Here is a 519,275-nt window from a genome sequence, read left to right as displayed (position 1 = left end):
TTGTGTGCGTTTACAGAAAGTCATGGCAAAAGAAATGCTGAAAAGCCAGCATTTCAAGAAATGCTGCAAACCTTCGACAGACTGCCTCTGAATGAAATATGACATATTAAAGAAAATAGCATTACTATAACATATTATTATAATTATATATTATCATAACAGTGGTTTATTTGGGCTCAAAAAATGTTGACAATAATATTGTTTTGCATCAACTTTGTGGGACAATAAACATTTCAAAACGCATTGTTTTGTGACACTGGTAAATAAAAAAAGTTCTTCTGCCTATTTTTTCATTGTACTTTTTTTTTTTTTTTAATTACTGTAATGTTAAAATCTCGTCTTGTCTCATGGGTTGGGTGTCTCCTGACACCCCTAGTCCTCAACATGCATTATCACAATAGGGCAATAGAATTAAAATCTCTCTCTTTGTCCAAATTTAATTTATTTTCTATCATGCATCCCTAACATCCCAGACATAGATTTTATCATCGATTTCACAAGGCTTCACAAATGTTGAATATGTGCACCGCCTGTGACAACACACGTCAAGTTGGTAGTCCAGCTCCCTCCAAACAGACTGTAGCGTGTCTTTCAAAGCATTCTCCAGTGCCTCAGTTTCATTAATTCCATTAAAATTTTTAGCTTTATTAACGCATGCGCATCACGTGAAACCACATCTCTCTGTTATGACAACAGACGGAGCCACAATAGCGTCACAATAGCGTCACAGTCACACAGAGTCGCTCTTTAATAACTTTATTACCTCAATCATACGTATTGATAATTCTCCAAATGTAGAATGCAACACAACTGTGCCACAGGTTATTGTCTCCCTGGGGAAGCTATTTGTAGCGCACACATTCCATTTTATTGTCTGGCTTTTTATGAAATGACTGAGAATATTTACATATCATCTTGGAAATTAAATGTTTCCATGTACCCTGTGCAATTTGCTCACGTGCCACTTGTGGTTTGCATACCGCTGGTTGGGAATCACTACGAAATTATGTCAAATCGTTTGGCACAATCTGTGATTTGTCAGCATAGATGTAGGCCTTAGCTTTGTGTCATATTGAACAAACTAGTTAAGAGTTAGTCAATAGTGCCTGTACTGTTTGCAGCCAAGTAGTGCACTCCATTAAGTCATCTATAATGGCAAAAGTGGAGAGCGGTATTGGGACACTTGGCCATTACATCTAAAAGATGTGAATACAGAAGAAAATATGGAATTGGCACAGCTATAACAGCTGCCATTCTACTGGAAAGACTTCTACACAATTTTGGAATGGTATTGTTGTCCACTCCTCCTAGTTTGTCCAAAATGTCTTGATATGATGAATTAAGATTCAGGTATATATAACGTATTTGTTGTGATGTCGCTCTCTTGTTGGTTAGCTCTCACTTCTCAGACAACTTTGATACAGTAGGTTTTGCGGAGCTCCTCCTGAGGCGGAGAACGTCAGCATTCAAAGGCCCTTGTGATGAACTGATGATCTCTCCAGGGACCCAAGTCTCTGGTGTTTCTTAATATATTCATTCGCGTTCATCACACCCCTCTCATGCTTATCAACTTGCCAAGCTGGAGTAGTCCAAACACACCCCTCCTGTCCCGTTTACTAGACAAGGTCTTATGTTCCTGCAGATGTACAAAGATCTAGATAATAAGACACCCTCTTTAATTATCTGCAGTATTCACACGAGGCTATAGCTCCATTTATAAAAATGTAGTCTCCATTGTACTGAGCTCATTAAAAATTGAACAAGGTCAAGAATGAAACTGCTCTTACCATTATTCATTTTATCCCTAATTCCAACGAGTATTTAATTAATCACCTGGAATGAGTGAAATAATTCACATCGTCACGAGTTGCTCATTGCAATTTTACATACATCTGAACTGACAGGAACAAGACCCCAAGCTCTAAATCCCTGTGATGAAACTTAATAAAGAAGGATTCCTTTTCAAGATTCAAGAGATTCAAGATTCAAGAGTTTTATTGTCATGTGCATAGTACAACAGCAGTTATACCATGCAATGAAAATCTTATTCTGTTCATTCTCCCAAGAAAAGAAAGAAAACAAATGAAAGAATCAGAACATAAGAAACATAAACACATAAACATATATACCAATAAATTAAGCAACAACAACAGACGAGACATTAATACAAGTAAATAATACAAATAAATAAATAAATAAAGTGCTATGAGTGTGTGCGTGTGTTGCGTGCGGCGTGTGCGAGTGCTTCGTTGAGGAGCCTGATGGCCTGTAATCAAATGTTGCCATTGCCTAATTTCTCTATATATCTGACCAAATGATTGCGTCAGGGGCAATCTGAATTTGTGACATCAACAGGCAGCATGTGCTACCACTGTTAATCCCCATCGTTTACAGCGTCAAAAAAAACCATGAGGACAAGTAAGATTAGGGGAATATGCCCAGAGGAAACATGTGGGAGGGCCTAATTTCTGCCTTTTCAGCTCATCTCCGTGACATTTTGTCCAATTTCCACATCAAGCTAATACACTCTAATATATTTGGTCAGACTGTTTGGGAAGAAAGCCTAGTACAGTCACAACATATTAAGAGTGTTACACACTCCAAATTATTCTTTTTTGGCTGATTCTTTAACTGGTCATTAGTGTTGTGCGATGCCACTGACTTCCTCTCCGATCCAAGACTGTGTAAAAGCCAGACTGGTATCAGCGATACCAATTTAATACTGATACTTTGTGCAAATACACCTTATGTGTCTGGTAAATTTGAAAAAGTAGTGTATTTTGTATACTGAAGTAGCAATGTCATTTACAATATACCCATGCTAATATATAACAATAGAGAAAACAAATAGTGGACAAAATCATATAAAATATGTGAAAATGATGTTTTAAACAATAAAAAACAAAGCTACTAAAATAAAGTAATAATGCTTAAGCACTTCTATAAGAATGAAAACTAATTCACAATTCACACGTCACTCCATTTTCGATCGGCCATCATTTCAAGTTTGCCGCTGTGCCTATGCATTACGCACTTATGTACCGCTTATCATTTTGTCAAGATCTCAATAATTGAGTTACTTTCCATTGTACTCCTTTTAATGATATAGATCACCTGATGCATCAAAGGATCAATATTTTTGATTTGATAAATGATTTTAGAGCATAAAGATCTGGTACCGGAGGTATCAATATTTCAGGATTAATCCGCACATCACTACTGGTTATCATGCTCCAAAGACTCAAAAACAAGTTAACCGCTGTTACAAAAAATACAATACAATAAAAAAAAACAACCATAAAAAATATTTAATAACAAATGTCAGTCCAACTACTTCATGGAACATCCAATGTTTCTTCTTCTTCTCTTCTCACAATCTCCTCTTATTCACCCCCGTTAGACTTGTCCTTATTTTGGAGGAATTGTCCAGAAAGGTTTTGCGCAATGTTAATGTCTCACGTCACGTCATGCATGCCAGTGCTTCAAATAAGAATTTGTGTAACTATAAGGACGTATTTTTACGTAGGAGATGATAGTTAGCTTAGGTAGTTAAAAACTGCCCTTTTAACATTAAACAAAATCATTATGCTTTATTGTGTCACAATGCATTCGCATAACGTAGTTAATTTCTAAAAAAAAAACCAAAAAAACCCTGAACTAAAAGAACTGTGGGGAAGCATGGTGACTCACAGCAGACGTTTGGTGCCGCTACTCCGACTCCAATTCACAAGAGATCATTCACTATTCATGTTTTACAAATGTGCTTGAGAAAAATCCCTAAATCTTTTTTGGCAAGTGCAGTCGGCAAAGTCGCACAAGCATGTCATCCACGGTGAAATAAAAAAGGCAGAGGGAATGTTGAGAAAAACAGGGCTTTGTCTCCTCCCAATTCAGCTGCCATCAGATTCCTTTGTTGAAGACTTTGTCTCTACAGTATCCTACTGGTTTCTTCAAAGGAAAATACTAGCTTGACTCTGTCAGCCAATCGCACTTTTCCCTAACAACAGGTAATAAATTTGCATGTCAGGCCTGCGTGTCAGAGATTAAACACGCTTTGTTTAGGATGATTTATGGTGGCGATGCTGGGTGCATTTGGCTGTGAGGAGCTGAAGGTTTGATGGTTGGTTGGTGTGGGGCTGGTAGCAGGTGGGTTTGGCGAGTGTCTGATTTGTCTTACAGGAAGACTGATCTGTAGCTGCTCCGAGGGTGTCCAGTGCAACGCACACCTCTGTCATCAATCATGAACTGCATTTTGGCTTTCCTCCCCTGCCATCATGAGAAAAGCTTTAAAAAGTACTAAGGAACATGATCACGCACCGTCTAAGACTAGATATTAAAGTAACGACTGAAAAACTGAAGTTCTACAATTCAAAACATCTTGGTTGTATTGGTTGTATCATATAACAACATTTGGTACACACCGTGGATAGCATGTCTATGAAATTTAAGCAAGATTGGTTGAAAAAGATGGCCACCATCAAGCGCAGGCATCGGGCTTAGCGACAAATTGACCTTTTGTCTAATGGGGTGTCCGATTTTTTCACATTAACTATTAGCAATGAGGCAAGAAGATTGGAAAAAAATAAGTAGAAAAGATGTGTTGAGTTGGTGGGTGAGGAACATAAAAACAAAAAAACACTATAAACAAAACAAAATAAAAACATACTGTATAGTCCTACACTGCATACTTTATGTACAACATCAGAGATGAGATGAGTTTTATTCAGTTACCCTCTGCTCCATGAAACAGTAAAATCTACATTTTTCTTCCACAGAAATATGTCCTAATCGTTGCTGCAGTACCCTCAGCATCTCATAAACAGTTCATTTTGGAATAAAATAACCCTAGGTGGTCAGGAAAGGGGAATAACGATGTGTCAAAAATCAAGCCCAGATCCACAAAGCATGCTTTCAGTGTGCATGGCCAGTTATATCAACTGTATAATTGCATGCACTGTTTAACATTTATTACATTCAGTGCACCATTGCAGTTTGTTTATCGTTACATACTGGGCAAACAGTGCTAATGTGTGCCCAAGCAAATATTTGCAGCACTATATCAAACTCCACTGACAAATTAGGGATATCAGAGAGGCCAAATAAGGCCATGTAGGAAATAACAAGAGTTGTTAGGCCATCCCCTGTTCCGTACACAGATTGCCCAATCACACGAGTGGCTGAAGTGTTTGCACACAGAGCTTTGCTGCCTGTGGGCTTACATATACAGTATATATCTCACAGTGTGAGACTCACACTGTGCCTTATTAAGGGCTTTAACAAAATCTGGCTTTCACTGCCTCCCCTTAGTCTCTACTCTTGAGACCAGCAGCCTTCAGGATCTCCATTTGAACTCAGGCCTGACTAAACACCCCGTCTACCCCAAAACAGATTAAAGCAAACGTGTGCATGTGCTCCATAGATAAAAGGGACAAAATGGAGATAGCACTGTATAAATTAGAGCAGAATGTCTCTAAAGTGATTTGCTTCTTACTATGGAGAGAAATGCTAAACCATACTGGATGTCATTGTTTGGTTTTATTTGAATTAGCCCTGCATATTTAGATGTGTACTATAAAGTCATACCTCCTTATTACTTAATTTTATTTGTCAGGGTTTGAATTGGTGAACATTTTCTATTGCCTCTAACTTTATAGTAAAGTTTGGAGAAGGCCCTTTACTGTGACAGCACAACAGTATAACATGACCTCCCGGCGACATTCTACTTCTGACACCAAAACCACAACAGCCAGAAGCCAGACTGTTTGACATGGTAACCAGGTTGCAAAAACAACCATAGTAATCCTAGCATCTCAACTCCAGGCCTTCAAATGAAATCCCACTTCTGACACCATTTTGCCACTAATAACCCTGGTTTGAATCTGGGTCTATTGCCTTAAAAACATATGTACACTGACCACAACTCCAGAGTCAGGCTCTCGAGCATGGTGACCAGATTGCATTCACTTCTTGTTGGGGTTCCCATATTCTCTCCATATATGTTAAGTTGAAGCATTCTGTTTATTTCTTTCCCTAAGTGTCGTCGACAATATATCCTTCATACTAACCATAATGAGAGAGAAAAAACGGCTATGTCATCATGGGACACGCTCATCAACCAGTTTACTTCTAATTACTGGTGGATGAAGAGTGAACGTTCTGATGTATTGTGGGTGTAGCCTGTTCCTCTGCTCTCCAAAAAAGAGGTATCATTTTATCCTGGGATCCTGGGAATTTCCCTCCATTTCCTTTTACACTTGACCTCCTACCCTATATTGTGAGTATGACAAGGAGGTCTGGGGGAGGCAGCGTAGTTTGTACAGCTTGACCACGGTGACAGATCTGCTCGACATGGCCTCTGCATGGCTGCAGCACACGGTTCTATTGTTCCACACTCTCGGACCAAGCTGCCAGGCAACGTCTTGCTATTGTGTGTGACTTGGGTGTAATGCAATACCATGGCCATATATCCCAATGGAGCATCTATGCAGTATGGACTGGTGCTTCTGGTTGTAAGTTGGGTAGAAGTTAAAATTGTATTTTTACCTACCTTTGTTTCACTTGAGTATCTACCAGCACAAAAACAAACTAGCAATAAGAACTTTACAGGATGTATTCACAACCCTAGCAGTCACATCATCATCGCAACAAGACATTTATCTCACCCCTGCGGAGAAATGGAAAGAGGGCATGTGAAGAAGCACATAGCGCAGACACAACACAACAACCGTGTGCACTTCAAAGTGACACCCGACTAACCTGAGGATGCCGTTGTCTGTCGCAGAGGAATAGTCCTCTTTTTATGTAACACACACAGATGATTAAAGAGATCAACACAGCAAGCTGCCTAATGACTCCGCTGGGTTTGAGGGGGAACTCGAGAGATGCGACAGGGCCTCTGGAGAATACTCACTGAAACGGGGATCAGTTTTATAAAATATACAAATGTATTCATCAGAAAGGTGTCTTTTTATATCGTCGCTGCGCAAGTACATGGGTATGTGCAGGTGCAAGTCAGAGAGGACAGCAAGAGTGGAGGTGAGGAAGGGCAACTGTACGTTTGTGTCCCACAAAACCTCCAAAATGTGCAGTTATACATTGTAATCTAAAAAGTCGTATTAGATTCTGTTGAAAAATTGAGTTACTTTGATAATAGTCACACAAAACCTCAAGTTAACATATTTTTGCACTTGTGTGACTGTTAAGCATGTTAAAACATGACAAATAAATATAATTTCTGACGTGCGGTCAGAGGGTCAGGGGTATTTTTTTTTATCATGACTGTCATTATAAAAAATACAAACATGAATAATAACATAATATTAATATTTGTCAATTGAACTGGTTTATAAATGTATTTTCTGTATGATTACAATCATTTTTTAACATTTTCTTAAGTAAAAATCACTGAATTTGCAGATCAAATACAGGAAAGAAACCTGAAGTGAGGCCATCGTGAGCTTGGCTTCTTGGCTTAGTACACAAGCGCCGCCTACCATCTTGAGTGCAAACTGATTTGGCTCATGGCGCTTGACAGTTTCTGTCTGTCAGCATGTCGCCAAAAATACAATGTTGCAGAAACATTTATTACTGACTTTTTACAGCCTCTGTAATGACTATAATGTATGTGTGACGTCATTATTCTTGCTAATTAGACAATAAACTACATAGAAATGTCATATGGGAGGCAAATGCAGTATCGCTGCATTCTGAAGGCGTGGGAGCACGCGTGATCTGGAAGGTGTTTGTCACTGATGACCTTCCAGAGGAAAACCAGCTTTTTTGCTTTTTTCTTCTTTCAAGATTAAACGCTTTCGATATATTTTTATGCTCTGCTGAATGAATGAGTGAATATGCCAAGATGGAGGAGTATATAGCCAAACCCACCAGGAGGTGATCAGACGTTTACACCAAAGTATCAGAACTTCTCTTGGAGGAGGAAAGGCTGTATGTACTTCATATACAAATAAAAAGGCAAGAACGCAAATGTTTCTCAGTTTATAGAAAATAAATAAATGGGTCTAAGAAGAAGAAGTATCTCAAGACACTTTTTAACAAAAGTGATTTATTTTCCTCTTTTTTGGTTATCCTCGTAACGAGAGCAACCTGTATTAACATTTTTAAAAAACTCCAAAGGAGTCAGTGCCTCACCAGCCATGAACCTCACTACATGTCACTGATTTCTTTAGTACCCATTTGCCACAAACGCTAATGCTGTTTTTGCTTACAGTACAAAGTCAGATGTTCTTCCAGCAGATAAATGGTCACCACTGGGTCCCTTGTGAGAGGTGGCAGCGTGATGAATGGCTGTGGCATCTCCGGGACAGAGAGCAAGAATTATTGTCAGTCTCTATAGGAGGAGGGATTAATAACCACAACCTTGTGACATAGGGTAATCATGGGAGATTAGGGGCTGGGGTCTTCAAGCATGGGTAGTGCAAAGTTTGACCTTTAGTGAGATAAACAGCGGCAAACACAGAATGCCTAATTGGATGTCAGATTTCTATACAACACATGTACAAACCCTGTGCTATTATGGGGAAAAAGCTGTTCTTTTCCATGGTGCCAGTACAATGCCAGTTCACAAAATGTTTTTCGAATAACTGAAGGTTGTTTTTTTTTACTTCATCCTCATGCAAAATCTGTTAGATGTCAATCTATCATGGATTGCTAAATATATTGAAATGTTCATTATTTTACATGTTAAAAAAGGATTTTTAATAGTTATTTATATTGTATGGTTGTACTTGTATTGTATCGTTTGTCTAATGTTTACATTTTAATTACATATAAAACTTTTTTCAATAAATACATTTAACAACTATTTACATATGAATATTGATTATAGAGTTAATAAGAATAATAATCCTGTACTCACCCGTTGGCGGTAAAAGCTTTTGTTTTTGTTTTTTTTACTTCTTTCTTTGTGTGCATTATATACTCGCATGATTTTTCTTTTTTCTTCCCTTTCGTTAATACCGTGGTGTCTTGTCATTGATCAGACCTCACAAAACGCTCGGCGTTATTAATGTCTCCTGTGCGTTCATGTATGTATGGGATGAACACACTCGTGGTAATACTACTCTTCTTCCGCGACGGAGTTCCGCGGCCATCTTCTTTACATATGTGTTCCACAGCAGAAGAAGATGCGAGTGTCCTCATCTCATACACATGAATACATAGGCAACAATGCACAGGGATACGGCGGGACACATATATAACGCCGAGCGTGTTGTGAGGTCAGATTTTTTTTGAGAAGGCATTTTTGTGATGCAAATGTATTACTCTTTAAAAGGCATTTTGTTGTGAGAAGCCAAACTCTTTGCAAACTGCGTTGTTCATCACCGAAATCCAACCAGAACTGGACTTAAGAGACCAAGTGGGAGGTAAGTTGCTGTTATTGGACTACACTGCTGATGGGGATGTCATACAACTTCATGTCAAAAAATCAGAACTATCCCTTTAACTGAAAAACGCTCTAGCCGGGGAGAACGTTAAACTGAGGTACCACTGTATATTTAATCATTTTGTGTGTTTTTGTTTAACAGCCTGTCCCTGTGTATTTGTGAAACGCTACAAGTATGTAAAACTACCTGCTCATTTTGGATTGAAATGAAAAAACATCGAAAATAGTTTGATCTGAAATGACTCCTGTGGCACACCTTTGCTACAGTGACACAAATGTGCTCTAAAGCCACCAAGAAGGTCCTTGAGGTTGTTCAAGTCCTTTCTGTTGAGAGTTCCTGTGTTTAGCTGTGCTAACGTTGCCTCCCACTCTCCAGAGATCTGTCAGTGTGGCTCACATTGTTTAGCATGCCATGTTTTGATGTTGCAAAGAGCTGGTAGCTGCGTCGCTTATAGTTCTCATAGAACAATCAAGGCTGCACAATGAGCGAAAAGTGAACTATATTAAGATACAGGCCGTCATGTTCTGGAGGTTGTTTTCATCACAACAGCTCCCAGGGATTGTTATCATAGCAGAAACTCATTCATTTTGTATGTCACCTAACACTGATACATTCCATTACACACCATCATTCTCCTGTAATCATAAACTTTCAGGGATTATTTCTATTAAAACAGGGGCTATGATCATTTGAAATCATATTTGACTCTTGATGGCCAAGTTCACAATCGTTCAGCTTTTAAAGGCAAACATAGTTACAGTACTTACATTACTTTTCAATGGGGAACTTCAGTAAAATACTCAATACAATTCAATACAATTGAGTTTGTTAGAAGTTAGAATAAATATTTCCCATACAGATATTCAAAATTAATTTGTATAACTTCAATACATACAACCTGTATTAACTGTACAGGCAATTGTTAAATGTAAAAAGAAGCTACACCTGCATAATAAAACAAATAGCGCACGATATTCTTGAATTATGGATGTGTACTGTAGCTTCTTTAAAAGAAACAGTAAAATATCAGACATTTGAGTTGAATGAAATCATAATTACAACTAATTCTTGTTTTTTAACATTTGTACTAAACTTTAATTTTAAATAAAAAGAATTGTGAAGAAATTGCCCAAATCAAGTCATTTGTAAGGCATCACTTTGATAATGGGTCAGGCAGCGCTAACGGAACACATCTTGTCTGCAGACGCAGCTGTTGCTGGCTCAAGCATATTAAAGAAATGTCTCAGATGAATTTTTATTATGATGTGATGCCTCAGGTGGAAGAAATCAAAAAACATAACGTGTACGATTACAATATTTTAACTGTGTGAATTAGCTTTTACATTCTACATTGTACCCTTTTACTGCATTCAAGTTGCTGAAAGAAATATCACAATATAGTACTCACAATAAGGAATCCAATGTTATCTGCATTACAACTGTGGCAAAGGTGAGTAGATGGTGTCCGCTTCGAATTAGCATATTTGACCATGACGCATGTGCATGTAATTTTTATGGATACCCATACCCACCAATGATCATAGCAAGCAAGCAGGTGAAAGAATAGTATTACCTAATTCAACACACACAAGCCACAAGCGACACTTTCAAAGTAAAAGGTTTCAAAATAAGGGTCTCTGCATAAACTTGCATAAACATGGAGAATTCTTAATATGTAGCGGCAAATCAATCTGTGGTAGTCGAAATTAATCAGTGGCAGGGCGCCACAGATAAATGGCTGTATGGGAAACACGCAGTCAATATCCTCTCCAATGAAACTCAGTTGCTCCTCATGAGTGAAATCCAGCAGAGATGACAACACAAACAATGGTGCACATAGTTGTTCAAACAGGCTGCAAGCTGCTGTTGTTAGGATTAGCATGGTAATCTCAGGGCTCAAAGAGCTCTCTGCAGAGACACCTGATCAGCACTCTGTGCATGTGCGTGTGTCCCGTGTGTGTGTGAATAATTAAATTATTCTGAGATTGACATTTATGCTGAAAGGAATAGATTCATGAGCAAGGTAAGACTGATGAGAAAAACAATGGGGTAAAGAAAAAAGGGACCTATAACAGAGAGTAAATTCAGATCTACTGTTCTCTGAACAGGCAGAAGGCTTGCAGAGCTTGGCAAGGAGTGGAGGATCTGACAGCAGCTGCAGCCTGGCTTTATATCTTAAGGTGGTGCCTTGACTCTTCCGCCGTATACTACTTGTACCACCATCTCGTGTTTTCAATCAGAGGGGACCATAAATTATTGTCAGAAGTAATCCCAGCTGTCCACTACGGGCCTGCTTCCGGCTCCCCCGCCTGTCCTGATGTATCAAGTCACTACATTCTGCCACCTCTGATAGCAGCCACACTGGGGGTCAGTCAAAGTTTGGGTCTTCTGAGCGCATGTATCCAACAGTCAATTGTGAAATTCAGAATTTCATTTGACAATATTTTACACTGCAGTGCGTGTTAAAGGGATAGTTTGTATTTTTTGACATAAAGTTGTATGACATCCCCAACAGCAGTGTAGTGCATCAACGATGGCTTACCCCCCACTTCGTCCCGTGAGCCAAGTTCTGGTCGGATTTCGGTGATGAGGAACGTAGTTCCGGTTAGTTGGTGGTAATTCAAAAGAGTAATGCAGTTGCGTCACAAAAATGCCTCCTCGAAAAAATCAGACCTCACAATCGCTCGATCGGCATGACTTTCTCTCCCGTAGTATCACTGCGCATCTATTGTTGTGTATGTGGAACACTCTCTTTAATATGAGGATGCCTCAACATATATCACATGAAATAATGTACCATATTTCCTGTATAATTTCTGGGGGAATTTATTTACTCAACTGCAGAGAGTGCCAAGCATCCATTTAGCAGGCCATTATTTATGCAAAATGTAACATTTTGTTTTCACAAATATCATTAATTTAAATAACATGAAAAACAATGTAAAATACAATATGTACCAGCAAATATACTATACTAACTAATACTATATCTTATATACAGTATAATATACTCACTAATTATTGTATTACTGCCTCTGTCATGAAGAGGTAGTCCTGTGCTGCCAGAATTACTTTTTTTGTGGAAATAATAAATAATCAATTATCTACTGTGGGTTTCCCCATAATGTCAGGGTTATTTTTTTTACTCAGCCAGGTGTGAATAAGAATAAGCATTTATTGTGCGGTAGGCACTTATTTGTGCCACTTTTTTTTAATCTGTGATAAAATATTATACAGTATGTAGTATGAAAATGTTATTATATCTATCCATACATTTTCTATGCCACTTGTCCTCACTAGAGTCACGGGGGTATGCTGGAGTCTATCCCAGCTGACTTCAGGCAAAAGGTGGGGTACCCCTGGACCTCCAGCCAGGGCACAGTATAGGCAAATAACCATTCACACTCATATTTACACCTATGGACAATTTCGAGTTTCCAATTAACCTAACATGCATGTTTCTGGTTGGCTGTTCACAGTGTCCGAGTGATACTGTAAGTTTGTTTTCTTTTCCAAAAGACGAAGCTTTAAGATTGCAATGAACAAAGCAAATACAGAGAACTCGTGTTCATTTCACTGAAGACTGCTATGAAGAAACACCTTTACAAGAAGCATTTGGCTTGAAAGTACGGTATAAACGCATTTTGGTTGCGAGGATGCTATTCCTGATGCTATAGAGGACGGCGTCGAAGTTGCCACAGAACAGAGTAAGTCATGCCTTATTTACATATTGTATTCTAAACACAATGCCACAATGGCGAGAAGCATTCAAAGCATTATACATGTTATAAAACATACTTTCACAGCGATATTTTGATGGGGGGGTGGGGCGGTGACAGCAACGAAATACACAATAAAGAAGGATCTAAAAAGCAACTCCAAGGTAATTTACACTTGCCATTCTGTGTTTGAAGCCGACCAAGCTTCATCTCCATTATTTGTCATCGCACACCTCCGCATCAGACATGCTAGTTTCATTGTCGGTGGTTGGAATAAATACGGCTTAATTCCCTGTTCTGCAAGTTCTCTATTTCACCTCCAGATGTTTCTTCCTCCTCAAAAACTATTAACACATGCTCAAATCTATGCTATAATCACTGCAAACATCTTCCCATATTTTTTTACTCTGCTTAAGTTGAGAGCTGCTACTTCGCCGACGTCACTTGGGAAACACCCATTTTCGAAGACGTTCAGTCCATCATGGCTCTCACCACGTACTATAAATGTAATTTTTACAAATTTACCGTTGGCTTTCAAAAAACGAACAACATAGAACATAATTATAAACAACATAGAACATATTTAAGCAAAGTTGATAAATCATGTTTACCATTTAAGGAAACTACATATGTAGTTTTACCTTCAGTTTAGTGGTCAAATAGGTTTTGTGCCTCCAAGTTTTAATTTGGAAGAAACTGGCCCAAATAGTTGTTTTGATGAAAAGGGTTGCCGACTCCTGTTCTATACCGTATTGTGGCCTCCGCCCCTCACTAAAAGGGGGTAGCTCTCCATCTGTAACATCACTTGTGTTTTTTGTTTAAATGGTTAATAGCATTTTCTGCAGAACACTTTTCTGCATAGAGTATCACTTTGCTCTTCCAACGTTTGTGGTAGACATCGACCACAAAAAATCGGTATCAGTCCTAGCAAAAGTAATATTTTTTCCTTTAGGGAAAAAAGTACACCTCACAATTAATTGAGTAGGACATCCATTTGAGCAGAGGCTGATTAATTGAATATCAATTTTATACAAAGAAAGTACGACAGGTAACGCCATATTTTCTTCCATCATATCTATCCAATAAGAGCAGTAAGAACTTCTCAATGTATTAAAATCTGTACATAAAAAGTGACAATACAATTAAGCATAACTTACAGTGAGGATAGTATGCTGCCTCCTATTTGGAATATGAAACATGAAATACTGACACATTTTAGTTAAAAAATTTTCTTATAGATTAACATCACAAAAGCAGTTGAATTGTGCATGCAAACAAAGTCTGTAAAGATGTTTGAACCATAAATAATATTATTGCTCTTGTCCTCAGTGGTTTAATTGTTGGCTGAAACTGGACATGGAGTGTCTGTATTCCTTCCTGCAACTTTGTAGTTGGTGATGATATGTGGGCGAGTTGTTAACCACTGAATATTAAAAAATTGAGAGAACAATTCCTCTTATTGTGCAACACTGGAAAGAAACACAGATGACAGACTGTACATCTGTGATCTAACATGATCTTTCATTGTTGCATTTTGGGGGAAAAAAGATGTGTTTTCACTGAATCAATTGATGGTAACACCAGTTAGAATTTACACAACACGCTGGCACAGATCTTCTGTCCCTGAAGTCAAAAAGCAGACAAAGTGGGCTTTTCCCTGTTTCTTCTGTCCGCAGAATTCATCTGCCTCCTGTTGGCGAGTCGCCCAGGAAATTGTGGCAGCATTGGTGTTTTCCACGACAGCGCTGTTATTTTGCTGTGAAAATTCTCAGCGTGGGGTGGCACCACTGGCAAGACACTGCTGTCAGAGCTGATCATCGGGAGACCGATCGTCCCTTTCAATTAGACTTGACTGTCTAAGAAATGGGCCGTGAGTGTCGGTGCACGGGCACTCGGCGAAGGAACAGAGAGGAGAGCAGGTGGGAGGAGAGGGGAGAGCTGGAGAAGTAAGCCCCAAAACTCCAGACGGGGACTGAAATACCCTCCACTGCTGTGCGCTAAGTCCCTCTGTATCAGAAGAAGCCCTGCCATGGCACGTCACAGTAAACACAAGCAGCCTCCATGGAAACACAGCCATTTGGCTCCAACACAGGGAATGCGGTATGGCACAAATGAGGCAGCTAATTCCCTGAATAACAAGATTGGCCCCTTATGTTCAATCAACTTGATGAAGAATGAGAATGCATGTGTGTGAGAAACAGCCAAGTCACATGTGAAAGACGTCACTTAAGAAATTTATAAAGAGCAGTTCATGTGTAAAATGAACAAGTGATTGAGAGAAGCACTAAAGGGGCATGAAGTGGAGCGCTGGGAGTAAAAAACAAACAAAAAAAAGGACAGCAAGCCGTGCCCTTAGGTTGTTTGTTTCAAATGCCACATCCAGGTGGGATTTGCAAAGTCGCACCCTCGTCGACTCTTTCTCTCAGTGGAAAGAGCTCGAGGTGGAGGATGGTAAACATGGGCAGCTGTTGCACAAGCAGGAAAATCCCTGTGGGCTCGGACAGACAATTTTTTTATAGACTAACTTTGAAACTGCAATTACGGCATTGATAACAGAAGAATTAGGACAAGTATGTTCTTGGGTATCGGGAAGACCTGGGTTTGATTCTCCCCTGGGCATTTCTGTGTGGAGTTTGCATGTTCTCCCCGTGTGCCCGTGGGTTTTCTCCGGGCACTCCGGCTTCCTCACACATTCCCAAAAACATGCAAGTGAGGTTAATTGGCGACTCTAAATTGTCCATAGGTATGACTGTGAGTGTGAATGGTTGTTTGTCTTTATGTGCCCTGCGATTGGCTGGCGACCAGTCCAGGGTGTACCCCGCCTGTCACCCGAAGTCAGCTGGGATAGGCTTCAGCATGCCCCCGCGACCCTAATGAGGATGAAGCGGTATAGAAAATGGATGGATGGATGTTCTTGGGTCATACCGAGCTACTAGGGATGGGCATTTGACTACAGTTCCTCAATCAACTGTAGAGAAAATGAACGATTAATTCATTTTCATATTCAGAAAAGGTTGGGAATGCCTGATTTGTGGCCAGTGACATACACAACAGGATACCGCCTAAAGTGGGGCTCTGTCAGGATGTGGCTCAACTTCAATAGGCAATTTCATGATGTTCTTCTTTTGACCAGAGTTGAGAATGAATCAACAGCACCTCTACTGGTTGCAGACAGGAAGTGCACTCCAATATGCCTCAACTGCTCCAAGACACAATTAGACCATCTATTAGGAATGAACCAGTTATTCGTTTGAAACAAGTATCCGTTACAGATAATGCGTTTTTGCCGAATACGAGCATGAAACGAGTACATTTCGTCATTATCCCTAATCAAGATGAAAAAAAATCCTCATTTTGTATTCACTCATCACGCTGTGTGATTGGCCAGTCAGACACAGCACCCGCCCCTCCCGAGACAGACTGTGCAGGCTGGAGCCACAGAGGAGTTGATCGGTGCCTCATTCACGTACACGGTGCAATTGGCAAGTTGAAAACGGCTTGTGTGGTGTTGCCCTCTGCCTCCACTTTATTAGGTTTTCCTCATCTCCACTCTATTTCGGTTTGGATCTATTTTTTTAATTGTCAGTTCGCAGTACACACTGATAACAGTAACCTGCATTGACTGGCCACAACATTAGGTACACCTGCACAAGAGCTGCATCAAACATTCTGCCTGTATTGCTATAGTACTACATTATATCCATAAGCATGGTAAAATATTACACCCATCTCAATATGTGGCAGTATGCACGTTTGAATCTAAAACTTGTTTTGTAACGTGTATTTCACAAAAAAGCTGTCTATGGCTCGTGCGTCAGTCACTGCAGGGGGATTTTTGTCTGCTTGCTTAGAATTTGGCTGGCGATATAAAGTCAGTTGTTAAACTTTGCTCGTAGTACTGAATGTGGTGCTTTTGAGAAAAATACAGGGAACAAGGCTGGCGGGTCCCTGTTATTTCCCCTCAATGGGTGTTTGCATGAGGCACCAACTTGACATATATCATTAAGAAATAATGAAATAATAAAGTCTTACAGATCACTTACATAGTAAGTGATCACATACACAGTACACATACAGCTGAATAATAAACAATAAATTTAGCAACTTCTGATCATCCAGTCGCGAACAAGCCACAGAGGATCTCCGCCCGTAGACCCACCACCTGCGGGGGCAAGCATAAGGGACTGGTGCATTGTGCTTTGGGTGGCGGTGGACGGCGGGCACCTGGGCGATTTGGTCTTCGGTGGCCGAATCTGGTTCTTGGGACATGGAATGTCACTTCTGTGGTGGGGAAGGATCCCGGACTTGTGAGAGAGGTTGAGACATTCTGACTAGATATAGTCGGACTCACCTCGACCCACAGTTTGGGTTCTGGAACCAAACTCCTCGAGAGGGGCTGGACCTTGTTCCACTTTGGAGTTGCTGCAGGGGAGAGGCGGCGAGCTGGTGTGGGCTTATTAATAGCCCCCCGGCTCGGTGCCTCTGTGTTGGAGTCATCCCTGGTTAACGAGAGGGTCATTTCCTTACGCCTTCGGGTTGGGGAAAGGGGACTGTCGTTTGTGCGTACGCGCCCTGAACGGCAGTTCAGAGTACCCAGCGTTCTTGGAGTCCAACTGGTGACTCCATCGTTTTACTGTGAGACGCCCATGTAGGCAATGACAGTGTGACCTGTAGGGGCATCATTGGGAGGAACGGCCTCCCCGATCTGAACCCGTGCGGTGTGATGTTGTTGGACTTCTGTGCGAACCTCAGTAACGTCCATCACAAACACCATGTTTGAACATAAGGATGTTCACAAGTGCACATGCCACCAGGACACCCTAGGCCGCAGGTCTATGATTAACTTTGTAGTCGTATCATGAGACCCCGGTCCGCATGTTCTGGACACCCGGGTGCCATAGAGGAAGCAGAGTCTGAGGACACAAACACGGACAGTTCCATCTCCGTGGCTGAGGGATCCGGGGTAGTCAAAATGCTCGCCAGTGGCAAAGTTCCAGGAGTGGACGAGTTTTGCCCTGAATTCCTCAAGGGTCTGGATGTTGAGGGACTGTCTTGGCTGACACATCTCTTCAATATTGTGTGGAAGTCGGGAAAGGTACCTCTGGATTGGCAGACCGGGGTGGTGGTCCCCCTTTTCAAGAAGGGTGACCGGAGGGAGTGTTCCAACTATAGGGGGATCACACTCCTAAGCCTGCCTTGGAAAGTCTATTCCAGGGTGCTGGAGAGAAGGGTATGACCGCTAGTCGAACCTCGACTACAGGAGGTGCAATGTGGTTTTCATCCTGGTCGCAGAACACTGGACCAAGGATACTGGAGGGTACTTGGGAGTTTACCCAACCCGTCTACATGTGCTTTATGGACTTGGAAAAGGCATTCGACTGTGTCCCTCGCGGTGTCCTGTGGGGGGTGCTCCGGGAGTACGGGATTGGTGGCACGCTACTACGTGCCATTCGGTTCTTGTACAACCGGAGCAGGATGGTTCGCATTGCCAGCATTAAGTCAAACCTCTTTCTGGTGAACGTTGGCCTCCGCCAAGGCTGCCCTTTGTCACCGATTCTGTTCATAATTTTAATGGACAGAATTTCTGAGCCGTAAGGCAAAGCTCTCAATTTAGCGATTGATCTATGTTCCCACCCTCACCTATGGTCATGAGCTTTGGGTTGTGACCAAATGAACGAGATTGCGGATACAAGCGGCTGAAATTAGTTTCCTCCGTAGGGTAGCTGAACTCACCCTACGAGGTAGGGTGAGGAGCTCGGTCATCCGGGAGGAGGTCAGAGTAGAGCCGCTGCTCCTTCACATCGAGATGAGCCGGTTGAGGTGGCTCGGGCATCAAGTCCGGATGCCTTCCGGACGCCTCCCTGGTGAGGTGTTCTGGGCATGCCCAGCCAGCAGAAGGCCCCGGGGCAGACCTAGGACACGCTGGAGGGATTATGTCTCACAGCTGGCCTGGGAACGCCTTGCTGTCCTCCCGGTGGAGCTGGAGGAGGTGGCCGGGGACGGGAAGCCTGTGCTTCCCTACTGAGACTGTTTCCCCCGCGACCCGGACCCAGATAAGCGCAGGAAAATGGATGGATGGATATATGTAGTGTTACCCTCAGTTTAGTGGTCAAATAGATTTTGTGGCTCCAAGTTGTAATTTGGTAAAAACAGGCCCAAATGGATCTTTTGATGATAAAAGTTACCAACCCCTGAACTAGAACATAGACTGTCCAACATCAGTGATCTCACAATCTTCTGGATGAATGGACAAAAATTCCCACAGACACGCCTTATAAATCTTGTAGAAAAGCTTCCCATGAGACTGGAGGTGGGGAACCAACTCCATAGTTTTTTCCGTTTTCACTCCCTGTAACTGTAATGGCCTAAGTCATACAGTATATGAACATACAGTGATACAAGTGATACACAATCTCTTAAGACTTCATGCATTTCCAAAGGACAGTATTAGGTGTCTCCTTCAGTCTTTCATTCCTGCTTCATCTTCAGCTCATCAAATGCAAGTGTGCTAAACTGAACCAGGTTGTAAGAAGTAACAGAGTAAAGATAGGCTGCATGGTATGAAACTGTACAATTTCCCAAGCTTCATTTTTGCTAACAGTTGAAGAGATGCTCTCCTGTAATAAGTATCATGTGTCTCTGCCTGTTGTCATGGGACGTTGTACCAATAAAACCAGCCGCAGCAGCAGCAGACTGAACATGGAAAAGTCATCAGTGCTTCAACTTACAAAAACTTCACCGTGGGAATGGCAAGTGTGTGTAATTTGCATGAATTATTTTGTTATTTGACTCCTCTGTTATGTACAATATAGGAATGCTCAATATCTTAACTGGTTTATTAATGACAGTGTTAACATTTAGCATCCAGTTGTAATTTTGTTTTGACCCCCGCTCACAAGTTCAGATATGATGGTTCCCATGACATATCTTTGTATTTGATTGTTGATTACAGTATGTACAATAGCAAATCCATAGTAAAGCCATCAGTTTCGCGCTAAACATGCTCACTGAAGGGGCGACACATGTAACTATTTTCATGTGCAATGTAATTTCTACAAACCTAATGCTGTTAGCAGTATAAACATTGGGTAGTGCAATGGATGGTATTTAACAGACAGCAGTATAATTATCTGCATCACAGCATAAGATCACAAAGTATGATTGTTATATGACATGGAACATTGCGTCCTCCAATTTTATTTATTATGGGATGGCACCGATATCTGCGCGCACTTTAAAGCAATGCCAGACACAGACATCCAGCTGCTCTCTCAAGTCTCACTGTCCCATATGCATCCGGTTCTGTCCATATGTAATGAAGGATATGACTCCATCTCTTTGTTCTCCTACCATTCACAATACAGCATTATGACACATTCACGCTGGTATATTTGGGACTTCCTTTCATCCTGAAATGAACTGTAGTGACTGTAATTATCTTGCTTGATAGTAATAAAATAAGATTTGGCTGACTTACATCACGGGATAAATGTGTCTCCGGTGGCTGTTTTGTATTTTAAACTTTGAACACATTTTCATAACTTGTATGTAGATCAATCTGATCAAAACCATTAAGAATCCTTGTAGAAAAAAATGATAAACTCACAGTGAATGTGCAATAGATATTTCTAATTAAAGGAACCATGTTGGGTAACAAACTTTATAAGCTTGATGAAAGAGTAGTAGTAAAAAATAAAGTAGTAGAACCATTTGTCACAGTCAATCTATGAAGACAGGTAAAGGTCATAATGAAAAATTCATAAGAAAATATTATGAAAGAAAAATGTTGTGGTACCTGAAAAAGTCAAAAAGATTGAAAAAGCTTAATTGACGTTAAGACGTCAGCATTTCACATGAGACTTCGGTAAATCTTGCAAGATCTCAGAGCGTATGTGCAAATGTGCAAGTTGGGGGTTGACAGCTGACATTAACCGCAAGCGTTAGCCGCTAACTTACTGGCTGCCAACTGGCTTGGAGCATTTCTTGTTGCTTCGTCAATCGTTTCATGGATCAATAGATAGATCAATAGAGCAAAATTGATTTTACTTTTTCTGTGTTGGTGTTGGGCTGACCAGGATGTGACGTTAAGGCAACGTATATTTCACGAGCCAGTGGCTGGACCATGCGAGACTCAACACTGTTCTTCATTGCTAGTTAGCACAAGAGAAACACACTTCACTTTCCGCAGAAACATGATGTAAAAAAATAATCCTCAAAGTGTATTCATTCCAAAAAATAGATCAGTAGAAAATCGGATCATAATGTGTATCAAAGACATCATGTCATTTTTCAGAATTTTCTGAATCAGTGTCACTTTTGTTATTGTCTGATGAATTTTGACAAAAAAAAACTGAGAAATAATACTTTGAATTTCACATTGTGCGTCAAGACAGAAGTCAGCTCATTTACATTTACTTAGACCGTGATTAACTTCCTTTCACACAATTAAGAATTGAAAACAGAAATTTGTTTTGATATTTTAACAAACTTGAGGTCTGGTCTAGGACCTGGTCAGGTCACTACTATAAACCAGTGCTTCTCAAATAGTAGAGTGGGCCACCCTGCAGGGGTGCTGTGAACTGTCGGCGGGGGGGTGAGAGGCAGGGAGTACTTTTAATGTTAGTGCAGACCTGCCAACATGTACACATTTATCGCACTCGATGTGCAATTTGACTCTTGAATACGCTCGTATGTATCACAGCTCTCCATTTTGTTGCATTTTCATGGTTTCAGTTTCGAGTTCAGCCTGTACACTACAGATAAATAATTAGATATGATCAATAGTATTTAAAATTGGGGGGGGGGGATGAAAACATTGCTGTCCCCTGGTGGGCGGCATGACAGAAAATAATTGAGAAACAGAGCTATTAATATAAGTATATTGATTAAAAAAAACTTGAAAAATCCGTAAAAGTAAAAAAAAAAAAAAAAAATCTTAATTTTCTGGGTTAAAAGGCTAAGAAATGTTTAGGACAATTAGAAAAAGGCTTCACTGTCCAGCTGATGGGTGGGAATGGAAACCTGTGTTTTGGTTGTGCACTTTGGTGCGCTTTGGTTGTCAGGCAAGACAAACTGCGGCAACTGGGAGTGCCCCAGATCTGACAGAAACCTTGCTCCTCCATCAGTCACGTCACTGGGAGTCAGCGAAGGAGTCTACACCCTGCTCGCGGTCACGTCAACAATGAGACGCAAGCTGTTCCTCTCCAGGTGCTCATTAATGCACTTGTCCTTGATACCTCCGCCATACAACAACACAAAGACAAACACATGCCTGCCATGTTCTAATTACACCGTCCCACACACACACACACACACACACACACACAAGGAAGTGCATTTCCCTAACAGGTTTGCAAATGTCAAACAACTCTTTACTTCCCTTCTCCTGCTGTGGTTCTTGTCTCCGACTACAAGATGAACATCACGATAGGTGAAGCAGTAAGAATGCAAACGAACAAATGCAAAGATGCTTGAAACCTTTCAAGTGTAGGACATTGGGGACAGCTGATAGGAGCACTGCCGCCAAAGGAATTCATCAAGATTCCTCAGCAATTAGCATCTGAGCCTAATTACCATATGAAAACCATCCTCCATAACATAACCAAGGCTCTCTCTCGGCTGTAACTTCCAATCCTTCAATATTATCACCCATCCCGCTGAAATATGGTGCGCTTGGATGACCCATTGTATTGTCTTATAGTCCTCCTCTCCGAGGCCTGCCTGAATGTCCACCATACCTCCAATAGTCCTTTTTTTCCATTATGCAGTTAAGCCAGACAGTTAATTATCCAGGAGCAGAGAGGCTGGGTCTCTTTGCTGGCTGAGATAACGATATGCTTTGCTGGGCAGAGAATGAAGAGGGGCCGGCCCACGGGGAGCCTCGCTGATGTCAGGCAATCTTTCAAAAAAAAAAAAAAAAAAAAAAGACGCAAGCAATTAAATGCACCATTGCTATCAGGGATGACTCGTGTTATTGAGGATACAGGCTGGCTCCTCTAATGGGAATATTTAGGGCAATTATGATAAAGATGTCAAGGCGACCTCTCTGCAACTGCTTCTTATATTAGGGGTGCCTCTAAAGTGCAGAAAATAAGATGTGGCCAGTCCCACGTGGAAGTCTTAGCTCCACCACTTAAGACTTGTCTCTTGTGAAAAACGTTGTCAAGAGGTACTAAATGGCCTAATCTGCCCTGTGAGGTGAGTTTTTGCAGGAATTCCAAAGTCCATAATGACATGTCTTACGCAAATAAACACACCGCGGTGTTCAATTAAAGGGGAAAAGCCGAGCTGATTTGTTCCCATTGAGCACATCTGTCCCGGGGAGAGATTGAAAAGCTGTTCTTATTTAATGGATAACGGAAGCTGACCATCTGTAAGATAGCACCGGCACACAAAGAGGGCCTTTCATGTGGCGCCTGCTGCACGACTGTTCACGTATGAATTGTTTCCACTTGCACATTTTGCCCAGGCATTACCTTTCTGACACTTCACATCAAAGTTGCTTGTCAGGACCATGATTATGAGCTACTGGTCACTGCACTCACACACACCCGCGCGCGCGCACACACACACACACTGCTGGAGTCCAACAAGGCAGCTCCATTGCAAAGTTAGCATATGCCATCCACATGGCTGGCATGACACCACAAAGGCTGAATAATGTTTGAAGTAGATTCAAGGAAGCAAAGTGCAATGTGGAGGCAGCGTGTACTCAATATCCTGCGCTCCCTTGAAGCAACTGGCTGTGTCCTATTCAAACCAATGTTCACAACATTTTCATGATGATTTTTAAAGTTGGTCAAGTAACAACCAATCCCAGAATCGAGATGATGAAAAGCTCTCCAGCAAGGACACTCTGGATGTGTTCTAGTCTTTGGATCAAAGTCTAGCTAACCAGGAGAGCCTGAAAAGATGAGAAAGAATGTAGTAGAACCACATTCAGTATAATACTACAACTTATGTATACAGGTGGTCCTCGGGGAATGAACAACTTCCGTTCCTTTAGTCACTCACGCAACACAGAACACACGCAGGACATATAATACGTTATAAAAACTCCAAACAGGGTTTCCATTACATATAATTGATCATGGCGGTGCGCCACTACAAAATAAGAGCCGCCACACCTTAATAATGAGGGATTTTGAAAACTTGAAAATATTGTATGAATATATATATCCATCCATCCATTTTCCATGCCGCTTCTCCACATTAGGGTGGCGGGGGTATGCTGGAGCCTATCCCAGCTGACTTCGGGCGACAGGCAGGGTACACCCTGGACTGGTCGCCAGCCATATATATATATATACTGCTCAAAAAAATTAGAGGAGCACTTCGAAAACACATCACATCTAAACTGGGGGAAAAATTATCTTGAATATCTTTCCTGATAATAAGTGGGTGATGTATTAGTAACAAAATGATGCCACATAATTTGATATAAAAGAAAAATGATCACCCAATAGAGGGGGGAAATCAAAGACACCCCAAAAATGAAAGTGAAAAAATGATGCAGCACACTGGTCCATTTTGGTCAATATATATATATATCGATTGATATAGCATATCAATCGATATGCTATATTGAAAACGGTTTGAAAACGGTTTAAAAAATCATGAAAATGTTTCACTGTGCTTTATTTTGATAAGCATGCACCGGAATTGCCTGTCTGCCTTGCTGGCACTTGACCAGTAACCGGTACCGACAAGCTTGTCACATGCTAGGCCTATCTATGCTAGCGTGTGTGATCACTCACATTTCAATATCATTCCACTTTCCACTATACATATATATATATATATATATATATATATATATAAAGTTAATCTAGGAAATTAAAATCTACCCAATAACCTCTGCCAAGCGCAGCGCAAAGTGCTAGCGCAGTGTGGAGGTTATGTTTTGCTCGTTTATGTCTATTTGTTTGTATTCAAAATAACTTGAAAAGATCTGAATCAATTTGGATGAAATATTCAGGAATTGTCGGAAATGGGATATGGAAGAACTGTTTAAATTTTGAGGGTGATCTGGATCACCTTCTGGATCCAGGAATTTTTTAAAGGATTCTTTAACATTGTGAGATAGGATTATTTTCGGCATTTCTGCATGTAACTCCACAAAAAACATAATCATAATATGGGGAGAACTATGGTGCTTGGCGGAGGTCTGCGCTCTCCGTTTGCTTCTCTAGTTAACAATATAAATGGTGACCAAGAAAATAAATGGTAAGTGAAATGATGAACTCGGTGTTTTCGGCAAGATTTAGATGATTAATTGAATGAAACCATGGCTTGTTTTCTCTGAGGTTGAGAATAAAGTAAGCTACATTGTGGAATCCTCCTTGCTGTCTGTTTGAAACAGGTCATATACAAAATATGACAGAATGGAAGTTCTTAGTTCTCAGGTTTTAGACCGGTGCGATACTACAGTGTGCACGTCTGGTGTTCACAGAGGTCCAAGGAATGCGCAGGTCATTTTTGTGTATGCTCAGATACATGAAAAATTAGGGTGAACATTAGCGCCATGTGGAGATTGGAAAAACAATATAAATGAAATTCAAGATTAAACACTCTTAAAGCACAAAATAATCATCAAACTGACTAATTTGTTTATATAATGCACACAGAGCAATGAACAACTCTCTGCTCTGTCTCCTTTCTGCTCTGTTCTCCTTTCACTGCCATGGGGATGTCTTTACTTATCTTAAGTGCACCGCCACTAGAAGAGTCTACTTCACGCTTGGGAGACGTTAACTAATAAATAGGGCTGTTAATGTTAACGAAAATTTCCTTTCGCAACACTATTTCTTTTGACGCGCGAACATGCGCACATCCTGTTTGACCCTCGGCCCAAACTGTAGTTTGAGGAAACGCAGGGGTGAATGTGGAGCCACAAGCTGGAACAAATACTGAGCAGAAATGGACAAAGGGTATTTTGAATGGTAAGTTTAGCTTCAAAGCAGATGGCTCTCGCAACAACACCAAAATTATTTCTATCTATTGTTGCTGTTAGTTGAGTTGTCACAGAATATGTGGACTTCCAGAAAGTGAGAATGTACTGGAGCACTGCCAGTATTTTTTGTCATTTATACAGTGGTACCTTAGCATACCATTTTCCCAAGTAATGATTTTTTTTTAGATGCGAGCCGTCTCTCGCTGATTTTTTGCTTTGAACGGCGAGCTAAAATTTGGGCTACGAGCTGTTAGTTAGCGGCAGGCATAGCCGAGGACAGCTATTTGGGGGCATGTGTCAATGTGACCGTGACTGAAGACGAGAATGTCTCTAAATAGCATTAGCAGTGCGAGCATTAGCAGCGCACTAGCTAGTAACAAGCTAGTCAATACATCAGAAAAATATACATACATTATAACGATCTAATTTATCCTATTTGTTATGTATTGCGTATAACTATGACAGGAACAATATCAAATTAAAAGCACAAAATGAATACAGACCCACCATCCACCAGTGCGAGCCTGACGTTTGTTTTTCAGAGAGGTGCACCACACAAATATGCACATTAGCTCTCAATAAGGTCACCAAATCATACCTCTATGCATACTAAACATACTTGTGGAGTTAAAGTCTCACAAGATTTGTCCATTTGACTGTTCCATTGTTCATGAAAATTCTAAGGCATAAATTGCTCCGTTTCCAAATGACATGATCTTTAGTAAGGATGAGCCGTTACGGATAATGCATTATTGCCGAGTAAGAGCATGAAACGAGTACAGCTCTTTATGCATTTGACAAAACAGAGCTGTAAACGGCTCGTGTTGTGTTGGTCAGTGCCGGTGTTTGGGGTTTTTTTCCGCATGAATCACCAACTTCACACCGATCATTCAAAAATAATGAAATAATAAAGTCTTGCAGCTCACTTACACGCATGCACAGTAAACATATGGCTGAATAATAAACAATACATATAGCAACTTCTGATCAATCCATGTCAGTTTCAAACTTAAAATAATGTGCCAATATAAGCCTCACCCATTTCGGCTTAAACCACGCCCACTTCCGGTTTATGCCCCACCCACTCCGAGTATAGATGAGATACAGATCATTTAGATGGGTGACCAGATACAGATATAGATATGGATAGTAGTGTACTCGCTCATCCCTCATCTTAAGTACATTTGAAAATGAAGGTTACACCATTGTAGACAATTTTCTCAAGAAACAACATTAGCATTGTCCGATACGACTGGAATAAATAAGGATATCATTACCATGCCCTTCCATGCATTACTTCGTTATTTATTTCTCTACATTGACCCTACGTGACCTTTCATTTCACATGACGTGATTATTTGTCTTCACTGTCAACCAAACGCTTGCAACACGCCTGCATCATAAGAAAGAAAAAATGTGGGGGGTTTTCTTTGAACTACAAACCAATCAATCAGGCCAGGTTTGCCCTTCTGGAGCAACAAGAACCTACGCAACTTGGCCATCACTCATGTACCTCCTCTAGTTGTGCTCCTGCCTATTTTCACACCATCTTATCACTCTACAGCTATAGCACAATGACTTATTGTGCTTTCCAGCTTCATTCCCCTTGATGTTTGCTCTCCATGCAGCTCTCCCCTGTTATACGTGAGTTACTTTTTTCCAACGTGATAGCTGGAAAATTAGCTCCAAATGTTGGGACACGGGTCAAAAGAAAGCAGCGGGAAGTCGGACAAAAGGACTTTGAAAGTTTATATGACTGCTGTTTGACCTTCTATCAATATTTTACAGTTTTTAGCAGCAGGGAAAGGTGGGAGTTACAATGTGGTATTCTGCATAAGTTGAGTTGAAGCTATCCTTGATACATCTCTATGCACTAACAAATAACATTGCCTTTATGGAAGTAATGTTTCAACCCAGTGTAGTAAAAATCTTGCAGAAGCTTTTCCCACAAGAATATTGCAAGGTCACCTTTGAGGCTGCTTTGCTACAGTGTGCATCCAGCTAATTGGTAGGTTACATGTACAGTAAGCTTGAGGAAAAAACATATGTAAGTCACACTGGACTATAGGTCGCATTTATTTTGAAATTGATTTCACAAAATTCAAGACCAAGAAAAAACATTTCATCTGGAAAGGTCAGGTTTTCAACTACAAAATAGCACACAGAACAACAGGCTGAATAGGTGTCTGGCAGTGGCGGGCGGTGCATTTTGGCACCTGGGCCTTCAGTGGGCCGGCCAGAACGTTTTGGTCAGATTCTGTGAGAGCCAGTATTAAAAAGCAGAGCTTATTCAATCTTACCCCCTCTTTGTTTCACATCAATTGCTGAAACATTTGTTAATTTCCCGTTCAACGTGTTCCCTTTGGCATTTCTGAATAACACGAGAAAAGAATAAAGCAATATAACAACGTGTAGCACTGAAGATGAGGTTTGCAAATCTGTATGACTGGCAAACAAAAATTGCTAACAGAGTGTATGTGACAGCAACCTGTCAATCTTGCCAGGATGTTGGGGAATCTGATTCTGAAGGCCATGGGCAAATTACATTGATATGGCGACACATAGATGCTGACATCTGATCTAATGTACACCTACACTACTGGAAGCACTGCAGCCAAAACACACACTGCCAACTGAAGATATTAGACTGTTGGGAATAAATTAATACAATTTAATTGAGCAAATACTATAATAAATTAATAAAAATGTAGGTCAGAAGGGTTTGCTAGCCTTGACTGCACACCACTGGTGGCCTGTATGTTAATGCAACAATTATTCAGCTACACAATAGCATAGCGAACATACCTGCAAGGCTGAATAGGCTAAATTGCCATGACAAATAAACTCCTTGGTTCAAAATAGTCAGTACGAATTAACATTAAAATCATGTTAAATTATACACAGTGGTACCTCGGTTGACATCTGCCCCGGTTAGCGCTTTTTTCAGTTAACATCCAACATTTTGGCTGAAATTTTGCTGCGTAACAAACTGTTGTATTTGTGCTTGGTTTGTTTACGCAGCCATCGGGGACCACGCACCAAGACAAAATCTCTACTTAGTTCACTCTTAACTACGGCAGCCTGTAAGGCACATACATGTCAGGCGTCCAGCCAAACAACGGACCCTCGGCGTTGATGACTCCTGTCATTGAGTGCTACAAACACTAAGTAATCCGCTATGAGTCCAAAGAAGGTTGCGAGTGACAGCGACATTCCAAAGACGGTGAAGACCGCCACTGAATTCAAGAAAAAAGTCATTGCAAATTTCAAAGATGGTGTCCATGTTGACGATCTCGCCAGGATGTCCTAGAAGCAGCCATCAACAATAAGTATCATCCTGAAGAATAACAACGTAATCAAGTGAGCTAATGTTGCGAAAGGAGTAATGCTGCTAACAAAACGGAGACCACAAACCATGGAAGGTGTTCAGAAGTTGTTGCTGATGTGTACCAATGGCTAGCAGGAGCAGGTAATTCACCTTATATGTTTAGTTTTGATTCTTCTCCTGAGAATGCATTTGGTGGAGGGGAAAAAAAAAACCTTCAGATAGCCATGCCATCAAAAGCAAAGTATAATCTTACAAAGTGCAACCGTGTGAGTCATTGTGACCCATTAGAATGATGTGTTTTTTTTAATGCAGCGCCAGAGGTGTGCATCAGGCCTGGACAACGGGGACCATGGTGACCTGCTACATAAACCACAGCCAGTGATGGATGGCTGGCTTGATAGAGTAATGCTCCACGATGAAGTGGAAGGACCTCCCCCCCGTGATTCCCAGAAACACTCAAAACCCTCAAAACATCACATGTATCATTCTGTGCACATGGTGAAACGAAGACGCATGACAGTTGGAGTATTGCAGGAAAAAATGTGGGTGTATTTGCATGGTCCACAACGCAGAAGTTGGAAAAAAGAATGTTTGTGGTGGAAAACAACTGGGGAGAAAATTGGTCACCTTTCCAACACTTCTACTGTACTTGCTTGACAACAAAACAAGAAACAGTGAGAACCTTCCCACACACAGGAGGCATTCTGAAGGGGTTGGAGCTGTGAAAAATAGTGCTAATTTGAAGGTCATTTAAAGAGCGCCAGGCGGTGCTGCTCAGGAGGAGGGCCACGGAACAAGTGCAGGGAGAGGCCGCGTGAGTCGAACCTCTCCCTGTTACCCCTCATCAATCTCGGCTATCCACTGAGAGCCTCCTCTGACCCACATAGCCACCAGAGGGGGGTGATGGAGGTGGTCGCCTTTCTTTCATTATTGATACCGCGGCATCACACGAGCTGAACCTCACCACACCAAATCAGGAGAAAAGCCACCAAAGGTCATAGAACCACCATTGGACATTTAGTCTCTCATTCACTCAGTCACAAAGCGGTGTGAACTCTATTTTAAATGACAATTTACAAGTGACACATAAGCTCCTAATACTGCACATTTCACATGCTTATATGAGTGCAGCCATCCATTGACACAGATGTGCTCGGTAAGTCATGCAGACTTTACTGTACTAATGTACACTTTGCTGAAAAGTTCTATTGAAATGCAACAACAACCATGTGACGTGCTTGTACATGTTAACTTTGGCTGTTTGCAACGGTAAACAAAAACAATTACATTGTCGATTCCACTTTGACAACTGTTTTCAAATGTTTTAGTTCAGGGTGCTTGTGGAGCCATTTCAACGACTTGAGCCTCTTTTCCACCGAAGTTTCTAAACTGATGCCATGTAATAAACAGACAACATTAGGTCCGATTTTTTATTTTTCAAGTGTCTACAACCATGTCCACAGTGTCCAACACAAGCAGAAAGACAACCTCTCAGTGGATGATGAACTCCTCAGGGTCAGACAAGTTCACCTGTTAATAACAATACACAAAAAAATGGCAGTGTTGAGCTCACCGTGACAACACAAACACAATACAAAATTGTGGCTTTAGTGTTAGCCTGTTAGCATTAGCATTCAAGTTTATTTGGCTTTTGTCTAACTAAACAAATGACAAGGCCCTGACGATTATTGCAGCATGTAACGAACTAAACAGTGAGTATTTGATATAATTTACCTTCATTCCAACGTTAACTGCTTCGTCCATTTCAGCACACTTCGTCAAGCTCCACCAGTTATTTATGCCTGAGTCGCCCATTTCTCGTAGCTTTTCAAGTTTGCACACTAACTTAAACATGGCGGCTGAGTAGAAACTGGCAGGATCAGACATCTCTGCACTCTGTATCAGAATTTTACAATACAGGAATTAGACCAGTATCGCAACCCCATACCAGTACTGGATCGACTCGGCGCCATCCCCAGTTTTTAGGCCCCATTAGGACCAGAATTTAGAATGACATGACATGGAGGAACCCGGATTCCCTGGAGAAAACTCACAAGCGCAGAAAAAGCATGCAAAAATCCACACAAAAATTTAACCTCAGAACAAGAGGCCTGAAATTCAGACCTCTTGTTCTGAGTGTGACAAAGTGAACCACTCGGCAGCTGTGGCATTATATCATCAGAAAGGTGGGAGATCCAAAAAGGGAAATGATCAGATGTTGAAACCCTGAAGTGATGTTCACAAACACAAGTATTGGGATGTGACTAAAAGAGTGTTAAGGTGGCAGGTCTGGACTGCTTTTTTTTTACGTGTTCACAGAACTGGGAGCTGTAAGCTTCCATGAATCGTTCCATTTTCTCAGGCCACCTTCCTGCTTGTGAGGACAAGTAAGAAAGTGGCTTTAAGAGAGAAGACAGATTGGTATGAGCTTGTTGAGGCCACAAATAACTCACCACAAAGTGTAAGCACACTGACATCCTCCTCTGTTCTCTGATGGCACTAAAAGCTTCTTCTATTGTCTTCATCTTCATCAGACATCATTACTGACCCGCGGGGCGTTAAATGCACACATTCTTACATGATTTATTCTACAGATTGGTTTTCACAATAGAGCCAGGCCATGATAATTGTCAGTAAAATACTCCTGGTAATTTTTAGGTGGAATCCCGCTGATAGCCTCCCTGGCGGAGGTTCAAGGCCTGAGAGATCCACTCATCATTTGGAGTTGTGTCCTTGGCAAAGCTCTCTGTCTGCATTTGTACTGTGTTTCGGTTTTAGCATGCAGGGACAAAGAAAAAACATTTTGTAAATGTGGTGGTGAGCAGTTGCTGAGCCGCGGTCTAGTAGCTAAAGCGTGATCGCGAGCTCACTGGAAGGAGATAAAGCTCCCTTGTCACAATGCAGCTAAAACTTCAATTATGAGGCTGTGTACAAGCTGTCAAGCACACAAAACACACATTATTGGTTTAGCGTGCCATTGTCTTAACAAAGAATGGCAATATCACCTCCAAAGCGCCTGGTAATCTTTGATTTTGACACTCAATAGAAAGGAAAAAGAAGAAACATCAGAGGCGAAACAATTGCAGATTTGTTTCCAGCGTATACCTCAAATTAGGCCAAGGTTTGAGGAGGGATAATCATAAGTTTAAGCCACTGGGAGTCTTTGCCTTAGCAGAAAACAATTCAAATGTGGATGCAAAACTATTGTCTTGCTGAGGAACTGGCATGGAAAGATGCAGCTGGTTGGAAAGAGAAGCTTATCTTATGGTTTTCTAACTCTTTGTTGTGGACAGCCTCAGTGGGCTTGAAAGGAAGGGTGCCTGGCTCAAGTGTCTTAGCTTTGTCCCCGCCTCTCCTTAACATGCACAAATATTCCAGTAAGTATTCCAGGAAAACGCACGTCTTATTGTAGGTGCAAATAAGACACTCTATCTGAGCCGGAGCAGCTGTGAGGACACTGTTTAAGTGGTAAACCTGCAGAATTGTGCCTGTTGTTACATTTCCAAACATTGGTAACGCTTCACAATAATAATGGAAGACTTTACATAATAAAACCACCTGAAGTATCAGCTCAAACTCAGTTATGCGGTTATGTTCAGAGGGTCATGTGCATGCAAGATGGGTGCCTGTGGGCTTTACACAGGAAGTGGGAACAGCTATGTGAATTATATATGCTGTGTTTGTGGCAGACATGAATGATATTATTGTGACTACCACACCAAGGAAAGATCTCTAATGTGTACAGTAGAAATCCATAGTAAATAAATAATTTCTAAAGAGCGGAAAAGAGAATTTAATTCTAATCATGTGATGCTGTTCATATTTGGATTCAGCCCAAAATAATTTAGCCACTAATTAGGTCCAACATGAAGTGGCTCTCAGAACCAACACTGTGGTTTGTTGTGCAGACTGGGACTGAGCAGGGGGGAGGAACTACCCAAATTATTTATGCAACAAGATGTGAGGAGAGTATTTTCCCAACTTATAATGTGCTATTTCATTTTAGGAATATTTTTCAATCAATTACAGTGGATCCTTAAAATTCTAAACCTTTTCAGGAGCGGGGAACTATACCTCTAAAGTCTCACAAAAGCTTCACAACGGGTGCCTTAAACTTTGGCTTGTTGATTTAATTGTAATTGCACCATAAGAAGGGTACGCTTACGTAAGAAAACAACAAAACAATAATGTGATCATGACCATAGTACCAGAAAGGGAATGGAATTATTTCCAAGTGTCGCCATCAAATTGCAATTTGCAATGACTGTAAAGAGCTAATACTTCTAATCTAATATCATATCCTCAGGAAGAATCCCTCGGAGCCACACGCAGCTAGCAACAAACGTAGCATTAATTAACTACTTGGATTTAACTATGATGGTTTCAGCGGAGTATTGAGTGTGTATTTGTGCACCACTAACACAGAAAGTATTGCAAATCGGCTCTGCAATTCTTTGCCACGCTTTCTGTCATTGTTTTATGACTGTGGCGGGTTTGGCTTTCTTTTTTCATTTGCTCTTTAGCGACCTCGTAAGCCTCTAAGAGGATTTCCGCTTCCATCGGGGGAAAGTACGCTGCTCTCGTTGCCTTGGTGAATCGGTGACTCTGATCGATAGCAGGGTCTATTTAAGGAAGCCGTGTACGCGCACTGATCCTGAATTGGTTTCACCTGGCTTGATTAATCCGTGTCTACTCATCCTGGCTTGGGCTTTGTTCAACCAATTAAGTCTAGACCATCTTGTTTTGGGTTGGTTGAGCTCAGCTCAGTTGAGTCCTGCAGTTTATCCTGGATGTCTAAATGCTACTTCCGTGCAACAGGCCCATGGTTTCTGTTTATCCAGGGTGAAAAATGTTAAGTGTTTTTCTTTTACCCATCTTCGTCCACCCTCACACATCCCCCGATTGTCCATGCATGCACAGCAAACACACACAAACGTCTGAGCGGCCTGCGAGTTTAGCCTTGTCACTGGGTGCTTGCTGTGTGTTCCCCCCTCTCCCCCGCCCCGGCTCTGGACGCCAGCCTGACATACCAGACCTTGTTCGTTAGTGCATATTTTTACCCACCGTTACTAAATTAGGAAGCCAGAGGGAGCATGGAGTTGTGTGACTGCCAAAGAGAGAAGAAGAAGGGGTCTGATCAGGCCTGGCTTTGCTGGGGGCCCGTGCCAACCCCTACCAGCTTCATTACGAGCCACTTGGGTTTCAGAAATAGAAAGCCGGCAGGGATAGGGGGGCCAAGCTCAACCCTAAACGGCCAGCCAAAAGCTCATGGGACAAACAAACAAATAAACCGATCCTCTCATGGCATGCCAGAATCAACCGACTGCGGCCATCGCAAGGAGCCATAAGAAGTTATCTTAGGGCGGTCTTGCAAATAATGTTCTATAATGCTAGTTTAAAAGTGATGATGGTTCACACACACACACACACACACACACACACACACACACAGTCAGTCTGATACAGAATAAATTAACCCAGAAAACTGTCTCTGGAGTGAAATTTCTCAAAGCAGCCACAGAGACATTACTTCTTGTTTATTTGGCATTGATGTTGGGCCCTGATGAACGACACAGTATTTCCATAAGGAAATGTACTTTTCCTCTTCCTGCTGCGACTGGGATAACAAATGTATGCTTGTATAAGGACAGAACGGTGTGAATGTCAGTATTTGTGTGCTTTAAATACATGTTTTAATGATTAAAACACAGTCTACAGCTAAATATTGTATCACTACAAAATTGTAGACAATGTAAAAACAGTTTATATTGTGCAACATTTGAACATATTGCATTTGGAAGCTTGATGCTATGTTGTACTGTCCATTTACTAAAACCAAAAAGTGACTGATGCATCCCAGTGATTTGAGCCCATTTACCAGCTTCCAATGTAAGCATAGTGGTTGAACATTGGTTGTTTTCCATCTTTGATACAATAACATAGCATCTAAGTGTTTTTTTAAAGTATTTTATACTGACATCTTGTGGTGGCTTTGGAACAATGCAATTTCCTGCTTTTCATTATTCTCATCACGTCAACACTGAATCACAAAAAGGCCTGATTTAATCGACTAAAACTTTTAATTAAAATCCCAACTCTTACTTATTGTGTAGTAAATAGTATTCGAGCAACAGAAAGGAAGAAACACGACTCAATGAACTGCGCCTGATTGATGCTTGAGGATGGGTGTTTTGGTGATTGACCACGCGGTGGCGACACAGCCTTCATTGGCGCAAAAAAAACTCACCGACAGCAGAGGCCTGTAGTGCTGCACAGCTTCACAGTTGGAGGATCACCGTGGGAGGCCTGAACATGAAAAATATATTACATCACTGATTTAATTTCGAAAGACAAATAACCTACGTATTGGACTTTTTTTTTTAGGCTGCTCACCACAAAGCGGAAAGTACTGGACTTAGTGAGCAGATGAGTAATAACTTGGCTTACAGTGTTTCAGCACACATGATAAGGGGGAACACCAAAGCCCGGAATAATAAGCAAAACCTCAGCTTCACACTCTATGGGTTTAGACACCGGGATATTTCACTATTTGTTATTTCAAGCTTTAATGAGGTGTTTTATTCTGCTAAGTCTACGTAGACAACGTACATTATAGCGATCTAATTTATCTTATTTATTATGTATTGTGTAAAACTAAGACATGAACAACATCACATTAAAAGCATCGCTGTTTGACGTGTCTGGTAAGAGGTAGTGTGCTAGCATGAATATTGATGAATATTAATGAATTAGCACTCAATAAGTCATCAAAACTTACCTTTATGCATTCCCACATAGTATCAGCATTTGAGACTAAATATGAGGTGAAAAAAAATACTAAAAATACAGCAGCAGTCGAGAGAAATTAGCACACGCACAATGGACATGCGTCAAGTGAGACGGATGTAACAGAGAGAATCCGGCCACTTTTCAAAATAAAACAAGGAAATAATTTTTTTTCTTTCTGTGCTATAGACTACAAACTGGGAGTGGCAACCCATAAGAAATGTACAATTGATAATTTTACACTTTGCGTGCTATGTTTTAGTCCGTCTCTTTTCAGTCTAGCTTGTATATACAGTAAATATATCATTTTCTGAGTCAGAGCCCAGAGAAAATTGGCATCAACCATGTTCTGGAAACATTTACAAACAAGGGCTGTGTTTCGCACTTGGCGACACATTCACACAGACTTAATAATGCCATTTTCCTCTTCTGTGTACAGTTGGATGACTTGAGACGGATGTGTAATACTGTACATCATTGTACAAGAAGTCATGGCTGAAGCCCCAAGTTTTGAAAAGATCATAAAGTCATTGAAAATATACACATAAATAAAACAATTCTATCATATTTGTACAGCATGTAACAAGTGACTTGTGAAGCAAAGATGTGCATGCAGTACCACTCACATTTCAGCAGTGTAGATTTCCTCTCCCCTGAAAATGACTCAACACAGCCATTATTGCCTCAACTGCTGTCACCTGGACCCGACTGAGCACATGTGACGCATCCTCATTAAGGCGTATTAAGTCATTTAGGGGCCCAAGGTAAACGCAGTCATTGGGGCCCTCCAAATCCTTGTACTACACTGACAAAACATTTATTCTCACCTCAACACAAGGTCTTCACTGTGGGCAGCAGAAAATAAGTGACTTTTTCCTGCTTTTGAAATCTGTTGCAATGATCTGTAAGCTTAAGTTGGTAGTTGCATAGCCATGTTTATAACCCCCCCCCCACCAAAAAAAACAATTTATAATATTAATGTTTATCATCTACTAACAAGAGTTAATATGAGAAAAATTCTCCTATTTCCTGAGCTAAATAAGGTCCTCCAAATCCTCCAAAAGGTATTATTAGAACCTAACAAGGGAATCATCTCAACCCTTTTTCTGTCTTTGATGAAAACATTAAGCAACATTTCATATAGCTTAGGGCTTTAATACGCACATCTTTGTGATGAAAAGCATCACTCTCAGTGTCATCTCTAGAACTACAGTCTATCGTCCCTCGCTACACCGAATATCGCTGCCTTACTCTACTGTGGTTTTTCAAAAATGACTTCATTAATAAATGATCGCCGCTTCATGGTTGAATAGGGCCTATTATTATTTTTAAAAATGCAGATTTAAGCAAATTGTCATTCTTGGCCTAAATTAAGCATTTTCAAGCATAAACATGGCTAAATGAGCTAAATAAATGAACTAAAATACAAATACAAGGCTGAAGAACCATTCTAATTGTGTGTACTATTGCGTTCTACATTGGCCACTAGGTGTCAGTAATTGTTCGGTGAGACAGGCACTGGACTCTTCACAAGGTTCCTTAGGGAAGACATTTACTGTAACACTGCTCCACCAGTTTTATTTACATCCTAAATGGCTTATTTACTCTTATTTTGTCTACTATTATGTTATCTAATGTGTAATATGTCGTATTTTCTCTGACTATATCTATTATATTTGGTAATATAAATGTAAAGGTGACTATATGGGTGTTATTTTGTGTCTTGAGGGCTCTAATAATCTTTAAAAAACAGGTTTTCTATGCCATAACTATGAAAATATTCAATTTATTAATATTGAATCTTTCTTCGCAGAAATTCACTTACCGTGGTCCGGCCTGGGAACCAATTAACAGCCATAAACGAGGGACGGCGGTATTGCATTCTGTGCAGTTGACATTGACACTTGCTGTGTTCATGTGTCTATGTTTGTCCTGACTGTGAAAAAGACTGGCACCTTCGCCACTTTTGATAAAAACTGTTTGTTTTCCTCTCGCCTTCTCCGCTTCTCCGCTCCGCTGGGGTAACTCGGCTTCATTTTTCTCCAAACCATGCCAACAAGTTTGTTTTGCTACCCTCTGCTGGAATCAGTGTGCACAAGCAGATTTTGATGGCGTCAATGTCTGTGTTTGCCTAATGGTAAGTCTGTCCTTGTCCTCAAGCGGAAATAAGTTACACTGACTGCTCTTAAGTTGAAATCGTTTCATTTTGATAGAATTGGCCCTTGAGAAGATGAAGTAAAATGCTTACTTCCAAAAATGTGACACTGTACTGTACGCCTCGATTAGTGTATTCTTCGGTTAATGCCAAAATTTGACTTAAACATTTTGCTTCGATTTGCATACGTTTCCTGCTTAGTATACAATCTGGCTTGGTGTCTTGTCATGTTATTAATACACTGTGTGAGTCCAGCTGTGTTCGTAGTGTATTTCAATCACAAAACCTCCCTTTTAGCAGCCTATAGCTTTTCCGTTAGTATGGAAACCGTAACCTGAAGTCATTGTCCCCCAGCTCCGTCGCCAGTCATCAGTGGATGACTCTGTAGTTCTTTGCTAACTAACACAGAGTACGTTTCCACGTACCTTTCCACGCACTAAATGATTGTAAATGTACTGACAGTTACGCCACAAGTCTCTGCTTTCTTCCGTTGATCACGGCTGCAAAATAACCTACAGTCCGCATCGGTTTGAGTCAGACCTTCTGGAGCTGATTAGTGACATGGAGGTTCCACTGTATGTGTTTATTTGATTAAATCACAGCTGTTTTTGCTAATGTGGAGTCGTTTTTAGACATATGACTGCAGATTGCAGATGTAGAGGAGTTATTGTTTTGAGCTTAAAAAAAAAACGACATTTCCCATGATCGTTCATGTAGGAAAGAAGGAAGTTATTGGTCGTCAGTAGTTCCACCGCTACGTGATACATTTTTGCAGAACAACTGGCTCCGAAGCGGCAAGTCTCCACACTTTGCAATACATAAGAGTTAATTTCCAAGTTGTTGCTTATACTGTATATAAGTGCAGTGTTTGTCATGTAAGACTCTGTGGCCCTCCAAGTCCATTCATCGCAAGAAAGCCCCACTCTCTCCAGCAGTTTTGTAGTGGAAGTTTGTGATTGATTAAAACAAATAAACAATACATGGTGAGACTGGAGCGTATCGATAATCTATCACAAATATCGCAATCCACTAGGTCCCCAACTTACAAACATCCGACTAGCGAACACTCGTGGATACGAACACAAGCCGACTGGTCTATATTTTATTTTATTTTCCTTGTAGTCGCTCAATCAGTATTTAAACTGCTACTGTACATGCTTGACCAGTAGAGGGCACTGTGACACTGCTAATGGGACCAACAGAGGAAGAGTTAGACACTGGGGAGATAAAGCTAAATGGAAAGCTAAATTATACAACCCTGACAGAGCATGTGATTAAAGTTTATGAAGAGTTAATAGGCCTGCTTAATTCTACACCACCCACAGAACACTACCTCTTTTAGAAGAGTCTAACGACGACGACTTGTCCTTTTTTTCAATATCTCCTCCTCCAACTCCTCCACAACGACGTATGCTCGACCACTCCTCTTCAAAGGTAAATAACATTTATCATTACGTATTATTATATCATTTTTACTATTGTTTTTTTCATTAATTATCCTCGTTTAATATTACTACTGCATCCAAACTCATATTTACATACATACGGTACGGTGTTTTCTCTGCGGACATACAGTAGACAGCCTCCTTGCAAGGGCAGCTGTATTACATTTACAATACATTAGAAGGCCCGAAGATGTTGCGTTATTGATTCAGTGTCCCTGTAAAGGATAATGGAGTCAGCATACCCCCACTTACCGTTCTGCAAAGTTGTAGCTCAAGTAGAACCTTGCACTATGACGGGGAGGGGGTTGTCTTTGAATGACCAGTATTGATGTGCATCCACCAGGGGTGTCATGAGACACCCAGCTCACAAAGGCGAGTCCACGAGGAAGAGAAAAGACGAGATTTTTTATCATTATTTTTAAGAAAAGCAGCTAGCTACTGGCAGGCATAGACGAGGACAGCTATTTGGGTACTTGTGTCAATGTGACAAAGGCGGAAGTGGACTTGCCGGTGGGACAAAGTGATTTGTTTTTCATGGAGCACAGCATTCCTGGCTACACCCCTGCTATTGGATATGTGATGTGAACAAAAGAACCATAAAATCACCTTCGTTTAGACAAAAGCATATTACTTTTCCAAGAGAACATACTGTACTCAACTCAACAACTAGCAACAATTCTTTAGCAATAGCTAAGTGGCTACAACAACCTCATGATCCGGCAACAAAAGTACACTTGGTAGACAGACGGACGGACGGACCGACAGACAGATCGATAAATAGATAGACAGATCGATAGATACTTTATTAATCAAATAGAATAAATTGAAGGCAAAATATTTCTGCACAAGGGCTGTGGCATCTGCCTTTGCAAGCATCCTTTTCGCTCCTAATTTCTACTACGTTACTTTGCATTGCTCCTGATGAGGCAACACTCTTTAGCTCTGTGTATGCTAGCGGCCCCGTCTCCCCTCAATTGTATAAGCGATTGTATAACTGACAAGAGATCTCACTTGATCCGTACCGTTATGTGTTATGGAGCAAACATGCCCAGAGGCTGAAAAGCACAAAGTAAACTCTCTTCCTGCCTGTTTGGAGGCAAGAGACGAGGAAAACAGACACGCATGTACAGGGCATTATACAGTATCAAGGCCGGCAAAATTACTGAGTTCCTTTTGATTCATCATGTGATTAATTTATTATTGTGAGACTGTTTTTTTTTCAGAACAAGAACTCTCATCACGTTTTAATCTTGAGAGACACGGGATCTTGTGACACCCCTATTATATGTGATCTGTCTTATGCCGTGGCTGTGAGTCAGAGCACGGAGACCCTTAAGAGGGGCCTCATGTCTCCAGTAACTTGGCCCTCATCCTCACTCCTCAACAACAAAACAATAGCAGGACTATATGCACTGATACGGGCCAGGCCTGAGTTACAGGCAAAGGGAACACAAGGAATTCCTATATGTCAAGATCCTTATGATGTTGTCATGGGAACCAAACAAACAACTGTCTATCATGCAAGCAGGAGTTGCTCTTGTCAAATATCTAAGGAGCTGCCCTGCACTTCGAAAATGTTTCTGTGTTAGGCATCACGTCAGAATCGATACAGTCCACTATCAGCAAAGGGGGAACACACAAACGCAAGCATCACAATAGGACACTCAACTGCTAATGACCTCCATGTGGTCGTTCAGGCCTGCACCATTGTGCATGCTGGCCAACATGCTGGTCAGCAAATAGCTGAGCACCATTTACATATTTAGCCAGTTTAGCCAATTTATGTATTATTCATGCAAATATCTCCCATACTGTTTCTATAGCTTCCTGCTTTAGTGGATAATGCATAAAACAATCTGTATTTTTGCTGATGTTTGGTGGAAAGTCAAGATTTTGACGTCGACTAATGTCACATTCCAGCTCTACTTAACTTTCTGAATGCCATCAAATCGCTCAGCCTAATAGTATTGTCATTGATCAGTGAGGTATTGCTATAACAACAGCTAAACCGCTAAACACTTCATCTGCTAGTTAAAAGCTGCTAGCTAACATTATTGTTAACAGAACCAATTTTGATGCTTTGTTATTTTTTTTGCTGGGTCAGATTCCAAATTTCCCACCCGTTCTGGTCCCGAGAGAACAACAAAGTCCCACCGACTTCTCTTTTAAGCATTATTTTTCAACACATTTTAATTAGACAATAGAAACATGCAGGGTTTCATTTTGTTGTTGTTTCTGTGGGTAGCTACTCGCTCTGCAGGACTACTTGCTCGTCGCTAGTAATTTACTAAAAATTAAAAGCTAAAAAAGAAATACTTTGTATTAATTAGATTTATTTGTGAAATAATGTCTGGGAGTGAAAAAGGCAAAGAGAGAAAGGTGAGTGAAGAGAGGCAAACGAAAAAGGTGTCAATGGACCCGTTTTTTGTTTTTTTTTTGTAGCCCAGGTGATTTTTCTGTCATGGGGCCCAGAATTCCTGGTGCCGCCCCTGAACAACAATAAGTACATTCCATCATGGAGGAACATTCCTGTCTGTCCAGTTGCATTTCCACTACTTTGGCGAATATATCAAAGTTTTCCATACATTTGTAGTTGACAAAAGAAACCTAGAAACCTTAACAAAAACATTTGAACCAATACGGCTAGCTAGGTTAGCGCTGATTTGCAGTCTTTCTGACCATCCAATCAAATGAAGCTGACGTCATCACAGAACTCCCATGTTTGGCTAATTCAAAATCTGGCAAAAGCATCTGTCAGTCATTTGAACACCTGTACTGTAATAAATATCATATGGATAATATTGTATATATATATATATATATAGTACATATTCATTATGTAAAATAGTACCTCATCATCATTTCAAAGCTCCCTTTGTTGTCTATATTAGAGCTTTTATCTATAAATATAAACTAAACATATAAGGCAGGGGTGTCCAAACTTTTTTGAGGGGCCACATATGGAAAAGTCAAAGGATGTGGGGGCCATTTTAATATTTTTTATTTTGTAAAAAGGCAGAAAAAAAAGATGTATTTGTTTTGTGTGTATTTAAAGGCAAAACGTGCATTTTATTCCTAATTAGTAGTATCACATTTCAGCTTTTTCTCGTTACATTGCACCTTTTTGCTCTTTTTCCCCCTTGTTGCTGTTGGTTTGGTTTTTTTGTTTAATTTAAATTCTACAATCCAAAACGAGTTGCGGGCTGCAAGTGGCGCCCGGGGCCGCACTTTGGACACCTCTGATATAAGGTAATAGCATCAAAAAAGAAATATGTTTTGTGTGTGTTTATTTTTTTAGTGTTTGGACCATCAGAGAAGACCATGACAACCTCCCACTATTAAAATAAAATACAAAAGCCACCATCATATACAGATAAGCTATTTCTACCCACCTCTCTAAAGGGGGTGCTATCAGAGTCAAAGACTAATCTTGGAAGGTTGCACTGGGCAAAGTAGCCCTCCCTGGTGTAAAATATCACAGTGACTTTGTGCACTTCCTCAATGTGGATGGGACCTGACAGATGGCAAACACTTTTTTAGCAAGCGAAAGGCTAACTACCCTGCATTGAAAGGGCGCATGACCCCATTTAGTGTTAAAGGCCTTCAGAGTAATGTCCTTTGCAACATACGTTACATTTCACATTAACAGCTCGAGTCAATCATTTTCTGCATTGATTATGTCATAAAAAATTGTCTGCACGCCTACTATAGATCATTGTTGCAGATGACTCCAGAATGCACTTCCTACTAGTAACAGCATGCCTGGAGAACATGCATCACTGTTCCTAGGGAGGTTTGTTATTGCATCCAAGTAGGGGGGCCAATGTATGACAGGTCTCTCATCACTAAGTTTTGACAGAACATTTTGGAACAATGACACATTGTGGAAATGTTTTGTCACTATCTGCACTACCGAGTCATTTTTTCCAAAGGAATGCTGCTTATACCGTCTGAAAAGCACAGAAAACAAAGACAAGTCTTCGCATACACACTCATGCTGACATTTCCCTCCTCTTCCTGTGTTGTGCTGCTGAAAAAAAGGTCTTCCATTACATCAACCCTAGCAACACTGAAAACATCCAAGAGGCCAGATGGATCCAATCCAGATTACACAACTTTGCTCAGCGAAGAGGGAGAAGTTAGCCCTGTTAGTCACTGCTTTAATTCAGTGTTTTTCTCTCAAACCTCCAGATTTCACTCACACCAGACAATCTTTTATGACATCTTTCGCATCGTTATGTACTTTGACAGCTTTCATACCTCATAGCGCAGCCTCTTTTTATTTATTTTAATGCTACGTACAGTATAAGCAACGTGAAAGTTTCACTCGTGAACTCTTTACTTTGACCCGGCTTTTTTTAGCCCCTGTAATAATCCTGTTAGGGCCTCTTGTTGACCTGCTCTTCTAAGTGGTGCGCATAGTAGGTGTTATCTAAACCTTTAAGTGCTACAGAGGTTATTTTGGGGATGTTTAGTGCATGCATGTGTTGTCTGTTACTGTTTATTCCCTTCTGAATACGAGTTGGGACTCTCGTCTTTCAATGTTGACTCACTATGTTGCTTCTGATTAGCTTTGTTTTTCATTTTAGTGCTTGGAGACCTGCAGTTTGTTGTTGGGTAAACTGTCACCACAAGATGGTAAAATAAAAGTAAGTCTGAGCTGCAGCTTTAAAAGGTGTGAATAATACAAAACTTGCAAAGATCTTATGACCCTGGCAGGGACTGACGTTGTGTCACTTTTTAATTCCGAATAAAATACGATTTAAGAAATGCAGACACTCTGAAAACATACTCACAGTATTTGTTTATTAAGTTGTAAGAGGAAGCTCTTTGTCAACAAAAGCTACATTAGTTGTGTTTCATGTCAATAATAGGCCAGAATGTGTTTAGATCGTATCATGAAGCAGCCCTTAAACATACTGATGTTGAGGTGAACAATTCATGCTATGAAAGACACACAGTGTGTCATTTCACACAGAAGCTCTGATGTTGAACTGACATGAAGTTTAAACTAAACATTCCTTTTTCTCAGAAGCTACTGAGAGAAATGTACACAGCAAGTAGCCATGTGACCTTTTGCTGCCCCTTTTTAACATGTACACGACACACCAAAACCTTGTGAACACTCAGCGCCACTAAGCCAATACAAAAATAGTGAGCGGTAATGAACACACGCTTACATAAGGATCCCTTTTAGCCACGTGGATAACGTGTCAAGCAAACAGTGTCCAGACACTGCAACCATTTCCTCTTTGCTACGTACTTTATCATTCTGAAAGATTCTGCTGGACAATTCTACATATAAGCAGATAATATAATTCAAAAACTGCACACAGCCCCCTTATGACTCCCAGCACAACTCTCAAGCCTGGCATACAAAGTTGTGAAAGCTGGGTAATGAAGGGTGCTGGGAATGGCACGACCACATGTACAACCTGCACAGCAAAGGGTAGGACAGAAATAGATACTTCCAAAAGCATACCGTGAGCTATAAAGTTCTTACCATCACCAGATATATGCCAACATTTTTGACTACTATAACAATTGGTAAAATATGAAAATCAATTTAAGTGAAAATATGTGTATTACAGTATTTGGTATAGGGTATCTATGTGGTACCAGCGCCATAAACATAAGACAACGGGTGCCGTGGCAACTTCAGGGTTTAGTGTTTTACTAGAAAAACCTCAAAATTGTGGCAGATGATGTGTATAATCCTCAGAATGCAATCACTTATCACTGAGTATTCTATTTGGAAACATTTACTACGATCCCAGCTACATCGATCACGTTGGGTGCAATATAAGTAAAAACAATATACAGTGTTGTGCAAAGGTGCATTAAGGTTTGTTGTTTTAGCAATGCTTTAATGACCATCTAGACCTAGGCCTCTGCAAAACCTGGACTGCAGAGTGTGTTTGTGTTTGTCCATCAGTTAGTTAGCAGGCTACGGCATCGCTCTTTTGATGCCATAGTGACTCAGACAGTAGTCATAAACGTAATCCATGTGCCACTCCTAGAAAAAAGTATTTGGAATTTTTAGCGTATTCCTGCTAATTGAGTCTGTGCTGATTTAAAGTCATTAAAACAATACAGCTAGTGATGGACTAAGACTTTTGCACAAGACTGTATAACATAATATTGGAAAGTGTCTGCATAGGACAGTAGGGACATGGACAGGTGACATATAGCAATATAGCCTTTAACCTCAACCACCCTTATCATATCTTGTCCGATATTCAGAGTCATTTAGGCTCCAAATATCGGATGACGGTGGATGGAAAGAGTCATCTACCAATCTGGCCTTTGATTAAAATGAGATTCAAGTCCATATGGTTCCTTCTTTGGTATACTGAAATAATTCCAGAAAAATAGGTGGAGATAATCTAAGAAGTATGGCCGGTATTGCATTGATAAGAAACAGTGTTGAAGAACTGATCCTTTCTACCTCCCAGTCCTTCGTATCCCATTACGGGTACTACAATTAAAGGGATGTTGTGTCCTCTGTAAATGGTAGGAGATACGTAATTACTCCCAATCTTCTTTCAAGGTAAGCAACCGATCGTGTCATTCACTCTTGATCAGCGGTAGCATCGGTATGACTGCTGTGCCCCTCCATCTGAAAGTGAAGCATTTTCTCTGATGGCCCCTGTTTGATTTGTCTCTCTGTAACAGTTGACATAGACTCGCCTTCCCTTGCAAAGTCGAACTCATCATTAAGCATAACATGCTGTTCCTTGGAGATCCTGAAGCTGTAGCCTTCCCCTGCGGCTCCTTGCAAGTCACTCCCCATGTGGGAAGACCTCAGAGCTTCCAAGATCTGCTCCTCGGATAAATCGTCATCATCGAGTAGCCCAGAGTCCTCCAGAGTTTGGGAGACGTTCAGCTCTGCAACTATGGTGGTGGTTCCACTGTCACTGGACTGCTGCATTTTCTTGATGTCAAAAGCCACATTCTGTGGATTTTCACTGCTAACTTTAGTTAGAAAAGCTAACTCCTCCCTCAGTGGACCTGACACTGAACCTTGTAACTTCTCCAAAGCTCCCCTCAGCTGTTCTTTAGGTGCCAAAGAGTCCCCTCGCAGTAACTCCAGCACCGACTCCTGCACTATGGGGGAAACACGGATCTCCTCTTCAATGATGCATTCAGGAATACTCTCTCTGAGAAAAGGGCGTTCTCCTGGCGTAAACTTGTAGTCGCTATGTTCCTCAATGATGGTTCTACTTTGAGGAGGTTTGTCATCTTGATAATACCTCTCATCAGATAAGTCGTCCACAATACCGTAATGACCATATGATGTAATGCCACAGGTCTCTTCGGGTTCTGAGAGATCATCGGGTGTGGAGGCAAAATACTCATCATGCTCTTGGTCGTGGGTGAAATACAAAGCTTCACTCTCCTTGATGACCTCCTGAACCTCAACAGATCCACCCTTGCAATCAACCATCATTTTCATGCCATCATCAGCACTCTGATCATCTTGGTCATTTTCCATCTCTTCAATTTGGAAATATGATGAGGGCTCATAAAAACACTTCTCTGCTATGTCATCGCTGGAAGACTCCACTGCTTGCTCAATTATCTCCACATTAACAGACCTATTTTGTAGATTCCCCTCACCCTGAAGACCACTTAGCAAGTTCTTGATCATGCTGCCTGTTGCTGTGTCCTCAATATCATCCAGGGATACCTTCTTCACTCCTTGACTCAGCAGCTGATCCAGGGCAGAGTCTTCAGAAACATCCACTTCTTCCTTCACCTTGGACTCCAGCACAATCTGGGTCTTAGTCGAGCCATCCTCTTGTTTGGTTTTCTCTACGTGATAGGTCACATTTGATTCTCCGGCGGAGGAATCCTTGGCTTCCAAACCAGCTGGATTGATGACTTTCTCAATGATCTCCTCAACAGACACACTGTCTAATGCCATTCGCTGACTTCTTTCCATCGTGGACTTGGTTTCACTTTCATCCTTCAACCCCTTGTCATCGCCTTTATCTGGTTCATCTACGACTTTCATGTTCCTTGGTTTTGTGTCTAGGCTCTTCATCACTGGTGAGAGCACTCTACTTGATGTGGTCTCAGCAGCAGAAGACTTGATGGGACTAGTTTGGTTTTCTCCCTGTGAGATCCATTCGATTTTCTTACTTTTCTCTTCCGTTCTTGTTGACTTCTGACTTTGCTGCCCACTCTTGACTACTCCTTTATCTTTGGTGGCACTGGGAACAGTGGTAGAAGAGGCACTCTTGGCTTTAGCAAACGAGATCATGTCCCTTCTGGAAGCAGGACTCTGATGCTGTGTCCTGGTTGTAAGTGAAATCGGAATGACCCGTGAGAGACTTCTGGACCCTGACTGAACCACAGGAGATCTTCTCAGATTAGAAGTGGGTGGTGAAACCCTGACGTCCATACGCTGTCTGGTTGTAGTTCTTGGAGTGTAGGGTTGGCTGGGCATCTTGATATCTGAGAGAATTAATGGTCACACAGTTCACAGTTCACAGTTCAACTTGAAACTGCGACAACAAATTCAGTAAAGTACCTATTAATCTTTCTCTCTGATGTTGATTCACCCTCCTATGAGCATCTTGGAGACCAGCTCGCTCACCTTCCAAGAGAGCCCTGGACAACACACAACAAAAAGGTTAAAGACAAAAGCAAGTAAGAATTGCTGATTGCAGATAATCTCGCAGTTCTAGGGTTCCTCCTGTATGAAAGAAAGAGACCAAATACAGTATTTACCGTACAAGGCGCTGTACCTCATCCAGCTCTTCCATCTCGACCCTTTCGCTAAACGGCCCAGGCTGAGAGATCCTGGTTATGTAGAGTCCTTATTATTAAAAGCCTAACCAATCACTAATCTAATAAAGACTACGTTGTAATCTTCCTGCCATGTTTCAAGTCCCAAGCACAAGCACACAAAAGAACCCCTGGAACAGAAGCAACCTCTCTCAAAGAGTGCTTCCCAAAAGACTGACCTAAAAATAACAGCCACAATGCAGGGCTGTCCATACTTCCCTTCAAATTCCAAAGCAGATGCTGACTCGGGACACATGCCACCCGCTACATCTCTGGGAAAACATTTGGCCTCTTCAACTCTGACACTGACGGGTCGAATACTAATGCAGAGTTACTTTACTGCTGATATGAAATACATTAGACATTTTCATGTATCAACATGTCAAAATATTGTCTCACTGAGTATTACCACACGGTGGTCTAGTGGTTAGCATGTTGGCCACACAGTCAGAGTCTGGAGATCGGGAAGACCTGCAAACTCCACACATTTCTGTGTGGAGTTTGCATTCTCTCCCCGTGCGTGCGTGGGTTTTCTCCGGGTACTCCGGTTTCCTTCCACATTCCAAAAACATGTTAGGTTAATTGGCGACTCTAAATTGTCCATAGGTATGAATGTGAGTGTGACTGGTTGTTTGTCTATATTTGATTGGCTGGCGACCAGTCCAGGGTGTACCCCGCCGAAGTCAGCTGGGATACAACATACCCCCACGACCCTAAGAGAAGCGGCATGGAAAATGGATGGATGAGTATTTGCCAAACTACCATTAATTTGGTGTGGCGCCACTGGATGACTATTTTAATGTATATTGGAGACATTATAAACAAAAATAATGTATGTAAACAAGGTGAATGTCCCAGTTGTTCAGGAAAAGGTACTAAATCCATTTCAATCAATATTGAACCGATAAGGTAGGTACAGTCAGGGTCCTTAAGTGACAATCCATGCATGCATCTCAACATGTACATTCCATTCATGCCCTATGGACAATTTAGATTGGAATGTGGGAGGAAACCTGGGGAAAACCCATGTACACACGGGGAGAACATGCAAACTCCACACAGAGATGTCCAACGGAGATTCGAACCCAGGTCTTTCATATCTCCTGACTGTGCAGCCAACATGCTAACCACTAGACCACCGTGTGGCCAACATGTACATTTTTTTCTTGTAAATTTATATACAGTAATTTTGGTGATGTAATTCATGTATTGTGCCTTGGAGTTTCACATCCTTTTCTATCCAAACTAAGAATGTTGAGCGTCTCTTATATCGACCCAAATATAAGACAAGCTCATCTTATATTTGCGGTCCAGAGATTTACACATGCAAACCAACAGGTGGCCCCAAGCATTCAGAGTTTGTTTTGTTCCGTCACTCGCTCTCACATGCACACCAGTGACCTGGCAACAGAAAGACTTGCTGGAAAATAGTGTCTCAAAAGGTCAGTCTCAAAAATGTTCCTGAAACAGTTCTTGAAAAAGAGGTCTTATGGCCAGTGTCGTGGCTTTAATCCGGTATTAAGAATGACCAGGCTCACCTGTAGGCAGCCACCTCCATGCCCAGATCCATCTTGACCTGGAGAAGATGCTGATGTTCTTGCATCTTCTGTCCAATCGCATCAGCCATCATGCTCCTTTCACGTTCCAGTTGGTCAATAATCATCTAGGGTGGAGAAAAGGAGAAAAGATCTTACGTCCTGTACTACAATTACAGCCCTGGAAAGCGAATAAGCCTGTTCAACAAGATTATTCAGGAACAATACATCACACAATTTCCAAATAATGCAATGTGTAAAAACATCTCTCAGAGCCATGAAAGTCAACTACCAATTTTAACAGAAATTAAAGAAAGAAACGGTTTAAAAGGTTACTTAAACATTTATTTAGGTTTGAATGACCACATCTTAACCCTGGAACGGATTAATGTATGTTCTAATGTTCCCCAAGGGAGGTTTCACTGTACTTATGGTATATTTAACTTCCTTTACTGCATAAAAATCAAGTGTTGTATGGTAATAGTAGATACTGTACATATGACATAAGACAACCCATTGTCATTTGATTAACCTGCTTGGGGATTTATCTTTAAGAACCTTATAGGGATTTGTCAGTCTGACAGATAATTGGTTTAAGTGGCTACTGCATAATCTAGCAGTCATGAAGCCCTGCGGAAGGGAAAATGCTGTCAGGCTGTCCAACCTTAAATGTTGCACACGATGATGCTGCACTTTTGGACAATTGTGGTACCAACAAATTGCCTTGAAAAACAATGGGTGTGGCAGCACAAAGACTCATAAGGTGTTTGTTTTGTTTTTTTTAAGCATATTTCGTCACCAAAAGTATATCTACATTCACTATGGACAACACTAACTGTATACAATGCACAATACACACATATGCATCAGCATTCTGATTAATAGCAAAACTGAAGCACAGTTTTGACAGACAATATGTATTCAAAAGCATGTATTTGAAAGTGTGATAAAGTGTAGTTCAACACCACTCTAACCACATCCATTAATACATGTGTGTCAAGTGATACACATATTATATTGGACTGCATTAAATTGGACCTCATGTTGTGTCCTCACCTGATAGTCTCCCACGTCATGACTAAATTTATCCTGCATGAGCATCAGTTCCTCCTCAAGACGAACTTGAAGCTGCCCTTGTTTTTCCGCATCCGTGCGTAGTTTGTCCAACTCTGTGACGTGCAGCATCTTCTCCCTCTGCAGGTCATTCAGCAAGGCTTGGTCTGCCTTTATGGTTTGCTCCATCTCCTCTACCTTGTGCTGGTACATTTCCAAAGTCTCCATCCATCCTTCGGAGAGCCCCCGGGCATACTGCTGCACCTCCTCCACAGATGCAGCCGGCGGCCCCGAGTAAGTTTGAGTGATGATGGGTACCACCCTGGACTCCACCTGACGTCTGAGGTGGCCCATCTCCTGCTTGTGCGCCTCCTCTAAGAACGTATACTCATTGTGGAGGTCAGATAAACGCTGCTGGAGTGAAGTGTTGGTTTTGTGAGCGTCTTGGAGCTCCTTCTCGCAGCATTGCAGCTCCCCGCTGATGTCCTTGCACACGTCGCTCTGCTGGCTGCACAGAGATCGCACCATTTGCAACTCCCTCCACAGCCGCTCCCTCTCCAGCACCGCGCGGGATTTCTCCAGCGACATCCGCTCGATAGTCCTTCTCAGGTCCCGCATTTCAGCCTTGTACCTTGGCTCACATTCCGCCACCTTGGCCTGCCTCAGCTGGTTGATCTCGCCCATGAGACGCGCGTTCTCTCGCTCCAGTTGTTGTGTTCTGGAAAGGTACTGGGCCAGCCGGCCGTTCAGCTCCTGAAGCTGATGCTTTTCGCCTTCAAAAGTTCTCTTAAAAGGCAACATCGTGGCGCTTTAATATGTCAAAATTGCAAAAAAAAAAAAGATCCAGTCAGTCAGTCGAGATCTTTTCTCCGTGTGTCTGTGCACACAAGTGTGACGTCATGTGCCTTCACTGTCCTTTGACAAGTGCACGAAGAGGGCGTGTCCCGCCTCTCTGGATCGCCCCGAGCGAGTCCCTGGCTGATGCTGTGCTGCGTTCAAGTGCTGTCAGACTCGGAAAGCCCTTCATTTCGAGACAATTGAGAATTAGTCATATAAAACTCATGAAAACATGTACAGAATGATAATTTTATGCGCATAGAAGAGTCAGATTAACGTACGTAGTTGGAATGAGCTTGAACAGGAACAGAGACATACTGTAACTCCAGGTACTCATCTAGAACAGTCACACGAGATCATTATTGGAGACCCTGGACCAGTAACAGATGACTAACATTGCTCTGGGCGCAGAGCTGGAAGGGCAACAAGTGACATACATCGAGGTGGTCAGCTAGAATAGGTATAGGTGGCTGGCATGCGTCCGGGTGTTCGGCTGGAATAGGAACAGGTGATCAACATAACTTCAGGTTTTCAATTGGAACAGGCACAGGTGACTGACATACCTCCAGCTGCTCAACTGCAGCAGGGAACAGGCTACCAGTACATGATCATTTGGAATGGTAACATGATTAATGTACGAATACTAATAATAGGGCAATGATTAATAACAATATTAATGCCTGTATCTGTCTCACTGTGTACCGTTTTACAATGTCAGAATGACTGCTGTGAAAGAAAGACGGTGGTGACCCAATACTTCTGCACAGTTCTGTCAATAGTCAAACAGCTACATTAACACAAACGTCAAATACAATCATGTGATTACTGCCAGCGTTGCGTTGTTACCATTTGCATCAATTCCCAAGCTCGCTGGGGGCACTTGAATGCATCTGTTGTTACCGCTTTGTGGCGTAGACAATGACACCACCTCGTGGACAGAAACGGAACTACCAGGCTTGTATTTGTGTGGTGAGCTGTGATCTGTCTATTAGCATTCGCATTGTTCACATCGAACAAAACAAATAGTTATTATTGATTGATTTATTTAAGGATTGAGAAAAAAGGAAAAGTACACATTAGAAGATGTCCACCGAGGACATCTCTGCTGCAGGTGTGAACAAAATTTGAGGCTTCAAATACAAAACGTTTTGGATTTTCTTTCCATTATCAGGAAACAAGCACGTATTTTTACAGATAAAGCACTAGCAGACTAGAAGGCCCTCCTTTTAAGGTACAGGAATGGAAAAGTCGACATAACTGACCTCTTATTGCAGTTTGGATGCATAGACCTCTGTAAAGCTGCATGAAAACATTCAGTGAAATCCAAATAATAACTCATAACATTTTACATTATGCAGGAAACTTGAAAAAACACATTTAAAGCTTAATCTTAAGCACCTAGGTGTTAACCTAGGTGTCGACGGCGCCTTAAACGCGCCTTCAGATTCATTTACCATCAGTTATCCATCATCTCTTTTAGCATTACATTCATCCTAACTATTAAAAAATACATTTTAGCTGATTTCTGAGCTATTGAAGTAACATTTTATTGATGCTTCCCGAATGGAGTGGTTAAAATCTAGCAATATATATAATTAAATGATTAATTTCAATTATAAATGATTATAAATACCATCCTTCCCATTGGCAATACAGTAACGCTTTCACTGAGACACCACCAGATGGCGTCCAAGTGAGGAGGCGTGGCCATAAGACCGGCAGTGTTTACATTACTAAAATAAATTAAATACATGTTTGATTGTACCTTTTAATCCCTTAAAATCAACAACAAATGTTAAAAATTAATGTGCATTTCTATTTTTTTATGCTTACACATTATTGATGCCTTTGCACAATTGTGCTCGATAAAATGTATTTTTCTAGACAAAATGTTCTGTCAATCAAGTTTTTTCACATGAAATGGTATTTAACCCAATTAAATAGACATTGTTTTTAATATATATATATATATATTACTGGGGCCAATTGTAGCTTATTTTTTAAACACGAATGCAACAATAATAAAAAAGAATGAGGTAGCTGTAATTATAGTTAACGGAAAAAACTAAGTCACCAAAGAAAATACAAAAAAAATCCATCTTTATATTGAATCATGGGGCAATTTATACAGTGATTTTAACTGATATCATTGAAGGGAAAATAAAAATAAATAAATAACACTTCTACAGAAAAAAAAACAACATAAAAAAAGCAACATTTCTCCCCAAAAATAACATCTGGATAAAACCATCAAAATCATTCTCAGCCTCCATTAAATTTAAGACCCTTTTGTGTTCATTCATTACATTAAAATTCAACCTCATTTTTTTGTGGTCTTGGAGCCATTCATTCTTTATTTGGTTTCCGAAGCGTTTGAAAGACGATAACACTTTGAAGGGGGAGGAGGCGTGTGCTCACTACCGTAATGAAAGATGGTTGGCATGATTAAGGCGAACAAGCACCTAAAAAAAACTAACAACTAAAACTAAAACTACAAACAGAGGTGGAGTCACAGAAGGAAAGGAAGAGGGAGAGGGCACTGTCGGACTCAACAAAGCGTGATGGGAAAGCAGGAGGAGGAGGAGGAGGAGGATGAGAATGTGTGGAGAAAAAGAAAAAGCCTTTACGTTGACCTGAGATCGAGTCGCACCCTGAGGCGCAGTGCTAGATGACAAAGTACAAAAAAAGGGTGCAGAAAGTACACGCTCACACGTGGAGCTAAGGTGTCCATTCCAAATAATAATATTAATAATAAAAACAATAATAATAATAATAATAGACATCCAACAAACAAATACAATAAATGAAGTGTAGTGTTACAGAAACACATTTGATAACGAAATCATCTTTTTTTTTTGTCTTTTAAAAAAAATGTTAAACAGATTGAAAAAGATAAGAAAGGGACTTTAGTGGAGAGCGTAAAATACCACACCTGAAGGGTTTCTTTTCTATTTAACATCTGAAAAAAAGAGAGAATAAAATAGCAGCTTTGTTCTGTACAGACGTAAGAGGCAAACATTGTAGAAAGTTGAAACTAAACAATGACGTGTTTATAAAAAAGGGTCCTGCAGTCGTAAAAGTCAACTGTAAGGCCTTCTAGATGACACGTAGAAACCAACAAGCATCCTTCTTTCCACGTACGAACGGGCTGACGTGCATGCTGGGAGACGGCGAAAGGGATGGGCATGATAATCAGTGAATTGATTGGGAACAATTCTGTAGATTGTGCGGAATTGATTGGTGGTTGAGGCACAAAGGAGTGCACTACTGGGCTTCAGCCAGCACAGGCGCTGTTTGGTGAACAGGCGTTCTGAATAGGAAACAGGAGTTCAGGACATTCACAGAAAGAGATTTTCCCATCACATTAACAATAACATTAAAAAAGCCTACCAATTTATTGATCATTAATGCCCATCCAGAAAGGTAAGAGTCTCAAAATGATGCTTCCGTTTGGATCAGAACACTCAGGCTGTGCTTCAGAGTTTGGGGATTTTAGTTATATATGCAACAATAATAAAATTCATCACTGGTCATTGAATGATTTTTTTTTAAATGTAATTTTTTATAATAGGTTTGGATTAGACATGTTTAATCATAATTATTTTTATATATTTTATACAGCCTATGTAATGTAGCATTATTTCATTTACAATGTCATAGATGTTTAGGGAAAAACCTTGCAAAACACAGTTGCAGAATTAATAAAAAATAGCAATAATAATAATAATATAAATAATTTTTAAAAAGCAATTTCATTCTCACAATAAATTGTGTGGTAAATGATGGGTTAAAAGGGTAGTGTCTATTTTTGGGAAGCAATTAAAACCATTCAAATTGTGTGTCCAGTGTAAAAAAAAAAAGTAATAACGAAAACAAAAGTAGTAGTAGTAATAATTCTAATAATAAAAATAAGAAATGTATATCAAAAAATCCCTTTTTTTCTTACCAAAATATGGGATTTACCATGTTGGCTGCACGGTCAGGAGATCGATGCTTCAAATCTCGTTTGGACAGCTCTGTGTGGCGTTTGCATGTTCTCCCCCGTGTGCGTGCGACTTTTCTCTGGGAAAACGGATGGATGGAATCTGTGATTTCAAATATTTTTAAAGAAATCCGATGATGCACAGATGTAGTAGTGTTCTTGTATGTTTGATCCACACAGAGAATGCATTTTCCAATTTGGATGTGAATGTAAGTCTTGAAGATCATCTATTTCCACCAACCGCTTTTGGGCGCATAAATGTTGTACTTTACCTCATTTAATTTAAATAACCATACTTCCTGCTCCATGGATGCCAGCATGCACTACAGTAGAACTGGTAGAAGCATCTCTTTGCGTTGTGGCTCAACTCTGAAGCACAGCCTCCGTTTGGCACCATTTCTTTGTCGCGACACAACACTCCTTCTTCCACTGTGACAGCATCTCCACTCACAACAGTGAGCGAGTCCTTTGATGGAAAGTCTTTTTTTGTAGCATCATAGAGAGAATGACATGTTTGTATAAATACACACTCCTCAGCATCCTCTCTCAGGAAAAAAAGTGCTCTTCTGTTGGATTTGCTGGCAGATATGCTTTCAAAAAGGGGATTTAGAAGTCTTGTCTGCATTGATGTCCTCCTTCGGAAGGATCCACATATGAAAGACAAGGTCCGGTCTCCAAGAGTTCTCTGTCTTGAGCGGAGACCCTCTACTGGCCCTCAGTAGGACAAAGTCTTACCTCATCCATCCCCCAGGAGGAGGAGGACAGATTTGGGTTACCCTGTGTAGGAAGAAGAGGAGGGAGGGGGGGGGGGGGGGGGGGGATTAGCATGCCGACGACTGAGGCAGCGGTAATGCCCGCTCGTTCTTCCTGCCTCCGTTCATGTGAGCGTACGGCTGCAGCTCGTCAAAGTTGGGCCTCAACAGCATCGCGGGCCCGTTGGGCGTCGCATGTCCCGTGTGCTTGTCCAAACTCTGGCCGGCAGACGCAAGAGAGGAGGGGGAAGGTCCAACCAGAGGAGTACTTGGGTGCTGCATGGGTAAATGCTGGGTGGAGGGTGGCGGTGTCCCGGTGGGACACCCCGCTGAGGGGGGGGCGGCAGAGGCAGAGGGCTGCATGGTGGCTGCAGGGTCCAGTGGAATGTTCTCCATGTTTTCTACCTCCATGTCCAGCTCCTCTGTGTCTGGAGGCTTGTTCTCCTCGCTGTAGAAGAAGCTCATTTCCCTGAAGGGGGGGTCCAGCTGCTCTTTGATGCTGCCAATGATCTCCAGGAAGGATGGACGCATCTTGGGGTTATACTGCCAGCACATCCGCATCAGCTCGAACCTGCACAGAGGAAGACTTCAGTGCACTGCATGATCATCTCCCACCAGCGCTGCATTTGTATGACTACGTGACACATCATGTGACGCTGGATTATGTCTCTAAACTTAGACAACCCAAATGGATAAAAATACAAAACACACTTTCACTAAATGCACCTCTCAGTAGCACAACATGCTGAATTGATTCACACTCAGCCAGTAAATTCATTGGTCACACTTTCTAGTTGTGGAGAAATAAGAATTTTCTGCAACATAACAGTCGTTGGTATCATCACACGCCTTAGCCTCCATGCTACAAAGAAAATCAAAATGTTTTCCTCTTTTTTTTTTTAGTTTAGGGCTAATTTTAGAAAGCAAACTGGATTTTATCCCTGCACTTAAAGCAACCACAATAAACAAAATGTACATGTCCAACCAATACTCCTTAAATCGCTCGCAGTTTATGATCATTTACACATTTTTCTACGAAAATGTACATTTATTTAAAATATCATTACAGGGTAATCACACAGTTGTTACATTTTGTAATAAATTAGAGTGAACAATCATCATTTTATCCAGTCTGTAAAGAAATTACTATTATACCGTAATAGTCCGTATTGAGAATACAATAAACAAAATAAATGAAATGTATCATAGTAACACAAAAATAATGTTTTTAAGTTCAATTAAGAAAAAAACAACCATTCACAAAGTGATCATTTTTCTGGCGATTTATTACTGGTGTTTGGGGGAAGAAATGCACAATTCTACACATTATGAAGTAATAATACATTGAATTTATCCAGTTTTTAAATATGTGCCTTTGGATAATCACCTACGCATTTTTAAATGTAAAGCCATTGAATATTTAAGTTTTTTTTTGTAATGCAATACAGGCCTGTATAATTGAGGACCCCGACTGTACAGCATGACAATTTATGACTTCTCTTTGTTGCCAGCAGGTGGCAGAAGAGACCGTGGTTTTCAATCCAAATGAGTTATTCGTTTCATTATTTGGAATGTCTCATTTGTCACTTCATTAGATACACATTAGAAGATCTGGATAGCAAAAATGTACCTTTACAAAGAATGCTTAGCTTTGATTGACACCGTCAGAGATGTATTATTTAACACTTTCAATTGGTATTGGATATCACGCAGAGATTTTTCACTCATGACCCTCCCGGTGTATAATATCTGTGTAAGTGACTGTATTGAGAGGATGCTATATCACATTGATTTCCGTGTTATTACTCAGACATTACAAGCTTTAAGCATGTACTAGTAAGCAGCAGTGTCTTGGGGATGACGCTCATGGAAAAAACAAGAAAAAAAGAATGCGGTGTGTGGCTGTAGGACGGGCGGATGCTCCCGAGTAACCTGACTGCAGAGTGCTGCTGCTGAACAATCCCACCATCTGTTGCTGTGCATGCAACTTTAGGAAACAATGGAACACTGCAGGCAGATTTGTGTCTCAGCTCTCTACACGGTGCTTTATCAATCATTTGAGTCACAGCCAATATGAGTCACTTTTAGCACATGCCTCGCTCACACAGGAGGTTTGAGCCAGCGATTCGGTGGAACCTGATGCTGGGGAAAAGGAAACGTTCTTCAAGTGCGACTCCTACTGTCCTACTTTCTGGCTGTCCATCCTTTTTTTGAACATTTTCAAGTAATTAGAATTTAATTCCTAAGCAAAAAAGCCAGATGTGCTTGTTGGGGGTTTTTCATCAGGAAAAAGAAATGCATATTAGTGAGAACACAAAGAAAAACATCTGTGAAGCTGGTTGATGTTTTCCCATAAAAAATTATACCAGGTGAATAAACCGTTCAGGCAAAATTTTAAGTCATATTTTAACATAGTCTCATAAAGAAAGAGTCAAATAAAGCCAAATACTTGGGAGCTTCCACTGCAGTTTTAAGGTATCAGGGCATTCCTTTAGGATGAACAAAAATACTTATTTTAGAAAATATTGGCAAGTCAAATTTTCAGGTTCTTATTTTGTTAATTTATGGAAAATACTACTACTTTTACAATGCTGTGTTTGTGTTTTCTCTCTTTTTTAATTCAATCAAATTCCTTTACATTCATTTCATGAGCAATAATGTACTTTTTTGTTGTTTTTTTTGCTCTTGGTGTTTATTGAAAATTAATTATTAATTGAATAATTATAGGGCCGCACGGTGGTCTAGTGGTTAGCATGTTGGCCAATACAGGAACAGCCTGGAGGAAGATCTGGGTTCGATTCTCCCCTGGGCATTTCTGTGTGGAGTTTGCATGTTCTCCCCGTGTGCGCGTGGGTTTTCTCCGGGCACTCCGGTTTCCTCCCACATTCCCAAAACATGCAGGTGAGGTTAATTGGCGACTCTAAATTGTCCATAGGTATGAATGGTTGTGAGTGTGAATGGTTGTTTGTCTATATGTGCAATGCGATTGGCTGGCGACCAGTCCAGGGTGTACCCCGCCTGTCGCCCGAAGTCAGCTGGGATAGGCTCCAGCATGCCCTCGCGACCCTAATGAGGTTGAAGCGGTATAGAAAATGGATGGATGGATGAATAATTATAATAATTATTATTACTGAATAATTCATCATAAATAATAACAAAAAGTAAAATAAATACATGAAACGAAATAAACGAAAATATAAAAAAATGCTGAAATATTTTTGAAAACTACATTTTTAACATTCTAACATCCAAAGCTCTCCACGTGTGACTTCTCCTTTGTCTGACTATTGCCACACTTTTTCGGGAAACAGACCGAATCCCATCTCTAGCACACCCTCACCACCTCCCCTCATCCCCCAGCACACCACCTCTGTAACACAATCCACACACTCCTGTAATCAGGACAACACAGTCAGGCTGTCATAGAAACCAGAGGTTTGTGTCTGCACAACACAAGCTTCCCCCCACGTTTTTTCTGTTTTTCCTTCCACTACTTTTGCAATCTCTTTCTAAGGTGAGGTCAGCCATGGAGAGTAAGGGGGAGGGGGATTGAGCAGAATGCCTTCTTGTTGAGGTCAGAGAGGGAGAGGAGACATGCATGTCTGCACCGTGTCCTCTAATAAGCAATTAATGAATGAATGAATTACGAATGAGCGAAATAATTCCGTCCTCCGTCACACTCTTTGGCGGCCGGACAGGAATGAGGGGCATCCCTTCTATGGGCCGAGCCGAGCGGCGGGGTCATGTCGTCAACAGACCACATTTAACCTGTGACGCCACCAATGTCAGGCCTCATGATAGCTTGCGTGCAGAAAACTACAACTTAAAATAGATGAGAGAAGAAAGTAGGGTGAGGGCGCTGACACAGCCCAACCTTTCATTAACCTGGAAGAAAGGTGGGGAAAAAAAAGACTCACAGCATGTCGGGACAGTTGTCAGGTTTGTCCAGGAGTCCTCCTTCCATGACGAAGCGCAGCACTTGCTCATTGGACATGCCCTGATAAGGCTGTTCCGCCAAGGTAGAGATCTCCCACAGCACAACGCCAAAGGACCTGTGGCAAAACATGACATACTCTTAATGTAAAAATGACAAAAGCAGGTCCTGCCTTTAATCTGGTGCTTCTTACAATGCAAGTTAAACAGCCTTTTACTATTAGGGTTTTCTAACCTGGCAAATGTGCTGAATGTTTAATAAGCAGATGAAGTCAGAGAGACTCTTTCCAGCTGGCAGCCTAAGTGTTAAAATAACTTGGCTGCATGCTTCACCGTCGAAGGACAAGACTTCGAGCTGCACGTACTGTACAGCAAACGTCACCTCACTTTTTCTCTCGAGCCTCCTCGCTGTGTGAGACCACCATCAACTCACAGATGAAGAAATTCTTCCCGTGACTGACACAGACCGCAATATTTGTTCGCTTGTCTTGCAAGTTTTCACCACTGGTTCAACAGTGCACTGAGTACACACACACATACACACACACACACACACACACACAGAAAAACACAAACACAGCACTGACACACACTGCGAGCCAGCTCCTTTTTTTGGAGATCTAACAAAAATAGTCACCTACTTTGTGGATCGTTACACCAAACCTGATCTGTTTGACATCAAAAGGGAAGATGCAGTCTGCGACGCAAAGGGGAATTTATGCTGGCACCGCAACCGCTCATTTGGGAAACATCTGGAGCCGCTTAAGGCCATTCTTAAGGACCGACACATTGGACACTTGGAGTTAGGAAACAAAAGCTTGCGAGCGAGCTAGTAAACACTTTTAGTTCTCCTTAACTATGTTCCTGCTGATAGAAACAGCACAAGAAGGAGTGAACAATGGAAAGGCTTTCGAGGGACCAGTGAGAAAGCAAACATATGGTTAGTTCTACCCTTAAATGGGCATCAGTGTACCTTTCACTGAAGTGTACTGAGTATGTGATCACTGTGGCACCCTTAGCGGTACTGCTTTTCTACCCTTGATTCTTGACTTATACAGCTTAGGAACATATTTGTACCTTTCTGGCACAGAAAAAGGTACAAACAGTCCAAAAACAAGCCCAAAGGCAGGCGTGTCCGAAGTCATCTGTGCGCTTTTTTTTATTGTCCCGCGGCATATTGTAAACACAAAATTAAACACGGCCTCACATCAGAACAACTACAAACTATTTGCTTTGTCACCTACAGTATGACACAAACCTGACATATAGGCTGTTTTTTTCTACACATATACAGTATTCTCAACAAAAATATAAACAAACACTTTTGTTTTTGCTCCCATTTTTCACGAGCTGTACTCAAGGATCTTAAATTTTTCTTATGTACACAAAAGGCCTAGTTCACTCAAATATTGTTCACAAATCTGTCTAAATTTGTGTTAGTGAGCTTCATAATTCATCCACCTCACAGGTGTGGCATAAGAAAATGCTCATTAGACAGCATGATTATTGCATTCCGGGGGTAGTGGGTGGTAGGGGTAGTGTATGTCAGAAAACCAGTCAGTAGCTAGGGTGAAAACCATTTTCCTCAAATACCACAAACGCTGATTCAGAGCATCCCAAACATGCTCAATGGGTGACATGTCCAGTGAGTATGCTGTCCTATGTAAATACATAGTATGCATGGCTAGCATACTCACCGGACATGTCACCCATTGAGCATGTCACCCATGTTTGGAATGCTCCATCGTATACTGTATTTGAGGCATATGGTGGTCACACCAGATACTAACTGCTTTATGGACCACCCCCAATATGGTTAAACTGTACATTTCGGAGAGGCCTTTTATCGTGGCCGGCCTAAAGCACACTACGTCATTAAGTAAACAAAAGGTGGACAATATCAAATAAAGTGGCCAAAGTTTGCACTACCTGCTGCGACCAGGAGAGGTGCCATTGATCAGACGCCAAAAACACAAAATCAGTTCCGGGAAGGACATTTTCTCTTACCAGACATCGGACATCGTCGTAAACACGCCATCTTTCAGAGACTCTGGAGACATCCAGCGAACAGGCAGCAGGCCTTTTCCTCCTTTTCGGTAGTAATCAGTCTCGTAAATATCTCTGGTCATACCAAAATCTGCAGGTAAAGAAGAAGGTTGCAGATGACGCTCATCCATCCATCCTGCTACAGACACTCTGTGAAGTCCTCATATTTATATTTCATAGAGCTCATTCCTAAAAAAGTGTCACTCACCTCCAATCTTTACGGTGAAGTCTTCCGCCACCATACAGTTTCTGGCAGCCAGGTCTCTGTGGACAAATTTGTTGGCATTTAGGTACGCCATTCCATCGGCAATCTCACCCGCCATCTGGATCATCTTTTTGATAGGGGGCAGGACCTGGACGGTGGAGTTCTGCAGGGGGAAGAAAGGCAAGGTGAGAGTAGTCACCCAAAACTACAAACCACTGTAAAGCAGATTGTTCATGGGGCCCAATGTTAGGAAATATTGTAAATTACAGGCCCTTGAGCGCACTTGAATATAAGCCGCACCCACAACTTCTAAAGAGAATCAATTCAATCAACCGTTTTGACCCGAACTTTGGAAAATGCTGCCATAAGAGGCAATATAAAAAAAACAAAAGCTTACTTCTTTGCGTAGAGAACGCAGGTGGCTCTTGAGATCTCCACGGGTCATCAGTTCCATAATCACCAGAGTGGGCTGTCCTTGGGAGACCACGCCCAGCAGCCTCACCTACACCAATCATAATACAGTAAAATTCAAAACGTTATCACTAGTTTGTGTTTTTTATCTACACTAAACTGCGTATTTCCAGTAGTGTGAAAATTGGCCCCTTACTGAGTCCTTATTTTTTTGCATATTTGTTACACTTAAATGTTTCAAAGCATCAAACAAATTTAAATATTCGTCAATGACAATACAACTGAACGCAAAATGCAGTTTTAAAATGAAACTTTTTATGATTAAGGAAAAAAAAAAATCCAAACCTACATTGCCCTGTGTGAAAGTGATTGTCCCCCCTTAAAACATAACTATCAGTCTGGAAAAGGTTATAAAGCCCTTTCTAAAAATTTGTGACTCCAGCAAACCACAGTGAGAGCTATTATCCACAAATGGCGAAAACATAAAACAGTGGTGAAAGGAGTGGCCAGCCAACCAAAATGACTCCAAGAGTGCAGCGACGACTCATCCAAGAGGTCACAAAAGACCCCACAACAACATCCAAAGAATTGCAGGCCTCATTTGCCACCATAATAAAGACACTGGGCAAAAATGTCCTACATGGCAGAGTTCCAAGACAAAAACCACTGCTGAACAAAAAGAACATTGAGGCTGGTCTCAATTTTGCCAGAAAAAATCTTGATGATCCCCAAGAATTTTGGGAAAATACAGTATACTGTGGTCTGACAAGACAAAAGTTGAACTTTTTGGAAGTTGTGTGTCCCATTCCATCTGGTGTAAAAGCAACGCAGCATTAAAAAAAAAAAGAACATTATATCAACCGTAAAATATGGTGGTGGTAGTATCATGGTCTAGGGCTGTTTTGCTGGTTCAGGACCTGGGAGACTTGCTGTGATAAATGGAAACGTGAATTCTGCTGTCTACTGTCTGCTGTCTGCTGTTTGTGACCTCAAGCTGAAACCAACTTGGGTTCTGCAGCAGGACAACGATTCAAAACAGCAAGTCCACCTCTGAATGGCTGAAGAAAAACAAAATGAAGACTTTGGAGCGTCCTAGTCAAAGTCCTGACCTGAATCCTATTGAGATGCTGTGGCATGACCTTAAAATGGTGGTTCATGCTGGAAAACCCTCCAATGATGATGAGTGGGCCAAAATTCCTCGACAGTGCTGTAAAAGACTCATTGCAAGTTATCACAAACGCTTGATTGCAGTTGTTTGTTGCTAAGGGTGGCCCAACCAGTTATTAGATTTAGGGGGCAATCCCTTTTTCACACAGGGCCATGTAGGTTTGGATTTTTTTCCCCTAATAATAAAACGTTTAATTTAAAAACTGCATTTTGTGTTCAGTTGTGTTGTCATTGAATAATATTTAAATTTATTTGATGAGCTGAACCATTTAAGTTTGACAACCATGCTAAGAAATCAGGAAGGGGGCAAACACTTTTTCACACCACTGTATCTAGTCATGATGCAATGTTTGTCAGTTGGGTTTTTTTGTGTTCACAAGCAAGACGGAGCCGCCTATGAGTGCCTATGGGAGGTGCACAGCAGCACTCGCTGCTAGTTGAGAAGAGTGATACATGATTTCATGTTAGTCTCTAAAAGTGTCCAATGAGACCAGAAAAAGTCTTGTTGCTTTTTAAAAAAAAAAGAGAGACTCTAGAAGGGTCTGAATACTTGCTAAATAAAGTTGCCAACACTGATCCCTCCTGCAACGTCGTCTTATTCTCTATCACACCAAGTGCGTATGAGGCGTGTTAAGACGCAGAATTACGATGCCATCTATTGTACGGAATTGGAGCTACATTCACAGACAGTCCCATTATAATGTCTTTATGTGCGTGGGCAAACCAAATTTATTTGTGGCGGGCCATGAATGTATGGGAAACACTGTTACTTACTTACTGTTACAATGTAACTGTGTTAAAAAACTAAACTATAAACTAAATTATTTTTATCTTTATTCACCTAATGGCAAGAGGTCACAAAAGACCCCACAACAACATCCAAAGAATTGCAGTATTATTAAGTTTATTTTGTAATTATTTTTGTATTATTAAGTTTATAATTTTTTTATTTTATTATTTTCATATTTACTGATTTTATATTCACTGATTAAATGAACTCTGCTTCTTCCTACTCCTTTTTGTGTCAACCTGAGATGTTCCCCAATGTAACCTTGTTATGCATTTGAAATAAATTAACATATTGCCATTACTATTAGTAACTAGTACCTGATTTTGCAGATGGAAAAGTGTCAAGCTGAGTAGGTGCCATGCAAACAAGAGGTCTGGATGTAGAAATGAGAAATGTTTCGAAATGTAGAGTTTTACAATAAAATAACTTATATTAGCATAACATCCAGACAAAATATATTGAATGCTATCGCTTGAAATCAAACTGGGCTTAAAGGAAGATCCTCTGGAGACTGACTTCCTGTCTCAGTACAGTCATGTCTGGTGCCCAATAAAGTATGATGATACGCTAATTACATGCCCCGTTCATGCTTCTCAGAATCCACCAACAAAAGCTTGAAGTGTTCTTCTTCCCCATGATCGTTTTGGAGATTAAGAAAAAAGGGTGTTGTAAGAGAATCTTTCTGCAGGGACACTCTAGCAAATATAACTGATGAGACAGAAATCACTCTGATTTCACAGGAAGTAAAACTGAGCGGTCATAACCTGCTGAATTCGTTCTACGTGTATGCGGACGAGCAATAACTTGTGACCGTGTCTTCATTTTTCTGACCAACTTAGCCCACATACCACGTGGTGACAGTTGAACTCCTTCATGACGGACGCCTCGTTCAAAAACTCGATGCGCTCCCTCATGCTGGCCGACTCGTTGACTGTCTTGATGGCCACTCGCGTCTCGACTTCGTCCTTCACCACTCCTTTGGCGAGGCCCTCGTACACCATGCCGAAAGATCCCTGGCCCAGCTCCCTGTGCATGGTGATCTTCTCCCTCGCCACCTCCCACTCGTCCGGGACGTACACTGTCACATAAAGAAGTGGATCAGTAGCGGATACGCACATGGCAAGAACAATATGATGGATATTTGATGTGTGATGGCTTACTCTCAGCAGCACTGAAGTACTCTGGATTGACTGAAGCGTAAAGGAAGCCATTCCCTAAGCGGTCGCTATTCCTGTGGACAGAAACACTGCTCATTTAGACTGCTGCTCTCAATGAGGGAAGGACGATCAGAAGTCGGGATTCCCCAAATATAATTTCATCATGTTAGGAAGACATTTTGAATAATTCATTGTCTCCAACATTGTGTGAACATTTAGACGAAGGCCTTTTTCTGTTGCAGCATGACAGTGCAAAAATAAATTTAAACTGACTCTCCCACGATACTGACTCATGTATGTTTACAAAACATGCTGCTTTTTAGACTTCTTTTATGGCTCATTGTAATATGTTTTGTTATATTTTGGAGAGCAGGAAGTGTTGTTGCTTCACGGTAGTGTTAAACAACAAGTACAGTGTTACATGACTCTACTTTAATAGCACACACAATAATAGCAGCAAGTTTGAAGCCAATTTGGCTTTCAAAATAAAATTGCTAGCTTAACTTCTGTTGTTGAGGTGAACCTAAACCTCAAACTGCTGTTCAGCGCAACCATGGGGCATTTTCCCCTCACTCAAACATCTGTCCACACTACATAAGAAGAAAGTGTGACTTGTTCTGTAGGCAGATTATTTTGCTTATTTTTAGCAATATAGCTCATATTTCACTATACATATTATGTAAAATGAGTAAATAAGTCTAGCATAGAAAATGCATGGTTAAAGAAAGTTCTTTTTTGTCAGACGCAAGCACTTTTGATGACTGATTCTTGATCGCAACCTAGTTTAGAGTTCCTCTTTTAGTAGCAACGGAATACCGTTAAATTAGCACTGAAACCTCATCAAACACCATTAGGCTGAACTAGAGCAAAGATTTTAAGTGAGAACACACACTCTGGTCCAACAACCGTGATCTCTGAGCTCACAAATGCTCTTCTGGATGAATGGATGATGAATGCCCACTTCAATGTTCTTGTGAAAAGCTATTTTCGCTGCAAACTAACTGTAGGTATACTGGTGAGGTACTGGTGAGGTGTCCTAATACTAACAGTAACAGAATAACATGATCAAAGAACTTCATGAAAGCACTTGCCTCTTTTTGTTAACAAAGAAGAGGATGGTGGTGAGGCCAGCGATGAAGAGTATCACAATGATGGGAATGATGACGATCAAATAGAGAGCAATACCACTGTCTCCTATAGACGGAAAAATCACAGAAGTCATCAGCATTGACTCTTACGTTTGTGATTACTGTTACTCTGCAAGAATTACGTTTTAGCAGAGGGACGTAGAAGGACATGCTCTCCGTCCAGGAGCCGTTCCCTGCAAGAGAAGTGGCACGAACACAGGCAGAGTAGTTCCCCGAGCCAAGGTTGGTGAGTCGAGCTCCTCTGTACTTCTGGTACTGCTCACGTGACACACATTCGTGTTTCTCAGGCTGAAAGATAGCAAATATGTGGAAGGTTATGCTTAAAGGACAGCATAATGTTAAGCGTTTAATGATGATGGGATGGACTGTTTCACAAGATGGCGCTGTTTTTATTGGTTTCCAGTATGTTTGATAGCAAAATTAATTTATAACCTTATCAATCCAATCCTTATTGTTGTTTTAGAGCAATTTCCTTAGCGTGTGTCTGGCCAAATTTTTCCATTTGTAAAGCCTAGCGGATGTGACTTGCATATGCCTATTTTTATTTGGTTTTTGGGGCATAAATGATGGTGCTCCACAAATTCCACCTAGCACCAAGTGGCCTTGCAAATGTGACATGACCAGGAAAAACAGATCTAAGCAAAGTTAAGTAACTGTGTCTGCTATATTGCATACTCTCAATTCATGCCCCAATTTTACAGAAGAGAAAACACACTTTTGCACATAATTATATGTGCAAAGTTCATTTTGGAGCACATTATTCAAGGGATAGTTCGGCTTTTTTGACATGAAGTTGTATGACATCCCCATCAGCAGTGGACTGTATCAACAGTGACTTACCCTCCCATTTGGTCCCGCGAGTCCAGTTCTGATCGGATTTCCATGACGAGGAACGTAGTTCCTGCGCACTGTCATCTCTCCATTCGTGTATATGTGATGAAGACATTTGCATCTTCTTCCGCTGTGGAACACATGTAAACGAGATGGCTGCGGCGCTCCGTCGCAGATAAAGATGCGAGCATCTTCATCACATACACACGCATGGAGATGTGACAGTGTGCAGGGACACGGCGGGAGACAAATATAATGCCGAGCAATTTGTGAGGTCTGATTTTTTTGAGGAGGCATTTTTATTATGCAAATGAATTATTATTTTGAAAGCATATTGTTTGGAGAAGCCACACTCTTTACTTAAATGACCCAGCAACTAAGCAGAAGTACGTTCCTCGTCACGGAAATCCGACCAATCATTTGAGGAAATGACCAGGACTGTACTCGCAGGACCAGATGGGGGGGTAAGTCACTTTTGATATAGTCCACAAATGATGGGGATGTCATACAACTTCATGTCAAAAAATCTGAACTATCCCTTTAAGGAAATTCAGAGGAAAGTATCTTGTAATGTCAAAATTGCACAAAATACATTTAATATTTCCCTTCATTCGAAGCACAAACTAAGGAGGAACATGACAACATCCATAAAAGCCAAAGGCGGCAGAAAATAAGCACAAATTTAGACTTTTCACTTATTTCTGTGCATGCCTAAGTCCAAATATGAAATATTTACATATAAAAAAAAGGCCCACACACATCCTCATATCACATGTGGTTTTGATCAGGTTTTCTCAATGTATGTACAGTATATATATATATATATATATATATATATATATATATATATATATCAGGGGTCACCAACACAGTGCCCGTGGGCACCAGGTAGCCCCCCACGACCACATGAGGCGCCCGCAAGCCTGCTTTTCATTCAGGTTTTCAGTTAATAATGTGAGAACACTAGAAAGAAAAGTATTCTGAAACATAAAATGTGAGTTGTGGATACCAGCATTTTGTGAATGTTTTGGTAAAACAAGCATATTTGATCTGTTTGGGTTGAAATAAGGTATGAAAATCATTTCTACAAAAATGAGTAGCTCGTGGCCACTTTCATTTTCTAAAAGTAGCTCTCACAAGAAAAAATGTTGGTGACCCCTGATATATAAATATGTAATTTTTTTTTTTTGCTATCCCTGTCTGGATGTGGCTTGCACCCCACCAGTGGAGAATCACTGTGCTAATAGCTAGTTGAGTGATGTTTAATGGTGATACGTGGTATAGAAAATGGATGGATGGATGATTTGTGTTACCTCAGCCCCCAAACGGAACTTGATCTCATACATGAGGATGAGCCCGTTTGGCATGATGGGTTCAGGCCAATGAAGAACCACACAACCTTGCATCTTGTCGTTCCTTTCATAGGTCACTTTTCCAGGAATGTCATCTGCTTTATCTGAATGAACACACGCGGGCAACATCACGGCAAGTAAGTTATATGGTGATCCTACTATGGCTTACGTATCACCAGGATTACTACCTGCAGGTTTGGTCCTGGCAAAGACGAAGGCACCGACACTGCAGTGGCCCACTTCCTCATTACAGGCGTGGATGTCGATATGGTAGACAGTGAAGGGCCTCAAGTTTGGGATCTCTAAACTTTCCGCTGTGCTTTTGTCTTCTGAAAAGGGGTATTCGATAACAGGAGGAATTCCGTCTGTCCTGTTATCACTTGGGCCAAATGTGCTGTTGCCCCTCCCGGTTCCCTCATGCAACAGGGTGCTGTTAGCCAAGCCGAAGACATCTCTACGGCGACGGTCTTGCGGTCTGGAAAACAGAGGGACAATGCAATTACTGTAATTGATAGTAAAACTGACTGCAAGAGACAGAAAATGCAGAAAATCATATTACAACTAATCATAATTGCCTGTTTGGAGCTTTTAACACAGAGCTTAAACTTCCCGTTGGACATGCCTGCATGAGTGTGTGTGCGTGCCATTTGTCCAGATGCTGTATACTACTCCCCATGGAGCCGTGGAACCGGATGAGGTCAGACGGATCATAGCGAGGCAGACAGATTATTTTGTAGTAAGAGAAGGGGAAAAAATGAAGGCTATTGAATCATAATGACAAATTGGATGCGGCTGAATGGAGATCACAGCAAAGTGGGGCCAGGCTTGTAGCGTGGTGCTGCCAGAAGCTGTTGTTACCGAGGGCAGACAGGTGCTGACGGCGCAACAGAGCTGCAAGGCTAACGGAAACCTGTGAAAGCTGCAGGGTAGTTGGCTCACACTGGTATGCAATGAGGGTGGGGGGGTAAAGGCCTGTTTCTTGAGTTGGAAGGGCTCCATGGATCCAAATACGGAAAACTAGCAGGTGACAAATCATAACTATGGGTCAGTCTGTCACAGAGGTGGGAGCTGTCAGTTTGATCATTTTGTTTTTCTTTGGCCAATAGGCTAACCTACAATAATGCAGCTGTTAAAATGTGATTAATATTAGCACTGTAGCTGACATAGCGATGCTAGTGTTGCTAACATTTGTGTCCTCCCCCAATCTTAATGTTAATGATATGTTAGCATCATCATGAGCGGTAAAGCTACAGACACACAAAAAGATATGCAAAATAGATGTTAACCCGTTGGCAGGCCTGTTTTGCTTTTAAATGAGGCCCCATTTGTATGCAACACAAATATGTACTTTGTGGCCATGTAAATTGTGTCAAATCTTGACTCTTATTTCCTGCTTTTTGGTGAATTTGATTGTTAAAGTCTTATGAGTAACAACAGAGAAACACGTTGGCAAGCCACCATATTAGCCACAACAGCTTGGAAGCTTCTTCTCATGCTGGTCACACACTGCTGTGGGATGGCAGTCCACTCCTCAATGAATGTGGTTGTGTTGGCCACTCTAGCACGAACAGCACTCCCAAGCTGATCCCACAAGTGTTCAGGCTTTAGGTCAGACCAATCTATTCTTTCTACTCCCAAATTCTGGAGGTTGTCACTGATAAACACCACTCTGTGGGGGTGAACACTGTCATCTTGGGGGATGAAGTTCGGTCACAGATTTTGGAGTTGCGAGACTGTCCTCAATGATGACAAGCTCTTGTTTTTCCAGTGATGAAGATGATACTACATTCAGCGACCAGACTGACAGCACTTTGGGGTACCGGGAACTCAAAACACAAGCAAAAGGGACAAATGTGGCATAATTTAGAAGCGAATAAACAAGCTTTCCAATGGTATGCAAATACCTGCCAAAACGCTTCCAATATGATACAAATGCAGTACTCTGGCATTGATGAATACTGGGATTAAATGGTCTTGCCAAAGATAAATAGCACCCTTAGAGTAGGGAAAAAAGGTGGCAACTAGAGCCTAAAACATTTAGTGCCCCCAAAGTTCACTGACATTAGCATTATGGAGGTTTCATCAAAACCGGGCATCAAGCATGGGGAGAAGAAAAAACATCACTGAAGCTGGCTTGTATGTGAAGTACGTTTCTATCATGTGTTTCCTCTATGAAGTTGTTTGAAACAGCTCTTTGTGAATCAAAGCAGGTGTGCCAACTCATTATTTCCACAGTCATTTATGGGTGTTTGTTTTGAAAACTGTGTATGGGAAATGCCTGCAGAGTCACAAAATGAAATGTAAGGTGTTTGAAGAGACGTGAACCTCCCTCAAAGGGCAGACAGATTCCTGGGAAAGAGCAGTCACACACACGTTAACATTCCTCTGTGGCAGTTAGAACTGGTCTGGTACCAGCCACGGTCAAGCAGTGAAGAAATTACACCAAAAATATAACATGTCGTTAATATTTGTGTGCAAACACATGAATCTAATTCTTTTTTGATGCAATAGAGGAATGATGCGACTTAATGGTGTCAGGTTAAACAGGGCAGTGTCAACGTCATGAGCAGGTCCTCAGCTGACTGAAGCTTGACCTTATAACTAAGTGAGTTACTACTGCCGGTGCCGTGACCTAGCCTGCTAAAAACAGATCTACTTTTACGTAATGGAATCCTGAGAAGAAAGAAGTGACGACACCTTCCATCAAGTGGGGACACATTATTTGCTATATCCATTAGTAGCCAACATCTTCCCCCACTTGCCTATCTTTTCTTACTTTGTTTGTCTTGTCTTGTCTAGAGTTCACAAAAGAGTGTGATGTGGCTCTTTCCTCATTCTTCTACATTCCAGATGTATATTTCCCGGCAGTGTCTCCCCAGGAGGGGAAAAATGAGATTTACCGCCAACGAAACAGACATGAGTTGAGAGCTTTGTAAGACACAAAAGTCATCTCTAAAGCAGTCATAGACCATGATGTACCTCGCCAGATGTCAATGAACAATCAGATTCCTAATAAGGCCTGCTCAAATAAAACTTCCCCTATTATGCAAAACAAAACATGAGGGAAAAAATATCATCTCCCTCACTTGTTTACTTTGCTTTTGAGAGAAGAGAAGAGCTTGCTTTTGAAATGTTCATGACATCACGAAGCCCTGTAAACAAGTGGATAAAGTGGAGTAACATACTCGTGGACAAACACAGCTCATTAGCATTAAAGCTACAGAGTGTGTCCCTACTAGGGCTTACTAAAAGCACTTTTCAACTGTCTAAGCTCCAGAATCAAGGGTACATTTTGGCCCACACACTTCCAATACACTATTGTGGGACCTCTGAGACTTATTTAAAATTGCTGAAAAATAATATGAGACCTTTAAGTGTCTTTTGAATGACACTGAATATGTGCGGGAAAAAAAAAATCTGTTATATTGAACGTGATCCAAATAAAACTGTGACCTATGATCCACAAGACGAAAAATGCAAACCCATTAAAAACTCAATAGGCAAGTTTTCAAAAATGACTGCTGCCAACTTAACACTTTTCTAAAACAGTATGTTACAGTCATTGAATGATCGAAAACAGGGCTGTTGTTGCGTGTTCGCCTTCCAGACAATGAGTTGTATAATGGTTCTTCAGGAAGTGTACATTACGACTCCCATACTACTCCCATAATTGAAATTCTGAACACCTATACTGTATATACACGCGCACAGAGAAGAGTATTACAAATATGACTTTGGACAAGAAGTTAGTACACTCATATGGATTCTACTGACAGTGTATGCAAATTCATGTTTGGGAAACCTTATTATATTTTTTATTTTTACCAGATCCTTATCCTAAATAACTGTACGTCTGCCAATGGCTGTTGCCTGTGCAGGCACTTAACAGCAGTCCCTAGGTTAGACAAAATGTGTAAACTTTCCTCACGTCTTTTTGTGTCCTCTCACCCAGGATCAAATCCCTGCGAGAGAAAATCCCTGGGACATTTACTGTATATTGTAACAAATCCAAACAGGCAGCGAGGGGAGGAGGACATGAGTTCAGTTACAAAAAAAAGCTACGTTTTATCAGTCCTTCTACAAAGCCCCATCGATCTAACTCACCATGAGCATCTGGTGGAAAAAAAGCTGCAGCTTGGATGAACGATCTTTGATGGCTAAAGAATCATTTACAGTGTTCATACCTGCTGAGTGTTCTTAGTATACAAGTGTATCAACTGTGATGGTTGGAAGGGAATCAAAAACACCTGTGCATGGATTGTCTACATGAGGAGTGTGGGCAAAGAAGGGAGTAAGAGTCTTTGAAACAGTGTGAAACATCCGTAGTCACGAGCTAAGTTAAACGATAACACAACACAGATGTCGGTGGCTATTGATGAGAACAAAAGCCTAAGCAGCCTAAAGAGCGAGCAGCCAAACAAGACCCTTCAGACTCCTTAATCACCTCTCTTACTCACACGGCTTTGTTTGCAAAGCCCAAATCGACGACACATGCTATGTCCAAATGCCCTCTGTGCCGTCGTTGCCATGCCGACAAACAAGCACAAGAGAGCTAAAAAGAGCTTTGGGTCTGGCTCAGTGTGTCTCCTTATCTACACAAAAGGGAGAACCCCATCTACAGCCCATCTACATCCCACACCAGTAGATCCTGCCAGGGGGAGGAGTTACAAACAAGTCACAGTAACTGTACCTCTGCAAAAAGATGGCATTGTGAAGGAAGTTCTCAAAGAGTTTCAAAAAGACTCGGTTATCCTTTTCTCGATCTTTCTCCTCAGCCGTCTTGGGACAAACGCAGCATGGACCCTTGTTTGGACCAGACAGGTCTGACTTGGTAGGCTTAGTAATCTCCTCCATCTCTGTGAATCCTGTTGCTGGGATCCGAATTGGAATCTTCAGTTCTGTTTTTTCGGAAGAAAACGGAATAAATTAGGCTCCTGTTTTTGCAATAATTCCTCATGAGAGTTGGATGCAAAGACTGAGAGCACCGTCACTGAGGACAGTGTGAAAAATCTAGAGTGGTTCTCCATAATTCCTCAAATTCTCTGTAAAGATGGCCCTCCCTGCCTTTGTTTACCTTATATTTATACTATTTATTTATTAAAATAATTCACATGTTACTTAAAACATTACCAGTGCAATTAATAAAGTTTATATGGAGCTGACAATTGGACCCTGGAACACATTATTTCTATTTTCATAATTTTCTATGGGGAAATTTTGTTTTAAAATGTAAAGAAATCAAAGGTCAACCATCGTACTGAAACGGACTGTGTTTGACTTTGGAGGGTCCACTGTGTTTAGTTGAACGGGTCACACCTTTGGAGCAGTAGTTATGCAGGTACAGCTCCTGGTCTTCAGGTTGCTGCTGCCAGCGAACCAGGTAGTAGGTCAGGTTACCGTTGGGGAAGACCGGTGGTGACCACTTTACCAGCAACTTGGTGGAGGAGTTGGCGAAGGCACGGGGTTCTTTGGGCACAGTCGGCACTGCGGGAAGAGCAGACCTATACTGTAAGCAAGAAATGACTGAGAGAATTACCATTACTATAGTATTACTGTTAATGAGTCAGGAGAATCCCTGAGTGTTCTGAACTCCTGTTTCCATTCCAGTATTGTATTGAGTAGTGTAATGCTGCCTTCGCGGAGGTCTGTGTGCATGTAGCTCAACTTCTGAATCAACAGCACCTCTGCAGGTTGCAGCCAAGTACTGCACTACATTTTTTCTCAATTGTTTGGACACACTATTAATAAACAATCAATTTTAACACATCAGTTATGATTATGATGCCCATCCCTAAGCAGAAACACCACTTTGTTATAAAAACAAGCTCATAAGTAGATTAGATGTTGACTTACACGATGGTCGGGTGCGAATGTAGATGATATCACTTTTAGCTCCAGGAATGTGTTTGTCCTCCACCCGCAGCGTAATGGCTTTGACAAAAATGGCATACTGGGTCCAGGGTTTGAGGTTATGAATACTGACTTTGGGGTCAGTATTATTATCCCGAGGAAGATCCACATCAACCATGTGCCAGCTGTTTGAGCCGCAGCCATCTTGACCGTCGAACTCGGTGATGTTCTGAAAAGGCCTGGCAAGGAGCACAAAAACATGGCCCGAAATGACATCTTCTGCATTTCAAAGTGGATGGTTGGTTTTTCGAAAATAAAACTAATTCTAGGTTGTACGTGCAGACACCATCCAACTTAAAAGAATTTTTTTCCCAAGCTCATTATTTACAAATGTGTATTTGCCGTCGCTGCCAAGGAGAGGAAAAAAATAACATTCCAACATTGCAGGCACCAAAACAAAATTCTGAGCAGTAATCAAGGCCAGAATGTAAGAAAATAAACACTGATGGAGCAAATATCATGTAAACGATTCTGAAATAAATAAAAAAAAAATCAAGCAACAATATTTCATTTCTGCCAGTTGGCAGTGAAGTGTGCATAGTTATGCAAAGCAAGCATAAACAAATGTTGTCCCATGAAACCCCAACATAGAATAGGCTTTTGTATTGAAAACCCTTCATCAAGCCTCAATGTTGAGCTATTTATACATAATGACAGTGTGTTATATAGGATAATGAGCCGTCTTCTGAGCACTTACGCCTCCTTGTAGTAGACCATGAAGCTGATAAGGCCTTTGTAATCCCGTGGCTGGTAGCGCTCCCATGTTAGACGGATCATGTAGCTCGACGTGGTGTTGGACAAAATCTTCAAGATATGGCTTTCACCTGTTGTGAGAACAGAGGACCCCATTCGTGAAACATTTCCAATTATCATGAACCCATCAGAGTGCTACAATACTCACAGCTGGCCCTTTCACCATTGTTACGGAAATCTCCCTCTTCCGGCTTCACAGTGATGCCCGTTTTTTCCCGCATCTTATGGATTTCTGACATGCAGAGTTTGGGATTCAGGCGGAAAAAAAGACGTCCGGCTCGGATGGTCAGATTATGTTGACTCCAGTCCCAAAGATCATGCAGGTGCTGGTTATTGATGGCCGAGAATGAATACATTCTGGAAAAAACAAGGCGATCCAGAGAACACAAAGTGAGGAAAACTCTTTGGCTACTAGGGGCAGCATTGAGCACTAACATCATAAATGCAAACCACTGCAGTGGTACTTCAAAGTACAAACACAATCTTTCCTGTGATACTTGTCCACTGGAATTTCAATGCGAAATTTGTCATTGAGATCAATAATATTAGGGACAATTACAAGGGGTGTCATGAGATTTCGTGACACGAGATCTTGCGTGATTAAAACGTGATGATATTTCTCGTTGAAAGATCAGACGGAACTATGGCATCACAACTGCCACTTAATATGGAAGTGGCGGTGCGCGAGGCAGGATTGGAACCGCACATTAAGTGCCTTACGTAAACCTTGCAATCCTGTTTGCACTCGGCATTCCCAGCATCACTCGCTCACGACACGTGACTGTTTTTTTCAACAACGGCCGTTGTGTTGATGTCCAAGCAAAAGTTGTCGTAAGTCTACATTTTATCAAAGTTACTTAAGATTTGTCAGATCAAAACATGATTGCTCCATATAAATTGTATTAAACATGTGATAGTAGAGTCTAATTTGGACCTATTATGGCAGTCTAAGCTTAATGGGAACTGTAATTCTTTTAGCGTAAGCGTAAAACAAATCCCCTGCCTTCTACATGTGTTTTTTTATTTCAATTTTTGTTTCAATTTGTGGAAAAAAGTTCAAAAGCATCATGCTTCGGTCATGCAAGCAAAGTTATAAAACCTTTCAAATTGTACATGCATTGTTTTGTGACTCAGTTAAATAAAAAAATAAAATTAAAAAGTTTGTTTGTCCAGTCCTATATTTTGTCATTGTAGCTTTCTTAAAAGTAATGTTAAAATGCCGTCTCGCCTCATTCTTGTAAACCCAATATCGTGTATCGTCTTGTCAGCGGAATGTATCGTGACACCCCAATACCTTTCAAAACTATACATTTCTTTGTAAACACGCTCTTAACCTTAGAGGAAAACTGCACTTTTTTGGAATTTTGCCCATCATCCACAATCCTTATGTAAGACATGATAGAAAAAGATATAAAAATAGCTCAAAAAGAGGCAGCTAATTAATGCACATAATGGGACAAACTTATTCCACCTACAAAGCCCGCTATTAAAACACCTCCAAAAACCTCCAACAACATTTTATTGTTTTATATACATGCTGTGACCAACAGGTACATTCATGATAACATGTAACACTGACAGCATTTTGCCGTATTTTGGTCATTTTAAGCATTGGGCGCATTGATTTCACATAGGAACATAGAAACGAACGTGACACCTAGTGTTTGTTAAGTTTTTGTTAACAGTAGTGGCCTGTGCCGTAAAGTAGAGGGCCAGCGCGGCCATTCCGCGGAAATATTTTGTCACGTGTTATCCCTCGAAGTCGGAATTGGGTTTCGATGTGTTGTCTCAGGGCGTTAGCTGACTCATTAGCATTGAGCTACGCCGGTACGGCCACAGAGTTGTTGGTCGACATATACTCATGTCGAGGGTCACCAAATGTGGAGACATGATTCAGAACAAGACAAGGGTCGAGGATAAGTGGTATAGCCCGTTTATTCTCCATTGAACAACAAGCAACAACAATTTAGCAAAAGCTCAGCTACTAAAACAATCACATAGCCCGGAAATGGAAGTTTATAGAAAAGTACAACCTGCCAAAATAAAATAATAATGTACATTACGACGTTTTTTTTTTTTTTTTTGCTATTTATGTTGCGATTTTCTTGAGCCACTTGATTGCATTAATTTGCATTTTGCTTTGTTGTTTGTTTGTTTGTTTTTTTAAATAAGAAAATATTTATTGTATTGTGACTTGAGTTGCAGGATTAGCCACAGTACACTGCATTGAGAACTGCATTTTATCTATGTATTATTTTTTTGAGAAAGAATTCAGTTATTTTTTTGTATTTATTTTAGATACATACCTTCCACTTTCATTACTATGACTACAGCACTAATGACACAAAAAGTCTCAGCAATGTTTGACAAAAGCACTTGGACACGGTAACGTCTGGAAAAGTGCTGACGTCATATACAGTATGTTGACAATTTCAACTTTTGGGGTAGATTTTTCAGACAATTCTATTACTGTATAAGCTTCAGTGTGTGTACTGTAATATTGTATAGGAGGACATAATACAGCCATATACTTGTAGCTAGCCCATGTATTCATTGGGCTAGATTGAAGGGAATGCCTGCCATCATCAACGGCATTCCACGGAGTGAAACTTTACCCTGGGAGAGAAGAGATGAGGGGCGACAGACTTTCCCATGACCCCTTTGACCATCACCAAAAGAAACTGAAAAAAAACTCTGTCATATCTAAAGCTGCTTACGAAGAGGCAACTGATTGGCCTGACAGTTTCAAGTCATCCACTGTATGGAGCCACTTATCTATACAGTATGTGCAAAAGCTGCTGGGTCCCTGCATCTTTTACAAGGACAAATTCAAGCACTTTGCAAGCAAGTTACTTCCGTCACTTTCTTTTGACCGGAAAGGACGTTCATGGCAAGAGCTCCGCTTTTGCTACTGAAGTTTTGAACTATTTTGGCGCTTTCCTGACCACGTTGGTGATCACAAGACTAGAACAGCTTTCTGACATTCCCGGCTTGAGCTCGGACCGGTGAGAAGTACGGATTCGTTGAAAACAAGTTATAAGTGCCGACAGCCGCTAGCAAATTAAGCTAACCAGCTAACCGCTGAAGCGCAAAGCGGTTGTTTAGCGACTATGCCACGCAAAAGCAAAATGATTCAGCCGCAAAATTTCGGTTTCTGATGAACTCCTGGAAACAAGGCCGCATCCAACAGAGCCATACAAACCATTGGATGGCAGGGAGCTCGCATTATATGGCACACTGACGGACAAAATGAAAGAGCAACCGCAGGAAACTGTAGCACAAATAAGGCAGGATCTAAGAAGCCTGCAAACAGAGATTGGAAATGTATAAGCATCTCTGAGATCCAGTAACAATATACAGTGCAATCATATTAAGGTACTACAGGATGATACTGCTGCCTTTCTACAATCAAAAGAGGTGACGGTATATAGACACCATTGATACATGCATTCCACTGTATGGTGGAAACAACGCCACATCCATCATCATCGTTAAGTTCACCAACAAAAAAAATCACAACCCCACTGCTGAAAAAGGGAAAAAAGCTGAAAGGTACAAACGTCTACATTAATGAGCATCTGACAAAACGCAACTCTGCCATCGCCAAGAAAGCACACGACTTGAGGAAGCAGGGGGAAATTCAAGGTGCTTGGCGTTCCAACTGCAAAATCTAAATCAAGATAAACGGAGGATCAGAGGTTGGGGTACTTGTTGTCAAAGACATCAAGAACCTGGATTAATGCTGAAGATTACATCACCGTGACAACAAGGAATGTGGAGGATACAACCCACAAACAAAGAACGATGCAGTTGGAAGTGTTGTTGATACCGGAAGTGTTACGCCAAGTTTGCCCGAGTGATACTGAAGGGACCAGAAGGTGGCTGTTTTTTGCGGTTGCGGTACGCCATATAATGAGAACTTAAATTCAGGTTTGTGTCAAATGGTCCAAAACTCATGTCACACAAATAGAGGCAAAAAAAAAGACAATTTCATTTTTTTATTTCCTATTTTCCAGGGACTCTTGGAATTGAAATCTCACTCATGGATGATCGTTATCAGAATTGGCAGCACAAAACCCTGATCAGAGCATTCCTACTGTAATATTCATTGATAACATTGTTGGCAAACTTCACTAATGTCCTTTCATTGCACTTGTCCATACATACGCACGCACACACACACGCACACACACACACAGACACACACAGACACACACGCAGACAGACAAATGGGACATACTTGTCCATGAGCTCCTCCCCGTTGATGTAACGTAGACTCTTGAGGAAGGACAACGATCCAAGTGTGTGGGAGTGACGAATCCTCACATAGCCCGTCACTGTCTGGATCAGGCCCATGAAGCTCTCCAGCTCAGACGCTATGTTATCTGGGGACGACAGATAAACACAAACACACACACACACGCGCACACACGCGCACACACAGCCACACGCAACACATGTAAGCCATATTAGGAAGTATAGCTGACACTCAGACTAGCTCTTAATGCAGATACCTTGTTGGGCACTGATGTACAGAGAAGAATGGGGGTCATAGTAATAAAATAATATGATCAGTGAAGTGTAGCCATTCACACATGTACATTTTGTGACTGTGAGACTTGGACTACTTGGTCCAAAATGGGTCAATTTAAGGCGATGGCTGCAGACCACCACAATCTGATTGTTAATGTTATTGTTCATGTACCATTCATGTATATGTCCACTGAAAGCCAATTCGGAACAGATCCAGGTGATGGCTAAGTGACCAGAGCATGAATCTTAATGGCATAAGTCAGACCTGTGCAGAAATCAATGTTTGTCAAGCCTCGGTAGAGCTCTATGCTCAGTTTTTTTTTTTAATTTTACCCATCACCACAATCCTTATGTGAAACATGAACACGCGTTGTTCCCTTTTCTGTCCATTGTAAGGAGAGAAAAACAGTTAGCAAGAGGTGACTAACAATGCATGTAATAGGTCTCACCTATTTTGATTATAAATCACTTAAAAAAAAAAAAACTCAAAAAAACGCCAACATTGTACCATTTACATAACCTGACCTGCATATGCTGCTAGATCTGCTGCTGCATCGCCCGTGAGTTTGGAAAAGTTAATGCTAGGTTATAAAACATGCCTCGCACGTGTATAGTAAAACGTTTTCTTTTGGGGTTGCACACGCTACAAACTAAACATCCAGAAAGACTGAAGAAGTGGATACTGACTTTCAACGTAGACCCTACGACATCGCTAGGAAGACTCAGCTCGATGCTCATTTTCTCTCAGCATTTTTTACCCGGGGACTATGCTGAATCAATGTAACGGGGAGCAAGTCTTGTGCTGAAACATACAGCCATCCCATCAGCCGGCATCCCAGTGAGAGCAGACATTGTAAATAGCTGTTTTATTATAGTCTTATTTTGTCCATGAAACCTTTATCACTAGTGCTACATGATAACGCTGCCCAGCAAAGTTATTCTCTGCCTAGGGGGAGTAAAAGTAAAAAGTAGTTGTCACTGTCGGTTCTCATGAAGTCTGCCATGATTAGTGGTAGCAAAAGCTCTCTTTATGCTGCTGTTGTTGACGTAAGTAGCGTTCGATGTTATGGGCTCTGTGAAATCAATGCTACCAGGGAGGAAGTTCCGGTAATGCTTAGAATGACCAAAGAATGTGCCTGTTACTACATGGTCACAGCATGTGTATAAAACAATAAAATGTTGGATGTTTTGGAGGTGTTTTAATAGATGGCTTTATAGGCGGAATAGGTGAATCCCATTACCTGCATTGCTAGCTACCTTGTGCTAGCAGATTTTTCTCTATTTAGAATGCACAGAAAGGAGAAAGATGTGTGTTCATGTCTGACATCAGGATTATGGATGACTGGCTTAAAAAAGTGCAAGTGTACAGGCTGTGTTCCACACTTACTTCCGTGGCGGATGTTGATGTCTAGATTGCCCGCAATGACGGTGCAGTCTTTCAGGGACTGAGCGGCGTTCACTGAGTCGATGACGGAGGTTGAGCAGATCTTATCGCACAAGCCATTACAGGCGCTACACAACATCCTGGAAAAAAAGAGCAAAAACACGGCGAAGGAGGTCAATGAGTGTGCGAAGTCAAGGACAAGATGTTATCAACGTGTAAAATAATATCTAATGTACAGAAATCTTGCGACCTCACCCTCAGAGCATTTGTACCTTCTCCTTGATACTAAAAGACTCAAGGAAAAATTCATTGCATGATGCAAGTTCCCCCCCAATATTCAGTGTTTTATCTTTTGTAGGACCTACCTTTAAATTATGTTATTGACCTCAGAGTGATGGAACATTATTTTATTCTGAATGGCAAAAAAAAGGCAATAATTTTTGTTAAGTGTTTATCCACAACCTTAAACACATTTTGACCCCTTTCCAGGCTTTTCCAGCACCTTTATATCCATTACAATTATTTACAGTAGAGTCCAACATTATTCAAGAAAGTGGCAAAAGTAAGACTGCGTAAATCCATCTCAGTCATTTTCTTTGTGTCCAAATTATTCATAGACTTTCTCATTAAAGGTATATCCAGTATTGTAAACAATACTATACATTATTATACATACAGTAAGTTACAAGAAGAATGGTGCAAAATTTTCTCGAAAATTTGATCAGGCATAGGAATAAAAAAACATGAAAATAGCAAATATTTATCTTATATAACTAATGCAATTTCCTACTGTTGTGTAGCCATTTACTCGTGTCATTTATTTCCAGCTAAAGTATACCCACTGAACTTATAAAATTTTACTTTAACTCAAAATGTAGCCACGGTATACCTCCAAATGTAATGTATCATCATCTCAGTTTGGAGATAAATGTTTTTTTTTTATTTATTGGGAAGTGGCGATATGCAAAATTGACTATTTTCCAAGTTTAGATTTTTCATATTAGCGGCATTTGAAGATTGTAAAACCTCATTAACAGTACAGTACTTGAAATGAGCATTCTGAGAAGTACTCTAAGGTGAAAGGTGCCTGTGTTGTTGCATGTAAAGTTCATCTCAAGGATACTTTAAGCCAATGAATAACTTCTGTAACAGTATACAGTTTATACAAGCTGCTTTGGTGTCGGAGAATCAACACAGCATCTGGATTTAAAAGTTATGATCCCCCACACTAAAAAAAGTGTCGGGACAAAAAGTTGCCCTTGTTTGTATTTGAAAGAGCAATCAGCAAGTCACCAGGCATGGCGTGTCCAAAACAGCATGACATCAAGCAGAAGCGAGGGGCCTTACCGATTTGTCTCATTGCGTGCAAAGCCAGAGGGGCAGTCAGGCATACATTCGCCCTCATGGATGACAAAGTGAATGTCGCTGGGCAGGTGCACTTGGGAGCACAGGTCCATGGTGATGCAGCGCCAGCCCTCAAACATGAATGTGCCTGGGGGACATTCCGGCACGCAGCGGCCCTCGTTGTAATAGTGGAGGCAGGCGGAGCATGCCGTGTCGCTGTTAGGTTGAGTACAGGTGCCCAGGCACTGGCCGTGGCAACACTCGCCCTTGTCTGTGCAGGCGTGCTTGCAGTGGTCGGGACAGACTGGAGGAGACACGAGAAGATAGGGAAGAGGTCAGCATGGCTTCCAAATGTCAATGCAGTGTTTGTCAGATTAATCAAAGCACAAAGGGCAACACTGAGTATGGGTGCTAATATACATAGTTCTGGGGGCCACATTTTTGAGAAAGCTAAAGACCAGGGGAGCGGACTTCTCCATTCCCTATTATTTTTTATTTTTATTTTGCATGTATTTTGTATATAATGCTATGGCAAAGCTCTGCTATATATTGGCTAACACAGTTAAAAGAGACACAATGTGTTAGGTATCCTTTTCCAACAGGAGCATTCTGCTGTCTTTAAGGACCTTCTCCAAAATCTCTGGTCAAAGTTAGTTAGTATTACTTAGTATTATTTGCAGACGATACTACTGCTTATTGTTCTGGGGAAAGCACACAAGAGCTACTTAAAAAAGACGCAGAGGAAATGACTACACTAAAAAGATGGTTTGATAAAAATAGATTATCCTTGAACCGAAGCAAAACTAGATGAGACGCTATGAAAACATATATATGAGATTTTCAATGTAAATTAGCATCGAGCTATTTGTTTAAATGCATTTTGTTTATGTTTAATGTCACCGAGAAGTCTTTTTGTATTTTATGTAAGTTATAGTCTTGTGCTGGCACACTGTTTTGAAACACTCACATTGAAACGGCACTGTCTTTCCATTAAATATAAAATATTAGCAAAATTTGAGTTGAAAAATTTCATCAATTTGTGTCATCACTTGTCATTAAGGGGTAATGGTGGGTCCCACAGCCAAACCAGTTGAGAACAACTACTCTATATGACAGGAGTGCTCTGTTAGGACCTATACCACAAAAATGCTGGTGAAAGGTCCTCTGTATGACAACAGTGCTTTCGTATTTTGCCACAAAAATGAACTTTTTTGTGAATAAAACCACAACAACAAAAGTTGTAGAATTATTCTAGAAAGAAAAACAGCGTGCAACTCCCTCTCTTCAGACAAAGTATTATGTTTTGGCAGGCTGAGAGGAAAATCGATTGGGAAATGACCATGTGAGTTTCAAACATAGCTTTGGGCATCATGAATAATAGAAACTCCTCATTTGTTTGCTGTGAGGAAAGTGGCCAGGGGTTATCAATTACACAATTTATATTGTGGTTAGGATGCTAAATCACTATTAATGTCTCAGCCTTACATGTTTTTAAGGTAGTAAAGAAGTAAAGTACTTGCAAAGGGGCGACATCCTGTAGTTTAAAACATACAACAAGCTGTAATCACCCATTCTTTATTTCCATTGACAACATAATGGCCACATTTTCTGCATTTGAGGAGCTGCTTTCTCCACATGCAATCCGCTCCCCATGGGAGTAGTTAGTGTTGTCATATTCATGTTTATGGTGTTGGTTATTACCACTTATTACTCAAACACAAATTTCTCCACAGGGCCAATAAAGCTGAACAGGGCTGAACTGAGTAAAGAGGTGGTACTGCACCCCTGGTTCCTTAGCAACCGCCTCCGGATGAAAAGCTGAAGGTAAACACACACAGTAAAGTTTGAATGTAAAACATTAACGTCCGTATCAACCACAGCCATGATTTCGCACTCTTGGCACAAATGATGCTAAGTGTGCGTGACAGAGTAAAATGTGCGCATGCATGTGAAGGAAATGAGTCCTGCTTGTTTCTTCACTTTGAAATGACAGTCGGCTTGTCGTTCAATGGCAAAGTAAAATGATGCTGGCTGCCGAGCTAATCTCCCGATGAATATTTCATGCAGTGTTGCAAAACATCTGCGCCGGTTCACAATGTGACGGTACACTATAGCAATGCTGCAGACTCCCAAATGTGTCAAATCCACTTTGGCCTCAGCATGGGGGAGGGAAGGATCGCTCCAACTCTTTGTCAGTTTTCTCAAATACTTCCCATTCTTTCTAACATTCAGTTAAATCTAAAGATACAGATGGGGAATTCCTTCAGGATTGGACGAAATATCCCCATTGGTCCCATCTGCAACAATACACACTATGATATCATGAGTAAGTACTGTGACTACACAGTATGTTACTATGTGGCTATGTATAGCGTTGCACCACATGTCGGGCTCTACAATGCTTCATGAACTGAATCTGCTCCAAACAAATGGCAAACACACATGCACACTGCTTGTCGTAATACAGCTGTGATTAGTTTGGACGCATGATGTTGACACTAGTGTGTTGAAAGCAGCCAGGTCAGTGTGGCAAGAATGAGGTGGAGGTGAGGAATTAGGCTTGATTTTCTTGGAATGCGACCAAGAGGGGGCAGCCAAGTCAAACTCTAATGAGGCTCTGCTTTGATGGAGGTCCCCCACTCCTTTTTTACTGCAGCGTCTTCCCAAGAAATTCAACCGATAGACATTCCAAACATGCACACACCAGAAGAAAACCCTGAGCAGGGGTGCAGCCTTAAATCCATATGAGTCGCCCCGGTTTCAGTGTGTCACCAAACAAGCTGCGGTGTCAAGGATACAATCCTCTATTTATGGATGCAGCCCTAGAGTATTTCCACACCGCCTCTCCTTCAGCAAGGGAAGGGCAATGTGGGTTTCCACTGCTTCAATGGAAATAGATGGAAGATGAGTTGACATCCTCCTTGTAATACCTGCTATGGATCGAACAAGAAGCATCAGCACTTTGCATGCATGGATTCTCCTTATATGAACCCAAAAATCTGAATAGGTAATAGCTTAAAAAACATATTTCAATACATTAAATATTAAATACTAAGTCACATATTTTAAAATGTATTGTATTTTTTTATATGAAATGTTTATATTATAATATTTATATATTTTTATACACTACCCCAAATTTTATTGGTGGAAAAACTCCCCATTCACATTCTAATTGTTTGTAATAGGTACCGTAGGGACTTTTTCTTTGTTTCCAATTAGGAATCGGGTCGAGCCGATCCAGTATTGGTGTCCGGTTCCGTTACCAGCGTAATTCGGAAATTGCCGATACCACCTGTGGAGATTTCTCAACCATGAGCCATATCTGTGCTTTAATGTTGTCAGTCTGTTGTTGTAAACAAAAATGGCTAGAAGAATATCAGCAAACATGCCAAAAGAGTAAAAGAGTATCAGCGAATGTAACCGTCTCTCACACCACACACAGACACGCACACACACACACACACACACACCTGACGCGTTCATGGGTCACCAAGGGTCCCCAACCACCGGGCCATGGAAAACTTTCAGGCGCAATCATAAAAAAAAGACACTTAAAATGTTCACTTAAAAAGAACATTTTGAAAATAACTACATCAAATTTTATGCACATGCATACCATCCATTCATTTTCTATGCCGCTTTTCTTCATTAGGGTCGCGGGGGCATGCTGGAGCCTATCCCAGCTGACTTCGGGCAACAGGCGGGGTACACCCTGGACTGGTCGCCAGCCAATCGAAGGGCATATATAGACAAACAACCATTTACACTCACATTCATACCTATAGACAATTTAGAGTCATTAATTTTTGGAATGTGGGAGGAAACCGGAGCACCCGGAGAAAACCCACGCACGCACAGGGAGAACATGCAAACTCCACACAGAAATGCCCAAGGGAGAATCAAACCCAGGTCTTCCCCATCTCCTGACTGTGGCTGTGTGGCCAACATGCTAACCAATAGACCACCGTGCAGCCCGGACATGCATACCAATTTTGCAAATACATTTTGCTATTATTTTATTCCCAAAATTATATACAGTTAGAAATCACAGACTTTTTGCAAGTTTATGCTGTTTTGTTTCATTGTGTTTCCGCAAAGCGACGGCCCTTCTCACTTTGTTCGACGGACGGTCCATAGTTGTGTTCTCCGACACTGCACAGATAACACATTGAATTTTTCTTGTTCATTTCGTTCGTTATAGCATTAGATAGCTATAATGTGTGACAAAATTCAACAAATTCAGTCATTTCAATTCACATCAGCCTTTCAGCATTGGCATTATAATTAGATGTACTCCACAACCTATTTCGGCAACGAACTAACCAAGTTTGAATTTTCTGTTCCAGCTTCTGGTGGACACCAAGTAGTGTATTCCTTTCACATTCTCCATAACTACACGACTACACAATATACAGTGACAATGTTGATCGAAGCTTTAGATGGATCAAGTGTCACATGACTGGCAAAATTCTGATGATTACACTGGTTTTTATACTTGACTGTCACAAGAATCTAAGGCATCATGATGTTTGCGATGTTATTTCTCTCCTACAGCGGTTATACAACCAACTACCCTTTCCCCTCCCCTCCTGCATCTTTCCCTCAAGCAAACACAGTTAGGCCAGATGCCTGGCATACCCCTGCTGCTTGCAACACAGGGCTGCAATACGAGTGGTGTCCTTGTCCATTTCATCAGCACAAGGAATAGAAAGTTTTCCCTTTTGAGCATTAAAGAAGAAAGGAAGAGAGTGTCACTAATAGGCCAAGAGATGGTTTGTTTGTTTTCTTGGGGGTCCAAAGCTATCATCCAGTAGCTGGACTATGTGGAAAAATATGTAGAATGTTCCGGACTGCGGAAAATTTGTGCAAAGAATGTTAATCCCCTGTTGCACTACAACAATGCCAAAAAAGCTGCATCTTGTTCTGGCAATAAATGTGATCACACAAAAATAACACATGGTCAATTAAAAACTACCAAGAAGTGAGGATGCATGTATGCAGCACTATTTAAACTGCACTGCATCACATTGGGAGCTTTTTCTAATACAGCAGATTACAAGTAGAATATTAAACACTGTTAAACAGGCTCCAAACAGTGAACACAAAGGGGGCATCCAGGGATGATCTCATGCCCTTCAACTATGCCTTGCACCGGATAATTAAAAGATGTATGTTGCGAGGAAAATAAATTATGCTCGTCACGCTACTATACGATCTACAGCCATAAAATTAACAAAAAATAATGCAAAATCAGCTTTTTGCTTTTGTCACGTTGGAACAATAAGGAGGATAAGTGGCAGACAGTGGGGAAATCATTCATTATTCACAGCAGTTGCACTGAAGGGGAGAGGCAGTGTTGGAGTGGGTGCCGGGGAGGCGGTCATGGGGGCTAAAAGAGGGGGTTGGAGGAGAGTGCTCAGTCGGACCAATGATGGGCAGGCAGGGGAGGATCTAATCCCGATGACTGACATGTTATTGAGTCTGGCACAGAGGTGGTAAACAAGTCGGCTGTGGAGTGCATGGTGGGAGGGGTAAGGGGGTAGTGGGGAGGTGGCGTAACTATGGCGATTAAGTGCAGCTTTTGGACAGATTCAGTGAAGCCGTGAGGTTGAAAAAAAAACAGTAAAAAGAGTTTTTTATTGGAAAATGATGCTATGCAGCAACAGGATTGTGGCTATGCAGAATTTAAATCATTCTTGTTGTAATAATGTAGATAGTAATAATAGTATATGAATGTGCTGTTTATACATGCCTGATCAATTTGGACATACACATTCATTTTTCCATCACATCTATTTTAGTGAAGCATTGACTGTAGTAACCCAATCAATGTGAGCATGTCAAGCTTCCCACCTGGTGCCGTTATAGCTGATGGGCTCAGATTACCAAAAGCTGAGAGCCGTAGCAGACAGCAGGACGTTAGCTGGGATACAGTAGCAAGCAGACGGCAGACGTGGCTACAGCGGATCGCGGCCCTTCCGATCTCTATCATCAGCCACATCCTGATCCGGCAACCCTATCCTCCCCTGGAGCCCCCCGGGTGGTTGGCCCCATGCACTTGTTTACACCACATCAGACCAGGCAGCCAGAAAAGATGATGCTTCCTCACTTGGAGCCAAGGTAAACCACAGAGTGCAAAGATGGAGCGCCTGTAGCAGATAAAGGCTCATATTTCAGGATTCAATCTAAAGTGGTGTTACAATATTTTGGGGACACTCCCAAAAGTGTCCCATGCAGTGTTGCTGGATCTCTTCCACTTACATGCCCACCACAGACCAGCAATGTGTTTTTCAACCAACTATGTGCTGGTCTGTGTGTGCAGGCATGTGTGGCATTTCCCCTCAGTCACAACAACCACACACACACACACACACACACACACACACACACACGCACACACACACACACACACAAGCCAGCCTTCCACCCTCAGGCCACACTGCAGCTGCTTGCTTTGGTTGCATTCACTAACAGGATGCAGGTATGCAGCACTGTCGAATGGCAAAAACTGTGTTTTGTCACTGAATATTTGATTACAGAAATGCAACAAAAGTATATTATAGTGATAAGTTTTACACTGTTTGTCAATCCATGTATTCATTTTCTTCCATGGTGGCAGCAGGCTAAGCAGGGAAGTCCAGCCTTCCTCCTTCCTCACCCTGGCTACTTTGTCCATCTCCTCCCGGGGATCCCGAGGCATTCCCAGGCCAGACAGTCTAGTCTCTCCTACCGGTCGGATGTTCCTTGAACATCTCCCCGGTGAGGCGTTAGGGAGGCATCCTGACCAGATGCCTGAGCCACCTCATCTGGCTCCTCTCGCTGCGGAGGAGCAGTGGTTCTACTCCGTTTCTCCCGGATGACAGTGCGTCACACCTTATTTCTAGGGAGAGCCCAGCCACCCTACGAAAAAAGCTCATTTCGCCTGCTTGTACCCGCGATCTTGTCCTTTCGGTCAATACGCAAAGCTCATGACCATAGATGAGGGTAGGGAACATAGGCCAACCAGTAAATTGGGAGTGCCTTTCGGCTCAGCTCCCTCTTCACCACAACAGTGCAGGTGATTTGTTTTTCATGGCGCCCAGAATTCTTGGCAGCGCCCCTGCTTGGATGAAGAGAGGGGCGGAGCTATCAACTGATCACCACCTGGTGGTGAGTTGGCTGCGATGGTGGGGGAGGATGCCGGTCAATATGTATCCATTATAAACCTTTTTGTGATGTCTTAAAGACTGAAAAAATCTTCCACTGCGTCTCCCATTGTGTCTACCACTTTTGTTGTTTAGTTTGTGACAGGATTAGGCATAACAAAAGTTTGTAAAAATGTGTAGTTCATAGCCATTCTTTAAAATTTTTCAGTGAAATGAATTTTTGTGAAGTTTTGGTTTTGTTAAAGTCACATAAAACGTTTTTAAGGGGGAATGTCTCTGGTGGTGATTGGCAATCCCTGCAACACTGTATTGCAGGGATCCCCCACCTGCATCGCTATGAGCGCTACCACGAGGTTAGGTGAGCTATTTGTTTGTTATTTATATGACTGGTCAACATTGAAACTGCACTTTATTTATGAAACAGATCATTCAAGCAGGTCATTGTCTTTATTCTATTTTGTGGTAGTTCGTCATTAAATAGAGGCATCATGTCTGAATTGAACAGATATAAAAATTAGGGATGCTCTGATCGATCAGTCACATTCCAGTTTCCGTGGAAAGGCATATGATCGTGTTGATCAATACCTTTCACAAAAAACTAACACTTCTGGTTCATACTGTTGCAGCCTGCAGAGAACCCTCCGTGCAGTGTGGTGTCTTATCATGGGTCGTGTTCACACTGCGCAGGCGTGCAGCTGCAAACCCAACATGCCTTCTGTGTGGAACTTATATACTATTCGGGAAAGTGATGTAAAATTTGCATTCTGCAACACAGGCCACAGAAAACATCTTAATGGGGCAGCACGTTAAAAAGCTTGAATACAGCATTTGAACTCGTGGTGAACGCAACATGAACTTGCGTTACTAACTAATCATAATGCCCAATACACGTCACACATACTACTGTCGACGTAACTGGACGTAAACAGTACTTGACAAGGTGTAAATAAGTCGTGTGGTCATTTCGTGCCAATGCGCACCATTTTCAATCACAAATTCAGTACCAAGTGCGAAAACAGTGCGAAAAAAAACAATGTAATCGTTATCGGCCAATCTCACTCATGGATGATCATATTGGAATTGGCAGCACAAAACCCTGATCAGAATATCTCTAATAAAAAAAAAGAGTTGAAGCAAATATTCTTTGACGCTATTGTGAGCTACTTAACATCAGGCGGTGAGCTACTGGTAGCTCACAAGTCACCTGCTGGCCTAGGCCCACCTCTTCTTAGCATTCTAGGACCAGGAAATTGTAACAGACCAGATACCTCACATTAAGCAAATGTTTCAAATGAATTCAATTGTACCAAGCAACAATTAGAGTACCTCTAAATGGTGTTTCTCTTAGCTCATATTTATGTGATGTACTTTTGTGTTATTCTTCATGCAACACTGTAACAATCAATAATCAAGTCAGTTTGCAGTGGATTCCACTCAACTTTAGTCCTTCTAAAAATAAAAAAAGCAACTGTTCCATGGAGAATCTGCACTTGTAAGTCCCTAAAGGTCTGACTTGGCAGAAGTGCCAGATCCCTTTCCTCGACAGCAGCCACGCTGCAGTCACGTTGCTAGCACCAAGAACAATCTGCCAGTCAGTACATCAGACACCTCTCAGCACTGAGGATTCTCACAGTGTCTTTATATAGTCGTTGTGACTTTTATAGAGAGATCCAGATTTCACCTCCTTCTTATTTAATATACATAGCTTTTTATGTTGCGAGTGTGTCATCTGAATTCCATCTTCTGATGCTCCACTTATTTATGCTGACAACTGCACATCCCATACAACATAAACGAAATGATAAACATAAACTAAACTTACATTAAGTAATTGAGACACTCTCTCAGGTCCCTAGTGTCCCAGTGTCCTTGGTCCATAGAGTCACTTAATCCTGGGTATGAGAGAAGCAACTGAAGGGGAGAACTCGGGCCGTGTTTTCTTTTCCACACATTTGGAGGTGTTTCCTCTGCTTCTAAAAATACTTGACTTCCCAGATTTGCTTCATTAAATACACTGTGTTTCCTGGCAGCGCTGAGCCGGGCTGATGGTGGATGGCGCACCGTGTGTGTTGGTTGGCCGCTTTGCTATCTGGACTACTTGTTAGGATTAGTTAGAGCGTGTCGAAGCCTTCAGGTCCGTGCTTCATTCTAATTACACCTTTGAATTCAGTGGAGACAGTCATCACAAAAGATGGATGCACGGTCGGTCTTACATAAGTCTCCATGCATTCAATCAGAGAGAAAAATAATTTGTCTGCTCATGCCAGCCTTTTATTGAATCCAGGTGCTACACCTGGCTGTGGACCCACCTGTAACAGGACAAGAAGCTACACAGAAGAACCAGAAGTCCTATTGACCAATGTGGATTTCTATACATATTGTTAGTGCTTACTAAGTGTAACCTTTATAAACATTCAAATGTGTTATGCTTTAATGAGAAGAACATCAATTACATATAAGGTATGGGAATAAGGCACACAAGGCAGAAAAAAACAGAAGATATAAAATGTATGAAACTGAAACATGCTAGCTTTGCAAACAAGAGCCAATGATACCTAAAAAACAACAAATTCCACCAGTATTAAATCTGATCTGATTGGCTGTAGACCATTGTCAATCAATCTCCTTTGTGCAGCACTGCCATGTTTCCTGTTTGCTAGCGATCATAGTGCGCCATTATAGAATACTGTTGAATCTTCGGTTCATGGAGGACTATGAGGAGGAGTAAACTACTATAACAGGAGCAATATGTTTTAACAAGGATACAAAAACGCTACAGCCAAACAGTGCCGGGACGAGGCACGCCAGAGGAGTGAATACGGTGAGTCACTTAATTTCTTGCATTCAAGAGATTGATCATTAAAATTCAAACGAAATTTGAACTTTGAGAGTGTTTAAACAAGAGAGAAATGTGAGAAAATGTGAATGCCTGTCTGAGAAAAGTGTACAAAGTGTATTGTGAGGGGTTTTAGGGTTAGAGTTAGGGTTAAAAAACATATAATTGCAAACAAGTAAAGTTGTCTACTTCGCGGATTTCATGTATTGCGGGCTATTTTGGGAACCTAACCCCTGCGATAAACGAGGGAACACTGTATTAAAAAAAAGCCATCGCAGTCATGCACAGTAACGTTTCGTCCTAGCTTTAATGTCTTACAAATATTATTGACCATGAAATGAGACAAAATATAGCATCATTCAGGATGCCAATCTATGGCTAATACTAACGCTAGCTACAGCAGACTCCTATATCTGTTGTTTAATAACATCTGTCTATCCACACATTTTTCAATAAATATCACATATTTATTTAGCATATCAAATAATAACAATTCTGACATTTGCCTGAAGTTGCCAGTTTGTGTTTACTGCATGTATTTCTTCCTGGTTTAAAGAAAGCATTTCATGGTTGGTTAGCCCTTTTTACAGACATTCATAAAAAAGAGCTAATAGATGGAAATAAGCTGTCTGTTGCTTTTACACAGTATCTACAGGCAATCATATACAAAACACAAATAGTGTACTGTAATGCAGGGGTGTCCAAAGAGCGGCCCAGGGGCAATTTACAGCATGCACCTTTTGTTTTGTTAGCCTGAAGCACAAAAATACATAAAAATACAATAAAATGTTGTGTTTTTTTCAGTAGATTTAACTGCTTAGTGTATCTTGACTACATTGGTTTTCACATTTTTAATCAGAAAAGATATCAGAGTGCCCCCTGCATTATTAGATTGTTCTGTGGATAAAAAATGTTTGGACACTCTTGTTGTATTGCACTGTCTCTACGTACTAACGTGTCCTTTTACGATACAGAAGGTTGTTGCATGCAGCGTGGAAGCAGACTGCAGGGATATACCATTGCAGCAATAACGCAACGCCCACCTTCTCCCCACACACTGTTTGCATCCTAATTCTGCCACCTAAGAAGAACCTGACCACTCCAAATATTAACATGTGGATTTAAAAGCTTTCATCACGTCCTCTGTACAATGTCATCGTATAAGACGACACACTGTTTGCTTATTGAGAGGCTTTCAAGCTTCAGATTCATGCAGTCACTTCAACATCTGGTACTGAGAGCCGTTAAGTCTTTAGGTGAGTGTAATGGTCTGATGAGATAACACACACAGGAAAAAGCAGGTATTGATCCAGCATCCTCTTAATACTGTGTTGTATTCCACGAGGCAGAGTGGTTTCTGTTGTTTTGCCAATGGTCAATCTGTGTAGGTCACTGTTTATTTATAGGAAGTTTAAACTTGTCGGCTGGAAGTATGCTGATGGAAGTTTATGTTGACACTTCAAATTAACTGATCAGATCGCAACAACACAGTATTGTTGATCTAAAAACATTAAGATTTGCTTTAATTACATCGAAGAAGATGCCTTTAAGTTGCTCCTTACATAACATAATAGCGACTAAACATTCGGGGCTGTTGTTTAGTTTTAGAGTTTTCAGTAAAACAAAAAAAAAGAATAGGTTACAAATTAAATGTGAAAGCACAATTCCAGTAAAAAGAGTGCAAGACACAGAGGGCTCATAATATCCTGTGCTTATTAGTAATTTGATACCAACAGTGCCAAACATGGCAGCTACTCAAAGTTAGTGTGAAAAATGTTATGGGTCTCTGCACAAACTGGGGGCTGTGCTGGCATGTCTGGGCAAAGTTTGGGGTGTTAATCTTTTTTGTTAGGACCGTATTTTCTGATAGAAAACAAGCCAAGCCCTCGACGACAGAGCTCCAACAAGTGATAACTGGCATCTCCAAGTACAGTGCGGTACATTCCTTGTTAAAAGTACCTTAAAACCTTTTGGCACCCTTCTGACTGTTCAACAGAGAAATCTCAACCATGGAAATAGAACACAGATTATTATTAGAGATTAGCGAGTACGGCACTATGTGCATCTATATCTATTCACCTGTCAAAATTATTTGTATCCGTATTTGTGTCTGTACTCTGAGTGGGCTGGGCATAAACCTGAAGTAGGCATGGTTTGGTCGGATATGGTGGGGCTTAAATCAGTACATTATTTTAAGACTTAAATTGACATGGATTTATCAGTAGTTGTGATATTTATTGTTTATTATTCAGCTATATGTGTACTGTGTATGTGTGTAAGTGATTTGTAAGACTTTATTATTTTAATATTTTTTAATGATCTGTGTGAAGTTGGTGATTCATGCAAACATCCAGTGATGGCAAACAGGGAAATGAGCTGTCAGCCTTGTTCACTGTAGTTTTCTCAAAAGCACCGTGTTCAGTACTACAAGCAAAGTTTTCCAACTGACTTTATATCACCAGACAAATTATAAGCAAGCAGGCGAAAAAGAAAAAAGTGGCTGACACACAAGCCGTTCACAGCTGTCTTGTGAAATGCACCACGTACGTTAGGAAACAAGTTTCAAGATTGCAACATGCATACTGCAGCGTATTGAGAGGGGTGTAATATTTTACCACGCTTATGTATATAATGTAGTATGATAGCCATACAGACAGAATGCTTGACGCAGCTCTTGTACTTATACTGTGCAGGTGTACCTAATGAGAACTACCTCAGGTGCAGTTAAAACATATTTGTATTGTCTCATGGGTATTGTTGAATGTTTTTCAATAAAATAAGACTGTAACATTGAAGGTATATGCTGCCAGTTATTTATTTATTTATTTATTTATTTATTTATTTAAATCGGTATTGGCCAAAATCGGAATCCGCAGGTCAGGTTTTTAAAGGTTGGCATTCCGTAGGGGTCTCACGATACACTCAGCTCACGAGACGAGACGATATTTTAACATTACTTTTAAGAAAACTAGAGTGACAAAATATAGGACTAGACTTTTTTTTTATTTCACTGAGTCACAAAACAATGCATGTACAATTTCAAATGTTTTCTAACTTTGCATGCAAGACCTAAGCATGTTGCTGAACGTTTTTCCACAAATTTGAAACGAAAACTGAAAATGATAAAAGTTAAAATAATGACAGTTGTAGCTGCTACTACTCATCTTTTATGTTGATTTGTACTTATGTAAAGACACATTTCTAATAGATTGCAGTAGATGAGTTATATATTTACACTGCAAGAAGTACAGTTCTCATGATGCGTAGCACCAGGAAGTAGTGAATTTCCAAAATAAATGCTACCATCACATGTTTTGACAGAAGTCATATGCGGCAATCATTTATATACATTTAGAATTGTTTTATGCATGTAAAGCTATAATTGTAAAACTATAAAAATGTGTTTTGTGTTCACATTTTTGAGAGTCAACCGCTGATGACATCATCGACGGATGACATAACGTAGCTGACTTCCGGTTCCAGTTGGCATTTTTTGATAGCTAATAGGATGCTAACAAAGAAGGAGGTTTTGTGATAAAACATACTTGAACAACACACGCAGTGTGTTAATAACACAACATGACGCGTGCCATATTGCATGCATGTAAACCGATGCAAAATTGTGGTGTAAGAAACGGAGTAAGAAAAAGTACACAAATAAAGACCCAACCTCAAAGCAAAGCCATCATGGCAGGACATAGTACATCTATCCTTGGCCAATGGAAGGGCCCACAACATTTGTTGTATGTAGCAAATTCATAGCGAGATCACAAAATGTTACATTGAGTAAAGCACAGCCATGAGAAGATGGCACAGAGGGTCAGAGGAATATATGACAGAGGAGAGGCAGTGCACTGGTCAGAGAATAGCCGCCTCCAACCACAGGAAGTGCAAAGCCACCATCGTGTCCAACACAAGACTTCCAGAAAGGAATGAAACAAAATACTCAAGCTTTCTCCCCCCCCAAATAAACAATGACCTCCCTTGTGAAGCACTGTGGCACACACACAGTCTGGGGAGACATAAAGACACAGTTTGAAAACAGTGGGCAGCATCACACCGCCTTCTCTTCCTTGCTCTCAGTTGGGTCATAGACAAAAAGGGGGCAGCCCACTTTGGAGTCCTCTGCTTAGAAAAATGTGCTTTTGTCTTTGTGCTGTTAGAGACCTCACGCAACTTAACGGCAGGCATGGATGCACCGGTATTGGCACACCAACAGGGGGCAATCAGTGGTGGAATCACAGAAGCAGACTACACTGCAGACAATCTGAGAACGTAAACACGCAAGCTTGAGGGACCTTTTAACCCCCTCACATATTATGATATATTATATATTATGTCAGCAGCAGTCTTAATGGTTGAAAGTGGTTCAGGAGGTAAAGGTTCTGGTTGTCCAGAAGGGGTTGGCGGTTCGAACCCCATTTCCATCCCAGTCGCTGCTGTTGTGTCCTTGAGCAAGACAGTTCACCCGCATTGCCTCCAGTGCCGTTCACAGTGATGTATGAATGTGAATGAATGTTTGATGGTGGTCGGAGAGACCATTGGCGCGAATTGGCAGCCACATTTCGGTAAGTCTACCCCTGGGAAGCTGTTGCTACTGTAGATTACCACCACCTGTGTGTGACTGTAGAGTGAATAATTATTATTATAATTCTTATTATTATGAATAATAATAATGATCAAACGTAATCTGAGAAGTGACAATTTGTATGGTGGTGTTGAATGATTTTGGGAATAAGTGCAAAAAAGGAAAAAAAAAACACTCCTGGACTGAAGTCTTGTACCTCTGAGGTTTTGTGTGACGTTGAAGGCTTTTTTTTTGTGTGTGTGCAAAAAATGTGGTAAAATTCAAAATTTTTCAGAATATATGTATTGTATTCCTGGATCTACAACAAAATGTTATCATTTCTTCCCTGGTCAAAGCCATACCCCTGCGCAAAGTTTCATGTATACTGGTAAAGTCGTTTTTGAGCTATGCCGGTTCTTAAAATTGCAAGCTACACCTTTATTCCCTACTATTACAGAGGTGATACAGTAAGTGTCTAAGTTGTGCCTCATCTTGTCCATAGGCTTTCTTAACTACTTTATATTACTCCTAAGGCATAATTCCTCTGACATACATTTTGAAGCCTGCAGAAAGAGGACACTGCACCAAGACAGCTGATTCTATATTTGCCAACCGTATCCCCGCTGTGCCCGGATGCAATAATTTGTTGGGAGTTATTTCCAAATGCCTTGTTAACTACGATTGGCCTACGCCGCCACCAAATTGCACATCATAAAGTGTAACAAATGGCGGACCGGAGGCTATAATTACTCTTCTACACCAGCAGCTTTGCAATGGGGTCCCAATAAACATCAGTGGTCCAAACAACAGAAGGGGGACTTGCGTTTGAGCTGCTCTTTGAGCTGCTCAATTTGATGCAGTGCTTCTCAATTATTTTCTGTCATGCCCCAATCTCAGGTGTCAAACACGAACAACTATTTACAGTGTGACTACAAGGGCACACAAGCTGCCGCTGGGCTACCTAGCATACCTTGTGGCCACTTTGTAGATGCCGTTCGAGTTTATGCGTTTGTTGTTTATTGTCTACATAGTAGTACAGTAGTAGTGCATTTATGTTAACTTGCTGTGAAAGTGTTGTGATGTTTGGTTTGTTCGTACCATGAGATTGTCATTCTGTTTGATGACCCTCTGTCCTTTTACACTATCAAGCTAGCTGATGGTAGCACTTGCTCCAAATAAAGAGCTTATCCTTTACGACGGTATTATATATGCTCATTTACTGTCTCGTTCGTGGTGAAGTCAGGGGCTAAGTATACTTCAGGTTAGGGATGTCTGTGCCGATATCAGCAAAAAAAGAATATCGTATTATATCAGCCTACAACTCAAATCTCCAATATTGGCACCCCGATACAAGCGGACGATTCCAGAGTCCACCCCAGCATGTCTATCCAGCAGTGACCGGATAGAGTCCATGTGATGACAACAACAGTGTTTGCTGGCATGCTAACAAAGGAGCAAGGAAAAAGGAGTGCCGTTTGGCAGAGTAAAAAGACATTGCAGCTGAGTGCAAAACTCATGAACATGTTTTCTGTGGTGGCACAGAACCGGGGAAGTTTAACATGGCAAGCGTCATTGTGCATATGAAGCGACATCCCACAAGAAAATCCTAACGGATGGCAAAAAGTCATTAGCTATAGAGGAAAGAGCGAGTGGTGAATAATGTCGAGCTTCAGAACTTCATTGATCACCTCGAACCTCTCTATATTATGCCCAACTGCTACGACATTGCGGATAAAATTACCCCACATGCATAACAAAGTCAATGGATGAGTCTTTCCAAGATTCCACACTACAAAATTAATAATAAAAGTATGTATGATTCATGTTGACATCGGATCAATATCGTTATTGGATGATATTCAAAGCTGCAACATCGTATCAGCGTAAGTGTAAAAGTTGTCAGGACATCCCTACTTCAGCGCATGTCCTGGTCAACCTATTGATGAATTTGATCGCTGCTACCATGGAGTTGCAGGCTTGTGTATCTTTCAAGCATGAACATGTACGGCAACAAAGAGCCTCTATGTGATTTTCCAGCACAATATTATCTTCACCTGAGCCGTTGTTAAATATTTCCTTGAGCCTGAATGTCTAGTGAGTTACACATTATCTATCTGTCACAATCGCGTTTGAGGCAGGAGAGCAGAGCAAGAACACAGACCGGAGGATTCGCACCTACTGGATGACTGATTTTTCCAGTAGAAGCACTTACTGTAGACAAACATGATTGTGCACACACGCTTTCTAACAAGGCACCAGGGGACAGATAGCTGGCGGATCGAGGGAATGCAAGCATGCTGCTCAATCGCTGAGCCATCAATCTCACACACACACAGCAAGACGGCGCAAACACAGGAAACAGGAGGCTATATCCTTTAACTAGAACTCCAAAGAAAGCCATCAAAAAGCTGGCTCTGACTGCAGGCTTTTTTCCATGGCCACATTTTTTTCCTTTCCTCTTTCTTGTGAATGTTTGATTAGGACACGATTACACTACCCTGACCCTCTCTGAGGAGTTATGTGTGTGTCATCATTGTGTGTGTGTGTGCGTGTGTGTGTGTGTTTATCAACAGTCTTCCACTCGAGAGCTTTGCTCTACTCAACTGAGGCCACAGACTATTAAGGACTTATTGTGTTTAAACTTGCAATGTGTTCTTTCCTAGTGATTAATAATAATAAAACTGAGACATTCTGTGCCAAAATTAAATAAATATAAAGCCATTAAAATATGAAATAATGAATTACAAAAATAAAAGTAATAATGTATAAAATGATACATTAATCCATTCAATTGTGAAACATAATATTTATCACATATAGTGCTACTAATTACTAATTACATATGTAAAGAACAATATTTATTTTATTATCAATATATATAATTCATATTTAATGACATTTATATTTATTTTATGGCATTTTTTATTTTATGGATTAAAAATATATTTAATGGTGTTTTTAATAATTTAATGATACATTTGCTATATGCTGTAGAACAGGGGTCACCAACACAGTGCCCGCGGGCACCAGATAACCCCCCACGACCACATGAGGCGCCCGCAAGCCTGCTTTTCATTCAGGTTTTCAGTTAATAATGTGAGAACACTAGAAAGAAAAGTATTCTGAAACATATAATGCGAGTTGTGGACACCAGCATTTTGTGAATGTTTTGGTAAAACAAGCATATTTGATCTGTTTGGGTTGAAATAAGGTATGAAAATCATTTCTACAAAAATGAGTAGCTCTTGGCCACTTTCATTTTCTAAAAGTAGCTCTCACAAGAAAAAACGTTGGTGACCCCTGCTGTAGAAAATTGATTTGATTAATGATAATGATTAATTTAAGATTAATTTAAGATTAATTTAAGATCCTTATTTCATTTGTTTTATTTTTTTTATTTGTTTTAAGTTCTACACACAATTGTAAAATAAATAATAAAACTGTTGGATAATTTTAAGAATGCAGCCAGTGGCCACAGGGCTAGGACTGCAACTAACGATTATTTTAATTATCGATTAATCGGTCGATTATTTTTTTTTATTAATCGATGAATCGGATTTAAAGAAAAACACGTTTTTAATTTCTGCCTCTTAGTAGCAATCCTTTTAAGAATGCATGAATGGACTTTTTCCCTCCCTAAAATCATAGCAGAGAGGGCCAGGAAGAAGAACTTCTCCGACACCGAAATTGAAGTAGAGAAGTATAAACAATAAACCAACAAACACTATACTGCTAATCAACGAGTCACTGGCATAATTTCTGCTACATGTGCATTACCAATAAATAAATAAGAAATAACAAATGACAAAAGTTCAGGGGCAGGCTTGCGTTTGGCATCGGTTCGTCTGCTCTGGAGGGAGGGGCGGTGCCTTGTTTGATGGTCAAGTTGGGAAGCACCTAGCAAGATGATATTGCCTGTGCTGGACAGGCACAGCCATAGCTATTTGTAGTTTCACTGTTCTACCACTAGGATTTGTGGTGATTTGTGCATGGTAGGCGTTGTGCAGAAATGCATGCATTTTTCTATGCACAAGTACAAGTGGATGAATACCATACTTGTGGACTGTGGGACTGTTCTTACGCACGCTCTACTCACACATCTCTGCACACACATCTCTGCAGTGGTTTGCTTCATGAGATATCAAAAGAGGCAAAAATGCAGATTGCTCTTTTCCAAAGTTTATGGATGACTAAGGAAATTCAAAAATAGTCACATTTGAGAAGCTGAAATCAGGATATTTACAGTACATTTTTAAATGTAACGATTAATAAATTACCAACATAGTTGTCGATTAATTGGATAATCGATTAATAATCGATTCATCGATTAATTGTTGCAGCTTTACACAGGGCCACAGGTTCGACTGCCCAACCAGTTGGCAAAAGCAGCTGCCAAATGCTTCCCAGTATGTCACTAATGGCGCGTGCTTGATGCATTAACTGCAAGGGTTTGAATTTCAAAATTGCATTCAAGACAACAAAAAGGCAGCCTATCTAACCTAATCTAATCCAATCCAATCTAATCTAAAAAGCCCCTCTCAAATTCTGTTTTTCCTTGCAAAAGAACAATTGTTTGAGAGCTCCTTAAGAGACAGAGAATGAATCAAAAGCAATATTGCTGTACTTTTTGCCTGCAGGAGCACATTCCTTGCTAAAAGTGGGTGACGCCAAGCAGGCACACCTGAAGCGCGTTATTACGGCGCCGACTGTCCTGGGGGGAGAAAAACAAGTTCACTGAGTTGCCTTGAGAGCAAATGAGCTCAAGCAGGCTCACTGTGTTCCCAATGTGTATTGATGCGGTGCATAAACAAGAATTTTTTATTCATCTTCAGGCCCCGAGCTGCTCATTTTCGCGACACGAAGGTGCCCAGTGGGGACAAGGCGAGTTATGAGGAGTAAAGAACAACAGAGGACGTCCTTGTGACAGTGTGTCCTCCTGTCTACACCGTCACTGTGTGTCAGCTCTCATTACCTACAGAAGAGAAACAGCTAGGACTGAGTCACAAGCACCTGCTAGCTAATGCTGTACAGTAAGTTGAGGGGGGATGGGAGGTTGTGTTGGTTCAGAGAGCCATGACGACGTCAAGGCTTCACTATCCCTGACATTGCTCACATAATCTGACAGGGTCTTCCAGGAAACGTATTTTACTCAGGACTCTATGTAATGTTAATAATTTAGGAAGCACAAAAAGGTAGAAAGGACCTCCAACGAGACTAAAAATTCCCATCATACCCTCCAAAAAATGCCACTCAGGTCATACGTATTGAAATTTCTGCAAAATATAGTTAAAAGTTGAACAAAACCACTACCAATGCATGACATCTTGCAAGAAGTACTCTTGTTAACAATGAGCTCATCACCAATATTAATGCTGGCTCAGCAAATTACAACATTGGTTCTGTTGCTGCTGTGATGTGCAATATATTTACTAATAAATTAACCATGTGGTCAAAGAGAGCAACATTCCTTTCCACTTTGTCATGTCAAAAAAAATAAATTGAACATTTAACAATTTTTAAATTGTGTGTTTAAAATTAACTACAGCATTTGCGATATTTCCGTTATTTCCTTGGATACAAACTGGACTAGACTGTGTTTGACCGTTGAGGTTCCACTGCACATTTAAATGGGAAGAGAGGGCTTGAACTCCCAATGGGGCCTACATGCATAACTCAGACTGTACAGACGACCACAGAACTCCCAACAACATTGTGTTGGCGGTTTGAGGCAGCCAGCGTTGAGGTTGTGCAATCAATACAACTTGGCACCTTATATCATGAGACGCCGTGCATTTTATATATATATATATATATATATACTCACCAGACTTCTAAGAAAAAGCTAGCTCAGCACTGCTACCAGTTTGCTAGTTTTGATCCTGCTAGTTGAGAATGAAGTGTCCATCATTTCTGTGTGTTGTGTGATGCAACAAGACCACACACAACCTTTTGGACACACACACCCCTTTGGACAAAATCCCTCCTTTGGACAAACCCACGCTCCTCTGGACACACATGTATTGCTAAAAGAGCCTATCCACTTGCATAATAAAGATGATTAAATGATTATGTGACCGGAATCTTTCCATGGTGTCCCAACTCTAAAAGAACCACTACCCTCTTCTTAATAGTGTCCCAAGTCTAAAAATACACACAACCAATGATAGAGCTAGATTTTCCAGGTGAATCCCCACTCACAGTGACAGGTTTTCACTGCTGCGCCGTGTGGGGATGAATTGCCACACCAATATAAATCAAATCTTCAAGATGAAACACTCTTAATGCACAAAATAATCATCAAACTATCTATCTATCTATCTCTTATTTGTTCATATGATGCACACCGAGCAATAAACAAGTTGACGCTCCGTCTCCTTCCTGCTCTGGTCTCCTCGCGCCGTGAGACATTCAGGCGCACTCGTAATTGTGAGTGTTAGGCGCTAATTGTTTTTTATTTTTATTCACGTATCCCCTATGACAATTGGCGTACGCATACCCACACATTGGGAACCTAAGCTCTATAATGTAGCTATATCAAACATATGTATAGGGTTACGTTCTTTGGGGTCAAAACATTCTACTACTATTTACTATAGGTTTTACTATAACTCCTAAGTGTGAGGTCATACTGGCCAATCAGAAGCCTGAAGAAAGTCAGCGTAGGAAAAGACAGGAAGACAGAGCGTCATTTGTAATTATGGATGCACTCCAAAACCTGAAATCATGCAGGACTAAATAGCTCAAATCAAGGTAAAGAAACACTTGTTTGACTGTGCTGAAATCTGAGATAAATGACTGGAAATGAGCTAAATTATCTGCCAACAGAAAAGGACAATTTGACTTACCAAAACACATGAAACATGTAAGACTTGCAATTGACTGATATTATATCATATGATGTAATATAATAAATAATCTTGTTCTGTAGGGAGATTGCTTATTTTCATTATTTTAAGTATTGCTCATATTTTTGTATTACTTAAAAGGTGCTATCCCTCCTTGGCTTCAAATTACTTACACTTTTTTCACCCAAAAAAATTTAAGAGCAACATCACCACCTACCATATGTTACCAATAGTGGTTTCAGAAAACAGATTGTACAAAAAATATTTATATTCTTCACAATTACAAGTTAAAGTGAATGAGATTGGGTTAATGGAAGTCGGGTTAATGGCTCTTATGTTCTTTCATTAGATCAGTCTGTGCAGATTCTCAGTCATCTAGGTCATGGTAATCCGCAAAGGTTGAATTGAGGCAACTGCACTTTTCCTGTTTGTAGAAGACATTTCACCTTAAATGCAATAGGCTTCTTCAGTTCAAAATTTTTAAATGTTCAGTCAACCTATTTATGTCTACGGTGGGTGTGCCCCCAATCTCATTAGACTGTGGAAGTGTACCTCACGTTGCAGCCAGTAAATGCAATATAAACAAGTGACATCTTCATGCAAGAAAGCATGTTATTGTGTCAATTTATAGTCAAGTTTAAACCTGAGAACGATGCATTGTAAACAACATTTCAAGCTGGGTAGCTTACAACAAAGATCTGGAATTATCTCCTCCGTGAAGCAGCCAGCGATCCCTGATTGTGATCTGCAGTGGCTTACTGCAAAGCGAGCAGTCTCGGGGCGGAAGCCTGGCCCAAATTGGACCTTTGTTCCAGACTGCGCAGCGTCTCAGCGGAGGCTTGAACAAAACAAAACCAAAAAAAAAAACCCCACAAAACACACAAAAGGCTTGTGAGGAGGCAGCCAGTGTATGCGTGTGGGCCCACCCCAAGCTCCTCCTCCTCTGGCCTGTCACCCATACACACAAACACACACAAACACACACATCACCAAGCCCACTACAAGGGCTACACACTCCCACCCTCATTCATAAAATGGCCGCTTCACTATTCCAGCTGGTGGCATGGAATTTATGGATGGATGAAGGGGTCAGGGCCAGCAACGGGCCAAGAGGGACTTGTTTGTTTAATCCCCTCCCTCTTTCCCTCCATTTGTGTCCATCATGATCCATCCAGCTAATTCTCCTCCTATGTCTGTATGTACAGTATGTATGTCCCCTTCCTCCAAACAAACTTGATAACCTCATGGCGGGGGTGAAGCAGAGGGAGCACAGTGGTGGCTCCTCCTCAAGAGGCCAGCAAAAGGGGAGAGCAGGAGAAGTGGAGGGGGGGCAACAATCTCAAGTTGCATCCTTTGGAACAGAACCTCCATGTTTTTGCGCTCACCACATCACACACACATGCAGCGGAGCGGAGGCACGCGTTCAAAAGCGACATGTTAGGCTGTAACTTCTTTTTTCCACGTGCCCTTTAGTCCAGGAATAGGAGGAAGGTTTTTTTTGCAGTTTTTCCATACAAAAATAAGGTGGCATTTAAGATCGGCGGGAGAGGATATTTGATTGTATCTCGCATATCAATCAGACAACACAACAGGGTGCAATCATTCGTGTCACTGTGTACAGGAGTTCGTGTGTGTGTGTGTGTGTGTGCGCGCGTGTGTGTGCACGTGCGTGTGTGTGTAACCTGAGGTGAATGAGTGCACGGGCACTAATGCATCTTCCCTCCCTCCTTCCACACCCTGCAGTGCGTTGTGCTGTAAGCAAATGAATTAAAAGTTACTCAAGCAGAAGCCACTGCCAACAATGCTCCTGCAGGAGGACAAAGTCAAAACCAGGATTTGAGGAGGCTCAGAAACTGGACCGAGCCAAGACCAAGTCAAGACAGACTTTGAGAAGTCGAGACCAAGCCAAGACCAAGACTTTCAGGAGTCGGGAAGAAGCTAAGCCCAAGACATTAAGATTAAGACTTTTAAGAGCTGAGACCAAGTCAAGACCAAGACATTGAGGAGTCAAGACATAGTTTGAGGACTAGACACACTATGAGGAGTCGAGAGAAAAAACAAATACAAAGACTTAGACTTAGTTTTGATTAAGTCCCGTCCAAGACTTGAAGTGTATTTTATAAGTTTACTGACTACAGTTTACTTTTTGTTTGAAATCCTACTAAGTTATTGAGGTTATAACTGACTTGACTATAATCAAGCCTCTAATACATGCAGCATACTTTGCAGCATTTGCCCTCACACCCACCCACCATCCTCTCTCTCTCTCTCTCTGTCTCTCTCTCTCTCTCTGCGTCTCTCTCTCTTGATTCAAGCCTGGCACCATTTCATGCAAACTTTCCCATGTGGACCTGCATGTATTAGGCACTTGGCATATATGCATCAGTCATACCACAGCCTCATAATCGGTGGAGTTGAGGGATGCGAGGACAGCAGTATGCGTCTGGGGAGGGGGGTGGGGGGGCACAGGCAACATGGCGAGCCATATTTGAGCTGCCAGTGTGAAAAAGGGCTGGCCTGGGGGAACAAATGAAGTATCATCCAAGCTGTGCTGCATAGTGTGGTCATGGCCGCCTGGCTATTTATATGTGTCCCTGCTTTTGAGGAGGAAGCCGCTCCTATTGGATCCAGATGTTAGAGGACTAGACAGCGACCTGACTCAAAGGTGGCAGCCTAGACCAATGTGCTTGAAGACAGTGTCCACTACAAGGAGAGTATCAGGCTATTTGGACCATTTTCAATAACAATTATGTTGTTGTAGCCCTTTTTTTAATGTAAATAACATAAATACTCTTAATTGTTGCCAGGGTGTTTTTTACCTAAACCGCAAAGAGGATCAGGAGTTAGTTGGAAGCAGGCAATAATTGGAGGGAAGCTGAATTTGAAAAGTCATTACAGTCCCTTGTTAATCAGGGTTAATTGGTTCCAGACCCAACAGCCATAAATGAATTTCTGCTAAGTAGGATTTGATATTAATAAATGGAATATTTCCGTAGTTAGAGGGCTTTCACCCAGTTATTTGCTTTTGTAGATCATGCACCCGGCGACTATCGAAGACTCTATGAGGGGTTTATTTTAGGCAAAGGCAGACTACAAAATCATATTGTGTGTAAAAGAGGACCAGAAATGAGGAAATTAGATCCAAGCAGGTTTAAAAGTTTAAAAGCAAACTTTGGTGACTAAATCTGCATCTTCAAAAAATCAGCAAACCGAAACATTCCACTGACCCTACTCAAGCTATTTGGGAGAGTCCTGAAATGATGTGTCAAAGGTAAACGACATTCCTCTGTCAAGTGGAGGTCGTAGCTTCAAAAGTGTGCCTCACTCCAAGCCAAAATAACTACCAACGCTCCTCCTCCCTACATGCTTGACCACTGCACTTGAATGACAATGAGTGGTTGTGAGATGGGCTAAATGTGTTGTGACCCCAGATGATGGATCGCTATGAGCCATCCCTTCCCCCAAGTGGGCTATGAGGCCATTGATCCAATGGAGGACTCAATGACACATCATCAATCCGCAGGTCTAAGAGATGAATGATTTGGGCGTGGACACCAGAGCATAGGACGTTAGACGAGAAGGACCTTCATATCTCCCTGTAGAATAAGTTCAATGATGGAGGAACTTGTCTTTTCACTTCATAGACCCTCCCTTAGGTTTCACCTGCATGGTTTTATTGGCTTATGTGGAGCTTCCTTGTTTCTTGCCGCCATGGACATAAGGAAGGACCAAGGCAATGGAAACCTGTTCATCTACTCTCATTTACTCCTCCACAGATAGGAGGACAGTATTCCCAGAAATGTAACCCCTTGATCCCCTGATGCACCAGATATGCCTGGCATGACCTCACTGATGCAGGCACGTGCACCAAAACATATAAATCCATCCGGGTGTCGTTTGTGGTTGTGGGATGTGAGGTCCTGAATAGGAGCCACTATCCCCACTATTTTCCCTCCGTCTTATACAGTTCTAGTTGGAATGTCGATGTCAGCCTGCAAGAAGTCAAGAGATCAATGTCAGCACACTCAGGATCCAGAACAACATAATAGAGATGTCATAACCATATGTGGAGACCTGGACAGTGAGAAGAACCAGCTTTGATTGGAGGTAACACAATGAAACAGAAGTATTTTACTGAAAGAATCAGCGCTATAGTGAAGTATAATTATATGTCAGGTCTCAAATAACTCTTGAGGCATTCCTGGTGCCCACAGTAAGTGTCACAATAATGGCACAGTATGGTTGACCAGCCTTCCATTTAAATAAAGAAATGGTATATTCAGAGCAAAGGAGATGCGCAAAAGACGTCCGTTCATTAGTTATATTAGCAAAATATCAAGGATGAGCAATGAAATGAATCATGGCATGCCAGGCAATGCTCTTCCACTCCCAACATTTAGATGACAATAAAGTACATTCACAAGTTGTATACAGTCTTCCCTCGCCACTTACTGGTTTGAATTTCACGGCTTCATTCTATCACGTTTTTTTCAAAATAAATTAATTCATAAATTATTACTGTGTAATGGTTCACTATGGGCTATTATTAGTCGAAAAATATGCATATTTTAGCAAATGTTACATATTCATGGGCTAAATTACGCATTTTTAATCATAAATTTTGTCTAAATGAACGAAAATACAAATACTGCATAAGGCCTTCAGAAGACGCATTCAAAGACATTATATGTAGTATTCTGCACTACGTGTCAGCAATGTTACATTGAGACAATAGGACAATAAACAATAGAAAATAGACGCAGGAAGTACGCTATCCAGTAAACTCTCCCAATGCTAACAAGTGAGTCTATGTTATGTCTTACTTATGTCTAATATGTCTACTGTATAGGGTAATAGAGGGTAAAGGTGACTATAGGGGTGTTAATTCATGTCTAGAGTGCTCTATTAATGCTAAAAAAAATTGTCTATGCTCCAACTACGAAAACATTCCAATTATAAATAAGAAATCCTACTTTGTAGAAATTCACTTATCACGGCTGGGTCTGGAACCAATTAAACTGATTACTGTATATGTTTTTTATCTACTTTCTGACCTCAATGCAAGCAAACTAGTTGTTGCAAGATCATCAATCAATAAACAAACATTAATCAAAACAAAAAGGAAAATCAAAAGTCTTCACTCGTAACAACTAACAAATAATGCTTATCTACCTAAACTACCATATATGCTGTAATTATAACAAGGATGTTTATCTACCTCAATCCAAAACAGGAAAGGGCAATAATTGGAGATAAGCTGTTATTTCTGAAATGTTATGTTTCAGAACTTATTTTTTTTTAACTCTAATGCAGTGCATAATAAAGTGGAAAGGGAAACGTAGTTCTATTGACCACACGGTCATTTGTCAGCAAGTACATTGCACAACACACCAGCAACGGAACCAATGTTTTAATACTGTAGCAGTAGAAGCAAACTGCTCAGCCAACATTAATACCACTGATGAGTTAACTGTAAACAGTCACACCAACAGCTGAGTAGCGTAACAGTCATTTTAAAGTGAACGCAGAGGTAGATAAAGCTGCAGGATGCTAATTACTCGTGATACTTCAAATGCAGCTACTGCCAGCTTGTGGAGTTGATAAAAACTGCAATAGGTTGCCCACAGACAGAGTTGTTAATGCCAGTGTTTTTAACCCTGCGTTAATTAGAGAGCCTGGCAGTTATTTGCTTTTGTAGCACCCCATGACAAAAGGAGACTCGGTGGTTAATTAAACAGAGGCGTTAATTGGAGCTTTTACGGTGTGCACTTAGCTGATTGCACCGAAATGATAAAAAACTAGAATTTTTATAGTTTTAAAAGCAACTAAACTCCATAGAGACTCCAGGGATGCCAGTTCTGCTGGTTCAACTCTCTGGGGACAACGGCCATGAGATAAAGCAAAAAGAAGGGTCCGTCATTCCACAAGCCTACGTGCTACAAGACACAACCACACTACAGCACCACCCTACAGAACACGCAGGCCCCTAGCCTCTCAGCAGACACCATCACACTCAATCACAACAAAACACAGTCAAACTCAACCCCAAATTTGATGTTTTTGAAAGCACGGAATACAGCATGAAAACTATTTTTCAAATTGGCACTGTTTGACCAATGAGTAATAAAGAGGGCCTAATGGGCTTAAGTCAAAGCCCAGACTGCCCACTGCTCTCCTAAGCCTGTTTGACCAGCTGTCTGTCTGCCTGCCTGAAGACAGACTCAAAAGCCACTCGTGCACACCCAACCACTTGATGGAGGGAGGACTAAGTGCGACCCAGACCTCCCGCCACCCCTCCCATCTGCTGTACCAACTGCCAAAATCAAATCACAACAAAAGCAAAGAACACACACTTCGCTAAGACCTTGGGATCACACTTTTGAAATCACACCAAGAAGAATATTGCCCCAGCTAGCACGTTCCAGAGTCATCAGATGGATACATTTATCAGACGATACATTTAGAGTATATTTCAGGGAGTCCACAAAGTAATTTCCTGCAAAGGATCTATGAAGTACAGTCATCCCTTGCTACATCGTCCTCACTCTATCGGGGCTTTTCAAAAATGTATTAATAATTTTGTGGTTGAATATGGTGTATTCATTCATTCATCCATTTTCTATGCCGCTTATCTTCATTAGGATTGCGGGGGTATGCTGGCTGACTTTAGGGCAAGAGGCGGGGTACACCCTGGACTGGTCGCCAGCCAATGGCAGGGCACATATAGACAAACAACCAATCAAACTTACATTCCCCGATGGACAATTTAGAGTCGCCAATTAATCAAACATGCATGTTTTTGTAATGTGGGAGGAAGCCGGAGTACCCAGAGAAAACCCACGCACGCACAGGGAAGAACATGCAACCACCACACAGAGATGTCCAATGGAGATTCAAACCCAAGTCTTCCAGATCTCCTGACTGTGTGGCCAACATGCTAACAACTAGGCCACCATGCAAATCATGTGCTCAAATTGTGCAAATTAAGCATTTTCAAGCATTAAAATGGCTAAATGAACAAAAATACAAATATAAGGCATTCAAAAGACATGATATGTGTAATGCAGTATCTGTGACTTGTGTGCGCCTTGAAGAAGCAATGCCTGGGAAGTGACACATGTGACATCAGCTGGCTAGAGGTTACTGTTAGCTGAGTGCTAGCAGCAGCACACAGCACACTTGTCAATGAGTACACCCATTGACAAGGCAAGCACTTTGTCCCTTATTACCGTGAGAATAGTCTGTAAAATGTGGAGTTTGTCACAGTCTGAGCCTATTGATACTAGCATGTTATATCACTCATGTTTCAATTGCATTCAATACATTTTTCTATCTTCTTTGTTTACACATTTTGCCTGGCTCCACTGACTCTCAGCAGCTAGCTAGCTAGCTAGCTATAGTTATCCACCTAGTCTCAATATAATGGGACTGTCTGCTTGTTAACACACCTCAGACACACCTGTTCTACTAGAGAATAAAGAAAATGTCGCAGGAGGGATCAATGTACCCAACTTAGCGACATTGTCCCCATTGACTGCTCAAGCGACTAGCAACAAATCAACAAAAAAGAGATTTTTCAAAGGAGTGAGCTATCTCCTGGGATTTAACTGGTAAGACGTGTTTATATATGTGTATATACAGTAGACGCCCCTACAACGTAAATAATCCGTTCCGAGAACCTTTATGTTATAGGGTTTTTATGTTATACGAAGCGTAAAATACATGTAAATAGCTTAATCCGTTCCAAGATCTTCCCAAACTCACCCCTTTAACACTTCAAAATATTCAAAGTCCACCAAATATGGTGGGAAAATATAAGAAAACTTTAGCATAAACATAGTACAGTAACATTCCAATATAAAATACGGTAATAAATAAGATTACTGTAAATGAATAAAACTGAAAAACAAAAACAATCTTACAGTTCACGAGATGTCTTGATCAAGAGCACACAAGTGGAGGCAGGAAGGAGGAGGAGGACTAGCCTTAAAGAGTCTAAGAGTCATCTGGTCTCAGAGACAAACGCACATGCACTACACAATAATGCTGTGTGCAAAATTTTAATTTCTAACTTAACTTAATTGTTTAAGTTAGTTTAAGGGCGACTACAAAGATGAAGGAAGTTGAAGGGAGAAGCCTGTCTCTCACACAAACGTGCTGTATAAGTCAGCCAATGAGATGAGAGCGTCAAGCGTCAGAAGGCGTCACCAATAGAGAACATTTGGGGATGGATGGCAAGGGACGTTTATAAAAATGGCCATCAGTTCCAGACAGTTGATGCCCTTCATGAAGCCATCTTCACCACTTGGAGCAATGTTCCCACTAGCCTCCTGGAAACACTCGCATCAATCATGCCCAAACCAATTTTTGAAGTGATTAACAAGAACGGTGGAGCTACTCATTACTGAGTCCTACTGAGAAGATTTTTTGTTGTGGTTTGGAGCGATGGTCTTAAACTTTTGATCAGGTGATAAACAGCCTATTTCATTTTTTTTTGTTTGTTTAAATTACAAGCTCCACATTTTTTGTCACACTCACCCTTCTTGTTTTTGCATATTGTAGCTCTAATTAAAACCTCATTAAGATCCAAATGTGCAAAATGCAAATTTTAGCAATTTTTCAACTGGTCCTAAGATTTTGATCAGGAGTGTATTTGTTGTGCTTTTCATGTTTTGTACTCACTTTTTGTCTCCCACAATAATTTTAGGGCCCTATGATTTCCACATGTCCGGAATTGGTCAACAAAAACGTAATCTACCAATATTTCGCGGAAATTGATAGCATGTGAACAAAATGCTGTCATCGTGAGGCAAAGCAATGTTTGTGTGGGTAAGTATTTCCCCAGCGGACCGCTCAATCGTGGCGGAATGTCATCACAAACCCTAACCACCCTCCCGAATTATGTTGTTACGGCGGACTGAAACACCGACGCAAGTTGGCAGGAAAAACTCTTTTTACAGAGCGTCAATGGAAGCTAGCTGGGTTAGCTTAGTTGAGCAGAGCACGCTAGTGTGGCTGTGTGCGTGACTGGCTTTATGAGTGTGTTCACACCGTGTTGTCTTTTACTGCTTGTTAATGTAAGCGTGCGTTTTAAGATACCCCTGACGTTGTGCAAGTTCTGAGTGAAATAAGATGAGAGGCACGTTTATTCTTACTCCAAGCTTGTCTTAACCGTCAGACATTCTCAACCTTGTTCTCAATACACTTCTGGCCTTCATATAAGAGCACCGCATCTTGTCTAATTGTGTAAACAAAATAAGGGTGTCATCAAAAATATCTTACATTACAGTTGGAAATGCATTGGTGACTACGTCTTCCTTAACCACAAATGTTTGCAGAGGCTGAGATCCCATTAGAAAAGTTAGCCAAGCAACACCCGCTCCTGAATTTCAGGGCAAAATTGTACAACAATGTATTGCATCAATAAATGTAAGAATTTTTTGCATTTCATTAACGGACATTTTATTAATTACCCAAAAAGCACACACTCTATTCTGGTAAAATAAGTGTAAAAGGGTAAAAAACGGAATTCCAAAAAATGTAAACGGAAAAAGCAAAATTTTGAAAAAAATAAAACAAAATTTGGGAGAAAATAAAAAACGATTTCATAGGGTCCTAAATATTCTTCTCTCTTACAGCGTCCATTACAATTACAGTACATGCAAATGCATCATGGCCAATGTGCAAATTAGACAACGACATCAATACATCACCACTCCTACCCACTACCGCCACAAACAGATTGCAGTCCTGTGAGAAACACTGCAATTGATGCTTACATCATTCTAGTTGTGCTCTCGCTTTATTATCATTGATGCAAAAGGGACATTTTCCCAGTTTCTGTACTTTGAACAATGGCACTTTGCAGTATGGCAGCTACTATTTTGGTGATTAACATTGCAAAGTACTTGAGACCTTTAACCTGTTAACTGTCTATTTATTGCTACCCTGCAGCTCTGGGGTTCATCTTGCAGTGCAGCACATTTTCTTGCACGCTCATGTCATTAGAAGCTGGCAAGGAGCAGGTTCACTCAGCGGGACGGACTTCTTTAGATCTCGCCCATCATCTGCTCCTGGGCACGCCCTTCTTTCTCCAGCCTACATTTCTACTGGTGTTAACCAGATAGAGATGCCAGATGAATGGCTAGATTAATTGTCTTTCAAAGGTCGGGGATCTGAGGGAGGTAACACTGCATGTGTGTGCTTTGGCAGGGTTGTTTTGTTCCACAGCGTCAGAGTCAAAGCAAAGTTGATTCGATGTGTAATTCGTCCCTATGCTCCCACTGCCCTCTAACCCTAATTGAAGTCTATAATGCAACAAAAGGCTCTTAACCCCACTTAGTGTGGACACATGTATGTGTCTGGTCTCTTGCTCTCGTTTCTCTTGGGTCCTCTGTTAGGAAACCACAACTCTACCCCAGGCTCTCGGATTGCTGCAGCTGTCAAAGAAGGCCCAAAGGACTATGGCCTGCTTCCTCAGTTTACCAAAGAGACACTCCTCTTTGGCCTTCTCACTCTCGCCATCCTACACAAATTATTGTCTCGAGCTCCTCTCAGAAAGTTGGTGGCAAGTTATGAAGTGGTCAAAATATAAGATACATAAACACGGCAGGGGAGTACTGCTACAATGAGCGTTGGTCAGTTGGACAGGCCTGCTTGGATAGTAATATATGCCACAGGTTCCGTGCAGTGGAAAAGGGGCAGACTTAGTGTGTAGTGCATACATTTTATAATCTGTTTTCCTATGAAAGGTATTACTAACCAAGTTACACATTTAAGCCAAGGAAAATGGTTCCGAGACATCCATCCTACTTATCTTCGGATCACAAGGAGAATCCAAATGCTTCCTGTCAGCTTTCCGCTAACTTCAAAGGTTTGACCAGTCTAAATATTTGTAGAAATTTGTGGAATTCAACAAAGCCAATTACTCCTGACCTGTAATTAGACCCAAATTCCAGCCCTGTTAATCTGATAGCGGAATGAGACCAAACACTTCAAACTGCGGTCTGAGGCATGTGACACCAGATAAGAAGTGTTTACTCATTCTTATTTGCTCGAGAAGGCTGGTTTGTGTGTGCTTGTGGACAACAGGCAACCTGGCGCTGTGAGAGCTTAGTAGTACATGCCGCCGTGGAGGGACATACAGGGAACATATCAGTGGAGAATGTAGGTGACCCAACCAAGAGCAACAACGGTACAGCCATAACCACCGCATGACTCCCATTAGAAACCCAGGGCTCCAGACTTTTTTTTTTTTTTAAAGGAGCCCAGTGACCCCTAACTTAAAATTTTAGAAGCGCACATTGAAACCGACTTGCAAAGTAAATATTCACATTTCATCTCATTTTCATTGTATTACTGATAAATACACAAACAATAAATGACAACTGTCTTCTCCATCCACGTGGCCTCATTGGTGGCATCATATACATTATAACTCCCATACCGGCCTCTTTCCTTCTTCTTTGGTGTTTGTCTCCTTTCTTCGTCTTTAGGAGTTAATGTGGGTTGGCAAACTAGCTCATTTGCACGTTACTGTCAACTACTGGCCTGAAGTGTGGAGCACAATTTATCAGCAACAAAAAATATGAGAGCCTTTGTAGTTTCCCTGTGTGATAAAAATGAGCTCAGAATGAACCGCATTGTTTGTTGATTTTAAAGACAAAATGTCACCGTGGTAAAAAAAAAAAAAAAAAAAAGTCACATTTGGAGTCTGTGGACTAGAGACTAGGTGGACAACTATAGCTGGCTAGCTAGCTACCTAGCTGCCACCAGAGAGACAGTGGAGCCAGGCAAAATGTGTAAACAAAGATGGTAGAATCGTCAAACTTCAATGTGAGTCAAGCGTGAGCGATCACACAAGCTGGCATCGATAGGCTTACACTGTGATAGGCTTACACTGTGATAGGCTTACACTGCTTACACTGTCAATTGACTACACACTTCACAGGCTATTTTTCATTCTCACCAGAATAAGGGACATCCCTGGTCAACTCAATATGGAACATGAACTTTTATCTAGTCACACATGTGCGAGTAGATAAAAAATTCACGCGCAATGTCTCATATTTTAGTTGCAAAATGCGACCATTTAATCGCAGTCTGGAGCCCTGAAACCATTAACACATTTGGCTTTTTACCCAATCTTCAGACTGGATATGCTAAATTGGACGCTATCCAGTCATGGGGCAGCTTAACTTCAGCGGAGCAAGACAGAAGACCGAAGGTATTACTAACCCTGCTTTTGCAGTTAGCTTTATGAAATGTGGTATTCCATAATTTTATAAAGAGCCTGATTAGTTGGGGTCGTTATTGCAGAATGCTACATTCTGTGTGAACAGCACCAACATGTGAACAGATCACAGTCATGCAAACTTGTGAATTTGCAAGCTTTGGAAGTAGTATCCGAGGTGTAACAGAGCAGTGGTTTTTAACAGTGTGAAACCAAATAGCAAAATGTGATGAAAGCAACTTTCGCCGTCTGACAAATATTTTATCCATCAGACAAGTTGCTGGCACTGACATTGTCATGCATCTAATTATTTAATTGATGGAAGCTGTGTGAAAGCACTTACACACACGGCAAGCTGTGTTCTGTATGAAACACAGGCAAATGAATGCCGGCTCAACCATTACATCTTTGAAACACCAAGGCGGAATCGCTGTCTGAAAGAAATTATCATGACATCATATCAATGCGACACAAGCCAGCATTTTTCCAGCCCTTTGTGCAAGTAAAAACTTGGCTCGGCTACAACAATACCCCTTCTCACACTGGCCTGAAAAGTCAGCACTTTCTTGGCTTTTTACTGTGACGGGACAAGACGCTGCCTGTTTGTCAGGTTAAACATTGCGTACAGTATTGATAAGGGACTACAGTCGTCCTTTGCTACATCACAGTTCGAACATCGCTCCCTCACTCTATCGCGACTTAAAAAAAAATTATATTAAAAAATGGTCCTGTTTCATGGACTATGGCCTATTATTAGTCAAAAAATCAATCAGGCAAATGTTGTATTCTACAAGTCACTAGGTGTCAGTAATGTTGCTTTGATGAGTCTGTGTAGGCTCTCAGTCGTACAGGAGTTGTCCATCGAGGAAAAGGCTTCTTGAGACGTCATCTGTACTTCTGTGACACAGAAGTACAGATGACGTCTCAAGAAGCCTTTTCCTCGTTGCTTTGATGAGACACACTTACATTACATTACTTAATTGAGGTCAGTCATCGATGAAAAATCCTAGACAGCAGCTCCGAATGATTGTCAGTCCTAAACATGAAATAGTGAAAAAAAAGTTCTCCCGTTCCGTGTGGAAGTGCTGCGTTTTTGGCTTCTTACTTTGTCCTTCTTCCCCACCCAGTTTCAAACCATTTCGCAAGTTTGGAATCAATAAATTGGAAGATAATTAGTTAGCTCGGTAGCTTGCCATGCTAAAGCGGCGGCCGCCTCTTATGTCCCTGCGTCAGTTGTGCAATGTGATTTAAACAAAGATAGTGGGGCAGCAGTGTCCATTATTTTACAGATGTGATATAATGATATGCATGTCAGACTGGCTGCCTTGTATATCAATCAAGTGACAAACATCATAGTGAGGTTGAATGATAGGCTGACGTCGATCTTTTTTTAATGCCAGGCGAGATAGATTTATGTTCGAGACACTACAACAAAGAACTTTCCCAATGCTAACGTGTGAGTTATGTGTTATTATTGCTTGTCATGTCTAATACATATTAAGTAATACAAGTGTAAAGGTGATTATACAGGTGTTATTTCATGTCTACTCTAAATATTAGTACAAATTTTATTTAAAAGGTCATAAAAGTGTTTTCTATGCTCTAATTATGAAAATATTCAATTTATTAATATTGAATCGTACTTCGCGGAAATTCACTTTTTACGGTTGGGTCTGGAACCAACTAACAGCGAGAAATGAGGGACAACTGTATCGGGCAGGGGTGACCAACACAGTGCCCGCGGGCACCAGGTAGCCCCCCACGACCACATGAGGCGCCCGCAAGCCTGCTTTTCATTCAGGTTTTCAGTTAATAATGTGAGAACACTAGAAAGAAAAGTATTCTGAAACATAAAATGTGAGTTGTGGACACCAGCATTTTGTGAATGTTTTGGTAAAACAAGCATATTTGATTTGTTTGGGTTGAAAAAAGGTATGAAAATCATTGTGGCCATTTTCATTTTCTAAAAGTAGCTCTCACAAGAAAAAAACGTTGGTGACCCCTGGTATAGGGAATAGGGACTATGCAATATGCATGGTGTCTTTCAATGGGAGTTACAACCGGCCTGGATAAGCAGAGACAGATGAAGAAATATTTTTTTGAGTTTACAGAAGGGTTCTTATGAAATTGGAGGGCAGCGGGGGAGGCGGATGGTGGAGCATGAGGACTAGACGGATGAAAAAAAGATCGAATGGGAGTAGGTGAGGAAACAATGTAATGGAGTGTGGACAGCTCTGGACTACAGACTTGCTCTTGGGTTTATCAGACAAATCAACCAAAGGGCCGTCTTTCAAGTTCTCCCAGTGAGGGTCAGAGAGTGAAGACAAACTTCATAACTTCCTTCCCTGTGACGTCAATAAGTGAATAACAGCAAAACCATGACAATATATAATAAGGTGGCTCATCTAAGCATGTAATTGGCCATTGTCTTCCCTCTTTTCTTTCTCATCACTGGTGTATTTCCTCTGCTCCCACATGGACACAGGAATCTTCAGAATGCAACAGTGCCAGCAGGGAGACCAGCCACAGGAATGAACTTGGGCAGCCCCAATCTTATTTTATAGTTTCCGTCAATGATGAAATGTGTCATGAAGTTCTTAGACCTGTGCTTCTCAAGTAGTAGGGTGGGTCTCCCTGGGGGTGGCGAGGTGAGGTGTGAGAGAAAGGGGGCACTATACTCGAGAAATTTGTCCCAAGGTTGGCAAGTCTGTTAGTGTCCTGCTAGTGTCGTTATTCATGCTTGAATGATGTTGGTGCCAGCAACTCATACAGTGGTTTGTACATATAAATACATTAATATTACAGGTTCTCAGTTTTCAAATCGGGGGGGCGTGAAAAGATTTCCGTCCCCATGACAAAAAAAGATCCACTGTACGACTGAAGGGTTGCATGATACTGACATGAATCTGTTTATCATTCATTCGGTTTTCAAAGTAAAACCAAAACAAAAAAATATAACAAGTCGATTTTTTCAATGTTTGATTCCAGACACAAAACAAAAAACGGACAACGAATCGTTTTTCCAATTTTGTGCACAATTGGAAAATGGACAAAAGAGATAATGGGCTATTGTCTGATTGCCCAACTTTGATTTGATGCAAACTATGTGACGTTCTTTGAGCATGAGCTGATGAAACCTGCTCTGATGAGAGGCGAAATGTCTTCTAGGACAACCTGAATAGTCCAGTTGCGATCGATTCAATGCCCTGAGAACACAATGACCTAGATGAATTAGGTGATTCACGGGCTTAAAGGGCGTGGTTAGCTACAGATGACCATCACAAATATGAACAATGCACCGGCAGCCCAGCAATTTACACCCAGAAAGAACAATCGATTAAGTATACAGAAAACCCGACATTACTCACCACTGGGCTGGCTCTTTTCTGTTACAGCCAATGACTTTTTGCAGTCCCGTGGGAGATTCTCATGCTTTGCAAATGTGTCAAAGAGCTGTGGATGTTTCAGGAAGCCGCAGTGTTGCAAAAATCCTTCTTCAAATGCAAAAAGAGGTTGGTCGTATTAAACTTCTGTGTCAGCATGGGAAACCTGTGCATGACAAGTCTTGCACTCAGCTGCAACGTCTTTTTTGGACTTTAACAAAACACAACACAAAACAAACAAACAAAACACAACCACACGGCTGATATGTGATACTGTTTTATGGCTGATATCGGACCAACATCCGTTATCAATGTCGGATCGGGACACCCCCAGTTTTAACGTTGCCTTAGCTCAGAACGTTGCAGTAATATGCTCCACAAGCTCCTCTTTTTTGCAACGGACCTCATTCTCCTCTTGAATAAAATGCGTTCCTTCCTGTGGCTGGCACTGAGCAGTGGAAAACGCGTAAATAGAAGGTCCATTCACCTCAGTACTATCTCTACTGGATGTCTTGTTTACTTCTCATTGAGACTTTTTCCTACCGTGATTCATTGGAGGAGAATGCTTTAAAAGCCCCAATTAGTGGATTTACAATACCTGTGGTCTCATGCACAAAGACAACAAGACATGAGCAGAGTAATGAACAGACTGTGTAGACTGGCCCAATGTGCAATGAAAAGCAATATATTCAATAAAGGAGAGCAAGTGAACTCTCAGCCCATCGATTCCGAAGTGACAGCAAGAAATAATAACTTACACGTATTCAACTTAATTGCCATTATTGCAAAGCAGACACCTAACGGCTTTGCCAATGTATGTGTTGTTTTACAGTCAGCAGAGGGAATAATGAGGAGGGGTATTGGTTTTGATGTTTTTGATGACCGTGATATCAAATGAGTCCACAATTTTACTAGCCAAATTAACATCACCAGACCATTACATGTATTTTACAAGGTTCACTGGCACAAAGATGGGAAGAATTCTTTGTGGAATTGATTGTTGTTTGATTGGAATTGACTGCAGGCAAACTAGACTGCACTACTTGGGGGGCAAAAAAAAAAAAATATATTGTCATATACATATTGTCTTCAAAACATTTTTTCAAAAATGGCTCTTAAAAAAGGGTGTTGTCTTATATTTAGAGCTGTCTTATACTTGGGTCAAATCAAAGACAATCTAATTGTTAATTTTCAATCGAGAAAGTTTAGTCAAATGCCCTTTTATGAGTAAAACATTTGTATAAAGGGAAATACAAATGGATCTTCTTTATGACAGTTCCAATCTCTCTTGTGGCTCCTGTTAGAAAATCCCCTCTGCTGATGATGCACACGACAGCGCTCCGCTAAGGACGCCAAGCGATTAAGTGGAAAACTCACTGCAGTCTGGAAGTGTTTTAATAAGCTGGAAACTATTTCCAAAAGGGTTTACAGTTGTGATGCTGACCAGAGACAAAGAGCTTCATTGTCAAGGCACCCAATTCACTGCCAAGAGGCAAAAGGACCCAGCGACAAACCCCGAGAGTGGTCCCATTGTTTCTTTATGCTCCTCCCAACTACGATATGTCTGTATACACAAATGCAGCCTCCTCCATTGAGTCATAAAAGTAGCATGCTGCAGTGCAGACCCGCCCACAGGGGCCTGTTGCCAATATCCTGATTCAATCTATACCCTGATAACCCCACTGTGAAGGGGCCACTCACAAGCTAAGAATTTAGACCAGTAAAACCACTTCAGATTCCTGGCACACGCATGTTGGTGGGTTGATGAAAAAGGGACATGAAATAACATCCCAGGGAAACACAATTACGAGCATACACGAACATATTAGGTAGACAAATACTATTCGCAGGGGTGAAGTTCCAGGGCCACCAGAGAATGGTGGAAATTGATACACCCATAAAAATGTCTGTTTTTGTCACACTGATTCAGTGTAATTATAATTGAATTTATAGTTTAAATGAAACAAACTTCTTTTGTTTTTGTTGGGGGTTTTTTCCATTTGTTATTTTAACGCAAAAACGGTACGTTGATCTAATATTACCCTACATTTTTGTTTGTTCTACTGATATAATATATGCATGGAAACTATTGAGTGGACCAATTAGTTAACGTTTAATCATTATCCATATTCAAAATCTGGATATGGATCACTTTTCTAGCATGGTCGTACTTCACACAGTTGCCCCTCTCACATAGAAAATAACCAAAATATTAGGAAACAGAAAATATTAGAAACTCTCATTATGAGGCAATGTTGGTCTAAAATAAACATATTGTTAAATTCTAACGAACTAGAAAGTTATTTTAGTTGTTCTAACTTCCAGGACTGGATCTTTGCCACTTGCCACTTTGCCACTCCAACCGGCCCGTGACCCAACCAACTCATACTCACTCCTGAAATCACAACCTGGGTCTCCAACAGTGCACTTTAAACAACAACCAAAAATACGGAGCCACTGCGTTGCTTGTTTCCTTTCCTTGATGTGCCCCAAGAGACCTCTGCACCAGACCCAACAGTTGAAACTATAGGCCTGTTACAATAATCAATAAATCAATTAATCGCACAATAAATTAAAATTAACTCGACCATTTTGCCGGCCTTGATAAATTGACATGTGCATGCGTGTTTGTTTTCCTCATCTCTTGAAAGTGGACTGAACCCTTCTCTAAGTCATTCAATCACTTTGTGCCAGTGGGTGGAGTCGGATCTGCTCGCGAGAGTGCTGCAGCCTGCAAGTCAGCAAACGCAAATATGAATGAAAGCACAAAAGTGATAAGGGAAAGGGAAGGGAAATAAGGGAAATGCTACATCCCCAGTGTGATAATATTTCAGTTTTAAACAGAGTTAACAAGGTGAGCTCGTGAACACTGACGAGCCGATATGTCACATTTGTTGGAAAGTAGTGGCGACAAAGAAGGGGAATACAACCAACTTGTATATAATATATATAATATGTTTTAAAAAGGATACAAAAATGCTATAGTACAGTGGAACGGCGCCAGTGTCCTACCTGTAGGTTGTTCATTAAAGTTCAAGCGAAAGTTTGAACTTTTTTGAGAGTGTTTAAACAAGAGAGAAATGTGATAAAATGTTAATGCCTGTCTGAGAAAAGTGTATAATGTGTATGGTGAGGGATTTTACAGTCTTAAAACACATATAATCATTGTAAAAAATGACTTCTTCGTGAATTTCACTTATTGCGAGTTATTTTGGGAACCCATCCCCCGCGATAAACAAGGGAACACTGTAATACACAATGTTCATTATTTAAGTGCAATTTTCTTTACAGAGACTTGATAATCCATTTTATTTATTGTTTTTATTGTTTTTACTGGAGTGTTTTTTTTTTTTCATAGTAGAGACCATCCATCCATCTTCCACCGCTTGTCTGAGGTCGGGTCGTGAAAGCAGCAGACTAAGCACTCATTGTCGACAATGTGAAGCAAACTCAGACACCGGTGATACAGGGAACGAACAGCCTGAATCCCACAATAGTTGGAATACACCCTCCGGTCCCCCTTCTTAAAAAGGATTGGGGACGGAGCTATCGATCAATGTTTCAATCTATTTACTGTATCTGTGCATCTGGCATACAATGAACATTTCAAGGAGTCAAGCAACAAAATGAAAACAAAAACTGAAATTACAGTTTCAAATAAATTCTCTACATAAAATGAATATTGCTCAACACCTACAAATTACCCCTAGTCCTTGAATTCAAGTAACAGAGGCTGTTTATGACCCTGATTTAAGCCAGCATGCCTGGAAAATTACACTTACCACTTAAGGCTTTTTGCGTAGTTAAACACAAGCACAAGGTGTAAAAAAACTTTAAAAGCATTCCAGGTCTGTGATACTCTGCGGTAACTCAGCTCCTCACCAGGCCAAGAGTGGCAGATGCCTTTTTTTATTACCATGAGCCCTCCAGACGCACGGAATGCCAATTATACCAGCTCTCCTGGGAGCAGCCCCAGAATCCAGCACATCTAATATCTTCTTCCTCTATGTGCCAGCCATACATACGACAAGTGCCAATGTAGAGGATTCTAATTGGATTAGGAATTCGGTAAGAAAAAAAACTGTCAAATCACTTTATTAATATAACAAACCACAAAATACACAGTAGCATGGTCTCACAGCCATGCAGCAAGTGCAAATGTTCTCGGAGATCGGAGTAACAAGTAAAATGAGGACATACTGTGTGTGGAAATGTAATAATGATTAGCTATGATGAATATTTTAGATTTTGCCGTTGGCACTCCAAGTTTCATGCCTTCTTGGTGATGTCAGCATTGGGGTTTGTCAGATGTCCATTGATGTAGATGTTTGTTGTTGAACTTTATGAGAAGAGGTGTTGTGTTTTTATTCCCGCCAAACACTGGGATGCATGTATCCATGTTGATGACATCCACTTCTACCCTTTGACTGCAGAGCGGTGGTCACCTGTTGCTCTGTTGGAGCAACATCCTGTCCTCCCCCGTTATCAGTTGCACTGGCGTAAGACCTGCGTGTTATGTGAAGCCCAGTCATAATTACATTGTTCATGCCCATTGACCGCTCCAAATCATCCACTCTTCACGTCATTTGCATTATAAGGTGATCCTTTTCTTCATTTTGTTTCTTTAAAGCTGCCACTTTTCCTTCCACACCATCCATTTGATTCCAAAGTGATGCATTTTCATTCTTCAAATCCTTAATGTGTTCCATTAGGGATTTCATGTCTTCCTACTGTTTATTTATTTTGTCCTGTTAGCGATTGTTAGCACTAAACGTATGTTTTTTTTAACAAGTTAGTTCCTCACGCTAGACGATATACAAGCTAGTCAGTAATCGGATCTGTAAAGTCTGTGTAGTCAACATCTGTGGGTAGGAAAAGTGCCAAAATAGTTCAAAACCTTGGGGTGCAGAGCCGCCGTTTTGTCCACCCACACAGGCAGTGACATCACAAAAAAAAAACCTTTGCACGCTTTGACGGTCGAACGTCTTGTGGGTTTTTTATTTCCATTCGCGGGGCAGTGTGGAAACATTCGTCCCACGAAGTTTAATGTTCTGACGAGGCGAATGGTGTCTTTAAGAAATGTGGGTGGCACAGCTCCGGCTCCATTTCCTATTTCTTCACGTTCTCGCCTTCCATTAATGAAGTAAGTGAGACAGAATAGTGTCAAGTACTGATGGTGGGTCAGTACCAGCGGCAAAACGCAAACAAAGGCGTTCATTATCCACCGTGCTGGTGTTGTTGTTGTTTCTGGATACAGGAAGAAGAAGCGGAAATGACGTGCATTTCGTCATTACGTTTACCGTGCGTGAAAACATTGTCCATGCAGGGTTTTTTTTTTCACGTCATGCATGTAAACGGGTTATTCCGGAGGTTTCAGAAACCAGAATATTGACCTTAACCCGAATATTGATTGCATGTAAACGTAGTCAATGTTATTTTTCACACCAGAAATAACAAGATTAACATGTGTTTTGGTATCATGAGCACTTTAATAGAACGTGGTTTGATGGCACTATCTGCACGGGGAAAAGAGTGCTGCAGCTATGGATCCAGCAATTCCCCCAACATTTTCCAACAAGAAGGTGCTTTGACAGGATGTGATGTTGTTTAACGGTACGTTGTGCTGTAGTGTATATTGTATGCCTATCACTGTTTCATAAAGTGTAAAACGTGTTTTAAAATGTGTTCAATAACTGTGAGAGGCATATTACAGGGTTCCGAGTACCAAAAATATGCATGTTTAGGGCTTCTTAAGAGTGAGTCTAATATTTGTGTTTTTTCGCCATTTGCTTGGAAGGTAATATATGCATATACTGTATATGCAAAAGAACACAGAGAAGAGAATGCAGTGGACTTACATGGTTTTCATCAAACAGTCACAATGTGTTCTCTGCTGAAGAAAATGTTAACACTAAAACTGTCCATTTGTGTAGTTTGAACATGTTATACCTTTTTAAAAATGAGTGCAAGTAAAACAAACATCTTAAAATGTAGAGTTTAAGATAGATTCATTGAATATGTAAGGCTTCACATGAGTGTCACAATGTTACACGATATAAAGTATGCTGACAGTGAAGAAAAATGTTCTTTTGTGTTGTTTTGCAACAACTTACATACGGCCGCACTTATAAAAGCATCATCGGAATGTAAATAAAAAAACGTGTTATTTCCAAAATGGTTTCACTGAAAATGACCTTTTAAGTAAACAAGAGTGTATTGAAAATCTTTACCACAAGCAAAAGGAACAAATTCCCCTTTTTGTCATTATTTGCAAAAGGACACACAAAAAATCCACAAAAAATTTGTGGAATGTTTGGATTCTTTAATGTTTCCTAATAGCATCTTTCCTCTGCTTCTCTGGATGCAAAAACAGAAGTCAAAGTTGGACAAAATTCCAGGGGCTTTCCTGTGCAGAAGCATCAACACCGTTAAGCCCACACGCACACACACCCATAAACACAGGGGGAGGAAAGAAAGAAGGAAGATAATACCATATATTATACAGGGGGAGCTAAGTGGAATGCAAAAACAACAAGCTTTTACACAGGCAAGTACAGGCCTTGTCCAGAAACAGTGATCCATCCGACTGTGCACACAGGACGATGAGGGAATATGCTGTTTTTCTAATCAGAATTACATCGTAGAATGTAAGGTAAGAAAGTTAAGGTAACACAACACATAATCTGGCATCAATATGTCTCTGCGTGACTTCCGCTGCTGCTGGACTAATGGCAGAAAAAACAAAGCCGGCCCCCTTTGAGAGTTTGTCAACATTCCTGCCAGAAGCGGGCTGGTGCGAAGGGCTGTTAATAGGTCATAAACCCCAGAAAGACAATGTCCGGTGTTAGCATGCAGGGCGTGGGCCGACATCTGTCACGTTTTGTCAGATGATGGAATGGAGACAGCCAGCCACGTACGCTCAAGTGTGAACACATCTCAAGAGCTTTGTCTCCAAGGTACATGAGGAAGGGAAATGGGACCCCATGCTCAAGGAGCACCAGGTTTGATAAATCACGTTTCCACCATGTGCTACAACTCACTTCAGTTCACATCACTATGGTTTGGTTCAGAAACCATGGAGAAGATCATCCACTTTCAGCTCTGCACTTGTCCAACGTAATAGATGCCATGCATGCAATACAACAATGTAACAGTGAGGAGTGGAGGAGGAGGACACGAACGTTAGCAACACCAGCATAGACATGTGCACTACAGCGCTAACATTTCAGTCACATTTTAACAGCAACATCATGCTAGGTTAGACTATTCACTGAAGAAAAACAAAATGGTCAAATTTACAGCGGCAGTCTTTATTTCTAAGACATGCAGCAAAGCCTGTTTCTTTTTTTATAAAGCTGTCCCTACGATTAACACAATCGCAGACGGAATCGTGGAATTCGCCAATGAAAACGGAATCTACTGTTAAACGCAGAATATCGCGAAATTGACATAATGTGAATGAAACGCTGTCATCGTCAAAAGGAACATTTGTGTGGGGAGGTATTTACCCGATGGGCCGCTCAATCGTGGCGGAATCTCATCACATACACTAACCAAGCTTCTCACACTTTAAAACCTGCTAGCCTCATGCGTACTTATCTTTAGTGGTGTCCTTGTTTGGTTCGCAAGGGTTTTCTATTACTACTACTTCTACAAAAAAAAATTTCTTCTACAGAAATTTTCTTCTAGACAAAATGGGCGCCAAGACACGCCCACACACACACGCACCACGCCACAAGGTTGAGGTACAAAAAGAGTAATTTAATTGTTACCTATCTACACCATCCTTTTCCATGGATGCAAGACAAGACTGTACTTTACATCCCTTGAGTCTAAAGCCAATTTAGGAAGAATGGATAAGGACAGCGGCAGCTCTCTTGTGAACCTGCAAGAGGAGATGGATCTCCAGTAGCAGGGGACCTCCAGAGACCTCTATATTTATGTGACACAGTAACAAGCCGCTGTCAGGCTGCTCTGTGGTGCAGTACAGCTGGAAAGTTGCTCTTCATCCGACACTGCCGCCATAACACTCATCCTTATTTGGAAAAGATGATGATGAGCAGAATGTCAACACTGCCTGAGTCATTGTGAAATTGCTTAAACGGAAAAGTACAATGGCTGTTAGTGTGTGGCTAATCAACAGAACTTCCCATTTTAAAGTCAGGAGAACAACTGGTGCTTTTTCACTGACACATTGAGCTGGTAAGGCCAAAGAATCCCCCAACCACCTGTGGCCATTAGCCCACATGCTGACAACTGCACTAAACTCTGGGAGATCCCATCAGAAAAGACTAAGTAGAAAGAGGAAGGGTAAGAAGGGTCAAGGTCGTTGGTCTATCATGGATCGGGAACAGCATTATAGTTGGAACTATGCACACGTTTGTGTAAGCTAACGATGCCAAAGGGCCCAAACTTGTCAAAACATGGACCACTACTGTGTAGTCTATGCTATTATTCTTCTGAAAACTACACCACACGGTGATGCTGTTATTGAACTCCGAACTTTGACCACACATGTCAAATTGAACTGAAATTTCTCACACAGCTCAACGGGCTCTGCAAAACAACCACTCTAACTTTAGGGTGTTTAGTCGCATCACCACAAAATTGGCACACACCTTTAGGCAACTGGCAAGCACATGCGTACACAATTTGAGGAAAATTGGTTGAAAAACACGGTTGCCATCAAGCAAAACCTACAGTATTTGCAGGGGCACAAAGGGAACTTAGCAATTACTTGGCCATACGTCAGTGACCATTTGTGTAATGATGGTAAAACTTTGAGGATATCTGTATGAGATGTATGGTCTTCCAAAGCATTTTGAGCACAATCCATGGGGGGTACCACAAATGTCATTTACCGTCCTTTACTCTATAATTGTGACTGCAATAACTGTCATGAGTGAACGGCTTCTCTGATCTGTGCTGTATGAAGGGCTGAAGCAAAGGGGGGTAAGGACTTACAAGGAAAGCCGCTGGAGACATCCACCATCCATCCCCAATGCTTCCTGCCATTTGAAGCAGGACTGATGAGGGGAGCCTACCGCAGAGCCAAGGGCCCCCACAGCTCTGAGAGGAAGCTACGGTATTCAAGCAGATTTATGAATGAGTGGTGAAAGCAGAGGATGAGTCACTGCCTCAGACGGCACCAGAGCTTCTACCGTATATGCCTCTAATAGGCAACACTGAGCTGACAGATTGATTAAATACTGCAAACTAAACATGGCTTGAGACAAGCGTCTGGGAAGAAAACAGACCAAACAAGACACACCTCTTCTTTTAAAAAGGGGCTATTGTAAAAAGACAAACAGCATGTTACATAATGTAAGTTATCTCCATGACGCAAAAGGTTGGAATGTGTAGGATAAGTAGCCACTTAATACGAAGGCCTCAGTCCACACAGTGGAGAAGATGATGTATCAGATTAGTCAGGTGTCCGTCCGATGGCAGGCGTGGATGACTGATGGAGTTGTAGATCTTCTGGCATTCATGCTGGCAGGCTGCCCACGTTTGCCTACTAAATGGAGCAGAATGCAGGCAGGCCAGGTGCAAAAGTGTGGGCAATGAGACATGCTGTGTGGCATCAGGAAATCAAAACTGGAATTATTTTCTTTAGCTTTTTTAAAATACATTTTCATTATGCGTATGGAACAACCAATGTGTTAAATTTGACATTTACATAATACATTCAAAATCTTTTGGCTGGAGCACTCATTTTAATGCTCTAAAATAGCAGTGGAGCAGCCAGGAGACCTCTTTCCATCAGTGCTAGCATCAGTGTGTTACTACTACGGGTAGTCCTTGGGTTACAAATGGGTTACGTTGCTAGACTGTGATGTAAGTCGAATTTTAGCGTGTTACGGAGCACGACCAACTACCGGCACATTCGCTCACTTTCCCCGCTTGTCTTCCCCACCCTGTCGCCATCCCATTCATTTCATTACAAACACATGCAACATCTTTTCCCCCTCTTCCCCGCTGATAAAATACACCAAGGGTCCACAATTGATACTTGAGTATTTTATCCTCTACTGCATACACATCACACACTTCCGGGGTGTCTAAGTTCAAGATTTTCGGGCGACGTGTTGATCACATTACGTGACGCATTACATAAATTACCCAAACACACCAAAATGACATTATTCATTATTGTTTGTTGTGATTTATTATTTATGTTATGAGTAAACAAGGCTCATTATGCCCGTTCATAATGATAATAATAATAATAATAATAATAATAAAAAGACGAAATACAACAATTTAATGAAACAGTCATAAAAAGAGAACGTCTTACTTCTATCCCTGTTGCTATGTTTTGCAGGCCTTTCTACCTTCTAAATATATTGTCCCAGGCTAGTCTCCCACATCTCCTTGGAACAGAGCATGGAATCCATGACCCCTCTAGCATTCATTTGTATTCAATAACCTTTACAAATAATGATGGTCACGACAGTGCAGCAGTTGAGACCAAAAGAGCGGCCATATTGGTGGGTGTGTCTCCTTTCTCTCAGCTTTTTAGCATGTTTCATTTCCTTGATGATGGCTTTCCTTTTCTATGGCACACTGCCACTTGGGAGTATAATGAAGTGTAAAAAGTTAACTAAAAAGCAAGGTTATTCTTCCTCAGTGTGACTGAGGAGGAACACACTTCATTCTCGTGCTGCACACCGCGCATATTCTTCCGGCGGCGTGCGCTGTAACTAGTTCTCTAGCGAGTCTCGTGTTTACAGACCAAAATGATGTTAGAAATTAATTTATATACTCACGAAACGTTCACTGAGGACTACCTGTAGCCTATGCTGCATTTGAGACAGCAGGAAATTACTACACTAGTATACAGTATATGCGACTTGTCATTAATAAAATCCAGTTGAATGCAAACTTAAAAAACATAAGCAAGCTTTTTGTTTCATTTTTGTGTCAGCACAGGCACTGTACAGACAGAATAAGTCAAATGGAAGCTCCATTAATCAAGTTTTTCCAATCTTTTCAATAACATTTTTAATCAAAGTTTTATGTGAAGACTAGTAAGTTGATGGTTCACAATATTATGCAGCCATACTAATCCTCAAAACCCCTCACGATAAAAAAAATCTTGAGCCTGGAGATATCTAGTGTGTTTTTGGCAAGGATGTAGTCAACATTATCACATGGAGAAAGTCTCCTGAGCCAGTGCACAGCTCTTTAAAACAGCCAAGGCTGCAAAATGCTTCAACACTGCAGTATTGAAGTGCGTTGGGTTCAGGGCAAGGACAAGCACCGAGGGTCTTCCTGTGTAAAAAATAAATACTGAATATATTCTTAGTTAAAAGAGAGATTTTCTTCAGCGATATCCACCTTAAAACCTTTAGGACATCCTGGTTCTTAATCAGTAAATAATTCTAAGTTCATATTCCAATTACATAAACAAGAAATGCTATGTTGCGAGGATCCAAGCTTGTGGAGCTGAGTTCTGACAGTTTCATGACATATGCCACCTTCAAACCAAAATGGCCAATTACCTGTGGTTCTTTGATGATTTTCATTTGTCACGATGGACATGGTTGCTGGATTTTCTGTCGATCGGACACACAGATGGTCGGTGCTTAATATTTTACAACTCTTCATTATCAGAAAACTTTGCTGCCAATCTCCGCCCAAATGGCCGACTACCTGTGCGTCTTACTGCATAGTTCTTTGATGATTTTAATGCGTCCTGTCATGATGAACACAAGTGCCAGATTTCATAGAAAATGATCGCATTGGTGGTGGATGCTAATGTTTGCATACTCTCACTACTGAGCAGGTATTCAGGGGTTGTGTCCTGGATGCCTAAAAGATGTATCTCCTAGCAATATTTAACCATTTAGTTGCCAGAAGCGATTGCAAGAGGATTCTTCCTGTACATACACAAACAATGAAAACAACACCGTGGCCAGCATTATAAAACGTTTTCCAGGGACAAAGTACAAAAATGAAGTGCACAACTTGTCTGCAACCCGCAGAGGCACTATTTATTCAGTCACAATTAGTCTGCTGTCTGCAGAAGCGCAACATCAGCTATGGGTAGGTAGGCTACAGCCATGCCATAAAAACTTTAGCCAGCAATATTATGCTCGGTATGACACTGGTTCAAAACATTCATCCTATTACAAATATTTATAAAATGACATCGACAAGAGATGTTAATTTCCCCATATGAATTAACGTCCATATTTTAAAATAGCCGTGGTTTTGTGAAAATGGTCTGAGGACCTGAGGAGGACAATTTGAAGCAGGCTAGCCATTTTTTGTAGTCACAGGATCCCCCACAAACTCAAAGCAAACAACGTGTCATGTCAGAGGATTTGGGGCCTAAACAAACAAGCCAGTTGGCCGGCGCTGCTGCGATGAGAGGAGGCCCTCGGACAAGAGATATCTGACAGGCGGAGATGTTAACAGCTCCTGATAAGCACCGCGGAAAAAGAGGTGAGGTGAAAATAGAGAGCCGGAAACACCAGAAGAGTGACTGACAAGGACAATCAGAGATGTGAGGAGTGAGGAAAGACTGCGAAAGATTTACTACAGCGCTGTTTTCACTCCTCCGAGCTTTAGTGAGAGCTTAGCATTGAGCTTGTATATTTGACATTTGTCTGACATTTTCGCTTAGAGCTCCGCCTCTTTCATGCGGCTCGTCGGTCACAGCCTCTCTACCCATCGCTGCCTAGCCTGCCTCGGAAGAAAAAACACCAATCTACGCATCCTCGGCGCCATCACTCCCACTCAGGCCAACTATTAATTGGACTGACTTATTATGGCAATTCAGCACCGCGGGGCCCCCTCTTAAACGCCACACTGTTGCGGGAAAGTGGACAAACATGTGGGAAGCAGACTTTGCTATGAATGAGCTGAAAAAGGCCCAGAGGCTAAAGTGGTGTGTTAGGCTACAAAACCCTCCTCCTTGCCTCATGGAGTGTAATTAAAGAGGAGACAGGGCCTGTATTGACTAGGAAAACCACTGCATGCCCTTGAAGGAACATCTGTGCGGAAGGAAAAATAAGACAATTATGTCAGGGTGTAGGGAGGAGACAAGCAGGAAGAAGAAGGTGGTTTATTAGTCTTAAAAGCAACAGGAAGGAATCTTTGACTGTTTTAGGGCACCCTAAATGGAATAGACTTTGAAGCTACATAAATATTATATATAATAAGTGACGGGCGTGCATTACTTGGCTACAATCATCAAAGGTTATTTGGTTGCAGGTAGTTTGCGATATAAAGAAGAACCATATGATGGCTTCCCAGATTATAGCTACGGGATGTTGAGCTACAAACACACAGACGTCAACTATGGCATCATTATTGTGCTAAAGATGACAGCGGCATGGAAATAGAAGTTTAGAACATCATTCTACTAAAAAGAATATTTTAAAAAACAAATAATTGATGAATTGATCGTCCCCAGAGTCAAACAGGAAAACGTAGTGATATCTTCATTAGTAAAAGACACTATATGAAGACTTAAGACTTCTTTTTGAACAGGCTAAAGAACTTAACAAGAATTTTGACTTAAAGGTGAAACACTAATTGCCTTCAATTAAAGTTTTCATAATTGTAATTTTAGCTTTCATTCATTTATTGTTCGCTTATTAACAAACTTATGTTGAATTTCCAACGCTAACCTCATATCGAAGGGAATGAAGCGGCAATGCCAGCGTAATTACTCTTATTTTAAAGATGAATAACCCACAAATTGTTAAATAAATTTATCTTTGAATATCACAGCCCATCATCGTCAAGCTTCAGTCTGTCCTATTATTAATTCTTATTTTCTTATTGTCCCTCCTCTCTGAAGCCTTTATCTGCAGCCTTGAGTCTTCAAGGCCCCCCTCTAGATGAATGCATTTACCCTGACCTCGGCCTGGGCCTCTGAGACTGCTTCAAAACATGCTCTCGTGTGAGGGGAACAACAGAGGGTCTCACAGTTTTACACCGTTACGGGACAATGTCACGTAAAGTCGATTACTGCCAATGACTTTGCGTTATTCTCAAAAACAAAGCCTTTTTTAGACCTTGAGAACATATATTTTCAAACCACAGTAATTCTTTAAATTCCATTGCCGATGTTTTATGGATCAAAACAATCAATAACAGCACATAGGTCAGCCAACACGAACACAAATCAACCCAAAGTACAACAATAAAGTCCATCAAGAAGCACTGAGGGAAGTCACTAGGGAAAGGATGCAAGCTTGATCTCCACTATTTGTTCTGAGGGATGGGTGGGAGGGTTGGGGGCTGGGTGGGTTTGAGACTAACTGACTATGGGAGCAGTAAACAGGTCTCCAGTAGAAACGGGTCAGAGAAGCATTTTCCCACCATCATCTGAAGGTGAAGGATTTCTGCTACAAATTAAGGGTCCTGCTAGACTCCGTCAGATAAGATAGTCGGACTTCATCCAAAAAAAAACAGACTGGAAATGCCTTTGGGATGAATCCAAATTGACAACTATTGTTTGGGTTTAAAGGCTTTTTAAAACAGACTGAAGGACCCCTGACAAAAACCCATGAGCGGCCCTTTTGTAGTGCAACAATAAAAGTGCGTGACCCTTCCTTTACGCTTGAATAATCATTCCTGACCCCGACCTTAGGAGGAAAATGTTGGGAACAGTGCATGGGTGGCCAAGGGAAAGGGATATATTGTATGAGAAACACAATACTTTGAGAAGGAAGTACTTGGAATTCAAGTCAGAAAACAATAGACTGCAATCAAAAATGTGATTCAAGTCTACATGAAGGTCTGGTGAACTAAAGGTGAGCAAAATAGCCGGAACGGTAGATCGGGCATTTATTCGTCTGTGCCTTGTATACAGAACCCAGCGAAGTCAATACGGTTGTTTAAACTTGCAAATCAAGTTTCAGACTTTTCAGACGGGTCACATGACCCTCATCTGAACTGTTTTTCGCACAACCCAAACGCTGGAGTTAAACAGGGATGACTCTCCCCCAAAATGATTTGTCAATACACCCCCTTTCATAAATCGCCCCCACCGTCCCCCCCCAAAAAGTCCCTAAGGCAAATATTTAACTGACAAAGTCCAGACAGGTAGCCTAGCTGATTTCTTGGCAGAGTCACTTTCAACCTCAAGCAAAGTAGGTCTCTCAACTAATACCTGCTGCTCTATACTGCAGCTCCATAAATAGCCTAAAAAAAATAGCCCTAAAGACGAGACAACCCTATATAATGAACAGAGCAAAGATGTTTGCACTGGCAAGGCGAGGACAATCCTGCAGATCTGTAGACGGAAATTAAAGCAAAAGACGAAATGGCTTCACAGGATTTGTCAGATTGTAAGAATGAAACGTGCCAACATGCAGGAAATAACATTAGAAAACTGAGAGAAGAACTGGGCTTACCTTTCTGACATCGGTTGGAGGTCCAGCAGCGGTACTCCTGTTTGTTATTGAATGTGGTCTGTTGACAGAGCGGGTTATCCTCCATGATGCCAGGACAGACATTGTCACACTCCTTGGCCTTCTTATTCCCACTCACAATGTTGTTAAACTCAGCATCCATAATAAGAGACCAGTCCACAGAGTCCAAGTAGCAGAGCTCAGGGTTCTTCTCGATCCGGATCGCCCCACGAGTGATGTTCCTCAGGTTATACAAGCCGATATCCTTCAGGCTGGTCATCTCGTAGACCACCAGGGCGTAGTTGTAGAAGAGATTTCGCCCGCGGATGACGCTGAGATTGGGGAAGAGCGTGCTCAGGCTGTCCAAGCCGGGAACACGGAACAGCAGCAGGTAGTCCGTAATGACAGTCAGCTTGGGGAAGCTGAGGGAGCGGAACACCTCCTGGTTCTTGGTCTTGCTGTTGTTGGTCTTGATAAGGAGGATCTGCAGGTAGCCCTCCACGACAGTGCAGTTCTCCAGAAGCTTGAACTCGCTGATGTCGTTTCGGATATCAATACTGGGACCGCAGACTGGAAGAAATAGAGGGACATGTCGTCAAATGGTCAATGACTTGACCAATTAATTGCTCAGGCCGTACGTTTTGCTTGATGGCAGCCATGTTTTTCAACCAATTTTGATAAAATTTTACATACATGTGTTTGTCAGTCCCTGAAATGCGAGTACCAAATTTTGTGGTGATTCACTATAACATGCTGATGTTAAGGAGGAGGTTTTGCGTGCTGTGTAAGAAATTTCAAGTCAATCCAACTTACGGGGCTCAAACTTTACAGTTTAATAATAGCGTCACCATGTGGTGTATTTGTCAGAAAAATAATAACACAGGTAACACAGTAGAAATTCATGTTCTTCCAAATTTTCCCCCTTTTGTATGCAGCGGTTCAGGAGAAGAAGAGTTACCTTACACAAACAAATATATTCAGTACAGTCTTGTGAAAAAAATGATGGGATGATAACACATCCATGCACCCTCAGTATATTACATCAGGATGTAAATTAGACCCAAACCGCTTAGGAGTCGTCACTTGACACCACAGTGCCTGGGGCATCCTCTCACACACTCACAAAGACGTTGACAATAACGACACAATTTATTATTGATGACAAGCTACTTTCCCTTTCATTGCCCCAACAATTACCAAACATTCCTTCTCTTAATGTGCTTGCCTTTTAATGGTTTATTTTTGAGGTTAGCTGGATGAACTTAAACACCTTCATGGACGCAACCTGTCATGTTGCCGAGGCGTTACAACATGATTTAACAATCTGAACCTCGATGTTCACATGTTTCAGCAAATAATGACACCGCAGCCAACTGAGGTTGTTTGAAATACTAATTTCATACGATATGGTTATTTTATTTAGCAACATGAGAGTGGCAAAACATTAGGGAGCACTCTCAGTAAGCTGCAGTGTAGTACTGCACCATATAAATATTTGTTTACTTTGAAATGTTGCACCTTTGTTACCTATCTGGAGTGTTGACAACACTATGCTCTGTCTGAAATGTTGCACGCTTATTATTGTTATGACATTTTCAGTATGTTATGTATGTTGTTTACGTTTCCAAACTAACACAGCATTTTCATTGCACCGTGTAGCAAATCGTGCTATTGACTTATCTTTGCTTGGACACATTTTTGCCACTTTTGAAGAAATGGGTCATTATTTGAGGGACTTTGCACGGCTGTATTTATTTATTTTGTATTATTGACTGGACTGAATGCTAACACTTGTGTTTTTACAATGTTCTAGTTTATATGGATCCCATCAAACAAAATCAAATGAAATCATGATTCATTCAGCAAGTCTTTTTTGTTACATTTGACTAGGGATGCTCAGATTAATCGGCCACCGATCAAAATCGGCCGATTTCCGTGAAAAAGCACGTGATCGGCATGTGCATAGCATGTGACCCTGCACAAAATGCCATGAAAAATCTCGTCAGGGGAGCATGTTAAAAAGCTTTAATTTAATACGTCTGTGTAGGCTCTCAGTCGTACAGGAGTTGTCCATCGAGGGAAAGGCTTCTTGAGACGTCATCTGTACTTCTGTGAACTCTGAACTTCTGTACTACTTCACAGAAGTACAGATGACGTCTCAAGAAGCCTTTCCCTTAATTTAATACAGCATTTGAAGAATAAACACTTGACAGAGTATTGTGTATCCCCGCTGTGGGATAAATAAAGTACAAATACAATACAATACAATTGTGAGTTTCAGTATCATAATGTGATCATCAGTCAAACGGCAGCTAATGTAGCCAAAACGCTGGACACTACAGTATATAATAACGATTGAATTCATGATGACCATCATTCGTCAGCGGTGGAAGACACCGGGTTGGCCGGCTGCTCTCTCACTTGGAACCCACCTACGTCCTAGTGGAAGTCCTGCTAGAGCTCCACCAATGTACTCACATGCAAAGTCTCCTTAAAGAAGGCGTCTCATCCTCTATGACTTTCACCAGTGATATATGTTCTCTTGAAAATTAAGTCATATACAGTATGTTTTTGTCTAAATGAAGGTGAGTTTATGGTTCTCTTTTTCATATCATATAGACAATAGCAAATTCAAAAATCTACCGATTCGGATATCGCAATCGGCAGCATAAGACCCTGATCGGCGCAGCCATACATTTGACATGTTATTCTGTTTATTTTTGTCAGTGCCTTACAGCATACTTGGGGAAATGATGCGCTCTTTGACACATTTGAAAATACTGTAAAAATGCCACTTTCATATAATTGGCATCTATATTTTATAATTTAAGATTGTCTACATCGAATCAAATCTTATCGTTTCTACACTGAATCAAATCATATCAAATTATTGTTTTTTTTAAATATATTATATAAAATATATTATATATCGTAACTTGTGTATCTAGATTTAAATCGTCTGTCACAAAGAGATTTGCAGCGCTAATAAATGTCATTCACAACAACTGGTAATATGATCATATTTTTAAAAATACATGTTAATTTTAAGGGTTAAATTGTGTGTTGTTTTTTTAGTCCTACAAATAGCTTTAGAGTGTTGGCAATTGCGGCAGGGTTAATAATTGCCAAAGTATAATAGAAGTTATTAATATTATAATAATAATTCTAAAATATACATATAAAATATTCATATATAATAATATAATATTTAGAAAAAAAATTCCACATCATTCTTTCTTTTGATTGCATAAAACTAATTGGTGATTGAGCACGTTTTGAATCAATTGAGAAAAAATGGAGTGCACTACTTGGCTGCATCCAACAGAGGCACAGTTGATTCAGCCTTAACTAGTTTGTGTCTGAAGAAGGAGAAGATGTCAGCTATGCTATCTACATTTCCAGTTCATGCTTTGTTTAAAAAATATGCGTATGTGTAAATTGTGACATGGAATATTAATTTTGATTGAAAAATTACAGATTATTCAATTGATGATTAATTTTCCCCACGGTGGATCAAAGGAATTGCGATAGAGAAACTTTATTGATCGCAGAGGGGTAATTTGTTTGTCTAAACACAAATTAGTAGTTTCAGAGCGCACTATTCTTGGGGCTACATGTTATTTCTATATATTTAACAGCGCTACATTTACTTCTTGACTGTTTTGCAGAGTGAAGGTTGGGGCTTCAACAAGCAGTGCAGGAAATGCCTTGACATATGAGCTCCTTGCTTAAACCTGTTATGTTCTTACAGAGGCTTAACACAGTGGAGCAGCCACTGTCATAGTGTGTCTAAGGAGACAAACAGCCATGTTTTCCAACTGGAGTTCATGATCCCAGTCAAAAAACATGGCTGGGAGGCAATGTCACATGTGCTCTGTGGGATTATTTGAAGTGGCAAAATAGCAGCTGAATTTGTTTATCTAACCATCTATCTCACTGGTTCCATTAAGAATGATGACGCCGCTAAAATTACAAATAAATAAAATACATGCTGCAATCAAACACGAAACCCCCAGGCTGCAGTCTTTTTTTTTCATTAAGAATTTTCTTGCAGGCAGCGTGCGCAGTAGGAAGGCGAGGGAGGAGGAGTGGAGCTACTGGCACACAAAGGCTAATTTGTTTGTTAGTAGAGAAACTCTCAGCCCCCACTTCCTGATGAGGCCATTATTAAAATCAGGGCCAGGCAATGGAGAGGCTGGAGGGTTGCAAGTGGAAGATTTCAGCTACAAACTGAAATCCTAAAAGGCAAGGCTGAAGCGGAGAAAGAAAGTAAAAGCCACCTCTCTCTCCTCATTAGTTAACCACCAGGAATGCCAATCATTTCCTTCAAAAAGGGGATTGGGGAGAGTTCTCACCCTAAACTTAAGCCTGCAGGCTGCTTGTGATGGCTGCCGGTGAGTCAGTGCGCTGCGAGGCCAACAATGCCGGAGCGGCGTCTCGATAGCAAAGCTTTCATTCATCATTACGTAAACAGGAAGAGGTGAAATTGAAGGCAAGCCAAAACGAGCCCCGTCTGCTTGTCTTTGCTCTTCACACTGCTCAGTAAACACGCCTATCTGGCCAGCGGAATGGGATCTGTCGGCTCATGTTTATGATTGATAAACCTTGGCCCGCTGCACTCCAGTGTCTGTCCCTAAAAAAAAAAAACACACACACACTCTAAAACATGACCCCATTTTGTGACCCAAACAGAGCTTAATGGGCGCCTAATCTGATTTTAATTCGGTAAACAGAGGCTATTTTTAAACAAAATTAGTATCCCTTTCAGCTGACGGCAACATGAGCGTCAACTATAGACTTACAGAGACCGAATGTCGCGCTGTTTATCATCATGCCACTGACAGAGCATTATGGGAAAACGCATAATTGCATCCTTCACCAGGCATGCAGCTGTAAACTCCGGCAAGATTAGGAGGGACATTCTTCTCTGTGAGAGTGTTGGGTTCAAGGACACAGTTTCATTTTCGGGCGTCAAAATGTCATCAAGGCTGCAGCAATACTTATTATTGTTTTTATTTGCACAGGAAACTCTTTGTTTGTAATTCATTTAATTCATTTACAAAAATGACACTCCATAGAGAGCGTACAAGAGTATGATGGCCACACTGAAAAAATAATAATTAGAAGAAAAAGTTGTAAAGTTACAAGAAAAAAGTGGTAAAGTTTTGAGAATAAAAAGGTAATTTTGCAAAAAGTAATTATTATGAGGAAAATGTTCTAGTATTATGACAAAAAATAATGCTGCAATACAATGACAAAATTAGGAAAATTATAACTTCATTCTTGTAATTCTTGTAAAAGTTGTTATATTGTAAGAAAAAAGTCTTAATGTCACAAGAAAAAGACATAATGTTTTGAAAATAAAAAGTCCCAGTATTCTTACAAGTGGTAATCTCACAAGAATAAAAAATGTAATATTACGAGACAAAATGATACATTTTCAGTGGCGTGCAGTCAGGGCCAGCTAGGCCTTTTCTGCTGGCCTGAACACTATGAGAATCATTAAACTACATTTACAACTTAAATTCTAGTATTTGTTCCATAAAATTATATTAATTTATTCCAACAATCAATTATTTTCATTTCGTAGCGTGTTTCTTGACTGCAGTGCTTCCAGTAGTGTGTTGGTCTATGTCACATACACACTATTAGCAGTGGGGCTGTTTTTTGTTTTTTTTTAAGCCAATCAGACTTCAGCAATCAGCAAGCCGGACCACAGTGACATCAGCACTTTTCGGTCCTCTGATTGCTTGACCAGAGCAACTGTTCAACAAGCCAAGTTATGCCTGCAATGGCTGACTGAGTAGGAGGATTTGACACCTCTGATGGGTAGATGTATTTTCTTTAAAATGTTTAATATGTTTGTCATGTTATTAGATAAATATTGATTCTCAACTGCTCCTGATGTTGTGATGTTGTAGTGTAGATGTTTGGATGAACCCTTCAGCATTCTATTTACGCTTGTTACATTTGGCTGAGCGCCAACTTTGTAAGGACTGATGTACCACCAATCATCAGTGGAAATTAGTCACTAACTCCAAGCAGTAACATAGGTCAGGCTAATCGGTGACGATGTATTTCAAAATAAGGGGACTGTATATTAATAGCGATACAGTATTGGTATCTCTGAAATCTGGCAGACATTTATTGAGGAGTTTCCCCACATTGTCTCTATCAGCATGGCGCAATTGTAATATTGCCGGCACATAACATGGACAATTGTGGTTTGAGACCCTGGCATGGTGCTTTTTATTGTATTTTTTTAAAAATCAGTGTCCAGTACCTCAAAAACAGGCAGGAAGAGGTAATCAGTCTGTGCATTGGTTCTGCACCTAGACGCACAGAACAATAGTGAACAGAGTGAGACCTCGTCAGTCATACAGTCGTTTTGTGTCTGTGGGGGGAGGCGGGGCCAGCAACATACACACACAGTAAAAGAGTGGAGTTTTGTGAGGAGCAATGCAAAGAAACATAGTAGAAGTTATCAATAATGAGCAGGGTAAGCCCATCAACGTGAACGAGCCATAATGGCCAACTTATTCGAAAGTGGTAGCAACATAAAAGGCAAGAAAACAAACTCGCCCGCATCAAACATATCCGCCTGACCCAGTTTTCCCATTTGGGAAAAAAACTACACATGAAGATGCAGAGTCTTCATCCAGACAGTCAACACTCACTGAGACATTTGGTCGGCAAAGTAAACACAAACGGAACAGCTGGGTGTCTTGCGACACCCCTGGTTGTAATGTAACAACAAAAGGGTGTAAGTTGGAATGTTGTGTTTTGAGAAAAAAGTCTTAATATCACAAAAAACACGTGTCCGTATGTGGTGCACTGTGGGTTTTTGACTTTGACTTTTGTGTATTATTTTTTACCTTTCTGTTAATTTCTGTTTATTTCTCCCATGCAAACTGAAGGTTACTGTTAATTGCCGAGTGGAACGATTGCATTGTTTATAAAGGTATATGAGATATGTATATGCTCGTCATGAACAAGCGCACCAAGGGCTTGGACTTGCATTATTTAGAGAGGTTATGTTTATTTCTATTATGCAAGTCGGTGCCTAGCATGAATAACTTCATGGAAGAGCTATCGCATTAATTACATGACTAAATTAGTTTGTGGATGCGTCAAAGTTCTTGTGCATGCACATATTGCCTAGTGTGAGTGCGCCCTAGAGAGCACATTCATAAAGGCTTTGGTCATGTCATACTTTGTCGGTTACAGTAACTGTGACAACCAGCTGACGTCAGCTTGTTACGAAGGCAGAAAAGAATGCTGTGGTCAGTCTTCATATTAGCCTAAAACCCGCTCATGGGGATTAGCACTTCTACTACGTCATTATGTGATTCTTCACATGTGACAAAAAAAGGAAAGGAAAGAGCTGGGAGCTGGTCATAGGGCGGTCACATCCCCTCAACACCTGCCACATCAGCTGGCTCTAATCCTCAGCATACTGGAAGTCATCTGACCACTGGTCTGGTGGGCCACTTCCCCTCAGTGGACCTCACTTCAAACAGTGGGGCTCAGATAGCCCATACCAGAAAACAAATCAGTAACACGACACACACACTCGTCACAACAACTCTCACACACAAAAATTCTCCATCTGTTGGGAGAAGGTAAAAGGGCATGCAAGTACTTACAGCTGATTAGTTTGATCACTCATACTTTGAGTTTACTTCTATATTATTCAAGAGACAACCCCTTTTTCTACTAGGAAGTAAGGAAGTAATCTATTAAAAATGCATCACGCTTGTGCAAGCCTTTTCTGCAAGGATTTAAGAGAAAAGAAGCACAACAAAGTCAAAGGTCACACAATTCTGTTTTGACGAGCGTTAGTTCCGTTGGCGATTCATTTTTGTCATAGTTTTCGTCAACAATCTTCATCAACAATCAAAACAAATGCATATAGACAAAAAGTATGATGACATTAACTGACAGAACGGTCAAGTTAGCAATATGTGCAATCACAGCTATTGAGGCGGTGGGTGGGTAGGGGTGGGAGTTACAGAGGACATCCAATCAGAACTACTGTCTATGTGAGGGAGGGAGGGAATTTTCCGCCGCGAAAAGGAGAGCGTATGCTGCAATATATCTATCTACAACTGGGAGAAAGAAAAGAGTAGACATATGGATACATTTATTCCTGTAATCACAAATATTGAAATTCACTGATGTAGTACATTTTTAAATCGGGGTGTTCTGATACGATACCAATATTGCAGCCTTGAATAATTGCCTGATATTAACACAAATCATACATACTTTTAATACTTGTTTTGTAGAGTGAAATGTTACAAAAGGCTTGATCAAGTGATATTACGCAAACAGAGAACATTAGTCAGCAACAATAGGAATAGGAAAAACTGCCCTATTTATTTCGTAATGCATCTGGTGTGTAGTTTTGTCCACAATAGGCATAATGTAGTGAAGCTTGAGGTACTCAATGAAGATTTTAAACTCGACATTACCTACCACTTACAGGGGCTGACTCTTTTCTCTTACAGCCAATGACTTTTTGCTGTTCCGTGGGAGTTTCTCGCGCTTTGCAAAAACAGTGGTGGATGCGAGAGGGAGTCATGACCTCATGTCGTTTTTTTTTTATGATGCTGCTTCAAATGCGCAATGAGGTTGGTCGTATTCAACTTCCCTGGTTCTGTGCCACCATGAAAAGCTTGTGCATGCCAAGTTTTGCACTCAGGTACAACATCTTTTTTGGAATTTATCAAACAAAACTGCCACACAGCCAACATCACTTCTCCTTGTTAAACATGCTAGCACACACTGTTGTGATCACATGCTGAATTTGGCGCTGCTGGATAAAACTACTGGCGTGGCGGCAGCAATGGACTGCTTGTATCTGAGTGCCAACATCGGGGATTTTAGGTTCAGGCCGATACTTGTTTTTTTTTGCAGGTATTGGGCCAGTATCCGATATCAATATTGAATCGGGACACCCTTATATTTTAAAAGATAAAATCATGCACAAAGCAAACCTGCTACCCAATAATGTAAAACAATTCTCTTTAGCAAAAGAGGAGATATTACATTACAAGTATCGATATTACCATCATAGCCATTTACAAACTGTGACCCGTACAATTACACATCTTTATCATTTTCCTCTGTCACTAAAAAATTGGTAACTTGTATATATTGAGCACAGGAAGTAAACAAATTTATTCGTAACTGCTGTGATACGGAGAAGGGATAGGATTGAATAAGCTCTGCTTCTTCCTACTCCCTTGTGTATATTGTGTAAATTGTATAACTGTAAACATAAAATGTACTCCAATGTAACCTTGTATTCATGTTCAAAATAAACTAAAACCATTACCATTTCCTTTTTGATGCTATGGAGAACAACCACGTGGAGCGATTATCACAGCTAAAAACACAACAAACTTGAAGCAGCAGCATCATCAGGTGAGTCATCCTGACATGTGAAATTTATTAGAGAAGTGACAATAATCTGTTATTTCTTTGTAGTTGTTATGTTTACTGCTGTTTTTACTGCCGACAAAGAGCAGAGTTGGATTACAGATGCCTAGTGTGTTAGATGATTTAGTATTTCATGTAGTAGTTGTACTAGCTATTATTATTCATATAATATTATTCAGCATCTGAAAAAAAGGTTGAAATGTTTTTTTAATTTCAGGTCAAAGAAATCCCTGAGGTTAGTGTGAAATTATTGAGCTACTGATATATGCAATGAGAGCAGGTTATTTTTTATAATGAATTTTATTAATGAGAAGCTTTGCAGTTTTGCAGGTAACTTGTAATTTTAGTTCATTTTCATATTCTTAATCCATTCGGATGACTAAAGCATGACTAACACTAACACAGTATACATTTCAGCCCCACCCAAAAAAAAACTAAAACAAATTTATAAACTGGTGTCAAAATGAACACTGATTTTGCCCTACAAATACACCTTTAAAGTTGCACCCAAAAACCCTAAAATCAAACTCTCAGAATGCGTATAACATTTAGAAAAGGTGCACAAAATGTGTGCGGCAAAATAAGCTTCATCAATTAAAAGCCTCTTTCAATTTCACTTTCTCCCCGAAAGGATGGCTTGTTTCTGTGTTGTCTGTTCTGTGTGTACAGCACCGACAAGGAATGGAAGGATCAAGTCAACCCGCAAAATGTCCAGCTTTGTACAGTATGTTGTATCAGAGCCGTAACAAAGGTGGGACAGTATCTGTGTAACAGTAACTTCCACAGCCCTGCTGTGTTGAGAGTAGGGATGTCCAATAATATCGGCCCTATATTGGCATAAAATATATATATAACATACACTGTGGGTCACCACCATGTGCTAATTCCATGACAGGAGATATGAGATGTTATTGGTAAAAAAGCCAGTATCGAACATCAATAGCTGAAAGTGATTGTCACTGTCCAACAAGTATATTCTGGCGTTGACGTAAGAACATTTCAATTACAATTATTTGATTTCAGGATTCTATGTTGTTTGGTGACCATGTCCATAATTATGACAATGTCCTGCTTTGCTTTGTGAAACGGATAGATGAATAAATGATGGATCTGCAAATCATATACACTCTTTGTCTCAGGATGTCTGTGTAATTAAGCGGGGCCAGGATGTAATACTGTACTGTACGTGCTGCGTTCGAGCGAAGGCAAAAATTGGCCACTTGAAATAAAGTGTTTAATTAAGCATTGAAAACCTCAGCTGGCAGCCACAGGAGGAGCCACGGGACAGCGCGAGGCTGCAATGGCGTAAACTAGCCTACTGACACACTTTGACATCCTTGACACGGGCTTGTCACACATGCATGGTAACGCACAAGAAAGACTTGCAGATAAGGAATTTATGCAGCTGTTTGGGACATTGTAACTAGCTCATACAATATTAGGACCATAATACATCGACAACTTGTCATGCTTTCCTTTCCTTTTAAAGGAGACCTACTATACTCATTTTCAGGCCTTTGTATTGACTTCTGGACTCCTATAGAGCAGCTACACGCAGCACAGAAAGCTTTCTTGATCTTCCAGACTCGGCGCCTCTTCCAGCAATGTTTCCTTGGGTTTCCTGCTTCCCACCCAAACGGTCTGTGTAATTTACCACCACCCTCCAATCACAGCCCACACCGCTGTGATTGGTCACACTCCCAAGTGCTCCCGAGGATTTCCGGACAGCTGCTGAAGACCACTTTCTAATTTTGCCGGTATAGGAGTTGATCGTAAACTGCGATTTATCTTTTTAAAATGTCCGCTTTTAACATACAGCCCTGTATGCACACTCTATAACGCTACACAGACAACCGCTTTTGCCCGATTACTTACAGAAAATAAACACAGTTACGACACTGATCAATTGTTACAGCTTGCTCTTCTGACTCTTCAACACAACCAAGTAACGTTGGAAAGGCGTCGAACTTCGGCAACAGTTTGGTGGATAGCCCAGCTTCGTATTGGCCAATGTTCACAAAACAATCCCATGTAAGTTTCGTTGATGCTTAACTCGTTAGGAAAGCTAAGTAAAATTAGCTTTCCCTCACAACCGAACAAACATTTCCTGAGAGCCATTGCTAACACGATGAACAGAGCGAGGTCCCCCTTAAGCACTAAATACTACAATAGTATCATCAGCTTGCTTTTTCATTGGCAAATGAAGGTACTATCTTTACAGTACCCGGTCAAACATGTCGAGTCGATACCATATGGGTGACGTAACATACAGTAATTGTCATTGCATTTTTTTGAGAGGTGCTAGCCAAGATAAAATATTAAAATAATTTCATTTTGATGAAGTGATGGCCAATTTTAAATGAACAAATTTGCAATCAAGTTTATTTGTACTTCTACACATAATGAAGGTGTTTCCACTCACTTTTTTGTCTCTCCTTTTAACCTCCTCAGGTTATGCTTTGTAAAAAAAAAAATACTGTTCAAAGTAAAGTATTTTTGAGTCGCGGCTGACATTTAAAAATGTCCTCTTAAATGGGGCACTTTATTTCATATTTTGTTCTTTTGTGCTTTTGGTATTAGCTGAGGATTTGATCATAGCTAAAGGTTTGTTATAAAGAAGACTGATGATTATATTTTACATTTTCTTTATTTATTTCAAAAGGAGAATGGACTATTTTATTTTTACTATTTTATTTTTTTATTATAATTAAAGAACTTTAAGTGCATATTTGACTTTGTCTAAGCTCGCTTTGTGGAAAAAATATCTGGATATACATTGTATATCGCTATATATATATCAATATACGATATATCAATATACGTATTGTATATCGATTTTGACTTTTGATTAATTCAACTATCAGGTTTTCCTTTTCTAAATAACTGAGCGGGAACACTGACTCATGGAAACAGGACAAAGGACGCCTGTACTCCAATTACCCCCAATGCTACTGGTGACATTGATTTAAAACTACTAACCGTAGATGGTGCCAATTAAATGCTTCACACTCACACACACACACACACACACACACACTCCTCTTACAATCAACACAACCAGGTCTGTTTTCACTGATTTGTGCCTGGTAGTACATGTTTTTCCCAATGGAAACACATCACTAGTGCTGAGTAGGTACACACAGTGGACACGAGGCATTAAAAGACGTGCATCAAGATGGGCAGCACCATGAGCTCATGTAATCTCAACTATAACTCACATTGATATTCCACTGCTGTGTCACATCATTGATTAACAAGCAGTGACAGGAAAGAAAATAAACAACCTTCACTGAGGCCACTACAGACACTTTATCAGCCGGTCTACAGGCATGAAAGTGGGAAATGTGGCACAATTATTAGCATGGAGGCTGAACGTGATCATTTTGTTTCAAGAAATTAACTAAAAGATGGTCATGTGCTATATAACACTTAAAGACTATGAGGATGACAACAAAAGGCAAAGTGGCCACACGGTCCTAAAAGTAGTAACCTTCAGCTCCTCGTATTGCTGAACGTGAGACGTGACTATCACAACAACATGTGTCTCGTTATAGTGTTTTTTTCTTGAAATAATAAGACAGGATTAAACAAATGAGGCATTTGTGTTCCATAAAGCAAATTTTGCCACGATTGAGCAGGGCAGTGAATGCACCACATGGTCAGCCAACATTCACACAATGTACAGTAATAGTAAATGCTTGTGAATGTGAGATGTACTAGTAGATAAATACAGTCATGGAAAAAATGATTAGACCACCCTTGTTCCTTCAGTTTCTTGTTCATTTTAATGCCTGATACAACTCAAGGTACCTTTTTTTGGAGAAATATAACACTGACAACAAAAATAGCTCATAAACGTTACATACAATGCTATAGTTATTCATGTAAGAACTTCAGCGATTTTGGTTATTATCAAGAAAACCATGGAAGTTGCTAGATATCAGCTCTTAAATTAAACTCTTATGAGCTATATTTGTTGTCATCCTTTTATATTTGTCCAAAAAATTGTACCTTTTGTTGTACCAGGCATTAAAATGGATCAATAAACTGAAGAAACAAGGGTGGTCTAATCATTTTTTCCATGACTGTATTATATGGATATTCCTTTAAAACACTCTTTTCTTAATGGATATAAGCTTATTTTACCCATTCTCACCATTTTATTCATTAAGTTTTCACACAAATATATAAATTGACATAATAAATATAAGACCCAAATATAAGACAGTATTTCTTCCCTAGAAAAAAAAGGCTGAAAAAAGTTGTTCATCGGGAGATTTACTCATGCAAATCGGCAGGTGGCGCCAAACGACTTCTCTCTGGGGGAGTTGAAGTTTTTCTTCCTGTCACTCACACCTTATATTCAGGTCAATAACGTGGGGTGAACTTGCAAATCAGGATTCAGACAGTTGTTCTATGGTCTTTGAAAACCTGATTTTTTTTAAAAAATCCAATTTGTCTTAAAAAATGTGTCATCTTATATTCAGGGACGTCTTATATCCGGATCAGTAAGGTAGTTTAAACTTGCAAACCCAGATGCCGACACTTGTTTCAGTGAAATTGAAAACATGATTTTTAAAAAAGATATATCAGTTTTGTCTTAAAAATATATTTAGCCAAAAATGGGACATCTTATACACAGTGTTGTCTTATGTTCGGATCAGTGCTGTAGTTGCAAGCTCACATTCTGACAAATGTTTCACTGATTTTGAAAACATGATTAAAAAAAAAAAAAAGATTAGTTTTTTGTTTTACAAAATATTTTTCCAAAGTGGGTCCTGAAAAATTGTGTTGCATAGACTTGGGTCAACAAGGTAGTTTAAACTTACAAATCTAGATTGAGGCAGTTGTATCCCTGATATTAAAAACATGATTTAAAACAACATTAATTTTGTGCTCAAAAATATCTGTCCAAAAACAGGTCTAATATTCAGGGTTATCTTATATTTGGGTCATTCCTACTAATAATAAATCATTAAGAAAAATGTCAGCAAAAATCACACTTACTCTTTCCGTATGAGGTCCATATGCACATGGTGGAAAGGGTCATCAACACACCCCAAAAAAAGGTCGAGATGCCCATTAATTTGTCAGCTTTCATGTTCCTCAACATTATTGTTTAAAAAAATGTTAAAGAATAAAATAATATAATAAATAAAATCCAAGCTGGGGTTAAAATAAAGAAAATTCCAAAAATTAAATATAAAACAAATGATGTTGTCCCAAAGGCTTGTATCAATGCTGGATTGCTTGTTTGTCCACCAGGGTTTTAAATGTGGACAAATGTGAATGGAGTGTCAGCCCAACAGTATTATTTGCTGCAAAGTCCATTGACTGCTATGAAAGATTGTCCAGTGAATGCATGATGATGGTAATCCCCGTCTTCAGTCTCCATGTCTTCTTCCAAAAACAACAACAGGCCTGAGATGAAGGGACGATAATCCTACATGAAATATGTATATCACAAATTAAACGTTATTGTCATCATCCTCATCATCCTCGTGCATTAAGGCCAGTGTGCTGCGTGGAAGTGGAGAGGAGGAGGGCAGAAAACACACACGTCCACATCCACAGCAGAAGGGTGGTGGCTGAGTGGGGGCAAAAACAGAAGAAATGAATGAAAAACACGCCTGTTGTTTTATGCCATGAAGTCGCCTCTCAAACGAGTATTGGCGGTGCTGTTTGCCGTGGGGCTGTGGAAGGTTCCGATGCGGAGATTCACAGCAAAAACCCACGTCACCTCCAGTCGAACTTCGTGGTGCCGAGAAGGGGGGGAAATGTGCCACGCTACAAAATTGAGCTCCGCAAAAGCGTGGACACAAGATGTTGTTCACCCTTCCTTTATCCGGGTGTGTTGGAGGAAAACACGTCCACCTTGCGTGAACATACAGCTGCTAAAATCCCACGGTTCGTTCGCTCCCTCCAAGCCGCCTGAGTGCAAGTGTGCGTGTGTGTGTGTGTGTGCGTGATTCCACTCTCCTCCGTGGAATCTCTGCTGTAAACAAGAGTCGGCTTCTCACTCACCAGCACACGCGCACAGTGCGCCGAATAAGGTGGCCGGGTGGAAACACTGGAGTGGATTTTCACCCATGGATTCAATGTTCTAACCAATATATTATTGTTCATCTATTAATATTATAGTAAGAGTTACATTGATTAAATTAATACTATATATAGTTTAGTTTTGATTTGAAAAAGGCATTTCTTTACACAGGTCTTGTATTGTATTCTTATTAGATACGGCAAGTGTACCAACTGTTTTATTCGTAGGTAGTTAAATGTATTTTTATATTTCTTCTATTTATGTTTATCATATTTTACAACAGTAAACACTAAGCCACTAGACTCATTGATTAAATGCAATATAATTATTCACAAGAAGTTAAGATTTTAATGCAACTTTTTAAGTTTACAAGAAATTGTATGAAGCACACCCTGTTTCGCTGTAAAACAAACACCCCCAAAATATAGCATATGTATTTTTACAATATAATTTTTGCTTACAAATATTAACCATACCATCCAAGACAACACTTACATGCGAGAACAACGCTAAAAACCCACAGCATTTCAGTATGTGGAATTCAATTATGGGACAGATTGAGTGAGGAACTCAATGCACCAACATGAGCAAATAAAAAAACAACAACAATACAAGCAGTTGATGTTTGCTAAATACAAGGAAGGACACTCTTGAACTTGTTTTGTTATGCCTGTCTCTATTATTATTGTGTGAATGCTCCCTCAGGACATTCACACCATTTTTCAAATGTATTATCCTTCCGCCGTTTTTTGTCCACTAACTCCTTAATTTTTCAACCGTTTTACACCATTCAAACATCAAATCGTTCGGCTCGTTTATTTATTCTACTTAAATTTATTGTGAAAACAATCTTAATTACATCATTATAATGTTACATTACCTTATCATTATTCTATGCATTAAAAAATCATATATGGAATACAGCAAGTGAATAAATGTACTGCACAAGATGTGGAACGGATGGGGGGTAAAATTAAATAAACTTTGCTTCTTCCTACTCCTTTTGGACATGTGGAATTGTGAATTGAATTATGTGATGTATTCCACTGTAACTTGCATGAATCTTCAAATCAAATTAACCCATTACCATAAACCACCTCCCCAAATGCGATCACTGTATATGTTTTAAATGTGTTTTCCCAATTTTTTTAAATATATAATTTATTCAGGCTGCAAACCACCTCTACTGGCTGCAAGTAAAATGTGACATGGAGAACTAAAAAAGAAAATTGGGTAAATCTGCAATACCAGTTAGGACAAATACTTCATTATTTTTGATTTACTAGTTACTAGTTGTTTAGCTTGACAAATGTGTGGGTATAAAATAGAAGTCATCATTAATCAGAGGCCTGTCATTTTGCTGTAGTTTCAATTCCCGCTTTAAAAAACTTTCTAAACAACCGAGGTTATGTATGTATTTAGATCCTTAATTAGACTTGTACGGTTAGTAGAAGTAAATAATTTTACAAATAATGTCTCTCTAAATTGCAGTACTTATGTGTGTGCAGCGTGTAATGAGTCCAATACTGTGCAAAACCTTTTCATGTTCTCGTGACGCCCCCTGTTGTCCAAACAACGTCATTAGTTTGTATGCACGCTTCCACGTTAACTGGTGCTTTTCACAGAAAGAATCTAATCTATGTAAAAGCAATGCTGCCTATATTATATAAGCCCCTGACATATGCACACAGTTCTACATAATATTTAATTTTTGGAAAGCACAATTAATGCAGTCAGAATTCTTTCTGAATAAACACGCTCCCCACAAACAACCCATTTCAAAAAGAGTAGAAAATGTTGCAAACTACTGGTCAACATCTGACACTTAAAATACGTTTCTCAGGTGGGTAATCCCCACCAGTTTTTACGGAGTACAAAGAAGTGTAACAGCTAGGCATACAGATACATCATTACACCACATGGATTGATTTTAGAATAACATCTGAAAGTATCAATTGTTGATACGCCTGTAAAAGTATGTATGTTCTGTGAGTGACTGTTAAGGGCGTCAATGTTAAGATCATAATTCTGAGGTCTTAATTGTGGTGCTCTGACACGGATTCCCCTGCTCCCTCGTCCCTCACCGACCTGTACTCACACTGCTCAGTGTTTGTTCTTCAACCTCTTCACCATCACTCCATTACACAACACTGTATTAGCGCAATGTTCCTGACTTTGTGGGTTATTACTAAATGGAGGGATCAACAAATTGCATGAATTATCTATTTTTGTTATTTACACACATGTATAGTGAGCACGTGAGGGAGCATACCGTGGGTTTTGAATTGCTATTTCTGTCTTTCTACAGTGCCTGGCTAAAAAATGGTCACACACTTAAGATTTCATTTCACCGTGTTTAGGTTTGTTCATTCACTGTGGCATCATTTCCACACGCTTCTTCAAGTCACAATTGTTTCTGTTCAGGCATGCATACATTTTTCGCCAAGAGCTTGTACCAGTGATGGGATATTCGGACCACTGTGAAAAGTCTCCCCACCAGTGGACAGCTGTCCTTCCATTTTTTAATAATGCGTTAGTTAGTATCCTGATTTGAGTAGTTTTAGCAATCTCGTTAGATGAGCTCTGATGCGTGATGCATGCCAATAATTTGACCCTTCTGCAGACCTGCCAACCTTGGAGAAATTTTATTAATAGTGTCGGCCCTCTGAACAAGTCGTATACAGACAGGAAATAACCAAGTCGACCAATCACAGCCTGAACCGTCAGCGTAGATAAAGCTCAAGGATTTTTTTTGGATGCGCACGTCGAACTCGGCGCAGAGACTGAACTCGGAAACCGGAGATATGCAATAATATGCACACTCCAGAGCAACGCAGTGTACAAACATATTTCAGGCTCAAAATGCATGCCGTGTACGAGAAATGCATCGATGTTGGCAGGCCTGCTTCTGTTCGACCACGTGTCTTTAGACATGGTTGTTTAACAAATAAGAAGCTACTCACGGCAGTTAAGAGTTAGAGTTAAATAGCTTGTTACCAGCTGAAACACAGAAATGATCTAATGGGAGGCTCTTACTTATTTAAATCCAGGTAGTGACCTTTTTGCCCTGGCAGTGTATTTCTTTCTTTTGTGAAAATTGGCAGCTTAGTTAGTAAAATTTCAGGAGGAGCGACTACATTCATCATGGGCCCAGGCCCATCTCTTCAAAGGTGTACCAAGCTTGAATATGGATCAGAGTACTCACTTATGAGTGCACCCTTAGTGGATGTAAAATTTCCTCTTTGTTTAGACTTACAATTTAACACCCCTTCTGCAATTACTTGTGTACAAAAGAAGCTATTGATTAAATGTGTCATATAGAAATATAGAAAGAAAAGTGTGCATAAAAACTGTGTGCATAATATGAGGTTTGACAGATAGTAGGAGCCTATAGTGCTGTACTATGGATAGAGTTCTTATCCTCATTCGAAATTTGCATTGGAATTTCTTCTTGTGCTGTCTCCTTTTTCTTGTCAAACACACCCAAGATGTCCCAGGACTGCGGAACGAGCTGCTGAGTGAAGGCCAGCTGGGCCAGCCATGATACGAGAACCAGAGTCACCAGAGAGATAAGCGTAATCAGAGTCCTGTAGGGAAAATACTGGTTGATGACTCCTTTCTCTTCCCTCCAGCCCGGGTAGAGTAGCACAGGAGGGATGCCCAGCGCTGGCTCGCCGCTCAACACGCGCAGCAGCAACGCTGCGATGTAGGCGCTGGTGGCACCATAGCAGTTGACAAAGCCAAGGTGCACCACACAGAAGAGCTGTGGGCTCACAATGCAGTAGAGTAGATCCGAAGCTAACAGCCAGAGCGCAAGCACGCTGCTCTTGTTAAAAGCCAGACTGGTTCCAGCCACACCCACCAGCAGCACGCTAACACGGAGCACCCACTGCAGCTCCCTCTCTGAGGCCTGTGGGAAGAGGGTAGATTCCGTGAATATTGTGTTGCATTGCTTGTAGCTGAGCCAGTCACACACCTCACACGCACACACCTGCTTTCTCAACGTTGTCTTGTATATGTTTTGTGTGAACATGGATGCTGATGACAACAACACAGAGTCCATGGAGGACATAACTGCTGCTGCTATAGAACCAATGCCTAACACTGACACCCAGGTGGGTGCGATGTAGGACAGGACCAACGGCAGAACAATCCCTGCCTCCCCGCGTTCATAAGGTGGGGGTAGACCATATTCTGTCTGGTTCCAGTCTTAGAAAGAAGGAGACAGAGCGGATGAGGTAGATACAGAGATAGAGGGGGAAAAGAAATCATGGTGATGGTGACAAGAAGTATGTATGATGCCTGGTTAGTTAGCACCATAAGTTCTAGCTCTCACAAAGACTTGCTTTTAATGACGCACATCAACCCAACTTCCTCCCTTTGTTGATGCCAATATGTAAAATTCTTCTTAAACCCTGAAGAGAGGAGTCGGAGGGGGTGGCACAATACATCCATAGCGCACTGTATCAAATTGTTAGATCTGCAGGTACAGTATCAACACGCCAACGTCAGGTCACAATAATGTAGCTGTCTGACATCCAGCTGTGTTGCTGCCCATTCGCTGACTTGTTGGGACTTTTCCAGGTACACCAAGTCCCCTACTAACGAACATCCGACGTGCGAACACTCGTAGATACGAACACAAGCCGACTGGTCTATTTTTTTTAGAAAATTGCCATATGTTGTCATTTAAATTTTTTCGAAATACAAAGGCGCTATTTTTGTATTGCACGCCATTCCGCCGCTACGAATGGTGGGTAGCAGCATCCCTCTCGCGCGATCTTTCTCAGTTCGTCTGCACTTGATACCATCTGATACCACTGATAACATCTCGGAGCACGCCGTTTGTACCCCATTCGATACTTTACAGAGACGTTTATTATCCGTTATCATGGCTGATAAATCGAGTGCAAGTGCTAGTAGTAGTGGTAGGAAACGTCAAGCAATTTCTATGGAAACAAAGGTGGCCATAATCAGGAAGTTGGACGGTGGTGAAAAAAGGGCTAATGTAGCGCATGTTTATGGAGTGAATCGCTCAACCATAGGAACAATTTACAAAGGCAAGGTTCAAATTATGGAACATGTGAAGACTTCTGTACCAATGGCATCCACTATCATTACAAAGAGGAGTCTACAACGAAGATTTGTCCTTTCTTCAATAATTCCTCCTCCTGCTCCACCACTACCAATGACGTATGCTCGACCACTCCTCTTCAAAGGTAAGTAATATTTATCATTACGTATTATTATATCATTTTTATTATTGTTTTTTTCATTAATTATCCTCCTTCAATATTACTACTGCATCCAAACTCATATTTACATACATATACTGTATATGTATATACGTACATGTAGTACCTATATAATTGGTAATATTACGTTTTCCCCGACTTAAGAACGATTTGACTTAAGAACGGTCGTCTGGAACCAATTGTGTTCGTTAGTTGGGGACTTAGTGTCATGTAAATCTCTCAATGAAGACACAACACATGCTACTTTGTTTTTAAAGAAACATACTACTGACAGTCTTGGTAATGTTTTAAAATAGATGATATATGAATACAATTTTTGAAGCACGCACGTTAAAATTGGGTGATTCAATTTGCCATTGAACAGTAAATTATGATTAAATTGTTGGAAAATTTTTAAAAAGCAATGCCTATATAACGTGTTATGTGTATACATGTCATTTGCTAACTTATTTATCGTTACAAGCTGAAAAAAACAAAAATAGGAGACTCGCGTCTTACCTGGTCATGTTGGTCTGAAGTCAGCTTAAACATTTTAAACATACAACATGCAGTGACGACTGTGAAAAGATATGTACATTTCTGCTGCTATATCTGCAAACTAACTAACATCATTTGTGTTGAGTTTTTATGTAATTCATTTTTTTTGCTAAATAATAAATTGGCTGTATGATTTTGATGTTATGTTTACTGCTGTTTTTATTATGGCGAAAGGGCAGAGTTGTACTATAGATGCCTCGTGCATTATGCATTTTCATACAGTAGTTGTACTGTGTCATTTTTTATTCAACATCTTAAAAAATAGTTTTTAATTACAGGTAATATAACAGTAAGATTAGTGTCAAATTGACTTTTTGTGATGTATTTTATTATTGAGATGCTTTGCTAAATAAAGTTGTTTTCAAGGAAACCTTAAAGATGCCTTCTCCTTTATGCTTCATTTGAAAAAATTTGCTGTAATTTTAGTTGACTAAAATGTTGTGAAATTTAGTGGACTTTAAATCAATTTAAATGAGCATATGACAAACTAAATTACATTTTCATACAAAATCTAAATTACAAACTGCTGTCAAAATTAACACTGCTTTCAAGTCAATATGTCCCTGGAGCCCAGGGTGGTATGGTGCCACGCACGCATTACGCTTCCTGTGTGTGTGCATGGCCGAGTGTGTACCTGCAGAAGCAGCCACTGCTCCAATGACCACTGAGGGGATTCCTATGATAAAAGTTAAGCCAGCTGCAGCAAAGCAGGTAATCTGAGCCTTCGCTGAGGAGGCTGCAGCAAGGATCCTCTGGTGTAGAGACTGGTATGCCAGTCCTCCTATAGTCTACAACACACATAAGGAGGTTCCTATCAATTCATTTGAGTATACCAGTTATTTTTATGGGATGAGATGCAGCTAATAACATGGATAAAGACCAGACTAAAAAAAGGGTGTCTACTCCAGGGTCTGGTTTCACATACTGTATGTTGAGGTGCTAGTAAGGTTGAAGACGGTACCAACTGTAGCAGAGCCACTGTTGTCAGCAAAATGTCCACAGGAGAAAATAAGGTATCTCCAAATGTGGTTATAATAAGGTTCTGAGCAGAAGACTGACAAAAGGTATACATTTCTGATGCATGCATGCATGTCAAAATCAGGCAAAGGTAGCAGTGGTATTCCATGCAGAGGCAATGGACACCTTTAAAAAAAATATTGGACAAGTACTGGAAGAATGACAAATTCCTCTCTGACTACAAGGTTGAACTATATCATAAAATTATAAGAAATGATACAGAGCCATGATCAGGAGTACACTCGTCACCAGATATGTACAGTCACGGTCAAAAATATGCCAATGTTTATGGAATACAAACAAATCAGCCTAATTTACACAGTGATGGCCAAAAACATTGGCATCTTTGGCATGCCAATATTTTCGGCTCTGACTGCATGTAATTAAAACTACGTAATATGTTGATTTCAATCTAAAATGTAAAGGCAAACCAATATTGTGAGCTTTGTGGATGCATGCATGTTTTTACTTGCTACACGTCGTTACAAGAGGGGAGGGACATAAACGACTCCCAATACAATGTATGTCCTCCTTGCAGATACAGCACGAGTACACATATGTACACTTGAACATATAAAAAAATTACATAAGTAACTCGCCCTGTTTCGCACCGCCCGCACTGGGGCTCAAACACAGGACCTTCGCAATGGGAGGCGAGAGCGCTGACCACACGGCCGAAAGCCCTGACTGTCTACCGTGTGTTCAGCGCAGCTCTTAAGGCAGAGGGAGTGAGGTTTACCAACGTACACTTGCACAGCCTCACAGGCTGGCATCCATTACACATATACACATACAACATACAGTGATGGCTGTGAAAACAGACCCACAGTATGTTTCTTGTATTAAATGTGACTAATGACAGTCTTCTGTGTGCGTTGTTTATGAAATGTTTTTATATTGCTCCTAAAATTACGTTTTAAACCAAACAAATAACAATAAAGTCATTTAATAAACAAAAATATCTGACCAATATCAAGAAATTATCTGTCCATATTCCTGCATCCTCGAGCCGCACCACTCCCACCCATGAGTGGACGTGTGATTGGTTGAAATGAGCTGCTTGTGAGGCGCCAATAACAGCAGGACTGGTAATAATAAAGGGAATACAGAGCCACTAAAAGAGAAAACAAAGTAGTTAGTAATTGCAACAAGTAGCAAAAAACAAACTCTGCCTTGACATTTTCACTCATTTTCTCGATAGCTCACCAGACTGACAAATATGAAGATCAGTTGGATGATATCAGTGTATGCCACCGCATAGAGGCCTCCTAAAAAAGTGTAGACGATGGAGACAGCTGCAGAGATCAGGATGGAGATTATAAATGGTAGTTCCAGGATGATGCTCATCGTTCCACCTGGAAACCACATTAAATGTTCAAAGACGGTACAGTACTAAACAACATTTTATATGGCTGGTCCAAACGTGTCACACACTCAAGCCACCTTTACTGTGCTTCAATAAGCCAATGATAAACTGACATTTTTTGGCATCCCAAGAGGCATTAAATTAGACCAGTGTGTAAAATATACGTCAAATATATTATTATCATCATCATTAAGGCTTGAACTATGTGGTGTCATACCATTTCTCAGTACAGGTGCAGTGGTACCTCATTTTTCACACACCATGGATTTCACAGGATTTGGTTTTTGACAGAAATTGCTTTAGAGTTGGGACAAAATAAACATTTTCCAGCAAGGGAATCCTTTAATTATCTTTATTATGTGTGTGTGGGTGGTATATTTGTTCATAGAATGCACACAGATGCACAACTCCGTTTCTGTCTCCTTTCTTCCTCATCATAAACACTGTGCCTGGGCTGATGAGGTGTTCAAGCACACTGCGTATTTCCGAGTGTTTGACAAATGGGCTTTTTTGCAGTATGGGTGCAAAAAAGTTTCAAGTGCCAAGTCATAGCAAAGTACAAAGGTCACGTCTTTTGCAATAGAGGTGTAATATACTCTAAAGGTTCCCTGGTAACCCAGGTTGCAGAGAGAATGGTAAACGTTTTTAACACAACGAAGACACATGACAGAAAGTGAGCTAGGTCAGTGTGCGTAGTGATGATTGTACCTGCTAATGAAGTTTACAATCAAGTGAGAAAGATCTAACCATCCTCTTTAAAGTTAAGTTTTTAACGAACTGGAATGAAACAGCATCCGCATGGCTCTTCACCCAAAACTCGGTTAACTTTAACCGGCTGTTAACTTGACGTTAACGTTAACACACCTAAGGACCACCGTTGGTTAGGTGGTTAGGTGGTTAACTCTCAAGATGGAGTTGGCGGCTAATGCTGCCTTCATGATGCCTTACTGTCATGTCTCCTTACGTGCATTGCTGATGTCTGCGTTATGCATTACTTCACACTTTACTGTACATTGCAGATTTTCAGCACATGACAAATTATTTATATTTGCAAGACAGAAAAACATGCTTTCGGAAAATAGTTTTATTGAACCGTGTTAAGCTTGCAAATTCTATCTTAGTCACGTTTTAAAACTATTTTGATGGAATAATTGTACATAGAGCTATTTGAGGCTTTGTCGGCGTCACGAGATTGTATTTTTATGAACGTGAAATTTGAGGCGATAGTTTCATTATTTTTAAAACTTTCCATAGGAATTGTAATTCTGATGGTGTACGTAGTCTTGCCTTTGCAATGTATTGCAATCTGTGTTCTGTACACTTGTGTAACAATAACAAATAAAACATACATTTTATAAATATTGTTCATGTGTCGTTTACACATGAATAGCTCTTATACGTATTATTATCTTGGCACCAATATTAGGTTGAACCCTATGACTTACTTTGAAGGCGAGCCGACTTTCAGAATATTTTTTCAAAATATTTTTAATCAAAAACATTTTTATTTAATTGTGTCGTTCCTAAATTGCTTGCTTGTTTTAATTTGTGAAACGTTTAGCTTCATTTGTTGCAAAATATAATTTAAAAATTTTTAAGTTAAGCGCGTCTGGGCTCTTACTTTGAAGGCTGATTAAGTAGTTCAGGTATTTGGCGTAGGGACCGAGGTTCATTTTGCTGTAAAGCTGGGAACTATGTTAAATATTGCTTACTTGCAATTGTAATATATTTAAGTAAAATATTTGGCTGGCGACTAGTCCAGGGTGTACCCCGCCTGTCGCCCGAAGTAGTCACCTGGGATAGGCGCTAGCATACCTCCGCAACCCTAATGAGGAGAAGCGGTATAGAAAATGGATGGATGGATGGATTTTTGTTTCATTTCTTTTTTTTATATTTAGTTAACTCGTTTCGCTATAAAATGTTTTCGCTAAACCGGAAGTCAACAAAATGAGTACTTCTGGGATATGTTGGCGCTGACTAGTGACGTCACCCACACGGTGCTGTTAACCAACAACGTGACTAACCATGTTTTAGAACAACGCATATTTAACGGTCGGTTAGCTAACGGCAGGTTAGAAATTAAGAATTTTACCGGTGCTTAGGGGTTAACCAGTGGTTAAAATAACCGACTTTTGAACAACCGGACCCAGAAGGAGCTCCTCGCCAGAGCGGAACAAAATTGGTCGGAAGTCACAGAAGAAGAAAAAACAAACAAATGCCGCTCGATGGCAGATTCGGCCGGTGAAGTTAAGCGCAAAGATGTGCTAGCATAGTTGAAATGAAAAGTGTGTACTCACTTTGGCTTTTATAGCGTGGATTGGACAAGGATGTAAGGAGTATGTCACGAAAATACGACACGACAGACATGCACAGCTACCTTGTTCATCACCACGCTCACGGAGACGACTGTGCTTTGTAAGAGAACTGTTGTTGTTTTTTTTAATATTTAAACGCTAAATGTTAATCAAGAGACGTGTTTAGTTTAGGTCTTTTATTGTCAACATTGTGCTCAAGCTGTTCAACCTTATTCAGGTCATTATCTGTCTCTTTCCGGTGATTACATCGCTAATGCTACACTACAGAAAACATGTATTTTTGTTATGTAAAAAAAAAAAAAAAAAAAGTATTTTTGTTACGTTTCTACTAATAGATTTGATCTACCTGGCAGACATGAAATGTTGTGTTTTCTGAATGAGTTGAAAATAGTGTCGTTGTCAGACACCTAAAATAAAAATCCAGTTAACAGTTGTGTTTCACTAAAACAGTTTTACTGTTTCCACACCCTTTCTGGTTGTATCTTGGTTAAAATATGATGCAAAATAACCACCCATTTTATATACTGCTTGTCCTCATTAAGGTCATGGTTAAGATGGAGTCTATTCCAGCTGAAGGCTGCACAATATAAAGTTATTTTAAATATTTGTTTGTTTTGTTTCACCCTATCACTGTATTGAGATATTATAGTTATCGTGAGCCGTGTATCGCAAATTGTATCGTATCGTGAGGTATGCGGAGATTCTCTGGAAGTGATTAATTGGATTAGCCTTATTTGTTATGGGAAACATGTACAGTCAAACCTCTCTATAGCGGCCACTAAAGGGAGGAAAAGTGACCGCTATAGACAGGTGCCGGTTATAGACAGGTTGGCTGCCATTTTGAATGTTGACCAGTAGAGGGCACTGTGGGACTGTGGATAAAAGTTGTAAAGCACTACTCGACTTATTGTATTGTATTTTTATTCTCCACCACCCACAGAACAAAGCTTTGCTAGTATTGTCTTTTGTTATATTTGTTTTTAATATTTTACTTTTTATACGGCAGAGTGTCATTACAGCTTTAGTTCATCGGGAAGTAACTGTGGGCGTCCCGAGCAGGAGCGCTAGGCTGAGTGCTAGCCACAAGTGTCGAAAGAGTTGGGAAGTGTGTTTATGTTGGCGTGGATGTAAAGTCCTGCAGTGTTCTCCGCTGTTAATAAAGCGATTAAAGTGCATCGGCGACGTGAGTCTCTCCTTCCCCACAACAAGGGGCATTACAGTATTGGCCAGTGCACATTGTCTCACACCAGGAAATAAACGGTGTCACTTTTTTATGTGGAACAACTGACAGTTTGTGTGCATCTTGTGAATGATTGTGACTGAGCTAGGACTCAGTAATTAAAGTCTACACACGACGGCTTCATTGATTAAAAAACAAAACTTTTTTCGTGCATGAAGCTTCTGCTTGAGTCGCTAATTTGGCCGCTATATGCGGTCAGATATTGACCAAGGGATACAAAATCGCTGTCCGCGTTAGACAGGTGACCGCTATACACAGGGTCTATAACACGTACATTTTCCGCGGGGGATTTTTCAGTGGCCGCTATAGGCAGGTGGCCGCTAAGACAGGTTTGACTGCATTTGGTTTTCGCATGTTTCAGTTTTCATACATTTCGATTGTCGTCTGACCTTTTGGGATGGGAATGTTCTACATTTATTAATTATATGTTTATATTTATATTCATTTTTATATTTACATTAATTATGTTTTGCATTTATAATTATATTTAATTATAATGCTGTACTAATCAAGGGGGGGCAGTGAGGCACTAGAAGACTTCAAAGGAGATGTAGCATCTTGAGAAAAACTAAGAAGCACATTATTCAAGCTGCTTAGAATAACTATTTTAAGGCAAAAATGAATAGCTTTTTAGTTTCTACAGAGTGAAGAGACTCTGGGTGAGCATAAAAAAGTTTTCGGGAAGTAGGGGAGGCCTCAGCCATATTATAGTTCTGTGAGGGGGCTACCAACTGTAGATGGAGACCATGAGGCCAATTAAGCAAACATTGTGGGCCAATTAATCTTCACATTCAGGTGAGTAAATTTCAAAACACACAAAGTGCACAACTCCTGCTGCTAATCTAATAGCACATAAAACAAATATTTAAGTCCACCCACTTCATCAACAGGCGCAAAAGCTAAACTGGCTAAACTGGCTGACAACAGTTTCATGGTGGTTGCTTTTATTAAGAACAATGACAAAAGGCTGAATGTGTCATCAGGTGCAAATGAATCCATGAAGCCAAGGCTTAATTAACAGTTCACATTTCAGCCAGCCAGTCATTTTAATAAAAGGCAGTAACTAACAATAATATTATCATTATGTTTAAGTTGAACCAAATACGTCCACTTTAAACTGGTATTAAAACGGTGGGTTCATTTGGACTCTTCATTTCCTGTAAGCTTTAGGATTTTTTACTTGATCATTTAAATTTGTTTAAATTCACTTCTATGAAACAAGTCTGAAGTATTTAGGCTGAAATGTTTGAAATACAAATAATTCCTATGGCATCTAGGTTGTTTTTTCTTTTTTAAATCAGCATAAGGATTATAAGGGGGTTCTTGGAAAATGTATCTCCTGTAAAGGGTCCCTGGTCCCAAAAACACTGCTGTAAGATGATGCTGGAAGTCACCTTGATCTTTTAGAATGATGTAAAATATGACATTATTTTAAAATAGTCAATTAACATCTCTATCACACCTATTTAAAGTCAGTCTTTTCCACATGCAACTATGTCAGTAAAAGGATAAGCAAAAATGAAAATGCAGTTACTGACCTAGAGCAGCGAGGATGGTGGCAACCCACAAAATATCACTGATCAAAGCAGGAATTAAGATTGCTGTCGTGAACATCTGACCATAGCGGTGCTGGAATGGGTCCAACATGGTCACGTAGCATTTTGACCTCATTGGTTTTGCCAAAAATAATCCTCCTTGAGAAAGATAAAAAGAGACCAGGCAAATGAAATGTGTTAACATTCTCTTTGAAGAAAAGTGTAATCATGATTCAAGTTACGTGGGAGTCAATATGAGACAAGTTGGAAATTCATCTGTCTCTATACATGGTACATTATTTTACTGTAAAAATATTAGCAATGCACAGGAAGAAAGTTCAACATGTTTTAATAAATTTTCACTAGGGGATGACAACATTGGTGGCACAATTATATTTCTCAATAAGGGTTGTGGATCACCAGTTAGCAGAGGTGCGAGAAAGTCAGTGTTTTGTAAGTCCCAAGTCAAGTCTCATGTAAAGATTTGCAAGTCTCAAGTCAAGTGAAGTCCAAGTGAATGAAACTCTCGACTCACAACGTAATTTAAGGAAACAGCACTTTGGCAGATGATGTGGAGCCACAAGTGGGAAGAAATGTTGAGCAGAATTGGAGAAAGAAAAGGGCATTTTGAGTAGAAAGTTTAGCTTCAAATCCTTGGCAGATGGCTCTCTTGACAAGTTATTTGTAACTACCGTCACTGAACTGAATTGCCACAGCAGAGCGCAGGTACTGCAGGTATTTTTTTTAAATTGTCATATACTGTATACAGTGGTACCTTTGCATACGAGTGTTCCAACCAAAGAGTGTGTGTTTTTTTTTTTAGATGCGAGCCATTTCTTTTTGCTTTGAACTGCGAGTTAAAACTTGGGTTACAAGATGCTATTTACCAGCAGGCATAGTTGACAAACCGAGTCAAAATATATCCGTATTTAAGCCAATGTTGCATATTTTTTGCCTAAATTAAGCATTTTCAAGCATCTGAGTAGGTAATAGGGATCACACACATTCATTGTTTCTTCAATACAAACTGTTAAACTTTGCCAAAATAGAATGTCACAGAGCACAAATTCAACTTTGTGCAACTTTGGGTGCCAAACAAAGCTCGAAGTTGTCACTTCTCCGTCTGTTATTCTTATATTGCAGTTTTTGCACACAGCAATTTGTTTTTTTATTATCTCAAAGTTCAGTAGTATGCTGACACATCCCGCTATTAATCACTGCCATCATCCAGCAGTCTGACACTCAGAAATGTATTGCACACACTTGTTGTTTGATCTTAAACCTGATTGGACGTTAATCGATGCTTTAGTGATGCAGAATTTGTTGTCTTGCTGTAAATTACATAATGGTCACGCTAGTTAAATACTTTGAATGGGGACACATTTTACTCAACACACACTGAAAATCCGAAGTATTTTCAAGTCATCAGAATAAAGTCCGAGTCAGTGATGTCTAAGTCCAAGTCGAGTTGCAAGTTTTTGACGATATTGCTAAGTCGACTATGAAGTCATCAAAAATGTCTGACTTGAGTCCAAGTCATGTGACTTGCATCCAAGTCATGTGACTTGCATCCACACCTCTGCCAGTTAAGAGTGTAAAACTCCATAAGTAGCATGTTTGTTGGAAAAATATAAATACGTAAGACTGAAGCCTGATGAGAACAAACCCATTGCTGCCTACAGTTTGTACAGCAGCATGAGACACTGCCTATAACACCACCCTAAAAAGCAGAAGGCTGGTAAAATGAAGGAGGGGGAGTGGATCTAGTTTACTCTGGAAGGGATAAGCTGCTGCGATCAGTTTTCCACAATGTGGTATTCGCCATCAGAAGACATCTCATCACCCAACTCAATGAAATCCTAGTAGGTATTAACACGTGACCAGCACTGGACTTACAGGTTAAATATAAGAACGCCTACTTGTCTGACAAGGCTGCTGGACTTGGTGGGATTGTGGCTGATCAAAACTCTGGAGACATGTCCAAAAAGAGGAACATTCTTACAAAACTCAAGGATGCTCATCGGAAAACTCCCACAGGTAGAATGTGACAACTACTACAAAATCTAAACTTCAAAGAGGTACCACCTCTTCACGCTGAAAGCCTTGGAGCAATATCGTGTGTAAGATATTAACAACAACCATGGCATCATCTTAAAAAATAGATACAAACATCAAGAGAACGACCAGCATGTCAACGACAATAGAACATGTAAATGAATGATCAGACTTTGCTGCTGACTCACAAATGACCACTGATTTGATTCTGTTGGCTTGAGACATTAAATGCTTCACATCTCCTGTCGACTTGCAGTAAACACATGATATTGATATAATACAACAAATTCAGAACTTCTTTCATTTAGAGGGGGCAATAAAATGGTTCTTTTGTGGTTTTGTAAACACAAAAGAATTCTCGTTTTGGATACTTACCTAAAACAAAATTCAAAAGATATGCAACAGGCCCAAAAGCCCAGACGACACCTTGAGAGGGAGAATAAACAGCCTCAGCAGTCCCCATAATATAGCCTCCACCAACCCATGTCGCTGAAAGAAAACACAAATGAAAACAGCCAGGAGAATCATTAACCTTCCAGTCCCGTTTTAAAGTGTGAAAATGCAGGAAAAACATTTTAAAACATATAGTGCATTAAGTAAGTATTCAAAGCATTTCACGTTTTCCTCATGTTGTTACTGTATGTTACAGCCTTATTCCAAAATGGATGACATTTATTTTCATCTAAACTCAATACACAATACCCTATGACAGGGGTGCCAATTACGTCAATTGCGGCCGCCTTGTGGGTCGATCATGTCACACGTGTCATAAACGTCACTTTGTAGACGCCATATGACATTGGTTAGCTGACATTAAGCTCCTCTCTTCATTCGCTGTTGCGCCTCCGCAGGAAAAAATTAAGTAGTAAACAGACGTCGTCTCAAGCGCCACACGGAAATGCAGCTTTCATCTTTATTATTCAGATTACGGCTAAACTAACTCAGCGGTAAGATGCCTTTATCTATAGCAAATATCCGCTTATTTGTAGCGGCTTGTTACGCCGAAAACCTGTCAATTTTTTCCATGGGTCTGATCCACGTCTTGAACTCCCACCATAGAAATGTGTGTTATCTACACTTTGATTTGTGAAACTATTATTTCATGATTAATTGGGAAATGCATGCTAAAAAAGTGTGCACACCCCTTATATACATACGTACAATGTACATAAATACTAAAACATACTGTATACTATAAATATATAAATTCTCTTTGTTTATAGTAGGAGGTAGATCTTTGGGACTTGGTCATTTTAAAAGTAGCTCACAGGCTAAAATAGTCTGAGCAACCCCGCCCTATGACAAGCTGAAAAATATTTTTTGCGATTTTTGCTAATTTATTTAAAAAAATGACAGCTACCGCTGTCCAAATACACTGTAAAGGACTAGATGAAAATCCTTTGCAATCAATGAAGCAGACATGCCGTAAATTCCGGTGTATAAGCCTTTTTTCTTAAACTTTGACCCTGCAGCTTATACAGCGGTACGGCTAATTTATGGCTAAATTCTAATCTTGTCACCTCTCCTTTACTTCAGAACTACTACTAATTGTTTAAATACTGTGCCACTCGCGGGTCAGTGAAGAAGCGGTAGCTCTTTAGGCTCTGTCACACCTTGACGATTTGGCCAGCGCATGCACGACGTGATCATTTTGATGGCATACGTTGAACTGTCGACGTTTTTTTTCAATTTTGGGCGTATACATACCGTATTCATAACGAGTTTGACGTATACATGACGTATTAGAAACTTATATAGTTACTATAACTTTATAACTTTACTATAACTAACGTTTCTATAACTTATAGACAACTTATACCAACGAATGCGTAGCGTGTTGCCGGCGTTCACAACTTATGCCCAACGCCAGTCTAACTTATGCAAACCGCACGGCAGCGTATGGCCGACGACCACGTGCCGTAGCCTATAAAAAGGATGCCACTTGATGACTCACCTCACTAGACATCGCAGTGTCAACATCAGCATCATGCCGAAAAAAATTTCGAAGACCGCTGCCAAGAAGTATCAGGGCAGTGACGGAGGGATCCATCACCACCCACAGCCTCCCCCTCCCACTCTCACTCTGATGGAGATGCAGGTTCTAATGCCTCTTCCCCTCCTGTTGGTTCCATTCCCAGTGTCATAGTGCCCACTACTGGTCAAGGATGTAGCAGTATAAAAATGGAGTTACTACAAGGCATAGCATAATGTACTGTATCTGCAAACACAACAGCCTCCATCTCCTCTGAGCCAACCCTTGCCAAGAAGAGAGCCAAGAAGACACAGTTTTGTCTCAATGTATGTTGACGTACGACTTGTGCGTAACTTACAAATAACGTGTGTGAACGGGCGTCAACGATCGCATAACTTATTGCCCTCGTATGCGGGACGCATGAATCATACATTGACATACGTCGAAAAGTTTTGTGCATGCACAAAATTTTTGGACGACTTGGACGTACTATGACGTATGCCGGCGTGATTCAGCGTGCTCTTAACTTATACAAAACTTACCCATAACTTTTTTGGCCAAATTTTTCATATGTTGGCGCAAGCTGGCTAAATTGTCAAGGTGTGACAGGGCCTTTTCTTTGGCAGGAGCCAATCACGAGCTATCAGTGCACTCACAACAAGCTTGTCAACCCACTGGAAGTCAGTGGAGGTCAGTATATATACCCAGTATAACAACATACCAGTCTGACTTATAGTGTCATCTTTCAAAGAACACTTTGCTAACAGCACTAAATTCAGCACAAAGCAACTTAATGCTCAATATTGTATATACAAATATACAAACATGTCCCAATATGACTTCAAAATAAATAAGCCAACATTTAAAGGTTTTCCATAAGACATTGCGTCTGAACAACGCATTCATTGAGGTGCTGCAATGACGTCACATTCCCTCTTTTTGCAGTGGGCTCCGGGTCTTCTGGCTCCCTATGGTGGACAAAAGCAGCATTGCAGCCATTTTCTATGCTTTCTATGCTCTCCTCCAATTGATTCTTCTCAAAATGATTTTCTGAAACGCAAATGTATTAAGGGAACACTTTAAAATGTTGGTTTTTTTCATATAAAACTTGTATTGATACATGTTGCTGTATTTCTGAGGTATAACATTTGAGTGTTAGTTGCTTAGTAATAAGTTTAATGTTGCTTGTAAGATGAAACGGTGACTCAGACTATTATATTGAGTAATGACCTCCTGCAATTTTTAGTGGGTTGAAAAGCTCATGAGATTATTCATAGCTCATGATTGGATCCTGTCAAATAAAGAGCTGACTGGTCCTCACAGACTTGTGTGCGGCACAGTATGCCACTTTGACATGGACACCTGCGGCTTACAACCCGGAATTTACAGTATTCCAATTCTGAGTACTAAACATGAATATATTTATAATTATATTATAAGTATTTCAGTTCAGCAAATTAAATGAAGATTATCTGCATAATGTACCTGGAGCTGCAATTTCAGTAAACAGTAAATGTCATATTTTTGTGAAACCTCTTACATTAAGCTGAAAATCTACACTTCAATCACATGCTGATTTATTTATTGATTTTTTTTTTTTATTATTTCAAAAAAGGCAAAATCATAAAAACTAATCATAAATAAAAACTCAATGTTCAAATGCTTCTGGACCTGACTGTAGCTAGGTTTACAAACAACACAATGACAGCAAAGGATTTTCAGGACTAAAAAATAGTGGTTAAATTTACAGTACCAAGCAAATGATTGGACATACTTATTCACTGCTAGAAATTAGGTGTGTCCAACTGGTACTGTACTCATTCAACCAACAACGATCAGTGTGGGAAGTTATTTTTGGTCCATCTTCAACCCAAAAGCTTCCAAATATGTTACACTTATTGATTTAAACTCATAAAAGTACCAAACAACCACCTAATTGGCACCTGAGTGACATGATGATGGTTAGTGATGGTGTCAATGGGGAGGTACATTACCTCACAACAGTGAAGACACCCCCCACATTTCAGTCATTCAACCGTTTTATCTTCTCAAGTGACAATAATAAGAAATATGTACAATATAGTGTATTTTCAGAGGACATGAATTATATACTGCTTTCCAAACTGTAGACGGACTACTCGTGTTAAATCCAGGTTTGGGCCTTTTTGCTTTCTGGTGACCGTTTGATAATTAAACATGCAGCAGACACAAATACAACAGTCAATAAATAACAAATGAGAAGAGAAATAGTCTACCTGTCATGGTAAAAACTCCTATTAAGACGTTGATGTTGCGGCCTCCGATAATGGAGACTTCGCTCTTTTTGCCAGTGCATTTCTTCTCCACTTTCTTAGATTTTCGCGATGCCAAGATGCCAGTTAGCAGGACAACAACATAAAAGGCAGCAACAGCCGCGAGTCCAGTAACATTCACTGCCATGCTTGTCAAGCAAGAATACTGCCAACATATAGAGAAACACAATATTAACACCAAGGTGCAGATAAGGTGCAGACAAAGAAATGTAAATATTGATTTGTCACCTTCATTAAAGACTGAACAAAATAAAAGTCATCATACGTCCTACTTCATACTTCCTTGCTATAACAGTAGTAATACTGGTTCTCAATACAGTTTAATTATTTATGTGAGAATGGGTTGAAAAGGTTGCTGGTAAACTTTAGTTACCGTTACAGTTGTGCTAGTAGTAGTATCATAGTGCCATCCTTCCAAAATGTGCTACAGGGAGAAGACTTGTGCAATGCTGCCCAGAAGTAAACAATAATTAAATATCAATAAAAATATTACACTTAGAACACCCATGCAGGTAACCTTGGTATTATTCCACTGGCCTAATGGGCTATGCACCTCTAATGGTCCCTTTTTAAAGACCACATTTAATGGTCTGTGTTTTTACTGTAGTTTCAATTTACCAGTGGTGTAACCTACCCCAAACTAAGCTCAGCAGGGCTGCAACACTTCCACATGGCCCGCTGACTCTGGCATGTCCTTAAATAACGTGTGTGAACTGGCTCTTCGTATATACTGTGTTCCAAATTATTATGCAAATAGAATTTTAGTTTGTTAATATAAACTTTTTTTTTTCAATGAAATTCATGGGTGGCATTGTGTCTTGGGGATCTTTGAATTACTGATATCAATCTCGGACAACTGTCATAATTCGTTTGCCAGGTGAGCCCAATTGAAAGAAAACTACTTAAAAATGATGTTCCACATTATTAAGCATGCCAAAGATATCAAGCAATATGGGAAAGAAAAAGGATCTCTCTGCTGACAAAAAAACCCGGCAAATATTGCAATGCCTTGGACAAGACATGAAAACATTCAATAAGTCACAGAAAAAATTGTACAGTGAAGAAATTTGTGGCTGATTCAGATGACAGCCAGGATTGTGCTGATAAAGGCATAACAACAAAAGTTTCTGCCTGACAAATTGATCAAATCAAGAGAGCACCTGCTAAAAAGTCATTACAAAGCAGCAAACAGGTATTTGAAGCTGCTGGTGCCACTGAAGTCCTATGAACCTCAAGGTGTACGATCCTCCAGAGGCTTGCAGTCATGCGTAAAGATAATATTTGGCCACCCTACTCACAAGCAGAAACGGTTGCAGTGGGCCAACAAATACATGAAGATGAATTTTCAAACCATCCTGTTTACCAATTGCAACCATGCAATCTTGGGTGGTCCGGATGGATGAAGTAGAGCGGTGGCTCCCAAACTTCTTACAGTGACTGTACCCCTTCAGACATTTGACCTGAAGCCATGTACACTCTACTCCTGCACACTTAAAAAACATACACCTTTTTATTTTTATTAACTTGAAATATTGAACATAATTAATTGGTTAATTCATTTTATAGTAATTGCGGGTCAAAACTTTGTATTTTGCATGGTCACATTTTGGTAAAAGTTTCACATGAGCACTGATAAGTAGATCATCCTACATCTAGCTCATTTTATAGTAATTCCGGGTCAAAATTTTGTATTTTGCATGGTTGTATTTTGATAAAGTTTCACATGAGCACTGATACTGCATATCTTTTATTCCAGTCTGATGTTGGCATCCTTCTGTTTGAATGGGTTGAACTTGAGCATCACATTTTTTGTCCTCACACAATGGCTATGCTTTAAGTCTGCATACTCATTTAACACTAAATTGAAGGGGAATGTTTAATAATCATGACAAAGCAGTATCTGAAGTACAAAAATACATACAACCAACGATAAAGCCTCATTTTAGGAGGGAATCCCACTCACAGTGACGGCTGGTTTTCACCACTGCGCCGTGGGGAGATTGAAACGCCAATATAAATGAAATTGTCAAGATTAAACACTCTTAATGTACAAAATAATCATCAAAGTTATTAGTTAGTCTTAGTTATTTGTTCATATGATCACATTGAGCAATTACCAACTTTGTGCTGTGCCTCCTTTCTGCTCCATTCTCCTTGCGCCATGAGGTGTTCAGGTGCACTCGTAATTGCGAGTGGGAGGCGCTAAATGTTTTCATTTTTATTCACATACCCCCATTACAATTGGGGTACCCTACATTGGGAGCCTAGGAAGTAGAATATGGCCAGCATATCTCAACAAGGCTGTGACGTCATCAAGGAGGTGGCCGAGTCATGTGGATCAGAATCATTGGGAGAGAGCTGGCAGGCCTTTTATGGTCACTGAAGGTGTGAAAATGACCTCAGCAAAGTATGTAGAGTTTCTGACTGACCACATTCTGGTACAATATGAAGAACCGTACAGTACCTTCTGTAGCAAAATGACTTTCATGCATGACAACGCACCATCTCATGATGCAAAGAATACCTACCTCTCTGTCATTGGCTATTATGGGCATAAAAGAAGAGAAACCATAAAAACCTATTAAGGTGGGAGGCAGATCACAACAAAACAGCAGCTCTGGGAGGCTACTCTGACATCTTGCAAAGAAATTCAAGCAGAAACGCTCAAAAAACTCAAGTTCAATGTAAGAATTGTGAAAGTTATATCAATGAAGGAGGGATCTTATGTTAACATCTAACTTGGCCTGTTAAAATGTTAGTGATTGAAATAGCTTTTGCTTTCAGTAAATATGGCCTTCTCGTGCTGCAAATTCAACCAATGACCATTTTCGGTTCTTAACCAATGAAATGCTTTAAAACTCTGTTGTGTGTTGTTGGGTATACTGTATGGTGGTGAGACACGAGAGCTGCTTCAATAATACCTTTTAAAAGTAATTTTCAGATGAGAAGAACTTTTGCTTACATCGGTGAGTACCTTAATCTTGCACGATAAGCCACGCCTTTCGATGACTGCCTACATCGAGTAAGCATGGAAACACACACCTTTCGATGACGCATAGGTCGGATATATGCGACGTGACCGTTCATACTGCAGTCGCATCGCATACATACCGGATTTATATCCACACACAAATGAGGCCTGAGTCGCATTTGAAAAAAATCGGAATTGTGCTGTTCACACTGACATTAAAAAAAAGTCATACGGTAAATTGTCCAATTATTTGTTGTGAACACACTCTGAGCAAACAACAAAGGAGTTATGCTAATTTCAAGATAATTGATGGGTGCAGAGTTGCCACACAAGAGTTGCCACACAACTGTAAGCAGCTAAAAAAAAATAATTAATAAAACACCTGACCTGTAACTCTAATGTGGATGGATGATATTGAAAACATGATTTGAAAAAGTATCCATAAATATTTTCCCAAAAAGGGCTCTTGGAAAAGAGGAGCCGTCATATATTCAGGTCAATACCGGTCATTTTGGCTCTGATGTACTAATTTTATTTGTGAATGAGCAGGTGTGTCAAAGCATACGGCTGCAGAGTTGAATTCATTAAATGTACTGTAATGAGAAAAGTCAGTGACATTGTAGTTACGTTATGAATTATACATTTTCTGGTTGAAACTGAACCGGTAGCCTTGCCCTAGCACTAAGCTACTTTCTAATGTTTCAATTTGACCTAATCACCCGAAATAACATTTTCGGTCTCCAGGGCAAATAATTATGTTGCTTATGGAAATCTGTCACAGTCACTAAATCTACGAATAAACAACCATCTTTCCCAGTTACCAATGATTTGTGCGAAAGATGTGTCTCTTTTACTCATTTGTACACACAAAAAAATGTAAATATAAATATTTTTTTAAACCAACCAATTTTTTTTTTTTCGGACTCAATCAAGCTGAAATGATGGTCGGAATTGAGCCTTTAAAGGTTATCGCTATCGTTTTTGACGCCATTATAAATGAGTCAAGGTGGGCTTGCTTGAAAAGCTCTCCGTGTAGATGCTAGTAGCTAGAGCAGACTTCAAAGTGACCGCGACTGTGAGCTCCATCCACCATCCATACACCCATCAAACCAAAGCAACAAAAAGGTCGATGGAATGTCTTCCCCGTCAACATTGACTCACCTCTCAGTTCGACGTTGAATAGCCGGTGCGTCCTCCTGCGCCTCCTCTTCACATCTGCCGCCTCTTGGAGCGGCTGAGCTGAAGCACTTCTATTGTTTGTCCTGGCCGCCCGCGTTGCGTTCAAACCCATCAGGGCGAGTGGAAAATTTCAGAAACACGATGCCCGAAAAGTCACGCTGCCCACTGACAACGCACGGCCATGTCCAAAGAACGATCCCACGCCGAATACAAACGTCTCCATCCAACATGCACATTCACACGAAACGCTTCTCTTTAATATTTTGATGTAAATGAAGAAAATATAATAAATCTCATTAACAACTGTCAGTGAAGGCCACTTCACACAAATAGTACAGGTCAGAGGCAACAAATAAATAGCAATAACATACCAAATTGTGAAGCTTCGTATTAGGTGTTCATTACTTATATTAATTAATTAGATTCAGATTTTTTACAAGGTACAAAGTTGTCAAGGGTACAAAAGCAAAAAACGTGTATTCCATTAATTTCTCCATTGCCTCACTATCGATCCATCTTGTCAAGATTCAAGATTCAAGAGTTTTATTGTCATATGCACAGTAAAACAGGCAGTTATACTATGCAATGAAATTGTTGTTCTCTTCATTCTCCCAAAAAAAGAAAGAAAGAAAACACAAGAAAATGAATAAGAACAGAAGAAACATTAATACCAATAAATTAAGCAACAACAGAAGAGACATTAATGCAAATAAATAAATTATTTATTTATTTGTCCTCATTGGGGTCAATGGTGAGCTAGAGCCCATCCCAGCTGATTTTTTACACCAGTCAGTCACAGGGAACATACAGGTATTGTACATCTAAAAAAAAAACGTGAATATTCATGAAAAAAATCAATATTTTTTGTCACTAATTTCAGATTGATGGGCCGCGCGGTGGAGTGGTTAGCATGTTGGCCACACAACGTATCTCTGCTTGGGCATCTCTGTGTGGAGTTTGCATGTTCTCCCCGTGCGTGCGTGGGTTTTCTCCGGATACTCCAGTTTCCTCCCACATTCCACACCCCCTATTCATGAACTCTGAGCATCAATAAACTCGCATTTTAACTCACACTAAGTTGTCTGCATTTTGGAGTTCAGCCCAAAACCCCGAACCACATCCCTGACAACATTTGATGATCCCCAAGACCTTTGAGAAAATACTTGGACGAGAAGAAAGTTGAACTTTCTGGAAGGTGTGTGTCCCATTACATCTGGTGTAAAAGCAACGCCAAATTTCAGAAAAAGAACATCACACCAATGGTAAAATATGGTGGTGGTAGTGTGATGGTCTGGGGCTGTTTCTGGCTGCTCCAGGACCCGAAAGACTTGCTGCGATAAATGGAACCATGAATTCTGCTGTCTACCAAAAAAATCCTGAAGGAGAATGTCCGGCCATCTCTTCACGACCTCAAGCTGAAACCAACTTGGGTTCTGTAGCAGGACAATGATCCAAAACACACCAGCAAGTCCACCTCTGAATGGCTGGAGAAAAAAAAAAAGAAGACTTTGTAGTGGCCTAGTGAAAGTCCTGACCTGAATCCTACTGAGACGCTGTTGTCGGGCTCTGTGTCTGTCACTCTGCTGCCGCCTGTCTGGTGTTTGTTGCAGTGCACCGCTGGCCTGCAGAGGCGGAGCCTCTGGTGAACACCCGCAAGCAATTACTCACCTGGCACTCTTTATCATGGCAAAAGGACTCGGTGCCAGATCGTCCCTCAACCTTCACTTGCTCTCCGCTCAACCCTTTCTCGTATTGGTCCGTGTTAGTGAAGTGTAACCAGTGGTTAAATAAATTAGTTTTGAACAACCGGGCCATGGTCCATTGGTTTTGTCTGTACTGTGAGCATTTTTTCTCTGCTGGGCTTCTCCGGCAGTGTTCTTAGTTGTATTATGTTTTTGTGTTTGTATTTTTACCCCTTTGGAGGACTCTTTTTGTATTAAAACCTTTTGTTCAACCCCGGGTTGTGTCCTCTCTGCACTTGGGATCCGAACTCCAGCTTGACCTGGCATGACCTTAAAAAGGCGGTTCGTGCTCGAAAACCCTCCAATGTGGCTGAATTAAAACAACTCTGCAAAGATGAGTGGGCTAAAATTCCTCCACAGCGCTGAAGTGACTCGTTCAAATTTATCGCAAACGCTTGATTGCAGTTGTTGTGGCCAGGGGTGCCCAACCAGTTATGACGGTAGGTTTATTATTAGGTTTGGGTTTTAGATTTGGGCATTTACCAGCACGCAAATTTGCTCATTTTTGTCTAAAGTTTTTTTTTCTTCAGAAAATACATTTCATTCACCTTAAATCAATAATAATTTTTAAAAACGTGATAGTAAAGCATAAAATGTACGTACATAGCCGACATAGCATAAATATACGTACAGTACCTAGCGTGTCCCTGAAGTGGATGCTATGGATACTGAAGCTGAAGATGGCAGTGCCCTGTCTTTTTTGCTTCAGCGGGATTAGGAGAGGTTCCGCAGGTCCTTCATACCGACCGCTGTCAGGCTCTACAACACCTGCACCACCTGAACGATGTTGTAGTCACTATGTATCCTTTACACTGTACTCTTTACTTGCGTATCTTGCTTGCTTCTGTAACAAGTGAATTTCCCCACTGTGGGATAAATAAAGTACAAATACAAATACAAATACAAATACAAATACAAATACAAATACAAATACAAATACAAATACAAATACAAATACAAATACAAATACAAATACAAATACAAATTAGCTTCTACAGTCAACATTCTTAGAATGTGACCTCAAAACTTGCAGCGAGGTGAACACAAGTTAATATATGATCGTAAGTCATTACTGGAATGATTACAGGAAACTACTATGACATCCCCATCAGCAGCGTAGTCCATCAACAGTGACTTACCCCACACTTGGTCCCGTGAGGCCAGTTCTGGTTGGATTTCAGTGATAAGAAACATAGTTCCGGTTATTTGTTGGGGTTACCTGAGTAAAGAGTTTGGCTTCTCAAAACAATGCGTTTAAGAGTAATACATTTACATGACAAAAATGCCTCCTCGAAAAAATCAGACCTCACAAATCGCTCAGCTTTACTTTTTGCGACCCTCGTATCTTCATCCGCTGTGGAACACATACAGTATGTAAACAAGATGGCTGCGACGCTCGCGGCGGATGCACAATGCCATCTTCATCACACACACAACAATTGATGTGTGTGATTTGTGAGTGTAAGTATATGAAGTACTTAGTATTAAAGTATAAGTGTAAGTCGTGGTATTAATGTACTTAGTCTTAGACTTTTGTGTATGCTTTTCAGTATAAGCTAAGTATACTTCACTGTACTATTCTTAAGTATATAAAATATAGTTTATAAAAAGTCTACTTCAAGTATACGTCCTCAGTTTTAGTATAAAATAAGTATACTCATAGTACACTTGAATATACTTCTTTTTGCTAAAGGTGATGACCAGGCTAAAGGCTAGACTGTGCCTCCGATGCATATGTTCTATCGATCATCCTTCGCTGTCATTCATTAGTGGTGAATACCTACACATTTTATAATTGTATATGGGTTTAATAAGTGTGTGAGGCATACTGAGGGCTTAAACCTGGATTGTGCATTCATCATTTAGCTTGCTGGCTCTGTCGCTTGTAACGGTAATTGAAAAGAGAGTTCAGGAGCGGAATCTAATCTAATAATAATTACAACAATAACGTGTATTGCAAATGTTGATCTGAAATCAGAGAATGTCAGCATCAAGCTAGCAGGATTTGAAGGGGTAGGAGCGAGCTGTGTGTCAAAAGTAGACCTTAAGGGCCTATCAATTACTTTTCCGCCATTCGCTAGTAGGCTCGAAACGTAACTCCCACACAAAGTGGGGATCAACCCATCATCCCATATTTAGAAACAAAAGTAAGCGTCCCATATGGAGCTGAAAAGTGACTTTATTCCGCAATTACCGCGATGCAGCGTGTCTGAAAGCTCACCTATCAAACTCATTGCTTTGTGACAATTACAGAATCTTTGATTCCCTTTGCCTTGGCTGTCACTCTGCTTAAAGGTGTCATTTAGCAACTCCGCGTTCTTGTTTTTTTAATAATTGTGCCTTGTCCTCAAAACAGTAGTTGTGTGTCTAAATTGTTTTATTAACATATAGTGTGTCCAGACTGAATTTATACTGAGAAGGAGACCACTTCATGTGCCAGGAAAGCCATGCAAGAGAGGGGGACAAGGGATGGGGGAGGAGGCTCCTCACACAAAGGGCCAGACCCCAGGAACCATGCCATTCTCCCAAACTAATGTCCAATAGACAAAGCAGAACCTTTAAGGATGACTATCACCCCAGTGACAAGCCAATGTATCCCTAAAAGTGCAATGATGAGCCTTTTTCTGAGTGTGGGAAGCAGGCCTCACTGAGGGCTTCACTATCACGTGGTTTATTATTATTTTAAAGAACAGCCAGAGGACCACATATCAAATTTTTATTCCAACAAGAATTCCTTGAGAGCTTGTATTATAGCAAAGCAACTCTGGTTCATCGGAAATGATCGCCAAAAACACAGAAGTCTGTTTTTCTAAGATAGTTCCAAATTATCTGTCTTCTCGATAATTACATACACTGCATGTGATGTACTCTGTCGGACTGTCAGTGTTTTCTTGTGTTGACGCCATTCTGTCCGCCTCTGACTGCAGGCGATTAAGAAGCACAAGTCCTTCGCCTCCCGGGTCAGAGGTGCACAGTATCCAGTGGTTGTTGGACTTTTCAGCTTTATGGGCGTCCAAAAAGGTATGCGCAGTCACCTCATATTCATTGCCATATGTGGTCCTACAGGGAGACAACACACAGCCACATGGGCCTCAGGTGAAGAATATTCACTCGGGCTCTTATGAAAACACAGGGGAACCTCCAGAAGCTCAGCCAACTCATTGATGAAAAATAGGGGAAAATTCAAAAATAATACATGACAAAATCTCAGGTTAGCGAGCATTAAAGGATTAACTGTGCTTGTGGCTTTCTTTTTCTTCGAAAACTCTAAAAGGCATGCTGATAACAAGGACTTGCAGGCTCCATCATAATCAAAAGTCTACCTTAAATATGATGGCCAAATTTAAGGTCGATTTTTTGTTTAGACATTGCTGCGGGAACACAATCATACCATGGGCTGTCCTATTTTCTTTTCATATGTTCTTTTTGTCATATATATCTTTATGTAAGCTAGGGCTTGTACTGATCCGCTGCACACAAAAGGATGAAAATTTGGCAAAAACATGCATCCCTACTGTGTTGAATGTGCTACTGTTTTTCTGAGAAATACACAAAGAACAGCCACTGTAAATTTTGGGTGTTTCGCCAAATCGCCACATCCGTTGGTACACACATTTATGACATGTGACAAGCCCATGTCTGTAAAATTTGAACAAGATTGTTGAAAAACATGGACGCCATCAACCAAAATGTCTTGACCTGTCTTAGCAACTAGACTATTTGTCAAATGATCATAAAATGTAATTGCTGCATGTCTTCCAAAGCATTTTGAGCACAACCTCTATGGAACGCAAGAAATGCCATTTACAGTCATGTTTTTTCATTCATTCCTTTTCCATTCTGCTTATCCTGTTCGGGGTCGCGGTTGAGCTCGAGCCTATCCCAGCCGAATTTGAACCGGTTACCAGTCAATCACGGGGCACACACGGACAAACAGCCAATCACCGTTCATCTCATCTTCACACCTATGGATATTAATTAAACAATTAAACAGCATGTTTTGGGGATGTGGGAGAAAACCGGAGAACAGTGGAAACTTGGTTTCCGTACGCCCCGTTTTTTTTTTTGCAGGATTCGTTTTTTTGAAGAAAATGATTGCGCTCCATGTCTCGTTTTTTTGTACAACGTCTCGGTTATCAAATGGCTAAACGGCACTCAAAGAAAGCATCCATTCTCTCAAGAATGGATAATGGTTCTTTTACAATTAGGACAATATAGACAGATTCTGGTCAGGGAATCCTTTAATCATCATTATCGCGTGTGTGTGTTAAAGCGCACACAGAACGATGAACAACTCAGTTTCTTGTCTGCTTTCTTCCTCTTTATACGCAGTGTGCAGCCTGCGGCGATGAGGCGTTCACATACACTGAATATTTCGGAGTGTTTTTTAAAAAATTGTATTTTAATTGAATTTACATTACTTCCGATTTTAAAAATTGCTTTATTTTTTATCTGATCTTTTGGAACGGATTAATGACGAAGGCTACACTGCGCACGAAGTAAACCCATGCAAGAACACAGCTATTTCTTCTATAATACTGAACATGACATGCCCCTTATCTAGTTATGTTTGGCCTTGGTGGCGTTCTGGAGAAAGAAGGAACTTGGTTGTTGGTACTTTCGGTGTCATCTCACCCACCAAACTGATGTTTTCAGTTCAACAGTTTGGCCTCACTCTGTTATCTTTTGAGTGTAAAAAAAAAAAAGTACCCACAGTCTGTTATCTTTTGAGTGTAAAACAAAAATAAGTACCCAAGAACGTGATGTTCCAAAACAGCCAGAGCCCGGTTGGTCTTGCAGTGGAGGATGACCACGTTGAAGTTAGCCTGCGGACGCCAAAGGCCGACCTTGTTAAGATGACGTATAGTCGAGCGGGAGAAATATTGAATCGTGGACAAAGGAGGTACTCACAGGTACAGGCAGACCCTCGTGTTCAAGTCTTTCCTGGGGATCAAAGTGCACTATCTTCCACCAGGAGAGAAAGGAATTGCTTTCGTCCACATTTACTTCCTGGAGACGAGACCTCTGTGCAGACTTTAAGTGTAAGTGTTGGGGGGAATAAGTGTCAATAAACCTAAAATCATTTAGTACTTGCTTTGATGATTTGTTCGAAAACATTTTTTTTTTTTACCTTTCGGAAACTCAGCACGTCACTTGTCAGGTAAAGCTGAAACGGAAAGTGACAAAATCACGGTGGCACACGTTCGATCTCATGTACAATATTGTTAGCACATTCAAATGTGAAAAGCTTTTTTCTGTTGGAGTAATATACAAAGTTGCTGAGGTTGCTGCACGGAAAGCTTACGGTGCTTCAACGATAAAGGTTTATTGGAAAACAAAGAAACCCTCGATTCTAACTGCATTTGACCCAAGTCACCTTAGGAAAAGTCCACCTTAATAAAATCTGAAAATGAGATAAATACAACCTCAGATGAATGACACATCACATTACAGTCTTTATCTATCTAATAACTCGTGCATTTGTACTGTTTCCCGTGTTGTAGAAGGTTGCTGCTCGCAAGCTATTGGAATAATGCCAAGGAGGATTGTTTCACTAAGTAACAATTTTTATTTCCACCATGGCAAGCCACCACGTTGCCCTTACGCATCTGGTCCAGCATGGATGTGTTGCATAATCAACTCAGTCGTTCCTACCGGCAGTTATTAAGGCTTCCGGGACACAATCCCAGTCCCACAAATGACTTATGCACAAACAGATGCACTTATGCACAAGCAAACATGCAAATTTGGAGGCTGCATCTAAAAACTTGTTTGTCTGTAGTTCTATTTGTTGGTGTGTTTTTGTTACTTACGCCCCGGGCAAAGCCACTTGTTGTTTTCAGGGCAAAACTTTGCTCGTAGTGCAGAGTGGATCCTTCAGGAGTGCCGTCCACACTGCAACAACATGCGGCGTTACAAATTTCCTTCTGGAAGAGTCATCCATGCTACTAGCCAACACTATGACCACCACTATGCGTGTGTGTGTGTGTGTGTGTGTGTGTACCTGGTAATGATGAAAGCAGTACGCACACAGGGTTGAATGCTTCTCCCAGCACTAATTCCACATGGAGCAATAATGCCAGGAGAAGGAATCTTCACCATGTTCTCAACGTATGCGTTGATGCTTAAAGCACAACACTCGCCCTGTTCGCCTATGTTCACTAGCATCACAACATCCCCGATGTGTAACCCCCCATCCATGGTGACGCTCAGTTTCACCTGCACATGGACAAACACAGTCATCATCATAATCATCATCGCCACTGACACTGTGTTATTATTGTTCATTTTACACGAACGTACCGGTCTCAAGATGTGGTGCTTGAGGAAGTCAACTTTCTGAGCAGCGAGCTCTCCCCTTTCTCTTTTACTCAGGAATTCCATTCGCACATCCTGCAGACACATCAATATTGAAGTGGTACTCATTGTTATTAAGCAACGATACACGCTGTACTGTATGTATAGCTATGTACATAAATATTAATACATAAAGGAATGCTCAGGCAATCGGCCCACGCTGACCAGTTGTCAAGACTGTAATGTGACCATTCCTTGCAGGTTCTTAATGACAATAGACACAATTCAGAACAGAAATACAGTAACCTCTAAATACTAAAAATAATCAAAAAGTGACTGACTGCATTCATGGGCATCATCAAGACGTATCATTTAATTAATGACATCACGCACAAATTTCAACTGATGGAAATCCACAATGTGAGGAAAATGTTCATTCCAGCACGGTTCGAATGGCCTAGCGATGTATTTATTTATATCTACTGTATGTACCTAGCTAGCTAGCATATACTGTAAGTGGATCAATGGAAACCACTGATTATCGTTTTGGCTTCTTATGTCATAAACTATACATCGAGGGTGTCCAAAGTGTGGCCCAGTGGCCAATTGCAGCCCTCGGCTTGTTTTTTTATTGGCCAGCGGCACGTTGTAAAATAAATAAAAAATTGTAAAAAGCTGCAAAAATGGGAAAAATAGACGCAACAATGCACACTGTCAAACGAAAAAGCTGAAATGTTGATACTGATAACTAATACTAACACAAAGCTTAATAATTATAAAAAATACTAATAATAATAAAAAATACATAAAACATAACAAAGTGGACCCCCGCATCCTTTGATTTTTCAGTATGCGGTCCTGAGTGGAAAAAAGTCTGGACACCCTATGTTATCCTGTTACACACATACAATGGTGCACTACCTTTTTGACCCTTTACGGCCATCGTACTTTGTACGCTGGTCATGCTCAGTACAGCCCAAGTGAGTCAAACATGGCCGAGTCACATACACATAAAGTCCTGGTTACATTGATTTCTGTTATAATACCTTTTATGAGACATTATATTCATTTGTATAATGTTCTGCCTGTCTATATTGAGAATGAAACATTATTTTATTTCAACATGGTAACCCAATTTTACTTAGCCGTGTTGACAGTCCCATGTAGCTTAGCTAGCTGATATCATGAATTCTATACTGTATGTACCCAGGGGCGCTATACAGGGGGAAATGTTCGGACATTTCCCAGGGCCACTAACTGGGGGCCTCAAAAATAGTTAAAAAATGAAAAGGGGGCGGGGGGGGCCCAATGTAATTTTTTTTACATGGAGCCAAGAATTCCTGGCAGCGCCCCTGTGTGTACCTCTAGCAGTTGCTACATCCAGCTCACACGTTGCAGCGTAAAGTTACATCACGAGGCCTATAAGCCCTGACATAAATGGTCTAGACCTATATACATGGATCTTCTTACCCTTTACACAAGTTCCATTAATAGTTGTCCATAAGTCAACATTGTCAGCCACCTGTTCTCAGAAGTGCCATATGGGGGGGAGTTACCATAATTCCAACCCAATGTAATTTGTTTCATGGGGCACAGAAATCCTGACGGCACCCCTGCCTGTTCTGTTCCCTGTTTATAAGGTGCTAATGTGCACAGCACAGGCGGAGAGGGGAGAGGGGAGACTGGGCTAGAATTGGACACCCCTGAAATTTGATTGGACCCCCAGGTGTCACCCCAGATGACTGACACTTCACGGCACCACACGTCTTGTCGAAAGGAGCCAGTTGCATTTTCAAATCGGTGACGGATATGCTATGTACCAGTGGTCCCCAACCCCCGGGCCGCAGCCCAGTACCGGGCCGTGGGTCATTTGGTACCGGGCCGCACAGAAAGAAAAAATAATTTCCATTATTTCATTTTTTTATGTTTTATTTTGAAAAGTGGCCGGATTCTCTCTGTTACATCCGTCTCACGTGACGCATGTCCATTGTGCGCGTGCTAACTTTCTCTCGCCGCACAGATAGATTACTACTGTATTTTTACCATTTTTCTTTCGCCTCATATTTGGTGTCAAATGCTGATACTATGTGGGAATGCATAAAGGTAAGTTTTGATGACTTACTGAGTGCTAATGTGCACATTTGTCTCAAGTTAATTCGTGCTAGCGCACTGCCTTTACCACACACGTCAATACATAATAAATAAGATAAATTAGATCGCTATAAACCCCTGGATAAAAACGCACAATTTGTGAGCTGTGAATCAATTCTTGCTGACGAGCTAAAGTTGTCTAGTAAAGATCCCCAATATTGCTATTAGCTAACACAGCACCGAAATAAACGTCCTAATTTTTCGACACATACCTCTTCCAAGTGCTGTTCCTCTTTCCAGTTGCCAATTTTCACGTTGGTGCGGTAGGTTTTAAAGTAGCTGTTGGAGGCCATTTTGCAAAAGAAAGTGTTTATAGTCGAGCAGCATGACGCATGCGGCGGTTCCTATGGTAACGGCTAAACAGCTGTCAGCCAATTTGCTACCATCGAGCACCGCCGCGAGAGGGCGCGCTGGCAACATCCACAGGCTATCCAGTTGGGGAGATGGTCCTGTTAGATGACGAGCTGTCTGCCTGACGCACTTAAATAAAGTCATCGTCATCTTTTGACGAACTTTTCGGAGTGCAAGGTAATTAGAAATTATTTAGCATCCTTCTACGGGCTCGGGTGACAAAATGGAAACGTAATGGGACGATTTGTGTTTGATGTTTACTCACTCACTGTGTCAACAAAGTGTCTGTGTGTGTATTTGTTTTAGATTTGTGGAGTATCAATGAACCTTTATAGTGCCGTGTAATTCTCAGTTTTGATGGGATTTGCGTACTTTTTGATAGGCTACTTCCACAAATTGGCCTCGAGCTAGTAAAACGGCACATCTTTTACACACAAACGTGCTCAAAACGAAAAGAACACTTTTGGGATACAATATCTGGAAAAGAAGTTTACTGAGGGAATTTCATATATTTTTCCCCGATAGCCCGGTTTATTCATTTGGTTAACATCACTCAGCGTATACAGAGGTGGTAAACACTTCAGTTTATTTTTTTTTTTTACTTGGTAATGGTAATGGTTTCACTTGATTTGAACATGCATATAAATCACAATGGAATACTTAACAATAGTACAATTCACAGTTCCGCATGTCCAAAAGGAGTAGGAAGAAGCAAAGCTTATTTAAGCCTACCGGTACTCTCCATCGTTTCACATCTGTTGCTGTACATTTATTCACTTCCTGTGTGTCATGAGCTATGGTGCTGCTCTGCTGCCCTCTAACTGTCATTTGTTGCAGCACACCTGCCGACCCGTGGGAGGAGCTCATGCACACTTGAAAACAATTATCTCGGACTATTTTGACCCTGCCTTGCTACCTACCTGTTGCCAGATTGTCTTCCTATGCAAGTCTGATTCCGACTTTCTTTGCCTCGCTTTTCCTTCGTTCCCTGTGTTAGTCAGTACTGTACTTGTCTTTCCCTGCTTGGGGTGTCCCAGCAGTGTTTTTTTCTTGTACTTTGTAATTTTGGATTCTTCTTGATTTTGCACTATTTCTGTTTCATTTTTTCCTGCTGGTTTTTCAGCAGTGTTTTTTGTCAGCCTTGTATTTTTGCCCTTGCTACTGTATTTCCGTTTACTCAACGTCCTTACTTATTCCCTTTTGTTGTATATTTTTCCCGCAGCTATGCCCGGAGTGTATGTTCTTTTGACCTGTTGGCATTTTTGTTCTTTATATTTTTTGTGAACTTGTAAATATATTTTTGTGACACGGACACTTGTCTCTCTGCATCTTGGGATACTAATTAGCGGCTACACGCCGCCTGTGACACTGTATTTCATATGTGATCTTTTTACAACATAGAAAAGTGATGAGATCATGTAACAATATGGTAATATAATGGGTCAAGGTTGTTCCACAATCATAAATAAGAATCATATATATAATAATCATCCATCCATCCATCCATTTTCTATGCCGCTTCTTCTCATTAGGGTCGCAGGGGTATGCTGGAGCCTATCCCAGCTGACTTCAGGTGACAGGCGGGGTACACCCTGGACTGGTCGCCAGCCAATCGCAGGGCACTTATAGACAAACAACCATTCACACTCACATTCATACCTATGGACAATTTAGAGTCACCAATTAAACTAACATGCATGTTTTTGGAATGTGGAAGGAAACCGGAGTACCCGGAGAAAACCCACACACGCACGGGGAGAACATGCAAACTCAAACTCACAGAAACCGAGATTTGAACCCAGGTCTTCCCGATCTCCTGACTGTGACTGTGTGGCCAACATGCTAACCACTAGACCACCGTGCGGCTTATATAATAATCCAAAAATCAATAATAAAGTACAAAAAACATAACAAATTCTTCCTTGTATTTTGCAAACATCTACGGTGCTTTGCTTGAGTTCCTTACTTTTAGACTTGTTCTCGCTTAAAGTTTGCCATCAGGGATTTATTGTACAAAAACGTATAAAAACAAGTTCAATATTTTGAGTGTGTAAGAAAAAATATTATAATCACCAGACAAGAATAAAGAAACATTACAGCAACGTGGGACATCCTAAACAATATAATCAGGAACGGTAATAAGAAGGCAGATGGCCCTCAGTATTTGACAGATGGAAATGCCAAAAATGATAATATGAACAAGGCAGTTGAAAGGTTAAAGAACTACTTTGTAAATATTGGACCAAACTTGGAAGAAAGGATCACCTATTTCTTTTGATTGGAGGAAGGGAATGAAATTGTAGACAGGAATCCCAACTCCATGTTCCTCAATGATGTGACAGAAAAATCATTGATATTGTCAGTAAATGTAAAGCAAAAACGTCAACTGCTTGTAATGGAATTGAAATGAAAATCATAAAAAAGGTCATTAATGAGATAACAGAACTGCTGACATCCATCAGTAATGTTTTGTTTCAGACTGGTATATTTCCAAACCAAATGAAATCGGCTAAAGTACGGTAGTACCAATCTTCAAAAATGGAGACAAACATCAATTCACAAATTAAAAATCATTGAAAAGCTATTCAAGAACAGGTTGGACAAATTTATATATAAGAATGAATTACTCTCGGACAGCCAATACGAATACAGAGCTAACATTTCAACTTCCAACTGGTACTGATAGCCATTTTTATAAACTTCCCTTGCCATCCATCCCCAAATGTTCTCTATGGGGTTTAAATGAGGGGAACATGCAGGATGGTCCAAAAGAGTGATGTTATTCTCCCTTAAGAAATCCTTGGTCAAGCGAGCATTGTGAACTGCAGCGTTGTCCTGTTGAAGAACCCAGCTGTTACCACACAGACGAGGGCCCTCAGTCATGAGGGATGCCTGCTGCAACATCTGCATGTAAGCAGCCGCCGTTTGACGACCCCGCACCACCTAAAGCTCCAGTGTTCCACTGAATGAAAAAGCGCCCCAGACCATGATGGACCCCCCTCCACTGTGCCGGGTAGAAAACATCTCAGGTGGGATCTCCTTGTCATGCCAGTAACGTTGGAAGCCATCTGGACCGTCTAGGTTACATTTTTAAAACTTTTTTCCAACTTTCAATGTCCCATGTTTGATGCTCCCTGGCAAAGTCACGGGCAGTTTTGTGGCATTGAAGGAGACGAGGTCTTTGAATTCCTTTTTTGTTTTTTAAACTCTTTCCCGCAGATGCCATCTGATGATTATTGTGCTGCAGTCAGCAAGTTTAGCAATTTTTCAACTGGTCTTAAGATTTTGATCAGGAGTGTATACTGTATCGTGCGGCGTACCCCAGGGGTCAATACTGGGACCAAAACTGTTCAACTTATATATATATACAGTATATATATATAAATGACATCTGTAAAGTCACAAAAGACCTGAAGCTAGGATTATTTGCAGACAATACTACTACATTTTCTTCTGGAGAAAGCACACACAAGCTAATAAAAAAGTAAAAAATGACTATACTAAGAAGAAAAACATAAAAACTAATTATCCTGAAATGTTATTTGGTAATAGCAGAAAGGACGCAAACTGATGCCGTGGACATTGAAAGGGTGAACAAAAATACATTTCTGGGGGTCATAATAAATTAAAATATGAGCTGGAATGTCACGTTTCACAGGGCTCTCTCTCGTTGCCCTCGTCTCCCGTGCCTTTTCTGTGTTTTCTGTCCAGATCCTTAGTTCCGGGCTGGAGGCGGAGCTGCTGAACGCACCTGTAATTGAGTGCCGACGCCACTACTTAAGCTGACTACGGACAGCTGGAGAACGCCGGATTATTCCTTCGCTACACCACGTTCCAGCCGTGTGTGTCTCTCAGCCTCGTATTGTTTCCAGTCTCTTGCTAGCGCTCAGCAGACTCTGCCTCCAACCGGCATTATTTGTGTTTCATTTTTTCATGGTGTATCTGTTTTGTCACCATCGCTTTTCGTTGTGAGTTCTGGGACAGAATAAATTCAGTGCTCACCTACCTGCCTCCAGCCTCTGCATTTGGAGTTCCCAGACCGGCACCCAACCGCACCGTGACAGAATAATCCGGCCAGAATATGGAACCTGGTGACACGGACCCCCTTAAGAAATCACTTCGTCTCCAAGCGATGCGCCTCACTAAGCAAGAGGAGCATTTCGGTGCACTTGGAGCCAGTGTGCAGGGGTTGGCCGAGCGACAAGACGCTCGTATGGCCGCACTTGAGTCGCAGCTCAACGCTGTGCTGTCCGCCCTCCAGGGTCACCCGGCTCTCACTCCACCACAAGCCGCTGACGCCGCTCCGGATCCTGCGCCCCTTCCTGCCCCCGAGTCCAGCTCGACGGTCGTGTGCCCCCAGCTTTCCAGGCCAGAGCGATTCTCCGGGGACTCTGGTGACGTGCGCACCTTCCTGACCCAATGCGAGTTGCATTTCGAGCTGCAAGGGGCCGCTTTCCACTCGGAGCGCGCTCGCGTAGCCTTCGCCACGTCGCATCTCACCGGCAAGGCGGCGGCCTGGGCGACGGCAGAATGGAGCCGGCGATCGGCCATCTGTTCTTCCTTCTCCGCGTTTGCCAAATCCCTGGAGCAGATATTCCAGCGGAATCAACCGGGCCGCGAGGCGGCCAGGACCCTCCTGAGGCTGCGCCAGGGTCGCCGCAGCGTAGCGGATTACGCAATCGAGTTCCGTGCGCTCGCGGCGGAGAGCGACTGGAACCCCTCCGCGCTCTTGGATGTGTTCGCTGACGGACTCGCTGAGCGGATAAGGGACCACATGATCCCTCTGGAGACTCCGGGGAATCTCGACGAACTGATCGCTCTGGCCGTGCGAATAGAGAAGCGTTTGGACCACCGGGAGCAGGACCGCCTGTCCCGTCGAGCAGCACCAGGTTACGACCGGAGCCTTTTTGAAGAGCGCCCTCTCTACAACCGGCCGCCATCCACCACGGGAACCACGCCGTTGCTGGCGCCGGAGGAGCCCATGCAGCTCGGTGGGCACCGTCTCACCCCAGCAGAGAGGAGGCGGCGCATGCGGCTTCACCTCTGCATCTACTGCGGACAAGCGGACCACACCATCTCCCTCTGCCCCATTCGACCTGGCCACCAACGCTTCCAGACCTCCCCCTCGTTTCATCCTAGTTCGCCGATGGACTCACGGACTACGCAGCCGCCTCCTGCTGCTCCAGCGGCCACCCGATTGCAGCTGCCAGGTACACTCGCATGGTCTGATATCAATGTCGATATCAATGCTTTTATCGACTCGGGCTCGGACGATTGTTTTATTGATGAACTTTTCGTTGCTAATTCCGCTATACCTGTAGTTCCGCTAGCAACAGCTAAAGTGGTTCGTTCCCTGGATGGGCGTCACCTGGCTAATGTCACTCACAAGACACGCCCCCTCTCTCTCCGTCTGGCTGGTAATCACCGTGAAATTATGACATTTTTTGTCATCCCCTCGCGCTCTGCTCCCGTGGTGCTGGGGCTTACATGGTTAGGCAGACACAATCCGCACATAGATTGGGCCAGACCTGCCATTGTTAGTTGGAGCGTGTTTTGCCACACGCACTGTTGCAAGGGGGTGTGGCCTCGGTCCGCGGCCGCTCGCGCCCCCTCGCAGGAAAGTATCGACCTCACCTTGGTTCCTAACATGTATCATGATCTCAGAGAGGTTTTCAGTAAGGATAAAGCCACATCACTCCCCCCCCACCGCCCTTATGATTGCTGTATTAATCTCCACCCGGGTGCGGTTCTCCCTTCCTCACGCCTGTACAATGTTTCTAAACCTGAGAGAGAGGCACTTGAAGATTACATCTCCTCCTCACTTGCCTCCGGTCTTATCCGCCCCTCCTCCTCACCACTTGCCGCTGGGTTTTTTTTCGTTGAAAAGAAGGACAAGTCACTCCGCCCCTGCATTGATTATCGCGCACTTAATAATATCACAGTTAAGAACAAATATCCACTTCCTTTATTAGATTCCGCATTTAACTCTCTGCATTCTGCAAATTTTTTCACCAAGCTTGACCTCCGCAATGCTTACCACCTCGTCCGTATCCGCGAGGGGGATGAGTGGAAGACCGCCTTTAACACACCATTGGGTCATTTTGAATATTTAGTTATGCCTTTTGGCCTCACAAATGCTCCCGCAGTTTTCCAGGGTCTCATAAACCATGTCCTCCGTGATATGCTTGGACGTTTTGTTTTTGCGTATTTAGATGACATTTTAATTTTTTCCACTTCTCTCGAAGAACACATTCAGCAGGTTCGGTTAGTCCTCCAAAGACTTCTCGAGAACAAGCTTTTTGTTAAGGCGGAGAAGTGCACTTTTCACTCTTCATCAGTTTCTTTTCTGGGGTTCATTGTGGAGAAGGGGCAACTCCGACCCGATCCTGCCAAAATCCAGGCAGTGGTTGACTGGCCCACTCCTACATCACGTAAGCACCTTCAAAGGTTTCTGGGCTTCGCAAATTTTTACCGTCGTTTCATTCGGAATTTCAGTCGGGTTGCAGAACCTTTGACCAGGCTCACATCTACTAAAGTTCAGTTTATGTGGACCCCAGACGCTAACTCCGCCTTTGAGAAGCTTAAGTCCTATTTCACCTCTGCTCCGGTTCTTGCTCACCCTAACCCTCACTCTCCTTTTGTTGTCGAGGTCGACGCTTCCGATACCGGCGTCGGGGCCGTCCTCTCCCAGCGCTCCACCATCGATCACGAGCTGCACCCCTGCGCCTTCTTCTCACGCCGCCTGACCCAAGCAGAACGTAATTACGATATTGGCAACAGGGAGCTGTTGGCGGTCGTCTTGGCGCTGCAGGAGTGGAGGCACTGGCTGGAGGGCTCGGAGGTCCCTTTTGTTGTACACACAGATCATAAAAACTTGGCCTACCTCCGATCTGCCCGGAGACTTAATCCCAGGCAGGCGCGCTGGGCACTTTATTTGGCCAGGTTTGACTTCACGCTAACGTTCCGCCCTGGATCCCAGAACGGCAAGCCGGACGCACTCTCCAGGATGCATTCCCCACCTGTGGACTTACCTCAACTAGAGACCATCCTTCCTCAGTCCCGCATCCTGGGAGGCCTACAGTGGGACGTGGAGAAGCGAGTGGCGGAGGCAACCAAGGACTCCTCTCCTCCGGGGGACTGCCCCGCTGGTCGCCTGTTTGTGGTCGCAGAGCTGCGCCCGGAGGTTCTACGTTGGGCTCACGAATCCAAGCTGGCGTGCCACCCGGGAGTATCACGCACAATCTTCCTCCTGTCTCAGCGGTTCTGGTGGCCCTCCCTCCGCTCGGACGTCAAGGAGTTTGTGGCCGCCTGTGCGAGTTGTGCCCGGAATAAGCCGTCCCATCAAGCCCCAGCGGGGCTGCTGCGCCCCCTGCCCATCCCCTCCCGACCGTGGTCCCATGTGGCACTGGACTTTGTGACTGGTCTCCCACCATCCAATGGCAACACGGTCATTCTTACCATCGTGGATCGTTTTTCCAAAATGGCCCATTTTGTTGCCCTCCCCAAGCTCCCCTCGGCACTGGAGACAGCTCAACTTTTGGTCAAAGACGTCTTCCGGCTTCACGGTATTCCCTGCGACGTGGTCTCGGACAGGGGACCACAATTCTCTTCGGCAGTTTGGAAGGCCTTCTGCAGGGCCTTGGGTGCGTCAGCGAGCTTGTCCTCCGGCTACCACCCACAAACTAACGGCCAGTCAGAAAGAGCTAACCAAGATTTGGAATCCGCCATCCGCTGCGTCTGCCACCAGCAGCCAGCCTCATGGTCCTTCAATCTGCCGTGGATTGAGTATGCGCGCAACACCCTGGTCAGCTCAGCCACAGGCCTCTCACCTTTCCACGGGGCCTACGGGTACCAACCTCCAGCTTTCCCTTCACTGGAGGCGGAGTCGGCGGTCCCTTCCGTGTCAGCCAACCTGCGCCGCGCCCGCCTAGCCTGGCGGAATACCCGGACAGCACTGGCACGTACGGCCGAGCGTAACCAGCGTTTGGCCAATCAACATCGGTCGGTGGCCCCTGAGTACAAGACTGGACAGAGGGTGTGGCTATCTACTCGCGATCTACCCCTGCACACGGACTCCAAGAAACTACAACCCAAGTACATCGGTCCTTACCCTGTGGAACGGGTCATCAGTCCCTCGGCCGTCATGCTGAGGCTCCCGGACTCCCTCAGAATTCATCCTACTTTCCATGTGTCCCTCATCAAACCAGTCAGTGTCAGCAACCTAAGCCCTCCGGAGGTGCCTCCTCCTCCTCCCAGGCTCATCGACGGCCATCCCGCATTCACGGTCAAGGCCATTCTGGATGTGAGAAGAAGGGGCAGGGGTTTTCAGTACTTGGTCGACTGGGAGGGTTACGGCCCCGAGGACCGCTCGTGGATCTCTCGTGCCCTCATTCTGGATCCCCAATTACTATCAGAGTTTTACAGTCGCTTCCCGGAGAAGCCAGGTAGGCCGCCAGGTGGCGCCCTTTGTTAAGGGGGGGAAATACTGTCACGTTTCACAGGGCTCTCTCTCGTTGCCCTCGTCTCCCGTGCCTTTTCTGTGTTTTCTGTCCAGATCCTTAGTTCCGGGCTGGAGGCGGAGCTGCTGAACGCACCTGTAATTGAGTGCCGACGCCACTACTTAAGCTGACTACGGACAGCTGGAGAACGCCGGATTATTCCTTCGCTACACCACGTTCCAGCCGTGTGTGTCTCTCAGCCTCGTATTGTTTCCAGTCTCTTGCTAGCGCTCAGCAGACTCTGCCTCCAACCGGCATTATTTGTGTTTCATTTTTTCATGGTGTATCTGTTTTGTCACCATCGCTTTTCGTTGTGAGTTCTGGGACAGAATAAATTCAGTGCTCACCTACCTGCCTCCAGCCTCTGCATTTGGAGTTCCCAGACCGGCACCCAACCGCACCGTGACATGGAAATCTCACATCAAAAATATACAACATAAAGTGGCAAGAAATACCTCAATACTGAATAAAACTAAATTTGATCTGGACCAAAAATCACTCCATACTCGCTATTGTTTTGTGGTATTACCATATCTAACTTATTGTGTGGAAATATGGGGAAATAACTAGAAAAGTGCACTTCATTTGCTAAATGTAATCCCAAAAAGGTCAGTTAAGATAATCCATAATAGAGATTTTATTCCTAAAATCACAATTATTAACATTTGATGAACTGATAATCTTTCAAACAGCTACAATTATGCATAAAGCAAAAAATAACCTGCTACCTAAAAACATAATACAAATCTTCTCAACAAGAGAGGAGAAATATGGCCTAAGGGGAAAAATTTAACTTAAAACAACAACGCTAAAAACCTTTAACATATCAACCATCCATCCATTTTTTTATGCCGCTTGTCCTCACTAGGGCTACGCGGGTATGCTGGAGCCTATCCCAGCTGACTTCAGTACGTTGTCTGTACTCACTCATCGTCCAACTATGCTTCTGTCAACTATTAACCTTTTCATCAGTTATTATATATTTATCATACTCCTACTTATCATACTCCTATTGCACCACATTGTTATACCGCCTTATCATTTTCCTATGTATTTAAAATTGGCTTTGCTCCATCCTACTCCTTTTTGGACATGTGGAACTGTGAATTGTACAAAGTGATGCATTCCAAAGTAACTTGTACTGCATGCATGTTCAAAATAAATGAAACCATTACCTTTACTACTGCACTTAAAAGTAAACTATTAGAAAATAACAAATGTGCTAATGTAGTCCAAAGCAGTAAATTGTTAACTTAAAAGTATACCAGTGATTTATTTGTATTGGATTTTCTAAAAAAAAACTATATTTAAAAAAATGCAAACAAATACTACCTAACATTTAATAATTAAAGAAATACAATTTACACAATTAATGAATTAATATTTAATGACAAATGTGTACTTTTATCTTAATAGTTTCAATCTCATTAAACTAATTTATAATAATACTTTTTCAAAATGTTTTTTTTTTTGACAACACTTGAAACTACACCTCTAAGTCGAACGTAAATAAAAAACAAACAGGGTTGCCGATCTCAAACACACCATTTCCACAGGTGTGTTGAATGCTAATGGTTAGATAAATAGATACTTAATTCATCTCCAAAAGGAAATCACACATAAGCCAGTGGTTCTGATCTTGTTTGCTGGGGGACATACCAACACCCCTCAATGACAAGCAGTGACCCAAATTGCACTTTTTTTTACGTAACTTTCTCAAATATTGATTTAATTCATTACATTTATTCATATAAATTGTAAATGTAAAAAGACTGTTTGCAATGGTGACGTGGGGCCTAGAGGGCGTTATCTTTTGAACATGTTGCATTATATTCCGCCCTTTTCCTGCTCCGCGAATGTGAACTGCGCCCCAGGTAACAAACACACACACACACACACACACACACGTGCAGCAGTGGCGGAGCCAGACATTTTTCATTGGTGTGGCCAAGGTGAGACCATAACTCACATAGAGGTGGCACTAAGTTGATACCTGAAATGACTAGATGCGGAGAGTGACCAGGGTGTAGCTCTGCCACTGATGTGCTGGCGGTGTCATTTTGAGCCAGTTACAAACTGTCCCTTTAATGAAAAGACATTAAAGTGCAGTTTGCATTTGAGGGAGTGCATACATAACAGTTCAGCAACAATATTCTCTTTATCCACAAATTCAAAAATGATTTTTATAGGAAGTGTGTTTAAAGCTTTTCAGTACATGTTATATCTGGGGAGTATATCAGAGCATTTGCACGGGGACCTGGATGAGAAGTCAAACAGAAAGTTAAAAATCAAGCGAGTCACTCTGTAGGTAAGTTGAATAATAATGAGATTACTTCTTCTTTAGAACACCCCTCTGCCTAACCAGCACCGTCATACTGTGCCTGGTAGTCTTCATTGTGGGCGGAATTCTCATATGCAACACAACGACAGCTTTCGCTGTGTGTCGGACAGACAGCACGTTAAAGGAAAACTGTACGTTTTTTGGAATTTTGCCCATCATCCACAATCCTGTGTGACACGAACACGCGTCTTTCTCTTTTCTGTGCATTCTAAAGATATTAAAAAAAGATACTTACCGGTAGCTAAGAATGCATGTAAAGAATGGGAAACACTTATTCCACCTATTAAGCTTTCTGAAAAAACAAAAACCCTCCAAAAAGCGCCAACAACACTCCATTTACATATAATGTGACATGCATATTAACCAAGCTACAATGACATTTATTATTATTATTATTATTAACATTGTTACGCCAATCGAACTACGTTACTGGCGGATTGACACCTTGCCACACCACACCTGCTAGCTACTAGCCGGCTAGCGACTAGCTTCACCACACACTTGCTAAGAGCGCTGCGTTCCCAATGCCTCAGGCCACTACGCTACATATTGGAGCTGTCGCTCACTGCTGCTGTGTTTTTGTTTTTGAGTTTGGAAAAGTTAATGCTTGGTGTAGCGTTTGTTTATATATTGCTACGTGAAATCAATGCTCACAAGTTCCGGTAACGCTTAAAAGGACCAAAATACTGTAAGTATTACATGTTATCATGAATGTACCTGTTACTACACGGTTACAGCATGGATATTAAACCATAAAAACTTGTTGGAGGTTTTTGGAGGTGTTTTAACAGTGGTCTTTGTAGGGAGAATAGGTGTATTCCATTACGTGCACCAATGAGCTGTCTCTTTTGATCTATTTCCATATCTTTAGAACGCATAGGTGTTTTTTGCACCATTGTAACCTTACCACTTTTTTTTCTGAATCTCAATGACCAAGTTTGTCTGTCATACTCAAAAGGTCTGCATGTTGCTTCATATCAGGTCATGGCTCATCCTTCAGTTCTTTTAAAAATAATATTTGTTTCCTGTACAAACACATTCCAGAGAGTCTAGTGGGATTCCGTCCAAGAGTTACAGTTTAGGTCATCAATGACCGTTGGCCCGGCCTCTGGCCCCTGCACCGTTGAGATGACTCCGTCTGTAGCTTTTCTCCTTTGGCGAATCGCTGTCGTCCTCCTCTTCGTCGCTCCTGTCATCACCTTCCAGCTGGAAAGACAAAAGCACAGAGTGAAGGTGTGGTAGAAAATGTATTGAAAGCACTCGCGTGTAAACCCACCTTGGTGAAGATACACTTGTAGAGCATTTTAAATATGAGGATGGCCCAGTAGAGGTGAAGCATGAGGAGCACTATCAACATGACGTTGAAGAAATAGTAGCCAAAGAAGGGAGCGAACCTCTCCAGTGGATACACCCATGTACAGTGAATCACCCTGTGGACGATCAGCCTCTTACACACCTTTTACATTTCGCAACCTGTACTTGATACTTACCAGAAAGGAAAAAGCACAAGTCTGGTCAGCGTGAAGAGGAGGGTGAAGACCACAAACATAGCGTTAGCAGTCTGATGCCACTTTGCATAGTTGAGCACCTTTGCGCCCTGCAAGATCAAAACAGCGTTTGTCGTAAAGTCACGATCGAGCAATGATACCCAATTGACAAACAAACAGCTAACTTTTACACAACATGATCAAAATGATTACATTAAAACTGTAACATTAAAAATGAGGGTGTGTCACTTTTATTGCAAATGTTGATCAGAAATCGAAGGCATGAGCAAAGTTGGGCTGTACGCCCCCACATGCAGGTGGTCCTTGTTTTACGACATTCGGTCGTACGACATGCTGTGGTTACGAACGCTGTCCCACAAATAAATTTAAAATGTCATTTTGGTCTGTAAATAAGTGACTCGCTGGAGAAGTAGTTACAATGTGCACGGCGGAAGAATACGATGTACTGAAAAAAATGCTGGTCGAAAATCCACTAAATGACATCAGTGTTGCACTATTTTTAAGCACTTACTGCAAAAATGCTCAAAGATCTTCTATGCGACATGAGCGCTCTGCTGTATTTAAGGACCTACTGCAATAGCACTCGTCAAAGACCCTTGATATGACAAGAGTGCTCTGCTCTTTTCCATCCGTTTTTGATGTCATTTATGAGTTGGATTTGGCCCACAGGCCGGCATTTGGATAGCCGTGCCGTAAAGAAGCATACACGCATGTTCGTATGTGCACCGACCTCTAGCAGGATGTCAGCAGAGTCATGCAGTGCCATCACAATGGTGCCCACACGGATATAGTTGGAGATCCAGGAGAAAGCCAGGAGAGTTAGTGTGGCGATGTGATGGATCACCTGCTCTTTGAAGTCCTGCAGTCAGGCACAGCACATGTCAGCATGTGTATGGAAGCATCCATATATCACACCCATTGACCACAGCGTTTTCTACACAATTGAGCTGTAGCAACAATTCTGCCTGAACAAAGACCACTAGAATGGCACTACACCTCTGCCAAGTTGTCTTGATAACTAACGTATTTGAAGCAACTGCTTGTAAGCCCTCAATGTAGCATCACTATATGGCCAAAAGATGGCAGCAAATGACCGTGAGAACGATGAAGGTAAACAAGCTCCGATAGACTTTTCACTGTAAGTTATTGGGTTTCCCAGCTTTGTACATGCTAAAAGCATGATGGTCTAGGAAGGCCATTTATTCTCAAACCCTGGTATGAGTCCCGCTGGTGGTACACGGGCTCCATCTAGTGGTACTTTTGCTTTTATTTATTTTTTACCCTCCAAACCCTCCTGGGTTTGAGAGAAAAGACATACAGTATCCAAAATAAATAACATTTTTTCTCTACCGCTACAAAATCTACATGGATGACTTTGGTATCAGAGTACAGCATACTGGTAAATTGTCATTTAACAAGATGTTTATTACTATTATGCTGTATTGCTGCACTGCATCATAATGAGCGCTGTTTCATGTAGCTAAATGACACTTAATATCACACAGTTTAGTTCTACACTACTGGGTAAAACATTGTGAAATGAATACATATTTTATTACTGTATTGGTGAAGGGAGAATATAGGTCAGAATATGCGATCGTTAGACTGTGCAGGTGTGCCTGATGGTACGACTACTGTTTTGCACTGACGTTTGTGTTTGTTATTTGAGACTGAAAAGTCACTTTGCAAGTTGTTGTTCAGGCTGAGTTAACATAAATAGAAAAAAAAAACAAACGTGAAAACATACGTACCTTTCGTTTCACGTCAAATGTGAGGCTCAGGAGAAGCGAGAGGTAGAAACCCATTTCCAGGAAGTAATACCAGTACTGAGATTGCAGCAGGGACTGGACACATAACACCAATGTTATGTTTATTGTACTGTGTTTAGCACATCTTGTCTCTTATGTAAACACCTTACCTGTTTGGGGAAACCTGCCCACACCTCTTTTATATTGTAAAACCAGGGTTTCTAAAACCAAGAACAACAAAAATGACACCAACATTGTCAGAGATGTGTAAAATGTGCAACAAATGCCATTCAGGACACATATCAAATGTATAAAAGTACCAAAAACACTTACATCATAGAGGGCGAGGATTCCGCCAACAAATGCAAAAAAATAGAACACGCATCTCCAACTGTTGGCATGAAAATCAATAATGACACATTAAAAATGAGCATTTGATGAATTGTTTCCTTACTGATCACATAAACACAAACCTGGCCTCAGAGAATCTTTTGCGGAGTCCTGGGCGTTCCTGGTTCCGCCTTCTCCTGAACCAGACTTGAACTTTCCGCTCAGGCCAGCTGGTCTTCTTACACAGAGCCCTCACGTCAGCCTGACACATAGGAGGGAAGTCAGTCCAAACCCAACTCCTAAATGACTGGGAACTCGTGAAAAACCCTCACTGAAATTAGCTCACCGGTGACAGAACGTGCGCTTGTTTGCAAAAGTAGTTCTCTAGGATGGCGTTTTGTTCAACAGTGTGACGTATTCTGTCTTTAACTCCCCAAACACTGGCTAGCGGCGAGGCCACCAATCTGCACCAGTAAGAAAGAACTCCAATAGCCATTACAACTTTATTAAGAAGGAGAAACAGCACTTGGCACTACAAACCAGGAAAACTCTCCCTGTGTCTAATGTATCTTGAATTCCAATTTAAAAATTGATATCAACGACACATCTTTAATTTTTGTGGCTGCTTGTTGCTAAGCAGAGCTCTTAGATACTGTGAATCCTTGAAGTGCCATAGGCCAGTGGAGAAAATAGCTTATGTAATAAGGGCTGTGACCAGTTAAAAAATATACATAAATATAATGTATGTATAAATATAAAAAAACACACATTTTATTATATATTTTATCTATGTATGCCTTGGTCCAGGTATTTTTCTTTTTCTTTGGCTTGTCCTTGTTAATTTTGTAAAAATAAAAATACAGTTCATTAATTAAAAAAAAAAAAAAATCGTTACAAAAGGGAATTTATTTGATGATATAATTGATTATTTATGTGTGCTTTGGTACAAATATTTCTATGCCAAGGCAGAAATACCTGAGGAGGGGCTTCCCTCTGTCACCATTGTTAAAAATGTATAGAATTTATTAATGGTGGTGTTGATATATTTGATTATTTACGTTTTGCTTTCTTTAACTTATGTGAGCCAATTTTGTTTTATGGGACAATCGACACACGAGTGTTGATTTAAAACATACTTGCAAATATATGCAATGTGTAAAAAGGAATGTCATCCTTCACTATAATGAGGAAGAGAGGTTTTATAATACACCACCATGGTGGTTGCTCTTGCCTATTTGGGCTTATAATAACACCAAACAGCACTTCAACTTAAAAAAACCAACATGAAATAAAAGAAAATATGAAACAGTGCCATCTCGTGGGCCCAAATACCTAATTCAGACAGATCGCGGGTTCCAAAAGTCATCAGAACATTGCTCCAGTCCAGACTGCTTCAGCATCTCATCTTATCACGTCTTACACTCACCTCTCAAAGAGGAACCTGACCAAGAGAAGGCAGAGCGCGTACGGCAGCACAGCATAAAGTTGCGAGGCTTTGGCGTAGACACGACCTTCGCCATCCTCCAAGTCCGCCCATGAGACATTCCCTGGCAGCCACAGACGCTCCCACCACAGCCACTCGGTGACTGTGTGCAACATGCTGTTGGGAAACACACAACACAGCACTGTTGCTATAATCAGCATCATCATCCCTTGTCATCTTGGAGGTGTGTTTGGGCTCTTTAACATGTTGGGAAGCATTACAGTATCTTAACACCCAATTGTGCTGCCAGCTAATTAGACAACAATGGATGCGTGTTGATTTGTTTCGGTGGATAGTACAGCTATATACCCTATCCACTGACTTCTGTTAAGTATATACAAGTTTACTTTCTATAGCATCGTCCCTTGAGAAGATATACTGTAATTAAATGGTTTGTGTGTGTGTGCACTTTTGTGAGCTATTGTACTATAAAGGTAACATAATACTCACATGCAGTATACTTGTGTACCCAATGACAGAACCTCTTCCCTGAATTTATCATCATGTTCATTTTATTTCAGAAAAAACAATATCTTCATCACCAGTTTAACAGGCCAAGGCCCAACCACAATGCACATTTTGTAGTACCGAAATGGAACCTGTCCTCAAAATGTAGTGGGACTTCACATTAAAAGGTAGTGAAATTAGTGGAAAGCAGTCATGTTTTGATGTTGCTTGACAAGCTGCTCTTTACTGACATTATTTTATAGGACCATAATATGTGCAAACCTAACCATGACAAATCGGGCCACAGAAAAGGCATTTTGTGGCAAAACAAAGTAGCAACATTCACTACTCTCTCTGTGCAATTACTGTTTGTATGAAATGCCTATCAATCTATCTTTTGTAGAATTTCCTACTCAAGTCTGAGGCGAACATGCCCACAATGCCATCCCATTAGCTTCCCCCTGTATTTAAGGACACCAGCAGATACCAAAGGGCAAAATGATAAACAAATGGAGCAATTTACAGATGTGATGATTATAAAAGACAAAGTCCTCCTTCTTGTGGACTCTGCCCATGGGTGTAGATAAAAAGTGGAGAGTTTGGTCAAAGTAGGTGGCAAAAATGACTAAACATGTAATGCACTGTTTTAAGCCTTAGAATCAGCTATCATGAAACAGAAAGTAGTGCTGTTGAGAAGCTGTTGCAGTCAGTTACATGTTAAGTCAGCATGGCAGTGCGATCATTTGAATAGCTGCAGGCAATGTTTTCTATAGACAAGTTCCAACAGAAGGAAGGGAAGCCATTGGAGAAGGTGTGTGTGTGTGTTCAACACCATAACAACTATCACAAAAATAGTAAAATACTGCACGAGAACACCTGAAAAACTTGAAACTGAAGCCCATACTCACTTTTAGTAGTATGTCTTTTCAAGGCAGCTGCTTGTACAAGTCATCTTAAACACACACACCCTGCTAGATCCTCTATAAAGACACCTGCATACAAAACAAGGCAAATATTGCTCTACCTGATCTCGCCTACATTTGTGTGTGTGCGTGTGCGTGTGTGAGTGTGTGATCGCTCACCTGGGTGGAAAACGAGGATCCTGCCCTCCCTCTTCTCTTGCTCTGGTGATCACACTCTTGGGAGTTGCTGCAAAGAGGAGTTTACTCAGCAATGGAAAAGCGTTAGCTCCTCCAGAAGGAGCTTGCATATTTAATTGAGCGTGCGGTTGTAGCTATCCCAATGCAGGACAAATGTTTCTGCACCCTCACCTGCAGGTATTCCCTTTGGAATGCTGAGGAAACCCCCACAAAGGACCCATTCAGTGGCAGGACAGGGAGGAGGAGGAGCCAATGCAGGAGGAGAAACAGGAGCCTTCCCGTCAGGAGAGTCACTCTGCATAAAGTGCTGTTCAAGTTAGTAATACATGTACTATCAATCAAATTATAATGAAACAACTGTGATGAATGATGAACTATACAACACTTAACCAAACATGACATTGCAAGTGTGTGCTGAGAAGCTGAAATATCAGCTAATTCTAAGAAAAGAATTGAGGACCTTTACCTGCGTGGCTAACACATCACAGTATATCATACCAATGACCACATACACACAGTAATGAATAGCATTAACTCTCAGCATTACTGAGCATCACAGGGATTCTTGTCTAGTGTATGTTTCACTCCACACCACAAGGGGGCAGAACAGACTCTCCGTTAACATTTAACTGCTATAACCTCACGCTATTACCTAGCAGATGACCTTGACATTTCACAAGGATAAAAAAACAGACATAAAAATATGTTGTTCTTTTATTATAATTTTGCATATTTGTATCAAAACCTCTAAAAATAAACATGATCTACAAGCGTAACTAGCTGAGCTTGATATAGCTTCCTTCCTAGGCAAAAAACAAACTCAAAAAAACATAGGAAGAAAAATAAAAAGGATAAAAAGACTCTTGTATCAGAGGATTACAGTCGATGTCTCGGAACTGTCTGCTTCAATCCCTGTTAGGATTATTGCTAACCTGTTATGTGATATACATATGTAAAATAAGAGGATAAGGAGGGTCTGGAGGTCTCTGATTAGACCCCAGGTATTATGTATGCAAATAGGGAGGGCCAACAGGGGTGAGGCTCCAGGCACAGACAAGATAATAATCTGGATAGTCCTCCTCCTCCTCATCCTTCCCTCCCTCTGGCTTTTTCCGCTGCCTCCCATCTCCTCTCATACTGGTGTGTTGCGTTTAAGTTCACTGGGGGAAGGGGGCACTCTGTCTCCCAGCTTTGTGAAGCTGGTAGAATGGCTAGGCTTCGTAGAGTGCTCCTCTGAGCCGGGGTCTCTTTGTCTTGAGGGGAGGGTGGAACAACGGCCTTTGCCCCTAGAGCGAGGCCGCTGAGGCGGAGGGCCCTTTAGGGTGAATAGTTCGCTGCAGCTTTTGGGCTGCTGTGGGGATTCAGGATGTGGAGATGAAGGTGATGCCTGTGTGGAGAAAGGGTTGGCTGATAGTGATGATCCAAAGGGCACCAGCGGGGTGAGAGAAGCCTGCTGATGGAACTTGGTGAGACTGCTGGAGTGGCTGGGTCTGGGCAGGCTGTAGCAGGCCTCGGCTCCTCGGTGGCGTGAAGGCAGGGTGGAGCAGCGGGCCTTGGCCCTGGGGCCTGACTCTCTGGGTGGCGGAGCAATGGGAGCAAAGAGCTTTGCGTCAATTTGGGATGGTGATATTTCTGCCAGGGAGCTGCTCTGGCTGGAACCGCTTTTGGATGGCGGATTTGATGGATGATCTTGTTTGTTGCTTGATGGTGGTATCTCTGCATCTTGCAATGTGCTTAATGAGGGTTCGTCATCTGCATGAAAATAAATATGAGAGACAATAAGGATGCTGTTGACAAAACAAAAAGGTGTTAAAACTACAGCCAGTGTATTCAGTATGGTATAGCAACTCCCACTGCAAGGCGTGTAGGCTATTATGGATGTTTTTTTGTGGCAAAATTAAATAATTAGAAAACCAAATACATTGACAGTTAAAATATGAAATGATTTATAAAATCATTTATAAAATTTATTTATAAAATCATTTATATATTAGAAAAAAATAAATAAATGAATAAAATCATTTATTCAATTCTCCAGAAATTAATTCAGTAGTAAAATACAATATTAAATCATTACATTGAAGCGATGTATTAATTATTTATTTCATGTCCAATATAGCTATTTCATGATCAATTTATATATTTCACAGCCTCTTGTAATTATGCAATGATATATATATTCATTTTAAGGTTTCTTGTCTCACCTAAGAGGCCCAACTGGCTCATAAGGGCGTCCAGATCCACACTCTCATTCTCATCGGCTGTCATCCCAGCATCATTTTCCTCCTCCTTTCTTTCAGGTTTGCTATCGTTTCGATTTTTTCCATCCTCTGTCTCACTTCCTTGAATTCCCTCCGCTTCCTCAGCCTTTTCTGTCGCCTCATCTTCTCCCTCACACCCTTGCTCTTCATCTCCTCTTTCACCATCATCTTCGAATGACTTCCCAACCTCTGGATCTCTGTCACTGTTCCTACTGGGTTCCTCCAGCGTGACATTAACTGCTGCTTCCTCATCCTCTTCCTCCTGGTCCTGCTGTGGTTCTTGCTCCTCTGGGGGTGCCTCCACCACAATGTCTATGTTGGTGGGAAAGCAAGGGATGGAGCGTTGCGATGAGAGCAATTTAGCATGCGCTTCCTGGTCTTGATTGAGCAGAAACTCCATCAGCATCATGCTCTCTTTCTTCAGCTGCTCCCGCAGTGAGTTTGGCACATCGGGGATCATCCAGGCTACCAACATGCTGAGGAACATGGCCAGGTTCTGAAAGAAGTCAACAGCTATTGTCATGAAACATTTATTCCTCAAATACTATAAACAATGCATTCAGGGATGAGGGGTTACTGTATTTCCTCAAATAGTAGCATCCGCTCCAATAGAGCGACCCTAATCATAAACCAGGTGTATCATCCACTTGAATAAATCAATGCCGCATCTCAAATACACACCTCCCCTTGACTGTTGGTGGTTGTAATGAACTTTACTATGGCATCAGATACCAAATTGTCAGGGTACAGTAGGAGTCTTGCCTCAACACACACTGCTTACAGAACAGACATGGCATCAGTAAAGCTAAAGTCAACAGGGCGTTTTAAGTAGGGATGAGCGAGTACACCACAATCTGTACCTGTATCTGTTCACCCATCTAAATTATCTGTATCTGTAGCGGTACTCGGAGTGGGCATGGTTTGACTGGGAATGGGTGGGGCTTCGAATATTTAAAGTATTGCCTCGGTATTATTTAAAGTCTGAAATTGACATGGATTGATCAGAAGTTGCTATATTTAGAGACCCCCAAAAAACAAGATAGATCTGTCAATAGGGATGTCCCGATCCACATTTTTCGGCACATTTTTCTTCAAGACACAGCATGACCAACAATATTGTTTGGCTTTTGTAACAAACCGCTGTGAGTCCAGCTCCTAATCCAATAAAAGATCAAATTGGAAAAAATGGGCGTGCAAAATACCTTTCGGGTAGGACTAATCATTTGACACGGTTATACATCAATTTGCAGTGCGATTTAGAACACCGTAAATTCCGTTGTATAAGCCGCTACTTTTTTCTCAAACTTTGAACCCTGCGTCTTATACACCGGTGCGGCTAATAATGTGGCTAATAACTACATTTCCCATGGTGCTTGGGTTGGTCATGTTCTAATCTTGTGACATCTCCTTTACCTCATAACTACTACTGATTGTTTTAATATGCCATTCAGAAAACGCTATTACTAAAATAGTCCATCATAAAGGCAAAATAAGGCTCAGGAAACAACCAAAAGATGCAGAGAAGCCACCATTCTCTGCGTTTGCTAACCCTGTCGCTGAGTGAGCAACATCAATCACAGTTTATACTATAACCAAATGTAAAACATTGTTTGATTTGGAATTATTCAATAAACACTATAAATATACCGCCAAGATTGCAAAGCCTGTTATGATGAATTAAAAAAAAAAAAGGAAACGTAACATATCAAAGTAGGGATCCACGGGCTACGATGAGTCAAAGGTGGCCACCAAGGTGCCACTGTACTGTAGTTCTTATGAAGTCCAGAGGATAAATCCAGCAGAAATAATGGGTAATATCCAGCAATTTCACAAGAGACCCTAAGTAAACCTTACGTACGGTAACGTACGTAGTGCCACACACGTATTCGCTGATGTAATTACACAGAAATACAGGTACATCCGCTGATGTTCTTCCTCTTCTTGCTTATGGCAAGTCTCAACCAACATTTAGGTGTAGACCGCCACCTACTGTACTGGAATGTAGACGCATTGTGCACATTCGCAGTGAACCCAGTTGTGAGTGACAAGCTTCCATCATATAAAACACACAAAGAAAAGGATATGATGCCGCTTTCAAGTTAAGGCAAAGGATTTGAGGATAAGCGGCACAGAGGATGGATGGATGGATGGCAATGAATTTTGGCTGGAAAGTAAAAAAAATATTTCCGTGTAACGTCTTTATGTGCACTAAATATCTCATTTGACATTTTTCTATATTTCTGAGGTATAACATTTGAGTGTAGCTGCTGTGTGATAATTTGAATGTGGTTTGTAAGATGACACCATGAGTCAGACTGCTATGAGTAATGACTCCCTGCCATTCCCAATGGGTTGGCAAACTTGTTTTGAGTTAATTCGTAGCTCATGATTGGCGCCAGTCAAATAAAGAGCTGACTGGTCCTCACGGACTTGTGTTCGCCACAATATGCCACTTATGACGTGGATATGTGCGGCTTACACACCGGTGTGGCTTATATAAAAACAAATCCGTTTTTTCCTCTAAATTTAGTGGGTGCGGCTTATACACCAGTGCTGCTTACACACCGGAAATTACGGTATATGACATTTTAACAAACTCTCTTTAAAGCAATAGCAATAGTAATTTACTGACGGCCCCTAGCATAAACTTGACTACTATTTTACCACATTATTACATTACCTTAACATTTTCCGATGTATTTTAAACCAGCAAGGAGTGCATTTGGAATACAGGAAGTGAACAAATGTATTGCAATTGATGTAAAACAGATGGAGGGTACGATTAAATAAGTTTTGTTTCTTCCTACTCCTTTTTGCATGTTCAAATAAATTAAACCATAACCATAAACAACCAGCGGTTAGAGCAGCACTTCCCGTGCAAGCTCCCCGCACAATGACATACGGTAGTAATCCAGGCACAGTGAGGGGGAACGACCACTGTAGCTACGGAGCCGAATATCCAACGTCCAATGTGAAACTAACTTCACCATGGTACATCGTGGGCATGTCTGCATGGTGGTGTTGCGTTTTCTACTTTTTGCGGGTGGCGGGAGTCGAGTGGCAACCAGCTTTGAGGCGCATTACCGAACCCACCATGTTGGAGTGTACCCCGGAGTTGCAAACATTACACGGAAAAAGGATCGGCCCAATCTCGTTGAGGAAGCCGATATTATCCGATCTTCCAGATACAGCGGATTGCCAGATGACATCCCTATCTGTCTACACATTTTATAAAATGCATTTTTACAAATAATGGGCTCCAATCTAATTAAGATACCCAGATTTCTTCTGCAGATGCATGTCCTTACCTGGAAAAATATGACAAAGGCCAGTTTTGCTGCCAGAACAGACCAGTACTGTTTAGAGAAGGTGTAGGGATCTGGTGCCCATGGCGGGTCCCTGTAGTCTTTGTACCTAATGAACAAAAAGGAGAGGTTTTGCATGGTTTTTATACAATGGAAAAGCAATTATTACAACCACTCATTACTACTCAAGGTCGGGGCTTAGGTGGGCCAGCCATGTTTAAAAGGGTCCTCCTGACCTGCACAACGAGACGAGTGTGGTGTTGGGTGCAGTGCCCGGCGGGAAATTGGTGACATTGAAGTAGGACAGTGAGTGTTCCGTGTATCCATTCATGGTGCCGTTGACACTGTAAATGTACTGGTAGACCATGCGTGGCACAAACTCTGATGTGAAGGAAATAACGAATGCCTGGCAAGACAAAAAAACAAGTCATGATAGAAACACTGATAATACCAACTATCTATATCCAGGGTGTTTATTTATCTAAACCAGTGCTTCAGACCCCACGGGGGTCTGCGGTGAAGTGGCGGGGGGTTACAGTTGTTTGTCCAGATAAATACATTAATATTAACAGGTCCTCAGTAGTATTTCAAATGCAATCCTTCTCGTAGTTTTCAAATCCAAGGACAAGTATATCATCAGTACAGCATATATAAGTTAACACCGCTTCTCTGCAGCTGCTTTTGTGTATTTGTGCGTGTTATTTGTGTAGAGCCGTGAGTGACAGCCACGAACGCCAGGCCAAACAACAATTTCTATTCAATTTAATTTGTAAATGTGAAAAATTGACACTTTTTTCCCCCTTTTAAAGCACTTATTTTATGCTAGCCGGTGGTATAAATATACTTTTTTGTTGTCCTTTAAAAAAATGTCAATTTGAGCCAGCTGCAAAATGTCTCTGAATAGATGGGTTCATTAGAGAATTGAGGGTAGTTACATTAGTCAGCTGTACAAAGTGTTATTCATAGTGCACATCACCTCAATAAGGCCATCTATCTCTTAGGTCTCACACACACACACACACACACTTACATTCGTAATGACAGAAAACTTGCTGATTCCACAGAGAATGTTGTACCATATTCCTGGAGATTGCATGCACAAGAACAGAAACAGAAACAGAAACAGGGCGGGAAAGATTGAAGCGTTTGTGTGGGAGAGACAGACAAACATGGAGGGAGAGTAAAGGTAAATAAAGTGATTAAAAATAGCTGGATAGTGTATTTCACATTCACACAAGAGAATCACAGAGTGGCGTACATGCTTTTGTGTTTGTGTGGAGAATATGTACCTATGTCCTTACACCTCACTGCATCCGGCCGCCTGATCTCCGTCACAAACTTGGAAGCATCCAGTCGGATCTCGATGACATTGTTGAGAAGAGCAAATGCAGGCGCCAGTGGGAAGGAGGCCACAAAGAGAGATACAAATCCATACTGGATGACTGCAGACAGAAAGACGTGACTCATGTGACAAGAAGAGTGAAGGAGAGAGTGAATGTTAGCGGAGGAAGAGGAGAAGATGCTCACTCATCTCCATGTACTCCGGGCTGACACCCTCAAAGGGCTCCAGAGCAAAATCTTTGTGGAACTGTTGTTTCGATCTCTTTTCGTCTGCTTCACTCATCTCATACTCCTCCCCTCCGTCCTCGCCATTTTGCTCTTGGATGGTTCTGTACATCTTCTTCAACTTACTAAAAAGAGCACACAAACACAATGAACGCTCACGATGACTCCGAAGCCGTGCAGTTTTGTCTGTGTGTAAGTAAGTGTAAGAAAAGAAGTGAACGTACGGAATGAGAACCTCGAAGACATTGTTTTGAATGAGCTGCTTTCCCAGCATAATCATGCTGAGCTGGATGCACAGCTCGATGAGGCAGCCTGGAGGTGCACACTGTGGGAAAACAAACAAAAAAACACATGAAACGCATGTCACAACATAAACATAATTAAGACGCAACAGATAACAAGAGACAGTTGATTACTGCACGTATGGGAACCACGTATTCCGCCTATAAAGCCTTCTGAAAAAGACTACAAAATGCACCAACACTGCTCCATTTACATATAATGTGACGTGCATATAATCAAGCTACAACAACATCGTTATTATTATTATTATTAACATTGTTCCGCCGATCGAACTACGTTACTGGTGCATTGACACTTAGCCAGAACACTAGCTTCGCCACAGATTCGCCCGCAGCGCGTCAGCGTCGCGCTCACAACGCCTCAGACCACTACAAAAAAGGTAAGGCTACATTTTTGAGCTGACAGCACTGCTGCTATGTTTTTATTTCTGAATTTGGAAAAGTTAACAGTAGGTGTAGGCATTCGTTCATATGTTGCTATGTAACATCAATGAAGTCAAAGGGCCAAAATAAGTATTATATGTTATCATGCACCTGTTACTACATTGTCACAGCATGTATATAAAACCAGAAAACCTTGTTGCAGGTTTTCGGAGATGCTTTAAAAGTGGTCTTTGTATAGGTGTAGGTGTATCCCATTACGTGCAGTAATGAGCTGTCTCTTTTTATCTGTTTTTATGTCTTTAGAAGGCACACAAAAGAGAAAGACAGTGTGTTCATGTCTCAAGGATTGTGGATGATGGGCAAAAATCCCCCCAAAAGTGCAGTTTTCATTTTAAAAAACGTGCTTTTGATACAATACATCATGGTGTGCTTCTTGCAAAATTAACTCACTTTAATTTTTCAATAAGTGCCCTCTGCTGGATGCAATCATATCGAGCAGATAGAAAGCAAGCTGTACAAATAGGACATTTTCATGCATTGTTACGTTCTGTGTTGTCGCTCTGCTGCCGCCTGTCTGCCTTATCACTGCCTTTTAGTGGCTGAGTTTTTTGTTCCTTGTTCTTGTTGCCGATTCGCCTACTAGTTTTTTTCCATCAATCCATCCATTTTCTATGCCGCTTCTCCTAATTAGGGTTGCGGGGGCATGCTGGAGCCTATCCCAGCTGACTTTGGGCAAGAGGCGGGGTATACCCTGGACTGGTCGCCAGCCAATCGCAGGGCACATATAGACAAACAACCATTCACTCACATTCATACCTATGGACAATTTAGAGTCACTACCAATTTAGAGTTTTTGGTAGTGTGCTGATATTTCCTTGGCTGTGCTTTTCCTCGTTTGGGGACACTTTTGGTTGGAATAGATATTTTTGTTCTCACCATGGCTCTGCATCTTGGGTTCCTGTAAACGGCTCACGCCATTTCACGACACGCATCTTATCTTAATTAGTTTGTTGGAGTTCCACAAGGCTCAATACTAAAACTTATCAAGTCTTTTTTTAAGAAAACATATTGGAATTCATTATTCATTATTGGAATATTCTTAGTAAGTATAATATGCTAGACCTGGACAGCAATCAGATGCTTTTAGATGTCTGTCTAAATGGACTTGCCCCTTCACCATGACAAGTTTTTATATACTGTAGAAGAAGAAAACTACCAATTGAGTCAACCAGAGGTGACTGTAACATACAGCCACTAAATGTAGCCAAATGGTTGTTTCTATCCGAGGCACACAGACCAGCTCATGTTAGAAACTGTGACAACTACCCCGCTTTCAAGACAACACTAAAATAGTGGTGAAAAACAAACCAGTCCTGTGCTCATGGGTAACGTCCACTCTAAGTTGATGGCTATTTATATTGCCCTTTTGACAATTAAAATGTTTTATGTTTATTGTAACTGAACTTGTAAGTTATACAGGTGTAATGTCATCTGTAAATGTAATGTATATTCATTTTATCTTCTGTTAATGGTTTTATGCTGTTTTATGTGTGCTGTTAATTACTTGCCCATTATTTGTTTTATGGCGCATGCCTTAGGTCAGTGGTCCCCAACCCCCGGGCCGTGGGTCATTTGGTACCGGGCCGCACAGAAAGAAAAAATCATTTCCATTATTTCATTTTTTTAATGTTTTATTTTGAAAAGTGGCCGGATTCTCTCTGTTACATCCGTCTCACTTGACGCATGTCCATTGTGCGCGTGCTAACTTTATCTCATGCCGCACAGATAGACTACTACTGTATTTTTACCATTTTTCTTTCACCTCATATTTGGTGTCAAATGCTGATACTATGTGGGAATGCATAAAGGTAAGTTTTGATGACTTATTGAGTGCTAATGTGTACATTTGTCTCAAGTTAATTCATGCTAGCACACTGCCTTTTACCACACACGTCAAACAGCGATGTAATAATCTCTCTGGAAAAACTTGGCTGGAACTTGAACTGGTGGATGGTGGGTCTGCATTCATTTTGTGCTTTTAATTTGATGTTATTCATGTCTTAGTTTTACACAATACATAATAAATAAGATAAATTAGATCGCTATCATGTGCGGAACCCCCTCCACCACGTCCGCGGGAGCTTTGTGGCAACACAAGCCGGTCCGTGGGTCAAAAAAAAGGTTGGGGACCACTGCCTTAGGACACCAGATGAAATTTAGCTACTGTAGCTAATTCTCATATTTACTGTGAGGCTTTAGCTCATATGTTGATCAAATATGTGCTGTCCTAATCAAATAAATAAATAAGCAAACAAATAAATACACAACAAAACACAAAGCTGCACCTCCTCCATGCGGTAGTCGCTGAAGACGTAAACGTAGTCGCCAGGCCGACCGGAAAACCTGAATGAAGGAATCACAGACCGTTAAGAATAAAAAGGGGGAATGGTGACAAGCAAGCGAGCTAACAGACACTAACCTGCCCTTGAAGAAGGCCACGTAAAAAATAGGTGCAAAGGCGTTCATGGATTTCAGGAAGAAAGATTTGAAGATCAACCTCTCCTCAAACTCTTCCTTCGTCTTTGGAAGCTCTGCAAGGGCAACATACACAAACACACAATCACCTGCTGTTCAGCCCCTTAGCATCTGATCTTCTCCTTTCTTCTACCTCGGCCCCTCCACTGTGTTTCCTAGTCTTCAATAAATGTAAAAGTGACGTTAAATGTTGTTTTATCCATTTCAATCATCATTTATATGTATTTCACTTTCTTTTCTGCAAGACAAACCATAAGTATTCTCTGTAAAAATATGCCTGCAACCGATTTATTTCTCATTTTAAAACGAATAGATTCAGTTTTTGGACGTTTTGGTTTTCGTCTGACCTTAATGATGAAAAGAGAGTTTCCACTGTATGCAAATATTACTGTATTTTACCCAGCTCGGTCAGCCACACAGCAATGGCTCCATAGACCTCCTCCAGCACCAGTACGACCAGCATGTTTAGGATGATGCCCGTGGTGGTGACTGTCATCCTCACGCTAGCTTTGGCTTCGGGATCGGGATTCATGGACCACACACTTAACATGCAGATGCGATACACTGCCACCCCAAACACGGCAGAAAATGTGACAAACACCTGGACAGACACACACACACACACACACACACACATGGACACAGTGTGAAGAGGATACTTTTGCTCTGAACTGAATACTGAATATTTTCACAAATTCCGAAATGACAATATTTGCCAGAGAGTTAACACCACCTAGCATGTGTGGATTTAGGTAACAAGTAAGAAGAATTATCATTCCACCAACAGTAAATAACAATAACAACAATAAAAAAAAGGTGTGATGTGTCATGTAGGTGTAAGAAGTACCAGAAACAGTAATGTGGACACGTTGATGAGGTAACCTGACAGGTGATCCTCAATGTCCAAGGACTCTGGCTCTTGCTGTCAAGAAGGACAAACATCATATTATTGTCTTACAACGTTCACTCAATGGATTTCTACACACACGTGTTATGTTTTCTGTCTGGCAGGTGTATGTTTGCCAGATAACCCCGCCCCCCCCTTCCCTTTCTCTCTCCATCAGTAATCTGGGCTAATCTCGAGCAGGTAAGCAGCTTTGGACACAACCAAAGGTAAAGAGGGGGGTTTCCTCCCAAGGCACATTATAAAAACTCATACACAGGCAGCTGCCGTGTCATAACGTAATTGTCCAGCAAGGACATTTTCTAATGTTTGTTTGCATAACATTTGCAAACCTCGGTGTGGCCAGTGCTGTTGGACAAATGAGATTAGGGGTAAAAGCATTAGCTCCCAGGCGAGGTTTAAATCACCTTAATGCATCAGCCCCTCCCACCCCTCCAGCAAACCTCCCACACAGAGGCAGCAATACCTGGAAGGCCAGCATCTGGTCCCTCTCTCCATCGGCTCCAACTCTACTTTGAGTCAGCTGCAACACAATCACAACAGGCTGTGAGAGATGGAAGTTTGGGGAGCGATCATGTTGGAATGAAGCCTGATATTTTTAGCCTGTGTGAAGCGTGATCAGATACGACCTTCTTTTTCCGCTGTGCTTTCATTTTATCCTTCTTCTCCTGCAAAGCCTCCTCGTATTCGGGCCTCAGCTCTTCCTACAACGCACAAACACTTTTCTGAACTCCACAAAGATACACTTTTTGTGTGAAGAACACAACTTCACTATTTTATTTGAGTAGTTTTATGAGTACTGAAATGTCATCATTGGCCAAAAATCCACAAGAGAATACAGATGATGCCAAGTTGGATACATTATAGTGGTCTACAACATGGTATTTTAGCATCAGCCACTGACTAAGTCCCCTATTAGGTAGACAAACGGCACTCTAATTGTGTTCTTATCTCTTTATCTCTTGGGATGCATACGAAAGTATGGATGATGTCCAGCGGGATACATCGCGGTGGTCTACAACACTGCATATCTCCCACTGACTAACTTCCCAACAAGGTGTTTTTAGCCATTTGTCTGTAGGAATGCATGAGAAAATACAGATGGTCCTCGGGTTACTTACAAGTATGAGTGTAAGACATAAATCGGATCTTACGCCTAATTTATGCCGAAATTAACTCATAAGTCACTCAGGCTGTACACATGAAGGACATACAATACAGTAATAAAACACTAACTCCTGACTGCGTGTGCTTTATGCTGCGTGCAGAGAGGGCAGTTGAGTTTGCTGATGTTGTTTTGGTATGGTTCGGTCGACAGCAGCCTGTTTTGTTTTTGCAATAAAGAGACAGTTGATTGATCAGCTCCTCATCATCCTTGTAGACGTTCCAATACGATCTTTACCCTTAACGATGGTCACAACAGTCAAGTGATTGAGACAACTACTATTGAGCGTATTCTTCCACGCTGAACCGCGCTGTAACTAGCTCTCGAGCAATATTAATGTTGAATTATTTTACGTGACCACGACAAGACACAACACCGGGATGCTGTAAACCGAGGACCACCTGTACGCAATGTGTCAAGTGGGATACACTGTGGTGGTCTACAACATATTCCTCGTTATGTTAGCATCTCCCACTGACTAACCTCTCCACAAAGTAGACCAACTAATTGTGTTTTTATCCATTTGTCTACAAGAATGCTGGGAAGTGGAAAACAGTGTTCATAAGCTGTCCAGTGGGACCAAAACACACTGTCATTGTGTTTTTATCCACTTATGCATGACAGTACATGACAGAAAATTCCAGAAAATGCCACATGGGATACATTCCAGTCATCTACAACCATATATTTCTATTTATCATCCTATCTGCCACTGTTGCTAGTTATTTTCATGGAATAAAAAAACAAAGCGTAAGGATTTTGTTGCCACACATTCTTGATTTCGGCACGATTTCCCAACGTCTCATCATCACCCTCCCGATGAGCTCACTAAAACTACACCACGGTGAACTTTTTTGCTCCTTAAAGTGGTTACAGAAACATGCTCACCTGCACCCGCTCCTTCAGGCAGCGAATTTAAAGGCACAGAAGTATGAGAGATGAGAATGAGTGAAACAGCCTGTGTGTATTTATGTTCACCCTTTCAAGCAAGTACTTTAAGAAGCAACCAATCCCATCACAGGAAAAAGTCATTTCAGCGCCACATGGGAACGCGTATGTGCATACATCTGTGTGGGTTTTTTTACAACCCAGTTGGTTTCCTTGACTGGTTTGTGATGAAAGAAAACCCACGTGAAAAATGAGTGGGGAGGATTGAGAGATTCTCAAAATAGTAAAGTAAATACAAAAAAAAATGGTTGCATGTGCATTATTCTTAGATTTGATTGATGCACAGTACCTCCTCGTCCTCCAAGCTGGTTAAGTCCCAAGTGTGTTTGAGACACATCTGTCGCCTTTTCCAGTGCTCCTGGAAACAGGCCGCTAGAGAAGACACAGCAGTTACAATGTTTGGAAAATTGACCTTTTGTTTGGCAATATGTACACTCACCAAAATTAGACAGTATTAGCAACAGTGGACGATCTGTGTTGTACGAATGCCTTGAGATTGATTTAACTTCAGTCTATGCAGCAGATTAAGATAATAAAAGCTGCTATATATTTAAAGCTGTTTATTTCTATTTGTAAAAAACATATTCTGAATGCAATGCTGCTCTGAAGGTCGAAGAAAAAAAACTTTAATTCAGCGAAACCTCGTTTTTTTTGTCAAAAAGGACGTTTTTTGTCCAAAATGTCAGACAAAAAATCGAAACGTATGAAAAACTAACACATTTTTCCCCATAAAAAAATCATATACGTCCAATGACACCCACAAATATTAACACAAAACACATTTTACAGAGAATAATTGTAGTTTTACATGCAGACAAACCAAGCAAAATATATACATGATGAATTAAATGGATACATCAACATTTAACACCTCTTTTACCTTTACTGTATTGAAGACTCGTCGGTGATGAGTGGCGGGAGGAGGTGAGGGGACGGACGAGCCATGCAGACGCTGCTTCATTCTAGTCCTTACTTAACTTTAAAGCGTGAACGGTTACAGCTGTACACTTTCTCACTTGACCTCAATTGTTATCTTCAGCAGCAGGTACGATTATCATTACACACACTGGCCCGGATAACTTTCTGTTATATGTCTCCCTTAAAACGTTCCCCCTTGCAACCTGTGTTGATTGAAGAGTCCTACCTTTACGTAACAATCCTATCGTAACAGACACTACGAGTTCTTTCTTGAATTCAATAGAGCTTCTTACTTTCTTTATCCAAGGTATGGCACTTGCACATTTTTTTGCAGCTGTATTAAAAAACCCACCCACATACACATAATAAAGATGATTCAAAGATTCACTGGGGCTGCAACCTGTCTATGGTGTCCTAACTCTTAAAAAAAAAACCACACTATCCATTCTTCACAGCGACTGAGTCACCAACGCGTGGGTACTTTGTTTGGCCGTACAATAACCGAGACCGTGTACAAAAACCAAGACATGTTTTTAGCATTCATTTTCGTCAAAACCGAAAACCAGGCCGTACAAAAAAAAAACGAGGTTCCACCGTAATATAAAATATTTTAAAATAATGTGTAAATTATCTTTAAACTGTGTTATTCCCACAAAGTGTAGTACATTGGACTTTAGAGTAACTTGTAATTTAATTATACTTAAGTATTAATTAAACATTACTTAAACATTAATTGACATGAAAGTATCTCAGAACCTCATTGGTTTAAAAAACAAAACATGATATTCAACACACAAGATCAAATTGCAGTAGTATATGGACTTTTTTGGGTCCATACAAGTCACAAATATAATAAATCTTATATGTTTTATTGGTCTAATTCTATTAAAATGGACTTTGATGGATATCAGACATCCAGGTCAAAAAAGATTTTTTACGAGCCACAATTTTTATCCCATAATAAACAAACATACCACAGGCAAAGAACAGCTAAAATGACAGTTACCCCACAGAGACATGAAGATAGCGAAGAGAACCGTAGCTCCATTGTCAAACAGGTAGGATGCCTTAGCCAGCGAACACACCGTACTCAGCTGCCAGTAGTCACACACTCCGTCACACAGCGGACACATGGTGATGTTCAGGTTGTCATCACATGTCTCCTGACTTGACACACAATGAAGACACTGTAAGGTGTGCAGTCATGGTAGAGATTGCATTGCCTTAGTATTGGCCTACCTTGGCACATTAGTGTCCACAGTAAAGATGCCGTAGAGGAAGACAATGATGCCCAGTACTGATGGAGGGATGAGGAGCTGAGTATAAACACCCAACCAGGCAAAATATAAGCCAATCTGCTCCCCAAAGTACTTCCTGTACATGTACAAGAAATATATACAGTATAGAAACGCCGATGAGCAGTTGGAGCAGTTTGAGATTCGTAGCGATGCAGTTGGTTATTTTTTGCGTACAATATACAAACCTGATGAGATCCACAGGCTGGTATTTGTGCATGACTCCATAGTTGGCCCATTCGTCATGGAGGACCTGCGGGACATCAAAGCATGTAAATAAGTAATTGTGGAATGGTTTTGTACATTAACTAAATAAACCAACTCACCTGTCTATCATTTCGCTGATCTTTACATCCTCTCCTGGAAAACGACCCCTGGGTTCAAGATAATTGAACATAAATTTGCTATGTAAAGCCCATGAAACATGCTGCATTTATCTGTATTCCTAAATTCTTAAAAAAACAAACAAAAACACGATTAACTGTACTGTATATGCATGCAAATACTGTCGCTGCTATACTTACATCATGCAAAGGGAAGGCGGAGATGTAGACATCCCGAGCTACTAGTGACATGATGCCTGCAGTAAGGCGCTGTGTTAGATCTCATACACCGTATGTGACATAAAACAACCAGAGGACCAATCTTATCCTCACCAGTGGTTTGGCAAGTGTGTCTGCAGGTTGTGCGTGAAATAATCTCTGCAACCTGCACACAAAGACACAAGCACGTTAAGTGTATCATCCTCACCTCACAAGCGCAAATGCACCAAAATATTTATATCGGCACTTACGATTCTGCTGCGTGTTGCATTGTCAAAGACCGTCTCTGTGGATGTGATGTCATACCTGCAGGAAGTGATGAGAAAATGTTTACTTACGGTATAATTACATACTGAATGACACACATCTGCATACTGTAAATTCTCCAATTAACCCCTCGATTCAGTTAAGACTCCTGTCGCCGGGCGCGTCATCTACAAAAGCAAATAACCAAACTAAGTGGGCATTAACATCTGTGGCTGTAGGCAACCTCTCCATGTCGTTTTTGTTAACGCCACAAGATGGCAGTAGCTGCATTTGAAATATCATGAGTAGTCATCATCCAGCAGCTTTATCTACCTCTGCATGCACTCTAAATTGTTAGGTGCCCTAGGCAGCTGTTGGTGTGAAACGCATGCGTGTTACCCTCGTTCTACTGCTGTTCACAGTGAAGTCATCAGCGGTATTCATGCTGGCTGAGCAGTCGGCTCTTCACTGCGATTACAACGTGGATTCTATAGTGTAGCCGTGTTGCGCAATATACTTGTAAGTTAATTACCATGTGGTCAAAGAGAGTACTGTGTTCCATTCCACTTACTCATGCTCTCCAAATCATTATTAATGTTCAAAAAATAAGCTGTTATATCAAATTTTGGGTATAACAGCCTGCCTCCAATTGTCACCTGCTTCCAATTAACGCCCCGTCCTCTCTGCGCTAGCGGTACTGTATATAAGCACACGGGCCAACATTACAGCATTTACGATAGGTTTTCTTTTCTTGGTATGGCAGAAAGTACACTAGACAGACAAAAGTGCTGGGACGCTCATAGCGACTTAATCTGCTGATGTAGTTGTTTCCACTCGTGTGCGTTAGCTAGCATGGTGGTACTCACAGGTGGAGCTTGTCTCTGATGAACGGGTGCTTGAGCGTTTTGAAACAGGTGTGCGTCTGCGGTTCTTGATGGACGTCAAAGTCCGGGACGTCCGGCTGAAAGGGCGTGTTGATTATTGTGACAAAGGAGTCCCACAGTCCTGCAATGCCCGCCCTTTTCCGCAATTCACACTTCTGCTCGGTAGAAGAGAAAGGGAGAGGAGTTCCTGAGTTCCTGAATATGAGCTAATATTAGGGCGAATATTAGTTACAATAAGAGCAGTGTGTAAGGTAATGTGCTGAACTACCTTTTTCACAGCAACTTTGATCTTCTGAAGCTCCGCCTCTCGACTGAGTATCGACCACGGGATGTGCAGCCTAATGAAACTTATGCCGTTTGCCCTCTGCATACATTATAAACATAAGCGTCAACGACAAATATACAGCAAAAACTCCTGAATAACGGGTCTTTCTGTTTGTTTGACGACTGCTGCTTCTGCTGCTACGTGCATCGAGGCTGCCAGATGAGCTTCCTCTACGTGTAAGTATTACAACCCCTGGCAAAAATTATGGAATCACCAGTCTCGGAGGATGTTCATTCAGTTGTTTAAATTTGTAGAAAAAAAGCAGATCACAGACATGACACAAAACTAAAGTCATTTCAAATGGCAACTTTCTGGCTTTAAGAAACACTAAAAGAAATCAAGAAAAAAAGATGTGGTAGTCAGTAACGGTTACTTTTTTAGACCAATCAGAGGGAAAAAATTATGGAATCACTCAATTCTGAGGAAAAAATTATTGAATCATGAAAAAAAACAACAACAAAAGAATACTTCAACACATCACTAGTACTTTGTTGCACCACCTCTGGCTTTTATAACAGCTCGCAGTCTCAGAGGCATGGACTTAATGAGTGACAAACAGTACTCTTCATCAATCTGGCTCCAACTTTCTCTGATTGCTTTTGCCAGATCAGCTTTGCAGGTTGGACCATTTTCTTCAACTTCCACCACAGATTTTCAATTGGATTGAGATCCGGACTATATGCAGGCCATGACATTGACCTTATGTGTCTTTCTTCAAGGAATGTTTTCACAGTTTTTGCTCTATGGCAAGATGCATTATCATCCTGAAAAATGATTTCATCATCCCCAAACGCCCTTTCAATTGATGGGATAAGAAAAGTGTCCAAAATGTCAACGTAAACTTGTGCATTTATTGAAGATGTAATGACAGCCATCTCCCCAGTGCCTTTACCTGACATGCAGCCCCATGTCATCAATGACTGTGGAAATGTGCATGTTTTCTTCAGGCAGTCGTCTTCATAAATCTCATTGGAACGGCACCAAACAAAAGTTCCAGCATCATCACCTTGCCCAATGCAGATTCACGATTCATCACTGAATATGACTTTCATCCAGTCATCCACGGTCCACGATTGCTTTTCCTTAGCCCCTTGTAACCTTGTTTTTTTCTGTTTAGGTGTTAATGACGGCTTTCGTTTAGCTTTCCTGTATGTAAATCCCATTTCCTTTAGGCGGTTTCTTACAGTTCAGTCACAGACGTTGACTCCAGTTTCCTCCCATTTGTTCCTCATTTGTTTTGCTGTGCATTTTCTGTTTTCAAGACATATTGCTTTAAGTTTTCTGTCTTGACGCTTTGATGTCTTCCTTGATCTACCAGTATGCTTGCCTTTAACAACCTTCCCATGTTGTTTGTACTTGGTCCAGATCTTAGACACAGCTGACTGTGAACAACCAACATCTTTTGCAACATTGCGTGATGATTTACCTTCTTTAAGAAGTTTGATAATCCTCTCCTTTGTTTCAATTGACATCTCTTGTCAATTCATGATTCATGCCATTCAAGCCATGATTCATGTCAGTCTACTTGGTGCAACAGCTCTCCAAGGTGTGATCATTCCTGTTTAACTGCAGACTAACGAGCAGATGTAATCTGATGCAGGTATTAGTTTTGGGAATGGAAATTTACAGGGTGATTCCATAATTTTTTCCTCAGAATTGAGTGATTCCGTAATTTTTTCCCTCTGATTGGTCTAAAAAAGTAACCGTTACTGACTACCACATCTTTTTTTCTTGATTTCTTTTAGTGTTTCTTAAAGCCAGAAAGTTGCCATTTGAAATGACTTTAGTTTTGTGTCATGTCTGTGATCTGCTTTTTTTCTACAAATTTAAACAACTGAATGAACATCCTCCGAGACTGGTGATTCCATCATTTTTGCCAGGGGTTGTACTACTTTCTATTACAATGAGGCTGCTTTCCCAGACAGGATAAGACATCAAGGACAAACCTGCTTTTAACAGACAGAAGGAACGACCCAAAGGCTCTATAAGTTGCCATTTCCTAGTTAATGATGATGAGAAAAGAACCTTGATGAGATGAGACTGATGAGAGCCTTGGCTGTGAGAGGAGACCTCTGAATTCCATCCATCCATTTTCTATGCCGCTTGTCCCCACTAGGGTTGCTAACTCCACATGCTAACTCCACACAGAGATGCCCAAGCGGAGATTCGAACCCAAGTCTTCCCGATCTCCTGACTGTGTGGCCAACATGCTAACCACTCATCCACCCTGCGGCCCGTCCCCTGAATTCAACTTCCGTATTTAATTGCAGCAGTGACCTTCATGCCAGGGTGTCATGCGTTCATAAAGCAACAGTCGCAACTACACTGTGAAGTGTACTGATCGCATTCAACTCTGTCCAAATGTTATATAAGCTATACAGTCACTGGCCACAAATTGTGAGCGAAACAAGCGCTGTATCTTATGATGCCTTTACAAAGATAATAACAATAATGCTCAGTTTTCCACAAGTATTAATTAACAATCATTCATCCATCTTCTATACCGCTTCTCCTGGGGCCTATCCCAGCTGACTTCGGGCGACAGGCGGGGTACACCCTGGACAACCAATCACACTCACATTCATACCTATTAGAGTCTCCAATTAATGGATGTTTTTGGAATATGGGGAGAAAACCCGCGCACGCACGGGGAGAACATGCAAACTCCACACAGAAATGCCCAAGGGAGAATCAAACCCAGGTCTTCCTGATCTCCAGACTGTTACCGTGTTGGTCAACATGCTAACCACTAGACCACCGTGCGGCCCCCTAATCAACAATCAATTAACTTAAATAACTTTATTCTGGGGCCGATGTTTTACGTAATATTTTAGCATTCCTATCGGACAGCACTATTTTCTGCTGACAAAGAGAAACTAGCACCTGTTGTCAATCATGATCACAAAGGGAAAGCTAACAGGGCTTGGCCTTATCAGGTTAAAAGACTACTGTACGGATTAAAAGATCTAACTAAATCTACCTTGTGTAAATCTGAGAACATCCCAAGTAAATTAAAACTTGTGCACCCAATTATTTTTATTATTTTAAAGCAGTGAGGTACAATACACTGTAAAACCTTGGTTTTCTCCATTAATTTCTTCCAAAAGGACAGACAAAAACCGAAATGTACAAAAACCAATGCCATTTTTTCCATAATAAATAAAGTTTTCCAGACATTCCCAGATGATGTTCCAGACACCCAAAAATGCAATTTATAGAGGATAATTATAGTTTTACATGCAGAAACAATGTGAAATAATGGATGGATGGATGGAATTTATTGTTGATGCGGACTTCTCGTACATCCTGGCATGATCGAATTCAGTAGTGCTTCTCACCTCCTTTATCAAATTACTGGCATTCGGATCTTTTGTTGGCCCCGTTGCAGGTTAAGCAGTCGCAGTCAATAAAAAATGCACGGAAAGTGAGTCAGCAATGCATAGGGTGCAGTGTAGGAAAAACCGGGGCAAAATTTTAGAAAACATTTTTCCACTTAACCTAAATCAACTACCCATGCTTTGCTTGTTTGGGTGTTTTTTGTTCTTCACTGGTCATTTGCGTGCTAATCATTAGCCATTAGTCTTTAAGCTACATATTATTGAGCATGTATGTCATTTTTTGTTTATGCAATGATGTACTGAGCAACCAGGTGCTTTCCTATGTAGGGGTGTCAACATTTTCACTTCCAATGCAATACTGATATCGCAGCCTTGAATTTCAGCCGATATCAATATTAAAGTAACATCAGCACAAATCATACATACTTTTATGACGTACTTTGCAGCGTGAAATGTTGACCAAGTTTTGTCAGTCAAACAGAAAGCAATAGTAGCAATAGCAACAGTAGAAGTGAGGAAAAACGGATCCATTGACATGCATCAGGTGTATAATTTCATCGACAATGTAGCGAGGTTCGAGGTGCTCCTTTAAGAGTTTAAACCTGACATTATGCACCACGGACAGGGTTGCCTCTTTTCCTGTTATAACGAATTACTTTCTACGTCCCGTGGACGTTTTTCCGTGTGATTCTGCTTCAAATACGTGATGAGGTTGGTCGTATTCAACTTCCCCAGCTCTGACCACCACGGAACAAGCTCCAACGTCTTTTTCAGACTAACGAAAAATACCGCCACACGGCTGACATCGCTCTTGCTCATTGCTATTTTGTAACATACTAGCACACGCGGTTGTTGTGATCACATGGGCTCTATCTGGTCCCTGCTAGATAAACATTTTTGGGCGGAGTCTGGAATCAACTGCTTGTATCGAAGTGCCACTATTGGCGACTTTAGATGCAAATAATCCGATATTCATTTTTTTGCTGATATCGGCCCAGTATCCAATATCAATAATGGATCAGGACACCCCCATTCCTATGACGCAATAACTTACATCTGTTATTCAATGGTTGTCATCACATTGTTCATCTTTTGTGGTGGCATCACAAAAACACCAAAAAGCCAAAGAAAAAGCAGAACACAAGTAAAGTTTTGTTTGACTCTTGACATCTACTGACACGCATGAAACAGCTCTCAGCCTGACTCAGCACAGTCATACATCAGTACAACCACAATAATAAGCATATTGGTAAATGAATACGTCTCTGACAGCGTCAACCAAACTTTTTTGCTCAAACCAAAATGCTGGCACTCCCAACACTGAATACTGAAATGCACCCTTCACTGTTCCTAAAAAACAAATAGACAGATGGTCCACAGTGACGACTGAGCACAGCACAAGCGTCTACACATTCAATCAAAGCGAAACCCACCCTGTCATCCTCCATATGTGTTCATGTGCCAGCACAAACACTTCTCTCACTCTCTAATAAGGCCCTATAATCTGGCCTTTGGCTTCACACTTACGGTCAGCCAGTCTTAATCCTCAGCCAAAACAGCAGCTGATATAACACGCAAGTGCCATCGCAACGCACAATGAACAACACAACACAAAACACAAAACCCACCCACATGCACAATACATGCACAATCACTTGAAAAACAAGTGAAGACATTATGTTCACTTTGTAACTAAAAATAGATAACCACAGTGTATTATACTGGACAGAATCCACTTGCTAAAATATATCTATTCAAAAAAAGATCATTATTTGTTAGAGGCAATGTTGTTTTAATTTTATGAACATATTTTGATTGTAATTTTTTACTTTACTTCCGTCTATTATGTGGTTAGCGTATTGGCCACACAGGAGATCTGAAAAATCTGGGTTCGAATCTCCATTGGGCATCTCTGTGTGGAGTTGGCATGTTCTCCCCGTGTGTGCGTGGGTTTTCTGCGGGTGCTCTGGCTTCCTCCCAAAAAACATGCATGTTAGGTTAATTGCAGACTCTAAATTGTCCAAAGGTATGAATGTGAATTGTTGTTTGTCTGTATGTGCAATTGACTGGCAACTAGTCCAGGGTGTACCCCGCCTGTCGCCCGGTGACCCTAGTGAGGATAAGCGGCGTAGAAGATGGATGGTCTATTATGAACAGTATTTATGTGTATGTTTCGGATTGAATAAACAGTATTAGTATCTGATGATAGGCATAATTGAGTCAATTGTTACTATTACACTAAGTCCCCAAGTAACGAACACAATTGGTTCCAGACGACCGTTCTTATGTTGAATTGTTCTTAAGTCGGGTAAAAGGTAATATTACCAATGATATAGGTACTACATGTACGTGTATACATATACAGTATATGTGCATGCATGTAAATATGAGTTTGGATGCAGTAGTAATATTAAACGAGGATAATTAATGAAAAAAAACAATAATAAAAGTGATAATACGTAATAATACGTAATGATAAATGTTATTTACCTTTGAAGAGGAGTGGTCGAGCATACGTCGTTGTGGAGGAGTTGGAGGAGGATATATTGAAAAAAAGGACAAGTCGTCGTCGTCGTTAGACTCTTCTAAAAGAGGTAGTGTTCTGTGGGTGGTGTAGAATTAAGCAGGCCTATTAACTCTTCATAAACTTTAATCACACGCTCTGTCCGGCTTGTACAATTTAGCTTTCCATTTAGTGTTACACTGTATCTCCCCAGCGTCAAACTCTTCCTCTGTTGGTCTCATTAGCTCTAAGGCTGCATTAGCAGTGTCACAGTGCCCTCTACTGGTCAAGCATGTACAGTAGCAGTATAAATACTGATTGAGCGACTGACGACAAGGCAAAATAAAATAAAATATAGACCAGTCGGCTTGTGTTCGTATCCACGAGTGTTCACTAGTCGGGTGTTCGTAAGTTGGGGACCTAGCGTAATTGTTAAATCAAATAATTAAATAAAAAAATGAATGAGTCAATTTAGCAATATTAATCTTGTATTGTAGCAATTTTGGCAAAATGGAGTTGTCACACTCTGTGAGTTAGCCCGTGTGACAGGTTGTTTATGTTTCCTTTTTATGCCTTAGTTCCTGTTTTCATGCTCTTATTTTGTAAGATTTCCTGTGTTGCTCTGTTCAGTTTTCCACTGCTTTTATGTTCCTTGTTACGCCCACCTGGTGCTGATTGTTGATTGTGTTCTGTTTATCCATCCATTTTCTATGCTGCTCAATCGCAGGGCACATATAGACAAACAACCATTCACACTCACATTCATACCTATGGACAATTTTAGAGTCGCCAATTAACCTAACATGCATGTTTTTGGAATGTGGGAGGAAACCGGAGTACCCAGAGAAAACCCACACACGCACAGGGAGAACATGCTAACTCCACACAGAAACGGAGATTCGAATCCAGGTCTTCCCGATCTCCTCCTGACTGTGACTGTCTAGACCACCGTGTGTCCCGTGTTCTATTTAGTTGAGTTCTATTAGTTCAGCCAGGTGCTTCATTGTTTGTCGGTGCATTGATTGCGCAATACAGTTGCATACATTTTTACCTGCACCAGGTCTCATCTCTGCAATCTTGGGGTCGTCACCAGCATTAACTACATGCCGAAGCGTGAGTGCAATATTTGGCTGCAACCAGCGGAGACACTGTTTAATCAGTGAACTAGTTTTCAGGCACTTGACGTTAGCGCCACCCACCATCACACTTTTCTTGGTATTTTGCACCAACCAAAATGAATACTTTCTTTTTTTAAAATATAACAATAAATGGTCAATAACCATACTTCATTTACTGTATGTAATACATTGGGGGTTCTTTTCTTAGTAACATACAGATGTTCCTATCATCTTTATTCACCAAGAGTGACCCTACATAAAAACGTACGCAATGCATGTATTCGCAGATGCACCACAGGCGTTACGTCATATCCGGTGATGTATAATATACATGAACAGACACAATAAACCATGTAAAAAAAAACATAAAATGCTGCGATATTTGAATGTACACCACAGCAAACAGAGTACAAAGATGGATTTGTTTTTTCTAAATGGACAAATACCATCCATCCATCAATATTTACATACATCTTGTGATGCTGCAGCCTTTATCCTTCATCAGATGGTTACCAGCACTCGCTGTGTGTTTCAACCCTAAACCATAACACCCTCCTGCTGGCTGCCAGCATGCCCCCTGCCGCCTGCTTCATATCCAATAGGAGGCTCTTTCTGCCGCTTCCCCCAGTCTTCGTACAGCCTTTTTCCTCCTTCCTGTCAGTCCCACTACTGTCAACAACTCTGCACCCCACCTCAATCGGGTACAACCACACCTTTCAAACGCCTCTTCACACGCCTCCTCCCATGGCACAGTAAGCTCCACAAGGATGGTCTACCTTTCTTTGATGGAGAACAGAACTACGTCAGGATGGAAAGTTGTGTGGATGACATCTGGGAACTGAACCCTTCTCTTCAAGTCTACCCTTCGCTCCCACTTTTGGGCTGACTGCAGGAGACTTGCCCTGGTGTTTTTGGGTCTGGTCAGCTTTGTGCCCTCATTGACAAATGTGATGGCCGGTGGCGGCCTGCACAAAGGTTGATGTTTTCCGGGTTCTTGTCTGCTCTAGGATGTCAGCGAGCACGGCTAACACTTTACCGTGGCTCCACCTGTATCTGCCTTAGGACAGAGCAATATTACAACCTGACAGGATGTGTGCCATGGTCTCATTTTTTCCACAAAGTCTGCACATTGGGTCGTCAATCATTCCCCATCTATGCAGGTTCACAGGAGTTGGTAGGGTGTCACAGACAGCCCTCAACAAAAAGGAAATCCTGAATGGCTCAAGTCTCCACATGTCTGCCCATGTCAGCTTCCTCCTCCGGAGTTCCCACCATGTCCCTGAAAAACAAACTCCACCGCTTTCCCTCTAGATTACTTGCTGTATTTCTGCCTGAACCATAGCTCCTCTGCCTTTTCCCCACTTTTGAAATTGGGCCATCCCCAGACCTTGCCTGCCAACACAGGGTGCACCAATGACAACTTTGAGTTTGAGATTTTCTTCCAACTGGGCCAGTGCTGCAGAGGCCTCCCACTTCCGTCCTGACCTGGTCTTTACCCCCGCTTCCTGGACCTTGCTGTCATTTGAGTACCTAATGATCATGGTGACTCTACACTTTGCCAGTCTGGATTCCTCAACAAGCGATGACAAATGTAGTTGTAGTTGCCCCGATGTGATGTACAGTCTGACAAATGTGACGCTTGGAGGGACACCAAACCACTGCCTCAGGCGCTTGTTGGTCTACCGCTCCACTCCTTCCACTGCTGTTAATGCGACATCCATCCAAACTAGGGATGCTCCGATCGATCTGCCACCGATCAGTATCGGCCGATTTCCGTATTGAGCCAACAAGGAACGCACTTTGTCCCGTATTGCCTCGAGAATCAACACTAGTCTGTCAAACCTCAATGGCTTCGGTTTGACAGCTTCACACAGGCTACGCCAATCGAGGCCAGCGTGTTTGATCACTCCCTAATCAAACCTATTGCTCTTCGACCTCTATTGCATCTTTGTTTACACGCTTTGCCTAGCTGTCACCGGCAGCAACTAGCTAGATAGAGTTGTCTGAGTTGCTTCTCGTCTCCGGACTCCAAATGTGACATTTAGTTTTTAAAACAATGCGGTTAGTTCGAAGCTGTTTTTTGAAATATGTTACAGTATTTATTGTTTCTAATTATGTTCTACATTGCAAAAATTACATTTATAATTATGTAAACAAGACATGACTACCTCTGTTCTGTGGCAACTTTGATGTTCTTCTTCTTTTCTTTTTTTTCCCGTGTACAGCATCTGAAATAGCATCCTTTTTCAAAATGTGATTATATCGTACTTTCAAGCGTTCCTTCATGGCAGTCATCAGTGACTTGTTCACTGCAAAGAAGAGAATGTGAGGTGGCCGTCCATTTGGCCCTCGTTCTCAGTACTTGCTTTGTCCATTTTAGTCTTAAACTTTTGTCTTTTGGAAAAGGAAACAAACTTACAGTATCACTTGCATACTGTCAACAGCCAGCAGCAACAGGTTTTGGCATGACTACTATTTTGGTGAAAAATACACCGAACGAAGTCGACGAGCTGCCTCGAGAAGCGCTTCCGCTTTAGGCCGGCCCCATGAAATATAAATGTAATTTTTGCAAATTTACCGTTCGCTTTCAAAAAAGCAAACAACAAAGAACAAAATTGCAAACAATATATAACATATGTCAGCAAAGTTGAGGGTCATGTCAGTGACCCCTTAAGGCACAGACGTGGCTTACTAAAAGCATTTCTAAACTATGTAAATTCCAGCATGAAGGCTAGATTTTCGCCATCAGACTTTTAATACACTATTGTGGGACATCTGAGACTTATTTAAAATTAGTATAGTAATATGGGACCTTTAACAATGGAAGAAACATTTTGACCCATAATGAGATCTCAAAGGAATGTTGTATATAGCAAATAAATATTTACTGTGCACGTTCCAAATAAAACTGCAGTCTAAATCCAATGCATCCCAGCGGGACACATTTAAAAGTGCAAACCTGTCCTCAGCTTCAAACACCGACTCATCCTTAACCTGTTTGGCTTCAGTCCAGTGTCAGGATTTGCATTCACTTCACTTAAGAGTGACCCATAAATGTATGTGATCACAAATCAAAGAAATAATGTTGAAAGCAGGGAAAGACAGTTGCAGTACATACGTACCTCTTTATCACGTTCTAGCTGGAGTCCAGCTTCAAGCAGCCCAGCTTCAAACTCCTCCCTTATTAGAGCCTTCTCCTCCTCTGAGAGCTTTGACTCCTCCGCATCTCCTGAAGGAGCTCCTCCAGCGTCTGCAGACTCCGGATCCATTTCCCACAAGCCCGGTATGGGTATTGGAATGCTACCGTTGGACGCAATAGAGAGGCGTCCCTTGGATGCCCGCCTTTTTTTGTATTTGTAACACAGCACATAATCCACCTTTCTCTTGCCGTCGGCAAAGAAAAGCCCTGGACCGAGGTCGATGCCGGACTCCTACATTGAGAAACAGATGATACAGAATAGGATGTGTGATGGGTGTTGTAGTGAATGAGATGAGCACTGAGAGATGGGTCAGTACCAGAGGAGGAGGCTCGTCATTGTCAGGCAGGCTGACAGCGGCGGGGCCTCCATTGGCGGCGTCGAGGCCAAGTCCGGAGAGCGAATGGGCCAAGGAAACAAGCTTTGCAGAGTGAATGGACGACGACTCACTCATTGCTGTGATGACGGACACACCCTCTTTTTCGTTTCATCCCTCTGGAGTAAAACAGGAGTATTACTGTCTTTGTCAAGGCACAATTTTAGATAGAATTCCATTGTGGACCTAATGTTGCAACAAATGAGTGTATTATGCAGACCCTCGGGGGTTTCATGCAAACTCAACCAATCCCCGCTAATTATGCACGGACTTGCAATTTTGTTTAATTCCCGCAACATTATGGCCAAATGAATTGGTCCCTGAGCAGCAGAAAAGTAGGTGTAAACTACGTGCAATGTGTTGGAACATAAACAAAAGTAAACAATCGACAAGCACTTTTCAACAGTAAAACGTGCACGGAGAATGGTTTGAAATTGTGGGTCACGGAGCAGACAGCGGACAATAAGGGAGTTTGTTTTCCAAACTATACACGCATTTGTGTGACATGGTCACATGGAACACACTGTATGTAACTGTTGGTTAAGAGCTGTAGGTACTGTAAATAAACAAAACCTAAAGATACACTTTATGAATAAACAGATTCAAGATTCAAGAGTTTTATTGTCATATGCATAGTAAAACAGGCAGTTATACTATGCAATGAAATTCTTATTCTGTTCATTCTCCCAAGAAAAGAAAGAAAACACAAGAAAATGAATAAGAATAGAAGAAACATTAATACCAATAAATTAAGCAACAATAGAAGAGACATTAATACAAATAAATAAATAAATAAAGTGAAATGAGTGTGTGCGTGTGTTGCGTGCGGCGTGTGTGAGTGCTTCGTTGAGAAGCCTGATGGCCTGTGGGTAAAAGCTGTTTGCCAGCCTTGTGGTCCTGGACTTCAAACTCCTGTAGCGTCTGCCTGACGGTAGGAGTGTGAATAATGAGTGTTGTGGATGTGTGCTGTCCTTGATGAGGTTGTGTGTTCTTCGTAGGACTCTAGTTTTATAAATGTCTTGCAGTGAGGGGAGGGCTGCCCCAACAATGTTCTGTGAGGTCTTGATTACCCGCTGGAGTGCCTTCCTATCACGTGTTGTACAGTTACCGTACCAAACAGTGATGGAGGCGGTAAGGACACTTTCGATAGTGCATCTGTAGAAGCAACTCAGGATTGTGGTGGACATGCCAAATTTCCTCAGTCTTCTCAGGAAGTACAGTCTCCTTTGGGACTTCTTCAGAATTTGTTGGGTGTTGTGAGACCAAGTGAGGTCCTCGCTGATGTGTGTGCCAAGGAACTTGAAGGTTTTCACACTCTCCACCTCAGTCTCATCAATAAACAGGGGTTTATGCAGCTCCTTTTCCCTTGTTCTTGGGTCGATGATCATCTCTTTGGTCTTCTCTGTATTGAGAAGGAGATTGTTATCACGACACCAAGCTATGAGGTCCGCCACCTCTCTTCTGTATGATGTTTCAACACCACCAGTGATCAGTCCGATGACTGTAGTGTCATCTGCAAATTTAATGATGCTGGTGTTGTTCTGGGAGGCCACGCAATCGTAGGTGAAGAGCGTGTAGAGGAGCGGACTCAGCACACGACATCCCTTAGAGTAGTCAGTGTACAGCTGATATAGAAGGTGGTATTTCTAGTAATGTCCTTTGAAAGCATTTTCATTGTCTTAGGCATAATTGATATTTAACTGCAAATGTTTTTCTTTTCTTTTTTTTCTTATGTGAGATCAAATGTTTAGTCTTTTCCTTGCAGGGATACACGTGTACTTTGTTGTGGCTAAATAAAGCCTGTTTTTCACATTTTTAAAATGCTTATGCTTTTCGCCGTCTTTTCGTTCTTTATATTTGTTCATTCATTACTTATAATTGAACAAATCTCCCTATTTTAATTACTCGGCGAGAAAAGCACAACCATTTACTGCAACTTTCTCTTTCTCACGCAATTTTAGCGCAGCAAACACCTAAAAAACACTACAACTTCCATGCCAACTTTTGGGAAATATTTCTGTCAAATCAGGCAACTCAAAAAAATGCCCATGAGATCCTAGGAGGATTGGTAAATTGCTGGTAATGTTCAAAAATGTGCTTGAGTTTAATACGCAAATAAAGCATATTTTGTTAAGATTTGTTAAAATCCCGTGCTTGCGTGGGTTAAGGTTATAAAGAACACTTAAAACATCCATCCATTTTCTGTACCGCTTATTATTATCCTAATCAGGGCCTCGGGGGTATGCTGGAGCCTATCCCAGTAGACTTCGGGTGAGAAGCGGGTGGACCCTGCCCTGCCAGGGCACATACTGTATAAACACACAACCATTCACACTCCCATTCATACCTATGGACAATTAAGATTAACACGCATGTTTTTTGAATGTGGGATGAAACCGGAAACCGTACCCACGCACGCTTGTGGAGAACATGCAAACTCCACACATACTCCAAAATCCAAGAGGAGATTTGAACCCAGGTATTCCCAATCTCCTGACCATGTGGCCAACATGCTAACCACTCAGCCACCGTGCGGCCCCCCTTAAAACATTGACAACAAATTCATAAAGCTGCCACAACGATCACAAATAAAGCCTGCGAAATGAACTGAATCATTATGACATAAAAATAAATATAAAAATATAAATAAATAAATATAATTGAATGTATGTAGAATTTATAAAATATACACTATTGAAGTGAATAGAAAATTCTTATTTTAGTCCTTTAATATGTCAAGTTTCTGTGTCAGCCATTCATAAATTGATTTGGACTTGGCAGTATCATGTGACGAGAGCTTGTTTTAAAGTGACGGATAAAGAATTTAAGCCAAAGTTAAGCTGTCCCTCCGCTTTTTTTTTTTCTCACCCCAATTGAAGATGTCGGCTGGGATTAAGTTCAAACTCCCGGCGGCCCCATTTCCAACAATCTGCTGGGGTAATTTGGTCACTGGGTTTATTAGTTTTTTGGGATTTTAAAAGAGAACTTTCTATCTTCCAACTCAACCAGGAACGTTTTGTCCTTTCATCTTGACATTTAATTCAAACAAAAACAGCAGTTGCATTGTTGATATTTTTAAAGCACAAGTAAAAACACTTACAGAACTTGTTTGTGTGATAACTTGTGTGATCTTGAAATAAGGTCATTTTAGCGCTACAGTACACTACAGAAGTGATTGCTAATATAAGGGTAGGTGTCCTGGCTGGTCCACCAATAAAATAGCCCACCACAGCAGGTGACTAATGGTCACCATGGCAATGAGAGAGATGCTATATCCTCATTACATTAGCATGACTCTGTTTCTGAAGCTGTTTTTTCACCCAAAAGTTACATGCAAGTACTTCCATGTCAAACAACAGGATACATACATTTCTTCTGCTCCTTCTCCTCCGTCTCCTTCAGCTGGCTGACTTTCCTTTGCTGTTGTTTGCAGGTCAATGGCAAGCCACTTGTCGATTTTTGGGACTTTGCCGGTCGATCGCGAGAATATATTTAAAAAAATGTATCATTACATCAGTGCCCTCCCTCCCTGGAGAGTGACCAACAGGCACACATTTTGACCACTGAACACGTCCGTATGCCTCTCCGCCCTCCAGGTATGCAACCCGCAAGGTCCAGCGAGGAGACCAGTTACCAAAACCCGGTACCAGCGTACACCATCTCGCCCCGCAAGAAAAAAGCGGGACAAGAGTGCAGAGGTTGAGAGAAAGAGAGAGGGAGTGACGGAGTGCAACGATGTGCCCACAACAGTAGTTATTATTCCACTCATATGGCCCAAAATCTGTCTTTGCTACTTCAAAATTAAGGCACAGCTATAACTCCATAGATGTGCACCTCCAAAAAAATCTTCTCATTATAGGGCTGACTGTTATAATGCATTGACCAGCCCTCCCTCCTTAGCCACCATCGTTCGCCCGCGACACTGAGCCAACAAGTCAAAAAGAGTCGTAGTTCGCCCATAGAGCCAACGCCACAAGCCCGACTCTGGCGAAGTTCCACAAAAGTAGGGGTGCCCAAAGTGCTAACCAGGGGCCATCCGTGGCTCATTTGTCATTACATCAGTGCAAATACAAAATCAAATTTAAAAAACAGCAAAAATTGTAAAAATAGAGCAAAAGGCACAACAAGAAAATGCTGAAATGTTGACACGACTTTGTATTTAGAGACACCGACAAATATGTATTTTTACTTTACTTTAAACACCTTCCTACAACGATTAATCAATGAATCAATGATTAATCTATTATCCAATTAATCAACAACTATTTTGGTCATCGATTAATCGTTTCATTTAAAAAATCTAGTGTAAATATCCTGATTTCAGCCTCTCGAATGTGACTGCTTTTTAATTTCCTCAGTCATCCATGAAAGCAGACCTATTATCTTTGTGTTTCAGGCAAAAGAAGATAGTCACCACATCAGCTTTGAATTTGGAAAAGGGCAATCAACATTTTTGCCTCTTTCTGATATCCATCTAAAGCAAACCACTGCAGAGATGTGTGCATAGAGCGTGCGTAAGAACATTCCCACACAAACTATGGGATTTATCCACTTGTACTTGTGCATAGGAAAATGCGTACATTTATGCACAACAGTGAACTAGAACAATGAAACTAAAAGTAGCTATGGCTGTGCCTGTCCAGCACAGGCCATATTATTTTGCTACGTGCTTCACAACAACATGACCATCAAACAAGGCACTGCCCCTCCCCCCACAGAAGACGAGACGATGCCAAACGCAAAGCCCTAAAATAAATGTACTTGTTATTTGTTGTTTACTTATTGGTGATGCACATGCAGCGGTCTGTACCAGTGACTCGCTGACTTGCAGTAGAAAGTTTGTGATGTTTGTCAGTTGATTGTTTATACTTCTCTACTTCATTTTTGGTGTCCGAGAAATTCCTCTTCCTCGCCCTCTTTGCTGTGATTTTGAGAAGGGAAAAAGTCCATTCATGCATTCTTAAAACGGATTGCTCCTACGAGGCAGAAATTAAAAATGTGTTTTTTTTAGGGATGTCCGATAATATCGGCTAAGGATAATTATGGGCCTGATATCAACTCGTGTAGTTAATACTGTGCCGCTCAGAAGCCTTTATTAGCAAACAGAGTAACAAGAGAGCTCATAATAAAGTTACTACAGCTAAAGAAATCACAGGGGAGGGGTTACCATTCCACATACCATTCTTACTCACGGTGACTTTAGAGAAAGAGCTAAAAAAAAAACAAAAAAACATCACCCATCACAGCAGTGTAATAGGTCGATAACAACATACAAGACACGACCAACGAACAATGCTGAACAACTATGTGAGCTCTAAACGTGTAACTTAGCAGCCATTTACAAAAACAGTACAGCAAAGCACACTGGGAAACAGGAAGTGCTGTTGTCCAAACCATATACGTAGACGCCGCAATGCGCACTGAGCCTTACACTGCCGCCATATTGGACGTGGCAAGGCTGCGCTGTAAGTGACAAATAAATGTACTTACTTTCATAAAGCGCCTTTCTACAAAGACATTTAAGTTAATGCCTCTCATATATACATTCACACACGCACTAACATACTTAGGAAACAGTTAGGCACCAAAAACAATGCATTTGATCTTCTCAGATGGCTACAATTATGACTACAATAATGTGACTACAATTAAATGTTGGCAGTCACATAAAATAGCTCGCCTCTCTTTTCTTTTTGTCAAAGTAGCTTTAATAATGCTGCAAGTTGCATACACCTGTGCTATCATAACCCTGGACTCTGGATTTATACACCACACATTTCTATAACAAAAATATTTAAATTATTTTATTTTGTTAATTGTGTTATTTTACACTAATAAATATAGTACTGAACAATTCATTTCCCATGTATTAGTTTTACTCTAAAACAGGCATCAAATTCAATTTTGGTTTGTGTCAAATAGTACAAAATGTTGTACTTTTGCACTACGAGTCACATAAAAAAAAGGCTTTATCAACATCGCAGGGACAATTCTAGTGGTCCTCAATCAGCAGTACATCTACACCTTAAAGCAATCAATCACTCTTTTGAGGACAGCCAGGTAAAGATTTTGGCCAAAGAAAACAGATGGTTTGAAAGAGGAGTAAAGGAAGCTATTTTTGTCAAACAACGGAACCCATCATTGAATCGGAATGGTGGTTTGAGGTTTAATTTGGACCCTGTGTTCAGCAGGTTACTGAGACCAAAACCCACAGCTCTTAGTCTTGCAAATGAGGTGGAGCCAGGGCCGAGCCAGAACAATAGATGCTAACGAGCCAGTATCAGAGTCGTTCATACCCAACTCAGGGAGCGACACTTCCCTTTTATCGGAGGTGTTAATAACAGGATAGGATTATACCACTACTCCGCCCAGGCTTAGTGTAACGAACCAATAGGAGGAGGGTGTTGGCACACCAATTCCGCCCACTCTTACTGTATTTAAGGCCTAGGCTACCAACACTTGTTAGTTTGCTGATGAAGCTCTTCGGATGAGGAGCGAAACATCCGACACCTTCTTCACAGAAGTACAGATGACGTCTCAAGAAGCCTTTCCCTCGAAACTCCTGTACGACTGAGAGCCTACACAGACACATACTAGTCACATAGTACTATTGGACTAAATAGGTCAGGTGACAAAAGGAGGCTCAACATTTTAGACACTTTAAGTGCTCTCAGCAACTTTGCCTTTAAATTAACAGTTTTGCAAAGTTCTCGGTTCATGTTCTGCTGGTTGTTGAAAAACATTCAATAAATAAGTTAATAAATAATTAACATAAAAATGTTTTATTTGCCATAATTAAAAAAAAATGCAGACGCAGCGGCGGCACGACACAGCGGCGTCAGTCCCATGCAGCTCACCAGCACAGCTTCAGAAAATCTTAGGGGCAGTGCCCTCATTAGGGTCGCGGGCATGCTGGAGCCTAACCCAGCTGACTTCGGGCGAGAGGCAGGGTACACCCTGAACTGGTCGCCAGCCAGTCGCAGCAAATATAACAATGACAACAAAAATAGCTCGTAAGAGTTACAGCACAATGCTTTTGCTATTCATGTAAGAACTTAGTGATTTTGGTTATTATCAAGAAAACCATGGAAGTTGCTAGATATCAGCTCTTAAATTAAACTCTTATGAGATATATTTGTTATCATCAATATATTTGTCCAAACAAATGTTCCTTTAGTTGTACCAGGCATGAAAATGGATCAATAAACTGAAGAAACAGTGGTGTGTGTGTGTGTGTGTGTGTGTGTGTGTGTGTGTATTAGGGCTGTCAATCAATTAAAATATTTAATCGTAATTAATCACATTTTGTCCATAGTTAACTCATAATCCCATTAAAATAACAGATGAAAAAAAGTTTTTAACTATAGTAAGGATGTAACACTATGTATCACTTTGTGGTAAACAATTCGATATGCAACTACAATAACGATAACTACATCAGTTTTGGAAATATGGGCCATTATTTTATTCAAAAATAATATACAGTTAGAAATCCCCCAGTTTTTGAATGTTTAATGCGAGTGGCGATTTGTCCCACTTTGTCTGACAGTCCTTGAACGCGCCTTCTGCCGATACTTTATTTATCTGCAAGAGAAATTCACACAGACTACTACACTGTATTTTTTAACTCTTTTTCTTTCACCTCATATTTGTTCCCAAATGCTGATACTATGTGGGAATGCATGAATGTACAATATGGTTTGATTTGACCTTATTGAGTGCTAAGGTGCATGCAGTATTTGATTGGTTCACGACTTAGACCAGGGGTCTTGGGATCAAAAAGGTTGGTGACCACCCTCCCTATACAGCGCTGACTTCAGCAGTCAATCCACTTAGACATTTATGCAACCACACTAGCAATGGTAATCCCAGTTCAGCATGTGTTGGAAATGGAGAGTATGAGTTCAAAAGGTCAAAGCCGTCACATGCATGTCATCACAGGACATGGGGGGGTGTCTGTTTGAGTGATTTTGACAGCCCATGAAAGTCATGTGAATTTAAAAAAAAAACATATAGCATCCAACAATCAGTTCATTTTAAATGATTTTATTTGAAGTTATTTCTGTTTCTTTAAATTCTTTGTATTAAATTTGGGATGCGTTGGTTACAAACCCCAGACTGGGAACCTCTAATTAAAGACCCGCTTCATACTTTTACTTACATTTTTAATAAATAAAATACACGACAAGCTTCATGTTAATATAGCTCAACAATTAACTACACAAGTATGTTTAGCGTTTTTGTGATAGCAAAGAGGGAAAAATGACGACAGCTAGAGAACTGGTGACATAACAGTGCTGTAAAGCAACAAAATTGGTAAACTATCCAGGCTGCTCAGTATAATATGGCTAAAAGGGGCAATATGTGGACGCCAACAATGACAATAAAAGAAGCAGACTTGAATGTACACTGCAAAGTCAGTTGTTGTGTGAAAATGAAAATGTAAAGAGAGTCGCCTTCCAGACACAAGCGGTCGTCTCTCACCACCATCTTATCATTTTTTTGGTATATTATTTAAAGTGGTTAATTTCTTTGTACACTTATGCAAAACTAAAAACTGTAACTTTCAACGATCAGATTTTACATTCTTTGGGTTTCCATGTCAAGCTAATCTGCCCAAGGCCTTCAGAATCAGACAAGCTGGCCAATGTCAATTAAACACTATTAGCAATGGGGCTGTTTCTTTACCCAGTCAGAGTTCAGATTCACATCACAGGGCCAGCCTCCAGTAACGGCAGCATTTTTACGATCTCTGATTGGTTGATCAGAGCACGACTATTTGACATGCCTAGTTAGCCAATTTCTCCACTTCTGTATATGTAACACCTGCATCATCAAAGGACGAGGTAGTTTGATTTTAGTTTTATCGACTTATTGTTATACTTGCTTGACAGTTAAAAGCATCACGCCGAAAGGTGAATACGCACAGAACGTTTTCCAACTCTGTATTTGCTAAACGTACGTCTTGCGTTGTCAAACGTTTTTGTTCATTTATACCAAACAGTGGTAAACTTATTTTTACACATTATGACATTTAAAGGTGTTAAAAATCACGACTCACGTGATTAGCTACACCTGCCCTGATAGGCTATTTTATATTTTACCCTTTGCCTCATTGCAAATGACACTGATTGCTACAAGCTCGCTCAGTAGTGTCTCTGTGGTAAGAGAATTCACCTGAGAGAAGCTAGACTAGACTTAAAAACTTAACGTTTAGCTTGGTGAGTTTAATTTGTAACATTAACGTTTGAATTGTGTAACGTGCGGTGTGGTGTGCAACGTTAGCTAAATTTCTTAGCTTATTCGGTTGGAGCTAACCATCACCGCCCAAAGTTACATCGACTTAGCAAGTGAACTGAATTTTTCCAAAAGCGTGCGAACAGGCCATACGGTATGTAACGGAATGAAGTTTGGTCAGGTGGTGTTGCCGTACAAGATGGCGGCCACGGTATCGCATAACGGGCAGCTTGGCTAAGTTAGCTAGCTTACGGTAACATCAGTGGTATTGTTCCAAGAAGTAGGCACAATGGGCCTCATTCACGAACATCTTCTTAAAAGTCTTCTTAAGAACTGTACTGAAACTGCGGCACATTCACGACACGTTCTTAAGTAGGGATAATCGTTCGCACCGGTGTTCTTAGGTTGATGAATGCCAACTGCGATGCACGTGCATGTGAGGCCTAATTTGCACAGGTCACCGCCTATTATTTCCTATATAAGGTAAAAAAATGTGCCGTGCGCAACAGGCAGCTGGAGGCGGAGATAGCAACGCGCAAGGACAAGACTGAGGAGCAGCTGGACAACAAACGAAAGAAAAACTTAAATTGTACAGAAATAGATGTGCTTTTACAAGGAGTGACCGAACACAAGACCACCTTATTTTCACGTGTATCCACCGGTCATCAGGCCATCCAAAAAGAGTCGGCATTGAGCACCATTGCAGGAAACATAAATGCCGTTTCCACGGAGAAACGCACCACCGCAGAGGTTAAAAAGAACTGTTTTGACTTAAAATAGACTCAAAAAAAAGATTGGACTGCACCGGAGGGATCTGGAGGAAACGGGAGGCGGGCCATCAATCAGAAACCAAACCATTTCGGAAACTCTAGAAAATATTTACACAATCATGATGGAAAAATAAAGTCAAAATACATAGTTTGTGTGTGACAATTTATTTTTTCTGTGGTTATGTTTGATTAGACGCTGCCTAATTAATACAGCAGCCCCGTGCTCTGGCTCAAGACGTGGCTGGGGGCGCATGTCGTTATCTGGAGGTGCTACGTGCACAATAGGCACACCACGTTTCATTGTGATGTTATTCTGATGATCCTGCACACCTGCAAGAATAGAGAGGGAAGCCTGAAGCCTGAAGCAGGACATCAAATATTCGTCGCTTTCAGCAAATAAATCTACATGGTCCCTTTACATTGTCTCTCTGCGCAGCGCACGTCCAGCCAGCTACTTTTTTTTTGATGAATTGGGATTTGAATATATATTTATCAATGGAGTATATTTTAGTTGTTTTGATGATAAATAATTGTTGGGATATTTTATTTGCACTACATTTTTTGGGATCAGGTTGCAAAATCCATCAGGAGGGCGATTGCGCATTGAAAGTGCAAGCTTTGCTTGTGCGTAAGAGTCCTCCTGAGCGTTCGTAGAATTTGTTCTTAGTTCTAAGAACTGTGAGTTAAGAACACGTTTCGTGAATGCCAAAAATCTTCGTAAGAAGGCTTTAAGAACACATTTGTGCGTAAGAACGTTTCGTGAATGAAGCCCAATGTTATGTCCCAAATGTTCAGTAGACTTTGTGAAGAATTATCAATGCTTGAAATTACAAATGAAAACATTTCTACTATTCATGGATTGTCAAAAGAAAAGTTATTGAAAACGTACAATGATGGCGTGTTCTTCCCAGAAGAAAATTGTGTTTCATTCATTGTATTGTTTGTAATCTTTAACAAGAATCAAGGCCTTTTTTGTGCCTCAATGTGTCAATTTTACAGTAGGCAATTATTACAGTTTTTGATTCACAGTATTGAAATTAATGCAATAATTCTTACTACAGGAGTCTTATATTAGCAGCAATAACTACAGAAAAAAATTACAGTGCTGCTACTATTATGATCAATACAGTAATAGTACTTATGAATAGTACAGTACTTATTAATATTACCTTATATGTGATTTACACTAATCATACTGAAGAATATACTACAGCAACTTACTTGCTTTTTTACTGTTACTGTAGATGCTACAGTTTTCTAACAGTGCACATTCCATACCACATTACGTTGTGCATCATCAAAGGGCATGTAACAGTAGATAACTTTTTTTTACGCTTGAATGACAGTTAAGAACATTACAAAAGAGCAAGTAGCATGTCGACTCACCCCAGCCGGCTTTCCAGTTTTATGATGGTGGCTGTTCAATCCTAGCGCAGATGATTTCACTTCAATGGTTTGACCAGCGTCTTCTCATATTCTGAACCTGCCTTGTTTTGGATTGTAAACGCTCTACTCTGCCAGTAAGTGCAAGGCATGTTATCCAAATTGATATGCTTCTAAGTATAAATGTAGCCTGTGCAGTACAGTAATAAAGACATTGTCATGTGTGTATCTTTGGAGTCATTGTGAAGTAGGCCCGAGTAGGAGGGCACATGTCTGTCAGGCTTATTGGCCTGTAAGCTCTGCTGACAGCTCAACAACACACAGGCAGAAAGGTCAATTGCACCCTCATATTAATGGGGCAGAGGGCACAGGGGTCGATCTATTGCTGTCTATCCTGGAAAACAACAGATTACATATAGCTGATTTGGACTGCTGTCATTTTAAGGTCATAACTGCAAACTTTTGCACAATATTCGTTCCTTCACTCTCCAGGTGTGAGCTTGTAAAGCTACAGCACGTGGAACCCACATTACATTCAGAACAGTTTACCTACAGCTTGTGCAAAAATTCTCAAAATTGTGTTTACGGTCACCGCTTGCGTGTGCAACAGTTGTGCGCATCCAGATGGTCAAGTGAAAAAAAAGCCTCTGCGTGCGCGCACACACACACACATATACACACACGCACACACAAGACGAGACACAGCACCCAACGGGCATTCTTGCTCCTAATTACTAACAATAGTTCAAATAAAAGTAGTTTGGTGTGTTCACAAGCAAACAATCGCATGCGCAAAAGTGCGCTCAAGACGCAACCCAAAGCTTCCAAAATTGTGACTTTTAAAGCGATACAAATTCAAATTAGTAGAGTGGATACTTACCAGTGGTCGTGGATGATCAGTAGGCACCCCGTGGAGATGGCTGATGATAGTGATATTAATGAGACTTGCGATGAGTGCATTGGCGTGGACCAAAGACGGTGGACAAACCGCGCGCGTTCCCGACACACCGGCTTAGCAGGCGCGCGGGCGAGGCTGCTAATTCCCATGACCAAAGACAGGGAAGGTGCGATATGCCGATTAACTAAGTACCGTGTGTTGTTGTTTCAGCGACGTTGCAAGTTACACTCTAGCAAATGTCAGAACCATATAAGGAACGTTTAGAATGTCTTCTAGATGTCCTTTTGTTTTCGCTTCATTAACTTAAATGTAACCAATTTTCAACGGGTTCAGTTAATGGGTAAACGTTTAGTTCTGGGGAAACGCAGATGTCAGGCGGCAGCCGATACATCTTCTTCCTCCATTGTTAACTACTTTGTGATGAGCATTACTGCCACCTTTGGGATTTTTGTGAAATTGCAGTACGATTGTTGCTTTTTCATCCTCTTTAGTTTTTTGTTTATTTAATTAACAGGTTTAATAAGTTGTTACGCTTAACATTACACTAGAAAGCATGAGTCAAAATCGGTGATGTGGTATGATTTCATTGTTTTGGAAGAGATATTAAAACTTTAGATGTAGCGTAGCCCAGCTGATTTCAAGCAAGGCAGAGTACACCCTGGACTGGTCGCCAGCCAATCAAAAGGCAAATACTGTATAGACATCCGATCCGACTCAAATTTACACCGATGGAAAATGTAAAGTCTCCAGTTAGCCTAACATCCTCCCAAAAACATATGTTTTTGGACTGTGGGAGGAAGCTGGAGTACTTGGAAGAAACCCACACAAGGGAAGGCAGAACATGTAATCTCCACATAGAAATGTTCCAATGGAGAGTTGAACCCAGATCTTCAGACTATAAGGTCTACATGCACTGCTAGCCACTAATCCACTGTGCGGCCCAACCGTTAGTTTGCATTCATATACTTACTTTTGCATAAATGACACAACATGTGACCTCTGCATCAAACTGCTTGCCATGAACACCCACCAATAGTGTCAAACTGGAGGAGTAGGTACGTGATTTGTCGTTGGGTGCCTTGTTCAGGAATGGATAGATCACAAGTGTTGCTTTTATACCCATGACACAAGACAGTTACATCGGAGTCGAGTAATGCAAACTCAAAAGTCTCACTGACTGGAAAACTGGCTTGTTATATAGTATTGTAACATGGGTACATTTGCCTTGGATACAAACATGGAATTCAACAAAAAATATATGTTTAAAAGTTCACTTTCCCTTCTAGGTGCAGTGTTTAAACTGACAGTCGCAGGCAGTGACTGACAGGACAGTGTGGTGACTGCGGGTCCCGTTGGTACACAGAATAGGAACACTTAAGGGCTCTGTCCCCGTGGCAACGCAACACACACACTCCTGCTCGACAGCAGCGCTCTGCAGGGAGTACATGGACTTACTGCGACATTTACCCTGACAGACAGATGGGGAAAAGGAAGGATCAGATGGTGAGAGACAGACTCAGGACTTGATTAGTCTTTGCTAATCTGGAGTTCTATGAATCAAAACTATGAATCATCTCCTAAAAGTGTGAGCGTGTTCCTCACCTCACAATAGTGCAATTCAATCTGCTGCTCTGATTGGCAATCTTCCACTTTGACATAGTTCAATGTTCCCGCTGTCCTGCGACACGCTGACTCAGTACCTTCTCGCCAACACGCACACACACTCATATTAAAGTCACACTTTAAACCAAAAAAAGAGAAGACGTACATGTCATTGCACTACTTACACATCTCACAGCATGTTGTTCCAATCTGGCTAATAGTGCCCTATAAATAGACAGTTGAGATGAGCATCACGATTGTGTGTGAATATCGTGTGGTTTGTGGTGGGGCCTGTAACTGTGTGGCATTCGCACCCCATGTTCAAGGCATTCTTGGCGGTTAAAAGGAGCGCAGGTAGTCGTTCGGATCTGCAGGGCTAGATCTCCTTTATTGTTCACACCACAAGTGTACTGGTTGCAGCCATCGTCTCTCGTGGTATTCACCTAAGGGTAGGCGAGCACACTAAATTACATTCACTACATACAGTACATACTGTAATAAAATGTTCATGAAGTATGTGTGTAAAGAATAGTTTAGTATAGTATTGTATAGTATAGTAGTATAGTATGGTAAAGTACAGCATCGCGTACTATGATACAGTATATACTGTAGTTTACAACAGTGTACTGTATCATAATACAGTGTAGTATAGTGGTAGCATGGTATCGTACACTATATGTAAGATAACATAGTATAAAACAGTGTAGTATAGCATATGATTGGATTGTTTGGTATAGTTTAGTATGATATGGTAAAGTGTAGTGCAGCATAGCATAGTACGGTATAAGACAGTATAGTACAACAACAAAATGATTTTTAGTAACTTGAAAACAATGTTAAGTAATATATTGTATAAATGGATATACTGCATATGGTATATAGATACATATACAGTATAGCTTATTATTTACGCATATACTGACCACAATTAGTTTGAAAACAATTTAAAATATCCTAAAAATGTTTCACTGTGCCTTATTTTTGATAAACATGCACCGGAATCATCTGTCTGCCACGACAGCACTTGGTCACGTGTGACCAGGAAAAAGTACACGTCTTGTGTTGACGTTCACTTCGTTCGTTTTTAATCGTGCAAATAAAAAATTGTCGTCACATGCGAAGCCTATGTATGCCTGCGTGTGTGATTGACTTTCACACACGTGACTTTCTGGCATCTTTTACACATTTTGCACTGCCACTCTGGTGGTAGCTATCACGTTCACGCTAACTTACAGATAAGTTAGCAGAATACTATAGAATCGTTGTATAGAATAATGTTGTGCAGTATGATCGTGGAATAGGCTAATATACAGTGTATATAAAAGTATACTATGGCAAAGCATAACACAGTATAGCATATGAGGGCATGGGGCTCATGAGAAAGGACTCTTTTCTGCAAGGCAATTACCTGCAAACTCATCTGCTGTCCATCTGGCATGCCTACAAAGCAGGTAGTGGCAACACAGCGACCACAGCAAGCACCTTCTTCTTTCTGCTCAATGTAGCCCTGAAGTGAGAATTGCATGTTAGTTGACGCACAACTCACTGTATGAAAACAAAGTATGTACAGCAAATTCAATCATATACACAAATTGATGCATTATAAACACGGATGCTCCGATCGATCGACCACCGATTGGTATCAGCCGATCTTATTTAACACGGCATTTGAAGAACAAACACTTTACAGTGATTTTATGGTTCCTTTTTTCATATCATATAGCCGATAGCAGGAGTGTAGCCAGGAATTCTGTTTCTCATGAAAATTTTTAATGAAACTTTATGAATTAATTACTCATTTCATTAATAATTACTTATTTTTTGAGCCTCCTGGCAGTCAAGGGACTTTAGAAATGTCCTGACTTTTCCCCTTTATACGGCACCCCTGGCCAATAGCACTCATCATAAATAAATTGAAAAATGTATAATTAATCCATGTGTTCGGTATTGGATGATTTCAGGTTCTGGATGATCGGTATCGGAATTGGCAGCATAAAACCCTGATCAGAGCATCCCTAATTATAAGACATTATAAAGACTGACTTACCAAGGGACAAGCAGTACAGGGGGTTCTCCTGCAGGATAGCCTGTACTTCTTGATGGCACCATCCTCCACCATGCATTCACAGTGCGTGCAGGTATCCACCATCAGCTTCTCCCCTGCCTGCACAGACAAACATTTTCAAATGAAAAAAAAAATCTAACAGGACTTCTGCACAATATTTATTGCTTACACCAATAAGAGTGTTGTTGAGGACGCAGGCATCTAGAGGCGCTGCAGTGGAGAAAAAAAACAATAACATGAACATTAATAGTCTACAAGGCGGCAAGGGTGACATTAGTGCGACCTCTGCTGGAAGGACGCTGAAAATGCATGTTTACCGATACAGTCATGTGTACACTGTACAGTATACTGTAATGAACATGTATGTACTGTATATGTTTACCACAGTGGCAGCGTGGGCAGCAATCGTGCGTGTCGCAACGCAACTCTGAGCCCAGCGGGCAGGAGGGAGTGTTCATAACAGAGCAGCTGATGTTTGTTGAAGAGATGAACAACTCATCTTTCACCCTGACACACTGTTGCAACACACATTTATCATATGGAGACTGCCATTGCTCCCCCACCTATACAAACAGATTGGATCAATGGGATGAAATTAATTACAGTAGGTTTAAAGCAGGCACATATGAATCAAGTATTTGCATACATTTCTGAGCTTTCCTCCAATCAGTGTGTCCCCTCGCATCACTCCCTCTGACTCTACACAGTTAGTGGGTCTACACTCCCCGCAGCATTTTCCACTGGCCGGAGTGTATGTGGAGCCCTGTGATGTACAAATATAATATAATGTAGTTAATGCCTTTCATTGTTGCATACGTTTTGTCTCACCATAGGGCAGTTGTGTTCGCACACTGGTGGAGAGCAGTGAGCAGTGTGCAGCGATGTGTCCGTGTCCTGCAGATGACTGCAACTGCACTTCTCGCATCCCTCATCCCACTTGCTCCCCACTGGATGGACCACACCGCCAACCACACACACCTTTTGGGAAAACAGTTATTAAACTATAATCCAGCATCCCCTGTGACCTTGTTATGATTGTTGAACACACTGACTTTGTCTGGTAGGCAGCTTGTCTCGGTGCAGCCACAGTCGTTCGTCGTGGAGGCTGTGATGAAGCCAGGAGAGCAAGTGCGGGTAGAGTTGTGGCAGTTACATGAACACTCAAACACATCACAGCACTTTGTCTTTTTCACTGTTGGCTGTCGATGTGCCCCGCATTCAGGGGGGAAAAGAGGAGCGCAGTCTTCCTTTTTGCAAACTGGGGTTGAAAAGAGACAAAGTAAAAAAAACCTGGATGTGTGTGTGAGTGAGAGATATTGGGTTGATGAGAACGCATCCTACCGCACTCATGTATGGGTTGACATTCTCCTGGGTTTTTCAAAACCACCACCTCACCATCCTCACAGCGGGGAGCTTCAGGCACCTCACAGCTCAACAGATCACACACTGAAAAGTCGCAGAGGCAGCACGTGGGCTACATACACACTGAAAAGGTATTAATGTAACATTATTTTTGTACTTACCACATTCATACTCTGGGCAGCACTTGGAGTCTCTTTTTTCCTTTAGAACCTCACAGGGTCCACAGATTGGTGCTATACAAAAACACAAATATTCAGTTACTGTAAAGGGCATGGCTGTCATGAAGGTAAGAACGCCTAATTAAACCAAAAAAACCTAAATTTGCCTTTCACATCATTGCAGGGTCGAGCAGTGCAGTTGACGTGTTGTCGGTCCAAACACATGCAAATCAAACATGGGTTGTCATCCGGTACCCAACTCTGCAGGTACTGTGCACACACAAATACACAATTTGCACTTACAACCACTAGGGGGCATTACACAGCAATGTATCACAAATTCTGCCTTCACAAAGACGGTAATGCTCAGTTTTTATGGACACCACTAGAGAGGTATTCATCCATCCATCCATCCGTCCCTTTTCTATGCCGCTTGTCCCCATTAGGGTCACGGAGGTATGCTGGAGCCTATCCCAGCTGACTTTGGGCGAGAGGCGGGGTACACCCTGAACTGGTCGCCAGCCAATCGCAGGGCTAGAGAGGTATTAGTTTAACAATATGGTTATTATTGTGGTTGTAGTTTGTAAACTATGATAATTTCGTTACCTTAATAAGCACTAAATACCTCCTAGTATGATGTAACACAATGCTCCATACTGAAAAATGCTATCAAAACACAAAACACATTGTTAATGAATACCTCAATTCAGTTATAGAGCTATTGCAGCTTTTGGTCTCCTGGTGGAGTAATACTCATTTAGTTAGATTCTGACCTGATACGCGCGTCCGTGATGGTCGACACACTGCTTGCATGCCTCTGGAGACACACATGCTCCCTGATGCAAAACTGTCCCTCTAGTACAGAAACAACCCTCAGAAGGTGTGTCTGTACAAGATGACTGGTTACCCCTGGCAACCGACCAGTCACCCCGTAATGTCTGCATGCTTTCACAGTCCTCGATACACCCTGTGCGACATGCGTCATACTCCATGGAGGCAGGGCAGTGTAATGCTGCACAAGATCGAGTACAGGTTAAAGCCCAGATTGGGATAAAAGCATAAAAAAGTGATTTTAAACTGACTTACGGCAGAGGTGGGGGCTTCTCCAGTCTAAGCACACACCCATCTGTCTACACATGAGCGCATAGGCAGAAATGAGCTCGCACACGTCCGACTCTTCGCACGCCTGCTCCTCACATTTGGCGAGAAACACCAGAACAGGTATGTGTGCGTGACACGGCTGAAACACCTCAGAGCGCAGGGCCTGGCATCCCATTGCTGCTCCAGTTGCACACACCGCCTTACGTTTCGGCAAGCACACAGCCCCGTCTCCTGCCATGGTCCAGTCAGAGACGAAAGTCTGCTGATCCGCAGTCGAGCTGCCGTTACGCAAAGAAAGAACGCTGATGGACTCGTCCCCACAAGCACCTATAATGAAAGATGAAGGGAAAATGCTGAATTACATCAATATCATAATGTACTGTACCAAGCGCAAACACGGTACATTTCACAAGATTATATATGTATATGCTCACGGAGTGGACACAGGCGTTTAACTGCTGGGTGTACCGAGTAATGCATTTTTTACATTCGCACAAATAATTATACTATGTCAAAATCATATGTATCCTGAAGCTAAAGTAGTCGGTTGTTTGTCATAATTTTTCTGGACATTTGTGTCCAACTCCCCACTAACTTTATCCTGAATTCCACATTCGCTGTTATATCAGTGGTGATATATTTCAGCAGATTTTGCACTTCAAACTCCACTGTAAACATCAGCTTTACAGATGCCATGTCTGCTTTTCAGGTTGTGCATGTTGTGGTAAAGATGTGGTAATTACTGCCCTGTAATGGCACCGCTTGTTAGGTATGGCGTTAATTCAAGTAGACTATGCACTTGGAAATGAAAGGAGACATGGCGTCCATTAGAGTTTAGGTCACTATGTAAGGAAATGTAGTAATTAATATACAAGAGTGAAATAGGCTAAAAGGTAATCAAATATGTTACCACAGAGTCCAGCGGTGCGGCCCCTGATGCTGGAGGTGAGTAATGTGATGGTGAACTCATTGCTCTGAGGTGTGAATGTCAGAATGTAGCCATGATCGGATTTGAGTTGCATCATCATTCCTCCGTATCGCACAAGCTCCAGGCCTGCATACCTCCATGGCAGTGAAAGTTCATCCTGGCCAATCAGTGCCTGCATAAAGTGAGAAAATAGTTAACAATCTCACAGTCCATGACACATAAACACAACACAAAAACACCTTACCATCATATCATCTTTCAACAGGAGTCTATGTTGGCCATGCATCACCTCGATGGCTTTCATACAGACTTGGTTGTAATGTGCAGAGCCCTGACAAGGTCCATTGTGGAGTATGACCTCTGAACCTTCAGTGACACCTCTGCTGACAGTGAGGAGGGTGTAGGAGCACAACCCCTCTGCATCTAGCCTGAGTGGCAAGCTGTCAAATCGCACCACGTGATTGGTGGAGCTGCCCATGCAAATGCCTGTCAAATAACACAAACAGGCAGCAGCAAGACTGTGAGGAAGATGTAGCTATATTCACAGAGGTGCAAACCAAATCATAATTTCGGTATGCGTACAAGGGCATTCCCAATGGCAGCTGCAGGCCTCCTGGACTTTAACAGGTGGCATGTTGCTCCTGCAGGCTGGCGGCTCAAGTTTATCACAGCTGACTTTGTGGCTCTGCATGGTAACAGCCCCGCTGGGATGGCACAGAACTGAATGACAGCCATCCTCCAGCATCCATGATTCCCCTGGCTGCAGCACACCAATAAAAAGATGCAGAAATGTCATAAAAGGTCTTTATGCAGCCTACACCACATTTATACTGAAAGACTCACTTTTCTCTCCATTCCACTGTCATCAACACACACTCCTGGTGGACCAGCTGAGAGCCAAAGCAAACAGCCATCAACTACTGTCACCATCAGTGATATTATAAAAATGACTAAAATGCTGGTACGAGGTGAAGTATTTTCAACTGTATCCATGTGTATGTAGGGGTATGCACCTCTGCAGATTCTCTCTGTGTAACCTTGGTCCAAAGTCAGCAACATGCGTAACTGATCCATACTTTTCAGGTGCAGACTGTTATCTTGTTTGTGACCCATAATGACAAGCTCATTCTGGTCATAGTCTTGACCTACGCCGATGGGAAACACTGACACACCTGAGAGACAGAGATAAGCCAAGATATGACAATAATAGGGGTGGGAGTAAGGAATTAAAGTTCCCCTATCACCCTGTTATGCAAAATGTACTGAATGAAATATTGAATGATGTTATAACCGTATGTAGGGGTGTCATGAGATCTCGTGTCATGAAAATGTTTTTGTGACTCGAAAATGTGACAAGATTTCTCGTTCAGAACAAAACTGTCTCACAATAAAAAATAAATGAATTAATCACATGATAAACAAAAATGAACTCAATAATTGACATCCTGAACTGCCTATGAGAAAATACATGTCACAAATGACAATTCCACAAATTGAAGGATGACATATTTAAGGAAATATTGCATTATTATGATATACAATTATATTTTATTATTATTATATACCATCATACATTAGTGGTTTATTTGGTCGCAAAAATGTTGACAATAATATCGTTTAGCATCAATTTGTGGGACAGCAAACATTTCAAAATGCACCAACATGGTTTTGTTAATTTTTACTGTAATTTTCTTAAAAGTAACGTTAAAATCTCATCTCGTTCACATGGGCCCAATATAATGCCCCGTCTCGTGTCACGTGACACCTCTAGTAATATATCAAGGTCAAAGTTTATTTATAAAGCACATTTAAAACAAACAGTTCATGCTGCACCAAAGTGCTGTACAGATCAAGAAAATAAAAATTTAAACTAAAATAGCTAAAATATGAAACATGTAACAGGTTTAAAAATAAAATAAAATCAATATTTGACACAATGTCCCGAGAGCCTGTTTATGACCACCAAACGTGATTAAAAAAAATCATCTCCCTCACATGCTTGTCCCAATTTTGAGAGAAGAGACAAAGAAGTTGTGGGTTTTCATGATTTTTCATGTTTTTGTCATAAACAAAAACTCTTGTTCGTCATAGATGCGATAGTGCCTCTGATGCACCCCTAGCTAGATGAACCAGTGCTGTGTATACATCCACCACTTGACAGAGGACAGCTTTGCAAAATAATAAATAAAAAAAACAAGCTGCGCTACGCATCTTAAAATATGCATTAGTCAACTATCGGCTGTATGTTTTACCATTGCGTTTTTCTTCAGTGAATAGGCTAACAGGTGTATACAGTATGTAAAATGTGGTTAAAATACACAATAACCCTTCTTGGTGCCACACACTTTATCTGAGACAGGTGTGAGCACACACAGCTCATATCATTAAAGCTACAGACAACAAAATGCTTGATCCCAGTAGGGCTTACTAAAATCACTTTTAAATTGTCTAAATTCCAGCATCAGGGCTAGATTTTGGGCAACACACTTCCAATACACTACCGTGAGATCTCTGAGACTTATTTAAAAGTGTTGAAAAGTAGCATGATATGGGACCTTTAAAACATATTGCGTTAATTACCTGCAGCCAGTGCCTCATTTGCAGCTTCACGGACCTGGTCAGTCGACTTGTCAGTCACTATCATCACCACAGCTTTAGCCACGCCCACTCTACCACCCCTGATGGCAGCCTGCACTGCGTATTGTAGCACTGAGCCTACATGGAGACACAGCGGTGAGCATAACAAGTCAGAGTGAATCACTTTTGTTTCCTCTACCGAGTGCAGGAGTAGCAGTTCTTCTTTTTGGAATGTCGTCCACCAAGCTAAGGAGGTGTGACTTGCTCTGGTCCTCTTTCCAGGTGAACTCCATTGTGGTGGTGTCACCGTATTGGATCACACTCACCTGAGTGCCTTTCAGACCTGCATGCAGTAACAGGACATTGGTAAAGTGAAGGGATGTGCTCTTGGACACATTGTATAAAACCGCATGAGGGTCCACAAGATTGCAAGAATTGTGCTTGCCAAATAACGCCATTTTTATTACTACTGTACATATTGTTTCATGGAAATAAACACAAAGGGCTTATCAGTCTGTTGTTAGATTAAATCAATAAAGTACTAGTCATCTAGCTAGGAATTCCACCTACCTGTGTCAGCTGTCTTGATGAAAGCTTTCACAAAAGACTTCATGTCGTCAAACTGCTCCCCGGCCTTCAGTAGGAACAACACATCCACTGGCGTCTTACACGGAACTGTGCAAAAATGTTTTCACATCATGTTACCACAGGTGAAGGAGTCAGTGTGAAATGATTGCAGTGTTTGTATACCTGTCGGTGGGAGGCTGGAGAGTGTGGGTTGAGCCAAGGGTGGCAGTGTCGGGAAGTGTGGTGTGACTGTGTTGTGTGTGATGTTGACAACACGGTGGACAATTCTTGTGAGATGGTTGTAGTCTTCCACCATTATTGGCCTCTGCGGCGAGCTGATCTGGAATAAGTCAAACTCTCGCACTTTCGGTCCAACTCCGATTGGATACACGTGCCTTTGGGTGCTTGTAGATGGTGGGCGAGTAACGGTGTCCGTGGGTGGGTTCTCCGTCACAAGGAAGACCAACTGGGGAGGTGTAGGGCCATGTGATGAAGGTGGGACTGAAGCAGTTTCTTGAAAGGTTGTTGCCAAAGCGGTGCCGGTGTTCGTCTTGTTTCCACCACGCCACCGAATCTGCCTAAGTCTTTGTAGGAGCAGCATCCTCTGATACCTTAGATCCCAGCGACGGATCTCCACAGTCACGGTTATTGAGTACTGGATCACGGTGATGCGGATGAACTCCTCCCTCTCTGCCATCTGAGTGATAACATCCTCCAGGAACAAGAGAGACTTTTTGAAGTTGGCCTCCCCGACTGAATCAGAGCCCTCAATTATGAATATCACTTCCTTAGTTGGAGACACGCTGGGGAGTGTGGGTTGAGCCACGGGTGGCAGTGTCGGGAAGTGTGGTGTGACTGTGTTGTGTGTGATGTTGACAACACGGTGGATAATTCTTGTGAGATGGTTGTAGTCTTCCACCATTATTGGCCTCTGCGGCGAGCTGATCTGGAATAAGTCAAACTCTCGCACTTTAGGTCCAACACCGATTGGATACACGTGCCTTTGGGTGCTTGTAGATGGTGGGCGAGTAACGGTGTCCGTGGGTGGGTTCTCCGTCACGAGGAAGACCAACTGGGGAGGTGTAGGGCCATGTGATGAAGGTGGGACTGAAGCAGTTTCTTGAAAGGATGTTGCCAAAGCGGTGCCGGTGTTCGTCTTGTTTCCACCACGCCACCGAATCTGCCTGAGTCTTTGTAGGAGCAGCATCCTCTGATACCTTAGATCCCAGCGACGGATCTCCACAGTCACGGTTATTGAGTACTGGATCACGGTGATGCGGATGAACTCCTCCCTCTCTGCCATCTGAGTGATAACATCCTCCAGGAACAAGAGAGACTTTTTGAAGTTGGCCTCCCCGACTGAATCAGAGCCCTCAATTATGAATATCACTTCCTTAGTTGGAGACACGCTGGGGAGTGTGGGTTGAGCCACGGGTGGCAGTGTCGGGAAGTGTGGTGTGACTGTGTTGTGTGTGATGTTGACAACACGGTGGATAATTCTTGTGAGATGGTTGTAGTCTTCCACCATTATTGGCCTCTGCGGCGAGCTGATCTGGAATAAGTCAAACTCTCGCACTTTAGGTCCAACACCGATTGGATACACGTGCCTTTGGGTGCTTGTAGATGGTGGGCGAGTAACGGTGTCCGTGGGTGGGTTCTCCGTCACGAGGAAGACCAACTGGGGAGGTGTAGGGCCATGTGATGAAGGTGGGACTGAAGCAGTTTCTTGAAAGGATGTTGCCAAAGCGGTGCCGGTGTTCGTCTTGTTTCCACCACGCCACCGAATCTGCCTGAGTCTTTGTAGGAGCAGCATCCTCTGATACCTTAGATCCCAGCGACGGATCTCCACAGTCACGGTTATTGAGTACTGGATCACGGTGATGCGGATGAACTCCTCCCTCTCTGCCATCTGAGTGATAACATCCTCCAGGAACAAGAGAGACTTTTTGAAGTTGGCCTCCCCGACTGAATCAGAGCCCTCAATTATGAATATCACTTCCTTAGTTGGAGACACGCTGGGGAGTGTGGGTTGAGCCACGGGTGGCAGTGTCGGGAAGTGTGGTGTGACTGTGTTGTGTGTGATGTTGACAACACGGTGGATAATTCTTGTGAGATGGTTGTAGTCTTCCACCATTATTGGCCTCTGCGGCGAGCTGATCTGGAATAAGTCAAACTCTCGCACTTTAGGTCCAACACCGATTGGATACACGTGCCTTTGGGTGCTTGTAGATGGTGGGCGAGTAACGGTGTCCGTGGGTGGGTTCTCCGTCACGAGGAAGACCAACTGGGGAGGTGTAGGGCCATGTGATGAAGGTGGGACTGAAGCAGTTTCTTGAAAGGATGTTGCCAAAGCGGTGCCGGTGTTCGTCTTGTTTCCACCACGCCACCGAATCTGCCTGAGTCTTTGTAGGAGCAGCATCCTCTGATACCTTAGATCCCAGCGACGGATCTCCACAGTCACGGTTATTGAGTACTGGATCACGGTGATGCGGATGAACTCCTCCCTCTCTGCCATCTGAGTGATAACATCCTCCAGGAACAAGAGAGACTTTTTGAAGTTGGCCTCCCCGACTGAATCAGAGCCCTCAATTATGAACGTCACTTCCTTGCTTGGAGGCATAGAGGGTGTGGTGGTAGTGGTGGAGAGGTGTTTTGTGGGGATGGCTTCTCGATGAGGAGGGTAGGTCGTCGTGGTTGTGCTAGATATTTCTGGTGTAGTCTTAGGATCCAACCCCAAAGTGCAGAGGTAGTCCGTGACTTCTAAAAGACGATCGGGCAGCTCAGCTGTGCTGCTCAGAACATAGGCCCTGTTATCGGGGTTGACCTTTGTAATGTCATTAATCTGTGTCATGTTTACCCCTGGACCGAGGGCCACAGTTAGTGTGGTGATTTTTTCCTTTCGCAGCATCCTAATGTACGCACGCAATGAGCGAGGGCTGGTGCTTGCCGTCAAGATGACGGCAACACGACCAGTGTGCTCCCGTTTGTTCTTATCATAGATGTTGTAAGCCAGATATTTAAGGGCCTCATCCAAGAAAGCTGCATATCCTCCTATATAGTGCAACTCATGCACAATCTTCTTAAACAGCCATTTTTGAACCTACACACAAAAACAAAAGGATGTAGAACTCTGAGAGAAAGTAAATAATCAGTAACTTTTGATATGATTTGACCTAGAATCTCAACATTGCTCATCAAGCAGGCTCACAGTTTCTTTCCAAAAAGGAATTTTGATTAATATTTGTTTTAGTAAATTACTGTAATCTGTGTTCTTCATAATTAGCTATACTATACTGTATGGACACTGTAAGTCAATTATATGGCAATACATGATGTATTTTAGTCAGTTTGTGTGATGGAAAGGAACCAAATTTGGGTCTTGAAATGAAAAACTTTGGGAAAGACTGATGTAATAATATGCAATCTAAGCACAACTAGCTGGCAGGAATTTCAGATTAATGTGGAAAATCCAGTGTGATATATCAGCTATATCTCTGTCATCTTGAGACAGGAATGAGGTGAGAAGGGGTTGAAAACAAATGTAATAGGATTCTACATAAGCACTGCAAATTGCAACCTGATCTGATAAGGTTCCACAGAGATATTAAAGCCTGAGCATGAGGAATGTATTATTTTTTCATGTGAAGTCTAAACTGATGAAACTTAGTCTGACATGACACCCTCGGACCCTGCATACACACAAAGATTACACCTAAATCAGATCGAGTTTTAGCTTTTTAGTGAAGTCTTAATAAAACTAATAAAACTAAATGGGAAAATAGTGGGAAAACAATGTATTCAGACAAAAAAAAACAACAAAAGATATCATGGGATTTCTTACCTGCAGGTCAGAGGTTTTGACACCAGATTGGTAAAGTAGCACTGTGGCTCTAGTGTGAGCGGAGCCCATGCGGAAGCGTTCAATCACTCCTAGTATGAAGTTTTTAGTGGCCTCAAATTCACTTTCACTCAGCGCTGCAGAGGCATCCAATAGGAAAGCCAGATCCATGGCTCGATCGCACGTCTCCTCAGGAATCATGGTGGTCATGGGTAAAGATGTGATGGTGGGTGAAGGAACGGTCAGTGGAGCAATGGTTGCAGCGTTGCAAGCCTTGCAGGCTAGGGTGTTGTTGTCACAGTGACTTGAGGACAAATCACAAAGAAAGCATTTTTATAAATGCAAATTACAAAGCATGCAGTAGCATGAAAGTAAACGCTATTACCATATTTTGCATCTGGCGGGGTCATGACGACTGATGATTACTTTGTTGCCGTGAGAGATTTTATGACCCTCATGGATGCACACTTGACACTCAGAGGGATCAACACACCTCATGGCAACCTCATCCAACAGCTGGCCTGACAGCAACATTGATAACAATTAAACACATACAATACTGCATTGCATTTTGATATTACATGGATGTGACTACTTAAGGTACCTGGGGGGCAGTAGGCATGACATCCTTCCACGCATGTGAGAAAACACTGGAGGGGTTCGGGGTGCTGGCAGGTGATGGGACAGGCAGGGCCACAAGTGTTGTACCTCCACTGGCATAATTCCTCCCCTGACGTTGGGCTCTTCGGGTTCAGCCCCTCGCAGCTCATCGCTATGAAGACAAAAGGTAATTGTGCAATTCTGAATTCTGGCTACTGCATGGACTCAAATACTGAAATATTAATCTAAGTTATTATTGGAAATTGTGTGTGTTAAAAATAATCAAATGTAGTAAGGATGTCCGATAATAGTAATAACCGGCATAAAAATTTGATATTGGTTCATATCGGTATCGGTTTTTCTATCGATAATGACATCGGAGCGCGAGATGACCTGCTCCACACAGCAACAAGCTTGTTAGCTCAGTCTGTCCGCAGTCTGATATTACATTGAAGTTTTGCCTTTGGATTGTAAATATGTAATTTGCAATGATTATGAGGTGTCTTCCTTTAATACTTATAAGCTAATATGCTATCTCCATGCTGCGTTCATGTGTGACATGCTGAATGAGCCCAGTTTATAATTTCAATGACTGTATTAGTGCAGCGTTTCATACTTTCATTTCACTTTGCATCTTTGCATTTTACTTTCTTCTTATACGGATGTTTGTGCTACATAGAAATGTGCAGCTTTCCAAATTGTATCGTTGCTAACATCATTTAACTGTTCTTGATTGTAACTGATTCTTATTTGTGGATTTAAGTCTAACCTGTCCTATTTGCTGATAGTGGGACAACATGTTAATTTAGTTGACTATTTGTCATAAATTTTTATAACTATTTGGTTGAGACAAAATGTTTAAAATAAATAAATAAATATGGCACTAACTTACTAATTTACATTACATATTGCATTGTTTTTTTTATTTGCACAAACAGTGTTTATTTGTAAAATGCTTCCAGTGGCATCACAGTAAAAGAAGCATAATGTGTTCATTCATTGCATGAAATGTGACCTGACTTTAGTCCTACGGGAGAGCTGCTGTCTATAGGAAATAAAGTGCTGGACAATATTGGTATTAGGGGTGTCCTACAATAGTTGACTATTCAACGATTCGATTCGGAAGAGACTGATTCGACTGTCTAGCCTATTTTGATACAGAAACGGCCTCAATTGAAAAAGAATTGAAAATGACGTTTGTGTTTAACAGAAGACCTATACTTACCATTACCTTGGATTAGTAAAATCACTCGCTTCAGTGGCACAATCCAAGACTCATTGGCTCATAATGGCTACTAAAAAAATAATCCAATGTGTGGAAGCATTTTGAAAAGGGTAAAGATGACTAAGAAAGTAAATTGCAACTAGTGTCAGCAGCTATCATGCGACAATAACCAACAGCATATCATTTAAAACAGATAAGGCTGTTACGCCAACTTCATTTTATATCCCGACAGTGAATTTTAATGCAATGCAAAAAAATTAGGCTGCTAGCTGAGCTTTGGCAAGTTGATGTTTTTCAAGCCATGTCGTTCCTATTTTATGTACACTTTTCTGATGTGTGCCGACAGAGACCGTGTTTCAGTTTTGTTTGTCTTGCTATTTGTGTCACTACATAAATCAAGGTATTGTTGTTTGTATGAGTGTTTAGCCTTTTTCTTTGAGGTAGAAAAAATTGCAAATGAGATCTTTTTATTTGTCGGAGCCATTAGCTCTGCTCTTAAAATACAAGCCATTTGACTATTAGTCGACTGTGGACAAAATCTAACAAAATTTAGCCATTGTTTAGATAAAAAATGTTTTAGTTCGGTTGGTTAAGTTGAATCCCTCAAAAGAAGATGAAATTACTGTAGAAGATTCACACTTACGGCAAAGCTCATTGGACCTCCAACTGACAGAAACACCCCTCTCTGAACAAGCCTGAGCATAGGCTGCGATGACATCACAAAAGCAAGCACAGTCGCCAACTGATGGACAGGAGCACGCTGCCTCGACACACATTTCCAAGTAAGGCTCAACAGACACCTAAAGAGACACATTTGCATTTAGAAAGATAATGACGACCAGTCGATCAGATGAACACCCCAAATGATGTATATAGTTTGGAGTCCAACCATAATTTCCTGTAAAAATTTAACCACTTGACGACATGCGATCGTTAGCTCAGTGAGTATCTCTTGTGAACCACTGCAGAAGAGCACCAATGATGACAAAGAGGAAAACGGTGACGATAACCACAGAACCGGATATGGGCATCTGGACACACTAATTATTTTTACCAAAATGACATGCTATGCTGAGCAACATACAAACAACATACAACAAACTATGTACCGAAGAAATAACCACAAAACTCAAGATGTGTTCTTATGCTACCTGCCAAATGACATACAAGATTTATGAATTTGAGTAATATCCATCAAACACCACTCGGTGACAGGCTCACTCTACAAACACCTTCCTGCACCCTCTCCATTTGTCTCTAAACTGTAGCTAGTTTTACTTTATTTAAAAGTAGTTAACTTTTCTTTATACTTGTATGACAGTTAAGAATTTGAAATGTGACTTAAAAAAACATTGCCTGTACTGTTGATAAAGATTTCATGATACGACAGTTCGATCCTTGAACTAATTAATTCAATTTCCATTGTTTTGTAAAGGAATATTTGATAATAAAAATGTTGGATAATGGTGAGCCTGGAACAAAGTCAGTTACTTTACATGATTTCCTATGGAAAAAAGTTTTGAAATCATAAACTAGAATGTCATCCAATGTCACAGAGCTGATCGCGGATGGATGGTATGTGTAAACAGGGACATTGGTTCTGATACTGTGGTTATCTGGAATTTCTGCTTTAGCACTCACCTGGCTGTTGCATTCTTTAAAGAGGGTACCAGTCAGCACATGGCACGACTGCTCAACTGTTACCATTCTGACGATGTTGTCACCGCAGGGAGCGGGTACCTGTCAAACACAAATACATAAAGTAGTTGCCTCGTAGTCGCCCTTAAACTAACTTAAACAATTAAGTTAAGTTCCAAATAAAAATTTTGCACACAGCATTATCGTGTAGTGCGTGTGCGTTTGTTTGTGAGACCAGCTGACTCTTAGACTCTTTGAGTCGCGTTTCGACTCAGGCTAGTCCTCCTCCTCCTTCCTGCCTCCACTTGCGCTCCTGATCAAGACATCTCGTGAACGGTAAGATTGTTTTTGTTTTTCAGTTTTATTCATTTACAGTAATCTTATTTATTACCTTATTTTATATTGGAATGTTACTCTACTATGTTTATGCTAACGTTTTCTTATATTTTCCCACCATATTTGGTGGACTATTTGGAGTTTGGGAAGATCTTGGAACAGATTAGGCTATTTACATGTATTTTACGCTTTGTATAACAGAAAAACCCTATAACATAAAGGTTCTCGGAACGGATTATTTACGTTGTAGAGGCGTCTACTGTACTTCGCTGAGAAGAAGAGAGAAGTTACTAGTGCACTGCAGGTATTTTTAAAATTGTGATTAATATAGCGGTACCGTGGCATACGAGTGTCCCTACTAACAAGTGTTATTTAGATGCGAACCGTCTCTCTGTGGATTTTTGCTTTGAACTGCAAGCTAAAATTTGGGCTAGGAGCTACTAGTTACGGGCAGGCATCGTCGAGGACAGCTATTTGGGGTTTGTGTCAAAGACAATGGGTCTAAATAGCATTAACTCTCGCTAGCTTTACTACCGGGAAATATTTTCAACACACATGTAACATACGTACATTATAGCGTTCTGATTTGTCTTATTTATTATTTATTTATTATTATTGTGCAAAACTAGGACAGGAACAACATCAAATTCTAAGGACTAAATGAATACAGAGCCACCATCCGCCAGTACTAGCCTGCAGAACTTGTTTTTTGCGGAGAGGTGCACCAACAAATATGTATATTAGCACCCAATAAGGTCATCAAATCTTACCTTTATGCATTCCCACATAGTATCAGCATTTGGGACCAAATATGAGGTGAAAGAAAAAACAGAAAAATACAGTAAAGTAGTTTTTTCTGTGCATTGTGGGAGACGATGCATTGCAAAGGTAAATGGTGCATTCAAGGGCCGTGAAGTGGAACAAGTCGCCGCTCGCATTAAACATGCAAACATTGTGGTATTTGTAACTATATATTATTTTTTGAATACAACAATGGCCCATATTTCCAAAATTCGTATCCCTTTACAAAAAAAATGGTGTAGTTATTTAAATTATTTCATTTCCTGTGGCCCGGTGGTTGGGGACCCCGCCTTACAGCATGCTTGGGGCTATGACGTGCTTTTACACATCTGAAAATACTGCAAGAATGACACTTTTATACAATTGGCTTCTTTATTTTATAATGTAAGACTAACGTCTACGTCGACAAATGTCATCGTTGAATCATATCGAATCAAATTGTATCTTTTGAATTGTTCTGTTTTTAAAATATAAAGTTTTTGACTGAACTCGTGTATCTAGATGCGTGTGGAAGTGTTTACCACAAAGAGATTTACATTCCTACATATTATAGATAAAAACATCTTTCTATCTGTGATTAATTATGAGTTAACTATGAACCAATGCGATTAAATATTTTAATTGATTGAGCCCTACTTCTAAGTACAATGGAAAATAAATATTTGAAAATATATTGCAATCTACCAATTTAATTTCTACTGTGTTACAGTCTTCTGCACTCTGTGTGTATGCTAGCGGCCCTGCCCACTCACAGAGACAAAGATATTGTATGACTGACAAAAGGGCTCACTCCATTCATGCGGTTGCTCCATGGAACAAATGCGCCAAGTTGCTGAAAGCAATGCACAAACTGAACTCTCATCCTGCCTGCCGGAGGCGAGAGACAAGGAAAACAGACACACATGCACATGGCAATATATTGAAGCGGGCAAAATTATCGAGTTAATTTTCATTTATTGTGTGATTAATTATTTTTTTTATTATTGTCCTAGGTCTAGTGCTCATGAGCCATTTTTTTTCTGAACGAGAAAACTAACGTTTTAGATCCTGTGACACCTCTATCTTTGAGCAAACCTTTGGAAGTATTTGTTTATACTGGGTAGACTGGCTTTCTTCCATATCCCACAAACATGCATGTTAGGTTAACAGGAAACTCTAAATTGTCCAAATATGTGACTGTGAGTATGAATGGTTGTTTGTTTATATGTGTCCTGTTATTGACCGGGTTGACTCCAGGGTGTACCTTGATACAGAGAAGATATAGAACCTGATATAGAAGAATATTCCAAGAATAGATCCCCAAGCATTACCTGAGTTACATCAGCACAGCTAGGAGAAACCTTCCAGGAGTTCCCAAAGTGGGAGGAGTCAACCTCCATCTGATTGTTACTGCTGACAAAGTCGTTATTGACGTTCCCATCAAAGTTGCCGCACAGACCACAGACCCGGCTCTATACACATAGTAAAATCAAGATTATAAAAGGAGAGACAAATGGGACCAAACGATGTATCACACCTTGTATGTGGCAGAGATGTGGACCAGGAGGTGAGCTCCTTTGTCCCAACTGAGGGAAATGTGTTTCCCCAGCAGTAGGTTGTAAAACTGACCCGATCGGACAATCTCGACCTGTGCACTCTGTGGAACTGGTACTTTCATCTTCACCTGAGCAAGGGGAGTCACAAGTTGGTCAAATCAAGATTTCTGGAAAAAAACAATAAATGTAACAGGCGACGTGGTACCTCTCCATTTTGCATAACAATTAATCCACCATGGTAGTAGACTGATACCGACTTTGTACAGCGATGTCCCACAATTCCACAGGCCTCATTTTCCACAAGCACTCTGAAGGAACCCTCTTCTCCATTACACATATCCTATTGATAATAATAAAGTTAAAGTGAAAGTGGAATGGACAAAGGGGAGCAAAAATGGACAGGAAAGAAGTCTCTATGAATGGCTCGTCTGGCTCTTTGTCTCTCACCTGGACCAGGACATACTGGCAGAGTCCAGGGAAAGTGTACTTCAGGCCATCAAAGGTAATGTAATGCCCCTCCCCCACGGCGCGACATATGCCATCACAAAACTTGTTTGTGCAGCTCCATTTCCTGTTTTCACATACACTGCAACCGACAAAATAGGTCATGAAATCTCAGTAGAAAAAATCTTCTTTTGATCTTTTTCACACACATCTGTACACACACACACACACACACACACACACAAATCTGTTTACCAAGTATTGCAGTCCACTAATATGGTTTGTCCTGATCTATAAGGCTTGTTGTTAAGGTAGCAAGGACACTGTTCTGGCACAATGCATTCTCTGAGGTGGTATACCTGAAATATCAATCATGTTCTCATTTCAGACTCTTTGGAACTCAGTACCTTGCCCAAACCACGCAACACAAAACACTACCTACAGTGCCAGGTGGACAGAAGCAACCAGGGATGCAGAGCTGGGAGAAACAGGGAAGGTCCACATTCCGGCAATTTCTGGCACATTCCAGGCCTTTTTCTCCAGCGTCACACTTTGCACGGATCATTGGAGGAACACAGTGTGGTGAGCGCCGCTCTGCAAGCAAGAAGTTAAGTTGCTAAGATAATAGAGTAATAACTTCTGTGTATTTGCTCAACATGTGTAAAATCATTGTTATCTTTAAAGATTTTGGAGATTTCACCTCTGTATGGTACCGGGTCATCATCGTAGAAGAGATCAGACAATGAAGTGCTCATTTTGGTGGCACTACAGCGCATGGATCCTCTCTCACAGTAGCTGCACAATAAATACAAACATGCAAAAGATTAATTGCTTTATATACTGTACATTAGGGAACCCTATTTGGTAACAATAACTTGATTCGAAACACCCTCAACCCATCTCAAAATAATAATGAAAATGCTGTGTGGATGTATGCTACATTACATAAACTATACTTTAAATTGCTACAATAATTTGTGCAGGTTGCACTTCAATTTCAAGTAGTGTGCCCGATCAATGCTTATTCACAGACCAGATGCTGTCGTGATCAGCGTAGACATCATTGGGCTGGTACAGCTGTCCGTCATGCAGGCAGGTGCACTTGTCAGCCGTCACACATTCTCCAGAGTCGCTCAGGTACTTCCCAGCGGGGCAAAAACAACCCTCCTCGCATACCCTCTCCCCATCACAGCCGGCCTCCACTCCAGACAGGGATCGGCACGTGCGTTCACAAAGACTTCCACAGACCTCGTACACCTTGTCTTTGGGGCACTGCATTTCTGAGGAATTGAAATCAGGGTGTATGGTATTTTTTTATTCAAGTTGCTTCATTAAATACAAGGAAGAAGGGTTACCACAGAGTGATGGAGAGCGCCAGTACAGCAGCACCCCTTTGGCAGCACAGGCAGCTGAATAGGAGGCCAGAGCGGAGCAGAGACACTCCTCCCCATCCACACATGAACAAACATCATAACGACAGAACCGCTGGAAGGGACCTGGGTTGACCAGGAAGTGGCATGGCCTGAACACATCTGAATTAATCATCGCGCATCCTTCTTCTGCAAAACGCACTAAAAAAAGGTCAGTGCAAAATGGAGGTTAGTCATATAGTGATGTGTGCGTTGCTGAGTCACTGTGGGTGTGCATGCACCTCTTTTGGGGTTGATCGCACAGGGATCAGTTTCGGGTTTGTGGGTGGACTTGCAGTCGGCGTTGATTCTCCAGGACTGAGCGAACGTTTGAGGTGCCGCTTCGACCAGTCCAGACCCAGACAAGAAGTCGTCGCCTTGGTTACCATTGTAGTTACCACAGAGGCCACAGGTCCGACCCGCCCATTGTGTTCCCAGCTGAAAAGATGGACGTCATCGCAATATAATGAGGTATTCAAAACAAAAGTGCCATGATTGACTTATGTACCTTTAAAAGCACACGACCCCTGCCGTCCCAGTCAAGACGAAAGCCATCTCCATCCTTTATAAGCACAGACGTCTGGACAGATCTCTGGATATGGAAGCGACCTGGAAATTGAAAAGCACTTTTTACACTATGGTATAAGTGGCCCAAATGAGTTTTCTCCATAGGGTGGCATCTGGTCAGGATGCCTTCCGGACGCCTCTCTGGGTTCAGGACACGTCCGACCGGGAAAAGGCCTCAGGAAAGACCCAAGACACTTTGGACAGACTATGTCTCTCAACTGGCCTGTGAAAGCCTCAGGATCCGCCTGGAGGAGCTGGACGGAGTAGCCGGGGAGAGAGAAGTCTGGGCTTACCTGCTTAGGCTGTTGCCCCCGCGACCCGACCTCGGATAAGCGGAAGAAGATGGATGGATGGATGGTTGGATGGATGGATGGATAGATAGATTTTTAATTTTGCTGGTTAGGTAGCCTTCCAAGGAGGTTCACATTAGAGTTTGGTGAGAATCCACAAATTGATGATGTCATATAAAAACAAAAATGCACTTGTTTAATAAAAGCTAAGGTAAAAAAAGTAGCCGATTAATCCAACTTTTATTTGACGTATACAATTATCAAAGTAACTTTCTTTTATTATTATAAAAGAAAATCATATGTTAATCAAATGTAAGTGCCAGCCATTGAGTTCTATTATTACAAGTACTGTCCAGCTTGCCAATCATAAGGTGACAAAAGGCAGTCGTTACCCATCAAAATAGCTTACCATGGTGCATTGGGGTCTGGATGTCCATGCCGTTGACAGAAACCACTCCTCCATGCTTCAACTTCACTGTCATGTCCTCAAGGCTGAGGGTCACAGAGCGAGTGCACACAGCATCCTGATCATCTGCACACTGAAAGACAACACCAGCAGTCCAACAACAAGCTGTCAAATACCACAAAAAGACAGAAAGTGACAGAAAAAAATATGCTGAGTTAATACTCTGCCAAGGATGCCTGTGTTATGCCCGTGCTTTGGTTTCATATTTTGCTGGTCTGTCAAGATTACAAACTGTAGAGCAGAGTCACTAACGTGGTGCCCGCAGGCACCAGGTAGCCCCCCACGACCACATGAGGTGCCCGCAAGCCTGCTTTTCATTCAGGTTTTCAGTTAATAATGAAAGAACAGTAGAAAGAAATGCATTCTGAAATATAAAATGTGAGTTGTGGACACCAGCATTTTGTTAATGTTCTGGTAAAACAAGCATATTCGCTTTGTTTGGGTTTAAAATAAGCTCTGAAAATAAATGTTACAAAAATGAGTAGCTCTTGGCCATTTTCATTTTGTAAAAGTAGCTCTCACAAGGAAAAATGTTGGTGACCCCTGCTGTAGAGTATCTTTGTCATTTGTTGAAACAGATCTGGATTTGTAATCATGGATTTTTTTAAGGATTTGCCACCAGGGTGAGACAGGACAAACTGAAGCATATTCTGTGTGTGATTTGTGAGTATAATGCCTCTAATACCTGAACATTTTCAATAATGACAGAAAACTCCTGCTCTGCACAGTCTTGGGCCAGCAGGTACTGACATAGGCCAGTGAAGGTGAAGAACTTGTTGTCAAAGGTCTTGAAGTGGGATTGGCCCACCACCAGGCACTCACCTGTCGAGACAATGAAGCCACATGTGTGCAATTAATGAGAAACTTTAAGCACAACAGATGTTGTGCTCACGGGACATTTCATAGTTGAGGTTTGCATCAGTATAACGCTGAACTGCATTATATTGAGAAGTGTTTCCATTATTTTTAGTCACCTTAAACCACCTACAAAGAACTCTCAACATGATGCAGTGCACTTCTACACCACTGCAAACCGAAACCACAATAATAAACACAAAGTTTTTGACTTGATCTCATGTAAGTCTGCATTCTGACTATTTCATATTTCTCACCAGGGCAACCTTCATTGGTGCATTCCCATGAGCCGTGTCGACACACACTATGGACAAAAACACATTAGAGACAAGACAGATTAATTTTCTGCTGGTTACGTCCATGTGGTCCACCGACCAGGTGTTGCAGTCCTGGGAGATGGTGGATCCTGGAGGGAAGTGTCGCCCCATGTGCACACATGAACACTGAGACACTTCCACACAGCGGGTCCCATCCAAAACTTTACCCACTGTAAAGCACACAAACACTCACAGTCTGTTTATTACTACAAAATGAAAGAGTGAAAACGAGTGAGCAAGTGGTTACCAGGACATGTGCAGCCATCCACACACTCTTCTTTGCAGACCTCCTGGATGTTGAGATTATGACAGGTTGTGGAGCAGGACTTAGTGCATTCACTGTAGTGCATTCCAACTGGACATTTAGGGACTGTACACACACATGTTCACACACTTATCACACCGCCTAATGTGGCAACATTTTGCCCATGTGACTGCTGTACTTACAGCACTGACTCTCCTGCTGCCACCCTCGTAAAAGCATCCCGTGGGTGTGACACGTGCGGGCGTATTCTAGAAGGATTGGACAGTAGCAGTCTTCGCTGTCAGCCTGGTCACAGTGACACACCTCCTTCTGGCACAGTGACAGGAACACCTCGGGGGAGACCAAGTGGGCACAGTGCAGGAACACAGAGGATGTTTGCAACACGCTGCAGCTGGAGAGAATCTACAAAAAGAACAATTAAAGTTGCTTGTTTATGACAAGTAAACTTGATTTATGCATACTTACACCAAAATATTACCTCCTCATAAACAGTTACATTTTAAATGTAATTTGTATAAATTATTGGTCACCTTTGAATTCATCCAATCTGCCACTGGAAATTTTACAAAATGTATTTTCAAAATCGAAAAACTTTCAGTTGTTGGTCAGTTAAAAAAAAAAATGTTTGCAATATTAGCTGCATTGAGCCATGTATATTAAATAATACATGTTTTTGTTCTGTTGGTTTATCGCTACAGCAGGCTGAATGAATAAATAGCAAAGTATTTTAGATTTAATACAGAGCAGAAATTAAAGATTGTGTATAATATATTTGTTTCACAGTACTTTTTTAAACGTATGTGGGCCCACTGACCCATCAACCCATAGATAGATGTGGCTGGCATATATCCGAACTATAGGGCAGTTAATCTTTCGCCCAATTAACTCACAACTAACAACTAGAGAAAACAGGTCAAAGCAATCGTATTAATATTTGGTGCAGTGTTGCTAGGAAGTTAAAATCATATTTCAGTGGTGAAGTTCTATATTAAATTACAAATGAAGTGTGCATGTGATTTAAAACAGGCAACTCTGTTTTGTTTGCGTGTGAGAGAGTGTGACAGACCTCTGACGTGTCTTTTGAGCTGTTGCAGGACTGACTGCGAGTCGAAACACGTCGGCAGGCTTGACCTGCACCCTTCACTGCCCATGAATTTGCAAAGTCATAACTGTCTTCTGTAAGGAATCCTAAAATGACATACAATGCATAAAGAAACTGACATCTTTGATATTAATCTCATGTTGCCACTTCTCTTTGTTTTTGTTTGTTCTTAACCTTGTTATCGTTTCCTGTGCTGAATGACTCATGTTCCTATTTGTAAACCCCGGTGACTTAATTCATTTCCCAGGATATAACGAACAGCCTTGCATTGCACTCTTACATTTGACACATAGCATGCATGGCGTTACACCCCAAAGTTAGTTAATGCTTACCTTCTTGAGCGGTGTATTCATCAGCTGGCACAGAGTTGAAGTTGCCACAGAGACCGCAGGTGAGGTTGGCGTGGTGTTTGGTGAGCGTCAGAGCCATGTTGGCCGCGTTGTCAATGGTCACAGTGAAGCCGAACTCCTCGCTCCACAGTTTATAGAAGCCTAGCTCCATGCCCGCAAAAACAGCATGAGATGCATACGGCAGAGAAAGTCTACAAGGTAGGGGTTGTAATTGTTAAGATAGAAGAACACACTATTATTTAAACAATTACATCATCAGTCAATTGTTGGTCTTTAGCTCTTAGTGTTCATTGAATCAAGACATTTGGCAATTCTATGCTAACTATGTGGAAACCACTGTACTTATCATTGGGATGAACTACAACAGAGATAGTGAGGGAGCAAGCCCTCTCTCACAAATGTTACACATGTGCTACAGTGTCATTTATTCCAAATCAAGTAAAAAGTCTCAGAGGAGTGGAAACTGTAGCTGCAAGGGGGGACCAATTCCATCATTCTTTTTGTTTGACCTTGTTTCTCCCTGTGATAGCAGCCCATCTACAGACAGATGCAGCTCAAAGACGTCCCCGAGAAATAGGGTGACTCCAGTTCTTTTGCCACCAACAAAATCCCCTGCAGGTGGACCACATTGCAAGAACAGTTTTACTTCAGGTTTCATAAAAAAAAAAAACACACAAGCAAAGCTGCCTTTACAAAGTTAACAATCCATTTAATTGGTGAACAACACTGTCGGAGAGACAATAATTTAACAAGACATACTGTGCTGAAATTCTGTCATGCCACTAAAGTATAAACAGTTCAAGCAGTTCGAAACTATCACCACACCACAAACATGTAGTTATATTAATCAATCAAAACTGACCATTACCATCTTTGTAAAGGCAGAATGTTTGACACAGTGTGCATGTGACACTATTTGAATTCCAGTATCAAGTATTTCATTCTTGTACTCACCCAGCAGTGTGAAGGAACGACGGTGGCAGTCTCCAGCCAGCAGGTAGCTGCAATCCCCGGGAAACTCATACAAAACCCCATCGAAGGTATGAATGTGGTGCCGTCCAAACAGACTACATCTCCCTGTCATACCGGCCATGCATGCTGAACACACAGACATCATTCATACACAAGTCTTGATGGATTTGAATTGTAGTGAAGATGCATTATACTCTGATAGGGCACTCACCTGTCAGATGCATCAGAAGCCAGATTCCTCTCAAGCACCTGCTTGCACAGAACTGAAACACAAATACAGTCATGGAAAAATGATTAGACCATCCTTGTTTCTTCAGTTTCTTGCTCATTTTAATGCTAATACAACTAACGGTACCTTTGTTTGGACAAATATAAAACTGACAACAAAAATAGCTCATAAGAGTTACATTTTTTGCAGTACAATGCTATAGTTATTCATGTAAGACCTTAAGTGATTTTGGTTATTATCAAGAAAACCATGGAAGTTGCTAGATATCAGCTCTTAACTTAACGTCTTATGAGATATATTTGTTATCATCATTATATTTGTCCAAACAAATGTTCCTTTAGTTGTACCAGGCATTAAAATAGATCAATAAACTGAAGAAACACGGGTGGTCTAATCATTTTTTCCACAACTGTATATTTACATGTTTCATTGTCATTGTCCGGTTAAAAAAATAGTACTGTACCTCCATGTCTTCAAAGTCTGCAAATCCACAAATCTTGCTACAAAAAAAGTCTTTGCACAATCTAAAAATGCTGCACTTTCAGGCTTCACATTGTGAAAGAAAGTAGGGTTTGTGTCAACAGGCTCAACTCAGCCCCGCTCTATGTTCTTATTTTATAGCAAAAAGTCCTTCCCACCCTGCTGCGTATCACTGGCTGAACATGCCTTCCCCCATATCAGTTTATGTCAAGAAGGCCACAATATCTGTTCACAAGTCAATGCCTTGCAGACCAACACCATCAGACCGCCTCAGCAAGACAATACCAGGATATGCCCACTGATTGCCTGGCTGAGTGATTAGTCTTTTCATACGAGCCTTAGGCAGTGCCAACACAAACAATTTTGCTGGAAAACACAAATGCAGGAGATATCTCATGCAAAGAGCACAGATTTTGGTAGTGCCATATACACAAACGTATGACTAATTTGTGCCAAAACTGCACGCAAACAATGGGAGCTAACTCTTAGGAAGCAATGCAAACATCATCTATCAGCTGAGAAAAAACACAAGGCATTCCTGGTACAGTATTTTCTTGATTGCACACTGCATGTTCCAATGAAAAAACAGATAACACTAAAATATACACAACATACATTGGTACTGTGTCGCTAAATACAGACCTTTGACATTCAATTATTCTCATTAAAGCACAACTAAGTTGCTACAGTGAGTCAAAACACTTTATGTGGCTGTCCAATGAAAAGCATGTTTCACAACAACAATGAAAACTTCCAAATCCAGACCTGCGTGCGTAAATTTGATTTCAGTTGATAATTTTTGTGTGAATTTGTTGTCAGCACATTAAACCATGAAAAGACCACCATATATATATATACTGCTCAAAAAATTAAAGGAACACTTCGAAAACACATCACATCTAAACTGGGGGAAAAATTATCTTGAATATCTTTCCTGATAATAAGTGGGTGATGTATTAGTAACAAAATTATGCCACATAATTTGATAGAAATTAAAATAATCACCCTATAGAGGGGGGAAATCAAAGACACCCCAAAAATGAAAGTGAAAAAATGATGCAGCAGACTGGTCCATTTTGCTAAAATGTCATTGTAGCAACTCAAAATGATTCTCAGTAGTTTGTGTGGCCCCCACGTGCTTGTACGCATGCCTGACAACGTCGGGGCATGCTCCTAATGAGACTACGGATGGCGTCCTGGGGGATCTCCTCCCAGATCTGGACCAGGGCATCCATGAGCTCCTGGACAGTCTGAGGAGCAACCTGGCGGCGCCGGATGGACCTAAACATAATGTCCCAGAGGTGTTCTATTGGGTTTAGGTCAGGTGAACGTGGGGGCCAGTCAATGGTATCAATTCCTTCATCCTCCAGGAACTACCTGCATACACGAGCCACATGAGGTCAGGCATTGTCGTGGACCAGGAGGAACCCAGGTCCCACTGCACCAGCGTAGGTTCTGACAATGGGTCCAAGGATTTCATCCCGATACCTAATAGCAGTCAGGGTGCCGTTATCTAACCTATAGAGGTCTGTGCGTCCTTCCAGGGATATGCCTTCCCAGACCATCACTGACCCACCACCAAACCGGTCATGCTGAATGATGTTGCAGGCAGCATAACGTTCTCCACGGCATCTCCAGACCCTTTCACGTCTGTCACATGTGCTCAGGTTGAACTTGCTCTCATCAGGGAAGAGCGCAGGGCACCAGTGCTGTTGCTGCCAATTCTGGTGGTCTATGGCAAATGCCAATCGAGCTCTACGGTGCTGGGCAGTGAGCACAGGGCCCACTACAGGACGTCGGGCCCTCAGGCCACCCTCATGGAGCCTGTTTCTGATTGTTTGGTCAGAAACATTCACACCAGTGGCCTGCTGGAGGTCATTTTGTAGGGCTTTGGCAGTACTCATCCTGTTCCTCCTTGCACAAAGGAGCAGATACCGATCCTGCTGAGGGTTGAAGGACGTTCTACGGCCCTGTCCAGCTCTCCTGGAGTAACTACCTGTCTCCTGGAATCTCCTCCATGCGTCCAGGTACCGCAGTGATGCCCTGGTCCAGATCTGGGAGGAGATCCCCCAGACACCATCTGTAGTCTCATTAGGAGCATGCCCCGACGTTGTCAGGCATGTGTACAAGCACGTGGGGGCCACACAAACTACTGACAATCATTTTGAGTTGCTACAATGACATTTTAGCCAAATGGACCAGTCTGCTGCATCATTTTTTCACTTTCATTTTTGGGGTGTCTTTGATTTCCCCCCTCTATAGGGTGATCATTTTCATTTCTATCAAATTATGTTTCATCATTTTGTTACTAATACATCACCCACTTATTATCAGGAAAGATATTCAAGATAATTTTCCCCCCAGTTTAGATCTGATGTGTTTTCCAAGTGTTCCTCAAATTTTTTTGAGCAGTGTATATGTGTATATATATATATATATATACAGTATATATATATATATATATACTGTATATATACACATACAGTATATATATTAGGGATGCCCAAGGCTGCCGATCCAGTTGCCGTCTCACATTCGTAACTCTGAGACACACTCCAACATGGTAGGTGCAGTAATGCGCCTCAAAGCTGGTTGCCACTCAACTCACACGAGCAAGAAGAAGAAAACACAACACCATGCAGACATGTCCACGGTGTACCGTGGTGATGTTAGTTTCATGTTGGACGTTGGATATTTGGCTCCGTAGCTACAGCAGTAGTTCCCTCTCACTGTGCCCGGACTGCTGCGTCATGGTGTAGGGAGCTCGCATGTGAAGTGCCGCTCTGACCACTGGTTGACCACTTATAATAGCGACCGCACAACGACTACTAAACATGTCGAACCGGTGACAAAAAACCTTGGAAACTCCTCTGTTATGGAGCGTGAATGGAAGCCCGCAGGGTTTGCTTAGTTTAGCTAGCGCAGCTGTGTGTCTGTGCGACTCAGGCTGGATGAGTATATGTTGGATGAGTATATTTTCAGTGTGTTGTGTTTTAGTGCTTGAATGTAAGGACCATTTTACATTTCCCACAGATGATGTGCAGGTTCTCAATGAAAAAAGACAAGAGGCAGGTAAATAAAAAGGTAAAAAAAAAAAAAAATGGAATTTGGGAAAAAATAAAATGGATTTCATTGGACCCAAAGAGAGTTTGTTAAAAAAAAGTCATATATTCTAAATTACATCACAAATTGATCTATAACCATATCAAATGATTAGTCCTACCCTAAAAGTATTTTGTATGCCAATTTTTTCTAATTTGATCTTTTATTCAATGGCCTTTTATTGGACTAGGGACCTGACTCCTAGGGGTTTGTTACAAAAGCTAAACTATATTGTTGGTCAGGATGTGTAATAAAAAAGTAAATTCAGCAATACTTTTGCTTGCATTATTTTTAATGCTTTGAAAAGCTATTTTCCTAACCATTTTCAATCCCACAAATTCATGTTTGTAACAAAAGCTTATTATTATTATTGAAAAAACAAACAAACAAAAAAAAACGATTGGCACAGGATTGGATCAGATCGGATCGGAAGCCAAAAAATGTGGCTCGCTAATATATATACAGTATATACATCACACACATGTTTTAGATAGATAGCTGGGGGTGTGCCTGCAGCATACAGTGCTGTACTCTTCTTTGTGGGAGAATGACGTCATCATATTGCACATTCAAATGAATCTGACAATGAGGTCTTTGCAATGTGTTTTATTACGTTGACATGAAGGCAGTCTAAAATACTTATGCATATAACAAAAAGCATAAAAAGTCAATTATAAAAGAAAAGAGAAATAAAAATCGAGGGCTACATTCTATTCTTCCTTACGCTTGGGGGGCGGACCACTTTCATGCGCGCACCACTGGCCGACGCGGAGCAGCGCCACGCGTGGAGAGGAACCTGACTGAACCACTACACTGCTGTTTAAAGGTCCGCTTCTTCTCCTTTTCTATTGCAGTCCATTTATTACTACTAACACGATAGGCGCCATGGCTGCACTATCTGGAGGAGAGACGTGCATCAAGTACCTGATGTTCGCCTTCAACCTTGTCTTCTGGGTGAGTGCATTTACAACATGTTGTTTGCTGTTGGCGTGTACGGGGCGGCTATCCTTCACATTTGCATTCGTGCGTGAGCTGGTTACGAGAGTGAAAATGTCCCGTAGACGCACAAACGGTACCGAATGTAAGAGACACGCTCGGTTCATCATCACAGTTCTGTCCACCCCTCCCCGCCTCTACTAGGTTAATTTCTGGCACCGGACCGCCACTATAAGCACAGTCCCAGTGCGTGTGGAGACTCAGCGGGCTGCTGATAATCCTCCCTAGTGGCCAAGTGACCCACTTCCGTACAGAGCACACACACACGCAAAATGCAATGGTGGCGACTGTCACGGTGGAAAACGTTAATAATTGAACAATTGTGACTTTTATTCACAGCTAAACGTGTCTGTGTGTGTGTGAGAGAGAGAGAGAGAGAGAGAGAGAGAGAGAGAGTGTGTGTGTCCTGGGTATTTAGGGTGGGCAGATCGATTCAAATACCGACAGTACCGATACCAATTGTAATGTCGGTATTAAATCGATACCAACAAGATGAGATCGATATTTTTCTACGCTGTTCTATGTTTATTTTCAAAAATATCCGTGTTTTTTGGGTGTGCCGTTCAAATTGTCAAATTGTTGATATTGTTATAGTTACATAGACTATATTTTGTTGATAAACAAAAAGCCACCTCAGGGAATAAGACCTAGATGCAGGAGAGCTGTGGGGACAAGTCAACAGTTGTTTTTGCTTTTGTTATTTTGCACTATTGACTTTATTTTGTTCAAACATTTGAATGTAATAAATAAGTGTAAGGAATTATTGTATTATATTGTTTATGTTATTTATATGGTTAAAGGAAATGTATGCAAGGCGCTCCAAATTACAATGTTTGAAGCCAAAACCTATATGAACGCCACCACTGGCTAGAATATCTTACCAATATTCATCAAAAAGAATAGATTGTGTATATTTTTTACAATTACAAATTAACATGCATAAAAATTAAAACAAATTTTTGTTTGGCCCAAATAAAATAACTGCCGTTCATGGATGACACCCACGGTCGTTGGTATTCGCATACATGTCCGTGGCACATACACACACACACACACACACACACACACACACACACACACACAAAAACAGTCTCAGAGAGGTGACCAACTATTTGCAGTCATGATAGACAAATTGCTATCATTACCTCACAATAAACATAACTAGTGCATGTGCTTTACATTGGCTTGGTCAAAACAGGATGAGGCGGGATATAATGCTAGCAGTATCATCGAATGTTGGAACCCTGTATGTAGCATGGAGGAACCCGCTGCATGCAGCCGCCTTAAATTATTTACAAATGTTTGTTTTTACATTTTTTAGTGTGCCTAAAACCTTTGTCGACCGTGTTTTACAACAAATGAAAGGCAAAATCACAAAATAATTCAATGATCTTTTTTCAATTCAAGTAAAAAAAAAAAAATCACCATCGGTATCGCTGTGTGCAATACTGGACCTGTAGTTACTTGGTATCGGGCCGATACCAACATTTGCAGTATCACCCATCCCACGTCCCATGCAGGCTATTTATGTCCCAAGCTTGAGGGGTGTGTCCTAACTGTGCATTTGTTTATATCTGTGTACAACAGTAGCATGTGCCTGTTTGGCTTCATGAGGATGTTTTGACCTTTTATGGGGTTTCTGAGTTTTGCAGCTATAGTTAGAAATTAGTACAACAATTCATCCCCAGGGAAAGACATGCAAAGTGTGTGTGTGTGTGAGAAAGAAGAAACGCACTGTTATTAAAAAATGTATTGTAGAACATATATGTATACAAGTATATGTATTGTCTCGGCCTGAACCAAAGCCACAATGTAAGGTACACAATATGCTGAGATCCAATACAAGAGCTGTATCAATACATTTTGGGCCTTGCTTTGTTTGCAGTGGGACACAAGAACAGAAAAGTGCTTTCATCAAACTGTTGCCACTCAGCTGGAAGCATAGAAATGTCCACAAAATCTTTAAAATAATGATTCAGAAGGAACAAAAGGGTATAACCCACCCCTGTATGACTGACTAATTGATTTAGAGATGTGTATCAACACTTGCATTGTAGTTCAGACACAAGGTGAGAAAAGAAGCCACTTGGCAGCTATCTCAGAAGACATTAGATGTCAGCATGTTCTAACACGACCCTCTGTGTTGCCATCAGATGCTAACACACTTGGCTGAGTGCCTGCAGGAGTTGTACACACAATCTGTGAAAGTATGAGCATGGAACATGAAGAGGAAGGAACATAGGCGGGCCTGCAGTTTGTTGAATAACACGGATGTTCTTGCCACTCCCCAAAAGTGCAACAAGGTTTCAGAAGGCGGGGCATTTACAACGCTTTCACTATCCAAAGTGTCATTTTCTTTTTGTTAGCTTCCAAGGGAATTAAAGGTTGTCAAAACATCGTCATTGCGACAACTACATCAACATGACTGGGGGGATCAAGTGCATCAAATATCTCATGTTCATATTCAACTTGTTCTTCTGGGTAGGTGTACTTTGCTTTTCCTGGTGCATGTGTGTCTACGTGAGAGACAGAAAGAGGAGTGGACTCATTTCAGGTCATTTTTGTTCATCAAAATTGAGGAGAACACAAAGATAGTGTGTTAAATTTAAAGCATGCTCGCTCTATCAATACATTAGAGGACCTTTCAGGCAAAGTTCAACAGCCACTCAATGCTTTTAAGTGTGTGCACTCAAAACAAAATGGTGTCGTGCATGGATTACACCGAGTGGAGGAATTGCAGCAAAACAGTTACACCAGCATGAGCTAATTAGATCCATTTCAAAAGCTGTATCTTAAAAAAAAGATAAAGATAACAATGCTGTCTTTTAATTAACACTTTAAGAGAGCTAGTAACATTATTGTTGTTGTTTGCAGTGGTGTAGAGCTACATTTTTTACTGAGGGCTGTTTCTTATATCCTGGTTTAACTGGAAACAGTTCCACAAATGTTCCGATACAGCTCTCACATTGGATTAGTGCAGTTGTAGCTAATGTGATTGTAGGCTGCCTTTTTCACTCTGCAGGTCGATTTGTGCTGCTGCCTTGCACCCGACCGAGTGTGCAATGCTTGTTAGTTAGAGTGGTGCTAACTGAACTGGAGTCTGTGTGTTTGTGTTTCATTCAGCTTGCGGGTACTGCTGTCTTTGCCATTGGGCTGTGGTTAAGATTAGACTCGAAGACCAAAGGCCTGTTTGAAGGATCAGACTCTCCATATGTGTTTTACACTGGTAAGAGGCTCAGTAGTGTTTATCAAGGATTACTACGGTGTGAGTTCATTGTATTTAATTCACAGCATGTTCTGTGCATTTACATGCACTATTAATGGCACTGGATGTCACTGGATTTAGCTAATAGAATTATGCTCTGTGTGCTATATTGGCAGGGAAAAGGGGCACATAGTAGGGTGACCATATTTTGATTACTGAAAACCAGGACACTCAGCCTGGCAATGACATACTGAAATGATACTCAAATTTACTCAATGATGCCTAATAATTTAAATACATTTAAAGTATGCCTCCTGCGTATGGATAGAAAATTGTCAGAATACAAAATACTATCTATGAATAAAGACACACATTTTCCTAGGACGAACATTCAAAAACCGGAACGAAATAATTCCAAAAACAGAAGAACACAGGAACTTGGGTTCAGATGCTTGCTAGTTTTAGAATGTAACTATTATTTTCGGGAAAAATGTGCCCTGAGAGTCGCAAGAACTTGGGAATTTGAAGGACATTTTCATCAGTTTTGAAAAAGAAAAACCCAGGATGGCCAAACCTGGATGTAAAAACAGGACATGTCCTGAGAAAACAAGATGTTTGGTCACCCAAATGTATCGTAGTTGGTGATGAGGAGCATACTGTACAATTACAGATTTTTTATTGGGCAAGAAGGCATACAAATTTATAATGTAATGAACATAAAAGTGAGAATTTTTTTCAAATTCAGTCATACTTATAACAACGACATAAAGTATATTTTTCTTTCATTAGATTAATTTATAACCTTTTTTAAATCATTATATGTCTTCGCTGGCTAGGAGAAATAAATGCTCTCCTGCCTTTTATAGTGAGATGTATGGCATCCATTGTGATTTCAATAAGCAAATATGGTTCCTGTACCCCTCCTCCCGCCCAATGTCAGCTGGGATAGGCTCCAGCTTACCCCCGCGACCCTAATGAGGATTAAGTGGCATAGTAAATGAATGAATGGATGAAATATGGTTCCTTACCCTATAAAGACCAACATACTTTTGATTTAAAATAGCATAAATTGGGACTGTAATGAATTCATTGAAGCAAAAGGCAGTATCCTGTTTTTCATGGCACTGAACAGCACTAAACATCAAGTCTCTGAAACTGTAACACAAACAAAAACATGTTTATGTGTAGGTGTTTACATCCTAATTGGAGCTGGAGCCCTGATCATGGTAGTGGGATTTCTTGGATGTTGTGGTGCCATCCAGGAATCTCCCTGTATGCTGGGACTGGTACGTATCTAATCAATATCTCTGAAATGCCAGTTTTCATCAGTTTATTAAGGATGGCCGAGGTCAGCTGGCAGCCATGTGTTTTTATTGTTCACTTCCTGTGTGGCTCACTCCAGTCTCCGTCTGGCCTTAATCGTCTTGTACTTAATCTCCAAGTAGGAGGGGTCTCTGTACTGTAAATTAAGTTCCACACAGATGACCTCACTAATTCATGCATGACATGCACGTGTCTGGTGAGTCTAACTACCTTTTCTTTCTGTAGTTTTTTTTCTTCCTGCTTATAATCTTTGCCATTGAAGTCGCTGCTGGCATCTGGGGATTTTCCAACCAGAGCAAGGTAACTCATGGAAATAGAGCAAGCTTGACAATTCAAAGGCAAAAGCTGAAGTAAAAGATCAATGGAAATGTATCAATTACTCTCTCTGCTTGTGTGGTAGGTGGTGGGTGACATTACAAACTTTTACATTCGGACCTACAACAACTACAAGGACACGAGTGATGAACGTCTCAGAGAGACTCTGCGTGTGATTCAAACTGGCGTGAGCTTCATTCTAATACATTTATTTATGTCATATATAAAAAGGAGCTTGGCACATACTGTATATTCCACTCTCAAGCGGAATGAGTCAAGGACAAGCTTATCAGTCTTGTAAACTGACATTTTTTTTTTTTTTTAACAAATCACCGACATAGGCAGACCTAAGGCAGGAAACCATATGTGGCAACTTAGAGTTGAAATGGACACCCCACACCTCACTTTAAGGCAATAGAACAAAATGATACTATAATGGACGCACCCAGAGTACTTTTTTTTTTAGTATTAATAATACTACAGTATTTTTAATACTCTAACCCCTATAATATGCCTCTAGCAGTTATTATACACATTTTAAATTCAGTGTTTCACATTAACAAACAATTACAGTATACCATACAAAACATGTAGTCACACAACATCACGTCTTGCCAAAGCATCTTCATACGAGAAAATGTTGAGTGAAAATGTGAGACATCACCGTCTACTGGATTCATAGCTGTGGCTCACTGTGCCACACTGATAATCCTTGCATGAAAAAATATCTTCTCAGTCCAAAACAGGTTTTTACATTTACTTAGTTTTCAGCATTTGCAACGCAATTATATGTAAATGTTGGTATCTTTCTATTACTGGGAGATAATTACCTAGTGTAGCATGAAGTCTGACAGCAAGGGGCAATCAATTTTCAATGGGTCATAAATACTATATTTATGGCTATACTTTACAGCTGTAAAGCACATTACATCATAAGACATTTGATTTGTATGCATATGAAGAGATAACTGGAGTTGCCTGGCAATGCTACCTGTCTATGACAAGATAAGACCTCTGGAACAACTGAAATAAAATGAAAGAGCTTTTTGTATTTTGTCATAGCTGAACTGTTGCGGTCCAACTGGCACTGTAGTGGACGCTGCCAAAGACACCTGTCCTCGAGGAGAGCTACTTGAGGAGCTCATTACCAAGGTATGAATGATCACAACTAGTATATGCTTCAAGTCAAGAGACAGAAAATGGATATGGAACAAAAGGTTGAATACTTGTCTTATACTGTACACTTGAACACTGTGTGAGATGGCGTAATTACATGTCAAAACACATAATAATGGTGTAGGCTGTCACACATTCCTTCAGCCTTCTTGCTATGGTTTCTATGGCAACAATGGTTTTACTGGAGCATGCATGCTGCCTGTTTGTGTGCCGTCCCGCAAGTCTTGGTTCAGAAAAAGCTGAAATGTGTATTTTTTTTGTGTGTACGTTAGAGCTGTCCTGACGCCATTGATGAGGTGTTCGACTCTAAGCTGTACATCATAGGAGGAGTGGGCATCACTATCGGGGTCGTTATGGTATGCAATCACTGATTGCTCGTATAACCCAAATGGGAATGGAAGCAACTAACCTGATATGTCTTGCAGGTGTTTGGGATGATCTTTAGCATGCTCCTGTGCTGTGCCATCAGGAAGTCTCGGGAGGTGGTGTGATACCCGCTGAGAACGCATCACAGGGTCCTTGTTAATGTTGCATGATATCATTCTTAGAGTCACAGTGTTCCCCGCTGCCGATAGAATCACTGCTTGTTCAAGAGGGTCTGTTTGGTTGTCAGGCCCAGCTATAGAATGGGTGCCATCGATGCTTCAGTGACAATGTGAGAAATGCAAGAAATGTATCACATTGAGACCATTTGAATGAAACTAGTGCTTGTATAATGCCAATGATCTAAACAGATCTTGTTGTTTATTGATCACTTTTATCTTGTGGGCTCACCCTGCTGGCAAGAGCAGCTGTGGACTGCAGCCAAAAAAAAACAAAACAAAATGCTTTAGCAGCTAAATACATAATTTAATTGATTTTTTTAATGAATGGAATGCTAGGTTGTAAATTATTTTTGTAACTTAAAATTTAATAACGGTATCCCAATTCATTTGTGACAAGTTTTTGTTCACTTCTCTTTTTAAATGCCTTCACGTTATATAACTTTTCATAAATGTCTTTCCTGTTTTCTATATATACACACTGTAAATTTAGATGTGGTTTTATGTATTTTCAGAAGTCATTTTACAGAGCATTGGTTTACAGAACATTTATACCATTAACACAGAAAATCCAAGAGTCAAATAAAACAAAATGGATGGAGTTTTTGATCTCGTCGGGCTGTCTTCTAATACTGCACTACACTACATGATCTATGTGATATAGAGTGTGTAAATGTGTGTAAATCATGTTTTATTTAAAGCACAAGATGGAACAAAGTGCTGTTTTTGTATTTGTTGATAGAAATAAGTTTTTTAAACTCATGAGTCCACTTCATACGAAGTAACTCCCTGTGACGAATAGCCCTTGTGTGGGTATGATTAGCGAATGAGGAAGCATGCAGTGATTTGGTTGCTGACAGCCGGGTCTTGACATCCTCCTTCTTGTGGCCTCCGCCTTTAGATGCCCATAACAGATAACACTGATTATAAAAAGGAATGCGCATATTTATTAGAATGTGTTGTTATCTGTATTTGCTTTGTGTTGGCCAGGGGGAAGAAGGCAAGAAAAATGAGATAAGAGAAGTGTTGAAAAAAACCCCAACAGAAGCCACGCTGAGAAAAGAGGCAGGCCAAAATAAACACTTTCAACTACCAAAACAAAACGAAGTGCACATTATGTACAGTAGATTGATGAGTAGCTTGACATTTTAATATTTTAGTTTGAATGCGCAACCTAGCATAAACTACGTAGTATGCTACATTCTGTAACACTGCATTAGAATTAAAAGAATATCCATTTATTTGCCATGCCATGACAGACAATACAGTGAAAAAAAAGTTCTCCTCCCATTCAGTGTGGAAGTGGTATGGTTTCCTTTGTCCTTCTTCCCCACTCTGTTTGATACTCTTTCTTAAGTTTAAAATAAACAAATTGAAGGCTGACAAGTTACCTCAGAAGCATACTATGTTTAAAGTGGCAGTGGCAGCGATCTCGTAGCCTGGGCATTACAGTTAAAGCACAATGTAGTGTAAACAAAGAATAATAGGACCGTAAAGGTGACTATAGGGGTGTTACATCATGTCTAAAGAGCTATAGTTTATTTTGCTATAATTTTTTTTGTTCATAATTGTATTTAGAAGGTCATATACAGGTTTTCTATGCTTTAACTAAGAAAATATTCCATTTATTAATATTGAATCCTACTTTGCGGAAATTCTTCTTGTCTGGAACAAATTAACCACGATAAATGAGGGACGACAGTAAAGAGAAACAGGTTTTTGAGGCAGTAGCAGAAAAAAAAAATCAATATTTCTACTCAGCAAAAACTTGCTTAATGAATTCTATATAGTGCACTGCAGCAATAGCTCACCTGTTGTGTACCAGCCTTTCTTCCTTTCTTTACTGAATGTTTGGCACAGCCTTCTCAGTGCCCCGCTGACGGCACTTAAAAATATATCACACTTTTAAGTGCAGCTGATGAAGCCCTGATTGAAAAAAATGCAACCATTTTAGATCATTTCTTACAATATGGTAAAAAGACACAGAAGGGAAAAACAAATTGTGTCAACACAAAACCACATACCTCAGTCACAACCTGGCCAACCAGAATAGTTTTAGCAACTTCAAAAAATGCAATTTCATGACAGCCGCGGTCCTGAAAAGAAAGGCTGAAAATTGGCTGGTCTGAAAAGTGGCGTTTTTTTTTGCCAACTTTGGGTCCTGTCGGGACCTCAGATGAATGTGTGGTAGGGTTCCCTCACCTCCCGGATTAAAAAAGTGTAGTTTCAGCAACTTGAACAAATGCGATTTCACAATAGTACCTGGCGCAAAAGGCAGAAAATTGACCCGTCGGAAAAGTGGGTTTTTTTGCCATCTTTGGGTCCTGCCGGGACCCCTGATTAATGTGTAGTAGGTTTCCCCCACCTCCCGGATCAGAAAAGTGTAGTTTCAGCAACTTAAAAAAATGCGCCTCAAGAGAAATTCAGTGAGAAGTTGGCTAGAGTGATTCTCGAGTGGATTTATTTATTCCAAAAATGATACAAAGGAACACGACAAAGATCTACTCAGTGAATTATAGAGCCTATAATACAGTGAAAGAAAATATACATGATAATGTGTTTGTTATATTCACTATTGTCAATATAGTATGAGTAAGTATGAGGGGAAAAAAACCCATACATATTAAAACAAGTCCCTAATGGATGCCTGGTATTCTCTGCAGCTTTGCAAAAACAGTACATGAGGAAAAATTCTAAAGACCCTTCAAATAAATGTACTTACAAATATTTCTGTGACAAACAAAGATGAAATATTAAACTGTTTAAAGTGCCAAATATTCAAAATGGTACCTGAGTAAACACTTTTCAGACCTTAGTCTTCATCATCTGAGGAATATGTGGGTCTGGCTGGTTTTGAATTAAAGTCAGAGGACACGTGCAGCACAGTGTCCACTCGGAGGAGACTTTTGACACACTGCAGCACAGCCATAATTAGATGGTATTTGCAGGAGACAGATTCGAGTCCAGATAACATTTTTAAATTGTTTGATGATGAAGAATACATACATGGCTCTTCTTGTGCTTGGCTGAACTCTGGCATGCAAAGGAGTCTGTCCGGTTCGTAAGGATCAAAACTACAGACTCTTGTTTGAACCTGCAGAAAACATCTTAGATTGTCAGAGTAAATATGTCGAGGAAGACACAGTAAAGCATCAGCCAAGAGCTGGCATACAAGGGGGACATCTGTATCTGTGGGATTAGAAATCTCCTGAGTTTTGCCGTATTGTAAGAGTGCGTGATGTAAGAGAAACTCAAAGGTTCCACCAGTAGGTAAGACACAGCCTGGTAGAATTGAAGATGGAGATTTGCCTGATTGTACAGATATTGTAGTTGCATCCAAGGGCTCCCATGTTGTACGCAGCATGCGGATAACATCCTCAATCGCACGTGCATATTGATTTGTTTGCCCTTCACCTAGGCCACAGATGACAACAGTACTTGGTTTGGCCATGTCTTCCTTGGAATCAGGGAAATCCACATGAACATACCTGTAGAAAAATACAAATCCTTGAAATTTCAAAAAGCAAATCAGATATGGATGACATTATGAAATGTTTTCAAACCTATGTGCTCCCAAAAGTATTGGCTGGCAAAAGGTCAAAGATGCAACATGCTCTGGTTGAATCCCTCGGCAGTCTGAGACAGGTGAGGCACCACTCAGGTGTATAAAGAGAGCCAGCTCATCTTCACTGACACACTCCACAACACACATCTCTGCTTGTGTAGCTAAAGCCAGGGCGGCATCCGACTGTTTCACTGAAGACAGGAGAACAGAGACTTCAAAAGTCTGAAGGCTTGCAAAAATACACTCCAATGAGCTTTCAGCCCAGGCGCTAAAGTGCAAAATACTCCTGTCAGGACGATCGCCGTGGTCCTCCATCATTCGTGTCTCGAGCTCGAGTACATCTTCTGCATTAAGCAATTTTGGTTGCAGGGATATGGTAAAAACAACCGCCTTAACTGGGTGCTGGTGAATGTTCCGGTGTGGTGTTGCAAAGTCCCTGTGGATGACTTGTCCTGCAATCAAACGTGAACAACTAACAGGAAAGCCTAACACAGCCGTATGCAGGGCAGGGAAGTTGTCATTTAGAAACCGGAGTGATGAGAAAGTAAAACATTTCCAGCTAATGAGCAGTTTGCAAATGAGTTCACTCATTAAGTCACAGTGGGTACAACCCAAGCGCGTACAAAAGAAAGATACTAGCAGCTTCTGAAGGTTGTCATAGTCTGTCAGTGCATTTGCAGATAAATTATTCACCAAAAGACGGACTCCATAAGGAGCCAATGCAACAGTGATGAGATCCTCCAGTTTCTCCGTTGTGAACCCCAGCATTTTGTCAGCCAAGTGCCTGGCAGTGGTGGACTCCGCAGCCGCCCGAGAATTAGAATTGCATGATACAATTGGCTCCTTCGAAGCTGCACTATGAATGGTCCGTAATAATGATGCCACCAGGAGGATAAAGGACTTTGATCCATCCCCCGTTTTCCTAGTGTGCTTCCAGATACACTCCACCACCATCCTGCAATGAAATAAATATTACACACCAGACACCAAGAACATTCATGAAAGAACACGTCTGTGTTACCGAGCTAGTGGGTGCTCCAGTCTAAGCGCTGTGAGAATTTGTGTTCCGCTACGGCTCAACATTACTTGTCCAGTGTCTCGGGTGAACAGCACCTGTCCTCCCTCTGGACCGAAGGTGCGGAGGACGACAGCTTCCAGCGCGCATACAGTTTGCAGGACATGTTTCAGGTGAAGACACTGCACTCGTTGCATCACTTAACACTTGGGTGACAGTGGCTCAGGAAGTCATTGGAGGGTAGGGGGTTCAAACCTCGCTCCTTCCATCCATCTCAGTCACCCTGCCGTTGCGTCCTTGGGCAAGACACTTCACCCACCTTGCCTCCAGTGTCTCCCACACAGGTATATAAATATGAATGAATGTGTGGCGGTGGTCGGAGAGGCCGTTGGCATGAATTGGCAGCTACGTTTCTGTCAGTCAGTGTCAGGGCAGCTGGGACTAAAGATGTAGATTTCCACAACACGTGTGTCGCTGTGGGGTGAAATGAATAATGGACTCAGTGTAAAGTGAAAAGGTAATAATTTATTATTATTACTATTATTAACACTGGAACAGACTAGAAAAGCCTGTCATACTGTCATTGCATAGCGAAAACACAACTGTACAAATATCTGATCAAATATTTTAAATATAATCAGATATACTGCACGATGGTCAACAACAACATTCACTTCGCCTTGCTGTCATCGAGTGTCTGTCTTTGATATCGCTTGCAACTAAGACAGCATTATTATTAAAAGTTGCACTGAACAAACAATACATCAACCGCGTTCCTGTACATTTAAATAAGCACATCGGACTATCCATTTCAGTAAAAGGTCGCTCATGAGAATAGCAAAGAGCTGGGTTAACATTGTTAGCATCTGCTAGCCATACAATTGCTAAACTGACTGAAACGTAGATTATCGCCAACTAACTTTGTTACATTGTTGGTCCTATCAAGTCACTTCAAGCGACACTTTCTATCTAGCTAAATAACATACACAGGAGAGTAAATTTGACGGAGAAACGCTGAAAAAATACCTCACCATCTGTCACCCCAAAGACCACCGCTTCCCTCTGTATCCTGGAGACGGACTTCCTTCGCTTGTAGTGACGCAAACGCACAGTCGCCGAAAAAACTCTATTGCCACCTAGCGTCTGGTGATATGAACTCTTTTTGTTTATACCTTATTTATTTTTTATTCCAGATCATTTAACTACAAGTATGCTACGTATGTGGTTGCAGGTATACACTGTCTGTTTCCAGTTATTTTTCATAATTATATTATATAGCAATACAGTAAAATGTCTAAAAGTGGTAGTGTTGGCCTGAAGATTTTGTCATTTTTAAAATGGACAAATTTGCCCTTCTATGACTACAGGGAAAATGTTCAGTGGTGGCAGATTTTAGTCCCAGTGGATATGGTTTTCATTTTTTCGTGCTTTGCTTTGCAACTTTCAACAGGAATCTCTCAAGGTGTTCCTTAGATAACAAAATCAGAAGGCTTAGAACGTGTTCTGTGAAGGCTCACTAACATTGACCTTTGTCAAAAATGATGGAATTGCTCCTTGAATCCAAACATACTAAAAGTGCCCTATAGGTGTTCTTTCTGTACAGTATCGCTGATCATTTTCTTCAAGGTTAACGGAGGCCCGGGTCGGAACCTGATCTCTGTGTGTTGCTGCAGAAACCACATCCAAAGTTTCTAAATCAGGCAACAACGTCATCTATACATAGACAATCAGGCAGTTCTGCAGTGAGATGCTCAACAACACACACCGATATACACGCACACACTACTCTGAATGTTAATGCTGGCTATTGCTGAACCCTCAGTATGCTAACGAGCCTTTTAAAAAGCAGTGTCACTACAGTAATGAATATTCATCTGTGGCCCGGAGAGGGTGACTCGTATGGATGGGACAGAGGTCACAAGAGGAGCGTCAAAAAAAAGACCCACATTAACACACCTTGAGAGACAAGGTGACCAAACTTTAGATTCCAAACTATCTTCTCCCTTTCTCATTATTTGAGCCAAAATTTCTGAGATACAACAAAAACAAGGCAATCATTGACTGATCTCTTCCTTACCGCATGTTTTTCTTCAGCTTGTCCTGTCCGGTCCAGTCCTGTCATCCTTTCTCTTTCTCCTCCTCCTCCTCTTGCTCCTCTCTGTGGGGAAAAGCAGCACTTCTGAGTCTGAACACTGCTGCTGTTGGGACAACCAGATACTGGTAGGTCTGTTTATTATGTACTCTATTTGATGCAAAACTATTTCAAACAAGGAATGCTTACCTGCAAGTAAAAACATTAGGGTGGGTTGTTATTGTTTTATTTAATGGATTCAGGCATACTTAATTTATTAGCTTATTTATTACTGTAGTTTTTTTAATAATGTGCAACTTTTGTGGGGAAGAAAACCAAGTAAAACATGTTTTTTGCCAGCAGTTTTTAAATTAAGTACTATATTGATTACCTTGTGAGTTTGTGGTGTAAATATCTGTTGAAGGTGAAAAGCAAGCTCTGTGTAATATTTAGCATAATTCTTCATTTCTATTTGAAACTTTGTGAATGAATGTGGGATTTACAGCAGGCACCTCGGTAAAATAGTATTATTATATAACATTTTTGCATTTTTGCATCATGTTTAAAAATCACAATTTTGGACATAAGAATAGTTATAGCTTATTAAACAATAGTAAAACAATACAATGATCAAATCATAATAAATAAAATAAACAATAATAGAATTTACTAAACTGCGACAACTCCCATGATTATACTGGATAAAAATCAAGACTAGATGGCTGTCACCTACGTGTAGTGAAGGCTGAAAGAGAGCATGACCTTGGCACATAGCCGCTACCTCTGTTGAGCAGCACACAAGTCCATGTGTGATGCTTCCCTCCTCTCCTTCACGTCAGCATACAGTTGTACAGGGTGTACATCCTTCTCCAATGTTAGTGCCTGCCCAGCAGAAAAAGAAGTCATTTGAAACCAACGGTCATGTGAGAATATTATTGCGTCAAATGCATTTGATCAATTGGCTTTTAGCTGACATTTACAAGTGAGCCTATTTGTTTAGTTCTAGAAACAGGTTTTTGTTTTGTTTGGGTTTTGTTTGTATTCATTTTCCATGAGCTCGGACGTTATCCGGTAAGCAGGATTATGCAAAAACTACGAAACACAATATTTTCAATAAAAGTTGAAAAAAGAAGCCATTCAGGCGTTCACACTGGGCCAGTTGTACCATATCATAACCACTATCCTCCACTGACCAGTACTCATGAAGCACTGCACTCTTTCAGGATTTGATAAGTTTGCATGTGCCATGCAACACTTTTTTTCTGCAAATTTGCTGATTTTGTGAACTGTTGTTTAGTTCTATGGTGTAAAATAGCTGTTACCGCTGATAACCTGCAGTGGGAATGGTTGCATTAATTCTATTATATGACATGTCTATGTTGTGTGTGCACATACGCTTGTTCATGAGCAACACTGATGAATGAGGCCAGGGAAGTGTACCATGCATGAGCACAAATCGCAGTATAGTAGTACTGTACTTACACAAGCAAATGGGGAAGATCCACGAGCAATTGAGACACCCATAAAAATGTCATTTTGTGACACTCAGCTCGCTTCCCCTCCCTTCCCAAACCTGTCTGATAGCTTGACGTTGACGTTCTCCTCTGATTCCGGATTAACATTTGCAACAAAAGTGACAGTTCTAATAATTAAATTATATTCATCAGCAGAACCCTACCTATCTCTCTTCAATATGCCTCACACACTTATTAAACACATTTTAAATTAATGTATGGCTACTCAACACTCATGAGCGATAACCTGAACTGATCAATGAACAGACAGAATCGGAGTCATGATGTAGAAGTTACTGTATATATAAGTTTCACTTTTCTGTCTCACAGCCACTATGGTGCATTGAAGGACGGCAGAAAAAAAATGCGAAATCTCAAATCTTGACTAAAAAACATTATTAAAGAAGCATAAAGACAGAAACAAATAAAACTTGTGAGATTTAAACAGATGTACATGTATGCTGTTCACCTGTATTGTATCACATATTCATAAACTGTTACTGACCGCCATCAAACGTCCACATGTTAAATGTCAAATGTCCATTTTAATATTAATATACATTTTTAGTGATTAGAAATAACGAGTGACTCTTATATGCATCTATTCTTTAGCAATTGACTTGATATGCACTATTTATGTTTCTTTTTATTTTAACTATGAAACTGATTGCAGCCATTTATCTTCAAGCCGTGGCTCGATCAACAATGACAGTATACCATTGATCAATGTCGCTAGTTAGGCACACAACAGCCAGAATGGAAGAGGGTGATCTACACTAACACTAACACTAACCGTGGTCTTGGTGTCAGATGAAAATAAGAGAAGAGATAACAGATAAGTACATACACAAAGGACAACTACCAATACTACACGGAATGACAAAAAACAAATTACAGTATTTACAGAGCAGTTCAGCAAACCATGCTGGGTAGCAGCATGTGCCGACGATTCAAACTTGATCGTTGATTATTTGGAATAAAATTTACTCGCATTTTTAGAATGGGCTACCATAGGGAAAACAAGGGATCAATAGTAGAATTGTAGCAATTGTTACAGACATATCAAGACACAAACTCATACATGACAGGATACCAACAACAGCAGTACCAGTCTTTAGTCTGTAGTTGGCTGTTCTGACTGTCAATAAGCCATTTCTTTACCCGGACCTTGACTGTATGATATGTGTTTTGATTTCTAATGGTTATGGGGGTGAAGTTCCACTTTAATGGAGAAAGCTGTTTGTGCAAATAGACTTTTGCTAAATGAAATAATGCAATCTCCCTTCTCGACACCTGCAGTTCTGCTATGAACAGCTAATCGGATTTTGACCAACTGTTGAATAAGACGCGAGATGATAACACATGAATAATTTTACAAATCAAAGATATGACAATTGGACCATTTTTTCCCAGCTGAGTAGTCTGTGTTTGTGTAATATTGGACAATGGTGAGAAATGTGTGGTTTCTTATCCGAAATGTTTAGAATGTTTTTGTGAAGTGACTGCAGGGGTCTCAGAGATGTAATACTAGCCTGTGACCAAATGGGTAAACATTAAGTGATATGTGAGAAGATCATAGGGTACATGTACATTTTTGCTGCCTGTGTGGACATTTGATGGCGAATGTGTCTGAAATTACTGAGATTTGATTAAAGACCCTTTTTACATGTAATTTAAGTGACAGCTTTGTGTCAATTATGACGCCCAGATATTTGTATTCTGATACGATCTGCAGTCTTTCCCCTAAAACAAAAACATCTGGTTTGGCACTGAAGGAATTGTTGGACTGAGAGAAGAACATTGCTACTGTCTCAGATGTGTTTAGCTGCAGGCAGAATTGCTTCAACCAAGCTGTGACATTAACCATGGAGTTAGTTGCGTATTAATGTGGAGTTAGCTGCTTATTGATAATCGTAAATAACAAACGCGAGTAAACCCTGATTTTGTGATGTAGAAATTATGTTATTTTATAAAAAAAAATTTAGTACACCGGAAGGTGATTATTTTCAGTGCATGCGAATTTGCAGGACAGCAAATACTGAATCGTGAATGTGCAGGGATCCACTGTACTCACACTAGTCAAAATAAATGGACGATAGGTGTGAAGTGTGCATGAACGTGGCACAGATTGCCTAGTTTGAGTTTGCGCTAATTTTGGATGTGAATATGGATAAGGATACACAGGCTACAAAAGCGTATTTAGTGCCGTTCATAACTTACAAGGATAAACAATTGTTGCCAAAATTTCCACATGACCAACCTTTAGTATCTTCAAACATTTTTCAGATGTGCGTGTCAGTCCCCAAAAGGAGTGTACCAAATGTCATGGTCAAACTATGTCAATCTATGGAGCTAAATAACAGCGCTACCATCTGGAGTAGAAGGGGTTAGCTGATACAAATCAAATCCAAATTTGTCCTGTATTGTTCACATTACTTCATGGGTCCACACTCTACTAAGTGTTATGATATTGGGTCCTATTTTGTGTCCTATCAGAAGTACAACATGACGGGTAACCATCAAGATGATGTCCCAATCGTGCCAACAAGCTCCACCCATTCGCCGAACACCACAAACAATGGAACTCATTCTGAAGGCCAAAGTGCCAACAGGTTCATGAGTGAGCAGCATAGAATCCACAGTGAGTTCACTCAATCAGTCTACCTAACAGTGCTGTGACACCATTTGTGGGTTTGCATATAAAAATACATTTACAGTACATGATAGCATCTTAGGAGATAAATGTTTGCAATTATAGTTGTAGTTCACATGCAGTGCAACAAACTGCGGCTGTACCTAATGTTTTGGCCGGCGAGTGCTGCACTTATCATTTCTGAATTTCTGTGTGAATGTCCAGCAAGTAAAAGCCAGCCCTTGCCAATCAAGATTACATAACAGAATATTATTTTTACTTTTTTTTGTAGCCACTATCACCAGCACAGTGAGAATGAATTAGGAGTAGATTAGATTAAAAAATGAGCGTTTTTAATGTGTGTACTTTGGTTTGCAGCATCATCGTGGGTTGTTGCCGCCCTCTGTATTGTGAGTTTGTGCGTGCTGCTCTCCTTCGGTGTGTGCGCGTGGAAGAAATGCCTGAAAAAGGACAAGGACAAGAAAAAGGGGAAAGAGAAGAGCAAAGGAGGAGGCATTGACACTGAAATGGATGGAGGTTACAAAGAGGTACACCTCCTGCAGTCTTATGCTTGTAATGTATCACAGCGCTGACATCTGGGCCATGTAGGACTAGTCACTTTGTGTTCACATAAAGGGATGCACTGCACATCAATCATGTAGGGTTACACTGTCCTGAGGCGTGCATGCATAAACCTGACAAAGCGCCTAGCTATGCTGTGTGATGATGAGAGTTGAGCAAGTTTCAAGAGCGGTTCCACAAGCTTCCAAAGATTTGCACCGATTCTATGGTTTTATCATGTTGACATGTTGTGTGTTTATGTGTGTGTGTGTGCATGCAGCCGCTAAAAGTTGAAAGCAAGAAGGAAACAGAGTTGTCAGACCCTGAGCCAAAAGAAGATGACAAGCTTGGCAGACTACACTTCACATTAGACTACAACTTCACTGATAACATGGTGAGATGTCAAATGTCTCACCACAACAATATTATCCACAATAACTGTGTTAAGCCACATTTTCTCTGTGCTCATGTTCTAGCTGGTAGTCGGCATCTTGCAGGCCGCGGGACTTCCTGCCATGGATGTGGGCGGGAGCTCGGACCCTTACGTAAAAGTATATCTTCTCCCGGACAAAAAGAAAAAGTTTGAAACCAAAGTTCATAGGAAGACTCTCGAACCGAACTTCAATGAGACTTTCACATTTAAGGTAATGTCTTTTTAAATGCTGCAATTTCTAAGAAAAGACCTACGGGGTCAAATGTATTCTACATGTCAGCATTGTTAACAAGCGTAAAAAGAAGCTAACTGTGCTATAATAAACTTAAAAACAATAAATTGTGTACTCATTTTCAACTTTGATGATGGATTCTGGGCCTGTAGTACACAGGAAAGTGCAGACTTCAAGCATTGTGCTTTTAACATTCTTATGTGACATACAAGTGTAAAAAGAAGTTAACCGAAGTTATTATTTTAATATTCTCTTTTTGTTGCTTCAGTCATATTGTACTGAGCAGCCACAACAGATGTGTGTACAGCTTTCCGTTCGATGGTTATCATTTGTGGCAGCCTGAAAACACACACAAGTCAAAGAAAAAGCAAACTTCACTTTTGGAGTTAATTTAGTTTCACAGAATATATTGAAATCTCATTGTGGGACTTTAGAGGAATATTTCTCCAGAAAACTTCATGAGACATGGTATATAAATGTGTACACATGTACTGTACGTGTGTGCAGGTACCGTACACTGAGCTGGGCGGGAAGACACTGGTTATGACTGTGTACGACTTTGACCGTTTCTCCAAACACGATGCCATCGGGGCTGTGAAGATACCGATGAGCAGCGTGGACTTCAGTCAGTCGCTGCAGGAGTGGCGGGACCTCCAGAAGGCAGAGAAAGAAGAGGTGGGAGTGTGCATAATAAACAGGAAAATAATTGTTGTTGTATTGCCTCTAATTTGAATGTGTTTACCTTGTCTTGTGTCTAGAAAGGACTATAGCCTCTGGTGTTTGACACTTTTTGTGATTAAAGAGTGACTCTTTGTTAAAAACACACAAAATTGTGTCTCTCTTTTTAACAGAGTGAGCGTCTCGGGGACATTTGTTTGTCCTTGAGGTACGTGCCGACAGCAGGGAAACTGACAGTGGTGATTCTGGAGGCCAAAAACTTGAAGAAAATGGATGTGGGTGGATTATCGGGTGAGTGAAATAACAAAGATAAGACTTAATCCCTAACTGGATCACTTGTTTTGAGTAAAGGGAAAAATAAATAGAAATTGAGGAGCAGTCACTCATGATGCTCAATGCTGAATGGGATGCAGCGCATCATATTCAAATTCCCTGCTTTTTTTGTCAGACCCTTATGTGAAAATCCACTTGATGCAGAATGGGAAAAGACTAAAGAAAAAGAAAACAACAACCAAGAAGAACACTTTGAACCCTTACTACAATGAGTCTTTCAGCTTTGAAGTGCCATGTGAACAGATAGAGGTACACAAGCATACACACACTGCTGTTAAAAACACCACATGACTGCAAACATGAGACTTCATGATATTGTGCAGGTAAGACGTATACTGTATGTTTCATATGAACCGTGTGTATATCTTCATTTCTAGAAGGTGCAGGTAGCAGTGACTGTGTTGGACTACGACAAGATTGGAAAAAACGATGCCATCGGTAAAGTACTGCTGGGTGGGAGCAGCACCGGCACCGAGCAACGCCATTGGTCGGATATGCTCGCAAACCCCAGGCGGCCAATTGCACAGTGGCACAGCCTTCAACCGGAGGATGACATCAATGCGCTGATTTCCAACAAGAAATGAACATCTTCTTCTCCAACTTTGTCAAACAGTTTAACATAATTAACTGTCATGTAAGTGTAAGTAAAACTATATACAACCAAAATAAAACCCCACCCTTTAATGATGAAATGGAATAACATTTCAAGAAACTGACTTCATGCATCGCATTTTTTAACTGTCATACAAGCGTAAAAGAAAAAAGTTAACCACCGAACTGCTTAACTGTATGGCAAAACTTAACCGATTAAGCAGCACATTGAATTCACCGCTTTAATCATATTGTACTAAACAGTCAGAACACAGACACACAGACCACATTTCTGGGTCCATCGTCTTCACCACATTTTTCCTCTTTGTAGTCATTGGTCGTTCATTGGTGGCTTAACAAAAAAGCCAAAGAAAAAGCAAAGTACACTTGTAGAGTTAATCATTTTAAAAGCTCATTGAGCTGAAGTCTCATGAGGTATGCTGAGGCCCTGGCTGATACAGTCGTTTTTGACCTCACAGTTTTATAGGCATATTTTACGCTCACTTTCCAACATGTACAACCTTGGGGTCGTCGTTTCCACTGTACTAAATCCAAGCTTCACTGATTCCTTAAATGCTTTTTAAATATTTACTCCGTAGTTCTCAGTCTTATCCTTGCAGTAACCAGGTATGAATCACTAAATCACTAACTGATTTTATTTGATTTACCTTTTAAATATAAAACACAGTACACTAGGTACCCAACTTACGAACATCTGACCTGCGAACATTCGGAGATACGAACGCAAGCTGACTGGTCCACAGTATATTTTCTTGTACTTTGCCTTGTTGCCACAAACCATATTTATACTGCTACATGCTTGACCAGTAGAGGGCACTGTGACACTGCGAATGGGAGCAACAGGTAGAGGAAGACCGGGGAGGAGACGTGAAGAAAAGCTAAGTTCTAGCTGTACGATGCAACCCGGACAGAGCGTGTGATTAAAGTTTATGAAGAGTTAATAGGCCTGCTTAATTCTACACCACCCACAGAACACTACCTCTTTTAGAAGAGTCTAACGACGACAATGATTTTTACTTTTTTCAATAACTCCCCTTCCTCCTCCACCACAACGACGTATGCTCGACCACTCCCCTTCAAAGGTAAATAACATTTATCATTACGTCTTATTATATCACTTTTATTATTGTTTTTTTTCTTTAATTATCCTCGTTTAATATTACTACTGCATCCAGTAGTTCCGTCTGGAACCAATTGTGTTCGTAAGTTGGGGACCTAGTGTACAGGCCAAAAGTTTGGACACACACAACACAACTGTTGGTCCCAACCCAATGAATAAGGCAAGAAATTCCCCTAAGTAACCCTGACAAGGCAAACCTGTGAGGTGAAAACCATTTCAGGTGACTACCTCATGAAGCTCTTTGAGAAACCACCGAGGGTGTGCAGCTCTATCAAAAAAAGCAAAGGGACTTTGAGGAATGTAAAATTTAAGACATATTTAAAGTTATTTCGCACTTTTTTCTTTAGTATATAATTCCACATGTGTTCATTCATTTTGAGAATCTACAATGTAAACAGTCATGAAAATAAAGAAAATGCATTGAAAGAGAAGGTGTGTCCAAGCCTTTGGCCTGTACTGTATGTGGTTTCCTCCATCTCTTCTGTTCACCCACATGCATACAGTACACTGTAGTACATATGCCACACACTGTAAATGATTAAGATAGATAGATAGATAGATAGATAGATAGATAGACAGATAGACAGATAGATAGATAGATAGATAGATAGATAGATAGATAGATAGATAGATAGATAGATAGATAGATAGATAGATAGATAGATAGATAGATAGATAGATAGACAGATAGATAGATGGATAGATAGATAGACTATTGATTAAAAAATAGATACGTAGATTTCACCTTTCCACTTATTGTAAATTGGCAAGTTGTGGTTTTGTCTAGCGACATGGTAATAGTAGTGGGTAAAAGAAAATAATGAACAAAAATACTGTATTGAACCTAATATAACACAGTATTTTTTTTCCGAGAAAACTGTCTGAAAAAGATGTATAATCCCACACAGACGGTGAGACATCACTTCCGCTGACAATTTTTTGTTATATATTTGTAATGTTCTTTATGTAATTCTTTATGTAACACTGGTTCGCGCAGCGTTAACGACTCAGTGCTCTTTAAACCATAGATTTATTTTAGAAGCTTTTCGTAAAAATCAAAAAGCAGAATATAAAAACAACCTATTACTTTTACCCTGCAGACAGCATTTTGTTTGGAATATTTGAGATTTGCCAAATGAATAAGGATATTAAACCAAAATCAATGGGAGAAAGTGAACGAGAAAGTAAATGCTCAGCTGTCTTCCACATTATTTGTTGTAACAATCCCATACAGCAAAAATGTTACTTTTAAGATCAGCTTATTCTAGAAGGCTATGGGTGTCCAAACTTTTTCCTGAAAAATCAAAGCTTGTGGGCGATGTTTTGAGAAAACCAACCTAAAACCAACCCATGCACATCTCCCAAGACTTGTGTTATAGCTGACAAAGCATATTATTAGTTCTAGTGTGATTACGTATCAACTTTTTCTTGTTACATTATGCCTTTTTGCTCTTCTTAAAACTTTCTCTGTTGTTTATTTTACTCTTCTTGTTTAATTGTATTTTTAGAATGTGCCGCAGCCTAATAAAAAAAAGATGGGCCCTAGGCCTCACTTTGGACACTAGGGGTGGGTGGATCGATAAAAATATTTATAGTATCAATAATAATTGTAGTAGCATTATGAGATCAATATATTTCAGTTCTCTTCTATCTTCACTTTCACAAATTTTGGTGTTTTTTGCTGTGTTCATTTTGTCAAAATGCCAATATTCTTATACATGTAGTTACATATTTATATATCGTAAAACAAAAAGTAGGTAATGAGTCCCTGCACATGTAGGACAGCTTTGGGGGCAAAAAGCCAAAGGATTTGAATGAGAGCCAATGTAGTTTTTGCTTTTGTTGTAGTTATTTTTCACTGTTGTCTTTATTTTGCTCAAACAATTGTATGTAATAAAAGGGAATAATTGTATTACTTTGTTTATATTTTTACATCGTCTTATATTGTTGTATTTATCCATGCATCTTCTATGCCGCTTGTCCTCACTAGGGTTGCGGGGGTATGCTGGAGACGATCCCAGCTGACTTCTGGCAAGAGGCGGGGTACACCTTGTACTGGTCGCCAGTGTTGTATTTATGTATTGTAAAATTGTTCACAAAGAAGTTTGTTGATATTATTTCCCTAAAATTTTGGTTCACTGTGTTTTACTGATTATCGTCATGATCAACAAATTAACAGTAAAATCACAAAGCCATTCAATAATCTTGAAAAATTATTAAAAGTATCAATATTGGTAATGGTAATACTGTCCCTGAATCGGAGGGATACCAAAATTTGCAGTATCTCCCACCCCACTGGACAACCCTGTAGTCGACCATGGATTAATATTTCTTTTGAAAATACGTAAATCGTTATGCCACTATGTGATTCAAATCTCTACATTTCCGTCAATGTTAGACAAGTTAACACCAACGTAATAAATTTGCGACAGTAACGGCGGTTGTCTTCATGTCCTTCTGACAACGTATTGTGGGGATTTAAAAGAAAACTGCACTTTTTTGGGAGTTTTGCCCATCAGCCACAAGATACGAGATATGAGACACATCTGTCTTTCACTTCCAAAGATATAAAAAAAGTTAAAAAGAGACAGCTCATTACTACATGTAATGGGAAACGCTTATTCCGCCTATAAAGCCTTAAGAAAAAGACTCCAAAAAGCGCCAACACTCCATTTACATATAATGTGACGTGCACATTAACCAAGCTAAAGCCGTCAAGTAAATGCAATGACAAAAAGCAAATGGAAAAGACAAAGACAAAACAGGAAAAGTGACGCCAAAATGGAAAAGACAATACAGAAAAAACTATGACAAAATGGATAAAGAATGTGACTACATTTGTATATTCTTTTTATTATTTATTATCTTTGTATTTCCACATGCATTCCCTTTTAATTTTGTCACTCTTGTATGAGTCCATATTTTTATATCTTTAGAACACACAGAAAAGAGAAAGACACGTGTGTTCATGTCTCACATGATGATTGTGGATGATGGGCAAAAAAAGTGCAGTTTTCCTTAAAATCTAACAGTCACCGGAGCTTCGGAAAATAAACACACACACATAAAGTGGAAGCATCAAACAACTTTACCTGGGCTGAGTGGGAGTGGCCTGTGTGTCGTCACCACCAGGCAGTCCTCCCTCCTGGACATCCACCAGATCCACTGTGTGGTGCCACTGTGTGGTCCAAATGCCCTCCTTAGACCAGTGACATGCACCAGACTCCGAGATGAGTTTCATGTTGACAGTGAGACGCATTGTTGTCATGTTGTTGTCGATCTCCCACCTTTTTCTTTTTCTCCTGGAGGGTAAGTGATACACACATATTTATGTCACAAGCTAATAGCATTTCTATGCTATTGATGCGAGTCTGGCATCAAAACAATCAAACTGATGCAGTTATAGCTGGTATGATTGTATTCTATGTAATTATTTGGTAATCTGATCATCTGCTATGTACAGGAGCCCAGAATCGACCTTCAGGCTCAGAAGCAAGAATACAAAGGTATGAATTTTGGAAAATTATACAATCTTCAAGATCTGCATTAAAAAACAGCCTTCGACATTGTAAAAAAGAGGAATTCATTGAACAATATGTTCATTATTTTGAATTGCATCATTTGGAGATGTGTTAATAATATTTCAGGCAGCTAAGTAGCAAAATGAGGGTTCCCAAATATTGGTAACACCCTTTAGTATACAGTAAAATTTCACTAAAATCTGATATTTTTTGATGCAGCTCTTGTATTGGATCTGTATTACAGTATTTGTATTACTATCAATATTAAATGCAGTGATGATTACTCATATACTTGTTATAGGCCTTTATTGAGTCACAGACCCCTTTAATATACTTAATTTATCAAGGTTTTACTGTCTCATACAATATAAAAAATAAAAGAAGTATTTTAAACAAAAAGTCAACCACTCAAACTCAAGGAGGCTGTGGTTAAGATCTCCTCTTCTTGATTGTGTAACAGATAGTATCTCTCTGCATGTGAATTCACTTCACTAAAGAGGACCTCAATTACAAGTGTGCTTGAGCCTTCCCTCTCACCACTCCTTCTGACTGATGTGTGTGTTTGTGTGTCCAGACGAGCAAATGTGCTTCGAAGGAAACGGGATCTCCTGTGGGAAAAGGTTGGTACACTACACCTAAGAGAACCGCAGGAGGTCAGGGCGGCCACATGTGCAAAACACAGCAAAGTGACACACAAAGATGTCTTTGTAAAGAATGTGCCACACTCACAATTGCATTTACGCTGCTATTAATGCTTTTAAAACAGTATTCCATCAATTAGCAGACTCCGCTGCTCTCGGAGGAGGCTTTGTCACGTGGTGTTTTGAACAATTACACAGCCAGAGACTCCTCTTCAGGTATACACTGCTGTCTACACTGCATCTTTCGAACTGCTTGTTCAAAAGATGTCATGAAGATGCCCACGTGTAATCATAACAGACTTTTCCCCTAGAAATATGCAGCTGCCTCAATGGTGGCTGGTGTCAGGTGGGTGGAGTGTGTGACTGCGCTCAGTTCCAGGCCCTCGGAGACCGCTGTCAGATTAGTAAGTGAAGTGTCCACACAAATGCACACACACAAAAGTGACATACATAGCGTTATCAATTAATAATCAATCAGAAGAAAAATTTAAGCCGACATCTCAGCTTTGCGTTATACGTAACAGAGAAAGTAGTTATTGCCTTAGTGTCAGCCCTACTGTATGTGAAAGGGCTCAGTGGCTCAAGACTTCTGTCCATATAATGAAAACGAATTTACCATAAATACTGAAAATGTATATACCTTACTGTATATACCTTACTCTTAAGGAGGATGGGTCTTTAATTGGATAGTTGGAGAAAGACATTTCCAAAATTTGAAAATTTAATCACAACCTTATCAAGGTGAAGGGGTTTGTGTGCCCGAGTGATCCTTTGAGATATATTGTCCAGGGCTGTATGCCCCTGGTAGGGTGTCTCAAGGCAAACAGCTCCGGGCCAGACAATGAGTAATTCAGAAGACCCTATGAAAAAAAACAGGAGGAGTTACCACACCTCGCCCAGACGTGGGACACCAGGGCCTCACCCTGGAGCCAGGCCCAGGGAGGGCCTTGAAGGCGAGCGCCTGGTGATCAGGCCTTCACCTGTGGTGCCCGGCCACACAGGATCTTCCCCCTGTTGACCCACAACCTGCTGGAGCAAGTATAAGGGTCCGGTGCATTGGGTGGTGGTCGAGGGCGGGCGCCGGGGCAACCTGGTCTTCAGTGGCCAAATATTGTTCTTTTGACATGGAACGTCACTTCTCTGGTGGGGAAGGCGCCCAAGCACAAGCTTGCACGAGAGGTTGAGACATTCCGAGTAGACATAGTTGGACTCACCTCCACCCACAGTTTGGGTTCTGGAACCACAGTCGTCGAGAGAGGCTGGACTTTGTTCTACTCTGGAGCTGCCGAAATGGAGGAACGGCCACCCCGATCTGATCCCGTGTGGTGTAATGTTATTGAACTTCTGCGTAAACCACAGTTTGTCCATAACAAAACACCATTTTCGAACATAAGGAAGTCAACAAGTGCATCTGGCACCAGGACACCCTAGGCGGCAGGTCTATGATTGACTTTGTAGTTGTATAATCAGATCTGCATGCTCTGGACAGAAGAGAGGGGTGAAGAGTGGGGCTGAGCTGTCAAGTGATCACCAAGTGATGAGTTAGATTACATGGCGGGGAGGCTGCTGGACGGAGCTTCTTATGCAACTGGAGCAGTAGCCTCATTTGTATTGTTAGCAGTAAGTCGAGCCTGTTCCCGATGAACTTTGGCCTCCGCCAGGGCTCACAATCACCATATTCTGTTTATACGTTTTATGGACAGAATTTCTAGGTGCATCCAAGGCATTAGGCAGTCCAGTTTGGGGGCCCTGGATCTCATCTCTGCTATTTGCAGATGATGTGGTCCTGATGGCCTCATCAGGCTGTCACCTTCAGTGTTTACTGAGGCGGTTTTGCAGCTGAGTGTGAAGCTTCTGGGATGAGATTCAGCATTTCCAAATCCGAGGCCATTGTTCTCAGTCGGAAAAGAGTGGACTGTACCCTTCGGGTTGGGAATGAGGTCCTGCCCCTGGTGGAGGAGTTCAAGTATCTCGGGGTCTTGTTCACGAGTGAGGGAAGATTGGAGTGTGGTCGACACCTGGATCGGAGCAGCATCTGCCGAAATGCGGTCGCTGTACCAGATTGTCGTGGTGACGGCAGAGCTGAGCCAGAAGGCAAAGCTCTCAATTTACAGGTTGATCTATGTTCCCACCCTCACCTATGGTCATGAGCTTTGGGTCATGACCGAAAGAACGAGATCACAAATACAAACGGCCGAAATGAGTTTCCTCCGTAGCATGGCTGGACTCGCTCAAAGAGATAGGTGAGGAGCTCGGTCATCCGTGAGGGGCTCAGAGTAGAGCCGCTGCTCCTTCACATCGACAGGAGCCAGTTGAGGTGGCTTGGGAATCTAGTCCCGATGAAGAGAACATATATCACTGCTGAAAGTTCCAGAGGATGACACGCCTTCTTTACTGTAAAGAGACTTTGGATATGAGACTACATAGGCGGAACTTCCAGGTAAGTGGCAAGAAACTCAGCGAACTCGGTGTCTTCCACTGCTGAGAATGGCTGGTCATCTCATCCGATGAATTCATATTTTTTGGATTATTAGCTTAGCCTTCTGACTGTCACGCACACACGCACAAGTTTTAGCAACATGGCTCAGTTAGCTGGCTTCTCACACTGTTGGCCTGAAAAAGTCACCATACCCCATAAAATGGTTGTTTTTCAAATGCTTAATTAAAGGTTCTTAACTTGTTACCGCCGCAAGATAGTTTCCGTAGCATGTGTTGGTAGCTAAGTTCCACATGGCAGCCATGATTGGCATTGTTTTGTGGGAGGGGAAAGTGAGAGGACGACGCTGCCCAAGACATTAGTTATGTTAAGACACTACACTGCACGAAAAGATTGCTGCGGCCTGCAATAGTGCAGACCAAATAGACCAAAGCCAGCTGTCAGGGAAGCACAAGGTGTGGTGCTACCAGCACACACTATACCAACGTGTGATGTGGCCACTTAAGATCTGCGAGGTCCCCATTTCAGAGGTCAGCAAGATGGACAGCCTAACCAACAGATACATCAGGAATACCTCGCTGCTTCTCAGATGCAGGCCTCTTTGGATGGAACATGCTGGAGCTCCCTTTGAAATCCATCAGTCTCGGGTACAAGCAGGAGAAGGCACGCCTTGTACTTGTGATGAAGGACTCTGCTGACCATCCAATAAGGAGTGCAAAAGTCTCAATCCACACAGGCCGTAAATGGAAAGCACCTGCCGAGGTAGAGAACGTCATCTCCAGTTTGCAACACAAAGAGGTGATGGGGTCAACCCAGACAAGTCGCACTGGCCTAGGCTGGACAGTGCCACGACAGTTCTGGTCCAAAGCTACCATGAGGCAGAGGAAGACCATGGTGGTGGACGAAGTCACCAGGGTGGAGCAGGAGCACTTCCACATAAAGGCGATATCCCAGGGCAGCCAAGGAGCCTGGACACAATGGGAGGCTACCGTGCAGAGGGGCATCAGCTGGGCAGACATTTGGAGGACACCACAGAGCAGACTAAGCTTCCTGATCAGAGCAGCCTACGACACCCTCCCATGCCCCCGGAACCTCACTCAGTGGTTCGGGAGTGAGGTAGGCTGTCCGCTGTGCAGTACCACCAAGGCTAGCCTCCAGCACATCCTATCAGGATGCAAGGTGGCGTTGACCCATGGACGGTTTAGGTGGCGCCATGACCAGGTGCTAGCCAAGTTGGCAGAGCACCTCGAAAGATGCAGGGTGGCTGCAAACCGCACCCAGACAAAGGTAAGGCCGGCGCTAGCTGCTTTCACCAAGCCAGGCGAAATGCGCAGAGCACCCACGCAGGGAGTTACCATCCTGAGACCAGGCAAGGAGTGGCAAATGCTGGTGGATCTCAGAAGACAACTGGTGTTCCCGAGAGAGATCACAACTACTCTCAGACCAGACATTGTCATGTGGTCTGCAGTGGAGAGATCAGTCCACTTGATCGAGCTAACCATCCCCTGGGAAGAGGGCATGACAGCAGCCCACGAGAGGAAACACCTCAAATACTCCGAGCTGGCGGCGGAGTGCCGAGAGGCTGGCTGGAGAGCCAGGGTACACCCTGTGGAGGTCGGAAGCAGGGGCTTTGTTGGCAAGACGGCAGTCCAACTGCTCCGCAGCGCTGGGATGACAGGGACAAGCCTGCGGAAAGCGTTGAAGGAGCTGGGAGAGGAGGCTGAGAAGGCGAGCTACTGGCTGTGGCTTCGGAGGAAGGAAAAAGGATGGGGGCTAACACCCCCTTGAGGGCAGCTGCAGGGAGTGACGGGGAGACGTCTCCATACGTTACTGCCCCCCCGCCGGGAGATATACTGGTATAGGGGGCGAAACATCTGACGACCCTGCAGCTGCCCGCATTGGCACCGGAGGAGGTGCGACAGGCCGGAAGGTCGAAGCAGGAACCAACAGCTGACCTGTGCAACGATCCAAGCCACGGGTATCGGCTTTTGTGATCAGCTTTTTTTTCCCTTTTGTGATCAGCTTTGAAAGGCATTTATTGGCATTTGCCGATCTCGTGATTTTTCACGGAAATCGGCCTATACCGATCAGTGGCCGATTGATCGGAGCACTCCTAGTAAAAATATGTCCAAAGTTGAACTGAAGGTTATCGTCAAAGCTTCCCACATTTTAAAGACAAGGGTAATAATCTCTTGTGCCAGCGTATGTTTGTGATCACCTTATATTTGAAAAATGAAGTGAATAGAATGAATCATCTTATATAAAAATGTGCTCTTTACTAAACAGATAAGATGGCTCACTTCATCCACCGACCTCCTCTAAATGTCAGCATTGTCAGCTGTGGGGATTTCCTAAACAAAAGTGCTTCTTAGAAAAAACATTTCCTTCATTAAATAAAAGATGATGATACAGTTTTATTATATTTTCAATACAAAAAATTCATGCTTCCAACTGTGTTTTTTTTATCAGTACCCAACCAGGGTCAAGATAGAGATGGGATCTGCAGGTCGTGGGGTCAGCACCACTATGAGACGTTTGATGGGATATACTTCTACTTTCCTGGCACCTGCTCCTATATTTTGGCTCAGGATTGCCACTCTGCAACACCACAGTACACAGTTTGGGTAAGAGAACGCATAGGGAGTCTAAGAAAGGTAATCATCTTGCGGTTTGGTTGTGTTCAGATCCACAACAGCCGGGTGTGCGACGGGAGTGTATATTCCTGTCCAAGAGCTCTCAGTCTGCTTTTCCCAAATGAGGATGAGATCCACATATCTTCATACCATGTCTACCAGGGAGGACGCAGGTGTTTGCAAGATAATAGCCCATTATTGAGAAGATTTTCAGCACTGAACATGCCTTCTGTCTTTGTCCAAAACCAGGCTCAGTCTGCCTCACACAATAGGTGGTGTTTTTATTGAGAGACTGGCCGATTACCTGCTCGTGAAAAGTGTTTTTGGCTTCTCTCTGGCCTGGGATGGAGGCTCGGGTGTCTACTTGAAGATGAGCGAGGAGCACCTGGGTGCCCCTTGTGGCTTGTGTGGGAATTTTAACCATAATGCAGGCGATGACCTCACTACTGCTCGAGGTAAGACAGGTGTAATGAACAAATCCCTCACACCCTTATAACCCATTTAATGGCATCCAGTCATCTCAATTATTATGATAATACACTGAATACTAGCCCCTCTTTTTGAGGTACAGACAAATAATAATGCTAGATGCAAATACGTGATCACATTGCATATCTTAGTGCCTGTTATTACAGTGGTTTTATTTTTTTATGCCTGTGCCTGTGCACGGTGTCACCATTGTGTATTTCAGGCGTTCGGACCAACGAGCCAGCAGTGTTTGCTAACAGCTGGGCGGTGAACTTGCCTCATGAAAGAGCTTGCCCCTCAGTGGACCTTGACTTCAGTGGACCGTGCGAGTCAGAATCTGACATGGACGTAAGAACCACAGTGACACACTGTATTGATGGTCTCTCGAACACAAACATGATTATGTAAAACACCTAGCTACCTACTTAAACATGCCAATACAAGAACTTGTACCATCAGTGTGGATTTGATTGTGGTAACAACAGCTAAGTGTGTCAATAAACTAAAATAAAGGAATCCACATGCTTCGATGGTCCTACAGTTCCCTGACAACAAACAAAAAACCTAAGTTCTATTTTCCACAGTTTTTCCTTGCCGCTGTTGGCAAATTGCTTGCTCATGTGGGGTTCAGTTTTTTTTTTTATGATTATGGTTCTGGACTTTCTGCATGAGTAGATGAACTACATTCTTAATGTAAGAAATGTATATGTTTGTTAGCCAGAGACTTAGTTTACCGCTTTGTCTGCATCATTATTCTCTTCATGTTTGTAGGATGCCATCGAGAAATGCAGTGCCCTTCTCTTCTTCCCCTTTCTGTCCTGTCATGAGAATATTGATCCCCACCCATTTGTGGCCAGCTGTGTTTCTGATCTCTGTGTGTAAGTCAAAATTCCCTCTGCCCTCAATAATTTGATGTTTTTTTGATATTTTTAGTCCCACATCCCATCACTTGTTATTAAACTCCAAAAGAAGTTGACTCATTTCCAACACAGATCTGATGATGAGGAGACATTTTGCCGTACCTTGGTGGAGTATACCCGGGCCTGCTCTCATGTGGGATATCCAGTGAGGGAGTGGAGGGATAGCTTTCCTTCCTGCAGTAAGTTCGCTTTGCATCTGCAGAGTTTTGGACATTTTTGCAAAAATCATGTGTACTCATTTTGTGAAATTATCTGTGCATGAAGATGACGGTTGCGAGGAGACCTTTGTCTATCGAGACTGTATCAGTTGCTGCCCCCCCACCTGCACCTTTGAAAAGGAGTGCCTCGGAACCAATCTGCATTGCCTGGATGGCTGCTATTGTCCTGACGGTAGTGAGGAAACAAATTTTAGGAAACAAACTGTTTGTTTGTTAGTTTGGATCAAAGCCAGAGGTGTTTTTATATGAAAAAGCAGGACAACTGCAATAAAACAATTTCTTTTACAATGTTAATGCACTAAACCACACAGGCATGCATGATTTTAGTTCATTTTGTTTTTAACACATATATAGCACACAAACCCATCAGAGCCAGCATTTATTTGTCTTTGCCTTTTATACAGAACTCATCAAAACAATTGCTCCATGCTCTCACACAGTGACAGAGCATCACATAATTGCATTAGTAGATGCGTGATGATTGCTTTCAGCACAACAGTGGGGGAGAAGGAAGTTTCAGGTGTCTAACTTCACACCCCAGTCTTGCCATTCTGTCTCTCCCTGACACACAGGTGCCATCCCTATTGTAGTTACAAAGCTAATACTACCCCTGAGGGCTGAAAATTGCTAGGTCAAGTCAATCCCCTCATTCCATGTTGGTGCTGTTCATCCTACCCCTTATTTACCATATTTGTAGTGGTCTAAAATGCAGTACTGAGCAACAGAATTGTTCAGAATATTTTCATGTCAACCTGTATGACCAGCCAAATGTTGCTAGGTAGAATAAGCGAGGTGCATTTGTTTATGCTCCACAGCCCAATAAAAATGGTCATATGACAAGCTCTTGCCCAACACAGCAGATAAAAGATAGGACTATCTGGTGGGAAGACTCACACCGAGGGCATTATCAAGATGTTTAGGTTTTGGTAGGTCACTACTACACTTTCTTCTAATGAAAAATGTGATCATTATATTCTTTTCCATTAGGGCTCATCCTGCAAAATGGAACATGCATTGCTGCTTCTCAGTGTCCGTGTGTTTACCACGGTACATCATACGTGCATGGTCACACGCTTCGACAGGGCTGCAATGTTTGGTAAGTGTGTTCCAATGAGAAAAGTATTAGATGTAGTTTAGCTTGCCAAAGGTAAATGACTTCTTTTTTTAGTGTTTGCATGGGAGGGGTGTGGAACTGCACTGAGAACAACTGCACAGGTAAGGTTGTCCAAGCTATCCAAAATAAGCAGTGGATCCAACATTTTATGCTTCTTTTGTTTCACCTCAGCGGAATGTTCGGTAGTGGGCGACGTATTTGTGACCACGTTCGACGGGAGAATGTTTCTCCAGCCAGGAGCTTGCCAGTATGTCCTTGCAAAGAGCCGCGGCAGCAGCAGATTCACCGTCACAATGCAGTACACTACCTGCACTGAGGTGCTGCTCATGTACTTGTCTATGTACACGTGTTTGTTACCGTTTAACCTGCCTTTTTGTTATGGCTGTTTACAGAAGCAGGTATGTATTCAATCCGTGACACTAGTGATGGAGGAAGATGTGAGTCGTCAGATCACTCTGACCAAAGAAGGTGGCGTGATGATAGGAGTCAACTCAGCACCTGTCTTGCCCTATTTTGATGGTGGCTATTAAATCCTCTTCTTATTTTAAATCATGCTAACAGTGCAGTGATCGCCTCCCTTATTTCTGATGTGTAGATGCATTGGACGTGCGCAAGCTGACCTCCGTGTTCACCCAACTGAAGGCAAGGATCGGGCTGAGGTTGCATTATGATGGCAGAGGAGGGCGCATCCATCTGCAGCTGGACAGCCGCTGGCGGGGACGGACGCTTGGCCTTTGTGGAACATTGAATGGGAATCTTCGAGATGACTTCCTGTGAGCTTTTCACTCACTGACCACTGATGCAAATTAAGTCTGTTTTATTGTACATTTGTGCATAGGTCTCCTGCAGGCATGATCGAGGGAACACCACAGCTTCATGCCAATGCTTGGAAGGTGTCTTCAGCTTGTGTAGCTCCGGTTAACCTGCCCATCATTGACCCTTGTGAAATGAAACCACAGCATGGTAAGTATCTGTAGCAAGGAGGTAACATTTTCAATGATGCAGGTTTACAGTGCAATCTCTGAAGCTGAACTTCCCTGAAGTTATACAAGCTTACAGTATATATTAGCTGGCCGAGTGGTTAGCATGTTGGCCACACAGCCACAGTCAGGAGATCGGGAAGACCTAGGTTCAAATCTCCGTTGAGCATTTCTGTATTGAGTTTGCATGTTCTCCCAGTGCGTGTGTGGGTTTTCTCCGGGTACTCCAGTTTCTTCCCACATTCCAAAAAACATGCATGTTAGGTTAACTGGTGACTCTAAATTGTCCATAGGTATGAATGTGAGTGTGAGTGGTTGTTTGTTTATATGTGCTCTGCGATTGGCTGGCGACCAGTCCAGGGTGTACCCCGCCTGTCGCCCGAAGTCAGCTAGGATAGGCTCCAGCTATCCCCGCAACCCTAATGAGAAGTGGCATAGAAATTGGATGCATAGTCACGTGAGATGTCAACATATAGTGCAAGTACTCACTTCAGCAAGTGAAGTGTGTCAAACTGTGTTTTTTCTTTTTCCTTTTTGTAACATTTATTTTAAAGAAATCATCTGCCGCAACAAGGGGAGTTGAGAGAAAACACCATGAGAAGAAAGAAAAATGCCAGAAGTTAAGATTTTATGCTGCACTTTTAGCAGAGGTTAACTTCTTTTTACACTTGTGGGACTTTTAAGAACGTAAAAATGTTACTTAAGCAATTGCCTATGAAGTTATTAAACGTTTTATGATGAGGGCAGTTTGACCTTTGCATGGTTTACAGTGGTACCTCGGTACACCTTGGTTAGTACGTCTTTCGGTTAACATCCAAAATGTTTGCTAAAATTTTGCCTTGGCTTGCATTTGACAGCTTGTTTAACGTCCAAAATACTATCTGGTTTGTTTATGCCACCATCTTGTATCACATGAAATGAAGTCGGATGGGAAAGGCTCCAGCATACCCCTGCGACCCTAATGAGGATAAGCGGCATAGAAAATGGATGGATGGAGTGCAGAAACATTAAAAAAAAAAGGGATTTCCCTCCAAGCATAATCTCTTCAAGAGATTCAAGATTCAAGAGAGTTTTATTGTCATGTGCATAGTACAACAGCAGTTATACCATGCAATGAAAATCTTATTCTGTTCATTCTCCCAAGAAAAGAAAGAAAACAAATGAAAGAATAAGAACATAAGAAACATAAACACATAAACATATATACCAATAAATTAAGCAACAACAACAGAAGAGACATTAATACAAGTAAATAATACAAATAAATAAATAAATAAAGTGCTATGAGTGTGTGCGTGTGTTGCGTGCGGCGTGTGCGAGTGCTTCGTTGAGGAGCCTGATGGCCTGTGGGTAAAAGCTGTTTGCCAGCCTTGTGGTCCTGGACTTCAAACTCCTGTAGCGCCTGCCTGACGGTAGGAGTGTGAATAATGAGTGTTGTGGATGTGTGCTGTCCTTGATGAGGTTGTGTGTTCTGCGTAGGACTCTAGATGTATAAATGTCTTGCAGTGAGGGGAGGGCTGCCCCAACAATGTTCTGTGAGGTCTTGATCACCCGCTGGAGTGCCTTCCTATCACGTGTTGTACAGTTACCGTACCAAACAGTGATGGAGGCGGTAAGGACACTTTCGATAGTGCATCTGTAGAAGCAACTCAGGATTGTGGTGGACATGCCAAATTTCCTCAGTCTTCTCAGGAAGTACAGTCTCCTTTGGGACTTCTTCAGAATTTGTTGGGTGTTGTGAGACCAGGTGAGGTCCTCGCTGATGTGTGTGCCAAGGAACTTGAAGGTTTTCACCCTCTCCACCTCAGTCTCATCAATAAACAGGGGTCTATGCGGCTCCTTTTCCCTTGTTCTTGGGTCGATCCTCCCCCTTCCTCTTTGAAAAACTAGACAAAACTGATGTTAAATGTTCAGTTGTCCATTCATATGTAATGTCTATAAAATGTCTATAAAATGTGTTTTGTGTTAACATTTTGGGTGTCTCAAACGGATTAATTGGATTTACAATATTTTCTATGGGAACGTTTGCTTTGGTTAGAGTCTGTTTTGGTTTGAGTCGGACCTTCTGGAACGGATTAATGACGTTGACCAAGGTTTTGAAGGTGATATTTCAGAGATCAAAGCCAAACAATCCTTTGCAACATTGTCAACAATCGTAACTACAATTTAATGTGTTTCTTCCGTGTGCTTATGTTGCAGTATTATATGCCTCCCAGTGCGAGGTGCTCCTAGGGAGTGTGTTTGCTCCGTGTCACGGCTACATCAGTCCGAACATCTACCAACAGCAGTGTCGCTACCAGGCCTGCCGTTGTGGGAGCAGTTGTCTGTGCACCGCTCTGGCTCACTATACTATGCTCTGCTCAAAACATGGTGTTGACATTCATTTCAGGGCACATGTCTCTGACTGTGGTGAGTGTTGAAAGGAGCAAGTGTTTTTGTTTGTATGAAACAATATATTTGCATAATTGCAATAATAACTTGTGGTGACATGCCTTATGGGATTTTTTTGTGCTGAAAGTAGGCCACATATTTCTGGATCTTTGCTGCTGCTGGGGTTTCACTTTTTTGCAATGTATAGTTAATAATTAGGGGCATTGTTGGATGGATATGTGCGTACATACAGGAGTGGTGTGTCTTGGAGGGATGCTCTACCACTCATGTGTGTCATCCTGCGGGCGGTCCTGCCGTGCTCTCTCCAGCATGGAAACGTGTAACCTCGACGACTGTGCGGAAGGGTGTGGATGTCCTGATGGCAGTTACTATGACGACGTTCGTCAGCGATGCGTGCGACTGTAAGACATTTCCTCCATTTTGATTTCTGCTACTTAAGTTTTAATTGCTCACTCTTTTCTCTTCTTTGAATCAGTCTCCTCTTCACCTATGTCCCCTCTAAACTAACAACTAGCAGTATGCCAGTGAATATTCTCATTCACCCCATCATTGTCATTGGTCATTGTATTCTCAGGGCATTGAATCAATCGCAATTTCTACAACAATCTGAACAGTCCAGTTCGATTCAATGCCCTTAGAATACAAACTAGCAGGCAATGTTTTTACTATTGATGTTATTGCGTTTTGTTCTCTTTCTTTATTTTTGTCTGTCCTCTTTTTAAATGAAGGTAACCAAACACTAGTAGGCGATCTTGCTTATCTTGATTTTTGCACACTCTTTCCACAGATTCTACAACTTATTATTTTGTCTGTCTGTCCCCTCTCAAACCATGTGCTGATTAGTAAAGTGAAAGTTTTGGTACACCTCCCACTTCAATAGAATGAACAACTGTGTCCAAACTTTGTCTAGTACTGAAGGTCACATATTTAGAAAAAAAAGTTTTGAAATGATTTATTAGGGTATCGTCATGCTATTTTAACATCAGTGTTTTCACTACATACACTGGTGTGAAAAAGTGTTTGACCCCTTCCTGATTTCTTTGTTTTTTGCACGGTCATCAAATAAATGTAAATATTAGTCAATGACAACACAACTGAACACAAAATGCAGTTTTTCAATTAAACTTTTTAATATTAAGGGAGAAAAAAATCCAAATCTACATGGCCCTGTGTGAAAAAGTGATTGCCCCCTAAAACTAATAACTGGTTGGGCCACCCTGAGCAGCAACAACTGCAATCAATCAAGTGTTTGCGATAACTTGCTATGAGTCTCTTACAGCGCTGTGGTCCTCCACATTCTGGCCCACTCATCTTTGCAGAATTGTTGTAATTCAGCCACATTCGAGGTTTTTTTTTTTAGCATGAATCTCCTTTTTGAGGCCATGCCACAGCATCTCAGTGGGGTTCAGGTCAGGACTTTGACTAGTCCACTCCAAAGTCTTCATTTTGTTTTTCTTCAGCCATTCAAAGGTAGGGCTTGCTGGTGTGTTTTGGATCATTGTCCTGCTGCAGAACCCATGTTTGTTTCAGCTTGAGGTCATGAACAGATGGTCGGACATTCTCCTTCAGGATTTTTTGGTCGACAGCAAAATTCATGGTTTCATTTATCACAGCTAGTCTTCCAAGTCGTGAAGCTGCCAAACAGCCCCAGCCATCACACTACCACCACCATATTTTACTGGTGGTATGATGATCTTTTCCTGAAATGCAGCATTACTTTTACGCCAGATGTAATAAGAAACACACCTTCCAAAAAGTTCAACTTTTGCCTCGTCAGACAAAAGTCCCCCCCCCCCAAAAAAAATCCCAAAACTGAGATGAGCCTTAATGTTCTTTTTGTTCAGCAGTGGTTTTGGTCTTGGAACTCTGCCATTCAGGCCGTTTTTGCCCAGTGTCTTTGTTATGGTGGAGTCATGAACACTGACCTTAACTGAGGCAAGTGAGGCCAGCAGTTGTTTAAATGTTGTTGTGGGGTCTTTTGTGACCTCTTGGATGTTGTCGCTGGGCTCTTGGGGTAATTTTGATTGGCCGGCCATTCCTGGGAAGGTTCACCACTGTTCCATGTTTTCGCCATTTGTGGATAATGGCTCTCATTGTGGATCGCTGGAGTCCCAAAGCTTTAGAAATGGCTTTATAACCTTTTCTCGACCGATAGATCTCAATTAATTGCAGTTATGTTTTAACAGGGGGAAAATCCTTTTTTCACACAGGGCCTCTTCTTCACACCACCGTATATGCACTGTCTGTAATACTGTAGAATGATGGTCATTAGCTGCCGTTTGGAAGAAGCAACCATCATTACCATATTAAATTTAATGGGAATAATGTCATTGGCAGAGCTCAGTGCCACTGTTACACCATGGCTGGTGTGTCACAGCCAGGGGAGGTGGTCTTCAGCCCATCTGGTCCTTGGTGAGTCACAGCTGGCCTACTCTGAAAAGTAGAAACTCATTTTCTTTTGAGAAACAAATAAAGCTTAAATGATGGTCAAAATGCACTTTTTCTGACCCTTCCTCTCTTTACCAGCCTGTGCAGGAATGGGAAGCTCGAGTGTGTGCCAAAGGAAAAAGGTAGCCCCCCCCACCAGCCCTAACCCCTCCCTTGCACTACCCCTTCTTCCAGTTCTTGTTTCTTCTAACAACAAAGTGCTGTTTCAGGCTGTGTCCCTCTTGCTGAAATCAAGCTTATTATGCCAGTCTCTAGCTTGTTTCCCATGACTCCCTGCTGTGGTTGATGAAGAGGACACAGGCATTGATTTACCTGCATCTCCGTGTGTTGCATGTGCTATATAGAGACGGATAGTGCAGATACTGGGGAATGTCCTGAGGGTAAAGTGTACCAAAGTTGCACTGAGCAGAGAGGAGGCGTGGCTTGCGCACCGACCTGCCGCAACCTCATGTTGAACATCACCTGCCCGCCGAACATGCTGTGCATCCCAGGCTGTGTCTGCCCTCCTGGGTAATACAAGCTCCCTTTTTTTGTTATTCATTTGTCCCCAAAGTTTTCACCTCTTTGGGTGCTGCATTTTGCCTGACAGGTACTGTACATCAGTGCAAATTAAACTCTTTGGCATAAAACTGACAAAATGATCTAATTAAAGAGATTAATTTTCAAATGTATGCAAGTGGATTTAGCACAAAAGGACTGAAACCGGAGGCTGTCTGCAAGATAAGATGTAATTAGAGAGTACTCATCGAAAGGAATAGTCGAAAGCCACAGTGCACAAAGTATGTTGAGTATAATTTTGAAGATATCTTCACACAGTAATCATTTTATCATTTGTTATATTTGCGAATAGCAGATTACACATGCCTGTCTCTTTACGATAAGAGTTTGAAATCATATTTACAATATTTACAATTTTCTATTTAAAGACTTGTGCTGCACCATGGGGAGTGTTACTATCCAGAGAACTGTCCCTGTATCTGGCTTGGCCTGGAGTATCTCCCTGGAGAAACTGTGGAAACGTCCTGTTATAAATGGTATGTGCACTTGCTGCATTCTAAAAAGACATTTACTTGACTAAGCCGGGATGTGAAATTACACGAGTGTCCTATCCTAATACAATGTGATGTTTTCAATTTAGGATTGTTACTCACTTGGAACAAGCAGCCAGCACACATTGTGGAACGTTCAACTTGCACGTCTGCTTTTTCTTTGTTTTGTTTTTTTTTGCTTCTGTTTTCTCTTTATTTTTCTCACATGCATCCAACCTGCCACCATCTCCTCAGTGTGTGTCACCGTGGCTATTTTAACTGTAGCTATTCACCATGTCCAGCTGTGTGTACTGTCTACAGTGACAGACATTACCACACCTTTGACGGCCTGGAGTATGACTACCACTCTGACTGTCAGGTCTACCTCCTGAAAGTGAGTTTCAATGGATCTCATTGCAATGCATACTGTATAGTATCTCACAAAGGTGAGTACATCTCTCACATTTCAGCAAGCATTTTTATGACAGTATAATGTAGCTTCTGAAAGGACAATACTACAGAAACTTGGATATACTTAGAGTAGTGTAGTCAATGAACAACTTGTGCAGCAGTAAAGATTTACTATCCATTGAAAATGACTCAACATACAGCCATTATTGTCTAAATAGCTGGCAACACAAGTTAGTACCAAGGTGATTGCTGGTGGCAGTGTCATGGTCTGGGACTGCATGAGTACTACCGTCACTGGGGAGCTGCGGTTCATTGAAGAGAACATTGAGGGTCGCATGGAAAAAAAAATGTAAATTGAAGAAAGAGATCTTAAGTATCCACTGTTGCCTCAGTGGGATGCAACACCAGAAAAGTGCGGTCCACCCCAGAAGATTGCGACACATCCCTCCTTTATGGAAGCATAGTTGGCAAATATGACAAATTTGAAGACTGATTATCAATTGATTACAATGTCTAAATAGATTTATCTACAGTATATGTATGCTTTATCTATGTTTGTATGATCAAATGTATCAGCTTGGTGATTACCCGACTGCAACTCTTTCTGTTTTCAACAAAACTCATTTTGATCAAGGATGGAACAGCCAAGTCTGTTTCAGACATTTTAATCAGAGCAGGTAAAGGTGTGTGTATGTGTGTACTCCTTTGTTTGTCCCCTGGTAATGGTAGGCAAAGCTTGAGCAAGACAAAGAGGCCAGTGTTCACCTTAAACCTCAAGGCGCCAGTGCTCCCAGGGATATAGAATTAGAATCGGTAGAACAGGTGTCCCAATTCAGACCCAACAGATTTGCAGACCACCGTGCAGACCTGTATAGAATGGGCAAGTGGGTCCGAGCTGTGTAATTACAGTAGAGTATTTCCTGAACACGTACAATCAAACGTCCAAGTTTCCTCCTAAGAGGGGATTTTTTTGTGTGAATATAATCAACTTCTTTCTGTGCACAGAGTTCAGGAGAAACCGAAGTGTCCATTGTTGCTCAAAATAAGGACTGCTATGAGAGTGGCATTGTGTGCATGAAAACACTGGTCATACACGTGGGACTTACCAAGATGTACTTCATGGACAACTCTGGGAACCCTGTATACACACATACGAAACATTTATTATTTTCAACGCCAATACGCTATGGAGCTACAATGTGATTGTTGTGTCCCCTGCAGAGCCCATCCACTGTGGTGGGTCGAGAATCCATGTTTGAGCTGTGGAAAGCGGGCTACTACACTGTGGTCTACTTCCCCAGTCAGGACCTGACTGTCCTCTGGGACCGCAAAACAACTGTGCACATCAGGATTGGACCTCAGTGGAAGGTGTGGTGCTTCAAAACCTTCTAAATTTAGACAGATTTTATTGACTCTTTCCTGGCTCTTTTCGTATCCCTTTGTGACTTTGGACTTTTGGAGGTTTATGTGGATAATGTTGAAATTGTGTGTGTGTGTTTTTTAACAATCCTTAAAATCTCAACATGCAACATTTTAGAATTTTTTTAGCTGACGTTTAGCTGACTAAGAAGTTGTGTTTGAGATATTCGTCAAAAATACAATGATCATTCATTGTTTTTTCTGCATTGACTGATCGTATCAGACAATTTTCACTTTTGCACTATTCTAAAGCATGCTAGTAACTTCTAGGATCACAGGATTAGAATCACAGGTTCTCATCTGATCTCACACTGTGACTCACATTTTCCCATAGTCATTAAGTTGCGACCTACTTTCATTGAAGTCAAACCAAGCAAACTATTATTATAAGATTATGTTATTATTAGCTTATGTCGTCTTTTAAACCTAAATACACATGTACAAAATGTATTTCAGAGGATATAATTCAGGAAATGTAACATACATGCATAAAATTAATGAGTAAAGCAAAATTAAGCAGAGGTGCAGAGGTGGACAAACCTTTTCCACCAAGGGCCACAAACTGAATAATCAAAGGATGCAGGGGCCACTTTTACACTTTTTTTAAAACCAACCAGTGTAGATATGCAAAAACTTTGTATTTAAAGAAAAAACAGCCTGCATCTCAGCTTTGTGTTATTGGTGACAAAGCGTATTATTCATATTAACTTTTTTCCTTACATTACACTTCTTTGTGTAATGTGTTGCAGTACTGCCTCACACCCAAAGTCAGCTGGGATAGGCTCCAGCAAACACCCATGACCTTAGCGAGGACAAGCGGCATAGAAAATAAATGAATGGATTTGCTCAATTTTTCTTTTTTGTCTTTTTACAAATATTTAAATTTTGTTCTCTTACCTTTTTTCTTGTAATAATGTTTTGTATCATAATGTTTTGACTTTGTTCTTGTAATATTAAAACTTTTATTCAAGCTAATTTCCTAAAATGTTATTCTTTGTTTTGTTTCCCTCTCTCTAAAAACAAATGACAAACTCCAGTCATTCATATTTCAACTTCATGCTATTTTTTTCTTAATATTATGACTTTACTGTCCTAATATTGTATATTTATTCTTGTAAATTTACTGGTCTTTTTTCCATTTTTTAATTGTATTTTTAGAATGTTCTGCGGGCTAATAAAAAGGCCCCCTGGCCTTAGTAGTATTGGATATGCCTTGAGAAAGGGATGCAAGTGTGATGCATTTGAAAAATGATTGGGGGGTGATATAAAAATGATGATATAAAAAAACGTAAAACAGACCCATTCACCAAATAAAACAACGTCCTTTAACTCAATATGCAGTCATTTTAATACTTCTCGTGCGTGTACAGTATCATAACAATTGGAGTATGTCTGGTGGGGTGCATTGCAGTCGTCTGCAACCATGTACCGGTATTTGTACTTATGAAAGGAAAACGTAAGCAATTTTTCCTCCAGGGCCTTCTCAGTGGGCTATGTGGAAATTTTGACGGTGTGACAGTGAATGATATGACCACATCAAGCCACATGGAGGTCAACAATGCACAGACCTTTGGAGACAGCTGGACACTGGGGCAGGTAATAGCCCCCTTTTTGATATTATGTCATACCTATTAAAAATGTACATCTTTTAATTGCTCCCATACATTTTGTGGTTTTGTTTGTTGTAGTGTCAAAGTGACTATATAGTGGAGCGACCATGTGAAGCCGACTTGGGGAGACAGCCGTATGCTAAGAGGGAATGCGCACGCCTGTACAGTGATGTTTTTGCACCCTGTCACAATGTGGTGAGTAACGCACACACACCTGGAAAGATTGGTCCATGTAAGTTAAATGAAAGTAGCTAATATAATGTTCACATACAGGTAGTGTCCACTTGTCACACTTACTTGGCTGTTGTAAAGTTGTGTGGCCAGTAGATGGAGTCATATATTTGTGCACAGACGCAGCCAGTGGACCCCAGCAGCTTTAAAACTGAGGACCACAAATCCCAGAGGACCTTACTTGATATATTACTTAGGGATAGCCACATCTAATTAATAGTGATTGTGTGTATGTTTATTTGGAGATAATTGATAATGCACTGTAAATGTTAGTCATGCCTGAGTGAGACTTGTCATACTACTTGTGCATCAAAATTGGAGAGGGAAAGGTTAAAGGACTTTTTTATTTTGATTTTTCTATTAGGTTAGTGGAGAACTTTAATACATTAACATAACCATTGATGTCTGAAGTAATTTTGGTACAATGTATACAGTATGTGCATACCTATGCAGCCAGTTGAACTTGTTGATGCATATTGCATATTGTTAATTGCATACTGACTGTCATAGTGGTCATCTGATCCCCTCCTGCACCAGAGCTACAACCACAATCCTTTGTCCTGATATATCATCACCAGTCTGAATTATTGACAACTACTCACCCCCAAAACAAGGCCTCCCTTAGTTTAGTCCCATACAGATATGGAGATTGCTCCTCACGTCAAACTTAGTTTTTCCCAATTGGTATGGCTCATTTCTTGAAACAGAAATTACATTTTCCAAAAGTTAAGATTATTAGACCAAATAGTTTTACAGTTCAACACAACGTCATAGCTCACTTGCAAAGCTCATATCTCTCCCAAAACTGTTCACTCATGCTTCAAAGCTAATTCCATTCCCATATTAATGAGTCAGTGCCACCAAAATGGTAAGATCCTTCTACAGTGTGTAGGAAAAAAATAATTTACTGAGTGGCTAAATAATTATTACAAGTAGATCAGAGAATAACTGTTTGCATTGATGTTTATTGATTGAATTATTGTTAAGTGCCTTAAAATAAGTACAGTATAGATATAACTGTTTAATCAATTAATCTACTAACTTGGTGAATGATTACAAGTAGTTTATAGAAATAATGCTTTATTATTTAAACACATGTTCATCTACTCAGCTAATTATAAATTCTCACCCGCAACGCAAGTTCAAGTTTCACCTGACTGTCAAATAAGCACTTTATCCAATGATCCAAGAGATTCATATATAGTATTACAGTATATTCTTGACTTTATTCTTGAATTTTGACAATTGAACTATTGTGCATGTGATGACTTAAACAATGAAATGATACCGACATGTTTTGAACAACCACTAGAATTGACAATCAGCTTAGATTAACAAGACCTATTTAATTGGAAATTCTAAGAAATGTAGAACAACTGCGCTAACTTAATCATTTCTAATGATGATCAGATGTTGGGGCACGTACATTGTTATTTAAAATGAGCCAAACCAATGGAGAAAAACTGTAATACACCACTGCAAAGGATCACCACAACAGTAAAATATGGTAATCAAAACCGAGTGTAATACTGTAGCCAGTGAGGCTTTCTGTTTTATGTTGTTGTTATTTGTGCCTTTCTACATGACATGCGTACCCTCCAGGTGGATGTGGCCTGGTTCTACAGAAACTGTCTGTCGGACACTTGCAATTGTGACCGGGGGGGCGATTGTGAGTGTCTGTGCACATCCATCGCTGCCTATGCACACAAATGTTGCCAACAGGGGGTCACCATACACTGGAGATCACCCTCAGTGTGTCGTAAGTACACACATACATACACAGAGACGATTATCTGTTATGTTGACCCATGAAATGATTCGGAGTATTTCCTCCTTTTCAGCTCAGGATTGTGAATACTACAATGAAGGTATTTACAGAATATCCGGAAGTAAAAACGTCACAGTGTTTACCTTAGATTCTGCCCTCACACTCCTGTTCTCTTATTTGCACCTCAGGGCTAGGCGATGGCCCATATTCCTTGCTGAGCGCTGTCCATAGCAACACAATGATGGGAGTCAATCGCACAAGTGGCTCAGTATTTCCTCTGCTGAGAGACGCTTCAGGACATATGCCTGCCACTGGACTACTCTTCAAGTTTATGGTCACAGCAGGACTGCAGAGAAACCAAACATCACGTATGTCTAATTACAAACCATGGCACACTATTACTCTGATCTTCTGATTTGGTCAGATTCATCATAAAACCTTTATGAACTGCACAGGCAATGTTTCAAGTAACATTTTAAGATTCTTAACTGTCACATAAGTGTAAACAACATCGGGAACAATTAGGGCTGTCAAAAATAACGCGTTAACGGCGGTAACTAATATATTTCACTAATTATGTTAAATTTTGTAGTGTAATTAACGCACAACCATTGCTTCTCTATAATGACGACAGAAGGAGGCACAGTGTAGCTCCCCATCCAGTCACATTGTGTCTGACGCTCTTTTATAATAAACTTTATTCTTACCTGAACACATCAACAGCAGTCCAACACCATAGATGTGTCTCCTACTCCAAACAAACATGCCTCTAATTCATTACAACAATACTTCCTCATTGTCACAAGACAGACCGTGAGATGCGTCCATTGACACTCCGAATATCACAATAAGGTCTTTATTATGAGTGTATAGGTGGTCTAAATCAACAGAAATGCAATGACAATCAATATGTGGATATTCTTATCATTCACTTTGAAATTCTTAATGCAGAAGTACAATTTGCTGCATTTAATTGTGCTCGGAAATCCCGGAAAATTCACTCAAAACATGTGATTTCACGTATACTGTGTGGTGTCTTTGAACGCCACTCCTCATTGCTCATAATAACACAGTTAAAAGTCTTATTCAAATATTATGCTATTAAAGAAACCAGTGTTTAGTAAATAGATTTTCAGACATGTGTGCCGTCTCTTAACTTGATTTAAATTTTAAGTTAATTTGGCGCTGTTCATACATACAAATATAGACAGCATATAATCCTCATTTATGTTTCTTTCAATAAAATACATTACAAATGGGCATATTTCAGACATGATAATGGTAATGGTTTCATTTATTTTGAACATGCATACAAGTTACATTGGAATACATCACATAGTACAATTCACTGTTCGACATGTCCAAAAAGGAGTAGGAAGAAGCAAAGCTACCCCCCCGCCCCCATTCGTTTCACATCAATTGCAATACATTTGTTCCCTTCCTGTATTCCAAATGTACTCTTTGCTAGTTTAAAATACGTAGGGAAATGATAAGGTAATATGATAATATGATAAGGTAATATAAGGTAACACAGTGTGACTTTGTGATTAATCATGATTAATTCATTTCAAAACCGTGATTAATCTGACTAAAAATGTTAGTCATTTGACAGCCCTAGTAACAAAATTAATTTAAAAATAAAGTCAGTTGTCAACCTTAGCTACGATGACAATGTGAAAAGAAGGAAGAGCATTGTTCAGGTGGGGAGCTGGTTCACTTAAGGACTTCATGCATCTCACTTTTTAACTGTCATGTGAAAAGAACTTAACTGTCGTTAACAGTGAATTTTAATGACAGGTTCCCAAAGTTGGGTGTAATAGGAGGTATAAATGAAAAACAATTAGCGCCTACCGCTCGCAATTACGGGTGCGCCTGAACGCCTCACGGCGAAAGGAGAACTGGAGCAGAAAGGAGACACAGCACGAATTTGGTAATTGCCCAGTGTGAATCATACGAACAAATAAGTAAGTTTGATAATTGTTTTGTACATTAAGAGTGTTTAATCTTGAAGATTTCATTTATACTTCTTCCAATGGTGGTCTAGTGGTTAGCATGTTGACCAACACAGTAACAGTCAGGAGACCGGGAAGAACTGGGTTCGATTCTCCCTTGGGCATTTCTGTGTGGAGTTTGCATGTTCTCCCCGTGCGTGCGTGGGTTTTCTCCGGGTACTCCGATTTCCTCCCACATTCCAACAACATGCAGGTTAGGTTATTTGGCGACTCTAAATTGTCCATAGGTATGAATGTGACATTTGTCTATATGTGCCCTGCGAATGGCTGGCGACCAGGCCAGGGTGTACCTCGCCCGAAGTCAGCTGGGATAGGCTCCAGCATGCCCCCGCGACCCTAAAGAGGAGAAGCGGTATAGAAAATGGATGGATGGTTCCAATCCCCGCATGGCGCAAGGGTGAAAACCACTGTGTGTGGATTCCCCCCAAAAATCAGGATTTATTGTTGGTTGTATGTATTTTTGTACTTCAGATACTGCTTTATCATGATTATTAAACCTTCCCCTTGGTATTAAATTAATATGCAGACTTAAGCCATAGCCATTGTGAGTGGACAAAAAATGTGATGCTCAAATTCAACCCATTCAAACAGAAGGATGCCAACATCAGACTGGAATAAAAGATATTGCTTATCTATTTATCAAAATGTAACCATGCAAAATACAGAATTTTGACCCGGAATTACTATTTATAATGAATTAACCAATTAATTATGTTCAATATTTCTAAAAGAGATCTAGGGTGATCTATTTATCAGTACTCATGTGAAACTTTATCAAAATGTGACCATTCAAAATACACATTTTTTGACTGGGAATTGCTATAAAATGAATTATCCAATTAATTATGTTCAATATTTCAAGTTAATAAAGACAAAAAGGTGTATGTTTTTTAAGTGTGCAGGAGTAGGGGGGTACATGGCTTCAGGACAGTAGGGAAGTGTTCACCTGAATACATAACGCAACTCACATTCTGGGTTTCATTCTTCTATTATTAATAATGCCTCATTACTTTAGCCGTATTGTACTGAGCAGCAAGGACAGAGACATGTGAAGCAACATGAGTTCACTCACACTAGTCACACTAGTTCATGCAACCATAAATGCCTATTCTTTAGAAAACAGACAGGAGATCAAGCGTTCATCTTTCCTTTGGAACATCTCTGTTTGTGTTAGGCTAAATGGAGACTCTAAATAGTCCATGAGAACGGTTGTTTGTCTGTATGTGCCCCGTGATTTGCTGGTGACCAGTCCAGTAAGTACCCTGTCTCCCACCTAAAAAGTCAGCTGGGATAAGCTCAGCCCACCGGCCACCCTAATGAGGAGAAACAGTATAGAAAATGAATGAATGTACAACCTCAGGGTTGATCCTTAGAGTTTCCACCGTACAATTCTAGCGATATAGTAGGCTGTTGTTTGTTTTTTATTTCTCCAGGCATCCCCGTGGTGTCCCTAGAGTCTGCGGAGAGACCAAACAATTTCCTCGTGGTGGCAGGAAAGAGATGTCTCCAGCTGGAGCGCTGGAGACGAGGGGAGGAATTTAGACGTAGAGCGACATTTATACTGCGTCAGGGGCTGTTTCTGCCTGGTCACACCTCATTCGAAGTCGCCAGCCAACCTGGAATCTTTCTGACACTGACACGCACTGCAGCACGAGCTCTGAGATACGACACATCCAGTGGCTTCAAAGCTAGCAGCAGCTTCATACTAGAAGGTCTGAAACATAAAACATACTTTCCAAACATACAGTGTACTGTACAGTTTGATGCCCTGTGTAAGGGCATCCACATCATCCCCCAAAAGTGTGCATGTCGTCCGTAGCCATCTGCTTAAGTGTCCTGTACTTTACTCATTACTCTCTACATTTACAGTGTATATGCATTAACACATCAAATTGGTTCTCTCCATATGCAGAGACTCATTTCGCCATCCCCTACCGTATGATGTGTGAGTGGCGCTATCAGGCCTGTGCCAACCCTTGCGTGCGCACATGCAGTGACCCAGATGCTACACGCTGCCAGTTTCTGCCTTTGTAAGAGCCTCTGCTTTCTGACAGCCCCCTCATGGCACACACACACTCTAAAGTTATTATTTTCAAGTGTTTTAATGCGTTCTGTGTATTACAGTGTAGAGGGCTGCTTCCCACGATGTCCCAAGAACATGGTGCTAGATGAAGTCACCAGCAGATGTGTCTACATGGAGGATTGTGAGTAATAGTGCTGAGGTTATATTCAGTGAAAACTCCCAATATTTGAACATAATCAAGGAGGTAACCTTTATTGTCTATTGCAGAACAGAAATTAATCTTTGACAGGCTCTAAGAACATACAGGACAGAACAATATAAAAAAAGACATAGCAGAAATTGGATAAAGGATGGATCAGGGGTACGCCAATTGCCATTGGGGGTATGTGAATAAAAATGAAAAACATTTAGCGCCCACCACTCACAATTACAAGCGCACCTGAACGCCTCGTAGCACAGAGCACACGGTCATAGCAGACAGACGGAAGGAGACACTATGTGAGTTATATGAATAAGTAAGATGGTTATGTTGTGTATTAAGAGTGTTTAATCTTGTAGGTTTAACTTATATTGGTGTTCCAATCCCTGCACTGTGAAAACCTTCACATTTTGCTCCTGAAATAAGTCCATATAAAGTGAATCAAAGTAGAATAACATTTTGGCGCATCTGTATATAAATCTACAAGTCTCCTACAACTTTTCTTGGTTCACATCGGCAACTTGTGTTGACGCGCGATGACATTGTAGCCGTACAAGCTGCACTCGCTGACGTAGCAATTAGCTACGTTATCATTTGGATACTGTAACACTGCGGGAAAGACGACTGCTCTCTGTGACGTACTATACTGTTTTCCCACTCGTGCTCTAAAAACACTTTGTTTTCTGTTTGTATGCATCGTAATGAAACTAAAAACTAATAACACAAATACTTGACTTGAAATATATGGGTTTTTAAAGCCTTAAAAAAAACATCGTGGCCAATTATGCAAAATTGACAATTAACAAATAAAGAACAAGGAAATAAAAACATAATAAAAGCGTCTCAATGGGAAACCATGATTAGTTTGCAGTTTTTTAAGGATTCCATGCTTTATTTGATGTCACTAATACATGGGTACATGTCTACAACAACATGCGAAATTCTCTTTTCCCTGTGTAAATGATCATTTTGATGATGGTTATCTATCCAGTTTCTAAAGCCAACATGGCACACACATATAGGCAAATAACATGAGAATGGAATGTCTGGAATTGAATAGAATTGTTAGAAAAATGAGAAAGTCACTATATTTATAAATGGTATTATTATTATTGGAATATATTACCTGACATGGTTGTGGTAGGTTGGGTTGATATCAACGTTCTTCTTGTGCAGTGTGATAAGTGGCCATTAATAAAGTAATTGCATGAGACGTGATGTCAGTCATGTTATGTGTAGCTTAGTACATGTGTGTACAGGATGTAGTATGAAGGGGATGTACGATACATTCATATTTGTGGACCGCAAAGATGATGTTGAGCAAAAGAACACAAAATGCAGAGTGAGTATGAAAACTGTCGTACCCACCCAAAGCACATTATGGAAATGGAGCGTTGTTGGTGCTTTTTGAAGGTTTTTGTAGTTAATTTGCATTTCCTGCAATTATTCTCAGATGGTCAGGGATTTATCGTGCAAATATCGTTATCAAGGTAAAACTGCCCAATTTATCGTGATATTGATTTGAGGTGATATTGCCCAGCCCTCGTACCACTGTAAGGTCTGCTGAGATCTCATGTGACGTCAACTTGTGTGACTTTCAAGTCTTCAACCTTAGAAGTTCCACTAAACTTCACCCTTATCTTTGTTAGTTTGGTTATGGCTGAATTCTACAGGTCTCAATGTATTTCAGATATGACCTATCTTTTTTTAGGTGTGACCCTTCCTGCAACACCCACACCTTTTGCATTTGTGATACGACCCAACATAACGACATCCTCGACAACACCTCCATCAACCACTAGGACAAGGCCTACGACTGCCACAACTATGACAAGAACAACTACAGTGATCACGACCTCCTCCGCCACCATGAGGCCAACAACCATTGCCACTACTTTCAGTACATCTCAAGCTACCCCCGCCACTACAATTCCCACTACCACCACCACAATCACCGTGACAGAATCTGTCCCCACCTTGACACCTCCAACAGCTGCTCCAACTCCTTCAACCCCTTCACTTACTCTTTCCACCACTGTCACCACACCACCAGAGCCACCAGTCCCCATAACCTCAACAGCATCTTCCGTGGTCATCTCAGATACCACAACAAAAATGACAGCCCCTCCTAAACCTCCGCCTGCCGTCACGACCACAATCACCCCAGCGGAAACATCAACTGTTGCTGTGGCAACCTTGCCACCAATTCACACAACCACTCAGCCAATAACGAGACAAATCTTAACAAGTCCAGACATCTCTACAACTAAAGAGGAGAAGCCAGCTACATCTCCAGTTCTCATGGTCACGACGGCCTGTACTGTAAGCATAAAGACACATTAACAGCCTGGAAATAATTTTCACCCATGTGAAGGCACAAAATAAGAGATTTTTAGTCACCTTTTTTAGTTGATGGATATTGTATGTTAATTAAAGTGGTTGTAGTTGTACTGCTTTAGATCACACACAGAGAGGTAACAGAGAAAACACATTATGATGCAGTGCAGTTCTGCACAATTGCAAACAATCAATATGTAGTTAAATCAATACCATCCAGACTGAGCTGTATCATCTTTATAAAGGCCACATTTTTTGATATAGCTCTTGTATTGGATCTCATTCTTGTTACTATGAGGCTGTACAATAGCGTCCATAAGAGCCAATTGTCTATACAACTTTAATGCTCTGTTTTTTTGTAGCCTCCATATGTCTACCGTATTGATGAGTGTGCAGAACTCATCTGTTTCAATGGGCAGCTGCTGCTTTACAACGCATCCCTGCATTGCCGCTTCAATACTACCCGTCCTCAATGCAGTCTGCTGGGCCTGCCCATCCTCATCAACATGGACCCCTGCTGTCCACAATGGCAGTGCCCTTGTAAGCCTTGTTGACCACATTATTGGTCATAAATATACAGTATATATATATATATATATATATATATATTTGTTTGTTTTTTTTGCCAGGTCGCTGTACCGTGATGTCTGATCTGCGTGTGATCACATTTGATGGCAATAATGTAGCCTTGTACGATAACGGCTCCTACATCCTGGTTACGCTGCCCACAGAGACTATTATTGGCACTATAGAGAAATGTCCAACCAGTCAGGTAATTATTATTGACTGAAACAATGTCTGTGTCGATATTTCAAGTAAAATAGCTTTTTTGGTTGATTTTGGTCGTTGCCTTTGCAGAGTTCAAACTCAATCAGAAGACCTGTGAGTATCAAGACTACTTTTGCAGCTTCCATAACTGTGAAGTGTTTTGTTTTTTAATATCTTTCCACAGAGTCCAAAAGGTGGAACATCTGGCCTGTGTTTAAAAAAAATAAATATTACTACCCCGTCAGACCGTATCATTATCAATCGACTGGATCGAAAGGTGATCGTCCTTTACCTGATTTACTGACAAAAGTGTAGCTTGTTCCTTTGCAATATCCTTTTGTACTTATAGGTGACAGTGAACCACAAGCTAATCAGGCTGCCGTTCTCACGCCATTCTCTTCACATGGAAGATACTGGCACTATGTATCTGATCAGCACACCTGGCCATGTCAATATACAGTGGTATCATAGCACGGGAATTATAGTGTTGCAGTATATCACCCCCAACGCAACATCTGTGCCCACTCGGGGCTTGTGTGGTGAGTGTGGGTGTCTCCCTGCAGTCAAATAACTGTAAGCCGACATTTGAATTGAGAACATACAGTTGGCCATGTGTCTACCCGTCATGATAGGATATTGTGATGGTAACCCGGAAAACGACCTGAGGTTGCCCAATGGCACAGTGGTCAGAGAGGTGGGAGACATGATGCTCCTTCTGCAGGCTTGGAGGGTTCCCACACCGGATGAAGCCGACCACACTCGCAGGGTGGGAGACAACTGCACCATCGGGGACTGCTCCATCTGTCTCTACATGCTCTACCAGAGAGCCTTCACGCCGTGCCATAGTAAGGTGTGTTTTTTTGCATTTTGTACATTAAATCACAACATACAACAATCCACAGTCAATAGAAGGCTATAAAGCAGGTTATGATATTCCAATAAAAAGAAGACTAAAACACTGGTTAGTACATCATAGCGAGCCCCAATTTGTTTAATATATGACAATTTATCAAAGCAATCTCCAAATGAATACAGGCTTATAACACTAGTTAAAACATCACAGCCTACCATAAAAATCTTCATTATTTTTGGGGCTAGGGAAATTTTGAAAAATGTCAAATTTATGTCCAAAAACAGGGGAAAAATAGCCACACAAATCATAACCCTAACTTGTTAATGATCAGGTTTCTGTGTTTGCAGGTGCCTCCAGATCAATTCTGTGACATTATGTGGGCGGGGGACCTACACTACAAGGACCACCAATGTGACTTCCTGGCAGCATACGTGGCCATCTGCTACACACATCAAGTGTGCATCAGCTGGAGGCGACACAACTTCTGCCGTAAAGAAACACATACAAATGTATTCACTTTTGTTTGCTCATGCATTATCCAAGCGCATCATATCTCATCACAGCGCTAAGGTGCCCCACGGGGAAGGAGTACCAGCCATGTGTGAGCACCTGCGCAAGCCTAACCTGTCTGAACAGAGACTACTATGACGACACAACCTGTCCCCTCATCAGGGAGGAGTGTGTGTGCCGCAGTGGAACAATCTTGCATCGTGTAGACTCTCCTCGCTGTGTGACTGAGGCTCAATGTGGTGATTTGCATTGAATGACATTTTTTAATCATTTTTCTGTTGTCTGTGTATTAGCTTGACTCTGAATTCTGTAGCTTGCACAGATAATGAAGGTAACCCTCGGTCCCCTGGCGAGGTGTGGAATGGCTCCACTCATGGCTGCTGTCTGTACAAATGTATGGACAATGGCTCTGTGGTGACTGTAGAGCCTGACTGCAGCTTTGTCCCAACGCCACTGTGTGAGAGACAGGGAGAGTATGTGGTGGATGTGCTGGAGGAAGGAACCTGCTGCCCTAAGAAGATCTGTGGTGAGTTCAAGTGCTGTGGGAACATCTGGGAACATGCAAAAATATCACTATCTACTTGAATGCTTTTTAGATTGCAACATGACCATCTGTGACAGTGACGCACCAACTTGTGATGATGGGGACAGTCTGGTGATGGGTTACAGCAGCCTGTCCTGCTGCCCAGAGTACAGATGTGGTACATGCAAGCACCATTCCCCAAATGTCCTGTTTTAGCTTGCCCTTAACACTTTGCTTTTAACACTTCTTCAGAGTGTGACCCCACAGCGTGCCCCCACACCCCTCCCCCCAATTGTAGGGAGGACCAATTTTTAGTGGAGATCAGAGGTGGGAAACTGTGCTGCTATTCTTACCTCTGTGGTAAGTTCGTTTAGACAGCTTACCATTAACACCTATAACACCTATCAACTATAGAGTGTTGTCAGTGTTACATGTTTTGTCTTTGCAGTGTGTGAGTCATGCATTGAACCTGTTCCAACTTGCTCACATGGAGGGATCCTGGCTGTGGACCTAAACACCACCAATACCTGCTGTCCACAGTATCATTGTGGTGAGCAGTGCACTGCATTGGCATAAAATCAAAGGCTTTACAATACACTTTTTTAATTATTTGTGCGTCTACAGTTTTTCATATATTAACATGGATTTTTCATAATGAGTAGGGGGGTCAGTATTATTACAGTGATATTATTACAGATTAAGATGTGGAACAATCCACATATTTACATAATAAAAAGTATATACATACAATATATTATATAGGTATTATATAATATTATATATACTGTATAATATATATGTATATTACTATATATTATTATTATATAGGGTAATAATTTATGTAAAACAATGAGTGATTATATAGTGATGTATAATGAAAACCAAAATATGGCTGTTATGCGCAGAAATGGTCATCATCAAATATAGATTTTTTTTATATATATATATATATTAGGTGTGTCACAAGATGTCATGTCACAAGAGATTAAAATGAAATTTCGCATTCCAAAAAAAAAAGTCTCGTGATAATAAGTTAATTAATTAATCACACGATTAATGAAAATGAACTTGATAATTTCGCCGGCCTTGATATAGTGCCTCCAAACAGGCAAGACGAGCGTTCACCCTGTGCTTGTTTCCAGCCACTGGGCATGTTTGCTCCATGAAGCAAAGTCTTAGACGAAGTGAGCCCTCTTGTCAGTCATACAGTCACTTTGTCTCTGTGACGGAGGTGGGGCCGCTAGCATACCAGAGAAAAGTGAAGTGACCCATCAACACGGATGAGCCTGTATGCAAAGTTTGTCTGAAAGTGTACTGAAAGACAACACAATGAACTTCGCCGCTGAAAACATTACCACGGACCCATTTTTCCAATGAGAGAAAAAAAACTACACATTGGGATGCAGAGCCTTTGTCCTGACAGTCAACACTCACTGAGACATTTGGTCGACAAAGTAAATGGTGTTAATATAGGTGAAAAGCCAGCATTTACTTTGACAGACAGTACGATTTGCCTGTAAGGAAATACAGTACATGTCACAAATGGCAATTCCACATCTTTACAACAGTTAAAGATGATATATATATATATGTGTGTGTGTGTGTGTGTGTCTATATATGTACACTTAATGTTACTTAATGTACACTTAAATGTTTCAGATTATTAAACAAATGTAAATATTAGTCAATAACAACACAAATGAACACAAAATGCTGTTTTTAAATTAAACTTTTTATTATTAAGGCAGAAAAAAATCCAAACCAACATGGCCCTGTGTGAAAAAGTGATTGCCCCCTAAAACTAATAACTGGTTGGGCCACCCTTAGCAGCAACAACTGCAGTCAAGCGTTTGCGATAACTTGCAATGAGTCTCTTACAGCGCTGAGGAGAAATTTTGGCTCACTCATCTTTGCAGAATTGTTGTAATTCAGCCACATTGGAGGGTTTTCCATCACGAACCGCCTTTTTAAGGTCATGCCCCAGCATCTCAATAGGATTCAGGTCAGGACTCGGACTAGGACACTCCAAAGTCTTCATTTTGTTTGTCTTCAGCCATTCAGAGGTGGACTTGCTGGTGTGTTATGAATCATTGTCCTGCTGCAGAACCCAAGTTTGTTTAACCTTGAGGTCAGTATAACAGATGGCCAGGCATTCTCCTTTAGGATTTTTTGGTAGACAGCAGAATTCATGGTTCCATTAATCACAGCAAGTCTTCCAGGTTCTGAAGCAGAAAAACAGCCTCAGACCATCACACCATAGTTTACTCTTGGTATGCTTGGTATGATGTTTTTTTCATGAAATGCGGCATTTCTTTTACGCCAGATGTAATGTGACACACACCTTCCAAAAAGTTCAACTTTTGTCTCATCAGACATCAGAATACTCATCAGTATTTTCCCCAAGGTCTTGGAGATCATCAAGATTTTTTCTGGCAAACTTGAGACAAGCCTTAATGTTCTTTTTATTCAACAGTGGTGTTCGTCTTGGAACTCTGCCATACAGGCTGTTTTTGCCCAGTGTCTTTCTTATGGTGAAGTTATGAACACTGACCTTAACTGAGGCAAGTCAGGCCTGCAGTTGTTTGGATGTTGTTGTGGGGTCTTTTGTGGCCTCTTGGATGAATCGTCGCTGCGCTCTTGGGGTAATTTTGGTCGGCTGGCCACTCCTGGGAAGGTTCACCACTGTTCCATGTTTTCGCCATTTGTAGATAATGGCTCTCAGTGCAGTTCGCTGGGGTCCCAAAGCTTTCGAAATTGCTTTATAATCGTTTCCAGACTGATAGATCTCAATAAATCTCAGTTAAGTTCTGTTTTAACAGGGGGCAGTCACCCTTTCAAACAGGGCCATGAATGATGAATTTGATTGAGAATGCTCAATTTAATTCAAAATTCAAAATACCATTAACATGTTTTTACTTTCTTGTTTCCCTGTCAAATCCCTTAAGGCCAGATTTTAATTTGTTGTGCTTATGTGTTACATCCTACATTTTCTGGGTGAAACTTCCTAGCTGTTCCATCACCGTTTTTCTAGGTGGGGAATGCTTCCAGGTCTCTAGTTGCTCTTGTTGTACCTCTTTCCCCATGTGTGTTATAGTGTGTGACGTAAACAAGTGTCCTGAATCATCTGTGAGTTGTGCATCTGGTCTTACTTTGGTCCAAACTACTCCACCTGGTCACTGCTGTCCGCAGCAACACTGTGGTACACACACACTTGCACACACACACACACACAGAGTACATTTTTTATGTATTTGCATAAATAACACACACATGGTTCTCCTCTGTTGCTTCTAGAATGCCAATGTGAGGATAGCGCTCTCCCAGTATGTCAGCTTGTAAGTAAGCAGGGTTGAGACTATGTGAAAAATTGCAGAATCGGACTAATTAGGGCTTTGTCTTCTTGCAGGGGGAGGTTCTGTTGGAGGTCCCAGACAGAAGCAGCAACTGTGGCTGTCCTCAACACGTGTGCCGTATGTGGAATGCAAGCATGAATACACACAGCATGAAAACACACACTTGGTGGGGGCCCATTCAGGGCCCCAAGCACCCTAATTCACTTGCTGCCTGGCTCTCCTCCCATATGTATATGCCATGTTCCTCCTGGATGGTATAATTATTGATTACATACTTTTGTGTGTTTGGCTTAGAGAAAACAGAGGTGTGTGTTTTCCAAGGGTTGACAGTGCTTGGGCCAGGCCAATCACTCATTCACTATTTTGAGGCAGAGCTGTGTCACACTGTCCACTGTCTGCGTCACAAAGATCCAATTACTGGCTTCTATGCCATAAAGATCACCTCAGTCAACTGCTCCCAACAATGTGGGCCTGTATGTATCCAGCATATTCAGTGCAGTGTGATATAACATTCACTTTAGGTAGTTGTCTCTTGTGTTTGTCGTAACAGAACCAAGTGTATGCACCATCCGCTGACCCTCAGGTGTGCTGCGGCTCCTGTAAAAATATCTCCTGCACCTTCACCTATGACAACGGCACAACAGAACTTTTTGCTGTAAGAGCAAATGCACCCACAACAGAAAGAGATTTTTAGACCCAAAATGATTTCATGGCGTTTGCAGGTGGGAAGCTCCTGGGTGGAAAACTGTACCCGTTATGACTGTGTGGAAACAGCAGTGGGAGCCATGGTGCTGGCCTCCGACGTGGTTTGCCCACCTTTCAATGACACCGAGTGCACTCAGGTCAGGACCTAGGCAAGAAAAGAAAATATGCAGTGTTTCCCAAAGGGCTGCATTTTGACTGTGGTGGTGGCACTTTAAAGTGTACACATGGTGCACTGCTTTAGTTAAATAAAGTCTGTGTCTCCATCTTGTATGCATATAAACTGAACATGAATATAAATCATGATAGCATGATAGCAAATATACTTGCATACACTCCTGATCAACACCAGTTGAAAAACTGCAAGAATTTACATGCTGCCGAGGTTGGATGCATGCAGTAAGACAGTAATTTGAAACTCCAATTGGCTGTCTGTCAAGACATGGGACGATCCTTGGCCCAAATGAAGGTCGTCACTGGTGCCGAGTGCAGTCAAATAACAATCAGACGACATCTGCAAGAGAAGGGTTTTAAGAACAAAAAACGTCTTCAAAGACCTCATCTTCTTCAACGCCACAAAGTTGCCCATTTGGAATTTGCATGACAACACCAAACATGGGGCATTGAAAGGTGAAAGAAAGTTTTATTCTCTGATGAAAAAAATGTAACCTTGTTCTGATGGCTTTTAACGTTATTGGCATGAGATGGAGATCCCACCTGTGAATTTTTCCACATGGCGGGCTGCCACAAATGTAGAAGTGTATGGGAAACACTGATAGGTTTATTGGAATTTTTACCCATTTGTTAGGTCGGAGTTCACTGACTTTGGACCTGAGAGTGCCTACTGGCTGACCACCTCTGTTCAAGCTCACCCCAAAGGTGTTTAAAGAGGTTGAACTCAGGACTGTCAAGTTCATCCACACCAAACTCATCTAAACATGACTTTATAACCTTGCTTGGTGCACTGGCAACAGAAAAGGGCCTCCCCCAAACTATTACCACAAAGTTTTCAAGCATAGAATTGTCTAAGATGTGACTGGGTAAGATGAAAAACTAGAAACATGTGGTGGTAGACTACCAAAATGTATTCCACCAAGGACCCTGCATCAGGTAAAATTAAGAATTGAAAGTCAGGAGTATGCCGCAATATTTTGTCCATGTTCTGCACGAATGGTGTGTTGCAGTCATGGTCAAACGGACTACCTTTATTTCTGTTTCCATGTTTAAGTGTGTAATGTTTTGCTCTTAATACAGTATTAACTGGGAAGTATTCTTCTGTCTTTCCAGAATGGCGGTGTGGTTCAGAGATATGTAGACGGCTGCTGCAAGACATGTGAGTCTCGTCCTTTCTTTAAACGCTGGTGTTCATGCTTTCAGCCAGCATTGACGGTGAGCGCCTTGTTGCCTCGCAGTGGATGGGCTTATTGGCTGGATTGTTGGGGGTGTGGCCTGTGGTAGAGGTTGGAGATCAACCATGATGCTTTTCCAAAACTCGCGGCTTTGCCTCTGAATCGTCACGCAGAAAAGGAGAAATTAAAATCATCTCTGCATTGTTATTGAATTTGTGCCCTCCAGGTGATTTGATGTTAATTGTTTCTGCAGTCTCACCCGCTTGCCTACTTTTACCTTGCAGTTGCTCCACGGTGAAGATGTGAGCTGGTGCAGAGGTTTGGGGTTTGGTGAGGTGTGTAAGAGGTGAAATCAGTGTGCATGCAGGGTGGCCTCCTCTCTGTGTCTTTGCAATGTTGAACTGCATTTTTTTTTTAACAATTTTTGTGTTCTCCTGGTGCTCTTTGCTGTCCTGACGATGCTACCAGGTGCTGGAGCGGGTGTTTTACCATTTACCGTTAATCCCGTAACCCCCACTGGTAGTACTAATTGTGACACAGGTACCTCCACTTTGTACCTTCTCAGTAAATCTTTGGCCTTCTGACTTTCAGTGACTATTGTGTTTGGATGTCTGAATATGTCAATGTCACTCTTGCCATTAAAAAAAATGCAATCATATCCATACTGGTGACCATGCACATTCAATTCCCATACAAGCAACTAACCATCTATGGCAATTTGGGGCCAGTAGCCAATAAAAATTTCAGATTTCTGCACCCAACTATAAAAAGGTGCCTGCTGCTGGGCAACAAAGCGCCAGCTCATTAGACAGTATGTGTGTGGTTGTAATTTGTGCATGTTGATTGAGATTCTTTATTAGAGCTATATTAATACTGGTGGCTATTTAGAGACAGGTGTAGACTGGCGCAATTTGCTGCTGTGCAGAACAGACAATAATTTTATTTTTTAACAATTTGTGTAGTTTTTAGCAGTATATGTTTAAAAGAATAAGAATGGAAAATATTTTTTATTATAAAGTCATTATTATATATGTTTACTAATAAAATAAACAATGGTAGCATAATAATTATTATTATATTAATATAATATATCCATCTGTTTTCTATGCCGCTTATCTTCATTAGGGTCGCGGGGGTATGCTGGAGCCTATCCCAGCTAGGGGTGGGAATCTGGCCACCTCATGATTCGATGCAATTATGATTCCGAGGCCTGTGATGCCATGATAAAACGATTAGCGCTGCTTTTTTTTGTGATCAACAGTTTGTCAGTTTTTTCATACATAATTTTTTTCTATATATAATTTCTTTACTCACTGTGTAGTACTAAAACAAAGCATATTTGTAATGATCCACAATTCAGATAAACATGATACAGATTAATTGACTTCCATTATCTTTTAATAATTGCCTTTTCCGAGTTGGGTGGAAAGTTAGTTATCACCTGCTCGATGGTTCTCTATTTGGCAGCAACTTCAGCTGGCTGTTTTTCGTCCTGGTTCGGGTGGAAACGTGCTATGTGGTTTCTCATATTTGTTGTGTTCCCAAAATATTTTAAGCTTGTATGACATTCCAGCTCATTTTTACCTTCAACCACGTGAAAGCCAAAGTGCTAACAAACGCTTGCTCAGCCATTTTGGTGCCGTCTTACACTTAGGTGCACCACAATAAACTGTCTGGGCGGCACTTCGGCTTCCCATCTTTTTGTTCCGTTTTTTTTGTTGTGTCAGCATCAATTATTGACATCTATGAATCGATTAATAATCGTCAATGTCTGCATCGCGATGCATCTAAGAATCGATTATTTCCCACACTCCTAATCCCAGGTGACTTTGGACGCCAGCCAATCGTAGGGCACATGTGGACAAACAATCATTCACACTCACATTCATACATATGCACAATTTCGAGTCACAACCTAACATGCATGTTTGTCGAATGTGGGAGGAAACCGGGGTAACCGGAAAAAACCCACGCACGCACAGGGAGAACATGCAAACCCCACATAGAGATGCCCAAGCAAGACTGTGTGGCCAACATACTAACCAATCGGTCACAGTGTGGCCAATATATAATATACTGTATATAGAATATATATGATGATATAATAATTATATACATATTTTATAATGTATCATATTATTGTATTAGTATAATAATAATTAAACATTTTTATCAACATGGGCCAAATTTGAGAACATCCAGAAGTTGCCCAGAAAGTTACATTGTGGTTGTCTCCATTCACTTTATCTTTGTAAAGGAACACTTTTTGATTAAGCTCTTGTATTGGTTTTCATGATATAGGGCAGGTGTTCCTAATGACGTGTCTGTATACTGTATACATGTTTGATTCATCCACATTTTGTTTTTCAATTTGAGTACAGGTAAAGAAGACGGTAAGACATGCAAGCGAGTGGCCATCCGGACTACCATACGCAAGGATGACTGCAGGAGCAACACACCAGTGAGATAACACACACTCGCACAAATGATATTCGACTGTATATATGAGCAGTCATACATACCACACCTTGTTACAGGTGACTGTCTTCTCTTGTGATGGCAAATGTCCGTCCGCCACCATCTTCAACTTCAACATCAACAGTCATGCCAGGTTCTGCAAGTGCTGCCGTGAGAGTGAACTGCAGTCCCGTTCGGTCATGTTGTACTGCACACGCAACGCCACGAGTGTTCAGTACCACTTTCAGGAGCCCCTGGATTGTACCTGCCAATGGAACTGAATGGAAGGTCCTCATGGCGAGAAATAACAGAAGGGAAGACAGAAGTTAGGAGATTTCTCCATCACTTAAAGACAATACTCACTTGGAGTCTTGTAGTGTCAACAAAAATATGTTGAAATTGATTGTGACAGTCTACTTCAATTTTTAACGATGTCATCTTCTACTTAAAGTTGACAACTGATCATTTTGACCCCAACGTCATTGTTCTGCCTATTTAGATGCATTTCTTTAAGGTCATAGGTGTTTAAAAATGGAAGTGTTACACTATACAGGGCTTTGTTTCTGTAGAAGTAGTATAATGCAATATATTTTACTGCCTTAATTGTTGTTGTCATCAGAATACTGTAGGTGAATAAAAGACGTCACTACCTTCATGTCTGATTATCACGGTAGGTTTAGATTTCTAAAACATTGGTGCCTGCATGCAAAACGTGTAATTTTTGCAAATAATGGATAATTTGTAATTGCAAAATGATATATATATATATTATATGCATGGGGTGGGCACCTATGGGGTGCACAATTTGGTGTGATCCAGATCTAGACTTTGTCCTTGGTGGTGGCCTGCGTTCTGCATTCTGCGTTCTGCATTCTGCGTTCTACTTTCTAACTGCAGCCACTGTGTGTTTCTTAATGTTACTTTTTGACTGAACATACCTTTTGCTGATGGAGTTTTGTTTCCTTGGATTGTTTGAATTAGGGAAAATGTACAAAGCTCCAAAAGAAAGTTACGAAGACTGTTTGTATTGTGGATTTTTGGCACTATAATCTTTTAATGTAACGATTTTCTGGGAGTGGCGATTCATTCCCTGCTCTTATTGTAAGACCAACGTGTCAAAGTAAGTACAATATCCGGGTTAAAAAGGCAAGACTGCAAGAAGCTTCTCAGGTACAGTATGTTATTTTGATTTTCTAATGTGGACGTGGCATGAAAATTACTGACATTTGCAGCAATCATAACATGGGAATGAATCCACCACACAGTTTTACCAGCTTGGCTTTACTGTGGAAATATTTTTGGTGCAATTATATTACAAATTTTTAAAAAATTAATAACATTATTTTGAAAATTTAAAAAGGTTAACATGCATCAAAATTAGTATAATATATTTTTTATTTTGATTTCAGGTTTGGCTCCTCTTGGCAGACTGAGGTAGCATTTGGTTAGTAAGCTTTTTTTTTTCTAAATGTACTTGTTGAATTGAGTATTCATGCAATGTTCCGTAACGTGTGTCCGAGAGGTAAAGAAGGCATTGGGTGAGAGTTTTCCAATCTAACAGGCAGAAACATTCACTTTACATTATGAGCAGAGAATGAGGCCTGCAACTACAGACAGCACTACATTACTACGTGTAAGAGATATACATATTTGAAAACTTGTCAATGTTTCGCAGCCTAGTCAGGTGTCTGGTTTGGGAGCATGCCTAGTGGTTTCATCCTTTCCAATAAACATTCAATCGCTCTTTTTTTGATCAGGACTCCAGGTCGGTCTCAGTGGAATCACTCTTTATTAATACTGCACTGCTGAAAATGTTTTCTGTATCATTACCAAGTTCAGTGGATCAAATGCTTGACTCAGAGAGATGCAAGTGGGGCCATTTGTCTTTTTTTTCCTAGGACCAATACACACATTTGCCTCAGTTTCCAGGCTCACCTGTTAGTTACCTGGCAACCATTGTCAGCACATAGCAGATTCAGTTTCCAGCCCTTTAAAGATGCATGATCCCTGCAGAGCCCCGGCCAGGAAGAATGACCAAGCATGTGACAAGATGCTGTGTGTGTCATTATTACATCCCCTGAAAGTGAAGGGGTTTTTTTCATGCGTGTGACTGAAAATTCTGGGTTGTGTGATATATGAGATAATTGTAGAAGGCCCTGGCGATGAGGATTAGGATGGTGGCAATGTTTTTCAACCAGTCAAATTTAACAGACATGTGCCTGTCAAGTCCTTTAAAAGTGTGGACCAAAACTTGTGGTGATTTGGCTGAGCACCCAAAAGTTACAGAGGGTAATTGGAGGGCTGTGTGAGACATTTCAAGTCAGTCTGACTTATGAGATCAAACTTCGGGGTTTAATAACCGCGCTGCCACATGTTGTATTTGTTAGAAAAATAATAGCACACGTATATTTGACAAATGCTTTGACAAATGAATAGCTTGAAATGGTACAAAGGTAAGGTTACTCAAAATTGAAAAATACTGTGTATTTGAGAATTATACAAAAAGGTTTGTTTCAGGGACCACAAAATGGGTCAGCAATTTAAAGCTGTTGAAATGGAGGTTGATCAAGCCTTGCCAGTTGGTGCAACTAATTCCTACAAGTGTTTCAAGTTCTGGAGTACTTACTACCTCCTCTGTCTGCATAAAAACAGTGTTCGGAACACACTGTGGTAGTATACTCTCATGAACATCAGTCGAACAGCATTGTACTACAGAAAGTAATGTGTAGCTACAAAAATGGCAAGAAAAAAGGGATCAACAATGGAAAAGAGACAGACCATCTTAACACTTAAAAATGTAGGTTTTTCCTCCAGAGAAGTTGGAGTGTTCTAAAACTTTAGACCGGTAGTGTATTCTTTTGTGTCAGCATATTTCTGACAGCAAAACAAGAGCGTGTATGATGGTCAAAGTACATAGTGTTGATTTGTACACATATTTTAAGCCAAGCTCCACCCCATCCAGGCTCTTTCCGGATGCCAGGTGTCCTATACACCTCCCAAAATGTAACTGTACCCATCAGACACATACACACACACACACACACGCACATGCATAGCTGGGTAATAGATCTCATTACTTATTGAGTTAACCTCATGAGCTCAACCCTGAATCTTTCATTTGTTTATGCAGCCCTCCATAGAGAGACAATGAAATTAGCCACTGCCTCCTTTTTGTAACACTGGAATACCTCAAGACCAGGATCGGCCACTGGACAATTCCTCCATGACTAACTTTACTAAGTCCAGTGGTGTTACTGAGCAGCTTTTAGACATTCTTCATCTGTGCGCTGGATGCATTTCAGCTGGCGGCACCGTTGACCTACTGTTCCTAAACTAAATTTACAACTCAGCTATCCATCATGGTCGCCTTCTCTCTCATCCTCGTCACACTCTGCATGACTCAGATTCACTCACAGGTAAGGCCGAATATCTAGTGAGAAACCTAGGCTAGCTAACAGGCTAACCTAAATGTATTTTTGTGTAGCTCATACAGTAAATACTTAACAATTCACACTTTTGGCTAAAAGTCACGTTAAAATTATGTACCAATTACTGTTTACTACTACATGCAAACAAGCAAATATTTTACATAACAAGCTATTTTGCATATCTGCTATTCTTTCATTAGCCTTTCTAAAGCGCCACCGTTAGCATATAGGCTAACATGACCGGTTGCACAGCATACCTTTTGTGATAGAATACAATACAACTCTGCTATTTGTGAAGTTCTGTTCCCATACCACCTGCAAATGGTGAAAAACCACGAGTAAGTGATACGGACATAAAAATGTCTATTTTTGACACCCTCCAAGCCCCACTGCCAGCTTGACATTGATGTTCTCCTCTAATTTTGAATCAACATTTGCATTAAAAAAAAGTAAACAAGCTAAATGCTAAAGACGTTGGAGTAAGTCAGTGTTTTGCAATTCTCAAGTAAGTCTCAAGTCTTAAATTCCGAGTCAAGTCTCAAGTCAAGAAAAGACAGGTTGAGTCGTGTCCAAAGTAAACTTGACTTTTTCAAGTCCTTACAAGTCATAAACATTATTTAGTGTCTCCCAAATGACATTTTGACATTTTGGCAATGTAACAATCTATTAAATTTGACAAATACAATGAATAAATGAACATTGAATTTTGAATTGTTTAATTTTAAAAAAAATAAAATAAGACCAGTGTGACAAGATTTAGTCACAGAAAAAGAATGCTTACATGGCATTCAGGATTTCGTCAGCGCACAGAAATGTAATCCACACATTTGTTCTTTGTTAGTAAACCTGATTGGACAGTAATAGATGCATGTTGCCTGTGGGGCCTGTGCCGGCCAGGCCCCATTAAAAAATACCGGTATGTATTTTTTTGGACCAAAAAAATCTGTGAATATTCATAGATTTAATATATATCATGTATTATAACATTAGAAAAACAAGGTACACCTGCAAAATCCAGTACAATATTGTTTTCCACCATTCGCGGGTGGCGAGAAGCGCAGGGATCTACTGTACATAATTAAATTCTTTTTACTCTATTTTAAAAATGCATTATTTATCTTTATGACAGATCTTTTTGTTTTGAAAAACATATGTTCAGTGTTATTTCCTCTTTTACAAATGTTAATTGATACTGTTTTTGTTTGCTTTTACGACTGTCTTTCTTTCTGAAGTGCTCACTTTGTTCGACACCTTTGTTCTTCCTGACATCATATTTTTTGCTGATGCAGCCCATTATCATTGCTATAATGGTGCCATAATGTTGCTCCCATCCCCCTTGTGTTCTGACAAATTGTTTGGAGACATAAAACACATCCCTGCAAGGCTATGATATTTAAAACTTTATATCCTGTGAAGACCAGTGATGATTATCTTGCAGCAACAAGCCTAATCAGCACTGCAAAAGTCTCCACAAAGAACTTAAAATACAGTATTATCTTGTCACTAAATCAATTAAAATCAGTGTAGAACAAGTACATGTTATAGACCACGTAGCTGATGAGCTTGCAGATCTTATAGGTGGTGATGTTTTTGGTGCTATGTTGTGGTTTTCACAGGATGAAATGGTCAGTGTAACACAACCACACACTGGAACTGTCACTGCAGCGTCTTCGTCCAACATCAGCCCAGGAGTGAGCCGCATGATCAACACCAACGAGAGCGGTGAGATGTGAAAATGCTAGATTTGGGTCACGGCAATTAAGCGTGGAAGAGGATTCTGTTGTTAAGATTGTGATGGCAGTATGATGCTTGGTGTGAGACTCTTTTGGAGGCAACATATCAGGAAAACTATAATGCTCCTCAGCTCTAGGTTATAGCTGACACCTACAGGGCTTAAGCAACAATTTGATGTGTGTGAGCAGTTCAATTGCTAGCTTTGACTTCCTGTTTAAAACGCCTACTACTCAACAGTGTACAGTATGTCCACATTGTGTACTTTTTGACAATTATGTGTTTTATCTGAGGGCGTTCGTCACACCGAAGAACAAGAATGCCACTGTGTTATTAGATGTGACTGACGATGCCCTGTTTCCTGTTTAATTCCTCTCTGGTAACTTAAGCACTTGCTTTTGAACTGTTGGATGAATGACTCGGCTCTGAGAGTCTCTTAAATGTTTCTTTTATGTGAAGCCTCAGATCACAGTTGAAACACTCTCTGCAAGTCCACATTGTCACTACCATTACATATTATTCCCGTGTTGTTCATAATGGTGTCCTTTGAGTTATCAAGTATATTATAATAAGTGACAGCCTATTGACCCATACCTGTTGCTCTCTAGTTCCTGATGCACCTTTAGGACTAGAAGGGGAGGCTGTAGGCTCAAATGGGATTCTGCTTTCTTGGACCATGCCTCCTGGTACCAGCAACATTGATGGATATATAATCAGGTATCTTTATTTAGCAGTGCACTTCATTCTTTCCACGTTTAGCGAATAGGTGAATTATTATATTAATCCGATACCAAGTAAATACTGGGCCAGTACTGCTAATATCAGTACTGATACCAATCATTTTTACATGAAATTTGTCAAGCTCCTGGAATGATTTTGCTTTTAATCTGTTGATCACAAGAGATTTTGAGAAAAAAAAAAAATATATATATATATATATACAATTGATATTTGGATGTAGTTTTATGCTATGGATGGTGACAGTGAACTTATGACTTGATTCTTGAAGGTACAAGGAAGTGTGTCCCTATCCGGATCCCGTCTTCACACAGGTGACCAAGTTCCTGGATGTACCAGAGACTCTGCTCACTGACTTCACGTCAGGCTCTACATACCACATTCAGGTACTCACACAAGTGATTCCCCACAAGTGACCCACAAAACCTACTCATACTACCACTACTAGTTTTAGTTTTTCTCATATTACTTTCATGCATATCTTACATGCACACGATTCCAATAACCCTATGCCATTTGAGACAATCACAGTACCTGATAGGGCGAACATCCATATTTGCTCTTTTCAACTTACGTCCAAACGGAGGCCACAAATAAAAACTGATCATTTTCTGGCCTTTAAAGTTGGAATTTCCATATATTTCCAGTGTCTTATTGAAGGATAACAATTGCTATGACTACTACTACTATTGCTACTACTACTGATGACAATAAAAGCAAAATTAACAAAGAATGTCCACTTGAGGCAGTATTCTCAAGTAGTGGAGGGTTTTGTCCAGGTTTTGGTGCCTTGCTCAAGGGCAGTGCTTCAGCGCTATACCTGTACAGTATCTGTAAACTGGCAGACATAATTTCTATATGTTTAGGTACACTGCTTTTGTTATGTCAAGTCTTTACAGCAGTACACTACAGGCTCTTGATCTGTCTTAATGGCAGTAATTGATCCCAGATACATTATTAATCATGTAAACAGATCTATGAATCAACCAAGGCTTTTTTCACTGTCAGTCTGTTGTGATGAATGGATGCGATTGTGCTAAGGAGCTTCTAGAATTCATTAACCCACACTGACCTATGTATAAATGCTTTGTAATAGACTGGCACACTCTGAGACTACGATATATGCCCACATACTTAATCTGTGTGTTTCCACATCTGACTAGACCTAAGCATCGTAACCAGATCATTATGCACCATATTTTTCAAAACCTACCTTTCATTTAATAATCTCTGAGGTGATTTCACCTATGCATATGAAAACATAATCCAATCCATGCATATGCACAAACAGATCTTGTAGTCAGCAGACAGAAAGCAAGCAGTTGCAGTATAGTGCTTTGCTCAAGGGCACATGGGTAGTGTTTGTGACTAACATGTCCATATTTTGGGGACATTGGCATTTGCTATGTCCCTTTTTAAACTTTCGACTTTCACAAGGTCTAATCTTTAAAGTTTGCCTATTTAATCAAAATGGACTTTTTTATTATGTTTAAATGGTGTCCCCTTTATGAGCCCCAAACATGAGAAAAAGTGGTGCTCACACTTTTGACGTTCTGGGTTTTTGTGATGTCCTTCCTCATGGACATGACAGCACCTCTGAAATAAAACCTGGATCTATCTATCTGTCTACCCATGAGTCAGTAACAGATGTGGGAGCTGTATGTTTGATCATTTTGTTTTCTTCAGCGAATCGGCTAACCGAGCACAATGTTGCTGTTAAAATATGGCTGTAACGTTAGTACTGTGGCTTGTATAGCTAGGCTAGTATTGCTAACAATCGAGAATCGTTAGGAACCGGATTCAAAACGAGCAATCTTCTACTTCAAATGATGCCCAACCCTAATAATAAAGTTCATAAAGTACTCTCTTTATGTCTTTAGGTGGCAGCTTCTTCTCCAACAGGTATGGGACCATTCAGTAAAGCTGTATACGTAAAGACCGCTGAGTCACGTAGGTATCCACGCACACGTACTCACTAAAAATGTACATTGACTGTTTTGTTGTACAGTTGTGTGTATGTGCGTGTGTTTTATGCAGCTCCCGGTTTAGTGACCAACTTAACGGCCTTTGCCCAGAATCACACCTTCGTCTTGCTCACTTGGTTCCTGCCACACCGCATTAATGGCCTCATCACAAAGTTTGCCGTCAAGGCCAAACACGCTCGCACAGGACAGACGATCCGTGACCTTGAGGTCAATGCAGAAGACATCATGACTGGAGCACTACCTCATTGCAACGTACGGATTTTTGAAACCAAACTCTTATTGAAATTGATAATGACATCAATAATACCGCCATTATTGTTTAGGATGCTGCGGATATTCTGTCTCGTGCGACCCTCAGCCCCTTGGAAATGACATCATCATCTTCTCCACCTTACACCCTCACCGCCGTGCCCCCTGCAGCCGCCTGGAGCGTGCCCATATCAGTAGGAGTTGATCAGCTTCGACCTTACACTGCTTATCTTTTTGAAGTGTCTGCATTCACATCAGACGGAGAAGGACAGATTGCATCCACTATGGTCCGCATGCCCGAGTCAGGTGTGGGGAAAAGAGGCTTTTTTATGTTTTATTCATGGATTACCAGGTTTCTCTATATACTCTAGAGACATGAAGGATGTCTGTGTGTTTGTGCACTGCAGCCCCAGAAGATCCACCACAGAACCTCTCAGTATTGAATGTGACATCGCGATCGATATCCTTTTCCTGGAACTCACCCACCATCATCACAGGAAAATTCACCTATGTGCTCTTCCTTTATAGGTCTACAGGTCAGTAGCTATTGACTCTGCATGCATACATGAATAGATGTGAAATACAATTTGACAGAATGTTTTTCATGTGCTTCTGCGTAGATTATTTATATGAGAATAGCACAGCAGACATGAGGTTCACTTTCACCGGTTTGAATCCCTACACCAAGTACACCGTTGCTGTTGGGGCCAAAGCGGCTGGAGAAGTGGGTCCAATTGCTCAGGAGGATGTGATGACATCTGCTGAAGGTAAACAGCAGCATTGATAACACATTTGTCATTCAAATGAACATGTAAGACCCATTGGAAATTTTTCCAAATTCCAAATCAAAAAGGTTCTTCTTGTAACATATCCATTGAAGAGGATTGGTTGAAATAGGCCCTTAGACTTATATTACTTCAGTTTAATTCTCTTTTCAAAGCAAATCAAATAGTGCTTTGACCTCAAAAACAAGTACCCAGCTTGGTGGCAATGTGCAAGTGCCATCAGGCAGTAATGGCTGAAGAAGTCTTGAGCCTCAGTGAACTACGACAATAACAGCTTTGTGACATAATCCAATAGTGCTCAGTGCAATGTGCTTATGTCACAATTTACAGATTATGTCAAACACTTACTGTATGCTTATTGTGTTTGGTGACGTAGCACCCAGTGCAGTTCAAGACCTGAAGGCAGTTGCAGAGGATGCCGTTTCAATCCGTGTGACTTGGAGAATTCCAGCCAAGCCAAACGGTCCTATCACCCAGTACAGACTGCGGGTCTTGCTGAATGACACTTTGTTACATGACATCACCCTCATAGCAGAACTGGTAATTATCTTTATAATCCCAAACACTATAACCCCAACGTTTTGGACGGTATTGTATTCCCTTCCATATACTTTCACCTGTAGACCTTCCATTTTTCCGCTCACAGAATACGACTGGTTCTTACGAAGGTGAGACACTTGGCCCTGATCAACATGCCGGTCTAAGGCAGCGCAGGAGAAATGCTGAGCTCAATTTGACCGTAACCGCTGCTGATTTTGACCCCACGCAGTCAACTGCCATGACCTCCTCCAGTCTCTCCCCCTCTCCACTCACAAGCGCTGAGGAAAGCACTAACACTGCTGAACAACCTTACGAGGGCTCTAACTCCTCTTTAACCCCTTCACTCACTGAGACGTTCGGTGACACTTACCAGTCTTCTTCACCTGCTATTTCGCCAACACCTGTGTCGCCTGTTACACTTCCACCATGGCTGACGAAGCAAGCCGAGGACATGACCTCTGAGTCGTCCCACCTTACTCTCACACCAGGACAGATCCGCTTTTCCACACGCCATGCATCCATTACAGCACATTTATCATCACAAAACATGGCGGGTTCTACCACAGGTGGGAGAGTAATTCCTGCAGTCTCCTCTTTGCCTTTACACATGTTGTGCCTGCTTGATGACCAAAGTTAGTCCATGAACAATTTTATGTGATTGTTCTTTTCCATATTCTGCTGTTTAGTGTAAGTTTTAGCTTTTGTACACTGTGTTTTTGGAAAGTGCTCATACAAGCTCATACAAACAGCCATGTGTCTGCATCTTTCACACAAATCTCTGAAAAACATTTTTTTTGTAATGCATGCACACTGCAGGTGTGAACGTACAAGAAGAGATGATGAACGTGTTGATGGAAGAGCTGTCTTACCTGGTGTCCGGTCTTGAACCCTTCACTGAGTACACCTTCAGGGTCACTGCCTCTACATTAGTGGGAGAAGGACCCGCCTCACACATCACTGAGAAGACCCGAGAGCAAGGTGGGTTGTCATAATTATTTTTATAAGCATATTGTCATTGCTGCAAAATAAAACAGAATTTCAGTTTTCACTTATCATTTAGTCCCCAGCTCAGTGCTCGACCTTTCTTACCAAAACATCAGCTCCACTGCCATACGTGTGAGCTGGATGCCACCACTCAACCCCAATGGGCGGATTACGCATTACACTGTCTATGGCTTTGAAGTGCACAGTGGGCAAGTTCTGATGTGGTTTACTAACTCTACCAGCATGCTCATAACAGGTAGCAGCTTTATACTATGACCACACTGATGTATGCAATTGTAATTCTGACAATTAGCAATGCAACTTCTGATTTATAGATTTGAAGAAGTATACTGGTTATAAGCTACGTGTGGCGGCGTCTACAGCTGTGGGAGAGAGCTTTCTATCTGAGGAAGATTACATCTTTGTCCTCACATTAGAGGATGGTATGTTCAGATAAAAAATGCACACATAAACAATAAAGGTTGCATGTCAACCTCAATCTCGCCCCTTAGAGCCAGACTCTCCCCCTGTGAACCTCACTGTGGTGGACACCAACCCCTCTACGGTCATCCTGACCTGGTCTGCTCCAGTGGAAGCCAATGGTGTAATCCAACATTACTTGGTCCTCTATGAGAACCAGTCGTATTCTTCTTCAGTGAACACCTCCACCAACGAAGTTACTCTTGTGAACCTGAGGCCATTCACCTACTATAATGTCTCTGTGATGGCGTTTACACGTTATGGCCACGGCAACCAGACCTCGGAATATTTAGGCTTCTTGTCTGGAGAGGATGGTGCGTTTATGGAAATGTCAAAAATATAAAAATCAGATCACCAGAAAATTAACAACTTGTTTTACTTCCAGTCCCGGGCAGTCCTCCCTACAGCCTCTCCTATGAGTCTCTTAGTCCAAATGAGGTCAACGTTACATGGCAGTCTCCTCTGGTGCCAAACGGTGTCATCACCCACTATAGCCTGCAGCTGTGGAATTCAACTCATTACCTGAACCTCACCTCCCCGACCAACTTCATCCACATCACCCATCTCAGGAAGTTTGCACGCTACAGGGTCATGGTGCAGGCGCATACAAGGGCTGGGCCTGGGAACTTCAGCACTGAGCCGCTCAACATCACCACCCTGGAGGATGGTGAGACAGATGGATGGGTGGGGGAAAAGAGTGGATTTTCTTTTCCAGGTGGACTCCACAGTTGTATCCCGAAGGAGGGTCTCTGATTGTCATTTCCTCTCTGCTTCTTTTTCTCACTTCTATGTGCTTCGCTAACCATTTTTTAATTTCAGCAGTTGTTTTCCCTCATGAGGACCTCCTAAGCTCCACTGGTTCTCTATTGACAGGCTTGTTGTTGTTGTTGTTGTTACATCACTGGACAGTTTTTCTCCCACATCTTAGCTCCTGACACACCTCCTCAGTTCCTCTATGCTCGGAAGTTGTCCGACTATGAGGTGGAGTTGACATGGCAACCGCCACTTGAACCCAATTCAGATATACTCTTCTACCTCGTAAAAGTTTGGTGAGTTTTTAAACGCAACACCTCCATTAATTTTTGAAAATAACTATATGAACATTGCAAAAATAGTCAGCTGACATATTTGCTAGGAATGAAACAATGGATCTGCTGCAGAATGTTACTGAGACATCAGTGCTTATTAATTTGGACCCTGAGAGCCACTACAATGCATCAGTCTCCACCTGGACAAGACTGGGAGATGGAGGAGTGCAGGCATACACCAACTTCAGCACTGATGCAGGTGCTAGATGACTGTCCTCATGGTCAGCACAAGTTGATCATGAGATCTTCTCATACATCTGTGCATTATTTGTCATTCAGAACCATTTGACCCACCCCAAAATGTGACATTTGCAAATGTGACCACCTCCTCTGTCATCTTGTTGTGGCACCCACCCTCTGAGCCCAATGGAATCATTGTTCACTACTCAATTTACTACTCTAACAACAACACTGTTGCTGAGCAGGTAAGACACATCTAGAAGATTTAGACAAAGTATTTTTATCTGAAGTATGTAACGACTTGTGTCAAAAATCTGACGATTCGTTTTATAGATGGAAAATGAGATCCGTTACAGTTTGCATATCAAAAAGGCAAAGGTGTGGATGATGCAAAACTGTTTATTTTGGATACAGTGTAGAAGCATGTACTGTATAACAAACAAAATCTCAGGCAAGGATTCTATTTGCTGATTTCTCTTCAGCTTTTAATAAGATGCAGCCTCATATTTTAATTAATCACGTTTATCTCATTTAAATTTTCCAGATCAGTTTCTAGCACTGTTTTTAGACTTTCTTACAAATCGAGCACAGCAGGTTTTAAATGGACACAATATGTGACGTTCTGCAGGACGGGAACGAATGCGCTCTTATTTTGGCGGGCTGTGCCTTCTCCGGGGAGGAAGAAGCAGCCGCTTTTCGCCTGGTGGCCGCGCACCTGCGGCCAATTAACATTTATGGCGGATAAAAGGCCAGCGCGTTCGAATGGGCGGCGCTGGTTCATTATTGATTTTGTCGTTACAGCTGATGTTGCTAGTGTTCCACGTCTCCTTACCGGTGCCGTCACTTAAAGGAATTTACTTACTTGTTGACATTCCCATCGTGTTGTTTTCCCACAGAGCTTTTTCTCCCTCTGTCGCTTTTGGTTTTGTTCCTATTCTTTTGTGAGTTCCTGCACCTGTGCAATTAAAATACTTTTATTTGCACTTCACCGCCTCTTCTCTGCATACCGGGGTTCAAGCTTTCGACAGTAGCAAACCAGGATGTGACACAATGTTCAAATACAGGCTCACCTCAAGGGTGTGTCCTGTCCCCCCTACTCTACATCCTGTACACAGATAGCTGCAGAGCATCACAGGAAGGCAGTTATATTGTCAAGTTTTCTGTCGACACTGTCCTTTTAACTTTGCTTCAGGGTCCTGACTTGGGCCATTGACAGGCCCTGGATGCTTTTGTTGAATGGCGTGATGAAAACTCACTGGACCTTAATGTGTCTAAAACCAAAGAGCTAATCATAGAGTTTAGGCTCAACAAAGACACAAAGAAAGTAAGCACCATTCACAATGTTGTTCTAAATATTCATGCACCACATTTGACTCTCAGCTGTGACAAAACACTGATACAATCATCAAAAGGGGTCAACAGGGAATTCACTTAATGAGAAAGCTCTGTTATTTTAATGTTTGTGACACCATCCTATGCAACTTTTATCATTATTTTATTGAAAGCCTTTTAACTTTTTCTTTTATTTGCTGGTTCAATGGGCTGTCTGTGAAAAACAAGAATGGTCTTAACAGCATTGTCGTGTTATGCTCCAAGATTATTGAAGTTCAGCAGAAGGACTTGAGTGTAATCTGGAGAGAGTGAGTGACAGATAAGGCCGAGAGAATCATGAGCTAACCAGAGCACATATTAGCCACGGAATTCCGTCTGATATCTCAGCGAGGCGCTGTAATGTCCCTCGAACTAAAACTAATTGTTACTCAATGTCTTTCACCCCTTCTGCTATTAAGCTGATAAACTCAGGCCATTTTAAACAATAAATTGTTGTTAATATCTGTTGTACTTATTTTGGGGGGTTATTGTACAGCAGTGTTAATTTATCTTATGGCAATAGGTAATATTCCTGACTTGCTTCATTTTACTTTATTTTATTGTTTGTCATGAATCTGTTGTGATTATGGAAGGTTGGCTGTTAAACTACAAATGAATTGCCCGTTTGGGGATAAGTAAAGTTTTCTGAAACCTGAAACCTGTCATTCTGTCCTGTACAGAGAGTTCCGGTTTCAGAACTGTCTGTCTCTGCATCACTGGACTCAGCTCTATCCTGGACTCTGACTGGCCTTATTGGGGGTACTAACTACACAGTGTGGATGACCTCCAGCACATCAAAGGGGGACGGAGGGGTCCGAAGCGAGCCACTAACTCTAGTCTTACCTGAGGATGGTCAGTCAGACACACACAAACAGAAAGATACAGCAAAATACTGCACATTGCTTTCTCTCAGGCCTTAACATTAGGTAAGCCTGCACAATATATGAAAAACATGCCTTTCCAAAGATAGTAGTTGAATTTTGATTGACACTGTCAGAGTGGTATCACAAGATGTAGTGAAAATTTAATTTCCAGTGGTCCTGAATTGCTCTGCATAATACTAAAAGTAAATCTGAATATTTCAGTCAGAATTTTGCATTTTTCAAATGTGTAATCTTGATCCACTATTAAATTGGTCTGAAATGACATGTTTTCTAGAAATCAGAAAGTGCAAGTGTGGATTGTCACCAGAAACCTAATGCAAACATAATAATTACCACCCTTGTTTCTTCAGTTTCTTGTTCATTTTAATGCCTGATACAACTAAAGGTGTGTTTGGACAAATATAACAATGACAACAAAAATAGCTCATAAGAGTTCATTTTTTGGGCATTACAATGCTATAGCTATTCATGAAAGAACTTAAGTGATTTTGGTTATTATCAAGAAAACCATGGACGTTGCTAGATATCAGCTCTTAAATTAAACTCTTATGAGATATATTTGTTATCATCAATATATTTGTCCAAACAAATGTACCTTTAGTTGTACCAGGCATTAAAATTGATCAATAAACTGAAGAAACAAGGGCGGTCTAATCATTTTTTCCATGACTGTATATGTAATAATATTAAGTTACGCACCAAAAAATTAAAGCGTCACTACCTGGTGGAGGTAATCATAAAGAAATAGCTCATACCGCTCTGACACTGCCAATCTCATGAAATTGTGCAGGTGTAGCTAATGAAGTGTCTGGTGAGTGCATACAGGGAAACCTCCAAAGTCAAACCCAATCTGTTCCATATTTAATGTCATACGAGTACAAATTGTAGTTAACCAGTGTAGAATAAAACAAAAATAAAGTAAAACCACTCACCCTAAGCGACAGTATCATTGCTGGAATTAATATGTGCTGTGTAGTGTAAAAGAGGCGTATGTTAGCATCTGCTTGGCAGAATTTGTTTATGTTGATTAATTGTATTGCTCAACTTGTAGTGAGGTGCTAGAAGGTTTCTCACGTCACTGTAAGTTCCATTTCTGGTTCTATGGTTATCTTTATGCTTTTCCTTTTTGCACTGTTACCCTTTTGTGGCGACATTTCAAAAACAGCCAAAGAAAGAAGCGGAACACACATAAGGTATCCTTTAGATGCTCATTGAGCGAAAGTCAAATGTGTTTAGTTTGACTTTTGAGGGATTTGACTTTGGTGGATCCACTGGACTCTGCTGTATATAGTCAGAGTCTCACTGTAGGCCGAGTCTGCACACCTTTTTCAACACGCTTCTTCAAACTCAAAGAAAATGACATAAAAACTCTGCTCTGATCAAAGGAGTGACACTCAGTCTGCTAGGTGAAAGGAGATAACTCTCAGTCTTGCAAACTGGCTCTTTTTTTGTCCCGTTGGTAGCGTCGGCAATGTGCGCCTTGTGGACAACCAGTTTGTATTTCCTTTCCTAAGCAGGATGAAAGTTAAGTGAAATTAGAAGGGAAAAGAACAAAGAGAGAGTGCAACGATTCAGTGACAGAGAAATAACAAAGCCTGACGTCTTCCAGGCAGGATCACGCCACACTTGTGCCACGATTGCTTTGTTGCTATGATACCAACATCCTACTGCACGCATGTGATATTTTCTTGAACATGTCTTCGATTGAACTCTACGTCAGACGGATCTCTTTGTTTTTATGTGATTTTGTGAAAAAAGGTGCAGACGGTTTTCAGTGACTTAGCCAAATTCAATACATTTTACAGATTTTGTTTGCTAAGAATAGTTTGCTACTGGATGATTACGCCTCATACTGACTCTGTATCTCTGCCTGTGATCTAGCTGCTCCACTCTCAGCCAAGCAGTGGACCTCCACAGCGCCTTGTCTCTCCCACACAGCCAAGCCCAGCAGGGGTTCACTCCCCTGGGCACTGTCTCCACATATACCTGGCCCCTCACAGCCACTAACTGATCTTAAGGACCTTTTTTGAATATATGAATCCCCATTTTTAACCTTCATCTTGTGCAGCTTCTTCCATGCTTCTCTGACAATTTAACATGTGTACGAACAGGATGAGTATGATCGTCCTAACTTTTTCCCCACACCTTTTGTCCTTTCCTTATGTCCTTAATGCCTCTGTTCGTTTATTATACTCCATCCCTGTCTACTGTTCTATTTATGTTTTCATGTTGCCTTATTTCTCTACTTGACAAGCAGTTGTTGACTGCTGATGACTGCATTTCTGCAATGACAGTGTGTGACAGATAATGACAATGAGTGGTGTCCTGTTCACTTTCACAATGTTCAATGTGTATTTTCCTGCATAGTTCGCACAGCAAAGTAGGTCAATAAGAGAGTAATACTCATCATGTCCCTTCAGTGCCATCTGACTCCGTGCACAACCTGACCGCTCAGATCTTCAGCTCCACTGCCATCATCATCAGCTGGGACCCTCCCTTGGAGCCAAACGGTCGTCCATACTACCTGCTCACCCTGCAGGAGGCCGGCATCCTCCCTAACGTATCTAAACAAGGCCCTCCAGTGGTTAACAAAACCATCAAGAAAACCACCACCGACACTGTCTTCCTCTTCACCAAACTGAGGAAGTATTTTCCATATGTGCTGACTGTTACACCGGCAACAGCAGCCGGCCCTGCCCATAACCACACCAGCACGATGTACCTGAGGACAGATGATGACGGTTAGTTCAGGAACACAAACATCACCCATCCACCCCCCACCCTATACAGTACACATGGTTTGTGCATATGTGACCTTGATGCTTTGGCCTTAGTTCCCAGTTCTGCTCCACTGCTGGTGTCAACATCTAACCTGTCGTCATCCTCCATCATCGTTGTATGGCAGCGCCCTCTTGAGGCTAACGGGGAGATTACAGAGTATACCCTCACACTGTTCACCTCAGGCGGCTTAAACACCACACATACCCCCAACAGCTCCTTCACTTTCACTAACCTACTTCCGTACACAGCTTATAACCTGACCATTAGCGCTGCAACACGTAAAGGCTCAGGGCCCATCCTGGTGCTGATGCTGCATACCGATGAAGGACGTAAGTGTGTGCAGTGACACCGTGCACCTTAACTATATGTGTGTGTACATCTGATATTGCTTTCATCCTCCATGTCATTGTGTTTCAGGCCCTATTTCCCCTCCCCGTAACCTAACTATTTTCAACCACACATCCGTCTCTGTGTGGTTGAGCTGGGAGCCCCCCCTGGAACCGAACGGGGTGGTGATACAGTACGGCTTCAGGATCCGAAACCTCATCACACACATCGTCACACACCAGGTACCGTCAATTTCACACACCGGAAGATAGTCCGTAATAACAACAACTTAAGCGCACTCGGGAGAGCCACTCTGCAAAAGTACACACCTGTCACACGGATTGCTAGCTCTAATTTCACACTCCAGATGCGACTCAGAGTTAACATTATATTCGCTCAGACATGCACATATGTGTGATGATATAAAAAGATATCAGGACTGCATTATGTTATCTCCCATGTGTTATTTTAGATATGTGTTTTTTTCTGTGTGCACCATTTTAGAATTCATCCGGTCCATCAACCACTGAATATATATCTGGCTTCAAGCCTCATAGTACCTATGAGATCAGTGTTTACTCTTTCACCCGAGTGGGCCACGGGAACCAGATTAGCAGCCCTGTGACCTTCACCACTAATGAGTCAGGTAACAAATACACATGCTTGTTGCCACTCATTCAGGCAAATGAAACTAATATTTATACGAATAAGAGGTACAAATGCGCGAACAATGTGCTGTTTAAGAACCCAAAAATAAAAGAAGAGTGTTTCGATAATGCAACAATCGTCCTTCATCGGACAAGGAACCATATTTGTTAACTTAAACTTGAGTCAAAAGGGATGCCACACACCTTGTGACAAGGCAGAAGAACCATGTGACTTCTCCTAGCCAATCAACCAAGAATAAGTGATTTCTTAGTTGTAAGGGGAAAATGTTAAAAATAATAGAGGTGTCTTTTTCCCAACTCCCAAGAATTTGGCAAAACAAATAAAATTTGCTGACTTGAGTGAATGCTAAAAACCGGGTTTTTGTTATGCTAAGCTAAGACTCCATATCAGTCTGTATAAAAGATACAGTAAAGTTTTACTTTTTTCCCTGTTAAAGTGGACAGAATGTTTTACCAGATTAACCACTCCTTTTTGTTTCTGCAGTGTCAGAAGCTGTTGGGAACCTGTCGTGCTTAGGGATCAGTTGGGATTCCATTCATCTATCTTGGGAACCTCCAGCCAACCCGAACGGACAGATCCTCTTTTACGAGATTCTAATGGAAATGGACTTGCAGTCCTACACACACCAGGTCAACACACCAGAATACACAGTAACTGGACTGCCGCCAGAGCAGGAGTATGTACTCAGTGTGGCTGCAGTCAACTCTGCAGGGCTAGGAGACCAACTAAACTGTACTGCTTCTACTCTTTCAGAGTCAGGTACACACTTATTTCCTCTTTCAGAGCATTATATGAGTGTATTTAATCCTCCTTGTCTCTCTGTTTAGCCCCATCTGCCCCTCGCTTCCCCACTGTCTCTCAGGTCACCCCCAACAATGCGACACTCCAGTGGGATCCCCCCCTCTCCATCCCAGGCCTGCTGAAAGAATACCACATCCTTGCACAGCTACTCACCACCAGCTGCGAACCTGACAACCTCATTGCTGCACAACCAGTCCAGAGTGAAGAACCAGCCTCAGACTGTTTGGAATCCATTGTCACAATGACAATTAATGCTTCAGAAGAGGACCCCAGTGTCACAGTCCATCCTCTGGCTAAATACAGATACTACCGCTTCAAACTGGCCGCTGTGACTAACGCAGGAGTTGGAGAATATACACAGTGGATTTATACACGCACCCTAGCTGGCAGTAAGAGCATCACAGTGATCTTATAATGTTTTGGCACATGTCTGATCCGTTTGAGGAGGTTTGGTTATGTGGTCTGAGCCGTACTGTGAGCTATACTCTTACAGGACACTTCATTAGGTACACATCTAATGACACAATACAAATCTTACATTTGCGAAGATGATTCTCAGTTTTGAGGTATTAGAAATATGACATGAACACAATGTGATGTGTGCAAAGGTGGAATGTAACGTACGATATCTTCCTCAGACCCAGACGCTCCTCCACGTGACCTCAGGGTGGCCTCCACCTCCAGCAGCCTTCGAATAGCATGGGACCCTCCAGCCATTATCTCCGGTCCAACGTCATATCTTGTGGAGGTCATTTCTTTGAATCATATAATATTAACACTGATTTACAGTATACTGAATATTTTCATCTGCTCTGTCCTATTAGGTGGACGGTCCTGGTTTTAATTACTCCACAGTTAGAGCTCCGGGGGAGTTGACAACTGTGGTTGTGACTAATTTAACTGCTTTCTCACGTTATTCTGTGACTGTAACTGCTTTTACTGGTTCAGTAGAGCACGCCACTAAGGATGGAAAAGCTGCTGGGCCCATTCTGTTTCTGACGTTGGAGGAAGGTATGTGGAAAACTTGCGAACAAACCTAAAATCAAAATTTCTTTCTAAGAAAAGCCCAGCAAGGCGCTGCCACAGGCAGAAAATCGTCTTGTGAAGAGGTGTAAAGTGTTCTGAGCATACCATAAAAGGCAAATATAAAACATTAAATATTTTTTTAAATAACGTAGATGTGTATTTGGGAGTAAAACTTGGGAACTTACTCTAAGAAAAGGACAAAAGTTCAGAAATGATCCAAAATATATATTTTTTGTCAGAAAATATAAGGATAATCATTGTAATTGAGGCCTTAATGAATTGTTGTACAATATTTACCAGATAAAAAACAAGAAAGGTTAACATAATAGTATTCCAAATAATAAAGGAGAAACATACTGTAGATTACAGATGCTTATTGCTGAATTGAATTGAATCTAGTTGAGGACTAGACATTGATGAGGCATTGTAACCTTCACCGTATTCCTCTGTATGCATTTGGACAAGAGTAAAAAGTAAAGGGGCAATAATGGTTCCTTTTTCTCCTCCTCCTCCACCTCCTTCTATGTATGCTATGTTATCTGTCCTCAGAGCCTAAAGATCCACCAAAAAATGTAGTGGTTTCTGTCATTCCGGATGAGGTAAACCGGGTAAAGGTGACCTTCACCCCGCCAGAGGAGCCCAACGGACAAATCACGTCCTACTTTGTATACATCTTTGAAAAAGAACTCCTGGTGAGGAACATCAGCCTTAACACCACCCAAAACGACAATAACATGCTGAGTGCTCTGATAGACGGTCTAAAAGGTGGTCATGACTACAGTATTCAGGTGAGGGGCACATACAGACAACATCTTTTCTTGACTCTTTAACCCATAAATTGTGTTTTTCTTTATTATTTACCTTGATTCAATGTGTTTTTTTGTAGATTTCAGCAAAGAACGGTGCTGGTAGGAGTCCACCCAGCCCGCATGTTCAGATAACAACTGGAATCAAAGGTACTGTGTTCCTACGTATCACTGAGTCAAAGCACAACCTTGTTATTGCCATCAACTGCAATTTTACTGCCCAATAGGAGAGCATGCAAGCTTGAACCTGTCTACTTCTGACACTTCAAATTTAACTCACATCTGCGTGCTTGCTGGAGAATTGCACCCTTTCTGTCAACATTCACATCATCTTTGTGTAACCATGTTTAGCAATGTATCATAACTGTATAAAACCAAGATAACAATGATGTGTTTTTTAATTGACAATGCCAGAGAGTCATTCATTTAATAATTTATGATGAAAACGTTTTAAATATTTTCACTCTAATGTAGCTAGATGTGGTAACCATAATATTAGAAACACTTCTTACTATGATACAGTACAGGAATACCATAGCAAACTACAACTACATAAATGCACATGCAGTATAACATAACATAAATTGTAAAGCCCTCCACTCTAATACACACCCCAAATAATTGCTAGGTGCCTCCACCTGAACAATCAGCTGCACATCACATCGAGCCCTCGTTTTTTCTGTTTACTGAAAAGAAATATAACATGACCATTTTTCCATGTAGGAAAAAAGAAAAAAGTGGTTCCATGGTCCATGGTCTCATGGTAAATGCCATTTACCACTACTCATACCTTGGCATCTGTAAAGCAGCTTACACTGGAGTTTACAGAGAAAGTGCAGCTTTTCAGTGAAATGTTAACATTGTTAATATTGTGGTCTGACAGTGTAGGTAAGTGCATATTTTAATGTGTGTGTACGTCACTGTTATGAATTTTGTGTGCTGCAGCCCCGGCCAAGCCCACCCAAAGACCCCTGGCAGTGCTCGGCCATAGAGGTGTTGCCATGGTTACCCACAGGAGTATCACCATTCGAATGCCTGCGTGTTTCTATAGTGACGAAAATGGACCAATCGCAAAAATTCAGGTCATCGTGGCTGAGTCAGGGGGTATGACTCTTGAAAAATATTGACGTTGCTCACTTAGAGCTGAAGTCTCTCTTGAGTTTGACTAACACATACAATTTGAAAAATGTCAAGCTTTTAGTGTCAGCACACATTTGACACAATGTGCCTTTTTTCCTGCCATCATGTCATAGTGAAGGACACTTCAAACCTAACTAACTGGAGGAATGCATTCTTTGGCCATCCCGCCCCATATGTTACTGACCAGGGCTTCCGCAACCCACCATGCTCAGGGGACATGAGGGACGCACGCAGTGTGTCTGGGGGCAAGCATCTTCTTCCAAGACACAATCACACTACGTATGTGATAGGGGTACATGATGAGTGTATGCAGGAGAACGACACTGACACTTTGTGTAATGGACCTCTAAAGGCTAACACTGTTTATGTGTGAGTGCACCATCACTTCAACACCATCTTCATGTAAATGGCTACACTATATTTTCAAACATATAAAGTACTGTTTGTGTATATACTGTATATTCAACAGGTTTAAGTTCAGAGCGACTAACATCATTGGCCAGTACACTGACTCTGAATACTCTGACCATATTAAAACTGCAGGTATGTTTATATTCAACATTAATACACCATAAATTATCTCCTGGTCATTTTGTCTGCCCTTTTTCTCTCCATAGTTTATGGACTGTTGACCAGAGATGAGCAGATCATTCTGGGTGTACTCCTCTCCTTTTTTTTGGCAGTGCTACTGATTGTCATCATCTGTGTATCTGTCAGGTAAGATGGAAACACTTTGTTCACACATTTACAAAACACTCAGGAATGACTCAAAGCACTCTGGATGGGTGAAACATCTCTGTGAATTCTTCAATTCATTTATGAGTAACAGAGGAGGTATGTACCAGGAGGCACATTGTGGAGTAAGACAAGAGTGATGTTATAAATATTTTTATTTTGTCATAGCAGAACGTGAACCAAATATTCCAGGATTTGGCGTTGAATGAAATGTGCAGTATATGAGAATTCTGTTATCACAGAAGAGAATATACTCTGGAATAACAGGAATAATAATTACTGCTTGCAATGTGTTGACATGTTTGTCAGGTTCCACCAGCGCAAGAAGGAGGGTGGAACGTATTCTCCCAGACAAGCAGAGATCATCGAGACCAAGTGTAAACTGGATCAGCTGATTGCTGTGGCAGATTTGGAACTGAAACAAGAAAAACTTAACCGGTTGGTACAGTTCATAAGATTATGTTTAACACTTTGGAAAGCTGGAGCAGGGTGCACATTATGTGATTTTATGTGGCTGCCCCAGATATGATTTTAAATTTGAATGCAACAGACAGACAATGTTTTTGCTGCTGCCAACATGATGTATGCTCCTGTCGGCACTAAATCATCTTGTGTTGAAGAGTTTGTGCAAAAATAGAAGCAGCAGCTTCGAAACAACGCAGCAACGTTATGACTTGATATTTTCTCCTTTCTTCTCTAGAGACATGCTGTCTGCAGCCATCCTTGCTGATAAATGTATTTTTTTCCTCAAATGTGTATATATATACACTAGGTCCCCAACTTACGAACACAATTGGTTCCAGACGACCGTTCTTAAGTCGAATTGTTCTTAAGTAAGGGAAAAGGTAATATTACCAATGATATAGGTACTACATGCACTGTACGTGTATACATATACAGCATATGCGTATGTATGTAAATATGAGTTTGGATGCAGTAGTAATATTAAACGAGGACAAAATAATGAAAAAAACAATAGTAAAAATGATATAATAATACGTAATGATAAATGTTATTTACCTTTGAAGAGGAGTGGTCGAGCATACGTCGTTGGGGTGGTGGAGAAGGAGATATTGAAAAAAAGGACAAATCGTCATCGTCGTTAGACTCTTCTAAAAGAGGTAGTGTTCTGTGGGTGGTGTAGAATTAAGCAGGCCTATTAATCACACGCTCTGTCCGGGTTGTATCATACAACTCTTAGCCTTCCTGTCTCCTCTTCCTGGTCCTCGACCAACCTCCTGTTGGTCCCATTAGCAGTGTCACAGTGCCCTCTACTGGTCAAGCATGTAACAGTATAAATATGGAGTTATAAGGCAAAATACATGAAAATATAGACCAGTCGGCTTGTGTTCGTATCCGCGAATGTTCGCTAGTCGGATGTTCGTAAGTTGGGGACCTAGTGTGTATATATATATATATATATATATATATATATATATATATATATATATACAGTCAAACTTGTCTATAGCGGCCACTAAAGGGAGTCTGCAAAAGTGGCCGCTATAGACAGGTGGCCTCTATAGACAGGTTGTCATCCAGTTTGAATGTTGACCAGTAGAGGAAAAAAGGGAAAAAAATAATAATAATAATGTTGACCAGTAGATGGCACTGCAGACTGCTGATAAAAGTTGTACAGCACTACTAGGCTTGTTATTATCATGGTTCATGGTTTTAATCCTGAACATGCATGAGTCAAACAGTAGCACATCACACAGTACAATTCACAATTTTGCATGTCCAAAAATGAGTAGGAAGAAGCAAAGCTTATTTAATCCGACCCCTCATCAGTTTCACATCAGTTGCAATACATTTATTCACCTCTTGTTCTTCCAAGTGTACTTTGTAGGTCTACATGACAATGTAGTGCAATCATAGCCAAGGTTTTTACTTACTAAAAGGAAGCTAGAGGCTTAATAATAACTGATAACTGATAAAATACTTCAGTTAAGTACAACCGAACTTGAGTTTTGCTCCCGCTGCCGCATGCATGCTAGCATATGTTTTTTTTTTATTGTAGCGTTGCTGGGAGCACGTCCTGTTCCCAGCCTACTTTGCGGTAATGTTTTGGTGCAAATGCTCTTAAAGTTACATGTTTGACCAGGAAATAGCAAGCTTCTACTTGAGTTGGTAATTTGGCTGCTATATGCAGGTCAGATATTGACCAAGGGAGACAAAATGGGTGGCTGCTGGCTGCGTTGGACAGGTGATTGCTATACACAGGGTCTATAACATGTAAATTTGCTGGGGGGGATTTTTCAGTGGCTGCTATAGGCAGGTGGCCCTTCTATAAAGGTGGCCGCTAAGACAGGTTTGACTGTATATATATATATATATATATATATATATATATATATATATATATATATATATATATATATATATATATATATATATATATATATACATATATGTAGTATATGCATATATTAGGGCTGTCAAAGTTAACACATCAACAACGCTTTAACAAAACTTTCCCTTCACGGCACTATTTTTTTTACACTCAATTAACATCCGCACCTCCTGTTTGACCCTCGGTCCACACTGTAGTTAGACGAAACACAGTGGTGGATGTGGAGCCACAAGCGGGAACAAATATTGAGCAGGGATGCACAAATAAATTGCTGTTTTTAATTGTAAATTTAGCTTCAAAGCCCTGGTAGATGGCTCTTGCAACAATAAAGTTTAAAAGTTATTTGTATCTACTGTCGCTGTGAGTCGAGTTGTCACTGAGTACTGCCAGTGAAACTTGAGAAGGTATTGGTGCACTAACGGTATTTTTCATTGTCATTTATACAGTAGTACTTTGGCATACCAGCGTTCCAACTATCGAGTGTTTTTTAGATGTGAACCGTCTCTCGGCTGATTTTTCGCTTTGAATTGTGAACTAAAATGTGGGTTACAAGCTGCTGGTTACCGGCAGGCATTGCAGAGGACAGCTATGTGGGGGCTTGTGTCAATGTGACCACGACTGAAGACGAGAATGGATCTAAATAGCATTAGCGCTGCTATCATTAGCAGCACTGTAGCTCGTCACCGGGAAAGATTTTCAAAACATCAGCAAAACATCCGCACATAATAACCATTTATCTAATGTATCTTACAGTATTTATTATGTATTGTGTAAAACTATGACTATAAGGTCACCAAATCTTACCTTTATGCATTCCCACATAGTATCAGCATTTGGGACCAAATAGGAGGTGAAAGCAAAACAGGAGAAATACACTACAGTGTTCCCTCACTCCATCATGGTTCACCTTTCGCAGACTCGCTTACTCACTGACTTTGCGGGTTGTTTTAGTGCAATGTTACTGTTTTTTTGTGTTTTGTTTTTTTTTACAGCATATGAACGCGCATTGTGTTCTGCGTCCTGATTGGCTAAGGGAGAACCCGCCCTTTGTGTTCTGCGTCCTGATTTACTGTAGACCATTGTCAAGCAATCTCCTTCATGCCGAACTGCCGTGTTTCCTGTTGTCTCATCATTGGCAAACAGCTTGCAGAGACTCTGAACTCTGTATGTTTGTTTGTATATTCTAAAACGAGTATCCGGCTCATCCCTACTATTCACTGCTGTCCAGTGGTCTCCAGTGCAACAAACATAGCTTTGGCCAGCTGGTCCAACTTTGTTGTCGTTTCATTTCCATACAGTTTGTGAATTCTTGTGACGCCAGTTCCACTGTATGTCCTAGTTGTCTTTTTGTTGATAAGTCCGAGCCAGGTGCCCTCTGCCAGTGTAGCTTGATGGCCATGGCTTGATGCCATGTTATTAGCATCCTTGCTAACTAGGGGCGTAACGATTTATTCACTACATTGATGCATCGATTTATATTTCTACGATCCAACTACATCGAGTGTTTAGTAAGTTTCCATTGTGGACGGCATATATCGGTCTAAAATTGTTCAAAATGGTAATCGATTGAATCGATACTAAGAAATAAAGCATTGGATTAAAGCACGGCAAGCTTTATATGGATGTGTGTTTTTTAAACACTTTTAATAATAATGACTCGATAAAGACGAAAAAGAAATTCAGTCTGTCTGTGACGTCATCGTCCTCCAGGTATGTGGTGGTCATGGGAGATGTAGTTGACCTGTGAAATACAGTTGATTCTCTGATTTTTCTTTTGGTCAGTTAATTCAGTGCATTTAGTATTCACATTTAACTCATCTGTCATTATTTGAAACTCTTTTTAAGATACATTTCTGAGGACAATATGAAAAGTAAGGACGTTTGTATACCTGGTAATTTACGGTCCAGTAGCAGTGACGCTTAGTGACGTCATCATCCATCCGTGTCCAGGTCAAAACATACGCTTACGTGCACGTAAGCAATAAATGGCACGCACTTGGTTGTGCCGGGGAGGACGCAGAAGAGAGGAAAGGCTGGGAAGCCGTAATTTTTGTTGACCGTTAATTCGTTTTGTCACACATTTACACTCTGTTTTTTAATTCTATTCTTATTCTTATTCTTCTTTTGCATTACCACGTTTCTTTACAGTGTTGCACGCCATCTGCCATTACTTTTCACATGCAAAGTATCTGTTTGCAGTCCCGGTTTGGTCTCATCATTATCAAAACTTATTATCATAAACCCACCACACCACGGTACCTTGTTCAGTGTCTCTGTTAAGCGTGTCATCAAGATGGAGGACTCATCCCGACCCTCTCAGCGGCAAAAGGAAGCCACATTACTTGCATTGCTTGCACATTACAGCTCCGTTCTTTCAAATGGCTGCTCTGATCAGGAGGATTATCAGCACAAAAAAGCCCCTGCTGCCATCGGCCCGTACGAGTGAGAAAGTTTCAACACCTAATTGAAGATACCATACCACATTCATTTGCTGAAGAATTTGCAGTGTCTCGCACCTTAGGGTGCAAAGTGCAGGTTCGGATTGCACTATTTAAAGTAAATAATTAATCATGATTTTGTATTGCATTTTTAACACATTTTTTAAACTCATTGATAATTTATTCTTAAGTGTGTCAGGATTATTAATCATTGATACCTGATTTACTTACAAAAAAACAACGTGAATCTCGGAAACTTCGCCTGCACTGTCCAGTATCCAGGTATTTATTTCACAGTCACACTGGTTGAAGTTTTGGCTAAAAAGTTACTCAATCAATTTAAAGTTACTGAATTGTTTCTGATGGTATCATTCTAAATGAACCAAAATCGTTCTTGAATTGTATCAGCAACCATGAATGGTACGAATCGAATCGTTATGAAAAAGAATCTTGAAACCCCAATTGCTAGGGTGGTACTTTTGTGCTTCGATGAAGAGGCAATTCATCACTGCAATATGTACACACAAATTTGGTTTTATCCAGGCTTCCATTAGCTATTTTAATTTGAAATTTCGCGTCGAGCAGACCCTTTCTCTTCATTCATCGTTGCTGGCTGCATTGCCCAACAGGACTATGAGGTGACGTTGTGGTCAAACTTAGTGATATAATTACATTTCGTTATTATTTTTATAACACGTTAAACTTTTCAGATTAATCATGGGCGTTAACGCGTTATTTTTGACAGACCTAATATATATGTATACACGTATATTGCATCAATCTCTAAATTTAGTTGATTGATTTATTTCTTTGTGGAATTACGTTTTCCAGCTGGTGAAAAACAAGAAACAGTTTTAGTAAAGATCATGGCTGCTTATCTTAAGAAAAATGTGATTTATCCATCCATCTTATGTGCTTTATTTCCCTTTTCATAATTTGCAGTAGAAGACCAGCCAGTAAAAATAAAATGTGTCATCTGTTCCTTGTTTTAGCCAATACCATCACCCACACGACCAAATTAAAAGAACCCAAAAATAGGGAGACTCCTATAGGTGTAAAAACTGCCGTTCATATGAAGAACTAAAATCAAACCTGTAAATAAAAGCACTTCAGTACCTTTTTAGCTGTCTTTTGCACTTAAATGTGTGTAGCATTATTACTTTGGAGAATATATGGCTGATTCATTAAATATTTAAGGCGCCACTCCTTAATATGCAGTTCATACATTCAGCTATATGCTCCTGGTAAAAGAGTTATCCACTCCTTTTATATCATTCTTTTTGAGAGCAAATATTTTAGGTCATTGCATATTAATATGTGCCCTAAGCTGCTCCTGTCTTATACAGTGCATGCCTTTGTTTGAAATGTTGCTTCTCCTGTGGCCACAGTCATTCCGTCATCTCTCCTCGGACACAGATATAACACACTTACGCAAGCCACTTGAAACAAAATGGCTAAAACAACTTTGCATTCATATAATCACATTGAATTTGGAAGATAATTAGGTCCGTTTGTGTCTTAATGAGCACTTTTCTTCCAACAGGTATTCTTCCTTCTTCTTTAGACGAAAGGAGATATATGTCATCCAGTAAGTTTTAATGCCATTTATGTGCATGCTGTATTCCACGTTTGTTTGTCCATAATAGTGCACAACACTATTGCTAGCTAATACATTGGCATTGCACGCCACCGAGAGGCACCTTTTTTCATTTGTTTTTGCAATCGCTATCTCCAGCCTGCTTGAAAGGCTAAATGGTTTTAGAGGGCAGGAAGAGGGACACCTTATCAGTTGCATAGTTTCAGAATTGCAAAGAAACACCAGGTCAAGTGGATTAACCTCTTCAAATTACTCCAATCCACACACAGGCACACACACACACGCACACGCACACACACACACACACACACACACACACACGTATACATAGTATTGATTAAAGCTCCTTGACAATCCAAATAACTCTTTTATGATTGTGTTTGCTGTGCTCATATGCAGAAACAGGAACTGAGATTGTGATTTTTATTTTTTCTGCTAACTGTTGTCTATTTTGGTCCAGACTCCTCAGCTACAGGAAATCACTCAAGTAAGTCATCCAGCATAAATTATGTATAAATATGTATAAATAATATGCTGACAGGGGCTGCGAAATACAATGTTAATGTTTAGTGCTGCTTGGTATTATATTGTTACACATACACTTCATTAGATTTGATGAAATCTAATATTTTGTCATGAATGTGAGCACATTTGCAGTCCATTCTTCATTATTTTCCTGTGTCAGGCCCATCAACAAGAAGTCCTTCCTCCAACACGTGGAGGATCTGTGCAGTAATGACAATGCGAAATTCCAGGAGGAATTTTCTGTAAGCAAACTTGCAAATCTGACCCTTTGCTAAGTTGTTTTATTTTTTAAGTGACTCAAATATGCAGCAACATATCTATCTCCTCAGGAGCTCCCCAAACTGCTTCAGGACCTGGCCACCACTGATGCTGACCTACCCTGGAATAAATCTAAGAACCGTTTCCCCAATATAAAACCTTGTGAGTAAATATGACAGTCACAATAGGAGTGCATGCTGTATTAGAACGTGATATTATAGTTCTGTGACGACACTCACTCACTGTTTGTTAACAGACATAGTACACAAGGACACAATTGTATCAAGGCACAATGTGTACTAAAGGACATTTTATAGAGTGACGCGGAGTGTGACAATCATATAGTCTTCCTTCATAATTGCGTGAATGCAGATGCTGAGAGACAATCATTCTTATGTGTTCAAACTAATGTTGCTATGTGAAAAATATGTTTCCTTTACTATTTCTGCATGTCATTCTAGAAATTAGTGTACAAATAACCACATTTACAGATTGTTTGGGATAGGCTCAAGCACTTAGACAGGTCCGAAATGTTGTAACTTTTTCTGCAAGAATGACAAAAAAAACAGTGACACTGTGGCATCTCCTTACAGCATAAAATCAGATTACTCTGATGTCATACCTATCCTATACCTTCCTACCGACTCAAGGGCAGAATTACAAGTTATTGCCAGAATATGTTGTGATACAGTATAATAACCAGCTACAGCAGTGGTCACGAAGCTTTTTGAGCCCAAGATCTCTGGTCTCGGCCGTGAATCTGCACAAGATCTACCACCACCCAACCAGGATCCTGGCATATATTTATATATATATATATATATATATATATATATATATATATATATATATATACAGTATATGTATATATATATATATATATATATATACAAAAAATATTTTCACAATATAACTGTATATTGAAATTAATATAGATACAATATAATATATTAATATATTAATATAGATACATCATAGATACATAGATACATTTTTGCCATTTTTTTATTTTAATTTGTTTCTGCAGTGATGCAATGACAAATGAGCCATAGGCCGCAGATGGCCCCTGGGTCTCACTTTGGGCACCCCTACTTTTGTGGATCGGCTTGTGGTGTCGGCTTTATGCTTTATGAGCAAACTACAACTCTATTTGGCTTGTTGACTCAGTGTTGTGGGCAAGCGATGGTTGATGATAGAGGGGCGTGGTCAATGTGTTACAACATTCAGCTTTAACAAGCCACCTCGCCGCAGCTGAGGGACTGAGCTCCTGGCTGGAGCTTGCGGGTTGTGTGCCTGGAGGGCGGCAAGGCGTCCGGGCGTGTTCAATGGTCAAACCGCGTGCCTGTTGGTCATTCTCCAGGAGGGGAGGCACTGATGTAGTAAAATATTTTTTTTCTAATATTCTTGCAATCGACCGGCAAATTCCCAAAGCTCGAATCGCGATCGAGGTTGGTGACCCCTGAGCTACAGTATATTGTTCTCCTTCCTGAGCCACCACCTTATCGTGGTGGAGGAGTTTGCGTGTCCCGATGATCCTAGGTGCTAAGTTGTCAGGGGCTTTTATGCCCCTGGTAGGGTCATCTATGACAAACAGTTTTTTCCCTTGCCCGGATGCGGGTCACCGCCAGGAGCCAGGCCTGGAGGGGCCTGCACCCATGGGGCCTGTCACCTGTCAAAAGGAGTTTCAACTACCACCTTCGGTAGAGCTTCGACCATGTTCCAAGAGAGGCGGACAAGTGGACCATTGTTCCATATTCCATGATTGAATGCCTTCTCCAACTCCACAAAACACTTGTAGACTGGTTGGGCAAACTTGCTTGCACCCTCAATGTCCCTGCCAAGAGTGTAGAGCTGGTCCACAGTTCCACAAGGATGAAAACCACACTGCCTGAATGCGAAATTCAACTATCTGGCAGATCCTCCTCTCCAGAACTGCTGAATAGACCTTACTGGGAAGGCTGAGAAGCGTGATCCCACGATAGTTGGAACACACCCTCTGGGGACCACCACCCCGGTCTTCCAATCCAGAGGCACCGCCCCTGATGTCCACACAGCACCCAGGGCTATAAGGAACTCCGGCGGATCACATTCACCCCCAGGGCCTTGCCACCAAGGCAACCACCTCAGCAACCTCAGCCCCAGAGATAGGACAGCTCAACGTGGAGTCCTCAGCACTGCTTCCTCATTGGAAGACGAGTCTGTGGGATTGATGAGGTCTTCTTCCACCAGTCCACTAGATCTCGAGTAGAGGCCAGCAGCACACCATACCCGTAATATATACTCTTGATCAAAATCTTAAGACCAGTTGAAAAATTACTAGAATTTGCATTTTGCACATTTGGATCTTAATGAGGTTATAAGTAGAGCTACAATATGCAAAAGCAAGAAAAGGGAGTGAGACAAAAAGCATTTTGAAAAAGTAATTTATTGGTGGCTGCAGGATTTGGTCTTTGCTTTTTGCAGATGATGTGGTTCTGCTGGCTTCACCGGGCCATGACCTTCAACTCGCAGCCGAGTGTGAAGTGGCTGGGATGACAATCAGCACCTCCAAGTCCAAGTCCATGGTTCTCGGGTGGAGTAACATCTCCAGGTTGGGGATGAGATCCAGCCACAAGGGGAGGAGTTTAAGTATCTCGGGGTCTTGTTCACGACAGAGGGAAGCATAGAATGCATGATCGACAGGCAGATTGGTGCAACATCTCTCGTGATGCAGACTCTGTATTGGTCTGTTGTGATGAAGAGGGACTTGAGCCGAAAGGCAAAGCTCTCAATTTACTGGCCGATCTACGTTCATACCCCCACCTACGGTCATGAGCTCTGGGTAGTGACTGAAAGGACAACATCGCGAGTACAAGCAGCCAAAATTCGTTTTCTCTGTAGGGTGGCTGGGCTCTCCCTTAGATTTAGGGTGAGAAGCACTATTATTCAGGAGATATTCGGCGTAGGGCCGCTGCTCCTCCGCATCGAGCATCTGGTCAGGATGCCTCCCAGACGCCTCCCTGGAGAGGTGTTCAGGGCACGTCCGACCAGTAGGAGGCCTTAGGGAAGACCCATGGCACGTTGGTGAGACTATGTCTTTCAACTGGCCTGGGAACACCTCGGGATCCAGGAGGAGCTGGACGAAGCAGCCGGGAAGAGGGAAGTGCTTCTGCTGCTGCCCCAGTGGCCCAACCTTGCATAAGCGGAAGAAGATGTATTGGATGGATGGAGTATATTGTTCTCAATTCACTTCTTTCATTGCTGTTCTAGCGTTTGCACACTATTTTTGAAAGAACTGCAATTTCTAGTTGTGAAACAACTTAGATTAATCGATAGGGCTCACACTATGCTTCCTCTATTGTAGATAATAACAATAGGGTGAAATTGCTGTCAGAACCAGGAACTGCAGGTTCAGACTACATCAACGCCAGCTTTGTTGCAGTAAGTATCAGCTGCTAAAAAATAAAAATATATACAGTATATATATATATATACTGTATATACTTTTTTTCCCAGGGCATTTCTTGGTCATGTTCTTATTCTGTCAGAAAACTGGATCAGTGTGAATTAATGGACTATTTTGTCTCTCATAGGGTTACCTGTGTCCCAATGAGTTTATTGCAACCCAGGGTCCACTACCCAACACAGTGGCTGACTTTTGGAAGATGATTTGGGAAACAGGAAGTCGCACCATTGCCATGCTCACACAGTGTCACGAAAAAGGCAGAGTGCGTCACTGGAGATGTGATAATGCTGTGCTGTTGTCAGACAGACAAGACAGAGAGTGCAACAATAAAGGCATATTTGTGTGCATGTCCCATCTAGATTCGCTGTCACAAATACTGGCCTGAGGACAACAAACCCATGTCAGTGTTTGGTGACATCTTTATATCCAAAGTATCAGAAGAAATCCTTCCTGACTGGACTGTCAGAACCCTGAAAATAGAAAAGGTAACAATCACATGAAAGTAATACATGACCAAATGCAAATTGTTTTTGTTTTTTTTTTTGCAGTTGGTTGATCACTTAGCCCCAATGCAAGTGGACTGTAACAGCAAAAAGTATAAATAAATGTCTCCCTTCATTCGCACCTTTAGCCTGACTTGCACCAAAACTGCACCACCACTTTACACGTTTTTTGGAAATGTGTTAGTTTTGTCTAACTGACCAACAAATGATGAACAAACTAGAACCTTTTGTCAGCAACATTACATATTTGGTACAACAAAGCTGAAATGTTCCATACTTGAACTATATTTGTTTCTCTTTGCAGCATGGCCATTACATTTTGGTTCGCCACTTCAACTACACATCATGGCCTGAGCATGGTGTCCCAGAATCCTGCAGCACCCTCATCAAGTTTGTCAGAGCGGTCCGAGCGCACCGGCATGACAACACCACCATAGCGGTCCATTGCAGGTGCTATATCTCTATAAATTGTGTGTGACCACAAAAGGCTGTATTGTAATTGTGTGTGTGTATTGCCTCAGTGCCGGTGTGGGCAGAACAGGTGTGTTCATCGCTCTGGACCATCTTATTCAGCACATCAGAGATCACGATTTTGTGGACGTTTACGGTCTGGTGGCTGAACTGCGCAGCGAAAGGATGTGCATGGTACAGAATCTGGTTAGTACAGATCTACTGAAATCACCTATGGATTACAATTAACATGAACTTCTGGAGAATCAACAAAAAATAATGTGTCATAAAGAATATCTTCTTTACAAATCAGCAAGTGGCTGTGTAGTTGTCCTATTTTACACTCCATGCCCTCTTGTGATCCCATTCCCCATGAGGAATTATTAGAAAATTTCCTTTCTGACAAAGATGATGTGGCAGTGGATTAAACGTGTGTTATGAGAAGGATTCCCCCTCTTGACAAAGCACGAAGCTATCCTAAAATCACTCTGCTCGCTCATTACTTATGGATCACTTGTGTGTCTCAGTGTGTGCAGGGACATTATGACTACATTGTGGTTATTGTTTTGTCATGGCACGTTGCTTTTTTTTACATTGTGGTGCTCCACATGCCTGCATTTGGTAGACTTGATTCTTTGAGACCATCAGGAACATGGTCAAAGGTCTGTACAGTCATTAAGGCCTTTCTATTATTGTAGTTAACTTATTAGCTACACATAGAGAGAAAAACCTGCGCTGAACTGCAAATAATAAACTGCAATAAATATATTGATAAAATAGTTCTGACATAAAAACTGAAAATTATTATCTTTAAAGAGGCATTTTTGTAGTAGTACAGGAAATGGAACTTACTGCAGTAGTGTACAACAAACATAGTACACATGTCACTGTCCTGGCTGTTTCGTACAATATGGCAAAAGCAACAATAATTCAACATCAATAATAACAGAAGAAAAATGGTGAGTACACCTGAAAGTAAGTTGCAGTTAGTCTTTAAAGTAATCGCCCATTTTTTTTAACCTTTCCTTTTTGGCAGCTTCATCATACACTACGGGGGGACTGTATGTCCATTTTACCATATTTGCTGTACAGCAGGTGATTGTGTTATACTCCTTCTGTTCAAGTTGTATTACTACAGTAAACAGTACACGGTTTAAGAAGGGACAGACAAAGAGGGAAGAAAGAAAAAGTGATAGAGAATAGCAACAATTGCATGAACATTTACTGGGATTGGGTATATTTCATCACCAGTTTGTCTGGTGCTGGATGAGCCAGATAAGCATCGGGTGCCGGAATAGGAGGGATCTAGTCGTGGAATCTGATTGGAGAACCTGGCTGCAGAACCCGGGGATGGACATGGAGAGACAAGAGGGCGGAACACACAGACTGACACAGCAGCAACTGTTGCAAGAGCATCGTTGCCTGCTAGTGCTGAGAAGTCAGCAACTTAAGCAACTACAAAGGCCATAATACTAACAAAAATAATGATAGTGAGGGTAATAATATTAGTAATAATAGCACTAGTAATAAGTAAGAAGAATGAAACAGCCCATTTCTGACATAACAGTAACCCCCCCCCCCATCGCAACTGAGAAACACTGCCCCCTTTGGCTTGGTCTCTTACCAAAATTAACCACATGGTCGATCATTACAGGTGTGTTTATCCAGGCTGCTCAGTACAATACGGCGACATTAACTTGAATAAAATAATATAGAAATAAATACAAGAAGAACAGAAGGTACACAAAATGTGCCCAGCAAGCAGCCTTTAGTCTTTATGAGTGTTTTGCAAGTAAAGGATGCAGGCACATTTTATCATCTTATAATTAACATTGTTTAACTCACTTTGATACTGTCAACCCTCTGAAAGATTTTACAATGGAAACAGTTTGGAACAGATTATTTCTTTTTTCATGGGCACATGGAAAATTATACAATGCCATTTTACAATACTACATCATCACAACGTTTTGACTTTATGGCTTATTTTGAGTCATTATGTTATAGTTACATTGCGTTAAGTGGCGGTAATCATAAATAACTGAATGGAGGGGAAATCACATTTATGGTATGACACATACAGTATGTTGCATGCAAAAATACATTGCAACGCTTTGTCGGAGAGCTACGAGTCTACCTCCTGACTACTGTTGAGTTTGCCTTTCTGTTAATATATACAGCAAAGTGGAAATTGAATTTCCCTTCAGGGATTAAAATTAGTAATAATACATTCAAATATGCTAGCGTTTGGCCCAGTCAGCATGTACTGCTAGTGTTGGTAGCTATTTTCAGAAACGTGTGTGCGTGTGCGTGTGTGTGTGTGTGTGTGTGTGTGTGTCAGGCCCAGTACATCTTCTTGCACCAGAGCACATTAGAACTACTGAACAACAAAGGCAACAGTCAGTCCATCTGGTTTGTCAGCTACTCTGCTCTGGAGAAGATGGACTCCCTGGATGCCATGGAAGGTAACGCACACTTAGACACACGCTGCTTCCTTCATGATATTGTCTCATTGCATGTACTTGTGCTTGTCTTCAGGTGATATTGAGCTGGAATGGGAAGAGACCACAATGTAGACGCTTTGCCAGAAGATGGCTATGTTCATTAGAAGATGGAGGAGGTCAAAGCCACCCTTGGAACACTGCTGCTCCCTTCAAGGAACGTCTTGTTTTCACGGTGAGGAAGTGGAAGAACACTCTATCACATTTTTGCACACATTGAGTCCACTGTGTATTGTCATGACTGTATTATGTACTGAAACCCCTTTGTGTTTTGGTAAGATAATTTATTCAGCCATATTTTTTTCTATGTCTTTGTAAATTCTGCCTGCGTTGAGGAGTTGACAGCATTCCAGTTTTGGGTTTATTCTTTTCTCAAGAGTGATTTGCAATAATAAAAGCCGTTGTATTTTTTTTTTTGAATTGTCACAGCCTTTATAGTTGAATTAGCGGCGCCCTTAAGGACTCTTACAGCAAATGAAGCAACATTGAACCTCGTTAAGTGTGTGTGACTCCTGCACAGAAAATAAGCATACAGTTATGTCCACAAGTATTTGGACAGTGAGGTGAAATGCAAACTTTCAGCTTTAATTTAAGAGGTGTCACAAAAATATGTCATTTACCATTCCAAAATTACAGCTTTAATTTTCAGGGACTGAACAGTATCTCACAAAAGTGAGCAGCAACCATTCTATCTTCTCAAGGGACAATACCATAGAAATGAAAATTGGATACTTTAGAGTAGTCAGTGTACAGCAGTATAGATTTACTGTCCACTGAAAATGACTCAGCACACAGCCATTATTCTCTAAATAGGCGACAACACAAGTGAGTACACTTGAGAGTGAGAATGTGCAAATTGTGTCCTTGGTGTCAATATTTAGTACCATTGTTATCTAGCCCTGGTTTAATCCTCTTGGGCATGGACGTCACCAGAGCTGCACAGGGTGTTACTGGAATCCTCTTCCGTTCCTCCATGATGCTAGACATTTTACACTCCTTCTGCTTGCATATGCCCAACAGGTGCTCACTGTCACCTTCATCTTCCTCAACAAGGCACTTGTCATCTTGGAGGTGTGTTTGGGGTTGTTATCATGTTGGAAAACTGCCACACAATTACCTTGATAAGCACCTGTGTTGCCAGCTATTTCGGCAACAATGGATGTGTCATTTTCGGTATAGTTAATCTTTATTACTACTATACAAGCTGTACACTGACTACTCTAAAGTATATCATACAGCATAATACAGTCCCTATTTCTACCATATATTACTATAGTGTGACTTTTAAACCCCTAAAAATTCAGCTATTCCTCATAAAACGTCATCTTTCAGTAAGTTATCTTAAATTCAAGCTAAAAGTCTACACTTCTATCACAATTAGCAACAACTAGCTGTACTTCAAAGTTGTGTTGGTGTTGTTTAAAAGGCAAAATTCATGATCCATGCGCTTGTGGAACAAACTGTATGCAGATCACTGTGTGCTGTCACATCCAATATTGCAGCCTCATCCCATAATGAATGAGTTCAGAGCCTGTGTGCTGAAGACACAGGAAAACTATTACAGACTGATTTTCCCAACCCCCGCAGACCACCAACCTTCCTATGTGCCCACCCCCTGAAATTCTTTCATTAGAGTCAATATTCACACACAGAGAGTAAAAACTACTTTATTCTTTCATTCTCTCCAAACAAAACAAACAAAAAATTAGAAATACTTGGATGTTTTTTTTATAATAATAATCATAATAAACATGTTGCTCTTTTAAGAAATCAGATTTTTTTTTGTTTGTTTTAGAAATACAGTGAGGGTGCAAATATTCATCATGACAGTGCTCCACAGTGAGGATGCATGAGGCGGGTGCATCCCCATGACAACCAGAGGAGGAGGAGGAGGAGGAGGGATGGAGGGGTCGGCAGGGAAGCAGGACAGGGAGGAAGTTAAATAAAAAGAAAAAACAACAGGGTAGAAAATGACATCAATTGAGTGGACGTGCCCTGACGACAGCGATACAACGCTCCTGTGTCGCTGCAAACAAACGTAACACAAACATGCTGAATCAAGTCAGTCGGTAAAGTTCACGGAAAAGAAAAAAACAAAGCAGGGAAATAAGACAAGCAGTTCCTAAAATGTATTTCTTACTGATTTGGCTGCTGTGCTTGCATGTGTGTGTGTGTGTGTGTGTATGTTTTGACCAAAACAGCATAGCCCTTTACACATCGTCTCTTAATAATCCTGTAATAACATGACATGCTACCGTAATGACGATTGTGTTGCCATGGTAACTGCTCCAAAGTCTATAAAAGCCGCCTCCCTGCGCGCTAAGATTTAGGACACCCCCACTGATGTTAGATGTGACTAATAACAACTATATCTCCTTATTTGTTTTAAACTAGATTCTTCTCTGTACAAATTCAGACATCGACACACACGCACACAAACGAGGGATCACTTTCTCAGAATAGAATCTATATATTATATTTATACCTATGTACAATATATTTTATCCAATATATTCTGCGGTGCAAAAGAGGTTACCAGACGTGCTCAGTGCGTCTCATATTTGGATGTATCTGCTGTACAAAGCGGCTCAGACGCGGCGATGAAATGACAAGTAACGATTATTTTCTCGGATCATCTCGCCGCTCCTTTTTCCTGATTTAACATTCAGCACAAGAATGCATCTCTGCATTTTTTTATATATATTTTCAATGTGCAAGAAAGTAAAAGTGCAAGAGGGTGTGTGATGTGTTTGTCCACCCTTGTCCCTCCTTTTTAATGTCCTTTATTTCAACTAAAGCTACAAGTTAGAATCTCCTGGCTGATGAATGACCTCAATGGAAAGGTAACAAGAATATTCACAGGGGGGGGGGCAGTATATGCAGGCATCAATGTACAAGAGGAGAAGTTGGCTGTTAGGGATCAATTAGCACGCTGCCTATGAGGAAGCTAATGGAAGCACTTCCTGTTACTTTCTGTCAGCTAAATGCCACAGCATTGTAGCAAACAGCATTAATATGAAGGAGCATGAGGGCCACACTACAAATAAAATCTGTCATATGTCGTATTAGAAGAAAAAAAACATCTTAATGTTTTAAAAAATAAAGTCATGATATTATGATGAAGTCCAAATTTGGTGCAATTATGATCATTTTTAAAAATTATTTTATTATTTAAATTTGTATATTTTTTATTTGTTGTTTTATTTTATGAGACAAAAAGTTTTAGAATTATGAGAAAAACATAATTTCCTGAAAATATCATAAAACGGACGTTATTTCAATAGCTGTAATATTACAAGGAAAACATTTTTTTTAGAATAATTTTATGGAGACTGTCATAAAATGACAACAAAATGAAATTTTATGAAAAAAAAGTTGGAATATCAGAAAAAATGTGGCCAACAAAAATAAAGTCATAAATTTACACAAAGTAATAACTTTACAAGACTAATGTTGGAATATTACTAGAAGAAGACCTTAGTTTCGTAAAAAGTAAGCCATGATAGAACAATAGAACAATATAACAAAGTCCTCATTTGGTGCAAATTATTAGCCATTTTAAAAAATGATTTATTATTTAAATTTATATATTTTTTATTTCATGATGATGCATAGGGTTTGATGATATGAAAACAAGTCATAATTTTAGGAGAATAAAGTCCTAATTAGAAAGACATTCTAGTAAAACAAGTGATATTATGAGAAAGTAGTAATAACAAAAATCACGTCATATAATGAGAAAACCATAATATGTGAAAAATGTTAGAATACATTGTAAATTTGTGAGTTATAATTTAAATTTTGAGGGATATTGTAAAGAAATCCCCAACTTTACAAGAATAAAGTCATAATACTATGATAAAAAAAAGTCATATCACGATAATAGTAAAAATTTGTTATAAGTCATGATTATAGGAACTAAAACTAAGAATAATTCTGCAAGACGGCTGCATGGTGGTCTAGCGGTTAGCATGTTGGCCACACAGTCAGGAGATCGGGAAGACCTGGGTTTGAATCTCCATTGGGCATCTCTGTGTGGAGTTTGCATGTTCTCCCTGTGCGTGCGTGGGTGTTCTCCGGGTACTCCGGTTTCCTCCCACATTCCAAAAACATGCATGTTAGGTTAATTGGCGACTCTAAATTGTCCATAGGTATGAATGTGAGTGTGAATGGTTGTTTGTCTATATGTGCCCTGTGATTGGGTGTACCCCGCCTCTCGCCCGAAGTCAGCTGGGATGGGCCCCAGCATACTCGGGACACTAGTGAGGATAAGCTATATAGAAGATGGATGGATGGCTAATTCTGCAAGAATATCATCAAAATATTATGACAATTAAATTATTTTACAACATATAACATTTTAGAATATAGAAAACAAACCTTAAAATTACAATGAAGTTGTAATATTACAAGAATAATGTAGTCATTTTACAAGAATAAAGTTGTAATATTATGAAAAAAAGGTTGTTAAATTAATGTACTACATTATTACATTAATGTATTAATTTTTGACTTTGTTTAATAATGAACATATCAAAATTATATTAGCCTATTAATTTGTAACAGCTTTACAGAAATGTATTCCTTCAAGTTATGACTTTCCCGAAAAAATACAACTTTACTTTAGTGACATTATGTCCTTTTTCTTGTTATTTTGTAGTTTTCTGCGTGGCCGTAATACTCCTCTGTGTCGTGACATTGTGTCGTTTTTAACACGCACAAGAAGTGAGAAGATAGTGTATGGATGACATGATACTGTACATGCAGGCGAGATGTGGTAGAGCCTTTTTTGCTCCACCTTATCTTATCTTTAAATAAGAAATGACACAGATAAGCTAATTAGCGAGATAGGAAAGAAATCATTCCAGTGCTGAGAAGCTCCATTTGTTGTGCTGAGATTATTCATTTCAGTGCGTGGGCTAAATCAAATGGTGGGGTTTTTTTCCCTTAATAACATCCTGTGGAAAAAATAAGCATACGTTCTTCATATTTATATGATTCTAACATCCCTTTGGAGATCAAAATAGTCTTTTCAAAGAGGCGTGAATCATGGACAGACATCTTCACCTACCAGGTGACGGTTGCCATTTTCTTTAAAAATGGCGTCCATGTTGACGATGATGATTCAGATCTTTGTCCTTTCGTTGAACTCCTACAGCATAGTTGCTCTTTTGGCTGTATCTTAATGCTTACTACTCAAAGAGGGGTGACAATTGTTCCAACATGTAGGCATGGGGTGGGGGTGGGGGGTTGCCCCACCGGGGGGTCTCAGACAATGCTGCGGGAGCCACTAGAGTTACGCCTGCGAGTGAGAGGCATGGTGTGATGGAGCGGCATGGGCGAGTCAGGCGGGCAGAATTGATGGGGGTGGTTGTAAGGGGGCGGGGGTGGCGGCAAAGGGGGCTGGGGCCCGTCCCCCTCCCTGACGTGCACAGGTGTGGACATGGCTGACTGAATGAGCTGGTGGGCGGCCGGGCCTTGGCTGAGGAAGGCCTCCATGCGGCCCCGCCCGCTCTGGTCCACCACGATGACCTTGACAATCTGCTGGCATTGGATGAGCGTCTCCGGTCGGAGCTCGGCAGCCTGGGCAGGGCTGAGCAAGGCGGGTGGGGCGGTCAGGGCCAGGGGCGTGGCCTCAACGCTGGGCTGGCTCAGTTGGTAGGTCTGCAGCCTGTTGTGAATTGACACCTAGTTTAGGAACAGCCAGAGAACGCATGAGGAGTTACCAGCTTGAACGCAGCCTTACGCAGCCCTCTGGTGTGTCACGCACAGGGGCATGCAGGCATGCACGGAGGTGGCGTGCACAGTGAGCGCATGCAACACACACTCACACTCACACTCACATTCACTTGTTCACAATCATGTTTTTTCCACAACCCTAACTCTAAAAAGTTTGGACATTGTGTAAAATGTTGATGAACACCAAATACTCTCATAAACATAATTCATTCACAACACAAAGCGGCAAATATTTTATACATAATAGCACATAATACATACTAAATAATGTCACTGTTTTTATTTCCATTTTTTTTATTTCGTTTTATATTTTTACTTCATACTATTTTATACTACTATTATACAAATATTTATACTATTTTAATTTTCACTTTATACTGATATTTGTATTTTTATATTATATAAGTAGTAATATAGTGTAAAGTGCCTTGAGATAACTTTTGTTATATAATAGTGCATTATGTATTTATATTTCATCTTTATTTCTATTTTGACAATTTTACGAACTAAAATACCAGAAAAATACCAATAACAGCTAATAAAATGTAATAAATAATATTAAGTCGTAAGACGACTTTATTTTCGTACATTTTGTATTTCTATTTTATTTAAATTTTCATTTTTTATGCTTAATTTTGTTTTTTATTTTGTATTATATATTTGTATTTCTGTTTTAAATTTTTTAATCTTTTTTTTAATTTACATTTTTACTAACTTAACTTTTTTTTTTTACCAAATAAAAGGAAAAAATATGACTATATAATAATTAATAATAAATTAGAGCAGTTTAGAATGAAAAAAACTATAATATACACATACTTTATATACAGATATATAGTCATACCAAATAAATATACTACAAATATATACAAATTACTAAATCAACTGCACAAATAGTATGTAAAAATAGTATACCACAGAAAATATCATTTAATAATAAAATACTTATTTTGAAGTTGGCAAAAGTTGTATTGGCGCAAATTAAGGATGGAAAGGTAAGTTCTGCACCTACTGAAGTTATGAAGCAACATGTCAGTGATGTGATTGGGTGTCAAAAGAGTATTTTCGAGTGGTAGAAAGCTTTCTATGATTTATTGTGAATACATTTTTGCCTTATTACATATTACGTTATTATGTTGATAAACCAACAAATCTAGTAAGAACTTTGGTACACGGTGCACATTTTACACAGCATCCTAACTTTTTGTCCTATCACGCACTGGCCTGAAAAGTGAGGAGAGGTGGTGGGTGGGTAGGTGTGTGTTTTTTCTGGGGAGGAGGTGTGTTTGGTAGAAGATAGAGGGTCTCGTGTCAGGATAGAGGATAAAGGTGACACCGAGGGCGTGGTGCCTCCCTAACACAATGACTGACATGTTTAAAAGGACTAGCCCAGACGGGAAAGAAATGGTCAGAGGGAGAAGAAAAGGAGAGGACACAACAACAAGTCATGGCTGGTTATTACACACACACACACACACACACACACACACACACACACACACACGCACACTGGTGGGCACACTAACATCACGCCTCTGGTGCCGATACAGCCTGGCTTACGATGGCTTGCAAAGGCTTACAGAGTGAGGCTACTGGCAAGAAGCAGCTGCTGAAGAATGGACGTCAGCAGAATGGCGGCTCATCCGTTCATCTGCTCATCCATTCATTCACCCATCTAGTCAACTACACGTGAGCCACAGCAGCGTCACAACCTCACAGGCCTCTCGGCACCCTTTGTATCCTTGACGACATGGCGGTGATAAGCCTCGGGCACAGCTTTAATTTTCTTTCTTTCTTGTTGTTAAAGCAAAGCATGAAGCCGACTTTCTTCTTTGAAGGATGAGACTACATGTAGTCCCTACCCAACTAACACACACACACACACACACGCACACAACACTCACAGAGCTGAACAAGCACACACTTACCTGAGGGAGACAAGAGCGGTTTTGGCACTTACCTCCACTGTGTTGTTGTTGCCGGTTTTATCGTACACGTCCTGTTGGCCTGTGGGCACAAAATCAACAGGCAGTATGTGTATATCAGGACCTCCACCAAGGCTTATACAATTGGCACCGATGACATGAGTGTATGTGGAGTGCTACATATGTCAATTTGACCAACTCAGTGTCACTTTCTGCAATCAGCAGCGTGCAGTATGACAAGAATGAGGTAGTCCATAGTAAGACAGGAAACTCTGTCCTGCTCACAGCCAGTAAACTCCAGGTGCAAAGTAAAATGTTTTAATAATAAACACAATAACACACTCGCCAAAAGTCAGCTGGGATAGGCTCCAGCATACCAACGCGACCCTCATGAGGAGAAGCGGCATAGAAAATGGATGGATGGACAATAACGCATATACTTCACAGAGGATTATTTTACTTGCTGGGACTTTTTTTTAATTCTAGGACAGGCAATGTCTTCTACCATGGCGAAAACCGCAAATAGAGAAAATGAATTCCTCTAAACTAAAGTGAACAATTGTTATTAATCCCATATGTAAACTAGCAGGCTACTTTCTGGTTCATGTAGGACAACATAAGATGGGACTGTTCCATTTTTTAATTCCAGAGCAGGGGGAGCACGTTCATTGTGACCCAAACAGCAAACAAATATTGAATACAAATAAATTCCTGTAAAAAAAAGTGAAAACGTACATTTCGGTTTAATTGTGTGTTACCTAGCAGGCTACTTCCTGGTTCCTATGGACTTGACGTTTCAAAATTCCATACTTTTTTCAGACTCAGTAAATGTAAATAAATGATGGAGTTAATTGTTTGTTTTCATTGTTATGAATATGTGTACCATTATGTTACCATATAATTTCCAGGAGATTATAGCTAGGTAATGTAGCTCATACAAAAAAAGACGAATCCCAGATACATTGTCGGACTTGGTCTCACGCTGGGTTGAGTCAAAAACGTAGGGACAATCAGTGCTGCAGGAGGTGGCAACCAGACGACAGTATCATTTCCCCTGCATATGACTCACCACCATCACCACTCCTATGTGGGAGATGTCAAAAGATTTAACACAAAGTCTGCATTTAGCTTTTTGTGTCCATTTGGCCATTTAGCCAACCTGTTTTTATATTTCGGCTTTTTAAACCAGCTGTCAGAAAATTGACATTTGCCCATTACGAGTTCTGTCCAAGATGAGGACAGACTGTGTGTGGACATCACCTGTCTGTTGAAGCAGCAGTAAAACTTGTCGACACCTGGGCGGGCCTTAAAATGGGTTGAAGGAGGCTAAGTGCAGACGGAGCTGGCCATTCAACTTGTCAATCTTCCTAAATGCTTTCCGGGATGGGTCGCCAACTATGTGCTCACACATCTTAGCTGCCCTAGCAAGCGCCTTAGAAAAACAAATCCATCCTTTTCTTTTTCTTTATTTTAGTTATGCATAATTTTACTTTTAGAAAACAGAAAAGTGGTAAAAGTCCTGGAAACATTCATATTTTTTCATACCTGAGTTTCCATTTTTCATTAGGGCTGTCAAATGGTGAACATTTTTAATCATATTAATAATGGTTTTCAAATTAATTAATCATGATTAATCCCCATTTGCAACTATGTGTGAAATATGCCCATTTTTACTGTATTGAAAGAAAGATAAATGACAGGACAGGATTATATATATTTGTATGTATTAAAAGCTCCAAATGAACTCAAAATTTAAATCAAGCTAAAAGATAGCACACATGTCTGAAAATGTATTTACCTAACACTGGTTTCTTTAATAGTAGCAGAACCTTTCAATCAAACTTTAACCGTTTTATTATGAGCAATGAAGGGTTGCGTTCAAAGACACGTCATTTAAGTTGAATTCATGTTTTCAGTGTTTATTTTCTGAAAATTTCCAAGCATACTTAAATGCAGCAAATTGTAGTTTCGCATTAAGCGTTACAAAGTGAGTGGTAAGATTATCGACTTACTGTTTTTCTTTGTATTTTTGTTAATTGTCGACTCTGAATTGTCCATAGGTATGAATGTGAGCGTGAATGATTGTCTATATGTGCCCTGCAATTGGCTGGCGACCAGTCGCCTGAAGTCAGCTGGTATAGGCTCCAGCATACCCCCGCCACCCTAATTAGGATAAGGATAGAAAATGGATGGATTGATGGACTTTAATTGTGACTCAAATGGAAAAAAGAGAAAATAAATTCCTCTGACCAAAGTGATTTTTTTTTTCAAATCAGTTCTGTTAGTGAACAATCTACTTCTTGGGTAATGAAGCACGAAATTGAGACTGTGCCGTTTTTATTCTCGAACGGAGGTGGACTGTTCATTGTGATTATTTTTTTGTGTGTTAGGTCGCAAATTTGCTGTATGATCAATAAAACAAGGCCGATCCAAACAATATAACCTTTTTTTTTACGCAGAATCTGCATTTGAGCAATAGTAAAAGTTCTCCTAATATTGCTGCATTTTTAAATGTTTAGTGTACAACTCGTAAGTCACAAGACGAAAGTGTATATACCGTAAAGCACCGTGTATAAACCACACTTTTTTTCCACTGGTAAGAAGCAAAAAATCGGGGTGCGGTTTATACACGATGACAGGTCTGTGACCAGACGCAGAAATTGACGAGATGCCCATTTTAGAATAGCCGTCTGTGGGTCAGACAGTTGCTTTGACTTTAGCGCCCTCTGCTGTACAGTTGCTGAAAATGCTTGTGTATGCAACTAACTTATCTGACGGCTGTCTGTATTTTCACACAGTGAAACGATGTCTATTTACACTGAAGCTAACCTAAGCTTCCAATGTAAAATACAATACAACGTTAGAGTTTATTCAAATTCACACTGAAGCAATGCAATAAAATAATAGACAAAAAGAGAAGCAGAGATATCAAAACATCTCTGAAAATTGCAAATTTCTTTATTTTGATTTATTATTATTATTATTATTATTATTAATCTGTGCTTAGCCATTATATTAAAGATCAAGATGCCGAAGTTCAGATTTCTCCTTTCTTCTTCTTTTTGAAATTGCTTAGTACCTTTACGCATGTTGATTTGAGATGAAAGAGTTGGCAAGCATTTATGAACTAAAAATATTTTTTCCCCCGCCGTGAGCCTGAAAATGGGGGTGCGGTTAATACACGGTGCTTTACGGTATATGATTTGTGACATTACATTCAGTAGTAAACTAAATGATATTTAACCTTGAAGCCTGCAGACTAACATGGCAAAGGAAATGAAAACATTCACATCTCCTAAGCATTTAATCAGCGACAAGCACGAGTCGTCATTTTAGGGGTTTTTGTTCCATACAGGCATCTTGCAAAGAATAAAATAAAAAAAAACGTATTAGTTTTTTTTCCACGGTAAGTGAGATAAGAAGATTTATGAGGCTTAAGTTTTGCAAAAATGACCACAACTTTCAGTTCGCTTTAGGGAAGCAAAATTGTGCCTAAAATGCACCTGATCATGACTGTCACAGTGCTGACAGGAGTCCAGCAAGCATCTGCAGCCAGTAAATAAAGAAACAGTCAAGCAGACTTCAGCTTAAAAGCTTAGGCTTTAGTTTCTTTTGCATGGCTTATATCACTGAAAAATAACCCAGTGACTAAAAAAGGTGCTGCCTATCAAGTTTGAATTGAAACTTGAGATTGGATTTAATTCATTCAATGCAATTTGTAGGAGGTGTCAGGTTGGTTAAAGTATGTACAATATGTAAATTTGTGCATCAAACTTTGGGGATTTGTCACACTGAATTGCATTGATTCACAGTGATGAAAAATAGGCGCCCCCTATAGGTTGTGGTCAAAATGCCTTCTAACTCAACTCAACTCAACTCAGTCTTCTGAAGGGGTGTACCAAATTTTGTGGTGCTTCGGAAAAACACCCAAAAGTTTTTTGGACAAATTTCAAGTCTACCCGATTTATGGGGTCAAACTTTGGTGTTTAATAACAGTGCCACCATGTGGTGTATTTGTCAAAAAAATAGCACAGGCAACAGAGCTGAGGTGCATGTTTTGACCAATTTTCACTCTGTTGTGATATACATCTGGCATGATATGCACAGTACCTGAGGGGGAGCCATGTCCTGTGTGCACATCCACTTGGCCGCCATTTGTGTGTATGCTGTGTGGCTGGATGCCTTGTTGCCTCTCCAGTTCCCCTAAAAACATCAGAAAACAAATAGCTGGAAATCTCTGTGTGTTTGTCTGTATATACCACTGCAGCGTGCAGTAGTTCCACTCCTTACATTGGATGTGTATGTGCTCCATCTCGTTGACCTCGGAAATAGCCTCTCGGAGCTCCTCTGCAAACTTCCTGAGCTCCTCCCCGCTTGGCGAGCAAAAGCTGACCAGCTGCTTCTTCTCTGAGGTAAACGGGCTCAGCATGGTGACGCCGTGGGCGTAGTCTGGTGGGAACCGAAACACACAATGGTTTTAAAAAATGTGCTGCAACAACATTTGGTACACTTGCACAATCTATTACAAATAATACAAAAATGCCGTTTTTTTTTTCCCTCTGCATCTTACATTCATTGCTGAAGAGGTGAAACTGCATCCCCAGAAGACCCATTGCTTTACAGAAGGTGTAAGACGCCGAACTTTTCTTCTTAGGGCACAGCTTCAGGATCTGGGGACACACACACACCAAAAAACACACAAAAAAATACTTGAAAGCTGCAGACTAAATAAAAGAACAAGAGAGCTGAATGAATCAAATATGTTTCACTGGAGGGTGTAGGAGCATATGTTAGACAACGGGAGTGTGCTCACCAAGAGCAGGTCATTGAAGAGGAAGACCTCTCTCTGGAGCTGCGACAGTTTCTGTTTGTGAGGTTTGTTGGCATCGGGAACCTCAAACAAGCGACAGCAGCACACCAGACGTCTGTGGGGTACAGCCAGGATCTGTGGAAGGCACCAGTGGGTTAGTAGGCATGTAGGAAGTATTGTGTGTCTGATCAGGTTGGCAAGTAGCTACATACTGTAAGATAAGTAGTCGGTAGGTGGTAGGTAGGTAGGTAGATAGGTTAAATATCTTGGATCATAGAGTGGTCTTCAGTTAGATAGCATACTGTAGTGGCAGGTAGGTACAGACTGACTAGGGATTTGTTTTTGTAAGCTAACTACTCTGCTCCTGAACCGCTGCACACAAAAGGGTGAAATAAAAGCACATGTCTGTAAAATTTGAGCAGGCTTGGTTGAAAAACATGGTTCGACATTATGCAAAACATCTTGGTCAGAGCACACACAGGACTAATTGCCCATAAGTCACTGATTATATGTATGATTACAAAACATTGATGATATCTACAGTGTATATTACTTTTTATGCTAGCATGTCTTTAAAAACATTTTGACGAGGGGCACCACATACTGTATGTCATTTAGACTCCATGTGGCGTCCTAATTTTCTTCCACATGACTCATCTCAGATTTTAGTACCTGTTACTTCAAATAAGCAAAGTTTTATTCCAAAATAAATACCGAATTGATGAGATTTTTTTCCTGAGAAAAAAATCTGAACAAGACCGGTCCTCGTATATTTGGGGAGGCAGAGCTTTTCTTTCTGTCACTCACACACATCAGTGGCATAGAGAGATGCAAGTTAGCAAACAGAATTTTGGGAGATACAGTAGACGCCCCTACAACGTAAATAATCCGTTCCAAGAACCTCTATGTTATAGGGTTTTTATGTTATAGGAAGCGTAAAATACATGTAAATAGCCTAATCCGTTCCAAGATCTTCCCAAACTCACACCTTTGGCACTTCAAAATATTCAAAGTCCACCAAATATGTTGGGAAAATATAAGACAATATTAGCATAAACATAGTAGAGTAACATTCCAATATAAAATAAGGTAATAAATAAGATTACTGTAAATGAATAAAACTGAAAAACAAAAACAATCTTACCGTTCACGAGATGTCTTGAGCAGGAGCACGTAAGTGGAGTGCGTTTGTCTCACAGACAAACACACACACACTACACGATAATGCTGTGTGCAAAATTTTAATTTGTAAGTGAACTTAGTTGTTTAAGTTAGTTTAAGGGCGACTACAAAGAGGAAGGGAGGTTGAAGGGACAAGACTGTCTCTCACACAAACGTGCTGTATAAGTCAGCCAATGAGACGAGAGCGTAGGCAGTGCCCCGATAATCAGCCAATGATATGAGAGCGTCGGCGGTGCCCCGATAATCAGCCAATGAGAGCGTGAAGCGTCAGTAGGCGTCACCAAGTGTACGCTGTTAGTCTGAACTTGAACCGACTTGTAATAAAGTTGATTGAAAAAAAAAAACAAAAAAAACTTGCACCGACTTGACACTTTACGTTATATGGAATTTCTTCTGTAATACGATGCAAAAACTTTACATAAATTCTTTACGTTCAGTGGAATTTACGTAAAAGGAGGTTTACATTATGCGAGGTACTACTGTATTGATTTTGCTTTCTGAAAAAATGAGCCTTGAAAATGAGGGGTCATCTAATATGGGTCACTATGGTAAATATTCCATCTTCCATTCCAGTGCTTGCAATGTAGATATGCAAGTTAGGTAGGTAGATAAGGTATTAAGTTCTACGGTGTAGGCACTGTAAGTCAAAACATGCACATATGCTAACGAGGGAAAAAATATATATAATATATAAATATATATAACATATACATTCAATATTAGCTAACCTTAGCAGCTAAACTTTGTGAAAATCACCATCATTAGCTGACAAGTACCACAAATAGTGCTCGTTTGCGTGTTACGAGCGCTGTAGCTTACGCACTCAATGCAGGAAGACAGCGGGATATAATGCTAGCAATACGTTGGAACGTGAGCACCCTCTGGGCAGCTGGTAGGACTTACAGTTTTCAAGCCCAGGATGGACTGCTCCACTCGGCTCACGTAGGTAACATGGTCTTCATTGGATCTCAGCTCTCTTTGTTGGATCCTCTCATAAATGCCTGCCACCATCTCTCTGGGGATGTCTGCTCCATCGTCCACACCTCCAAAGAGCAAGCATACAGTCGGATTGTTGGGATGAAATAGAATAGGAATAGAATACATGTTGACATGGGTACTAACAGTAATATTCCAGTGTGTCTTTAGCTTGTACTTTCCATGACTATGAAACAGCTCAAGAGCAGAGATTGTGTCGGCAGGCACTGCTGTTGACTTAAGAGAAGTGTGCTGAGTAAAGGTAAACAGAAGTCAAACTGCTTCGCTGCCAGGCGGCGCTGAAGCAGAGCGGAGGTGATGAGATGCTTTTGGAAAATATGACCTCGTATCGTTAAATCTCAATGAGCCGCAATTAATTGGGCAAGGTCTCTGGGGCAGAACTTTCAGGATTCAAGGATATCAGGGATGGCAGAGGCGAGGCGAGCGAGACCTCTTGGAGAAATTGACTTCAGGTGACTTGCAAGAGATGAGAGGGCCAATAAATTGAAGTTGGCTTTATTCGATTAAAATGTGCGCGTGGCCATAAACGCTGCACCACGTCTGCACTTGATTAAAACAACAGCATGCACTCGCTCACCCCTCAGGTTGCGTATGAAGTCGTCCAGGCCCATCTTGCGCTGCGGTTTGATGTTAGGTGAATACATGTCAGTGTTGAGAAGGACCACAGCAAAGGCCAAGATGAAGATGGTGTCGGGGTTGTGGAACTGCTGCACCACATCAGGATTACACATACAGTAGCGCTGGCTGCCAGGGACAAAACAGGACAACACACACGTTAAAGACATAACTATAATAATGAAAAAAAATCTACAGCCACCGGATATAATCGGCTTTCGCCACGATATCGAGCGATCCGGTTGCTGTATCACGTTCGTAACTCTGAGCCACACTCCAACATGGTAGGTGCAGTAATGCTCCTCAAAGCTGGTTGCCACTCGACTCGCGCCACCCGCAAGCTACAACGGTCGTTCCCTCTCACTGTGCCCGGGCTGCTGTGTCATGGTGTAGGGAGCTGTCTTGGGAAGTGCTGCTCTAACCACCGCTTGCTGAAATAGGGACCGCACATACACTACTAAACATGTTGAAACGGTAGCGAAAACCCTTGGAAACTCCTCTGTTAAGCTAGCGGGGTTCCTTAGTGTGTGTGCGCGCGCGACTCAGACTGGATGAGTATATTTTCACTGTGTTGTATGTACACATTTGTCCTTCAAAATAAGAGCGCACTTTGTCACATTTGTCTAATGGTGTAAACAAAATAAGGATGTCATTAAAATATCTTACATTAATAACGTGATTGGAAGTACAGTACATCTGTGACTACATCTTCCTTAATCACAAGCACCGGCATTACAGTTTGTTGAAGATTTGTTGCAATATGTGCTTAGAAAAGTTAGCTAAGCTACATCCATTTCTCAGTTACTGGACAAAACGGGCCAATGATGTATTGCATCAATAAATGGAAGGATTTTTGCATTTTATTCACTCACCCAAATAGCACACACTCTATGCTGGTAAAATAAGTGGAAAGGGTAAAAAAAAAAAAGAATTCTAAAAAAAATCCATTTGGGAAAAAATAAAACGGATTTCATAGGGCCCTAAGAGAGTTTGTTAAAAAAAATGTAATATATTCTAAATCACACCACAAATCAATCTATAACCATGTCAAATGATTAGTCCTACCCTAAATGAATTTTGCACGCCCATTTTCTCCAATTTTATCTTTTATTGGATGGACTATTTGATTAGGGACCTGACCCCTAGAGGTTTGTTACAAAAGCCAAACTATGTTGTTGGTCATGCTCTGTAATAAAATTAATTTGGCAATATTTGTAATGCTTTGAAGAGCTATTTTCATAACCATATTCAATTCCACAAATTCATGTTTGTAACAAAAGCATATTATTATTTCAAAATAATACCAGTACCGGATCGGATCGGACCGGAAGCCAAAAAAAAGTGGATCGGGACATTCCTAGTGTGAAGTATTAATAATTTAAGTATTTCAGTGAGTGATATTATTTTTGTGGATTTTTTAAAAAAGTATTAACAATTGTGAAATTATTTTCTGGATTTATGTAAGTATTTAATTAGTAATATCATTTTTATGAATAAAAGAAAAACATTTCAAAGAGTAGAATTATTCTCTTATTCAGTTAGTAAAACTGAAAGCATTTTGTAGATTCTCTTTATATATATTATTTATTTCAATAAATCTTTTTGGTGAAATTATTGAGTCATTAACTGAGTGATTTAGTTTTTTTAGATTAAAAAAAATTCATTAGTTATTTTTCTGGATTTTTTTCTTATTCAATTTGTAAAATTAAATTTATTTCATTGAGTGATATTATTTTTAGATTGTTTTTACATACCATATTTCAATGAATCATATTATTTTACAGATTGATTTGTTCTAGATTTTTTAAATTTATTTTCAATTCGTGAAATAAAAACTTTTTTTTAATAAAGTATTTAAATTATTGAATATAAAGTCGCATTTTTTTCCCCCAAAACCCAAACTTGATTTGAAATTATTATTCTGGATTTTAAAAATCCATTTCGAGTGATTTTGTTAATGAGTTATATGATTTTTCTGCATTGTATTTTTTTTTTCTGTCGATTCAACAGTTTACAAAGGAACAGCATAGGCTAAAGAATAATTCATAGGTTTGCTGTTTGGATTGTATGTACCAGTATGCCAAAATATGTAAATAAATAACACCGGAAAGGATATCAAGCATTTATTTTATTCTCTTTACTCGCTGCATCACTTTGTAATCAACACACACAAGAAGCATCCACTACAAAATGAATATAGACTGCACACTGTCATATCATCAATTCCGGGCTAAGAAATATCAGGAATATCTCTCAGTGTGACGCAGCACACGTGTACACTTGACCACTGAAACCAAAATAGTAAATATATGTATATATGTATATATATATATATATATATATGGTTTAATAATTTATAATAATTTGTGACAGTATGAATGAAATATGAGCTCGATTATGCAGGTGTACTTAATGAAGTGGCCATTGAGGGTATAATATATACGAAGCTGCCAAACCAAAACTAAATTTCGCTGACTTTAATATGAAGTGTGATGAAACGATGCTGAAAAATACTTCAATATTCGCTCCATCTCTCTTGAGTACACCTTCAGGGATGGACTGAATATTAGAAACAGCTCTCAGAACCTCTTTGTGTGTCCTGAAGCGCATTCTAACTTAATGAAGCGCCCCCTGACTTCATGCTTCATGACTTTATTGTAATGTGGCTTTATCCGACCGCCAACTCTCCACATTTTCTCTCTCTCCTTATTTTAGGATATTGTTTGTGAGCTGCTAGGAAGTCTTGGGATTTGAGTCATACCATAGGGCACAATAACAGCAGCCGGGGAAGAGTGTAGAGTACGAAAGTCTGTGCAAATAATGAAGACTGTGAAGGTAGCATGAGACTGGAAAACCTATGCACTATTATTTAAATGGTGCCTGACAACAAGGAGCAGTGAAGTCTCCATGAACGATAATGACAGGACACATTTGACAGTGCAAAGTGCTTTGGCCCTTGGTGAAGTAACGCTACACGTCATGTTGGCAGAGATGGTGCAGTTTGTCTTTTCCATTGCTGCCCACAGGCTTCACAAAGTCTCACTTGCACCTCCCTCCCCAACTCATTTACTGTCACATACGCTTACACAGAGGTCCGTTTTAACAGGAAGGAGGCTTTTATCACGACAGCCAAGACAAGACGCCGACGTACAGAGCGTGTCGCTTTGCTGCGTGGCGCTGTGGACTTGTCACCGCATATACGTAGACAGGTAGACAGGTAGACAGGTAGACAGGTAGACAGGTCCTCTCATATACAGCAGATCCCCACTGCTCAGGAAGAGGGACGTTCCAGGATGTGTTTGGAGCGGTCTTTTATTGTGGCCAGCCTAAGGCACACCTGTACAGCAATCATGCTGTCTAATCAGCATCTTGAGATGCCACATCTGTGAGGTGGATGGATGATCTCGGCAAAGGAGAAGTGTACACTAACACAGTGGTCCCCAACCTTTTTTGACCCACGGACCGGCTTGTGTTCCCACAAATCTCCCGCGGACCAGGGGAGGGCGGGGTTCGTACATTATAGCGATCTAATTTATCGTATGTATTATGTATTGTGTAAAACTAAGACATGAATAACATCAAATTAAAAGCACAAAATGAATGCCGAACCACCATCCACCAGTTCAAGTTCCAGCCAAGTTTTTCCAGAGAGATGATTACATCGCTGTTTGACGTGTGTGGTAAAAGGCAGTGTGCTAGCATGAATTAACTTGAGACAAATGTGCACATTAGCACTCAATAAGTCATCAAAACTCATCTTTATGCACTCCCACATAGTATCAGCATTTGACACCAAATATGCTAACATGGGGAGCTAACCGACTTCAGGGCAGTCAGAGCGGACAGGAACACAAGAGCGTGTGGAAAGGGGAAAGGAGGTGGGCTTGTATTGTATGTGAACAAACCGTGGTGTCATCCTGGCCATGTGAACATTAAAAGGTCCATCTGTACAGCATTGCTTCTGAGAAAACGACAGTGAACAAAGCTGACAGATTATTTCTGTGTTTGCCATCACTGGATGTTTGCATGAATCACCTTCAACTTCACACAGATCATTACAAAATAATTAAGTAATAGTCTTACAGATCACTTACACACATACACAGATAGCTGAATAATAAAGAATAAATAAAGCCACTTTTGATCAATCCATGTCAATTTCAGACTTAACATAATGTACCGATGTAAGCCCCACCTATTTTCGCTTAAAACACCCCCACTTCGAGTGCAGATATAGATATAATAATTTAGATGGGTGAACAGATGCAGATACAGACAGTGGTGTACTCGCTCATTCTTAGTTGCCACAGAACCATTATTACTAATGGTAACATTGATTAAGGGTGCAGACAAGTCCAAACATCTCCATGTTTTGATCTGGCAAATCTTTAAGTAACTTTGATCAAATGTTGTACTACTACAGCTTCTGCTTGGACATTGGCACCGCAGCTGTTCCTCAGGTGGAAAAAACAGCACACGTCCCTCACTGATGCTGACGCGAGGTAGGTTGGATAGCAAGGTTTAAAGTGTGCGTAAAGCACTGAAGGTGTAGTTCCAATCCTCCCTCGTACACTGCCACCTCCATATTATAATGTATTATCGTTCATAGTAGCGATGCTATAGTTCACAGTCTGACGGATGGACTATATTTAAAGTATTTCCACAAACCAGTGCGTTGTTTCCCACCAAAAGTGCTCCCATTGTCTACATCGCCGGCCACTGCCGTGTTGAGCAGAAAGTGCGCTGCATGCTAAGCTAGGATGCATTGCTAGGTAGATAGGCAGAAATGTCATGCATTTTAAACGTCTGATAGATCACCGACTAACATTTTCGTCCGGTCTCATCTCGTCAGCAAAATCTCACACATGACTCGTCACGTTGTAGTCATGTTTAGCTCATGAAAAAAGGGTTTGTCAACAAAATGATCATCAGTGACGAAAACAACACTGTAATGGATGCCAGTTGGTGTGGCTGTGCGTCGGTAAACATCACTCGCTAAGAAACCATCCTTGGTCAACGAGTTGACAACTCGGGCTTTCAGCAGGTTGGCTGGCGCTGCTCAACGTAACTCTCATTTAACCGGGATTTGTGGATGCGGGTTTGAACCCTGTCCAGGGTGAAGGGCTGAACTGCGTTACACTCAGCACATTTGTGGATATCTTTCGTGTGTTTTTTGTGTAATCCTGGACAATGGTAAAGAATGTTTGGGTAAAAAAATGTCCTACTTGCTTCACACAGCGAGCACACACACACACACACACACACACACACACACTTCTTGACTTGCCTACTTGATGTAATATGCAGCAAGTCTTGATGCAAGACACGCTCCACTGTGCGCCTAAATGCATCACTCCAACCATCACTGCATGTTTACTTGGGAATAAACAGCCGTGTTAGTAAATAACACACCACAATGACGCATGTGTGTGTTTGGCTCTCCATCTTATGTCACCAGTCTGCTTTGAACACCGGCTCCCTGGCCTCGTATGGTCATCATATCTGCATAAGAAGGTGGCACGCCAGCTGGCACTGACTACGTATAAAAAATATTTAAAAAAACACTCCCCAAGACGAGTGCAACACGCTTCAAACAGATGACATAACAAGTGTTACGTAACACACATGGCATCTCATGTCTGGATGTCCTGATAACACTCGCTCACTTCTGACCTATACTCCTAGCTACAGCCACACACACACACACACACACACACACACACTACAGAGCACATGGTCTATGATGACTGGTGAATGTGTAATGTGCACCCAAGGGCCCAGGCTCCTATGACAAGCTGGGATGTGATTAACTCATGACAGCACCGCGAGTTCCGATTGGTCTTCAAATCAAGAGGCAAACAGGAAGAGTGTTATGACTCCTTCCTTTTCCCGCCATTATCGCTGGATCTGGCCTGGAGCAGGAACGCACTCTCCTTAAAAGAGAGCTAATATACACTACATAAACAAAAGTATTGGGACATATGGCATCATCCCACAGGTGTTTGATAGGGTTGAGTTCAGCGACATTCAGTGAAGTTTTTCCACACCAAACTCATCGCAGCATGCCCTTATGCCCTTATGCTGAATAAATGTTTTCTATGTTGCTACGTGAAATCAATATGCCGAGGAAGGAAGCTCTGGTAATACTTAACATGACCAAAATACTGCAAGTAGTACATGTTATCATGAATGTACCTGTTACTACATAGTCACAGCATGTAAAGAAAACCATAAAACGTTATTGGAGGTGTTTTAATAGCAGACCTTCGAGGCGGAATATGTGTGTCCCATCACGTGCATTCATTACCTGCCTCTTTTTAGGTGTTTTTATATCTTTACAATGCACAGAAAAGAGAGTTTTTATGTCTCACATAAGGATTGTGGATGATGGGAACCTTTTTTAAACAAGTCCAGTTGTTGTCAGGTAGCACAGTAGTACTTATCCAAGCAGCCAAAAAAATAGCACAATAAATCTCCAAAAATGCGTTGATCCTCTTGCACAAAGGACACACACAGTGTATTTCAGTGACTCTGGCACATCAATAACACTAAATCACAGCAGCAATTTTCCTCCCATTTGTCCTGCAGGCACTTTATGCAGGATACTTCCAGGATGTTTCAAGGGCAGCGCTGCAGAGAATATTAGTCTGGCCACTTCCTTCCCTTCCCTTCAAATACTTTTTTGACACAAAATAAGACGCTTTTTTTTGTTCTTCCCGACCCACAAAGGGACAGTGAGAACTACACTGGAGTTGAAATAGCATATATGTTCCTAAATATTTAGTAAGAGAGGGAATGAGTCAGCAATGATGGCAGATTCATTTGTGCATTTGCATGATATAAAACCTTGCAACGCGCACAAACAGGCACAAAGATATTTCCACAAAGTGTCACTGAGAGGTTGGGAAGTAGAGACAGAATCTATTTTGGTGCCTGTATGCATCTGCGGTATAATTGGCTGACAATCAAACACACAGCCGAATTCAGCCGTGGTTACAGGCAATCAGTATAATTTGTTAATCATACAAAGCTTCGGTCTCATCAGAACCTGTCACGACGAGCTCACAGAAGCACTTAAAGGTTATTAAAATGCCTCACTGGATGTGTATGTCTGCTAGCCCAGGGCTACTACATGACATCAAAGATTGTTTTTTTTTTTTTTACTTTTTAGATTTAGTGCGGAATATGTACGCTCAGCACCAGTCACCTGCAGCAACGGTTAAAAAAATGTGTGGCCTTTCTGGTTCAAGCATGTGATTGATTTGTGTTATGTGGAAGGGTTTTTAAAGAGCCATGTTTCCACCTAGCAATGTAGTTTGCTACAGAGCGTGTACAGTATCTCAACAGAGAGACTTTTTATCTTCACAATACTTCATAATACTACGGTGGCTTACCCCTTCAGACATTTGACCTGAAGCCGTGTACCGTCTACTCCTGCACAAACTCCTGCAATGACCTTGAAATACTGAACATAATTAATTGGTTAATTTTATAATACTTCTGGGTCAAAAATGTGTATTTTGAACGGTCACATTTTGATAAAGTTTCCATCCATCCATTTTCTATGCCGCTCTTCCTCATTAGGGTCGCGGGGGTATGCTGGAGCCTATCCCAGCTGACTTCGGGCGCCAGGCGTGGTACACCCTGGACTGGTCTCCAGCCAATCATTGGGCACATATAGACAAACAACCATTCACACCAGTCGCCAATTTTGGAATGTGGGAGGAAACCGGAGTACCCGGAGAAAACCCACACACGCACAGGGAGAACATGCAAACTCCACACAGAGATGCCCAGAATCGAACCCAGGTGTTCCCAATCTCCAGACTGTGACTCTGTGGCCAACATGCTAACCACTAGACCACCGTGCGGCCCCTTGATGAAGTTTGACACTGATAAATAGATAAGTTATCATCCTAAATACCAGTTTGATGTACCCAATTCCAGTTTGATGTTGGCACCCTTCCATTTGAATGGCTTGAATTTCAGCTTCACTTTATTTGTCCACTCACGATGGCTATGATTTAAGCCTGCATATTAATTTAATACCAAATTGAAGGGGAAAGTTTGACAATCATGATAAAGCAGTTTCCGAAGTAAAACAATACTGTACATACAACCAACGATAAGGCCTCATTTTCGGGGGAATCCCCACTCACAGTGACAGGTTTTCAGCGCTGCGCTGTGCCGGGGATTGGAACACTCTTAATGCACACAATAATCCTCAAACGTACTTATTTGTTCATACGATGCTACTCTGTTCTTGTTGCACCGTGAGCCGTTCAGGCGCACTCGTAATTGTGAGTTTTAAGAGCTAATTGTTTTTTTATACACGTGCCCTCTATTACAATTAGCGTACCCCATTTTGGGAACCTAGGATTTAGAGTAGTCATTTTACATCTTGTAGAGCGGTATACGTGACTCAACACTCAGCCATTGTTGTCCAAAAAGCTGACGACACAAGCGAGTAGCAAGACAATTGTGGTGGCAGTGTCATGGTCTGGGGTTGCATGTGCGCCGCCGCCACTGGGGAACTGCTGCTCATCGAGGGGAAACATGTACTGTGACATTGTGAAGCAGAGTATAATCTGAAAATGTGAGGGGGGGGATACTGTCGGCAGGATGTCGATAGATGCATTACCATGTACTGTAAATAGTGTGACATCATAGCAGTGTTGTACCGAAAAGTGCACGTCTGTTTTTGGACCTCCTTTACAATGAAAACGGACACTTAGCAATCGAAGCTCTTACCTAAAGGCCTCGATGAGTCTTTCCACTTTCTGCGCCTCGCCCTGCACACGAACGTGAGCCTGGAACTTTCTCAACGCTTCATCCAACTCCATGCCGGAGAAATCCATCTCGTCCACGACGCAACTGTGAAGTGAGGAAGCAGACAAGACAAGACATAAAAAAGCAGTTTAGCCAACAATTTAGTACGTGCATGCGCTACCGCATCGCCAAGTGCTGATAGCAAACCTTCTTCTTACAGTCATACTTCCATTACTGAGCCACTGAGCTGGAAGACACACACAGAGGCAAAGTGTTTGCACACACACACACACACACACACATGCACGCACACACATTAGTGGAGAAGAAAGGCTGTGATGACAGTGGGAGATAAGAGGCAGCAAAGAGATGGCCGAGTGAGCCACATAATGACTTTCTAAAGAGGAAGGGGGCAGGAGAGGAGAACATGAAAGGCTGAGAGGCAGCACATACAGGACATGAATGTGTTGTGCATGTATGCCTGCACGGGGGGTTACGCACCACTGTGAGTCTTAGTGCGAATGAACGTGTATGTATGAGTGTGTATGTGTGCAGTGCAGTGACCTATTTCTACCATCTCTGCAACAACCTCAGCAAAAAGCCTCCCTCTCTATCCCGGATCTGTCTCCACATGAGGATGGACGCAAAACAGTGGAGGGGGAGAGCTTTTTAATAAAAGTCTGCTACATTTATGCATGCTTGCGTGCTACTACCAAGAATTAGGGCCACACTGGAAAGAAAATGGTTGTCAATTCATGAGAATAACATCACAAAGTTTTGAGAGTAAAGTTGTAATGTTCCAAGAATGTTACGAGATGCGATGTTATGTGAGAAAAGTTGTTCTAAGAATAGAGTTGTAATATTAAGAGAAACACTTGGAAAGTTATCGTGTTCCAAGATTTCAATTGCAAACATAAAAAAGGAAGTGAACCGGTGAGAATAAAGTACGTTTTGAGAATAAAGTTATGTTGCAAGAATAAAGTCGCAAAGTAAGAAGGGAAAAGTTGTACATTTGCAAGGATTAAGTTGAAAAATTACAAAAAAAAAGTTGTAATGTTACAAGAACAGAGACAGAAAAAGAGAAAAAACTTCTAAAGTTGCAACAAAAAAAGCGAGAATCAATTCATATCTTTTGGAGAAAATTTATGTAAATTGATTAGAAATAAGTCATAATATTATGAAAAAGTTCATAATATTACAAGAATAGTGTGGCAAGGGTAAGAGACGCGGCCAAGTGGTTAGCACGTTGGCCACACAGTCAGGAGATCAGGACGATGTGGGTCCGAATCGCCGTTGGGCATCTCTATGTTTGCATGTTCTCCCCGTGCGTGTGTGGGTTTCCTCCCACATTCCAAAAACATGCATGTTAGGTTAATTGCCGACTCTAAATTGTCCATAGGTGTGAATGTGAGAGTGAATGTTTTTTTGTCTATATGTGCCCTGCGATTGGCTGGCAACCAGTCCAGGGTGTACCCCACCTCTCATCCTGCGTCAGCTGGGATAGACTCCAGCATACCCGCGACCCGAGTGTGGATACGCGGCATAGAAGATGGATGGGCATGGAAGTTAAGAGATTAAACATGCAAAGTTATGAAAAAAGTTGCACATTGACTAGATTGAAGTCATAAGTGTAATTTTTATTTTCAAAAATGAAGTCGTAACTTTGAAACATTTTGCAAATTTCCTAGAATAAAGGAGTAATACGACAAAAAATGTCATAAAACAGCAACCCAAATTGCAAACAAATTTTAATGTAAACTTCTCAAATATGTTATTTATTTTTAAAAATCCATGTATTTATTTCTCTTTTAAATGTAAAAAAACAGGGCTGCCCATGGGGTGTCAACTTTGGAACGTGTTGCAAGCATTTTATTCATGCTCCGAGCATGTAAGCCTTTGCTAAGCACTGGCCAGTTGCAAACAGTCCCTTTAATGTAAAGACATTAACGTGCACTTTGAATTGGAGGTAGCGCAAAATAACACGGCGTGTCAACACAAAATGAGTTTCATGATCAGTTCAGCAACAACACGTTTTTATCCAAATTCTTATTGTAAGAAAAAGTGTGTATAAAGGTTTTAGTACATGTTATATCAGGGGAGTTGAATCAGAGCTTTTATCTAGATGGGAATAATAATAAGAAGAAGAAAAATGATAATAACAATAATTCTCATTCGCATTGAAGCCATTATTCATTCACTCCTCAGTCAGATACTGGTGGTGGTAATCCGCATTTGTAACCTCAGCTGACCTGGGGCAAACTGATGGAAACGTGGCTGCCAGCTTGCGCCTACGGCCTCTCCAACCAGTCATTCACATTCAGATTCAGAATGGCCTTTACTCGTCACTTACACGGAGGCACAGGCGAAATTGTGCAATCACCTGTCCATACCTACACAACATACCATACAATAAGGCAGGATGACTGGGCGATAAAAAGGGGAGGGAGGAAAGGGAACAGCGAGAGGAGATGGGAGGGAAAAAAACACCATTCCAAACTAAGCTCCTATGGGGGAGTACTGTGTGGGACTGGCAAAAAACCTCGGCAACATAGGCACAAATAAACACACTTCTACAGCATGAGTTGGGGGTGTTACCAGCACAAGCCGGCAGCCAGCCACAGCAATTGCAGCCATATTCGGGATGGCGGCGAAGGCGTGGGATGAGGGAAGGGATGTGTGTGCGTATGTGCGTGTATGAGAGTGCCCTTGGATGTGTATGTGTAGGCCTCAAGAAGTTTCTCCCAGCCTAGTGCCCAATCTTGGCTCCACAAGTCCGCAGGGTGTCATTGCGATAACGCAGCAGTTTCCGTGGAAATGGCCATGAAAAGGCCCCAGACAGAGATAACAAACAACAGGTGTCCGTGAAGAAAAAAGACATACGTCCATACAGCACTGGAGGCGAGGTGGGTGAAGTGTTTTGCCCAAGAACATAACAACAGTGACTGGGTGGATCCGACCACCAACCTCCCATTTTCTGGATGACCCGCTCTAACTCCTGAGCCGCTGCCACACCAGAAAAGTGAAACAAGAACTTAAAAATCATGCGAGTCCAGTTGCTCTGATTCAACACAACACCGCATTGTTTTCATCCAAAATAATTATTTATCATATATTTTTCTTATAAGTACCCAAATCATACAAGGATCTTATACCTGGTTACACTGTCTGACGCATTACATACAAGTTTCACACAAAAGTGATACAAACTTGTAAGATATACAGTATATATATCTTTTCCATATGGGATAGATGGAATTGGGCGTTAAACAGTGCCATCATACTGCACCCGATAGTCTTTATTGGGGGGCGGAATTCCCCCATGCAACACAAGGTGAGCTTTCGCTTTATGAAGCGCTCGTCTCCAGCACATATGTAGGTATCTAGCGGTGTGTCGGCTGGACGGCACATTAAGTCCACGCTCGATGTCCTTCTCCTCACGCTCCAGCTTGACCAAGTTGTCCATAAAAATGGCACTCACATCGTGGCGGCATATAACAAGCGAATAGCACAGAGGCGTTTGTGTTCAAGGACATCGGGTCATTACACTTTTTTTTTAGCAAAGACCCAGTGACCCACTGAAAACTGCTCCAACCCACCAGTTGAGAATCACTGATGTAAAGGGTTAAATAAAGTCGCAAAATGTTATGGATGAGGTCGTCATGGGTTGGTAAAAAGCTTAACGAGTTAATTACGAGAATACATTCGTGATTTATGAAAGAAAAGCTCTTAATTTTAGGAGAATAAAACCGTAATCTATGAGAAAGTCTTGCAAAGTTACAAGAAAAAAAAGTTGTCAGTTTATGAGGAAAACACTTTTATGAGATGAAAGTTGTTTATTGTTTGATAATTAAGTCTAAATATTATTCGAATAATATTTTAATGTTATGAGAATTAAGTTTAATACTATGTCGTAATGAAAGAATATTACGAGTAAAATCTTCAGAATAATGTTATGAGAAAGCGCTCTATGTTCAGGAGCAGAAAATCATAATATTATGAGGAAAAAATAGTTGTATTGTGAAAATAAAGTTGTAACATTATCAGGAAAGGTAGACAAATTCCGATCGCGACTGATAAGATTGAGAACACCTCGTCCATTCTTTGATTTCTTCGTCTTCTGTTGTTGTTGGGAGGTTTTCTTTTGGCTTGTGGCCTTTTTTTCAATCCCCACTGAAACATTTGAAGGATGGCCAATGTTCAATTGCTGAAAAAAATCCTTTAATGGCTCACATGGAGTCTGCAAAGCTGCGGTGAATTATTTATACTAAACCTAAAGTCGTCTCCGTGGGAAGCAAAAAAAAAAACTTTGTGTTGAAAGCTGCATGTCAAGTACTAGAAACTGCCCGCTCCACTATTTAAAAATGATGATAGAGTCATTATACTCATATTATTACAGTTATTCATCTTGCACAGTTTTCTGATTTGAATTTTTATACTATTTACTGTATTTCTGACATTGTTGTGACTGTTTACCGGGACCTCCGAAACATTTTTGTTCTTTTTCATGGACGTGTAAAAAAGCGTTACAGTTAAGACAAAAATAAATACATACAAAACAAACACATAAATATGGGCAAAAAAACTATTAATTGTATCATTTTATTGATCCATAGTATCGGTGCACATGGTGTACTGTGCAAAAGTCAGTGTGAATATGAATGATTGTTAACACCTGTATCTGTCCTACCTTTGACTGTTTTATGTACATATGTCTAAATGACTGAGTGAAAATGTGTTCTTAAAACAACAAAGATCATATATAAATGACGAGGACTCACTCAAGAACATCTCTGTTGAACTGCAGCTTGCTGTTGCCCAGAAACTCTCCAATCATTTGCCTGCTCAGACCTTTCCTCTGCAGCAGGAAGTGAGCCACGCCGATGGCCGTGTCCGGGACAAAGCCACGCGTGATCAGGAAGTGGATGCCTTTCTCCGGGTTCCTGACGGGAGACACCAGCAACGCAAACGAGGTCACATGTTTTTATATATCACTTTAAATACGGTTTTAAAATACTTTTCTAATGTAGTTTATAAGCCAAGTAATAACCCTTCATGAGGTGAAAATTATGAGAATGAAAATACTTGACTCTGTTTAAGAAGGTGCTTTGTGTGTGTTTGAGTGTGTGAGAAGAAGGAATGGCTTATGAAATACAGAAAAGAAAAGGCGAGTGCATTCATGCACAAAAGCTGTTAGCTCTGGACGCTGGGGTCAGAGCTGCTGTCAGTGATGCATGCGACTTAATCAACTTTAATTCGTAACAACTAATAGTAATATTAAGTGCAGGCCAGGCGTGCACTCTATTTATGGCTCCTTTCACAAAGTTCATGCCCTCTTTGGAGCTGTCTTTTATATCTCTTCCATCGCCTCGTCACCTTGGCATTTATTTTCTTTCTTTTCACAGCCATCACGACAAAGAATGACGGTGAATAGAAAGAAAGAAGCTAAGAAGTGTGTGTGTGTGCGTGTGTGTGTGTGTGTGTGTGTTGTGGTTGCACTCACACATTGAAAAGGTTGAGTCCAATACGATAGAGCCGCTTGCGGTGTGTGTCTGTGGAGAGGGTGGGAGAGCGGCATGAAGCTGGATCCTGGCATCTGTCCCTGGGCAAGGAGACCACCAGAGCCTGCAGGGCGTCAGGGCTGGTGCCCGCTGCCACCTGCTGGGGGTGAGTGTAGTGGTATTGCTGGTACTGGGTGTAAATCTGGGCAGGCTGCTGGTTGGACTGGGTCGAGGTGGCGATGGTGGTGGATGTGGAGGTAGATGCGGAGGTGGACCCCGCTCTGTCTAAGATGTTCTCCCCTTCCAGAAATCCTCCCAACCCCGGGAGGGGCACAGCAGAACCCCTCCTTGATCCAGGATCCACCATTTCCAATTCCTCGCTGGGAGGCGGTGCAGGAAACTCCGGTTCGATACCCTCCGCCGACAGTCCGTCCCCTCCTCCAAATCCTACTCCACCCATCCCACTCAAGGAGGTCTTCCTGCTGCCCGCCTCAGCTGCATTGCCAAGAGAGGTGGTGGTGGTGGTGGTGGTAGCGGAGGAAATGGTGTATGAGCTATTGCTGTCAATGTGGACTGTCACATCCCTGAAGGCCATGAGTAGAGAGCTGGCGCTGCGGGGCAGGCAGGCACTCTGGGCAGCTGCTCTAAGGGCACTGGGGTCCATGAGGAGGCCTTTGCCTTCTCCACCTTCTGACACGCTCCAACCACGGAGGGCTTCATCTATCGACTGGGCCAGCGAATGAAGCTGAAAGGAGCAAATGCAGACTTGTAAGTGTGGGATGTGATAACACACTTGCATCATTTGTACTTTTAGGGGTACAACGTCTGAGATGGTAGCCTCAAAGGTTATCTTGCAGTCTTATAAGGTACACTGTAACCAAAATGGACTTCTAATTCTTCTCTGGCTAGTTTTCTGCTCTATTGTAAGACTAGTGGACCAACATGAACGGTGACAATGTCTGAGCAATTACAACATCCACTATAAATGCCTTCTTTGGAATGAATGTTAAGTTCAAAGGCAAATTAGGGAAAGGGAAGGTGAAAGAATGGTGCCATCTGATACCTTTTGGCACATTTCTCAGCTAAAAATGACAATAAAACTGATTGGACAGCATGAGAGGTGTGCCTTAGGTTGGCCACTTAAAAATGTGCAGATTAATTATATTGGGGTGCGACCGGGGTGGTTCGAAAGCCAGTCAGTATCTGGTGTGACTACCTCAAATACCGTATATGCTGATACAATCCAATACAGTTACAGAGTGGCCTTTTATTGTGGCACACCTGTGCAATAATCATGCTGTTTAATCAATGGTTGAATTACAAATGCTGACTAACACAGATTTGTGACCAGTATTTGCGAAAGACAAGTCTTTTATCTACATGGAAAAAGTTTTACATCATTGAGTTCAGCTTGTGAAATAATAAATATAATATAAATAAGAACAAAAGTATTGTGTTTATATTTTTGTTAAGTATATACACCAATGAGTTCAATTTCCAGAGCTCTAGTTATCATCACACATTTCCTTGTCGCCATCAATGAATACAAGGCTGACATCACAAAAACAAAAAGCCAAAGAAAAAGCAAAACAAACATGATGAATTAATACAGGCCCGGGTGCCAAATCTTTTGTTTGGAAAATAGCATTGAATTGGCCCGCCTCGCAGACCTTATCAAACAAAGTGCTTAAAACGATCTGCGTAATTAAGCGATTCCTCAGATAAATATACTACTCCTTTGCCATTATAATTTTAAAAGTGGAAACAATATTCTACGTATATAGCACAAAATTCACAACCTTTCTTAATAAGGGTGCCAGATTCAGAACAAAAGTCAAAATAATTTAACCGTACACAGCTAAAAACGGCTATTACTAACTCCTACACCATCTGTACAAACACCTTAAAGAGGCATAAGCCAGTCAAAAGTGATCATTTTAACTACCGCAAAGCATGCTGGGAAACGCATAATCCGCCCATTCCACAGCTGCAAACTCTTCATGGTTGCACATCTCGCAGATTGGGATGTTTTTGTGTTGATAGAAAATACTGTAGCTTTTGCCCCCGACATTGAGAGAATGGCGAAGAGGTGGTCGATCAACAGTCACTTTATTGAAATGAACAACCAGGCCAAAACAACCATAGTCATATATCCGAGGACTATCAGAAAGTAACAATTTCAAACAGGAATGAAGGGACGCGAAAAAAATGCACATTTCCTCCACTCCAATGTAAAAAAATATCCATCTATATGAGTGAAGTTTAAAAAAAATGTGTGTCCACATAAAGACACATTCACCAGCTGTCATGCGCATTTTGTCGCAACCTGAAAACGTAACCACAGCGGTGCATTATATTGGTATGTTCCAAATCCGTCACTACACGCGCGGAGAACCGGGATAAAAGGTGTGTAGGCTGCTTACTTATCTATTCGTCAGTGCTAATGAGACACTTTCTCAAAATCTGACCATACTAACTACTATTTTTTCAGCCAGAATTATTGGGGCATGCCCTGTCATGTTCGCGACTTCAAACGAGCAACCGCGTGTGCGCGCTGATGATGCACATGAGTGTGCTTCATTCACCAATTTTGTGTGTTGAAAGGACAGGAAGATGTTAAAGTTTTTAAAACTTTCAATACGCAGAAATATATGTTTTGAAAATTTCAGGATAAATGATAGGAAAGATACAAAGTTGTGGGTTGGGGGGTAATGTGACACCCCTGCATTAGATGATGATGGCTTTAACTTTTTCTGAAAACTTTGGTTGGGGTGCTTGACCTGTTAGGTTCCACTGTATTCAAAGATTAACACTTAATTGTTAAATTAAACTGGGTATTTTTAATTACATATTTGTGATGGTTTATTTCTGTACTCCACATATTAATCCAAACAGATACACTGAAAATCCAGCTCACTTGTTCAGAGAAGCAGTCCTCCAGCTGTGAAAGTGAGGGTCCAGGACTTTGAGTGGGAGCTGGTCCTGAGACCGGAGGGGTAGCTGCTGCAGCTGCTGCCGGGGCAGATGCAGGCGAAGGGGGCAGAGATGTAGAGCGGCACGGTGGCGGCGGTGGTGTTTTGGAACGTAGCGGTATCTGTCCTCCGCCCGGATGAAGAGAGTAACTATGTCTCTGAGAGCTATTCCGGTTTCGGCCCGAGGGGCTAGGGTGCCGCAGGGAGATGCGGCGGGGCAACTTGCTCTCCGAGAGGGAGTTACGGATCTTTTGGAAGTTTTTGCTGAGCTGGTACTGACGGAAAGCTGTCTGGATGCGACGGGCGGCGCGTCTGGCGATGAGATGACCTCCATATTTCTGCTCCAGCTCTTCTATCTGGAATGAGAAGAGTGTTATAATACCAACTGATGATGCACTGACCTGAAGAAACATTATTCATCAGCTTTTAGCGTGCTGATACCTGTCAACAGGCCTTGAAAATGATACAGTCACTGGCCACAACATTATGCACAGGACAATGTAATGACATCCAATACAAGAGCTGTATATAACATAATGCTCAGTTTTGATTGACACAAATTTAAAGTGCAATGTATTACACTGAGAGCTGTTTGTAATATTCTGCCCCTCAAAACGTACCCAAAATATTAGAAACAGCTCTCATTACAATGCTGTGCAGTTCTACACCACAACAACAAGCAGTATTGAGCATCACTGTGTTTTAAAGCAAGAGTTTAACAGCACAACTGCACCCTATTCCATTATGCAGGTGTACCTAATGAACTGGCTAGAATCATTCACATGTTTGAGTGTCTGCTAATGCAAGAACACACGCACACAGTTAAATACACTCGTTGCTCAAAGACATCTCCAGCCGCAAGAAGCCGTTATTAGCTGTTACCATGGCAACCTAGCATCTTTCATGCGCCTGTCTCTATCGATGTAGAAACACTAGTGTTATTTTTTTCATGTCAACAGAGACAGAAATAGATCTCAATGTTTTTAGTGGGGCTTTCTTTGTGTCATGCAGCACGCAATGTCACCCTGGCACCTTCTCACGCTAAAGAGATAAGCAGCAATCGTTCCCGTCCGTCCTGCCGCTGCCAAGGGCGAAAAACACACATAGACACAAACACACAGACAGGCTGTGTCACCCAAAGTGGAGAACGTACCTGTTTGTTTTTATTCTCCAGAGAGATTTCATACTCGCTGGGCCCCTCCCGCTTGGTGCCCTCCACTTCCTGTCCTCCAGAGGACGTTCCATCCTCCAGGCTCAGCAACTGGCCACTGTCACGGGAATAAGAGCAGATAGCGATCATTCGCTGCATCATGACCTTCAAACACCCAGGTCACCATGACTGTGGAGGGCAGCAGGTGGAAAATGATTGTGGATGCTTGAGGCTAGGAGGACGCAGGATGCTGTTTGGACTGATTATTCTAGCCTCTACAGCAGGGGTCGGGAACCTTTTTGGCTAAGAGAGCCATATTTTAATATGTATTTCTGTGAGAGCCATATCATGTGTTTAACATTGAATACAATTAAATGTGTGCATTTTTAAGCAAGACCAACAATTTTTGAATATTAGGAGCTAACCAATAATAAACAAAATACTTCTTTCCAATAATGCGACTTCTGGTGCTGCATGGTTTCACACCATACTCCGTATCTTTCTTTCTTTTCACCATCTTCTCCGTCAAAAGGGTTTGCTCTACAGAATTAGCGAGCTGACTATTTCATTAAAGGACCTTACTTCTTGACCTCTCAGTGACCCGCGTAGGCTACCGCATTATACAGTAATGAAGTTTTGGTGTCTGACCCGGAAAATATCTGAAGAACAGCTGGGATCGGCTCTGGCCACCCACATTGTGGTAGAAAATAGACGGATGGATTAAAATGCATTAGAATGTTTGATATTTTGAACGTGGTTTTCAACACGTTTTAATGTTTTACTTTAAAATGTCAGTGAAAAAAAATTTAATAAATACACTTTATGATGTTAAGAAATGTCTGAGAGCCAGATTCAATCATCAAAACAGCCACATCTGGCTCCAGAGCCATAGGTTTCCTACCCCTGCTCTACAGTGTCTGCAGTATATAAGAATTTACATCCATTCTCCAACCTTAAAGAGGAACACATTTGATTATATTCATATTCATTCATTCATTTTCTACCAGTTATCATAGCTGGAGTCTATCTCGGGGGTACCATTGCCTTTATATAGGTCAGCTGGGATAGGCTCCAGCTCCCCTGCAAGTCTGAAAAGGATAGAATATGAGTATAGAAAATGAGTCTTCTCCGGTCAGATTTACAGTAGATTCATGCTCTCCCTGTGCACAATGGACTTTTTAATGATGCTTTAACAGTAATATGTGTCCCAGTCAATTTTGAAGTTCTGGGTTTTCATGACATCATGAATATGATACCGCCTCTGATCCACCCCTAGCTACATGAGCCAACCCCGTGTACTGTAAAGTCATGGAGGACAGCTTTGTTATAAAAAAGGCATCACTACACATCTCAAATACAGTCTGTGAACTATGCAGTGTATACAGCAGGGACGTCCAAACTTTACATCCCTACATACTGAAAAGTCAAAGGATGCAGGGCCACTTTGATATTTTTATATATATTTTTGGATATTTTGTAAAAAGCTTAAACAAAATGTACAGTATTACAGACAAAGCTTTGTGTTATTGTTAACTGTGTCAATATTAAAGCTTTTTCTCTTTACATTCTACCTTTAGCTCTATTTTCCACACTTTTGATGGAGTTTATATTTCTACTATGTGCTGCGCCCAATAAAAAAAAGAGCCACAGACAGTCAATGGCCTCCAGATCACACTTGGAAACACCTGGAGTAAATGAAGAATGAAGGAATGTGTTCTACTAAAAACTGTTAATGTATTGGTATGTAACTATTGCATCCATGCACTGACTGTTTATTCATGTACGGATTGCTGAATGATTTACATTTTACATTAAAAAGTGGACATGTGTACTTTTGTTCATCGAAGCATGCACCTTGTCAGTGTTGTGTGCAGCCAGTGTAAATGCTACTAGTGCGACTACAAAAGCATTACTACTGCAACAACTACTGCAGGGCAGTGAAGTCAAGTGATTAACATTTGCTTAAACAAATTATTTCGAGAAGGAGATTAAAAAGCATCTCTGTGTGGAGTTTGCATGTTCTCCCCGTGCATGCGTGGGTTTTCGCCGGGTATTCCGGTTTCCTCCCACATTCCAAAAACATGCATGTTAGGTTAACTGGCAACTGTAAACTGTCCATAGGTACGAATGTGATTGTTTCTCTATATGTGCCCTGCGATTGGTTGGTGACCAGTCCAGGGTGTACCCCGCCTCTTGCCTGAAGTCAGATGGGATATGTTCCAGCATACCCCTGTGGCCCTAATGAGGATAAGCGGCATAGAAAATGGATGGATGGATGGAAGAATTCAGGCTATGACAGACCGTGGGGAACTTGCTGTGACGTCTGTTCCAAGGAGCGTGTGGGTGGATGTCGTAGGTAGGAGTGTTGGGACATTGACATGAACATACAAACAAGGCATGGGTTGCCTTTGAAAAAGTCTGAATTGTACTGTTCACACTGACATGAAAAAATAAGATACTGGTCACATGTGAACCTGCAGCAGCGGCACAGCTACGTGGTGGCTGGCCACCCCGCCAGTGGCGGAGCTACGTGGAGACATTTCAGGTATCAACTTATTGCCACCCCTATGTGAGTAATGGTCTCACCTCGCCCACCCCGATGAAAAATATATGGCTCCGCCACTGACCTGCAATGTGGACGTAGCCTACAGTGTAAAGTGTTAAACTTTACTAATTAGCTTCAAGCCTAGCCCTTTTGTTCGGACTAACAATATTGCGGTACGTACCAGAACACCTTCCCCTGGCTTGAACGATTTCCCGGTGGAAGGGAAATAATGTCGTTCACAGATTTAGCCTCAAGGAAGCATATCCACGCGTAGGGTCTCTTTGGTTCTGAAATTTCTAGTTAACCCGAACAATTTTATCCTACGCTCGCTTTCCTTGTGGAGACTCTCCCTTGTTCAATACAGTAGCTTCACCTAGTCTTTAAACTATGAAGTACAAAACATTTAAGCACATATTCTGTGCGAGCCATAGTCAAGTATATTTTAGGTACGGGCCAGTTAAAAACGCATGTCATTTGGCCCACAGGCCGTAGTTTGCACCCACTACTTTAAAAAAAAAAAAAACAGGTACACATCTTGAAATACAGTCTGCTCATTATCCCATGCATATGCTAACCACTTTATAGCGGACAGCTTTGGAAAAAAAGCAGGCTTCACTACACATTCCTTGGGGTTGTAATAGATGAAAAAATGAGTTGGAAATCTCATATTAAATATATACAACAAAAGGTGGCGAGAAATATCTCTATATTGAATAAAGCAAAATATGTTCTTGACCAAAAATCACTCCACACGCTGTACTGTTCCTTAGTATTACCATATCTAACGTATTGTGTGGAGATATGGGGTAATAATTACAAAAGCAATCTTCACTCACTCACTGTACTGCAAAAAAGATCTGTAAGGATTATTCATAATGCCAAGTATAGAGAAAATACAAACCCTCTATTTTTAAAATCGCAGATATTAAAATTTGCAGATTTAGTACACTTTCAAATCGCTAGAATAATGTTTAAAGTTAATAACAACTCGTTACCCAAAAACCTCATACAGTATATCTCAATCAGAGAGGAGAAATATGATCTTAGAGGAAAATTAAACTTAAAACATTTATACGCGAGAACTACGCTGAAAACCCACAGCATTTCCGTGTGTGGAATTAAATTATGGAACGGATTGAGTAAAGAACTCAAACAATGTACAGAGATGAGCAAATTCAAAAAACAATACAAGCAGTTGATGTTTGCTAAATACAAGGCAAAAGAGTCCTGATTGTTCTGTCAGGTTTGTTATGTTTTTGTTTTTTTTGTTTATATAAAAAAAAATCTTTATTCATTTATTAATTATTGTTATTATTATTATTATTATTATTATTATTATTATTATTATTATTATTATTAATGTATATGTATATACTGTATATATATTTAAATTTTTTTTTTGTTTTTTTTTTGGGAGGGCTGTCTTACCGTTATCTATTATGTATTATCCTGACTATCACAGAAAACATGACATGGAATGCAGGAAGTGAACAACATGTACTGTACTAGATGTAGAATAGACGGGGGGTAGGATTAAATAAGCTTTGCTTCTTCCTACTCCTTTTGGACATGTGGAACTGTCAAAGAATGATTCATGAGATGTATTCCATTGTAACCTTCATGTTCAAATAAACTAAACCAAACCAAACCAAACCACATCATGAATAAAGTCTGCCAACTATCCATCAGTCAGCTACAGACATGGGAGCTGTTAGTTTAACCACATAAACGTTAACGTGTCCTCCTGTCTTACTCCTTAATCTTATATTGCTCTATGTAATACTGTATGTGACATCGAGTATGTTTGACAAGTGCATTTACAGTCATTAGTAGGGATGTCCGATATTGGCTTTTTTGCTGATAACCGATATTAGTCAGTAGCCAATATTGGCCAACTCTCAATTTCAGACTCCGATATCAACCGATACCGATAACGCTATGTGTAACATCACATATCTCCTGTCGTGGAAGGACTGGACTGGACAGGACTGGACTTACTACCTTATTATCTACTATTATTGCTATGTGTTATTATTATTTATTATGTATTATTGAACTACAAATTTCACATGATTTGTTCTGTATTTTTTTATTTATTTATTCTTATTCTATTTTTTAATTTTTGTTATCTTTCATGTTGTCTCACATCTATCTCTCTCTTTTTTTCGATATTGTCCAACTCTCAATTACCAACATCACATATCTCCTGTGGTTGAATTAACACCGCCGCCACAAGCGGCTGCCTTTCAAGCAGCTCTGTTTGTTTATTCAAGCACATTTCCAGTCATCGATGTGATTCCCTGTCTACCCATTGATATTGAAGGCGAAAGAGCCAAGGCTAACTAAGTCGAAAGTCAAGCGGCTTGCAAGGAAGTGGAGATTCAAGCCTTCGGTATTTTCTATCATCATTGGAAATGTGAATTCACTACTGAGCAAGGTTGACGTGAAAACCTTCAGGGAGTGCAGCTTATTTGTGCTTCACTGAATGACTAACATCTAGCGTCCCAGATGCTAACGTGAAGCTAGCCGACTTCAGGGCAGTCAGAGTGGACAGGAACACAAGAGCGTGTGGAAAGTGCAAAGGAGGTGGGTTTGCACTGTGGTGTCATCCTGGCAATGTCAACATTAAAATGTCCATCTATACAGCTTTTTTTTTAAATCGGTTTTCATTATCAGGAAAAAACCTGATACCGATATCTACCAATATGACATTTTTACGGCAATATCGGGCCCACCGATATTATCGGACATCCCTGGTCATTACGAATATGTACCTATTTCAGATGGATAGTATTTGCGTGTCCTTTTTGAAATTAAAGAATTATGAGATTGTTTACAAATATTTATTTCACTCAATTAACAAACCTCTGCTTTGTATTGAATATGAAATCCATCCAGTGCTTATGCACTAGTGATGTGGTGTATTAATGATGTCTTCTGTGTAGAAATAGAAGTGTATTTTTTCACAATCTCTCTGTGGTACGGATTATAGCACGAGGATGGAAAATGGCTGTAAGCGCTGCACGATACAGAGAGACAATATCCTCAAAGTCAAACACGACTTGCATGAAAAATAGAGGGATAACTCAATCAGCCTGTGCAGAGATTTCACAAGAAATCATCTGTGATACAGCACAGCCTAGAAACCATGACAACATAAAAAATATATACCGTATATTCCAATGCAGCTTCAACATAGTTTATTACTGGAGGCGCACGGCCTCCAATAAAGTGTCCCATCCTCCACTTTTTTAATCCCGGCTCATGTCCATCGTTCTTTTACATGACAGCAGCATTGAAAATCTGCCAAAGGCAAATGAGGTTACCACAAAGAAATGCCTGACTGGCATGCAAAAGGTTCAATTATAGTACATTTCACCAATTTTAAATAAGTCTCAGAGGTCCTACAACAGTTTACTGAAAGTGTGTTGGCTAAAAAGTACCCTTAATGCTGGAATTTAGACAGTTTAAAAGTGCCCTACTGGGAACACGTTGTTTTGTGTGTCTGTAGCTTTAATACTAAAGAGCTGTGTTTGTACACACTTGTTTCCAACAGTGTGTTTGTCTCCAATAAGCATTACCGTGCACTTTATCCACTTGTTACATATACACTGTAACACTGCACTGCCCAACATAACATAACATAACATAACATAGATGCCCCATATCACATAGAACAGGGGTGTCCAGAGTGTGACCTCTGTTTTTTTTATTGGCGCGCGAAACAATGTAGAAATAAAAGTCTAAAAAATAGGGTAAAGAAGAGCAAAAAGGCAGAATGTGAAAACAGAAAGCTGAAATGTTGATATTAATAACTAATATAATAACACAAAGCTTTCCTTGAAATATATATACAGTCATCCCTCGCCACTCTAAGTCTTTTTTTGTGGCTTCACTTTATCACAGTTTATAAAAATATGTGGTGAAACTCGGCCTATTATTAGTAAAAAAATATGCATATTGAAATTAAAATGAAATTAAATTAAGCATAAAAATGGCAAAATGAACGAGAATATATATACAGTGGTGAGAAAGTGTTTGCCCCCTTCCTGATTTCTTATTTTTTTGCATGTTTGTCACTCGGCTGTTTTTCTTACGGTGGAGTCATGAACACTGACCTTAACTGAGGCAAGTGAGATCTGCAGTTCAATGGATGCTGTTGTGGGGTCTTTTGTGACCTCTTGGATGAGGCACTGTTTCCTTTTTTTGCCATTTGTGGATAATGGCTCTCATTGTGGTTCGCTTTAGAAATGGCTTTATGACCTTTTCCAGACTGATAGATCTCAATTAATCTCAGTTAAGTTATGTTTTAACAGGGGGGCAATCACCTTTTCACACAGGGCCATGTAGTTATGGATTTTTTTTCTCCCCTAATACTAAAAAGTTTCATTTAAAAACTGCATTTTGTGTTCAGTTGTCACTGACTAATATTAAAATGTGTTTGGTGATCTGAAACATTTAAGTGTGACAAACATGCAAAAAAATAAGAAATCCGAAAGGGACCAAACACTTTTTCCACACCACTGTATGAGGCTTTCAGAAGACACTGCGATGATAGTGGTCGCTAGGTGTCAGTAATGTTACTGTAATGTTCGGTGAGACACACAAATGGCAGGCTTGTGTAATGGATGCCAGCCTGTGAGGCTGTGCAAGTGTACGTTGGTAAACCTCACTCCCTCTGCCTTGAGAGCTGCGCTGAACACGCGGTCGACAGTCTGGGCTTTTGGCCGTGTGGTCAGCGCTCTCGTCTCCCATTACGAAGGTCCTGTGTTCAAGCCCCGGTGCGGGCAGTGTAAAGCAGGGCGGGTTACACCTCAAAACAGGCTTTTGTTGGAAGTTCAATTATCTCACAACAGGCACAATAATCCCTAATAAAAATCCCCAATAAAAACATGCGCTACTGTTGAGGCTGTAACCTATGCTAAGCTAAAATTCAACACCCATGAGCAGGAGTTTTATTTATGTCTTAAATGGCTTATTTACTTTTTTATGTCTACTATATGGGCAATATGAGTGTAAACGTGGCTATAGGTGTTTTAGTTCATGTCTAGATAATAATAATATCATCATGGAACCAATTACTAAACGCGGTAAACAAGGGATATTGCTGTGTAACATTTTATTTAGGCTTTTTACAAAATAAAAAAAGATATAAAAGTACCAAAGTGACTCTCTGCATCTTTTGGTTTTTCAGTGTGCGGCCCTCGGTGGAAAAAGTTTGGACACCCCTGACATAGAGCAACTTAACATTGAGGACACAAAGATTAGCATAGCTACGTAAGCTACAGTGCTAACATTACAATCACATTTTAACATCATGCTGGGTTACTCTATTGACTGAAATAAAACAAAATGATCACACTTACAGCTCCCACATCTATAGCTGACTGACAGATAGATGACACAACCCTGGGACTCATTTTAAGATGTGCCGCTTTTCTTTTTTTTTTACAAAGCTGTCCCAGCGCATACTAGCTAGGGGCGGGTCAAATGTGGCATCGTGTCCATGAGAAAAAGTTTTTTCCCTTCATACATCACAAAAACTAAAACGAGGACTTCAAAAGTGACCGTTTCATAAAAGTAGCACAAATAAGCGATGGAGATTATGTCTGGTGGTCATAAACACGCTCTCGGGAGACACATCATGTGAAAAAAGTCAATTTTGCAGAATAGGAAATCTTTAAACTTGCTCATCTGTAGAGATTTTGACATAATTATGATGACATGAACCACTTTTGAGTTTATAGAGAATGTGCAACATAAATAGGCCGTGCTTCGCTACTTTCCACCCAATAGCGCATACTTTCATAATCTACACACAGAAGGCCAGCAGTTAGGCAGGTTGTTTAAGAGTCAGGTTCCCTCTCATTATTGCTATAAATCCAATTTTACACTCAGGAACAAGGCCGCAGTGATTCATTGTGTCTTATAATTGAACTAGGATCACAGAAAAAAAAAAAGAGAGATAGAAACATAACATGAGGAAACATGAGCACCAGCACTGCATCAGAATACATTAGTGGGTTTAAACCCAAGAGCTGAGCTATATATGCATCTGGAGAGCAACAAGCATCTGTAATATGTGATCCATACCCCCACCACACCACACCCCCCTCTCTCCTGCTCACAGTGTGCACACGGGACATGATGCATAAATGTACATCTGTCAGAGTGCATCACTCAATCCCAGCGAGACATATATAGTGCTTCACATGCACACAAACAGGCTGGGGTAGATGCAACCGAGGCAGGGGTTTTTCTGTTCATGACCTCATGAGAAAGCGAGAGCGATTAGCTGCGCTCTAGTGGGCTCGTCATATGATTGTTAAACATGGAGTCGGCACAGGTCGCGGCCGCCGTGCAATGCAATGTCACGTGATGGAATTTAAAGGGATACTCGGTGCTTTTCATCATAACTGTGGCGTTGCGGTTGAGCCATGATGGAAAAGAGAACGACCCCACACAGACATGAAGTGAACAGATACTAAATCAGGTTTTGTAAAGGTGACATCCTCATGCGGAATTACCACTCCATCCAATGGAAGAGAATGTGATAAGAGCTTACATTAACTCAACAAATTAGCAGATCTGATGAGATTTGACAGAGATACATTGTAAGCCTCACAATACATTCAATGCACTTTTCAGTGTTAAATTTAAAATGTATGCCAAATATGGCATCTGGATCAGATCCGGAGGAAAGTTGGCTTTACATTAGAGATACTGATCCAGATATACAGTATATAGAAAAATGGATGGGGATTAACAAATATGTCTCTACAGTATTTCAGTTTGGCCCATTTTTCATCTCTTTCAATATCGCCATCAATATCTTTTTTTACATTTTTTACAAAATGTACTTTGAACATGCTTTAAATAATACCCACCATCAACACACAAGCTACAAAATATTTTAGCTAAAAGACCCAGAATAGAAAGTTGTTCACGCCCAGGATCCAAAATATATAAAAATATATTATTATCAAAGGAAAAGCATGTATTTCCACATTTTCATTCTGGTCTGAAACAAAGAATAGAGATAGGGTGAGGAGCTCAGTCCTCCGTTAGGGGCTCAGAGTAGAGCTGCTGCTCCCTCACATCGAGAGGAGCCTGTTGAGGTGGCTCGGGCATCTAGTCCGGATGCCTCCCGGACGCCTCCCTGGTGAGGTGTTCCGGGCATGCCCAGCCAGGAGAAGGCCCCGGGGCAGACCTAGGACACGTTGGGGGGATTATGTCTCACAGCTGTGTTCTCCCGGTGCAACTGGAAGAGGTGGCCGGGGACCGGGAAGTCTGGGCTTCCCTACTAAGACTGCTTTCCCCGCAAACCGGACCCGGATAAGCGGAAGAAAACGATGGATATACACAGTGGTGTGAAAAAGTGTTTGCCCCCTTCCTGATTTCTTATTTTATTGCATGTTTGTCACACTTAAATGTTTCAGCTCATCAAAAAAACTTTAAATATTAGTCATTGACAACACAACTGAACACAAATGGAGATTTAAATGAAACCTTTTATTAACAGAGGAAAAAAATCCAAACCTACATGGCTCTGTGTGAAAAAGTGATTGCCCCCTAAATTTAACAACTGGTTGGGCCACCCTTAGCAAAAACAACTGCAATCAAGGGTTTGTGATAACTTGCAATGAGTCTCTTATGGCGCTGTGAGGGAAATTTTGGCCCACTCATCTTTGCAGAATTGTTGTAATTCAGCCACACTGGAGGGTTTTCCAGCATGAACTGCCTTTTGAAGGTCATGACACAGCATCTGAATAGGATTCAGGTCAGGACTTTGACTAGGACACTCCAAAGTCTTCATTTGTTTTTCTGCAGCCATTCAGAGGTGGACTTGCTGGTGTGTTTTGGATCAGCAGAATTCATGGTCCTGAAGCAGCAAAACAGCCCCAGACCATCACCATTGTTGATAATGGCTCTCGCTGTGGTTCGCTGGAGTCCTGAAACTTTAGAAATTGCTTTTATAACCTTTTTCAGACTGATAGATCTCAATTAATCTCAGTTTAGTTGTTTTTTTAACAAGGGGGCAGTCATTTTTTCACACCAGGCCATGTAGGTTTGGATTTTTTTCTCTCATAATAAATAATAAAAAGTTTCATTTAAAAACTGCATTTTGTGCTCAGTTGTGTTGTCATTGACTAATATTTAAATTTGTTTAATGATCTGAAACATTTAAGTGTGCCAAACAAATGCAAAAAAAGAAGAAATCAGGAAGGGGGCAAACACTTTTTCATATAATACATAAAGTAGAGTATATATATATATATATATACAGTATATACATATAGTGTACATACATATAAGACAACAAGATCCCGAACAAATCTCATCTCAACACAGGTTACATTCATGCTTGTAATATTGTATATTTTGTCATGCAATATTATAATATTAATATATAGAATATTTGACTTCATATTATTAATTTATTCTCGTCAATAACATTTTGATTCATCAGAAAATACAGTTTCATTCTTGCAAGACTTTTTTCTTCATTTTTTTAAAAATAACATTACAACTTTATTCTCATAAAAAATGTTCCTCAAAATATACAACTAATAAAAACCAATGTAAATTATTTCTTAGTTACAATTTTTTTTGTTTATTATTTTATTTTATTAGAATATTAAATTTAATGACTTCACTGATTTTATTTCTTTTTTTCTTGACAGAATTTGGCTTTATTGTTGTAAAATTACGACTTTTTCTTCCAAAATGATTATGGATATTTTCTTATAATTTTATCTTGTTTTTTCGTAGCATCATAACTTTGCCCTCAAAATGACTGCGTTTTCCTAAAAACTGCAGTCATGGCCAAAAATATTGACGCGCAAAAGATGCCGATGCGTTTGGCCATACCTGTATGGAATACAACCAAGTCAGCCCAATTGACACAACCATGGTCAAAAATATTGGCATCTTTGGCCAAATACAATGGCATGCCAATATTTTTGGCCATGACTGCATGTATCTTATTTTTAATATGACACATGTATTCGTATGAGATTACAATTTTATTCTTGTGTTTTCCATGGTGGCCCAAATACTATACTTTGTAGATACATGTTTTAATTGGACAGTGACAAAATGTGTGTTGCCATCTAAATTAATGGTAAAGAATATATATTAATTTAATATAACAAACCTTTTGCACCTGTGCAAATCCTTTTGCACAGAAAATGTTTATGGCAGTAAAAAATGTGTAGGACACATAAACGGATAAACAACAGACAAACCAATAAAAAATAATGCATGTTGTTTTGTGTTTACTGCTGGCAGTAAATCAAGTTTCCTTCTAGGCATCATGAAAATAGCTTAAACCTCCTTGGAGGTAAAAAAAGGAACAAGAAGATGACATTGTGCTAATGTTAGGTAATGATGAATAGAGGTAAGAGTAGCATGCTCACAAATATTAAACATAACATTCTTTCCATTCACACCTCCTGCACTGACACATCATTCACACACACAAAGTTGTACTGTACAACAAGCAGACAACCTGCCCACGTGGAAAAAACAGAAGGCAACGTGGCTCCGGTGGCCTGTTGAATTTCTTATTCCCTTGTTACTATGGTAGTGATGGCCATTGCATCATCACAGGGTTTCTTTGGGCGTTTGCGCATTGATGATATCAGTACTGAGGTGCCCTTCAGCTCATTGCTCTGACTGAGGCCTGTGTTCAATACCCTTGAGGCCCAGAGAGCTATTTGTTACACAGCGATTAATGTGGCTCTTCCAACAGCAGTGACCACACGAGTACACTTATACACACCGCAGACACACGCACACACACACAACATAATGTGTGTGGTCAGAGGCATGTCACACACACACACACACACACACACACACACACACAATGTATCATATTAAAACATGTAGTGGTCATTTTGGAGACTGCTTAGTTGCTCATACTCTACAATAAAGGAGTCAATAGGAGGCAAAAACATCAAATTGATTGTGTGATTGTTGTGATTCCACCAAGCAATTGTTTCCAGTGTGAGGATGGTAGAATGCTACATAGTCGATAGAAATCAGGGGGTTCCCAACTTTTTCCAGGGACGGCCACATCCAGAAAAATGTAAAAATGCAGAGGGCCACTTGTATACATTTTGTGTATTAAAAATGCTAGCACCAATCCAATGTTGGTCATTGCACTAAGTCCCCAACTAACGAACACAATTGGTTCCAGACGACCGTTCTTATGTCGAATTGTTCTTAAGTAGGGGAAAAGGTAATAATACTAATGATATAGGTACTACATGTACATGTATACATATACAGTATATGTGTATGTATGTAAATATGAGTTCGGATGCAGTAGTAATATTAAACGAGGATAATTAATGAAAAAACAATAGTAAAAATGATGTAATAATACGTCATGATAAATGTTATTTACCTTTGAAGAGGAGTGGTCGAGCATACGTCGTTGGTAGTGGTGGAGGAGGAGTTACAGAAAAAAAAGGACAAATCATCGTCGTCGTTAGACTCTTCTAAAAGAGGTAGTGTTCTGTGGGTGGTGTAGAATTAAGCAGGCCTATTAACTCTTCATAAACTTTAATCACACACTCTGTCCGGGTTGTATCATACAACTACAATTTAGCTTTCTCTCTCCTCCCCTCCTCCCCTCCTCCTCCTCTTGTTCGCCAGCTGTTGGTCCTATTAGCAGTGTCACAGTGCCCTCTGCTGGTCAAGCATGTAGCAATATAAATATGGATTTATAAGGCAAAACACATGAAAATATAGACTAGTTGGCTTGTGTTCGTATCTCCGAAAGTTCGCACGTCGGATGTTCATTAGTAGGGGACTTGTATTTAGTATTAGTATTAGTGTATATCAAGAAAACAGCCACATCTTAGCTTTGTGTAATAGGTGACAGAGCAAATTTGTGTAATATCTGATAATACTGTTTACAGTCAAATCTCGGTTTTCAACCACCCCAGTTTTTGTATAATTCGTTTTTTGATGAAAAATGTTGCTAAAATTTCACCTTGACTTTTGTACACTGGGTTTTTGTACAATATTGCACATAACAAACTAGTCCATTTGCCCTGCACTTTATCATTCCGTTGAATGGAATCCCCACGTCTCCACTCCTCGCTGTCTTCGCCAACAAGACTGTTCAGTAAGGACAAGTCATTCTGTTAAATGTTAATCTGTCAAATTAATTCATCATGTCCATTTCATGAATCATTTCAATTATTTCACATTGTTCTCTACATGTAAAACTATAATTATTCTCTATAAAATGTAAAGTGTCTGAAATGGATTTATTGGCTTTAGATGATTTGCTATGGCAAAAATATCTTTAGTTTTTGTACATTTTGGTTTTCATCTGACCTTTTGGAACAAATTAATAACGAAAAATGGGGTACCACTGTATCTCATTAATAATGAATTTAATCATTTTCATAATGAATAAACAACAAGCTGCGGGCTGAAAAAGACCCCAGGCCACACTTTGGACACCCCTGATATAATTAGTGCAACATTAGAGCAAGGGAAAACACTCTAATCTAGCAATGACTTCAAAAAGAAGACCAAGCAAGCAAGGGAGGACATTACTAAAGTTCAACCTTTTTGGAATGTGGCTGTTTATTATCTGTTGTCAGGGAGAAGTCACCATTATCAACCAATCAGCTGGCTGGAAGGTGTGTGTCTAGCTCCATCCTTTAGGTACTTACTGCACTTGGTACTAGTGGTACTTCATGGACCTATAGCACTCTCTGGGTCTATGATTCCAAATATTGATGGGTTTTTTTGGTTTGTTTTTTTACCCTTAAGGGCCTCCGTAGTTGAAGTACATATTGGGAATACAAAAGTGATTCATAACAAGCCCCATTACATTTAATTGTAGTGTTGTTGTCCATTTACAGTACATAAAAAAAATATCCATCGGGGATTCTTAAACAGGAAGGGGAGGGTGATTTCATCAACATAGAAGAAGAGAAGTGAGTAAAGGGGGCGCAAGATAGCCAATGCTAAGACACCCATGTAACAATATTATGTCACTACTACGTCCATCACCATTACTTTTGAAATTTTGGGCCACCCAAGATTTTATATCACCCTCCGCCGTCTACACTACTCCTCTGGGTACAGATCGGCCATTTTGGTTCCCTTTACACATCAAATTGCACATTAAGCTGAAAAAGACTATAATAACGATTCATGGAAAACAAACTTTTGAGTTTTAAAATGGGTATTTTGGAGGTTGAAAACAGGTGGAAGTTTTAGAAAACAACACGGTTATTAATTAATAAAGAAGAGAGAACACAACCAAAACTACAATGGTGGACCGAAGCGAGGATAAGCAGTAGGTGGGCATGTGTTTAGTGTTGCTTAGTGTTGCTTTGTGTTTAATGTCCACAGTATGGCCCGGGGGGCCCTCGACTCAACTTTTATTGGCCAGTGGCACACTGTAAAAGTAAAATGAAACAAAAAAAAGCAGAAAATTAGAAAAAAAATAGAGCAAAAATACAATATAAAGAGAAAAAGCTGTTGTTGATTTTAATAATAACGCAACCCTTCTGTTTAAATATATATTTAGAGATTTAATTTAAATTTTTTTTACCTTATTTTTTTTACACATCCTTTGTTTTTTTCAATATGTGACCCTGGTGGAAAAGGTTTGGACACCCCTACTTTGCATAGTGACACTGCCAACTAATGGCCTGGCATGCACAATACAGTTTTCAGTCATACGTATTTGCAAGTTTGTGTGATTGTTTTCACCATCTTGTTACCTGCATGCAAAAAAACAACTTAAGAGTCAATCAGTGTTGGTCTTACCTGGAAGAGCCACTTGTGTCGACTTCAGGATGCTCGGGGGCAGGGCAACAGAACTGATGCAGCACCGTTTCACTTCTGTAGGAGAGGGAAAACAACAATATGATTTGTTTGCCTGTTTTTCCAGCATCTTGCCAACATTTTTTCCAACATTTGCCCAAAGAACCGGCATTAAACTCCCTGGGATTATTTGGCACTGATCCCTTGCTAAATACCCTATGTAGGTCAAATCTTAGAGCGTGTTGATAGCAGTGTCCAGATGTGTTTGTTTATCACCACTTGCATCACACTGGTGGTGGTGATTTAGCCATCATTCCAAATGAGTGTGACAGATGGTCGCTCACAACTATTTCCCTCCTCATATAACTTATTCTTTATTCATTTTTACCAGTGAGTGAAGAGATCCAGCTGATGAAAAAGGACTGAAAAATACATCCCATTGACGCTCACCTTTTGGGTCCTAGCACTGTAAAGTACAAATACTTGAGTTGAAGTGTAAGCTGGAAATGACACAAGAAAGGGGAAAAGGATTGGAAGAAAATGATACACACAAGATTAGATAAGACTAAAAAAATAACTTTTTTGCTTTTTTTGGGGCTTTTTGCAATGTCTTGCTTGACATCAGGCACAGTGTAATAGATGCCAGCTGGTGCAGCTGTGCGAAAGAGTGTTGCTAAACTTCACACCTTGACGCCTTCAAAAGCTGCGTTGGACACTGAGTTGACACCTCAGGCTTTTAGCTCATTGCCTAGGGTGGCTCATCCTAACGCTTATGCTAGCATCATTAAAACAGAATGTTTTGTTTTTAACGTATTAGCAGCGGTTGCCCTGGTGGTGTAATGGTACATGCCACTGCCTTCTGTGTAGATGGTGCAGGCTACACTGCTAGCGAGGGTCCCTAAACCCAAGCTTAGGAGATAAATGAGAAGGTTGCATCAGTAACAAATCATGCTATTGACTGGGTGGTAGGGCTGGGTGGATCATTCCAAATATCTACATTATTAATACCAAGGGTAGTGTCAGTATCAGATCGATACTAGTATGATTGTTTTATTTTTCTGTTCTCTATGCTTATTTTTACAAATATCTGTATTTTTGCTGTTCATATTGTAGTTAATATTCTTATACTTATATATTCTTATATTGTTTACAAGCAAAAACTCCCCTCAAGAAGTATGTTCTTGGACACAGGACGGCTTTGGGGGCAAAAAGCCAAAGAATTTGAATGAAAGCCAATTGTAGTTTCTGCTTGTTTGCTTATTTTGCACCACTGACTGTATAAAATAATTGCAATCATTGTAGTATCTTGTTTATATTGTTACATTGTCTTCACATATTTTTGTTTGCCTAAAATCTTTGTTCTATGTTTAATTGTGATGATAATCATGATTATGATAATCATTCAATGATCTTGAAAAATTTCCAGTAAAATCAGTACATTATGGTCAATATTGTATTTACTTGGTATTGGATTGATTCCGAAATTTGCAGCATCGCCCATTCCTGCCGCTTATCCTCATTAGGCTGACTTTGGGCGAGAGGCGGGGTACACCCTGGACTGGTCACCAGCCAATCGCAGGGCACATATAGACAAACAATCATTCACACTCACATTCATACCTATGGACAATTTAGAGTCACCAATTAACCTAACATGCATGTTTTTACCCAGAGAAAAAGCACGCACGCACAGTGAGAACATTCAAACTCCACACAGAGATGCCCAAGCGGAGATTCAAACCCAGGTCTTCCCAATCTCTGGCTATGTGGCCAACAAACAGTCACACTTGTTTTGATGTTACTGAAAAATGGCCTGGTTGTACTCGGGTTTCATGTCTTTTTATGTGGACAGCTTGACAATGGAACAGATTATTTATTTCCTTTATTTCCCATGGGACAAATTAAATTTGAAATCCAAACAAATCCATGAATTGACTGTGTTTGATTTCCGGGTTTCGGGTTTTTCCAAAGCTAGGGTCAGAGCAAAAATGCAGTTTTATTGATCATCACCGTTGATCATCACTGTTTTGTGGTAAATTCATGTCTTTTGCTTTCATGTTCGTGTTTGTGTTATTGCAATATCTGGTATATTTTCAAGTCAAATTTCGGTCTTTGACGTCGAGGCATGAACTAAAGTATATCTACTCATTTTTTTGTGTGTGGTCATGTTGTAAGACGCACACACACACACACACTGCTCTCTCCCTCTCTGTTTGTACAAGGCCTACACGTAATGTCCATCTACATTCAAGGCGGCATACAAAGAGAGCAAAGTGAATATTTTAAGAGTACACGCTTTCTGCTGTTGGCCCGTGTTTCCTTCCCTCTCTCACACCATGGCTCACCTCTCCACCCTTTTGTAAGGCAACTCACGGCACAATATGTTCAGTCATCAGCTCATCGGCTCAGGATGATGCCAGTACATTTTGTGCACCTTCCCAGACACCACAGGGTAGTCCCTCGATCCGTTTCTATGTATTGTTCTGCCAGCAGGATAGATAAAGCAAGTAGACAGCTACCCAAAATGCAGCCTTTCTTTTCCTTTTTGTTTAGTTTTGTTTCCCGGTCCTCTCCCTGTACCTGCCTCAGCCTCTCTGAGCTGGTCCATTCCAATGTCAGCCTCAAGCTCCTTCCACAAAACTCCTCCGAGGGCCTCTATCAAAGAGCGTTACTGAGCGTGCATCTTTCTATTTCTCGCTGCCTCTCTCCCCTCCTGAGAATGGCTGATTACCGTTCGCTCCACAGGCTAAGTGGGCCAGATAGGAGGCTCAGCTGGAAAGAGAGAGAGAGAGAGAGAATGCACGGAGGAGAGATTCTCTGCCGCCCCCCTCTACACTTCCTTTAAATCCCCCAGAGGCGCATACACGTGCACCGGCAACACTGGCAACAATGCAAAATACACAAACACGCAGCCAGAAAAACAAAAAGCAAGCTCATGTGTCATTTCGATGTAAGACTCCAAAAGATGATGTAAACACGTACGCAGCCAAGGCAGCAGCCATTTCATTAGGTACACCTGCACAACTTAATGAGACACAAAAATAGAAACATTTAAAAAGAAAAAGAAAAAAGTCCTCCTTTTCAAAGATAGCAATGTGACACTGTCACAGAGGTATCAATTTATCATTATATAAGAAGGATGACCAAAATAATAGGGACACATGTCACTGTAACACTGTGACACTGTTTTAAAGAATCAAAGAATACGTGCATAGAATCCTTTAGTACTATTATATTTCAGCAAACATGCAATTAGAGTATATCACATCAAAAGGCAATACTATACAACTCAAAGTTGTATTTACTTTAGAGCAGTCAGTGTATAGTGTATATATCAAGTATTGCCTACAGTCAAGCATGGTGGGGGCAGCGTCATGGTCTGGTGGCGCATAAATGCTGCCAGCATTGGTTAGCTGAGCTTCACTGCGGGAAACGTTAATTTCAACATGCAGAGCATGATCCTTCTTTGGGAAACTGGGCTACAAGTTGTCCACCATGGTAACAAGCCCAAATACACCTCCAAAAGGTGACAAAGGAATGGCCAAGTCTCCAAACCTGAAGCCAATTGAGCACCTGTGGGACATCCTCAAGCAGAAAGAAAGTGGAGGAGCCCAAGGTGATTACTGTACCAGCAGCTCTCACACAAGAATAACGCTTGCAGACTTCAGTATATTATGAATAACTAAAAAATTAGGCTGCCTTTTTTCACAAATAATACAAAAAATACAAATGAATAGGCCACAAGAAATCAACATGCCTCTGCAACATTATTGAACAGCTCAGCCATACTCGCACCCGTATGGCTCTTTCATTCTTCTCGTTTGTAGCACGTGAGACGCTAGCTTCAGGTCATCAGTAACAAAGTGCGCTGTTACGGTGACATAACAGCGCCTTTTCCGGGTTGGGTGGAAAATTTGTAATTACGTGCTCGATGGTCGGCAGCAACTTCAGCTGGCTGTTTTTCCTCCTCGTTCGAGTGGAAACCTGCTATGTGGTTTTTCATATTTGTTGTGTTCGCAAAATATTTTAAGCTTGGGTGACAAAGCTTGCATATAGTCTGTCTCTTGTCCAGCTCATTTTTACCTTAAACTACGTGAAAGCCAAAGTGCTTCCAGACGCTCGCTTTAAATCCAGCGGGTGCGGGACGGAGTTTACGCTCAGCCATTCTGGAAGCGTCCACCATAAACCCATAAACTGTCTGGGCAGCACTTCCGCTTTCCGTCTTTTTGTTCCGTTTTTTTTGTTCCGTCAGTATTGATTATTGGCATTTATGAATCGATGAATAATCGTCAATGTCCGCATCGCGATGCATCCAAGAATCGATTATTTCTCCCACCCCTATTAAATATTGACAATTTGGACACAATTTGGACATGTTCACTGTGAGGTGTACTGCCTTGTGTTGCCAGCTATTTAGACAATAATGGCTGTATGTTAACTCATTTTCTGTGGATAGTATATCTATACACTGCTATACAAGCTATGCACTGACTACTTTGGTCTATATCCAAGTATAATTTCTATACTCCTTTGAGAAGATATAATGAGATGGTTGCTGCAAGGTGAGATACTGCATGTGGTATCTCGATCAATTTTACAAAGCAATACGTCTATGAGAGTGTCAATCAATACTGGGCATTATTACCCTTGCAAGGACATATTGTTTGCATCATACCCAATGATTACCTTAGTGTAGGTGTGCCTAATGAATTGAGCAGTGAGTGCACGCATCATCATCATTAGCAACACACGCTGACACAAAAAAAAATGCTGTGCGTCGTTGCACCAGAGGGCACATCTGAACTCTGCTCGGCTGCACTCGGAGGATCCAGCAGCCAATGACAGGAATGTGAACTCTGAAACACACACAACTGTTTGGCATGACATGACAAGCACAAACAACTAATTACCTTTTTTTTTAAGCCATTGACCTGATGTGCAAAAACTGGGGAGTGAAACTGCATTTAAGGACTACTACTCTGTCACCATGACTACAGGTATAACAACAACTATGTAATCCTTCCTGCACTCCAACACCCACCTTCATTTGGGGTGGTCTCCCAGTGAGACCAATCAGGGCTGGAGCTAGGCAACACACCTTACACTCACATACAGTGAGATAAAGAAAGATGGTCTTTCTCTCATTAGATTATGTAGTGGGGTACTATGAGGCAAGTGTGCGTGTGTGTGTGTGTGTGTGTGTGTGTGTGTGTGTGTGTGCGCGTGTGTGTGTGTGAGGGGGGGGGAATTCATCTATAACACAGCAACATCAGAGGCCCATCCATTCTCCCATGAGACCTGCACAACCTGCATGGTGATTAACAGGGAAGCCAGAATGTAGCAGTAGCAGCACGGTGGACTCATGCATCTCATCACACGCGAGGATGCCCTCTCTCCAGCCAACACACACACACACACACGCACACTACATACATAGTACATACACGCATGTGCAGCTGTTTGTTATGTAATGATCCACTAATGGTGATCCAGTTTCTCATTTAAATAATCCACCACTGTCACTCTCTCTCAAATGTTAAAACCATCTTCTTTAATGAACAACTCCCAATTAACGTATGCGCGTGCATGTCCAAGATGACAATGTTTTGGCCATGATGGTGTAGAAAAATTAGGAAAGATGCCAAATTCAAACGACAAGCAAACGTAGGCTACTTACTCAGATGTCTTAGCGAGGGCCAACGATCTGCAAAGAGTAGTCGGGGTCATCGGAACCAAAGAACGGCAGCTTGTGCAACTTCCGCCGTTTTCCGGGTCACTTTCCACTGGCGAAACCGTGGTAGGGTCGGCCGGAACCAGCTGCATGTCCCCTGGGTCCAGAGCTGGGGGTTGGACCACCGTAGCACCCTCGACTTGTTGTACCGTTGGAGCTGCCTCTAGGTCCGGCAGAGCACTTGCACCAGTCTTGGTCTGGAGGTCCTGAACGAGGTGGAAATGATGGAGGCAGCCCGGTTCGGGGTGATGGTGATGATGAAGGAGATGGGGGAAGGAAGGGTATGGATGCTGCTGTTGTACCCGGACATCTCGCAGGTGCCTGTTCTCGCCAATGAGCTCATCCACCCGCCGGTCCAGCTCCTCAATACGGGAGCGCTGTGTCTGGATGAGGCTCTGCTGGTTTTGGACGATGGTGGTGAGCTCCCGCAGGTACAAAATCGCCTGCACAGGATTTTCCAGCAGGCTGGAGCTCATCATATACACAAGAAGAGGACAATGAAGAACAAAAAAAGGCTGGAGCAAAAACAAAAAAAGGATGGAGGATCTCCTTCTTAATTTTTCTTGGGTTGTAAATGAAGGATGCAGCGACCGTGCTCGCCTCCACTTGTGTTCCCTCCCTCCTGTCTCCCTCTCTCACTGCGATGATAGGTGCTCGATGGGAGAAACTAGATCCAGCGGTGACAGGAGGGAGGGGGTGGAGGAGGCGGAGGAGGCATGCGTCATTACGCACAGTAACCGTCAAACTCCGGGGCAAACACGCACCCTATAGGCTGTTCAACATCAGAGCAGCCTTTCCGGATGAAGGTTCGTTTTTTTGTACATAGAGCCACATCAACGTTGGCCATGTGGTGCACTGCTGACCTCTCATGTAAAGAGGTATTACTTTAACAAAATTGTTGTCTTCATTGCATGTACCAGTAGGACATCACCTCATAGTGGGGCTAAATAAGGTAACCGGAATGTAAGAAACCTCTCAGCGTGACGCAGTAAAGTTCTACATCACTGAAAACATATATAAAGCAATGTATTTTAAAAGGCTTTTTTATACAGCTCTTGCATTTGAAGTTATTGAATTGTGCAGATGTACCTAATGTACCTGTGGCTTAGTGTACTGATTTATTGTCTTCTTTGCTGTCATCCATCCTAACCTATTACCATATATAATGAAGAGCAGAAGAATCACAAGATGGTCAGCACGCTTTAGGCTGCATACATTTGAATATATAAATAACAAGAATAGAATTTTTAATAAACTGCTTTGGGCTTTGAATCCACTTATGACACATTTATGAAAGCATTAATTGAGCATAAAAACGTAACCTTACAAAAAGATAAGAACATAACGTTTCACATGTACGAATTCTTTCACTAAAACTAATAAACATAACTAGTAAGCATATAACACTACCAAACGACTAAAGCGGTTGTCAATTTACTGTTAAGGTTGTTTTTGTCATGTTCTGCATTCTGCTCTGCTGCCCTCTGCTGTTTTTGTGTTGCAGCACATCCCTGAACATGACCCAGACCTAATCACACACACCTGCAGCTCATTACCTCCTCCCTTCTTAAGCTGCAGCCAAACAATCTACCAGTGCCAGATTGTACTCCTTGACTCCCTGACCTCCTGTTCCTTGCTCCCGCTTAGCCCGGCTTCTTGTTCCTTACCCTGCATTCTGGCTCCCTTACCTGCTTGTTCATTCAGCCTTGTATCCAAGATATCTCCTGTCAGGTTTGCCTACAGTGTTTTTTGTTTGTACTTTGGTTTTTGTTCCTGACAGCCTTTTGCTGTCAGTGTTTTTCGTTGGTTAACCGTTAGTGGATTTTCCTTAGTTGTACTTTTACCTTGTGGACTCTTTCTGTTCCATATTAAAGTATTTTTGTTACTATTTTTGACTCTGGTTGTCTGCATTGGGATCCTGATTCCTGTCGTGGCTCCCACCACGCCTGACAGAACAATCTGGCCAAAATGGATCCCGCAGACATGGAGCACTTCCGCTCGGCCCTGGCACATCAAGGCCAATTAGTCGGTGGCCACGAGAAGACCCTCCAAGGCATCATGGAGGCCATATCGGTCCTATCTGCCGGCATGGACGCTCTAAACCTACGACTCGCCAGCACCTCCTCTCACCCGCCACCAGAGGTCAGTACGTCTCCACACGCCTTAGACGCACCTAATGGCGCAGCTGCACACGCACCTGTATCTCATCAGCTGCGAGAGCCTAATATCCCTCACCCTGCTCGCTTCTCTGGAGATTCGGACTCCTGCAACCAGTTTCTACACCAGTGTTCCCTCGTTTTTGACCAGCAGCCCACCACGTACACATCGGACCAATCCAAGGTAGCATTCATAATGAGCTTACTCTCGGGTAGAGCCGCTACGTGGGCTATGGTTGCGAGCACATCTATGCCTGCCATACGCACCTCCTTACCCATGTTCCTGGAAGAAATCAGACGGGTTTTTCACCATCCCATTCGGGGAATGGAAGCAGCTAGCCGACTACTAGACATGAAACAGAAAGGACGCTCGGTGGCAGATTTTTCTATTGATTTCCGAGTGCTTGCTGTAGAGAGTGGGTATCCCGATACCGTTCTCCGAAGTATTTTTCGCAAAGCACTCGATGTACACATTAAAGATGAGCTGGTGGCTAAGGACAACACTACTTCCCTCAACGGCCTTATCAATTTAGCCATAGAGTTAGAGAACCGCATAAGGGAGAGGGTGAGAGAGTACACCAAGGAGGGATACGGCGGCAGGTTGTCAATTCCTACCAGGATACCATTACCATCTCCTGAGGGACAGAGGCTCGAACCAGGGATCGGAGATGCCGTGGCCGTACTACCAGAGGTTCCCATGCAACTTGGGGGACGACGCCTCGCCGCCGAGGAAAGAGCACGTCGTCGCAAGCTGAACCTCTGCCTCTACTGTGGAGATCCGGGGCATCGACTCCTCCAATGCCCCATTCGACCACATCGTCGCCAAGGATCGACTTCTGGATCAGCAGCGGAGTTAAAGCCAAGATCCAGGAGCAACCAACCGGCTACGGAGGACCATCCAGCCATGGGGAGCTGTGAGTACCTCCATGATTCAGCCACTACAGCGGAGGAGGTTTCCTTCAAGAGACTTCAAATTAAGGGAGTAATTATAAAGAAAGAGAGAAGTATTGACATAACCGCACTTATTGACTCGGGCGCCGATGACTGTTTCTTGGACACTACGTTTGTTCTCAAACATAATATCAGCATGATTAAGTTACCTGCTAAGAAGGAGGTCTGGTCTTTGGATAGGCGCTTCCTGGCGGCCATTACACACCAAACCGAACCGCTTATCCTTCATCTCTCTGGTAACCACTCCGAGACCATCCGTTTTTATGTCATGCCCTCCCAGTCCGCACCACTAGTGCTGGGGTTAACCTGGCTTAAGCTTCACAACCCACTCTTAGATTGGAACAAATTGCACGTCTCCAGTTGGAGCCCGTTTTGTCACGCTAACTGTCTCCGTTCGGCTCGATCCAATGTTCCCTCTTCCATATCCCCAGAGGAAGTTATAGATCTTACAGGAATTCCTAGCGAATACCACGACTTAAAGCAAGTGTTCAGCAAGGACCGTGCGCAAACACTTCCCCCTCATCGACCGTACGACTGCGCCATAGAATTACTCCCTAACGCCACATTTCCTAGCGCCAAATTGTATAACATCTCCGCTCCAGAACAGAAAGCCCTCAAAGAGTACATTTCCTCTTCCCTAGCAGCCGGTCTTATTCGACCCTCTTCCTCGCCACTGGGGGCGGGCTTTTTCTTTGTTGCCAAGAAAGACAAATCTCTACGGCCCTGTATCGATTACCGGGGGCTCAATAGCATCACGGTCCGCAATAGTTACTCCTTGCCACTTATGGATTCTGCCTTTTCCGCTTTACACTCTGCACGCATTTTTTCAAAATTGGATCTCCGCAACGCCTATCATCTGATACGCATAAAGGATGGAGATGAGTGGAAGACCGCGTTTAACACACCGCTGGGGCATTTCGAATATCTGGTGATGCCTTTCGGTCTCACGAACGCCCCGGCGGTGTTCCAAAATCTCATTAACGATGTTCTCAGCGACATGATAAATCAATTCTGTTTCGTATATTTGGATGACATACTTATCTTTTCCAGGAATCTTCAAGACGACACCACTCATGTCCGACTAGTTCTCCAGCGTTTAATGGAGAATAGGCTCTACGTTAAGGCAGAGAAGTGCGACTTTCACGCCACTTCGGTGCCATTTCTGGGGTACATTGTGGAGAAAGGTCAACTGCGTGCCGATCCCGCCAAGATCCAGGCGGTGGTCGAGTGGCCTACTCCCAAATCAAGGAAGCACTTGCAGAGGTTTCTCGGGTTCGCCAACTTCTACAGGCGATTCATACGTAATTTCAGCAGCAAAGCAGGACCTCTGACTAGGCTTACATCACCTAAAATTCCGTTTGTATGGACCCCAGAGGCTAATTCTGCGTTTAACACACTCAAGACCTTGTTTACTTCCGCTCCGGTTCTGGTACATCCTGATCCTAATTTACAATTTTCTGTTGAGGTTGACGCTTCTGATACGGGAGTGGGAGCCGTGCTGTCCCAGCGGTCCCCGGTCGACCAGAAGCTGCATCCCTGCGCCTTCTTCTCGCGTCGCCTCACACAGGCTGAAGGGAACTACGATGTGGGCAACAGGGAGCTGTTGGCCATCGTTCTCGCGCTGCGGGAGTGGCGGCATTGGCTGGAGGGCGCAGTTCATCCTTTTATAGTTATCACCGACCACAAGAACTTGTCCTACATCAGAACCGCCCAGAGACTCAATGCCAGACAAGCCCGTTGGTCACTGTTCCTAACACGCTTCAATTTCTCCATCACCTACAGACCCGGTTCACGCAATATTAAACCTGACGCCCTGTCCAGAGTCTTCAGTCCCACGGAGGAGGGAACAGCGCCGGAAACCATCATACCTGTGGCCCGAGTGTTGGGCGCTCTTCGGTGGGAGGTGGAGAAGAAGGTGTCGGAGGCAACTAAAGGGGAGGAGTCTCCAGAGGGTTGTCCTGCTGGTAAATTGTTTGTTCCTGAGACGCTGAGGTCGGACGTATTGCAGTGGGGTCACGCTTCCAGAGTTACCTGTCACCCAGGAACCAGACGAACTCAACTGGCATTGGCGCAGAGGTTTTGGTGGCCTTCCATGGCGGCGGATGTGAAGGAGTTCGTCGCGGCCTGCTCTGTCTGCGCCAGAAATAAGTCATCGAATCGACCTCCGGCGGGTCTGTTACAACCGCTGCCCATCCCGACCCGTCCCTGGTCACATATAGCTTTGGACTTCGTTACTGGACTACCTGCTTCCAGAGGAAATACCACAATTCTGAACATTGTTGACCGGTTTTCCAAGATGGCACATTTCATAGCGTTACCTGGACTACCTACTTCACTGGACACAGCGCGACTCTTGGTGAGACATGTCTTCCGCATCCACGGAATCCCAATCAACATTGTTTCCGACAGAGGGCCCCAATTCACTTCCAAGGTCTGGAAGTCCTTCTGCAAGATGCTCGGGGCATCAGTGAGCTTATCATCCGGTTACCATCCACAGACAAACGGCCAGACAGAGCGGGCCAACCAGGACCTCGAGGCCGCCTTACGCTGCGTCTGCCACCGACACCCGTCATCCTGGTCCATCCACCTCCCCTGGGTGGAGTACGCGCATAACACCCTTGTCAGCTCGGCCACAGGTATGTCACCCTTTAAAGTCGCCAATGGATACCAGCCTCCTCTTTTTCCGTCTCAGGAGGCAGAAGTGTCAGTACCATCGGTCCAGATCCACCTTCGCCGCGCCCGAAGAGTTTGGCGAGAGACGGTAGCCGCACTGAACCGCACGGCGGAGCGCAATCGACGCCTGGCCGACCGCCACAGAATTCCGGCACCCGTCTACCAGGTCGGTCAGGAAGTCTGGTTGTCATCCAGGGACTTACCACTGGCCGGAACCAGCCGGAAGCTTGCACCCAGATTTGTGGGACCATACCTAATTGACTCCATCATCAGTCCCTCTGCCGTCAGACTTAAACTACCTCCAGCACTCAAAGTACACCCGGTATTCCACGTCTCCTGCCTCAAACCTGTGTCCTCCAGTCACCTGTGCCCCCCGGCCGAGTCGCCTCCTCCGCCGCGCCTGATCGATGGCCATCCAGCATACACGGTGAAGGCTATCTTGGACTCCCGAAGGAGGGGCAGAGGATTCCAGTACCTGGTCGACTGGGAGGGTTACGGCCCTGAGGAGCGTTCTTGGGTCTCCCGCTCCCTTATCTTGGATCCGTCACTCATAAGCGACTTCCACCGTCTCCATCCTAACAAGCCAGGTAAGCCGCCAGGAGGCGTCTTATGAGGGGGGGACATACTGTCATGTTCTGCATTCTGCTCTGCTGCCCTCTGCTGTTTTTGTGTTGCAGCACATCCCTGAACATGACCCAGACCTAATCACACACACCTGCAGCTCATTACCTCCTCCCTTCTTAAGCTGCAGCCAAACAATCTACCAGTGCCAGATTGTACTCCTTGACTCCCTGACCTCCTGTTCCTTGCTCCCGCTTAGCCCGGCTTCTTGTTCCTTACCCTGCATTCTGGCTCCCTTACCTGCTTGTTCATTCAGCCTTGTATCCAAGATATCTCCTGTCAGGTTTGCCTACAGTGTTTTTTGTTTGTACTTTGGTTTTTGTTCCTGACAGCCTTTTGCTGTCAGTGTTTTTCGTTGGTTAACCGTTAGTGGATTTTCCTTAGTTGTACTTTTACCTTGTGGACTCTTTCTGTTCCATATTAAAGTATTTTTGTTACTATTTTTGACTCTGGTTGTCTGCATTGGGATCCTGATTCCTGTCGTGGCTCCCACCACGCCTGACAGTTTTTCTTCTTTAACGGACGATGTCGAGTAATTCGTCATTCGACGAAAGTGGAGATTTCCATCTGGACTTGAACGCCTCATTTGAAGAATGGCAAGTCACATGACACATTGAAGCGGAAGTACTCCGCTGTTGTTATGCTAGCGCTGTAAAATAGCTTCTACTGCCTCTACACACATCCTGGTGTTGTTAACAGGTGCACTACATCAATGGTCAGGTCAGGAATTAGCTTTTATAAGGTTCGATATCATAAATGACATTTGACGTGTGACTGTCTGCATCCATAAGGCTTACGGCGTTTGTTTTTCATTAGCGTAAACTGCTAACTTTTTCTGTCGTGAATCAATGTGCTTAGATTAGCACATTGATTTTGTCTTTCCTATTCGTATGATATGTATTACCTATAAATTATCAGTAAATGAACATTTACAGGATTGCCATTTGTCCATTTACACACTAAAGTACGCAACAGCGGATCACGTGTTTGCAGCAGTCATGTGAGTCAGATGAGCGTTAAGAGAGAGAATATTTTAGCTAGTTTAAAACTCTGCCAATGCTTTCTTTCCCTGTATTGATATAATGTGTGAAGACCATAACAAGTTCTAAAATGGTCTTTGGCATGATTCCTATGTTTAGTAATGGAGTGCAGTTATTTCTGTTGACACTCTCTCCACAAGGCAATTACCTGCAATGCTTCAAGCTTTTGGATTTGATTAAAAACGTGATTGTTTCTTTGCAGGATGACCCAGAAGCACTGCCTGGAGGGTCAGGTTTACTCAGTGCCTCTCATCCAGCCAGACCTGAGGAGAGAGGAGGCTGTTAATCAGATAGCAAATGCATTATTCTACCTGGAGACCATTTCTACAGATATTTTCAGGAGGTAAGCGCAACAAAAGAATTCTAATATTTGCTTAAATTACTCACTATAAATTTTACTGCTGATCCTCTCCAGGTTGTGGGATACTGGACAAACCCGTATATCCCTTGTGTTCTGTACTTTTCTTTGATAACAATGTGTGTTACTTTTAGGGTGTCAGAGAGTGTAGAGAAAAACCGCCGGCATATGCAGAGTGTCACTGACCGGATCCGACTAGTTCAGGCGCGCATTGACAGGATCAAGGGCAGTAAAAAGGCCACCAAGGTAAGCCAACAACTTAACGTAAGATGCTGATTTTGCTGATGTTTGACATCTGGTATGTACCTGAGTGTAAAAAGCCTCAATAATTAAGATATCATTAAGGTTTTGAAACTCTAGGCTTAAATTGTTCTCTTAAAAGCTGGGTTGTGTTTCTAGGTTTTCTCCAGTGCCAAGTACCCAGCTCCAGACAGACTCCAGGACTACTCGTCTATCTTCACTGGAGCGGCTGACCCTTCACTACAAGCCCGTCCTCGACAGAGGATCCAGAACAAACTTCGGCCCTTTGACGAGAAAACCTTACAGGTGAGGTGTTTTTTTTCCATGCAATTACCTTAGGATAATGATAATGAGCACTTACAGGGGCGATGCCTCTCACTGCCCTTTTATGGTAAGAAAAATAACACACATTGCTTGGTTTTGCTCTGAAATCTGTCTTTGGGAGAAACGGGAGACACATTTTGCAAATTCCTTCAGTACAGGAATGCATTATTCATACCCCATTTGATTCTGTACTGCCACATTTGTTATTCAAGATCAAACTGACCTTTACAGGTCGTCACCTTGCACCCTTTGTTTACCTCCCTTGCAGGAGAAGTTGGTCTACTTCCCGGTGTGCGTGGGCAATAAGAAGAAGTCTGAGGACGAAACAGAGGAAGGGCTGGGCAGTCTGCCACGCAACATCTCCTCCGTCAGCTCGCTGTTGCTTTTTAATACCACAGAGAACCTGTGAGTCCATGTGCACAAACACACGAGCACAATGACAGAAGATCATGTTAAACATCCTTCTTTTGTGTTGAAGATATAAGAAGTATGTATTCCTCGATCCTCTGGCGGGAGCTGTGACAAAGACACACACAACGATAGAAACTGAAAAAGCAGAGAAGCCTTTCGATGCTCCTTTGTCCATCACCAAGAGAGAGCAGCTGGAGAGATTGGTAACCTTATCCAGACACCATATGGACAAAAGTACTGGGACACTTGCCCATTTGCTCCCACATATGTGAATTTTTGTCTATTCAGCCACATGATTATTTGTGAGGTCACTGGTGTTTGACAAAATAAATTTAGGCCAGAGATCTCAAATTCTTCCACACCAAACTCATCCAAGCATGCTTTTATGGATGCCTACAATTGTCCAAAATATGTTGCTAGGGTGAATATTAAGATTCAGGAGGCCTTCAGTGGTCTGCTGATTGATTGAACTGATTAAGAAGTGTACCCCAACACTTTTGTCCATACAGTATACCGTAATTTCCCGTGTATAAGCTGTTACTGTTTTCTCACGCTTTGAACCCTGCGGCTTGTACAGTGACGCCATAAATTGACCATTTATGGCTGAAACTGCATTTCCTATGATGCTTAGAGTGCAGCTTCAGGAAGTTAGTGTTGTGGACGAGTGAAGTGGAAGCTAATATCACGTCTTGAAGTCTTATGCAGTGATCTCTGACATATCTTAGGTAAGTTTCAAGTGTAGAATTACTACAGCTTCTGTTTGGACAGCTCGGGCCACCATCACCAACGGCTTTTGAAAGGCTTGACTACTTCTGATGAAGAGTATTGCTAAATGGCTAATTTGCCTTGAGACAAAAGCGACAACGAAAGAGAGCGACTAGCAAAGTGTGTGACAAAGAAATTATGAGGCATTTCAGTTGTGGCTTTAGTGGGTTTTAGTTCCCAGGAGGAGGAGGAGGAGGATGGCAGACTTTTCTGGTAGGCTACTGTTAAACTAGACCTGTTCGGCACTGTTTCAACTATCCATGTTACATGCCCTGTTCAGCACTGTTTGGGGAAAAAAGCATTTATTTAATCAATAGTTTAAAAAGATCTTTATGTGTACTAAATATTCCACGTTACGACATGGATACCTGCGGCTTATAGACAAGTGCGGCTTACATACCGGTGCGCTCTACAGTCAGGAAATTACGGTAATGCACTTTGTTGTAGTTATGATACATTGAAGGTGAATGTTGAGGATCTGTCCCATTTGTCACCATCTCCACAGACAGCAGAAAACTATTTCTATGTACCAGACCTGGGTCAGGTGCCCGAAATTGACGTCCCATCCTACTTGCCAGACCTGCCGGGCATCGCAGATGACTTGTCTTACAGTGCCGACCTGGGGCCCGGTTTTGCCCCATCAGGACCCATACACATCATGCCTGAGCTGCCGTCCTTCTCAGAGGAGAGCAGCGCAGAAGGTAGTCACGAACAAGCACAAATTTACCAACAATAGAACTTAACCTGTGTTCACCATTTTGAAGAGTTTCCAATACAGTGTGTCTGTATGCCCTAAAGTGTGGGCATACATACATTAAAAATATATTCAAAAAATGTATTTTTATAAATGAAAATTAATAAAATAATTAATATATCCTGTATTGGAGACTCTTGAAAATGATGAGTAATAATTTGTATTAATTTAATTAACAAATGAATTTAAAATGTAATTAATAATTAATTATAAATAACAAATTCAATATTTTTTTAAATAATTGCTTATATTTTATATAATACAAATCCAAATATTTAAAAAGAATATCTCAATTCAATTTTAAAAAGAAGATATTTATTTATATTACATATTGCAGTGTTCCCTCACTACATCGCAGTTCACCTTTCGCGGACTCGCTGTTTCTCTGATTTATTTATTTTTTTTTAAGTACAATTTTGCACATTTTAATTTATGTATGAGCGTGCATTGTGTTGTGTGTCCTTGTGGTGTATTAGAGCGATCTTTCTGTGCTCTGTTGTATGTGTCTGTCATTGTATTCACTACTGCTACCAGTAGAGGGTGTTGTATACTCATGTTGAAGATGTGTGCAGCTCCGCCTCATCTCTGTGTGTTTACGTGCCTGTACTAGCACATTAGGAACCCACAGTAGACAATAGAGCCTGAATATGTATATAAATATAAAGCCACAACAGTCTTTATTGGCTAAGGGAGAACCCGCCCATTGTGTTCTATGTCTTGATTGGCTGTAGACCATTGTCAATCACCTTAGTCGCTAGCAAACTAGCTAACTGCGCAAGCTGCTTGCTAACCGCCAATAAACAATACAAGAAGAAGAAGCTAACCGGCTAAATTAATCTTCAGTTCACGAGTAGGACGAGGAGGACAATTATTAAGGGACGAGGAGTCCCTTAATAATTTCTTGTGTCGAACCTAGTAGATTGATCATTAAAAGTGAAATGAAATTTGAACTTTGAGAGTGTTTAAAATGTGAGAAAATGTTAACACTTGTCTGAGAAAAGTGTTTAAAGTTTACTGTGAGGGGTTTCACAGCCTTAAAACATATATAATAACTGTAAACAAATAGTCGGCTACTTCGCAGATTTCACTTATTGCGGGTTATTTTGGGAACCTATCCCCGGCGATAAACAAGAGAACACTGTGTACAGTATACTGTACACTTTGATAACTAATGAGTACACAGAAGAAATCTGATTGTCTCATGTCTCGTCAATTGCTTCTGTAAATTGTAAAGAGACTTTGTGGACGTAAGTTTCATTTCCGGTGCTGTTATCATTATCGCACTTCTCCACTTGGCTTCACTGACACCTTTCTGAGGTGGCATCACAAAAAAGACAAGTAAAAAGTAGAACAAGTAGATTTAGATGTATACATAATTGTGTCTTTTATATCTGCCGTAAATTCTGGTGTATAAGTTGCTACTTTTTTCTTAAACTTTGAACCCTGCGGCTTATCTAGCGGTGCGGCTACATTCTAATCTTGTGACATCTCCTTTACTTCAGAACTACCACTAATTGTTTAAATGCCGTGTTGCTTGCAGTGCACTCAAAAAGAGCTTGTCAACCTATTGGAAATCGCAGGAGGTCATTATATTTAACAGTATAACAACATAACAGTCTGACTCACAGTGTCATCTTACATCATCTTACATCTTACATCACAGTGTCATCTGTCATCTTACTAACACTAAATTCATAACACAGTAACTTAACACTCAAAAGGTTTACCTGACAAATACACAAACATGTACCAAAAACTCTTTTGAAGTTTTGATGAGTTTAATGTTGTTTGTAAGATGGCACCGTGAGTCAGACTGTTATATTGCAATTTCCAATGAGTTGACAAGCTTGTCCTGAGTTTTTTGATAGCTTATGATTGGCTCCTGTCCAATAAAGAGCTGACTGGTCCTCACGGACTCGTGCGTGCCACAATATGCCATTTTATGACTTGGACACGTGTGGCTTATACACGGGTGCGGTTTATACATGTACAAATCTGTTTTTTCCTCTAAATTGAGAGGGTGCGGCTTATACACCGGTGCTGCTTATATACCGGAATATATGGCAATTGTTGGCTGGCTGACTTGTCCCGTTTATTTCAGGTTTTCAACCCAGTGTTCCTCCTCCTCCGCCACCACCTCCTCTTGAATCTGCACAAACCACTCCAGCTGGACTGCCTCCTCCACCACCCCCTCCTCCTCCACCACCACCACCACCTCCTCCTCCTCCTCCTGCAGAAACGTCCACAGACGGCTCCAGAGTTCCTAACTCAGGTTTGAAAGAGCAAAATAAAGTATACTGGAAATGCAGTTAACATAAAAGTGACCTCACCATCCCACTTTGACTTGTAGGTCCTGTGTCCGGTGCCCCCAGCGAGGTGGTTGAGCCTTCAGACAGCCGGGCCAGCCTCCTGGAGTCCATCCGCAACGCCGGAGGCATCGGCAAAGCCAAGTTACGCAATGTCAAAGAGCGAAAGATGGAGAAGAAGAAACAGAAGGAGCAGGAGCAAGGTGTGCAAATGTTTGAGCAGGGAGACATGGGAGATGCGGTCGTGCCCATGTTTTATTAACAGCTACACAAAGGCAGCTTCATAATAATAATAATAATAATTATAATAGAAGATTAGATTTTCTGGAGCTCTTTTCAAGGTACCCAAAGCACATCACAGTGAAGTGAATCCATTATGCATTTACTCCTCAGTCACCCCACTAGTGGTGGTTACCTACATCTGTATCACAGCTGCCCTGGTGTAGACTGACGGAAATGTGTCTGCCAATTTGTGCCTACGGCCTCTCCAACCACCACAAAACATTCATTCACATTGTGTGGACAGCACCGGAGGCAAACATTCATTCACATTCATACACCAGTGTGGGCCGTACTGGAGGCAAGGTGGGTGAAGTGTCTTGCCGAGGGACACAACAGCGACTTTGTGTTGAACCGCCAACCTTCCGGTTTCGGGACAACCTGATCTAGCTCCCGAGCTGATGAGCAGAGACGAGCATGAGCAGTGAGAAACCTTGCTTAGCGACATGAGTCAAGTGTAGCAGCTCATGGTTACCATAGTTATAGTTCAGCGGTTTGACCTCAGACGTGGCAACCCTATTAATTAGGGGAGACACACAGCTCACGAGACGATACAATAGACGAGATTTGGTCCACTAGACAAGATTTTAACATTATTTTTAAGAAATGTACAATGAAAAGAATGTGACTGGTCAAACTTTTAACTGAGTCACAAACCAATGCAGGTATGTTTTGAAATACTTACTGTCCCACAAATCTTTAAACGATATTGTCAAAATTTTTTGAGACCAAATAAACCTATATTGTTCTGACAATATATAAGAATATATAATATACCATTATATTGTAATATTTCCTTTACTTTGTCATCTTTCACTCTGTAAATTTGTGGAATTGGCATTTTGCGATATAGCAAAGTACACTTTCAGTGAACATGCCATTTTGCCCTGTTCAGTTTGTATTTACTTTGCCGATCAAACGTCTCAGTGAGTGTTGGCTGTTGGAAAGAACGCTCTGCATCTCAATGTGTAATTTTTTCCCCAAATGGGAAAACTGGGCTGGGTGGATATGTTTGCGGTAAGTTTGTCAGGCCATCGTTATTGATGAGCCGGAATATTTCCACGCGGGGGCTATGGCGTTTAGCTTTGCAATCATTTTCCCCTCCTAATTTCTACTGCGTTACCTTTGCTCCCGAGGCTTACTTGCTACACTGTGTGTGTGTATGCTAGGGGCACCTCCCCCCACAGAGACAAAGCAACTGTATGACGCACATGAGGTCTCACTCCATTCCAACGCTGTTGTTCTAGAAACGTCTAGGCGCTGAACCAATGCAGAGTGAATCCTCTGACTGCCTGTTTGGAGGCGAGAGACGATGAAAACAGCCGGCAAAAAGCAAATTTTCATAATTGTGAGATTTATTATCGCAAAACTGTTTTCTGAATGACAAATCTCATGTTTTATTCTTGTGAGATCTTGTGACACACCTATTAATAGAATATTAGTGTTAAAACACTGCAACTGCAATCACAGTGATAAACTAATAGTTCCCAGGCAGGAGTTAAAATAAAGCCCTTGGATTGGATTAGAATTGATTATGCAGGTGTACCTAATAAAGAGATTACTCAGGTTCCAAACTAACATTTGTTGTTTCATAGCAGTCAGAGCAGCATCAAGTGGTGGTGACTTCATGTCTGATCTCTTCAACAAGCTTGCCATGCGCAGGAAAGGTAATGAAAATAAAACAGACAGATGCTGCATGGATATTTGGGAAAAGTACGCCCCATTAAAAACGTATCCTCTTTTAGGTATTTCTGGCAAGGTTCCATCAGGTGGACAGTCAAATGATGCTCCCACCGGAGCCGGAGGAGCCTTTGCAAGAATGTCGGACGTCATCCCACCACTTCCATCCCCACATACAGCAGCAGACGATGACGACTGGGAGGTGTGACATTGTGGGTAGCAAAGATTTAATGCACTGACAAAAGCATTTGATAGTTGTGAATGTACCAAACTAGAAATATTACATAACACGTTTGTACGTGCAAGTTTTGTGGATGTCTTAAGTTAGAAAGGCTTGTGAATCATGGAAGCATTTTACACACACATTTCTCTTCAATAAACCAATGTTTGCATTACATAACATGTTAAATATTTAATGTTGCAAATGAAAGTTGTGCTTCGTATCTGCATTGTAGCTCCTTCAATAATTTATTTCAACATGCGGTATTTAAAAATGTTCAAACCATGTTACAAACTTAATCTAGCTTGTCAAGAGACATTATGCGGAAAACGTACTGAGACACACACACACACACACCTGTCTAGCTTGGGCTGCTAGACCCTGGCCTTACATGGAAGTTATGGCTGCAAATGGGGGGAACAACTATTTTCTTCCATTTTAACTTCCTTCTGTCTGTGTAATGACCCTTTTATGCACGTACTCTTGGTTTGTCCACATAGTTTCCAACAAGCGTTGCACAAAAGCAGAACAAAATAATCCTGAACAATAAAGTGCACTGTAGTGAAAACAATACAACATCCCCTGAAAGCTGATAAGTGGAACATATTTTAAAACGTAAGCAAGAAGATTATTTCTGATGTCCTGCATTAATCTGTCGGCACTTTTGGGGTTCTAGAATGCTCAGTCACATCATGGTTGAAGCTAGTTGTTCTTCAGCTTTTTCTCCACAAAAAACTGCAAGAGAACAATCAATGACGTTGTCAGGGTCTAAATATAAGATGATTAAACCTCCTTCCATGTTCCTGTTCCTCACCTTGCGTATGGCGGCGAAAGCGGGGCCGAAGCTTTGGTGTGTGCTGGTGCAGTTTCTGATCCACGCCGGCAGTTTAGAGACGGTGGAGGGACGAGAGTATCGCCTGTCACACAGCAGTATGGAGGAGTAGTCGCCACGGTGACGGATTGCTCTACCTTTAGGCAGGGAAAGCAAATACATTTGAACTTTAATGACTATTGCATCCTCACAGTATTAACAGTTAACATTAATCTATAATACCTATTGATTGATTGACAGCCTTCATGCAGAGGTTTTCTATTAATGCTTGACCAGGGCTTTTCCCTCCACTGTGTGGCTGCAACAAAAAGTGTTGCACACGGTCGTTAAGGACATATAAAAAGAAAAAGCTGAACCAGTATGACATCTCACCAGGTGTTTGTCCAAGTAAGACATTTTTTCCTGCAGTTCCGGAGATTTGATGTTCGGGTAAGGCATTCCCACCATCACCACGCACCTGTGTTACATGTACACAACACAGTGTGTCATCTACATCACTAACAGTGGTGCTAAAACCTGCACATACACACACAAACCTGCCCAGGTCATCAGAGAAATTGATGCCCTCGCTCATCTTTCCTCCAACCACAGAGAAGAGCAATGCTCCTGTCAAGCCACCATCTTGCAGAGAGCACCTCTGAGGAAAAGATAACTCAGTTATCGAGAAGACTGCTAGATGCATTTAGGTGACGATCACAACGGTCCAAACATCAACTGGGGTGGTGTTGGACCTACCTGGATACAACGAGAGAACTCGCCCAGTACCTGCTCCACCTGGCTGGCCTTCTTTGGCTCCTGGAAGATCTGAGGAAATCAGGTTGCTTGCTTTAAAAGGGGAAATATCTGACCAATCTTGGGTGAATACTGTAGATTTAGAACACCTTCCTGCTCCCTCTCGATGACACGTCTGTCAGGGATCTTCAAAGGATGAGGACTTTTACTTTATTACTTTTATGATACAGTGGCAAACTTACTGTATCTTTATGCCAGTATGACTGTTAAAAAGTTACTTAAAACACTGCCTGCATAGTTCATGTGTTATGATTGCAACAGTTCAACAAGAGGTTCTACATCCATCCATTTTCTTTGCCGTTTATCCTCACAAGGGTCTCAGATATGCTGGAGCCTATCCCAGCTGACTTTAGGCGAGAGGAGGGGTACACACTGGACTGGTTGCCAGCCAATCGCAGATGTTCTACAGTATGAAGAAAGGTAATAATGGTGACTGCAAAGATTCATATAGTACCTTCTTCTTGTTGGCGAGACGGGTCACAACACCACTGGACTGCCAGTGGGACACAATGTGCCTGGAGTACTCGTATGAAGGGAAGAAGCACACAACTCCACCTGGTACCACGTTACAGATGTTGGAGAGGATACGACCAGTCTCATCCATCTGTCAAATAGGAAATAATGCACGTGCAAACAATACACTTTCATTTGTGTAATAATACAAAGAACATTATGTTTTGTGTTATTATGTGTGCCAGTGATACCATTTGAGGAGAGTCTCTGCTCTGGAATGTGAAATCTAGCTCCTGACCGGATGGACCGCTGCATAGGACGATGGGAAGGATGTTCTCAGGTGGAATTACATGGCCTGTGGAGGCAGTACATACAAATACAAGTGGCAGCCTGCATGTGGAGTCCTTAAATAGCACTATTCGGCCAAGGCCCACTCACATTTACATGACATATACAGTGGTTTGAAAAAGTGTTTGCCCCCTTCTTGATTTCTTTTTTTTTTTTTTTTTTTGTATGTTTGTCACACTCAAATGTTTCAGATCAAACAAATTTAAATATTAGTCAATGACAACACAACTGAACAGAAAATGCAGTTAAATTAAATTTAACTTTTTATTATTAAGGGAGAAACAAAATCCACACCTACATGGCCCTGTGTGAAAAGTTTTTTTTTTTTTTTTCTTCAGCAGGAGGGGACAGAGAAGAAGAGAAAAAGAAAGGGGGGGAATGAGAGGGGGACAAAAAAAAAAAGAGAGACAAGAGACAAGGACAACAGCAGCAACAACAAGAATTGTGACAACAAGAACAGAACAACAGAAACATACAGAACGACATCAGCAAATAAATGTCTGTGACAACTATAAAGACGAACAAGGACATAAGGACAAAAGACAAAACAATATCAACAACCACAATGACAACGCTGTCAATGACAATCACACATAATAGTAATCATGAAATGATGAATTATGATAGTGATCACAATGACAATACCGCATTGAAACAGTCACACATAATTGTAGTAATGAAATGATTATCCATGATAGTGAACAGAATGATAATTACTGTAATGCACATCATTGTAAAAAAAAAACTATAGTCATACTGCTGATATCACCGTCGCTGTCATAAAACCAACAACATAATAACACCCTGGTTAACTCAGTGAGTAATGTGGGGAAGTACGTATGTACTGTGAGTGTGCATATGTACAGGTATCTCTGTATGTGGGGAAGACTTCATATATATATAAAGGTGCAAGAATGTGTGGGCGTGTAATTGTCACTGAGAATGCATGAAAGGAAAGGGGCCGCCTTCCACCTCCCAGAGAGCCCCGCCCCAAATAGGCAGGCCGAGCCCCCGCCGTCAGAAGGCCACCAGGCCCACAGGGGCAGGCAGCATAAAGATCAGTGCCCCAAGAGCCAGCCCAGAGAGCCCTCCCCCCCCGGGAAGACCAGCAAGGGGCCGAAGAGAGGTAATTCCAGCCAAGGACAGGGCGCCGGCGGGCCAACCCCTGAGACCAGCGAGAGATCACACCCCACAAAGGCAGACGAGTACCGGGGGCCACAAACCGGCAGGCCCATAGACGCCCCCACAACCGGAAAGAAGCCCGCCTGCGCCGGAAGCGCCAATCCCCGCCCCCCGCCACCTCCACCCCCAGGGAGCAGAGCCCGGCCCGCCCCGGGCCAACCCCCGCCCGACCCCCGACACAGGGCCGCCCCGCCCAGGGATGCAGGAGGCACACCCTCCACCCACCCGGCAGAGGCACGGGCGGCAGAGATGTATCACCCAGCACCCAACCCGTGAAAAGGTTATTGGCCCTTCAACCTAATAACTGGTTGGGCCACCCTTAGCAGCAACAACTGCAATCAAGCGTTTGCGATAACTTGCGATAGTCTCTTACAGCGCTGTGGAAGAATTTTGGCCCACTCATCTTTGCAGAATTGTTGTAATTCAGCCACATTGGAGGGTTTAAGCATGGACCGCCTTTTTAAGGTCATGCCACAGCATCTCAATAGGATTCAGGTCAGGACTTTGACTAGGCCACTCCAAAGTCTTCATTTTGTTTGTCTTCAGCCATTCAGAGGTGGACTTGCTGGTGTGTTATGAATCATTGTCCTGCTGCAGAACCCAAGTTTGTTTAACCTTGAGGTCAGGAACAGACGGCCAGATATTCTCTTTTAAGATTTTTTTGGTAGACAGGACAATTCATGAATTCATGGTTCCATTTATCACAGCAAGTCTTCCAGGTCCCGAAGCAGCAAAAGAGCCTAAGACCATCACACTACCACCACCATATTTTACTGTTGATATGATGTTGTTTTTCTGAAATGTGGTGTTACTTTTACGCCAGTTGTAATGTGACACACACTTTCAGTAAAACACAGTAAAACTTTTGTTTCATTTATTTTGCCAAAGGTCTTAGGGATCATCAAGATGTTTTCTGGCAAAATTGAGACAAGCCTTACTGTTCTTTTTGTTCAGCAGTGGTTTTCGTCTTGGAACTGTGCCGTGCAGGCGATCTTTGCCCAGTGTCTTTCTTATGATGGAGTCATGAACACTGACCTTAACTGAGGCAAGTGAGGCCTGCAATCCTGTTGTGGGGTCTTTTGTGACTTCTTGCATGAGTCGTAGCTGCGCTCTTGGAGTAATTATGGATGGCCGGCCACTACTGGGAAGGTTCACCACTGTTTCATGTTTTTGCCATTTGTGGATAATGGCTCTCACTGTGGTTCGCTGGAGTCCTGAAGCTTTAGAAATGGCTTTATGACCTTTTCCAGACTGAGATCTCAATTAATCTCGCTTCAGTTATGTTTTAACAGGGAGGGGAATCAATTTCACACAGGCCAAGTAGGTTTGATTTTTTTTTCTTCCTTAATAATAAAGTTTCATTAAAAACTGCATTTTGTGTTCAGTTATGTTCATTGACTAATATTTAAATTTGTTTGATGATCTGAAACATTTAAGTGTGACAAACATGCAATAAATAAATAAATCAGGAAGGGGACGCTTTTTCACACCACTGTATGCCCTGTATTTTATTGCTACCTTTAAACTCTGGAATAACTGCTCAGCATTGAGGGATGTGGCCCTCACAGGTCTTAAAAATAATTTATTTTTAGCTTGTGAGGGCACTGGAGAATCCCTCCACACTAAACTAAAGCTACCGTCCTTTACCATAAACAGAGTTATCGACAGACCCATCATCACAAACATGATGGGAAATGGGCCACTTACCACAGGAAAACTCTGTAATGCGCTGTGCTTCCACTCCGGCAGAGAAGAGCAGCTCTTGTTTGAAGTCTGCTACCTACACAAAGCAGATGTGATCACCAAACATTTTAGAACATTCAAATTTTTTGGTCTTTTAAGAGGAACTCACAGGCTGCATGGTTCCTCCTGCAATGATGACAGCCCTGCACTCTTTCAACACCTGGGCAAAGTGGACGGCCGGGTTCAAGAGGAGGAACTTGATGCTGCTCTCTGACAAGGTACCTTCATAATTTCATATTTATGTTACTCATTTACATCTTTCCTCACTAATATTTGTGTTGTGTGTTTAAAGCAGCACCTTGTTTGTGTATTACCACCCTGCCGTCAGTGTTGCTGTTGGTAAGGGCCATTAAGAAGCCCTCCACTTGCATCATCGGGGAAGCAGCCAGTACAGTGTTAACATCTACCGACCCCTGTTGGTCGTTGGGAGAAACTACAGACAAGAGCTTGATTACGCTCATTAAAAGGAGGAGAACAGCACTTTTTTGCGTGTGCAAAGTGTGACAAGGGCTAGAGTTTCTATGACAACTAATTTTTCAAACTATACCCGCCAAACCAAAAGATTGGGAACAACTGCACAATCTAATGAGATGCATTTTGTTGTGGTTGTAGTGTGCAATGGTGCACACTACAACCTGCACTGTAAGTAACCAAAATATTAGAAAAGCCTCTCAGTATGATGCAGTTGTCCACAAACACTCCTACTAATCATTTTCATGATGGACTTTGACAAGCACGTGACTTCTAACCTGGTGCCATGCTCTGGTTGCTCTGCAGTGACTGCAGGTAGCGGCTTAAACCCTCTGTGCTGCGGTTCTCTTTGTTGGACCTAATCGGAGTGTGCACACTCATGCCCGAACCTGCATATTTCTCCACAAAACCACCCAGCTGGAAAAAAGAGAGAGAGGGAAACATGGTTTGGGTTTTTAATTTCACTGCACATGAACTCAAAATGTCAATGTGCTCCACACATACTTTTCTGCTGATCATACTCTTCTCAAAGTATCTATGCAACTAGCGAGGGAAGCAGAAAGTTCACTTCGTCAATATAAAAATAACAATTCTACTATCACTGTATATACTGTATTATTTGTGCTTCAATGCAGACAACCACCTTAAACAAGTTGATGTTGTCAATCTGAGCTTTGAAGAGGAAGTTGTTAATGCTCAGCATCTCTGTTGCTGAAACAAGAAAAAATGAATTCTGGATGAAGAGCTTCTGCCAGGTGTGCGTGTGCGTGTGTTGTCTGACCTGCTTCTGAGGTTTGGCTCTGTGGATTCTGACCCACCTTGCCTGTGGAGACATAATCTATGCATGAAAACTGGAAGCCCTCATAAGACAATAATGGTCGTGGTGACAGTTTTACATCTTTGTAGTAAAGTAAAAAAAAAAAAATGCCTTCAGGCCAAACTTGCTCACCTCCCAGCACTCGCACGAGCCCCTCAATGACAAACAACACCTGTTTAATGTACATCACATTCTTTGCTTTCAGGCGGCTCCTGAAGAAGCAGATATTCAAATGTCAAGAGTCATGAAGTCTGCGCATACTGCATTTCCTTATATACCGGTAGTTATATAGGAGTTTATTAACCCAACTGTAGAACATACCAGCTGTCTTTTAGGAGCAACAATATAAACAAAATGGTATCTTTACTTAATTATGTGTGTGTATCATAATATCTTATTCTATTATGTCTCCACCACGTTCTTTTTAAACTCCACTGTAAACTTCAGCTTTACTGATGTCATGTCAGCTCTGCAGCAGTGTGGTAAAGACGTCTACTGTGTCACTTGGCATTATCAGTCACAAGCCTGTTTCTGTCGTTTTTCCTCATGTCACTGTTCTGTATAAACAGCTCTGACACAAAACGGGGGTTATGACATTGTCCCAGAAAAATTCCACTTTTGGAGGTAGTAGCACATACTTGCTTCTCTGGGTTCTGTCTAAAAGGCAAACGCCAATATAGCCAGATCTACTGTTATGGCACTGATGCAGCTATTTTGCGGTTCAGTATGTCTATGTTTCAGCAAATAGGGTACTCTGTCAATAAAATGGCATTAGAGGATTAATACAGTCTAATACTCACTTGAAGCGGTCAGCATACTGGCTGAGCTGAGAGTGGGTGCGGCAAAGCTGCACACAACAATGTCAGCACATCATCACAGGCCACATATTGTACAGGACATAAGCAACAAAAAAAATGAGCTGGTGTGTAGGATAAACAAGCTCTGTGCAAGTGTTTACCTGTGCGCCGCTGAGCTCTGCACTGTGTATGCAGGAAAGTGTGTCGCTAAGGTTGTGAGCTTCATCTATTATCAACACCTGTTCACACAAACATTCCACTGTCAAGATTAAGATATCTGTCTGCTCATCAGTAATCACACTGGAGTTTTCCACTTTTGTGTCATATCGAAGCAAACATCAAAACAACATTCAGTCCTACCTGTCCCTTCAGCTGAATCCCTGCTGCCCGCCTTGTGGCTTCATGCAGCACCATCTGATAGGGCAACACCACCAACTGTACCAATGCAAACAATACAAGCCGTTAAAGTACTAACTCAAAAAAATAAACATTAAGGAAGAGACGTACAAACCTGCGCCGCGGGCACAGAAAGCCGTGAGGCGTAGTAAGGACACGAATGACTTTCCCTGCCAAGCTTCAAGAGTTGCTCGATATCATGGACGGTGCCCAGAACTTCATCCCTCATCTGCTGCAGCGCCGAGGCCCTGATGTACGGACAGACGCTCTTGGCTGGGCCTCGCTTCCTCTTTGTTTCTTCATCGTGATGCGGCTTCTCTGCAACATGATCAAGTCTTCAATGTACAATAATAGTCACAGTCGTGTGGAATGTCATATTGAGAGCAGTTTAACATTTTTGCACCTCTTATGTAGTTAAATGCGTTATATCTAGTGTGTCCCGGTCAAGACTGAAGGCGGCTCTCACCATGTTTGTTTTTCTGCATCTCCATACAGCGGTCATTAATACGCTGAAGGCTGCCCAGGCGTCGCACCTCCTCATTGACGCAAAGATTCTGCAAAGTGCGAGCTTTTGTTGAAAGAAAGTCATGTAGTAAATCCTAACATCTTAGAAATCAGCATAAGGATGTGTTTGTGTGCTTGTAACTAATGAAACAGAGTGGGTAACTTAAGTGAAGAAAAAAAAATCTATCTATTTTTAAATAAAATGATTACCTCCGCCAAGGATCCATGCAAACGTTTGACACAAATTCATGGCACTTTTGCTTTGCAATGCTTATGAACGCATGGAGTGTTACATAAAGTATTAGTTAGATCTTGCGAGATTGAAATGTGACAAGATTTCTCGTTCACAAAAAAAAACTGTCATGGGCACCAGGCCCGGGACGATAATAAATAAATTAAATCACACAATAAATGAAAATGAACTCAATAATTTTAACGGCCTCAATATATTGCCATGTGCACGTGTGTCTGTTTTCCTCGTCTCTTGCCTCCAAACAGGCAGGAAGAAGGTTTACTCTGTTCAATGGTTTCAGCACCTTGGCACGTTTGTTCCATAGAATATCGGGATGAACGGAGTGAGCCCTATTGTCAGTCATATAGTCTCTTTTTCTCAGTATTTTTTTTCATTATACGTTTCTTAAAAGTAATATTAAAAGCTCGTCTGGTTTCGTCTCATTCTCGTAGACCCAATCTCATTTATTGTCTCGTCTCGTGAACTCAGTGTCTAATGTATTAGTTAGGCAGATAGCTAGACAGATAGTAAGTACACTGTACAATCAAAGCAAATTAAACACAAAGAACCAAAACGTAGGAGTGAAAACTTAATTGCATATTTATAATAAACAAAAATAATAAAGTCATTTATAGGAAATAAAATAAGTCAATTATGTATGTGATGTGTAACAATAAATGCAAGTGTGGGCAATATTGATATATTATTATTGACTCCATAGATATGGTATTCAACTAAAGTCTCATTTAATACTACAAAACTAAACAAAAAAAATAAACTAATGTATTTAAGTTATTACATAACTTTTTTATCATAATTAACGCATTCGCACCATGGCAGGCCAAAGCGCTGTTATGATGGCTACGGTGGACGGAGGCAAGTGAAGCATCCCCACAGATGTACACAGAGTCTGACACTTTTCTTTAACTTTATTCCTACCTTAACAAATCAACGCAGTGCTCAATTGCAACATCATACACGTATCCCCCACTCGCAAGCAAACACGTGTCTCCATTCATCCTCGGAACAACACTTCCTCATTCTCCACCACACTACCACGAGGTGCATTCACAGATTATCCGAATGACGAGCATCAACACCACTGGATGTCAATGAGTAACAACTGCTAAAATTAATTCAAGCATTCTTCGGTTTGAGTAGTATGTTGGAGCTTGATTTCAGTGGTCAATTCATTTGGAGCTGTTAATAAAAATATTTTGGGTTAAATACAGTATATAAATGTGCCCTGTCATTTATCTTTCTGTTAATAAAAGAGTGAAAATGTGTGCATTTCAGACATATTTGCAAATGGTGACTCATCATGATTAATTCATTTGTAAACTGTGATTAGTCCGTTTACAAATGTTAAACATTTGACAGCCCTATTTAATACCAATACTATTTAAACAAACTAATAGCAGTTTTGTATGCATGTGTTTACCTGCCGTGAGCCCAGCGTGACCAGACTGATGTCCTTGCTAAAGGGACTCTTCTGCACCTCGTGGACAAACTGAGTGAGCTGTGAGTGGGTGCGACTGCAGTAGTAAATCTGCAAACACGTAACACTCTGATTCATATCGCAGGACACGCAAACATGCTTCAACTTTCACAATCCAATTATTTTATGCATCACCTTTGTGACATGCTCTTCGACCAGTTCATCCTCTTCCTCTTCTTCAGTTCCACAAAATCTGAGGATGAAAGCACTCTGCCGTTACTGCACGATCACATGCATGACAAACACGGGTTGTTCCAAGCATTTCGACTGCCCTCACCTACTCTTTAACTTGGATTCATCATCGCTCTCATACTCCACAACGATAAGATCCTCATCATCTTGAATTGCTGGTGCATCAGCTTGAGCCTCTTTACTGAGCTGCAGCAACTTCAATGTTTCATCTTCCTCACGACTCTGTAGCGCACACGTAACAACACTTTATTCGTAGAAATTCAATTAATTGTTAAAACAACATTTTGTTCAAGCTCAGCTATGGTGTGAGGCATAAAATGTTTGTCTAACAGTAACAATTGCTTTCAACACAACAGGACAGGTGAGTGCGCATCAGGTGTGAAACTTTACAGTCCTGTTCTGGCATTGCGGAATACCCTTACACACAGAAGGCGTCCCCTGTTATGGCTCTGATATCGGCGAAAAATCGCCGTTAGCTGCCTTGTTTGCATTAAGGGACGCCGGTGTGACGCGATGCGTGCTCTCGTGGAGTTTTGCATCCCGTAGCGATTAAGTGCGTATTTCACATGACTTTGCAGCTATCGAACTAATGTGTGAGCATATAACACTATTTAAATACACTTTCGACGTGTTAACGTGAATATCATAACCTAATAAGTCGCAAATGTCAACAAAAACAAACACGTATTGACACGACCCGTTGCAGCTTAAAACGTATAATAAATAACAAAATACACAAATATACGCACGCAAAGTATTCCTTCAAAACGATACACATGTAGAAGATTTACTCAATTTACAACAGGTTTCCTTTTATATGAATGCGCAGTAGCGCTAGGTTAGTGGCACCTCGATGAAGGCACACGTACGTGTCGTCATTCCACCGGTATTGCCGCGCTGTTCTCACATTGTCGGTCACGTCGAGGGTCACCAAATGTGGAGATGTGATTCAGAAGCCAAGGATAAGTGGTATAAACAGTTTACGCTCTACTGAACCACAAGCAACAACCACTCAGCAACAGTTGCTAACAACAATCACATGACCCGGAAACAGAAGTGAAACTTGGTGACGCCAGCAAATTAACAAAAACTCAGCAAACACACAATCCCAACAACTCCAAAACACTTGTGGACGCGTTGTGACCTGCAAATTCACCATGCTATGAAATAGTAAAGTCATGAGGTTGTTTTTTTTAATTATTATTTATGTTGTGACCTTTTTTGAACCACTGATTGAGCCAGTGATTGCATTTATTTGCATTTTGCTTTGTTTTTTGTTTTTTTTTAAAGAAACTATTTATGGTCTCGTGACATGAGTCGCAGGATTAGCCACCATAGGTTGCATTAAGAACTGCATTTAATTTATTATTTATTTAGAAATAATTCAGTTCTTTTGTTGTCATTTTGTTGTCATTTTTTTCCAGCTGTTGTCATGTTCCACTTCCATCATGTTATATTGTTTAAAAATTAGTTAGTTAAAAATAGTTAAAAGTTAAATAGTTAGTTAAAAATTAGTTCATTAAAAAAAAAAAAAAATAAATAAAATAAAATAAAATAAAAATAAAAATTTGTGTTCCACAGAAAAAAAAATGTCAACAGATATTTAAAAATAGCACATTTTAGAGCTATAATTATAATAACGTGAAACTAACTTTTTGCCAAAGGTTACCATACCGTCAGAATCGCATGCTGGCCCATGCCTACTTGCAATACTGAAAAAAGAGCCATAACAGAGGCAGCTGTGTCGCTGTGTGAAAACGCACACAGTCGTGGCTGTTGGTCGTGCTTGGCTGAGTGCTGTATAAATTACAAATAAATGCCGGCTATACTGTTATGGTTCTGATAAAGCTATTTTGTAGGATATCTGTGTGGAACAGGTCAGCCCTTTTCAAAGTGTGCTCCTTCGGGTGTACAAAAGGACTTAAGATGCTACACCTTAAGAAAAAAGAAAATGTATCAAACTTAAGCTACTTTTAGCTATACTCAAGGGAAATGGAAAAGCCCTTACACACACACCCATGAATGACACACAAGCCAATAACAATTTTAAGAACAGGCTGCAGCTTACCTTTCTTTTCATTGCATACTTCAGATGAACATTGTTTCTAATCACCTCTAACCGCTCCTCTCTTTTCTTCCTTTTCAATTCATCTTCCTAACACATAATAGGGACACATCTGTTAGCATCCTACAAGAGGATGAAGTTTTCTCATCCATACGTGGACATGTTTACCTTCAACTTTGACACCAAATCCCGTTCAGCCTTTTTGTGGACAAAGCTGGTGATCCAGTCAGGTTCTGCAGATGAGTTCTGAGTGGAGGCCTCTTCTTTAGATGAAGAAAGTGCAGTTTCTCCTCCCTGCAGCAGAGCAGCAGCCTCTTGCCTCCTATTGGCCTCAAAGTCTGTAAGCCAGCTCAGTGCTCCACATATCAGACTCAGAGATTTACCCTGCATCAGAAAGGATACATGCTGAAATTAAAGCATTATTGGTGTATTGTTCTCCATTTTCAAATGGTCTAAACAAAGCTTGTAAAATTGAAATAAAGAGGGCCTTATCCCACAGTTCGAAAAGACCCTATGCTAACGTACCGTCCCAGTGGGGCTCTCAAAGATGCCAACTTTGCCTTGATCGAGTGCACTGTATAAGGAGCGCATCAAGTCCTCCTGGATGGTGTAAGGCTGGTAGGGAAATGGAAAGTGGGATCTGCTATTTTCCATGTTGATCAATCTGAGGAATGGAAGGAGACGTTCATGTCCTCTTTCAGACATAACAATACTCTTAAAATAAACGTATGCATAAAAGACCAGTTTCTGTTTCATTATTTCAATACATGCTTACCAGAACACACAGTTTTGCATTATTAACCTAAATAATGGATCCCCTCAAATGTTAAGTGTCATTAAGCATTACTTACTGTCAGATGTAGCTAGCTAGCGCTGTTACCGTCACAACAGTTCAACTTGTTGCCAGAAGTATTTTCTGTACACCGTTTGTCATATTCGACACGACATTATCTCCATAATCCTTACCCGCAGCAGATACGACAACCAAAGGAGTACTAATGTTGGGCGAGTATTTTCAACTCCCGGCTTTTTAAGAAACCGCGCCAACAGGGAGCAAAGGGCACAGACTGTGACCAATAGTAAGGCAGCCCAGGCGAGGAGCGCGTGTTGTAGCGTCCTGAACAGTATTCTCGGGCGGGAATCATGTAGGTTAATAGCTTATATGTCATGTTAATGAAAATATTGGCTTTGTTTGGAATAAAACTGAATATAATACAGTTATAGGTCCAAATCTTGACGAATTATATTAATAAAAGATGGATGTACTCGTCGATCATATGTATTTGAGTCGACCGTCCTGGAGATGATAGCATTTTTATTTAACGCTCCCAGTATTGCCCGTGCAGAATGTCTGGAAAGTTCTCTGCTTTGCGTTTTTGGGCGCTTGACAGTTTGCTATATAGTGCACAACGACGTGGACTTCGCACGCTTGCCATCGGCGTAAATTAAAAGCTTCACAGACACCCTCAGCGCTCCTTTATCGCGTTGCATAATAGCTTTCGCACTCTTGGGTAAATTAAGCGTAATTATTATTAAGTGGTTTAACTGGCGTTAGTACAGTGACCTCGTTGCGTTGGTGTAGTTTTATGACTGGTAGTCAGCTTTAGCTACTCGCTAATTTGTGGTTGCAGGTCAGAGCAAGAGACGCCTTTTCCCACGACTTACAATGACTGCCGAGGAGCAAACAAGCGAAGGACAGCACACCATCCAAATGGAGGGAGAAGACATCACGCCAAAGAAAGATGGGGGCGTTTTGAAGGTTCATTTTAAATGTTTCATTTGTTTCATTCAACCAGATAGGTTGGCGTTAGCCCGGGCGCTTTTTTTTTTTGCACTAGATCCATGTGCTAGCATTAGCTGTTGTTAGCTAGCTAGGCGGCTAGCTAATACATGTTGGCGGTTGATGTGATTATTTACTAATTATGTGGATGCTCACAATGTAGGTAGTAATTTGTCATTGTCACGGTTTCATAACTTTCCATAAGCGCCGTAAAATAGTAACATGTTAATAAATATCTGTTGTTGTGCACATGCCAGATTATACATAAACAACACAACCAGATTAAAACTGCAGTGCAACGCACTAGACTGCAACTTCTCTCTTTGTTTTTGGCTAATACTGAAATCAAATTTATGTTTTCAGCTGATCAAAAGGGAAGGCACAGGCACCGAGCTGCCAATGACAGGAGACAAGGTGTATGTGCACTATGTGGGCACCTTCCTGGATGGTACTGTTTTTGACACCAGCAGAGACCGAGAATCGAGGTTCTCCTTCGAGTTGGGCAAAGGTTGGTTCCTATCTCATGGAGACGTCAACATTAACTCTGCATGGGGGCAAGTTCTTTTATTTTCAATTCAAGCGTACTATCCTACTTCTCTCTCTCTCTCTCTCTCTCTCTCTCTCTCTCTCTGTGTGTGTGCGTGTGTGTGTGTGTGTGTGTGTGTCTGTGTGTGTGTGTGTAGTTCAAGTCATAAAGGCGTGGGACATTGGTGTGGCTACTATGAAAGAAGGCGAGCTCTGCCAACTCATCTGCAAACCAGAGTATGCGTATGGCTGTGCGGGCAGCCCACCCAAAATACCCCCAAATGCTACACTTGTTTTTGAGGTAAGCCTGACTTGCCTGGAGTTCTGGGGCCCGTTGCACAAAACTAGGATAAGGGATTAAGCCGGGATATCTCGGTTATGCTGGCTCAACTTCTTTTTCACAAAAGTGGCATCGTCGAAAGCGAGATATGTTCTGACGTAAGTTACCATAGAGATTTGTTCTGTGGAGTTAGCCTCCTCCAGACTAGGCTAAGGTCCAGGATCTATTTAATCTTCTCCCTTATCTCAATCAGCAGTCACCATAAATGGAAACCAATAATGAATCCACTGCCTACTACACATTGTTACCACATTCAACTAGACCCACTGTCATTTCATTTAGATGATGTTGAAATCATTAATCATTTATTAGATAATTTACTGTCTCCCACATACTAATTTTTAAAATAACCATTCCATATAAATACATCTACAAGATAAGTTATACAGTCTGATGGACTTATAGTCACACAATTTCATTAACATCTGCAGTCATTTCACCTACAATTTCATCGGATTCATAATCACAGTGCGACTACATTTTCGTAGATGTTAATTGTGTTGGTTAATATGGATGTGTTCTACATTACCCAGAAGCCTTAGCGTTCAAGGGGAAACTGGAGGTTTACTGGAAGTTGAAGCTACGAGCAAGTAATGGTAATGTGGCAAATATAGATATTACTTTACACTGCTGTTCCTGATTTGTTAAACAGGCAACAAACATAATATTAATTAACTGTTTGGATTGTTATGATGGTTTCACCGGAGCATTGAGTGTTTATTTGTGCAGTACTTACTTGGGGTGTAACGGTACACTAAAATGTAATTTCGGCTCGGTTCAGTTTCTTGAAGTGCTCGGTTCGGTTAATTTTTGGTACAAAAAAGGAAGAAAAAAATGACTTAAATTGCTTTTATTTAAAAAAAAAATGCGAACAGAACTTTTTAAAAATAAATAAAAGTGACCCATTTGGGTGATATTTCAAATAAATTAGACTGTTTTTTTTATAGAAAAAAAATAATAAAATTAACTGTTGGATTTAAACAATTGTTTAAACATTGTGGCAAAATGTAATTGACAGTTACAGTTAAATAGCTCTCTGTTCCACGTGATGTCCCACCATCTGTCGGCAGTGAAATAGCGGACACGTGATAGCTCGTTGACGACATCACTTTTAGCTTTTTCATAAAGTGCTGGTATAACTTTCTGGCTAAAGTGAGGATGTGATGGTATTTCGTAGCGAGGTTGAAGAACTTTAATCATATATAGTCATGGGAAAAAATGATTAGACCACCCTTGTTTCTTCAGTTTATTGATCCATTGTAATGCCTGGTACAACTAAAGGAACATTTGTTTGGACAAATATAATGATGATAACAAATATAGCTCATAAGAGTTGAATTTAAGAGCTTGTATGGAGCAACTTCCATGGTTTTCTTGATAATAACCAAAATCACATAAGTTCTTACATGAATAGCTGTAGCATTGTACTGCCAAAAAATTTAACTTATGAGCTGTTTTTGCTGTCATTGTTATATTTGTCCAAACAAAAGTACCTTTAGTTGTATCAGGCATTAAAGGGATAGTTCGGATTTTTTGACATGAAGTTGTATGACATCCCCTTCTTTGATGAAGAACGTAGTTTCACTTAGTTGCTTGGGACAATAACACCAAGCTTTTGGTTTGAGTTTTTGATAGGGTGTACCCGGGCTCCAGCGTACCCGCGACCATAGTGAGATTGAGCGGCATAGAAGATGGATGGTATGCAAGTGGACCGAACCAAGCATGCAGAACCAAAACGGTTCAATAGATCCATGTGAACCGTTACATCCCTACTACTTACGCACAAAGTATTTCAGATCGCCTCTGCAATACTTTGCCACGCTATCTGTCTTTGTTTTATGACTGTAGTGGTGTTGCCATTCTTTTTTTAAATTGCGCTTTTGCCTCCTAAGCCTCTATAAGGGTTTCCGCTTCCGTCAGAGGAAAGTACGCCACTCTCATTGCCATGGTGAATCGGTAACTGTGATCGACAGCGGGGTCCATTTCAGGAAGCCGCATATGTGCACTGATCCAGGATTGGTGTCACCTGGCTTGATTAATTGTGTCTACTAATCCTGGCTTGGGCTTTGTTCAACCAACTAAGTCTAGACACTCTTGTTTTGCGTTGGTTGAGCTCAGTCATTTATCCTGGATGTCTGAATCCTACTTTCGTACATCGGGCCCCAGGTTATCATTTTATGACTCTGTTTGCCGTGGTGGTGTAATGGTTCATGCTGTTACCTACCTTATGTGCAGATGGCACGTGTTCGGTTCCCAGCTATGGTCCCTGGATATTTCCATTTCCAGTCTCAAACCCAGATAAATGGGAGAATCGTCAGTAAGGGGATCTGGTGTAAAAACAAAGCCAAATCAAACGCAATTGACTTGTAGTGGTGACTGTTGATGGGAAAAGCTGAGCAACAAAAAAAAGTTAAATGTCTATTTTGACCCAGTCTTTGATCAGCTGTGGGGAAAATTACCAATTGACTGTAAATGACACAAATATTTTTAAAGGGTTAGTAGAATGTCTCTAAATTATTAACTAGTTTCCAAGCAGAATAATCCTACCCATATTTGGCATAGCGTGGGTGGTAGCTCAGATTCCCATAGCTGATGCCATCTTGTACTTCTTTAGACAGCTAACTAGTTAAGACTGCAGCAACAGTGCCTCTGCTGGTAACAGCCAAGTAGAGCACTGTACTCGGATTTTGCCTTTATTGCTTCTGAATTGTGCGTTCAGCGTGTTAGCGTCCGTTGCTGGTGAACAGTAGCAATTGAAGAGAGAGGGCAAATGTAGTTAATTATTCCAACAGTCATTTTTATTGCAAATGTTGATCCAAAATTGAATGGTGAGCTGGATGCAGTGAGCTAAGCATTGAGATCCCGACCCGGGCCCAAAAACTGCCTTGCCTACTGGGTTGTCGCTCAGCCTCCCCCCTGGAACCTATCCTAGCCTAGAGTCACCAATTAACCTAACATGTGGGAGGAAACGAGTACCCGGAGAAAACCCACGCACGCACGGGGAGAACATGCAAACACCACATAGAGATGCCCGGGCGGAGATTCAACCCAGGTCTTCCCGATCTCGTGACTGTGTGGCCAACATGCAAACCACTCGGCCACCGTGCAGCATTGTTTTACATCAAAATAACAATTTATTTACAAATATAACACCATGAACTATTTACAATTTTCACATTTGGAATGGAACTATATGTGTGCACGCGTGTGTGCATGCATGCGCATCTGTATGTGCATGCGTTAAAATTTCCCTACAATGCGTAAACTTCTTCACGCTACACTCCTCCACGCTCTCTCACTTCCTCCTTCCTGTCATGTGTGATTCTTCCATTCACATGATCCCTGACGAACTCTTATCAAATGCACTTCTGCCACCTTGTGGCCGTTTTATGGCTTAAAATTGCTCTGAAGTGAAATGCACATCACCTCTTTTTGCCTCTCTCGCAAAAAATGTAAAAGCTGTATAAATACTTTGTTGGGATCGGGCATTCGGGTTTATAAAAACCTATAACTACGTCTTTGGTATTGATTTAGTTAATTGATGCGATCAACCCTCTTGCAAGCAATTAATGACAGCGGCATTCTTGTACAAAATAATCAGAACGACTCCAAGTGATACTGGAAATAGTCCACAAAGTCAGAAAAAATGCAGTAATACAACAGTATAGAAGTGGGCCGTGGTTCAAATGAACAGTGTGAGCGGGCCAGGAGAGGGAGGGGAAATTGGGCCCAAGTCCAGCAGGGTATAAACTAAAAATCAAAGATCAAGTAATTGACTAATCGATCATCTGAACCTGCAGGTGGAGCTTTTTGAATTCAAAGGTGAAGACTTAACTGAAGGCGAGGACGGAGGAATCATCCGTCGTATTATCAGCAAAGGGCAGGGATACTCCAAGCCGAATGAAGGTTCCTCTGTTGAAGGTAACAAATGTGATATTGCACTTGTAATACTAATGCAAAAGTGAATTGCACAAACAATTTTTCTCGCTATCTGAAATTAAATCTGACTAAACGTTGCCTGCTTAAAGTGAGGTTAGAATTACCGAAATTATTTCTATTTGCTAAATGCTGCAATTACAAGAGAGAATATTTGAGATTTTTTTACTACTTTCTTCAAAGTCAAAAGTTTGCATACATTTCCGTAGTATTTAGTAGCATTGACTTTAAACTGTATGACTTGTTGTGTTGACTTATGTATGACTTATTGTGGTATCCTTCCGCAAACTTCTCACAATAGTTTGCTGGAATTCTGGCCCATTCCTGCAGACAGCAATGACTTTTCAATTCTGCCTGCAAAATTTTTTATATGATTGAGATCAGGGCTTTGTCATGGCCACTCCAAAAACACATGACCACTTTGTGACTCTTTTGGTGGTAATCTTTGGGTGATTGTCCATTTGAAGACCCATTTGCGGTCAAGCTTCAACTTCTTGGCCGGTGGCTTGAGAGTGCCCTTTTAGCCCTTGTCGGTACAAGACTCGTTTGACTGGATAATGAAACACACTTACCAGCTTCAGCCATCAACTTCACAAGGTCTATAGCTTGGGTTCTGAGGTTGATTCTCACATTTTGGACCAAAACATGTTCATCTCTGAGACAGAGAACCTGTCCCGTTCCTGATTGTATGATGGCCTGACAGTCCCATGTTGTTTATACTTGGGAATCGTTGTTTGAACAGATGAATGTGGCTACCTTCAAGCATCTGGAAATTGGACCCAAGGATCAGCTTCACAATTATTTTCCTGATATCTTGGCCGACTTCTTTTCATTTTCACATAATGAAAAGTGCCTTGGATTTTTGCAATTTTTTGGTGATTTCCTGTCCCTGTTCTGAAGAGCACCTCTTCCTTGTGACTTCTACACTTTTTTGGAGGTCCTGGTAGCGTTCCTTATTAATCCTTTGTGGATAAGGAAAAACGGTGTGTTTGAGGTGCGGCCTTAAAATACATGTGCAGATGTGTCTCCAACTAACTCAGGTGTTGTCAGTTAACCTGTCAGAAGCTTCCAAGACCGTCTCATCAGCATGTGGGCTTTCCCATATTGTTTAACAACATTTATCTTTGTGTGTGTAAACTTTTTACTTTGGAGAAAGTAATAAAAAAAACCTCAAAGATATTCTCTCTCTCCTAATTGCAGCATTTAGCAATAGAAATTATTTTGGTAATCCTCACTGGCCTAAAACGGCGAAAAGTGTAGTCTCATTTAGTTTCAGATAATGAGGGAAAAATGCTTTTGTGTTTGTACACATTGCATATAAACATATGGTTTCAACTGTAGGTTGATCAATAATGAAAAATAAGCAATAACGAAGACTATCAGTCCATCTTTTTGCAATGAGTATAATGATAACAAATATGGGCACAATAAAAGTAAACAGAAGGGCAAAGAATAAATCCCAAAATCAGGAAAGTCCCAAAGGTATATCAAATATTCTGCTGTGTAAAAAGATAGCACAACCATAATGTTATATTAATACTAGAGCTTTCAATCGATTAAAATATTTAATCAGCATTAATTGCATTTTGTCCACAGTTAACTCTTAATCGCAGCTAGAAATAAGTTTTTATCTATAGTATAACAAGTAACAAGGATCTCTTTGTGGTAACCGATACGCGAACTACAACAACTACATAACATTTTATGAAAAGGGATAGCAATTTTGGAAATATGGGCCATTATTTTATTCAAAAATATATATATCTTTAGAAATCCCACAGTTTTTACATGTTTAATGCGAGCGGTGTTTTGTCCCACTTTGTTTGACAGTACTTGAACGCACCTTCTAACTTTGTGCCATACTGTACAGATAAGACTAATATACTGTATTTTTACCCTTCTTTCACCTCATATTTGCTCCCAAATTCTGATACTATGTGGGAATCCTTAACGGTAAGATTTGATGAGCTTATTGAGTTCTAATTTGCATATTTGTTGGGTACACAACCAACCCCTCTGGAAAAACAAGTCCAGGCTCATACTGGTGGATGGTGGGTCTGTATTCATTTTGTGCTTTAAATTTGATGTTGTTGTCAGTTTTACACAATACATAATAAATTAGATCGCTTTAATGTGCATATGTTTTACTGATGTGATGAAAGGCTAGTGCGCTGCTAATGCTACTAGCTCTTCAGCCATGGTTACATTGACACAAGTCCCCAAATAGCTGTTCTCGGTTATGCCTACCGCTAACTAGCAGCTCGTACCCAAATTTTGGCTCGCAGTTCAAAGCAAAAAATCAGCCGAGGGACTGCTCGCATCTACAATGAACACTCGTATGCCAAGTTACCTCTGTATGAATGACAATAAAAAACATACCAGCAGTGCTGCAGTACCTTCTCACTTCTCTCTGGCAAGTCGACATACGCTGTGACAATTCCAATCATAGCTACAGTAGATACAGATACCTTTTGGTCTTGTTGTGAGAGCCATTTGCCAGTGCTTTGAAGCTAAATTTACCAATCAAAATAGCCTGTTCTGTGGCTCCACAGTCACTGCTACTTCCTCAAGCTAGGATGTGGGCCGAGGGTCAAACAGGACAAACGCATGTTAATCGTGCTTTAAAAAAAAAAACTTTTAACACGTTAACTTTGACAGCTCTAATTAACACATAGCTGACAGTCAAAACGGACCATTGTTATTTGACAGTCAAAACGGACCATTGTTATTGATGAGGGAATTTTATTGGATAGAAATAGATTGTAAAATGTACCTAATGATGTCGCTGGTAATTTACAACATTTTGGGGAGGGGGAAAAAAAAGTAACATCCATTTTGGTTTTCCTCTCAGTGACCGTGGAGGGCACCTGTGAGGGACGTGTGTTCGACGAGAGAGAACTCAAGTTCGAGGTCGGGGATGGAGAAAGTCTGGGATTGCCAAATGGAGTGGAGAAAGCCATCATGGCCATGGAGCAGGGAGAAGAAGCTATCTTTCACATCAAACCCAAGTAAAATCACATGGTCAATGTGTTGGAGATTTAAATTGAACTCTAACAGGTTAGATCAACTTATTTAACTCTGGTATTTCTTGCAGGTATGGCTTTGGGAATGTTGGAAATACCAAATATAACATTCCTGGCGGAGCAATGTTGCAGTACAAGATAAAGCTAACAGCCTTTGAAAAGGAAAAAGAATCCTGGGAGATGAATTTGTCAGAGAAGTTGGAGCAGAGCAGCCTTGTTAAAGAGAAAGGCACACAGTATTTTAAGGTATGTGTGTGCAGCTACAGTACAGTGCTCCAAATATATTGGGACTTGTTTTGTGAGGCATTGCTTTCATTTTGCTCCAGGAGGGGAAGTTCAAGCAGGCATCTGTGCAGTACAAAAGGATCGTGTCATGGCTTGAAAACGAGTCTGCTTTGTCTGAAGAGGATGAGAAGAAGGCTACTGCATTGCGGCTGGCTGCTCATCTGAACTTGTCCATGTGCTACCTGAAACTCAGAGAGCCCAACCCAGCTCTGGAGAACTGTGACAAGGCAAGACACGTGACATGTGTGAACTACAGGAGGTCCTCGGTTTACGTATGAATTTTGTTCCTACAATGCTGTCGTAAGTAAAATTTTAGTGCAAATCGGAACGTATTCCTAAATTAACACGCAAGTTACTCACACTGCATGCAAAACACGTGAAGGACACAAAGTACAGTAATAAAAAGATTAAAGATAAGAATTTTTTGGAAGGGCCGTTGCCAGGGAGAGAGATACAGGCTTAATGGGAGGAAGAAGTCGCATAATTTTACTTCTGTTTTCACTTTCACTTTCCTTTTCATTGATGTGCTGCCATCAGAAGAGTTTGCCTCGCACTAAAAATAACAAAAGTGACGATGTGCGTATTCTCCGGCCATGCGGACAATACTAGTTTTCTTTTTCTTTTTGTACAATATTCATAATTTATGGGAGTGTATTCTAACCACGAAACATCATGAAATGAGGACCGCCTGTACAGAGGAACTTTAAAAGGCAGAAAACAATGATGCAGTGATTGTTTAACAAAGCCTGTGGTGATTGTAGGCCCTGGAGTTGGATGAGTCCAATGAGAAGGCATTGTTCCGGAGAGGAGAGGCACTGTTTGGTATGAAGGAATTTGACAAGGCCAGAGATGACTTCCAGCGTGTTGTTCAACTCTATCCTGCCAACAAAGCTGCCAAGAGCCAGGTATGGATTTAAATTTAGATACTTAAATCGGGGGTGTCCAAACCTTGTCCACCTAGGGTCGCATACAGAAAAATCGAAGGGAAGGATGGGGGGGGAAGAGGGTGTACATTAAAGCTTACCTGCCAACATGTATGCAATTTTCCGACTCTGCATGCAATTGCTGGTTTCAGTTGAGTACAATCTCTGAAACACCTATAGCATTAACTTTTCCAAACTCAAAAATAAAAACACAGCAGCAGCTCCAATGTGTAGCTTTACCCGTCAGTAGTCACCTGAGGCGTTGTGAGCATGTTGTGACACGCTGTGGTTGAAGCTGGTCGCTAGCCTGCTAGGAGCTTGCTGGTGTGGTGTGGCAAGGTGTCAATGCGCTGGTAACGTACTTCGATCAGTGTAACAATGGAAATAATACTAATAGTAACAATGTCGCAGTAGCTTGGTTAATATGCATGTCACATATGCAAATGCAGTCTTTATAGGAGGAATATGTGTTTCACATTACGTGCGTTCTTAGTTCCTTCTTTTTTATCAGTTTTATATCTTTAGAATGCACAGAAAGGAGAGACATGCGTGTTCATGTTTCACAAAGATTGTGGATGATAGGCAAAATTCAACAACAACAAAAAGTGCAGTTGTCCTTTAAAATGGCATTTGGGTAGAATGTTTACCAAATAAAAAAAAATTAAATAAAAGTCCTAACTCCTAAAATTTCTTCAAGGCTGACATGCTAAAACTAATCCAATGTAGGTCAATATATGCTCAGCTGTCTGAACAAAACATCCACATCTTAGCTTAGTGTTACAGGTGAAACCCCAAAATAGTGTAATATCTAATAATCTAACTCATAACACTCATCACACGGGAAACTGCCACAGGATGGGGAAAAAAGTAATTAGCTATAACCGAAAATAGCGTGCCCCTGTCGGTGGTGAGTAACGTCAGGTTTAAATGCTTCATTCAGATCCTTGAACCTCGCTATATTATGCCTAGCTGCTACTACGTTGTGGATAAAACTATACCCCACATGCATATAAAGAAGTAAATGGTTTTTCCTCCTCCTATTGATGTTCTCTGACTAATGTTCGCTGTTTGAGTTATATCACTTGATCAAGACTTTTCTAACATTCCACACTACAAAATGCATAATAAAAGTATGTATGATTTGTGTTTGTATCGGATCAACATCAGTATTGGCTGATATTCAAGGCTAAAATATTGGTATCTTATTGGGAGTGGAAAGGTTGTATCGGGACACCCCTACTGATCGCTGGACTTGACTTTTTTCCCATCCATCTTTTTTCTATGCCGCTTATTCTCATTAGGGTCGCTGACTTATGGGCGAGAGGAGGGGTTCACCCTGGAATTATAAATAACTGATTATTTTTTTTGGTCTTAAATACTACTTATCAAATGTCTATTAAATATTAAACATATCAAATATATGTGTCTTTCAGTGCATTTCTAAGTCAAGGCTGCAATAAAATACTGTTCAATGAATACGTTGACATTGTCAACCTAAAAATTGGCAATAAAAGCAGAATGTGAATGTGCAATTGTACCTCAGGAAGTGGGAACTAAAACTTCTTCTATTGCACCCCTTCAGGTGGTTCTGTGTCAGAGAAAAATCAGGGAGCAGCACGAGAAGGACAAGCGCACTTACGCCAACATGTTCCAGAAGTTTGCAGAGAGGGATTCAAAGGTAACTGATGCCCCCAAACACACACACACACCAGGGTTGTGAACGATGAACCGGTTATTCGGATATCCGGTTTGAGGAGCGAACGATTCTGCTGCGCCGGTAGAAGCCTCCTGTATCGATAATAATCAGCCATAAATCTTTAGATGAATCAATTGTGGGGACATGCGCCGGGTATCACAAGACAAGCTAGCACACCGCTAGCTAACTAGCGTAACTTTTCTGCTTTGTATACTTGATTTCTTTGAAATGTTGCATATGGAGTGTTGAAAACACTGCTCAGCCTGAAATGTTGTGTGATTACCATTGTTATGACATTTTGAGAATGGGATTGCTTACTCTTCAAAGCTAAAGGCCCGGTCACACCGCCCAAACTTTGCTGTAGCGTCCCTGGAGTGGTGAAAAAAATTCATCACCGCTCGTAACTGCGCACCACCGTTTAACAGAAGTTGGTCCCCGTAAAGGCAACGCCATATAAGCTCGACCACCGCTGATGGTTCCTCCTACCGCTCCGAAAGTTTTGAGCTGCACAAAATATTGTGAGCGGTGAGGAGCGGGCAATTTTCTGTTCATCAGCCGAGTTCATCACCGCTCCAACGACGCCCAGTCAAAGTTTGCCGCCGCTAGACGCAGGTTCGTGGACGCTTGGGTCCGCTAGGCCAACGCAGAAATCTTGAACGCTGGACCACTGCTGCTTTGCCAGCTTTGCCCGGGCGGTGATTAAACTTTGCACAAACTTTGGTGGAGCGCTTGTAAGCGTTTTACGAGCAGACACGGGATTGCTGGAACGGTGTCAGGCGTTGAAGCAGCAGCGATGAAGCAGCGATCCATTGCGGTGATGAACTTTGGTTTGGCGTTGGTATGGAGGTTTCGGAGGGGGACCAGAATTTGGCTATAAATACGGGGAGAAATGGACCAGGAGCCCATTTCTAATAGCCGTTGAGTGTATATCTAATTTGCTCAAAGTTACAGTAAAACTGTACTACCATGGATGCTGAGAGACTTGCTATGATTGGTGCACTAGTCCAGCAGCAGAATCAGAACCACCTCAAATTTCAAGAAGCTGTTGACAGAAGGAGAAGAGAGAGAAGAAGGAGAGACAGAGTTGTGTGGGTCAGACAGTGGATACTGAGGATATTAGTCTGTTGTGGCATTGCTTTGACTTTAGCGCCTTCTGCTGTACAGTTGCTGAAAATGCTTGTATAGTTCACCCAATTCCTTCATAACTTATCTAACTGCAGCTGTCTTTATTTTCACACAGGGAAACGATCTCTATATACATTGAAGCTAACCTAAGCTTCCATTAAAACATTGCAGATGATGTACAATACAATGTTGGAGTTTATTCAAATTCACACTAAAGCAATGCAGCATTGTGTTATATGTACAATACATGGATAACTGATCCGCATGCGCAGAACGCCGCTCTATCAACGCTCGCGTCACCGCTAAACCAACGTTTACTACCGTTAAACCAACGCTAAAGCAACGCCGGTGCACCGCTAGGACAACGCCCGTGTTTTCGATTTACATCCCTAACACACACACAGTGCATGGTAATCCACGGAGGGTGACAGGGATTGCTTGATTGTGTTTGTCTCTCCTCTCCTCTGCAGAAAGCGGCTGATAAGATGAAGAGCAAGGAGAACGGCAGCGGTGACAATAATGAAGAAATGGAGATAGAGAGCGGCGAAAAGGCAACAGAGAGCCAAGCAAAAGCCTAAACGCTTCTCACATAGCTCAGACTGTACTACCGACGGTTCATCTGTTCTTCAGACTTTTGTTACTTCAACCATTTGTGTTTAAGACTGTGTGTCAACAACAGCACTGACTTTTCTGACTCTTTGTCCAAGCATCTTGTCGTCGCACTCGTGATGGCGAAGTCCGCAGGTGTGATGTGGTTTTAATAGAATATTAGCGCGCTACCGCTTCCGCTTCTGAAATTTTCAAACCACAGCTTACCACTGTGCTTGTGTTTCATTGCTTTTTGTGTACAAGTGTTTGTAGAGAATTGTAAACCCTTGACTGTAAAGGGCTATTCACATTGCACTATCTTTGTTCTCTACCCTTCCTCTTTCCTAAGTTTACTATTCATCCATCCATCCATTCAACCATCCATGCAAGCCATCTCTTATGGGCCTACTGATCAATTCCTGGAGTTGTAGTGGCTGTGGATGTGGTTTGACTGCTCCTAAAGTATGTATGTAGCAGCAGGAGGTGTTGACATGTATGTATGTTAGTTGATTAGTTAGACTCAGTTCTCTTACGATGAAGATGAAATTCTCCTGCTTAAGCCCCTTTTTAGGTTTGGGATTATCCACCAGTGCTTTGGAAATATTGGCAGTGTACCCTAATACTTTTTCCCAAGTGTTGTGCTTGTGAGTTCTGAATTGTTTGTCAAAGTGTTGAATACATCATAGAAAATAATCAACTGGAATATCTCAACATGAATTAAAGCAGCTACAGTATAAGAGGACACGTTAGCTCCTTCGTCACGTAATCAACAGTCTTAATTGTCTGCGTTGTGTAAGAAGTTGTGCCGTTTCAGCTTGTTAAAAGGAAGCTACAAGTCGTATTCAGTCAGCAGTGGAAACCAGACTAGGGGGTCTACTTTCGCATGTGTTGGAAGGGTGTGGTCCAGGCAGACGAAAGGATACAATAAACAATAGCTACAACCTGCAATGCATGTCTGTGTGTAACATTGCAAACTGGTGCTTTCAACTTACAGCATCTTAGTGACAAAAGTACTGGGACACCTGGCCAAAAAAATTGGAAGAAAATATGGTGTTGGACACATTGCAGTGACTTCCACTCTTCCTGGAAGACTTTTTGGAGTGTGTCTGAAATTTTGTGGTTGTCCTGAAGGTCACTTCTGTTGGATAAGGAAAGCAATCTGACACAGAATCTCGATTCTGATTCATCCCCAAAGGTGTTTGATCCAAAAATTGGTCTTTATGCAAATCTGTTACCCCAAAGTTAGAAGCATAGAATTGTCCAACATGTTTTATTAAAAGGAGGAATTCAAATACAGGGATCTATACCCCCCAAAAAAGGTGTGTCCCAACACTGAGGCTCATATAAACTGTTGCTAATCTGTTGGCGTTTTCTGGCAGGAAGTTTTTTTTATTTATGCTCATAAAATACAAGCAGGAGTACTGTACTTTACCAATGTATACAGTGTACGTGTATACAGTACATATACAGTATATGCGTATGTATGTGAATGAGTTTGGATGCAGTAGTAATATTAAACGAGGATAATTAATGAAAGAAACAATAATAAAAATGATATAATACGTAATGATAAATGTTATTTACCTTTGAAGAGGAGTGGTCGAGCATACGTCGTTGGTAGTGGTGGAGGAGGAGATATTGGAAGAAAAAAAAGGACAAATGGTCGTCGTCGTTAGACTCTTCTAAAAGAGGTAGTGTTCTGTGGGTGGTGTAGAATTAAGAAGGCCTATTAACTCTTCATAAACTTTAATCACACGCTCTGTCCTGGTTGTATCATCAAACTCTTAGCCTTTCTCTCTCCTCCCCTCCTCCTCCTCTTGTTCTCCCGCTGTTGGTCCCATTGGCAGTGTCACAGTGCCCTCTGCTGGTCAAGCATGTAGCAGTATAAATATGGACTTATAAGGCAAAACACATGAAAATATAGACTAGTCGGCTTGTGTTCGTATCTCCGAATGTTTGATGTTCGTTAGTAGGGGACTTAGTGTACATGTCTTTAATGTGACCATGCAAAGCTGCAGGATTTGACAAAGGGAATGCAGGTGGAGGTAAGTACAAAATTATTCCTACTGTATCGCCACATTTTGGGTGAAAGTTATTTTTTATTTGATCAATGGGTATATTGTATTGTAGTTGTACAACTTTTGTTGAAGATATTAATTAGAAAAGCCTGTTTTATTTATTTTTACGTTTTGTTGATTTATATGGGGGAAGGCAATCATTCCAAAAGATGTGGGTAAGTTCTTGCATGTTCTAGAGCAGGGGTCACCAACACGGTGCCCATGGGCACCAGTTCGCCCCCCACGACCACATGATGTGCCCGCAGACTGCTTTTAATTCCATTAACATTGTGAGAACACTAGAAAGAAATACAAAATCTGAGTTGTCGATACCAGCATGTTGTTAATGTTCTGGTAAAACAAGCATATTCGGTTTCTTAGGGTTGAAATAAGCTATGAAAATAAATGTGACAAAAATGAGTAGCTATTGGCCATTTTCATTTTGTAAAAGGTTGCATTCTAATCAACTATACGTTAATAACATTGGATTTGCCTGTACTGAAAGAGTATGAATAGTTTGCACACGGAAATACAGCATTGTCATTAATTTGTTTGTCTTTTTCCACTTCCTCGTGTCATTTTCAGATGAGACATTGGCAAAATTATAACAAACACAAATTTGGCCAAGATATGAATAATTTCAGCCTGTTAGTCTATTCGTTCATACTTATACAACAAAATAATAAAAACATTAAAAAGCTGCGTTACCTCTCATTGTAGTCCAAAGCCCATACAATATGAACCCGACAGTACTGTGTACAGAAAGGACGTGCACAACTTCTGCCCCCTCGTGGATGATCAGGGTCCTGCTTGTGTGGATTATCCCATTTTATGTGCTATGCCACGTATCCTCACTTATCCCAGCTGAATTTGGGCGAGAGATGGTGTACACCCTGGACTGGTCTCCAGCCAATCGCAGGGCACATGTCGACAAACAGCCATTCACACTCACATTCATATCTATGGACAATTTAGAGTCTCCAATTAATCTAACGTGCATGTTTTTGTGCAAATGCACAAGTTAACACTGATTATTATACTAATTATACCCTACTAGTGTTTTCATTTGCTCGACACTGTGCAACTTTGATATATGAACCCTTGTCTATTTAAAAAAAAACTGGAGCAACAACTGTCTTTTATCTTTGAAATACGACTGTTATCAAAGTGTACGGACAGCATATAACGTTATTTTATACTCAGCTCAGAGCTAGTGCAAAAATTGTAGACAATTGTCCGCCTAACCCCACCCACCTCTCTTGCTCACCATCATGGCTAACTTTCAGCTCCATGGCATACGTTCTATTCTTTTGCGGTGCAGTCGAATATTTTCAAATTTCAGTTCTTGACGCCTCAGAGTGCTTATTCCTCCAGCAAATACTGTAAGATAAGATTTTGGCCAAAGAAAACAGATGGTTTGAAAGAGGAGTAAAGGAAGCTATTTTTGTCAAACAACAGAACCCATCATTGAATCGGAATGGTGGTTTAAGGTTTAATTTGGACCCTGTGTTCAGCAGGTTACTGAGACCAAAACCCACAGCTCTTAGTCATGCAAATGAGGTGGAGCCAGGGCCGAGCCAGAACAATAGATGCTAACAAGCCAGTATCAGAGTCGTTCATACCCAACTACAGGGAGCTACACTTCCCTTTGATCGGAGGTGCTAATGGGAGGAGAGGATTAGACCACCACTCCTCCCAGTCTTAGTGTAAGTAACCAATAGGAGGAGTCGTCATCTGTACTTCTGTGTAGAAGGTGTCGGACGTTTCGCTCCTCATCCGAAGAGCTTCGTCAGCAAACTAATAAGTGCTGGTAGCTAGGCCTTAAATACAGTAAGAGTGGGCGGAATTGGTGTGCCAACACCCTCCTCCTATTGGTTAGTTACACTAAGCCTGGGCGGAGCAGTGGTATAATCCTATCCTGTTATTCACACCTACGATAAAAGGGAAGTGTCGCTCCCTGTTGGCACACCAATTCCGCCCACTCTTACTGTATTTAAGGCCTAAGCTACCAGCACTTATTAGTTAGTTATTAGAAGCCTTTCCCTTGTAAGTAAAGAAGACTAAGGGGCTGACTACTCACACAAGGACTGCTGTGACATATACATCTGCTAACATTGGAATGCTCGTGGATTAGTGTGATCTTGAAGTAGCCGCTCCCGTCATAGTTCTGCCCGAATTATTCTTGCTCCCTGGTCCACGAGGGTTCTCAATAAATTGTGATGCCATCTCCCGAATGAGTCGCACAGTGAAACAATAGCACTTTCAAAGGTCTATTTTAAGATGAAAGAGTTTAGCCCAAGTTATCATGGTGATGTAGATCCTTTAAAGGAGAGCCACCTGTAGAACAGACAAGCCTGGCTTTACACTAAACACGCCTTGCTAACCCATTAAACTCACTTCGCAGTACAGTATACCCCCTTGGGGACACTAGAGTCAGTTTACAATTAGGATTAGAGCACTATTGTTCCCCCACAGGTACATAAAGCCAAATGGTTCGCTGTCTGAAAATACAACAAGAACATTTACACAAGCTTACACAATCTTTTATGTAAAGTCGCTAATATAATGGCTTCAGCCCAAGGTGATAAACACCATTGATGCAATAGTTTGATTGATCTGTATATTAGAACAGTGGTCCCAAACCTTTTTTGTCCCACAGACCGGCTTGTGGGAGGTGGGGTTCGTACATTATAGCGATCTAATTTATCTTATTTATTATGTATTGTGTAAAACGAAGACATGAATAACATCAAATTTAAAAGCACAAAATGAATGCCGACCCACCATCCACCAGTTCAAGTTCCAGCCAAGTTTTTCCAGAAAGATTATTACATCGCTGTTTGACGTGTGTGGTAAAAGGCTGTGTGCTAGCATGAATCAACTTGAGGCAAATGTGCACATTAGCACTCAATAAGTCATCAAAACTTACCTTTATGCATTCCCACATAGTATCAGCATTTGACACCAAATATGAGGTGAAAGAAAAATGGTAAAAATACAGTAGTAGTCTATCTGTGCGGCATGAGATAAAGTTAGCACACGCACAATGGACATGCGTCAAGTGATACGGATGTAACGGAGAGAATCCGGCCACTTTTCAAAATAAAACAAAAATGAAATAATGGAAATTATTTTTTCTTTCTGTGCGGCCCGGTACCGGGCTCGGCCCGGGGGTTGGGGACCACTGTATTAGACCACAGCTGATAAATAGATGTAGAAAACAGTTGGCTATGTTTTGTAACTATTGTAATATCTGTGACTTGTGTTCCTGGGCCTTTAAGGGGCGGGGCTTGGAAAGTGGCGGTGCGACGTCACGAGCGAGTGGTGGGGGTGTTGAGGAGTGTGGGGGAAAGTTGGAGTGGTTGTGGATGTTGGCGTGGGTTGTGGCCTACAACAGCCCTGGTGTGAATGTGAACTGTTGGAAAGTTCTCCGCTGTGAATAAAGCGATTGAAGTGCATCGGCGACGTGAGTCTCTCCTTCCCCACAACCAGGGGCATTACATTGGTGTCAGAAGTTTCGGTTTCAACCCCGCTGCACGACTGCTGTTGTGGGGGGAGCATGCCCAGTGAGTTCGGCGCTCGACCGAAGGTGAAGGGGGGAGCTGACCAGTGCGTGATTGAAATGCCTGGTGAGTTCGGCGCTCGACCGACGGTGAAAGAGGAAGACGGCGAGTGTGTAATAAGCATGCATGAGACAAAGTTCGCGGAGCACGGACTCCATGACTCCGGCGTTTCCCGCCAAAATGAGAGCGCGGCGGCCATGTTGGAGCTGCGTCAAGACGCGGAGAGGAACAAACATGGCGGCGCCCATCAGCACATGTGGGACCTTATGAAAGCACTGAAATTCTCTGGCAAAGGGAGCTGGGAAGCCTATAAGGCACAGTTTGAGCTTGTGGCTGATGCAGCAGGCTGGACTGGGAGGTTGAAGGCGGTGCTGCTGGCATTATCGTTGACAGATGACGCTGCGTCCTGCTTACTGCTGCTGGGCCCGGAAGAGAGGCTTAATTATTGCACGCTAGTGGGCGCACTGCACAGGCGTTTCGGGGTGTGTAATGTTAAAGACACCACACGCTGTGAATTCAAGCACCGTGAGCGTCAGCCAGGTGAGCAGCTTCGTTGCCTCGCCCATGACATCGAGGCCCTGGGTCGGCGCGCATATGCAGGGATGCCGGGCTCAATCCAGAGCGAGCTGATTCGTGACCAGTTCGTCCAAGCACTGAGACCAGACGAGCTGCGCCTGCATGTCCAGCTCGCCCACCCCACCACTTTGGATGAGGCCCTTGCGCTCGCCATGGAGAGGGAGATTGCAGCCAAGGGGGCGCTGCAGACGCCGTCCCACCCTGTTTCGGCTGCGATAGTGGCAGAAGGGATGGAGAAAAGGCCGCCGTGGGTGGAGGAACTGGTCTGTGCAGTAATGGCCCGTTCAGCCCAGCGTGAGGAAGGGGGTGACCGACGCACGTGCCCCATGACCTGCTGGGGGTGTGGTCAACCAGGTCACCTGCTGCGCCGCTGCCCCAAGTTGAAAGACGCGTGGGGAAACGGGAAGGGGCCCGTGTAGCCCGGATGGCACGGGCCCTTTCAGTGGTCAACCGGGAACTTCCGCCTGCAGACGCGGGGGTTGCGTGCAGGGACCAGCACACTGATGATACAGCTGTTGTGGCTGTGGGCTGGACGGAGGTGGGAGACCCCTGTCATGTCTGTGTGCAGATTGGAGATGTTGCCTGCACGGCCCTGGTGGATACTGGTTCTTCGGCCACGATAGTAAGGTCTGACATCGTTCCAGTGGGAACCGTTATAGAGCCAACCTTGACAAGGCTGAGAACAGTGACCGGGGAGACAGCCCAGATGAAAGGAAAAGGGAAGTTCAAGTTTGTCCTAGGGGGTCTCTCTAAGTCCTTTGTGGCCTGGGTGGCAGATGTGTGCGACTCATGCATATTAGGCCGGGACTTCCTGAAGGCTGCAAGTTGTGTGGTGGACCTGGGAGCTGCAGTGATTATCCTGCCAGGGGGTCAGCGTGTGAAGCTTATCAGCCCCACTCAACGGACTGCAGCAGCGTCCATTGACACCGCGGTTGCAGACATCGCGGTGCACAGTGAGACCCCATCTGATCCGCACAGGTGGGCGGTGTTATCGTTACCAGAGCAGCCGTCGTTGACAGGGGCAGAGTCCGCTCGCCTGAAGAGGTTCCGTCCCCAGAGGGGGGCGACACCAGAGCAGCCGTCGTTGACAGGGGCAGAGTCCGCTCGCCTGAAGAGGTCCTGTCCCCACAGGGGGGCGACAACAGAGCAGCCGTCGTTGACAGGGGCAGAGTCCGCTCACCTGAAGAGGTCCCGTCGCCAGAGGGGGGCGACACCAGAGCAGCCGTTGTCGACATGGGCAGAGTCTGCTCGCCTGAAGAGGGCTTGTGCCCAGCAGGGGGCGACACCACAGCAGCTGGCGAGTAGACGGGTAGAGTTTGCTAGCCCTGAGAGGCTTGGTCCAAAGTGGGGGGCAGTGCCACCCAGCCTGCCTACTGTGGAGGACCGGATGGAGCCAATCCGATCCATCTGGGAAAAGAACTGCACTGGCCTAGATGCTGGTCAGCAAGAGCAGTTGTGGCGAGTGCTGTGGGACTTTAAAGACATTTTTGCCCTCAATGAAAATGAGGTGGGCCTCACGCACCTTGTTGAACACCATATCGACACTGGGGACGCACGTCCAGTGAAGGTGCGGCCTCGTCGCCTGCCCATGGTCCGGCAGGAGGCGGCTGATAAAGAGATCCAGGCCATGCTTGAGGCGGGGATCATCGAGCCCTCTGACAGTCCGTGGGCGTCAGGCGTTGTGATGGTCCCCAGGAAGAACAGCTCTCGGCCGCGGTTCTGTGTGGACTACAGACCGCTGAATAAGGTCACGAGGAAGGACTGTTACCCGCTTCCTCGGGTTGATGAGACGTTGGACCTGGTGTTGGGGTCCGCGTGGTTCTCATCGCTCGACCTGCGCAGTGGATACTGGCAGGTCCCCCTCACCCCTGAGTCAAGACCAAAGACCGCGTTCTGCACCACCAGGGGGCACTGGCAATTCAAGGTCATGAGTTTCGGACTTTGCAATGCACCAGGGACTTTTGAGCGGCTGATGGACACTGTGCTTGCAAATATTCCCAGGCAGCAGTGTTTAGTGTACCTGGACGATGTCCTCGTCCATGGGAGGTCCTTCCAGGCCGCACTAGATTCCCTGAGGCTAGTGTTGGGGAGGATTGCGGCGGCTGGACTGAAGCTGCATCCTGAGAAGTGCCATTTTATGCGGCGAGAGGTGGCGTTCCTGGGCCACAAGGTGGATGCAAGTGGTATCAGCACACTGGAGGAGAAAGTCAGCGCCATCAGAGACTGGCCGGCCCCGAGAGACCAAAAGCAGCTCAAGAGTTTCTTAGGCCTAGCTTCATATTACCGGAGGTTCGTGAAGGGATTTTCCTGCATCGGTGCACCCTTGTTTCGCCTCCTCCAGAACGGCCAGGCCTTCGCATGGACGCCAGACTGTCAGGAGGCGTTTTCCAACCTCAAGAGGGCCCTCACGAACGCTCCTGTCCTCACCGCTCCAGACCCAGCTTTGCCCTTTGTGCTGGACACGGACGCTAGCAATGTCGGCATGGGGGCGGTGTTATCGCAGATGGGGCCAGAAGGTGAACAGGTGGTAGCCTACTTCAGCCGAACATTCAATAAAAGTGAGCGGCGCTACTGTGTGACCAGGCGTGAACTGTTGGCTGTTGTGCTGGCTGCACGCCACTTTAAGTACTACCTCTGTGGCGTGCCCTTCACCATTAGAACTGATCATGCAGCACTCCAGTGGTTGATGACCTTCCGAGAACCGGAAGGCCAGGTGGCGCGATGGTTAGAGGAGCTGCAATCCTTCCACTTCAGTGTGATCCATAGAGCAGGTACTCGGCATGCTAACGCTGACGGCCTTTCCCGGCGGCCGTGTGCTGTGGACGGCTGCAGCTACTGCGACCGGCGCGACACCAGAGAAAAGGAGCTGTGCGGTGATGAAACAGCTGGTGGACCGTCATGCTGCACGCTGGAGGCAGTGGATGCTGCAGAGTGGGCGGTCAAGCAGGAAGAGGACGCCGATCTCAAACCGGTGCGACAGTGGGTCCAGAGTGGCAGGAGGCCAACTTGGGAGAGCGCGATGGGACTGTCGGTTGGCACAAAGGGCCTGTGGAGCAAGTTTGCAGTGCTGCGCATCAAGGATGGCGTGTTGCAGCGTGCTTGGAAGGAGCCAGCGACTGGGGAAGAGAGGTGGCAGGTGGTGGTGCCTGTAGCTCTCAGGGAGGCGGTGCTGAGAGCATGTCATGGAGGCACCGGGTCAGGCCATTTCGGGAGCACAAAGACCCTCAGACGGCTGCGCCAGGGATTCTACTGGGGTCAGCACCGACAAGATGTGGAGGACTTCTGCCGGCGCTGTGACCAGTGTGCAGCGTACAAGGGGCCCCAGGACCAGTCGCATGCACCACTCCAGCAGCAAGGGGTCGGGGCGCCTATGGAGAGGGTAGCCGTGGACATTATGGGGCCTTTTCCTGAAACGGTCAGAGGGAACAAATATGTGCTGTGTGCAATGGACTACTTCACTAAATGGCCGGAAGCATATGCGCTGCCAGATCAGGAAGCAGAGTCTGTGGCAGATGCGCTCCTGGAAGGCATGTTTAGTCGGTTTGGCACTGCGGACATCCTCCACAGTGACCAGGGCAGGAATTTCGAGTCCAGAGTGTTCGCTGCCCTGTGTGAGCGTCTGGATATGCAAAAGACTCGCACCACGCCCCTGCACCCGCAAAGTGATGGCCTAGTGGAGCGGTTTAATCGCACTATGCAGCAGCAGCTGGCCATCCTCACCTCTAACCATCAGCGTGACTGGGACCGGCACATTCCTTTAGTGTTGATGGCCTACCGTTCAGCAGTCCAGAGTTCCACAAGCTGTACTCCTGCCCTGTTGATGTTGGGCCGGGAGATCCGGACACCGGCGGAGTTGGCGTTTGGGAGGCCACCAGGCAGTGCAGAGGACCGGCCGGGACTGGAGTATGCCCGGAAGTTGCAGGATCGGCTGGAAGCGGCGCATGCCTTTGCTCGAGGTCAGCTAGAGAAGGCTGGTATGAGGCAGAAGAGGAACCATGATGTGCGCAGCAAGGGGCGTGACTTTCAGCCGGGTGAGCTGGTTTGGGTTTTCACGCCCAAACGGAAAAAAGGACGTTGCCCTAAATTAGACAGTCATTGGGATGGACCGTGCAGGGTGCTAGAGCGGGTGGGGGAAGTAGTCTACAGAGTTGCAGTTCCCCCTAGAGGCAGAAGAGTTGCCCTGCACCGGGACCGGTTGGCACCTTACAGGGGCCGGGATGTTCCCCAGTTCGAGGCAGAGCCTGCTTCACCAGCTGGCTTGGGACGTGGGGTGGACTCAAGTTCACCGGGTCCCACCACAGTTGTTCTTGTTCAGCCGCTGGCGCCAAGGGGAGGCGCACAGGAGTCAAGCCAGGGCCGGCCACAGAGACAGAGGCGGAGGCCGCCAAGGTTTGGGGATTTTGTTGTTGACCCCTCGGGGCGAGGGGCTTATTAAAGAGGGGGGCAGTGTAATATCTGTGACTTGTGTTCCTGGGCCTTTAAGGGGCGGGGCTTGGAAAGTGGCGGTGCGACGTCACGAGCGAGTGGTGGGGGTGTTGAGGAGTGTGGGGGAAAGTTGGAGTGGTTGTGGATGTTGGCGTGGGTTGTGGCCTACAACAGCCCTGGTGTGAATGTGAACTGTTGGAAAGTTCTCCGCTGTGAATAAAGCGATTGAAGTGCATCGGCGACGTGAGTCTCTCCTTCCCCACAACCAGGGGCATTACACTATGCTCACCACTTGCCTTCACATTTTATGTATATTTGCCGCAGACTACACACTACACACTACAGATAATGCTCGGTTTGATTAAAAAGACGTTTCTTCAGGTACCTTGTTTAGCTACACAAGACTAACAAATGCAATAGAAACAGTTGTCAATATGTTGTAAACTATGCACAATTTTTATCTTTGAGGAGACATGATTTTTCTCACGCTGTAGTATACTGAACATTCATGTCAACAATTATGTATGTATAGTACTTTATTAATCCCACAGCAGGGAAATTCACTCACAGCAGGGAAATTCACTTTTTATTATACTATATATTATAGATCAATATGATGCAGGGCAATGGACCAATTAACCAAAACATAGCATTATTATCTTTTAAGACGTGATACCCACCGCTCTACCACTTTTCTCTTTTCTTTAGCTGCTACAGGTAGTGTAAAATGTCAAGGTAAAATCAATTTCACTCCTCCCAATCTGAGGGAGGTAGCGTCAATTCTCTGTAATATACAAAAGTGCTTCCGCTACTAGATCTCAAATAAACATTTTTAGGACGACATTATAAACAATAAATATAGTATAATACCACTAAAATGTACATTGTGTATGTGTGTGACATTCAACAGAGGAATACAATCAATTTTGTGTAAAAATATCCGGTTGCATAAGTTATTTCGCATACTACTGCTTTGCTTCTGATTACTTCCGGTTACTCATTGCGGCTTCATGAGTACTGCCTCGGGACACCCAGGTCGCACCGGCGGGAGAGCGCAGGGTGAGAAGCAGCCACAAGTGGAGTCGGACTGGATCGGTCCACCTACCAAGAAGGAGAAAGCACGACACAGCAAACAGACGAATAACCCCGAAGGAGCTATCACCCGACTATTACCATGATCCATATGTTTTTACCACTGAAGAATCTGCGACGGAATGGCAAATCTGTTCTTTTTGGAGCTATTCTGCTAGTGGGAGCGGTGGTCGTCTACCATGAGATGGTCGCGACCAAATCATGGAACGATGGCACGGGTAAGTTTAGCGCACCCACCTCCACTTGTGCATAGTGCTCGTATGATCAAACAATAGGCGTAGAAATAACATTTAGTGCACATATATTGTCCTTTAGGATGGCACCGGTCAGTTTCGTGCACTTTTTACTCCACAAGTGTTTCACCTGGAAAGCTGTGCATAGTGGTGTTTGGAACTGTTTAAATGCAAGACCTCGGTGTAGTTGAATCTGGTGCAAGGGACTGGCAAAAAAACCCAAATGCAGTTGATATTTCAGGTCAAAAAGTGTAAAAATCAACATCACACTTAGCATTGTAAACATACATTATGCTGTGTGTGCATCTACCTCTATTTAAGTTTGTTTTTAGGTTTATTCAATGTAATATGCAACATGTTAGCACTTTGTTGGGGGATTTCTGCTGTTGGCAGTGATGGCATGACACTTGTAAATTTTGTGCAGTCGTTACTCACTGAGTGTGACTGTGAGTGGACTTTCCTCCGCAAGTCTTAGGTCTTAGTTGTGAAGTTGTGAAAATTGCAATTATAATCCAACAATAAGTAAAGAAAATGAACATGAGTGCACACATGTAATTTTTATTTAGCCTGTGCATTATACTTATTAATATACTGTATTGACCATGATTGACTTATGAAAGCAATAAAAGGGTAAACTACAATTACTACAACAATTAAAGGCATTCAGTAAAGATACAATGCATTTTGGTTATATTGCAAGTAACTTTAAATGTTTTTGTTCTCACAAGTACAGAATGATATGAAATGTGGGTCACAATCTCAGCAAAAAAAAAAAGCCAGATCATTTGTTAGCATTTAACTCCAGTGTAAATCTGCTCGCTGGTGTGCGTAATCCAATGAAATGTGAAACAGGTCCATTTACAAGCGTCGTGAGAGAGTTTGGTTGTGGGGGCAAGGGGGAGTTCAGGAGGTCAGGTCGCAGTCTTACTCATTAAAATGATGCGTCGTCTCACGTCGGTTAACCACACTTCCTGCTCAAGCCTGTACCTTTATTTGCACCTCACAGTTTAATGTCAGGGTGTCACTAGTATAGCAGAGATGTACTGTAGATGAGAGCAGTGGAAAGAGGCTGATGTATGCCCAACAACAACACATGACTCAGACGCACACTCTTTGAACAAAGCTTGACATGTAAACACATGCTAAGCGCTCTCATGTACTAGTAGGTAGGGCTCGTCTCCACATGCATTCCTTTGCTGGAGACCCCCCCCTCCCCTCTGCACACACATTACATGACACCATGGAGGCATAAAGAACTCCAGCAAGGGAAGTAAAGATGACAACATACACAGTTTGTTTAAGATGGTCATGATGGCGAGTAACATCCCAAAAAATGTGAAAAAAACATTCACAAGATTTTCAAAAAGTTGAATTCTAACAATAAAGCAAGTGATATAAATTGGGTCAATTTTTAAGGCTATTTAATTGAATTGCATATGAAAGCATCTCATTCTCATGTTGGTGGTCATTTAAAAAGATGGTAAATATGAGGTGTGTCAGAAAAGTTCCCGTACTGGCGTCACAAAATATATATCCAAATCCAAACTAAAAACTACAAGGTTTTCCCCTTCGAAGCAGTCCCCCTGGAGTCTAACCTGCTTTTCCAGGCTTCTGTGTCACACCTTTTTATGTACTCCTGGAAGGATTCTTACAGGATTCTCCACAGCTCCGTCGTCATGGCTATCTTGATGTCGTCCACATCTTCAAAACGGGTCCCCTTGATCTGGGGTCCTTAACCACTGGGCCCCCGGGAAGCTTTCAGGTGCACTTATATAAAAAAAAAAATACTGTACACTTAAAAAAATACATTTGTAAATAACGACATCTTTTATGTAAATGCATATGAATTTTGGAAAGATGGGCCATTATTTTATTTAAAAAATATACAGTTACAAATCCCAGTTTTTGCATGTACAGTAGACGCTCCTACAACGTAAATAATCCGTTCCAAGAACCTTTATGTTATAGAGATTTTATGTTCTACGAAGCGTAAAATACATGTAAATAGCCTAATCCGTTCCAAGCTCTTCCCAGACTCACACCTTTGGGCCTTCAAAATTCCACCAAATATGGTGGGAAAATATAAGAAAACAGCGTAAACATAGTAGAGTAACATTCCAATATAAAATAAGGTAATAAATAAGTTTGATTATTGTTTGCATGGTCGATGGGGAACGGCCGTATAGTCTAGCAACATCACTTAATTTCATACCACCTTCATGCTTCTGCATCATTTCCTGCTTTGTTTCGATCGACAACTTTTCCCTTTTTTTCTTCTCACACTTGGTTTAGGGCCCATGACTCCGGTAATTTTAACACAAAGAAAAGTAAACAAACTAAAAAGAGATTTCAATGCGTGTGAACTAGTTTAAGGGCGACTACGATGAGGAAGGGAGCAGCATGTCTATCATAAACACACCGACGCGCTGGATTAGTCAGCCAATGAGATGAGAGCGTAGGCGGTGCTCCGATAATCAGTCAATGAGAGCATGAAGCGTCAGAATTTCTGCATTACTTCCTGTTTCGTTTCGATCGACAACTTTTCCCTTTTTTCTTATCACTTACACTTGGTTTAGGGCCCATGACTACGGTAAGTTTAACACAAATAAAAGTAAACAAATTAAGAAGAGATTTCAATGCGTGCAAACTAGTTTAAGGGAAACTAAGATGAGGAAGGGAGCTCACATACAAACATGGACACGCTGGATAAGTCAGCCAATGAGATGAGAGCGTAGGCGGTGCCTCGATAATCAGCTAATGAGAGCATGAAGCCAGAAGGCGTCACCAAGTGTACTCTGTTAGTCTCTCTGTCCCTTGCGCGGACTTGACGCTTCACGTTATATGGAATTCCTTACGTAATACAATGCGAAAAATTTACATAAATTCTTTACGTTCAGTGGAATTTACGTAAAAGGAGGTTTACGTTATGCGAGGTACTACTGTATATGTTGTTTGTTAGATGGTCCTTGACCGTACCATTGTGCCTGTGCGAAACTTCTCCCATGCGGCACAGATAGTCTGCTATACTGTATTTTTACCATTTTTCTTTCACCTAATATTTGGTCTCAAATGCTGATACTATGTGGGAATGAATAAAGGTAAGTTTCGGTGACGTTATTGAGCACATTTGTGGGGCACAACCTCAAGTTAATTCATGCCTCTTCTCGTGCACTGAATAAAGCAAATGCCACAGAGTCTCTTTATAGACGTGTTGGTTGATTGTCTGGCCCTGTGGCGGGAACTCGCAGAGGACGATGGTCCTCACATCGAAGAGTGCCATCGACATCAACAGTCCTGGAACTTCTCTGACACACTTAGTAAATGAATATTTAATAAATAAATTACAAAAATAACTAAATTGAATAAGAAAATAAATAACAACAAACAAATCCATAAATAATACAAATTTAAATAAACCACGTTGATCTGATTATAACCGTGCACTATTCAAAGAGTTACAATACTTAACACAAAAAATAATACATGAAATAATCAAATAAATGAATAATAAACACAATTGAATAAATACACAAAAATACAGTATAAATAAATAAAATAATCTGTAAAGCAGTGCTGATTTAAGGCGTTAATTTTGGAACAAAATATTCAGATGTCAGAATGAAAATAAAATAAAGTAGATGAATAAAAATAAATGAATGCTTTGAAAATAACAATAAAAATAGTTAAGTGAGGGATGTACAGTATATTAGACCTATTGAGAAGCAAACATCCATTTTGAATTGAAATCCACAAATTAAACATGCTTATTCATTTTAGATTTGTTTTCCTCTCATTGGGGAGTCCAATGCAATTTTTGAATGAACGCTGTAACAAAATAAATGTTGATGGTAACTGAACTAACCTGAACTTTCATCAAATTGGGTTTCAGCATTGCGCTGAAAATAATAGTGGCGTACAAAGCTATTGCATTGATCTCGCTGCGATATGACCTCATTTATTTCCATACACTATGAACTAATGTGCAATATTGTGTATCCTTTACTGGCCATTTCAATTCTCTTCGATGCGCTACTGTCCTCTGTTGTAGATAAATTGTGCATGTAGCACCAGGGTGTATAAAGTTTACTATTCTGCACATTTACTCCTTGCATCTAGAACCAGACATCTCAGTTGGTGTTTGCAAATATGATGACAAATCATAATGAATCTGGTTGGTTATCTGAAAACCTACTGTTCTGGTTTTGTTTTTGTACCACAAGGCTGGAAAATGTTGATCACCTCTCATCTGCAAAGAGGAAGCTGACAAAGCTTTACCGCAACAGTGTCACCGGGCTCCGCTCTGCACATACTCTAGGCGACTTGTTTTTTTCCACACAATGGTCATGTGACCACTCAAGAGAAAAAAAACGTAGTTAATAAATGTCCCTCAGGTGAAGAGGCTGGCGATGCGCTGTAACATGATCCCATTTGTATGCCTATTTTTCTGAAGCAAGATAAGTTTGTAAGTTTGTATCTCAGTGCAGCATCCACCATAATGAATCAGATCGCGGCCTGACCTTGAAATGTTAAATTCTTTTTTATTATTGTGCAACAGTCTTTGGCATAGTTTATTTGATGACCTTGTTCCCAACAGTCATTGTGGTGTAAATCTGGATAAAGGTGCGAGTCATGGTGGCATTCAGGGGTGGACTGGGACAAAAATTTGGCACTGGACTTTTTGGTCCAGACTGGCCCACTACAATTTGTCCGCATATAATGTGCCATTTCGCCCCATTGATGTACATACAAAGACACAAGCCTTAACAAAACCACTATACTAAACAACATCCCTCTATATTCTGGAGCTTCGAATGAATAAATGAGAGTGAAGTCATTTATCTGTGGGCTCACTGGGCTGCTAGCGTCTCTGGTGAGAGCATGTCCACAGGAGATTACAAATCTGGGCATGAAAACTAGAGGAATAGTGTGGAATAGTTCTGAACAAGATTACATGCAAAACAATGAGTCTGCATGCAATCACAACTTTGACAAGTTGGCTAAAGTGTGTCACTGTATCACGTGAAACTGATGAAAGGACAATAAACCATAAACACTACTGAAAATAAAATGTAAAGTATACATAATATTTAAATTGTTATATCTATGTTCTTCGTGATGCAAATTCAACTGTGGGCACTAAAAAGGTGCATGTTGACACTTTAAACAGTTGAACTCTGCTGGTGACATGATTGGGGCGATGGCATTATAGGCAGAAATGGCTACAAAATGTAAAAATAGCAGTTGTACGTGCTCAAAACACATCGCATCGTACCATGTGAATTGTAAGCTTGGAGATGCGCAATGTGGTATCCTTTTGACGAAAGCATCACTTAAGTGCTTCATAAAAGAAAATCATCAACGAATCAGTTTACTTGATGTGACCCAGGCAGAACATACGGCCAACATGTTAACAACGTACAGTGTGATATGAACACGAACTCCGCGCCAACACGCAAAACACCGGCGAGCAAGTGCTCATGTGGTGAAAGCGGGGACGGCCAATCACACGTTAGCAAGATACGGAAGGGGCCAATTGATGAGCTTGTTGGTGGTCTAAAGGGAAACATATATCAGAAATTACGGTAGTATCGCGTAACAGTAAGGCGCAGCAATAAATAAACGGCCAATTTTGCTTACTAACAAACAAATCTCTTTTTTTTTCCACTTTCTACAAGGATACCTTCTTATTCAACACCATTAGAAAGTGTCTCCAAACTGTTTTAGCAGAGGTCTGTGCCAGACTGAATGACACTGTACAGTAGACCATCCAACACAATATTTGCTTTGTTTGAATTCAAAACATTTTTTCCATAGAAAATCATGCAAATTGAATTTAACCATTCCAGGGTTAAGCTTCTGCCATCATGAAGCCTTTAATAACTGAACAGGGAATATTTTAAGTAAGATTTAAACATTCTTAACGGTCATACAAGTGTAAAAAATAACGTAACCATTGCAAAAGCAGATTACTTCTTGTGCCTGGGAGGTGAGTCTATTCGAATAAAGACTAAAAACACCTAATTTTCCGGCCGCACGGTGGCCGAGTGGTTAGCATGTTGGCCACACAGTCAGGAGATCGGAAAGACCTAAGGTTCGAATGTCCGCTTGGGCATCTCTGTGTGGAGTTTGCATGTTCTCCCCGTGTGTGGGTTTCCTCCGCGTACTCCAGTTTCCTCCCACATTCCAAAAACATGCATGTTAGGTTAATTGGTGACTCTAAATTGTCCATAGGTATGAATGTGGGCGTGAATGATTGTCAATATGTGCCCTGCGTGTACCCCGCCTCTCGCTCAAAGTCAGCTGGGATAGGCTCCAGCATACACCTGTGACCCTACTTAGGATAAGCAGTATAAAAAATGGATGGATGGACTCATTTTCTACTGAGACATATTGTGTCATATTAGTCATATTAAATGGCGCGAGTACTTCTGCAGCTACGTTACAATATATATTTGCATTTCATGTCACTGTTACCCTTCTGTGGTAAAGGACCTGTCACACCTTGACGATTTAGCCAGCTTGCGCCAACGTATGAAAAATTTGGCCAATACGCTGGCGTACGTCGAATAAGTTATATGTAAGTTTTGTATATGTTAACAGTACGCTGAAGCACACCGGCATACGTCTTAAGTCGTCCAAAAATGTTGTGCCTGCATAAAACTTTGACGCATGTCAACGTATGATTCATACGTCCCACATCCGCGAGCAATAAGTTATGCCAGCGTTGACAGCCGTTCACACACGTTATTTGTAAGTTACACACAAGTTGTAATACGTCAACATACCTTGAGACAAAACTATCTTAGCTTGACCAGTAGAGGGCACTGTGACACCGGGAATGGAACAAACATTTATTTTTTATTTTTTTGCGCTTTGTCTGAGAGAAACAATGCACGTTTTAATCAAGCAATATTGATCTCGTCAACATAAAGTGCATAGGAGTATTTACATTAAAAAAGAATGGAAAGATACAGCATGTTACTGTCCAAGTTAGCGTTAGGTTTGATGCAGGTGTGTGAACGGGTGTCAACGATCGCATGACTTATTGCCCGCGGATGCGGGACGTATGAATCATACATTGACATACGTCGAAAAGTTTTGTGCACGCACTAAATTTTTAGACGATTTGGACGTACTACGACATATGCCGGCGTGCTTCGGCGCGCTCTTAACTTATACGAAACTTACCCATAACTTATTCGATGTACGCCAGCGTATAGGCCAAATTTTTCATACGTTGGCGTACGCTGGCTAAATCGTCAAGGTGTGACAGGTGTTGGGCATTGGGCATAAATTGTGAACGCCGGCAACACGCTACGCATTCGTTGATATAAGTTGTCTATAGGTTATAGAAACGTTCTATATAAGTTACTAATACGTCATGTATACGTCGAACTCGTTATGAAGACGCTATGTATAAGCCCAAAATTGCAAAAAAAACGTCGGCAGTTCAACGTATGCCATCATAATGATCACGTCAGGCATGCGCTGGCTAAATCGTCAAGGTGTGACAGGGCCCTAACATTGCTAAAACGCCAAAGAAACAGAGCTGAGCTGAAGTTTCTCTTAAACTTTTAGATCAGATTGAGAGTTTTACCTCCTCTGAGGCATTCAGCAAGTGTCTTCATCTCGTCTTTTTTATTTTTTACATGTATAGTAACTGAAAACCGCTAATACCCCACAGCCATCTTTTTTTAATGAACAAGATCTTTTGAAAGTAGGAAACCAGTCATTTAGAGTTGATAATTGAATAAGAAAAGCAAGTGCACATGATGTTTAGTCTACTGCACATTGTGTTAAAGAAGAACCAAAGAACCTCACAAAGATAAAAATAAACCCTTGCTGGCTTTTTTTAACCACCACTCTAGAATTCCGTGTGTTGCCAAAGCTGGCGCTGTCTCCCCCCCTTCTCCCCATGGGTGTGGGTGTCTCCACCCCTGTGATAATGACAGACTTCATTCTGCAAGCAGTGGAAACCGGGTTCCTCTCGCTCCCACCACAAGCCCATAAAAACAAAGACAGAGGTCCTCTTTTTACAAGCCCTTCATTTGAAAAGATGATGGAAGTGAGTTTTTTGGCAGGTGAGGTAATGCCGTTGCACCCATTCAGTGCGGCAGAGACCCCGGGCTTTATTGTTCATGTGACATAAGTGCCATAAAAGTGGAAGTAGAACATTAAAAGGGTGGAATCTGTTACATAACCTCCAAAGTAATGGAGAAAAGGAATAAAACGATGGGACACGGAGGAAAAAGCATGAAAAAACAAGATAATCTGGAAACACATCAAGCGATAACTTGGTTGTATAGAGCAAGTTATAATTTAACAGCCATGATACTTTATTGTCTTCTGGTGGTTTGTGGATAAACATTCAATACATGCACAATAATACGCACTATGCACATTACGGTACTATGACCTTTCCTCATCCCTGCACCTTGTGAATAAGTTTCTTTTTAATATCTAAGTGATATGGTTGTAAACCTTCCAGATATATTTTTGTCTTAATCATGTGTTTATGTAATCATTTAGGTACAAATCCAGATGACGGCAGCAGCTGGAGGGCACCCATGTTTGACCAAAGGGTAAGTAACTAAGAATGGTGCAAGGAAAAAGACGTGTTTTTAGAAAATGTGATGATTCTGGGATGAATTTTTGTGTGTACACAAAAGCTCACCGGTGCCTGCAGCGCTCATGCAGCCCCAGGCCGTGACACTACCCCTACCATGCTTGACTATAGGCAAGACACAATTATCTTGATACTCACATGTCTTGACAGCGGTTTAGACCGGGGGTGTCCAAACTTTTTCCACCGAGGGCCACAAAATGAAAAGATGCAAGGGCCACTTTGATATTTTGTAAACCAACACATGCTGAAATGCTAAGAAGTTATATGTGTATGGCTCAGATCAAGGGTACCCAAGTGTTACATTTTGGGTAAAATTTCAAATTTGTGGATAGACCTTGGTAATGTTATCAACACAAACTTCAAACATTTCAAAACACACACCCAACATACCAGAGCTCGAGACATCTTCCATTTCCCATAGCAACCCTCCGAAGTTCACACTTTCTTAAATGTAATGTACATACCTCGGTGTCCACTTTATGCTGTTATCTCTGCATAGATTTGACTTTTGTTAGAAAAGTAACTTATATTTGAGAGAGTATCATAAAGTAAATAAAAAGTGACAAATCTAGATCTTGAGTTAAAGCTCTGAAAATATGGCAAAAATCAAATGCGGATACCGAGTTATGTACATTACATCTTCCATAGTGGCACACAAACTTTCTTGCCATTCTGTAATCTGTGAACACATTACAACACGGGGTGCTGAGGGACACGCCGATCGCTTCCGGGTTATGTACGGAGCAATTTATCAAAGAACACGCTAGAATTTATTTGGTTCGGATAAATGTCAACAACATATAATATGACGGATAAAAGTAAGTAAAATCCGACTAGTAATGATGAATAATTTTGCCCACTTCGCGTGTTTTTTTCGCCGCTTCGTGCAGCTACATAACTAGGACACGAACGGCTACCTACGAGAGGTCAAAACAACGGCTGTCAAAACGAGTTACACTGCTCGATAAACACAAAATTTGTAACTCACCCGACGAAAAAAATCATTTCAAAGTGCATAAAGATCTTCTCCAATATATATAAAAATGAAAAAATCTTACCTTAGACTTGACAATGGTTGTTAAACCATCGATTGCTCGTCGAATTCAATGATACTGCTTCTCCGAAATCACGACTGAACGTACATAACGCTGACGCAAAATGGCAAACACGACGACACATTCCCCAAGTATTTGGCGAATAAACGGCGGAAGGATACAAGTTTTGTTTGGCCCAAGAAGGCACTTTTTATTTTCAAATTCAATATTTACTAGCAATACGCAATTTACGCTGTGAGCTCGAAGTGTACGTACATAACAGGCCGGACACGAAATTTGGGTGTGTTAGACTTTTGTTCAAATAATCTTATTTTACTCTTTTATACACAAAAAATCATTTTAGTTGCAGAGTTGAGTAATTATTCCATGAATATATACAATTTTAATCATCTTGGGGTTTGTTTTTCCATGGAAGTATGTTCTTCAAAATTTTCATTGGCAGCCGGACACGAAGGTTATGTACGTTTCACTAATGATTACACGACAGTTTTTTTTTTTTTTCCGCTGACAATATTTGAATAAAACACATTAGAAACCAATTTCAGACATCATTCTTTAATTCTAAGTAGAAATCATGACAAAATTGTCAGAGGAAATATTGTTAATTTCACAACAAAAGTAGACATGCTTTACATGTAACATTTCAATGTCCAAATATAGACACTTTTTTACAACATAGCCGTGCTAGCGCAAAATAAAAACATGAACAGGCTTAATTTATGGTTTGGTAAGCTTCCTCACTCTATAAACGTCAGCGTGATAGGGATAGTACACATTGTTAGAACAACAATTTCAAATACTACTCAAGTGAAGTTGAAGACAGCAAAGGGTACCCTTGATCTGAGCCGTGCACATATATATTTCAAGAATAAAACTGCGTCTCAGCTTTCTGATATAGGTGAAAAAACGTATTATTAATATGAACGTCAGTCTTTGCTCTTTTCTTTCCCATTTTTCAGTTTTTTTTAATTTTCCAAATATAAAAATTTTGTTTTTGTTATATTATGGCTTTATTCCTATACTTGGACTTGATTCCCATAGTATTATTTATTCCCCAACCTAATTTTCCAAAAATTACAACTTGATTTTGTTAGTTTCTTGTAATATTCTGACTTTAAAAAAAATTGTATTTTTTCTTTAATATTTGAACTCTATCTTACTAAAATGACATTATTTTTCTTCTAATAATACAAATTTATTCTCATCAAATTGTGACTTTTTGTCTTGTTAGAATACGACTTTTTCATCTTAATAGTTTGACATAATTCTCTCAAAATTAGAGCTGTTTTTTTCCGTTTCTGCTGTTTTTTTGCAAATTTTCCAACTATTTCAACTTTCTTTATGTAAATTTTCTAATTTATAAGATTAAGCTTACACAAATAATACTGTGTGTATTTGTGACCGGAAAGCAGCTACAGTGGGATCTCACGCATGTGTTCTATTTAGAACGCATATTTGCCAGAGAAAACAAATGAATAGTGAAACTGTTCCAGAGTCAAACTGATGCCATCATAAAATCTTCATCATCTGCACAGACAATGTTTTAAGTCATACAAGTGTAAAAATAATTGAACCACTGGAGAATAAAACAAAAATACATCATGACGTGTGGCAGAGGCGTAGCAGAAAAAAAGGAGTTTAATTCATTCATCTTGCTTTTTAACCTTCGTAACTGTCATACAAGTGTAAAAATTAAATTCATTAAAACTACTCAACCATGATTTTGTGTGACAGAGGCACAGCATTTAAGGAAGTGGAGAAAAGTACAGTTGACTTCATTCATTACACTTTTTAGCATTCTTAAGGCTTAACTTTCAAGTATAAAAATAAGTCAACAGTTGTATACTGTAGTAAACCAAACAAAAGTACAACTGATGAATACTGTGTGTGCCTAGGTGTCAAGTCTCCTTACATTTGCACTAAACACAGCTAACTTAGAGCTTAGCCCCTACTCGGCACACAGCCCATCAACGTTTTGTTGTTTGTGTTATACACTAGGTCCCCAACTAACAAACACAGTTGGTTCCAGACGACCGTTCTTATGTTGAATTGTTCTTAAGTAGGGGAAAAGGTAATATTACCAATGATATAGGTACTGCATGTACGTGTATACATATACAGTATATGCGTATGTATGTAAATATGAGTTTGGATGCAGTAGTAATATTAAACAAGGATAATTAATGAAAAAACAATAATAAAAATGATATAATAATACGTAATAATAAATATTATTTACCTTTGAAGAGGAGTGGCCGAGCATACGTCGTTGTGGTGGTGGAGGAGGAGTTATTGAAAAACAGGACAAATTGTCGTCGTCGTCGTTAGACTCTTCTAAAAGAGGTAGTGTTTTGTGAGTGGTGTAGAATTAAGCAGGCCTATTAACTCTTCATAAACTTTAATCACACGCTCTGCCCAGGTTGTATAATTTAGCTTTCCATTTAGCTTCATCTCCCCAGCGTCTAACTCTTCCTCTGTTGGTCTCATTAGCTCTAACGCTGCCTGTGTTGGTCCCATTAGCGGTGTCACAGTGCCCTCTACTGGTCAAGCATGTACAGTAGCAGTAAAAATACTGATTGAGCGACTGATTGAGCGGCAAAATAAAATAAAATATAGACCAGTCGGCTTGTGTTCGTATCCGCGAGTGTTCGCTAGTCGGGTGTTCGTAAGTTGGGGACCTAATGTATTTATATTGGCGAATTATTGTCGCTTTATCTATATTGTACTGAGCAGCCAGGAAACAGACGTGTGTGCCACTTTCATTAATTATACTATCACTACATCACAGTATGTTCCATTTATAGTTTTAAGGTTTTCTGTGGAGGCCTCACAGAACACAAAAAAAAATAAAAGAACTGAAAGCTTAAAAAAGAACAAACAACTTACTTCAATCCGAGAGCACTGAAAATTTCTGTAATTAAAGTAATTCACACTTTAGTATAAAAGAATAACGTCTCAGCCTCTTTGGCATAACGCACCACTTTTTGTGTAGACCAAAGTGACACATGTGCATGCTTGACAGTACAGACTAAGCTACAGCTGCGGGTGAAAACACTGCAAAAAACAGCCCATGGGTGTAAGTATGAGTTTGTTGCTTTAGTATACTGAAGTAGGTTAAATGTTTGCTTGATCCACGGCTGACTGACTGCTGCACAAACAGTGACTGACTCTGACTTCTCTCTGTTGGCAGTTTAAAGGGCAGGCCAATTTGCATGTCTTTGAGGACTGGTGTGGCAGCTCCACGGATGGACTGCGCCACAACCTCCACTACCCACTGTACCCTCATGTGAGTCAAACCCATGTTTTGAATTCACTATTTTTCGTGATTGCACAGCAGATACAGCAATGAATGAATGCTAACAAAACTACGCACATATCTAGACTAAATCACTTTAAAAATTATGTTTGTTATTCGACATGAGAAAGAATATCACACTATTCCTTAGATTTGCATGCAGTACTTGCTTTCCATCTGTTTGCTATGCCGCTTATCCTCACGAGGGTCGCCTGTATGCTGGAGCCTATCCCAGCTGACTTCGGACGACAGGCGGGGTACACCCTGGACTGGTCGCCAGCCAATCGCAGGGCAGACAAACAACCATTCACACTGACATTCATACCTATGCACAATTGAGAGTCACCAATTAACCTAACATGCATGTTTTTGGAATGTGGGAGGAAACCGGAGTACACGAAGAAAACCCACGCACGCACGGGGAGAACATGCAAACTCCACACAGAGATGCCCAACGGAGATTCGAACCAAGAGCTTTCCAATTTCCTGACTGTGTGGCTAACATGCTAACCACTTAGCCACTGTGTGGCCTCGTATTTGCTTTCCCCCCCATCTCAAATTTGCAGAAGTTGGAATTTTTGGCCCCAATTTTTGGAATAATGAGGGGCATGCTGGGAAGGAGTATATTTATTGACCGCTGTCTTACGCTTTCTTATGCTTACTCGGACAAAATTATATATCAATATCTAAAATACTGTACGTTCATGTGCATTACCTCTGTGTTCCATCTTGGTTTCATGGGGGGGGGGGGCTATTATTATTATTATTTTTAAACATTTTTTTGTCTGTATACGGGGACAACCCTCCCTACACGCAGAACACGCGTTGTGCGTATGGCCCCATGATCCATGGGTTTACCTCATTTTGGGCGCATTCTCTGCAAATCGCTGCCATGAGGCATAAAGCAACAAGTACGTTTGAGGCAGGAGACACAAGTAATCTGACACCGCGCTCGTTGCCTCGTTATGTAATTATTTTTTTTACATCTGTTCATTTATTTTCCACTAAAACTCCAAAACATGCTAACACAACTAAATTCAGGTTCAAGTCAAATAGTATTAAAATATTTTTTATGGGAAAGTTAGGTCCTAGAAATGTGGGGACCACAGCTGGCCGGGTTGGCCTAATGTTTCTTTTTTTTATGTTTATTTTATTTTATTTTTTTCTTTTTCATGAGGCCCAGAATTCCTAACAGCGCCCGTGTTTGTGATACAGTCGTTTTGTAATTGGGCGGTGGCCTACAAATAAAATTCTACTTATTGCCCCAGTTTGGCCAGGGGCAGTCATGTCTGCAAGTATATTGTTGGATGATATAATCACCGGAACAAATATTATGTAAAAAACAACAAAAAATGTTTTTTTTGTTGTTTTTTACATAATATTTTGCTTTTTTTGTATTTTTACTGCAAAACGTGAGGCTGGGTGTTTTGTTCTCTACCGGTATTTTAAATTTAGTTTTATTTTGAACATAGAAGAATGTAAAAAAAACAGTGACAAAACAAAACAGAAATCCAGTCAAACCTGTCCAAAGCAGCCACTGAAGGGAAACGGCAAAATTGGCCGCTATTGACAGGTGGCCGCTATAGACAGGTTGGTGGCCATTTTGAATTTGTGCGCACACATATTAACAAGTATTCACAAAAAGACTAGAGCAAAACCAAGAGACATAGGGGAAAACGCTCTGTTGACACATAAACAGGTAGGTAAATTTAGGTAACAGCTCCGGTGAGGAAACTAGTAATATCAATAACAACAATGAACCAGCGCCGCACATTCGACGGCGCTGGCCTTTTATCCGCCACAAATGTTTATTGACCGCAGCTGCGCGGCCACCAGGCATGAAGCGGCTGCCTCTTCTTCCCCGGAGAAGGCACAGCCCGCCAAATAAGAGCGCAGGACAGGGGACGCTCGCTCCTGTCCTGCAGAATGTCACAAATTTCCATCTTTGATTTTTTTTTAAAACACGATTTTAAAAGCAAGAAATAAAAATTTTTGTGAACGAGCCCGAGGAGATATGTACAGGATACGCGTGAAGCACTCATGAATGGGTGTGTGCGTGAACAATTGAGTGCGGAGGAGGTGCAAAGATCGTCGTAAACTAACAATACCATCGCTCTTTTCTTATTGAATGGGCTTCTAATCTCTAATTAGTTGGCAATTAAGTGATATTTTAGATGTTTTATTCAGGTGTTTTGGCTATTATAGAATCTATTCACGGCATTGCAAAGTGGGAAGATTACCGTTTTGGCTGTCATTGAATCTTTTCAGGGCGGCATTGCAAAGTAAGAAGACGGCTTTTTTATGTTGAACTAGGACTCAGTAATTAAAGTCTACACACGACGGCTTCATTGCTTAAAAAAACGAAACTTTTTCGTGCATGAAGCTTCTGCTTGAGTCGGCATTTTGGCCGCTATATGCGGTCAGATATTGACCAAGGGATACAAAATGGGTGGCCGCTGGCCACGTTAGACAGGTTGACCGCTACACACAGTGTCTACAACACGTAAATTTTCTGTGGGGGATTTTTCAGTGGCCGCTATAGGCAGGTGGCTGTTCTATACAGGTGGCCGCTAAGACAGGTTTGACTGTAATTAAACAAGTTTCTTTCACTGTTTGGCCATTATCAAATTTGAAATGCACACTACCACCACCGATGGGACTGGAGTGGAACTACATGTACCTCATTGTAATTGCAGCAGAACAACTTTACAAAGAGTTCAACTGTTATCTGCACCATTTCTTCTACAGTACTGTATTGTATTAGCAACTAAAATGGGGGGAGTAATCTACCACTGTCTGCTATTATTGTTGGCAAAGGTCAGTGCGCCACAATGCCCTGATTGTTCAGCATTGCATAAGAAAAATGGGCAAATTGCCTTCTGGCACACGCATGCTAACAGTTTCTTTCAATCTGAGGTGCATTCTACATCCACATGCTAGATCCTCTTCTCCCGTGACTTGAGATATACTACATTCCCATCTTGTCTCTGAGTGAGCTTGCCTTTCCTTGTTCTTTGTTTCAGTTCAGGACCACAGTGCACACGCTGGCTGTGTCCCCTCAGTGGACCAACTACGGGCTTCGCATCTTTGGTTATTTACATCCTTACGCTGATGGTATGACCTTTTAACTTCCGGCTGCTTTCTTCAAATGAATTAGGTCTCATGTAGCATCTTTACGTCTCTTCAGGTGAGTTTGTGTTCGCGTTGAGCTCTGACGACAACTCGGAATTCTGGCTCAGCACGGACAACTTTCCTTCCCATTTGGAGCTTCTTGCATGGGTCGGAAAGGTATGGATATCTACTGTCTTCAGGAAAAAACGAAGATGGGTACATGTATTTTGATTATTTCCTTTCTTTCTAGACGGGCTCTGAGTGGACAGCCCCGGGCGAGTTTGACAAGTATGTAAGTCAGATCTCCAAACCAACTCGGTGAGTAATTTAGTTTTCATGTCCCCCACTCGCACTGTTCTACAGCATTAGGGTGTTGACATGTGCCATCCATTTTTATTATTATACCATGCATTATTACTGCAACTTTCCTGAATTTCTGGCTTATTTCGAGTCATTTGTTTATTTCTATTTGTGCAATGTGGCTGTTATAATTAATAACTGGCGGGAGGAGCAATGTCATTACAGTAATTATACAGTATAACATGTATGTGCTCTATAATGCACATTGTTGCGTGCACTCACAGGAAACAATGCACATTGCTGTGAAACTAGTGCCATCTGTAGTGTTGTCGTTCATATAGCAGGCTTTTGTGCAGCTAGTGTGGTACTCAGGAGTCAAAGGGGGAAAAAATCATTAAACATGAAGATGCTATGAGATTATGTACAGTAATAGGAAGTACATGTAGCGCCCTGTCCAATTGGATTGCACTGATGTCATCATGTGATTCTGCAGATGGTTAAAAATGAATAACGGTCCACGTAGGTCACAATAAGATTGTTCTTACAGTATATACAGTATATATCTATAATACTTACAGTGTTATGATAGGCTGTGATGCATTAATCAGCATTATAGTTCTCATACTACTACTTTACAGGAGAACCTCGGTTTTTGTATGAATCTCGTTTTGTAAGTTTTTTTTTTTTGACGAAAATAATTGCCACAATTTCTTCTTGCTTATCGTACAGCCAAACAGTGCACAAGCAGTGCATTGGTGACAGTTTATATAGATTCCGGCCAGGGAATGCTTTAATTGTCTTTATTAGGGCCCTGTCACACCTTGACAATTTAGCCAGCTTACGCCAACGTATGAAAAATTTGGTCAATATGCTGGCGTACGTCGAATAAGTTATGGGTAAGTTTTGTATATGTTAACAGCACGTGGAAGCACGCCGGCATACGTCGTAGTACGTCTAAGTCGTCCAAAAATTTTGTGCATGCTTAAAACTTTTCCACGTATGTCAACGTATGATTCATACGTCCCGCATCCGCGGGCAATAAGTTATGCAATAGTTGACGCCCGTTCACACACGTTATTTGTAAGTTACGTACAAGTCATAATACATCAACATACTTTGAGACAGAACTGTCTTCTTGGCGAGGGGAGATGGTGATGGTGATGGAGGCTGTCGTGTTTGCATTTGCAGGTAAGTTTGCAGCTTGACCAGTAGAGGGCACTGTGACACTGGGAATAGAACCAACTTTTTTTGATTTTCTATCAACTTTATTATTGCCTTAGCAAGTCACAAATCCATGAGTGGTAGTGTATGCAGGCTACACCAGGGGTCTCACACTCGCGGCCCCCGGGACGATAGTTTGCGGCCCCCGTCTTAATATGAAAGATTAATATTCTTGTGGCCCGCAACTTTGATATGAATGACACTTGTCGTGTGCGGAGCTGAATGAACCAATCACGGTGAGGTATATGGGTCTCGAGGGCGGGACCTCGGCCGGGCAGTACGTCCAACGCCTCACCGCCTTGCACTGTGCGCTGATAAGGCGTTCAAATGCACTGCATATTTCTGAGTGTTAGAGGAATCTGTGCCTTTTGTATTTAGGATGGCTGCAAAAAAAGCAAGTACCAGAATTTTGATTAAGACGGTGAAAAACACTCTTGAATTCAAGAAAGAACTCGGAAGAATGTACGATGGCAGCATCTGTTACAATAGGATTGTAATGTAAAGACTTCTTAGTTAACACAGGTTGCAGGGGAATGGTTTAATGGAGACACATAACCGATAGTGAGCCGGGCCAGTGTGTGTAATGATGATTGTACCAGCTGCTGAAGTTTACAAGAAAGTATACAGCTGTGACCGTCCACTCTTTAAAGTTAAGTTTGTAAAGGACTAAAACGAAATCCGCGTGGCTATTTTGCCCCCATCTATCCTCCCTTCACTCATCACCATGGTCACCAACAAGTTAAAAGTGATGTGAAATGGTCATTTATCCATTTAACTCAATTTATACACTTCTGATCAAAATCTGAAGACCAGTTGAAAAATTGCTAGAATTTGCATTTTGCACATTTGAATCTTAATGAGGTTTTAAGTAGAGCTACAATATGCAAAAACAAGAAGGGGGAGTGAGACAAAAAACACTTTGGAACTTGTAATTTAAACAAAAACAAAAAACTGAAATAAGTTGGTCAAAAGTTTAAGACTACAGACTATAAAAACGTAAATCTGCAAAAAATGTTCATTTTCTGTCAGGAATTTACACTGTCATGCCCTCCTGATGGCTAAAGCTAAGAAGCTTTCACTTTTTGAACCTGGTCGGATTGTCAAGCTGCATAAGCAAGGCCTCTCGCGGCGTTGCCATTGCTGCTGAGGTTGGGAGCAGTAAGACAGTCATTCTACATTTTTTGAAAGATCCTGAGCATTATGGAACAAAAAAGTCAAGTGGTAGACCCAAAAAAAAAATCACAGCTGCGCTGAGCTCTCTGGCAGGTCAACGTAGTCCGTGACAATTCAAATCACAGCGACAGTAGATACAAATAACTTTCTTGTTGTGAGAGCCATCTGCCAGAGCTTTGAAGCTAAATTTACTCTTTTCTTTCTCCCCTTCTTCTCAATATTTGTTCTCACTTGTGGCTCCATTGTCATTGCTACTTCGTCAAACTACAGTGTGGGCCGGGGGTCAAACAAGACATGCGCACATTACTCGCGTTAATTTTGACAGCCCAAATTAATTACTCATTTTATTAGTAATTGCCTATTTTTTGGGCCCCCTGGCAGTCAAGGGATCTTGGAATCGTGGTGACTTTTCCACTTTATACGACACCCCTGGCCAATGGCACTCATCATAAATACATTGAAAAATGTATAATTAATCCATGTGATCGGTATCGGCTAATTTCAGTTCTGGATAATCGGTATCGGAATCGGCAGCATAAAACCCTGATCGGAGCATCCCTAGTTAAAAATGTTTATTCCAAGCAAGATGCACGTGGCTTTGTTTAGCACACCGATGTTGTAGGTTTTGATTTGAACTCATATCTATTTAAAGGTCAAGATAAAATGTAGATGCTCTGATATGCTGATGCATCACTGAAACATGGAAAATGAGTAACAGTGACACACATGTGCATCCACAAATATAGCCGCAAACATCATCCAAATGTGTACAAGTACTTCTCAAGCTATACACTAAGTCCCCAACTAACGAATACAATTGGTTCCAGACGACTGTTCTTATGTCGAATCGTTCTTAAGTCGGGGAAATGGTAATATTACCAATGATATAGGTACTACATGTACGTGTATACATATACAGTATATGCGTATGTATGTAAATATGAGTTTGGATGCAGTAGTAAAATTAAACAAGGATAATTAATGAAAAAAATAATAATAAAAATGATATAATAATACGTAATGATAAATGTTATTTACCTTTGAAGAGGAGTGGTTGAGCATACGTCGTTGTGGTGGAGGATGAGGAGATATTGAAAAAAAGGACAAATGGTCGTCGTCGTTAGACTCTTCTAAAAGAGGTAGTGTTCTGTGGGTGGTGTAGAATTAAGCAGGCCTATTAACTCTTCATAAACTTTAATCACACGCTCTGTCCGGGTTGTACAATTTAGCTTTCCATTTAGCTTTATCTCCCCAGTGTCTAACTGTTCCTCTGTTGGTTTCATTAGCTCTAAGGCTTCCTCTGTTGGTCCCATTAGCAGTGTCACAGTGCCCTCTACTGGTCAAGCATGTACAGTAGCAGTATAAATACTAATTGAGCGACTACAAGGCAAGGTTCGTATCCGCGAATGTTCGCTAGTCGGATGTTCGTAAGTTGGGGACCTAGTGTATAGTAAAATAGTATTGGAGTTAAATAATTACCTTTAATATGTTGCTGATAGGTTTTGTTAAACAAACAAAAGAATGTGCTTTTGAGTCTGTGCTCTTTTTTCAAACAATTAATACTTTGTTCTAATGTACTGTATATACTTGTCTTGCTTGGCAGGCTTTCTGCACAGAGGAGGTACTTTTTTGAAGTCATCCACAAGCAGAATGACAGAGGCACTGACCATGTGGCGGTGGCTGTAAGTACCTGGAAAGTATGTGCGATGGTAGTGTCAATCTACAAACAACTCTTTTCTGCTCATTTTGGCACAGTGGAAGCTCTTGGATGAAGATTCCAGGTTTATGGTCATTGAATCCAAGTATATTTCTCTCTATGTTAGTAAGTATCCTGCTACATCACACACAGTAATCATAGAGACCATTTTAGGTTAGGATTACAAATACTATAGAGGTGTGCTAACATTATGATTCTTTGTGGTGGATGGTTCCCTTGATGCCATAGGAACCACAATTATGAAAAACCTTTATCCAGACTCTCACCAAAATGTAATAGTTTTATTGCTATTATTTAATAGCACGTGCACCATTTCTCTAAATGGAAGTGGTGTTTTGTGTAATCCCGTTTAGTGTATTTACTGTATAAAATGGCAAAGCTACAACAAAACGCAGTATTTTTATACATACAGCACATCTAGTGACGTGCGGTGAGGATCATGGCTGGTGAGGCACTGACTCATTTGGAGTTTTATTAAAATGTTAATGCAGGTTGCTCATTAAGAGGATAACCAAAAAAGCAAGAAACTCACTCTGGTTAAATGCTTTCTTGGTCTTCTTTGGCACAATTATTAATTTTTTTATTAACTGAAAAACATTTGTGTTCTTACCTTTTTATCTGCATATAAGTACATGCACCCTCCTTCTCTTTGTTGTAAAAGTCTGATCACCTACTGGTGAGGCTGGGTGTATAATTCTCCATCTTGGCAAGCAAATTCTAGCATTCATTTAGCAGAGCATATCTTGCATTTGACTTGTTTGTAGGTCTAGCTCTAGCCAGCACTGCCGTTTGTGTATTTAAATAAAGTAAAAAAAAAAAAAAAAAAAAACACTGGCTTTTCTTCCATGCAAGGAAGGCTGACAAGCACCTTCCAGCTCATGCACTCTCCCACTCCTTCAGGATGCATCAGTACTGCAAGTGCCACCTGTATGACATTTCTGTTTATTCTATTGTCCAATTAGCAGGGATAATAATGTCACTTAGGCGGCAGGCACGGCATGAGCACTCACCCGTGAAGCCACTCTCACCGCGGCCTCGCCTTAGGTTTCTTCCCTGTATTTGATCAAGAAATGTGCAAATTCAGCGATTTTTACATGAGAAAAACGATTGGAACGTTACAGAAAATACATTTATAATACAGTTCAATTGACACATATTATTTTGTTTACGTTATTAATAATAATTATTTTAATTTTTCATCATTACAAGTGAGGCTCTGCCTCACCTGCCTCCTCTGACCGCACGTCACTGAGTACATTTAATACAACAACTTCTAGCGGTGGCTCGTAATCCTTTTCTGAAAGCTGCTCGGAAATGCTTATTATGCTCATGTTTTAACACCCTGTGGCTTCATCCCACAGATGAGTCGGCATTGTTAATGAGCGATGTTGCACACATACCGAAGACACCTGCAAGCCACCAACGGCCCCTTCCGCCAAATCGCACCGCAACTCCAGACATGCTGAGGGAAGACCCGCGAGATGCCCTCTACCAAGGTGAGAGACTCGTCTACAGCTTCATTTTTTTTCCCCACGGTGCATGCAGACATTTTGTTTCTCCACCTGAAGTCATCCTGCCTCACATCCGTGTACTTTGTTTGTTGATAGTGCCTTTGATCGACGGCGAGCTCCTGCAAGGCGTTCTGCCTAACTGCTTGTACAAACCCACCTACACCATCAAAGACTTTCCACTCGCTCGATACCAAGGGCTGCAGTATGTAAGGATTGCTGCTGGATACGCACTTGTCACACTAATTACATTTCTACACGCCGGGGATCAACGAGATTTCAATTATGCATGCAGCCCCCTTATTACAAAGAGTATTTAAATACTTCCCCTTTGTCTCAGTTAGGTCTACTTTGTAACTTTCAAACTTGTGTACACATTTATCTTTTTAACTGGTGGCCTCAATCCTTCCTTTCCCCAATCCTTTCTTCAAATTACATGACATTACATTATAGCTACACATTGGCATTATCATGAGATCCTATACAAGAGCTGTATCAAAATGTGTTTCTGTAAAAAAAATAATTATATATTTTTTTATTATTGTGTCTATTACGGTGGTTGTTTTTTTCAGTTGTGCGGAACTGCACTGCATAACGTGGAGAACTGTTTCTAATATTTTGGTTACCTCATGTAGCTACCTAACAGGGGCAAATATTAGACACTGCGATTGGCTGGCGACCAGTCCAGGGTGTACCCTGCCTGTTGCCCGAAGTCAGCTGGGATAGGCTCCAGCATACCCCCGCGACCCTAATGAGAATGAAGCGGTAAAGAAAATGGATGTAAAGATGTCGCTGCAAACTACAACCTCAAAAATAAACTGTATATTTTATTGTATTGTTTTACATATACTAGGGCTGTCAAAAATTCTTCATTAATGGCGGTAACTAATTTATTTCATGAATGACCTTAAATTTTGTTGCGTAATTATCGCATGTGCATCATGGCAAGCCACGCCTCTGTTGTGACGGCAGACGGAGAAACCGTGTAGCGTCTCCACATAGTCACACAAAGTCTGCTGCTCTTTAATAACTTTATTCTGACCTGAACGCTTAAACAGCAGTGCAATTCCAATGCCATATATGTATCTCCAACTCACAAACACACTTCTAGTCAGCTCGTCCTGGGAACGACATTGTCACTAGACGACAGCGAGGTGCATTCACTGACACTACAAAAACTTCTTTATTATGTGTGTTTGTGTGGTCTAAATAAGCAGAAAGACAAAGAAAAACAGTAAGTGGATATTCTTATTAGAGATCGACCGATATAGGTTTTTCAGGACCGATACCGATTATTAGTAGTTAAGGAGGCTGATAACCGATATTTGGAGCCAATATTCATTTGCAGTAAAAGTGTAAAAATTGGTGTAAAAATGTTGAATAATACAAACACTTAACATGGCTTAACTGCCTAAAGCATGTGTATTCAACCAAACAAATAAAAAAATAGCTCCAGAACAGCGTGGAGTTCCTAGACCCAGAAGCATCTCTTAGAAGTTGAATAAAAACTTAAATAAGTAGCTCCCTGAAATGTTTCCACAGTAAATACTACGAGCTAGCAAAGCTGCCGCTTGTGTTTATTTCGCTCTTAACGTTAAGTTATTGTAGTAGTCGTGAGCTGTAGAATTTTAAATGTGACTTTCACACGAACAGACACTAATTCTCCACATTGCATACATTCTCCCCATTTGTAATACATACAGTAGTCAGCTGAGCCTTTAGAGCCAGACCGCCGAACTAATGTTATGGTACGCTAACCACCTTGGCGTGCTACCCTCCAATTGAACGGGTGAATTGAGTTTTTTACGCGCTCTCTCTCAATCACACACGCTTGTACGATCACGGACTGTTTGACTGTCAACATAATCAGCCTTCTTTCCAGTAAATGACAGACATATCGGGAGGTACGACGAGCTAGCAGAGCTGCCGCTAATGTTTACGCCCACTGATCTGTATAATATATCTGGAAAACTCATACGTCGCACCCGCCCGTGCAAGCCGCTGAAGCCACAGAGACGTCATCTTACCACTCACATCTCGACCATATTCGCACAGCGTACATAGTGTACAAAGCAGATGAAGAGGCTCGCAGAACATCTACAGTATATTTTAAATTAAAAAACGGGGAGATTCTCCCATTCCTTCGAGTAACGCAACCTTCGTCCCTTAAAAACGATTTTTTAAAACTTTTTATTTAACTGCATATCCCATCCCCTTTTTCCACTAAAATCCATGGTCATGAACAGGAGAAAAAAAAACACAGGAATAATATGTGATAACCATAATGTGTAATAACGATAAACACATACACACACACACACACACACAGAAAAAAACAACAACACTGAAACAAAACCATGTACCCATATGCTTTGGGTAAGACAATATGTGGTTTGCAATCTCAAACATACCGGTATGCATGTTCAGTAATATTATTTTCCAGAATATACTGTATCATATGAATGAATCATTTTACGTCAGTCATTCAGCAGCAAAAAAAAAAAAAAATGTTGTTTATCCAAATGAAGGGTCATGCCGGGTCAATTGTATGCAAACTGGCTTGCTAACTGCACTGTATACAATGCCTGGTAAGCATCATGGAAGCACTGAGATTCTCCCATTCCTTCAAGTAACGCAACCTTCGTCTCTTAAAAAAATACATATATCATGATACAACAAAAAAGTACTTAAATTTCCTCTTAGCTATTATAGAGCTATATAAACGTATCAATTCTGGACATACATTTAATCAGAGGAATTTTACACAATCGAACATATCTGAGAGATCGACAGTGCAAAACCCTTAAATGATCAATCAAAAATCTACATTTCAATCATACTTACAGGGGAAAAGTACATCCACAGCCTTTGAACAGATATATTATTTATTTTTATTTTTAATTTTTTTAAATTTTTGTTTCTTTGCCTTTCGATACTTTTTGATTTTTGTACTATTTGACACAAACCTGAGTTTAATTTGATTGATGTTTTGTAGTAATACGAATACATGGGAAATAACATTTTCAATAATTTATTCTTTAAATGGGTAACAAAATTAACAGGATAAAATAATACAAATAAATATCTATTAAATAGAAATCTGTCCTGCTTAACTTACATCCATCCATTTTCTATGCTGCCTATCGTCACTAGGGTCGCGGGGGTATGCTGGAGCCTATCCCAGCTGACTTTGGGCGAGAGGCAGGGTACACCCTGGATTGGTCGCCAGTCAATCGTTCTGCTTAACTTAAAACAGGATAAACTCAGTGTTCAGGTTGCAAGGGTCTCCAACTTTCATCACTATTAAATCTGTTAACTCAGTGTTACTGTTTATTTATGACTGGCAACATTTAAATTGTGCACTACTTTATTTACCAAACAGATAAGCCTTCATAGCTTTACCAAATTGCTCTTGTCCCCAGGTCCACTTGTCCTATGTATTTCCCAACGACTACACTCGACTCACACACATGGAGAAAGTGAACAGCTGCTTCTACCCAGAGAACCGCAGCTACAAGAAAAGGTGAGCAAATATTCATATTAGGGGTGTCTTTTTCACTTCCAACCCGAGACAATATTGCAGCCTTGAATATTGGTCCATACCGATATCAGCAACACGACAATGTAAAACATAAACTAAACACACGTCTCTTGACAGAACAACACAACAATTAGCATTTCAATAGAAAAATTATCATTTTTCGTACTAGGCACAGTTTTGTCCGCCAGCGTGGTAACGAACAAGGTGGCTCTTAATGCCGGTCGCCTGTTTATTGTATTTTCGTCAGACATTTCTTCCATACTGCAAAGTCCTGATCCAGCGTTGTCTTGTCCACACTACGTATAAAAGCCAAAGTGAGTCCACACATTTGATTTTAACTATGCTGGCGCATCTTTCCATTTAACTTCACGATTATGTCGCGTAATCGTGAAGTTACGCGAGCAGCTCCTCCTAGATCAGTGATCTCCAACCCCCGGGCGTGGGTCATTTGGTACCGGGCCGCACAGAAAGAAATGCTAATTTCCATGATGTTTTATTTTGAAAAACGGACGGATTCTCTCTGTTACATCCGTCTCACTTGACGCATGTCCATTGTGCGTGTGCAAACTTTCTCTCGCTGCACAGATAGACTACTACTGTATTTTTAGCATTTTTCTTTCACCTCATATATGGTGTCAAATGCTGATACTATGTGGGAATGCATAAAGGTAAGTTTTGATGACTTATTGAGTGCTAATGTGCACATTTGTCTCAAGTGAATTCATGCTAGCGCACTGCCTTTTACCACACACGTCAAACAGCGATGTAATCATCTCTCTGGAAAAACTGCGGAGATAAGATAAATTACATCGCAATATTGTACGAACCCCCACCCCATCCCCCACTCCCACGCCCCTCTCGGTCCGCGGGAGATTTGTGGGAAGCTGGTCCGTGTGTCAAAAAGGTTGGGGATCACTGTCCTAGATGACATGTAAAATGGTGACTGGACTCAGGAACGGTGATTGAAGTTTATAGCGGCTAATTTTAATAATAATAATGACTTTAAAAAATGATACACGACGAAAGGTATCTATTACCCATAGTAAGGTTAAATATCGTGATAGTTGGATATGTAGATATTTTGATATTATGAGAGCCCCATTTAGGAGTAATTTCGGCTCCCAGCATGCGTTGTGGGACTTGGTTTGTAAAAAGTTTTGTGATTAGAGTTGTTTATTATTTCCCATAGCAGTAGTTGTTCTATGTGTATTTACTTACCTGTTACATGTTGTGCTGTCATTTATTTTTTGCGTGTTAGCACCACGATTGTAGGTAGCGTTCTGTCTAGTGATCTGCCTGTTCATTTTTCCATGAGACATACTCACTATAAGTGAGTTCAGGGGTGGCTTTTGCTTGCACCCTATGAGTATCATTGGCTTAACTTGCGGGCCGCATTATGGTTATATTTGATGTCAAGTTGCGGGCTGTAAAATGTGACTTGGCGGGCCGCAAATGGCCTGCGGGCCGCGAGCTTGAGAGCCCTGTTCTAAGTAGAGCTTCAAAATGCAAAAATAATTGTGTGTTTAAAAATGGCTGTCTTCCTGCGTCCAACCTCAGCAACAATGGCATGCTGCGAGAGGTATGCAACTCAACAATGTGACCGCATTCAAAGAGCAAGCTTTTGCCTTTGCCATCAAGAGATAATAGCAGTCTGAATACCTGACAGGAAATGACACTGAATCCACATTTTTGCCAAGACTTGTGCTTTTAAAGGCTGTGGTCTTAAATTTTGTATCAGCTGATGAACAGCCTATTTCATTTTAATGGTTGTTTGCATTAAGCCACACAGTGGCACACTAGTATTTGGGGTGTTGGCCCCATAGTCAGGAGATCGGGAAGATCTGGGTTCGATCTGGGCATCTCTGTGTCGAGTTTGCATGATCTCCCCGTGCATGCTTGGGTTTTCTCCGGGTACTTCCCACATTCCAAAAACATGCATGTTAGGTTAATTCGCGAGGTATGAATGAGTGTGAATGGTTGGTTGTCTATATGTGCCCTGCGATAGACTGGCGACCAGTCCAGGGTGTACCCCGCCTCTTGTCCGAAGTCAGCTAGGATAGGCTCCAGCATACCCGCAACCCTAATGAGGATAAGCAGCATAGAAAATGGATGGATGCATGGATGCTTATAAATTAAAAAAAAAAAAACTGCTTATGCAAAAAAAGATTGTCTCACTCCCATGTATTCTTTTTGCATTTTGAAGCTCTACTTAGAACCTCCTTAAGGTCCAACAGTGCAAAATGGAAATTCTTTACATTTTTCAACTGGTCTTAAAATTTGTATCGATATTTTTGATATGTGTTTATGTATGAAAACGACATTCATGTGTTTTTAAAAGCCTTTTTAAAATTAACATACATTTGCTCTTGGTTTGGCGCCCTGTAAAAGTGGGTTTCACTTTTGAGGTACCAGTTGAGATGAGTCCACCTGGTATAAACTAACATCACATTTACATTTGCATACTTCTTGTTCTAGGTTTGTTTTTTCTCGCAAGGAGGTCCAAAAATGGCCAGATGTGGACGTCAAGAAGGGGCGAGTCGAAGCGGATGTTCACAACACGGAAGAAAGCAAGAGACAGAGTGACACTGACACTTTATGGGGACCAAGAGGAGACTTCGAAGGGCTGGAGGGTGATGACTTCTCCCCGGTGTCAGTGTTTGATGCTGAGGTCAACTGGAGCCAGACCTTCGAGGTGAAGCAATTGGACCTGCAGGCCATGCGCTCTGACCAGATCGATCTGCACTGCAACATCTCTGGAAACCTGCTGATCAACTACAGCGACGCTCTGCCCATAGTCAAAGCTTTTATGGACAAGCTCAATGACAAGCATGAAAAGTAAGTGTCTGTAGCTAGAGTCTGGGTGTGGCTGGACCGCATCAAGTATTCAATCTGGAGTCACCCTTAATCAAGAGACTAACACCATCGGAAGCTATCAGGAGCCTGAGATATGGTAGGCCATAAGTTATAAAAATAGGATACTGTGGCGCTCTTCACTTTCTCAGGAGATGGTCGAAGTGGTCAACTTCAACTTGCTCATAGGAAGTTGCTCTTTATTTGGCAAAAAGAAAATTTAGGCAGGAGCTCATTACTCAACATAACAGGCTGACTCACAGTGTCATTAGAGAAATATCGCTATGTGCTGAACCATTGCACAGGGTGAACTCTTTCTGCCTGTTTGGAAGCGAGAAACGAGGAAAACAGACATGCATGCACACAGTAATATATGGCAATACAGTTGTTTATTATCACAAGAACGTTTGTTATGAATGAGAAATCTTTGTCACGTTTTGATCTTGTGACACCCCGAGTAGTACTCCGTTGTCTACAGTACATATGCATTGTTACTGGTTTTCAAAGTTATTATCAGAGCTTAACTTTTTTTACGCTTCTGTGATAAAAAGTGAGCTGAAGTGCTGCAATGTGACTGATTTGTCACTCGTCATGAATAATATGGATAATAATAATTTAACTTTATTGTTTTTATGTTTTACTAATAGTATTGCTTAACTTATTTTTACACTTGTATGAGTGTTAAGTGTCACGGGTTGGTGTGGTGTGGGTCTGGATCCCAAATGCAGAGGCAGGAGGCAGGTAGGACTTTTACAGAATTTTATTCTGTAGCAAAAACTTAACCCAAGACGATGGTTCCAACAAACGGGTACACCATGGGGAAAAAATAGATTACTGAGTACCGGCTGAAGGCTGGTGCTGCTGAACGCTAGGTAACACTGAATAGATAAACGAATCTAGGGGTAGCAACACAGGAGAAGCATGGAGTAGATTGGAATAATCCGGTGTTCCCCAGATGTCCGCAGTCAGTCTAAGTAGAAAGCGTGGGCAATCATGCTCAGGTGCGTTCAGCAGCTCCGCCTCCAGCCAGGAACATGGGATCTGGAAGGAAGACAAACAAAAAGAGACAGGGGCACCGAGCAATGGCACGAGGACTGTGACAGTTAAGAATGTTAATTTCGGTGAAACTTGCCTGCACAATTAAATAAATTGAAGGTTTTCTAATGGTTACAGTTTGACCCTAAAACACATTCTTTCTATTTAAATCTTTTCCTATGACAAAATTTGTTTCTAAATCTGAACAAATCAGAAGCCCACCAACACCCTGGAGTATAAGGTTCCACTCTACATGTTTTGGGAGAAGATGCAAAGTCCATACAAAACAAGATCATGAGATAGTAACCTTGTTTCTGTGAGACAGTAGTGCTAAACATCAACTGTGCAGTATTTAGTTGTTTTAGTTAAAATAACTAAATAAATAGTTAAAATAGTCTAAATAGTTAAAAGTGACAATTAGCATGATTGTAGGTTCTTCTTTTGTTTTCCTAATATGCATCACTTGCATAAATGTGTGGCAATTGTCTATCTGTGCAGTGGCTTCACACTAGTACGTGTGGTTAATGTGGAGAAGCATTTGGATGGGGTCAAGGGCAGCCGCTACTTACTGGAGCTGGAGCTGAAAGACGCCAAGCGTCAGCTGCTTCGTCTGTCACACTACATCTACGCTCCAGTTCGCCGCCGCACTCCATCACGCAGCAAGAACTTTTTACAGCGACGGCTGAAGCCTGAAATGATGCTGTGCAATCCGGTCGGCTTCAGTTGGAACCCTGTGGCCACAGTCCATTTCATCGTGCCAGGTACTGTACTGTTCATGTTCATTTAACTTGACATCGGGCGGCACAGTTTGGAATTATATAAAATTATATAAAAATGAATTAATACATTTAGAATAACTTTTTTGCAAAAACAGTGAAAAATCAGGCCCGCTGGGTGCAGCAGCTGATTGATGACATGACCAACTTGATTAAGGTGACGGGCGACTCCAATTTTAATCTCATCATTGTGGACTACAACAGCACCGACATGGACGTGAAGACGGCTTTGCAGAAGTCCTCTCTGCCCAGGTGGGCTTTACGGTGGATAACCTTTTTGAGAAAGTCACTGCATGTGCAGCAAAAGCATTAAATGGCACATGCACAATCTAATGTCCAGTAGCATTTTGGCCCTCTCATGCACTTAAATAAGGTAACGTATTAGAAACACTTTTCATGTGTAATTCAGTGCACTTGTACAGTACACATTAGAATTAACGTAATGTAAAATTAATTACAAACTGAGCAATGTTATCTTTAAAAAGGCAGATTTTTTTTCACTGTATCTATACATTTACTATAATTGCGTCTCTGGCATTCCTCAGGCACCAGTATGTGAAGCTGAACGGTAACTTTGCACGATCTGCAGGTCTGCAAGCAGGCATCAACCTTATAAACGTTCGTGCCCATCCCTGAGCTTTTTATCAACATGTAATCTGAGGTTTTATTTCATGAGATTTTCCATTCTTTCAGCAGGATTACCACAGCATTGTGTTTCTCTGTGACCTCCACATCCAGTTTCCTCCCTCCATCATTGAGTCCATTCGGAAGCACTGTGTGGAGGGCTTCATGGCCTTTGCCCCCATTGTTTTGAGGCTGGACTGTGGGGCCACACCTTTTGAAGGCAGAGGTAGTTTTACGTTCATTCGTTTTTACACTTTAATTTTAATTGGAAAGCTTTTCCTTTTCAGATGTATGGGTCAGGATTTAAGTATATTTAATGATTACCGTAATACGTTGCCTGTTGCAGGTTACTGGGAGGTAAATGGCTTCGGCTTACTGGGCATTTATAAGTCTGATCTGGATGCAGTGGGAGGAATGAACACAAAGGAGTTCACCGACCAGTGGGGAGGAGAAGACTGGGAGCTGCTTGACAGGTGAGCTCCTCACTTGTTGAATTTCAACATTTTGGTTCAATGATGCCCCTCCAATTTTCTTCTTACACCCACAGATATCACAAATTATACACAGATTGAAGTTAGGTACACATAATCTAATGGGATCTAATACAAGAGTTGTGCCACCCTGGCTGATGTGTCGATCTTTTCAGATACCAACCAATTTGTCTTTAAGAACTTAAGGAACATATGGCCTATTTCCTAAAGTGTGAGTAAACTCACCTTTACCTTACCTTTACCTTTATCTACATTGGCACCAAAATTGAATGTGGCAAGAGTGTGTGATAATATGTATCAGGAGAGGCCTACTGTGTTCCTTGAGCTTCTTTTATGCAGAGATCTCACAGACTGGTGCATCAGAGCAGTAAAATCCTCATTTATTTTTGCTACAGGATCCTCCAGGCAGGACTGGAGGTGGAACGGATTTACTTACGGAACTTTTTCCACCATTATCACTCCAAACGCGGCATGTGGAACCACAACATGCCACCCGGAAAAACATGACCACGCCTCCTCTCCCTCTACGGCATCCAAAAACCTTTAGAGCAGGGGTCACCAACGTTTTTTCTTGCGAGACCTACTTTTAGAAAAAGAAAATGGCCACGAGCTACTCATTTTTGTAGAAATGATTTTCATACCTTATTTCAACCCAAACAGATCACATATGCTTGTTTTACCAAAACATTCACAAAATGCTGGTATCCACAACTCACATTTTATGTTTCAGAATACTTTTCTTTCTAGTGTTCTCACATTATTAACTGAAAACCTGAATGAAAAGCAGGCCTGCGGGCGCCTCATGTGGTCGTGGGGGGCTACCTGGTGCCCGCGGGCACCACGTTGGTGACCCCTGCTTTAGAGTGACAGGAGTCACTTTAAAGTTGGAGCCCAATTCATGACTCCTGCTTCCTAATTGTCATGACTACTGATCAGCAAGCAGACAGGGTGACCACTCAGGATCCTTCTAGCTCGCAGTCAAGGTCGTCGCTATGGAGATTTTACTGATAAAATCAGTGTTGTTTCCACTGTGGGTACTGCTGACTCAAAAAGAGGGTACTATTTAATGCCTTTGTAAATGAAGATACTGTATGTTGCTGACTACATCATAATGATGTGCACTACTGGCTGCAAGGACCTCACCTAATTTACGACACTCCAAGGATGTGTACACACACCTGTATTGTGTATGTATTATGTATTGCACATTAGTCTGAACTGGAAAATTTCTATTATAGTAAAATATGTATTTGTCAGCAAAGTGTCTGTCATGGAATAAATTTTGGAAAACTTAACTTATTATGACAGTAATGTCTCTGTCAAGTAGTCTTGTTGTAGATGTCATCATCTAATGTACAGACTTAATAACAATAATAATATTGCATCAAGTCATAATTGTTGGAAGCTTTTACCAAACAGAGATTTAATGTAATATAATGTGTTTACCAAAGAACTTATCCCAATCCGATATAAATTCCATTTTTCAGTTGCAGTGCATGATAAAATCAAACAGGAAATGTTATGTTAATGACATGAGCTGAATGTGTTTTTTTTTTTAATACTATTTTTTTTTTCAGCAGCTATCTGATTGTTCACATCAATTTTTAATATGGTGCTAGCCAATTATTCAAAATTAATGCAGCACATCTGCTTAATTTTGGTCCAATGCATTCAGTTTGTGAAAACTCACTTACCGTATCTGTCATTTTTCTTAATGTCTGACTTTTGTACATTGTGTGACCCTCTCAGGGATGATTTTTGTTACATTCAAAGCACACTGCCTTGTCACATTTCAGAAATAAATGTATCCAAAGAATGGTTTCTTGTGTTTCAATTGCATATCATGAATATTTATTCAAAGTGATGACATGCAAACTATAATTTAAAAAAACACACAGTCTCTTCAGTGAAACTAAAATACACTCCTGATCAAAATCTTAAGACCAGTTGAAAAATTGCTAGAATTTGCATTTTGCACATTTGGATCTTAAAGAGGTTTTAAGTAGAGCTACAATATGCAAAAACAAGAAGGGGGAGTGAGACAAAAAACATTTGGAACTTGTAATTTAACCAAAAAAATGAAATAGGCTATTTATCACCTGGTTAAAAATTTCAGACCACAGGCTACAAAAGCCTAAATCTGCTCAAAATTTTCATTTTCTGTCAGGTATTCACACTGTCATGCCCTCCCGATGGCTAAAGCTAAGAAGATTTCTCTTTTTGAACGTGGTCGGATTGTCGAGCTGCATAAGCAAGGCCTCTCGCACGGTGCCATTGCTGCTAAGGTTGGGAGCAGTAAGACGGTCATTCTATGATTTTTGAAAGATCCTGAGCATTATGGAACAAAAAAGTCACACCTGCGCTGAGCTGGAGGCTCCGATTGGCTGTCCATAAAGACACAGGGCGGTCTTCCACCCAAATTAAGGCCCAATAACCATCAGACGGCATCTGCGGGAAAAGAAAACTGTTTTCTATAGCATCTTGAAGAAAAATGGAAGGTTGGATATTGGTCTGTAGTTAGCTAAGATGTGGCTCAAGGTTAGGTTTTTCGAGAAGCGGTTTGATTCAAAAGATTATGGTACGTAGCCTGTCACTAGCGACATTGATTATCTTGAGAAGAGCTGTGTTGACTAGTGGGGTAGTATCTTTGAACAAGTGAGTAGGGATGGGATCTAACTCGCAAGTTGAGGAGTTTGAGGAGGAAATTGTAGAGGCTAGTTCAGAAGAGGTGATGGAGTAAAAACTGTTTAGGTATGTGTCAATCATCTCCATTTCCTCTATGGTCACTGTGTTGGAGGGATGTACAACATCGGTTGATGGGGGGAGGTGCTCTATTTGGTATATAGTGGCAATTTTATTGTCAAAAAATGACATAAAATCATCACTGCTAAGTGTGGTAGGGTTGGATGGGTTGATGATGCTATGACACTTTGTTAATCTAGCCGCAGTGCTCAAGAGGAATTTGTGGTTATATTTTTTGTTCAATTAAAGCTGAGTAGTAAGTTGTTCTGGCATTACACAGGACCTTTCTGTAGTTTTTAAGGCTCGCTTTCCAGACTGATCGATTTTCTTTTTCTGGTATTTGGGGACTTAAAAGTGAAAGCACGTATTGATCTGCAGTTTGTGTTCTCACTGAGCTCTGGCTGCACACTGAGAGCATAGTGGAGATCGACGCATCCATGAATCACGCATGCTCGAGGCGCAATGCCACATAATGCCACGGTGGATCTCGCTTATCACGTAAATGTTTCTTAATCTTCATTAAATTACTCCTCATTACACTCAAGTCTCGTTTGGACTCGGTCCCTGTCAGTGTGTCAGAACGTGTGATGGGACCGATGTTTGATACGTTAAACAAGTAGTCCTAACTGCAAGATAAAGGCTGGAGGCGGATGTAATTATTACACTGTCTAGATTTTGAGAGGCGCTGGCAGAGATAAAATATTGAAAGTATTTTATTTTTATGAAGTGATAGCCAATTTTAAATTCACAAACTAAGAATCATGTCTATTTGTAGTTCTAAACATAATTAAGGTGTTTTTTTTATTCACTTTTTTTAAAATCTCCTACAAGGTTATGCTTTTTTCCTACAGCATCATATGCAAATAATATGCAAATTAGTTGAGTACGTAATCTAGCGAATTCTCGGACAGCCAGTAGCTACTTTTCTTACTGTGGAGTCGCAACAGTGCAATACTGTCCAAACCTCATTCATCATGGGGTCCAGCATGCTAATGGTGTCCACTGAACTCTATACTACTGGAAGGGGCGTCACGGCTGACCGCATGAAGCCATTAGTCGGCCATCTTGCTTCACCCAAAAAGCGCACACGCATACACATACATGTATTCACTACATTTATTATGGTTTGGTATAAAAATTAACAAAAATTCCATTGAAACAGAGTAAATTTACTAGACCCAAATCTCAAAATTTCCCTCCAGTTTAAGGTTTTTCCTACCTCTATGGTGTGAAATTACAATGCATAACAACTCAATTTCAGTGTTCACAAGGTATTTGTTATGATAAGGATCTATGTAGTATCAAAGGTAAATGCAACGCATACCTTTACAAGATGATCAGGAAAGTCAAATATTGTTGGAACTGCATTTTGTCGTAATCTAACAGTCTGGCCGGTCCTGTCGAGTTGCGATCTGGCTACAGGAATCCACCTGTCTCTCCGCATATTTACTACCCATTGCTTTAGAAGTTGAGCATTGCAGTGTGGAAATCTAAAGGAGAATAAGGGGTCATTTACAACTACTTAGATGAAAAGATGGGCCACACAGTGGTCTAGTGGTTAGCATGTCGGCCAACACAGTAACAGCCTGGAGATCGGGAAGACCTGGGTTCAATTCTCCCATTCTCATTCTCATGTTCTCCCCGTGTGTGCGTGACTTTCCTCCGGGTACTCCGGCTTCCTCCCACATTCCAAAAACATGCATGTTAGGTTAATTGGCGACTCTAAATTGTCCATAGGTATGAATGTGAGTGAATGGTTGTTTGTCTATATGTGCCCTGCGATTGGCTGGCGACCAGTCCAGGGTGTACTCCGCCTGTCGCCCGAAGTCAGCTGGGATAGGCTCCAGCATGCCCCCG

The 519,275-nt window shown here is 41.3% G+C and overlaps 17 protein-coding genes across 49 annotated transcripts; 7 read left to right on the top strand and 10 right to left on the bottom strand.

Moving 5' to 3' along the window:
- Window positions 1-39,098: 39,098 nt before the first annotated feature.
- On the bottom strand, window positions 39,099-52,102 carry synm (synemin, intermediate filament protein). Its single transcript, XM_054775625.1, has 4 exons — window positions 51,174-52,102; window positions 50,121-50,245; window positions 48,326-48,405; window positions 39,099-48,249 (listed from the first exon to the last, which is right to left on the bottom strand). The coding sequence occupies exons 1-4, from the start codon at window positions 51,969-51,971 to the stop codon at window positions 46,361-46,363; spliced, it is 2,892 nt and encodes a 963-aa protein (XP_054631600.1). The 5' UTR covers window positions 51,972-52,102; the 3' UTR covers window positions 39,099-46,360.
- Window positions 52,103-53,033: 931 nt separating this feature from the next.
- Window positions 53,034-151,537, bottom strand: LOC129181026 (insulin-like growth factor 1 receptor). The gene is made up of 21 exons (XM_054775624.1): window positions 150,539-151,537; window positions 136,091-136,657; window positions 83,709-84,009; window positions 82,365-82,501; window positions 80,685-80,829; window positions 76,593-76,801; window positions 76,389-76,515; window positions 75,635-75,870; window positions 75,098-75,265; window positions 74,472-74,679; window positions 69,970-70,256; window positions 69,743-69,885; window positions 67,721-67,886; window positions 67,542-67,644; window positions 66,454-66,524; window positions 66,142-66,371; window positions 63,323-63,427; window positions 62,929-63,088; window positions 62,682-62,811; window positions 60,659-60,793; window positions 53,034-57,312 (listed from the first exon to the last, which is right to left on the bottom strand). Exons 1-21 carry the CDS (start codon window positions 150,642-150,644, stop codon window positions 56,811-56,813), a joined length of 4,236 nt encoding a protein of 1,411 aa, XP_054631599.1. The 5' UTR covers window positions 150,645-151,537; the 3' UTR covers window positions 53,034-56,810.
- Window positions 151,538-151,911: 374 nt separating this feature from the next.
- Window positions 151,912-175,462, bottom strand: LOC129181901 (high affinity choline transporter 1-like). 4 transcript variants are annotated; one of them, XM_054777657.1, is made up of 9 exons: window positions 175,311-175,436; window positions 171,122-171,323; window positions 167,270-167,383; window positions 164,843-164,998; window positions 159,590-159,738; window positions 159,351-159,497; window positions 158,001-158,154; window positions 155,566-155,783; window positions 151,912-155,484 (listed from the first exon to the last, which is right to left on the bottom strand). In XM_054777657.1, the coding sequence occupies exons 2-9, from the start codon at window positions 171,303-171,305 to the stop codon at window positions 154,963-154,965; spliced, it is 1,644 nt and encodes a 547-aa protein (XP_054633632.1). In that variant the 5' UTR covers window positions 171,306-171,323; window positions 175,311-175,436; the 3' UTR covers window positions 151,912-154,962. The 4 variants fall into 4 exon arrangements, with proteins under 4 accessions (XP_054633632.1, XP_054633634.1, XP_054633633.1 ...); XM_054777659.1 differs by having other exon boundaries at window positions 159,590-159,678; XM_054777658.1 differs by lacking the exon at window positions 171,122-171,323 and having other exon boundaries at window positions 175,311-175,462.
- A 4,334-nt stretch (window positions 175,463-179,796) lies between these two features.
- On the bottom strand, window positions 179,797-196,272 carry cfap161 (cilia and flagella associated protein 161). 3 transcript variants are annotated; one of them, XM_054775199.1, is made up of 9 exons: window positions 194,775-196,272; window positions 186,602-189,506; window positions 183,374-183,463; window positions 183,075-183,289; window positions 182,884-182,965; window positions 182,202-182,237; window positions 181,982-182,104; window positions 181,823-181,896; window positions 179,797-180,130 (listed from the first exon to the last, which is right to left on the bottom strand). In XM_054775199.1, exons 2-9 carry the CDS (start codon window positions 186,734-186,736, stop codon window positions 179,896-179,898), a joined length of 990 nt encoding a protein of 329 aa, XP_054631174.1. In that variant the 5' UTR covers window positions 186,737-189,506; window positions 194,775-196,272; the 3' UTR covers window positions 179,797-179,895. The 3 variants fall into 3 exon arrangements, with proteins under 3 accessions (XP_054631174.1, XP_054631175.1, XP_054631176.1); XM_054775200.1 differs by lacking the exons at window positions 186,602-189,506; window positions 194,775-196,272 and adding an exon at window positions 185,731-185,951; XM_054775201.1 differs by lacking the exons at window positions 186,602-189,506; window positions 194,775-196,272 and adding an exon at window positions 184,838-185,032.
- A 134-nt stretch (window positions 196,273-196,406) lies between these two features.
- On the bottom strand, window positions 196,407-203,885 carry cers3b (ceramide synthase 3b). Of its 2 annotated transcripts, XM_054775198.1 has the most exons (13): window positions 203,496-203,574; window positions 203,307-203,373; window positions 203,133-203,216; window positions 201,721-201,894; window positions 200,641-200,758; window positions 200,438-200,556; window positions 200,298-200,355; window positions 200,135-200,185; window positions 199,968-200,060; window positions 198,947-199,075; window positions 198,199-198,305; window positions 197,985-198,138; window positions 196,407-197,914 (listed from the first exon to the last, which is right to left on the bottom strand). In XM_054775198.1, exons 4-13 carry the CDS (start codon window positions 201,891-201,893, stop codon window positions 197,795-197,797), a joined length of 1,122 nt encoding a protein of 373 aa, XP_054631173.1. In that variant the 5' UTR covers window position 201,894; window positions 203,133-203,216; window positions 203,307-203,373; window positions 203,496-203,574; the 3' UTR covers window positions 196,407-197,794. The 2 variants fall into 2 exon arrangements, with proteins under 2 accessions (XP_054631173.1, XP_054631172.1); XM_054775197.1 differs by lacking the exon at window positions 203,133-203,216 and having other exon boundaries at window positions 203,496-203,885.
- Window positions 203,886-204,020: 135 nt separating this feature from the next.
- On the bottom strand, window positions 204,021-244,093 carry LOC129180892 (anoctamin-2). Of its 2 annotated transcripts, XM_054775194.1 has the most exons (28): window positions 243,707-244,093; window positions 231,380-231,555; window positions 230,986-231,294; window positions 220,848-220,943; window positions 220,562-220,734; window positions 219,701-219,755; window positions 219,564-219,615; window positions 219,432-219,487; window positions 219,234-219,281; window positions 219,096-219,160; window positions 218,852-218,986; window positions 218,619-218,779; window positions 216,984-217,066; window positions 216,635-216,646; window positions 215,211-215,285; window positions 215,048-215,104; window positions 214,525-214,599; window positions 214,077-214,278; window positions 213,622-213,733; window positions 213,488-213,545; window positions 210,681-210,781; window positions 210,418-210,581; window positions 210,180-210,332; window positions 209,921-209,973; window positions 209,127-209,296; window positions 208,894-208,999; window positions 205,529-206,081; window positions 204,021-205,076 (listed from the first exon to the last, which is right to left on the bottom strand). In XM_054775194.1, the coding sequence occupies exons 2-28, from the start codon at window positions 231,512-231,514 to the stop codon at window positions 204,457-204,459; spliced, it is 3,879 nt and encodes a 1,292-aa protein (XP_054631169.1). In that variant the 5' UTR covers window positions 231,515-231,555; window positions 243,707-244,093; the 3' UTR covers window positions 204,021-204,456. The 2 variants fall into 2 exon arrangements, with proteins under 2 accessions (XP_054631169.1, XP_054631171.1); XM_054775196.1 differs by lacking the exon at window positions 216,635-216,646.
- A 651-nt stretch (window positions 244,094-244,744) lies between these two features.
- On the bottom strand, window positions 244,745-282,423 carry vwf (von Willebrand factor). Of its 3 annotated transcripts, none has more exons than XM_054775192.1 (53): window positions 282,330-282,422; window positions 271,306-271,357; window positions 271,077-271,220; window positions 270,632-270,734; window positions 270,105-270,313; window positions 269,737-269,858; window positions 268,853-269,072; window positions 268,653-268,775; window positions 268,464-268,575; window positions 268,346-268,392; window positions 267,919-268,055; window positions 267,177-267,306; window positions 266,419-266,519; window positions 266,153-266,348; window positions 265,857-266,072; window positions 265,535-265,781; window positions 265,202-265,296; window positions 264,944-265,095; window positions 264,757-264,860; window positions 264,505-264,643; window positions 264,263-264,397; window positions 264,039-264,185; window positions 263,833-263,973; window positions 261,389-261,487; window positions 260,391-260,547; window positions 258,527-258,694; window positions 258,308-258,443; window positions 257,926-258,226; window positions 254,268-257,184; window positions 254,088-254,192; window positions 253,717-253,860; window positions 253,521-253,655; window positions 251,954-252,112; window positions 251,784-251,830; window positions 251,523-251,700; window positions 251,185-251,426; window positions 250,923-251,112; window positions 249,998-250,339; window positions 249,685-249,923; window positions 249,079-249,181; window positions 248,915-248,986; window positions 248,733-248,837; window positions 248,444-248,649; window positions 248,220-248,369; window positions 248,038-248,154; window positions 247,774-247,954; window positions 247,561-247,601; window positions 247,374-247,490; window positions 246,735-246,833; window positions 245,641-245,769; window positions 245,512-245,551; window positions 245,327-245,424; window positions 244,745-245,192 (listed from the first exon to the last, which is right to left on the bottom strand). In XM_054775192.1, the coding sequence occupies exons 1-53, from the start codon at window positions 282,384-282,386 to the stop codon at window positions 245,007-245,009; spliced, it is 10,332 nt and encodes a 3,443-aa protein (XP_054631167.1). In that variant the 5' UTR covers window positions 282,387-282,422; the 3' UTR covers window positions 244,745-245,006. The 3 variants fall into 3 exon arrangements, 2 of the variants coding, with proteins under 2 accessions (XP_054631167.1, XP_054631168.1); XM_054775193.1 differs by lacking the exon at window positions 282,330-282,422 and adding an exon at window positions 271,787-271,991 and having other exon boundaries at window positions 244,747-245,192; XR_008570314.1 differs by lacking the exons at window positions 244,745-245,192; window positions 245,327-245,424; window positions 245,512-245,551; ... (6 more) ...; window positions 248,220-248,369; window positions 248,444-248,649 and having other exon boundaries at window positions 249,069-249,181; window positions 282,330-282,423.
- cd9a (CD9 molecule a) lies at window positions 275,649-283,168 on the top strand. 2 transcript variants are annotated; one of them, XM_054775202.1, is made up of 8 exons: window positions 275,649-275,859; window positions 279,025-279,127; window positions 280,295-280,392; window positions 280,655-280,729; window positions 280,830-280,931; window positions 281,807-281,896; window positions 282,193-282,276; window positions 282,346-283,168. In XM_054775202.1, the coding sequence occupies exons 1-8, from the start codon at window positions 275,791-275,793 to the stop codon at window positions 282,409-282,411; spliced, it is 687 nt and encodes a 228-aa protein (XP_054631177.1). In that variant the 5' UTR covers window positions 275,649-275,790; the 3' UTR covers window positions 282,412-283,168. The 2 variants fall into 2 exon arrangements, with proteins under 2 accessions (XP_054631177.1, XP_054631178.1); XM_054775203.1 differs by lacking the exon at window positions 275,649-275,859 and adding an exon at window positions 275,901-278,382.
- A 1,087-nt stretch (window positions 283,169-284,255) lies between these two features.
- On the bottom strand, window positions 284,256-288,152 carry bbs10 (Bardet-Biedl syndrome 10). 9 transcript variants are annotated; one of them, XR_008570512.1, is made up of 6 exons: window positions 288,074-288,152; window positions 287,049-287,516; window positions 286,026-286,982; window positions 285,469-285,950; window positions 285,253-285,376; window positions 284,256-284,388 (listed from the first exon to the last, which is right to left on the bottom strand). XR_008570512.1 is itself a non-coding variant. In XM_054777499.1 (5 exons), the coding sequence occupies exons 2-4, from the start codon at window positions 287,237-287,239 to the stop codon at window positions 285,275-285,277; spliced, it is 1,824 nt and encodes a 607-aa protein (XP_054633474.1). In that variant the 5' UTR covers window positions 287,240-287,516; window positions 288,074-288,152; the 3' UTR covers window positions 284,256-284,388; window positions 285,253-285,274. The 9 variants fall into 9 exon arrangements, 6 of the variants coding, with proteins under 6 accessions (XP_054633474.1, XP_054633473.1, XP_054633476.1 ...); XR_008570510.1 differs by adding an exon at window positions 284,487-284,558 and having other exon boundaries at window positions 284,372-284,388; window positions 285,253-285,950; XR_008570511.1 differs by lacking the exon at window positions 284,256-284,388 and adding an exon at window positions 284,401-284,558.
- A 773-nt stretch (window positions 288,153-288,925) lies between these two features.
- On the top strand, window positions 288,926-299,100 carry syt1b (synaptotagmin Ib). Of its 2 annotated transcripts, XM_054777503.1 has the most exons (10): window positions 288,926-289,011; window positions 289,137-289,262; window positions 293,124-293,268; window positions 293,638-293,807; window positions 294,101-294,214; window positions 294,297-294,464; window positions 294,993-295,160; window positions 295,337-295,454; window positions 295,612-295,745; window positions 295,874-299,100. In XM_054777503.1, the coding sequence occupies exons 3-10, from the start codon at window positions 293,133-293,135 to the stop codon at window positions 296,078-296,080; spliced, it is 1,215 nt and encodes a 404-aa protein (XP_054633478.1). In that variant the 5' UTR covers window positions 288,926-289,011; window positions 289,137-289,262; window positions 293,124-293,132; the 3' UTR covers window positions 296,081-299,100. The 2 variants fall into 2 exon arrangements, with proteins under 2 accessions (XP_054633478.1, XP_054633479.1); XM_054777504.1 differs by lacking the exon at window positions 288,926-289,011 and having other exon boundaries at window positions 289,133-289,262.
- A 1,358-nt stretch (window positions 299,101-300,458) lies between these two features.
- On the top strand, window positions 300,459-339,818 carry otogl (otogelin-like). Its single transcript, XM_054777730.1, has 57 exons — window positions 300,459-300,537; window positions 300,692-300,734; window positions 301,324-301,369; window positions 301,534-301,606; window positions 301,702-301,794; window positions 306,297-306,451; window positions 306,512-306,633; window positions 306,710-306,915; window positions 307,152-307,276; window positions 307,700-307,806; window positions 307,921-308,027; window positions 308,113-308,238; window positions 309,054-309,162; window positions 309,235-309,281; window positions 309,352-309,497; window positions 309,573-309,699; window positions 309,776-309,953; window positions 310,019-310,143; window positions 312,360-312,569; window positions 312,784-312,952; window positions 314,889-314,963; window positions 315,078-315,121; window positions 315,344-315,509; window positions 315,926-316,033; window positions 316,283-316,421; window positions 317,444-317,578; window positions 317,660-317,806; window positions 319,334-319,453; window positions 319,546-319,662; window positions 321,301-321,457; window positions 321,540-321,566; window positions 321,655-321,834; window positions 324,912-325,190; window positions 325,391-325,508; window positions 325,603-325,682; window positions 327,412-328,022; window positions 328,400-328,577; window positions 328,667-328,809; window positions 328,896-328,919; window positions 328,990-329,082; window positions 329,155-329,344; window positions 329,438-329,655; window positions 330,006-330,147; window positions 330,222-330,407; window positions 330,482-330,694; window positions 330,765-330,869; window positions 330,944-331,051; window positions 331,140-331,241; window positions 333,786-333,890; window positions 333,986-334,026; window positions 334,098-334,161; window positions 334,339-334,517; window positions 334,595-334,699; window positions 334,767-334,886; window positions 336,034-336,079; window positions 338,477-338,556; window positions 338,633-339,818. Exons 1-57 carry the CDS (start codon window positions 300,459-300,461, stop codon window positions 338,831-338,833), a joined length of 7,539 nt encoding a protein of 2,512 aa, XP_054633705.1. The 3' UTR covers window positions 338,834-339,818.
- Window positions 339,819-341,761: 1,943 nt separating this feature from the next.
- Window positions 341,762-375,872, top strand: ptprq (protein tyrosine phosphatase receptor type Q). Its single transcript, XM_054775815.1, has 46 exons — window positions 341,762-341,968; window positions 343,597-343,702; window positions 344,320-344,428; window positions 344,721-344,835; window positions 346,330-346,399; window positions 346,487-346,686; window positions 346,758-346,989; window positions 347,091-347,219; window positions 347,304-347,450; window positions 347,845-348,008; window positions 348,115-348,574; window positions 348,825-348,986; window positions 349,069-349,248; window positions 349,328-349,435; window positions 349,505-349,786; window positions 349,858-350,139; window positions 350,401-350,521; window positions 350,608-350,759; window positions 350,840-350,985; window positions 352,792-352,963; window positions 355,416-355,736; window positions 355,830-356,105; window positions 356,194-356,345; window positions 356,608-356,749; window positions 357,256-357,531; window positions 357,600-357,962; window positions 358,212-358,321; window positions 358,398-358,584; window positions 359,149-359,387; window positions 359,486-359,555; window positions 360,351-360,509; window positions 360,659-360,914; window positions 361,015-361,088; window positions 361,163-361,262; window positions 361,590-361,718; window positions 367,615-367,659; window positions 368,129-368,155; window positions 368,354-368,435; window positions 368,523-368,613; window positions 371,795-371,871; window positions 372,024-372,158; window positions 372,256-372,381; window positions 372,704-372,849; window positions 372,921-373,056; window positions 375,191-375,314; window positions 375,388-375,872. The coding sequence occupies exons 1-46, from the start codon at window positions 341,912-341,914 to the stop codon at window positions 375,423-375,425; spliced, it is 7,275 nt and encodes a 2,424-aa protein (XP_054631790.1). The 5' UTR covers window positions 341,762-341,911; the 3' UTR covers window positions 375,426-375,872.
- A 1,129-nt stretch (window positions 375,873-377,001) lies between these two features.
- iqsec3b (IQ motif and Sec7 domain ArfGEF 3b) lies at window positions 377,002-430,747 on the bottom strand. Of its 2 annotated transcripts, none has more exons than XM_054775233.1 (15): window positions 430,033-430,747; window positions 424,359-424,433; window positions 409,010-409,124; window positions 407,802-408,212; window positions 404,887-405,629; window positions 404,165-404,326; window positions 399,369-399,491; window positions 390,580-390,746; window positions 389,910-390,049; window positions 387,828-387,959; window positions 387,585-387,684; window positions 387,305-387,463; window positions 387,125-387,217; window positions 383,050-383,096; window positions 377,002-381,038 (listed from the first exon to the last, which is right to left on the bottom strand). In XM_054775233.1, the coding sequence occupies exons 1-15, from the start codon at window positions 430,563-430,565 to the stop codon at window positions 380,619-380,621; spliced, it is 3,420 nt and encodes a 1,139-aa protein (XP_054631208.1). In that variant the 5' UTR covers window positions 430,566-430,747; the 3' UTR covers window positions 377,002-380,618. The 2 variants fall into 2 exon arrangements, with proteins under 2 accessions (XP_054631208.1, XP_054631209.1); XM_054775234.1 differs by having other exon boundaries at window positions 380,839-381,021.
- A 147-nt stretch (window positions 430,748-430,894) lies between these two features.
- Window positions 430,895-444,948, top strand: wash1 (WAS protein family homolog 1). Of its 6 annotated transcripts, none has more exons than XM_054775244.1 (11): window positions 430,895-430,964; window positions 437,730-437,870; window positions 438,020-438,131; window positions 438,285-438,431; window positions 438,718-438,854; window positions 438,928-439,063; window positions 440,131-440,326; window positions 442,481-442,651; window positions 442,730-442,888; window positions 444,560-444,631; window positions 444,710-444,948. In XM_054775244.1, exons 2-11 carry the CDS (start codon window positions 437,731-437,733, stop codon window positions 444,850-444,852), a joined length of 1,413 nt encoding a protein of 470 aa, XP_054631219.1. In that variant the 5' UTR covers window positions 430,895-430,964; window position 437,730; the 3' UTR covers window positions 444,853-444,948. The 6 variants fall into 6 exon arrangements, with proteins under 6 accessions (XP_054631219.1, XP_054631215.1, XP_054631217.1 ...); XM_054775240.1 differs by lacking the exon at window positions 430,895-430,964 and adding an exon at window positions 437,083-437,207; XM_054775242.1 differs by lacking the exon at window positions 430,895-430,964 and adding an exon at window positions 437,087-437,202.
- On the bottom strand, window positions 444,342-463,714 carry ddx11 (DEAD/H (Asp-Glu-Ala-Asp/His) box helicase 11). Of its 3 annotated transcripts, none has more exons than XM_054775235.1 (28): window positions 462,056-463,714; window positions 457,712-457,850; window positions 457,355-457,570; window positions 457,190-457,276; window positions 455,207-455,343; window positions 455,065-455,122; window positions 454,873-454,980; window positions 453,162-453,249; window positions 452,811-453,013; window positions 452,660-452,734; window positions 452,461-452,538; window positions 452,303-452,349; window positions 451,635-451,714; window positions 451,467-451,508; window positions 451,329-451,396; window positions 451,190-451,228; window positions 450,964-451,102; window positions 450,513-450,647; window positions 450,324-450,436; window positions 450,179-450,251; window positions 447,193-447,296; window positions 446,943-447,092; window positions 446,432-446,500; window positions 446,233-446,333; window positions 446,069-446,153; window positions 445,919-445,994; window positions 445,679-445,833; window positions 444,342-445,599 (listed from the first exon to the last, which is right to left on the bottom strand). In XM_054775235.1, the coding sequence occupies exons 1-28, from the start codon at window positions 462,109-462,111 to the stop codon at window positions 445,567-445,569; spliced, it is 2,754 nt and encodes a 917-aa protein (XP_054631210.1). In that variant the 5' UTR covers window positions 462,112-463,714; the 3' UTR covers window positions 444,342-445,566. The 3 variants fall into 3 exon arrangements, with proteins under 3 accessions (XP_054631210.1, XP_054631211.1, XP_054631212.1); XM_054775236.1 differs by lacking the exon at window positions 462,056-463,714 and adding an exon at window positions 458,038-458,220; XM_054775237.1 differs by lacking the exons at window positions 457,190-457,276; window positions 457,355-457,570; window positions 457,712-457,850; window positions 462,056-463,714 and adding an exon at window positions 455,971-456,155 and having other exon boundaries at window positions 444,344-445,599.
- On the top strand, window positions 458,520-472,144 carry fkbp4 (FKBP prolyl isomerase 4). 2 transcript variants are annotated; one of them, XM_054775246.1, is made up of 11 exons: window positions 458,520-458,697; window positions 458,818-458,945; window positions 459,330-459,474; window positions 459,650-459,792; window positions 463,632-463,752; window positions 466,619-466,775; window positions 466,862-467,036; window positions 467,117-467,302; window positions 467,837-467,980; window positions 469,581-469,676; window positions 471,290-472,144. In XM_054775246.1, the coding sequence occupies exons 2-11, from the start codon at window positions 458,853-458,855 to the stop codon at window positions 471,395-471,397; spliced, it is 1,368 nt and encodes a 455-aa protein (XP_054631221.1). In that variant the 5' UTR covers window positions 458,520-458,697; window positions 458,818-458,852; the 3' UTR covers window positions 471,398-472,144. The 2 variants fall into 2 exon arrangements, with proteins under 2 accessions (XP_054631221.1, XP_054631220.1); XM_054775245.1 differs by having other exon boundaries at window positions 458,520-458,945.
- Window positions 472,145-482,181: 10,037 nt separating this feature from the next.
- Window positions 482,182-516,492, top strand: b4galnt3b (beta-1,4-N-acetyl-galactosaminyl transferase 3b). Of its 5 annotated transcripts, XM_054777244.1 has the most exons (19): window positions 482,182-482,271; window positions 483,064-483,338; window positions 491,883-491,935; window positions 496,225-496,320; window positions 499,353-499,443; window positions 499,517-499,617; window positions 499,691-499,758; window positions 503,738-503,816; window positions 503,890-503,956; window positions 505,213-505,347; window positions 505,459-505,568; window positions 508,782-508,882; window positions 511,376-511,735; window positions 513,284-513,546; window positions 513,660-513,825; window positions 514,107-514,179; window positions 514,255-514,411; window positions 514,532-514,658; window positions 515,072-516,492. In XM_054777244.1, the coding sequence occupies exons 2-19, from the start codon at window positions 483,203-483,205 to the stop codon at window positions 515,181-515,183; spliced, it is 2,295 nt and encodes a 764-aa protein (XP_054633219.1). In that variant the 5' UTR covers window positions 482,182-482,271; window positions 483,064-483,202; the 3' UTR covers window positions 515,184-516,492. The 5 variants fall into 5 exon arrangements, with proteins under 5 accessions (XP_054633219.1, XP_054633221.1, XP_054633218.1 ...); XM_054777246.1 differs by lacking the exon at window positions 482,182-482,271 and having other exon boundaries at window positions 483,023-483,338; window positions 514,258-514,411; XM_054777243.1 differs by lacking the exon at window positions 482,182-482,271 and having other exon boundaries at window positions 483,023-483,338.
- Window positions 516,493-519,275: the final 2,783 nt, after the last annotated feature.

This window comes from Dunckerocampus dactyliophorus, chromosome 5 (genome assembly GCF_027744805.1).
Source record: "Dunckerocampus dactyliophorus isolate RoL2022-P2 chromosome 5, RoL_Ddac_1.1, whole genome shotgun sequence".
NCBI lineage: Eukaryota > Metazoa > Chordata > Actinopteri > Syngnathiformes > Syngnathidae > Dunckerocampus > Dunckerocampus dactyliophorus.
Note: the sequence above shows the minus strand (reverse complement) of the source record. Positions and strands in the feature narration are given on the sequence as shown.

Bases quoted from the DNA above. Each gene is read 5' to 3' on its own strand.
- otogl (XM_054777730.1), top strand. From the start codon at position 300,459: ATGAGTTTCATGTTGACAGTGAGACGCATTGTTGTCATGTTGTTGTCG. The intron at 310,144-312,359 runs GTAAGTATCTGT...CTTATGTTGCAG, and splicing joins TGAAATGAAACCACAGCATG to TATTATATGCCTCCCAGTGC. The intron at 333,891-333,985 runs GTACACACACAC...TGTTGCTTCTAG, and splicing joins CTGTCCGCAGCAACACTGTG to AATGCCAATGTGAGGATAGC.
- synm (XM_054775625.1), bottom strand. From the start codon at position 51,971: ATGTTGCCTTTTAAGAGAACTTTTGAAGGCGAAAAGCATCAGCTTCAG. The intron at 50,246-51,173 runs GTGAGGACACAA...TCTCCACCCTAG, and splicing joins ATGACGTGGGAGACTATCAG to ATGATTATTGACCAACTGGA. The intron at 48,250-48,325 runs GTACTTTACTGA...TAATTCTCTCAG, and splicing joins TCAGAGAGAAAGATTAATAG to ATATCAAGATGCCCAGCCAA.
- cers3b (XM_054775197.1), bottom strand. From the start codon at position 203,625: ATGCAGAGTGACTCTCCTGACGGGAAGGCTCCTGTTTCTCCTCCTGCA. The intron at 199,076-199,967 runs GTACGTATGTTT...GCCTGACTGCAG, and splicing joins CATTTGACGTGAAACGAAAG to GACTTCAAAGAGCAGGTGAT. The intron at 198,139-198,198 runs GTAAGTATCAAG...GATCGTCCACAG, and splicing joins CTTGTGCTTTTTCCTTTCTG to GGTGATTCACTGTACATGGG.
- syt1b (XM_054777503.1), top strand. From the start codon at position 293,133: ATGACGGGTAACCATCAAGATGATGTCCCAATCGTGCCAACAAGCTCC. The intron at 293,269-293,637 runs GTGAGTTCACTC...TTTGGTTTGCAG, and splicing joins TGAGCAGCATAGAATCCACA to CATCATCGTGGGTTGTTGCC. The intron at 295,746-295,873 runs GTACACAAGCAT...CTTCATTTCTAG, and splicing joins TGCCATGTGAACAGATAGAG to AAGGTGCAGGTAGCAGTGAC.
- cfap161 (XM_054775199.1), bottom strand. From the start codon at position 186,736: ATGAGCTCCTCCCACGGGTCGGCAGGTGTGCTGCAACAAATGACAGTT. The intron at 182,966-183,074 runs GTACACACACAC...ATGTTGTTGCAG, and splicing joins ACTGCTTTCATCATTACCAG to TGTGGACGGCACTCCTGAAG. The intron at 181,897-181,981 runs GTGAGTACCTCC...TGGCGTCCGCAG, and splicing joins ACGAGGGTCTGCCTGTACCT to GCTAACTTCAACGTGGTCAT.
- bbs10 (XM_054777499.1), bottom strand. From the start codon at position 287,239: ATGCAACGAGTGCAGTGTCTTCACCTGAAACATGTCCTGCAAACTGTA. The intron at 286,983-287,048 runs GTAACACAGACG...ATTTCATTGCAG, and splicing joins CTGGAGCACCCACTAGCTCG to GATGGTGGTGGAGTGTATCT. The intron at 285,951-286,025 runs GTTTGAAAACAT...ATTTTTCTACAG, and splicing joins ATACTTTTGGGAGCACATAG to GTATGTTCATGTGGATTTCC.
- cd9a (XM_054775202.1), top strand. From the start codon at position 275,791: ATGGCTGCACTATCTGGAGGAGAGACGTGCATCAAGTACCTGATGTTC. The intron at 275,860-279,024 runs GTGAGTGCATTT...TGTTTCATTCAG, and splicing joins CCTTCAACCTTGTCTTCTGG to CTTGCGGGTACTGCTGTCTT. The intron at 280,730-280,829 runs GTAACTCATGGA...CTTGTGTGGTAG, and splicing joins GATTTTCCAACCAGAGCAAG to GTGGTGGGTGACATTACAAA.
- vwf (XM_054775192.1), bottom strand. From the start codon at position 282,386: ATGGCACAGCACAGGAGCATGCTAAAGATCATCCCAAACACCTGCAAG. The intron at 271,221-271,305 runs GTGAGTGCCCTA...CTGTGTGTTCAG, and splicing joins GCTTCTGATGCATCTGACAG to CATGCATGGCCGGTATGACA. The intron at 247,602-247,773 runs GTAAACATATAC...TCTCCACTGCAG, and splicing joins CTGCCCACGCTGCCACTGTG to CGCCTCTAGATGCCTGCGTC.
- LOC129180892 (XM_054775194.1), bottom strand. From the start codon at position 231,514: ATGAGTGAGTCGTCGTCCATTCACTCTGCAAAGCTTGTTTCCTTGGCC. The intron at 217,067-218,618 runs GTAACTGTCATT...TGTCTTCTCTAG, and splicing joins TATCTTCATGTCTCTGTGGG to CGGCCTGTTTCCAGGAGCAC. The intron at 214,600-215,047 runs GTATTGCTGCCT...CCTTCTTGACAG, and splicing joins ACCAGATGCTGGCCTTCCAG to CAAGAGCCAGAGTCCTTGGA.
- fkbp4 (XM_054775246.1), top strand. From the start codon at position 458,853: ATGACTGCCGAGGAGCAAACAAGCGAAGGACAGCACACCATCCAAATG. The intron at 459,793-463,631 runs GTAAGCCTGACT...CTGAACCTGCAG, and splicing joins ATGCTACACTTGTTTTTGAG to GTGGAGCTTTTTGAATTCAA. The intron at 466,776-466,861 runs GTAAAATCACAT...TATTTCTTGCAG, and splicing joins ATCTTTCACATCAAACCCAA to GTATGGCTTTGGGAATGTTG.
- LOC129181901 (XM_054777657.1), bottom strand. From the start codon at position 171,305: ATGGCAGTGAATGTTACTGGACTCGCGGCTGTTGCTGCCTTTTATGTT. The intron at 164,999-167,269 runs GTAAGTATCCAA...ATCTTTCTCAAG, and splicing joins TCTTTTGAATTTTGTTTTAG to GAGGATTATTTTTGGCAAAA. The intron at 159,739-164,842 runs GTCAGTAACTGC...TGTGGTTTCCAG, and splicing joins CACCATCCTCGCTGCTCTAG to GTGGAACGATGAGCATCATC.
- ddx11 (XM_054775235.1), bottom strand. From the start codon at position 462,111: ATGGAAATATCCAGGGACCATAGCTGGGAACCGAACACGTGCCATCTG. The intron at 453,014-453,161 runs GTGAGAGCCGCC...ATCATGTTGCAG, and splicing joins GATGCAGAAAAACAAACATG to AGAAGCCGCATCACGATGAA. The intron at 446,154-446,232 runs GTTTGTGTGTGT...CATGTAACACAG, and splicing joins TTCTCTGATGACCTGGGCAG to GTGCGTGGTGATGGTGGGAA.
- LOC129181026 (XM_054775624.1), bottom strand. From the start codon at position 150,644: ATGTTGAGGAACATGAAAGCTGACAAATTAATGGGCATCTCGACCTTT. The intron at 80,830-82,364 runs GTAAGTGTGGAA...TGTCGTCCCCAG, and splicing joins CATCAACATCCGCCACGGAA to ATAACATAGCGTCTGAGCTG. The intron at 66,372-66,453 runs GTAAGCCATCAC...TTTATGTGACAG, and splicing joins GTACTTCAGTGCTGCTGAGA to TGTACGTCCCGGACGAGTGG.
- b4galnt3b (XM_054777244.1), top strand. From the start codon at position 483,203: ATGATCCATATGTTTTTACCACTGAAGAATCTGCGACGGAATGGCAAA. The intron at 491,936-496,224 runs GTAAGTAACTAA...CTCTGTTGGCAG, and splicing joins CACCCATGTTTGACCAAAGG to TTTAAAGGGCAGGCCAATTT. The intron at 503,957-505,212 runs GTAAGTATCCTG...TTCATCCCACAG, and splicing joins GTATATTTCTCTCTATGTTA to ATGAGTCGGCATTGTTAATG.
- ptprq (XM_054775815.1), top strand. From the start codon at position 341,912: ATGGTCGCCTTCTCTCTCATCCTCGTCACACTCTGCATGACTCAGATT. The intron at 355,737-355,829 runs GTTAGTTCAGGA...CTTTGGCCTTAG, and splicing joins CCTGAGGACAGATGATGACG to TTCCCAGTTCTGCTCCACTG. The intron at 361,263-361,589 runs GTAAGATGGAAA...CATGTTTGTCAG, and splicing joins ATCATCTGTGTATCTGTCAG to GTTCCACCAGCGCAAGAAGG.
- wash1 (XM_054775238.1), top strand. From the start codon at position 437,378: ATGATATGTATTACCTATAAATTATCAGTAAATGAACATTTACAGGAT. The intron at 437,488-437,729 runs GTGAGTCAGATG...GTTTCTTTGCAG, and splicing joins CACGTGTTTGCAGCAGTCAT to GATGACCCAGAAGCACTGCC. The intron at 438,855-438,927 runs GTGAGTCCATGT...TTTGTGTTGAAG, and splicing joins TTTAATACCACAGAGAACCT to ATATAAGAAGTATGTATTCC.
- iqsec3b (XM_054775233.1), bottom strand. From the start codon at position 430,565: ATGATGAGCTCCAGCCTGCTGGAAAATCCTGTGCAGGCGATTTTGTAC. The intron at 404,327-404,886 runs GTGAGTGCAACC...GTCTCCCGTCAG, and splicing joins GGACTCAACCTTTTCAATGT to GAACCCGGAGAAAGGCATCC. The intron at 387,685-387,827 runs GTGAGCACACTC...GTGTGTCCCCAG, and splicing joins TCTTCAATGACCTGCTCTTG to ATCCTGAAGCTGTGCCCTAA.